General features: G+C 33.5%; 29 protein-coding genes, 2 long non-coding RNA genes and 2 other non-coding genes across 48 annotated transcripts; 21 read left to right on the top strand and 12 right to left on the bottom strand.

Annotated features, from left to right (window-relative positions):
• The first annotated feature begins 7778 nt into the window (after positions 1-7778).
• LOC129802117 (39S ribosomal protein L21, mitochondrial) lies at positions 7779-8637 on the top strand. Its single transcript, XM_055847701.1, has 3 exons — positions 7779-7917; positions 7976-8250; positions 8307-8637. Exons 1-3 carry the CDS (start codon positions 7860-7862, stop codon positions 8565-8567), a joined length of 594 nt encoding a protein of 197 aa, XP_055703676.1. The 5' UTR covers positions 7779-7859; the 3' UTR covers positions 8568-8637.
• A 6499-nt stretch (positions 8638-15136) lies between these two features.
• LOC129805007 (elongation of very long chain fatty acids protein 5-like) lies at positions 15137-19192 on the top strand. The gene is made up of 5 exons (XM_055852809.1): positions 15137-15191; positions 18325-18430; positions 18506-18846; positions 18922-18948; positions 19024-19192. Exons 1-5 carry the CDS (start codon positions 15137-15139, stop codon positions 19140-19142), a joined length of 648 nt encoding a protein of 215 aa, XP_055708784.1. The 3' UTR covers positions 19143-19192.
• A 3652-nt stretch (positions 19193-22844) lies between these two features.
• On the top strand, positions 22845-24297 carry LOC129802097 (BTB/POZ domain-containing protein 2-like). The gene has a single exon (XM_055847667.1). It carries the CDS (start codon positions 22953-22955, stop codon positions 24198-24200), a length of 1248 nt encoding a protein of 415 aa, XP_055703642.1. The 5' UTR covers positions 22845-22952; the 3' UTR covers positions 24201-24297.
• A 7408-nt stretch (positions 24298-31705) lies between these two features.
• On the top strand, positions 31706-33138 carry LOC129805006 (elongation of very long chain fatty acids protein 4-like). Its single transcript, XM_055852808.1, has 5 exons — positions 31706-31824; positions 31887-32224; positions 32272-32322; positions 32797-32897; positions 32953-33138. The coding sequence occupies exons 1-5, from the start codon at positions 31706-31708 to the stop codon at positions 33136-33138; spliced, it is 795 nt and encodes a 264-aa protein (XP_055708783.1).
• Positions 33139-33169: 31 nt separating this feature from the next.
• On the bottom strand, positions 33170-33876 carry LOC129802126 (uncharacterized). Its single transcript, XR_008751760.1, has 2 exons — positions 33666-33876; positions 33170-33603 (listed from the first exon to the last, which is right to left on the bottom strand). It is a non-coding gene; the product is annotated as an uncharacterized LOC129802126 (long non-coding RNA).
• A 5683-nt stretch (positions 33877-39559) lies between these two features.
• Positions 39560-40982, top strand: LOC129805005 (elongation of very long chain fatty acids protein 4-like). The gene is made up of 5 exons (XM_055852806.1): positions 39560-39606; positions 39672-40009; positions 40077-40103; positions 40642-40742; positions 40797-40982. Exons 1-5 carry the CDS (start codon positions 39560-39562, stop codon positions 40980-40982), a joined length of 699 nt encoding a protein of 232 aa, XP_055708781.1.
• Positions 40983-41007: 25 nt separating this feature from the next.
• Positions 41008-48875, bottom strand: LOC129802078 (sterol regulatory element-binding protein cleavage-activating protein). Its single transcript, XM_055847639.1, has 7 exons — positions 47826-48875; positions 46080-46957; positions 43587-44790; positions 43355-43523; positions 42970-43293; positions 41508-41714; positions 41008-41445 (listed from the first exon to the last, which is right to left on the bottom strand). Exons 1-7 carry the CDS (start codon positions 48405-48407, stop codon positions 41267-41269), a joined length of 3543 nt encoding a protein of 1180 aa, XP_055703614.1. The 5' UTR covers positions 48408-48875; the 3' UTR covers positions 41008-41266.
• A 57883-nt stretch (positions 48876-106758) lies between these two features.
• On the bottom strand, positions 106759-322083 carry LOC129802080 (solute carrier family 12 member 4). Of its 6 annotated transcripts, none has more exons than XM_055847641.1 (20): positions 321783-322083; positions 302037-302473; positions 145003-145082; positions 144193-144313; positions 140076-140209; positions 139900-139982; positions 139699-139801; positions 134881-134986; positions 134633-134762; positions 133958-134298; positions 130736-130892; positions 130092-130604; positions 122116-122478; positions 121366-121771; positions 121043-121150; positions 120697-120750; positions 116963-117100; positions 113183-113403; positions 112974-113113; positions 106759-112894 (listed from the first exon to the last, which is right to left on the bottom strand). In XM_055847641.1, the coding sequence occupies exons 2-20, from the start codon at positions 302131-302133 to the stop codon at positions 112803-112805; spliced, it is 3387 nt and encodes a 1128-aa protein (XP_055703616.1). In that variant the 5' UTR covers positions 302134-302473; positions 321783-322083; the 3' UTR covers positions 106759-112802. The 6 variants fall into 6 exon arrangements, with proteins under 6 accessions (XP_055703616.1, XP_055703617.1, XP_055703615.1 ...); XM_055847642.1 differs by lacking the exon at positions 321783-322083 and adding an exon at positions 306363-307015; XM_055847640.1 differs by lacking the exons at positions 302037-302473; positions 321783-322083 and adding exons at positions 213746-214457; positions 220092-220830.
• Positions 167487-169860, top strand: LOC129802127 (uncharacterized). 2 transcript variants are annotated; one of them, XR_008751762.1, is made up of 4 exons: positions 167487-167990; positions 168180-168319; positions 168581-168732; positions 169091-169860. It is a non-coding gene; the product is annotated as an uncharacterized LOC129802127 (long non-coding RNA). The 2 variants fall into 2 exon arrangements; XR_008751761.1 differs by having other exon boundaries at positions 168180-168732.
• Positions 187492-188068, bottom strand: LOC129802124 (uncharacterized). Its single transcript, XM_055847708.1, has 2 exons — positions 187957-188068; positions 187492-187889 (listed from the first exon to the last, which is right to left on the bottom strand). The coding sequence occupies exons 1-2, from the start codon at positions 188008-188010 to the stop codon at positions 187542-187544; spliced, it is 402 nt and encodes a 133-aa protein (XP_055703683.1). The 5' UTR covers positions 188011-188068; the 3' UTR covers positions 187492-187541.
• Positions 322084-322166: 83 nt separating the features above from the next.
• Positions 322167-334062, top strand: LOC129802112 (guanylate kinase). 4 transcript variants are annotated; one of them, XM_055847693.1, is made up of 4 exons: positions 322167-322406; positions 325943-326434; positions 331421-331531; positions 333704-334062. In XM_055847693.1, exons 1-4 carry the CDS (start codon positions 322313-322315, stop codon positions 333745-333747), a joined length of 741 nt encoding a protein of 246 aa, XP_055703668.1. In that variant the 5' UTR covers positions 322167-322312; the 3' UTR covers positions 333748-334062. The 4 variants fall into 4 exon arrangements, with proteins under 4 accessions (XP_055703668.1, XP_055703669.1, XP_055703670.1 ...); XM_055847694.1 differs by having other exon boundaries at positions 333466-334062; XM_055847695.1 differs by having other exon boundaries at positions 333399-334062.
• Positions 334063-336097: 2035 nt separating this feature from the next.
• On the bottom strand, positions 336098-337338 carry LOC129802125 (uncharacterized). The gene is made up of 3 exons (XM_055847709.1): positions 337254-337338; positions 337099-337185; positions 336098-336627 (listed from the first exon to the last, which is right to left on the bottom strand). Exons 1-3 carry the CDS (start codon positions 337306-337308, stop codon positions 336386-336388), a joined length of 384 nt encoding a protein of 127 aa, XP_055703684.1. The 5' UTR covers positions 337309-337338; the 3' UTR covers positions 336098-336385.
• Positions 337339-351930: 14592 nt separating this feature from the next.
• LOC129805003 (jerky protein homolog-like) lies at positions 351931-353546 on the bottom strand. The gene is made up of 2 exons (XM_055852804.1): positions 353300-353546; positions 351931-353240 (listed from the first exon to the last, which is right to left on the bottom strand). Exons 1-2 carry the CDS (start codon positions 353544-353546, stop codon positions 351931-351933), a joined length of 1557 nt encoding a protein of 518 aa, XP_055708779.1.
• An 11089-nt stretch (positions 353547-364635) lies between these two features.
• On the top strand, positions 364636-366066 carry LOC129805002 (trichohyalin-like). Its single transcript, XM_055852802.1, has one exon. The coding sequence runs from the start codon at positions 364636-364638 to the stop codon at positions 366064-366066; it is 1431 nt and encodes a 476-aa protein (XP_055708777.1).
• A 6534-nt stretch (positions 366067-372600) lies between these two features.
• On the top strand, positions 372601-381194 carry LOC129802103 (uncharacterized). The gene is made up of 4 exons (XM_055847680.1): positions 372601-373108; positions 373179-373264; positions 373397-373504; positions 380337-381194. Exons 1-4 carry the CDS (start codon positions 373067-373069, stop codon positions 381097-381099), a joined length of 999 nt encoding a protein of 332 aa, XP_055703655.1. The 5' UTR covers positions 372601-373066; the 3' UTR covers positions 381100-381194.
• Positions 381195-401102: 19908 nt separating this feature from the next.
• On the top strand, positions 401103-429586 carry LOC129802084 (ceramide phosphoethanolamine synthase). 6 transcript variants are annotated; one of them, XM_055847651.1, is made up of 6 exons: positions 401103-401360; positions 401512-401684; positions 410957-411174; positions 424050-424226; positions 427537-428505; positions 428869-429586. In XM_055847651.1, the coding sequence occupies exons 2-6, from the start codon at positions 401642-401644 to the stop codon at positions 429529-429531; spliced, it is 2070 nt and encodes a 689-aa protein (XP_055703626.1). In that variant the 5' UTR covers positions 401103-401360; positions 401512-401641; the 3' UTR covers positions 429532-429586. The 6 variants fall into 6 exon arrangements, 3 of the variants coding, with proteins under 3 accessions (XP_055703626.1, XP_055703628.1, XP_055703627.1); XM_055847652.1 differs by lacking the exons at positions 401103-401360; positions 401512-401684; positions 410957-411174 and adding an exon at positions 419784-419861; XR_008751756.1 differs by lacking the exons at positions 401103-401360; positions 401512-401684; positions 424050-424226; positions 427537-428505; positions 428869-429586 and adding exons at positions 418462-419861; positions 423229-424009 and having other exon boundaries at positions 411109-411174.
• A 2662-nt stretch (positions 429587-432248) lies between these two features.
• LOC129802099 (uncharacterized) lies at positions 432249-433781 on the bottom strand. The gene is made up of 2 exons (XM_055847669.1): positions 433103-433781; positions 432249-433040 (listed from the first exon to the last, which is right to left on the bottom strand). Exons 1-2 carry the CDS (start codon positions 433586-433588, stop codon positions 432342-432344), a joined length of 1185 nt encoding a protein of 394 aa, XP_055703644.1. The 5' UTR covers positions 433589-433781; the 3' UTR covers positions 432249-432341.
• A 1016-nt stretch (positions 433782-434797) lies between these two features.
• On the top strand, positions 434798-437954 carry LOC129802118 (uncharacterized). Its single transcript, XM_055847702.1, has 2 exons — positions 434798-435002; positions 437310-437954. The coding sequence occupies exon 2, from the start codon at positions 437333-437335 to the stop codon at positions 437888-437890; it is 558 nt and encodes a 185-aa protein (XP_055703677.1). The 5' UTR covers positions 434798-435002; positions 437310-437332; the 3' UTR covers positions 437891-437954.
• Positions 437955-438659: 705 nt separating this feature from the next.
• On the top strand, positions 438660-445045 carry LOC129802086 (eEF1A lysine and N-terminal methyltransferase homolog). Its single transcript, XM_055847654.1, has 4 exons — positions 438660-438842; positions 438909-440107; positions 444198-444390; positions 444453-445045. The coding sequence occupies exons 1-4, from the start codon at positions 438751-438753 to the stop codon at positions 445000-445002; spliced, it is 2034 nt and encodes a 677-aa protein (XP_055703629.1). The 5' UTR covers positions 438660-438750; the 3' UTR covers positions 445003-445045.
• A 1436-nt stretch (positions 445046-446481) lies between these two features.
• LOC129802075 (probable helicase with zinc finger domain) lies at positions 446482-469554 on the bottom strand. Its single transcript, XM_055847636.1, has 9 exons — positions 469437-469554; positions 468651-469281; positions 461006-461634; positions 457670-458219; positions 456023-456728; positions 453675-455232; positions 453037-453593; positions 452560-452967; positions 446482-450197 (listed from the first exon to the last, which is right to left on the bottom strand). The coding sequence occupies exons 2-9, from the start codon at positions 468935-468937 to the stop codon at positions 448962-448964; spliced, it is 5931 nt and encodes a 1976-aa protein (XP_055703611.1). The 5' UTR covers positions 468938-469281; positions 469437-469554; the 3' UTR covers positions 446482-448961.
• Positions 469555-471845: 2291 nt separating this feature from the next.
• LOC129802119 (uncharacterized protein C16orf52 homolog A) lies at positions 471846-472830 on the top strand. Its single transcript, XM_055847703.1, has 2 exons — positions 471846-472052; positions 472123-472830. Exons 1-2 carry the CDS (start codon positions 471950-471952, stop codon positions 472521-472523), a joined length of 504 nt encoding a protein of 167 aa, XP_055703678.1. The 5' UTR covers positions 471846-471949; the 3' UTR covers positions 472524-472830.
• On the bottom strand, positions 472791-474190 carry LOC129802102 (uncharacterized). The gene is made up of 2 exons (XM_055847678.1): positions 473774-474190; positions 472791-473718 (listed from the first exon to the last, which is right to left on the bottom strand). Exons 1-2 carry the CDS (start codon positions 473935-473937, stop codon positions 472833-472835), a joined length of 1050 nt encoding a protein of 349 aa, XP_055703653.1. The 5' UTR covers positions 473938-474190; the 3' UTR covers positions 472791-472832.
• An 86-nt stretch (positions 474191-474276) lies between these two features.
• On the top strand, positions 474277-479869 carry LOC129802090 (nucleolar protein 9). Its single transcript, XM_055847660.1, has 3 exons — positions 474277-474536; positions 474604-475592; positions 479126-479869. Exons 1-3 carry the CDS (start codon positions 474350-474352, stop codon positions 479684-479686), a joined length of 1737 nt encoding a protein of 578 aa, XP_055703635.1. The 5' UTR covers positions 474277-474349; the 3' UTR covers positions 479687-479869.
• Positions 479870-481292: 1423 nt separating this feature from the next.
• On the bottom strand, positions 481293-482175 carry LOC129802114 (uncharacterized). Its single transcript, XM_055847698.1, has 2 exons — positions 481933-482175; positions 481293-481870 (listed from the first exon to the last, which is right to left on the bottom strand). Exons 1-2 carry the CDS (start codon positions 482072-482074, stop codon positions 481314-481316), a joined length of 699 nt encoding a protein of 232 aa, XP_055703673.1. The 5' UTR covers positions 482075-482175; the 3' UTR covers positions 481293-481313.
• Positions 482176-485659: 3484 nt separating this feature from the next.
• On the top strand, positions 485660-486778 carry LOC129802115 (uncharacterized). The gene is made up of 3 exons (XM_055847699.1): positions 485660-485795; positions 485855-485984; positions 486049-486778. The coding sequence occupies exons 1-3, from the start codon at positions 485766-485768 to the stop codon at positions 486567-486569; spliced, it is 681 nt and encodes a 226-aa protein (XP_055703674.1). The 5' UTR covers positions 485660-485765; the 3' UTR covers positions 486570-486778.
• A 2775-nt stretch (positions 486779-489553) lies between these two features.
• Positions 489554-490543, top strand: LOC129802109 (uncharacterized). Its single transcript, XM_055847689.1, has 3 exons — positions 489554-489663; positions 489729-489861; positions 489922-490543. Exons 1-3 carry the CDS (start codon positions 489616-489618, stop codon positions 490524-490526), a joined length of 786 nt encoding a protein of 261 aa, XP_055703664.1. The 5' UTR covers positions 489554-489615; the 3' UTR covers positions 490527-490543.
• A 1356-nt stretch (positions 490544-491899) lies between these two features.
• LOC129802111 (uncharacterized) lies at positions 491900-492816 on the bottom strand. The gene is made up of 2 exons (XM_055847691.1): positions 492617-492816; positions 491900-492553 (listed from the first exon to the last, which is right to left on the bottom strand). The coding sequence occupies exons 1-2, from the start codon at positions 492750-492752 to the stop codon at positions 491913-491915; spliced, it is 777 nt and encodes a 258-aa protein (XP_055703666.1). The 5' UTR covers positions 492753-492816; the 3' UTR covers positions 491900-491912.
• Positions 492817-493516: 700 nt separating this feature from the next.
• Positions 493517-494597, top strand: LOC129802110 (uncharacterized). The gene is made up of 3 exons (XM_055847690.1): positions 493517-493633; positions 493707-493843; positions 493903-494597. The coding sequence occupies exons 1-3, from the start codon at positions 493623-493625 to the stop codon at positions 494529-494531; spliced, it is 777 nt and encodes a 258-aa protein (XP_055703665.1). The 5' UTR covers positions 493517-493622; the 3' UTR covers positions 494532-494597.
• Positions 494598-495468: 871 nt separating this feature from the next.
• Positions 495469-496613, top strand: LOC129802105 (uncharacterized). The gene is made up of 3 exons (XM_055847683.1): positions 495469-495595; positions 495670-495802; positions 495872-496613. Exons 1-3 carry the CDS (start codon positions 495554-495556, stop codon positions 496588-496590), a joined length of 894 nt encoding a protein of 297 aa, XP_055703658.1. The 5' UTR covers positions 495469-495553; the 3' UTR covers positions 496591-496613.
• A 2198-nt stretch (positions 496614-498811) lies between these two features.
• On the top strand, positions 498812-499909 carry LOC129802107 (uncharacterized). Its single transcript, XM_055847685.1, has 3 exons — positions 498812-498963; positions 499020-499152; positions 499222-499909. The coding sequence occupies exons 1-3, from the start codon at positions 498934-498936 to the stop codon at positions 499887-499889; spliced, it is 831 nt and encodes a 276-aa protein (XP_055703660.1). The 5' UTR covers positions 498812-498933; the 3' UTR covers positions 499890-499909.
• A 109-nt stretch (positions 499910-500018) lies between these two features.
• On the top strand, positions 500019-502905 carry LOC129802108 (uncharacterized). 2 transcript variants are annotated; one of them, XM_055847688.1, is made up of 3 exons: positions 500019-500119; positions 502053-502180; positions 502247-502905. In XM_055847688.1, the coding sequence occupies exons 2-3, from the start codon at positions 502057-502059 to the stop codon at positions 502879-502881; spliced, it is 759 nt and encodes a 252-aa protein (XP_055703663.1). In that variant the 5' UTR covers positions 500019-500119; positions 502053-502056; the 3' UTR covers positions 502882-502905. The 2 variants fall into 2 exon arrangements, with proteins under 2 accessions (XP_055703663.1, XP_055703661.1); XM_055847686.1 differs by having other exon boundaries at positions 502048-502180.
• An 11401-nt stretch (positions 502906-514306) lies between these two features.
• Positions 514307-514380, top strand: Trnai-aau (transfer RNA isoleucine (anticodon AAU)). The gene has a single exon. It is a non-coding gene; the product is annotated as a tRNA-Ile (tRNA).
• Positions 514381-514536: 156 nt separating this feature from the next.
• On the bottom strand, positions 514537-514610 carry Trnai-aau (transfer RNA isoleucine (anticodon AAU)). Its single transcript has one exon. It is a non-coding gene; the product is annotated as a tRNA-Ile (tRNA).
• Positions 514611-519036: the final 4426 nt, after the last annotated feature.

The raw sequence follows: 519036 nt of genomic DNA, 5'->3' as shown, positions 1-519036 counted from the left end.
AAGCGCAACTCTTAACACCCCATTTTACGCCCTCTTTGCAGCATCCAAACTATTAACTTAGTGCTAACATCATGTTCCGTAACATTTCTTTGCTATTGTCCCTTCTTTTCCCTATGAAATCTCAAAACACACATCAATTTTGAATTTTAATATGGGATAGGGCCGAGGATAAGGCCCTAATTTAAGAAAGCTTTAACTGACTTTAATTATTTTTTCAAATTATTCGATGTTAAGACAATATTACTGGTCGAACTCAAAGACAGAGCAGTGCAGCATTTACAATCTAGCTAGAGCATACACAGTAAGAGATATCAACTTCCGATCTCCGGTGACCCCTCATAAGAAAACATTATCTCCAGAAGTCTTTATCCTTTATCCCCTCCACAGTCTACCTTTTCAACATCAAAACCATGTTTTTTTGGTTTACAGTAGACTCTCACTCAATCGACTCTTTTTCAATCGGGCGACAAATTTTGTTGACAATTTTCACGTTTAATTATGAATCTAATTCGCTCAAATTCGCTGTAGTTCTTCCTATTTTATCGTGATTCTTTATAATTAAGCGCTTTTTGTGGAATTTACAAAGGCTTTGACGCTCAATTATATTCGCTAAACCGGATGACATTTTGCCCCATATTCACGATTGAGAGAGAGTCTACCATATTTAGAAAATGACTATTATCACAATTTCCTTTTCTTAAAATTAGTTTGCTAAGGTTGACGTTTCGTCCATAAGTACAAAAAAAATCGAGATCAAATTTACAAAGGTTAAAGTTTAACCCTTTAAGGACGATTGGAACACGGTATCCTATAAAGAAAATAATTTTTCCTGACTACCTAAAGTTATTTTTTTTTTCTTATATTTGTACACTGAGAAAAAAGAGGGTGCGATTAACTTTCTTTCCTCAGAACTTTAACACTTTTTAGGTGTAAAAATATATCAACATTTTTTAATGTTAATTTTACACCTTTTTAATGGTAAAATTAACATGAAAAGGGTAACTTTAACCCCTATAACCTAAAAAGAATAATATTTACACCGATTTTGTATCAATACTGCAGGGTAAAATTAACATTTCCGGAATGGTATTTTAACTTTTTCGGATTTCTCTCAGTGTACGTAATTGCAAAGTAGAAGGTTGAAGGAATCTAAGATATTTTTGCAAATCTCCAACTATTTATTATGTTTAATTGGTAACATCGATTATGTTTACCAGTTTAATTTTTATTGTTGATTTTCAGTCTGTAAAAAGTGTCTCGTCGTTAAAGGGTTAAGCACTAAAGAGGGCCCATTTTTGAACTAGGGTAGAGTCAGCACTTTTGGCCACCTTTAGGCTTTAATGGCCTCGTAAGGTATGAAATTTTAGTCCGATTAAAATGAATTGTTGTATAAAGATACTTTGAAACAATATCTAACTACATAAGTAGGTGTCAAAAGTTTGTTGCCTCATGTGTAATCGGGAAACCAGGTGCAAAAAATGACAGAAAAAATTACTTTTTCGAATTTTTCTTTTTGCAAATGAATTTCCTGTAATCCGTAGATCTTATTTATGTATTTCGAAAAAAATAATTAATTTTATACCATATAAAAAAATATTCTTTTCCAAAAGTGGATAATTTTTAATTCGTCAAAAATTTGTTGCCTCATTTGAAAAAGTAATTCAAAATGGTCAAAACATGCAACCAACTTAATGTAAACCAGTTACATTTTGAGTTTATGTCATTTGAGAGGCAAATGGTGGGTTTGCACATTTCTAAACTGGTCAATGGAAAATATATGTATAATGTATATGAAAGTATATATAAAAGTATATATAAAAAAAATAATCTGTTTTACGATAATTTATAATTTAGGTTAAAAATTAAAAATTACAAAAAGTTAAAAGAAGGGAAATTATCCAGAGATACTGCCGGAATGAATCTTCGTCGTCAATTGTTTAATTCTATGGAAAATCTCTACAGAATATACTTAAAATCGTCAAAATTTAAGGTGATAAGGCACGACCACATCTAAAAAACGCTACTGGCAGATCTAGGGTTTCGACTCAGAGGGTCGATAACAGCATTACAAGTATCTATGATAGTGATCCTTTGATGTCTGTTCAAAAAATTCACAGTCAGTTAAATATAAATAAATGTGACTTCGCGATATATTTTGAAAACAAGACAGTTTCCTTTATTTTTTAAAATATGGGTGGGATGAGTCACATTATTGAAAAATAAAGGAAAAATTTATTCATTATAAAGCTTGGGACCGTGTAAAGTACGGCAACTTTCCCCTATGCTTGTTCCAGTATTTTTCGCCACTTGTTTTCAAATGAATTTTAAATAACTAAGAGACGGAATAACCCATTACAATAGAATATATTGTGAATGTTAAAGTACAACTTATTCTTAAATTTCTTAAATTAGTTGTTTTATATTTGGTGGCCAAAAAGTGCTTATATGGCGAAAACGGCTGATTCTACCCTACTTTGCTATTTCATCTTTTATCTTGTCTTTTATTTGAAAGGTCTTGAAGATTCCAAACAAAGTAGGTCTTAATAGGAAAATGAATCGGTAAAGTACTCAAAAGTTTGTTACAAGGATAGAGGTTAAACATTAAGAGACATTAACTTCCGGTTTTCTGTGACTCCCCATAAGTCGATATTACATCTCAAGACGTTTTTTTCTCCCTTTTATCCCCAACCCTCCCTCCAAAACCATAAATTTTGGTATTTCAAAAACGAATCCAGCAATTTATTTTGGTTTCGGATATGTTTTGTCCTGGAGATTGGCTTCGACTCTAAGATACGGATAGCTACACGATTTCTTCTTAGAAAAAAATAAGAATATGTTTTGCATAAATAATAAATTATTTTATAGCCCTAGGGTCGAAGGAACACTACTTCAACAGGGAATCCCTATTGACACTTTTGTCAAAATGTTGAAATTTATTTAAGGTTTCTAAAAAAGATGTAATTAGTATGGCGTTTTTTCATTAATCTACGTTTTTCGATAATAAAGGATCAATGTTCAAATTTCGTATTCCAAACGGTACAGAGTAAGGGTGTCAATAGGTCGTCCTAACACAACTTCTTAAAGTGCCAATATGTGTTCCTTTCACTGAACGGATCTATTTGTTTTTTAATTCTTAATTCTAGTAGTTTAAAAGAAATATTTTTAAGAATTAAAATTTTGTAAAAATTCTACCTGAATGATTATAACATCAACGAAGTTCAAAGGGATAATTTTTTTGCATGAATATTATCTATATTTATTAATTTTTAAAAATAATATGAGTATCATAACCTTATAAATTGTAATGGATGATTCATGTTTGGGATTCACTTTTTATTTCAATTGTGTTGACGACCTTAGTCTCAAAAGCCAGAAGAGTATCCCATTTAAAGTCTCATCTTGTTTAAATGGTAAACCCCTTGAATGTTATTCAAAATGTTTAGTCAAAAAATACAATAAAAAAAAGTCTTAAGGTAATAGTGGAAGAAATTGTCCATATATAGAGTTTCTATAATTGTAGAGTCTAGTTCAATGTATAATATCTATATCACTTATAATACTTTTATAGGTTTAAGTCTGAAGGCGGATTTCAATACAAGTCAGAGAATTTCGCGCGGGCGGAAATTGCTCATAACAAGTTTTATTTATTCTGTGCAAAGGCAAATTTTACAAGATAAAAACGTCACTTTTTCAGGCATTTGCCCTATATGGTAGTTTCTACAATATTTAAATTTTAATGATTGCGGTCTTGTATTGAACAGTATAGAGAAAAAAAGTATTGTATAAAATGGTAAAAGATCGCCCATATTTAAAAAAAGAAGAAAAAAAGAGTGATCGTGGCGTGTGGGATGATGAATCTCCCATATTTCGTGTGATTGCCACTCTATAAATGGAATAATCGGTGGACTTGGGAGGAAAGTATTTGTGGTTCAATTTCACGACTTTTTGCTCCCATCAATATGATTTATTTTATATGGTTTGCGATCCTCCTGCATCCTCCTTTGTGATCGGTTGCAGATCAAAAAGTGCATTGGAAAAAACCTTGAAAATAATACCAATCCCAAAGCCCTCGGAATAGTCTCATTGTGAACGATCGCAGAGAAGAAGGCAATAACTAGAGAAATTACAAACGTTACTGACCGCCCACATGATCTTCAATCTGCGACCACGGCGTGTGGCAGCAGCTGCTGGAACGACGTGATGGAGGAATGCGTCGTTCTCCAGGCTGCGATCTTGTCTCTCACGCGGTGTGTGATTGGATTTATATTGGTGGAGCATGCAGTGAATTTCCGCACTTAGCCGCCTTTAGTGATCGCGTATCAGTAACGCAATCACATTACAGAGGCCAGTATTTCATGCCGAGAGTCATGATCTTTATCAATTGGTTTATCAAGAAAATTAGCAACAGCAACATAAGATGTTAATGTGAAATGTTTTAATCACCATTTATTGCCAAATAAACATTATTATTGCTAAAAATTTCGATTCAAAATAAAAAATACGATTTTTAGACGAATATTTTCCAATTGGACTTAAAAAATAATGAATAATTTGAAAATATCGCGATGATTGTGCGAATATTATGAAATTATTTCGAAAAAAATTATAAAATCCGGGTTAAGTTTTTTCAAATAATTTAATAATTCGCGAACAATTCTTGATGTAAAATTTCATTAATACAAATAATATCGTACCGTGGTTGCGGGTGACTTTGCACTCTGCTGTCCGTAAGACTTTCATAAATTCTAGCACTTATTGATGGTCTTCGCCGATCCGGTCTACCATGTCAAAGTATATAGGGATATGTTATGTACCAAGTAAGGTACAATGATATCCAAAAGGATTCTTGTAGTTTCAGTAATAGTCAATGAAATGCTAATATAGGTATTTTGTCAAAAAACGACTCCGTGAAAAAGTTATCTGAAGGTGCAATTCCAAAATCGATTTCAGAGTAGTAATTTGCCCAAATCCAATATTTATCTAGCTAGAATAATCCACTTCGATTTTGTTTATTATTTTTGTTAAAATACCTTTTTTACTATTATATTCCTAAGAACGCATGATTTATGTTATTAAATTCCATATTATGGTCTTTCTAAAGCTTTATTATAGAAGTATTTGGCTAAAAATTATCCAATTTTGTGGAAACTTAAGATAAAATGACCGAGATCTACAAGATGGTATGGTCAGCATCTTGATTTGACGTTCCTGTCCGCCATTTTGAATAACTGTCAAAACAAAAATCTTATCCGACTGAGCTGAAATTTTAGCATGTTCTAGCTGATGTCAAGGCCTTTTCAGAACATATATAAAATTCGACCTAGGTCAAGTGATTGTCTGGATATAGGAGCTCCAAGTTCAAAATTTTGCCATTTTCATGAATATAGAACTATGGGGAGCTTCTCTTATCAAAACCATCACAAAAAAGACAGCGCTATCGTTAGGCGATGAGATCTAACAAACAAACAAAAAGAAAAGTAATGTTTTTGTTTATAACAGCGCATTATTTGAGAATCTTAAAAACTGTTTTCACAAAGATAAAAAATAAAAAATTAATTAAATGCACTTTTCTTTTATTTTTCTTTAATTATGTTAGAGTAAATAAATATATAAAATAAAAGTCTCAACGATTTTTAATGGTTACTGGGGCATTTCGTTTAGGTTTCAAATATTGAAGATTAAAAAATAAAGACCGCCAAAATGTATTACAAAATTTTCAACTTTGAGCCTCTGTATCTAGATAAATACTTGACGTAACTGGAAGATAGATACGTTTTGAAAAGGCCTTGAAATCAGCTACATACTAAAATTTCAACCCAATCCGACCAGTTTTAGGGTTTGACAGTTATTCAAAATGGCGGACAGAAATGTCAAATCAAGATGGCGACCACGTCATCTTGTAGTTCTCGTGCATCTTACCCTTAGAACTGAAGATCTTCATTGTCGTTTATTATCAGAAATTATTGATTTTTTAGTATTTATTAAAAAGTGCAAAGTCACCCGCACCTTATCCCCAGTTCAAGCCTTTTTTCTTGATTTTTTTAAACATAGTAAAATTTTATAAAATTAATGTTAGTGGCACAAAATCCATTCATTAACAATTGAATACAAATAATTTTACCCATTCACCCCCTCCCTTCACTATAACTGTCCACTTTTAGAGGGTAAAGTTGAAAAACAACGAAAAAACGTGCAAAGTCACCCGCAACGACGCGACGGTACACTGGTAAAAATAAAAGGGTCAAATTGACCCTTTTCAAAAGGATGGATCGTATTTGACCCTTTGAAAGGTTCACTTTTGTATCACTTGAAATTTAGTATGCACATTTATCACGAATAATCATGTTTTATTGTAAACTTATTACTGATATCATATTTCTCTCATCTGAGCGAACACCAAAGATCACTTTTTCATTGTTTTTTTATTCGTTTATTCCGGAATTAAATAGATGTCAAAACCGTGACCCTTTCGAAGGGTTCCTGGTGACCCTTTCAAAGAGTCAAATATGATCCATCCTTTGGAAAAGGGTCAATTTGACCCTTTTATTTTTACCAGTGTAAGTTTTAAGATTTCAATTAGGAGTAATCTTTTTGACCATTTCTTGTACACCAAAAACCAGTCATTTTCGAGTCAGAGTAATTTTTTGCGGATTATCATATGGAATCATTAGAAAAAGAATTATTGCAAATATTTTACCTTTGTAGGGGGAAGTGAGGCACTTTTGAATTGGGGAACCTTTGAGATTGGGCTTTTATCCTATTTTTAAATGGGATTCAGCCTTACCATTACGTAATTTAGATTAACAGGGTAGGAGAAAAAAGTTCTATTTAAAAGCTGCCCCGATTCAAAGGGCCCCACTTTCCCCTACATAAATCACTCAAGTTTTGAAATCGCTGAAAATAAGGAACCATGGAAAAGCTCTAAAAGCTGGAAATCTCGGTTCCTTTTCGTCATAGAGTAATTAAGTAATTACTGTAAAGTGAATTGTAAAATTCAAACTAGAAAAGTTGTAAAAAGGATATTAGGGGAGACTGGGGCAGGTTAACCAGAAAATGGAGGGAGAGAGTTAATTACCTCTTGTTAATAATTATAATATATTATTAATTATTGTACATGGGACTCAGGAACTTCTCGAACTTCTTTAATAAAAACGTTTAAGCGGATCTAAAGGAAATATAAAGAAAATCACCTGATGTATGGGACATATCCACTGATTACCATAGCTGAAAAAAGGCCCAAAAAGTTATCAGTGAGCCTGAAGGGACAAGGATGAAAGGAGGCCCCAGAAAACGATGGAAAGAAGTAGTGGACAGTGTCCTTAAACAGTTGGGCGTGCTAAGGTGTGCGAAAGACCTAGCGGAGAGTCCTCAGAACTGGAAGAGTTTAGTGCGAGATTCCCGATCCTGTGAAGGAAGGGACCTTGCAGTCCCCTAAGTTAGCAAAAAATAGCAAAAGATAACAGCCTGTGTTTCCCTCCTTGAATAATTCTGATTACCATAGAGCAATCTTCATAGGGTTGTATTGTAGCTCAGTTCTTGATGGTTAAAATCCTAATAACAAGTAATTTTATTAGTTTTTCACGTTTTTCAGAATTTACTTATGGATCATGTACCATTAATATCCAATCCCATTAATATTAAACCATGTGGCTAAGCCCTAAGTCTGAACCTGAAGTCCATGATAAACAAGGCCCGAAATAACCGTCACAATTTCAAAATTCCCGCGTAGCAAATTGAGCAATTCTTTGCTCCATCTGGCAACCTTAAAATTTGTGACGTCATTTTTCTGTCACAATTTTTTCCGGAAAACCATCGTGTGTTTGTTTTCGTATGAAGAAAAGTTAATAATTTGTATCAAAATGCTACTTAATAGACTATGTAGCTCACAATTTAGAAGCAGCATAATAGGATTAACAAGTGAGTTATCTATTTTAGTCAATAAAATGATAAATTACTGATTAAATTGTATTTTCAGACTCCCTCAAATCCTTGAGCTTCCCGCAAACTGCCCAATTTTCCTCAAAGATCGCTTCTGATTCCGTTGCTGCGGCAAAGGATTTGAGCACGGATGTCTCCTCGAACCAGAAGACCATCGAGAGAGTCAATCAGCAGCTGGCTGCTAAGGAAGAAGGTCGCCTCTTTGCGGTGGTGCATTTGTGCGGGAAGCAGTTCAAAGTAACGTCCGGAGATATTATTGTCGTTGAAGGAGGTTGGCCACCAGATGCTGGAGACAAGATTCGGCTGGATAAGGTGAGAAGTCTCTAAAAGTCCTGTAATATTGTCATCTTCAAGATTTCTTTTTGCAGGTTTTGGCGGCTGGAGGGAAGGATTTCTCCTTGATCGGGAGGCCAATTGTCCAGAAGGGATTGGTTAATGTCCAGGCGACGGTCATTGAGAAGACACTGAGTCACACTCGCACAAATTTCCGCATGAGAAAGCGGAAGCAGTACCGCAGGGTAAACTTCCACAGAAACTCTAACACCATGATCCGGATCAATTCCATCAGCATCATGGGAAGGGTCAACGAAGACCTGCAGCCAGAGCCAGAGATACCAAGGATTTTCTAAAAGCTCATCCAACCTGCTTTAGTGTTTATAAAAAATATAAATAAAATTAATAAAACAATTTTAAAAAAAATCTAAAATATGTTTTTTTGCTTGAGTTTTTTTTTTTCAAGAGACCAGACTACTTTTTCTCACAGGACGGTATAATTCTGTCTTACAAGTTCCGTGATTTTAATTTGTAATTTAAATGTTGAGTAAAATATTGTTTTTTAGTTAAAAGAATATTTATCACAATTTAAAATTTGTGCAACTCTCTTAAAACATAAAAAAGGGATGGCAAAGCGTCCGAGGCTTTGCCAGCTGCTCGAAATCTAGAGAAAGAGCTCTTGCCTTACCTTTTCGCAATTTTTTCTGATGCATATGAAATTATTGTCTATAAATCACCACAAAACCGTCTTAAAGTTGAAAATTGTTCACGAAGAGGGTTTCAAAAAAAATCATTAACCTTTTAATTAATTCACTGGCCAAATCTGATGAAAAATAAGCTTTTGACCTTCAATAATTCAAGATGGCGATTTTTCCGGTGATAGATGTCTAAGGACGAAATGTTCAGCTGGATTAGCTCCAAAACATTTCCAAAAATGAAAGAAATCGCCAGGGCCGATTTTTTTCAAACTTAGAAAAACATAATTTTTGACTTATTTTTAGGGGAATAGGGAACGCATGAAAGGGGAGCGGGAAAAACTAAAGATATTAGCTTCGAGATAATGTAATTTGAGGAGGGGTTATCGAAGACCGGAAGTTGATATCTCTTACCGTTCAAATTTTATATGGGTCAAAAGACTGAAAAACTGCGAAAAACAGTATTTTTAAAATAGAGCTATTACCATTACTTTCCCGATCCATTATCGAATATGACCGATGCAGTCAGGTTCACAATAAAAAAAATATATTTCAAAAATATCCAAATTTAACCAAATCCGTTGAAAATTAGGTTCTCCAGGGTAGTTGACCTTTGACCTTGAATAATTCAAGATGGCGATTTTTCCGGTGATAGATGTCTAAGGACGAAATGTTCAGCTGGATCAGCTCCAAAACATTTCCAAAAATGAACGAAATCCCCAGGAACAATTTTTTGCAAAGTTAAAATTACATGATAAAGCATCCCAGGCTTTGCGAATTGCTCGAACTCGTGACTTAGATGCTATCAATCAAAAGTACTTTCGCATCATTTACCATTTATCGTCTCTCAACCGATTTAAACTGATTTGTAAATAACTCGGAAGATCCCACAAAATAATTTCCATGAAATCATTGCTCTACCTGCCGATTTTACTCGGAGGTTTTTTGAATTGTAACGGTATATTCTAGTACATTCAGAGGAAATCTGTATATTGAAGGCAGAATTTCTGCCTAGAAAATCTGTAGATTTTCGGCAGAATTTCTGCATAGAAAATCTGCATAGTCTCCATTGTCTCAACAAAAATATTGTTGATTTATCAAGAAACTGTAGAAGTTACAAAGAAAATGGTATGCTCTGCTTAACAAGCATTTCCGATTAAACATTTTAGATGAGTAAAAAGATTCAAGAAAAATTACTAATTTCTTAAAAATCGCCAATCGAATGATACCAAAACACGAAATTTAGGTCGACACTGTGTTTAAAGATGTCACTTCACTATTCTTTACTTAGAACACGACGTCGCAGAATTCTTTATTTTATATAAACACTGTGAAATCACCAAGAATCACTCTATTGAATTTTGCAAACATCAGTGAAAAATATTCCATCTTTTCAGACATAGCTGTGTGAAAAGTCTAGAATGTAGTAAAATTTACAGAAAATCGGCAAAATATCTACAGAAATTCGTCAGAGTATGCACCAGGATTCCAGGAGCCCAAATAAAATTCCTAGGAATATCTACAGATTTCTCGGCAGATTTTCGGCAGAGGTGTAGATATTTTCTGCAGAAATCTCAAAGATATCTGACGAAATTATTTGACAGGGCTTTTCAATTTAAATACTCAGAAATTCTGCGGAATTTTTACTGAATTTCCACAGAATTTCTCTGGAATATCTGCATAATTTCTGTATAATGTCTGTAGAATTTCTGTGGAATTTCTGCAAAATTTCTCCGATATATCTGCAGAATTTCTGTAGAATTTCTGCGGAATATCTGAGGAATTTCTATTAACGGAAATTTAAAAATTAACTTCCACCGAGCACCATGAGCGCGCCCAGCGGAAAATGACAGAGTGACAGGAGAAAGAGAGAAGAGAACACGCGAAATTAATTTGTGAAGAAAAAGTGAAATAAAATTTGTTAAAAGGTAATAGAGTTTGTTTAATTTCGAAACAATTTCTGTGTCTGCTGAATTTCTGCAGAATTACCGCAGAATTTCTGCGGAATTTCTGAGAAATTCAAATTTTCATATGTTATATAATGTTTCATATGTTAGCACAAAAACTGTACGATTAATTTCTCTTACAGTTTTTTTTGCTCACCGTTTATCGAATTTTCCTTTTATTTGTTCAATTTTCTTATATTATTTTCACCTAGTGCCACCGAGTATATGAAATAAGGTAATACGGTAATGGAAAATTTGCGTAAGAATTGCAATGAAAATGCATAAATTAACGAAATACGGTGAGGCTACGGCGAGCATTTTATTGTCTATGTGATTCTGCCCTAAATAGGATTATCCAGAATCTCAAAAAGGTCATTAAGAGGATCTCATCTACCACATGGCATTATCTGGACTGATCACTAATTTTTCCCTCTGCTTGTGGATCAGTGATAAGAGAAAATTTGCATAGTACTCAAATGACAATTTTCATTGGCTATTGTCTTGACTATTGTTTTCTTTTTATTATCTCTATATCCATAATGAAATTTTACTCTATCTGTACGCGTGTTCGCTACAAGTTCTTTATTATAATATTAACAATAATGTTGGAATGAATATCTGGTAAAATTTTGTTTGTTATCAGTTATCAACATTTCCTTAGTTATTCGAGTTATTAGACACACACGTGTAAATATCATTGATGGTAAGACATTGCCAAAATTTTGCATTAACACAAATTTTCTTAATTTATTTTCCATGTGCAGCAGACGATAAAATTCGCCATAATTTTCCAATTGTGAAGACTGAAAATTTTGGTATATAAGGCAACAGTTTTGGAACAAGTGGCATCAGTTACCAAAAGTATTACACTTGCTGTGTCTCTAAAGCTGAAGTAATAAGAAGAAACCGAAGAACCATGAAGTTTGCTGTGGGAATCATTGCAATTGGCTTAATCGTGACCTTGGTAGCTGGAGCTGGTGATCCTGCCTGTCCGTCCGCGGGATCCTATATTTGTGATTTCACAGGAGGAAGAATAACTGGATGCTGCCATAGTGGAGTTGCTTACTGTTGCAACAATGAAACTCCTGACTTCTACTGTCTATATGCATTTATAGCAGAGTGCTTGGAATAACTATAAATTCAGCAGTAATATTCTTTGTATACACAAACAAGAATAAACACATCAGCATCCTTTAAATTTCAATGTCCGTTGAATGTATACTTTTCCCATGCGTCATAACGGTCTTAGCACAATAGCTTCTGTTTTATAAACATGTTTTCAAAATTTCTCATGAGAAAGAGCGAGATGACTAGATCTAGATCTCACTCACTCTCATTGAAATGTCAAAAACATGTTTACAAAACAAAAGTTATTGTGCGTTGGACATTAGGCATTATGACCAGAGCACAATAACTTTTGTTTTGTAAACATGTTTTTGATTTTTCTGTGAGAGTGAATGAAACCGAGATCTAGTCATCTCGCTCACTCTCACAGAAAAATTTGAAAACATGTTTACCAACAAAAGTCATTGTGCGTTGGGCATTACTCAACAAACAATAACTTTTGTTTTGTAAACATGTTTTTGACTGTTCAGTGAGAGTGAATGAAATATGGATCTGGTCATCTCGCTCACTCTCATAGGCACTTTTGAAAACATATTTACTAAACACAAAGGAATCCGTGGTTCAATTGGTAAAAGCGTTCGGCTCTTGGGTTGTAAGGATTGTAAGACCCACAATTCGGCGGTCAGTGGTTTCGAGTCCCGTCCGGTGCAAATAATTGTAGCGTCCGAATGGACTCAAAAATTCCATTGTGCATCGGGCTGAAATTTTAGTATGTTGTAGCCGCAGATTATACCTATCAAACAAAAAAATACTTAAGTCGATCGATAACCCCTGACCCGAGCTATAAGGGTCAAAGTTCGAAAATTGACCGGCCACTATCTTCGGTTCTAATTAACATTTTGACCTAGATTTTGGTGTTTTGGTTTCGTCTCGATGAGCACTTTTAGATGAAAGTTCAAAAGATCACCACAGGTGGCGCTACGATAGCGTCAAAATTTAAACTCCTTTTTCTCAAAAACTGAATTGTGCGAGTTAATAAAATTTTAGGGTGTTGTAGTCTAGTCTATTACGTTTCCAAAAAGTGGCGTGGGTTCACTGTGGTTAAAATACAACTGGAGATATCAGGGGTCAAAGTTCACGAAATTCAAAAAATCATATCTCCGATTCTATTTGACCGATTTTGGCGAGTGAGGGTTCAAACGAAAGATATCGAAAGATGCTACAACTTTCTGGAACATTTGAAGTTTGTGGGACTAACACCAGGGGCGCCACAGTCGAAAAACCAATTTCAAGATCACATAACCTCAATTATATCAACATGTGCTTTACTGATCTTGATGATTACTTCGGCATAATTGTAGAGATGTTTCAGAAGAATTTCGGTTCGACAGAATGTAGCAGGCAATAGACGGAGACACTGAACCTTTCTTGATTCTCACAATTTTATTCTCTACGACGTTTCGAGGATGGATGTCCTCTCTTCATCAGATTCTGTGTCAGCCAGTCGAATGGTGAACATCACGGATCAAGTTGTGATCAAAGTTCAAGTGCAGTGTAAAAATTCCCACCTGTACGTGATTTTCCCTGCCATATTCGATACCTGATTAAGAGGACATCCATCGTCGAAACGTCGTGGAGAATAAAATTGTGAAAATCAAGAAAGGTTCAGTGTCTCCGTCTATTTCCTGATAATTGTAGAGGTTATTATTGTCTATATTTCGTCCATACATCATTTTTCAATCCGACAATGCAATCTGTCCGATTTTGTCGTTTTAGTGTGAAAAGACCGATTTTCCCATAATAACGCTTCGAAACTACTCACCGTGGTGTCACATATAAGATTAATATTAATATTAAGAAAAGCCGGAGATAGAGGAATATAGTATGCAAAATCTCAAATGGAATATCACGTGTGTAAGAAAGAGTACACTCTAGTGGAGTAATATGACGAGTAAGATATTACTTTACGTATTAATTGTTTTCTGAATCGTATTACAGGCAAAACTCATCAACTTATCGCACCTAGTTTACTATATTACGTCCGTTTGTGTTTTACAACGTATTATGACCAGCGCACAGTAACTTTTGTTTGTAAACATGTTTTCAACATTTCGTATGAGAATGAGCGAAATGACTAGATCTAGATCTCACTCACTCTCATTGAAATGTCAAAAACATGTTTACAAAACAAAAGTTATTGTGCGTTGGACATTACAGGCAATTCGAGTAATTTTCCATGCGTTCCAACTGTGATTCCGTCAGTTTTCGAGCGAAACGCGTGAGAGAGGTAAGATAAAACACTTGCTATCTTTTGCTGGCATTCTCGCAGTTCACCAAGTATTAATCTTAATATTGATCTTATATGTAACATGGTCATCAGGTGCCAATTTGACTGCTTCTACTCGACAAAGACACTTAAAATAGGGTTTGAAATGGAAAGTCTCACAAAATACAATAATTCTTTGATATAGTTGAAGTTCATCAAATGAACACATGGGGCGCTCTGGTCGAAAAAACGAGTTCAGAAACAAACAACCTCGATTATCTCGGCTTCTGATTAATCGATTAGGTCAAGTTCTACGGCAAAATTATAGAGAAAACTCTGGTCTACATTTCATCAATATATCACTTTTCTGTCAGTCCATCCAAATCCTTGATATTTTGGTTTAAATGTAAAATTTTTATAATTTTACGAATTTGATTCAAGATAACTGAATGGCGTCCCCCAACTTCAGCTCTGAATCGAATTTGCATGCATTCCGAGTTAGCTCACGTTAAGAATCTTACCTACAATAAGCTGATCTAGGCATATCACTATCTTTCCTCCACAGATGCCAGTTAAATATTACAGCCTTGGGATATATCCTGGTGACCAGGGAGCATAGGGCTTCATGAAACCTATTTTCTCAACCGCTTTAAAATTTCTTTAGAACTTTTTATTGCACATGCGCGAATTTAAATCACTGTTTGCCAAGTCAAATTTAAATGCATTAGTTCACTATTGTGCTTATTTAAATATTGTTTTTATAAATATATTTCATCAAAAAAACATTCGGAAATGAGGTATATTTCACCTACTAACTTATGCCATACGACACATGGTTTTGTGCATAATTATGAAATTTTAATATAGAGGAACGATTAAAAACCCCTTTTTAAATATTTTAGTCTCATTTGTGTTTTGTGTGTCGAAGTTAGAGTACAAGAAAACGTGCTAAAATGGAATATTTTGGAAGATATATGGATTTTATTAACTACATCGAAAGCTTTACAGGTAAGATAATCCAAGTCTTTTTTTTTTAATTATTTCATTGATGAGTTTTATTATATTTTTTGCATTAAAATTAAAGTGCAAGTGACAAAAAACTTCGATATTTAATTAGTAAAAGAAATTACTTTATATAAACCATTTAAAATTTTAAGACAGTGCAGTAGAGGACAAGAAAGTTTCATCGAAAAACTTTAATATATTCCAATTTGATTTTAGCAAATAATTTCTGGATGACTTTGTGTTATTAAGTCTGCAAAAATTTTATATACGTTAATTACAAAAATTAGACCGATTTTTGTAAAGAATATACTAGTGAGGGACAAAAATGTATTTATTACTACTTCTGTTTTACTTCCTAACATTTTTTTTTGCTTACAAGAGATACCAAATTTGATGAACTTGTCTATAAAAATATATGCATTAGTGAGTGCTTCGAGAAAACTTTGGATGCCTTGAACATGAATCTATTGTCTGATCCAGGATTTTTCTTAGACTTTTGCTTCAGAAATATCTTTTATCAAAAGGAAACTCAATTAAGTACGGTCTGGTGGAGTACAATATCTGGTGAAACGGATTACTAAAAAACGGTCTTTGAAAAATGAGTTATAAAGCACATTTCTCGTTAAAACAAGAGAAAAACAGTCTTAGACAAAATAATAGGGTAATAAATTTCCTATAAAATATAGGTATCAAATGTTTGCCTTTTTATTTATATGGACCCGTAATGTGCGACATAAATTATAATGAACTGGTGAACATAATAAGAAAGAACACTCAAGAATAATTCTTTTTTTTCCAAAATTTTGGGGTTGGACACCAAACCTTTCCCACAAAATTCTGATAAAGAAATCTCAAGAAGATATAGATATAGTGGTCCGGTTAAGATCCCGAAAACTAAAATCTCGAATACCTAATTCCGGAATATGTCGAAATCTTGAAAAATCAAAGACCCGAAAGCCAAAATCTCGAATTCTTAAAGTTACTCCCAAGATTGCACCAGTTCTTCTTGAAGACAAAGAGAAATTTTCTGTGTTTTGGAGAATTATTCTACACACTATCCTCAGTATAATTTCGTCCTTTTCAGAATTTTGACCATTCCGAATTTCGGCTTTTGGAATTTTGGCTTTTCGGAATTTTGACCTATTCGGGATTTTGGCTTTTCGAGATATTGGTTGTTCGGACTTTCGACTTAATCCTCTCTTTCGGTAATAACCTTCCCGATTTTAGAGCTCTCTCCGGTTGAGGTTTTTCCTTTACCGATTCGAAAGTAAATCTGAGAGAACTTACCTAAAAACTCGTTGGAAGTTCGAACGTTTGAACTGACGATTTACACAAAAGAGAGCAAGTTCATGAAACAGACATTTATCTTAATAAAATTGCAACTACATAAAAGTTCACTTTTTTGCAGCAAAATTTGCACACAGTTATTGACATTCTTGACGATGTGGTCAAGAATATCGAAATTCGAAATGGCAGAACAAACAGCGCTAAAGCGGCGGGTATATTAACTTACACTTTAGGCTTCCGGTAGATTTTCGAATAGGCTTGGCTTAGCTTTGGAGTGTCTTTGTCTCTTCGAAAGGTTATTACTGAACGGAGCCATTATGTCTAAAATAAGTTTCAACCAAAAGCTTTAAGAAAAGTCCGTTGTTTTTCTAAGCTGTCTTATCCCCAACCTTCCCAACACTCAAATAAATATGTCAGCATAAATATTTCTCAGCATAAATATTTCTTCTTTTTTTTCTCAACATAATACTAAATTTATTTAACAATTTAACTATATTTTCTGAAATATTCATTTTAATATTTTAAAATTTCAAGTGATTTTACCTAAATTTCGGAGACCTTTTTGAACAAACTTGCTTTACTCAGATTAGGTCCATCTGAAGTCAAAAAACTAAGTATTTCCTTTTAGTTAATGGGTTAAATACATGAATAAAAGGATTAAAAAAAATAAATGAAAATTTTCATTTTCAAGGTACATTTTACATGTTTTGCCTTATAAAATATCTTTCGATCAAAGAAACAAAACATTCTTCGTCCTCGTTCAAATACAATTTTAACTCTTCGGCTAGAATATACTTAGTTTTTTTGGCTTCTAATGAATCTCTGAGTAACCGTGACTACCACAAAGTAAGTTTTTTCGAAAACGGTCTGTGAAACCTAGGCCCCTACGGCTAATTTTTTTTTTATTTTTAAATAAAAATTTTAGGAAATATAGTTTAATTGTTGTACTTTTGTATACTCAAGACTTAAAAACTAGAATTAAATATATTTTTTTTAATATATTTAAAAGAAAAGGAAATATGTAAGTTGTTTTTCAGTCTTCGTGACCCACGTAACGATTTTAAGTTAAGATTTTACATGTTGAGTAGGGGGAAGTAGGGCACCTTTGAATTTGGGGTAGCTTTGAAATTGATATTTTTCTCCTATTTTTAAATAGACTTGAGCCATATCATAATGTAAAATAGCTTCTCAATCTATGGGGCTAAATTACATCATGATAGGGTCAAATTTTATTTAAAAATAATATAAAATTCCCAATTTCAGAAATGCCCCAATATCAAAGGTGCCTTACTGCCCCCTATAGGATTTTTAAGATTTTAAACCCCTATAACTTTGGGAATAATTAAGTTTCCGGTGTAATATTCACGTTGAAGGTAGAGAGTGTCAAGCAGTATCCGAAAAGCGAGAAAAACGAATTTTGCAAAAGAGCACAAAATTCTGACAAGTCGATTTTCTCCATGATATTTGAGAAAATCCACAAAATAAATATTTATAAAAAAAAATACATTCAATCAATCACTTTAGATTTAATCAAAGTTTTAGAGCATATTTCTTATGAAACTCTGCTAATTAGATACCACTCGCAAGTCTACTAAGATAATATGAAAAAGTGAAATATCTGTTTTGTCATTTTTTGCTACAGAGTTTGAAAAAAAGTAATTAAAAAGAGCGTAAAAAATCCTAGAATAGGATATCTAAAAAACAAACATTATTAAATGAAGGGTTGAAAAAAATCTTTCCAAAACAGAATGAGTATAATCGGATTGATAGGAAAATTTATTATGTTAAATTCTAATTGATTTATGCTGGATTTCCTGTTTTTCCTAATTAATGTTTTTATGTGGTGTAGATGTTAGAACACGTGGATGGTTCATGGTAAACAACAGCAACGTCATCATATTGACAACAGTTGCTTATTTGTTGCTAGTTAGACTGGGGAAGAGAATTATGAAAAAGTATGCTATTCTAATTTCCGAATAATTTAAAAAATATTTTTTAATGCTTTATTGGTTTTTAATGTTAATTACCAGGCGACAACCTTTTCAACTGAAAAAGATCATTTTGATCTACAACATTTGTGTCGCCATTGCTAGTGCCTACATCATGTACGAGTTGTACATGAGTACGACTCTTCTTAAGTTCTCATGGTTCTGCAGTTTCAAAAAACCCATGGATGATTCAGATCCAAATGAAATGCGTTTAGCTACCGCAATTTGGCTCTACTACCTTACAAAATACGTCGAAACTTTGGATTCATTCTTTTTTGTTTTGCGTAAAAAGAATAATCAACTGTCGGGTCTGCACCTGTATCATCACTCAATGATGATTCTATATGCTGGATTGACTGTTAAATGGTATCCAGTTGAAATGAGTAAGAATTGATTTGGAAAGCAAACTTTTATTTCTAGAATTAAATAATAATATTGTTTTTATTGTTACTTTTTAGCATATTCACCTTGCATGATTAATTCTGGTAAGCGAAATTTTAATTAAAAACGAAACAAAGTAAAATTAAATATAATGAATAATCATATTATTTATTCTTAAGGTGTCCATGTTATCATGTACATCTATTATGGATTATCAACTCTTGGACCAAGTGTTGCCAGGTACCTTTGGTGGAAGAAGTACTTGACGTTGATTCAAATGGTAGGACCAACACACTAAGAAAAAAAACCTAAAAAGTTGAATTAACTTCACGAATATCGATATAATTATTACTCTTTTTCGATGTAAAAGTTCATCTCGACTGAAGTATATGCTTAAGTGTTTTTGTTTTAAGAATATACTTCAGTCAAGAAGATTTTCGTGTGACAAAGTTCATAAGTAACATCAACTAGAAAAATATGGCTAACAGTGTTTCATGAAGACATGTGCTAGCATCATACGTGATATTTCGCTCGGAACATAGGGAACTTCCGGTCAAGAAAATATTAATATTAATAATAATAATAATAATAATATATTTATTCACAAAAATAGGGTCATCCCTTTTACAATTGTGAAGAAAAAAATTAAAGTTAAAGAAGGAACAAAATGAGAAAAAGATTAAAAAAAAGAGGAAGTTAACAAAATCAAGAGTTTTAAGCAAAGAAAAACAAAAGAAAAATAAAGAAAAATTCCTAAGCTTCTCAGGCTTCATCTTTGAAGAAATTTCGAATGGCAGCTGCAGAAGAGCGCCTGTCATTACACTATTAAAAACAGTGACTGATTAGAGGAGACTGGGGTAAAAAGTCACAAATTGAAAATTTAAAAATTCAATATCTTCCAAGATAAAAGAGATACCGGCTTAAAATTTTTTCCATAGATGCCGTCCATATGCCTTCTTCAAAGTCGTAAGTTTCTTAGAATTCGAACAAGGAATTCAGAAAATAAAAAAAAATATTGAAATTTTTACCCCTATTTTTGAAATGTTTTCCTTACAACAGATATCAATTTTGACCTACTTATTTTCCAAAATTGATGTACTGGTAGGTATTTTCTAAATGATTTAGATTCTTTGAATACGAAACCACTATCTATTTTAGAATTTCACAAAAGTTCTTTTCTCCAGAAATCCTTTTATTAAAAATACCCACATGGGGTAAAAAGTAACATAAGGTATGGAGAAAAAAGTAACAAAGACCGAAGCAATTTCTGATGTCTCACGGCGAGAAGAAACGTCATTTTCTCGTTTCGCCGCTTTTTGTTTACATTGGTCAAACGATTACCAGTCTCTTGTGTGTGTGTGTTTTTTTTTCTAAAGTAGCTTTAAAAGCGCTTTTCTCGTTCAGATAAAGACAAATGTGTTTTAAAAAGGTGTAGAGGAATTAATTTCCTAAGAAAATATGTCAACTAGCTATTTTTTTTTCAATTTATGAAAGCTCGTAATAAAGCAAATCAAAATATGATAATATCCCATACCTGGTACTATTTGCCTCAGCATTTTTGAGAATGGTCACAAAATTACCTTTTAGAAAACAGCTCGATAAATGTATATCCTTACAAAATAGAGGAAAATGACTTTCACAAAGTTGTAGAGCAGTAAATTTCCTATAAAACTGCACCAATTAGATATTTCTTGGGCGCTAGGGTTAGCTTGCAAAAAAATAAAATATCCGTTTTGTTACTTTTTGCCCCAGTCTCCCCTACCAAAAAATGATATAATAAAAAAAACAAAAAATTGCAAAACTATTCATTTTGGGATTTGAGAGAGTTATTTTAAATATAAAAACGATTTTTTAACTCTTGTAACGAGTTATTTTAACTCTTAAAACGAGTTATTTTCAGTCTTAAAAAGAGTTATTTACACTCTTTTGTCATGTAAATTTTAGGAAAAAAAGTTAAAGCAACTCTTCCGAATATTACACCTAAATAGAAGTAAAATCACTTCTGAAATATAGTTAATCGAAAATCACAACGAAAAAGAGTTAATTCAACATCGATTCGAGTAATTTTACTCGATTATTATTCTGAGTACATGCATTCCGACAAAAAACGCCCAATTTATAATTTTTTTTTTACTTTTCAGATTCAATTTGTATTTGGAATGACAATTGGAACTGTTTCGATGTATCTTGATTGCAGTATCATCCCTAGTTGGATGGCTATCACAAATTTATTCTATATACTGATATTTTTAGTACTTTTTGCCAAATTTTACGTTGCATCGTACAAGAAGCCAGAACAAATTACTGAAAATGTAAAACAGCAATAGAATAAACAGATTATTTAAAATGTTAATCTTTGGTTAATTTTTTTTTTGAAATGCCATTTGTTGTGGAATTTGAAAGTGATTCCCTGGAAAATTTATCCAAGCCATTGTGGAAGAACCTCGATCTCGGGGCAGATCTAGGACAACGTGGCTAAATCAAATTCAGGATCTTGTCCTAGCATAACCATGCAACCGAAAATTAAATTATAAAATCGTCGGGTAAAATTTATTTAAAAGTGAAAGAATATGTACGGTAGATGCGGGTGATTTTGTCTTCCATAGGTGATCTTTACCCCCTACTGTTCGTATAAGCTTTTCTTTAATTCTAATGTTCAAGAACGGTCCTCATCGATCAGACATGGTAGATTGCATCGGTAAAGACCCTCCTTAAGTGCTAGAATTAAAGTAAAGCTTACGAACAGGAAGGGCTCAAATTCATTAACGGAAGACAAAGTCACCCACATTTATGGTATTTTTCAGCGCTCTAGTTCAATTTAAAAGAGATGGCAAAGCGTCCCAGCTTTGCGGAATGCTCGAATTCACGAGATAGAGCTCACTGTGAATTAGTTTTTTGCATCATCTTTTGGTATTACTGATCTACTGGAAATCAAATTGATTCATAAATTAATCACAAAAGCATTTGAAAATAAAAAAAAATCGGTACTTAACCGACTCATTATACCGATGAAGACCGATGCAGCCGGATTCGAAATTTCAATACTTTTCAAAAAATCCAAATTTAACCAAATCGGTTGAAAATGAGCCTTCCAAACTGGTTGATCTTTGACCTTTACTAATTTAAAATGGCAAATTTTCCGGTCATAGATATGTTAGGGCGAAATGGTTGCCTGGACTACTTCTAAAAAATATCCGAAAATCATTGAAAAAACTCGGGCCAATTTTGAGAAAAACTAAAAAAAAACTTGGTTTCGGAGGGGATACAGGGGGGTGGGGAGGGGGGAAAAACGTCGAGAGATATTGTTTTTTTATTGGGGGTCATCGAAGACTGGGAGTCAATATCTCTTACAGTTTAAGCTCCAGAACAGTGACAAGTTGGTAAAAAAGACGATTATATAACTGCTCTCTCTTTGAGTTCGAGCAGTAAAATAGGAGAAAAAAGCCCTATTGCAAAAGTACTTCATTCAAAGATACCCTACTTCTCCCTAAACACAACACTTCCTAAATCCCGTTTAAGCTAAAGTTGAAATTTATATTTCTAATTTTATCAAAATAAGGTCGTAGTGCCCTAAACCCAAAATCCAAGAACATTTCCATCTCTAGAACTTATCAGCCTCATAATTTTCTATCGCTTATCCTATTGGGATCGTGGACTTATGACATCAAGTATAGCAGACCACAGCTGTCGATCTCCTGCCACTTCAGGAAATGTTCGGGTTCAATCTCAAGGCGTTCCAAGGCAAGATTCTGAATTTGATTCAGACACCTTGTCCTAGGTCTACCTCACAGTCGACGCCTCCTCACAATGGCTTGCATAGCTTTTCTAGGGAATTTTTTCACCTATAAAACTGTTTTACATAATTGATATCAGTGTAAATTCTTTCATTTCGAAGACACAATCATTTTCTGTCCTGCTGTAAATGGTATCTGGTTCGTTTTCTATCAATAACATTATCAACTTATCTATCTATCTACTTGCTGATTAGAAAGGGATTTAGAGGCCTTCCAACTGGAGTCGTCCAAATGAGAAATTGACACTGAACTTCAGTTGTCTGGGAGAGTTTCACTGGGAAAAGAAGTGGATCAAAGTTTTTTTGCGCGCCAAAATGACCAATTGGAGGGATGAATTTGCAACTCCGGCTGAACGCCTGGCATCCCTCAAAGGGAAGACCACTCTATCCGACATGACCTTCATTGTGGGCAGTAGTGAGACAAAAATTCCTGGACATCGTTTTGTGCTGAGTCTTGTGAGTGAGTCTTTTGAGTCATGTGACCGTGAAATCCGCATCGCTGACTTTGAGGTGGAGATCTTTATGGAATTCCTCGGGTATGTCTACTCTGGTGAGGTGACACTGTCGGACACCACAGCCCTTGAGATGCTGAAACTGGCGAATAGGTACTCAGTTGACTTCCTGAAGAAGGATTGCGTGGACTTCCTAAGGCGCAATATCAACGTGACCAATGTGCTGCAGTGTCTGGACTTAGGAATTGAGCTGGATGTGAAAGATCTCAAGTTTGAGAGTCTGGATGTCATTTCGGACTTTACCCAGGCAGTGGTACAGCAAGACGCCTTCTTGGAAATCAGCTTAGATACCCTGCGTCATATTCTTGAACTAGATATTATCATCTGTACGGAATACGAGATCTTCCAGGCAGCAATGCGCTGGGCAGATGCAGAGTGTCATCGTCAGGGATTGGAGGGTAACTGCGAAAATTACAACAAGATCCTGGGCGATACGATGGATCTCATCCGATTCTCAGCCATTGAACCTGAATTCGCAGAAGAATTTCGCAATATGACTGATCAGACAAAGGAAAAGGCCAAGTATCGCTCATTGAGCTCATCACTGCCGACGTTCTTCGACTATGGTCATGTGAAGTTGACCATTCGATCACCATTGGATCGTATTCATCTATCCCCGGAAGCTGTGAGGGAGTGTTCACTTGAACTGACATCCAACCAACTGATCAGTGTCTTTGGTTTCGGAGTGATTGTAGAGACAGGAGCGGAGCTAACAGGATGGGCAGAGATGTCCTACAAGTACGATGGAGATTGGGTGGAGCTGAAGAAGAATGTTAATGTGTCTGTGGGATGCCGATGGAAGTTTGGCGCCAAGCACGAGATTGTCTTTCTACTCCTCAAAGAGAAACTAACCCTTGCCCTCAATAACTACCTCTATCGTATTGTCCTGCACAATCAAGCTGCAACGCTGACCCAAATCCTTGGGGATGTCTTCAATGAAACCGTCACCGTTGAATCCAGCGCCGATGGAGATGAGACCATTGTTAATTTTAGTCGTCAAGAAGAGAACTACATACCAATGATTCTAGTTCAACATGAAAAATTCACTTAATTATTCCCGTAGACTCATCTTAATTTTAGCATTAATTAATTCCTTTCATAGTACGCTTAACTTTTATTATATTCTTTATAAAAAGTTATGAAGCTAATTAGCTGTTTTTTATTGGTTTTGATTCTTTGCGATCGTATCTTGTGAGTTATAACATGTACCAGAGCTGGATCTTGTTCGGAAAACTTTATATTTCAGATCAAGATGAATCAATTAATAAATCCTAAAGAAATCCTAAAGAATCCTACCGCATCTGAAGAAAGAACGGTAAGAGACGTCCACTTAAGGTCAAATATTAACCGGATGACACATGATAATTATTGTTGAACATGGGGATGTTCATCATCGAACATCCCCTACCCTTATGCCCTAGACACACTTACGACTTAAGCAGGGAGACGACTTAATGGAAAATGTCGGAATTGTAGTTTGAGCCTTATTTCTAAAGTGCGTACCATTACCATAAGGTCACTTTACAGAACTCAAAATTTTTTTCTATATTTGTTTTATTTAATTTTTTTTCTGCAAAATACTTTGAATTGAATAATTTGACAATAGATTATTGTAATTTTTTGACACTGCAACGATTCTCCCATATTTCCATTGAAGAAATGGTTTTCCAGTGTATCAAAACCATAAGGTCACTTATCAATAATCACATTTTCTTATATATATTTTTTTTATTTAATTTTTTTTCCACAAAATAATTTGATTGGATCCTATTTATGATAATTTTTTGACAGTGAAACATCTTTCTTAAATTTGAATTGAGAAAATATCAATTTTATACGTTTTTGATCGTAAAACAACGATAATGTCAATAAATTCTTTTGTAATGTTATTATTCGAGATAGTTTTTATGCAAATCTTTAAAATTAGTGATTCTAACGTTTTTCTGAAGTATTTTAAGAATGTGATTAGGCATACGATCAATTATATTTTCGATGAAATTATCTTAAGGCTTGTTCCAGGTATCCAAAATTGCAGATTTTAACTCCAAAACGTAAGTGTATTGGCAAATATCGGCGAAAATATGGCAAACAAGAATCCTCCAAATTTTCTCAATTGGATTGAAGTCAGGAGTTCAAGAGGTCAGGTGGTCACGCCGAGATTTTAATATTCTGAGCTCGGATCCAAAATAAAGGTTTTGCGCTCAGATGAATTCGAATTCAAATTGAAATTGAATTGAATTCAAATTCTCACCATCCTGGCTGCTAAACGGTAAGAGGTATTGTCTTCCGGTTTTCGGTGACCCCCCTCCACAAGTCAACATTCTCTCGCGAACTAATTTACGCAATTCACTCCACCCTTTTCATCCCTTGCAAAAACATGATTTTTTTACTTATCTCAAAATTGGCCCTAGCAATTTCAATTATTTTCGGATATATTTTGTAGTGAGTCCAGATGAACATTTCGTCCTTAGATTCCTTTCACCGGTTAATTCGCCATCTTGGATTATTCAAGGTCAAAGTTCAAATACCTTGGAGGGCTTATTTATCAACGGATATCGTCAATTTTGGATTTTTTTCTTGTAAGATCTTTTAATTCTGAACCCGACTGCATCGAACACAATTGCTGATGGACCGGTCAAGTAACGGTAATAGCCCTATTTTAAAAAATACTGTTTTTCACATTTTTTTTTTTAGAATGTAATAGAAATAGATCAATTGCCTTTAACATCTAAAATGTAAACAAAAACTTCTCAAAAATCTTGCCTGTCAAGGAATTGGAGGAGCTAAGCGATATGGCTAAGTCTTAGATCTGAAGACCGTGTTAGGGACCAAGAGGACTCAAATTGATTAAACAGATGATTAAGCAAAGAAAATTTATGCAAAGGACTTCTAATCGATTATCTTAAGCCCACAGTGTGTGATAGTTTGGGATAAATCTTCACTGCCCAATTGGGCCCCTAGGCTTCCTTAGGATCGTTTAGGATTGGATATTGGGAGTACCTTAAAATTCCCCAAGTCTTGAAAAGGCATTCTTTTTTGGTTTCATTAAAGCTTGGAAACTTTGTGATATTTAAAATATTATCATCATTATTTTCAACCGGTAAGCCCTATCGGGGTCGCGAGCTAGAACACACAGGTTAGTAATCCACACTTGTCGATCCTTCGCCACTTCAGGAAGATGTTCCCGGTCGATCTCAAGGCGCTCCAAAACAAGACTCCGAATTTGCTCTATCCACCTTGTCCTAGGTCTACTTCGAGGTCGACGCCTCATCACAATGGCTTGCATAGCTTTTGTTAAAATCAAGCGCGATATTTTCCTGAAGTTGCGAAGGATCTACATCGACCAGCTGCCAACCTGCATCCTTGACCTAATATTTTCTAAATTCTAATATCGATTTTCATGAAATATTAGCATATCTTTTGTTACCTTAATACCCTTCCAATGAAAATTCAAAGTCTTTCGTCGGACTCTTTGGATTTGAATTAATCACGAATAAGGATAAATGTTCCTGCATTAAAAGAAATAGAGGAAAGTGGCTTGCCTTTGAATGTGGTAGCCTTTGAATATATCAGTTTGTTATTTAAATCGGGCTTTGACACAATTGAAGCTAGACTAAAAATTTCAAGACCGTCTAAATAAATTCTATCTTGACCATATTGGTTGCTAAATACGCCCTTTAAAATAATGTTCAATTTCGAATTTAGAAACATAAAATATTCTGATCATAAGTTTCCTTGAAGTGCCTCCAAAATATATCCGACATAAAGAAGACCAAACCGGATCTAAATCAGTAGTGGCAAATTGAGAAACCTCTAGATCCAAATTAACAATGCTTTCTGTTTGAAATCGGGCAATAAAAATTCTATAAAAATCATAGTGGTTCTAGGGTAAAGTGATATAATTTGGAATTTGTGTTACAAGTTGGACAGTTCGCCGGCACAAGTTGGACATGGCTTTTTTCTTGACAAATACAGTACAAAATTTGTTTTTAAGCACAAGGAACCAAATTATAAAACCAAAGCATTAACAATATACAAATAAAAATGAAGTACTAAAGGACAATGGGCAAAAGTGGTCTATGGTGCCACCACCAATGAGACTTATATCATTTAATATGCCATAGTATAGGTAACAACTTTTGTTCCGGGACCAAAGTTCTAAACCATGGGGGAAAAGTTCTAGAGCAAAAAAACTATTTTCGTAGAAGAAAAATAATCTCTTATATGAAATGTTCGCATTTATACTGTCTTTTTTTTTCAATGGAAAGAATAAATTGTAACACAAAATATATTAAATGATTAAATATTCTCAAAATGAACATAAAAGCATATAGCTTTACAATGCATAACGTGCGTATGAGGACATTGAAATATAAGGACTTAAACTCAAAACTTGACACCTTATATCTCAGAGATTTATCAACCGAATTTAATCAATGAATACTCAATCAAAAGGTCTCGAAAAATCCTACAAAATGACGGTATAGATAAGATCACAAGTTGACCGCAAGAGGCACACCAGGTTATCAAAGTTTACAATTAACAAGAAATGTGTTAAGTTTTGAATCTATTCAACCGATTTTAGTGATCTTATAATATGTATGTCTGATACTTTTAATGTGCTATAGAGAGAGATATGGCCTATGCATTGATTTCAGTAGGATCAGTATATATTTTGACTTATTTTTCTAACTGTGATTTATTTATTTATATTCTTTAATTGAACCCAGATTTTATATGACTGAATAGCCTTTCATAAACCTTGTTCCCATGCCGAGTTTCGGCTTTCTATCTTTTCTCAGAGAAAAATCTTTGAAATTGGGATTTTTCGCCTATGTTTAAGTGGAACTGAGCCGTATCATAATAATGATACGGCTAATAATAATAATGTAATTTAGATTCTCAATCTATAATATTTGTGCAGCAAAATTATATCACGATAAGGCTCAATTTTATTTAAAAATAGGTGAAAAATTCCAATTTCAAGGGTTCCCCAACTCCCCCTAGATGTCCAACAATTTCTTTTATAGTAAAAGTGATTCCTCAATACTCAAATCGTTGACAAAAATATATTACATAATTTTGCCAAAATTTATTAGACTGTGATATTTGTTTTCTGTCGTGCTACAAACCTTTTATAACCTTTTTCCACCTATTTTCTTATTCATTAAATGCATACTTAATATTTAGTTAGAAAAAAACTGTGGCATCCCATTATAAATATTAATTAAATTTTTTTTATTTTAGAATATGATAAAAACACAAATTAAAGAGACTTCTAATCCATTTCTCTGTTGTGTGTCGAAGTGAAAAGGTGTTTAAAATGGATTATGTGCACATATATACGGACTTAATTGACTATGTAGACAGTCTATCAGGCAAGATAACTTTAATAGATCTATCAATTTTGGAGGTTTTTTAACTTATTTTTTTAATGTAAATTTAATAAAAAGGGAAATAACGATTAAAAATATTAATTCAATTGTCTGAATATAGTTGTGATGTTTGTGAACCTAAAATAATTCTGTGTAGTAAAAGCCTTTTTTGTAAACGTCAGTTTTTCAAAAGACAAAATCCAATGAAAATCAAACCAAACCTATTAGGAATTAGTAGATTCATCACGAACACTGCTCAAAGTTTTATTATTAATGACAAAATAATGCCTTACCCAGCGAGCACAGTTAACTGAATCCATCAGCAAAAATGTGCTGACCGGTCAGCAGTGGCTAAACAAAAAGTGCTAACCGAATAAATGGAAATGGTACTGCCTCGTGAATTTTTAATTCAATTCTTTCAATTTTCGTTTAAATTTAGCAGAATTCAGCTGAAAATACAAATATTCCCAGCTGAATTTAAATCGATTAGCATTTGGTACTCACTGGGTAGACACACTTACGACTTAAACCGAGAGACGACTTAAAGCTGTCTACACACTAGGCCAATTATTGCAATAATAACATTTCAAAGTGACATTGAAATAAAACTTCAATATTGAAGACAATATTGAAAGCAATATTTCAATATTCGCCAACACAGTAAACAAATTGACTTCAATATTATAACTTATTAAAATACTATTCTAGTCAGAGATTCAGTTCCTTCAAACATCGAAAAACTCTTGGAATTAGCATGTTTATGAACAGGAAGACATCTCAGAATATCATCGTAGACAGGACCAGAGATTCTGTTGTATATCCTACTCAATTCTTCCCAGCAACCCATATTTGTCAGGACTTCTGCCCTACATTCTCCAGAAAATCACAGATCTTCTGAAATTTTCTTCTGTATTTTGTCAAGAACACCCAAAATACCCAAGTTGGATAAAAGATTTCTCCTACTTTCTCCAGGAAATCAGAGATCTTCTGAAATTGTCTTCTGTATTCTGTCAAGAACATCCAAATTAACCAAGTTAGTCAGAAGATTTCTTCTTGTTCCTCCAGAAAATCATACATCTTCTGAAACCTACGGAGCTAAGAGGAATCTTCTGACCAAAATGAGTATTCTGGACGTAATTGACAAAAGATATAGGAAAATCCCAGAAGTTTTATGATTTTCTGGAGAAACCAGGAGAAATTTTCTGACCAACTTGGGTATTTTGGGTGTTCTTGACGAAATACAGAGGAAAATACCAGAATATCTATGATTTCCTGGAGGAACCAGGAGAAATGTTCTGACCAACTTGGGTATTTTGGGTGTTGTTGATAAAATACAGAGAGCAATTCCAGAAGTTCTGTGATTTCTGGAGGAATCATGAGAAATTTTCTGATAAACTTGGCTATTTTGGGTGTTCTTGACGAAATACAGAGAAAAATCCTAGAAGTATTGTGATTTCCTGGAGGAACCAGGAGAAATCTTCTGACCAACTTGGGTATTTTGGGTGTTGTTGATAAAATACAGAGAGCAATTCCAGAATTTCTGTGATTTCCTGGAGGAATCATGAGAAATCTTCTGACCAACTTGGGTATTTTGGGTGTTCTTGACGAAATACAGAGGAAAATACCAGAATATCTATGATTTCCTGGAGGAACCAGGAGAAATGTTCTGACCAACTTGGGTATTTTGGGTGTTGTTGATAAAATACAGAGAGCAATTCCAGAAGTTCTGTGATTTCTGGAGGAATCATGAGAAATTTTCTGATAAACTTGGCTATTTTGGGTGTTCTTGACGAAATACAGAGAAAAATCCTAGAAGTATTGTGATTTCCTGGAGGAACCAGGAGAAATCTTCTGACCAACTTGGGTATTTTGGGTGTTGTTGATAAAATACAGAGAGCAATTCCAGAATTTCTGTGATTTCCTGGAGGAATCATGAGAAATCTTCTGACCAACTTGGGTATTTTGGGTGTTCTTGACGAAATACAGAGGAAAATACCAGAATATCTATGATTTCCTGGAGGGACCAGGAGAAATCTTCTGACCAACTTGGGTATTTTGGGTGTTCTTGACAAAATACAGAGAAAAAACCCAGAAGATCTGTGATTTCCTGAAAGAAGCTGGAGAAATCGTCTGACCGACTTGAGTATTCTGGGCGTATTTGATAAAATACACAGCAAAATCCCAGAAGATCTATGATTTCCTGGAGGAATCAACAGAAATCTTCTGACCAACTTGAGTATTCTGGGCGTATTCGACCAAATGCACAACAAAATTCCAGAGGAACTATGATTTCCTGGAGGAAGCAGGTGAGAAGTGTTAACCAAGCTGGGTTCTTGGGAAGATTTGACAATATGTACAGCAAAATTCCAAGAATCTGGGATTTTCTGGAGGAAGCAGGAAGAGATGTGTCCTGACTTGGATTTCGATCTTGGATGTGTTTTCATTCATGAACAAGGAAACCCCAGCTATTCTAAATATCAAATCAATTTGATATTTAGAATTTCTTTGAAATTTTATTTCAATATGACTTTGAAAATTTTTATTGACATTATTTGACCTAATGTGTAGCCATTCAAAATAATGAAATAAAATAATTTAAAAAAAATGCTCCATATTAAAACAAATATTGCAATAACTGCCTACACCTTTTACCCCTTTTACCGTTTAATCTCCAAAGCGATAACAATATGTAGTAAAAACGGTTTATGTCCAGTGTACAATAATTTTTGTCTGTAAACATGTTTTTAAAATTTTCTATAAGAGTGAGCGAGATGACTAGATTGAGATCTCACTCACTCTCATTGAAATGTCAAAAACATGTATACAAAACAAAAGTTATTGTACTTTGGGCATTATAATACTGTTCTCTCTTTCATTTCGAGCAGTAAACTGGCAAACTTTACAACTATAGGTGCCCATTTTTCCTACAAAACGAATTCAAAAGTATAATTTAAAAAAAAAGCATTATATGGCGTTGTAATGGAAAAGCAAATAATATTACCTTATGGAGGAGGTCACAGAAGACCGGTAGACGGCATTTTTTGCCATAACATACTGGAAAATTTTTCGATTGTTTCAATCTCTCTCTCTCTCTTTCTCTTTTTGTATTACAAAAATAGAAACATCAAAACATTTAAAATGTCATAAATTAAAATATTTTAACTTTGATTTCAATCGTTTCATGCATTATGCAGATTTTAGAACACGAGGATGGTTTTTGGTGGATAATGTTTACGTCGTACTGGCCCTCGTGGGAACATATTTGGCAATTGTGGCGTTGGGGCCAATACTCATGAAGAAGTAAATTTTTTTTTTAATTTTAAAATCTTACATAGTTATTCATACAAATAATCTTACACCAGTCGACAGCCATTTGAGTTTAAAAGGCTTATCTTAGTCTACAACATCACCGTTGCTGTGTTGAATGCGTACATCTGCTACGAGTTATTCTTGAGATCAAAACTACTGAATTATACCTGGACCTGCTCGCCCATTGAGTCTGATGGAACGGATCCTAATGAAGTGCGCCTGTCAACGGCAATCTGGTTGTACTACATCACTAAATACATTGAATTTCTTGATTCTTTGTTCTTCGTGCTGCGCAAGAAGGAAAATCAACTTTCTTTTTTGCATATTTATCACCACACAGTAATTGTTTTATACAGTTGGCTCATTGTGAAGTTTTTCTCATACGGACTACGTAAGAAAATTCTACCTGTAAAATTTTTTGTGGATAGTGATTATGTTAAAAATCTCTGTTTGATCTTTTAGCCTACTCTCCCGTGATGTTTAATTCTGGTAAGTTCATATTACGCGTCTTACGGTTAAATTAATTGAGAATTAAAGCGTGTCCACGACAATATTGTTCCAAATGATTTAATATTTTATGACAGATGTCAATAGATCCGCATTTTCGTTGTATATAAACATTGTAACACGTGTTTTTACCTTACTTTTGGTGAAATTCACATCAAATTCTGTCCATTTTTCACTGAGATAGGAAATAATAATCAAAGAACGCAAATTTTCTCTTTATTTGCAAAGAGCTAGTTCGTCATTTCTTAGCCATATGATAGATAATTATTAAACTCATGAAACGAGATGAGAAATGGTAAGTCAGCTCTTTGCAAAAAAAAAAGAGAAAATTCGCATTGTTTGAAGGTTCACTCTGTGCGAACCATGCCTATATTCCCCTACAGTCATATTTCTATAGAAAGTCCGATTCAGATTTATCATAACTAAAGAAAAAATTTTTCCCTAAAATTTCCTTAGGTGTCCATGTTATCATGTACATCTATTATGGATTGTCGACTCTTGGTCCAACCGTTGCCAAGTATCTTTGGTGGAAAAAGTACTTAACATTGGTTCAAATGGTGAGAAAACTCCAAAATTTTCTTTAAAAAAAATACTTATTTTATTATTTTTCAGATTCAATTTCTCATTGGAATGATAATTGCAATTACTGCCTATTTTACTAAATGTGCATTCTTCTCATCAAAAATATATTTGATGAATTTCTTCTTCATCGGTGGCTTTTTCCTGCTTTTCCTCAAATTCTACATTGATTCGTACAAGAAACCAGCGATAGCCACCAAAAGCGCAAAAGTTCAGTAGAAAGCCAAAGAATAGATTGAAAGACATTAGATTTAAACTAGATTATCCTTTTATTTTTATTCTAAAAAAGAGACATTATACACAAATTAATTTGGTGCCTAAAATTTAAATAGCTTTGTGTTGTTCATGACTTTGATTATAAATCAAACAAAAATTGTTCTCACTTTTTTCTTCTTTTCCCTAAATTCACAAAGAGAAACTCTTACAATTTCTATTTTACAATAAAGTCTTTTCCTTACCTAAACATTATTTGTAACAATTTTTATTTATTTTTATTATTCCCACATCAATCAATCTTTTCCGCTGCCAAAGGGAAACGAACGATCCTCAATTCATTCCCATAATCACATATTACGCAGTCTGATGACGCCAATATCAGCCTTGGGCACAATTGGCTGTTTGAACTGTCCAACTTCACTTCCCGTGTCGGTTCGCCCGTCCTCACATCCCAGACAATCAGCGAACCTGCCAAGGAGGGACTTAAAGTTGAAGAAACTGAAAAGGAAAGGAACAGCAGAAGCACAAACCTGGTTTGGTTGTTATGAGAAGCGACGGAGTCAGCATCAGGAGAATTGAATAGGCATAGAGTACATTAATGGAATTCAGCAGATGCCCCTGGAATCTCTCCCAAATGCACAACCTCTCATCTGAGCCCAGAGATATTACGTAACTCGGCGAACAGACTAGTGATACAATGGCGCCATCATGAGCCTGAATCCCATAAACGCAGGCTCCTGCAAGACGAAAAACAGAAGGGTCCGGAAATAGTAAAGGTCGTAAAGGATTAGGATTTAGGACTAGGTCTTCAACTTGAAATTCGCCGTTTTTTTTATCAAAGAAACATGGAAAATTTTAGAAGGAAATCCAAAAAAAGGCTATTCAAAAAATCGGTCCATGTTAGCTACACATTTTTGTCATCCTTTTGGCAATACATGGATGCCCCGAACATAGAAGGGGACATTCTTGAACCAAAACCATTCATACACTCAGTTTTCCACCTCTTTGAAATTGGCAGAGTGCTACTTAGGCAAACCATATGCAATTTTATTAGGGGAATGTTGGCATGGTTCGCACAGAGTGAACCTTCAAACAACGCAAATTTTCTCCTTATTTGCAAAGAGCGAGTTCGTCATTTCTTAGTCATAAGATAGATCATTATTAAGCTCATAAAACGAGATGAGAAACGGTAAACCAGCTTTTTGCAAACATAGAAAAAATTCATATCGTTTGAAGGTTCACTCTGTGCGAATCATGCCTACATTCCCCTAGATCTCTTAAAATCTCAGGAATTTATAAATTATCTGGAGGGTCTCGTTAAGGGTTTAACCACTCAAAATTTTCTCATCTTGGACGATTTTAATATTAATTCATTATGTGTCACACCTGATAGCCAAAAGCTCACCCAAGCAGCAATTTTTTCTTAAAATGGTCTTGTAGAATTTCCTAAGTAAGGCACTATAATACCAAAAGCCTATTTATTTACTTATAACGCTCTTGCTTCCATCGCTGAGATTACTATAAGTAAAGTGGCGCACTTTTAAGGATTTTAAGAGCTGCTATAGGAATTTCCACAGAAAATTTTCACTTTAAGTCTTTTAAAAATGCACTTAAAAACTTGTCTAATACTTGGTTATATAAGGCAGCTATTTTGCTTCTTGGGCAGTCAGTTTCTTTTCTGGATTTTGACATGTTGTTTAGTAAACCTACCCGTATTTTCAATGGTTCTTCCTCTTCCAATGACCATGTTTACTTTAGACATCAATCAAATGTTAATCTTTCAGTTGATTTTTGCATTTGAACACCTTCATATAACTGACCATTCTCTGATCTCTGTGACTATTGAGGGTTTGAATGATGGTCTTGTTTCTGATTCCGGTTCATCGTATGTTAAAATAGATTACAGTAAACTGAGGCATTCTCTGACTAATGATCTACTAGATAGCTGCCAGCAGGGCCAGCAGAATTATAGGATAGAGATATAAAAGTCTTATAAGAAGCGTAATATAATTCAATGAAACCTTTTATATAAGATAATATTTTTCAGAAAAATATATTCTATATTTCATTTACATCATGCTCAAAGTATGTGTTAATAAGAACAAAAACCTTAAGAACTATTTTCTTATAACTCTACTTTCTGGACGTGCTACAAGTCAAGTACTCTAACACTTCTTTCAACATGAAAAATATTATGATTTCCTCAAACAAAATCAAATTAATTCACTTCTATAAGTTTGCACGACTATTTATTATTTTTTTCACCTTTAGTAGCACTTCTACCTTTTTAGTTCATAAAAAATACCATGAGAGAGTCCAAGAAGTACTGACAAAGAATGTGAGGCAGTCCTTGAGAAGATGCTGTAAAACTTAGTAATTCCTACTTTTCTTGATCCTACACTCGTTATCACTATAGCACAACACACTTTTACCTTAAAACATTAGCTCAATACAGCAAATCTACCTTTATTGAGTGAATTTGTCTGAAAAAGAATTTCTCTTTCCCTGATTTCCTCTCATTTTCCCTTAAATTTGACTTTAATTTATTAAGGACTTGTATCATGCTCATAATAGTTTTAAAAATTTACAAATAAGCATAAAATTCAGTCTCGATGAAGTTTGAAGGCATTTCTTCATATACCGATTGGATATTAATAAAGAAAAAGAAGATTTTTTTATATTAAAAAATATAATTACACAAAATGAATTACATAAATATGTATAAAAGCGAAAAAAAATTGTGATTCTTTTAATTATTCTTATTATGGTCTTATAGCAGGTTCATATCCGTTTATAATATTAAATTCAGAGTATTATACAGTATAACCCCGCTATAGGCCATCGCTCTGTAGTTCACAATTTATCGACCGCTGATTTCAAAACACTGATTTTAAGTTGGGTTATGTTTTTTTAGTACGCGACATGCAGTTGTCATAATTATTTTAATATTTTTGGCAAATTTTATTGAGTAGCTGTGATAATTGTGATCCATAATGAAGAGAGCGAGGACAAGTACCACAATCGCAAAGAAAGTGGAAGCCGTCGAGCAATTTCAATACTAAAAGTCGTTGATAATTTTAAAAAATGACATGGACTATAGTGTGCGACCCAAGTGCCAAATCTAATGGAATCAAATATGGCCTATAACGAGGCTCTACTGTATAAGCATTTTCTCAGAAAATATATAGATGTTTTATAAGATAGTCTCTTAGAACTCTTCAGTTTCCTTTCACAGTGATGCTTATAGAGTCACTAGACCTCTTAATGGTGCATCCCTTTTATATATAAAGGCCTTAATGACTATTTTAGGTATTTTATAAGTGTTAATAAAGCAAATCGTTTTTTGAGACTTTTTTATAAGGCGTGATTCGGGAATTCTATAAGACTATATTGAGAAATAATTAAATGGATTTTTTCGGTCTGTCAATGAATGTTGCAGTGAGGAAGGAGACAACCCATCTCCGAAACGTTGTAAGAGGAGGAAATAGAGGAGATTTCTTGAGAAATAATTGTTTCTTGGGTATCTATCTATCTCGAGTTGTACGCATTTCGAGGTTGCCTATAATGAATATCAGCTACCATAAGCTCAATCAGGCTTATCACTGGCTTTTTTTACTTTTACGACTTTAATTTTTTTCTAGATTTTATTATGTAAAGAATATACAAAACTGTAAAATGATTTACTGTAAAAATCGCCCAACCCTGATTGTGACTAGATCGCTTATAATAGATTTATCGCCAAATTATTAAAAATTTTACAAATTTAAACACGCATTAGATTGCATTTAGAGGTTAGGGTAAGTGTGCCAAATTCCGGCCAGCTTGCAATTTTAGCCACCTTTTTTGTTCCTCGAATTTCCATGAATTTTTAGTTTTTACATACTCTAGAGATTATACAATGCAAAAGAATATCAAAAAATGTTGCTTCGACAGATGAGATGACGTGAAAAAGGCATTGAAAGAATTCCTGAAGGGCAAGGAACTATGAGAATGAAGGTGGCCGAAATATGGTACCAAAGCTATGTCTACATTTTTATTCATTTTAAAATGTATTAAGAATGATTTTGGAGTAAATAAAGACCCCGTCAAATCATTGCTCTACCTGCCGATTTTACTCGGAGGTTTTTTTGAATTTTAACGGTATATTCTAGTACATTCAGAGAAAATCTGCAGATTCTCGGCAGAATTTCTGCCTAGAAAATCTGCATAACCTCCATTACTTCACAAAAATATTGTTGATTTATGAAGAAACTGTAGAAGTTATAAAGAAAATTGTATGCTCTGCTTAACAAGCATTACCGAGTACACATTTCAGATAAGTAAAAAAACTGCGAGCAAAAATACTAATTTCTTAAAAATCGCCAATCGAATGATACAAAAACACGAAATTTTGGTCGACACTCTGTTTAAAGTTTTCACTTCACTTTTCTCTACTTGTAACACGGCGTCGCAGAATTCTTTATTTTATATAAACACCGTGATATCACAAAAAATAACTCTATTGAATTTTGCAAACTTCAGTGAAAAATTTTTCCATCTCTTCTGACACATCTTGTCTGGAAAGTCTGGAATGTAGAAAAAATCTACAGAAAATCGGCAGAATATCTACAGAAATTCGTCAGAGATTCGTCAGAAAATCTGACGAAATATTCTGACGAATTTTGTCCCAAGCCCAAATAAAATTCGTAAGAATATCTACAGATATTATCTGCAGATATTCTGTAGAGGTGTAGATTTTCTCTACAGAAATCTTAAAGATATCTGCAGATATTATTTGACGGGACGATAAACTGTCTACAAGGTTCTAAGCAACACTCCTTAAAAAGAAGGAATAAAAAATTCAATTTGTATTAAAAATGTTACATTTCAAAATTGAGACTTTGGCGCTTGCATGCAACTATGCCGAAATTTGGCACACTTACCCTATGTGTTTATGAGATGTCATATTTGTGCAATTTCTTTCTATCCAATTGTTTACATGCATTTTCTATTCCTGTTTCCACTTTCTGCCACCAGGTGTCACTCCTGTCGTCTAAAAAATCCTTATTTAAATACTTAAGTACATTTTTTATGCACTTGGAAAAGCTCTTACTTAGAACATGGACAATGTCTTTAATTTTATAACATTGTACTTAAGTAACAGCTTACCTTGTATTGATCGAAATTAGCGTTTTTGTGTTGTTCTATAAACCTTACAAAACATTCTTACACTTGTTCTCTTCCTCATTAAATGCATGCTTTACATCTAACTAAAAAAAACTGTGACATTACAAATATTAATTAAAGACACTATATAAAGAGACTACTGATCCATTCATCTGTTGTGTGTCAAAGTTAAAAGGTGTTTAAAATGAATTTTATGTATAAATATATTGATTATATTGACTACTTAGACAGTATATCAGGCAAGATGACTTTCATAATTCTATCAATTTCGTTCTGTTCTGTTCGAAGAATTCATTTGAATTTATTACAAAGGAATCAATTGTGATTAAAAGTATTTAATAAAGCAAATGACTACGGTTGTGAGATTTTTGTGAATGTGAAATAATTCTATACAGTAAAAATCTTCATGTGAACATCAATTTTTGAAAAGATAAAGTTGATTAAAAATAAAATCACGTCAAATTTAATATAAATTAGTTGATTCACTGATATTTCGAATACTGTTCAAAGTTCAAAGTTTTGCTATTACTGACAAAATAACAGAGAACGTAGGAACGTAAGAACGTAAATGAAAGGTCTCCTCAATTCTTCCGGTTTTGGTCAGAAAAATATTCCGCTTTCAAATTAAAAGAATCAGGTTTTTCACCAAAGCTCTCGACCGTTGGTATGGGTCGTCTTCAGTGGGCCAGACCCACACCGAGGGTTCCCAAGAAGCAAAATAGCTGCCTTATAGAACCGAGTATTAAACAAGTCTTTAAGTGCACTTTTAAAAGACTTAAAGTGAAAATTTTCTTTTGAAATCCCTATAGAAGCTCTTAAGTTCCTTAAGAGTGCGCCACTTTACTTATAGTAATCTCAGTGATGGAATCAAGAGCGTTATAAGCAAATAAAAGGATTTTTGGTTCTATAGTGCCTTACCTAAGGAATTCTATAGGACTATATTAAGAAAAAATTGCTTCTTGGGTTGAGAGCTTTGGAGAAAAACCTGATTCTTTTAATTTGGAAGAGGAATATTTTTCTGACGAACACCAGAAGAATTGAGGAGACCATAAAGTTTTCCGTCAGACGCCAAAAGAAGAAGTAAATGAAAGGTCTCGTAAAGCACTTCAACCCTCTAGAGCATTTGAACTTTCTAGGACCAACGCTAGAGGTGTCACACTCTTTTAACTTTGTTTTCAATCGTTTCATGCATTATGCAGATATTAGAACACGAGGATGGTTTTTGGTGGACAATGCTTACGTCGTACAGGTTCTCATAATGACCTATTTAACAGTTGTGATATTAGGACCGAAACTCATGAAGAAGTAAATATATTTTTTTTTAATTTTAAAATCTTGCATAGTTAATCATACAAATAATCTTACACCAGTCGACAGCCATTTGAGTTTAAAAGACTTATCTTAGTCTACAACATCACCGTTGCTGTGTTGAATGCGTACATCTGCTACGAGATATTCTTGAGAACAACTCTACTGAAGTACACCTGGACCTGCTTGTCCAATAAGCCTGATCCAACGGATCCCAATGAAGTACGCCTATCAACGGCAATGTGGATGTATTACATCACTAAATACATGGAATTTCTTGATTCTTTCTTCTTCGTGCTGCGCAAGAAGGAAAATCAACTTTCTTTTTTGCATATTTATCACCATGCAACAATGACTCTATACTCTTGGATTCTTGTTAAATTTATCCCCTACGGATTATGTAAGAAAATTCTATCTGTAAAAATTTTTGTGGATAGTGATTATGATAAAAATCTGTGTTTTTGTAGCCTACAGTCCCATGATGTTTAATTCTGGTAAGTTCATATTGTTCATATTACACGTGCTAGCAAATTTCAATTTAAATTTTTTACTGATCCAACTCTACAGAGAGAGCGTAGTTTATATTATGATCCCTAGATTTTGTTTCCCCAAAATTCCCTCCTTCAACACCCCGGGGACCACTACCCAATAGGGGAAGGCTTTCAGGCTCCGCACACACTCTGGCTTCGAATACTTCATATTTCGTCTTATCAAAATATAAGTCGAATAAGTCAATTTTTTGGAAAATTCGTTTATTTCGCTTTTCGGGTACATTTTGACAACAGAAGTTTTGGTTGTTGCATGGTTTTGGTTGCTCACCGTTTACCGAATTTTCGTTTTACTTCTTCAATTTTATTATATTATTTTCACCCTGTTGCCACTGATAATGAGATAAGGTAATACGGTAATGGACTATTTGCGTAAGAATTGCAATGAAAATGCGTAAATTAACGAAATACGTAAATTAATTATCCTATTTTACTCTACTAAATTACAAGGTGATACGTAATTAATAATTCTGTCTACCGTTAGGTGTCCATGTTATCACGTACATCTATTATGGATTGTCGACTCTTGGTCCAACCGTTGCCAAGTATCTTTGGTGGAAAAAGTACATAACATTGATTCAAATAGTGAGAAAACTCCAAAATTTTCAAAAGAAAACAGCTTATTTTGTTCTTTTTCAGATTCAATTTATCATCGGAATGACAGTCGCACTAACTGCCTATTTTACTGAATGCGCATTCATCACACCACAAATGTACTTGATACATTTCCTCTTCATCGGTGGCTTTTTATTCCTTTTCCTCAAATTCTACATTGCCTCGTACAAGAAACCAATGAAAGCCACCAAAAGCTCAAAAGTTCAGTAGAAACCAAAAGAGCAGACAAAAAAAATTAGATTTAAACTAGATTATCCTTTTATTATTCTAAAAAAGAGACATTATACACAAATTAATTTGGTGCCTAAAATTTAAATAGCTTTGTGTTGTTCATGACTTTGATTATAAATCAAACAAAAATTGTTCTCACTTTTTTCTTCTTTTCCCTAAATTCACAAAGAGAAACTCTTACAATTTCTATTTTACAATAAAGTCTTTTCCTTACCTAAACATTATTTGTAACAATTTTTATTTATTTTTTTATTATTCCCACATCAATCAATCTTTTCCGCTGCCAAAGGGAAACGAACGATCCTCAATTCATTCCCATAATCACATATTACGCAGTCTGATGACGCCAATATCAGCCTTGGGCACAATTGGCTGTTTGAACTGTCCAACTTCACTTCCCGTGTCGGTTCGCCCGTCCTCACATCCCAGACAATCAGCGAACCTGCCAAGGAGGGACTTAAAGTTGAAGAAACTGAAAAGGAAAGGAACAGCAGAAGCACAAACCTGGTTTGGTTGTTATGAGAAGCGACGGAGTTAGCATCAGGAGAATTGAATAGGCATAGAGCACATTAATGGAATTCAGCAGATGCCCCTGGAATCTCTCCCAAATGCACAACCTCTCATCTGAGCCCAGAGATATTACGTAACTCGGCGAACAGACTAGTGATACAATGGCGCCATCATGAGCCTGAATCCCATAAACGCAGGCCCCTGCAAGACGAAAATCAGAAGGGTCCGATAAAAGTAAAGGCTTAAGATTTCGTATAAAAAAGGCACGCAAATAGAAGTAGGAAATTATGAAGTTATAGAATATTCCCCAGAAAAGCTATGCAAGCCATTGTGAAGAGACGTCAACCTCGGTGCAGACCTAGAGCAAGCCTGAGAAGAAAGCTGTATCCCAATCTACTCTACCTCAGCCTAGTTCAGTCTCATTTCTTCATACTTAATACAACTCATAAGATACTCTTGCTATGTTTAAATTGCCGGCCAAAAGACAAGGCCGATATAGAATGTTACAAGGGGTAAAGGTAAGGCCTCTCTCGACCTCAATCGATAATACAACGATCGTGGCGTAAGTAGTTTCAAGCTTTCGTGTGTTCGGATGATACCAACCACGATGGACACTATCGCCGAGGAGGCTACGTCCGTACGCCTCATCGACGGTGGATAGCAGGGCCGTATATTTTGTGACCGTATATCTTCTGCCTTAGCAAGATAATTTCCGATCTAATGGAGTTCTTTACAACAAAGTCGGATTTGAGATGGGTGTCGTTGGAGAGAGTGAAGGCTTGCTCTTTGGGAAGCGTTAGCCCTAGAACCATCTCATTGTGGTGTCGTATTGTTCTACTTTTTGTCTCGAGGCAGACCTCAAGAATGTGATCCAGTTTCCAAGACCTTCCCGCATGACCGGAAAGTCACATAGGGCTTTCCCGTGAGTCTGGTATCTGGGAATCTTATCTAAGTTTATCACAGCTTTGCTGTTCTCTTTGATTTTTACCGGCGTTTCGGTCCTTTGGCTGTAACCTCCTTCAGGACATCAAAAATTGGGGTACAATTCGTCGTCGGTCGGCTGGATCAGCATCTGTGTTACGAATTGCTAATCAATCCGTTTTATCCGTTAGATCAGAAATTGTGCAAACTGCATATTCTTTGTGTCTGCATTCGTTGCAAACGCCACGCAGCAATGCGTCATTTACAACGAATGCAGACACAGAGTAAATGCATTTAGCACAATGCCTGATCCAACTGACGATAAGAAAGCTCTCAGAGTGATTTTGTTCATCCAAAAGAAAAGTTTGAAATTTGTGACTTATCTTTCTTTTAGGACCAAAAGATGGTATATCAAGTTTCACTTTTGCAATGTACCCTTTAACTGCTTCATATCGTTACCTAGAGAATCGGGTAATCATCATGTTCCTCTGTAAATAAATGATTAGCAAAAATAAAATAAATTTGGTAAAAATACCTGATGTAAGATCCCAGACACAGAGTAATCCTTCTTGTGATCCAGATCCTCCAGTTCCGGGATGATTTTGATCGATGAAAAGGCATGTGATCGGCCCATAGTGACCATGAAGGGTGTACAGGAGACTTCTGTTGTCCAACCTGAACACCTTCAGTGTATTATCTTGGCTTCCCGTGAAGACTGTCCCGTGCATCACTTCGAGACACGTTATGGACTGCTGATGGGCCTTATGCTGAATCTCCACAATGCATCTGAGTTCCTCCCCAGTGGCCGTACTGTGATGTATCAAGGCCAGACTTCCAGTCGAACCCGTTCGCACATGAGCTGCAAAAAATAATTATGCTTTGTTTGGGACAAATGAATGAATCCACATGAATGGTCTCACTTCTTCTGTACGCCGATGTGAATCCCCAGTCAATTTGTTTGCCTTGACTGTAGGTTTCCAAACGCAGAAAATCCACACGCCCACAGAGTCTGGCCACAATAACCCGATCTCCAGTCAATTTAATATGAGTCACACCATTTCGGAGATTTTTATCGTCGTCCAAAACACACTGCAGCAAAATTGAAAATTTGTACTTCGCAAAGAAGAGATTCCTGTAAGGGGTTGGCCTTACCTTTAGATTTCCCGTGCTGCCCTCCCAGAACTCAATTCGTCCATCCGAGCAACCGACGGCAATGAGATTGTCCACAAAATCGAGACACCAAATAGGGGAGCAATTCCTCTGATTCTGCGTCTCCTTGAAGAATGTCAATCTATTAATCTCAGCTATCAATTCGCCCCCATTCACATCCCAGATCCTAATGTTACCCTCCAGGCACGAACTGGCCACCATGATCCCATCCATGGCCAGGCACTCAACCCTATGCCGATGGCCAGTGACTGAGATGGGCGTTGAGGATTGAATGAAGTGCTCAACGCGTGGTCTGGACGTTGGATCGACATCCGTCCAGCTGGCACGCCATTCGGCATAGTTCCGGGTGCAGATGCACCGATACAGCACGACGAGGGTGTACGTGAGGACAAAAATACTGATGGCACAGAGAATGCTGGCCAGAAAGATCTCCATAGGACTCTTTGGATAGAAGGGCATGCTGGCTGTACTTGGTGACGGAGACTCCTGATGTTCAGCATCGGAAAAGTCAATAGGATCGAGAGCAACAGCCAGTGCTTTCCACTGAAACTGCTGCGGACTCTTCTCATCCGGATTGCGCAATGTCATGGCCACTTCCGGAGCAATGGCATGTGACAGTCTTATTGTAGGCAAAATCGTGACATACTTACCACTCATGGAAATATTGTACTGCCTCAGGATAGCTGACCAATGAAAATTGGACAGGTAGTGATTGGTATCGTAATCTGGATGCCTCAATTTATTCAACTGTTCACTGATATTGCTAAAACTCTCATCATTCTCCATCACATGTGATTCATAAATGGGAGATTTTGTACTGGCCATATTGAAAACAATCTCATCATTTTCCACCTTCTTCATACCCCCCTCCTGCATCTCCGGTTCCGTCGGCAAACTATTGATCTCCGTCCCACTATCAATCACAAATAAACTCTCCAAAATATTGCTATTGTAAATTATGGAAAATATCCACACAATCATCCATATCATAAATGCACGCTGAAAGAAACGCGTTCGTGCCCAGAAATTCACAATTTTCACCCGTTTTGGGATTTTTCTGTCTGTCACCGAAGGCGTTGGGATTACATCTGTGGAGATATGATTCACAGAATCCAACATCAAACCACTCAACTTTGGGTGACTCTGAGACCGTGACATTGTTGTGGCATGAGCTGATGAAGAATATCTGAAAATTAGGTAAATTAGGTTTTTGCTTGTGGACTCTTTCTTTTTTGTTTTGTTCTTAAAAGAGAAAAGCCCCAAGATAAGAAATGAATAAATAAAATTTCCGACATTTATTTTTGTGATGTAAAAAATAAATAAATTATCTGCCTTTCTCAAGACCTTGATTATTTTAAGAGAATGAAATTAAATTCTAATTAGTCGAGATTCACAATAAGACACACACCAGTTGAGACTCAAACCCTTCAATTTCGAATGATCATGAACTGATAAAAAAAACAAATGGTGTGAATACAAGTAGATTTTGATTCTCCAATAGTGTCTTGGATAAAAGGCAAATGGAACTCTATTTGCACTAAAAGTCGTTGATGATCGAAGAATTCAAATTCAATGTCGAATTTTCATAGTAAATTTTCGAACAAGGTGAGGAAAGTTTATCAAATATCACACTAAAAAGCTGGCAAAGGAGTTACTCAGTAATTAAATACTGGGGAAAGAACAGTAAGCGTCGTTGTTCTGTTTTTTGCTCACAACAATGTGAAGACCGTCACATTTTGACACTTGAGCACTTCGAAATTCGAACAGGATGTAACTTCAGCCACTTTGTGAAAGTATTAAGAAGAAAGTCTCTTTTTTGGTTTTTCAATTAGATTTTCGAATGGCTTTTCTCTTTGCCAAACCCTACTTCTGTACATTACTTTTTCTTTGGATGTTATCATCGAAAACAACTCTTCAAAATATCATAACTTCATGAGACTGTCACAGGAGGCGCTATAATAAAAAATGATTTTCGGACTTTCGAAATTCAACAATTTTCGGAATTCAAATTTCCATTTTTAATTTGAAGTTTTGGTATTGCAGAATCATTAAGGTTATAAAACTTAAAGGGATATACTGGCATTAATTTTCAGACCAAGGAGATGGAAATTTCAAGATGGATTAAAAATTACAAAACTAAAATATTTCTGTTCAAAATCGTTCGAAGAGACAAAGGCATTTCAAAACCAAGCCAAACTAATTCGAAAATCAAACAAGTCTAAAGTACAAGTTCATGTACTCGCCACTTTAGCGCTGGCTGTTTTTCTATTTCGAGTTTTCGGAATTCTTGACATTTCAATTGTAAAAAACATCAACGACAGTACGTAAACGATAAATGCATCCACTTTATGCCAAGACAAACGCACGTGAAAAGGCAATTCTAAGAGTAGCGAACAGGGCGAAGACATTAAAGGTGACCACTGGCTTTGGGGCTCTCTCAAGATTGTAAACAGAAGAGGATCAGTGGAAACTTACCTGAGCCTCGTCTGCGGTGATCCAGATACCGCGTTGGTGTCCTTTTTGGCCTGCTTCAGCTGGACACTGTGCTCGAACGGTCGAATATTGAGGGCCAGAACAGTTGAGAAGAGCATCATCTGGAGGAAATAGTCCGAGATGAGGCCAACAATGGCAAAGATGCAGAACTCCTGGATGACCGGAACGAAAGTGGCCAGTCCCACGGTGAGAATTGTGATCTCTGTGAGCAGAGTCTTGGAGATGGACCATCCCTCATTGGCCAGACCCTTGGCCACGCGTATCTTCACGTCCAGCTTCTCGTCTGTCGATGTGATGCACTTCGTGATGACGAGGACATTCTCCAGGCCCACCAATACCACCAAATAGGGAAAGATGCCCTTGGACTGAATGCTGATGGTGAGACCGAAGAAGAAGCAGAGCCCCAGGGACATAATTAGACTGCCCAAGACTGTAAAGACCGCCGTGAAGGCGAGCAGGAGACGGGAACGGATGAGATCTATCTTCCGCAGCGAGAAGTAGACGTAGTAAAAGAGTAGAATGAAGGTGATGGAAAGTGGCATGACTTCCAGTACCCGGAACTCTCCCGGATAGTAGATATAGGTGAGGGATTCGCGTTGCCCAGAGTTCGTGGTGTGATGAAGAGTATAGATGCGGGTAAGTTTGTCCTTAAGGGTGCTGAGGAACTGTTGATTTTTCTCGCGCAGTATCAGCGTTACGGCAAACTGAATGATGCGAGGTCGAGCCCGGATGGGGTACCTCTTGACCCCAGTGTCCCGGATTGAGATTCCGAAGAGCATCTCGGCTATCGAGACTTTAGTCTTCTGTAGATTGTGGAACTGGAAGATTGTGTTCAGGAGTGCGGTGTCCTTGTTGAACATCTGCATGTTCAAGAAACAGAAAAGCTATCTTGAAGAACTCCTCTTAATCCATCAACACCAAGTATATTGGAATGCTCTTTAGAATCCGATTCCGAAAAAACTTTTCTTCATTATCAGGAATTATTAACTTAAACTTTTAACTTTGTGCTTATTACAATTATTACCTCTAATTCTTGAAACAAGCAATATAAAATCAATAATCGGTGTAAACACAAGTAGATTTTGATTCTCCAATAGTGTCTTGGATAAAAGGCAAATGGAACTCTATTTGCACAAAAAAGTCGTTGAGTAATTCATGAAATGGTTTATATCGGTTTTGAGTCGGTAAACCAGAGGCGTTCAAGAACCGTTTGAAACCGAACAAACATCAAATGAAACTTGTACGATAATGGTTAAAACGCTACCTGAACAAACTTATTTTCACGTTTATTCGGTTTCAAACGGTTCTTGCACACCTCTGCGGTAAACGGTAAATGTTTCGAAAGTACTTTTGAAGTATAGCATCTAAGTATCCAATTTGAGCATTTCGGAAAGCAAAGTTGGCTAAAATGGCATTTTGAAACGGAAAAATTTACAAAATGTCACTCAAATCGTGGGAATGCGATATTATTAAATATTGGGAATCCTTTAATTTATTAAATTATATAAAATCTAACACAAAACTAAAATATCACCCTATCTAATCAGACCCTGAGTCCTCTTAATAACGCGAACATGTGATTGAAATGATGAAAAACAAATAATTTTCTCATAAGGCATTGAATGATGCAATCGTCGCTAAAGGGTTAAAAGTTAAAATCATGATTGTATACAATTTCTTAGAGATTACTACCGAAGAGAAAAGCAATGAGGTAGAAATAAACGTTACCTGGGTGTTCTGCTGCCAGAAATTAGCCGGAGACAGGATCAGGCAGTTGTATTCCGGAAACACAGTATCTTTGGCCTTGAACGTCTTGACATTCTCCACGTGGAGACAGAGATTGCCCAGAGTGATGTGAGACTCCTCCACTTCGTGATTCCGGATGATCTCGAGGAGCTTGAAGGCTTCAGCCAGGGGTGCCCTGTAGGCGTCCGTGAGGATGAGATTGCCATTCCAGGGTGTCACACTGGCACGCAGGACAATTTGCTGGACGTAGATGAAGGGCTCCACGTGTGCCCAGGGGAACGGTGGTTCGAAGTTGCTGGTGATATTGCTGAGGGGGAAGATGTTTGTGGCATTGTCGGTGGCCTCGTCGGGACTGTAGGGCAGGACAACTTTGGTGGGAATGGTGCCCGGCAGGGGGATGTAGATCAAAGGGTAGCAACAGAAGAGGAGAACGACAATGGCACAGCTGGTGGCACAAGTTGGATAGCTGGAGAGGAAGAGCCCGTGCTTGTAGTACCAGTTTTCCACGCGCAGTGGTAAACCCACTCTCCGGCGATTGTCACTGGCACTGCCCGTTCGGGACATTATCTTCACTTCTGACACCCCAAATTCATAATCACTCTCCTCCTCCAATTATTTCTCTTTCACCACAAAAACTATCACCCAAATGTCCGATTTACACAGTCCAAAATCATCATTCACGGCACAAATCAGCCACTGTCCAATGGTATCCACGGTATCCACCAATTCCCAAAGAATTTCTCCCTAACCTCACAAAGCACTGCACAAGAGATGAGCAAAATTTTGGGAGGAAAACACAGAAAACAGGGGAAATTTACTGCGCAGATTTTCGGTATCAAGTGGCACTGAAAACACTGTCCAGCACTTTTGCACGATGTCCACACACGCAGGGAAAGCGCAACCACTGAAATGCACTTCTTGGCTTTCGTAAACTTTGCCTTTTCATTTATTTTTCTCGGTAATTTGCACAACTCGCAGCAGAGAGTGGAAAATTGTTCGTGGTGCAATTGTATTGGATGTCACACACGCAATAAATCATTCCGGAATCTTCCGAATTGCTCACTTTTTTCAAACATTTTCGGAGAAATTTTTGGACGAGCAACGGCTTTCTGATAAAATCGCCGAAAAGTATGCAAATTGAAGATAAACTTATTTAGAAGTTGGTAAAAAAATTTTAAAAATTTTAAAAATGGATAAAAAATTATTATACAATTCCTTGTTATCTTATAAAAATATTTACTAAAATAATTTTAAAATCGGAAAAAATACGGCATGAATAAAATTAAAATCTTAAATTATAATTCCGCTCAATTGGTCACTTTTGGCTTAACGCTTTCGATCCCTATGTCAATTTAAATTAAATAAAATTTTAATCAAAAATATGTTTAAAAATGAATAAAATTGGTACAAAAATGTAAAGCAGATTAATACACATAAAAAAGGAATTGCAATTCGTCCCAGCTTTGCGAAATGCTCGGACTAACGAGAAACAACGGACGGAATATTAAACTATTCAAGAACATGAAATTGAATGTAACACCTGTAAAACTCAAATACTTTGAAGAAGACTTAATTACTTACTTGACTTTCATTTAATGCTCACAAACATTGCAAACCGTTTAGTGAAAGATTTTCTCTCAAATTTTTATAAAAATTTCTCTTGTTTTCTACTCTATTCTAAATTTTCTTTTTCATATTTCTGTGTGCACAGAAATAAAGTGGTATTAGGGAATTATAAAATTTAAGCATTTAACAATTTCTTTCCGGGTATGAGAACTTTATTGATTTAATATTGCACCATCAAAATAAATTTGGAATCAAAGAAACTCATAAATTGGGTAGAATTCAAATTAAACTTGTCAGAAATTATAAAGAAAACTTATGATTTATGTATGTTAATAAGTATGCTAATATGCATTATTGTTAACTCAGCAAAAATGTGAAAATATCGATATGATATCAATAGCTTTGAGATTACGTTAGGAATTTATATACAAAATTAACCCTGTAATGACTTGTGTGAATCATTACAAAATCTGAAATTAACGATATTTTAACTTTTTCGGATTTCTCTCAGTGATGGTAGAGGAGACAGGGGTAGAATTAGCCAGCAAATGAAGCTTTTTTTTCGCGCATGATTTGTGAAAAAATGATAAAGTTTGTCTAATGTTTTTATGTTTCATAAGTAGCATTAAGATATTGGCTGTATAAAACCGTATAGTTCAGAGCTCTCAAATCCTTGGCTTTTTCTAGAGAGGATAATGAAAAAAGTATGACACATTGGCTACACCTGCCCCGGCCTGGGTAGATTTAGCCACTTTCGGGGTGCTATTTGCCACCAGTTTTCCAGACGAAATTTTAAAACTGGAAATACCAAGTGTTATTTCACTTGATCCACTGAAGCCCACTGATACTAAATATGTAACTTAAACCTAATGAAAAAGACTTTAGCCGACTTTTTTATGACATTTTTGTAATTGCGGCAAAATTGATGAAAATATCCTGAATTTCACAAATTTTTCATCCGAATGGCAATATTGCTTGGAATATCAATAGTACTCTTTCATCTAACAATTATCCATGTATTAGTGAAAAATCATTGATAGTTTTATCCGGCCACGGAAGAGTGGCTACAACTGTCCCGAGGGCTGTTTTAGTGTTTTTCATCTTATATAAAAAATTGGATAATTATTATCCAAGTGAAAAATATTTTTTAATTAGGTTTATGAAACCAGAAACGAGGTAAAACTATGAAATCTTGACTACAAACTCAGAAAACCAAATGCTGGTCCAAAAACTGAAACATCAAAACTGCAGTTTTATACCCATTTTATAAAAATGCTTCTAAATTGTAGGATAACAGGATCAGACTTATAAATATTTCTGGGAATATGGGGATGTGTTCCTACTTTCATTAAAAAATACTTTGCTCAAGGTACATTTTAAGGGAACCGAGAAAAATCCACTGTCTACTTCTGCCCCTGGTTAATTGTACCCCGGTCTCCCCTACAGCAATTGTGAACTACATCCAGTCCTTTGAATATTTTTTTACAACTTGTATTATCATATAATATCGGGGTGTCGTGGAAGGGTTAATGAGATATATTTCGAAGGAAAATAAATAAACATAAATCACAGTTTTTGCCAGTTCCAATGGCATTTTAGTTTTCTTTAAACAAATTTTGTCACTTAAGTCCAAGTGTTGAGTTTCATTGTTATCTTTTCTTTATTTCTATTCACTTCTGTGAATAAAGTAAACAAATCCATAATATTGGCATTTGTTTATAAATATTCTAAGCATCAGCATTTTGAGTCAGTAGGACGAATTCTTGATTTGTATCGTTCATTCCAGTGCCAGATCTCTAGCTGATAAGTTCTCGCCAACCCATCTTCCTGAAAGATGGGATTTCAAGTAGTGTTGCTCAAGTGAAGTGATCATTAAATTTCTTCCATTCAAAAAGTGTTTTAATTGTGCCTAATATCCGGAAAAAATTGTTTTTACAATTTTTCTTTCAATTTGTCTTCCAGAATCGAGTTGTTCGTGAAATTTTGGAAGACCATTTCATCCTGAATACGTATTAGAAAAACAAAGAGTATCTGCTTCAACAGTGAGTAAAAAATGTTCTAATATTTTGTGATATGTTCAGAAATTGTGCTGGATTTTATAAAGTGAAAGAATTTATCTTTGAAATCAGAAATAATGGGAGTTTTCTGATTGATTTTCCAATGGCTTAGAGCTAACGAATCCCGCTCTTTCAGAGATCAATCTTTCTTGTGAACCTCCCATTTCTAATATTGTATGGAATATTTCACCGTTCATTAAGAATTTCCAGAATTTCTTTCACAAAAATCTCTTTGCTTTCAAAGAAGAATAATTTTGGGAAAATTAAATTTTACACCTTTTTGTGAAAAATTTTCGATTATTAAAAACCATTCCAATTTAGGGCAAAATCACATTGACAGTAAAATGCTCACCGTATTAGGTGAGATTGTTAACAATCTCACCTACTATTTTGTTAATTTATTGAAATTCATACGCAAATTCTCAATAAGCGTATTACCTTATTTCATACTCGGTGGCACTAGGAGAAAATAATATAAGAAAATTGAGGAAATAAAACGAAAATGCGATAAACGGTGAGCAAAAAAAACTGTGCGAGAAATTAATCGTACAGTTTTTTGCTCACCCGTTATCGAATTTTCGTATTATTTCTTTAATTTTCTTATATAATATTATTTTCACCTAAGGCCACCAAGTCTGAGATAAGGTTATACGGTAATGGAAAATTTGCGTAAGAATTGCAATGAAAATTCGCAAATTAACGAAATACGGTAATTTACGAGTATTTTACTCTCAATGTGATTCTGCCCTTATTTTTAAATATTTTTGTTTAATCCCTCATATTTTGCATTGGAAATCTTAATTTCAAATGTGCTTTTGCTCACGAAAATATTTTCAAAAATACGCTTTATTCAGGGGTTAAATAATATTTTTTTGTCAGTAAAATATTCAAAAATAGGCACTTAAAATCATTTTCAATCAGTAATAGACTGAAAAGTGATGAGAACTTACTTTAGTATGTTGATAAGAAACCTTTAAAAATATAAAATATTGTGGTAATTCTAACTTGAATTGACTCTTGAATCTTTACATCAGCTTTCGGATTCTATTAAGGAAATGGGTCTCGCAAACTAAAAAAAAATAGCATATTTTCTTTACTTCTTTTTTCGACAAAATAAAAAAAAGGTTGTTTAATTCAAGCTCTTAAGCATATAAAAGCAAAACAATTTAATAATGTTTTTTGAAATTTTCATTTAAAATTTTAAAAATTCAGCCGTTGGGACCTAATTTTTGGAGACGGTTTTTTTTGAGAAAAAAAACATACTTTTCGGTGGACAAGATTACTCAGAGTATACGGTATGGTTATGAATTTATAAGTAATTTTTGTCTAAAAGTTAGTTTTATTACTCTTAACATTTACCACTAAACCTACCAAAACCTAGTCAAATTGACCGGTTTAAAATTAACACATATTTAAACGGTACATTGTCACTAACAACTTTATGAATTTCTTAAAATATATAATATATTTTTCAGTGTTTAAATTTTATTTTTTTTGCGCTTTTCCAAGACAAATTTGTTGAGTATCCTACCAGGTATAAAAACGGTCGGTAGATTTACTGTTAAAATTATTTTGTGGGATCTTTCGAGTGATTTACAAATCGATTTAATTCGGTTGAGAATCGGTAAACGTAAATGATGCGAAAGTACCTTTGAGGGATAGCATCTAAGTCACGGGTTCGAGCACTTCGTGAAGCCTGCGATGCTTTCTACCCCTTTTTTTTAAAAATAAGTCTCTGAAAATCAGATCCCAATGGCTGAATTTTTAAGATTTTTAAATGAAAATTTCAGAAAAAAATAGTTTAAATGTTTTACTTTTATATTCCAGTGAATTTAAATAAAAAAAATTATTGTGTTGGAATAAAATTAGAAAAAATACAATGTTTCCCAGTCTTTTTGACCGATATGACCTCTTAGAAAAGATTTAGGGATAGGTATATTATTATGAATTAATTAGTTTATATTAGATATAAACCCATTGATGAAGTAATTTCATCAATAGCAGAATGAGAACTGGAACAAAGAGAAGTAATTACTGAAATTACATTGGATCGTATGCTCTAACGCCCTTCTAAGGGTGTATTTCGACGACTCAGAATAAAAGTCGAACATCTCGATTTTTTACAAAAATCATTTTATTCGCTTTTTGGATACTTCTTTATACTCTTCCTTCCCTGTCAATATTATACTTGAAAGTTATAAAATTTTCAAAGTTATAAAGATTTCATATCTAAAAAATCCTATAATCTGCATGTAAAATCTCAGCTTCAAATCGCTCTCCTGTAAAATTTGTCTATTACGAGTTATTCGTTTCTTATTCTGAGCGATCAATTTTGTTTTACTTTTTTTATTTCCCACATTCAATTTTCCTTTAATTATAATAATAATTATAATTTAATTCCTTTCAGCACATGGCAATAAAATATTATATTTTTAAATATGTAGATATTTTTATTATATTAAATATTTTCAAATATTATTTTTATTTGGTTTTCTTTGGACCTATATTTATTCCATATTGGGATAAACTCATAAGAGATTTAAATAAAATCCGTGACCGTGAATATATGTTTGTTGTTCTAAATATTCCTTTCCACATAAAGATAGAATAGGAAGAGGAAGAGTAAGAGTAGTTTAATTACTATTGATCTTTTAACTTTTATGGAGTTATTATGTTTTAGCTATGTCTCTAGTTTATCCTGATTCATATTGGTAAAATTTTCATTTTATATTTATAACATATTGGTTTTTCAGGGTGGAAGAACGTATATAGTGCACTTACTAACTGAATTTCAGTTATTAAATGAAGTTTAAACAATTTACATTGATAGTAATTTATTTAAAGCACTATGTACACATTTTTCCACGATTATCTATATGCTTTTGGAAGTATACACTTCACTGGTTTACTTTACTTTTCACTGGTAATTTTTTTTCGAATTTAAGGAGATTCGCTCTAGCTTAAGACGAAGCTCCAAGTGCAAGCTTCTAACTTGTACGATATGAATATTGCTTGAAAACTTAAACTGGTTTTAGCAGATTCTTATCTTTAGTATGTTTAAAAAATTTGATTTGACTCTTGAATCTTTACTGCAGCTTTGGGATCCTGTAAGGAAAGATTTAGGGATGGACATATTATTTTTATTTGATTAGTTTACATTATCATGAGTTATTTAAACTTTTGGTGTAATTTTAATTCTAAGCACATTGCTGGGGAATTGCATCATATGGACGTAGTCATTAATCGTAACTGAAATTGGGTTTTATGAATGACAGAATGTTGTGCACCTATGTCTACAAAAAACTTGATTTTAACTGCTCGAACTCCAAGAGAGAGCAGTTTTCACAATCGACTTTTTTGAATAGTAATTTCTAGGGTGAAAATGTTTTAAACAATATTTCGATGATAAGTTTAAGTGCACCTATGTCTACAAAAAACTTGATTTTAACTGCTCGAACTCCAAGAGAGAGCAGTTTTCACAATCGACTTTTTTGAATAGTAATTTCTAGGGTGAAAATGTTTTAAACAATATTTCGATCCACTTGATATGCCCTCCTAGAAGTTTTCCTCATTGTTGTCTTTTTTCACAATATTTACACTTTCTGTATTAGTTCTACGACCATTGCCAGAATTTCCAGAATTATTCTTCGAGTTTATTTGAGTATTTCCGCGATTTTGATTGGAGTTTTGAGATTTATTATTTGAGGCTTTGAAACAGCCCAATTGTGACGGTTCCGTTCAGCTGAAGAGTCGAAACAAGAGGAAGAGAATAGTCCGTACTCAGTCCAACTATCCCCTTGGCCCAGATAAACATATCCCTGGGAATTCCGGGAACTAGTATTTTTTCCTTATCAAGGTCCTTATATTAAAAAATGCATGTTCATCTTGAACATTAATATTCGTTAAAAAATATTATATACAAAATAAAATTAACGATATTGTGCATTTTGCGATTTGGGACGTTGCGAATTTGAATTTTCGGAAATTTGGGGACGTGAACGACAGTCTGCAATAAGATAGTCCAGTTTCTTGCAGTAAATATAATTTTTTTGATATGTTGCTATTTTTGTCCCGATATTTAATTGGTCGAACTGTGACAAATCCGTAGGACCTACTACAATAACTTCAGAAACAATTTAGTGTACAATCAACCGGAACAAATACTCAAGTCATCCAAGAAAAAACACGATAAATTAAACCCGGTTTGACACAAGGCTTATCAGGATATCTTATACGGTATTTTATCAGGATTGTTAATTAAATTTTTTGAAACATTTCAGTTCAACTGATTGTTTAATGAGTTTTGATTATTCCCAAATCAATATGGCTGCCATGTGAGTTATAAAAGTTTTCCAAGTTTTTTTACAAATCTATTTATGAATTGGATTTAAAAGTTGCTGATGAAAGACATGATTTGTAGTTTTAGAACAGAGGTGTGCAAGAACCGTTGAAACCGAATAAACGTCAAAATAAGTTTGCTCTGGTAGCGTTTTGACCATTGACGTACACGTTTTATTTGACGTTTATTCGGTTTCAACTGTTCTTGCATGCCTCTGTTTTAGAACTATGGCTCGAAGGACCAATTTCGGCTCTATCGGGATCTCCATTTTCAACCCCCTAGGTTTTTATATAATTTCGTCTTTGTTTAAATGCATTAAGGCAAGTTCTCATTTTCCGTCAATTGTTTAACAGGTCAATTAGACCTTAAACTTAAACTTCCATAAACTTCTAAAAAAATATCAATATAAATTAAAATATACAGTGACGGCCAAAATAATAGAATCAATTTGCAAAGTTTATATTTTTTTTTTTTAACTTTTGTAACTTTTCCCAATTTGTTGATATAATTCTGAAGTAGAAATCTTCAACTTCAAATGGTTAGAATCGCAGAATAAGGGTTGTTTTGGCCGCTAGAGGTCTCTATTTTACACAGAATATGTCAAAAGTGAAATTTAGTGCGGCCAAAAAAATTGTCAAACTGTCATTTATGGTTTTTAAATATGGCTTTATTTAAACTTATTCGATTTGTAGAAAACATTTTTTAATTTAAATAAAAGTGCTCCTATAGTGTTATTCAAACCAAATTTCACAATTGATCTATTCTGTGAAAACAGAGACCTCTAGCGGCCAAAACAATACTTATCTGACGTAAGGTAATTATTTAAACATTTCTATATCAAAATTATTTCAACGACTTGGAATAAACAAAAATGCTAAAGGTAAAATAGTGGTCTTTGTGGAGTTAATTCTATTATTTTGGCCGCCACTGTATAGCCTTTAATTTCCATGTTTAATGTATGCTCAAACATGAAGTATGTAGCAATAACTGCAATTTTTATATGTATTTAGAGTTTTCGTCCTCTAGCAGGTCTGTATCAGTATGTTCGTCTAGACTGAAATTAGTTGGTTTAGAATGCTTACCTACTTTTTATAGTTAAAAATTTCTTATTTATGGACGAAAACCGATTATGAAATTTTCAAGAGGAAACCCTTAATTAATTTCTATTACTGCTTTCTTTCCCTGTTTCTTTATAACTAAAATTTTTAAAAGGATTCTATGAGAGAATTATTAAAAATGTTAAGGAGCTTGATCCATTTATTATTATTATCAATAACGGATTTTTGTTGAAATACTAAGGATATTCGAGCATCTATACAATAAGTGTCTTAATGCTTTTATAACCAGTTTTTCCCAAGAAGCGATTTCAAGGTATACGGGCTTAATTGAATTGACGTGACTTTGATTGGTTGAATGGTTGTATCAGTAATTATTTGGCTACTATTACATAGTTTATTATTTTGTGAATTACACAAAACTATTAAATTTACTTATGATCTGGGACCGCGTGTCTAGGGCTTAAGACAGTAGCCTAGCCCTTAATCGCAGTGGCGTACTATGAAGGGTTTTCTTCCTCTAAGAGGTCTTTTCCCTGATTGTTAAAATTGTAAAGCACGTCCCTGCGATATAGACAGCGTCCTTTGAAAATCCCTCATTTGTATTTAAACCTATTCGATTTTCGATAACTATTCCAAATTTAAGAAACGAAAACATTAGACATAGACACTTATTTTCTTAAATCTTATTTATGAACATTTTCGTTAAGTCCCATAATCCTTCTATCTTTCAGTCTTAAATATTTTGAAAGAAGCTTCGAAGGAAACCTGGGAAAGTTCATTAGGTTATTCAAGCTATAGGGTAAAGTGATACAAATTGGACAATGGTACAATTTAGACAGGGCTTTTTGGCTTGATAAATTTAGTACTTCATTTTTATTTGTATATTTTTAATGCTTTGGTTTTATAATTTGGTTCCTTGTGCTTAAAAACAAGTTTTGTACTGTATTTATCAAGAAAAAAGCCATGTCCAATTTGTACCGGCGAATTGTCCAACTTATAACACTAATTCCAAATTATTTCACTTTACCCTACTGCGCGTAGATAGCTTGATATTCACTATGGACTATATGTCCTTACTTGGGAGATTCAATTAAAATTCAAACTCGAAATGAGAACCTAATAGCTGGACCAGAATCCAGCAAGAGTTCTTTTATTTCAGCAGTATTGAATAGGCTCGTTTATGGCGTACATTTTTAGGACGCTTATCGTTGATGGCTTTTGAACTGTTTGAATTTTTTTTCTGAATCGTGTGACGATTGCAGCCTGATGACCCGGAAACCGGGGTATACCAAACAAAGCTTAGCTTAAGATTAAAATGTTTAAAATTATTTGAAACTTAGCCAGGTTACCAATAACCTGGATCTAGACAAACACTCTACAAACTTTATTTGCATGTTCTAAGTTTACTTTTTCCATAGGGCATGTAATAATTAAATTTTCAGTTAATTTTCTTAAAGTTTGTTCGTTTGGTAGTTTTGGAGATAGAACTTAAGTAGATTTATCTAAATAAAATCTACATTTTATCAATCTTTTGACATTATTATTTTATTTTGTCTTTATGGAACAACGTATTTTCGAGGTCCGTAACTAATAAGGCGCTTAGTACAGCTCCACTCAATTAGGGTACAGCTTTTGTATTATGTTTTTATTAATTTTGAATTGTGTTTTCTTAAACTTTTGAAACTTTTTGAGACTTCTTTAAAGTGTGAATTTCTGTGCTTAGTTTCAGTAAGACTAATGTATCGATAAACCAATTTGGAAACTTGTCCAGAAATCTTGGACAATTTTGATAATTTGAATTCTATGTCAGGATCGCCATGTAGTGTGTGGTCTGACTGAGAGATATGACTTTCTTCTATAGATTCAATTAATTTTGTTTTACATTTTATATGAGTTATCTCAGGTATTGTGTATAAAATATGTATGGAAGAAAGTGGTTCATTCTAAGAACCGATTCTTAATGTTTTTATAGGCCCTTGTTGTCGAATAGTATGTAGGTTATTTCAAAATTTAAAACTTCATTTTTGGACAAATAAAGCTTTGAATATCGATTATTTCTTCAATTGTTATTACTTGAACGCTCATTTCAAGATTTTTTTTCTTTTTGAAATTTTTAAAATACCTTAAAATTTAGATACATTCTTATTTCATTTTCTGCAAATAATACAGCAGAATGCATGTAACAATAATGTTATCTCAGGCGGATAGCTCTTTTATAAATTTTAATTGCAATTTTTGTACTTGAAACTGTCACAGATTGCCGTAAATGATCCTTTTTAGAGGTTATACGAATTATCCATTATTAAATGTATCGCTTTTTTGAACTCTATTACCGAAGTCTTTTAACCAATTGGTATCCTATCCTGTATATTTTGACGCGAATAGCTCCTAGAAAAGAATCTAGCAGAGACAAAAGTAGGTTCATATTGATATCCGATTTTTAATGTCTTTTTGGATCCTTGTTTACGGACCTTACGTCTGTAATTTCTAAACTTACACTTAGGATGTTGGCAGCCAAATGTTGGTTTTTTATTTTAATGGGAGTAATCAAAACTTATTAATATCGTACTTATTCTATTATTTTTTAAAAGATATAAGTATAAGGCTTAATGTTGTTGATAACGCATTGTGCATTACCATTAGCATTCAGCGGAACGGTTTTAGTGAAATTTGGTTCTGAGAAATTTTAAATTTTATTGTGGGAAATACTTAGTTACAATCGCTTAATACTTATCACTCGACTAACCGAATCAGTACGCTACTGATTTATAACTTTACATTTGGAAAAAGTAAATAAGGCAAGCAGAAAGAGTGAAAATTATGGGAAAAACGGGAAGAGAAGGTGTTGCTTTCTTGTCACTCCCTTATCTTTATGTTGATTTTAAATAAATTTTTAAGCATGTATTTTCTCCTAAAAAAATTTCTTGATTTAGGTCTGAAGATAATCATTGTGATCATCATAAATCCGCTAGGTGATAGGCATTCATTCTATTTTGTTGCGTCTTGTGTAGCCATTATTTCTGTACACTTAGGTATTCTTAAGGGTGTTAATTAAATACCCATTGTTTCATTTATACTAAATACCTGGGAAAGTTCATTAGGTTTTTCAAGCTATACTGAGCGTAGATAGCTTGATATTCACTATGGACTATATGTCCTTACTTGGGAGATTCAATTAAAATTCAAACTCGAAATGAGAACCTAATAACTGAAACGGAATCCAGAAAGATTGTTTTTCTTATTTCAGCAGCATTGAACAGGCTCGTTTGTGGTATACATATACAAAACGCTTATCGTTGATGGTTTTTCAATAGTTTGAACTCTTTTGTTTAAATACGACTTTCTAAATCGTATTTAAAATCTAAATCTATATATAAAAAAATGGTTTGTGGAATCTGCTCTCTCTTGGTGTTGTCACGATCGCTATGTATCATACGGTCTATAAGGCATTCTTCAAGATCTAATATTGTCTTTTCATTAAAATTATTTTCTAATGATTTGAATACTTAGGTCTCCATTGCATCTTGTTCTAGGACCTTAGAGTCAACAATTTCTTTTAAATATGCCTTGAAGAAAATGAGAACATTATGGAACCGATTTTTATTGTGCCCTTGTTTTCGGTCCTTACACCCGTTTTGTTTTTCATAACTTACACTTAAGATTTTGGAAGCCAAAACTCGTATTTTACTTATTTTAATGGGAGTATTATATGACTGCATACTACATTTCTTCCTTTGATGTTATTACTTGATAGCGTTCAGTAACATTATCATTATGAGTTTCGTAGTAAAATTTGGAACTAACTTGACTCCCTAAGGCAACCATTTAGCTCATTGCTAGAGAAGTTCTGAATGTGCGTCTTTACGTCTTCGCGTGTGATAATTCACGTATAAAGTTACATATTTTATTGGGTGATTCCAAAAACTATTGCAAGCAGTTCTTTCTCGATGGTTGGTTTGTTTAATTCATTGTGAGTAACTTTTCAATAGACTTTGGTTTTCATATCAACGTCGTTTTGCGGACTATACTTATGGTATTGATATTACCTCTCTTGATATTGCATAATATTCTTTTTAACTTATTAATCTTCTTTAGCTTTTTAAGTCTTTTAAGGCTACTTAGAGGAAGAACATTTCTCAATTGATTTAAAGGTATATTTTAATTATTTTTTACTTGGGTTTATCAAGTTCTATTATTCCTTTTCGGAAATTGTTATGTAGATTACCATCTGCTAATAATAAGTTTATTTAGATACAAAAAATTAACTTTGAGAGCTATTAAGGTAATATATATACAGAACAATATTCTTTGTATAGAAATAAGATTTTCTTCCTGGCAGATCGGACATTCCTCCGTCTTTAAGGCACAAGCTTCACATGTTACTGCATGCCCGCATTTGTTGTATACCACATTAATTGTATTATTATTGAGGCATATTATACGCTTTTTGTTGTGAAACCTCTGAGAGATGGAGGACATTTCTTGGTGAAACAAATTTTACGAGGTTCCGAATATACCTCACTTCTAATCCCTTTCGAGAGATGTAAAGTAACACTTTTCTTTTGTCTTGTCTTGAGAGTTCACGACCACATATCACTATGTCTTTAAGTCTAATTAAGATCACACTTTGAAGGGGGCATATGTCACATCCCCTTAGGAGTTCAATCACTTTCCTTGTGGAGTTGATATACAAATAAAAAAAAATATCCCATTTGGTAATGTCCTTCATCTATCGTGAAGACTGTGGTTTAATCTTTTTATTTAATACTTTTAAAATGAATTTTCTAGTTTTGCAATAATTACTCAGCAATAATTAATAATTTTTAGATGTTAAGAAGATTTTGCACGGAAATTCATTTATCCTTTTTTCTTTTTTACAACATGCAAGCATTAATTATTAATTTTACTCTACAACAATCTGTAAAGTGTTGTCTTTCTCTTCTAAATAATTTAAAAATAAATTTCCTGCTTTTATTAAGGCAAATCTCTAAATATTTTTCGAATTTGGAGAAAATATCCTTTTTAAAATTTCTCACGAATATCCTGTGTAATTTTATTTACCAATTTTTCAAACGAGTAAAACTAAGATACTTGTCTTACCTTAAGGGAAATAGATTTTTTTTTGTAGTGTATACTTGTTGCCTTTCAAATGAGCCTTGGTTTGGTTCTCTCAGCGCATTCCGCATAGTTCTTATCTGAACTTATTAGTTCGGTTTCAACTCCATTTTGTGAGTACTTATTGTTCTGTAGGTCGGATCGTTTGTTCCGTCAATTAAACTCCTAGTCTGGGGTATATTATGATTATTTATATCCTTATACAAGGATTTATTATTCTTTTTACTATTCAGTTATCAGAGAGTTTGTCTCCTAACTCTGGTTCTTTAATTAGGCCACATTATTTGCAAAATATCTTTTTATTCTATTATAGGAAGGATTGAGTTATGAATAGGCTCCTCTTACGCTTAATGGTAACTTACCATTTTTTATAATTAAAGCATTTATTTTCCCCATTTCTAAGTTCTAGATAAGAAAGAAAGAAAGAAGAATTTATACGGAATCACTGCTGGCTCGCTGTATAGTTGTATGGCTTGTACACCCTGTATGCCGAATCATTTAAAAAAAAAATGAAATTTAGCAGTAATACAGTGAGTGTCAATAGTTTGTTGCCTAATGGATGTTTGAGAAATCAAGTGAAAAAAATGATAGAAAAAAATACTTTTCCAAATTTTTCTTTTTGCAGATGAGTTCCTTGTAATCCGTAGATATTATTTATAGTTTTCAAAAAAAAATAATTAATTTTATTTCATATCAAAAATAATTGTTTTCCAAAAGTTGGTCATTTTTGAAAAATCAAAAGTTTGTTGCCTCATTAAAAAAACTAATTCAAAATGGTGAAAACGTGCAACCAACTTTATGTAAACCGGTTACATTTTGAGCTTATGTCATTTGATATGCAAATGGTGGATTTGTACATTTTTAAGGCTGTCAATGGTAAATATATAGGTGTAAGAGTGATGATAAATAACAAGAAATAATCAGTTTTTTGATAATTCATAATTTAGGTTATAATGGCAAATTACAAAAAGTTGAAAGGTGGGATATTGTCCAGAGATACTGCTGGAAGGAATCGGCGTCGCTTAATTGCCAAATTTTATGGAAATTCATGAAAAGTTATACATAAAATGGTCAAATATTATAGTTATGAGGCACGAGTACATCTGAAAAACGCTACTGGTAGACCCAGGGTTTCGACTCAGAAAGTCGATAACCGCATTCTAGGTATCTCTGATAGTAACCCCATGATGTTTGCTTCAAAAATTCAGAGTCGGCTGGTTACAGAAGGCATACAGGCTTCAAATGCTTCGAAAATCAAACTCAAAATGAAAGAAAATATGAGAATAGGTACTTGGCTCGCAAGATTCCATTGGTAAGCAAAACCAAACTGCGTAAGAGGTTGTATTTTTACGTTTTTAGCATGCTCCAAGTGAATTTACAACCTTTTAACCAGATTGGTTTCGTTTACCAATGGAAACCTGCAAACCAAGTAATTATTCTTACCACTTTCATTAAATTGCGGTTGGTTTTGAAGTCTGTATGCCTTCTGTAACCAGCCGACTCTGAATTTTTGAAGCAAACATCATGGGGTTACTATCAGAGATACCTAGAATGCGGTTATCGACTTTCTGAGTCGAAACCCTGGGTCTACCAGTAGCGTTTTTCAGATGTACTCGTGCCTCATAACTATAATATTTGACCATTTTATGTATAACTTTTCATGAATTTCCATAAAATTTGGCAATTAAGTGACGCCGATTCCTTCCAGCAGTATCTCTGGACAATATCCCACCTTTCAACTTTTTGTAATTTGCCATTATAACCTAAATTATGAATTATCAAAAAACTGATTATTTCTTGTTATTTATCATCACTCTTACACCTATATATTTAACATTGACAGCCTTAAAAATGTACAAATCCACCATTTGCCTATCAAATGACATAAGCTCAAAATGTAACCGGTTTACATAAAGTTGGTTGCACGTTTTCACCATTTTGAATTAGTTTTTTTAATGAGGCAACAAACTTTTGATTTTTCAAAAATGACCAACTTTTGGAAAACAATTATTTTTGATATGAAATAAAATTAATTATTTTTTTTGAAAACTATAAATAATATCTACGGATTACAAGGAACTCATCTGCAAAAAGAAAAATTTGGAAAAGTATTTTTTTCTATCATTTTTTTCACTTGATTTCTCAAACATCCATTAGGCAACAAACTATTGACACTCACTGTATCTTGTGTATTGTTTTCTTCTTTGCACATGCCACAAGAATATCCTTCTAGTTAAATAATTAGTGATGATGATATCACTTTTTAACATTTTATCAATTTTGATAAATTGTTGTTCAGTATTAATATTACATTTTTCGCAATTTTAACAAATTCTTTTTATGTCAGTCTTCTTGCTAGTACTAAGTACTAATTAAGTGATTAAGTACTATTTAATTAGCATTTCTATTATTCTTATTGGAGTCCTTTCTGAAGGACAAATAATTTAAATTTGTTGGAAAGCCTTGTACTTATCATTATGAGTTATATGGATAAATGGATAACGTGTCTTTTGTATGAGTTTTTTTAGGTTATCACTTACAGTTCATATTCGGATAATATATAAAAATAAATAAAGAAGAATTTTGTTTCTTATTCGATTTTCACTTTATTTATTACCTTTCTGTCCTTATATTCTTTTTTTAGCTATTGATTTCCTTTAGATGTTCCTCTGGTATATTTTATTTTATATTCTATTCTAAGAATTAATTTTAAAAATAAACAACTTCATGTTGTTCTGAACTATCAAATAAGTCGAAACTGAAACGGCACTATAAGTTTGAGCTTAGTTATTTTTAGGTAAATCTTGCATTATTTTATCATATCCGAATTCTTAAGACGCTTATGACCAATCAATACTGCCAATAGAAAACTTTCTAATACAAAGTTTGGAACGACGATTGGTTAATACTGTTTTATCCGACGAGCTTATCAGGTACAAGAGCACGTAAATAAATTATTATCATTCTTTATTTATTTTTTCGGATTGCTCTTGTGCAAGAGTAATTGTTTCCTTTTTTCCATTCACTGTCAATTCACTGTTTTTTAAAAGTACTTTTAAGCTTAGAAATGATAATTCTAGTTAAATCTCATTTGTGAAATTTACTTTTACATTAAATTATTATTTCTTACTTATAATTTTTTTAAAGACATTAACGTTTACTTTCAGTATTTGATCTCCTGGCAAGATCGCCATGTGAACGTTCTAATTCGTTTAACCCGTTTATCAAAGACCGGATTCACACTAACCTGAAAAGAATATCCAATAACACTAAACTATCATTAATTTTACAGAATAACTTATTTCACTTCTATCGATGTAAATCCATTGGCTTTGCACTTCATCTACTGCCTGGCAATCTCATTCTTTATCCCTGTTATCCGGGTTTCTTTAAAAACCTAAAACTAAATTTAAAGGCAACATTTGCACTTACAAGGGTCAGACGGGGCTTTGGACTTTGGATTTTCGGTTTTGTTAAATGTTTTTGACTTACCAATTGATAGAAATCGATGAAAATTCGAGAACGTTTTGGGAGATGGATGCGGCAAAACAAATGCATACGTAGAGGAGAGTGAGGATCACTTTCATAAATGCTCTTGCAATTGCGTACGGTTGCCCTCAAATTTTTCTCATGCGTCTGTTAATTGCGCGATTCTTTTTGTGCAATAATCCACCGATTTGCGATTATTAAAATTTTTCTTATTAAACAGCGGTTGAAAAATGAAAAATATAAGTCATAAAGATGGTCGAATATGTCGCGATCAGCCGTAATCTAATAGTCTTCATATTCGATCAGCTTATGCACTATCACATATCAAAATGATTAATACGAATAAACGAATAATGAATATACAATGAATTTAAATAATCAAATCATAAATTTTTGGAAGTTAAAAACAACAAGATTTTAAATGAAATTATGGTGTTAGTCACCGATTAATGCCTCGATATGAGCGTGTTGTAGCCTGCATTTTAGTTCGTTTGCGTTGTTCTCGAAATTATAGATAGATTCTAAAATCTGTATTTATGAATTGAATTGAATAATTTTTTACATTAATTTAAACGTATATCGAGTATCGATCTTGTTACGAGTTTCCGGTATTTTAGTCTCAATTAAACTTTTCCTTACTAACAAATGAGCTGAAATGCTAAATACTTAGTTAATATGGTAGGATATCCTACAACTATATACTCTGTTATGTCGACTGACTACACGAAAGCATAATCGTGTCCAAAGTCGTTATTTTCCATGTCAACCTTAAGGAACGATGACTCTGGATTGATAAAAAATATTTTAGCAATTATATTGTAAATTAAAAGAATGTGTTTTTCGTTTCAGCACTCGATGAAGAGTGATTTATTTTTCTTATTCAAATCAGCGCTTGGGCAGAAGACTTCATTTTCAAGGGTTCCTGCTGATCAAGCGTCTGCAGAATACACGCTTTATCAGAAGAAACCCTATGTCCGTGCGATGCAAGACCAATGCAGGGATATGGGTGGGCGCAAGATTGCGCGCGTTGCTAACTTATATTATATATTTTTATGGCACTTGCGGACTTTATCATTCACTATGATGATAAGGGTTCGTGTTGATATTTTCGGATCGAATAAGAACGCACCTGCATTTATTTTCCATCCCATTGGTAGTCTTGTCATTTGGTGATGTCCTTGTATTTCCGTCCTCAAATGAATAATTTTCCACCAATGATTGAGGTGATTTAATTGATGAATTTTCTTTAAATTTTCTTGATTTTTTGCGTTGTTGCTTCATAAGCGTCTGCCAAGAGTGTGCATATACAGGTTGTGGAATTTACCGAATTAGTTAAATTATTAATTTTACTCTACAACAATCTATAAAGTATTGTCTTTCTCTTTTAAATAATTTTAAAATAAAATATTCGGGTTTTATTGAGACAACTCCCTACATATTTTTCGAATTTGCAGAAGATATCCGTTTTTAAACTTCTCACGAAGATTCTGTGTAATTTTATTTACCAATTTTTTATACCAAACGAGTAAAACTAAGATACTTGTCTTACCTTAAGGGAAATAGATTTTTTTTTGTAGTGGATACTTGTTGCCTTTAAATGAGCCTTGGTTTGGTTCCTCATTTGGTTTCTCACAGTTCTTATCTGAACTTATTAGTTCGGTTTCAACTCCATTTTGTGAGTATTTATTGTTCTGTAGGTCGGATCGTTTGTTCCGTCAATTAAACTCCTAGTCTGGGGTATATTATTATTATCTATATCCTTATACAAGGATTTATTATTCTTTTTACTATTCAGTTATCAGACAGTTTGTCTCCTAACTCTGGTTCTTTAATTAAGTCACATTATTTGCAAATAAAAGCTCTTTCTTCTACAAAATAAAGGATTGAGTTATCAATTGGTTTTTCAAGCATTCAATGATAACTTACCATTTTTTTAATTGAATCATTTTTTCCTCCTGTTGTCTCAGTTCTAGCTAGAGGAAGAATTTATTCCGAATCACTGGCTCGCTGTATAACTTTTTAATTTATTGTGTTGATTTCTTTAAATCACAAATTGTTCTCAGTTCCTGGCGATGAACTACCACTTTTTTACCATTTATAAAAAACGATTTATCTTAATTGCAATCTTGCAATTTTTTTTATTAAATATCTTATTGTGAAATAATTTTTAAGAAAAACACCTACTTGTTCTTGATTCGTCTCATATACCACTAACCAATCATATAATTTCATTTTCTTAATGCTTAAGACGATAATGATTATTCTATCGTGATGGGATGAACGTGTCGTCACCATCACTGTCTCTTATTCATAAGGTTATTACAATATTAATGTTCGTAGTCCGGTTTTATTTTAGCTCAAAATAAAAAGGCAAATTATTCGTTGCTCTTTGAGTACCTTCTGCATCTTCTTTAAGTGTGCTAAATCCTGGCAGAGTTGTCCATCTGGCGTTTTTCAACAGGTTCTTTTATGCTGAATCAATATGTAATTCATAGATACTGACCATCAATTAGAATTCTTCTCATTTAGGACCTCTCGTAAACATTTTTCTCCTAAATCGATAAAAGTAGTAAGTATGGTACCGTAGTGCCTCGACTTTCAAAAAATTGACAATTAATCGATAGGTGATCAATTAAATTTTCAACAAACTAATAAAGAAATAATTAAGTGACTTAACGTTGAATTTTGAAATATTGCCCAATTTGATAGTTTTGCGAGTGATAACTTCTGAAATTGAATGGCTAGAACTATAGCTGATTATTTTTAATATATAAAATTTTCCTTTTTTGCTGAGAATGTTTTCTTTGTCTCCAAACACTATTGATTTAAGGTCTTTGAAATTATTTTTATCAAAGATTAAATTGTAATTCAAATAATTATTAGTGTCATCAATTGGTACATTTTTTATCTAAAATATTTCTTTTCCTTTTGCATATTACGTCTAACATTATTTTTTGTCTTAATAAAATTTTTTATTTCGTCGGGACGATCATCAGAATTATTATGAATAGTAAAGCTAAAGAACAGGCTCATCTTCGGATTATGAAATAATGTTACACAAATTGTTAATCTTTTCATCAATAATATCTATAGAATTGATATCATCTGTTGAGAATTCATTCAGAAGTTAAAGGAATATTTATCGTATAATGTCCGTTAGGTATTTCATTATGTGTTTAAAGTTATTATTTTCCATGTCAACCTTAAGAAACGATGACTTTAGATTGATAAAAAATATTTTAGAAATTATATTAGATATTTTTTTATAGCACTTGTGGACTTTCTTTGACCAAAGACACAGTGCGGCGGGTATTAATTAACGTATTAAGTTAATTGAAATAATTTATTGTGATCATAAAGGTTTATGCTGATATTTACGGACCAAATGAGAATGCACTTGGGCTTATTTTAAGGCCCATTGGTAGTCTTGTCAGTTGATAATGAGCTTCATCTGCAGTGAAGAAATTTTTAAATAGTTTTAAAATAAAATATTCGGGTTTTATTGAGACAACTCTCTACATATTTTTCGGATTTGGAGAAGATATCCGCTTTTAAATTTCTCACGAAGATTCTGTGTAATTTTGTTTACCAATTTTTTATACCAGACGAGTAAAACTAAGATACTTGTCTTACCTTAAGGGAAATAGATCATTTTGTAGTGGATACTTGTTGCCTTTGAAATGAGCCTTGGTTTGGTTCTCTCAGCGCATTCCGCACAGTTCTTATCTGAACTTATTAGTTCGGTTTAACCTCTATTTTGTGAGTACTTATTGTTTTGTAGGTCGGATCGTTTGTTCCGTCAATTAAACTCCTAGTCTGGGGTATATTATGATTATCTATATCCTTATACAAGGATTTATTATTCTTTTTACTATTCAGTTATCAGACAGTTTGTCTCCTAACACTGGTTCTTTAATTAAGTTCCATTATTTGCAAATAAAACCACTTTCTTCTTAAAAAAAAAGAATGCATATTTAATAGGGCCTCTCTTGTTGACTTATTATTTTTTATCTACTTTAAATCTAAGTTTCCATACTTAGCTTTACCTAGAGGAAGAGTTTATTCCGAATCATTTTCTCGTTGTGTAGATTTTTATCAATAGTTGTTGATAATTTTAACATTATCGATTTAATTTTTCGATTTTGTGTAGTGAGTGTCTTAGGGAAAGTTTAACCTGCTTTCTTAATTAAAACTTCAATTGATGCTATTAAATTTTACTATTTCCACTCATTTTCAGCAGATTTTTCGCGTTTTGAATGCTCGACTTCCTTCGATTGGTATTTTAAGAGTGAGGAGATATAATTTTTCCTCCTACTTATAATAATTTTTTTATGGTTCTACTAGGGCATGAAGTCAATTAATTGCCCCAGAGAAACTTGTAATATTGTTTTTGTGGAATTGGAAGTAAATAACATAAAGGAAGTTGAGGATTATATTTTAAAATTCTAATTTTTCTTAAATTTGTATGATTTTCTTCTCGAATTACGTCTTTGACTTTTCCTTATGGACTTACACCTTTTGGTTTTTGGCCTTTTTTTTAGCGAGCGGATTTCTCCGTTCTTCTAGACACTTTAATAAGTTGAAGATCTTATTTTTTGCTATTGATCTGAACCCTTCGGTTCCAACTCCTCTGATATAATTCTTCTTAGATTGAAGTGAACTCCTCGACGGCCCTTGTTAAAGTCTACTGTATTGCACTCTTTTTACAATTTTTTATAATCGATCATTGTATTCAAATAAACTGATTCAAAAAACACAATACATTCAAATAAGTTTAATGAGCTTCATAATCAAATTTCTTCCAAAATAAAAGTCTTTTATTTTAAAGTTCACTACAAGATTTCGTACTTGATACCATCTTGCTGGCATTTGTCATTGAGCTTCTGAGTCTGGATCCTGGTTTCAAACAACGCTATGTTAGAGATCTGCTGATTCCTTGAGCTTCGGTGTCTCTATTTCTGCCTTTCTCTAATTGAAATCCGAATATGTATCCGGCTTCAATAACTACGGTTGCCAATGTTGATGCTGGTGTCACAATGACAGATGATGTATCTGTCCACTTGACATGCGGTTCACAGTCATGATTTCGGCTTCGCGTTACTTGTGTTTCGCCTCCTGATATAGTTAACGTCTTGAAACACACTTTGTCCATCCACTATGTAGCACTCCTCATACTGTAGCACTCCTAGAATGACTTCTGATATTGAAAGTAAGTACTTCAATTGGAATCTACTCCTCCCATTGCTAAATTCGATAAACATTTGTGGTATGATTCCGTAGCTTTGCAGCTTTGTTCTTATTGCAACGCGCCTTATGCGAATGTTTTCTACTCTTCTAATAAAGTTCTCTGTGAACATTCTATCTGGTGGTCTCTCAACTGGTATATCAATTGTAGGTTGTTCTTCTACCGATGCTACTGCCATTAGAACGTAACCTGCAATTCCTAGACTCAGAATTTTTTTCAAATAATTGAAAATTCCCTTCGTCAATTCTTGTATGATAACCTCCTCGTCTATTTATGATCGTGACTGGTAATGGTGGCACATCTAGATAGGTTTCTTTTCCCATCTTATCCGCATACGATCCGATCTGATTGAGATATTCGTAGATTGGTTGTGGTATGTTGAATGTGATTTCGGTCACAGTTCGGAGTTCTTTCTCAGCGTGGCTGACTGATGACCATGTCACATATAAGATTAATATTAAGATTAATAATTTATTAACTGCTAGAATGCCAAAAAAAGATAGCAAGTGTTTTATCATGCCTCTCTTTCGCATTTCGCTCGAAAACTGACCGAATCACAGTTGGCACGCATGGAAAATTGCTCGAGTTGCCTGTAATACGATTCAGAAAGCAATTACAGTGCTGTCTCGCTATATGCACAGTTTGGGTACTTTTTTTGACAGTTCTCTCTCTGAATATGCACAACTTTTTTTGAAATTCCCAACGGTTTTTTTATTTCTTTTAATAAATTATCATTTTTTATTGTTCTAGAATTTCCCGTGTTATTTTAAATATAATATGAGACAGAAAAAATAAAATTAAGAAAAGTAAAAACAAGAAAAATTAGTTACCAAGAAAATAATTGTCTTTATTACTTTGTCAAAATGTAAACAAATTGATTTTGAATGCAACCGACACAAAAGCTGTGCATATAGAGAGACAGCACTGTACTCCATTAGAGTGCACTCTTTCTAACACACGTGTTTTTCCATTTGAAATTTTGCATACTATATACCTCTCTCTCCGGCTTTTCTTAATATTAATATTAATCTTATGTGACATCGCGGTGAGAGACGTGAACTTCTGCTTATCTTTGACAGATAACAGTTTTAGCCACAGCTGCACTGTTGCGTAATACGCAAGTTTCTCTTTGACAAGGATTCGATCCAATTGTCCCTCGTTAATAACATACTGGATGTACACTTCAAGACTGATTGGAATCAATTTTGCGTAAGTCGGTTTAACCGTCTCGTCTGCGTGAATTTCCATAAAAATGAATAGAGACTACAATTAAAATCCGGCTGGTTCCTAAGCTTTAAGTACAATTAATTTACATAAAAGACGTCTGTCTTTTGAAGACTCTTTGAAGATTGGTGTTATTTTCTCAAAAATTATCAGCGTTGGGCAGAAGTTTACATTATTTGATACCCCACACTCACTGCTTGGTGTTGCATTCACATACGCAAGGGTTTCACCATCAGAGAAAACCCCATATCCGTGCGATGTCACATCAATTCAGGGATGTAGGTGTGCGTAGAAATTACGCACAAGTTAACTTATATATTTTACTTTTAAATTGTGAAGAATTCACAGGACCCATAACATTCCCTATACTCCTTAACAAATAACAGGATTAAAAGTCCAAGTTGAAAACCAAAGGTTTTGGGGATGACACTGTGTTTTCCATTTACGGAATTTAATATTTTTCCACTATAAAATGATATACTAGAATTACTCATTTCAAATTTTGCAATGAAAATACCTGTGCTTTGACGTAAAACTTAACGAAGACTTTTGCTTCGATATAAACTTTTATGTCCTAAATGTGCCAATCGTTGGAACAGTAAACATTCTTCTATGGTCGGATAACTATTATTGCAGATCAATATATTTTTTTTTTATTTTGTCCACTAACATAAGTCATATTGAAGATTAACGAAAAGAACACGCAGTCCTTCGTTAGTTTTTCCGATGTCGACAAAATAATCTTTTTATTCTCTGCGGTCACAGGATCGTTAGTTTCATCATATTTGAGTAATACATTACTATTATCATCGTCGTCAGGCATTTGATTTAGTGATAATTTGATAAGAGTAGGTACCTTTAGATGAGGTGGTTTTTTTTTACCATTTGAGAAAGTTTCATCATTTGAATTTGTATTTGTAGATGATGAAGAGCATGCTTTGGAAGTGTCAGATGTACTTTTTTTTTATAATTTTTGAGCTCGTGTGGTTACTTTATTAATAGTAACATTTAAGAAGTCCCCTTGATTAAAACAATTGATCTGTCGCTGAAGGTCATTTGAACTTGTAAAATTCTGCTTTGGGGCTTGAACTGACATGCAGTTTTGTTTTGAGTATGACATTCTCTACAATCCATCTGCGTTTTATAGTCATATTCATCGAGTTTCAGTTTCCATCTTAAAGTCTTGAGGAAATGTCTTTAGTTCTGAAAATTCATATTAAAGGTTTATGGTCTGTTTGAACGATGAATTGCCCAGACAACTGCGAGAAGTTCACGTTCAGTAGCTGAGTAATTTCTTTAGGCTGCGTTAAGAGCACGTGACTAGTTTTGCCCCAGTCTCCCCTACTGTTCGCCTGTTACGCTGGCTTCAGGCGTAAGCTTAAGGCCTCTAATTTTTTTTCAGGCAAGATTTTTCGGAAAACCTTTGACTTAGCATTTGATATAAAGGGCAAATGATCTACTAAATTTCAAAATACTACTAAAATTTCTTGTTATGTAGAATTTTGCGACCTTTAAGAACTGGGCCAAACCTCCAGTCTGAAACTCGTGTTATAATCCGAACCTCGAATTCTGTCAATACAGTCGCCCGAGAAGGACCAGCAAAAGAAGAATAATTTATTGGTTTTGGAATTATTTACAGGATTGATTTTGAGTTACTCTGCACTAGAGGCGTTACTCTGTGTACGAAAGTCAAGCTACTGGATTAATTAAAGGCTATGTTTGATTCCGGAAGCTGACATGTAGGGGAAGGCTTTCAGACTTCGCACACAATCTCGCTTCGAATACTTCATATTTTTCCCATATTCGTCTCATGAATGTGATCTAAGAGCGATATATTTTAATAGTTAGTCTTAAGTTATAGAATTCCTGAGAAAATAGGTCAGAATCATTAAAGGAATATGGGGAAATTATTAAGTATAGATCCTAGAGTACGTGCGAATCCTGAAAGCCTTCCTCTACTTCTTAAGGAAAACTTGGTATATTCCTTGATTTGCTATGTCATTTGTAGTGATGTAGGGGCTCAAATAATTTACACACAAATTGCCCTTCTAATTAAAACATTTTATTTAAAATTGTACTGATTATAGTACAAGAGCTAAGCTGTAACTGACTCAGTGGCATTTCTCCGCACAAATTGCAACTGGACTTTGATATGAATGAGTTCGCGACAGTGGTAATATCTGCTATTTTTTTTTGTTTATCGGAATCGGTGCCGGCGGTGTCATAGATTAGGTACAGTCGGTGTCGTTAATATCTTTGTGATTTGGTATTATGCAAAATAAATTTGGCATTTGTTTTTATATATCATAATTTACGTTTTTCTCTTAATTTTTTATTATTTAGCTTTAAATTTTCCTGAGATTTTTAGTTCTTATTACCATTTTGTTAATAACACAACTTTAGCGATATGATTTCTGATTAAGCTGATGTTGATACTTTCGTCGTATGCAAAATTCCGAAACATAAAATGGAATAGGGACTACGGGGAATACAATTAAAATTCGGCTAGTGGGCCGTGAATTTAAAATATTTTTCATAATTTCTTTTATTCATTATTTATAATTTATAATTTTTTTATCAAAGAAGAGTTTTGTCTATTGAATACATTCAATGAATGAGTATTTTAATTTTGAAGCTTTTATGTTTTATGACAACTCTTTCTAATTACGTAAGGGATTTACGATTTTTGTATTCCAGAAATTTTAAGTTTTTTCGTTCCATTGTAAAATGAGACCCTAACTATATGTTTTTTAAAATTTTGGAATAAAGCGTCTGTGGTAAGACGCAACACTTAACCAAGAATTTTGATTTGAAATTATCTTTTATTTTTCTTTTATAATATATTTAGGATATATTGAATTTTATATGTAGATATCATTAATCTATATAAAATGCGGCATTATTGTAGTGAATACGTCAATCGTTAAGATATTAAAAATCCCTCATATTCCTCTATGGTCAAAAAAAATTATTCCAGATCTTTATTTGTTTTTTCATTTTATTTCTTGTGGTGATGTCTCCATCATTATAGGGGCCTAAATTAAGGATTTTCTTACATAGAAAAAAAAACTAAATTTCTTTTCCTTTTCAATACGTTTAAAATCTGGATATTGCAGAATAGGTGGTTGAATGACAACTTATGTTAATTTATACTATTATCAAATATGTTCTATTTTTGTATTTATATTTGTTTGAAAATAGTAGGATTTATATACGATCACCCTTATTTGATTATTTCGATTGTCTCTTGCTTTCGTATTAATTAAATAACTTTGTTATCGATTTAATGACATTGAGTCGATGGCATACATCCGAATTAGTTTTCATTGGTCCATAGTATCTGAATTTATATAGGTATTCTTCTTTCAATGATTTATTGTTGAAGATGACTTTCAAGTTTGTTAAACAAGATTTAATGTTCAGAGGTGTCCTCAATAGGGCGATTACGAAAAGTCCACTGGTAACATCAATTACCAATTAACTTTATTCTTCTTTTATTAATTACAGTATTGTGAGCTATAACTTATAAAGGATATATTTATCTTGTTTTTTATGCACATTCTTGGCCCCACGTGTGATTTTGAGCTTCCTTGGTGTCTGGATGTAGCCATCAAAAATACACTTTTTTCTTTTATTATCTATTTATTCTCATTTCTTAACTTTTGGATGATCAAAGACATACTGAATTTACGTCTAGCGCAGCACACGTTTAGTGTTACATATTATACTGGATGATATTTAAATTGATGTTATTCAAGTCATCACAAAGATTTTTTTTAAAGATTTTTTTAAAGATTTTTAAAAGAAATCGAAATTTAAAGCAAATCGAAGGTATCGGTCAGTTATAATTCTAATCGGTATCGTGAATGACTTTTTCTTTAACTTTGAAAGATCAGTTAATTATGGTAGGATATCCTACAACTTCTCAACTGAAAGTAATCTGAACTGCTAAAAGATTCCCAATAAATCCATGAATTTTTATTTTTTCATCCACTTAACGCATTTTAATTATTTACCACTAAACACACACTTCTTTGAGCTATTACTCTTACTCTATTTATACTATAGTAACGACGACTCTAGCTAGTTGAAATTTACTCACTTTGATTGATATCTACTGCTTATTACTACTATGGTACTTTTAGAGTTGTCTTATTCTTAATTAGACCTTTGGAAATTACCCTGATTTTGGTTAAATTCAACTTCGAATTTAGTGATACTTATCAAATCTACGTTATCGGTTCATGTTAGGAATTTTTGCGAAATCTTAGTTTTTGAAAAATTTGTTTGTGAAATATTTACGCACATCGAGATCGATGTGACAAGATCGAAAAACTTGGGCTGATTTTGATGTTTAATCCGGTGGACGGTTTACAATTACCTCGGAGATATCCAAAGGTACTAGAGTTCTCGAAGGACCAAAGCATTGCATTCGAATTTACCACATTTATAAGATCGCATTCTTTTCAATTCCCAAAAGCCTATATGTCTTTTTAGGTCGAGGGGGACGGTATAAGCACCTGGAGACTATCATACCATATTGCTGATCCCGTTAACCCGACGCATTTTCACGTCTCGAGTTCAAAGCAACTTGTATCCGACGAAACGCGTACAAGTCGTTTTCGTTTTTGGACTAAATTAAATTATACTTTGAGCCAAAGTATAATAAACTAACCCTTATGATGAATTACGATTTTGAACAAGCATCCAGATCTTGATTCCGGTAGTTAAAAAAGTGCAACTACCTGATCACTTCATACTAATTTGTTAATTTTATTATTAATCTATTTTATTATATTTTTTATGGATTTTATATTTTATAAAATTCTTTTGATGGAACTATTTCTTGTGTATTGTTTACGGGTGGAGTCTTTGATTTACAAGGGAACCTCCCATTAATTATTTTAGGTCACGCTCATTTTCAGAGGTGTTGACAAGTTTTTACTCACATCGAATTCCGATGCAGTATAAACAAAAACTCTGATAGACTAAACACTGAACAGGATAAGGCAATACGAATATTTTAGAGCAAAGAGGCGAACAGAGGTGAAAGCAAAAACAGAGAACAAGAGAATGAAGAATAGTTGATTTTTCCTTTACCTCAAAAGGAATTTACCAAACATCATGAATACAAAAATTTTAGTAAAAACACCAAAAATTATTTTAAAAAGTTGAGTTTATTTTCAATTTATATATTTTTTTGGCAACACATTGCGTCAAAAGATGGAATTTTTATTCCATTTACAGCTTTTTTGGCTGCGTTGCGTTGCAATCAGGTGCTACTGTAGAACTCCTTTTGTTCTTCTTCGGGGGCTGATCGGGGTTCAGTTGAAGAAAATGTGCTCTTCAAGGCATTCTGCTGATAGACGAAGAGAGGCTCCATGATTTGTACGTCAGAGTCTTGAACCGATGTAGAAGCTATTGCTTTTGAATAATTATCTATCTCTCGGATAAGAGAAGAGGTACTTCTTTATCTACAACAGGATAGTTGTTGGTTGCTTGAGTGGGCACTGACTGTAATTCAAAAAGATAATTAGCTGTATTTTTTATAGGTTATTCTTTTTAGACATATTTACCGCATTTCCTGGTAGATAACAAAGGTCCATATTGACAATTATTATACCTGGAGCTAATATTCTTTTACGAAAATATTATTTAAGGAAAAACACCACAGAAATATTTTTTTGTATATCTATTTTCCTTAATTTTTTTCTATAGGATCCCTCTGTAATATGCTCTTTTTATTGAACATAATATAACTATATCAGATTGTGTTCCTTTACGTATTTGTTTTTAATTATGTACGGGAATTGAAATATGCGAAATCGTCAATTGATGCAATTTTCATTTCCATATTTATTTCATTTCAAATGAAATATATTTTGAATTTAAATGAACTGTAGTATTTTAGCAAATTACGCAAAACCTAAGTTTAGAACATTTTATGAAGTGTTTAAACTTTTAAAGATGTCACAATTGTATATTTAGGGTGTTAAATTAGCACCACAACTGTTATAATTTGAAAGCCTAATTTTTAAGATAAGCATTTTCACATAATTTGTATTAATGGAGTAGGACGTGTCAAAAAGTAGGTTCTTCTTGTATTAACACTTGATTTCTGATTTTCTTTTGTTTCTTTTGTTTGCTGATGGTAAGCTGTTGAGTTAATTTTCCATACTTGAAATAATCGGATAATAACCGGATAGGGTAAAGTGGTACAAGTTGGACAGTTAGGAAATGAATTTCCTAAATAATTAAATGGGGGGTTTTATCTTATCCGACGATGAGAGTGAACCGTTGGGCTGGTGAAGAATGGCACAGTCATGCGAGGTGCTATGTTCGTTAGTACCCTACGACCGCACTTTGCTCTTTACCCGTCTTAATCCCATAAGGGCCGACGCCTATCTTACAAGCGTCTGTTATACAGCAGAAAAAGCCTCACCTTTTGGCTGGAGCTAACTGCAATGCCTTATTTACAAATTACATAGTAGTAAACACATAGCAAAGCTGGAGCAGTAACATGACCTAAATAAAATTCTTCATTTTCACCAAAATACTATAGTAAAGCCATATAACTCCGATGATTGCAATTTTCAATGATTTCAATTTTTGCTCACATAATTTTATTTTATTTAATAAATCTGTTTAGCTTCCGTATACTGAACTATTTTTTTGCTCTACCCTTGTGCACCATTACTAATCTATTTCCAATTTTAAATAGACAATTCGGTTCTATGATATCGGTGACTATATAGGGTTCTATATAAATGAGATCCAATTTTTTATCAATTTCATTCCTCAAAAATTAGTCATTTCAACACAACTCAACATTTCTTATCATATTCGAATTTCCGTTTTCTTTTGATTTAGATAAAATTATTTTTAGCATCATTGTGTGCATTGTGTGCTGTTTGTAGTCTTACCTTCAAATCATTACCATGATTTTCGAAATTATATACTTGATTTAAGTGCTGCAATTTGTTTTTAATTTACTATGCAACTTATATTTTCTGCCATACATTAGTTCAAAAGGGTAGTACCCTATCTTGTTCTTTAATATACTCTGTTATTGCAAAAAAAACATAAATATGAGCCAATTATCCCTATCCGGACCATTTTGTGAGATGTGTAGGATCTCAGATAAATGCCTAATTTATTGTGCGAATTTTCTAGAGATCCTATTTGTCTCAGTTCCTTCAAGATTGACCAGCCTAAAGGCTTAAATAGACTCAGGCTGATCCTCGAGAATATTTGTTCAGTAGATGAACATAAATGATTAAAATAAACAAATATGTAAACATAAATAAATATTGTTATTAGATTAGAATAGAAATATTGTAATGTTATTGAAGCAAATAAAGCACTTATTGATATATGGTATTAAGAATAACCGTTGGGTTAGTTTAAACACGTTAGCATAAATCCCGGCAATATTACCAATTTTCCCAATAATTCCAATTTCCCCTCAATATCAAAAATGTTAAGCTAAGCATAAAATTTTGCATAAAAGACGAATAATTTTGGCAATAAAACAGTTCATCATTGAATAAGAAACCTTGTGTTTTACAATATTTAACCTTTAAAATTTGACAGTAAAGATATTGTGCATTACCTTTGCTCCGCTATTAGGTACACCATATTTAAATTTTGGTTTTTAATGTCAAATTCGATTTTTGAACTAAAAGCCGAGCTTAAAGTACATTACTGCCTGAGATTCAGATCCAATGCCGGAACTGTCAGTAGTTCATCTGGAGTGTTAATTTCGTGAATTTTACTTATTTCCACTTGTACCGGAATTTACAGGTTGTGCTCTCTGTTACGCCAAGCTCTCTGTTACGTCAAGCTTTTGTTACGTAGTGCCTTATGCCGACTTCAGACTGAAGGTTTAGCCCAGTTCCTGAAGGTCTCAAAAATCTAAATAACCAGCAATTTTATTGATTTTTCAAAATCTAATGGATTATTTGCGCTTAATATCCAATTCTAAACAACAATTTCCTAAAAAATCATACCTGATAAGGAATTAGAGGAGTTAAGCCAGATGGCTAAGCCTTAGGTCTGAAGCCCGTATTACGGCAGTATCACAGTCCGAAATCAGCTTTTAGAGCTGAGGACCTGTAGGTGGAGGAGGGCAAAAAAAGTTGTACTGTAAGGTGATACCTCTTCAACACTATTAATAATTCTTAATTAGCGTTCATTCTGGACCTTACAAAATATAAAATTCATACATTGTCAACATTGATACAGATTTTTAGCTGCTTCTGATCTTCTCAAAATAATCTAAGGTAAAGTGGTACAAGTTGGATAATGGTACTATTTGGACAGGGCTTTTTGTCTTGATAAATTTAATACTTCATTTTTATTTGTATATTTTTAAAACTTTAGTTTTATAATTTGGTTCCTTGTGCTTAAAAACAAATTTTATACTGTATTTATCAAGAAAAAATCATGTCCAACTTGTACCAGCGAATTGTCCAACTTGTAACACTATGTCCAACTTGTATTACTTTACCCTACACCTTTTCCATTTTCGCTGAGCTTTTTTCTTCTATTTTCCGTCCCTTTTATATCCCTGCAGCATCTTACCAATACAAGTCTTACATCGTCTTGGTTGAAAGTTTCAAGATAAATTCTCAATTTTGGTTGCCTCCGAGATTTTTCTCGTGAACGTTAATTAGAAAATTAATACCCATATCTTTTTGTGAACAATAATTTAGGCGTTTCTTGCACTTTAGAATTTTATTTTTGATTTGTTTTTGCAAAATCGCAGAATTGTTGTACTCTTACTCTCAGTATAGTGAGTTTATTTCGATAAAGGACTAAGAACAAAATTATGTTACGCTGCATTTATTATTTAATTATTCCAAATATTGCTGTTTATAGCACGGATGATAATCTATTTTAATAATAATATATTTATTTATGTACTGAGCCACTAAGGCCATTTTGTACATTTTTATGTTTACAATAGAATTAATCTAATCAAATTTAAACTAAACAAAATGGGTATTTCGCGAAATTTAACTTAGATTTCATTATACAGATTAATTTTTTTAAGAATAACCTATTTTCTTTTATTAGAAATTGAAAGTATTTTGCAATTTATTTGCAGATTGATTTTGCTGAATATTCTCCGTTTTCAATTTTGATTGTTCCTACCAAGGTTCCTACTGTTCCTCCTTTCTCAAGTCTTAATAGCTTCACTTTAATCCTTGTGCCGACATAGTTTATTGAACATTTTGAGAGAAGACACTAATCCAACGATAAAAGCATCCAAAATACAAAGCTCTTTAAGTGTATACTTCTGTAATTGCTTTTATAGTTTGGGACCGAAAGTGGTATTGAGTATGAAAAAATTTGGGTCAAATCCTACAAATTAGTAATTCTATTCCTTAACATTTACAAAAAATTTAATTTTGTATTATTTTCCTTGATTTGTGACAATAATTTTCTAAGAAAAGTATTGTCAGTTTGTATGACATTTTGACTATAGGGTGGAGTCATTATTTATGGTCGTTATCACTTATGGACATTGTAGAGGAAGAATATGAAAGCTCGAGTTTGTGTGTAAAACTGACTTTATATTGCACCAAATTACTTTTATAAACCCCAATATTGATGACGATACAATATAATGTTTATGGGTGACAATATGAGTCACCACAACATGGACAGCTTGCAAAAATATTAAGTTTTTACCTAAAATAGACTTAGAACAATCACAAAATTGTTAATGATTCCATAAACTGATAGTTTTATGATTTTTTGAAATTTGTTTTTGGTAAAAACTTAAGATGACTCCTACAGCGTGATTAAAATGTATTTTTTGTTATTCTTTTACCTAATTAGAGGAAAGCTTTCAGGCTTCGAACATTTAATATTTTTTCATGTTCCTTTAATGAATTTGACATTTTTTTCAGGAAATATGTATAAGTCAGGTTTATAAGAGGAATATAGGAAAAACATAACGTGTTCGAAGCCAGAGTCTATGTTTGTGCGAATCTTGGAAGCCTGCCCTTACAAACGCTTTATTAAGCAAAAATTAATTAAACATTTATTTTTGTATAAACCTACTTAAAATTACTCTGCTTCAACCTGAGATCGGATATGGTCTACAACATAGACTGTTCAATTAGTCATTCTAGATGTTTTGGAATGATTTTAAAGTACTATTCCTTTCACTAATTTTGTCATGAACGCCATGAATTAGTTGAAGGGGGTTTGAATCCTTATTCAGGAAAAAAACCGTTAAATTGAATCTTTTAACAAATTTGATCTAAACTAACATAATATATTTTTAATCAATATTTTTAACTGCTCGAACTCCAAGAGAGCATGTTTTATAAGATTGAGAATAATTAGCCAAGGCGATCGAATTAGAGTGGAATCTACCACGATGGGTATTAAACACGCTAAATTTTCAACTTTTAATGGCATTTTATATCATTATATGATAACTATCAATTAATTTCTTTATTACCTACTGTATTCTTCTAAATTAAGATTTTTTAATTTATGTTTACATTGTTGTTCAGCTTCAAACTCCTGTTACTGAAAAGTTAGTTAGGTGAAGGTGGGGCTACATAGTCATTATCGGATTTTAATATATTTTCTTTATTTGAAAAATATAGTACTTTTTTTCATTTCCCTTTAACCTTTGTTTTATAACTTGGATGATCTCTGATCTTAAAATGATGATTTAAAATTTTCTCTTTTAGGCTTCTTAAAATTTAGGTCCGTAAAGCATTTTGCGATACGTGTCATATGCACAATTTAGCACGTGCAAATTTTGGAATTATTCACTTAAGGATTAAATATCTAGAAAACTAGAATTCGGATTAATTCTAAACTTAATCCTATTCCTTTATTCTCAGGTTGTCAAAAGACTAAATTTATGATCAGAGAGTATTGGAATGAGCACTTCTAACCTTTGTTCCATTTTGTTCTTGATTATTTAGAGTTTTCATAAGGAAAATTCTACAAAAATCATCAATTCAAGTCCTCATAAGAAAAATTCTTCTACTATATCCCTTGTTGGATAAATGTTGAAATGTATTCTTTGTTTCACATATCTTCTGAATATGCACACTCTCTGCAACGCGCGTATTTTTTAACTTCATCAACCAACGTCTGTCGACGATTGTGGCATTTTATAATTGCCTCACAACACCCTATATTTTGGATAAATTTTGCAAAATCTAAATTATGGTTGTCTGTTTCGTAAAAAAAACAGAGCAGGTATTTATTTCTGATATTCTCGTACAAGACTGAATTCTGTCTTTTCTTATTACCGCAAGGTACTATATAATTACCTACAAATTTTCAATTTATTATTAATTAAGGTCGATTCAAGTTTGACACGACCAACAGCAAGATTGAAATTGCAAGTGTTTTTATTCAATTTCAAAATTTTCATATTTATGGTTGTGAAAGATTCACAACATAAAAAAAATTATACTTCTTGAATATTACCTAACTATTTTATACATATAAAGTGGTTATCTTTATCTGAATATTGTTAAAAATTTTAAGGTTTTACTGACCAATAACTCCATATTCGTAAAATCTGTTTTATCAGGGATGGAAATAAAGAAGACTGTAGCTTCTTTTTCCGATGTCCACTTTATTGTTTTTTTTTTAATTTGTGCTTCAATATGATTGGAGGCTTTCACCTGAACAAAAATTGGTCTTGTCCAGGATATTCGGTTTGGAGGACAAAACGTGGTGAGCCCCTGAAGTTTGTGCTGTTTGATGAGTTGTAATCTCCGAAGTACCTTGTCCGTTTCACTCCTTAATTATTGAATTATCAGACAAAATGCCCAATGTAGTGGAATGGTCTGACCGGGGATGATCTTCGAAAGCACCTTATAGATTTTACTGAATATTATCACACAAAATATCCAATAGGACGGAATGAAATTGAAATTTTCTCTTCACTCGACTTATTTAACTTCAGGATTATTCTAGATAGGGGACTCTCCGGTGGTGGTAAGTGGATTTCAAGCCATCTCACAAAGAAAAACACTTCTTCAATTTTGCCCAGGGCCTTCGGTTAAGACTGCTGAAGGGTTTTCCTTTGTGAAGTGATTTGAAATCCACTGATGATCACTAGTGAGTCTCCTATACGTCAGTTCTTGATCATGTTTCTGTCATTTGGACTTGAGGGTTTTGGGAAGATTATGCTGTGTCTGTTTCAGTGGATGACACAGATATCTGAAGTATCGCCGAAATGTCTATTCACATTTTTTTTTTTATCAAGGACAGTAAAACACAAGGGGTAACTCATATTGAGAAACCCTTGTCAATTGTCCGAGAAATGCTTCGCGAAACCCGAGAAACCCACTTTTTGCATCGCGAAACCCGAGAAACCCAAAAATTGCATCGCGAAACCAGAGAAACCCAAAACTTGCATCGCGAAACCCGAGAAACCCAATTTCTGTATCGCGAAACCCGAGAAATCAGAAACCCTTGTCAGAAAAAATGGGAAACACGATAATTCCGTAATGACCTTTGGCCATTACCGTGTTGAACCAAAGGTCATTACCACCGTGTTTTACTCTCCCTGATACTCAATCTACTGGCCTAAAATTATCTCACATTTTTCGCGGATTTCATCTTCGGTAAGCAAGTCCTTGTTCTCTATCATGCTGTTTACTTTTATGTTATTTGTATGAACGAATTGTTTGTATTCTTTCTTTATCTGGTTCTTAGAAGCACCATCTGGTAGGCAATTTTTCTCCATTTGAAAGATTCGAGTTTGGTCTGACTAAAAATTTATTTGCAATGTCTACAAAACGGGTTAATTTTACATTGAAATTAGCTGACAGGGTAGCTAAATGGACCTTGACCACTGGTATTGTTTCCTGCTGAATCGGTAAAATCTTGTACTTCGCCGTTTAATGTCCCGGACCCCTAAGTTGCTCTTACACCGTTGGCGGCTTTTCTTTGCAAACAATTACTAAGAGTAGAGTGATGATCGTATTGCTTAATACAGATACAGAATGAGATGCGACGATTTTGTCCGCGTCTGAATTGTTTAGGTATATGATAGACTGCTATTGGATCCTTTAGGATGGTGTAAGGGTCCACTCCATTAGCGAAGATCTGCACAAACGAAGTCGAATAAGAATTCTAGAAGGAGTTCTCTTTGTCTGCATACTAAAGAGAGTGTTTTGTCCCTCTGTATAGGCGAAATAAATGATGGCAGCAGTGACCAAGTTTTTCATCCCGGCTACTGATGTTGTCTGATCGGTGGGATCGATCAATTTGCAATAGGGCACCATGTCTTGTCCATACTTCCGGGCGAGTGTCTGGTGAGCTCGGATCCACAATATGGCCTCCTTCATAATCTTTGGATTGACATGAGCAAGAGTTTTTCTTGGGGCAGTGATGAACATTCCTGAAACATTGAAGGCAGTGATTTGAGTGTTATTCAGTATTTGGCGGATATGAGTGTGATAGGTGGTGGTTCCGTTGATGAACACTCTATAAATGGCAAGCTTCATTCGAGGATAGAATTGCATGAATTCGCTCAATTTCTCGCAAAATTGGCGATTCAATGTCTGCAGGACTCGACGGTACGAGAGACGCATGGTGCTATCTTCAAGGGCAGCTGCTAGAGCAGAAATGCGTCGCTCGACAACAGTTGAATGTTGCGCATCGGTTACGGCTGTCTTGGCCATGCTGCAGAAATCCAGAACTTTATCCTCCAGTGACTGAAGAGCATCACAGGTGCTCTCCTTACTGGATTCTCTAGGGAAACGCTCCAAAATTTCTAGAATGTTACTAGTTATCACTCTATTCTCTTTATTTCTTTAGCCTAGTTGAGTCTTTCGTGTTTTGAATAGCCTCTTCATAGGATTATATCTAAGGGATATCTTCAAGGGTATTTTTTCTGCTAGACTGATTTTATTCCTAAGATTTAGTATATGCAAAATCTAGAAATGTTATCTAGAATTTGGTTATTTGATCCCAAATATTTATGTACAATTTCGGTTGTAACCTCTATAACTTCCTTTGCGAAAAATGATGAATTGCTTTGGTTTATCTTTTTGATTTTTTAAATAAATTTAAAGACAGTATTCTGTTTGACTGCTTTATTACCAGCTTCCATGTGCTCTAAAGGTACATTTACATTTACTTTTATGCATAATTTCTGTTTATTCAGCGTTAAGTGTAACCCTAAGAGGAATAAAATGATAATTCCTTAACTTTGTTGTTCCAATACGAAGTGAAAAACAAAGATTTGATAATTATTATTTAATTAAAAGCTTCTTTAAGCTAGTGTATTTCTATGGAATTATAATGTTGATTTATTTTTTTTTAAATATTTTGTATCGCGTTCTGTTAGAATTCTAACCATCATGATAGTCTTGATGATTGTTCTTTTCATTGACTCTTCATGTGTTGATCTTTTATTGCACTCATTGAGGGCAATATCGCATCTTCTTAGTGATTTCCTAAAGATCGATACAGTTTTACCGAAAGTTGTTCCACTTAAATCACTATTGACAGTATTCAAATAGCTTTACTTTGTCACTTTTGTACTTTTAGCATATGATTTATGATTTATTGATGAATTGTCTTAAGTTTATCACTATTCGAAATATTTAGGATTTCATCAACATTGCATCATTTTTTATATCAATTCAAGAAGATACTATTCAATTGTCATAGCCTCTAACATACACTTCTTTTATGCACTAAATGCTACGTATAAGCAGTATTTAGATAAACTTCTGAGCTCATTGTAGATAAATGGATATTCAATAATAGTTGCAAAACGCAATAAATCTGTTTTTTTGCCCAATTCTGTTGAGCTTCTTTAAATAGTTTCTCTTGTATTCTTATTTCTTTATGTATGGCAGTGACGATATTCTTAAAGACTCCTTTCTTATGTCTATTACATGGTTGTTCAAGAAATTCCATTACAGCGATTTATTTAGTCAAACCCTAATGATTAGAAGAGTTTGAATTGTTAAAATTTCTACTGAAAATTTGCATTTTCGGGTACAATAAAATTATTTTCGAATTAATTTTGCAAAATTCTTTTATTGTACGTTATTTGTCTATGGTTATGCATGTAACCTTAATTTTAAAATTTGAGGTGCTTTTGTGCTCCTAAGATTATTTTCTTCCCCCCAATTTGAGTCGAGCGGTAGTCCGCACCTCACATTGGGTCCTGCTTACGGGTGCACCCTTCCCAATACAACCCCTAGCTCTGCCACTGAACAGTTATCCTTCATCTTATTTATTATTTATTTGTTTTAAAACATTTACTTTACACGTTCGATTGGGATGAACCTCCTGTAATAATTGCAAAAGGCTACGAATCGATTTATATTGCATTTTTTTATTCTTTTGGTACTTTTGTACTCAAATTGTCATATTTTATTTTACATAATTTGTTTTTCAGATTTAATTATATTTGAGGACAATTTCTTCAGGGGATTCCCCATCTTGACTTTAAGTCGTTTTATTCTTCTATTCGAAGGGAAGCAGAAATATGCTTCGTTATACGAAATCTTTTATTTTCTTGTATTTCATTTCAATTATTATTTTCGAATATAATTCCTAAATGCAATATCTTGTCGGCTGCGCCAAACGACGTGGTCTTAATTTTAGAAACCCTTATTGACTTGATTTTTTATTAACTCAGATACAACTGAAGGGAACAAAATCAATAGGAAGTGATTGGTTATTGAATTTGGTAAATATTTTTTTTATTTAAATATTTTGGGTATTATAATTGGTATAATAAACCCTAATTTATAATGTTTTCATTGTGAAATATTTTACGAATTATTTAAAAAAAACAATTGAATAATTTGTGATGAAACTTTTTTATAATAATTATGTATGTTCAGTGAAATGAACATATAATAGACCAATTTTAATAAACGGCTGGTCTTCTCTTCGAGAATTCAGGCGAAATAATAAATTTACTTTCGGTCATTCGAGGCAATGAACAATGTTAGTTAGCCCCTGGTTCATGGCTTAACCATTTAACTTTGTAACAAAAGTAGCTTAAAGGTAGATCTTTGGGGCCCTGGTCTAAGATTGGTTCAACCTAAACAATGATATTAAGTTACCAACGACTTCTTTGGAAGATTCTACTGAGAGTCTCGTCTCCCTCTTGTTGTCCGGAAGCGTTTAGGCCTATGGTGCCACCTACGAGTGGTAGACCGTCCACAGAGGACGGTCCTATGTTTCACTATATGTCCTATGTTTTCCTATGTATTAACTGTATTGAGTAATTATTCAGAATTTATTATTTCACTTGCCTTGCTGGCTTGTATCCTTTCCTCAATTTTATTATTATTTTTATATTTTTAATGGTTATAAGATGTCTTGAGAAAGGAATCTCTACTAATGATCGTTCATAGAACAAAACTTTATATTACTATTTCATATTTTTTTATGGTTTCTTAGGAAACATCAACATTAAGCTTTGTCTTGTCTCTGATTTCGGTTATCTAAATCCTTAAATTTGGATAGTCCATGTCAATACTAACTAATTTAATTGAGTTAGACTATCTGGGTTACATTTTTTTCATCGGCATTTATGTGTTTTTAAATTAACCTTGGCATAAGGGATAACTATTTCCATAATTTTAAATAGTTCGAAAAAATAGAGCAAACAATTAAGGTATTTTTTACAATATGAAGCATTATGTAAAATGTAAAAAGTTAAAAATTCTCTAAACCCTGAATATGATTCTAAATTTGAAATTGAATGATTCTTGTAATAGAAAATATAAAGAAATGGTATATTTTATTATGAATTCTAATTTTAATTATAGGATATCTGAAATTCTTTTTTAGATTATTCTTTATTCTGCCTTGGTAGAAATATTCCACTTGGCAGGGAAGCTGTAGGTAACCTATCTATGCGTAGGTACCAAAATTTCGTTTATTTCTTCAGCCTAGTTGAATTTATTGCATTTGTAATAGACTCTTCTTTGGAATTTAAATTGCACTTTGCTATAATTTCTCGATTAAAATTATTTTACAAAAAAGTTTTAGACGTGTAGTCGTCAGGACTAAAGGAGGTTAGTGCGACAGGCTCGGTCCCTTACACTGATAAAAATAAAAGGGTCAAAATGATCCAGCTGGTAAAAATGAAAGGATCACCGAGGATCCTTTGAAAGTGTTCTTGTTTTGACACTTATTTACCTCCCGTATAAGCGAACAAAAACAATGATAAAGTCATCTTTGATGTTCGCTCAGATAAGAGAAATATGGTATCAGTAATATGTTCGTGATAAAACATAATCTAACGTGATAAATTTGCATACAACATTTCAAGAGACCTTTCAAAGATTCCTTTCAAAGGTTCAAGTATGATCCATCCTTTTGAAAAGGATGGAGTATAATCTAATTTGATCCTTTCATTTTTACCAGTGTAAAGGGACGTTGCAGTCACTTAGTAAGTAAGTAAGACCGTATTCAGACTAGAGGTTTAGCCCAGTTCCCAAGGGTCTCAAAACCTTAAACAGCAACCGATTTTATTGAATTTTCAAAATGTAATAGGTTATTTGCCCTTAATAATCCAACCCTAAGTCAACATTTTACAAAAGATCTTGTCTAATAAGATATTAGAGAAGTTAAGCCATATGGCTAAGCCTTAGGTCTGAAGCCCGTATAAGTCTCTCGACTTAAGCCTTAAGTGTTTCTAGGGCCTAAGGGCCTTGACAGACTTGAGGATTAGTCGAGAGACGACTTAGTGTAATTATATTCGAAATAATGATTAAACCATATTTCTGTCATTTTCCACTAAGCCATCTCTCGGCTTAAGTCGTAAGTGTGTCTAGGGCCTAGGGGTGTAAATAGACTCAGGCTGATCCTTGAGAATATTTTAGCCTGAAAAATTTGGCACTAAAGGATTAGGTTAGGCAAATTTATGCAAAGGATCTTTAATTGATGGTCCTAAGCCATCTGTCCATGAAAGTTTGGGATAAATAATTACTGCCAAATTTGACAGACTTTACAGAAATCGAGGATCAGCCTGAGTCTTTTTAGAGCATAGCGCTACATGCGATTCGTGGAAACTTCGTATTTTGCATTTCGTATTTTACATGTTCGTATTGCACATTTCGTATTGCGGAAACTTCGTATTCTAGTACATTTCGTATTTTACCATTTCGTCTTTCACACATTTTGTACAAAAATTGAACATTTTGTCTACCATATATTTCACACAAGTATATCAACCAATAAAATAATAGAATTGTAGTTTTATGGGGTCAAGGGCGCTATGCGTTTCGGGTCTGAGTTTAAAGTCGTACTTCAAGCTGTAATTATCAGTATTGCCTGAAGTTATCAGTAGCGCTTATTGAGGCTAAGGGAAATTTTCTGTGATTTGGAAAGTTATCTGTATCGCCTGTTGAGGCTAAGTATTGGCTTCAAAGGCTAAAGGAGCCAGAGAATTTCTTAGATCTCGCCAAGAAATTCCTTTGACCAGATTAATCTGATGCCTCCAGAGCGTAAAGACAGAGACTTATACGGGCTTCAGACCTAAAGCTTAGCCATCTGGCTTTACTCCTCTAATTCCTTATCAGGCACGATGTTTTAGGAAATTGTTGTTTAGAATTGGGTATTAAGAGCAAATGATACATTAGATTTTGAAAAGTCAATAAAATTGCTTGTTATTTAGATTTTTGAGACCTTTGGGAACTGGGTTAAACCTCCAGTCTGAAGCCGGCATTAGTCTCTGCACCGGGCACGAATGCCTCAGGGGAAAGATTTCTTCAAATCCTCAAAGTCAAAGCTGCCACTCAAGTAAGACTATTTAAAGCCGTAGTGGTAGGCAGCGGAAGCCTCTTCTGGCTGCTGAATATTGGCAATTTAATGCCGCTGAATCTAGCCAGAGTTCTTGGCCGCAGAAGTGGAAAGGCACTAGATGTGTCTTTGAAACTAAGGCCAAGGAAATTCGCAAAAATATAGAATAAAGGCAACTTACTTATTGCTGCTGGAATGAGAAGTCCTCGGTTCTCTGTGCAAATCTGATTTATTGAAAAATTTCTTAGACTATTTATACAAAATTATTTTTACCCCATTTAATTGCTAGTATGGACTTTGTGGGACCTCAATGCGTCATTCTTTATTTTGCTGACCGAAACTGCTGATTAAGATGTGAACGAACTGAGCATAATGACCTAAATTAATTGTGAAGTTAACAATCTTTAATCGTTTATAACTAGAAAACTATTAGTTGGAACTTTCCCAAAATGATATAATATATATTTGAGAGTATGGAGAATAGGATAGTAAAAGTACAGACTCATTTAATATCCTAGTTTCTTTGATAGTCATTGTCAAAGTGAGGCTAATTTTGCATGTTTTGTGAAATGACTCGTTATAGGGTTGTAGGGGCTCAAATAAGTTACACACAAATTTGCCCTTCTAATAAATACATTTTTATTTAAAATTGTACTGATTAGTAGGGGAAAGTGCCCATGCTTGATACCATTGGAAGCTTCGTAATGACTAAATTTTCTATGTTTTACAATATATATATGGCTCATCGCAACCATATTTTAAAAACTATGGGAAAGTCGCCAGTTTTTAAAGTATATTTCGGAGTTACGTTTATCGAGAAACATAGGAAAAATTTAGTCATTACGAAGCTTCCAATGGTATCAAGCATGGGCACTTTCCCCTACAAGAACCAAGCTGGAACTGACTCAGTGGCGGAGGAAATGCTTAGCTTCATGGCATTCCTCCGCACCAACTGCAAGTGCCATTTAAAGGAATTTGCTTATTAATCAAATATTCGCGAACTGGACTTTGATATGAAAAAGTTCGCGACAATGTTTTAAAAACTCTTAATTGGCATATTTGAATGTAAAATATCGTAATTCAAAATTACTTAAAATTAAAATGTTCCTCATCCGGAACACTAAGGGAAATTTTCTGGGTATTTGGAAGATATTAGTAGCGCCTGTTGGGGCAAAGGGAAATTTTCCGTTCTTTGGAAAGTTATCAGTAGCGCCTGTTCAATTTTTGTACAAAATTTATGAAAGACGAAATGTGAAATACGAAATGGTAAAATACAAAATGTACTAGAATACGAAGTTTCCGCAATACGAAATGTGCAATACGAACATGTAAAATACTAAGTTTTCATATCCCCTACATGCAGAGAATGTTAATTTATCTCCGGCGAGTTTGGGTCTTATTGGCATGCGAATGAACTTCTGTTGACAAGCTGCGTGATATCAAGCTTATCACCATAAATCCTATGGTCTCTGAATTATTTAACAATCAAAGGGAACTTTAAAATTTAATTTAGCCATTATTTTTGGATGACCTTCCTAATATTACTCTTTGCGGGGTAGCAAATTATCCTTAATATTCAAAATGACAACTTCTTCAATTGTTATAACTATCTGTAGTCCTCTGAACTACTTCGAAGTAATCTGGTCCATATTTTCCTGGAAGCTTTGATAGATTTTTCTAACTAATATTCAATTTATCTTCGGTTGATGTTAATCAACTTAGTACCATGTTCTACTCGTTGATTGGTCTTACAATTTGAATGTGATCCGACGCGAAGGACCATGAAGATCTGAGAGTTGGTAGTAGACTAAACACTAAACATTTTATATTTTATTATTTATTTTGATACGGATTAATTTTCAGTGTCTTAGATCGCATGATTTGGAAGGAATTATTCCTGTTTCGCAACCTGTTTTCCGTAGATCATGTTCGTTTATCACCATTTATTTGTTTAATTTCCTTTTAATATTTATGGTTACTATCCGTAACTTTTTATTTTAATCCTTTTGGACCATTGAGAATTTGGTATGTTTCTTCGAATATTTTAATACCCTATCGGTTGCGTCAATGATACGCATCTGATTTTAGGTCACCTTATTGATCCTTTATTTGAGTATCTCATTAAAAGAATTAATAAAGAGTGAAATATTATGAAATTTATTAATATTATTTACTATTCTTTATTTTCTTAAATTATTTGTAGTAAAAAGATAGTACTACAGTACTACAAAAATATTATTTGGTGAAAAATGCTTGTATTCAATTTCAAAAATTCTAGAATGAATCTTGGAATTAGATTTATATCACAATATTTTTAGGACATTTAATTCCAAGAATTTGGAAGTTCTGTATTGCAATTTATAATTTCTCTGATATTAAAAGGGAAAATTCAATTCCTTCTTTAATTAGCAAATAATTCTTTGTTCTATTTAAAAATATGTTTGCTATATTAAAATTGTAGAATACTTAATAGTTTATGAACTATTGAAGTTGATTATTTTTTATAATTTAAATTTTCTTACCTTATGAGAAGTAAATCCTCATAATTGATAAATCATCTACAGATCTTAAAGGATAAGGACATTGTCCCTCCTTGTATGCGCATTCTTCGCATGATATTATGTGACTGCAAGGTATGAATACCATGTTGATTTAATTCTGGTAGCATATTTTGCAGATTCTCTCTTGGTACACTGGTTCTGGTGGATCTTAAAAGACAGTTGATACACCACGATCTATTAAAATCTCACAGAAATTATTGAATGGTTCAGCAGTTTTGTCTTTTAGAATTAAGTCTACTATTTCATCTTCACTTTTGCCTTGAGCAAATAATTTTGCGAGCCGATTTACGTTCAATTGATAAAAAGGCATTCAGAATGATACCGTATGAAAAATTACACTGAAAGGTCTTGTATCATTAAAACCTCTTGGACTGTGCAGTTCGATGATGTGTTCATATTAAAGAGTTTATGTTAAATATTTCAATAATGGCATTAGGCACCTCTCAAATACTCCAAGTACATATCCACAATTTTATATTGCATTATGTAAAAAGTGTTAGATGTCCATTTCTTATGGTACGAACAGGTAGAACTGTGTAATGTTTAATTTTGAGGTGAGTCCTCAAAAGTGTTTTAATGGTTTCACAGGATAAAGCATTGTTTGTTATCACAGTAACGAGCAATTTGGTTTCTTTAAAGAAACATAATTCCCTGATGATGGGTTTTATTTTCTAAAAGTCCTCACAAGGATCATTATCCTTATTGTGAAATTTTTTATTTATGTTTTTCTCTTATTAAAACTAAAAGTTTTTTCCACTGTATAGTGGATTACATTCGATAAAACTTGCTATGTCGATCTTCACTATCACGATGTCCCCGTCGAGTGAAGACATTACTTAGAAGCATTATATTCTATTCTTTTTACAAATATAATATTTCTTTATACGTAATTTGTTCATCTACTGAATACCTTTTATTGTACAGGAACTTTACAACAAGTTCTTTAATTAAGGTATCTTGGAATTCCTTTCTTGCGATCACTTTTATAATATTTTCTGACCTAAAACTAGGGGAGATATAGTGTCCTCTGCAGGACTTACACTGTTAAACGATTCTTTTTATTGGACTTAACAGTATGTTCTGTTAAGCTCCAATAGTTCTCGGCTTCTAATAGCCCAGTTATCTTCTGGCTTGAGTTCTATATTTATCAATCTTCGATAAATAGGTGCAAAATGAATTTGTTTCATTTCTCAATTGTTTTGAAGAAGAAATCATTATTATTTCCGTATACTCGTACATAAAATACTACACGTTTTTATATACTCTGATGATTAGCAGAGTTTGAGTTGCTGAAAATTTTCATTTTCGGGTACAATAAAATTATTTTCAAATTGATTTTGCAAAATTCTTTTATTGTACGTTACTTTTCTATGGTTATGCATGTAACCTTAATTTTAAAATTTTGAGGTGCTCTTTTGCTCATAAGATTATATTCTTCCCCCAATTTTAATCGAGCGGTAGTCCGCACCTTAAATTGGGTCCTGCTCACGGGTGCACCCTTCCACCCTACAACCCCTAGCTCTGCCACTGAACAGTTATCCTTCATCTTATTTATTATTTATTTGTTTTAAAACATTTACTTTACACGTTCGGTTGGGATAAACCTCCTATAGTAATTGCAAAAGGCTACGAATCGATTTATATTGCATTTTTTTATTCTTTGGGTACTTTTGTACTCAAATTGTCATATTTTATTTTCTATAATTTGGTTTTTTATATTTAATTATATTTGAGGACAATTTCTTCAGGGGATTCCCCATCTTGACTTTAAGTCGTTTTATTCTTCTATTCGAAGGGAAGCAGAAATATGCTTCGTACTACGAAATCTTTTATTTTCTTGTATTTCATTCCAATTATTATTTTCAAATATAATTCCTAAATGCAATATCTTGTCGGCTGCGCCAATCGACGTGGTCTTAATCTTAGGAACCCTTATTGACTTAATTTTTTATTAACTAAGATACAACTGAACGGAACAAAATCAATAGGATGTGATGGTTAATTTAATTTGGTAAATATTTTTTTTATTCAAATATTTTGGGTAAATTCGTAGAATATACCCCTAAAATACATTTTGAAGACAATTTCTTCAGGGAAATTATCATAATTATCTTTACTTTTTTATAGTCTTTTACTTTTACTTAACAAGAGGAAAGAAGAAGGATCCTCGGTATCACAGGGAGAAGCTTCCTAGTAGATATTTGGACCAGCTTCAAGGAAATACACGAGGAGCTGATCGTTATGGCAATTGTTGCTAAAAAAAAATTATTATATTTAGACTTAAGTAGAATATCTGAAGATATTGTCTTAGTCATTATTTTTACTACGTTGTTTTATAAATCTTGATTTGCTTTCGATGTTGCTCCCTTAGTTGTTGTTAACCACTCGACTAAAAGTGAATTAGTTTTTATTAACAAAATACATTGTCTTGATTAGTCCTGCAAGGGAAAAATGTTACAGTTATCAAAACTTGAATACTTCTTATCTGCTATCTTTAATTTTATTTTGGAAAATTTAGGGTAATTTGATCCTCGTTTTGTCGCTGTACAGGAACCTTTCTATAACCGGATCCGTATAGTATTTAACCAAAGTAAAAGACAAAATTATTCAAAAAATTATTTAAAAATATTCAAAAGGATTGCAATAACTGCTTTATGTCCAATTTTTAACAATCAGCGCGTTTAGTAATTTGGACTTTTAGGTCCATATCTTAAGGGTTAAGCCATCTTCTTTGGCAAACCTGTTTACCTCTTAATGATAATTTAGAAAAAATAATTTTTTCTGTCTTGTTATCTATCACAAGATGAGGGAACAGGGGCTGTAGTACCCATCTTGAGGGATGCTCAACCAACATCGTATTCGCATTTCCAATATCGAGAGATTTTCAAGATTTATTTGTGAAAGGTTTACGCACTATCAAGATCGGTTTGACAAGATCGAAAAACTTGGGCTGATTTTGATGTTTAATCCGGTGGACGGTTTACTATAAACTTGGTGATACCCAAATGTACTAGAGTTCTCGAAGGACCAACTCTAGCTTCGTATTCCCATTTACCACGTTGCTAAAATCGTATTCTTTTTCAATTCCGAAAAGTCTGTCTCATTTTGGGTCATGGGGAGCCGTATCGACACCTAAAGACCCGAATACCATATTGCTAACTCCTCTAGTCTGGGGCATTTTTACGTCTCGAATTCATAGCAATTTTTATCCGTCGAAACGGATTCATTAAAGTTCCGGAGATTCTTAAATACTTCTTCAAACTTTTCTCTATCTTGCCTTGAGGACTAGTCCATATGGCAGGGGAACTATAGGAACCATAGGTACCAAAGTTCCGTTTATTTATTTAGCTTAAGTTGAGTCTATCGTATTTGGGTTCTTCTTAGGAATATATTTCAGGAATATTTTAAATGGCCCTTTATGAGCTAGATTGATTTATTCCGTAGACTTTATTAGTATGCAAAATTTGAATAGATTCTCTAGAATTTGCTTATTTGAAATCTTATGTAGTTTTCTTTTATTAAATTTCAGTTTAGAAATTTGGTAAGCAAAAGATTATTGAAATAGTTTCTTCTGATAACCTTTCAATTACAATTTAATTTTGTCCAGTTTTTTTTGGAAGTTCAGAGGATGATAACATAATCCTTGTGAAAACTTCTTTAAGTTTAACTGGGATATCTCTAATTAAGATACCTCAGCGATTGTCGTCGTTGAGGGTTTTAGGTGGCTTTTAAATATCTTAATGTTAGTCTTTGTCTTATTAACTCGATGAGTTCCTATCTTTTGGGGCAACTTTGGGAATCAGCTAAGTGACTGCCTCTGCAGCTTCTACAGCATTTGATAACTTTATTTCAGTAGAGTCATCTTTCCTGATCGATTTTATTTACGATTAATTGATAATAATAAAATTATCTTTTAATCTTCTTTTTATAGTGTTGTATATATGGATTATGATTTTCGTAGATGATATTAATCAATCTGCATCAATATGATCTTATTTTAATTTAATTTTAGGTGAGATTTTTATATCTCACCTATTGTAATCTCTGCGACAAATGTTTAAGGTTGGCATTCTTAGGACGACCGCTTCTGAAGAAAGAACGGTAGAAGATATCCGACTTATGGTTTTTGCCAAAGTTTGTAAATTCATTTAAATTTTATTATAATGGAATGACAAATCCATCAACTGATAAATTATATCTCCTTCTTGGATCGTTAAACCAAAAGGTGAATTTTATTACACACTTTACATACATACTCTAGAAAGCATCATCATTATGATGTATAAACACCAAAAATCATTTTGAAACTTGAAAGTAAATGCAAGTTTTATTTCTGACAACATGCTGTCTCAAATACTGGAATTTTGATCCCATTTGCAGCTTTTTTTGGGCTGTCTTACGTTGCAATTAACAAATGAAGCTCTTCTTTTGTGTTTTTTTTTTGTGGGCTGATCGAGTTCTGTAGAAGAAATGCTCTCCAAGGCTTCCAGATGATTCTGGTGCCCAAAAAGAGGGTCCATGAGCTGCATGTCTGTGTCCTGACCAGTTGTAGTCCTCAGTTACTTCAGCTGACGCCTCCCCGTCATCTATATTAAAGTCCTTTAGTCGAATTTGTCAATCTTCGTTTGTCCCAAATTGGGGGATCATCTAATTTAGAGTACGCTGGTATTAGCCATACATCGTAATGATTGTCTGGGAGATTCACCCAGTATCTCATTTCCTCTCCTTGAGCGCTTTGAGGATGCTTCCTCTTTTCAATCGCTTTGTCTTTAACGGATATCTATTTTATAATTTCATGATCTTATGCTGATGGGAATTTTACATCAATGTAATTCGCAAGATACATATTCTTGAAAAAAATAATATAAACATTATGATTTTTTGTCAATTAGGCAAAAAGTGATCTATACCAGCCGACACTTTAAACGCTTTAAACCATAAGATGCTGGCTTGTTGATCGTTCTCTTCTCTGGAACTTTTAATGCAGTTTGTATTTTTTGGCAAAGGTTTTCCGTTTAATGTTTATGCATGTTAGCAACTAGAACTATTTGTTCAAATTTGGCACCAATAGTGGAATGTTGGCATGGTTCGCACAGAGTGAATCTTCAAACAACGCAATTTTTTTCTTTGTTTGCAAAGAGCTAGTTCGTCATTTCTTAGCCATAAGATAGATAATTATTAAGCTCATGAAACGAGATGAGAAATGGTAAGTCAGCTTTTTGCAAACAAAGAGAAAATTCGCATCGTGTGAAGGTTCATTCTGTGCGAACCATGCCTACATTCCCTTATGCCGTGAAAAACCAATTATACAGTGTAGCTGGTACGGTCGCTTATTATTAATAGTACCGGGATATATGTGTTTTACAATGTAATTATCTTATCTTGCTGTTCTATCCCATGTTGGATGAGTCTGCTAAGTCCTTGTGAAGCTCGAGCATTACTAATTGAACCTGGTTGACTTTCAAATGAAGACTGAATGAAATTTTCTTGTTGTCTTAAGGTGTTCAACGAACAACCATGTTGTGGATCAATATTCCTAATAAGCGATTGCGATTCCCTTGTACTTTGTGAAGCTTGAGTTTTACTAATTGATCCTTGTTGATTTTCAAATGAAGAACGGCTAGAGCTATCTCGCTGTCCCAAATTTCCCAGAAGTGCACTGTATGAACATGAACTACAAGGTTGTGGATCAGTGTTCCTGGAAAGCCATTGCGATCCCTATATGTTTTGTAAAGCTCGAGCACCACTAATTGTATCTGGTTGACTTTCAAACGAAGACCGAGTGATATTCTCTTGTTGTCGTTAGTTGTTCGAAGTTACGTTGCATGAACAACCAGGCTGTAGATCAATGTTCCTAAGAACCGATTGTGATTCATGTGTACTTTGTGAAGTTCGATTATTAATAATAACATCCTTGTTGATTTTGAAATGAAGACCGAGTAAAATTATCTCGCTGTCCCATGTTACTCGGAAGTACGTTGTTAGAACAATCAGGTTGTGGATAACTGTGTTCTTTAGATGTGACTGCGACTCCTGTGTGTTTTGAGAAGCTGAAATATTGTCTTTTAAGGTAGCAAAACCAATTTCACCAACAACGGGAAGTCCCCGGAGAGCAGGCCCAAGTATTCTTTCAAAGCACTCATCGTCTTCTGTTGGAAATACGTCTGTATCAAGTTCCTTCTCCCCCGCACCAGTAGTGTTTCTTTGTTTATTGAGTTCCCTTACTTAATATTATATGTAATACTCCATGATTGTAGGTTGATTAACCACAGCTTGGTTCAACCGTTCTCTTCGTCGTCGGTATGCTCTTGAAATTGAGTTTGTGAGAATTTCTGGAGGGTTTGCAGAACACTGTTTTAAGATGGGATCGCGAGATAATTATACTCGGTCTTCATTTGAAAATCAACAAGGATCAATTTGTAATGCTCAAGCTTCACAAAGTACACAGGAATCACAATCGCTTCTTAGGAATATTGATCCACAGCCTGGTTGTTCATACAATGAATCTTCGAACAATTTACGACAACAAGAGAATTTCACTCGGTCTTCATTTGAAAGTCAACCAGATTCAATTAATGGTGCTCGAGCTCACAAAGCATAGGGATCGCACCTCAGAAACACTGATCCACAGCCTGGTTGTTCATACAGAGTACCTCCGGGCTCAACAGTCCTACTACAATCGTAAATCATATTTCCTAAAATAAGTACCTTTTTGAGAGTTTCGATGAAATCCAAAATGTCTTTCCTCAACAGAAATAAGCTCTCCAAAGCTTTTGTGTTGCTGAGCCAACGCACATCGCATTCCAGCAACAAGTCGGTATATGGGCAACCAAGTTTGAATAGAAAATCTCTCAGCAACCTATGCATTGTGTGATTATGACCACCACGTAGGGTAGTCGCATTACTTGTGGCCTGTCTTTACTTATGGCCATGTCGCGATTTTTGTCAGAAAATGATTCCGAAAACCAAACAAAATGTAATGTGTTATCATCAACTATTATTAATTTTGAGGTTCTTCGAAATTATTTTCTGACATTGTAAAGTCTTTGCGAAGAGGCCATAAGTAAAGACAGAGGCCAGAAGTAATGACGCCACCCTAGTCTAGTCTGTTTCTTTGTTTAGTCGCGGTCAGCACAGTGGTCTTCATTTTAAAATTTTGTGCGCATATATTTTCTTGGTGAAAAAAGCAGTCGAAAAATTTTAATTTAGCACCTCCAACTAGCCGAACTATACGCTGGTAAAAATTGAAGAATTAAATTGATCCAAATTTGATACTTTTGCAAAGGATGGATCAATTTGATCCATCCTGGGCAAAAGGATCAAATTTAGATCAATTTGATCCTCTTATTTTTACCAGTGCACTGTAAGACTATCATTTTGTGATCCTTAAACTTAAAATGCAATTTCCGGAAAGCTACTCACTGAGATCCCCAGTATGTAATAATAATGAAGGAACATTGAATTATCTCTTGATTTATCTTAATTTTGGAAAACTGTATCATACAACTAGCTTCACTAAGAGCAAAAATGTCAAAAAACTTTTGGAAGAGTATTGTCACCTTCCAAAGACCCTTTAGTATGGCCCGATGCGATTTATATATCGTGAGATATTCCCCAATAAAAAAATCTCGCGAAAAGGGCTCGGGGATCAGAACTTTTTGCTCGACCTAATTTTAGAAAACACCAATAGGAAAATACAAATAAAAAACACACGTATCTTTTATTTAATTACTTGTCTTTATTTTAACATTTACTATAATTTCTTCAATAAATTTTCTCATATGATAATAGTACATTTCATTCTTTTTTTTTCTTTTAGATATAATGTAATGTTACGATTTTAACATGTGTTATAGGTTTTTCTTCATTTTGTTTTTTTTTAGTAAATTATCGTAATAATTTGTATTGAATGCGTTTTTTAATGAGTTCATTTATGAAATTTGTATTTTTTTTTTCAATATTACTTTCTTGGAAATTGAAAGGTACTATTAGAAAACAGATGAGTGGTTGTTTATTAATTGTTTTCTTTGTCAAATGTTAATTATTTCTTACTACTTAAAATTGTCTGAATTACATTGTTTATTACTGAATTTTCATTTAGTGGCATTGTCAGTGAGAATCTGCTTTCATCTTTTAATTTTTTTCTTTATTAAACTATTTTGACAAAATAGCGAATAGATTGTTTTTTTTCATTTTTTTTAATTATGTGGAAATCTTATGGTCAATATTTCATTTTTGAATTTGAATAAATTAGTATTTGTTGTAATTTTAATTATATCTATTTCTTCCATTTCAGGGATAAAATTGTTCTCTTTTTCCTTTTATCATTTGCGGTGGACACAACAATAAGAAAATAAATTATATCTCTTGTTGATACATTTCTACAAAAATAATATTAATTTCTATATTTTTTATCATCTCATGTTAATTCTGCTTTGGGTTTTTGGGAGTTTTGAGAACTTACCAATTGCTGTGGTGTCTGCAGCAAAATAAACTTAAATATCGCACTTTTTTCTCAATTGTTACACGTTAATTTCTTTTTGTATTTTTAAAATACTGATTTTACGTCTCTTTTGATTCTTTGATTTAATTTATAATTTTCATTAAAATTATTTTCTATACTCCTTTTTTTTCAATAAGAAAAGATTAGTCTTTTTTGGCAACTTTTCATTTTATGATTGTTTTGGTTTTTTAACAGCAAAATAATATAATACTTTAGGAAATTTAATGTTATCCTTTTAAAAATTGTTGGTGGTGTTTTTCATCTTTCTTAGATTTATCCACAGTCCTTTTATTTAAAAAAAAATAGGCCACGCCTCTAATAATATTTTTATTTGAAAAACAAAAATTGAAAAACTTGTCCTGTGTCTTTCTTAACATTACAGAACAATTGAATAAATTAAGAATATTGATGGAAGACACGCCTATTTTTATACAGAAAGTGGGCGTGGTCTCGATATGGACGTTTAGTTACTTATCCCTAACCTAAGATTTCAAAAACTGAATTTTCTTACTGGAAAATAATTCAGACTGCAGATTTAATCTCGCTTTAGTTGTGTTCTTTTCGTTTGGTTTCATTCCAATTTAAAGAGGGCGTGGCCTATTTTTTAAAGGATGGAAATTGAAAAAATTCTGAATATTGATAACTCAAAAAATCCGACTTCAATCACCTTTAACCCTTTTAGCAATTAATGGAGTTAACATAAGTAAATAAATGTAAGTTCTAAAAAATAAATAATGGTATGCAAGTAGAGGCCGCAACCAATCATACTGAACACAAAATACATTGAATTCATTTTTTCTAAACTAAATTACGTCCTTTTTTTAACCTGTATTTATATTTTGGACAATTATGTGGATAAATCCGAAGTAGATGAAGGCATTGGGAGTAGCTCTTTGGAACGAAACTTTATCGTTTTAGATAATCTAAATGTAATATTTAACCAGAAGATTTTGTAACTGAGTCAACTGTAAACTCTAAAAAAAGAAATAATGAACCAGTAGTGAAACTCGTATAATTATGGTTTACGTATAACGAACTTTGTTTTGTAAACATATTTTTGAAAAGGCTCATGAGAGTGAGTTATGACGTAGAACTAAATTCCTGTCACTTTTGACATACTGTCAAAAACGTCAAAAATATGTTTACAAAACAAAAGCACTTGTAGGCTATGTATTATGAGTAACCAGGGGATGGATTAGTGGCTCTTTTAGTAAATTTTTAAATTAGAAAACGAGACCAATTTTGTATTAAAAACCACACGGCTGAACGATTTTTGCAAGATCTGTACGATCCTTCCTTAGACTTAAAGATCGGTACGATCTTTTCAGGATTTGGGGAATCGATAAATCGGTATGATTTTTGTAGAGATCAACAGGATGGCATAATGCTTGCAAAACATCAACAGATACATGCGATACATGTGATCCTTTCAAAAGATCGATAAATTCGTATGATATTTCCAAGGATTTTCTGATAAGTATGATCCTTGCAAAGACCGAAAATCTGTACCATCCTTGCAAACAATAACTAAATAAGAAATCTCTTTTCAAAAGATCGATAGATTGATACGATCCTTGCAAAAGATCTACAGATTACTAGGATTTTTGCAAATATTGAATGAGCAGTGTGATCTTTACAAAAATCTACAGATCTCTACGATCCTTGCAAAAAATCGACGGATCTATACAATTCTTCTAAAATATCCATAGATTAGCAGAAACTTTGGAAAAGATCTACAGATACATTCGATCTTTTCAGAAGATCAATTAATTCGTACGATATTTGCAAGGATTTTCTGATAAGTATGATCCTTCCAAAGACCGAAATCAATACGATCCTTGCAAAAATAATTAAATCAGAAATTTCTTTTCGAAAGATCGCTAAATTCATACGATCCTTGCAAAATATCAACAGATTACTAGGATCTTTGCAAAGATTGACTGACCAGTATGATCTTTACAAAAATCGATAGATTTGTATGATCCTTGCAAAAGATCGACGGATCTATACATTCTTCTAAAATATCGATAGATTAGCAGGATCTTTGCTAAATATCGACAGATCCACTAGATATTTGCAAAGATTAACCGATCAGTATGATCCTTACAAAGACCCATAGATCTGTACCATCCTCGCAAAATATCACCAAATCAGGAAATTTCTTTCAAGAGATCGATAGATTCATATGATCCTTGCAAAAGATTGACAGATTACCAGGATCGTTGCAGAGAACTGTACGATCCCTGTCAAAGATCGACAGATATCTAGGATCTTAGCAAAGATTGACTGATTAGTATGATCCTTGCAAAAATCCACATATTTGTACGATTCTTGCAAATAAATGAAGATCTATACGATTCTTATAGAATATCGATAGATTAGCAGGATCTTTGCGACAGATCGACATATCCGCAAGTCTGCAAGATATTTGAAATCATATACTGTTCAGTATGATTCTTGCAAAACCGACAGATGTATATCATTCTTGCAAAAGATCATGAAATCAGAAAGTTCTTTTCGAAAGATCGATCGATTCATAGGATCTTTGCATAAGATCGACAGATTTCTATGGATTTTTGAAAAGATTGATTGACCAGTATAATCTTTATAAAATTCAACAGATCTGTACGATCCTTGCAAAAGACCGTCGGAGAATCTTTTCAAAAGATCGACAAAATCATATGATCTTTGTAAAGATTAACTGATCACCATGATCCTTGTAGAAAATCGACAGATTTCCACGACACTTACAAAAGAGCGACAGATTACCAAGATTTTTGCAAAGATTGATTGATCAGTATGAGCCTTCCAAAGATCAACAGATTTGTACGATTCTTGCAAATGATCCACTGATTTGCAGAATCTATGCAAAAGATCGACAGATTACTGGATTTTTGCAAAAATTGACTGATCACTATGATCCTTGCAAAAGATCGACAGATTTGTAGGATCTTTGTAATGAGTGACTGATCGGCACGATCCCTGCGAAAACACACAGATTTACATTATAATTGCAAACGTTTAACAGATTCATGTGATCTTTGTAGAAGATCAATAGATTCGTATGATATTTGCAAGGATTCACTGATAAGTATGATCCTTGGTAAGACTGACAAATCTGTAGGATCCATGTAAAAGATCACCAAATCATAACTGTCCTTACAAAAAATCGACAGATTCGTAGGATCTTTGCAGAAGATTGATGGATTCGTAAGAGATTTACAAGGATTTACTGATTGTATGATTCTTGCAAAAATCGACAGATCTCTTCGACACTTGCAAAATAGCGACAGATTATCAGGATCTTTGCAAGAGATCGACAGATTTGTAGGATCTTTGTAAAGATTCACAGATCAGTATGATCCTTGCGAAAATAGATTGATTTGTATGATACTTTCAAAAGTTCAACAGATTCATGAGCTTTTTGTATAAGATCGATAGATTCGTATGATATTTGCAAGGATTTACTGATCAGTATGATTCTTTCAAAGACTGACAGATCTGTACTATCCCTGCAAAAGAGCATATGAAATCAAAAAGTTCCTTCCAAAAGATCGACAGATTTCTAGGATATTTGCAATGATTCGCTAATCAGTATGATCCTTGCGAAAATCGCCACACCTGTACGATTCTTGCAAATGAATGAAAATCTGCACGATTGTTGTAAAATATCAATAGATTAACAAGATATTTGCAAGATAAACAAATGTCTAGGATCGTTGCAAAGATTGACTGTTCAGTATGATCCTTACAAAAATCGACAGATCTCTACGATGCTTGCAAAAGACCGACAGATTAGTGTAATATCTTTGTAAGAGATCGACGGATTTACGGGGTCCTTACAAAAGATCAACAGATCTGCAAGATCTTCGCAAAAGATCGACAAATTCGTACGATCTCAAGAAAGATTGGCTGATATGTACGACACTTGCATAGATCAACGGCGCGGTTTGATTCCTACGAGAGAATAACCGATCATCACGATATTTGCGTAGATCTTCAGATCAACTTTCTTCTTATGGAGGAAGGGACGATCAATCAGTACGATACTTGCAGAAATCTATCGATCTTTATAAGACTGTAACGACTGTTTACCGATCTCTGTAAGATCGGTAGATCGTTACGATTTTTGAGAAGGTACGGCGATCGATGCAGTCCAAAAGCAAATTAAATTAGTTTTGTTCTTAATCACTTTTCCAAAGCTATTAATCCACCCTTTCTGAATTATGTAATTGTGTAAACATGTAAAAAATATAAAAGTAATTCATAACTCAATTAAAAAATCCAGGATAAATATTAGACTTAGATACCGCACTTTTGTTTAAGTTTCTTTGCATTTGGAATATAATAACAAACTTAAATGAATGGGAAATACTTTCCAAGTGCCACCTGTTGCAAAAAATACTTATTTTTTCAATTTTCCTTAAATTCAAATTGTAAATTTTTCACGTACTTTGTAAAATGAAGGTGATTCTTTGTTCAGATGAATTATAGAATCCATTTTTTTGTAGAAAATGAAGTTGATTCGAAAACATGTTCTAATTGCGGTGGTGAATTAAACTTAAGTACAATAATTTGTTAACTTTACATTACACTTAAGTAAATTTTGCTTCTCTGTTAATCGTACAGATGGAAAGAATTTTTTTTTCTTATTTTTTTTTGTAAAATTCTTTTTGAAGTATGTGTCTCATTTGTTTTTGTCTATAATTCTTCTGCAATCGACTTTGTTTACGTCTTTTAAACCTAACGAAAGACCGTCAAGTGACAGTCTTTTGTGTTATTTTCTTTGCTCTTCTTCACCAAAAAAATTGTATTTTATTTGATCCTAAAATATTATCTAGTTTTCTTTTTCTTGTATATTATAGTAGTAATTTGCTTTCTAATTCATGTTTTTTTTTCTTGTATTATATTATCGAACGACATAAGTCATTTTGTTTTTTTTTTCTCTACACACATTTAATTTAATTTCATCTGTTCACTAGTCAAGTTTCATAATTATGCTTGTTTTTCTTTTATTATATTTTTTTTTTCAAAACAATTTCATTCCTTATTTGTTTCACTCTATATAGGCATTTTCTAGATTTTTTTGTTCAAAATTGTGACTGGGGCGCTTCGTCAAAAAAACTAAGTCTTTCGGAAAAAACAACTTAACGAAGACGACTCGATGGTAAGAAAAGTTGTTTTATTGTTATTTTGGATATTATTTTTTACTCCATTTACTTTTCTAGCACTTCTGTCCCGCTTCGTCCAGTTTGATCCGACAGTGACAGGGAAACTTAACGAAATGTCAGTGAAATCAGCAGAATTTAACGGGAAAACATAATAGCCATCGAACAATGGATGTTTTTAAATTTACAAGAGTTACAAGTTTCGAAAATATAGTTATTTTTTTCTCTTAAATTCTCTAAATAGTATTGCTTGAGAATTTTTCGGTTTTATATCCGAATTTGCCTTTCATTTCATTTCTAAATTTCATGAAAAAAAAATTCTCATGAAAATTTCGAATTTCGTGTATTTCATGCAGAAGAATAATCTTCACATTTCATTTGAAGTGAAAGAGTTTTTTTTTTTAATAATTTTCTTCTAATTCTTTCGCAAAGACACAGCAAAAGTTGGTTGTTTCGTCATAAGTTTGAGACACACCCGGCGGGTAAGTTGAAAAGTATTTTTTTTTTCTTTTAATATTTCTAACCTTCACTCGCATATTATACATTATTTTTATGACTATTTTAAATCAATAAGACTTTCTTTTTCATCTACCTAATAGAGAATGACAAGAAATATTCTCGTTAATTTCAGATTTCATGCTTTTTTTCTTCTATTTCTTTTTTTCGATTTTTTTTTTGTCGGACATTCTATAAAGAATAATCCATTTTTAAATAGTCCATTAAATGTCTGACATTCCCTATAATTACTTTTTCTTCGACATTTCTGCAATTATTTCGAAAATAAAAGTAATTCTTTCATTTGTCTATCTCTTCCCATTGTTCCTCACTGGTTTCCTTCCTTATTAAAAATTTGATTAACAATGTGGGGAACTTTTAAAATTCTTACTCAATCTCTTTTTTGCTTCTTATACTTAAGGTCTACCGTGAAATTTAATTTCTTCCCTGGAGAAATTTAGAATTTCCAAAATAAATCATTTAAACTTTCGTCAATTTACATTTAAAACGTTTTGTCCTAATAACGTCACTCTTGTTTTTCTCAACTTTAAATTACAATTTATATTTGATTCACAGTAAATGAGCTGATTCCATTTTTTTTTACTAATTTTCTTTTTATTAATTTACAACATCGCGCAATTTTCAGGTTTACATTTTTCTTTCACTTGGGGGAAAACTAAAAAAAAAAAAACAAAAGGCAATTTAAAAATACCAATTGATAATGAAAGTAAATAGAAAGATTCGTTATTCTAAACATTTTTGAGCAAGAGTTGCAGAATTTCTTTGCTAAAATATCTTGCACATTTAGCACTTTGTCTTTTCAAAAAAAAAAATTATTGATAAATAATAATACAATAAAGACAAGGAAATTTATGGTAACATTCAAATGTAGAACACTATAAGAGTACATAATGAAAAAGGTAAGCAAAACTAAAAAGATAGTTGTATCGCGAAACTCTAATTCTAGCAGTTTTGACAGATATTTAAATTCAGGGTAAACTTGTTCGGCTATTGGACCCGAGCGATTACGACAGCCTAAACGTCAAATAGAAGAAGAAGAAGAATTAAACTTGTTATTTCTCTCCTAACAGTGGCATTGTCACATCAATAATATAATCACAAAAAAACACAAGATTTTTCTTGTGTTTTTTTGAATAAATGATTAGAACATGATTAGATGAACATCATTAGATAAACATAAAAGATGAAACAAGAAATTTCTAATTAGTTATACTTGGCAATTCTAATTCTAGCAGTTTTGACAGTTGTATTCTTTTCGACAAGAAACAAATTTAGAGCAAATCAAAATTGATATTCTTTCGTTGACTGTTGAACGTGTTGAGAAAATTAGCTATAACTAAATTCTTACAGGATACTTTCGGTCCGATGTAATGTAAAACAAGTTGGACGAAAAATGGACAACCTTTTCATCAAATATTGAATATGACAGGTAAAATCACGTACAGGCGGGAATTATTACATTTCACTTAGACTTGGATCACAACTTCAGCACAGAAATGGATTCTTGTGTCAATCAGTCGAATGGTGAACATTATGGCAGAAGTGGTGATTCAAGTCCAAGTACAGTGTAACAGTTTCCGCCAGTACGTGATTTTTCCTGTCATATTCGATACTTGATGAAGAGGATATCCATACTTGAAACGTCGAAAAGAATAAAATTGTGAAAATCAAAAGAGGTTCGTGACCATGTCACATATAAGATTAATATTAAGATTAATACTTTCTGAACTGCGAGAATGGCAAAAAAGATAGAAAGTGTTTTATCATGCCTCTCTTTCGCGCTTCGCTCGAAAACTGACCGAATCACAGTTGGCACGCTTGGAAAATTGCTCGAATTGCCTGTACTATGATTCAGAAAGCTATAACTACGATTCAGAAAACAATTAATACGAACAGTAATATCTTACTCATCGTATTACTGCACTAGAGTGCACTCTTTCTTACACACGTGTTTTTCCAAAAAAAAAAAAATTTTTTTTTGAATACTATATACCTCTCTCTGCGGCTTTTCTAAATATTAATCTTTATATGTGACACCACGGTCAAGAAGCAAACGTAATGTAAATTAATAATTTCGACAAAGCGATCGATTATCGGTCGATAATATATCGATCCTTCGCTGATCGAAGCTGTAATTCTCTTCGATTTAAAGCTCTCAAAAGCTTTCGAATTTCGATTAATTTTAAGGACAATTGACAGACTCCTCTCGTTCTATAATAACATTTCCGATTTCGAGCTCTCTCTGGTTGTGGTTTTTTCTGTCCCAAAAGGTATATTAGAGAGCACTTAACTAAAACCCGTTGGAAGTTGAAAAGTTAAAACGATGATTTACATAAAGGTGAGCAAGTTCATGAAAAGGACATTTATTTTAATGAAATTGTTATTCAAACGATCTTCCATCCATAAATTCCGCAAACCTACACAAAAATCAACTTTTTCCAACAAACGTTTACACACTTCACTTTAGACTTCCGATAGATTTTCGAATAGGTTTGGCTTGGCTTTGAAGTGAATTTGTCTCTTTGAAAGCTTATTACTGAACGGGACTAATAAGATTCATATTAATATAATTGCTTTCTGAACTGCTAGAATGTCAAAAAAAGTAGCAAGTATTCGATCTTACCTTCCACTCACAATTTCCAACTGCACGCACTAGCGTACAAACTTGGCAGACATGGAAATTACTCGAAAACTGCTCGAAACACATTTGACAAGCATGGATAATGTCTCGGTTATGTATTGTTGCACCGATTGCATAAAAAATACGTGTTTTGGAAAAGGATCAATCTAGTGGAGTAATACGACCAGTAAAACATTATTGCTCGTATTAATTGTTTTCTGAATTTTCTGAATCGTCTGATAATCAATTGGAGCAATTTACTATGCGTGCCAACTGTATTTCGGGCAGTTTTCAAGTAGTTTCCACGCTTTCAATTTTGTTCATTAGATTACTTGCTATCTTTTCATATCTTTTCTTGAAATTCTCACAGTTTAGATTGCTTAGATATTAATATTTTTCTTATGTGTGATACCACGGTAAGAAAACTTGTTAATATTTGAACGATCTGAACAGCAAGAATGCTAAAAAGAGAAATAGCATTTGATCTCGGCTCCTTTTTACACTCAGCAACTGTCAATACTAACATAAGAAGTTGGAAAGCGAGGAAAGTTCCCATAAGTACCCGAAACAGGATTGACAGGCATGGGAACGGTGAATGATCTGAACTGCTAGAATGTTAAAAAGCAAGCTATTCACGAACCTATTCCTTTATGTCTTATGGGAATTTTACATTTAGTGGCGTAAGAAGTTTGGAAACTATGTTCAGGGTTCATCACGTAAGTATTTGAGTGGTAAAATTGGTGTGGGGAATAAACCTCTGAATTACGAGTTTTTCAACCAGTTTCATATTGTTTTCAATAGAATACTAAAATATAATTATTACAATAAAATTTATAACCTTATTAAACATGGTAAAAATGTTAAGAACAGGTCGGGAAAATGCAGCGCCACGGAATTGATAGAGGCCGCTGTCGTCACGCTTCTAGAATCTTAAACTCCTTCGTTGCTGGGCATTTGATTTGATCTCGCCACATACTCACACTTACCAACATTGATATAAGAAGTTGGCAAGCGTGAAAAGTTCCCGAAAACTGCCCGAAACATGGTTGGTGGCCATAGAAAATTGCTCGAATTGATTTTCCGATCATGTGGTTCAGAAAACAATTAAGACGCACAGTAATATCTGACTGATCGGCTCATTTCTTCATTTTAATAATTATTCTTCTGTGTGATTCCACTGTTCTTCGAATGCAGATTCGTATGCCAAAATCAGTGTTTCTCGTCCATTGTCAAAAATAATTGACGACGCTTTAGTGCAAAATCAAACTACTAGAATTAGGGTTGCCCGAAGCAGTTTAGTACACTATCGAAATTTTCAATGTTTCTATAAATTAGTATAACATCGAAAATAAACCAATCTCGAAAAATAATCTCAACGAAACTATCTAAAATTGAAAAATATCGCATTAAGGCACATAAAAGTTTGTGTATTGCCGAATGAGTACTGTTTCACTTAGCCGCAAGATACTTTAGCAAAATAACTCTTGCAACTGATTTAAAAAAAATCGTCCAGTGATAAAATTCTAATGTTGAAATTTCCGGAAAAGACAGTCTTGTGAAAACATTATGTTCTCTCTGGAGTTTTTTATCTTCCAACGAGACGAAAAGTTCTCAATAATTGTTTTTTTAACTTCAATTTCTAGGCCAAAAATTCTTAAGAGTTATATAATTGTTTTCCACTTTTTGTTATACTTTTTTTTGTTTTTTTCTTCCTTTCAAAAAATGCCTAATTTATTTTATAAGTCGCTCATAATTTTTTTTCATGTTATATACCTCATAAAATCTATATATTGTTTTTTTTTATGTACAAATTTAATGGCAGTTTAGTTGTTCTAACGAGAGCAAACATACAAATATAGAAATTAAGTCGTTAAGAAAAATGTTTCTCTTTTTTTTTGCTTTTCACTTTGTCTCTCAATAAATTAAAGTTGGTGTTGTTATTTTTTAATGAATATATGCTATCTTTTTTTTAATGGTTTTACCATCTTTTCCTGTTTTTCATTTCAAATAAGCGATTTTTTTCTTGGAATTCTCGCACTTCACAAAAATATCTTTCATCTCTTTTCAGCATAATTCTTTGTCTATTTCTTTTATTAGTTTTTTTTCTTCTAGTAGATCTCATCGAAAATATATATTTAAATTTTAAAATAACTTTGTTTTTTCAATTTACTTACCCTTTCTTGTCTGCAACAGGAATATGCTAACGTGCTCTAATGACTTTTTACTTGATGAAACAAATTGTATAACAGATTGAAAAAATATAACACTTTTAGTACATAGCCTAGTAATTTCTAAAAATTCTCTTATTTATCCATAACTAATCGATAAAATCTCTTTTTTTTTGTTGTCTTTCCAACAAAACAGTTTTAGAAAATCTTTTTTTTTTCAACTCAAATACAAAAAACATTTTGATTAAAGTTGTTTCCTCACTCGATTCCATTTGTTTTTTTTTATATCTTTGTTACTAAAAATACTTCACTATAAATTGTTATCATCTTTTTCTCTTATACTTCTTTTTTCTGTCTTTGGTAAAGATTATACGAACTTGTGTAGCTAATCACTTTTCCACGTGAATGTGAATTTTTTCTTTCACTAAATTTAATTTAGAGTCTAGAATTGAATTTAATTCCTTAATGATAACACGACATTCAAAGTTACCTTTTTCACTTTCTAATTATACTGTTCATTTTTTTTCTTCTTTGTAATCTTCACTAATTAAGCTTAAGAGTAAATTGTGATGACTTCTCGGCCACCACCACGAACCATTAGAACTCTCTCGAGGCCTTCTGTTAGCACTTCCAAGAACTCCATATCTTTAAAAGTTTCCAACAATTTAATTAAATCTGACGCATGGGGGCTAAAATTAGGATAAATCTCCTCATTATTACTTACAATTGCTCTCTCGTTCTAGGCGAGTAACCTTTGGAGGACCAGGTAAATTCAAAATAACCAATTGAGCATCATGCGACTTATTGACGATGACTTCGTTCAATTTCACAGCCGTGTGCATCCTTCGCACATTCCCTTCGTCTCTGCAAAATAATCAATAACCCCATTTCCAAATCATTTCACAAAAACAAAGAAAACACCAAAAGCCTTACGGTTTAATACTGGGCTTTGATTTTTCAGGTGACTTTTGATCATGTGAAGCTTTCTCATCTGCCCCTGAAGCGTCATCGTCATCATCTTTCTTTATGCTATTTGCTGGAGATGTGACCGATTTTGCAGCGGACGTACCGCTTGATTTATTCTTCTCACTATCACCGCCACTCTTCTCATTCTCCTCCGTAGCTTCCTTCGTGTCTTTTTCCTTTTCCGAATCCTACATGCAAAAGGCACATTTTATTCTTCTATTTTGCAAACTCAATATATATCCAAAGTTGCAAGACTTTTAGGGAACTTTTGCTCTAAACTGGGTCAAATAAGTAGCCCCTTGCAGAACAACTCCAGTATACCATTCAATACACGGCCATACACGCCTCATAAACGATAGCTATTTTCTTGAAATTCTCGTAACCCTTGATTTATGGCCACCTCAGACTTGAGGTTTAAGAGCCACATGATTTGACTCCTTCAATTTCATTATAAATCGTTACAAAAGTAATGGCAAAACGTTCCAGCTTTGCGGAATACTCATGTCTTAGATACTTTACCCTAAAAGAAAGTATGGCGTTTAATTCTCTCACAGAGAGAACTTCCTCAAGAAAAAAGAAATTCGAAGAAAACGATGTAGGGAAGTAGTGGACAGTGTCTTTAACACTAAACCTACCGACCGTTTTTGGTCGTTTTTCGGTCAAATGACAAACCGTGGTAGGGTAGGATACTCAACAAGTTTGTCTTGAAAAAGAGCAAAATATTAAAATTTAAACACTGAAAAATATATTACAGTGCCCGCTTTGTAATCCGGATAATTGGGATACAATATGACAGATGTCCCCTTCGTAATCCGGATGGATTTTTTGAATTTGTTCAACGTCTCGAAAATATAATACAAGGTTTTTTTTTCTAGAATTAGAATAAAAGTTTTAAAGAAGTTTAAAAAGAATAATTAGAGAATTCTATTCTATTATACTTTATTTATTAAACAAAAACATCACAGGACAATTCATTTTCATTGCTGATTCGTGCATGCATAACCACAAAATCATTTTAAATGTAACCGTCGATAACTCGTCCGGATTACGGCGATCCGGATTAGAGAGCGGGCACTGTACACATGCATATTTTAATAAATTTATAAAGTTATAAAGTTAAACAGCTGAGGATGCTGAGGTGCTGGTGGGAGCTAGCAAAGAATCGCCAGAACTGGAGGAGATTAATACGAGAGGCCCGGGTTCCTTAACTCTTTCGTCTCTTTTGGGACACTGGGTTGGGTACCCATGGAAAAACGAATTTTTTTGGACTATTTAGAATCGATAAAAATCCGATTCTTCTGGATAATTACAAACTACAAGGATGTCAAAATCTAGGATATTTTTTGCAGGATCCCAATTAACTCTTGAGCTAAGATATTCTTGGTCAAAAATCGTGAATTTTCGATTTTCTGCTTCCTTGCAGATATTGTGACTTTTTTGATACTTCTAGACCAGAATAAAGAAAAACCTCTCGGGGCCAATAAGTATGATAACTAACAATTACAGATTGCATAAATTCGAAAAATATTTTTTTCTTAAATTTTCAAAAAACTTGTTCAAACTTTATGGGTACTCTCGTCCCCAAAAATCTAGAGCTGAAATGTAAGGTTATCCCGCCAATGTCCGCCATTTGCTTTTTGACACCAACCTTTGTAAGAAAATTCCAAGCGGGAGCGACATTTTTGCCAATATGGCCGATAATTTTGACATTTCGTCAGTTAAATCAGCATTTTTCGTAACTTCCTTTTGACAACTTTTCAGGAGAAGAAAATTTTCAGTTCAATATTATTTTTCTTAAAAATGAGCCCCGAATGCGATACTTTTGAGTAAAAATAATAAAAATGGCATTAATAAACTGTAAGTTGACTCGAGAAAATCTTCATAAAATTATTTAAAAGCTGCAATATTGAGAAATATGTTAGAAGAAATACAATAATATTTTATCGTAACTTCCATCATTTATAAAGCCGTAACTTCCAATGTATGGAGATTCTGGAAGTTACGACAATTTTCTAAAATGCATTATATCAATTTGAATTATTCTAGTGATAATAAGCGCCTTTATTTGACTAAATTAGTCAATATTACTGTTATCCCTGTCCCTAAAAGTTTTTATTTCGTAAGTTTTATTAAATAAATTGTAATAAATTTTGTGCGCCACGTCGCTTGTTTTGTTTTGAATTAATGACAGATGGATAGGGATTTTTTCTCGCAAATATTGAATTAAAATGATTTCATGTTACACTATTCGCACTGTCTTTCGATATTTGGAAGAGTTTATAAACGTTGTAATGAGAAATACTACATTTTTGCTGCAAATTACAAGCCACGCAAGTGAGCAAAAGAAGTTACGGCAAATGCTGATAAATTTTTCTTAACTAAGGGCACTTACGATAATTTTTGTTTAAAATAATTTTTATTGGGCTTATAAAAGTTTCTTTTTCACAAGTGCGTTTAATAAACAAAATTACGCTGATTTCAAATATGTATATACCTCAAAATCGCAAAAATGAAGTTACGATAAATGCTGATTTAACTGACGATTTGGCAGTGCGGGAGATTGTTTTCAGGGAAGTTTTTCCTATTCTTCCTGATTTTGGTGAATTCTGATTGTCCAGGAAGTGTCTTTTATGCTTTTGAGAAAGCTGAATGTGTCTACAATAACATCGTGTTGAGAGAAATGTGTTTCAAAGTGTTTTTGTGTGAAATATTTTGAGGAATCTGTTGGCAAGCAGGAATTTGGTGTCTTCTTGATCACTTCCTGGACATCCCAGAAGATATTGGTCAATAATTCTTCTTGTTTTAGTGATAAACATTGTAAAGGAGTCATTTAACACGCAAAAATAATTCACAAAATTGATATTATTGACTTTTGTAAAATTGAAGTATGTCTCCTTTTCGTCCTTTTGGGGACGAGAGTACCCATGAGTTTTCCAATTTCCCAGAAGCGGAAAAAATTCTTTCGAATTTCTTCTGAATGCGAATTTCAACTTATTTTTACTGTGAAGTCGAATCTAGCACAATTTTCTAGATAAACAATTAGGGTTATGGCCTCTACACATTGGGAGCCATTTTTGTCAAAAATTGCTTTTTTGAAGGAAATTCCCTGCAGCGTTGTAGGGGGAAACGTCAAATTTTTGTCAAAAACGCAATTTTTGACGAAAATTGCTCCCAATGTGTAGACGCCTTTAGCCATACTAGGTTTTTGAATTCTCGAAAAGTTTGAACGGTTTGAACCGTTTCGAAGTGTTTTAAACCGGTAAATAAGACTTTAATCCCATTTTTTCAATCGAAACAATTAAAATAGAAAAAATGTTGAACCACAATGTATTAAAGAGTTATGAGTTCGAGTATTCTGCAAAGCAAGGACGTTCTGCTACTCTTTTTATCTTTGATAGAAAAACATAATCTAGAGTGAAAACTAAATGGGGAAACCAAAATTTCAAAGTAATTATCTAAAAATGGAAGTGCTAATAAAGTTCATTCTTATGAGACTGTGAAGATAAAACTTTATGTTGCACCAATTAAGCTCATTACATTGTAGATGCTCTTCATAAATTAATTTTGCTACTTTATCATTTTAATACTTCCGGGGAAAGTGTTGTTGTCTCTAACGTTAAACGTTTAGTTTATTTTCACTACTTATTTGACTTGTTTAGTTAAAATTGAGGAAAAGTTTAAGGTTTTTTGAGGCTTTAAAATAAAATTTTTCTGGTGAATAATACAGAGAGAAAAACCATTACTTACATCATCGGGATGATCTTCATTTTGGTCACTGTCATTGAAGATGTCATCGCTCTTGTGTTCTGCTGAATCTGCAAATCTTACTTTAGTGGCTGACTTCACCTGATCATGCGGATGATGATGATCAACAATTGCTTGTACCTGAAAGACGAGAGTTTTTCCATCAAACTCCAATTACCTCCTTCAAAAAGGCAATTTGAGTGTAGCAATTAAATAGATAAATAAAAAAGCTAAAAGCTCTCTGTTTTTTTTTCACAAAAATTAAATTTATGAATGTTCAATTACATAAGAATTTTATCAATTTAAAATTTGTAGACTTTTCTTTCTTTAAATGTTTATCGCTCTAACTCTTAAAAGGTTAAATTGACATTTTAAGAGAAAAAAATATACTAAAGGTAGATAGGACAAACAGTGAATTAGGAAAGCTCCTATAAATGACACATTAATGGCATACGCACAGTTTCTTTCATTTTGTAAACATACTTTTTCCAAAATGGCGCATATAAACGTGCCAAATTTCGTTAAGTTTCGTTAAGCTGTCAAAATCATCTGTCAAAGTAATGTTTATCGAAATGAAAGAAACTGCAAGTAGCCTATGAGAAACAAGTATGTTCATAAACTATGATGAAACTTTTTGGCACATCATGCTGTCAACTGCATTAGACAAATATTGCACTTGTTGGGATTATTGGAATCAAACAAACTGAGAAAAATACAGAAAATTGAAAATGGCCATATGGTAAACATGCATATTCATCCACAGTACACATTTATATGTATGATTTTGTGAATAAACAAAATCAACACAATGAGTGACAACGATAAATGATGATGGAGAGATGATAAAATTGTCTGAGTGGCAAAATTTTATTTCGCTCAAATTCATTTGTAATTCAACGACCCTTTTGTCCTAACCCAACAATCCACACCAATACAATCAGATTTTTATGTCTATTTCACCAATAATGGATAAAGAAATTATATCCCATGTATTTTATGAAATTCAATTCCATTTTTTTTTTCATTATAAAAGTTTATTTTTGTCAAGGATAATCCATGTTCCAAATTCAACAAAAAAATTGATGTTTGCTATATTGATTTTCGATAAAATTTTAATACTACACTTAAAAAAAAAACACTTTTAAAACTACTAGAGATTTGTTTTGTTGTTTTAAAAATAATTTGTGATTAGTTTCTTTAATGTTGAACATTTTTAAATGATATTTTGGAATAAAAAAATATTTTTGTATGTTATTTAGACTAATCATTTATAGGCTAAACTCGTAAAGATAACTTCTATTTTCTTTGTTAATTATACAACTTTTTAAAATAAGAAATAAAAATATTATTCAAATATTAAAAAAATATAATTTATTTAATATATTTAACAATGCAAACGCATTGAACTTTGGATTGTCGACCTAGAACACCTAGAACATATTGGATCTTGAGATGAACATTAGGGACTCTTTCCGGATTCCGGAGCAATTTAGCTAAATAATTGACTAAAAAAAATTCAACTCGATGCAGAAAAGGGAGATTAAAAATATTTCTTGGCTCTCGAGATTTCTTTGTTTAATCCTGGATCACATTTTTTTTAATTAAAACTTTAATGCAATTCACATTAGTTCTCGCTAATGAGCATTCAAATGCGTGATCTATCTCTTTGAATTCCTTTTAATGTTCACATAGAAAAATGAACGTGTTTCTCTTTTAGCACTTTACTGTTCTCAAGTCCTTCTGCATTATCGACTCTTCTTTGTTTTGGTTTCTGTCACGACTGCTCGATGGATTTAGAAGACGACGACGACTAGAGATATCAGTCGAGAGAGTAACCAACACAAAGAATAATCGATAATGCAGAAGCACTTGAGAACAGTAAAGTACTAAAATACGTGTTCATTTCAACGAGAAAAATTTAATATAAAAGTAATAATTTATGAACGCGGTAGAAATTTTAGTCTTAGCAATTTATAAAAATTATTAACTTCAATTAATATTTCATACCCGAAAAATTTATTAAATCTACTTCAAATTTTGTTTTTTAAGTCAGTTTTTTGGATTTTTGTATATTTTTAATACGTTCAGTTTCTAACTTTTCTAGTTTTAAATTATGGGGAAGTGGTGTACCTTTGAATCGAAGCATCTTTAAAATAGGGCTTTTTTTATCTTGTTTATGAATGGAATTGGACCTTATCGTAAAATAAATTAGTTCCACAAAACGAAAGTAAGTCTGAATTGTAAAATGATAAGGATAAGTTTTATTTAGATATGGGAGAAAAAAGTTCGATTTTAAAGCAACCCCAATTCAAAGACGCCCACCCGATTTCTCCCTACAGAAAAAAAATATTTTGTAAAATTGTTCGTAAATGTTTGTGAAATCCTATGGAGGACTTACGAAATGCTCGTGTCGTGAATCATATAACCCACAAACAAGTTCGTAAAATTTTGTACTTTTTTCACAAACATTGTTCGTAAAATGATCATTTGACGAACATTTTTTGTGCTTTTACAAACACTTGTTCGTAAAAACACAAAAAAATGTTCATAAAATTTTGTCATTTGTTCGTATTTGTTCGTAAATTTTTGTTTGCCTGGCAGATGGGTACTGAGGGTACCCTCTCAATGAGCAGCACAATCAGGCTATCTTCATTGAGCATGATTAGTCGTTCCTCTTCTAATAATCGTTCTTTGTCTCATAGTCACTCGCCGGTATACCGGTTCCTCGCATGAATTTTACCTTAAAGTTTAAAAAGCTTATTTGGCCACCTTTTCTAAGCCTTTCCGCAAGGGAGTTTTAGGTAGCGTCTTTAGAGATGTTCCGCGATAATTTCTCGTCACAAAAATATTTTGACAGCTCCGCAATTTTCGGGAATATTTCCAAAATTTCAATATAGTATCTTTCACTGAAGTTTTTATGCATTCAATTTGTTGTTATTTTAAGTATATCTTAACCTAAATTTCAATATTTCGGAAGCTTTCACTGAGAGAAATCTGGAAAAGTTAAAATAACATTCCGGAAATTTTAATTTAACCCTGCATTATTGATCCGTAATCGGTGTAAATATTACACTTTTTAGGTATATTAGGGGTTTAATTAACCCTTTTCATGTTAATTTTACCCTTAACAAGGTGTAAAATTAACATTAAAAAATGTTGATATATTTTTACACCTAAAAAGTGTTAAAGTTACGAGGAAAAAAGTTAATCGCACTCCCTTTTTTACTCAATGTTCTTAAAATAGTTGATTTTTCCTTTTTCAAATCCATCACCTTAAAATAATTTAAAAATAGATAGAAATTCTGAAATATAAAAATCACCCTGGTCTATCCTATTTATCCCCTATTTAAGACCAACAGCGAAAAAGCTCTAAAAGCTTCGATTAATTCAATAAAGAAGTGAAATGTAAAAAATGAAATTTTCCATGAATTTTATGAAACGTCGAATGAAAAAATTCACGCCAATTAAAATTGAAAAAAAAAACATAGTTTAGAAATTACATATCTAGACTTTGGCACTAAATAGAAAAGGAGGGCGAAGAAATATTTATAAAAATGTGAATAAAAAACATGATATGGGTGTTTGAGAAAAATAAATTTCAAAGAAAATGATTTCTTGCACAAATATTAATTTAAATTAAAAAAATACATGTTGAAAAAGAAAGAGAAATAATTAAAAAAAAAACGGGTTAGGAATCTAGCCGGTTGTTTTTTTGTTTTGTTTTTCGTGTGCTTTACCAGAGGCAATTTATCCTCGCCGGTGCTTTCGCTGAAATCCACCAAAGATTGTACCTTCACCGTTCAAAGTGGGAAATTAAGAAAATTTCAGTGTTTGGTCTTTCTTCTTCATCTTCCACAGAATTACACAAAACAATAAATTATTTTACAATGAAATATTTTTTTTTTAAATATATGTATAATAAATTCTACAACAAATGTAGAATATTGCTTTCGTCATGAATGAAGTTGTGAATTTTATTTATTTTTTTCTTTTTTGGTAATTGTTCCGCGTGGTAGATTTTAGAATCACAACATCAGACAGCAATTTTTGCAATTTAAGAAAATAAAACGGAAAATTACTCACCACACCGAGGGATTCTTTTTTGTTCAGCCGCAATTCTCTCAGCATTTGATTGCGTTGTTCCATCATGAGAGTTCTCTCGTAAGTATAGGCTGAAATATCGCTATCCATCTGTAAATAAAGAAATCAAAGAAGGCGTTGATGGTGATTAAATTTCGAAATTCGAAAGAAAAAATATTTGACAGCGTGGCGCTGCGATCAATTCCGGCGGCGAAAATGGAACAGTTTCGGCGAAAATGAGAACAGTGTTGATTTTAGAAATGTCAACGTAAAATAAAAGAAGAAGAAGATCTCTTTCTTAGAAATTTCCTGTAGAAAAGACTTACCATCTCAACAACTTCAACCTCAGCTTCAATTCGTAAGTGGTAGAGGAACATTTTAAGGTCCTTCTTGAGCTGAATTGAGTTGTCCTCCATTTGAGCCACTGTGAAGATTCTCAGTTTGCAATTCCTCCACGTGCGATGCTGTTTGAGCAAGAAAGGCAGCAACATTAGCAGACCGCCATCATGGACAATCCACCAAATGTCAATGTTGCCGTAGATTTTTTCCGTCGATTCTGGGAAGAAGTTTATGCCCTTCGGCACGAGAAGGGCCATCTTGGCATTAGATGCCACTCGCACAGTCTGTAAGAACGCCTGCCACGTTCGGGCATCTTCACACTGGCGCCAACTGTAGGGCCATCCCAGTATGACAGTGTTGGGCTTCATGCCTCCAAGGCCGATTGTTTGAACACTGATGATCAAGAACAGAAACAAGCATAACTTTACTCAACTTATACTGTACTAAGAGAGTTGAAATCCAGCACAACTTAAGCATAAAATAATTTCACTTGTATACAATACATTCATAGCTTCAACACAAAAGAGTTAAAAATGCAAATAAACAGCGCACAGCTTCAACACAAAATGGTTAAAATTGAATATAAAATCCTCACAGCTTTCGAACGAAACGTTTAGCAATTTAGATCGTTTTTATTTACTATTATTATTAGAACCCCTAGGACCCCTAGACTAAATTGCTTAAAGTCCAAAAACTGCAATAAAAAATTAGGTTATGTAACGTAAGCAACATCTTACATGTGGCATAGTCCATCGGTTATGTCTCTTGCTATTAAGACATCACAGAATCCCTTGACCTTCTCCTCCTCCATGATTTTCTTGAGACTCTGCTTGGCTGCCGTTGCCTCGCCACTGTTCTTGGTGAAATCCCCATGCATAACTGAGACGCAGATGGCCAGACCCTTTCCAGCCTTCAGTTGGGAGGCAAATGACAACAATTTGCGGTATTTCGGTGTGAGGTCATTCGTCAATTTGGCCAGGATGAGAATCTGTGGACGCCAATTCTTTGTATGTGGCTCACCATCTTCCAGCCGAAGCATTGCATAGCGAGCATTTGTGAGAGACATTCCGCGAATTCCATCGCCCCATTCTTTCTCAGCTCTGCAAAATTGAAGAAAAATATTTTCATTCAATCACTCCATGGTGTGGTGCTCCAAGTCGAACGAGAACTTAATTCACTAGGAAAATGCAGTCTTCGCAAAGTTGAACTTATATTACTCATTTCTATAGAAATTGTCATCAGAAAATTAAAATTCCAACAGAAATTCTACATCAGCTTTTTCTTTGTTCATTTCCACTAACAATTACTTCAGAGGAAGACAAATAACTCCCCAGAAAATATTCTTCGAGATATTTTCAATATCTGAATAATTGAACTTGAAAAATGGCAAGTTCTCGAACTCAAGAGAAAGAGTTATACGTGTATTATCTTTTTGTATGGTATTTTTGAATGGTAAAAAACTATTCAAAAATAAAAAAAGTGCTTAACAAAAACAGGTTTTATTCAGAATATTATATATAATAGAGTACACTACCAATTCATTACCGATTAAGTCGTCCGATGCATCCGGGTTATAAATTTTGTAGATCTTTCAAAAATATCCAAATTTATGAAAATCGGATGAAAAATAGACCCTCCAAAGTGGTTAAACTTTGATCTTCGCAAATTCGATATCGATATCGTTTTTCGGACATAGCAAGGGCGAATTATTCATCTTGCGTATCTCCAAAATATTTTCGAAAATGAAAAATTCCAAGAGCCGCTTTCGAAATAAATCAGAAAACATGGTTTTGGATGGGAAGGAGGACGGCGAATGTAAGGAAAAAGGCGATTCTAGATAATATTGACATATGGGGGAGTTGTCGAAGATCAGAACTCGATATCTCTTACCATTTGGCCTCTATAGACATGTCACAGGTTAAAAACATTGGTTATATAACTGCTCTCTCTCTTTGAGTTCGAGCAGTAAAATGGAGAAGATATGTGAGATAGCCTCTATAAAAATACTTAATACAAAAAATGGTTTAACTACCGAAAAACCCGAAAACACTTGATAAAAAACGGTTTTCGGAAGATTGGAATTGATTTTCTGTAATTCGGAATAAATTCTAAATCGGAATTTTGAGAGTCCCTCACTTACTGTTTTGAATGCTAGAATTAAAGAAAATCTTACGAACAGCAAGGTAGCAAAGTCACCCCCGAAGAGCAAATCGCCTGAGTGTACGGTACTTTAACAGCGAAAGTCTTTAATTGAATCGCGTAGAAAAACGTCTTTACTGCAAGAAATGTCTGCAGAACCCGTAAATTTCTTCCTACGGTTTTCACCACATCCTGTACCAAGTCGTAAAGAGGGCTAAAGATGAGAGTTTGTATCCCTAATGCCCTAGACACACTTGCAACTTAAGCCGAGAGACGACTTAGTGGAAAATGATGGAAATGTAGTTTGAACATTATTGTCATATTTGTATATTATTGTCAAGGACCTAAACTTCTTTGCGATATTCCTTCCGAAGGTTCAATTCAGAACTTAAGAATGCTCTTAGGAGAAATCAGCGCCGTTGTTCCGAGTGACATCTATAATAACAATTCAAATACCAACGGAAGCTCTAAATGTCAGGGAAAACTAGTAAAATACAGTAGACTCTCTCAAATTCGGGCATATAGGACCGAAATGTCAGCTGAATTAGGCAGAAATTCGGGCGACATGTGCATATAGATGTGGGAAATAATTTATGTTCGTGAAAATGTAGTAGCCCATTTGGTGACAAATTTAGTCCTGTGCAATTAATCAAAGAATGAAGACGCATTTTATTCAATTGTGAATTACATATCCCTGAAATATAGTTATTTGTGAAATTTAAAGAAGTATTACCTCAATATTCAACGTTGTTTCGAATCCTACATAGATATTGAGTTTACACACTCATATATAACGTAAATTGCATGAAAATCCCTCAATAATGCAAAATCACATCAAAACTAAGACAAACCATGCTAAATTTGAGCATATTTGATTCATTTGATAATCATAATCAAACTTGAAAAATGACAACAAACTTTTTTCAAATGTAACCGCTGCCCGAATTATAAAGTAGCCCGATCTTAAAAGAGCCGAATTTGCGAGAGTCTACTGTATAGTTTTGTAATAGGGGCTTCAAACTAGAGGTTTAGCCCAGCTCCGAAGGTCTCAAAACCCTAAATAGCGAGCAATTTTATTGGTTTTTGAGAGTCTAATAGGTCAATTATCTTTAATAATTCAATCCTAAGTTAAACTTTTCCAAAAAATTGTGATTGATGAAAAATTAGAGCAATTAAGCCATATAGCTAAGCTTTAGGTCTGAAACCGGTACAAAAGTAGGGAAGAGGTAGATATTGTGACGAATTTGCCTCTTAAATGGCTAGGGGTAGTGAATTAATCACGGCAGACCCCCACTTTCTCCAGAACTATAGCCTCAACTACCCGTTTTGGGGCGAAAATTGCAGAATAGTAGGTTCAGTGACATTTTTACACTTAAGCCATATACTTCGGGAAGGCTATACATAAACTTTTATAAGGAAATATCCCTGGATGAGACAGAGAAACCCAAGATATCCCTATGCCCAAGAAGTGTAATGTCGCCATGTTGGCTCATGACACGGCAGTGTACGTCAGTGACTTTACTTCTCGGGTACCCAGAGCGATTAAAGCCCTGGATTAGGAACTTGAGAAAATTCATGACTTTTTTTCCAAATGCAAAATCAAGACAAATATGCCGCTAAAACGGAAGCCATCGTTATCTACCGCAAGGCAAAATCCAGGAAAAATATAATGAAAATGTCAGGTTAAACTGTCATGCGATAAATTAGAAAAAGTTACATATTTAGGGGTCAACATTGACCACAAATTAATGTTCTCTGCCCATATTAAGGCCATTAAGGTCATAAGGAAGAAAAGAATTCAGTATGGACCCTGAAGCACTTAATTAGAAATTAGTACTTAATTAAAAATAAATTACTTCTATATAAAGCCATTGTCAGGCCACAAATGACCTACGGGTTAATAGTTTGGAGACATAGGGTACCTATTCACTTCAAGAAACTTCCATATTTTACAAAACAAGTGCATTAGAATGGCCCTTGGCCTTCCCAGGGATACTCGGATAGAGGAGCTACATCGGGATGGTGACATTTTTTTTTAGTAAGTTCACCAGGAAATTAACCAAAATTCTTTTAAAGTGCAGTCTGCACAGAAACCCCATTTGGCCAGACGTGTCGCTTTGGGGCTTATTGGAAGCAGAGAAGCAGAACTTCTTCTGTAAAGCGATGAAACCTGAGGATCTCCCCTTAGATTCTGAGGACTTTGAATATGTCCCATTGATTGTCATTAGCGAGAGAGAATACTCTATTGGCAGTGGAAGCGTCGAAATTTTGGCGATCTATTCTTGCAATGATCTTTGGAACTTTCCATCGACTAACCTGACCCTATATCATCCATAACTACGTCTAGAGGAGTTCAAACACTGAATTCTAGGGTAAACTGCCCGAATTAGAACTCAATTAAGCAATAAAATATCAGTAAGGGAAACCACGATGTTTTTATTCGATGGAGGCCATATACTAGTTTTTTCACTCTCTATCTAGGGGATAGTCGGTCCCGCCAAGGTGCATTTGTTACAAGGGTGGGGGCTCCTCTACCCATATTCGTAACAATGTATGTTAATGTTATGTTAGTACCGTAGATACGGTTCATTTCCCTTCGGGGGTGCCTTTGTATACCTGTTTGTTTAATTCTATCAATTAAGGACGCTCTTTACCGATCAGACATGCTAGATCCTATCAGTAATAGATTTTTAAAAGCTTACGACGAACAGCAGGAGGGTGGTAGTCATCCGCATTTACGGTACGATTTAAGCGCTCCTAGCGGTGACAATGTAAATTAAGAATGTAATGAAAACTAGCAATATATTGTTCAATTTCCTAAAATCCAAATAAAACTGATTAGCAATTTTTCAAAATACAATACAATGAATAAAAAATGAAAAAATCTAATTTCCTTTGAGATTTGAGAGACAATTTTGAAAAAAATTCTGTATGGAAATCCCATTAATTTGTAGCTTTGTCTGAAAATTCAGTATAAAACGTAGATTGAAGAATATCATTGTATAATAAATGGAAAGTTTATGCCTTCTTGTAAAATGTATTTTGTGTGTGAAACAAAATACAAAATCAATCTTCTATTTATCATATTCAAATTGCAGTAAAATGATTGATGAGGTAGAAAGGATTCTTTTATAGGGAATTGTTTCTACATCAATCGTAAACTTCTCTCCGTATTAAGGGCAATTCAAATAAGATTCTTGGTGCTTTATATTTAAGATAAGATTAACATGGCAAAATGTCCAACAGAATAGCTGTTCTTAAGTAGCGAAGCACAAGAAAAAAACCTAAATTAAACTAATCCCTGAAGCTAGAATAGGGATTATTTGAAGGATAATCTATTTATCACCCATCCACGTAGCTTTACTCAAAATGGACCAGAGATGTAAATCTGTCCCGGAAAAAAGGCGTATAAGATAAGTATATAGCACTTGAAAGGGGATACCAATGATTGTCTGGAATACTCATTAATCAACGGCACTGAAGCTTGTTTAAAAGTTAAAGTGCCTTATTATTCTGCAGAACATTTTCATTCTCAGTGTTCTCCGACGCACAGCACAACCAACAAAAAAAAACACGCAAAACTCCGAAAATTTCAAAGTTTTTGCGCTTTTATTAAAGTAAATTATTAATGGGTAGATTGTGTGGATTTTAAAGCAACCACAAATGAAACTTTAGGGTGTATATACACAAACATTTTATGCATGAAACATCTCCTCATAAAAAATTGAGAAACGTGTAGACTATATGATTTTTCATTGGGGATGAAAATTTGCAAAAAAAAAAATTGGTAATCAAAAGAGCTTTTCCAGTACAAACTCACTTGGTGTGACAATATTTATAGAGAAACAGAAATAAAGGGAAAACAAACCGCTATATTTTATTCATGTTCCTTTTTTTTACATACACGCGCCTCACCAAAAAATATAAATGTTTAATGAACTCCGACATCAGCTGGAACAATGAACGAATCAAGCGTTCAACCCGTAGATTTTAGATATGAATAGAATTTTGCAATTAACCAAAAAAAATGTTAAATAAAATTTTAAACAGGATCAAAAACGACAGAAACTCTAATTTAGAACAACTATTTAGCAAATGCAATTACTTAAAATTTTGTCCTCAGGATTTCAAATTCAGTATTGGTGAAATAGCTTCGTGATTTCACGTTTCGTTGAACTAAAATTCTTCTCCGGAGAATTAAAAAATTTTAAATTGTTCTGCTGAATTATAAATTAAGTATGGAAAGTTTGGTGAAACTAAAACACTGTGAAAAAGATGTTTATAGCACTGTTTTCTCTTAGAAAATTTACAAAGTTCTTTCGAATATCCCAAAATCTCCTGTTTTGATTTTGAAAAAGAGAAATAATCTACTAAACCACTATCACACAAATATATTTCACAATATTTAAGGCTACAAGAAAAAATCAATCATTTTCATAGCCTTAAAGTAAAAGATTTACGATAAGGAAAAAATTATAACACTTAATAAATGCTGAACATCAAGGGACTCATATGCCAAAAGAGCCCGTGGTTTTTCTGAAAATCCCATAAAAATTTTCCACTATCTGTGAAAATCAAGAAAACTAAAAAAATATTTACTAATCCCAAGAAAACTTCTGATGTATTCGAGAAAACGAAGAAAACTTTTAAAACATTTGCGAATTCCAAGGAAACTACTAAGATATTTGTGAATCCCAAGGAAACTTGTAATGTATTCACGAATCCTAAGAAAAGTTCCAAAGTACACACGAATTCCAAGAAAACTTTCAAGGTATTTATGAATCCCAAAGAAATTTGCACTGTATTTACGAATCCCAAGGAAACTTGTAAGGTTTTCACGAATCCCAAGATAGGTTCTACTAAAGATTAAATGAATAATAAAAAAAAAACTTTGGAAGTATTCACGTATCCCAAAGAAAATTCTAAACTACTCACGAATCCCAATAAAAACTGTAGGGTATTCATGAATTTCAAGGAAATTTGCAATGAATTTACGAATCCTAAAGAAGCTTTTAAACTTTTCACGAATCCCAAGAGCAGTTCTAAGGTATTCACGAATCCCAAGAAAACCTGCAATGTATTCACGAATCCCAAGAAAAGTTCCATAGTACTCACGAATCCCAAGAAAACTTATAAGGTATTCATGAATCCCAAAGAAATTTGCAATGTATTTACGAATCTCAAGGAAACTTGTAAACTTTTCACGAATCCCAAGAGGAGTACTAAAGATTTAACGAATAATAAAAAAAAACTTTAGAAGAATTCACGTATCCCAAAGAAAATTCTAAAGTATTTATGAATCCCAAGAAAACCTGCAATGTATTCACGAATCCCAAGGAAACGTTAAAGTTTGCACGAATGCCAAGATAAGTTCTAAAGCACTCACGAATCCCAAGACAGCTTCTAAAGTATTCACGAATCCCAAGAAAACCTGTAATGTATTCACGAATCCCAAGACAGCTTCTAAAGTATTCACGAATCCCAAGGAAACTTTAAAGTTTGCACGAATGCCAAGATAGTTCTAAAGTATTCACGAATCCCAAGAAAACCTGCAATGCATTCACGAATCCCAAGACAGCTTCTAAAGTATTCACGAACCCCAAGGAAACTTTAAAGTTTGCACGAATGCCAAGATAATTTGTAAAGTATTCACGAATCCCAAGAAAACCTGCAATGTATTCACGAATCCCAAGGCAGCTTCTAAAGTTTTCACAAATCTTGAGAAAACTTTAGAAGTATTCGTGAATCCCAAAGAAACTTCTGAACCAATTGCGAATACCAAGACAACATCTGAAGTATTCACAAACCCCAAGCAAATTGTTAAAGTATTAACAATCCCAAGAAAACTTGCATTGTAATTACGAATTCCAAAGCAACTTCTAAACTTGTACGAATCCCAGGAAATTTTCTAAAATATACACGAATCCCAATAAAACTTACAATGTATTTATGAATCCCATGGTAGATTCTAAAGATTTCATGAATATCAAGGCAGTTTCTAAAGTATTCACGAATCCCAAAGAAACTTTAAAATTTGCACGAATGCCGAGATAAGTTGTAGAACATCCACGAATCCCAAGACAGCTTCTATACTAAAGTATCCACGAATCCCAAGAAAACCTGCAATGTATTCAGGAATCCCAAGGCTGCTTCTAAAGTTTTCACAAATCTTAAGAAAACTTTAGAAGTATTCACGGATCCCAAAGCAACTTCTAAACTTGTACGAATCCAGGAAATGTTTTTAAGTATTCACGAATCCCAAGACAGCTTTCTAAGGTTTTCACGAATACCAGGAAATATTTTATGAGTATATTCACGAATCCCTGAAGAGTTTCTAAAGTTTTTGCAGAATTGGCACCTAAAAAATTTGTAAAGTGTTCACGAATCCCAAGAAAATTTCATAATATTTCACAAAACCGGAGAAACCATTAACTTCTGCGTTCCTGCTTGTGCAAAATTTTAAGTTGGAAGTTTTTTTTCTTACTGAACAAACATATTATACCCGAATAAATTGAACTTGAAATAAAAAATTGCAATATTGAAAAGATTGATGTGAGAAAAAATGCTGACTTACCCTCTGTATTCGATGTACTTGTAGATGAGAACAGCCATGCCCATGGCGATGAGTGCAAAGTACCATGAAGTCATAAACATGACTGAGATACAGAGAGCGAGTCCGATGAGAGACAGGGACCAGTGGTAGTACTTGAAGCGTGGTCGCCAATTTGGTGTACGCAGAATTGTCTGCAGGAAACAGGCCAAATTGACAAATCCGTAGCACATGAGGAAGAACATGGAGAGGAGCGGTGCCAAGTGGTCTACATTCCCCAATAGAATACCACACTGGCAGATGCAGACGGTGAGAATGAGCGCACGAGTTGGTTCACCGCGACTCGAGGACACAGAAAATGGGGAGAGGAAGGGAATAATGCTGTCTCTAGCAATGGCCTGCAGCAGTCTCGGTGCTCCCGTGAGACTCTGCAGTCCGGCCCCGAGGGTGGACAGGAAGGATCCGATGAGAATCACCCATTGATTGGGCCAAGCCATATTGGCCACCACCAGTTTCCCTCCAATCGACTGACCAAATCTGCATGGGACAATCAGAATTAGTAAAATGAGGGTTCAACCGCTGAGATAAAATACCGCCGGAGCACATTCATCACGGGGGCTTTTGTTGTTTTTTCGGTAAACCACCCACAAAGTAAATGAGATACTCACTTGTCGCGCAGCAGGAGATTATCCACAGTTCCGGCAAACAAAAGAACACACGACAGATAAACTATACTAGTCGTCAGGATGGCGCAAATTGTCCCAATGGGAATACTCTTTTGGGCATCAGCCAAATCACCAGATCGATTGGATCCAGCCATTATACCTATGACAAAGGAAAAAACGGGTGTGAAATGCAATTATGAGTCCTAAATGGCAACTCCTGCAGCTCTAAATGTTCATTGTCACTGGAACACATAAGAATGGATCACAACAAAAAACTATATTTCAGCATTATATCTTACTATGTTTTCCCACTTCTGAAATTGTAGTACATTTTGACGGCGTCTTCAAATCTATCATTTCTCAAATTTTTTTCTTTAACCTTCTTTAATTAAACAGAAAACATTTGTCTTTTCATTTGTCTTTTCATTTGTGGCATTGTCTCGCGTGAGTTCGAAACCTGACAATGCCATTCGGGCTTTTTTTTGTCATATCATTTGTGTTCGAAAATGCAATTCATTGATTTTTTAATGAAATCCTTTTACTTGATAATTTTATGAAAATACAGTACGTTTTGGTTGATTTGTTTGACAAAATTCATTGTCATTTGAATTGCCAGAAATCTCAAATATGTGACTTCTGACAATGCCACGTGAGCTGAAGTGGCAATGTCACGGCTACAGAATCGCATTTTCGAAAAAGCTCTCCTAAAATTCGAACCCAATTTATCATATGGCATTGCCAGAGGGTTGCAGAATTCCCCTGCAGATTAGTGTTTGCATTTTATTTAATAAAGATAATTTCATTTTTCTTTTTTCAAGGGGGGAAAGTGTCTCGGATTAAGGGCAAATGGTATGTTGTACGAGATAGTTTGCCCATGGCTAAATTTTAATAACTGTTCTAAAAGGTAGATTTCCAAAGTCAATTTTAGATTTTTAAATCAGAAAAATGTGATAAATGATCTCGAAAAACGGTTCAACTGGAGTTGAAAAATTTCAGGTTATGTGTTTGACTTAACTGGTTTTGCCACTTTAATGCTTTCTTAAGGTTGATCCTAGGAAATTCAAATTGGTTTGAACCCTTACATCTCTGATTCCATTGAAACCAAAGAGAACCTACTTAGAAGCCAAAGTTAAGAGACTCAGGCAAAGACGGCAGGAAATAAGAAATTTTGAAACACTTTTGAAACACAAAACTTTTTAAAATATTTTCCACACGAGAGATATCAATTTTTATCTGATTATTTTCCAAAATTTAAACTTTAATAAGTGTTTCCAGAATAATTAAAATCATCTGAACACGAATCTATTGTCTATTTTTGAATTTCCCAAAGAGTTGTCTCGTCATAAATTTATTGTATCAAAAACTTAAAAGAAAGAAGGAGAAAAAATTGCTTCAAAGGTGTCTTTAACACGGTGTGATTTAAAAAGGACTCCACTACTGTGCCATGCATCGGCAAGTCTCGGAAAATGCCCCCTAGTTGTTCGTTTCTATGATAAATTATCTACACTGTCTGTTATAAATACCTTAAATGTGTCCTGACTAAAATACAAAGTCTAGCAGACCTTCTATTTGGTTTGAAATTTCACAACACATGTTTTCTATCTAACATACAATGGGATCGATGCGAGCCAAAGTCCCGAACTCCGGAATCCCGAAAAGCCACAATCCCGGAGAGCCACAATCCATAATAATCCGAAATTCCGAATAGGACAAAATCCCGAAAGTCAAAATTCTGAAAGGGACGAAATTATAAGGAAGATAATGTGTGGAATAATATTCCAAATTACGCAAAATTTCCCTTTCACTCCAGTAAGCACGGGTTCAATAGTAGGAGTAGCCTTGACGTTTCTAATAAAAATTCGGAATTTTTCCTTTCGGAATCTTAGTTCATTCGGGGTTTTGCCTATTTTTGATGTTCGGGATATTGGCTTTCAGGATTTTGATCTGGACTCAACCTGATATTGGTCTCAATTCTAAGACCAAGATTAAGATCAAGAAAATTTCACTATTTTGGCATTCTGAAATCAAAAAAGCAAGATCAAGATGTCAAATCTGTCAAATGCCTTGGAATCTTGAAATCTAAGTAAGACATAAACCGTGTGAATATTAAGATGACTAATTCTGGAACCAAGATTTCAAGACGTCAAATTTCTTGTTTTCTTGAAATAATTCCAAGGACCTCACGAAGGTTATTTGGAATTTTCAAGATACCAAACAATTTGAAGAGTTTCATGCGGAAATCGTTCTTGTTGAGGAATAGTTCTATAAGAGTCCTAAGTGTCATTAAGGGTTTTCCTATACGGGGGAATTTCGAAATGCTGTCCTCTATAATCTACTCCAAGTGTGTCGGCTAAAATAGTCTTGAAGATTTTCTGTTTTATTTTGAAAAATTTTTGTGATCTAAAACAGATTCAGTGTTCAAAAGAGTTTTTTTTGCATCGAAAGATAGGCAAAACTGTAAAGACTTAAAGCTCAATTTGGGACCTTTATTTCGAAATGGAGTTTTCGAATGAAAACTTCTCTGTTTAGGTGTTCTCTTTCACGGCCAGTTCGCCGTTTCTACCCCTCCTAAACCAAGGGAAGAGAATTTTCTTGTCAAAAAAAGCCTTTTTTAATATGAAAGCTTTTGAAAATGAGAGATCGAAAAGAACCTTTCCCTTCGAGATAGAGGAAAATGGTTTTCGGCAAAGTTGTAGAGTGGTAAATGTCCTAAAAAAATGTGCTGATTAGGTATTATCCCAAGAAGCATTTTCTTCTCTATATTATCTTATAGAATTCTATAAGGTATTATAAAACCAAAAGTCTTATAATCTTCTTATAGCGGTCATGATTCCGAATCTGTGGAATTTGAAGACAAAATGTTTATTACAACCCTTTAAGAATGAAAGGAACACCGGTGTCCAACTCGTCCTTAAAGGGTTAAAGGTGAATTAAAAGACTTTTCAATAACTTTTTTCTATGAGACAGCTATTTTGCATCTTGGGAATAGGTTTTTACTTCTGTTTCCATTTATTTTCCATTAATAAATTTTTTTGTTAGAGCAAGATATTGAAGGCATTCTTTCCGCAAAATGCAATAACTTGCATTGTTAGGGATCACATTATATTCCCAAGTCTCTCAGTTTAATATGAAACAGTAAAGTGTTGAGTTTATGCGGTTTATGGTGTATTTACTAAGGCACTGGGGTATTTATCTTGCTGACAGGGATGGAAGAAAAGGACTAACCTGTGACGGACGGAAAGAAGATACCGATGAGAATTGTGAATGATGTTGTGATGTCTGCATAAACTTGATTGAAAGTTGGTCTCCCAAGTTGCTCAATGTCACCTGGACTGTGCCCGTAGGTAATATATTGTCCGTCCTCGAGGAATGACGGGAATATATTCTCGAAGAAAACTCCACTGGATAGCCCACGAATACCACGCACAATGCTTAAATTGTGACTCAAGAAATATGGATCACATGGTTGTTCAGAACAAAATATATTCCACAGTTGTCCACCTTCCTCCTGGGTACAGTTCTCAATGGCTATATCCTTCAGCAGACGATTGCCCAGGACACACATGCTGCAACATACAGGAGAAATCTCATGACAGTTGTGAAAGATTACACCACATTTATCAGTCACCCTTTCCCGCTGGCCAAGATATTGTGACAATTTTTTCTTTTTTATTTGCCACCTCTTCCGTTTCTTATTGCCACTCAACATCCTTGGCCAGCGCAGAATTGGTTAGGGTTCCTGGGGGATGGGACCTAAGTGGAGGAATGTTCTTTGGGGGTGGGATCATGACAAGGTGTTATGAATAAATTGAAGACAATAAACAAAAGGATGTGATATCATGGAGGTGCAGGCATGAAAGTGTGTATAAAATTAAATTCCTATTGCCTATGTTGCCCTACTGTAGCTTGTCGTTGCCATGGATGTTATCGAAGATTCCAGCGTAGACGGCAATTATCGAGAAGATGACACAAGCCAGAGCCACTGATGCGAATTTATTTACAAATTTCACTCCAATGAACACAATTGTACCTTTTTTTTTGGAGAAGAAGAAAAAAATTTTTTTTATTGATACCCATCTAACCCTTCACAAAAAAAAGCCCGACCTCCCGCCCTCATCAAAAGCAATCACTACACCAAAATTACTCACCCATGATAAGAAGCAGGAATGTACCGTACACCCGGAAGTTATTATACATTGCTGAGGCATCCTTTGTAAAATCACCAAAGATTGATAGCCACGGAGCCATGTAAGTCTATCAAGGGATGAAAGAAGGGATAAGACATTTTTCAGTAATTCTCCATTGATCGTTTCTTCCTATCATATATCCATCCTGCCACTCTAAACACCATCAATACGACGGTCAAACGCAATTGGCCCCCGGCACCCTATGCCCTCCTCCCTGCCCCTCCCCAATCCCTAAGGATATTTTGTTAAGTTCATGGCATGTGAATCTCTAAGGAATGCCATAACCGTAAAAGATAATAACACCAAGGCAATATAGCAACAATTCATGACGTTTCTGGGAATTCTCTCTTCGAAATCATGATCCATGAAGGCTTGTTGGGTAAAATGACAAGGAGCTTCACAATTCACATCTTATTTATAAGGGCTATATGGCAAGGTTCAGGTTTCCAAGGTCTTATCTTAATTTCGTAAATCAAACCTAGTTCTGAAGCGCGATTAGTGCTGCTTTAACTCAGAAAAACATGGCAAAAAAGCTAGCAAAACCTTCAAGCTTTACTCAATTCTCGAATTTGTAAATTAGATACCATGAGGCATAAGTAAGGGAAAGTGCCCATATGCTTTACATGGTTCCAGGCTTCATAATGACTAAATTTTTCCTATGTTTCTCAATAAATGTGACTCCTCAATATATTTCAAAAACAGGACACTTTCCCTTAGTTTTTAACCCTTTAAGGACGATTGGGTCACCGGTGACCCAAAAAAGAAATTTTTCCTACGGCCTTCCAAAATTGTCTTTTGCTCTAAAAAGTCTGAAAAAAGGTTCTTTTCTGACCCCCAATTTTTGACCTTCTCGTCCTTAAAGGGTTAAACTATGGGTGCGTTGGAAAACATAGAAAAAAATTTAGTCATTATGAAGCATGGTACTGTGCAAAGCATGGGCACTTTCCCCTAGTTCTGAATTATAAATCTACGTATAGAGAAATAAAATGCTTTACAAGGTTCTCTAAAAATTGCACTTTAGAAAGATATTACGGAAGGGCTATGTAGAACGTTTTTTTCCAGGGTACGAAACGGTTTAAAAAAAAAAGTCTTGTACGATTCCCTAAGTAAGGCATTATAGAACCAAAATTCTTATAATTTGTTTACATCGCTCTTGCTTCCATTTTTTGACTACTGGAAGTTAAATAGCGCACTCTTAAAGGACTTAAAGGCTACTATACATTTGGAACAATTTTCGTTAAAAATTGCTTATTTGAAGATAATCGTCTGCACTGTTGTAGGCAGAAACGTCAAAATTCTGTCAGAAAATGCGATTTTTGAGGTTAATTGCTTCTAATACGTGGAGGACTTAAGAGTTTCTACAGTAATTTATACTGAAAATCGTTCAAAGACTTGTCAATGTCTTTGTTTTATAAGGCAATTTCGGTTTCTGAGTCTTTTTTTTTTAGTTTTGCGAACACTTGACGAAAAATTTATCGTTCTATTTACAAGGGTTCCTCTATATGAGTGACGTGTTTATTTTCTTAATTTTTACTAAGTTTTCCCTGTTGTAAAACGCAATATTATATGAGATAAAAATTTATTTAACCGTTTATTCATTCAAGGGTTTAAGTCTAAAATATGAAAAAAGTATCGTTATTATGAGTTCAAGTATTTAATAAAAATCGTTTTTATATATTAAACGGTTTCAAATGGTTTCAAACGATTTATAAAATATATTAGAATCTCGCTTATTCGTAGACTATTCGTCCGGGTGACATAAAAGAGTCCGTGAGACAGTTGAATTTTCAAAATTTTATTGAAATAATGGTTCACGTTTTCGTTTCAACGTCGCATCGGTCAAGGCAGGATTCACTCCACAAATTTACTAAGTAAACAAATCAAATATTTTCAAATCGTTTTATTTGAAAAGATTTAATGTTTATTCTCTTAATCCCTGTCACATTTAGTCCTGCATTTAGGTCCTGCTCTTACGGATAAACGAAAGTGCCTTATACGGGTTTCAGACCTAAGGCTTTAGCCATATATGGCTTAACTGCTAACTTGCTAGATAAAAATTATAAATTTTTATCAGTCAAGATTTTTTTGAAAAATTTTACATAGGATTGAATTATTAAAGGCAAATATTCTATATTAAATTCTGAAAAAACAATAAAATTGGTTGTTATTTAGGATTTTGAGACCTTCGGGAACTGGGCTAAACCTCTAGTCTGAAGACCGATTAAGATTGCCCGTTCGTAACCGGTTTATAACAGATTAAATCGATTCAGACTTGTCAAGGATTCCAAGGCATTTCCATTTTGACCTAAACTTGACACAGTATGCTGACAAATATTTTTTCTAGAAACTTTTTAATCTTTGATCTTGAAAAACCATTTGAAGAATTGTTAGAGTATTGATTGCCAAATACGGTAGAAATTTTTGCTGGAAAAAATAAAATTGAGCACTTCGTCTCCCGTACGAAAAAGGGGAAATGTTTCAAAGTTCGGACATCTGGTAATATCGGATACTACATTTAAATTGATAAAAATTATGGAATTGTCCTTGAATTATAATGAATAGTGTTTGTTTTCTAAATATTTATGCATTTTGGAATATTAATATTTCTTTCATTAAGCAATCCTAAAAGGGAAGTAATAAAAAAATCCAATTTATAATAAAAACATGACACTTAAAATTCGAAACATTAGTGTTTTTCTATGCAAGTTGTTCGAAATTTGGCACAGGTGTCCTATATTTACCCGAAGACGGAATTTGAGAAGATAAAATTGTTAAAGATTAAAAAAATCTTTTGTTATTAATTTTTCTTCAATTAAACTTCAGATAGAATTAATTATTTGGTTCGATCAATCTCTAGAATCTCCGAAATCCCGAGGAATTAATATTTAAGAGATTATAGGAGAAGTTAACGCAGTTCTATAAAAAAATTTAAAGCCCGCTACCTTCGGACGACTCAAGCTTCGAACAATTCATTTTTTTTTTCAAAGTGTTTTAAATGAATTATTATTATTATTATATTTTAATAGCTATAGTCTACCATACCTCAAATTTCGAGAAAAGAGCCATGAGTCAAATTCATTAAGAACATAGAAAAAAATGAGTTGTTCTTAGCTTGAGCCATACAAAGGCAGTGTACTTTCCCCTATATTATTAATATCCTCTATATTAAAGAAAAAATACACAACAGAAACTAGCTGGACGTAATGAAGTTCAACAAAGTTCATAAACACTTGGCAAGCGAGTTTTATAAAAAACTATTTGCCTGAAAGTCAAGCAATAAATCAACAAAACTGAATACACTTCGTAAACACGTAGAACGTCTATTAAAGCATTTATAACAAATTCCACTTTCTTTTTTTAAACTTTCAATAAAGAAATATTATACAAATTTTTATTATTCTTATGGGATCAGTTGATTCAGAAAACAGTTGCTCTATCTTACCCTAATATTTTTGTTTACAAAAAAATTTTATGATTGAATTATTCTCCTTCACCCGAGAAAAACAATAATGCTTGTCTTTGCTTGACTTATGGAAGCTTTTGTGTTTTTTCTTCTGTTTTCTTTGCTTCCTTAAGCAAGATTTGTATTAGCCTAGCGACAGCTCAAAAAGTCCTCCTTTGAGTTCTACTTTAAACGGAGGTGGAGAAGTTACTTCCACTTTTTGAATTTAAACAAGAAAGAGTACGAAGATGAGATTCTATTTCATAGTACAGTAGAATCCCGCTATAGGCCATCGCTCTATAGTCCACAATTTATCGACCGTTGATTTCAAATTATTAAATTATAATAGAGGGTCAAAAAAAAAACGTTCTAGACAAACATTTCTAATGGATCTGAATAGCTTCTACGAAGAAATAGCGTTTTTCTTAAGACTAATATCACAAAAAATGTTCTTAGATTAAAAAGGCTCTAGACTTTTAGACTTAATTTGAAAAACCAGCATAAATCTTCTTTTTCCGATTTTGATTATTTACAGCGAATCGGACAGGTGTTAAAATTTCCCAAGATCTTCAAAAAGAGGATATAAGCTTTTTTGGTGAAAGAAAAAGGACTGAAAGTCCCTTGGATCCATTGAAACATTCTTGCATAGGAAAATTACAAGACTTTGATAATTTAAATTAATCCTTTTAATTGATGATCTTTGAAGATTTCGTAAGTTCAAAACATGCCAAATATATATCTTACCCTTTATGGCCTCTACACACTCGTAGAAATTTCTTTAAAAAATGCCTTTTTGAAGAAAATTTCCCCTATCCTTGTAGGCAGAAAAGGCAATTTTTGACGAAAATTGCTTCTACTGTGTAGACACACTTAAGGACGAGAGGCTCAAAAATTGAGGGTGAAAAAAATCATTTTTCTGCTTTCTGAGAGCAAAATTCGACTTTATATGTCCGTAGGAAAAATTTCATTTTTGGGTCACCGGTGACCCAAACGTCCTTAAAGGACTAAAAGGCTTTTTCTTGAAGACAATCCCGGGAAGTTGATCAAAAATCGTATGATATGTTCTTTAGAAAATCAACCATTCTGTAAAGTTTCTTATAAAAATTTTGTCTATCGAAAGTTTCCCCAAAGTCCCTCCAAAAACCCATTTTGAAGTTTTTAATATTTAGATTTATGCAACATTTTGAATTCAAATTTGACAAATAGAATTGTCAAAAATACTAAAATTCCGAATTTTGAATTGCAACAAAATCCCCCTTCCAATAGAATTTCATTGATTTCAAATATAAAATATCAATTGTGGTGCGGTATTTAGTGCAAATAAATCCATAACTCACCAGAACAATTTCAACAGCTCCCACAATGTACATGGCAGCTGCTAGTGTAGTTCCCGTATAGAAGAGCATCCCAACAGCCCCACCAAATTCCGGACCGAGTGACCTGTAAGGGGTGAGAATCCAATTAATAGCATTTAATGTTCATCACCGTGCCAGGCGCAATATTGCGAAGGTGTATTAGCTGGAAAAATAAATAAGTACCGTGAGATCATGAAGTAACTTCCACCAGCCGGTACAACGCCATTTGTTGCGATTGCCGACATTGAAATGGCTGTCAACATTGTCTGAAATTGTTATTGGAAAATCTCCCGGTGAGAAAGCAATTTTGAAAGTCAATTGAAAGATGAAATGGGAAAAAATTAGTGGATGATACAAACCACGCAGCAGCATGTCAAAACGATGAGAAATCCAAAAATAGCACCTGCCGTCCCCACAACCCATGTTAGACGAATAAAAAGAATAACACCAAAAATATTCTGGATACAAGGGAGATATACGCCAATCAATGTGCCTGTAAAAGAATAATGCGCACACATTTGACATGGTTCATAAAGGATTCCTGAAAAGGAAACATATTTGATAAACGGAAGTTACAACTCAGCCACCGCCATGAACGATAAATCATCACGAAAATGAGAAAGAGTTCCCAAAGGGAATGTTCCAAATAAATAGCATAAAAGAAAAATTGAACAGAAAACAGCGAAAAGGGTACTTTTTGCTTCTACCACTTATACAGAAAAAAGAAACAGAAAAATAAGAAACTATTTAGAAAACTAAAAATAAAATATAAGATTATTTTCAATAAAATTACTAAATTAAAAGGATATTACACTTTTTGTTTTATAAGAATAATTGAAAAATTTACAAATCATTTATTAATTCAGTTATTCTTAATCTGGATGTTTTTCTTAACCTCTTTAAGAACGATTGGGTAACGGTTTCCCACCCATCCTTAAAATGTTAAGCTTTTGCTAACTTCAATCTAAAAAGTTTTATCGCAAAATTCCGGAACTGATCTATAATTTCATTTGTTTATTACAAAACTGCCCGCAAAATTTTTAATTTAATAATCCACAAACCAATGGCACAGTAAAAAAAAACGGGAATGGTTTATTCCAAAACGTGATCAAATATTTTTACGTAGAAATCAGAACATATCTGCACATGCAATTTACTCTTCGCCATATAACAATTATGCCCTTAATAGAATATTTCCCTCAAAATAATAATAGACTATAGACCAATAAAATTGAAATAATGCTATACGAAATAACTATTGAAAATTTAATTGTCGGGAAAATGCGCAAATGATAGGACAGTACATATATTCGTTGCATAAAATAAACATGAGTGCAAGAGCAATTATCAAAATTATTTTAGGGCGATTTGTAATGCCTGTCTATAAATGAATTTACTCCATGTAGTTTAATTTTCCAATTTAATTCATAGCCTCATTGTGTTTTTTAGTTTTAAAGGCCTATCATTCACTGAAGATATTCAAGACTAAATAGTACAATATTAAAAAGAATTGCTTAATGAATGACTTTAGTTTTTAATACAAATTGGCGCTATTTAGGAATTAATACGGGTTTTAATTTTTCGTATACCAGAACATAGATCAATACATTTGAGTAGGTCTCTTTTTCATATGGCAAACTCGTATTCCTCAAACTTAAGCTTTTGATACATAACTCTGTAAAATTGATGCATGGTTACAAACTAGCAAAAAATTATCCATCTTCTAGTCACAGATAGTCTACAACTTTGTCCCGGTCAAAATTCCAAAAGCTAAAATCTCGAATGGGCCGAAATCCCGAATGAGTCAAAATTCCGAAAAATCAAAATTCCAAAAAACCAAAATCGTGAACGCCAAAATCCCGAACACCAAAATTCTAAAAACCAGAATCCAGAATGGGTCAAAATCATGAAAAGCCGAAATCCCGAAATTCACAATCCAAAATAGGTAAAAATCCAGAATGAGTCAAAATTCCGAAAAATACAATATCCCGAACGAGAAAAATTCTGAAAACAAAGATTTGAATGTATGAAATCCTGAATAGCCAAAATCCTGAACGCCAAATCCGGAATACCACAATCTCGAATAGATTAAAATCCCGAATAGGTCGAAAACCCGAATAAGTCAGAATTCCAAAAAGTCAAAATATCCAAAAAGCCAATATTCCGAACGCCAATATTTTGAACGCCAAAATTCTGAACGCTAAAATCCCGAGTTCCACAATCCCAAATAGGTCGGTCAAAATTCCGAAAATATAATATCCCGAACACCAAAAAATCTGAAAACAAAAATTTGAATGGGTAAAATCCTGAATAGACAAAATCCTGAACTTCAAATCCCGAATCCGCAATCTCGAATAGATCAAAATCCCGAATAGGTTGAAATCCCGAATAAGTCAAAATTTCGAAAAGCCAAAATCTGAAAAATACAATATCCTGAATGCCAAAAATTCTGAAAACAAAAATTTTAATGTATAAAATCCTGAATAGCCAAAATCCTGAACGCCAAATCCCGAATATCAAAATCCCGAATAGATCAAAATCCCGAATAAATCGAAATCCTGAATAAGTCAAAATTCCGAAAAGCCAAAACGCCAAAGATTCTGAAAGCCAAAATCTCGAAAGCAAAAATCCCGAATTCCACAATCTCAAATAGGTTGAAATCAGGAATAAGTCAAAATTTCGAAAAGCTAAAATGCGAAAAATACAATATCCCGAACGCCAAAAATTCTGAAAACAAAAATTTGAATGGGAAATTTTAAATCCGTAATAGCCAAAATTCTGAACGCCAAAATACTGAATACCACAATCCAGAATAGATCAAAATCCCGAATAGGTCGAAATCCCGAATAAGTCAAAATTCCGAAAAGCCAAAATCCCAAAAAGCCAATATTCCGAACACCAAAATTCTCAACGACAAAATTCTGAAAGCCAAAATCCCAAATGGATTAAAATCCTGAATACTCAAAATCCCGAACGCCAAAACCCCGATCGCCAAAATCCCGAATATCACAATCCTGAATGGACCAAAATCCTGAACTGGTCGAAATCCTGAATGAGTCAATATTCCGAAAACCCAAAATCCCGAAAAGACAAAATCCTGAACGCCAAAATTCTAAATAGCCAGAATTCCGAATGGGCCGAAATCCTGAAAAGACAAAATCCCGAATGACAAAATCTTAAGGGTTCAAATTCCGAACGCTAAAACTATGAGTGTCAAGATTCCGAATTCTTAAAAGTTATACTCCCATTATTGCACTCGCGCTGCCTGGAGAGGCAAAGGGAAGTTCTGTGTTTTTTCTGGTACTATGGCTCTCAGGATTTGGGACGACACCACCTACGACCAATTAATCATCAACGGTCAAATGTTCCCATTCGGATAAATACGATAACGTTTAAAATTCGGAAAATGCGAACATTAAAAAAAGCAGAATCATAAGTGGAATAATTGGGAATTGCCGAATACCGCATTGAATCATTAAAAGAATCTACCAATTGAGAATACATTGTAACCACATGGAATTGCAGAAAATCGTCACTGATATTCGAATTTGGGCAGCCCATTGTATTCCATGAAGTACAAGACCGATTTTGTCTGACTTATTTGTATTTTTGAGCAGAATTTGACAAGTATTTGTGAATTGTAAAATAAATTGAAAAATAAAAAATGCTCTTTTTCTACATAGTCACTGAGGAAGGTTTGGAATCTGAGCCGAAAGCCTAGGTTAAAATCCGAATTTTCTAATTTTACAATTCTTTCCCCGGAGCTCTCCGGTTTCCATTACTTTATACGAGTTTATGTTGATTTATTTTATTCCATTGTTTTACTGAATAGATTTCCAAAATCGGTTGTTCGGATCCGATCCAAAAACGGAAAATGCAAGGTTTAACCTTATCGTTATCACCTTACCCTATTTTACGCTAAATCAAGAGAAAATTGGAGTACATCCAGGAATTCTGTTTGAAAAATTATTCTGTTGAAATATAAAATTCCAATATCTTTTTATTTGAAAGAATAACCACATCAACAAATGATTTATAAATCGAAAAAATATTCTATATACTTTTAGCTTAAATGTAATTCAGTGTAATAATTTTTACAGGGGCCCATCAAGCCTAATAAAAAGTGAAGCTATTTTTCACTTTTCCTTGTAAAAATTTTGCAGATTAATCTAATTTGCTTGTAGTTCTTGTATTATTTTGGCGAACATTATGAAATATGTATTTTTAGATATCTTTTAATACACAATTTCGAAATGTATCAGACTGATAAGTCAATTCTCTTTAGGAAAAAACTTGCCAATAGTCTTCAGTGCCTCTATGCAAAAACGTATGGAAAAATGAAATGTCGAGAGGCCCTTGAATTTTTATCAAACTGTCGAATTCATTAAAAAGATTAAAATGTATTCTGATGAATGTTTTAATTCAATTTCCGTCTATCAGTGTGAATTCTATTAAAAAAAAAGGAATAATACTCACCCATTCGGGCTGAAGGGGGTGGTGGCTTCGAATCCGCTTCCGAGGCAGCTGGAATTGTGTTGGAATAATTTGCCAGGGAAGATATAAGTGTTGATATTCGTGGCCTTGTATCAATTTCTTCCTGAAAAATCACATCGAACGAGAGAAGAATAGTAAGAAAAAAAAAAGAAACAAGAATAGTGGATCGAAGTGCTAAAGGGAATTAGGATGAGAGGTGTTTCGGTCCCCAAAGTAACTATAAAGAAGTTTCCGGGAAAGGATTTAGGAAGAGTTTTCAATTTTCCCTCCTTTTTTCTTGGGTCTATCCAAACCATATAATCCCCTCAACACACCGAGAACTTTAATACTCTTGTCGATGAACTCATTAATGGGATCACCCAATTACAAGGAGGTCTCATTAGCACGAAAGGGGTTTAAATTGCTGGCTGGAAATGGGAGAAGATGAATGTGCTGAGTTGAAAAAAGAGCTAGATAGAACACAATTCTGGAGCATCATTCAAAAGAAAAATCTTCTTCTGCACTAGAAGTTTCCTTTCCCATTTGGAATTGAGAGGTAGCCAAAAACCTCAAACACCCAACTAAATAGAACTAGAAATATAGGAAAAAAAAAACTTGATTCAATGAATTTCAAATAGTAAATTTTCTCAATTTTCTCCTATAATATCGAATTTCTCGCTTGAGATTGAGTTCTACCCAGAATCAATAAGCAATTTCATTCACCTCTCACGAGCAGAGCTTTATTCTGTCGGTGCAATTGGAGTAAAAGCTCAAAGGATTTTGAAAAAAATAAAATCAGTCACATATACTCACTGAATATAAATAAAGATTCGTGTCATAGTGTGTTGATTTTTCGTTGTTGGCAACAAAGGGTTGTTCATCCGTGGCATCTCCTGTAACAATAGAAATTTATGTCATCATTTTGTACTAAAAAAAAATCGTAATGGAAAATCAGATAAAAGGATTATTATTCATCTGGGTATTCTTTTTTTTTTCTCTTTTACAAAATACATTTGAGTAATCGGCTGCCCAAAATCAGCAAAATCACGAGTACGATATATACAAATTGAAATGGATACTGCTGTTGGGAAAAGTTTGGTGAAAAGTTTCTGGGTGTACTTTAAAACTTGTCAGGAAGATCAAATAACACTCTGTCAAGTTGTTTACTCCGTAAAAACACGCAATCATTCTTTGAAGGCTTTCCAAATGACACATAACTTTAACCCTCAATTACCCGAAAACCTTAAGAGATACACACTAAAAGATAGAGTGGCAAATGGCAAAGTATCCCCAGCTTTGCGGAATGTACGAACACGTGACTTTAAAACTTATGCTCTAAAATTTGGTTGAGCGTTAATTTTTCGATGAAGAAAGTTGTTGAGATTGTACAGACCTGAGGATTAGCCGAGAGACAGCCTAGCATAAAATCGGTATAGCTTATTATCGATTTTATGCTAGGCTGTCTCTCGGCTAATCCTCAGGTCTGTACAATCTCAACAACTTTCTTCATCGAAAAATTAACGCTCAACCAAATTTTAAGGCATAAGTTTGATCAATTTTTCATCATAAAAACGATAATAAGCTATATGTCATCAATTTTTACTAAGCCGGCTTTCGAACTTAGCCATTTTTTAGATTTACTCCGCTACAACACTGAATCTTACTGATTCATATCTACTTGAAACCGATTCAGACTTAACAATTATGTAAAAACCTTTCAAATGAAACCAAACTTGCTCGAATCGAATAAGAAATACTCTCTCCAGAAGCTTTTACACTTTCAATCTTGAAAAAAAAACGTTATAATGATTCAGTGAACAATTTACTTATCTGTAAAATTATAAAAGAAAGTTTAGGGGAAAGTAGGGCACCTTTAAAAAATTGTGATTTATATTCTCAGTTGGTGGAGTATCATAATAATGCCCTAGACACGCTTTCAACTTAAACCGAGAGACGGCTTAATGTAAATATTATCAAAATAATGATCAGATTACATTTCCATCAATTTCTGACTAATCCTTCCCTAGGATTAAGCAAAAAGACTGCTTAATTAATGAGAAACTGATAGGAATTCAGCCAAATCTTTATTATGTTTATAATTACATTAATCCATCTCTCGGTTTAAGTAAGTCATAAGTGTGTCCAGCTCTAGGGCGTAAGATCTAGTCCCATTAAAAATCACGTGAAAACGCCGTTTTTCAGAAGTACTCTAATTTAAAGGTGTCTCACTGCCCCCTATCCAAGACTTTATCGTACGTTCGAAGGTAGTACAGAACTTTCAATTTATTTGTATTATTATCTAAGGGAAAGCGCGCTACTTTCAGATAACTCAAGATTCGGACAACTAATTTTTTTTCTACGTTCTTAATGGATTTCACCAATAGCTCGTTTCTGATGAGGAATTAGACAAACTATTAAAATATCATATTAAAATGAGCCAAATTCATTAAAAGACGTTCGAAGCTTAAGTCGTACGAAGGTAACGCGCTTTCCCCTACTTGGCCACTCTTTTATTACAATTACAGTAGACTCTCGCTAATTTGTCTCTTTTAAGATCGGGCTAATTTTTTAATCCGGGTAGCAGTTAAATTTGAAAAAAGTTTGTTGAAATTTTTCAAGTTCCGATTATGATTATCGAATGAAGTAAATATTCTCAAATTTTCCATGCTTTGTCTCAGTTGTGATATGATTTTTCATTATTAACAGGCTTTCAGAAATTTACAATTAATATGAGCATGTAAATTTAATATGAGTATGCAGGTAAACAAAAAATCATTGTATTCCAAACAATTTGATGCCCGAATTTCTCTCTAATTTTCCCGAATTTCGAATTTGATGCCCGAATTTGATGCCCGAATTTGATGCCCGAATTTCGGTCCCTAATGTCCGAATTTGAGAGAGTCTACTATACTTGAAAACCGAAAGGGAGGAATTCAATAAATAATTTCAAAATTTTAAAACAAATGAATTTAAAATAAGAGAATTGAATATAGAATAAAAACGATCTTACTGCTTCATCATCAGTGCAAAACAGATTGAAATGAATTCAATTTTTTTAAGTATCAAAACCTTTTCAAAAAACTTGAAAAAGTTCCTAATCGGTTAACAAATAAGTACAGATATTTCAGATATTTATTTTAATTTCAAGCCCAAATTCAATTACATGGAACTCAAAATGTTTCTGAATGATTCCCAAGACATATTCCAAAGGTAATAAAAATCGTCAAAAGGGTTTTACATTCAGGAAAATAAAAAAAAATAAGGTTAAATAAACGAACCTATAAAAATCAAAGTCAAAAACGTAATCAAAGAAAACTGTATAGAGTATCTGCATTACTTATGGTTCCTTTTTTGTGACAAAAAGTGAAGTATTTTGCAAGCAGGTCATAAGTAAAGACAGGCTACAAGTAATGCCGTCACCCTACCGGTTCCTCTCTTCTTAATAATACAGTTATCTAAGCATTACCAGAAATTAAACAAAGAACAATTCCTATTATCTCATATAACACACTATTTCCCCTTTATCCGGAGACACATTCCCACCTGATAAACACAAATCCGAAATTTGGTTTTAGTACAGGAACAGAAACTAAATAGAATATTGTCTCATTATGATCGATTTTAACCGCAGAGGTTCGACTATAATCAGGGGTCTCAAGTAGGAGAATTCTGTAATAATCTGGCAGTTCAATACGATAAATTTTGTTCGAACATCAGAAGAGCTTTTTCGAAAATGCAATTCTTTATCACATATTTGAGATTTTGGGTAATTCAAATGACAAGGAATTTTATTAAATAAATCAACTAACACGGATAGTATTTCATTGAAGAGTATTCATTCTCAATTTCGGAGGATTTCATTAAGAAATCAACTAATTGCATTTTCGAACTCATGTGATATGAGAAAAAAAAACTTTATTGGATAAATGTGTGACAATGTCACAAAAATTACAGAATTCCTCAATAGGTTTCCTCTAGATTCTCTTTATTTATCCTCTAAGTAAGTTAGATGTGAGCAAGAACCATTTGAAACCGAACAAACGTCAAAAGAAAATTGTACTTGAATGGTCAAAACGTTACCACGAAGGGAATTCTGTAACGCTCTGGCAATGCCATATGACAAATTGAGTTCGAATCTTAGGAGAGCTTTTTCGAAAATACGATTCTGTATCTGTGAAATTGCCACTTCAGCTCACGTGGCATTGTCACAAGTCACATATTTGAGATTTCTGGCAATTCAAATGACAATGAATTTTGCCAAACAAATCAACTAAGACGTACTGTGTTTTAATAAAATCATCAAGTAAAGAGATTTCATTAAAAAAATCAATGAATTGCATTTTCGAACTCATATGATATGACAAAGAAAACTCGATTGGCATTGCCAGATTTCGAACTCACGCGTGACAATGCCACGAAAATTACAGAATTCCCCTACAGGACAAACTTATTTCGATGTTTATTTCGTTTCAAACGGTTCATTCTCACCCCTGCTCTAAGTCTTGTAATAGTCCGACAATAAATCGAATTGTCAGTTCGATTAGCAATTCTTCTAGTTACAAAGCAAATCAATTTAGCACAATCAGTGACTGATTCAGCTGACGAAATAGCATTTGGAGTTCCAAATTTCGGCTAAAATCTTTTACGACTTAATGACTTAAGACTTAACTTAACTTTAAAACTTAACGACTTAATCTTTACGACAATGTTTTGTGTAAAGCTTTCGCCTTAGCGGAATTATTATACTATAAAACAGAGGTGTGCAAGAACCGTTTGAAACCGAATAAACGTCAAAATAAGTTCATTCAGGTAGCGTTTTGACCATCGACGTACAAGTTTTATTTGACGTTTTTTCGGTTTCAAACGGATCTTGCACGCCTCTGCTATAAAAGCAATAAAATGTCAAATTTTTATGAAAAGTTGCTCAATAAAACTTCTAGAACAACTCACAAATTTGCTCGTTTAGGCAGTGTCATTTCCATATGCTAGCATTTTTTAATGGAGCTATTTCAATAAAAAATGAACATATTCTTTTTAGTACTTCACTGTACTTAAGTGCTTCAGTGTAATTGACTTTTCAGGGTTTTGGTTCCTATCACGACTGTTGGGTGGTTTTGGAACGTAAGTACTCGATAAATCAGATAAAACAGTCGAGACAGAAACCATCTCAATGAAAAGTAGATAATGCAGGAGCTCTTGAGAACAGTAAAGTACTAAAAACACGTTCATTTTTCATTGCCACAGCACCATGAGCCCGTCTTATGCAGTATTAATATTTTTAATGTTCATCATGTCAAATTTTTTATGCATCCCATAAGGAATAATTGCTTTATAGCATAATGATGCAATTTTTCATGCAGAGTATGGCATTTTTTTCTCGTCAAAGGAAAGTGATCAATTATTTTTGAGTGGTTCCTGATAGAAAAAAAACCCTACGGAACATCAATAAATCCGAGTCAGATGCTGCAAAATGTTGATGAGGCAGATTTTCAATTCCCACTAATTCGTACTGGAATAAAAATGCTTACTTGTCAGCGATGTTGCAAGAGTGAGAATTTTTAATAACGTCAGCAATTTATCAAATGATGAATGGTTGGGTTTTGGATGGAAATGAAAGAGTAAAATGGTTGGGATATCCTGGTTTAAAGGGAACATTCCATGATTTGATGAAAAAACCCTCTTTTGTAATTTACTTTGTTATATGTACTGTGAGAAAAATTTAGCTCTCTAGTGTTTATCTATTTGGTTTATTTTTCCCTCTTGGCTTTTATGCTCTCTTCATCTTATTTAAAGGAATTTTGTGCTTTTTGTGCTATGCAGGAGTATGAGAAGAATAATATGGGAAGACCATTTAAAAAGTTACAACACTGAGGAGAGTATGAAAGATGTTCCCCAGCGTAAATATTTATTATGTACAGAAATTATATATCCCATCTATAAAACTTTCCTCCCCCTCCTATCCCTCCCTTAATTACTTTAACACCCCGTTTATGTCGATAAATCAAACAACTTCCGCTTTTCTCTATACCATCTTCATAACCAATCCTCCCATGGTTTCAGGGATACCAAGAATATGGGTGGATGAGCTAAGAAAGCAACTGAAGCTGAAAAAGCAATAAGCAAAGTAGTCGAAGGGCTAAGGAACATAGGATGATGATGGTGGAGAAAGTTTGAAAATGCCTTCTGCAACACTCGTGTCAATGTTGAGAGAAAAAATTTACTACACAAGAGGGAAAAATGATTTTTTTTTCTGACAAAGTTATAATAAAAGATGTCTTGAAATTATTGGGAAGTTTTTCTCCGAAGCTGAGTGTTTATCCGTTGGAAGAGATTTAGAAGTTATGGTAAAGAACTTCTTGGATGTAAAACCGAACAATTTCGTATGAAAAGCAATTTTAATTTTTTTAATTAGATAATTTTAAAAACTTGATGGAATTGATAAATATAGGGAAAACTTTTCAGGCTTCTCACACACTGGCTTCGAACATTTCACATTTTTCCCATATTATTTCATGAATCTGACATATTTTTTTACGGAAAAGTGTTACTTAAAAATATTTTTAGATTATAGGGTAACGTGTGGTATTTATGGACAATGTGCTTTTCGGGACATAATATGGGTATTTTTGGACACATAAAAAATCATATAAATATTTGTTTTCTTAATATTTTTTAAGTTCTATCTAGAATTTCCCCTCTCCCACAGTTTAGAACATTCATTCCAGAACAAATTAGTATAAGTCTCATTCTTGGTGATTCCGGTACCGCATTTAACTATTCTCTTTTCCCCAAATAATTTTGCTCAAGATCTTGATCTTTTAGTTTTCTAACGAGAGCGCTTTTGATGAAGAACTAAGAGTTTTATAAAGATTCTTCAAATAGTCATTCGATGCTCACTAGGCTTTAATGTTATTTTGTTCCGGAATTTACCAAGAAAATTTGTCATATAACATTGTCATCTCGTTACAGAATTCTCCTACATGAGCGTGTTGAAAAAAGAATTAGGGTAAAGTGGTACAAGTTGGACCATGATATAAGTTGGACAATGGTACAAGTTGGACAGGGCTTTTTTCTTAATAAATTTAGTACTTCATTTTTTTGTATATTTTTAATGCTTTAGTTTTATAATTTGGTTCGTCGTGCTTAAAAATAAATTTTGTACTGTATTTATCAAGAAAAAATCCCTGTCCAACTTGTACCGGCGAATTGTCCAACTTGTATCATTTTACTCTATCAAATGCATAGGGCACTGATTTATTAAAAGGGAGGTTTAATAAAAGTTTCACGCATAATGAAAAAGCTGAAAAAGCTTGACTTAGGTAATAAAATATTATTTATTTTAGCTTAATTTGATATTTTATTACCTAAGTCAAACTTTTTCGTTTTTCTGTTAGGAGTAGGATTTCCCCATTTTGAAATGATTTTTTGATAGTATAGCAGAATATCTCACTTATAGTTAAGTGGATTTTCTAGGACAGAAAAATACAGAAAAAAGAGAGAATATCCTATGGCTTTCTACTAGGGACACCAGGGACATTAAATCCTAAATTTCAGTCAATACCTTTAATACCTTCAATACTTTATTTCAAGTGAAATAATCATTGAAGCTCTTTCTGCGAGTAAATAAAGTTAAAATCACTCAGTCATGAACCAAAATCAAGCATATATTTATATATATTTATTTTAGAGAAATTACTGTGCTTCTCGAAAATTAAAAGCGGAAAGCTCTCGAATAGATAGAAACTCCCCCCTTATGTCAAATCGTATGTCCATTTGACCTTTTACTTTATTACTAAATCCCGAGAATTCATCTACGCATCTCTCGGCTATTTTCCTCGAATACAACAAGCATTTAAATTTAATTTGATCATTTGAGGGTTCGATACTTAACTATGGTCTATCGAATCACTGTAGTACATGTTGTTAGGCCCATAAATCAGTACCAATAAATATTTTATGTCAATTCTCCCGACAATAAAAACAACTCCACCATTAAAATCCTTCTGAGAATTGTTTGCTAAGTCTGCGAAAAGACCCAAAAAAAATACCAACCTCATGTCGTATATTTCAATTATATAATACTTAAGAATACTTCATAAAGAAAAAGCTGCATTTTGCAGAGTGAAATTTCGTGTAATAAGCCTTCAAGGATTATTAAAATTCTCTCTCCATGGAAGCTTTTTGCTATTACTCCCATATCTATCATAGTACCTCCACGGCATTATAACTATGATGTAATACCCAATTATTTTGGTTTTTTCCCCACGGCTTTATAATAAAAAGGAAGAACAGAATTTTCCATATAGTAGTTTGTTTCACCGGGGAAATATTGTGAAAGAATACTTAATTTTTGCATAATTCTGCATTAGCAAAGTGTAATTTTTTATTCCGCCGGAAAATCCTCTTAATCCTTTTAAAAAATATAAATATCTTTTTATTTAAAAAAAAATGACCTAGTTTAAAATAAAGAATGGAAGCGAACCCTGGCTAACAAATAATTGCGATTTTTTCTAATAAATAAGTAATTAATATTAAGAAGTTCCAAAGTTTTCTATATAGTGTAAGTATAAAACCGATAAAGTTATTATTAGGGTAGTGGCATGAGTTATGGCCTGCTTTATCCGATTTTTGATAGTTCTAAAGTTGCAACCAGAAGAAATAAATTAAAATACTGAAAAGATGAATTGACCAAAATTTTATGGTAGTAAAAATTAGTGAATAAATAAAGAAAAACAGATTTTTTGTCAAAAAAAATACACTTTGACTAACAAAAAATGAATAATAAAAATCAGTATACTAGAATTAAAAGGTATTCATAAATCTTTTTAATTCAAAACCAACAATGTCAAGGTGGTCTATAATTTTCTAATTTTCTCTTTTTCAAAAAAAAAAATCTGTTACAGCACTTACCCAAAAAATGAACATTATAAGAAATTTATAATTACATTTTATTAAAAATATATTTGACGCCGCAAAAGCTTATTTAGAAAAAAATCGTATTCAAAAAAAAAAAAACAAAAGCCCGTTTGGCCAAAATTGATGAATTAGACATGATCAGAAGAACTCATTCCTTAGATGGCTTAGGAAATTATACAGAAAAATACATCCGAATTTTCCGAAAGGTACTTTCCTATTATATTACATTATATAAATATAAGTCTAAAGTAATATTTTAATAGGAAAAGTGAAATAGAACTATTAAAGCACTAGGCAACAAAGAAAAGACATGGGAAAATCTGTATACCATTTATCTACCACAATACATCCTTCTTGGTACACAACAATATACTTAATGTGTCTATAAGCTATGGCTTGACCCGATACTGCACTAAATGTGAATATCAAATGGAATTAACGGAAGAAAAACTTGCATGTAATTTTCAACTTTGAACAAACTGCTTTCAATTTAGGCACTTTTAGATGTATTGTCAGCAAACATGATGACTGCAGTTTCTGCATTGTAGGACATGTTGCAGCATGTTGTATGATGATCAAACGGATGTCCAAAATGTCCAAAATACAGCTCATAAATTAACAATTGACTGAAATAAAAAATTCTTATTCCACAAATAACTTTCGTACCAAGCCCATTAAACGCACAACAGGACACACCTTTGTAGTGGCTAAAACAATGTCCTGTGGCAGTGTCAGGCTTCATTTTCCATTCTTTGACGACTTTTCTCACACTTTATGCTTCGTTGAAAAAAATAATTGGATCAATTTTGGGGGTTGTTTGAAAGTGCCAGAAATAGCAACAGAGTGTATCAAAATTGATGACGATTGGCGCCTCAGAGGTGGCCAATGGTGTATCACTTTGCATTTTATTTGAATTTTGTTGACTGAGTGTCAAGAACATTATTTATTGAGCAACAAAACCAACAAGTAGCACATTCAAGTGAAACTGACAAGGACCCACAATATATGATGCTTTTAGACATTGCTACACATAAGGGACTAAATAGTAAATTAATTTTACTGATCATCAACTTTTCTTGAGAGAAATAAATTAATCAGAAACAGAAGACTTATACCGGATTGAAATGGTATAGACATAGTCATTACCCGTCGTATAATCTGTGTGCAAAGTAATCAATCAAATATTTAATAGACATTCTCGTCCTTTCTGCAGGAAATTGAATAGACTGAGGAAAGGGATGTAATAGCATGGATTTGATCCAGACAACACCTCCCTAAAAGTTGAGCCATGTATTTTCAAGGTGTATTTGACCATGTCGTAAATTTCACTTAATTCCCCAATAGACAGGGATGTTTTATGGCTCAAGGAAGTTCTATTATGGTAGCTGAAAGTGGCGAAAAAGAAAGCTGTTTGCATATTCACGAAATTAACCTACTTTTATTTCTTCCAATCTGATTATTTTCCGCTGTGTTCACATCTATAAAGTGGAAAAAAAGTCCATATTTCCTTGAAAATTATTTTAGTTAACACTAGATTTATAGATTGACTTTCTCAAGAATATGCAATCAACTTCCTGAAATTCGAACTCTTCTAATACGACCATCAGTTGAATTTAAAATGCTTTTTAGAGGTTATGTGAAGAAGTCAAGTTTCTCAAAATCGGTGCATGAATAAAGAGGGCAGAAAAAGTTTAAAAAATACTTAAGAAACATGCAAATGATCAAATATGTAGGGAAAAGCGCGCTGCCTTCGGACGACTCAAGCTTCGAACTCATATTTTTTAAAATTATTTTTAATAAATTTCATCCATTATAACATTGTATTTTAATAACTAGTGCAACGCCTTAGCTTTCTAGAAAAGGACCATGGGTCCAATCCATTGAGAACATAGAAAAATAATTAGTTTTTAGAAGCTTGAGTTGCCCGAAGGTAGCGTGATTCACCTTACTATATTACCAGCCTGGCGAACACAAGAGAAGCTGTGATAAAGACATTACCGATGCTCTTAAATGAGAAATTTTCCCAAATGAATAAAATAAGCCCTTAACAAGTACTTATTAAGTCCTTAATAATGCAATTTTCGAACTGTAGTAGTGACATCTGCTGACATAAAGTAGAAACTGAAATTGAGAATGCGATAGGTACATATAAACCCGTATTAGAAAGAGATGTATCAATGTGGTAGGGGGGGGGGGGGGGGTTTGGGACAGGGGTAGTGGAAGACAATGCGATTTTTTCATTAATTTCCCAAATAAATGGGATTTAACCATTACACAATCGTAGGCAATATTAAGATGTATTTTGACTAAAAGAATGGATATCCTCAGTTTTATTGTTTTAGTTCTATGAACACTTTTTTAAAAATTGATAAAAAATAGTATATTTTTGATTTCTCAGTTTTGCTCTTTGTATTTTATATCAGCGATATATAATCAGAACTTTTTTATCTCATTAGTTAGCAGAGGTATTGACTAAAATTTGAAAAGCATTTAATGTTGGTGCCCTGGTAGAAAGGCATAGGATATTCTCTCTTTTTCTGTATTTTTCTGTCGTAGAAAATCCACTTAACTATATAAGAAAGATATTCTGCTATACTATCAAAAAATCATTTGAAAATGGGGCAATCGTACTCCTAACTGGATTTATTTAAGCTTAATTTGATATTTTATTACCTAAGTCAAGCTTTTTCATTATGCGTGAAACTTTTATTAAATCTCCCTGTTAATAAATCAGTGCCCTATGCATTTGATAGAGTAAAGTGATACAAGTTGGACATAGTGTTACAAGTTGGGCAGAGATTTTTTCTTGATAAATAGAGTACTAAATTTTTTTTAAGCACAAGGAACCAAATTATAAAACTAAAGCATTAAAAATATACAAAAAACTGAAGTACTAAATTTATCAATAAAAAAAGCCCTGTCCAACTTGTACCATTGCAGTGTGCATCTAATACTCAAGAAAAATGATAATTATAAGGGTATAGGGACCTGCTTATGTGTCAGAACCATGAAAATCTTCATTTCATCTTCCTCTGTTGGAAAGTATCTATAATATTTTTACATTCCCAAATTACAACCATTGGGAATAGTCATAAACCTCTCGGAAATTAAGCATAAGGGCACTTTTACTGCAGTCATTGTGTTCTGTCTTTGTCGCAGTATTTGATTGCACTTTGAAATTGCGGCATTAAATGTTTCAAAACTTTTATAATGACAGTTAAATTTTTAATGTCAATCAGAGCTAAAATGTGAGGCCTAAAAGGAGGATTAAAATCTTCAATGCCTAGATTGAGATTTATAAGATTAAACAATACAAATCACAGTGATATGGAGGTTCATCACAAATGTAATATTAGCTCGAAAAGCACCAATAAAAAGGTCATTTTGTCTGGTCACAGCATATCAATTTTGCGTGTGATTGTTCATGTCAACACATCTGACCCTTTTGTATCAAACATTAATAGAATTAAATGAACTTGGTTACACGGAAACGCAAAATGCTTTGGATCACAATTACAATACACACAGTGAAAATTTTTGTTGAAATTCTAATAATCTTCAATTTTAATAGCGAGCAATAATATATTATATTTATTTTCTAGCATGTACTGTACAGAAATACATAACATCTTGCCCACAATTTACATTTTGAATTCAACCGATCGTCGTGGTGGTTCGTATTTCAGAAATTCAAATTTAAGACTGTATACTAAATGCTCTAAGTGGAATTCTATTTCCACAAAAAATTGTTGATATTCGAAGAATTCAAACTCAGTTTTTCAAATTTTCACATTAAATTTTCGCACAAAAAAAGTTTGCAAAAGAGTTACTCAGTGATTATGGAGTGATTAAATAATGGTACAGGAGGGGAATTCTGTAACGCTCTGGCAATGCCATAATGACAAATTGGGTTCGGGTCTTAGGAGAGCTTTTTCGAAAATGCGATTCTGTAGGCGTGACATTGCCATTTCAGCTGACGAGACATTGTCAGAAGTCACATATTTGAGATTTCTGGCAATTCAAATGACAATGAATTTTGTCAAACAATCAACTAAGACGTACTGGGCTCAAACAGAAATAGATTTTGACTATCCAATAGTGTCTTGGATAAAAGGTAAATGGAACTCTATTTGCACAAAAAGTCTTTGTAGTTCGAAGAATTCAAATTCAATTTCGAATTTTCATACTAAATTTTCGAACAAGGTGGGGAAAATTTATCAAATACCACACTAAAAAGCTGGCAAAAAAGTTACTCAGTGATTATGAAGTGATTAAATACTGGGGCAAGAACAGTAGGCGTCTTTGTTCTGTTTTTTTCCTCACGATAATGTGAAGACCAACACATTTTGACACTTGAGCACTTCGAAATTCTAACAGAATGTAACTTCCGCCATCTTGCGAAAGTATTAAGAAGTAAGAAAGTCTTTTTTTTTTTGGATCTTCAAATAGATTTTCGAATTTTTCAAGATCTACTTCTGTACGGAGAGACTGTATTTTCATAAAATCATCAAGTAAAAGGATTTCATTAAAAAATCAATGAATTGCATTTTCGAACTCATATGATATGATAAAAAAAAGCTCGAATGGCATTGTCAGGTTTTGAACTCACGCGCGACAATACCACGAAAATTACAGAATTCCCCTTCAGGAATAGTAAGTGTTATTGATTTGTATTTTTCCTCACAACGAAGTGAAAACTAACATATTTTCACACTTAGGGATTTCGAAATTCGAACAGGTTGTGCTTCAGTCACCTAGCGGAATTATCAAGAATTAAGAATGTCTCTTTTGTGGCTTTTCAAATAGATCTTCGAATTTTCAAACTTTATTTGTTTACGGTAAGATTAAATGCGTTCTTTTTCACTGAAGTAACTCATGACAGCTTTTTAGTGTGATAATTTACAAATTTTTGGAAAAGACATTTTACTTGTGATGTTGTCCGCGTGGTGTTCCAAGTCCAAAGAACTTCCTGTTCGAATTTCAAAGTGTCTTGAGTGTCAATATGTATCTATTTTTGTTTAGTTGTGGGGATTATGAAAGCAACAGAGCACATTTTATTATAATTTCTTTCATTATATAATTACTAAATTACTTTTCAAGCTTGACAATGTGACATTTCATAAGTTTTGCTCACGTTGTGGGAAAAAAATTGAAAATTCGAAATTGATTTTGAATTTTTCGAAGATCAACGGCATTTTGTGCAAACAGAGTGACATTTATCTTTTAGCAGAGACACTTTTGGAGAAACAATTTCACATTTTTGTCACGAAAATTCGAAAATTTTCTGCATTGAATGAGAGAGCATAAACTTTACAAAATCATTTTGAACTTTAAACTCTTTATTCCGTGGCATGGATATAAATTGTACTTGAGAAATATCTTGAGTAAAATGTTACGCATGAACTGATTTATTTTGTCGTGAAAATGTAATGGGGGTACCATAAAAGCCCTGGTGAAGAAACAATAAATTTGCCACAGAAATCCTTCAGGGTCTTGGTGTTATCAAGAATACCCATCTATAGCATCTAAATCTGCACAAAATGATTTTCAGCAGAAGGATTTCGTCATCGAGAAATCACAAAACTACAGAAGAAAGTCCAATTTAAAAAATTGTCGTAAAAACAGAAGGAAAGGTATCCCAGATGGCAGAGGTGAAAAGTTTATCCACTCTGCAAATGACAGCAATTTCCGTTGTCCATGAATATTTATAGTTATACGTGGTTAGCCTTTATTCCGTCGAAGGACCCAAGAAAACTCAACGAACCCCAACACTTCCTGCAAATTCATGTGTGGTAACTTCCCAGCCACAATAATTGTGGGATTGTGGATGGAAAAGTTCTGGGTTTGGGGAATAAAAAAAGGAGAGGAGTTTGTGGTGTGGTTTTTATGACTCTTCACCACGATTTTCCTCCTCCCTCGGCGATATCCTTTCTCAACAGCTGAATAGAAGTGGCATAAAATATTTATCCAAAATGATTTTTCCTATATCCTTCACGCATACACGTATCCCTTTCGGAAAATCTCCGTGTGAGATTTTTATGTAGAAGAAATATTTTGTGAAAGGAAAAATCACACCAATTTTCAGCGTCTTAAGGAGAAAATGGATATGGAAATGGCCCAATACTTTTTCACAATTTAGAAAGAAGGAAAATTTGCATTGTTTTCTTGAGAGAAAAAAAAAACTATTTGTCCTTGTACTAATAAGTATCACGAAGTAGCTTTATTTATTATTTTGGATTGAAATAATTTCACCCTTAAAGGACAATTTTATTTATAGGACTTGTAATATTTGATTCAGAACAGTCCGGGGGCTTTGTTTAGATCTGTGTTCTCTATATAAAATTCTTTGTATTTAAGACAGAGTTATTTTTGAAATAATTCTTGTATTTAATACCGAAATGCAGCACATATCGTAACAAATTTTAGCCTTAATTAGTCTTGAAGTGGCTCATCTCTGTTGTGGAACTAAAATTGTGTTTTTGATTGCTATTCTAAAGATTTTAGAAAAATGAAAATGTAGCGGCATTCTTTACGAAGGTGTCCTGGTTAACTCAGCTTCGTACCACTTTTCCCACCTCTTCTCCGGAAACATTACACTGGACACGAAAATTTGGGCATCACTACTACTAAAAACAACCCCCTTCAAGCAAAAGATTTTCACGGTAAATATTAACCCTAATAAACCCTCTATAACTTGGAATAGTTGCTTTTTCGAAAAGACACTTGCAGTGTGCAAAAATGCATAAAATATTACACATCAGAATTACGATTTTAGGCCCATTTTTTATTTTTGCCTTTTGGACCCAGGAAAAAAGGCCCAGGCTTCCTAGTTTGTCAGGAAATGTGAGACGTACGACTAGCTTTTAGATTATATGTCCATGAACGAAATTCATTGATTTTCATGGACGAAAATCAACTTTTACGAAGCTGCAACATTACGATGGTGCAAAACCTTCCGCTAAATAGGAAACAAAAAAAAAATCTTTTACTACTGTTCAATTGTGAATACCTGTAAAGTGACAATTTGAAGCCAGAACTGTGAGACTGGACAAGTTAAACAACAATCTTCTTGAGAAAAAGAGGGTGGAACAAAGGTTCAGGAGCAAGTACTCTATACGTTGGACCAGAAAAATGAACTTCAAGCTTTACCACTCTTTTCTGGAAAATTTGAAAATGAATCTTAATTTTTACTACGGCAAAAAAAATCACTAGTTTATTTTGTTCCCATGCTTACACTATCTCAAATACACATTTTGCTACAAATGAAATTCTTCTTTCTATTTGCCTTTTATTCAGTTCATCGAATGTTGTTTTACATTTTCAAATACTGCTCATAAAGTCATTGTGACTGGTCTAACCCACACGGCATTTCTAATTTGCGGCATAACAATAATAACCTGGAACACTGGGAATGACGTCAGATCGGTTGAAATAAATGGAAATCTCTCTTCAGAGAATTGTACCACGTGCGGTATAATTTGTAAAGTTCCTACTGGCTATTCCATGACACAGAAAAGCTTTTGTATTAAGTTTTCCCAATTGCAAGGGAATATAAAGCAAATTTTCCAATGTTCCAAAAATGGGTAATAATACCAACAATTAATGATCGATAATCCCCTATTAATAGGATTGTGCGCAGTTTTTTTTTTAAATTAAATTACAAAGCGTTTGCAAATTGTAAGGGAGAGCTTTCAGGCTTCGCATACACTCTGACTTCCAACACTTAATTTTTCCATAGTTCTTTAATAAATCTAACCTAATTCTTTCAGGAAATGTGTACCAAGCTCAGATAAATCAGATTTATTAAAGGAATATAAAAAGAACATGAAGTTGTTCGAAGGCAAAGTATGTGCGAAGCGTGAAAGCCTTCCCCTTTTGATATGCTTTATACGCTTTATCAATTTAAAAAAATATATTTTCTTATACCGATAATGCATTTTGGAAAAGAATATTAATATTCTGTACTTAGTAAACGTTACAATTCTATTTTTATGCTTCAATGAAAACTTTTTAAGTAACGTGAAAGCATAATTCATAAGTTTGGATGGAAAGTCTTGTGTCTCCATGGGCTTTTAGTAGATAGATTTTTTTTTTGTATTGAAATTTCACAAGCCAAAGTTTGGCTATTTAAAGTTCATTTAGGCTAAACCATGTGTGCTAAATAAATAATCAGTTAGTTGTTCAAGCATAAAAATCCAATTTCTCCCCGAAATGCATATTTTGGGAAAGTTTCTGGGAAATTCCCTGTGAAATTTCGCATATAGAGAAAGCTTTCGTTGCCTTGGAGCTTTCTGGGGGGAAAACTGCGATGTGAAGTGATTTAGGTAATACACCATTTCCCTTATGGTGAAGTTGAGGGAACATGTGAAATATGGAAATGTATTCTTTCTTATTACATTGTAACAGGATTCCCACAATTTCTCTTTTGCACCATTTACTTTAGCAAGAACGGGGGATAAAATATGAAAATACAAAAAAAAAGCTTTTTGGTAGCGAAAATTGAGAAAAAAAGTTACTTCCATCTGAAATGATTTTCTTCTGGTGAGATATTTGGTGCTAGATGATTGGTATTGATGCTTGTAATGTAAACCACAAAAAATTAGTAGCAGGTGTTAGTAGGTGGTATCCTTGAATTTCAGTCATGTGAAAAATTACATATCCCTTCACAGGGCTTTACAGTTCAATCCATCTTGCTATATAGAGTGTGGTAACGAAGAAAAGCCTCTTAATGTATTTCGGGGGAAAACTCAGGCCTAAATTTTGTAATATTTTCCAATTAATTTTTAGGCATAACACTAGCATATCTTTTAACTAAACCCTTTTAAGCTGATTAAAAGGACTTACTGGTCGTTCTCTATTCTAAGAGAATATATAATACATTGTATCATTGTGGCATTTACGAAATGCACAATAATCCTACACTGCAAAAAAAAACTTACGATACAAGCAAAATAGAGTTCTGCACACAAATATTTATTATATAAACAAAAATTGTGTAAATTCTAGCAAATTGCTAGAATTTTCTATGGAATTGTTAAGATTTTCATGAAAATCCCCACTTAAATACTACGAACTTATTAATTAGAGAATTCGCGTCGGAAATGTAATATGAAAAGGAAAAACTGAAACTGTATCAGTTAAAAATATATCAATTTCCAATAAGAAAACTACTATAATTTCTGCAATAAACCTTTGCATGGAAACTTAGAATTTACTAATACTTTGAAAATTTAAAGAAAAGTAGAACTTAAAAATTTTCCTTTTTAAATAAAAAATCTGGTAGAATTTTTGAAAAAAAGAACTAGGGGAAAGTGCTCTCCTTTCGAACGTTCATGCCTTCGAATAATGTGAATTTCTTGTGTTTTTCGTAAGAGATCTACACTAAATTATCACGGAATTATCAACAATTAATGATAAGCCAACTAATATTTAACAGAAATGTGTAAATCTCTTAGGAAAACTGAAAGAAAATTCACATTATTCGAAGGCATGAACGTTCGAAAGGAGAGTACTTTCCCCTACTAGAATTTCTATTCGAATTTGGAAGACCCTACTGGATTTGGAGAATCAAACTCTACTTGTATGTGCACTCAATAATGCAACATGGAAACTAAGAGCCTTGTTGGCCTGTTATTTTCTTGATAACAAAGTGAAAAATATCACATACTGACACTTAAGATAATTCGAAATTCAAACTGAAAGAGAATTCTTAAATTTTTATAACATTGTCACACGTGAGTTCGAAACCAACTTTTAGGGGAATTCTGTAATTTTCGTGGCATTGTCACACGTGAGTTCGAAATCTGGCAATGCCAATCGAGTTTTCTTTGTCATATCATATGAGTTCGAAAATGCAATTCATTGATTTTTTAATGAAATCCTTTTACTTGATGATTTTATGAAAATACAGTACGTCTTGGTTGATTTGTTTGACAAAATTCCTTGTCATTTGAATTGCCAGAAATCTCAAATATGTGACTTCTGACAATGCCACGTGAGCTGAAATGGCAATGTCACGGCTACAGAATCGCAATTTCGAAAAAGCTCTCCTAAGATTCGAACCCAATTTGTCATATGGCATTGCCAGAGCGTTACAGAATTCCCCTCTTGGAAAAGTCAGTAGACCTTCTTTTGCCATAACACACGAATTCGAACATGCGATTTGAAGATTTGTAATAAAAGTCTTTCAAGTGATATCTTACAGTTTGTCTATGTTTTGTAAGATTCATTGTCATTTGAATCAGCAATCTCGAATCTTTTCGACATTGCTGACATTCGACATTTCTCTTGACATTCGAACGAAGTTTGTCATGTGCCATTGCAAAGTATTACAGAATTCCCCTAAAAGACACAAAGAAGTTTTAACCAAAGAAATGGCTTACCGGTTAGCAACTTGACGAACTACAATCTGAAAATAAGAACTATTTTGGAGAGCTTCCGAAATTCTACTCATTAAATGGAAAAAAGAAGTTGGATAATCGTTAAAAATCCTATATCGAATTTTGTCGGCGCTGTCTTGATAAATAATATCGAATTTGGCCAAAAAAGTTTTTTCCTTATACATATCCTACAAACTTATTAACTGACGTGTCATCTGTGATATTCGAAACATTCTAGATAATTTAGAATTTATGTACAAAAAATTTGCGAACAGTTACAAAAATTTATGAAATACCACAGTAAAAAGTTGTGAAAATACTGTAGAAAAATTGCCGTGTAGATAATAGATGTATTTTCGGAGAGGGAAACTCCGTCCGGATGCGGCAACACTGTTTGTGGAGTTTTCAACCCAGGATCAAAAACTACCTCTTCTTCAGAGCTTTCGACACGCTCCGTGTCTTCCTCAGTGATCGAGTGTTGTCAGAGATCTGTGGGTTTCGTTGGGTAGGGGACGTTTTGCATTGGTGGGAAGGTTCTAGGATGTTCACAAAAGATCTCAACGGATGCACCTGACACTCTTTGGTCAAAGTTGTCCCCGAATGACCAAAGAGTGTCAGGTGCATCCGTTGAGATCTTTTGTGAACATCCTAGAACCTTCCCACCAATGCAAAACGTCCCCTACCCAACGAAACCCACAGATCTCTGACAACACTCGATCACTGAGGACGACACGGAGCGTGTCGAAAGCTCTGAAGAAGAGGTAGTTTTTGATCCTGGGTTGAAAACTCCACAAACAGTGTTGCCGCATCCGGACGGAGTTTCCCTCTCCGAAAATACATCTGTGTGAAAATAGTTACTCAGTGAGGCGTCTTCTATACGAGGGGATTTCGAAATGTGGTTCATTCCTGAGATAAATTTTCTCCACCCTCTGTTATAAATTCTCCAAGTGTGATCTAACTAAAAAAGATAGTCTGGAAGACTTTCTATTTTATTTTGAAACATTTCGAACGTCAATCACACACTGTTTTACAATCAAAGAATTTGTTAGAGTGGTAAAGTTAATATTTATGCTTGGTGACGAACACTTTGTAAGAAACAGGATATGGGGCACACATCGCGTCCTACCGCAGCATTTTATGGAAAAATTGTTGCTAATTTAAGAAAATATCTTAAGTTTTTATTTTTAAATTTATTAAACTATTATAAATTTATTGAATTTATTTATTTTTATTAAACGATACATTCAGAAGAGTGATCGATACCGTGTCCCTATTTCATCAGCTTTTCGACTCTTGATAACTTTGAAAATAGTTCACGAGAGAAACATCTCTTGAAAAACCGCTTGAAATGTCAAAGTATTCGAACATAAACAAATGGAGCTTTCGAAGAAGGAAATTTTAAGCGGCGACGTTAGGCAAAAATGCACCGGTCTAAAGGCGTCTACACATTGGGTACAATTTTCGTAAAAAATTGCTTTTTTGAAGGAATTACCTGCAGTTCTATAGGTGGAAACCTCAAAATTCTGTCAAAAATGCATTTTTTGACTACACATTGGAAGCACAATGTGTAGAGGTCATAAGGCTCAGTGGGGGACATTTGTGTCAAAATGGCGGTTTCGAAATAAAATCCCTCCGTTTATATGCCTCCTGAATGGCGAATTTTAATACTTGGACAGGAACTTCTCCTTCTTCTTCTATTTTATGTTTAGGCTGTCGGAATCACTTGGGTCCTTAGCTAAAATTGGTCAGGAACATTCTGAATCATTTTACTTTGACTTTTCCCATAATATAAATAAGAAGATTGACAAGTGTTGTCACTCGACTCTTCGAAATTCGAACAAGATATACCTCAACCACCACGTAAGCGAAATAAAAATTAAAAATGTCTTCTCTGATTTTCGAAGCCGATCTTCGAATGTTTTTTGTCTTGGAGAAACTCTGGCAGTGAACACTTGAAATTATTCCATCTATTGTGTTTTTTCGAAGATAGAGCAATTTCAGATTCAAGCAACTAGGGTAAGTGTGCCAAATTTCGGCATAGTTGCATGCAAGCGCTAAAGTCTAAGTTTGAAATGTAATATTTTTAACAGAAATTGAGTTTTTTTGTTACTTCTTTTTAAGGCATGTTGCTGGGAACCTTTTAGACAGTTTGTCGTCTTTATTTTCTCTAAAAATCATTCTTAATACATTTTAAAATGAATAAAAGTGTAGACATATTTGGTGCCCTATTTCGGCCACCTTGATTCTCATAGTTCCTTGTCCTTCAGGAATTCTTCCAATATCTTTTTCACGTCATCTCGTTTGTCGAAGCTACATTTTTTGTTATTCTTTAGCTTTGTATAATCTCTAGAGTACGTAAAAACTAAAAATTCATGGAAATTCGAGGAACAAAAAAGGTGGCCGAAATTGCAAGCTGGCCGAAATTTGGCACACTTACCCTAAATGTCAGTGAAAAGTTACAAATTTTCAAAGACAGAGTTAAACTCCCAGAAAGTCTTACTTTTCCATACAAAATTTAAATATGGTAATTTGGGCTTTGTATGAAGAAATGAGCTGACAAAGCACAAAATTATTTGTCCTAATTTAAGAAAATTACACAAAATTTTAGTTGAAATACAGAAAATGTGGAAAAGCAAAGAAATTCAGCCATACAGAAATATTTGGTGCGGAAAAGCATCCCTTATTATGAGGTTCTCCCCGTAGGGAGAAAACAATATTTCAGCAACATATATGTAAATGTGGCGGAAAATGTGGAAGGAGTCATAAAGAGTGCGGTAGAGTCATTAGAGTTAAAGTAGAATTCTCTTGCCATGCTTCTTCTTTGCCCCTTGAGACTACAGTACAATCCCTTCATATGAGGCTAAAACATTGGATACACCGAGAAAAATGGAATTTATTTAAATTGAATATTTTGTATTTAATGTTAAAAATTCTGGGTAAATATTCGAATCAATTGACTTTTCTTTCAATACAAACGAAATAATTTTGATTTTGAAAGTAATCACAATAATTTCAAATATTTGTGCATTCATACGGAGAATAAATAATTTTTCTTTTAGCGTGAATGTTTAAATATTTGAAATAAATACCTCAGCTTTTGAATCAAAGATAATATATGTTAAAAATAACAATTATACATTGAAAATGAAAAACTACACATTTATATTAAATGTGCAACGTTGTGTTGTCAAAAATAAAATTTTACTTTTGATTTAAAAGTACTGTTTTATGAAATCAAATGCAACAAGCATTTATTTAATGGGTAAAATTTAATATTGACATTTTTGTTTACGTCTTAATATTATCTGTATTTATTTCAAATGAAAAAGACTTTTTAAACAATTGTTTCAAAATTTTATTTCAAATGATTTTTTTTTCTATCTAAACATTAAATGACCAGGTATTAAATTGAATTGTGAGAAACTTTTCTGTATAAAATATGCATTTCATTTAAATGTAAAAATGAAATAACTTTGAGTAAATATTTGATACGAATGGTTTTTGTCGTTAAATATAAATAACAGTGGTTTTTACATTTACTGCAGTCGTCATAATTTGAAAAATTATTCATTTAAATTAGGGTGAAAATTAAATTCCTTTCATCATAAATATCAATACGTTTTAAGTGAATAACTACTTATTCTAATCGAATACAATATGTAAAAATAATTACATTTTATTATTTAAACTTAAACTTTAGCCAAATGAAACAACATGTCATTTGCAACTAATTTCACATTTTCGTAAAAACCCTCTTTTTCTCATAAGTTCGTAAAACTACAGCTAGGGGTGCTATAATTAAAAAGAAAACTTTCCAATTTTCTAAGTTAATTAGCTCCGGCTCTATAGCACGGATCGGGCTGAAATTTTGGTAGAGGGAGCGGATTGAGCTAAAAATTCTTCATGAATCTCTCTTAAACATGCCTAAGAAACTTACTTATGTTATAAAGAATAAGGTAAATACCAATTATTAAAGCATTCTTATTGATTAGGTTCTTTAAATTTTCATTTTAAAAAAATTGAATGAATTTCGCTCTAAATCATCCAAAAATTTAATATTTGGCTGGCGTACACGCACGAACGCAAATGCACGAGGGTCAGTGTATTGTGTTCTTCAAATGACGTGATTTGCATAAAATAAATAATATTACTTTCTATATGCATTGATTATAACAATTAATAATTTGAATGAAATTTATATTTATTTAGAATGAAAAACCAATCAAATCTAATACTATTTTTTGAATCAATAGCATAAGTATTTGAAAAAAAGGAAACTACATTCAGATCTATGACTGATTCCATCAGTACGGAAAACATTAAAACGAGTCAGTCTTGAAGAAGCCGCTGAGTTGAAAAGTTGTCACACAAATTATTTCCAATCTATTTGAAAATGAAAAAAAAACTAAAAAATGGTTACAGTGGATAAGTAAACTTATAAAGTTGCAAAAATCATCAAGTGATCGACAAAGAAATTTGATAAAGTGTTGGAAATCGTTAGATTGGGTAAGTAAAAAAATGTTTGCCAGAAAAGTATTAACCATATTCGGTAAATTAAATTAAATTTATTTCTTCTTTTAAGCTAAAATGGAATGTCAAATTTTTTATTATTTTATTTAAATTTAAAATTCGTCGTAAGAATTTTTTATTATTTAATATTTTACTAACGATTTGTAATTTTCGATATTGTTCAAGTTCAATCGATCATCCTGATTGCAAGTCATTGTTGATTGGAAACGTCCGTGAGCAGAAGCTGGAAAATTATCACCATATCTGTTTTATCGAACTACTTTTCTTCAAAAATTCCATCTAGGAGAGACCTAAATAGTATCAAGGTAAGAAAATTGATTTTTTTTGTAATGCAATAAGAATTACATAATTTGTGAAAGTTAGCATTGATCTTTACAAAGAAATATTGGACCTCGCATAATTTTTTTATTATAAAAATGTTAATTATATCAACTTATTTATGTTGAATATGTATTTTCAATTATCGCTTTGGAAAATATCATACTGGAAAAGTTTTTAATTTCATTTTTATTTTTATTCTTTCTTTTATCAATCGTGGTAACCGTTGAACCGTTCACTGGGAAAAGGACAATCATTGTCTTTTCCATGGAATTGGAAAAGTGATTCGCAGATAGCAGCAGAACTCAGAGCAAACAGTAAAGGACGTAAATCTGCAAAACACAACTTAGAAAAGTGAGCGCTGTAATAAAAGTAGACGAGGAGCACTACCACTGATCAAGTAAGTTACATTGAATTATTAAAAATTATTAACCGCCATTGGTGAAAAATAAATACTGTAGCCCTACAATTATTACCTGGAATTATAATTATCACCAGAATAAAAAACGAAATTCTACTAAAGTTTTGAGAAAACAAGATTCTATAATCAAAATTAATTTTTTATGATTAACATAAAAGGACATCATATTATACGTATAAGTTTTTTCGAGACTTATTGTTGGGTTCTTTTAAAGATTATGGGATAGGACAATAATTATTTCCACCACTCTATTTTCAATAGTTATTTCCGCTATTTCAATAGATACCATATAGATTCAGATTTTTAATTCCATTTAATTTTATTTTCTGTCTTTCAGATTTCATTATGTCATCGTTTATCTTTACGGGGCAAAAGACAATCAGTCTTTTGAAGTATCTTATTTCTTCTGAAACTGGTAAACACTATTGGGAGAAAGCAGAAGAGCATACATCCAAAAGCTGAGAAGAAGACTTCACGAAACTACTAGAAAGTCGTGCAACACCCCATAGAAATTAATGTAATACAATTTTATTGTGAATACACATTATTTATGTCAAATAAATTTATTTTTGAAATCATAGCAAGAGTTTTTTAAATATACCCTGGTACTGTTATATCTACCCGAGGATATTATTTGAATTAATGTGGACGAATATCAAAGCAAACATATTTGCCATTGAATCTATGGTAAAGAACATTTAAATATACCAAGGAAATTTTTAATTTTACCCATTGTGTATTTAAATTAATGGTAACTCGTAGTTAAAACAAATATTTCTACTATTGAAACTATGGTAGTGTTACCCAGAAATTTTTGATTCTACCCATGAAAGTGTTTAAAATCCACTTTAGAAATAAAGTGCAAATGTATTTGATTTAAAAGACATGTTTTCTTTTCAAATACAGTGCCATTCAAAATAAATACAAATATATTTGTTGTGGCTATGATTACTGCCTTTCAGATCAAATGTAAAAATATTTGAAGTAAAAGTCGTCTGTATTCAAATCAAATAAAACATTAGAAACAAATGTATTCTACCATTGGGGCCAAAATACCCATAATTTCATTTGATTTTACCCAGAAAAACATTAATACTACCCATAAAATTTTTCTCGGTGTACTTGTGGTCTATTTGGTTGACATTAATGAATTATTTGCAGATATAATTAAGGCGAAAATACATATGTGTGCTTATTAATTTGTGGGCATCTTGAAAATGTATTCACCTTGGAAGTTAATTTATAGAGCCATCTTCTTCCATGTGCGATAAATTCCCTCTCACCAGAGGCTCATTAATTAGGGATAAGACAGCCAGAAGCTCCTTAATATTCATCACAAAAGAACTCATTTATTGAGAAGCAACAAATATATAGGAGAGATTGAAGATATCTAACCGTGTGATTGCCACTTTATTGATTATTTCCGAATCTTCTTCCCCTTTCCAATGTAATATATTGCCCTTTGAGGAAATATATGGAGGAAACTCCCTTCTTCTTATGGGATTCAATTCTTTCTGACCAAAACCAAAAAGTGACACATGATTTGTACCACTCAATAGATCTGATTCTTTCTTCTCTTTTATTGCTCAATCTTCAGAAAAAAGAAACGAAAAATTCAACTTGGACTACACAAAAGCATAAAAGAGCCAAACTTTAAAGCTGTAAGAAAATTAATCAAGAAATCCACACCTTTAAATTCAGTACATGAAATTACAATTTAATTGGGATCTTGCATGTGTGATAACCAGCAAATTATTTTGAGAACATTAGACCCTTATGCCTTTCCCCCACCACGCTATTCATAGCTTAATAATTTTATCAGTGGTCACAAGTGAAAGCCTCTGTTACACACAAAACGTGACATCCTAACCCTTATTTCAGTTACATAATACAAAATATAAATATATTATCATTTTACATAACCAAAAGGAATAGGGGAAGGCCTTAAGGCTTCTCACATCCTCTGGCTTCGAACATTTTATATTTTTCCCATGTTCCTTTAATGAATATGACCTAATATTTTTAGGAAATGTGTAACTTAATACTGGTTAATAAAATATATTTCTATTAGGTCAGATTGAAAACTGCAATTGGGAACAGTTACCAGAGCCACTCACGGGAGAAATCAGTGCCCTCTAGCGTTGCAAAAAATTATTAATTCCAATGAAATCATGACATTTCATCTTGAAGTGCGTAATGCAATTGGTTAAGGACAGAGCCGCAACACTAGGGGGCATTGAGGGGAAATGCCTTACCTTAAAATTTCCAATGCCCTACTTAAAAAAAAAACTAGAAACCAAGATAATATTCTAAGTAAACTTTTTATAGAGATCAAACGGTAAGAGATAGCGACATCAGATTTTTGGGTACGCCCCATAAGTCGACCCAAAGATCGCTAATATGCCCCTCTTTTCCCCCCACACCTTCCCCTCTCCCAAACGAAGTTTTTTTGGGATTGGAGGTCTTGGAATTTATGAAAAACTGGTCCGGTTCCAATCAGTACCGAATCGGTAATGAACCGGTTCATTACCTCCAATAAAATTTTTTTTCTTAAATTCAATTATATTACTCCTAAGGTATTTTGGGCAATGTTTTGATTGATTTATAAATCAGTTCTAATCGGTTTTGAGCCAGTAATAAACCAGTTATAAACCGATAAGTAATTTTTGTCTGTAAATCAATTTTACTACTCTTTAATCCGTTAAGGACGAAAGGGTCAAAAATTGAGGTTCAGGAAAAAACATTTTTCTGACTTTTTAGAGCAAAATATGACTTTAAAAGGACGTAGGAAAAAAATCATTTTTGGGTCACCGGTGAACCAATCGTCCTTAAAGGGTTAAACTGTTTTGTGGATGTGGAATCCCTTGAGTGATTTATGAATTGGTTTAAATCGGTTGAGAACAGGCAAACGGTAGATGATGCTAAACTAGGTATACAAAGGTATTTTGGAAAAAGTTTTGAGTGATTTATAAATCGGTTCCAAACCGGTAATGAATCAGTTATGAACTGATAAGTAATTTTTGTCCGAAAATCAATTTTATTACCTTTTAAACTATTTTGTGTAGTCTTTTGAGTGATTTATGAATCAGTTTAAATCAGTTGAGAACAAGTAAACGATAGATGATGCTAAAGTAGTTAGTAAGGTACTTATGAAGTATAGTACCTAAGTCACGAATTCGAGCACTTCGCAAAACCTGGGTCGCTTTGCCACCCCTTTTTATCTCTATTAACGCATTTTTTGCCAACGTTTAGTATGTTATATTCAAATTAGACAATTTTGGATAATTCATTTGTACACAAGTGATATTCGAATTGATTCGGGGAGTAATTTACAAACTTAATCCTCCTATGATGTGGAGAAAAGACTCAAACAGTACTACAAAAATGTTATGTTGCACCTTTTTAAGCTTTTCAGATTCTTTGAACGAAAGTTTGATATCGCGTCGATTTTTATGATATTTTTCTTTAGTTTCCTTCTTCATTTGAATACTCAACGACAAATTATTTTCTTAGATAGTAACACAATATAAAAATATGCTGTTTTTGAAAGTTAATTGAAAAATTTAAGATCAATAACCTTTAAGAAGCGCCTTTACTTTTATCCTAGGTTATACAAAATTTGTCTACGTTACACACGTAAAATTTTTATCGCTTCGCTTTTGATTATATTTTCTTTTATTCTCTCTTCTCATTTGAATTCTGATAGCCAAATTATTGTCTTAATTTGCTGCACAATATAAATAAATCGGTTTTGTAAAAGTTTTTTGAAGAAATTCCACAATTGAGAGATTTTATCTTTAGTAAACTTGAACTTTAGGGTGGAATCACCACTTCTCACCAGTGCTCCACTTTTCGCCACTTATAATTGCAATTTTTCCATTATTAGAGAAATAAATTAGCTGTAAAATTATTTGTTTCTCTACTACTGTTACTTACAGAGTCGAAAAACAATTTTTTTTGAATTAAATTGTTTGAGCATTTTTTAGAGGAATATTTTAAGCAAGTGCATCGAATCTAATATTTCTTACCAAATATAGTAAGTCTTATGACACTTTTATCGAACAATATTTACGATTTTTAATAAATAATTTGTCTGTTGAACATTTAATTACATTCGGCGAATACATAAAATTTATATTTAGTTAGTTAATATTTCATTTTATATTATTTTTATGTATATATGAACCATGGCGGAAAGTGGTAATATTCTAAAATTGAGTCACCACCTGTCGCCATAGTTTTTTCAATAGGCGAAGCTAACTTCATAGATTCTCAGTTGTCAAATCTGCTTTGTTTACTTTCTACAATAGTCTAATAATTTGATTGCTCAAATAAAAGTGAAGAAAAATCATTTAATGTGAGTAATAATAAGGTGATCATGAGAAAAAGAAATGCTGAATGTATTCCTTGCATAATATTGCTCTAAATAATCGAGTTTGAACCTTTCCAAGTGGGTGGCGAGAAGTGGTTACAGAACTGGCGAAAAGTGGTAAAAAGTGGCGACGAAGTGGTTATTTTTGCATTGTTAATAAAAATTTATTTTTTAGGTACTCCTGCGTCAAATTGTAGGACTGTTGTGTTGACGAATCTAGAGCCAGTATATCTAAGTAACTTTGTGTCAAATTTGAGTTATCTGATAATAAGGGGTCAAAAGTTATAATACAGTTAAATTCGCTTTTTCATAAAAGTGACAATAAGTGATTACTGTACCCTAGTTCGGATGGTTTAAAAATATTTCCCTCTCAAAGATACCTATCAATTAACTCCAACAAGTTTTCAATTAAAATTTTTTATTGAAAGAGAAATACTGTTATATTTTCAATTTTATCCGAGACACAATTGAAGAGATTATAACAGATGTCAAGGGTGTTTATCCTAGATATGAACCAGTAAAGAAATTTCACGTATAGTTCAGTAATACATTTTGAAATACTTCCGTTTAAATGGACCCTAAAGGATTTATTTTAGAATACTGATCTAAACCGATAGGACATCAACAATTAAGCGTTAACTATTTTAATGTAAAAAAAAACTAGAATAAGATAAAGTGCCTTCGCTCGACCGGTTCCTCGACTCGACCGGTAGAATTATTTATTCAATTTATTTATATTGGTTTTGTTATAATATTTAGCGTACGATCTAACATTAATAGGTCAATTATTCCATAAATAATACGAATTAGTGACAATTTCATAGAAATTCACCATCAAACATTAAAAAATTGACCCACCGGTCGAGTGAGGGCACTTTACCTTACAAGTGCACATCAAATATTTCGCATGTTCGTTTTCTTAATGAAATTACATTTACATTCGAGAAGCAAAACACATTAAAAATTGACTTTCAAAAAAGAAGTAAAATAATTGGGTCTCTCGAGCTTTGCACGTACATTTTATTAGTTAAGTAAACATACAAAGTCATGTGAATTTCTTATAATGTCGCAGGCAATAAAAAGCGCTTGATATAAGATATCCTGAATACTGATTCCTGAGTATTCCGTTTCTGTCTGCCTTGTGAGTATTTAGTGTGGGTTGGGAGGTGGAATTCATAAGAAATCATCTATTTTTTTTTCTACAGAAAAAAGCGTCAAAGGCACGGATCACTCGGAATGGAAATTGTAACATGCGGATAGGATATTGCGAAACCACCGCACGTGTCATGAAAAAAGGATGACATTTTTTTTTTCTAAATTCTCCAACGATCAAAGGAAAGAATTTGACTGGTTACAAACGTGTTACAGCTTAAGAAATGGAATTCAAACTCGCACAGAGGTGATTTTTCATATGCAAATAAAAGCTCTACAAATAGCAAAATCTCAGAAAAAACTTCCAATAAGAATTTCACCCGTACCTTTCTAGCTTTCTCATTCTTAATTTACACCCAACATTATGTTAATTTCATTTGGGACAATATCAACAGCAATTGTTGTGAGATTTCGAATTTCTCATGAATAGAACAACCCATGTTTATACCATGTTCCCCCTCAAATAGAACCGAAGCTTAAAAGCTCTACAAAACCAAAATGTCTTGAGAAACACAGCAAGACGTAACTAAATACCCGTATCAACCCTTTTCTCTATACCACACAAAATATGCTCGTACAAAGTGTTACCCCTAATTAAAATGCCAAATGAGTTGAAAATACTTGACAACAGAACCCTCAAATCATTCGGAAAATCCATTCATTCATTTCTCTTATCACTCCCAACCCATAAAATTTCTAACAGCCCTGATTTGACAAAATTCCTATTTATTGCTGGGTGAAAAGGAAATTGAAAATAAATTTGAGGAGAAATAATACTACCCAATCATCAAGGTAATTGACATCTTTATTGTCTGATTTTCTTCCCTCAAAAAGCTATAACTTATTTAAAGAAATTCATCTTGAGTTAATTGACACATAAAACTCATCACAATAGAGCTTATATACAAATATTTGAGTTTTGATAACGAACATTGTTACATTAACGAACCATAAATCCTGCCTTAATTCGTCTTCATAATTCATCCGTCAAGGCACTTACCTAGAAAGAAAGAAAAAGGACAAAAATTAATGAGTATGCTCAGGAGTATGCCATTAAAAAAATTAAAGTATATTTCTGATTAAAAGTCAAATAGAGTTTTATAAGGCTTAACAAAAAATATAAACATGTTGAGAGATTAAAACTAGATAAGAGCAAAGTGGAATTAATTTGGTAAAAAACTTAACGATAAAATTTTAACTGTGAGCTGAGACGCACACCATACAGCTTTTTAAGTACATTATTGATAATCGTAACGTTCAGAATGTAAAACCAAATATTGCGGAAGAATGAAGCACTGAAAAGTCAATGGCCTCAATTCTGAGACCAAAATCACAACCTGAGAAGGAGTTTTCCACCGTTTTCACTCTGGAGTAGGTTGGTAACCAACGCTTAGACGGCGGTGGCCGCAGAAAAATATTTGTAATTTTAATTATTTATGTATCGCAGAGCATTGATGACAATAAATCTATCTATCTATCTAATCAAGATCAAAATTTCAAGCTGTCAAATATTTCCAAAATCAAGATTTCGTATTCTGACGCGAAGTATTTATGGCACTTAAAATGTCTTAGCTAAGAACCAAGATGTTAAGATTTTCCACACTTAACGAAACGTCACTTCTGACAAATAACTTCATTTCTCTGTTGAATTTGTTGAAATTTCGTCATAAAAATTAGAAAAATAAATTATAGGACGTATTAAAGAATAAATGAGAGGCCATAAACGGGAGTACAGGAAGTGCAAACCAAAAACTTGTGACCTGTAATAAACCAAGAAATGCTTATGCAAGATGTGGTTATTTTGCAGGTATCCTCATGGTGGCGTACTTCGATATGTACATTAAAAGGTCAAACACAGTATTTTTCAAAATAATTCTCTTTTTGAACCATCTCTTATTAAAATATTCGTCATTAATAGTCATTTCCATATTAAATTCTTCAAATTGTTACTATCTTGAAAATTCCAAGCACCGCCGAGAGGTTCTTGAAATTATTTCAAGAAAATAAGAAATTTGACGTCTTAAAATCTTGAAATATTAGTTTCAGAATTTGTTGTTGGTCAAGATCAAAGCCTAACTTTCAGTCAAAGCCTAACTAAAAATCAATTTGTGGTACTTGAAGTGTATTAGCTAAGAATTAGGATTTAGAGATGATTCACACTTAACGAAACGTCATTTCTATATTTTCTTTCTGTCAAAAATATGAATAGAGAGGCAATCATAAAAAAAATAAATGTTAAAAATAAGTCAAGAAGTGATAATTACTAAGTAATATAAGGTCAAAATCATAAAAAAAACAGAAAGTGAAAAAAAATTTGATCGGTAATAAATCTTGAAATGGTTAGACTAGGCCTGATTCTTTGACAGGTCCCAGCTAACACAAGGTAAACTACTAGCACAATGCCATAATTAATGGCATTGCCCATGCTCTTAAAAACGGGTTTTGTCCAAGTGTATAAAATAAGTCCTTGATAATTACTCATTCAGTCCTTAATTCAAGCATTTTATGGGCGACACTAGCGACAAATGGTGACAAAAAGCGGACACTGGATTAAAGAATGCGATGGACACATAATTAACCAGTGATCCATTAAATTTTGAAAAAACTAATAAAATTGCATGCTATTTTAAACTTCAAATACCATCGGGACGGGAACTGGACTAAAGCTTAGGTCTCAAGACGGCCTAAACCGTCAACAAGGTACTTAATTAAGTACTTAGTGTTAAGGTTTAGTCATGACATATTAATATCGCTATTCGCTAAGTACTGATGTTTGTCTTATTTTCATAAATATTTTTTAAATAGTTGAATGTTGAATAACTCCTTAAAATTAGTATTTTAAAGTAAATTAGTATTTAAAAAGTAGTGCTTGGTATTCAACGCATAGTACGTTTCACTCCTAAATGCAAAAGAATAAGTAGAGAAATTGTCTTACAAAGAATACCCGCAGAATCATCAAAATTTCGTTTTTTTTAAGACTTCTACTGCTTTAATCAAACTTCTATAATAACAACATCAACTTTTGCAGAAACAATCTTTGTTGGTATTTTTTAAAAGACAAAAGTAATCTCCCAGAGCAACGAAGAATGACTTTCTTTTTTGCTCGTAAAAGAAGAAATAGCATTAGAAAAGATGCTGCAACTTTTCCATAATTGGATGGAAATTCTCTGAAGAATTTCGTGTGACTCCCACAGAGAAACATTCAATGAATAATTTATTGTCTACGTAATATGAAATTTAATATTCGAAGGGAAGAAAAAATAATGGAAATTTGCTCTTTACAGGACATTCCGTATTCCTCAAGTTTAACACGGTAGAATTGCGGGAGAGACATTTGCATTTGGATACCAAGAGACAGAGGTGTTTCACTTAATATTGTCAGCGAACAATAGAAAATGTGAACAAAGGAACATGCACTGCATATTTCAATTTGATTTTATGTTTCCAAGTATTTTCCTTTTATTCGAGTGTAGGCATATAGAACTTTTGTTGCAATGTTGGAAGTCTTGTTGATATAAAGGATTTGTTTATGTTTGACTTTCCTTTTGCCACTCAGTGATTCAAATAGGTTTTTTGTTTTAGTTCAGCAAAGAATTTAAACTGAAACATAATAGTAGGAGTTGCAGTAGAAAATCAATTTCCGGTTTTTAATCGATTCACTACCGGTACTAACCCAAACCCATTTTCTGGAATTTGGAAACGCTTTTGAGTAAATTAAATCAGTTTGTTCTGTTGTCTGCTATTCAATTATTATGACACAGATAAGATAATTAGGTCCAAATATAGAAAGCTAAGATTCCGGGAACTAAAATATGGAACGCAAAAATCCTAAAAACTCCAAAATCTTGAATGGGTTAAAATCCCGAATAGCTAAAATCTTGACGAGCCAAAATACCGGAAAACTAAAATTACCAACGCCAAAATCTGGAAAGCCAAAATCCCGGAAGCTAAAAAAACGAACTCACAAATTCTGCAAAGGTTAAAATCCCGAATGGTTCGAAATGCCGAATAGCAAAGATCTCTAAAAGTCAAAGTTCCGAAAACCAAAATCTTGAAAACCAAAATCTCGAAGTGCAAAACTCCGGAAGCCAAAATTCCAAACGCCAAGTTTCCGAAATAGCCAAAATTCCTAATTTAAGAAAGTTTAAGAATCAATTACAACAATTCTACAGATTAACATCTGTATAATTGTGTCTCTTTCAGGGTTATGACCATTCGGAATTTTAGTTTTTGAGATTTTGTCTTTTCGAAATTTTGACTTATTCGAAATTTCGACCCATTCTGGATTTTGTTTCTTCGATATCTTCGCTTTCGAAATTTGAGATTTTGGGATTTTGGCCAGAACCGTGACTGTCAGGGTTGGGCGAATTTTTTATATTTTACATTTTACATCATTTTTTACATAGTAGAAAAACCTCTAACCTTTAAAACTTCCTGCTCTCTTCAAAACGATAATTTTTTTGGGATTTTGCTATATACCTTGTCCAAAACATCACAATCCAGAAAACACTGTTCATGAAGAAAATCAGTGTTTCCTTGCTAACACTGATTCTGTGGTAATGAATGTTTCTGTGATAATATTCTAAAAACATATGGATATATATGGATTTTTAATAAAATCTGCACAGAACCCGAGTAAAAACGATCTAAATTGCTAAACGATTCATTCGAAAGCTGTGAGGATTTTATATTCAATTTTAACCGTTTTGTGTTGAAGCTGTGCGCTCTTTATTTCCAATTTTAACCCTTTCGTGTTGAAGCTATGAGTGTGTTACATGCAAGTGAAATCATTTTAAGCCTAATCTTTACGGGATTTGAACATAATATTAACCGTTTTATGCTGAAGCAGTGCCAGTTCTATGCCTTTAAAAATATATATTGCGGCTTTATTTTTTGCGTTGTGTGTTTTAACCCCATGTATTACGAACACAAAGTCCTTAATTTTTCCTGCCCTCCTGGAGTTTTGATTGACTTTTTCAATACACAAAAACAGCTAAATAATTCTTGATCAACCCTTCTATTTGAAGCACTTGAATTTCTGAATAAATGATAATCAGTAATGTAGACAATATATCACTGTATTATATTTACATTGCAATTATTGCAAATGTTACAAATATAATAAATCGCAAATTCTTTTACGTGTCATTATATCAAAGTCTGTTAAAATTAACCTATGTATATTATACTATAAGAAATTATTAAACAGTATTTTTTTGGAATTGGATAAACGAGCAGTAAAAAGTCAAAATTGGTCAGCAAAAAATTCGAAATGATCAGTAAAAAATAAAAAATGGTCAGTTAAAAATAAAAAAGGGCAGCAAAAAATTTAAAAAGATCAATAAAAAATTAAAAAAAAAGAGCAGTACTTTATTAAAAACGGTCGGTAAAAAATGAAAAGTGGTCAACAAAAAATTAAACATGATCAGTAAAAAGTAAAAAGTGATCAGTGAAAAATAAAACATGATCAGTAAAAAGTAAAAGATGATCAGTAAAAAACAAAAAGTGGTCAGTAAAAAATAAAAAATGGTCAGTAAAAAGTTTAAAATGAGCAGCAAAAGTATTGAATTTGGTTAGTAGTCTCATCGCTTTACATGTTTACTAACAATATTAATTTTGGTTCTATTATACGTTAAAGGTAAAAAAATCAACATGTTGAGGATTTAATACAGGCAACATTCTCAAATACCTATCAGTGGAAGAAGAACGATTAATTAGAAAATAGTAATGTTATTTTACCACAGAGAGTATGTTTTATGTGTACAAAATCGCTGACTTACTTCACATCTATAGGCTTCCATAACAAAATATTGTTCATGGCTTTCCCAAGAATGTTTTCTTGATATTCCTCGTAAGCAATATCAATATTGATATTGCTTACAGGAAATGTTTAAAAGATTCAAAAATGCTTAATTCTCCTTTTTTACACTTTACATATTTTTTACATGTAAAATGTAAAAAAATATTTTTTTACTAGGTAAAAGCACAACCCTGGTGACTGTTAATAATCCAGCTAATGCTTATAGGTCCAAGGCCTTATACACAATATAACTATTATGGAATAATTTAGTTGATAAAGGATCTAATAATACAGTTAAAACTACATAGATTATCACTTATTTATTTTGCACTTATAAACCTATTAGGGGAACAAAAGCAGTGGCCGAAGTTGCAAGCTGGCCGAAATTTGGTACAGGTCCCCTATTTCTTTTTTCATCAAGTTTTAAGAGAGATCTCTAAACTCCAAATTTGTTTGTCCGAATTCTGCATTCTTCGGAATTTCAAATTTTACCTTATAATGGAGAAAGAGCAACAAAAGAACTGGACTTTTCAGTAGGACCGTAGATCGCCTAAGCAAACAATTGTTAAATAGATCGTACACTCGACAATCTAAAAATCTGTCCAATATCCCATTAGCATTCAGTGTAATTTTATATTTCGTAAAATTAAAAGAATAAAATCCACAATAATTATTATTCCGTATACATAGGATCCGTAATCGCATTCGAAAATTGATTAATACGGTTGAGTGATACAGAATTTCCTCCATAATCTCTCGACAAAATAATGCTAATTGAGAGATGATTGAAAGTAATACAGAGCAAAATTATGCGTTATTTTTATACACAGTATCATCATGGGATTTAGTAGACTAACGAGATTTTCCCATATTGCTCTACTGGTGACAAAAGAGTAGTGTCGGCAGTAGAGCACACGCATGGAATAATGTTTGCAATTCAGCGTCACATTTTACTGGTTAAGCCATTCACTAGAGGCACGTAAAATCCACCTCAATCCCACCTCAAGATTCTCCTTCGTACGCCCTTTCAATTTTACATGAGAGGTGGATTTGTCACCCACCTCCGGAGGCTCCCATTAATCCGCATCCCAATGATGATGACGATGGGTGATGATGACGTTGATTGTGTCTAAGGGAGAAAACCCGACCCCAGGAGAAAGCAGCGCGATAAAATGTAGGTCACCCAGCATTGTCTCTATCCCCTCACACAATACAACCTGGCATAGAATCGAAATATACCTCAAACTTGTGGGATTTTCACTTCTTACACCATTCAAGGCTTCAGCGAAAATTATGCAAAGACTTCCCAGCGCCCAAAGGGTTGCACTATAACCCAAGGTGAGACAGCACAATAGGGCCACTTAACAGCCCAGTCACAAAATCGAATTCCACCGTATGGTAATTTTGCTTAGACAAACAGATTGGTATGCATAATAGATGTGCTATTAGATGGAATTTACCAAGAAGAAAAAGAGGGTAGAACATTACCGAAAATTCAAATAGAAGTGATTTGGCCAAAGGTACATTTTTTTTATTTGGAGAAAGAGCCGGAAGACCCATCAAAGACAATAAGACTTTCTATCGTGACAATATTTTGATTGACAGTTTTTCTGACCTTTTTTTAAATTTTATTTATAGGGGGAAGTGGGGCTATATTGAGCTGTGGGGCTAAATTGATATACAATTTTTTCGCATATTTCTAAAGGCAGCTGATCTTTATAATTGTTTTATTTGGATTCACAATTGTTTTGTCTATCTAAATTATATTACGTTAAGGCAAAGTTTCCTTTAGAATTATGAGAAAAAATCGAATATCAATGTAACCCCACAGCTCAATATAGCCCCACTTCCCCCTACTGGATAGTTATTATGTTCTACAAAATTGAGAGCATTAGGAATCTTCCAAGTCAAAGGTGATAAGGGTTGCCATTATTTCGCGACACTCATACATTAATCCCTTATTACATTTTCTGTTCCTTTTCTATAATCGAATAATATAGTTATAACTGTGAAGCATTGTGTTCTACTCAATCACTCAGTTTGGAAATATGCACAAAGTCTTGAAAAACATTTAAAAAAAAAACTCTTTTAATAAGGGTAAGCATTAACAAAGATTGGGGCACACTGTCCACTGTACAGTACAGAGAATGGTCCTACACATAAAGCTAGGACAAGGTGACGTAGGTCACATGATTCAAGATAAACCCTAAACCCCCTGTTTCCCTCCCTGGGCAAAGCATTAGTAAAGTTTCGAAAATTATGATTCTCTGATTCAGGCACATGGGGACACGAAGACACGAAGACCTGGAAGATTATCGAGCAACCACAAAAAGAAGTCTGGCGAAGAAATCCACTGCACGGGCATCCATTACCGAGTAATGGATACCGAGTCCGTAAATGCGTAGATATGATCATATTTGCGAAGTCCAATAAGTGTAATAATAATTAAGTTCCAATATCAGACAATATTGGACCACTCAATGTGTACTGAACGTTCTAAAGAACAGCTCACATCCATGGGTTACATTTGGAACAATTAGCACTCTAATGTAACAAAAAACAATACTAGAAAATATAACACTATAGACATTTCCAAACCAGTTACAACAAAATATGGATTAAACTCAGTAACATTTTCTACAGTATCACTTTACAATAAATTTCAAGCAAGACTTCACTTAAACGATCATTTAAATATCAATAATCTCAAAATGTTAATTAATAATAATCTAAAACACTTGTAACTTTTTTTTCTTGATTTCTCATCCGCTAATATTATATTTTTCCGAATTAGATACAAACTCAATTTATATTAAGACAACATTTATAATATAGTCCTATGCAAGTACTCTGTATTTTTGGGCATGAATAAAATTCAAATTCAAATTCAATTCAATCGTCGTGAATCGGTCAAGCTTCTGCAGTAATGAAGGAGCTTGGCAGAAGCGTATTGAGGAAGACCAAGCTTAGTCGTTCGGCTACATTATCGGTTTTCAAAGCTGTATTCATTCCTATATTCTCACCTATGTTCATGACATTTGGGCAATGACCGCATGTATAAGATCAAAAATACAAGCTGCCGAGATGAGATATCTCCGCGTAGCGGTAGAGGCCGCAAAGCTAGAGAAATTCGGCGGAAATTCGGCGGAAATTCCGCAGAAATTCCGAAGTTATTCTGTGAAAATTCCGCAGAAATTCCCCAGAAATTTTAAGGAAATTATGTGGAATTTCCACAGAAATTCTGCAGATATTCTGCTGAAATTCCACAGAAATTCCGCAGTTAGGGATCTAACTTACACACTGGTAAAAATGAAAGGGTCACCGAGGATCCCTTGAAAGGATCACTGTTTTGACACCTATTTAACTCTGGAATAAACGAATAAAAACAATGAAAAAGACATCTTTAGTTCTTGCTCAGATGACAGAAATATGAACTGAATAATAAGTTCACGATAAAACATAATCTAACGTGATAAATGTGCATATAAAATTTCAAAAGATACAAGTGAACCTTTCAAATGATCAAATATGATCCATTTTTTCGTAAAAGGATTAATTTGACCCTTTTGTTTTTACTAGTGCAATTTTAGGGATGCTTTTGTAATTGTTGTGGAGTTTCTGCGGAATATCTGCGGAATATGCGAAATATCTGCGAAATATCTGCGGAATTTCTGCAGAATTTCTGCATTCCATTGAAACACATTCCGTCAAATAATTTCGACAGATAGCTTTCAGATTTCTGCAGAAAATATCTACACCTCTGCCAAAAATCTGCTGATAAATCTGTAGATATTCCTACGAATTTTATTTGGGCTTGGGCCAAGATTCGTCAAGATTTGCAGATTCTCTGACGAATCCTGGTTCATACTCTGACGAATTTCTGTAGATATTTTGCCGATTTTCTGTAGATTTTTTCTACATTCCAGACTTTCCAGACAGCTGTGTCTGAAAAGATGGAATATTTTTCACTGAAGTTTGGAAAATTTAATAGAGTGATTCTTAGTGATATCACAACGTTTATATAAAATAAAGAATTCTGCGATGCCGTGTTATAAGTAGAAAATATAGTAAAATGATATCTTTCTAAATTTTCGTGTTTTTTGTATCATTCCATTCGCGATTTTTAAGAAATTAGTATTTTTGCTCGCATCTTTTTAGTTATCTAAAATGTTTAATGGGTAATGCTTGTTAAGCAGAGCATACCATTTTCTTCGTAAATTCTGCAGTTTATTGATAAATCAACAATATTTTTGTTGAGACAATGGAGACTATGCAGATTTCCTATGCAGAAATTCTGCCGAGAATCTGTAGATTTATGCTTATAAGCTGCTTATAAGCTTATAAGCATTATTAGATGCTTATAAGCAGACTGGTCAAAATTATGAGCCCTTACCCTACTGGTCTTTAATTGAGTTAGTAACTATTTAGTCTATTGAATTTTAGGCGCTAAAGTCCTTTATTTGATTTTACTCAACTACAGACTTTGACTTTCAGTAGCAAAGTGCACTTTCTAGATCTGAACAATATTTGACCTCAAAAAAGCGTTATTCGGAATAATTCAAGGGCATTTTTAAAAAATGGTTTAGCAGAAGTCTGCAAATTAATATCGGAATATGAAATATTTCAATGTTATTACACCGTTTTCTGGTTGAAATACTGAAGATATGTTGTAAAGCAAAATATACACCCCTTAACAACCCCTAACAAAACATGTTGCCACAAATAAAAGCAGATTTACACTTTATTCCACATCCGTCTCCGCCTTTCCAGTGGGTGGAAATTGTTTCTGAATTTATTAATATTGCCCTTGAGCCGAAGATGAGCCAAACGTGTCTTTGAGGGGGTGGAAAAAGAAAAGCTTTCCATCTGACGCTTTTATTAATAATCTCCTCATGTTTTCTCTCACTTACGCATCATTCCCCTTGCACCTCAACTTCCTTTGCGTCCTAGGCCGTAAAATATGTTCACGAATGTTTACAACTTTCATTTTCTACTCTTCAATAATTCACTGAATGAATTGTGAAGGACGAGAATTGTCTTTCATATGAAGCTTTAGCGAATAACCCAAAGAAATACACCCAAATAAATTTAGAATGAGGTAGAGTAAATGGAAGTAGAAAAATAACAATAATCTCAAAATACCCTAATATTGAGTTCATTCATATTTAATAATAAGTAGTACAGAAGAATTACCATAAAAGCACAGAATGATAGCTAAAATCCACCATTCAAACACTTCACTCAGTGAACTTAAAAGCACATTAGAGGAATTAAGTTTGATGGAAATTTAACGAATTTTGCACAGCACTGCAGGATACTTCCGGAAAATTCTGCAAACACTTTTACGAGACTGGAAAAGTCGAGAGAAAAACTTCTGGGGCATGTATCGAAATAATATAGCTAAAGAGAAAAGTTGATTGTTTGATATAATCAGTGAAGAACTTTAGAGAGTTATGTTATTGAAATTAAGTATTGCATAATTCTTTTTCCTACTCAAAGAATTCCTGATTCACTTATTCGCATAACTCCCAACTCGAGAGAGATACCTGGTTTAATTTTAAATTCAAAATGAAGATATAGACATATAAAAAATTACAATTAAAATACCGGTGAATTTTTATACCGCGCGAGGGCACTGTTTTCTGCCGTAAGTGGCACTGCCGACTGTTCTCAATTTTTTTCGTCTCGACCACAAATCAAGAAGCACGAATTGACTAAAAACTTATCAAAAAAAATTATTTACATAAAAAATATTTTCAGTTTCCGAGAGTTCAGTAGCACTGGCAACTCTTTCCCCCGCGAGAGGGCACTATTTTCTGCCGCAAGTGGCACTGCCGACTGTTCTCAATTTTTTTTAGTCTCGACTCTAAATCAAGAAGCACGAATTGACTAAAAAGTTATAAAAAAAAATTGTTTACATAAAAAATATTTTCAATTTCAGAGACTTCAGTAGCACTGACAAGTCTTTCCCCCGCGTGAAGGCACTGTTCCTTTCCATGAGTGGCGGTGGCATCTATTCTCAATTTTTAGTTCTCAAGCTTTAAGTCAAAAATCTCAACTACATTATATTAATTTTCCTACATGAAGTTGACAATTTAGACATAAATTTTAAAACAAATATTGTTCATCTAAATAGACCCTAGAGTAAATATTTTGTTGCATGCAGTCATTTGCATTCTGTGGAAATTTCGTGCATAAACATCACCATTCCCGAGAGCATGAGAGTAATACAAGTTTCTCAAGTCTCACAAGGTTATAACGAGATTATTGAAAAATCCCCTTAGTAACAGATGCATCGTATTTTAAATAATTCAAAGAAATTTCGCATTGATTTTTAGCACGTCTACTAACGCAAAAGCTCGTTCACAGCTTTTCTAGGAATTCCTATTGAATATATTTCAATAATTCCATTATTGTTCAACGCCTTATCATCTTGCAGGAATCCCAATTTGACGGAGAGAAAATCTGAATAGCAGCTAATTTGTTTGTCAATCACTGAGAGAAATCCGAAAAAGTTAAAATAACATTCCGGAAATGTTAATTTTACCATGCGTTATTGATCCGAAACCGGTGTAAATATTATGCTTTTTAGGTGTATTATGGGTTAAAGTTACACTTTGTCATGTTACTTTTACACTTCAAAAGGTGTAAAATTAACATTAAAAATGTTGGTATATATTTATACCTAAAAAGTGTTAAAGTTACGAGGAAAAAAAGTTAATCGCACTCCTTTTTTTCTCAGTGATCGAACTATTTTTAATTAGTATTTTTTATTAGTATTTGTGAGGCATGCGACACTTATCTCAGTGTTACCTTACCAGTATGCGAAATTTGTTTCGATGAATATCATAAAAATTAAAAATAAAGTAAACAATAATACATTTTTTTCATAAAAATTATTGTTTTTGTTTACCAGTCTTCAAGATTCTTTAAGACAAAAAATTGAATGAGATTTTTTAAAATTAATTTTTGATCGTTTTAATTTTTACTAGTACTCTAAATATTTTTTTTATTATTACAAATATATTTAAGTTATTTAACCTTAAAAAATAACAGAGCAAACGAGTAAACTAGTCGTCTGGAAAATTTTGTGCTTTTCTACCTTTAAGGACGATTGGGTCATATATGACCCATAGTTTTCGAGGACTCCTAGGGATGGGAAAATTTCTTTTTAACCGTAAATCTCTTATTTAGGCTAAAATATCGAGGGAAACTTGATTTCGTTGAATTTCGCTCAGCGGAGAGCTTCTCGTCCTTAAAGGGTTAAGTCACGAGTTCGACCACTTTGCAAAACTGGAACTCTTTGCTACACTTTTGAGTTTAAGTAAATAATGTAGTACAAAGAACCTCTAAATAAATTCCATAATTTCTTTTTATTTCTGATTAAACTTTCATGAAAAAAAAACATCAACATTCCCCAGAGTATAAGAGTATAACACAAGCATCTCATTATTTATGAACGAATTATTGGAAAATCTTCTTAGCAACGGATGCATCGCACTTTATCCAGTTTAGGGTAATTTCGCACTGATTTTTCCCAATTTTTCCAGCACACTTTTTCACAAACTCATCCACTGCCTCCCTGGGAATTTCGGTTGAAAGCATTTCAATAACACCATTAGTGTTCAATGTACGATCATCTTGCAGGAATCCCAATTTGATGGACAGACAATCAGAATAGCAGCCAATTTGTCTTTCAACTGAATAGTCTCCTTCAGTAAAATTTCTCAGCAAATCAGACGATATATTAGTCTCCCTCATGCATTCATCCTTAAACATTACCACATCCTCTGTCAAAGTTCCAGGACGTCCCTGTGATCGTAAAACCCCAAATAGTACATATGCCAAATGGAAAATTCACAATTACAAAATTACAAACCAAAACTGAAGCAAAAACTGCACAGATAACCAAAAAATTAGCCACAGATTTCATGATGATTGGTCAATTTTATTTTTGATCCACGGAAAAATAATGTGGATAGCTTTGAAGATTTAGATTAAACTGATTCAGAAAAAGAATTTCCTAGTATTTATAATAAAGTAGAATTACATACCGACCTTCCTTTAGTTGAACAACAAATTTTTAATTATTTCACGTGCTATTGTTTTGGCAAATGTCTTGAGAAAATCTAAACGATAGCCGTTTAATGTCTTCTTGTTGGTCGTTAACCAGATACATTGACAACCATCCAGTTTGCATTAATATTCTATTGTCACGTGATAAAATACCTAATTAACTTATTTTGCAAAACATCATGACTCATAAGATTTCCAGAAATGCGTAAACGTTTCACTCTTGCTAAGAAGAGGAGCTAAATAAATTAGTGACTTTATCAAATAGTTGGTTTATTGGAATAACCAAATTAAAGATTTAAAAGCATAAAAACATTTTGAAGTACCACATAAAAAATTCTCTTTTCACTTTAATAGCCTTAGCAATTTTTGTTTATGAGAACCCCAGTAAAAGAAGGGTCATTAGAAGTCTTTTGCATGATTTACAATCTTTATAATGACAATTTTGGGAAATATTCTTATCAGTTTCAACCATTTCCTTATAATTGCCACGGAAACATTATGTATTTTTGCAGAGGGGTGTCTCAAAAAAATCATTAGATACAATTGCTTCATTCACCGTTGAAGTTTGAAGAATTCAAATATTAGTTTCGAAAGCCTACGAGAAGACATTTCTACTTCTCGTTTTGTCCGCATGGTGGCCGAAGTACTTCATGTTCGAATTTCGAAATGTCTAGAGTGAGCCCAAACAGAAGTAGATTTTGACTCTCCAATAGTGTCTTGGATAAAAGGTAAATGGAACTCTATTTGCACAAAAAATCGTTAAAGTTCGAAAAATTCAAATTCAATTTCGTTTTTTCATACTAAATTTTCGAACAAGGTGGGGAAAATTTATCAAATATCACACTAAAAAGCTGGCAAAAGTTACTCAGTGATTATGGAGTGAATAATGTGAAAACCGTCACAGTTTGACAATCGAGACATTTCAAGAAGTAAAAACATCTCAATTTTGGCTTCCGATACTTATCCTCGAAAATATATTTCCTTGGAGAAACTCTGGATGTCAGCACTAGGACTCTATTCTGTCTCAATAACGCTGATGATCGAATATCAAAAACGGACTTTGAATAATCAAAATAAATTTTCGTACAAAGCTCAGGCAATATGTAAAATATCTTGGAAGACATTTATGCTTTTCATAGGACCGTTTACTTATTATTGTTCATGTTCGAAAATTTGAATTTAATTTTCGCACGAAATTTTTCGAATTAGAGAAACGCCATTAACTATTTAACGTAAAGTATTTAGTACCTAACTAAGTAAAAAATACCTCTGGCAAACTATAGGTGATAGTTTTCAGGCTTCGCACACACTCTGACTTCAAACTTTTCGTATTTTTCCCATATTATTTCTTTAATGAATTTTTCAGGAAGGACTACCATAGTTAGGTCAGATTTATTAAAGGAATATGGAAAAAATATGAAGTGTTCGAAGCCACGGTATGTTCGAAGCCTGAAAGCTTTCCCCTAAAAGCCTATTTTTTCGATTTTGAGACCTATACCGGTGATTTTATTAACTTGTATATTTCTAAAGAGTTAAGGCCTTACCTAAAGAATTTTATTACCTTTACTCCTTGTTCTTTTAAAACAAATATTTACCACTTTTATTTTGGGTTAGAATGGAAGTGTTTGAAAAACACTGTATAAAAAATGATAATTGCCTAGATTAAGATAATAATTTCTCAAAGCTTTCTTTTTTATAAATATTGAAAGATTTCCAAGAAACCAGGAAATTTTTCTGGAAATCTTAATCCGTGAGATCCATAATTTATTCCAAGTACCTTAAAAAAAACACTAATTAACCTTTATAAAATTCCTCAGAATTGTAGAAATATAAATTTTGGTATGTGAATCGTGAATCGCCGGAATTGCCCCTTGATTTTCAACTTCAATACCAATATAACCACAAATAATAATCTATTTTAGGCATTTCTAAAATAGAATTATGCTGCTGTAACCAGCAGAGTTGTCGAAATTATCTCTTAAATTTAATTAGACCAACTGATTCACCTGATTGACCACGAGCATATTCACAAATTTCCACTTAATATGCTCAACTTACCGTGTAGAATGCGTAAATGGAAAGGAAAAGCACAGTTTATGAAATTGAAAGCTTTTCAATTACCTCCAATTGAGAGTCCAAGCCTATATTTCTCATATCTAAAATACCAATACCAATCACTACAATTTAAAGCTTCCAACTTAAAATTCTTCTGTCTCTCTGATATTCGGAAGTTTTTCCGTATCAGAAAATTCTCTGCAGAGCAAAATTTTCCAATATTTGCTTTATTTTTCTGCAATAAGAATAGGGCAAGATGAAAGAAAAGAAAAATTTGCAGGATCCTCCCTTGTAATTGACCTCATTATTCCCAGAACCATTTCCCAACCATACCCCGCACGTTTCCCAATTACCCCAGGAAATAAAAGAAATGACTCTTCATAAAATATAGAATCACTGTGGCAAAAGCAATAGAAATAATCACCTCCAGCATATTGGCCTTCAATCGACAAATAAAATATTTTCATACTCTATTGTCATATCACAGGAAAAATGTTTGAAAAATATTTTTCATTGAGAAATCGGGGAGATTATTGAGTGTCGATTTTTTTAACTTCAAGTTTTACTAACACATTCACAAATAAAGTGGAATGTTTTGTCCTATCGATGCGAAAAAAAAATTTAAAATCTTACAGGACTCATTTTTCGGATATTCGAAACTTGTTCGAAAATCGATGAAGCTGTCAGAACTGTCACCTGCTTATCAATAGATATATAAAATAGAATGTTTCGTCTTACTTATTCGAAGCTAAATTAGAAAAAAAAATCTTACGTGATGGATTTTTAAGCTGTTCGAAACTTGTTCGAAAATTTAAATCCTTTTAAACTGTCAAAAGTGTCACTTGGTTGCACATAGACATATAAAATGGAAAATTTTGTCCTACCGATGCGAAGATACATTTAAAAAAAAATACCTGGAATCATTCTTAAGATGTTCGAAACTTGTTCGAAATTCGAATAGTTGAAGCTGTCAAAACTGTCACTTGCTTGTCCATAGACGTATAAAATGGAATGTTTTGATTTACCGATGCAGAGATAAATTAGACAAAATTTCACAGGAATCATTTTTCGTCTGTTCGAAACATGATTCGAATATTTGAAGCGTTCAAATTGTGAAAACTGTCATTTGCTTGTCAACTGACGTATAAAATAGAATGTTTTGTCCTACTGATGCGAAGATAAAGTAGAAAAAAAATCTCACGAAAAGACAAAAATTATTTTTAGGTTGTTCAAAAGTTGCTTCGAAAACTAGAATAGTTGAAGCTGTCAAAACTGTCACTTGCTTGTCAATAGACGTATAAAATGGAATGCTTTGATTTACCGATGCAGAAATAAATTAGACAAATTCTCACGGGAATCATTTTTAGGACGTTCGAAACTTGCTTAGAAAATTTCAATCATTGAAGATGTCAAAACTGTCATTTTATTGTCAGTAGACGTATAAAATGGAATATTTTGTCTTACCTATGCGAAGATAAAGTAGAAAAAAATCTCATGTAAATAATTTTAAGATTGCTCGAAACTTATTCGAAAATTCGAATCTCGAATCTCGAAAAAATCTCACGAGAATCATATTTAGAATGTTCGAAAGTTGCTTCGAAAACTACAATCGCTGAACCTGTCAAAGTTGTCACTTGACAACAGTCGTGAAATGACAATCGTTATTATAACAGAAAATATTCTTACTCAAAATTATAACTGAATATTCTAATCTTCGAATATAATATGAATCAATTTTCCCTACTATTGCCCTATTCGAAAACATAAACTAATGTTCGAAAATTCGTTGCGTCATCAAAGACAATTTCGAATGACATTGTAATTTCAAACGATTACGCCTGAACACAACGAATAATTCACATAAATTTCACATAAGCACGAGATAGCTTTTTTTATTTGGTTTTTTCCCTCTTCGCAAATTATATTTCATGCCTAACTTCTATTAAGATGGGACGAGAGGTGCAAAAATGTGATCAGGTATCCGCGATGACGTCAATGGAATTTCCGTATTCAATCTACCAAAAGATTATTTTCCCAGGATGAAGCTGAATATCATCCCATCGTCCTATCTCTCTCTCAGCGTTAAAAAGAGAAATTGAAGTGAGGCACTGAAGTGTCTATTTACACCATCCTCCAGAGAGAGGGGTTCAATCAAAATAATACTTTAAATAAACTGGGTCACCCTCAAAAATCACGATAAGAACATTTTACAACCATGAATCGTCTAGGACCGGAAAAATGCCTTCTGTAAATGTCAGTATTCTCAGTGATTTTTCAGATATGGGTAGAAAAGAGTTAATATTTCAGAGATTCCGACTTTGAGTTAAGTCAACACCCAGAGGGAATTTCAAAGAGATTCAGCATTATATTCGATACATTACAGAAGTTGTCATGTTGCAGGAAAAAAAAAGAGGCACGATATGTGATTTCATTTCTCTGGTGATTTGAATTTATTGAAGGCAATTTGCTTGTGAAATTGAGACTTAGTTATCTCGATATTTAGCTCCAGAACCTCCTTCATGTCACTCCCACACCATAAAATTGCCCTTCATTTTGATATATATACTCAGAATATACATCCCCTATATTGGGCTATAAATCGTACACTCTCCCTCTCCCTAAACTTATTTCATTGATATTTTTTGAATGTCTGCTGATAGATTTATCGCTTTTCAAAAGGGAACATTTGCCGAAAATATTACATAATATATTGAAGCAAGGAGGATATAAGGAGCTTCAAGAGCTTCCAAGTATAAAGTACTGTGTCAACAGAAAATCACGAAGCTGATGCAAAGTGCATTATAATGTTTCCCGGAAAAATGTGAGAACACTAGAGATTCGAATAAATTACTGTAATTTAGCAAATTTGACAGATAAGAGAATTTACTAGTTTTGTTCTGTCTTCACTGAATAAATTGTATAACGAAATGTATCAGTCGTATCAGTCCTATTTGATAACAAACTCCATGGTGGACTAAAACTTTTATCCATTTTATCCTCTTGCCGCCACCTACAAAAACATCTAAATTCAAATGTCAATGCTGTCAATAAATCGTTTCGATTGATACAATTTGGTCATTTTATTCTTATTCTAAACCAAAATCTAAACTAATGTCACTGCAACATCATTTGGATTAAAAAAATTTCATGAAATCAAAATTCAAAAACTTGTAATTTTTAATCATATTGATTGGCTCCGTTCAGTAATAACCTTTCGTAGAGACAAAGCCACTCCAAAGCCAAGCCAAACCCATTCGAAAATCTACCGGAAGCCTAAAGTTCAAGTTCACGTACTCGCCGTTTTAGCGCTGATTGTTCTGCCATTTCGAATTTCGATTTTCTTGACACTCACTCCAATCGTCAACAATGTCACCAACAGTGTGCAAAGTTTGCTGCAAAAAGTGAATTTTTGTATAGTTTTGTGGAAATTCAGGATGGCAGAACGTCTTAATTGCACTTTCACTCAAAGATATGTCCTTTTTACGAACTTGCTCATTTTTTATAACCCGTCGATTTAAACGTTCGAACTTCCAACGGGTTTTTAGGTAAGTTCTCTCTGATATACCTTCGAATCGGTAAAGGAAAAACCTCTACCGGAGAGAGCTCTCAAATCGGGAAGGTTATTACTGAACTAGAGGATTATGTCTATCCCACTTTTGCGCACTCTTCTTCTTCTTCTTTTAATTCTCATAGTTCCTTGCCCTTCCGGAATTCTTCCAATGTCTTTTTCATATCATTTAGTTTGCCGAAGCGACATTTTTTGATATTTTTTGCAATGTATAAATCACTAGAATCACATCGAACAGACTAGACTTTTGCTCTGTCCATCGATTTTGAAAGAAGCAATGGAGAAGTGAATATGACATCTTCATTGCTTTCGATTAGCACTTACTCACTTATTATTCGAGCATTGCTTTACTCACTGAGAACAGCGCCATCTAGTCTAAGTAAAATGTCCAAGGCGGGAAATGTTTTCAGTTGTTTAAAACAATGTAATTCACATTATTCACAAGTATTTCATAGTAAACTTTAATTTCACTAAGCCTAGACTCATTTTAAATATATTTCAAAAGTTTTCACAAGAGTTTTATGGGTTTTATGAGTAAAATTTCCTTTGTTTTGATTTTTCCTGACATTATTTCGTTTGCCGAAGCGACATTTTTTTTGTTATTTTTTGCAATGTATAAATCACTAGAGTATGCAAAAACTAAAAATTCATGGAAATTTGAGGAACAAAAAAGTGGCCGAAATTGTAAGCTAGCCGAAATTTCGTACACTTACCCTAATTATCCATTTCTGCCCAATAAAATTGAATTTTAATTTGAGAAAAACAGACATTAGCGGGAGGTGGGGCTCCTTTGAGTAATGGAACTACATTGATATACGAGTTTTACAATTATTTTGTAGAACAAAATTACCTTACGTTAAAGTCTAGTTTCTTTAAAAATACGTGAAGAAATCAGATATCACTATAGCCTCATTACTCAAAATAGGCCCACCTCCACCTATAACTGATTACTCTTTGAAGCAGTCATAGACAAATATTCGAGTTATTGAATTTTACTAAATTGAAGAAGTAAAGCACCATAATGATTAAAAATATTTTGCTGAAGACAAAGCAAATTTCAAAACTACTCAACCCCAATAATAAGATTTTTCCGGCGAAATTCCTAGCGATAACTTATTTAAAAAAAAACACTATTCATCCTTGATGAATGCACCGCAGCAACACTTTCAATTATGTTTATCAATTTAGATGAAATATCTGAATGGGTTTTGTGCATTTCTGAAAGAGTTTCGCCTCAAAATTGGCTTGCAATATTCCATCGTATTCCAGTAGGAAATGAATTTGCAATGTCGCAACGACAATTTGAGGAAGAATTTATGAGCAAACTTCCACAACTTTGTGGAGAATACTTCTCTCAAGAAAAATTTCTTTTAGTTGACTTTGAATAGAAATATGTTGCAAGTTTCACATTGCAGCACAAAGTTAAGGCATATCTTACGATAATTGCAAAAATGTAAAATGATTCATTTGGTTTCGTTTCTAACAGATTTATTGCGTTATATACCATGAAGACTTTAATTTTAGAGATTATCAGAGACGCACATACACTAATTTTTTACATTAATGTAAAGGAAGGGATTTTATGAAAAAAGCACTAGAAAGAGTAAAAAGAGCTTTTAGAACTGCGGGATGGACCGATGACGTGGACCAGGACGCTAGCTCATTAAGGGTGGGGAATTGGAGAACAGTAGCACGTAACAGACGTGAGTAGCGACAGGTCCTGAATGAGACCAAAACTAGTAGGGGAAACTGGGGCACCACCAAACACGGGGTACCATTAAACACTAATTTTTATTTCTAAACTACTTGGACTATCTCGACCATTCCTTCAGTGTACAAACATCCCTATAGTGCCTATAAATTCCGATAGGTCTTATCCTCTAAAGTAGAATATTCGATTAAAAAATCGCAGTGTTTGGTGGTACCCCGTGTTTACTACTGCCCCAGTTTCCCCTAAGGATCACCTCGAGACATTTTCATTCGTTTCGACCGTTATGAACTGTTTGTTCGACGCGATTCTTTACTCTGGCATCGCATATAACCCAAGAAACAATTTTTTCTTAATATAGTGTTGTAGAATACCTTAAGTAAGGCACTATAGACCCAAAAATCTTTTTATTTCCTTATAACGCTCTTGGTTCCATAATTGAGATTACTATAAGTAAAGTGGCGCACTCTTAAAGATCTTAAGAGCTCCTATAGGAATTTCTACAGAAAATTCTCACTTTAAGTCTTTTATAAGTGTACTAAAAGATTTGTTTAATACTTGGTTCTATAAGGCAGCTATTTTGCTTCTTGGGAAAGAATCTCAGCTACCATAAGATTATCTAGACTAGACTTATCACTGTTATTTTTAATAATTTCTTTTAAAAATCTTGATTTCAATATGCTCTACATCTTCTACGTAATTGTGTGTTGCGTTACATTATTAAGACACAATATCTCTTCAAGATATAGGCCTTTCAATTCAAACTTTAAGTCAGCCGTTAAAAGTTTTATCCTCTTTTGCGGTTATCATAAATCATACTCGATTGCTTTTGTGAATGAATTGTGGTAATGGAAAATGTGAAGATTGGAGAATTGCCCAAACTATTCTGGTCAATTGGTTCTTAGGAAAGTTCAGAGATCAAAATTGGGGTTATGAGTAAATTTTCCTGATACGTATCAATTTATATCCAATATCGATCAATTTTGCTGGATATTTTGACTTTCTCAGAAAAATACTTAAGTCCTCGATATAGAGATAGATAATTATCTTGAGAGTTTTCTTTTATTCAAAAGACCATGAAATATTGAAAATGTCTGCACGAGTGAAGTGTAAAAGAATGAAATTCATTGACCCCTTGCAGTGTTCTCATTGGCGTACTGTTGTGGAAAATTAAAGCAGATTTTCTCGACGGGACCGAATCTTGTGCCATTGAAATGCCTCTACTGAGACGAAAAGCAGTCTTGGAGACAAACTCCAATTACAATTAGATTCTGGTACACACCCTGCTGTTAAAGCAAAATAAAAGTCTCTTGCTGGCTGAAGTGGAATCAAAATTACAGACTCATTCAATCTACTGGGCTTTCGTCCTTATCATTTTATTTATTATTATTTTTTTTTGGAGACGACGTAAAAAAAAGCTCTTTCGTGTTTGTCTGTATTTTGTTGTTGTTTCGTATTTTTATGGAAGAAAATAAGAAAAAGCAATTGACGTCGTCCTGAAAGGCAAAAATTTATTCTTTTTCATTCATTTCCACACGGGAAAAGACTTTTTCTCGTAATTCAATTAAACTTGAGTGAAATGAAATTGTCACAGACATTACCAGCAATTTATGTCAATTGCCCTCAATATATTTTGTCAAATTCTTTCCTAATTTTTCCTCCTTCATCCCCCCCATCTCTCCAACCCGAATGCCAATCATGAAAGTAGTTTTCCACCTGAAGTAATTCCCCACTAAGACAATTTCCTTAACATTTATGCAAATGGTATTAGCTATTTTTGTAAATATAAGATTATTTGAGAACAGAACATTATACCGTTGATGATACAGCCTTGTAGTCTATTAATGTGTTAAAATATGCAAAAAGATTTTCTTCTGGTCGTTGACAGTGGCATGAGAAGCAAGTGCCAGAGGACAAAAGGTGAATTGTTTACCTCTGTCATGAGCCTATGAAGAAGAATCTTCCTTTAGTCGGAAGTCCTTTCTTCTCCCAATTTTTTTCACATTTCATCCCCAATGGAATACAATATACCAATATTTTTGTATACATTTTCTCAAGTTGCGATGATACTGTAACATCTTATTCATAATATAATACATCTCCTGTATTTAATATTCCTCTCAAAATATTTACGCAAAATATACAGAAAATTTTATAAGACGTTGTCATCATCTTGCAATATAAGAATATTTTAATACGTATCACGCATATATTTTGAATATATTTATTGCGTCATTTTGAACTCGCATTTTATCTTATTAGACAGCTTAAATTAGAAATATGAATTTGGCAAATGGATTTACTGCGCAGAAATGAAGAGAACCAAAAAAAACTCCTATAAATATACAACAAAATTGGGTTACTTTTGAGTCCCACAAATTTGGCAATTAACGAAATGATGATGGATATCTTCATTTCTTTATGAGTCGCAAAGGCTATTAACTCAACAATGCAATTGGATACAAAAGTCAATAGAAAAATAAATTTGAAATAGATTGTTCGATTGTATTATTGGTATTTCAAATTGATTGAATATTAAGATGTACAAATGATGGTTTGAAAAATCGTTTAAGGTATAAACACACCATATGTCAAATGCTTCTCATCAAACGTTCTTGGAAATAGTTTTAAAAAGATCCCTGAAAAGAGTTCAGCCTATTTCGTTTCATAGGAGAACTTTGTAAAATTTCGGACAGCTTACAATATCGGACACTCAAATAACTTAGAATCTTGATATCCAAGACAAAAACCATGTGAATTTCGAGATTCACAATTCAGGAATCAATACCCGGCTGAACCGGGGATCTCAGTGGCGCAATAGGCAAGACCATTCTCTGATAAAAATCGCTCGTTAAAGTTTTGTAAAATCTTGTTACCCCATATAGAAAAGTAAACGAGATGTTTGGGTACCCCAGTCGCCATAGGGATTTTTGTAAAATCTTTTCATTTTCAACAAGATATCTTATTGGTACCGGACACTCCACATTTTTTTTACTAATAGTATAGAAAATCTTGTAAAAGTTTTGTCAGTATTCTTTTTTTCTTATTTACCAAAAAATTACGATTTTGTAGTCAGAATCTCTAAAGTCCTATTTAACCATTTCCTGCAGACAGCATACCGGCGTATAATTCCTATATACAACATAAAGCATGGAAATCGGGATTATTATTTCTACCAAATTGATAAACAATTTGATAGAAAATATTCCAAGACCATTTTGAGAGAAAGAGATAAAAATAGAAAACGATATATTTTGCAACGTCATCTATTGAAATTGAGTGTCGAAAAAAAAATTTAACGTATTTAGTGCTAAAATCTTCCAAAAAGAACAAATAATTTAGATAGAATTCATTATTCATCAAATATTGGAATAAAAGTCCATAATTTTAATCAATTTATTTTTAATGTCCAATTTTACCAAAATTATGAGCCCTTACCTTATTCGGTTTTAACAAAATATTTTGCTGAAAATGAAAAGATTTTACAAGAATCCCTATGGCGACAGGGGTATCCAAACATCTTATTACTTTTCCATATAAATCGACTTATTTTACAATTTTTTACGAGATATTTTTTTCAGAGTTGGCTCTTGGGCGGATGAGATCTCTGATTCGACTCTCACAGTTATAAGTTCGAGTCCCGTCCGGTACATAAAACATTATAAAATGCACCGCTTCTGCCCAAAATACTTCAGGAATACGGAAGAAGCATTTACGATGGGAAGGCATTCTTGGGCGATCTACATTCAGCAGATGCTTTCAATACGAGACACATTGTAATGATTGCATTGTAATATCAAATAAAGTGTATCGAAACGATTAATAACAATAATCCAGCTGACCAAATTAAACAATCAACAGCAGGCTCCTGGTACCAGAATATTAACAGCGTTCGTACAAACTTTAGACCAGTAGGGTAAGATGGGATAATTTGGAATCAAGTTTATTTTGGAATTTTGAAATTTCCCCACAGTTTTAAATAGAAAAAAGTCAGAACAACGATGAAGTAGTCTCGAAGGTAAAGTCTTGTACTCCTTCATGGCTTTCTTTATCTCTTTGACCATCTGAAACAGTGAAAAAACCTCAATATTCCAAAATTTTGGTTCTCTCGAGTGCCGATTTGTCGATCTCGTGCCGGTCTGCCGAAAGTAAATTTACGAGATTGGTGTTTCCAGTACAGTGCATCAAAATTTATCACTAGAATTGTCTGTAGGAAATTACACGAGCTTGAACGAACGCTACTTCATAAGAGCGAACCGACGCTAAAATCGTGCCAATCTTCCGATTTTTGTGAATAAGAATGGCATGTTCAACACGCCTAAATGTCGATTTTTGGCCAAATTGTGCCGATTTCTTATCAAAATAGTGCGAATCTGCTGATTTTTATCTCCAGATTGGCACAATTTTGCCGATCGCCTCTCACTGTTCACTCTAAGGGTCAGTTATTCACCCTTTAGTCTCTAGACATTGAACAAGGGCCGTAGTTCAATTTGCTCGTAGTTCTTGTATTATTTCGACGAGCATTATGAAATATGTATTTTTAGATAGCTTTTAGTGCACGATTTCGAAATATATCAGACTGATAAATTAATTCTCTTTAAGAAAAAACTTGCCAATAGTCTTCAATACCTCTATGCAAAAGCGTATGGAAAGATGAAATGTCGAGAGCTCCCTGCATTGAAGGAATTTTTTGCCAAAAATTGTTTTTTTTTTTAAGGAAATTGCATGAAGTGCTCTAGGTGCAAACGTCAAAATTCTAGCAAAAATGCAATTTTGACGACAATTGCTCCCAATGTGTAGAGGGCTTAAGGGAAACTGGACTTAACCGTAATGCAATTTTGCTCTTTAAAACAATTGTGGAACTAAATAACATAATTGTGAGGTCCAGATTTTCAAAGTCCCATTACTCAAAGTATCCTCACTTCCCCTTATTTGTTACGGCACGATACGCCTCTAGTGCTAAAACCGTGATACATATGCCATCGGGCAACACCAATCCACCAACTTTCTTGCAGGTTATAGAAGAAGATACCACAACATATTGCGCCATCTTAAGGAAAAACTTAATTTTGAAATGAATTATACTTTTTTTTTAATGATTTCACCGAGTGATATATTATTTGTATTAAATTTTTTGTTGATACGTCAATCTTTGAGCAAGGAAGGGAGGAGGAATCCGGTCACTTCATTCTGGATAATCAGAGATTCCTTACTTTCCACAGGTATTTTATATCACAGAATTTTGGGGCTTCGAAGTATACAAGGGGATTCTCATACACTTTGGTATCTTTACCACAGGTTAGATTCATATTCATCTAGTATTTTTCAATTTCCTTGAAATTTCGTCAGTTCACGACTTATAAGATTTCTCGCTTTTGCTACATTCTGTTGGCCAGAGATCAGTCAGAATCTCTTGAAAATCTCATAGCACTCAAAGGTACACCTCCTTCTTGATTTTTCACATCCTACCAGAGGCTTCGGTCAGGAATTATCCAGAATTCTTTAAATATCTCATTCAGGGCCATCACTAATACACGCATTGTCCCAGAATTTCCCCTTCCGGCCAAATATTTCTGTCCAAAAATAGAAAATTTCCCAGAAATTGTGCGAGAGATACGAATTCCGTGATTTGAACATATTTTTCACGTTCTTCTGGCCTGGGGTCGGCCATAATCACTTGGATATCTTATCCGTAGTTTCAACAACTTCCCGTAAATTCTGCGAGTGGTCAAGTTACACAATTTTACACGTTCTGATGGCCAGAGATCGAACTCTATATTTTAGACATCTCATCCGCACCTCTCATCGATATACCTTTTGTACGATTTTTCTCTTCCGGCCAGAGATTTTGATCAAGGACAGGACATTTCCCTGCAACTGCACAAGTTCTTGTCTTCAGGGATTTTCTCAAAGAAATTTATGCTCAGAGAGAGATTTCCCAGGCGGACATTTCATCCTTATGAGAAAATCCCGCAAAATCATCAATAACGATTTTTCAAGGTTAAAAGTTAAAAAGGCTCTGGAGATCGAATTTCTCAACCAAATGGGGTCATGTTTGGGCTCGTTGGAAAGGTCTTGGAATTCCTGACAAACCTGAGCCAATTTCAATCGGTTATGAACCGATAATGAACCGGTTAAAACACACAACAGCACCAAAACGCTAAAGGGCTGATCTGCGTCACCGCTTGAAGTTATTCTCCATAACTTTCTACAATTGAGCAATTTTCGAAACATTTTCAATATTATCTCCTAAGTAAGTACAAAATCAAAATTAATTTGAATATAGATTATAGCGAAGAAATTTTCAGCATAAGCCAAGACATCAACCATAATGCGGCTTTTGCCACACCAATCATCGCTCAAAAATAAATCAAACGGAATGAATTTATATGAATATTTTGTTGCGTACTATTTTTCATTTCTCCGCAATATGTTAGGAATTCAATAATACTATGGAACGCTCAACTGTAACCAAGAGGAATGAGGATGAATATTGAATTTGTAGATGGAGAATGAATTCCTTTCAGAAGACAATTGCATTCAGGAGCTCATACAGACTGTCATCACATAATATGCAATTTAAACAATGGCAAAGTTGACAGATGAGAATTATTCCTGTGAAATTTGCAACATTCCCATATATTCAAAATGCTTATGTCCCATATTGAAAATGATATGAGAAAAATATTCTATACACTTTGCATTGTAAACATGCACTTATTCAATATCCCTCGGAATATTTAATAGGGGCTGTATCAATTGAATTTTCAAGGATAAATACCATCGATTTCACTTTAGTTGAACATTCAACGGTGAAGGTTTCGAGAAAAAAAGTAACTACAACAACTTTATAATTACTCCTTAACTTTCCTTGACTTTTCTTTCTCAACTCCTTCCAGGAAATCCATCATAATCAAGTCTGTGTCATGTACAATGACTAAACGTCGGCGAAAAAATCCTCGTACTAGGTCAAGTGATACTCCAATGGGAAAGCTCACATATGTGATTCATTCTCATGAAGCATACTACATGTTGTACTACCATAAGCACCATATCCCTCCGAGCTCAGAATGTTCATTGTGGTGGAAACCCAATACTCTTCGGTAAAGGTATAGCTAATTGTAGGTTATGCCCATCTCTTTTAGTCTCTTTAATTCGCTGTTTCGATAACATAAGTATCTCAATTACTGTGTATTATTTCAGCTTAATGTTATTTAAGATACCTTATTATTTGGGAATCATAAATAACATGTTTAATAAAATTTATACGTAGAAATTTTAGCCCTAGCTTACAGCTTGCGTAAATGAGAGAGAGAATATCTTGAGAATATCTTCTAATGAAAAAAAAACTACTGAACACTCACATCAGTATTAAGGTTTACCTTAATTATGAGGTATTTTGAGGTAATTTTCTTGTAATAGGGGAGACTTGAGATGTAAGTGACATTTTTTCATGTTCTGATTTTGAGCCATTACCCACAAGAACCAAAAAACGGTGTTAGAATTTTTATATGGCCCGTAGGGGAAACTAGGGCAGTAGTAAACTTGGGGTAGTTGCAAACACACATTTTTACGTCTACACAACATCGTCGAACAGTTCTTCAGTGGACGAGGTTCCTTACAATATCTATGAATTCATATATATCTTATCCTCTGGAGACTAAGGACCTTGACAGACCTACAGCACAAGCCGAGAGACGGGTTAACGTAATTATATTCAAAATAATGATTATACTACATTCCAATCAGTTTCTGACTAAGCCATCTGTTGGCTTAACCCAAGACACGGTTCGGTTAGTGAGAAACTGATGGAAATTAGGTCTAATAATTAAGAATGCGGTTCACTGGCGAACCAGGTTGAAACAGCTCAACAATATAAGAGGCTGACAATAAATACAAAAAAAAACATCTAGACTCAAACTACCTCTGTTCAAAATATTTCCAGTCTCCCCTATCTAAATATGCCAAATTTACATTTTTGGTAAATAAAATATTCCATTTTTGTGAGTAATATATGAAAATTGTTAATATTTTCTTAATTTTCCTTTTGCGATTGATATTTTACTACTTTCCAATTTTTAATTTTACTGATCATAATCTTTATCATAATATTTAATAATTATTTATTCATTAGAATATTAAATAAAGAACATTTTGTGATGCATTTTGTTTGTTTTGTAGTATTTCTAGACACGAGTAAACATACCCATGCAGCAAAACCTAAACCAAGTAAATTTTATTAGGCCCGACTAAACCTGAATCAGTCGAATCCGAGTCTTCTTGGAAGTCATAAATAAAAACGGTGTGACATTAAAAAGACATACGACAAGTTTTCGTTAGGGGAGACTGGGGCAAAATTTGTCAAAACGAAAATTTCAATATTCAATATTTTCTAAAATGAAAGAGACTGAGGCTTGAAATTTTTATTATAGATAGCCCTCATGAACCTTCTTAAACTTGCAAAGTTTCAAGGGACTCGAAGGATTATGTAAAATAAAAAATAATGAAATTTTGAAAAAATATCAACACTGATAAGATAGAGAAAAATTATCTTCGACAAAGTTGTACAGGAAGAAATTTCCTATAAAAATTTGTCTGTTTGATATTTTTAATGTTTGCGAGAGTAAAACGTCACAAATTATCCGAAGACTGACAAAATTTGCCCCAGCAATTTTGAGAATCTCCACAAAATAGACTTTTGGAAAATGATTCGAAAATCACATTTCTTTTACGATATAGGAAAATAATCTTCGACAATGTTGTAGAGCAGTAAATTTCCTATAAGAATATGCTCATTATAAAACGTTTAAGTTTTCTCAGAGCTCGTGAAAGAATTAAATATGCGTTTTGACAAGTTTTGCCCCAGTCTCCCCTAGTCGTAAGGCATCTTTGTTGATTACCTAATTTTAAGCAGTCACGTAGAATGCAAAAATTCGTTTCTATCGAATTAAGATAAATATTTTACTTCCCGTAAAATACATTCTTGATCCTGTTAATAATTAAAAAGAAAACGAGAAAATATTTCTTCGTGTAGGGTAAATGCAAGGGGTGAATAAGTGTCTCTCTCAGAGTGAACCGTGAGCGGCGATCGGTGAAATTAGCCAATCTGGAGCAAAAAATTGACAGATCGGCATAATTTGGCCAGAAATCGACAGGTCAGCATGTTACTTAGCAAAAATCGGCGGATTATCACAATTTTAGAAAAGACTCTGCATATTTAAATGCTCTTATGAAGTATAGCGTTCTTTAAACTGTGTGGATCGTATAAACTCGTGTGGCGGAATTTCTACAGAATTTCTGTAGAAATTCTGCCGAATCCACATATTGGCACGAGATCGACCAATCCGTGCGAAATCAGCAAATCGCCAAATTTTTTACAAAAATCGATACTGGAGTGAACCGTGATCGGCACAGTTATCTACCCCATGGGTAAATGGGACATGGCACTTTGATATGGGGCATATTTGAAGTAGACTTTTTTCCTATTTTTTTTATATTTAGGGGTTCATCAATAAGATGATTGCCCCATATTTTCCTATTTTAAATCTCGTATTTCTCGTCATATCGTGCCACTTGGGTATTAGAAAGATACCAAACATTTAAGACATTTTTTTTTAATTTCTATCTTTCTCACATTCAATGAGGACTCGCTATTAAATTGGTTCTGTTTAAACTTATTGTGGGTAAATTCATCGAGGTTTTAAATCTGAAATATCCAATTTAGCTCCATGGAAACTCCTTAGAATTATTGCTGCAGTATTTATCCCAAGTTCAATATTTTTCTGTTCAATTGCTCTCTGGGAAAGTTTCTTCATCTGAAGCATTTAATTAAGTTTTATGCTAGTTATATAAACAAAACAACACTGAAGCAATACATAAAAGAAAATATAGTGCATCCAATTAACGAAGCTGAACCAAAGTGGAGGAACTTTTCTGCATGGTTTGATGTATGGAAAAACAAGATGAGGATACGATCTTTAGTACATCACTTCATTCGTAAATATACACGTATATATATATGCAACCACTACACATAACTGATGAATGATGTAATGCTAACGAGATGAGAGATAAAACGAGAATACCATCTATTCAAAGTTTTGAACGTGGAAATAATTCAAAGTTTCCTAATGCATTTTCCCTTTAATGGCAATTGCAATTTTCAGAGAATTTTATAATAAAACTTTTTACTATGGCTATGGCATATTAATTTATAGAAAGTTCTCATAACAATATGACATTTTTCGCATAAAATAAATAGCTCAAACCAATATAAGTTATGAACTTAATAAACAAAAATTAATTGAAAATCGTGATCGAATGATGGAAATTATGGAGATGAATTTTATCATAATTTTCCTTTTTATGTAAACAATATTGTTTTATTACAAACTATATTTAATACATCCAACGTAATATGGTTCAAAGTAAGCAAAATGTGTTCAAAATTTGTAATTTAAGCAATATCCTGCTTCAATTAAGTCAACACACGCAGGATGTTTCCAATGCAATTCAGCTGCTATCTCAAATTAAACATTATAATTTTCTCATCTAATATTGATGTTTTGAAAATTTACAGAATAGATCAATACATTCCATTTACTATGGACAAACCTCCAGGGTATTGCAATATTAACATACTTTGCATACATGTCTTCTGGCTCATTTATATCTCCAAAGAAATAACAAGATCCGTCTTGTTATTATACATTTCGTAGTTATCCAGATGTATTTAATTGTTTTCTTCCCCTTTTGCTGGTGTAACATTCCCTGGAAATGGTACAAACTCTTGAAATTCTAAAGTCTTAGCATAATTTCCCAACGCCTTAGAGTTCAGTGGTGAGAGGAAACCCTTGATATGATTCTGACGGCTCCTGCGGCAATGTATTAGTTCATTTATGATGATTCAAGCAAGATTTGTGTTAGATAAATAATTGCATATATCTATCTGCTTTTGGTGCCTAAATAGGAATTAGGTCACTTTCTTAGTGATTTAGGCTACAGTAAGATAAAACACCGTAAGATATATTAACCGCAAATATTGGTAGGGGAAAGCTTTGATCGTTCGCACATACGCTACCTTCAAACACTTCGTATTTCTTCCGTATTCATTTATAAATCTTACCTATGGCTATATATTTCAATAGCTAGTCTTAAATCCCACCTTTCCTGAAACCATTGTGAGTCTAATCCTTTTTTCCTAGTTTCAGGAAGTAAAAATTAAAAACAGGTCCAAAATTGTAATTTTTATGTGTAATATACTTCATACGATTTTGCACAATTAATATCACTTTTCTGAAAAACGACTATCACAAGAGGTAGAGCGGTTATTAGGGTTTATATTTATGTAAAAACCTTTTGGACTGAAGAAGACCGTTTTTGTGGGTGGAAGAAATTTCACAAATTTGACTCACATTGATCGATCGCACATAGAAGACATTGCTTCTTCGCACATTTTCCAGGAAACTTCATTTTAGATGCAATCCCTCATATTCACATCTATTGTAATCTACCGATTTGATCCACCACTAAAAAGTAAAACTTAAAAATCTTAAAGTTGATAAACAAGAAGTAATTTGACTCAAATAGGCCGCAGTTGAGTAATTTTTAAGCAATTTTGCATTTCTTGGATGTAAAAATATTTTTCAAGCTTGTACAATTTGAATTTGCAATTAAAGAATCGCATCTACAATTAGCTCACAGAGCTTACAACTGGTTTTCTGAGTATCTTTCACATAACCTCACTTTTGTAGTTAGAAGGAATAAAAAAATATTAAACATTTTTGGACAGTAAAAAATAAAATAAAGTTATCACAAAACCCTTTAAGTCAAACTGAAAATGCCAAAATGGTCCTTAATAGTGCTATACCAATGGAAAATGAGAAGGAAAATTCTTTCTCCTGAATATTTGTTTAGTACATGACTGTTCTCAAGTGCTTCTGCAATACCGACTTTTTTTGCATTGGTTTCTGTCACGATTGTTTGGTAGAACACGACAATCGTGACAGGAACCAACACAAATAAAAGTCGATTGAGCAGAAGCACTTGAGAACAGTCAAGTTCTGTGACAAATGTTCATTTTTCATTGGAATATCACCAGTAGCACCATACCTTTTTCATATCTCATTCACATAATTCATTTTTTTATAATTGTTTTAATTAATACACAGTTCACCGTGCTGCAATTTATTGAGAATTAGATTTGCGGAATAAAATGATGTTAGGAGAGACCTTTTCACGATCCTTCGTTTTACTGTAATATAACTTTTATAGTTTTCCATCTATCATAAGAGCAATGTAATAAATTTAAACGTCGCTTGAATAACTTTATTCTTCAATAAAAAAGCTATAAGACTTATATTTCTTGAAAAATACACCAAATAGGAAAGACCGCGGCAGAATTATTCAGCAAATGAAATTTTTCTTTCCTTACAATTTATGTAAAACAGGTTTGAATCAGACCGATAAATATTTCATTGATTCATTAGGGAGTTATAGCGCTATCCCAATGAAAAATTAAACAGAGATATGTTCCTCTTGGACATAATTTTGAAGAAGTCAGTTCGCAGGAAATAGACGGAAACACTGAACCTTTCTTGATTTTCACAATTTTATTCTCTACGACAATTTGATGATGGATGTTCTCGTCATCAGGTATACAATTCAATCACAACTACAGGTATACAATTCAATTCCTATTCGAGTACCAAGCCGTTTTGCAGAAAAAACACAGAAAAATTGTTAGTGATAATTTTGTGATTTTTTAATTAATAGCTCCAAACTGTTGTTTCCAATCTGATGAGTGTCAATTTAGACACAAAAAAGTGACAATATCCAAAATAATAGACTAACCAAGAACCACTGAAGAAGACACGATGTAGTGTCGAAAGCTCTGGAACCTTGAGTGCTTTAATTTTGGATTGAACCACCTCACCGACGCTCACCGGAAGGACAATTTTGTCCTGAAATAGCAGAATAGAAGTCTCACCGTCGATTTCACCTACCAGAAATTACAATTCAATTAAACAATTTTTTTCTAGACAAAATTTCTATCAAAACTATGCCAGAGAAATTCAACACCGGTTTCAGTTTGTTTCAGCTGAAGTTCTGGATAAGTGCGAGCAAAACAGAAGGCTTGAGTATTTAGAGATGCTCCACATTCAGATGCACAAGCCACACACAGTCAACAGAAAAGCTGATACAGTTGGGATCAACACCATCTACATCTCGCTCTTACAGAGAGTAAAATTGAGACAGCAGAAAACTAATACAGTCCCCGCTTTGTAATCCGGATCATTGGGAGACAATATGACAGATGTCTGCTTCGTAATCCGGATGGATTTTTTGAATTTGTTCAACGTCTTGAAAATATAATAGAAGATTTGTTTTGGAGAATTAGTAATAAAAGTTTTAAAGAAGATTAAAAAGACATAATTAGTGAATTCTATGATATTATACTTCATTTATTAAACAAAAACTTCACAAGAAAATTCATTTTCATTGGTGAACCAGACATGCACACATAACCTCAAAATTATTTTATATGTAACCGTCGAGAACTCGTCCGGATTACGCCGATCCGGATTAGAGAGCGGGCACTGTACAACAAGGGAAGATGGATTTCATAGCTGAGATGAAAATTTATGTCCAACTAACTGAAATAGATCTTACGGATCAAGTTGTGATTCAAGTTCAAGTGCAGTGTAACAACTCTCACCTGTACGTGATTTTCCCTGCCATATTCGATGTAAGAAAAAAGAAAAATTCACAAAAATATTTTTGATAGAAATGTTGCCTTAAAAAAAATGTATAATTGAATTGTAGACCTGATGAAGAGGACATCCATCCTCGACACGTCGTAGAGAATAAAATTGTGAAAATTAAGAAAGGTTCAGTGTTTCCGTCTATTACCTGCTACATTCTGTCGAACCGAAATTCTAGTGAAGTCAATTCGTCTATAATAATTACAGCGGTCATAACTTGAAATTCGTGAGTCGTTCCCCTCATTAGAATGGGACCGAAAAGAAAACGTTAATGTAGAGAAGGGGACAAACAGTCTTGGAAAAGCCGTAAAAGAGAGAGCGTCGAGGTCCGTGTCCTGGGTCTTGAAGACTAGAAAAATGATTGCCCTGAGATCGAGGACAACAATTTTAGTACATAACTGTTTTCGTGTACTTCACAGTAATCGATTTTTCTTTTTGTTGGTTCCTGTCACGACTATTTTCTCTAGTTATCATTGTATTTGAAACCACCAAACGGCTAGGGCTGAAACCTACAGAGAAAAAGTCGATACCGCAGAAGCACATGAGAACAGTTATGTACTAAAAAAAAAATTCAGGAGAAAGATTTATCTTTCCAAAAGTTTTTACACATCCACGGATCCACGTAAAAAATCGTGGATTTTACTATGAATCAGAGTTTGTTTAGTTGGTAATTCACTCAATTCATCTTTTATTTTTGAAGTGGCGGAAAGTGGTTCAAAAGTGGCCATAAGTGGTTAATCATGCTAATACGAAACTTTCACCAATAGGAGAAGAAAATAATCATCAAAACGAACAAACTTATTATTTCGGCAGATTATCCTAGAAAATTCTCATAATAACAAATTGAGAAATTAATTCAACGAAAGGATCAACTTAAAAATAAATTGAGTATGGTTTATAAAATAGGTTAAGAAGGACTTATATAATTTTTTCCCTTTCTTTGACAACGTAGAAGAACTTAAAGAAGCCCAACAATAGGATGAGAGATACATATTTCTTCCGCTCTTATAAATCACTCTTTGTTTTTAATTCTACCATAACAAGGAGTCTTCCAAAAGAAAGCAAAACACAAAATATGTGGTTTTTTTCACAAACTCTTCGCTCTGCATTCCACATTCACACAAATCACTCACATAAAAGTTCTTGACACGAATAAAAGTGGTTTTCTCCTGGAATTATGCGCTATGTATAGTAAAAAAAAAAGTCGGAAAAGTTACGAACTTTGAAAGTTTTCATCCACCAGTAAAATTGGCTCAATTCCAAATTCTGCAAGACAACAAATATTACGATTTCATCAAAAATTTATTTTTTTTCGGATATATTTTGCAGATAAGACATTAATAGTTATGCGTAGTGGAAAACAAATAGAAGAATTCAATTTTACGATAGTTCTGCATAAGTAAAAAACAATATTAACATCTTAAAAAGAACTTTAACTGACTTTTAAGAAACAAACTCTCCAAGATTAACGAGAGAATTTTATATTTTCCACTCCCTTTCCTTCAATTTGCTACTTAAAGTCAAACTAAAACAAAATAAATATGAGAATTAATTACATTTTATATAGCTCCAAAACTATTCTCATTCTACCAAGTTTGAGGATTCCTTTGTATTATACTAGCCAAAAGCAATTTCTATTCAACGTGAAAATTGCAGTACCGTGAAAATCCCACCTAGATACCAAGATGTAGTGGGGTATATTTCAAAAGTTTCTTCTTTTAAACTCGAAAACTTAATATTCTCAGTATCCGTGGAAATTCATAAAATCGTGTACCACTAAAAGTTTCTTTAGAGAGCTTTTAGTTCCGGGAGATAATAAAGAGAGAATAAAATCAATCTACAATGAAAAGCAGGAGTTTTGAGATGTTTTTGCTAGCAAAGGAGAAGAATACCCACTAACGAACCCCGTAGTCAAATGCTGCGGAAATTCAATAGACCTTCCACAGATATTTTCCGCCATATCCGCGGAATGTAAGATAAATTTCTGCATAGAATTTGGAAATGTTACAGGAGTGAAATAAGGGACTGAATATCATTTGAACTTTTGCTGTCTTAACCTTTTCAGATACACAATCATCAAGATAAATAAAAGCAAACTTAGTTCTTGCGACTAGAACGCCTCTAATGTTGATCTAATGAAATTGAAATATTTCAGTGAGTTGTTCCATATTTTTTAAGTTGAACAATTTTTTTTTAAGTAAAAAAACATTTCATTAAATTGTTCATAGGTTTTTGTGAATTCCTACTCGGAATTTACAAATTGGTCGTAAAACGTATAACCAAGTTCGTAAAAGTTTGTATACTCTTTCACAAATCTTGCTCGTAACGGTGCTATCGCACTAGGATTTTTCACGTTTTAATTTTAAATTCAATTGAGCCAATTGAGCATTAAGATTTCTAGAATTTACTTGAAAATTCTCACAGTCAGGACACATTTTGCAAGAAATTGCTCAATTTTAAATAGTGCCGCGAGACTTTTGATTGTGAATGATTCCGGAAAATGTCTAATGGTACTTAAAATGTCATATAAGTCACTTATCTGTTATTCAGAAGGATCCCCAAAGCCAGAAAAAAATATTTGCAGGCAAAAGGCTCATGCAGCAATTCTCTTACAGTCTTATTGAAAATCTGTATGAAGTCGTTCCAACTCACAACTGAAATTTCTTAACATACAGTAGAACCTCGTTATAGGCCATCGCTCTATAGTCCACAATTTATCGACCGTTGATTTCAATACGCTGATTTTAAGTTAGGTTATGTTTTTTAGTAAACGATATGCAAGGTTGTCATAATTATTTTAATATTTTTGGCAAACTTTATTGAGTAGTTGTGATAATTGTGATCCATAATGAAGAGACCACAATCGCAAAGAAAATGGAAGCCGTCGAGCAATATCAATACTAAAAGTCGTTGATAATTTTAAAAAATGACATGGACTACAGTGCGACCCAAGTGTCAAATCTGGAACCAAACGCCTAATATGGCCTATTACGAGGCCTACTGTAACAATTTCCTTCGAATGGCTTTGGAGGAACTTAATGAATTGCTCCCGATTCCTAAGCTTCACTTTATGCAAATTTATCACTAAAACACTGTACTTTTCTTAAATTTTCGCCACAAGTAATATTAATTCCAAGTACTTATATAAATTTAATAAGAACAATTTTCTTCAAAACACAACTTATGTAACTGTAATAAAATTAAAATTATTGAGCAATTTTAACATTTTAATTTGCTGAATTCATATTTATTTGAGCAACCACATTTATGTTATTTTAACATATTTAAACAGGTTTTCTCGACCAAGTATTAGTTTTTATTAATAAATAAGTGAAGATCTATCAATTCAATTGGTTTTTAGTGTGAAAAATAACGCATAGGAACAATTCATCTGAAAATTAAATTGAATTTACAAATTGAAAAAATCCTAGTGTGATAGTACGATAACATTGCCATTTGACGAAAAGTTTTTGTTCTTTTACAACATTTTACCGTACAGTTTTGTTTATCTATCATAAAATTACGAACTAATGACAAAAGTTGACGAACATCTGTATATGTTTACGAACATTTAAGAACCAATGTTTGTAAAAGAACAAAAAATGCTCGTCAAATAATCATGTTACGAACAATGCTCATAACAACATGGTCACTTAACGAGCATTTTTTGTTCCTAAAGGTGTCTACACATTATGAGAAATTTCTGTCAAAAATGAGCTTCAAAAAATGTGCATCAAAAAATTTGCCTACACATTGGTATGAATTTTTGACAAAAAAGATGGGTTTTTGAAGAAAATTTCAATGCAATTTCTTTCAAAAATCATATTCAAGGAATTTTCTTGCTTTTTTCAAATCTGTCACAATCTGTCAAAAAAATTTGATGGAAAATAAACCCAATGTGGAGGCATATTTCTTCAAAAATTCCTTCAAAAATAGGAATTTTTCTTTCAAGAATTTTTGAAATAATTCTTGATGAAATCAGCTCCAATGTGTAGACACCTTTAAATGTTTTTAAGCACCAGTTCTGTTGAAAGTTTAAAAGCTTTTGATAAAGTTTAAGTTGAATGAGCATGCATGAAATTTTGTGAATAATACAATAGATGAAACAATTAAGAATATCACCTAACTTCGAATGAATACTACGGAATTTTCCACTAAAGTGCAACTTTGCAGAGTATTTAGCTATAGGGACCACACAATTGACGGTTTCAATCGGAAAACTTTCACACCTACCAATATTGAACTCATTTTCTCTCCGGGCTTTCGCTTGAGATTAATTGCATCATACCCGAAATGCTATTTGGAATGTATTTCTGCACCTGACTACAATTTAATTAAGAACAATTCATAGATAATAGAATGGATAGAAAAAGAGCTTCATTGACACTTTTTTCTCTTCACTCTCTTTGTCAGCTAACCTACATTTCCAGAACCAGGAAAATGAGCGAAAGGTGACCCACATAAAAAAAAATAGGAAAAATTGCAGTAATTCTCTCACCAGCTTCGGCAGATTTCGCTGGTGATGATTCCGTTGGCTGCTGCACAGAGTTTCCCGTACTACTTTCTCCACCCTCCACCTTCTCCACATCCACCGTAACACTCTTTTCACAATTTCCCGACATTTTCCCACCGCCTTTGATGTACCTCCTGCGCCAATTTTAAAATCTACCGCTTTACAGGATATTTAGATTTAATTGTCACAATTCTTTGCCTTGCTAAGTCTCACTGCTAATTATATTTTCTTTTTTTTTGGCTTTTTTAAGTTAAAAGCCTTGCAAATTTAACAGTAAAACTCCCGTAGTCTTTGATTTTTAAGCTTAAGCTCACTCAACAGTTAACACACGTAAATTTTCTTACTTTATCTATTTTAGATTTTCAAAATAAATAAAACTTTACTATTTTTCTTTTAATATAGAGCTCTAACACTATATTTTAACTAACACTTTTTTTTAGAAGATGAATGTTAATTATTTGCTATTTAATATATTTTTTATTTAATTTTTTGTTTTTTGACTATTATATTTCACTTTGAGCTATTTCTATTCACAGAATCAATAGAGACGTGTGTTAGACACAGTCTGATGATTTTTTCAAATCAAAAAGGCAAAACTTTAATGCCCCAGCATACGTTGAATTATTTCATCAATTTCCTATTTCATATCTTTTTTCATTTGTTGGTTATCACATAAAGCGACTCGGAAAATGCATATCTGCGAATCAAATTGCATAAACTAGTTAAATTTATGGAGAATACAGTATGGCACGAAAAGTTTTAAGACTTAAGGTATTTAAAAGAAACTGTTTCGTAAATATCTTTCGAACCCTAAACGAGTTATAAAAGATATAGTGAAGATGTTAAGTTTTCGTAGAAGGCCCCATTTCCGAAGTTACACGGTTTTAAGGTGTTATGTGCTGAACGGATCTACGGCTTAAGCCCGAAAAGGGCCTAACATAATTATTAGACCACATGCCCATCACTTTCCTACTCAGCCGTAAGGGCCTTGACAGACCTGATTATACTTAAAATAATGGTTAAATGATTCCCCAGAAAAGCTATGCATGTCATTGTGAGAAGGCGTCGACCTCGAGGCAGACCTAGAACAAGGTGGCTGAATCAAATTCAGAATCTTGCCTTGGAACGCTTTTGGATCGAACCCGAACCCGATCGAATCCTGAAGTGGCGGAAGATCGACAAGCATGGGCTACTAATTTGGATGTCATGGGCCCGCGACCCCAATAGGGATAAGCGGTTGAAAATGAATGAATAATGGTTAAACTTCATTTCCATAATTTTCCACTAAGTCCAAGGGAAAAACAACTCGCGAGTCTAGAACATCTACCAATGTGAATATTGCGAATATCGGCATTTTTTCGTGAATATTGCGAATATTTCATAAACATCGTGAATATCGCGAATAATTCCTGAATATTGCGAATATCACGAATAATTCCTGAATATTGCGAATATCGCGAATAGTCCTGAATATTGCGAATATCGCGAATATTTAGTGAAATATTCGAATATTTTCTTCTTCTCATATAAAACTGTGAATATTTTGTGAATATTGATTCTACGACATGAAGTTTTGGTCAGTTGTTTGCCCCTTGACTAAGTCGGCTCTCGGTTTAAGTCGTAAGTGTGTCTGGGGTACAAGTCTGTCTAGAGCATAATACTGGATTCAAACCTAGCTCACATGTAGCTTACATGTTCCAATTTCTTACCATTCAAAATTCATTGAACAATTTAACTCAGGAATGTTTTTTTTATGGTTTTTTTTTATCATAAATTTGATGAATAATTTACCATGGCATATACAACCTACGAAAGAGCTTTTCCACCGTTTTGCTCTGGAGGTTGGGCACCAACGCTAAGACGGCGGTGGACGCAAAGTCACAAACATCTCACAAAAATCCTATTGTAACGCGCTATTAAGACATTGTTGATGAAATAAATTATCTATCTATCTATGTACTATTATGGGCGAATGATCTGCTAAATTCTGAAAATCAAATGAAATTGATGGCTATTTAGAATTTTAAAACCTTCGAAGAACTGGGTTAAACCGCTAGTCTAAAGACCCTTTAAAGCTTACGACCTAAACCAAGACACCGCTTTACGTAATTAAAATTAAAATGATGATTTTACTAAATTCACATTAGTTTCCCCCTAACTAAAGTCATTTCAAGGCCGAGAGACATATTAGTCAGAATTTTATGGAAATGTAATCCGATCATTATATTGATTCTACTGACGTTAAATAGTCATAAGTCGTCTTAAGCTTAAGTCGTAAAGCCGGCTTCAGACTGGAGGTTTAGCCCAGTTCCTGAAGGTCTCAAAAATCTTAGTAACTAGGAATTTTATTGATTTTTCAAAATCGAATGAATCATTTGCCCTTAATATTCAATCCTAAACAACAGTTTCCTAAAAAAAATCATGCTTGATGAGGGATTAGAGGAGTTAAGCCAGATAGCTAATCCTTAGGTCTGAAGCCCGTATAAGTGTGTCTAGGCTATTAGCCATATGGATTAACTTTATAATTTATTATAAGGCAATATTCTTTGAGAAAATTTTGACTTAAAATTGTTCATTGATGATAAAGAATCCATTATATTCTGAAAAATTGCTTTTCATTTAAAATTTCAGAACCTTTGGCACCTAGGCTAAAATTCCAGTCTGACCCGTGTGTAATGGAGTTTACACATTAGTAGAAATTTCTTTAATGCATTTTTAAAGAAATTTTCTCCTATCCTTGTAAGCAGTAACGCCAGATTTTTTTTTTTTTAAATTCTATTATGAGGAAAATTGCTTCTAGTGTGTAGACACCATAAGATTCTACATTCACAAAAGGACTAAGGGCTGTCTGATTCAAGTTTGCGTTCAAAACGTCAATTTTGTAACTTTAACCGAAGATATAAAATAATTAAATAATTTATAAAAAAAATATTGATACTAAAGTATAAATATTATTTCAAAAATTCCGTAAAATATTTCTTCTCATCCATATTCAGTTCAGTAAAAATTGAAATTTAAAAAAGAAAAAAAACAAGAATTTTCCACAGTTCTAAGTTAAACTAGGGTGAAAGGAACATCTTTTGACACTTTGGAATACGAAATTCGAATACTTATCCTTATCGAAAAACGCATATTTATGAATAAACGATATATTACTTAGATTTTATTGAGTGCATAAAATAAATTTCAAAATTTTGACAAAAGTGTCAATGGGTTCCCTGTCGAAAAGGTGTTCCATAGACTCTACTAAATTTTTTTCTAATTTATGATTTTTAAATTGTTCATAACGGTTTTGATAAACATATCTCTAATATTCATTTAAAAAACAAACTCAAATGACTATTTTTAAAGATTTTTTAAAAAGCTTAAAAGTCATACTAAGATATCCAAAAATGTTGAACATATCTTCGAATAAATTTACAATCAAACATGTTAGCATATTAGATTTAAAAAATATAAAATATGGTTGGAAATAAAACCTTTTATTTTACAATTAAAAATGTGTAGTTTTAAAACATTTGAAAAACTAATAAAACACATTATGTTGCTCAATTTCTATAAAAATCTTTTTTTCCTTAAAACAAACAAAGGTGGAGAAAGAAAAGTTATTTTTTTTTTAATTGTCAAATAATATTTATTATGGAATGTTAAAAAAAAACAATCCTAATCAACAATTTTCCCAACAATAAAAATCATCGCAATAATTTTTGATAATTTATGACAAAATATCTAACATATAATTAAATATAATCTTTATCTTATTTAATACAGCAGTTAATCCCACAAAATGTTTAATTGTAGCAATTTTTGTCAAATTTTGACAAAAATTGCTTCTAGTGTGTAGATGCCATTAAGGTTTATATATATTAACATTCATTTGCGTCAAAACTTGCTATGTCAAAATTAAAAAAAAAACGTATTTTAAAAGAATTTTGACGTGTCTGCCTGATAGGGAAATTTTCTTGCAAAAAAAAAAGCATTTTCAAGGGGTAAATAAGTAACTCTCAGAGTAAACCGTGACCGACGATCGGCAAAATAGTGCCAATTTGAACCTAAAAATAGGCATATCGGCATTACTTTGCGAAGAAATCGAAAGATCGCCAAAATTTGGCACCATTTTTGGAAGAAATCGACAGATCGCACTCGAGCATTTTCTTTTTAAGCTGCTCCTAGTGTGTAGACGACATAAAGGCCTCTACACATTGGGAGCAATTTTTGTCAAAAATTGCTTTTTTAAAACGTCAAAATTCTGTGAAAAATTCAATTTTTGTTATAAATGGCTCTTAATCTGTAGAGACCTTAAAGGCGTCTACACATTGGGAGCAATTTCGTCAAAAATTGCGTTTTTGACAGAAATTTGACGTTTTCCCCTACAACGCTGCAGGGAATTTCCTTCAAAAAATGCAATTTTTGACAAAAATTGCTCCCAATGTGTAGAGGCCATAAGAGTAAACGTCAAAAAGGTCTGTATGGTGCCCATTAGTAGTCATACTGATATTAACCATTTTCTACTTCCTGTCACTTTTCTTCAGGTATGACAATGGGGCAGTTTCACACAAAAATAATCTTTTTAAACCACAACTGATCCAAGTAATAGTTTAATTAAATCTCTTAGGGGCCTCTACGCATTGGCAACAATTTTTGTCAAAAATTGCTTTTTTTGAAGGAAATTCCCTGCAGCGTTGTAGGGGGAAACGTCAAATTTCTGTCAAAAACGCAATTTTTGACGAAAATAGCTCCCAATGTGTAGACGCCATTAGGGGCCTCTACGCATTGGGAGCAATTTACGTAAAAAATCGCATTTTTGACAGAATTTTAACGTTTCCAGTCTTTCCAGCAGTGCGAACTATTTCCCTCAAAACGACAATTTTTGACAAAAACTGCTCACAATGTGTAGCACTGAGAAAAAAGGAGGGTGCGATTAACTTTTTTTCCTCATAACTTTAACACTTTTTAGGTGTAAAAATATATTAACATTTTTTATTGTTAATTTTACACCTTTTCAAGGGTAAAATTAACATTAAAAAGGTTAACTTTAACCCCCAATACACCTAAAAAGGGTAATATTTACACCGATTTCGAATCAATACTGCAGGGTAAAATTAACATTTCCGGAATGTTATTTTAATTTTTTTCGGATTTCTCTTAAGGTGTCTACACATTGGGAGCAATTTTCGTCAAAAATTGCGTTTTTGACAGAAATTTGACGTTTCCGCCTACAACGCTGCAGGGAATTTCCTTCAAAAAAGCAATTTTTGACAAAAATTGCTTCCAATGTGTAGAGGCCATTAGTGGACGCCCTTAAATATCTAAAACACAAAACACAATTCACAGACCTCAATAATTAGGCCAAAAAACGTATTTTCTAAAGGCCTTTACACACTAGGAGAAATTTGTTTTAAAAAAGGCAATTTTTAAAGAAAATTGCTTCTAGTGTGTAGACACCATAACACTATTCATGGACGAAACTACCCCACGCAGTCATTTATTTATTCTCAAACCTTAAAAATCCTATTTCAACTATAAATTTCAGACTTTTAGTGTCTCAATTCACTATTTCGTGCCATACTGTAAAATTCTTAGCGGCCATTTTCTAGTTCACCGAAATGCGCCATTTTCTCTTGCCTCAAAGGAGCGTTCGGGGAAAATTTAGCCGCAATTGCAAATAGGAAAAACTCGTTATGGGAAAATTATGAGAAAATTGGAAAGCAGATAAAAATTTCTAACAGTGTATTTGATGGTGAATATGTGAAAGCTCTCTGACACTTTGTGTGACATAAATCCAGCTCACACGGTAGAATAGATGAAGCCATAGAAGAAAATGTTTTGAGAGATAATGCGGGAAAGTTTCAAATGTGCATACAGAGGGTTAGTTTCTTTGTAAATTGGAACAATGACATACAATCACAAATATTACTGAAAGGGTGGAAATTTGGTGATTTTCTCCGTCAAAGACGCAAGAAAGGGTGTGGATTGCGGCATCAACAAATTTCACAGATAAAAAAGTCAAAATTGAGAATATTCTACTTAAGGTAGGATACAAGAAGTAATTTCTGGGACTCAAGGAATAATTGAAATGACAATTTGATAAGAAAGGTTGTAAATGCCCTTTTCAGCTGATTTCTTTCTTGTAATCCCATCTGTCACTTTTTTTCCGAAAGGGGTTTTGTGGTGAAAAACACCAAAGCTCAGGAGTGTCATGTATTTTTTTTCCGCCGTGGAAATTCTCTTTTTGCACTTCTCTGGGCCTAACACTCAATTGTCCAGTGGTATAAATCACTTTTTCACACTGTTAAACACTGAAAAAGCTCCATTTTCACACAAATCTCACCCTCAGACTAGGAGAATTTTGCAAATTTTCTTCCCTTTTCTTCTCTATGTTGCTTTCAACCCCAAATTGAAAGCCCTATAACAATTCACCATCCAACGGAGCAGAGAATTTTCTATCTGAATCACTCGTAGTGTGACTTCAGCACTCTACTGAGATGGTTTAGGGGTAAAAATCTATCATGGACCACAAAAAGTTGTACAGCGCCCCAAAATCTATTGATATCCTTTTCTATTTATACCATCTCCCAAGTAAAAAGCTCAAAAGCTCCCATGAGTGCAAGTGGGACAGATGTGGTGATTCTGATGGAGAAGATGGGATATTGCGGAGAAAAATCTGTATGAATCGCATGCCTGGGAATCTCCTTATTGTGGAGCAGCATCCCCATTTGATGTACCAACACAATTTCCCCTCAAAAATGAGGCCACATGGAGTCACATCATACCATCTCCCTCGGTAGTCTGAGCTTTAGATTGAAAGCACAAATGAACCAAACATACCCCAGAATTTGGTGTCCCCATCGCAAAAATAGGGGCATGACTTTGCGCAAACACTAGACTATTAAAGAGACATAATAAGGCTGAACCCGGGAGTTCGGTTTCTTCTGGTTCTTTTACTTTTTTTTTTCTTCTTCCACATGTATCTCTCCTTTAAAAGTCTTCCCTATCTTTTATTCTTTTTTAATCTCCCCCCAAACACAGCCTCTCTCTTTCCACAAAATTCATACCATCCCCCTTAGGCTCCCATATAAAACCCCCTCCCTAGCCATTCCGATCATGTCTAGCCTCAAGCGTGAGAAAATATTCTTTTACACTTTTATTCTGGTTCACCTGTAAAAATGCTACTTGTCCTACATTTACCACTCCATTTCCCCGTCCCCCCCCCCCATCCTCACATACATAAAATACATTTCCAAAGGACAATGGCAATGATACAAAAGGATATCCAGGAAGTGAACAAAACACGTCGATAGAGAGAAAAACACACAGATCAACTTCTTTGGCGGGCCAATGGAATACAACAAAAAAAAATAGAGAAAAACTAGCAAAAAAGGCAAAGGCAAAAAGCTCACCAGGCGTCTCCACGACTAAAGCTGTTTCAGCCCTTTTATGTGTACTTATCCCACCCATCAGTCAGAAACAAAATGAATGTTTTAACCTCCATTCCCGACAATGACCATGTCTTTTCTACCAGAAAAAGAAACTAATATTTTCTATATCCATTTTTTTTTTGTCCATGGAAAAGGTATAGGAAATGAGAAAATTAACTCAACCCTGATGCTTGAGTGGTTTTCATAGTGACGTCAAAAGTGGAAATACATGAATGCTATCATTGAATTTTAAATTATTTTCAGCTACAACTCAATTATTATCAGGGAAAATACCTAGAATACAAGTTAATTCAATCAGGAACTTACCCTCGCTAATAGGACATCAATATAATACTGCTTTGAATAGCTTTTTACTCAAGTACACATCCTATTTAACTATCTTTTTATAGACATAACCAATGAAACGTACCTGAAAAGAAAAAAAAAGAAGAAAAATTACATAAATTTGTATTCAAGGTTTTAATAGTATTTATTTTAACATCAGGACGGCACATTTTCATTAAATATTTAATTCAATTTAAGGTTAAATTCACAAAAAGAATATTGGTTGAATAGCTTATACTATCTGTTCGATTTTGTAATTATCTGGCAACAAGGATGATTTTTTCCATATCAACTAAAATCATTAATATCGTATAGCTCATGCAGTTTAAATTTGGCAATTAATTTTATTAAAGTTGATTATTAAAGTTAACATTGGTCTCAATTTTGAGACCAAACTCAAGATCAAAATTTCAAGCTGCAAAATATTTCCAAAATCAAGATTTCGTATTCTGACGTGAAGTACAGTGGGACCTCGATAGAGTCAATTAATTATTTCCACGCCTGTTGACTCCATTGGATTCGTTGACTCTATCGAAGTCCGAAAAAATTATTTAAAATGTGAAATTTTGATGTAAGGGGGTATTATTTTATGTTTGTACTAGATTATTGATAAATTCAACACAACAGTAGAATATTTTATTAAATTAATCCATAAATTCTATAACCTCTGGCCCAAAAAAAGTCGTGTGTTTAGGCAAAAGTTGGAGTATTGGAAAGGTTTCGGTCAGTTATACTTAATGGAAATTTAATAACACGGATTATGACCTGGATCTGAATTTATTCCTTTTATAGCTTCATCCCCGAAACGTAGTGTGAAGCTATAAAAGGAATAAATTCAGATCCAGGTCATAATCCGTGTTATTAAATTTCCAAAAGTTGGAGATTAAAAAATGATTTTTAAGAATATTTTTATTACACTCAGTCCTGGGATTATACACATTTTCAGGACCGAAAAAAACGCACGAAATGATATTATGCATGGAGAATATTTCAATACCCCACAGGCGATTTCTTTTCAATGAATTTGCTTAAAAAAAAAATAATTTTCTGTTGTTTATGGCTCCGGCACACCTTTTAGATCAAAAAAAATTCGTGAAGTCGAAATTCGCATCTCTTTCTTTCTCACTTGTTTTGCATATGCCTATCTCATTTTCTTGCACTCTTCTTCTTCTCTTAAATATCACTCCAAATTCAAATTTTCTCAACCGAATTTGGTATGAGAAAGAATGAGATAGTCACATGCAAAACATGTGAGAAAGAAAGGGATGCGAATTTCGACTCCATGAAATTTTCCTGCTCTAAAAGGTGTGCCGGAGCCATTATTTTTGTTTTTGATCCAAATTTTCTTCTAAGATACTGATTTTTAAATTAAGAATGTAAGTTAAAATAAATTTACACGTTTCCTTTAGAAGCGTAATTTTTATGATCGTTTATCATGCACATATTAAAAATTCTAATAAATTTAGAAAAGTTTTTTCACTATGTTATACTCAAAAAATCTAGAATCCTGTACGTTCTTATTTGTATTTCGGGTTCATATTTTATGTTTTTGCCATAATATTATTCATTCATAAAATTCCTTACATTGTGATTATAGACCTAATCAAAAAATCTTAAGACAAGAGAGAAAAGACAAAAGAGCTTTCAATCGGTCAAAAAGCTTAAAATCACGTAAATAAAATTATTTTGTTGGAAAATGGTTACATGGTTAATATACCTACGAATTTTATCACAAAATTACCATGTCCTTATACATAAATATTTTTTATTGTGTTCAAATTGTTACGTTAATACACAATAAGACTGGTTTTTATTTCGAAAAGATCATAATAAAATCATATAATATTAATAGTTCAATAAATACAAGAAAAGTTGACTCTATCGGAGTCAATTTGGATCCAAGTTGACACTATCGGAGTTCCTAGAGTAAAAAAAATAGCTGTTGACTCTAATGGAGATTGACTCTATCGGGGGTTGACTCTATCGAGGTCCCACTGTATTTGTGGAACTTAAAATGTCTTAGCTGAGAACCAAGATGTTAAGATTTTCCACACTTAACGAAACGTCACTTCTGACGAATATTTTAATTACCCTGTTGAATTTGATGAAATTTCGTCATATAAATTAGCAAAATTAATTATAGGACGTATTAAAGAATAAATGAGAGGCCATAAACGGGAGTACAGGAAATACAAACGAAACTTGTGACCTGCGATAAACCAAGAAATACTTATGCAAAATGTGATTATTTTGCAGGTATCCTCAGGGTGGTGAACTTCGATATGTACATTAAAAGGTCAAACACAGTATTTTTCAAAATAATTCTCTGTTTGTCTCTTATTTAAAAATTCCTCATCAATAGTCATTTCCGTATGAAACTCTTCAAATTGTTTGGTATCTTGAAAATTCCAAGCACCTCCGAAAGGTTCTTGGAATTATTTCAAGAAAACAAGAAATTTGACATCTTGAAATCTTGCAAATCTTGATATCCACACGGTTTGAGTCTTGGATTTCAAGATTCCAAGACATTTGACAGACATTTTGATCTTGATTTTTTGATTTCAGAATACGAAAATCTTGAAATTTTCTTGATCTTGATCTTAGAATTGAGGCCATTACTTTTTTTTTTTTGTTATAAGTTATAATGCATACAGAAAAATGGAAAATTCTTAAACAGAAACACCCAGGAATTTAATTTCAAATCCCATCCAATGAATGCCAATGCTCTAATCCTAAATCCTTGATCATTTAGACTTAATTGTAATTTGCAAATCTCAATACATTTTTTATTTTTCAGCCAAAATTTCAACTCAATCGATTGACTTTTAGTTTTTGACATTTATTCAAAATGGCGGACAGAGACGTCAAATCAAGATGGTGACCACACCATTTTGTAGATCTTGTATTTGAAATACCTTTCTAATAGAGCTTTAAAAAGACTATCTATGCCATTTATGACATAAATCATGCTTTCCTAGGAACAAAATAGTTTAAAAAAAAATTTATGAAAATATTTAGCAAAATCGTAATGGATTATTCTAGTCAGATCAATTTAGGATAGATTTAGGGAATTGGTAATTTACTACTCCAATGAGAAAAAAAGAGGGTGCAATTACCTTTTTTACTCATAACTTTAACACTTTTTAGGTGTAAAAATATATCAACAATTTTAATGTTAATTTTACACCTTTTTAAGGGTAAAATTAACATGAAAAAGGGTAACCTTAACCCCCAATACACCTAAAAAGCATAATATTTACACCGATTTTGGATCAATACTGCAGGGTATAATTAACATTTCAGTAATGTTATTTTAACTTTTTTAGATTCCTCTCAGCGTCTGAATCCTCTTATGGAGTTAGACTTTCAGATAACTTTTTGACGGAGTCTATTTTCAGCATATCAATGTTTACATTTTATTGACTAGTACTGGAATTGCAAGTATCCGTTTGCAGATTATTGTATCCATTGTATCCTATTTGATACATAACATATCCCTATATATTTTAGCATGGTAGAACAGATCGGCGAATACCAACGTCCTAGGATTAAAGAAAAGCCTACGGACAACAGGGGGTCAAAGTCACCCACACTTACGGTAATTTTAAAGAAATAGGGTAAGTGTACCTAATTCCGGCCAGCTTGCAATCTCGGCCACTATTTTTGTTCCTCAAATTTCCATGAATTTTTAGTTTTTGCATACCCTAGAGATTATACAATACAAAAAAATAACAAAATATATCGCTTTGATGAACGATATGATGTGAAAAAGACTTTGAAAGAATTCCGGAAGGGCAAGGAACTATGAGAATAAAAGTGGCCGAAAGGGCACCAAAGATATGTCTACATTTCTATTCATTTTAAAATGTATTAAGAATGACTTTAGAGAACATAAAGATGATAAACTGTCTACAAGGTTCGAAGCAACACTTCTTAAAAAAGAAATAACGAAAAAAACAATTTGTAAATAAAAATATTGCATTTTAAACTTAGGACCTTGGCGCTTGCATGCAACTATGCCGAAATTTGGCACACTTACCCTATAACGATTTGGTAATCTTAAATAACTCCCGTACATCTATTATAAGCTACTGTTAAATCAATTACTCTGAGAATTACAGAATTATCGATAAAAAAATTGGGTACTTCCCTCAAAAATAACAATTCTTTTTAGAATTTCATTTTAAATTTGCCAACAAACTCGTGTTCCATCACTCAAGCAATATGAAAGTCGAAATATTGAAAGCTTTACTTTGATTGTTTATCGGTTAACCAGTAAGGGTTTTGTTGTACAATGTCAGGAAAACATATATTTTAATTGTTTATGAAACAACAGGTATTATTTCGAAAGTTTGACACTTGTGTAAATATATCAAGTTTTAAAATCAGTCAACCCCTATTGACGACGCTGAACGTTGTTATTCGACAGATTTCATTTGTCTGTACTTCTCGTACACCGCAAACTCTCACCAAGTCAACGATGCTGTGTAATGATAAATTAAGCTTGCAGAAGCAAAATTCACAATGAGAAGAGTGCAATCAGTTTGATGCATGACACTAATTATTCCATGACATTACAAAAACCAACAAAAGCTCTGCTATAAATAGATCAAATATATGTTCCATTGTGACTGAAATCCCTAAAAAGTTACCATTCTCCGCCGTCCTTTATCTTTCTGTCTCGCAAACGTCTAAAATATTAAATTTTACTCATACTTAATGAACTTTATTTAAATTGAAATCAACATCCATGAAACAGGAAAATCCTCTTTGTGTGAAAAATAAATCCTTGAATATGAATGTAAATATATACGGTATGAATTTTTAAACTCTCGTTGCATCTCTCTGAAGTACTACTATCCTAATATGGATGAAGGTGTCTCTGGGTCAGATAATTTGCACATTAATCGCCCTTCCATGAATTAAATCACATATGACTTTCATATTCTACATCAGAGAAAATGTGTTCTTTGCTACCATGCACTACCCTTACACTAAAGCTGGCTAAAACTTAATTAAGCGATGGGAATTTGTTAAAACGTGAACTTTGAAGGAGATACCCTACGGATCATATTTATACATTACTTGAAACAACTTCTATGTTAACTTCTGTACATAACCAGAAACAAATAAAAAAGTTTACCCCCCAGAGATATCTCATGATAAGCAAGTTTAACTAATTAAATTCATACAAAATTCATGATACCTGTCAGTATACCTTGGGAATGTGAATAATGTTTCTGGCACTTTGAGAGACATCAGAACATTATTGAAAAAAAATTAAAACCATGTGACATATACCAAGTTTACCTCTAGCTGATGAGAATCTTACAGTTAAACCCAACCCCCCACTGAGAGAAATCCGAAAAAGTTAAAAAAAAAACATTCCGGAAATGTTAATTTTACCCTGCAGTATTGATCCGAAATCGGTGTAAATATTATGCTTTTTAGGTGTATTATGGGTTAAAGTTACCCTTTTTCATGTTAATTTTACACTTAAAAGGGTGTAAAATTAATATTAAAAAATGGTGATATATTTTTATACCTAAAATGTGTTAAAAGTAGGAGGAAACAAAGTTAATCGTAGCGTTTGCTCAGTGGAGATATCGACTTCCAAACTTCGTCGACCCCCCCCCCCCCTCCCCATAAATCAATATTATCCAGGAAATTGTTTTTTTTTTCTAAATATACTGAATTTTCGTTTAAATACATTTCTTCATCGGGACACTGTGAGCTGAGTCCGAGATCAATTTAGGAAATTGGCTTCAAATAGCTCCATATAAAAGAGTCAACTTGCCAGGGGAAGGGGTGGTTCATTCTTATTTTTTCTGTTTCTGGTTTATAGGATTTTTCAAACCTATTTCTTAATTTCAAAGGTTTTGTGAAACAATTTTTGGATTATTAGGTTTTTCGAAGCTACTTTTGCGTTTCTAATTTTTAACGAAGCGATTTTAGGATTTCTCAGGGTTTTGAGATACTTTTAGGTTTTTCAGCTTTCGCAAAGCAATCATCGCCGGTTATCTTAAGTATCGCAAAGCGGTTTTAGCGTTTTATGGGTTGAATTGCATTGCTCAAGTTTCACGAAGCAATTCTTAAGTTTTTCCAAATTTGCGAAGCAATTTTTTGATTTCTCGTATTTCGCAATGAAATTTTGCAATGTGTAGAGTTGCAAAACACAGTCATTACATGCTCTGATCTTTTGTGAAATTTTGTTTTCTGCGGAATATCTGTATCAGATTTTTTTATTCTGAAAATCTGCAGAAATCCCGCAGAAATACTGTGGAAATTCCGCAGAAATCCTGTGGAAATTCCGCAGAAATTCTGTGGAAATTCCGCAGAAATTCTGTGAAAATTCCGCAGAAATTCAAAATTTAATATCGCAAGTAAAAAAAAATGTCTCCAACGTTTGGAAGTGTACAAAAGTGTAAATTTCAGTCAATTTACACTTTTAAATGTAAAAACGTGTAATTTTTGTGTCACAAATTACACTTTTAAATGCATACTAGCAGAAATTAGTGTAAGTCATTTTAAAATGTTACTGTATAATGCTGATAACACCCTGATGATTGGTAATACAATTATGGCAATAATTTAGTTGAGCGCAGCTGATACACAAATTTTACGGTACATCTTGAAAGTATTCTTTCAGACACACGGTAAGTAAACTTTTACTATTGACCACCTAAAATAGGAACAAGTTAATCTACGGTTAGATAATATTGTTCCTCCTTATTAAATGCAATAAAAAATGTGATTAGAAAGTTCACATTTTGCATATTAAACAACAAGCTCGCATTAAATATTTATTTTACTCAGTAAATTTTGCACAATGTCATTCTAATAGGACACGATTGAATTTATATAAGGACGATCTCAAATACACAATATATTAGGTTGTTCTATCAGATAATGTATTGACGCAAATCACCTGAATATTGCTATGTAGTACATACATTTATGGGTCAAATTGTTCGGAATTGCAAAATCACCCATATGTGTGTCTATTTGTCAGTCCCTGGTATTAAATATCTTATGCCTCATTTTACATTCCGAAGCTTATTAAATATTGCAAATTTTGCAAGTCCTGAGAGAAAGGGCACAACATTTTTTCCTTAAAGTTTCCCGATTATTTAAAGATTCAGTATTATGACGGAAAAGTTTGAAACACAGCTAAAATTGTGTAATTTAAAAACAGCAGAACTAAATATAATATATTATTAACATTTTTTATAAAAATATTGCCCATTGTCCCGCGGCGTTTATATGGACAGAGATCTTATATAAAGAAAAATTAACTAAATATTCAATATCTCTTAATTATGCAAAGAAGTTTATAGTCAAGTATGCTAATCCGGGCGCTTCGCTATCTGGATCGTTTATGACTAATCCACTGAAAATAATGTTTTTATTTTTATTTCCGTAATATAGTCACTACAGTAACATAATATAACTATTCAACTTTGAGAAAAAGCAAAAATAATATTTTTATCCGTAAGGTCGATCCATTTTTATCCATAAGGTAGTAAATTCTAAATTCTATGGTTAAATTTTGGTCATTCAAAATTCGATATCGAAATGATTTTCGAACATAGGTGTCCAAGAACGAAAATTTCACCTTGACTACCCAGCGAGCACAGTTAGCTACAGAGGGGTGAAATTAGTTCTGAAAAATGCTTCCAGTTTTAGTGTAAATTTTTTCCTATTTTCGTACATATCTCACGAGATATCTCCAAAACTACGTAGGTTGCCAATTTTGGGTTTTCGGTTGCGTATTCGTTATTAAATGGGCTTTTATTTTGTATTTTTATTATTTGATTATTCATTCTGTAATGACAGAAAACACTTAATAAACTCAAAAGTTTTCTCGGCACGCTAGAAACATATGGGAAACATAGGAAACGTCATGCTCTTGGTTAGCTATAAAAAAGGAAGCGTTTTCAGCATATTTTTGCTGAAAACGCTGTCTTTTCTAGCTTCCTGTGCTCGCTGAGTACCTCTAAAACATATTCGAAAATGAAAGAAATCGTAATAGTCGTTTTCGAATTAAACCGAGGAAACATGGTTTTGGAGGGGTAGGACATATTGACTTATGGGGGGTCCACGAAGTCCGGAAGTCGATGTCTGCTAACGTTTGGCCTCTAGCCGTGTCACAAGTCGAAACAAAGTGTATTATATAACTGTTTTCTCTTTGATTTCGAGCAGTAAAAATTCAAAACAGTAGATCCTGAAGAAAAATGCCTATAGAGGCCTAAATACCATCCAAATTTTTCTCAATGACACCATTTTGAAATTAATTATGCAGTTTCTGTTTAAAAATCCTCTATAGTCTCTCTGCTTCCATTAGGCCTCTCGTAAATATATCCCATAAAATTATCGAATTATTTTTTTCATAATAAATAATCAATAAACACAATAAATTTACATAAAATGGAAAAATTGCAAATTAATCACAATTTTATTTCAATCAATTCATTTATTTATTCTGCAGCAATAACCGTGGAGCTATAAAATAATACAGTCAATCTGCAGGGTTTTTGCAAATCCCATTTCCGTTCTAAGGAAACGAAAGAAGAGAAAGAAAAATGGAAAAGAGAAAAAAAAATTGTCCATGAACATTATTTTGGAGGTCAACCCGAGAAAATTGTTGTGCCTCGAGCACTTTCTCTCATCATTCTCCTCCAACTCCTGACAATTTTAATTCTCTTTGATCTTCACCTTTTTTTCTGTGGTAAGGTACATTACCCATTGTAATTTATACGTGTAATTAATAGTCCCTTCCATTACACAGACTTCCTTAATTCCCAATACATGAAATGTGAAAATGAAGGAAATCCTCGGAAAAAAAGGATGAGGAAATAATGGGAAAAGTGGAGAATATGAAGAAACCTAAATGCTTAATTAATTGCCAGAATCTCATAGTACTCTGAAGCTTTGAAAATGGAAGCTTTCTTTCACTTTTGCACTTCGAAACAAAACCCATCTTCAATGTGGTGACCTTTGAGCCATGTTTATAAAGTACTCAACCACCTCTGGCATGAGTGACCACGAGAAAAAGAAACTATGTATATAAATAGGTTTCGCAGAATTTTGGCCGAGAAAGTATTTCAAATACATTATCTTCAAGCCCTATCACCATCCATAAATAACAGCAATTATATAACCACGAAGAAGAGGATGTTATAACTAAATGAATTGGTATTTCCTCCATTTGGGCTTCTACAATATTAAGAACACTTCATCTTCGCAGATTACGAGAGTTACCCCCCCTGAAGCGTTTTGATTCAAGAGGAAGTAGGCAATTGAATGAGTTAGCGCCTTTCCTAAGATAGAGATGTTAGGGGATGGTATAGACTCATTGATTTTAGATTACATATCAATCAGAAAGAGAGATTACAGTGAAGAAAATGATAAAGCCTAAGGAATTACATGGGAATTATTGTGCAGTAATTATTCAATTTAACACATCAACCTACAATAAAACGTTCCTTGTGATATATCAAAATTAAGTTTACGTATTAATATAATTATAGGCAGGGATTTATGAACAAAGCCAGATTTAAGTGATACACTGATGCACTAAAAGTTCATTAAACTTTGCTCAATTGAATTACTAAAAATTAATCTATATTGCAAGCTTTATGAAAAGGACCACTAAAATAAATATTAGGGTAAGGGCTCATAATTTCGGACAGTCTGCATATAAGCATCGATGTTCCAAGTTTGAAGTAAGATATTTTCAATACTAATTTACTTTTTTTGTTACTCTCTTTTCAGAAGGGTTGTTTAGACACTTGGAAAGCTATTTATCGTCTTATTTTGACTAAAATTAGTTTTAATACGTTAAAAAATGAATTGATATGTAGAGGTGAATTTGACTCTTATTTTGGACAACTTGGTTATTAATTTGGACAACTTGGCTGTAAATTTGGACAGCTAATCCCCCTCAACAGAGGATGCCCATTGTTCTTCATTTCATGAACCTATCTTACCAAGTCCTCTTCCTGTTCATGTAAGGGAAACGTAGAATGTCACAAGAAGCCCGGAAACTTTCCATATCATTCATTAAAGTGAGTTGACTTCGGTGCTCCAAGTACGTGCGAATTCGCACGTTCCCTAGCCTGGGAGCCTTTCAAGGCTTTTCTCGCTACATCTCTTTCGTAGAGATGATGCTCCTTTGTTTCTCCAGGCATTTGTCCAACCTAGTCATACCAAAAGCTAAAACTTCACGAAATTTCGTGAAAAAAACACCTGTCCAAAATAAGGATTATCGCCTCACTGGTAAATGTCTTAAAAAATTTCCCATTTTTCACACGAAAAATATAATTCACAAGGCAAATCTCACTTCAGGTCAAATGTACAAATCACCATTAACTTAAATCAACACAATATTCAATGAATATTCAATAATATCACTCAAAAAAAAGCGAAGAAACATTGTTAGTACTTCACCACAGCTAAATAAGACTGAAATAAACACGAAGTTCTGTCATATTTCTCGTAAGCAATTGCTCACACTGAATTTTCAACAAAGCAATTTTAACTCAAATCATATTCAAAATTTAACGTATTTAGTGTTAAAATCTTCCAAAAAGAACAAATATTTAGATAGAATTCATTATTCGTCAAATATTTGAATAAAAATCCATTATTTTAATCAATTTATTTTTAGTGTCCAATTTTATCCTCAAAGTGTTCAAAATAAGAAACTCGTCAAAATTATGAGCCTTTCCCCTATTAGCTACAAAAAGTGCAGCTATCGTTTAAATTTTTCAGATACAAAAGTCGACACTATCGAAAAGAAGTTATCATGTCACCCTAAATTGTGTGAAAAGCTCGCTTAAAAGTATGTTTAAATAAACTCTAGAATTTTAAATAAAAATTGAATATTTAGTAGCACTCTTAATACAAATCTCTGCCAAGTTTCATTTAGATCTAATAAATCTTTCTTGTCTTGCAAGTCAATTGAAATTACGAGTGAGTGCATTGTTAAATAGAAACTTTATCCAGCGCCATCTGCGTCCCATTTGAACCATTCTAAATATATTAAAACCGATTTTATGTACCCTGTTATAAATGTAGATAAATCTTGGATCTAAATTGATAAAATAAATTTGGTAGTGGTCTGGAGCTGGATAATGGATTCCAAAGCAAACAAATCTGGAAATATCAGTAAAAACAGTTTCAGTCTTAATTTCCAGGATGCTCGTTATTTTATTATCTTGAACTAAGTAAAACAATAATTTTTTTAATAAAGTAGGGTGGAATCTACACTTATGGATGTTATATACACTTATGGACAACGCAAAAATCTTAAGTTATTACACTAAACAGATTTCGAAAAATCAAAAAAAGTGTTAATTACATCATAAACTAATAATTTTATAGCTTTTCGAAATCTGTTTTACGTAAAAACTCAAGATTTTTTCACGCTGTCCATAAGAGTATAGCATCCATAAATGTAGACTCCACCCTATAGTGAATAATTTAGCTTACAAATTTATGAGAAAAACATGAATTTTAACTTAAAAAATCATTTTCATCAAGTCGAAACACCTGCACACAAATGCATTTCGGCAAGTCGAATGGGATAAATTGGAATCATGACTATTTTGAAATTTTGAGATTTTCTAACTGTTTCCGATGGTCAAAGATGGTTACATTCGAGAGTACTTCTTCGTTGTTTTTTCTTTACCCTTTGCAATCTGAAACTGTTAGGAAATCTCACCGTTCCGAATTAGACACTACCCCAAATTAGTATATTTCACCCTATATATCACAAAAAATTAATAAAATTCAACTGAAAAGAAATATTTCTCAAAATAAAGCAAAGAATTTTCCAGTAATTTACTGACACTGACAAAATTTTCCTCCGCTTGAGGGCAGTATTACCTCCCGCGAATGGCGCTGACGACTGTTCTCAATCTTTCAGTTCTCAAGTTGAAATCTTTTATTCGTTTGAGAATTCGAGTTAAAAAAATACTGTTTTTTAGTTCCCTTTGAATAATCAAGACTTTCCTTCACTGAGAAAAAAAAGAGGGTGGTATTAACTTTTTTTCCTCATAACTTTAACACTTTTAAGGTGTAAAAATATATCAACATTTTTTAATGTTAATTTTACAGCTTTTTAAGGGTAAAATTACCATGAAAAGGGGTAACTTTAACCCCTAATACACCTAAAATGGGTAATATTTACACCGATTTTGGATCAATACTGCAGGGTTAAATTAACATTTCCGGAATGTTATTTTAACTTTTTCGGATTTCTCTCACTCTCAGTGTTGTTCACTGCAATGTAAATAAAGCTGAAAACTGAATTTTAAAAGAATATCAAAATGAATTTCATTATGTCATTATCATAATAAGCCTCTCTCAGACTATTACAATCCTTCCTTAAAGTTTCAATCTTGAATTCTAATTAAGGGTGAGATTGGTACAACTTTAATCTCATAGAGGAAACACAAAAAACTCCCGAACTAGGCCATAAGTCTAAGAGATGCAAATTTGTTCTCATTTGCTGAATTACTTGCTAATATATTCCGGAACTGGTATTTTCGACCAACAAAGCAAAATAATTTTACAAATACAAATTTCTTAAGGCAAAACAAAGTGGATTGTTTTCCTAAAAGCCGCAGCTTAATTAGAAATAATTCTAATTCAGCATGAAATCGTTCATGGTGGAGCTTTTCTTCTTTGTGCCTAGGCATCCAAAACCAATGAAATTGCAAAAAGTCAATTATCTCTATGAAAAACTGTACTCTTGCACTCAATGTGCAATTTTCTCTTAACCTTTTAACTCATCCGGAGAATCGATCGATGGCATGAAACACTGAAAGGGCGTAATGCAGCTAACCACTTTTCATACATTTGAAAACATACCAAAAGAGTTTATTGACGACGCCTGAATGACGCGTCGTTCTTCACTGTTTTCCTTTTTTTTTTCGTCTTCTCGCCATGCCTCAAAGTATAGCTTTTATGTCTCTAACTATCTCAACACTGAGCTTTTTTCCCCCTCAGAAAACACCCTCCAACTCATCTTGTCCCCATTTCCCATTAAATAACACAAGTTTCAATTGAATCGGGCTAACGAGTTCAGTGTTCCTGTACATGAATGGCGAAGCCTCACAATGCTAAATTTTCACACTTTTCATCATCAAACCAACTTTCTTTTCCCCCCATTGAAAATATCCAAGGAACTGCCACAGAGTCAAGTAGATGACTTCCATATGCTATTGACAAATTTCTTGTAAATTTAATTAAAAGGGACAGATAATCCTAACCGGCTTATGTAGGTGAGATTCTTAACGTGAGCTAGCTCGGAGTGCATGCAAATTCGATTTAGAGCTGAAGTTGGGAGACGCCATTCAGTTATCTTGAATCAAATTCGTGAAATTATACAAATTTTGTATTTAAACCAAAATATCAAGGATTTGGATGAACTGGCAGAAAAGTGATATATGGGTGAAATGTAGACCAGAATGTTCTCTATAATTTTCCCATAGAACATTGATCTCATCGATTACTCAGAAGCCAAGATAAGCGAGGTTTTTTGTTTCTTAACTCGTTTTTTCATCCAGAGTGCCCCAAGTAGTCATTTGTTGAGCTTCAACTATTTCAAAGAATTGTTGTATTTTGTGGGACTTTCCATTTAAAACCCTATTTTAAGTGTCTTGGTGGAGTAGAGGCAGTCAAATTGGCATCTGAGTGATTTCAAAGCGTTTTTATGGGAAAAATCATTTTTTTCACACTTAAACGGCAAAATCGGAGTGATAGCGTAGTCTGAGCGGAAAATGATGTATGGACGAAATGTAGAGACAAATGTCCTCTACAATTATGTTGAAGTAATCATCAAAATCGGTTCAGCGACAGTCGAGATAATTGAGGTTATGTGATATTGAAATTGGTTTTTCGACTGTGGCGCCCCTGGTGTTGGTCCCACGAAGTTCAAATATTCTAGAAAGTTGTAGCATTTGGTGAGATCTTTCGTTTAAGCCCTCATTCATCAAAATCGGTCACATAGAACCGGAGATATGATTTTTTGAATTTCGTGAACTTTGACCCCTCATATCTCCGGTTCTATTGAAACCACAGCGCACATACGCACCATTTTGGAAACGTCCTAGACTGGGCTACAACATACTAAAATTTCATTAACTTGCACAATGCCGTTTTTGAGAAAAGTGACTTTGAATTTCGATGAATTTTGACGCTATCACAGCGCCACCTGTGGTGACTTTTTGAACTTCCATCTGAAAGTGCTCATCGAGACGAAACCAAAAAGGTAAAATTTAGGTCGCTATGTTAATTAGAACCGGAGATAGAGGCCGGTCAATGTTCGAACTTTGACCCCTTATAGCTCGGGTCAGGGGTTTTAGATTGACTTAAGGTTTTTTTTGTTTGATAGGTATAATCAACGGCTACAACATACTGAAATTTCAGCCCGATGCACAATGGAATTTTTGAGTTATTTAACTTTTAAGATTTAAAAATTTTCTTTTTAAAAAAAGCGCCCCTAGCGGTGGTTTTATGAACTTGCGATGTTAGAAGGGGAAGTGGCATTTCACGAGAGCTATCCAAAAAGCCCTCACTTTTTAAATTCTGACAATTAGAACCGGAGTTATGGCCATTTTAAGAATTTTTTTTTGGACCCTTATAGCTCAGGTCAGGAAGGTCGGGGGACCTTAAGTTTGGTATTGATGGAAAGCTCTAAGGCCCAGCTATAACATACTAAAATTTGAGTCCGCTGAATGCCATAGGGGCGGAGCTATTGAGAAAACAAAAAAAGGGGGGTCTTCAAAATGGCGGAAGGAGGGGTGGGAGGTGGGGGGTCTATGCACCAAGTTGCAATTTTCACCCGATATATAACCTTTGCCGAAAACCGCAAGTCGATATCTTTTTTAGTTTAGGAGCTATTAAGCTCCAAAGAGCGGCCGGCCGGCCGGCCGGCCGGCCGGCCGGCCGGGAACGTAACTTAGCCACATATATATTCGGAATCAGGAAGTGGCGAAACACATTTTGGCCAAATTTGAGGTCGATCGGACGACATGAAATTTTGTTAGGATTATAGTAGGTGAGATTTTGTTAAGAATCTCACCTAATAAGGACTGATTAATAGCTCCTTTGTAATTATCCATGCGGAAAAGGTACACAAAATAAACTTCAAATAGCTTTAATTAGTTGTAGAGGGTGTAAAAGTACAAAAGAAATGCAAAACTATAACTTACACAAATGCAAAGTCAATTAAATAACTTTAAAGAAGGCAAACTGTGAAGATTAACATCGAAAATTCTTCAATACGCCTTGCGATTGTGCCAACTAGGAAACTTGAGCAAAATGAATTACACAAAACTCCAAAAAACAGATAAGAAACTTTTTAAGGAGCTTAAATTGGAGCACTTCATCACGTATTTTATTGAATTTTACCCCTAGTTTAGAATCCTCAGCACAATTCAATTTCTGTTTGTATTAACACTAATTGTCTCCGAAAACGACAAACTTAAAAAACAGCATTAAGAGATGTGGCATAGTATGTCAGCTTTGCGGAATGCTCGTACTAAATACTTTTTTTTTAATGCTAATCTTTCAAAATTCATTACAGAATAATTCTTTAGAATTTAGGCGATGGAAAGTTCTACACTGAGAGAAATCCGAAAAAGTTAAAATAACATTCCGGAAATGTTAATTTTACCCTGGCAGTATTGATCCGAAAACGGTGTTTACCCTTTTTAGGTGTATTAGGGGTTAAAGGTACCATTTTTCATGTTAATTTTACCCTTAATAAGGTGTAAAATTAACATTAAAAAATGTTGATATATTTTTACACCCAAAAAGTGTTACAGTTATGACGAAAAAAAGTTAATCGCAGCCTCTTTTTTTCTCAGTGTATAGAGGAACTAGGCCTTTATGCAAAGGATGGTAAAAATTCCTGGTAACCCAAAGTGGATTCGAAACTGGAACACTTAGGGTAAAGTGATATAATTTGAAATTAGTGTTAGAAAATGGACAATTCGCCGGTACAAGTTGGACATGGCTTTTTTCTTGATAAATACAGTACAAAATTTGTGTTTAAGCACAAGGAACCAAATTATAAAACTAAAGCATTAAAAATATACAAATAAAAATGAAGTACTAAATTTATCAAGACAAACAGCCCTGTCCAAATTGTACCATTATCCAACTTGTACCACTTTACCCTACATCATAAAATGGGTACCCAAGAAGCAAAATAGCTGCCTTATAGAACCAAGTATTTGACAAGTCTTCTAGTGCACTTTTAAAAGACTTAAAGTGAAAATTTTTTGTTGAAATTCCCATAGCAGCTCTTAAGATCCTTAAGAGTGCGCCACTTTACTCATAGTAATCTCAGTGATGGAAGCAAGAGCGTTATAAGTAAATAAATAGATTTTTGGTTCTATAGTACCTTTCTTAGGGAATTCTACAAGACTATTTTAAGAAAAAATTGCTTCTTGGGTACTCTCCCACTTGACCCATTGAATGTCCGTCCATTTTAGCAAAGTTCTTCTCCCCTATCGTTTTTCTACGTATTTACAAAGTCAAAACCGATTTTAAACGATTCATGAAAATTTAAACGAATGACCGGGTTAAAACGGTTACCGAACAAATATTCCAAGGCCTTTCAAATGCATAGAAACTTTCTCCAACGCGTTAAGAAATACGCTTCCTAAAGATTTTTGACCTCTGACCTTAATCACACATAGTGTATACTATTATTTGTTTGAGCATAAAGCACCACAGACAAGCATATTTTCCGGGGAGATATTGTGTAACGGATAATTGGTCATGTGAATGATGCGTAGTTCGATTTATATGGGAGGGTCCCCGAAGACTCCAATTCGCTATATCAATCCCGAATCAGTTAGCGATACCAGAGCGTTGAGTAACGCTCTGGTAACGCTCAGACAGCCTGACATTGAACGGCTGCATCTCGCATCAAGGAATAGACCTTGAGAAGCTTACTACTTATTGCTGGAAAGATTACAAGTTTGTAGTGAGGAAAACCGACTTGGAACTACAAACAACAATAGAGGATTCCTAAGGGGGAACTCATATTGAAAAATCATTATAGTCAGACCATGTAACAGCGACGATTGTAAAACTCGGATGCCGCGACCGATTCAACTCCGATAAATCCACTTAAAATATAATTTATATTTTTATTTCCATAATTAATCACTGCAGTAACATAATATAACTATTCTACTTTAAGAAAAACCAAAAATTATATTTTTATCGGTATAATAAGTGGGTGAAACAAATATTTTTCAAACTCGCCTCAGTTGGATTGTGTACTAATAATTGCATTTCCGAGAAAATTTTGCTGTTGACAGCTCCTCGCTGGAAAACGTTTAGTGGTTTTTCTTTATTATGAAATATTATTTGCAATCAAAATTATTAATAAAAGTAAAGCTTAGTTATTGATCTACAAGGTGAGTAGGAGTATATTAATGATATATTAATAATTTATACAGAAATAAGTGAATTTGTGAATGTTTACATTAGAGAAACATTTACAAGACTGCATACGTTTGTCATATGAAGTGTTCGAACCAGAATATGTGCGAAGCCTGAAAACCTTCTCCTAAGTGGCGAGAAGTGGTTATTCTACCATACTTTATAGCTCGCTCAGTCAGAGTAGACTTATTGTAAGCGATTTTTTACATTAATTTTCATAATCCAGTTTCAAATCCTAAAATAAATATTTTTCATTAATGTTTTTTCAATCCTGTTACGTATATCTATCCCACTCTTACACACTCTTCTTCTTCTTTAAAACATCATAACATTTTCATTTTGAATTTTGGCGCGAACAATATGATATACTTTTATTATTTACTTAAGAAAGAATGAGATAGAAATTTTGATTTTATAGACTTAATCCTATCTAAAAGCACAATGTTTTTTTTTCAAAAACGTTTAGGCTAAAATGAGGTAATTTGGAACTATTTACAATTTGGGACATTTGAGATTTTCTCATAATTTTAGAGATTCTAAAGGAAAAAATACTGCTCCTGTTCTTCTTTATCGTCTTTTTCTTCTATTTTGCGGTCTTTGTTTTCTCTTTGCTCATCTGAAACAATGAGAAAATCTCAAATGTCCCAAATTGTAAAAGGTTCTAAATTACCTCACTTTACCCTAGGCAGTTAAAAATCCGTTTTAGACGTCTATTTTAATTTCCTAGGACGTGGATATGAATGCAGATAAATTGGTTGACATCATTGATATTTTGTCTCTCACTATCTTCTCTTAAAATTTCGCTGTTTTGTTTTTAATCGCTTTAGTTAATCAAAACCGAATTTATTAGAAAGGTTTTTAAATCAAAAACACATGCATCACTATTGGTCCCAATTCATAGTGAATTAATAAAATAAAATATATCAATTTGTCTTTCGTAAGTGATACTTTTTATTTGTTTGTAATCGGCCGTTAGATCAAACAGTAAGAGATATCAACTTCTGATTTTCGATGACCCCCCCCCCCCCTTGATTCGTTCGAAGTTAATTTCTTGCAATTTTGCAATGAAAGAATCACAAAATCCTAGTATAACTTGTGAAAGTTTAAACTTGCACAGTCCAATTGAATAATTCACAATACAACTGCAGTTGTCTTCCATGTAGTATAGTGAATTCTATACCATCTGTCTTGTGGATTTTAGCTTTCTGCAATGAACACAATCGACAAAGTTCAAATTTAAACTCAATTGTAAATGTGACTAGTAAAACTTTATAGCGCAAACAATCCTGGAAATTCACCATACTTCATGGTTTTACCATATACAGTACAGTCTCTCAAATATGAATCTCTCAAATTCGAACAACGGGTTGGATTCAAAGTATCAAATGTGAGGTTATGTTTGAAAAATCGTTATTTTATTTTACGTAAATTCCGTTAATTTTGAAAATATCGTTCGAATTTAATCAATCTACAACGAGCACAGTTAGCTAAAAAAAAACCGTTTTCAGCATATTTTTGCTGAGTAGATCAGCAAAAATATGTTGATCGGTCAGCAGTTCTCGAACAAAAAGTGCTAACCAAGGTACTGCCCCAAGAATATCGTTTTAATATTAGCAGAATTCAGCTAAAAATGCATATGTTTTCAGCTGAAATAAGTAGGTTAGCAGTTGGTACTCGCTGGACCCCCAAGCGTTCAAATTTAGAAGTCTCTAGGGGGACGTAGGGTACTTTTGAATTGGGGCACCTTTAAAATTGGACTTTTTCTTCTATTTTTAAAAAGAATTGAGCCTTATCCTGATGTCATTTAGCTTCTCAATTGGATTGTTGAGAAAAAAAAATCCAATTTCAAAGCACTTCCAATTCAAAGGTGCCCCACTTTCCCCTACTGTAGCACAATATTGTGCGACAAAATTAAAGGTAGGAAAAACAAACAAATCAAACAGCGTGAGAGAGATTAATTTGCAAATGACCCAAATCACATTCCTGATTATAATATCATTCAAACTACATTAAAAATTCATTCAACATTATTTTGATAGTATAATATTATTTCCCATTAATGACTCAGCAAGGGACATATGGGAAAAAACATGCCATTCACCCCATTTGCATCATAAAATACCATGTGCGTCATCCATGAATTCCAGAGTACATATATTGCAGAATTTCCCATACTTATACCGTTAATGGTAATAATTTTATTCCTCAACCCCATAAATTGCATGTTATAACGTGTAACATGAGAGAAAAATTGTCATTATCTACCACAACTGCACTAAAGTTATCCCGAAATAAAATCAACGAAAAAAACTTTAACCATAAACCTTTAAATGCCAAAATCAACAACAAAGTTATGAAAAATGATTCATGTTTATCCGATTGATCACCGTGAAATTATTTAATCAAAATCACACACCAAAAGTAGCGAACAAATTGGAATTTTATTTACCAAAGATTCACCAACGATAAACGTTTTTTTCGCACTATTCACAGTCAGGAAGAAAGTTCAGAAAAACAGATAAACCGATGCCTAGATAATAATATAAACAGCGAAAGGACATGGAACAGAATAAGAAATAAGCACGTTTGCTAAATAAATTCCATTCAGTATATTCTCAATGGAATATTCAATAAATGAGACAGTAAAAGCGCCTCATGAGTAATTTAAATTATGTAGGAAACCCTAATTAAATGAAAAAATTATTTTTCTTTTTCACAATGGCAGTTATTTTTCAGCTTTTTAATCCTCAATGTGATATATTCTAAATTAGCAAACTGGGAAAGAAAATCGGATTAAAATTCAAGCATTTCAAGAATGTATTATTAGGTAGGATTCTTCACATTCTCATGCACCTACTATAATCTTTACAAAATCTTACGTCCTCTGATTACGCTCAAACTTTGCCAAGAGGTGTTTCGATACTCTTTGATTATGAATCCTTCCAATTAAGATTATGAGTCCTTCCGGTTTTCAAGCTTAATAAAACTTCCCAAACTACTACAGAGTAAAATGGGTTAATTTGGAACCCTTTTACAATTTGTTTTTTTTTTGGTTTCCATTTCCGCATTACTGTTTTAGATGGTTAGAAGAAAAAATCACGAAGAAGTAGGGTAAATGTCCTAATTCAAAACCATTTCCAGGCGCTTTAACTATGACAAAAGATGCGACACATTAAATTCATATTTTTTCTGAAGAGAATTACATAAATTTGCTCCTTGACTCTTCTAGGATATTACTGTTTTGTAAAAATTCTTTAGATATAATTTGAAAACTTCTTAAATACAAGAAAAATACGCGAGCGTAAAATGCTTCTATTGAAAACATATTAATACAAATGGAGACAAATGAAAGTTTCTAATTGGAGACAAACAGTGTAAGTGAAACCACTGTCTGTCCACTTACCGTGTAAACAGACGGAATTCCCACGGGAATTCCCATGAGATTTTCCATTCCGGATGGGAATTCCGGATGGAAATTCCCATATTGAACTGTCAAATTTTTACCATCTGTTCTATGCGCCTCTGGTGGGCTTCAAGCGCAACACAAAAATGCTCCGAAGATTTGAATTTCAAATTGTGTTTTTTCCGAATATAAATAACGGAATATATATCTGGAAGATATTTTAGGTACTTTATTTTATTAAAATGGCTCTATTATATTACGTGTTGTCTTTTATACTCAATTATTAATATGACAAAGTCTTTAGAATAATTGAAACAGCTTTTGGGATACTCTCAAATAGATTTAGGATAATTCGGGGGGAAATCGAAGTACAACCAGAGTTTTCTGCTACTATTGTACAGGCTGTAATTCCTCTCCACAACTTTATAAGAAAGACCAGCCATAGTAAAGACCTAATTTTTGAAAATGTTCTTAACGTTGATGTTTTAGAAGGAAATAATAGACATATCCCCGGCAGACCAAGCAGCGAAGCAAAGTTAAGCAGAGATAAATATAAAGATTATTTGTATAATAATTGAATGGACATTGTTCGAAAGAAGATGTCTGTAAAAAATTTTAAAACTCTATTTTCAATAAATTGAACGATAAAAAGAATATTCTTCTTTTATTTCAAAGTAATATTTTATAGCCGAAAATTTAATTTCTAAGCTTTCCGGCTATAACTGCTATTAATGAACTTCGACAGCTCTTACTATTCTTTAAGTTCCTTCTCTAAATTATTATATTCTTTACATTTTTTAATAATGGAATATAGTGAAAAAGATATGTTTTGAATCTGCCTTTCCACTTATTAAAACCACTTCTGAAATATTATTGATGAATATTTAATTCACTCCAGAAACACTAATATTTTCAAAATTATTATATTATTATTAATCGGTTTTAAATTTGCTTTCAAAAAAATTTTTTGATCACTATAGTAGATTTTACAAGTTTTTTTCATATATTACTTGCTCAAAAACACCCCAAATAAAATTTTCGGAATTTTCCGGAAGCAAAAAGCTATCTCGAGAGAGATAGCTTTTTGCCATTTTAGAAAATTGAATATTTCACCCTCCAACGGAAAATTTCCATTTGAAATTCAAAATATTTCAAGACATTCGGGCAGTTTCGTGCACTTTTGCAGAGGGCGCTTGTATAGCAAATTTACCATTTGCTCGTGGGAATTCCCGTGGGAATTCCGTCTGTTTGCACGGTTAGTAATTTTCAAATTAGTTGTCGATAACAGTAAATGGATTTACTTGGGAGGAGAGCCTCTGTTGATCAGTTGGTAGAGTAGTGTCTCTATGACTGTGAAATCTAGAGTTCGAAACTAGACAGCTGAAGATTTTTCAGCAGCCGTATAGAATTAATCCAGTGAATGAATGAATGACTATCAACCGCCTAAACAAGAAAGACTTTTACCGAAACGAGTTCGACATAAAGAGATCTGTCGATACAAATACACACTCACTGCAACTGATCCAACCAAGGCTGGTCTAGGTGGCCTAAGCTCGGATTCGAGCTTAGGCAGGAATGAATGCAAAGTAATGCATTGACAATGAACCTCCAAAAAAGAGAGGTTGGTACAAAACCAAGTTTTAACATGCAGAGTTCAGTAGAATATAAATACAAATTCACTGGCCAGATCCAAAATTCGAAGCTGCTCTACCGTGATATAAAGCAGTACTGTGAATATCAGAAAGCACATACAACACTGTGATATAGAGTAGAATTACCCCTTGGGGGTTTAGATAGAACAGGAAAATGAAAAATACATAATGGACCTAAATAAGTGGCGTGGGTGCAGCGATTCTGAAAGGCATAGAACCGAAAAGAGTTACTCGAAGTGTCTCACTTTCATGCATTTGGTAAGTTGCCCTAGAACTACTTAAAGACTTCTACAAAAATAATCTTTTTAAAGAAGATCATCTGCACTACTGCAAACGTCAAAACTGTATCAAAAACGCAATTTTTTTTTTACAAAAATTGCCCCAATGTGTAGAGGTCTTAAAGTTAAGACATTGCATTAAATTAAGTAGTTCTTAAGTGCTTAATTAAGTACTCAATGTCTTAACCGGGTAAGGCCGCTCTGTTCGAAAAGCAAGTTGAGAAACAAATAAGATCAATTATTTCTTCTCTTGAACAATCGATAACATCAAAATTTTTGTTATAATTATACAGGACTCTCTCTCTAAGAATCTCACCTACAATAAACCGTTTTAATCTTATCAGTAATTTTCTTTAAATTCTCTCGACATTATTCCACAAAACCAAGAGAGAATAATTAGTCACGAGGTTGGATTTATAAAGCATGAAATATTTAATGCTGCACAATGCAATTTTAGAAACAAGTATTTGTCTTTGCGCAGTAGATTGGTAATTTATTTAAATAATTTTATTTTAAATAAAATTAAAAGCGTGCTTACCAATAAACATTTATAATTCGGATTGAATATTTAATAGCAAATATGAAAATGGAAATCATAATTGATGTTACACTAATTATTTTTTTAATCATTACAAATTAAATTTAACCAAAAATAATTTATTAAAAAGCTGCATTATCATTTACTTATAATTTACAAAATCAATCAGCTTATTTAATTTTCTCTATTTTTCGTGGTAGAACAGAATTGAAAAAAAAATATTAGAAATTGAGATTGAGATGTTGCTGAACTCGTTTTTCGAACAGAGCGGCCTTACTCGGTTAAGACATTGAGTACTTAATTAAGCACTTAAGAACTACTTAATTTAATGCAATTATTATAAGGAATTCCAGACAAAAAAATAAAGAAATTTATCCTTATTATTTTATTTGAAATATTAATAAAGATAGAAGATAAATAAAATTCCTCAGCATAGCAAGATGCACAAACTGTTACAAGAACGCTAAAGCTTAATCTTGTTCAACAAAATTTTCCCCAAATTTTTAGGTAATCGTCGACGCTGAGAGAAGACCCAAATTTTCCAATCAATATTCATTTCGAGGAAATGTTGTGCATTTCCGAAGGTCTTGAAATAAATTGAGTATGAAATTTTCCAACTACAAAAAAAAATATCTAAATATAACATCACTTTCCCACTGCGGAAGGTTATGAAATTCAATCTCGCAAAATGATCCAGTTTTTGTCGATGGATCATAAAACTTTGTCGTATAGACACTCTACATTTTCCGCCCAAACGCAAACTGCAATGGAATTTTCCAGGTATAATGGAAAATCTATAGGGTTTCCCAGACAAAAAAACTCATGGAAGTTCTGTAAACTCATGGAAAATATATTCTGTTGCTCTTAAGGTTATTCCTATCAAATTTTCTATAATTATAATAATTTCTTAACGTTGATGAAAATATTTTAGGAATGATTTAAAAACTATTTGTTTACAAAAAATAAATAAATAGTGGACTTTGGAATTATTCAACAAAATTAATTTACTCTAAATCCCTAAGTTTTGATGGAAAGTTTACCATTCTCTCGGGTTCTTTGTGGAAAGTTTGGATTAAACTTGCTATTACACCCCTATCTTTCCATAAGCCATGAGATAAAGATGAAAATACGTTTATCATGGGATGAGTTTACAATTTCTTCAGGTGAGAGCACTATAAGGTACAACTTCAAAGAAAGCCACTTTAAGATTAAAAAACTTCTCAAAAGCGTTTTGTGTTCCGAAAATCCGTTCAAAGGACAATGAAGAAAAGTTAAATTCAGATAATAAATACGTGGGATGTACTTTACCTTTCTTTAATTTATGAAGAATTCCGAGAAACTTTTGTTCATCGGTATAAAATTACAGAAGATTGTTGTTTTTAAGTCGGGATGATCATTTCAAAGCATTTAGGATTTGCATTTAATAAAACATGAGATAACATAAAAAAAGTTGATATATTGGATATTTTTCCGTATTATGTTTTTTTGATAAAGTTCTCAGTAATACAAATAGTACACGTACTCAGTTCCTGTGCAGATTATCGTATATCATGGATAAGAGAAGACTAACTTGAAATTCTAAATGTACATAAATAAAAGATACGGGAATCACCATCATAATTTATGATATTGATTCCCGTAATGATGCTTCCAACTCATCTTAATTTTTAATTTTGAAGCTTTCAGTGGAAATTTTCAGGCAAATTGAATAAAATATGACAACATAAACTTTTATTTTATTGCTCAAACTCCACAGAAAAGCCAGTATAAAATCTGTCGATTTAAAGTCACATCCCAAGTAGCAAAACCTTACTATAGCTTAAAATGGTAAGGTAACCCTAAGCACTATTTTACCTTAATGTTACGTTATTTCTACTTGAACTAATTACTTTAAAACTGATCAGAAACGAAGTGAACAGAAAAGAGTAAGAATTATGAAAGTTTTACTTAAGAGGACTTATGTAATTTTTCCGAGGTTAAGTCAATACAACGTAGGGGAAATGCTCATGCTTCAGAGGATCCCAAGTTTCGTAATGACTGAATTTTCCCTATATTTCTGAATAAATTCGACTCCGCAATATATTTTAAAAACTGGGCACTCCCCCTAGTTTTTAAAATATAGGTGCAATAAGTTACATTCATTGAAAAAATATAGGAAAAAATTAGTAATTACGAAGCATGGGATCGTACGAAGCATGGGCACTTTCACCTAATGGCCTAAACCGCCTAAACAGACTTACGACTTAAGCCGAAACTGATGGGAATGTAGTCCAATCCAATTATTATTTTGGTTATATTTACATTAAAGCGTTTCTCGGTTTGAGCCGTAAGTATAACTGGAACATATTTTTTTGCAACTATTATTACAATTCAATTTTCTTTTACTTCCGTTACTATATTTTCTTGCACGCGAATTTCTCAGTAACCCTTTAAAATCGGGATACCTTCTATTGACCGAAAACTTCCAATAAAAATGAAACATATCGTCAAAAGTAATGAAACATCTCACATATAAGCTTGGAAATCCATTACAGCCGCCTTCAGTGTGTATATGGATGATAAAAATGTAATAATTTGAGAGAATTAATGTACTTTTACCTCTAAGAATTTATTTAAAATTAATTTAAAACGACCCTTCTTTATAAAAAAAGTACAAAAAAAAGTCTAAGGAGAAATAGCATTAGCATACTCTTAATGCACTTAATAATGTGCCATGATAAGGAAATCCTGCGATAAAGAGTAAAAAATCAATAATCGAAGTGAAGGCTTTCGTGAGACAAAATTACAGCTATGACATGGTATTTCTAATATTCAAAATAGTTGGTCAAAAGAAAGAAAAAAAAGTAAAATGAAGTGAAACTTTCCAATTGGTCATTTTGATTACCATACGGTAAGTCCTAAGGTAATAATTACCTCATTACGATAATGAGATTATTCTCCGTTTCGGAAATATGGCTTTAAGGTGCCTTAGTAAACACTGCGACTATACGATAAATAAATAAAATCATAGTGACTTCATTTTGCTACTTGGGATGGTCCAATTCCTCACACATCAAGGCACTATATTTTTTCGAAACTTTAGAATCCTTATATTTCGATCTTTTTGACGTCACACTACCTCTGTCGTATCTGCATTTCTTTTGTGTCAGCATTTCACGCAAGAGGGGACGTCTGTATTGTAGCTTGCACCAAATGCAGATACAAAACAAATGCAGATACGACAGAGGTAACCGCAACCGACGAAATTCAGATAAAAGAAACGATTCTGAAGAATGTCCAAAATCGTTATTTTGAGCATTCTATTTTTAAACAACATAATTTTCCTCAAGTTTATTGAAAATAATGGGAAAGTGAATTGGAAAACCCACCGAATTGAGTGATGAATGTCAAAAAATTTCTCTCGAGGTGAAACGCATAAATAACAAGAGGCCTTCAATGGAAAATGGTCGCAAATGTTGACGTGGAATAATGGCAGAAAAATTTTCCAATCATTGATATTGTGAATGGTACGCATTTATGATTTCTTTTTTATCAATAGAAGAAAAAAATATTGTATCGGGAGATTTGATGCCGGAAATGGTTGGGCCTAGAAAGAAGTTTGCAAGTATAAAAAAAGCACTCTACCTTCAGTATCGTACAAGTCCATCTCGAGTTCCACAAGTGGTCCATTCATGATGCTTGGGCTTTATATTCTTCTCCTGATTCTCTGTAACCTCTTGGCTCACGATAATTTTTCACTGATTGAATATCTCACCATTCAATTGTGATGTTGATAAAAGGACATCATTTAAAATATAAATACATGCGTGTCACCCTCAACTGAAAATTACAGAATCAAGATCGAGAAGCCGCAACAATGGAATTATTCCTGATATGCCATTGCGTCCATGAGAAGCTTTGTATGACTATCACTTGGCATTTGTTGAATAGCATAAAGTTACATTGACAGAAATCAATTTACCAACTGTGAAATGGTATGTATAGTCTCCATATTGTTAGATTTCACACGGAATTCCTTCAAAATCCTCCCAGCTCTATCACTAACCACATGCACCTTCCTCTTCCTATCTCACACAATTTTCCCCACAACTCTCCGTTTGTCTCTATAGGTTTGTACTATAGGTATTTATTTTACCAAACTCATCCTTCATACTCTTCATACCACGAAGAGAATGAGTTATTTGCCAACAGAAGAGATTCCCTATCAACCCCCTTGCACCCCCCTCAAAGCAATTTCCAATCGTCTCACCAACAATATCAAGCAATATTTTCTATTTATATTCACACATCAAATTGGAATTATTTGTGGTTTACTCAGGGAATATTGCGTTACGTATACATGAGAAATCCTCCGAGTGGGTGTTAACTCCATCTACAACCCTCTGAAGAGTTTCTGTGTAAGCTCCTCACAATATTATTCACCGAATCCGATGGGAAATTTTCAATATGCATTCATTTAAATTTTCACTTGAAAATTCAGCAACAGTTTTCTTCAAACAATACGTCACAACAATAAAGGTTATTTACGAAATTACAAGTTTTTTAATTCCTACCAGGCGTCTCCATTGGCCATAAGGGAAACTGGGGCAGTTATAAACATAGATAGTTTTGGGAAGGATTGAGATAATTGTTAAGCACTGCGATTCTTTAATTAACATATTAAACTTCAGAGGAAGAGACCTATTTGAATATATAGGTACTACAGGGATCCTCTATTAGGGCACTCAATAGGCCAAGTGGTAGACTACTCGCTCTATGATGCAAGTGTCACATCTGTATCCAGAGCTTTCGGTGCTATCATTATGCCGATCATCAAGCCTTCATCAGTGGACAAGTCTCGCAAATTTTCCTCTGAGACTAATTGAGGCTTTTTGATTTGCAAGACTCGACCACTGAAAAAGGCTTGGAGACCGAGCCGAAAGCTCTGGAGATAGATGATGCATTTCCCTGAGTGATTGTTAGTTTTCATACCACTTTCTTTAAAACTGGTTTTACATCCGCTCCTGGTAGGGTAAATGTCCTAATTCAAAACCATTTCCATATGCTTCAACTTTGACAAAAGATTCAACACATTAAGTTCATATTTTTTTCTGAAGAGAATTACATAAATTTGCTCCTTGACTCTTCTAGAATGTTATTGTTTAGTGAAAATTCTTTAAATATAATTCGAAAACTTCTTAAATACAAGAAAAATACGCGAGTGTAAAATGCTTCCATTGGAAACAAATTAATCCAAATGGAGACAAGGGAAATGTTCTAATTGGAGACAAACAGTGTAAGTGAAACCGCGACGAAAGGCTTCCAAAACCCTGTTGAGTTGCTCTTGAGTGTAGGATTTATTCTTATTCCTGGTCTTTTCTCCTTTCCCATCTAAAATAATAATTCTTGTACAAAATTTATGAAAGACGAAATGTGAAATATGAAATGGTAAAATACAAAATGTACTAGAATACGAAGTTTCTGTAATACGAAATGTGCAATACGAACATGTAAAATACGAAGTTTCCATACCCCAAATTGTGGAATCCGTTTTATTAGCCAAGATACATTCTAAAACCGATTACGATTATGTAGTGGTTTAATCAATCGCACTTTATTTGATAATCAATGAAAAAATCGCTTTATCCCAAGCTACGTCTGTTACATACATCCCCAGTCTCCCCTATATACTACTTATTTAAGGGCATTAGGGGTTGCATTTACCCTTACGAAAATGTAGATATATCTTGGCCAGTGCCGGCCAAAATCTCGAACAGCAATCCAGATCCAGAATAGGTCGAAATCTAGAATAGGTCAAAATCCCGAAAACTAAAATCCCAAAGAGGCAAAATCTAAAATTGGAGGACATCACGAATAATGGGTCAAAATCCCGAAGAGCTAAGATCCAGAATGCGTTGAAACCTCGAATGGGTTAACATTCCGAAAACCTAAATTCCAAAGAGACAAAATCCAGAATGGGTCGTAATCTCGAATGGGACAAAGTCTCGAAAAACAAAATCCCGAAGACAAAATCCAGAACAGGTAAAAATCCCGAATGGGTTAAAACTCCGAAAATCAGAAACCCAAAACCCAAAATTTAGAATGTTCAAAATCTTGAAAGAGACGAAATTATATAGAGGATAATGTGTAGAATAATTTCCCAAAACTCAAAAAAAAATCACTGCCTCCAACAAGCGCGGATGCAATCGTGGGAATAGCTATGACACTTTTAACAATTCGGGATTTTGGCGTCCCGGATTTCGTCTTTTCGGGATTTTGACCCATTCGGGACTTTGGCTTTTCAGGAAATTGATTTTTCTGGATTTTGACCCATTTCGGATCTTGGTTTTTCGGGATTTTGGCTTTCGGGATTTTGGCTTTTGGGATTTTAGCATTCAAGATTTTGACTTTCGGAATTTTGGCTTTTCGGGATTATGCCTTTTCGGGAGTTTGACCCATTCGAGATTTTGGCTTTTCAGGATTTTGGCTTTCTGGATATTGATTTTTCCGGATTTTGACCGATTTAGGATCTTGGCTTTTCGGGATTTTGGCTTTCGGGATTTTGGCTTTTGGGATTTTAGCTTTCAAGATTTTGACTTTCGGAATTTTGGCTTTTCGAGATTTTGCCTTTTTTCGGATTTTGGCTTTCGGCATTTTGATCCATTAAGGATTTCGAAACATTCATTCGAAATCTCGTCCGGAACCCATCTTGATACCTCGTTGAATAAACTTTGTATTTAAGAAAAAGAATCAGTTCTCCCCTAATTTTTTCAATATCTCATTAAAATATGATAAACTATTCTCCTTTTGTAAAACCCTGCATTATAAATAAGTTCGTTTTAACGTCCTAAATTGAGTTCCATTTTTTTTACTCAAAACTGCTTTAATTTTTTAAGTTTAAGGATAAAGCCCTATAGGCAAATGTAAGAAACTTATAAATTGACAAAAACGTCTGAAGCTCCTCTTTAAATCTAATTATACTTTACATTTTGGCAGATCAATTGTTTATGTATGCAGAAAGGGAGACTATGGAAAAGGTTAAGGAATTCTAAAGCACGTTTTATGCTCAGCCAAAGCACATGGTCTATCCCCTCTGTTCCTTTTCTCATCAGCACCTTTTGGGAAAGCTCCGACAGACCAAAGGTTGTAATAAAAAATGGAGCTTATCAGAGGATGAGATGGAGTAAAAAAAAAGGCCAAACGTGTGCAGAATTGAGGTGTGTTCTTGTTTTTCAATTAACCTCCACTTTTGCCTTATTCTTTCGTCTGTTTCCCCGATCGAAAGCTCTTTGATATCCATTGAATTGATTTATTGTCGTTTAAAAATTGAGAAAAAAAAAGTTTCTTGGATCACTTGTCCCTGACCAAAATCTCAATGGATCACGGTATTTTCGGTATGAAGGGATGCAAGGGGATAACCCTATGATATGATACAATATGATTTATGATTATCACGCCCATCACGCACTTCACTACAAACGCTGACAGAGTGCCAAGGAGCACAGGTGAATGTATGAAAAGCGAAAAATCATCCCAGGGGGACAGTATCAAATTGAATTTATTCGAAGAGGTGACAATTTTCATCTATTCACGTGGAAAAATCGTAAGCAACTAACATTGGTGGTAGTCTTATCGCCTTGTCGCACAATTCCATGCTTTTCCTCCCTTCTCTAATTTATTTCCTACTTATACGTCATACAGTCAGACATACACCCTTGATTCCACAACCTTTTTTATTTCATCTCACTTCCACCCTTAACATTTCACCTTCAAAGCCCTTTTTCCATCCCCTTCTCGCACAGATATACACTGTTTTTTTTTTTTTAATAAAATAAGCTACAAACACATTTTCACACGCACGCATACACTTTCCAAACATGACGAATGATACTGAAAAGCTTCACTTTCAAAACGAACTCTTCTCCCAAACCCCATGCCCCGTTTGGGGAAGACTATAAAAGTCAGAGACATTGCCTCTCCTCACCCTCAAACCCCAAAGCTCCACCGAGAAGTCCTATATAGGTAAATTTACCCCTGACTTTTGGGGCCGCTGAATTCTTTAACTTTCTCCCCCGCACAACCGCACACCCTGAATAATCATTGAAGGTGAAAGCATGAGTGTCGGAATTTGCGTATGCTTAAATCAGGGAGAGCTTTAGCATATTTCACTGGTGGCGGAAAAAATAAATTGAAAACCTGTCGAGCAGTTAAAATTTCAAAGATAAACCATTTGAATTCCAGCAACGGGAAATATAAAATATTTGCAGTGGAAACTTTTTAAAAGCACATTCACTGAAAAGTTTAAGGACCATTACGAGTTGAAATTTGCACTAAATCACCGAAAAAATGGGAAAAATTCTATTATGTGAAAAAAAAACCTTAAAATTAAAAGTTCAAACATGCAACTATCAACTCTAAAAATAAAATATCAAAAAATATTTAGGGGAATACGGATATTTTGCGCCAAGTCTTTTTGTTGTTTAAATTACCTTTAAAAAAGGTAGCAAAGTGTTCCAAGTTTGCAGAATATTTGAACTTAAGACTTAGATGCTCTCAAAGGTACTTTCGGATCATTAAGAATTTCTGAACCGATTTAAACCGATTCATAAATCACTCAAAATATCACCCAAAATTACTTAGAAGTAATGCAATTGATTTCCGGATGAAAATTAATTATTGGTTCACAATCGATTCATTAATGGTTCATAGCAAATTGGAATCGGTTCAGACTTGTCAGAAATTCCAAGACTTCCAAAACCTTTCCGGAACACCTAAACTTTTCCCAATCGGTTGAAAAAAAGCTTTTCTAAAGGCGTCTACACATTGGGATCAATTTTCGTCAAAAATTGCGTTTTTGACAGAAATTTGACGTTTCCCCCTACAACGCTGCAGGGAATTTCCTTCAAAAAAGCTATTTTTGACAAAAATTTCTCCCAATGTGTTGAGGCCATAAAGTCATTTTAACGTTTGATATTGAAAACCATATTTAGATAGGGTAAAGTGATACAATTTGGACATAGTGGTACACAATTCGCCGGTACAAGTTGGACAGGGATTTTTTTCTTGATAAATACAGTACTAAATTATTTTAAGCACAAGGAACCAAATTATAAAAATAAAGCATTAAAAATATACAAATAAAAATGAAGTACTAAATTTATCAAGAAAAAGATCCCTGTCCAAATTGTAGCACTTTACCCTACGTATGGATCATATCACACAGTGCGTTTTTGAGATGTTCTAAAATTAGATTGAAAGATAATATTGATGCATAAATCCATTTTTTTGGGTGATCTATAGAATTCTATAGAATGAATGAACAGACGTGAAAAGTACCCAGTAAACATTTTCTGCTTGTGATCTTGTGATCGACCGCTATAAGTAACACTCTGATAAGAAACTAAAGAGCTACTACGAGCATTTAAACACAAAACTCTTGTTATAAACCTGAAAGTTTTACTTTTGTAGAGCATCCATTTCACTTCCTCAAAAAGACCACAGCGTTAGGTTACATTCGAAAACGCTTAGATTCGCGAAAAAATGTCAAAGAATTTTGGTTACTCCGCTCCACCCAAATATCGTCAGTTAAATCAGCATTTGTCGTAATTTCTTTTTGCGATTTTGGGATATATACATATTTAGAATCACCGTAATTTTGTTTATTAAACACACTTGAGAAAAAGAAACTTTTATAAGCCAATTAAAAATTATTTTACACAAAAATTATCGTAAGTGCCCTTAATTAATAAAAAATGATCAGAATTTGTCGTAACTTCCATTTTTGGGACAAATTTTCATACAAATATATGAGCATATTCTTATAGGAAATTTACTGCTCTACAACATTGCATAAGACTATTTTCCTTTGTCTCGAAAGAAATGTAATTTTCGAATCATTTTCCAAAAGTCGATTTTGTGGAAATTCTCAAAATTACTGGGGCAAATTTTGTCAGTCTTCGGATAATTTGTGACGTTTTACTCTCGCAAACGTTAAAAATATCAAATTGACATATTTATATAGGAAATTTATTCCTCTACAACTTTGTTGAAGATATTTTTTCGCTATCTCAACGAGAAATGTACTTAAACTGAGCTAATCAGTATTGAATATTGATATTTTCTGTAAGCCAAATGTTCCAAAAATTGGGCTAAAAATTTCATTATTTTTTATTTTACATAATCCTTCCTCGAATCCCTTTAAACTTTATAAGTTTAAGAAGGTTCATGAAGGCTATCTAAAATAAAAATTTCAAGCCTCAGTCTCTTTTATTTTAGAAAATAGTGAATATTGAAATTTTCATTTTGACAAATTTTGCCCCAGTCTCCCCTAATATTCCTTAGATCGACTTATTGGACGGAGGGTTTCACCTCAAGATGGGTAACAAAATTACGGACAAAAAAAGAATATTTAAAGAAGATTGGTCATTTACGGGTACTCAACCCATTCATTACCGATTGCGAATGATGCAATCAGGTTGGAAATTTCAAGACCTTTCCAAAAAATCCAAATTTAACTAAATCGGTTGAAAATAGACCCTCTAAAGTAGTAAAAACTTTTCCCTTCAAAAATTCAAAATGGCGAATTTTCCGATCATTGGTATGTTTGGACTACCTCTAAAACTTATCCTAAAATTTAAAATTTAAAATTTAAAATTGAAATAGCCGTTTTCGAAAAAAAACATGGTTTTGGGAGAGGATGGAGGGGTGGGGGAAAAGGAAAAAAACATCTAGAGATATTTTTTAATTGGGGTCACCGAAGACCGGAAGTTGATATCTCTTACCGTTTAAGCTGTAGGATGGTGACAAGTTGAAGAAAATGCTCTCTCTTTGAGTTCAAGCAGTAAAATGATTTTTTTATATGAAAGCTAAATTTTAAGAACTTCATCTTAATTTTTTGGAGGGGAAAGAGGAAAGAACATCTTTGCCACGCCTCCTTTAAAAGACATGACCCCATAGTACACATTACACAGCGTACACACAGCCAATGCTTTGGTTTTTTAACCGCGTTTTCTAAACTGTTGGCAGTGGAGATTAAAGGAAACCAAGATTGTGTTGTTACGCCCCATCGAAAGCCACGCCCAGTTCTATATATTCACATTTAGATACTGTAAAATGAAAAGGAAGGCGTGGCCTAAACATTCAAGGGACTTTTATATTCCGCATTAAATCGAAACAGTTTTGGTTTTGAAAGTTTGCTTTGGCTGTATTTTAATATATCATTACTTAACATTTTAATTTAAAAAAATCCCCTTTTCATTAATCATGAAAAGGGGATGTGACCTAATTCAAAATAAGGGCGAAACTTACTCAAAGTATCAAATACTAACTCAAAGCAAAAAATATGAGAATTTTTATGCCTCGAACTCCACAAAGAGACCAGTGTTCTCAACGTATACTTCTGTTTCAGACGATTTCTTAAAAATCACATCACGCTGTTTGTCCGTCTGTTTATTCGGTCGTAGCCATCTCTAGAAGCCAAAACTTTTAGGGGTAAGTGAACTTTGAATGTGTGACAGCTTCGAAATTTGAATTTTTCAGCCATTTTTAAAAAGAATTTAGCCTTACCATTATATAATTTAGCTGTGTTCAAACAGATTTAGAAGCTAAATTACATTATCATATGGCTTAGTTCCATTTAAACATAGGAGAAAATCCCAATTTAAAAACCACCCCACATTTAAAGGTGCCCCACTTCTCCTTACTCCTTAAAAACCCCTTTTGGAAAAGTATTTGCATTGCTTAAGCATCTGATTTACAGTTTATTTACATATACTTTCTGCTGTTAATCATCATTGAAAGTTTTCTTGGTTTTAGTGCTTTTCATCTGGAAAAAAGTTAAAGTGAAACTTTATGCTGCGAGCCATATAGTTTTGCATTCCAGATGAAAGCAGCAAGTTCTACTGCAAGAAGGGTGAAATCTAGAAAACTTCAAGCATTCAGCGCATTTCGTCCAAACTCACAATAGTGCAGAAAAAAAATTAATCCGAAAACAAATTTTCCAGATGTAGGTCAGAGAAGAGGACACCATTCACCAATAAACTTTTCCCGAAAAGGAGACTAAAAGCATCAAATGCAAATTATTCGATGTTAGATGATATTGGAAATTTTCAGCACAAAAATATCGAGAGATACTAACCATAAAATTCTCACTTTTAGTTTTTTATAGCTACATTATGTCACATCAACATCATTCTTTATGCACTATAAAAAAGGCAAAATTGGAAGCAATTTATTTGCAAAATAAAAATGTCTAAAATATCAAGTCCACGGTCCAAACATGCGCAATATTGTAAAAAAAAATATATAAAAAGGCGGAAATAATTAAAAACATAAATAGTTTCCTAATTGCTGTCATTCATCATGAAAATTATATCCATTCGTCAATTTAAATAAATGTCAAGCAGAGCTTGAAATACAGTCATTGTCCGATGATAAATGACTTATTTTACTATTTTCTCAAACTAAATGTTTTCACCAACACAATGAAGTTGGAATTTGTCACAAAAAGCCTTTATATGCCAAAATTCTGTACCTTTGAGGAAATTCAGTCACTGTCACTACCACAGATTTCCTAAGGATAACAGTGACAAAGTTGTTAAAACTTTGCAGTATCCTCGAAGTCTTAATTTCATTACAAAGTTTGTGTACTTTAATATCAACACACAACTCAGTCTTATCCATTTCGTCAATACATTCAAATTCTTCCTATATTAGCCTTATTTCAACAGACAGACCTTTTGTTATTTAAGCCCCGCCCTCCTAAGGTACAGACTACACTTTAATCAAAACTTCAGTACTTACGAAAACTTATTTTTCCCGTGCCCAACATTTCTGATAATCGTACCTCTCTCATTTTCAATTCCGATTGTAATTACAAATAATAAAAGGCGTGGCCAATATTTCAATGGGCGTGGCTTTCTTAATAAAATGTGAACACATCCGAAAACTTAACTCTTCCAGCATCAGGCAGCTACTATAAGCGCACCTACATCATTTTCAAATTTTTTAAGCCACAAATTACACATAGAGTGTGGTCAATATTTATAGTGGACGCGGAAAATTGTTATCTCCACCATCGTGTATTCCTGATAATCGTACCTGTATAACAGAAATGAATAAAAACCATTTGAAACCGAATAAACGTCAAAATAAGTTTGTCCAGGTAGCATTTTGCCCTTTGACATACCATTTTCACTTGACGTTTGTTCGATTTCAAACGGTTCTTGCTCAACTCTGCTGTGCAATTTAGGCCCCTCCTCGAAATTGCTTATATTTGCTCAGAATATTTAAGAGTACCTCCCTCGATTAATAAAAAATAATCTTATAGTTATACTGACCTTATACTTTATAGTTAATCAATCAACTGGTTAAGGGTAGTTGCAAAACTCACCTGAAAAGAAAAGAAAATAAAAATTAAGAATAATAACACTTTAAAATAAGACTCTAATGGGCAATATTTGCTTAAACTGCACACGATATAAATTCTCTCAAGTGGCAAAATGATTTGTGAATTGCTGTTCAAGATGTTGTTTTTGAACATCAACTTGACAAGAAAAGTAAATAAAAATAAAATAAATAAATAAATAAATAAAAGAAAAAAAAATCTTAGTAGCAGAAAGAACTCAATGTTTGTATTGAAAAATATATTTGAATTGAATCATTGAATAAATATAAATCTTATTCCCTCTATTAAATGATTTCAAAATATTCAAAATGCTTTTTTTCTGCATTTAAAATATTGCTAAATAAAAGTGTATGAAGGAGTTGGAAAAATTTAAAAACAAAATTCAAAACGAAAAAATCAATTACGAATTTATTTCAGGTAATTTCTCGAAGAGACTTGTGTAAAATTGACCAAAAATAGTGAAATTTAATCTTGGTTAAGGGCTTTCTAACCTTATACGAGATTCAGACTTAATGCTTAGCCATATACACTAACGGCCAAAACATTAAATACACCCTTCGTAAGCTTAAATACACGTGATTTGGACCGGGAAAACGCTGTAATATCCAGTTCTATTGACTGAAATAGTTTCATATATATAAATCTAAGAACAGTTTTAAACAAGATTTGAGAAAATACATGAGCTACAAAATTTATAATTTGAGGATCAGTCAAAAATTAGCTTTTTGGAAAAAAATGCAAAAGTAGCCCAACATTCTAAAACTGATCTAATCTTTTAATAATCATTTAATATAAGCTTAATACTATTAGTAAATATTATTAAGAGTCAGAAAAACTGAAAATAATACCGAGGGAATATTCTTGGTATACGGATTGTTTTCGGTTTCCGGTGTGATGTGTTCTGAAAGGGGTTTCTTCTTTGAATATTGAAATTTTCAGTCCAAATTCTACTTTTTCATATACTTTTTATTATTTTTCAAATTACTATTAATTATTGTTGCAATTTCCTTTCTTTTACTTCATTATTTTATTTAAATAAACATGAATAAAATCATCAAATTTAATTTTCCTCAAAAAATCCTCCTTTAACTTTGATAAGCGCCTCACATATTCTAGGCATCCTGTTGATCAATTTCTCCAAAATGTTAGAAGGAACTCTGCCCACATATCCTAAAGTGTTTCCACCAAGACTGGAACTGATGTCGGCGCCTTCTCTCGAACCATCTGGTCTAGAAAATTCCAAAAAATTTCGATGTGGTTACAATTGGGTGATTGGGGTGGCTAATGCATGTATTTTAGGACCCTGCGTTTCTCTTTCTCAAGAAGGAAACCTCTACAAAGCTTTGAGGAATGCTTGGGATCGTTATCCTCTTGAAAAAAAAACCCACGCCCAATAAACCGAATGCATTAGCCACGCCAGTTACCCGATTGTAGCCTCATTGAAATTCTCTTGGATGTTCTCGACCACAAGGTTCGAGATTAGGCGCGACATCAGTTCCAATCTTGTTGGAAACACTTCAGGATATGTGGGCAAAGTTCCTTCTAACATTTTGGAGAAATTGATCAACAGGATGCCCCGAATTTGTGAGGCGCCTATCAAAGCTAAAGGAAAATTCTTCGAGGAAAACTGAATTTGATGATTTTATTCGTGTTTTTTAAATAAAATAATAAAGTAAAAGAAATGAAATTGCAACAATAATTAATAGTAATTTGAAAAATAATAAAAAATATATGAAAAAGTAGAATTTGGACTGAAAATTTCAATATTCAAAGAAGAAACCCCTTTCAGAACACATCACACCGGAAACCGAAAACAATCCGTATACCAAGAATATTCCCTCGGTATTATTTTCAGTTTTTCTGACTCTTAATAATATTTACTAATAGTATTAAGCTTATATTAAATGATTATTAAAAGATTAGATCAGTTTTAGAATGTTGGGCTACTTTTGCATTTTTTTCCAAAAAGCTAATTTTTGACTGATCCTCAAATTATAAATTTTGTAGCTCATGTATTTTCTCAAATCTTGTTTAAAACTGTTCTTAGGTTTATATATGAAACTATTTCAGTCAATAGAACTGGATATTACAGCGTTTTCCCGGTCCAAATCACGTGTATTTAAGCTTACGAAGGGTGTATTTAATGTTTTGGCCGTTAGTGTAGCTTAACTTCTCTTATTTAGATACACAGTAAAAAAAATTAACACTATTATAGTGTGTAATCTTTCACACCACTATTATAGTGTTAAATTTGGAAAAAGTGTTTAATTTAAAATTGTTTAATTTAAAGTTGTTGAATTTTTATATGTTGAATTTGGAATTGTTGAATTTAAAAATTGTTGAATTTTTATGTGTAAATTCAAAAATTGTTGAATTCTGTTTATTGATGAATTTTCTTTTCATTTCGAAGACTTTGATTTTTTTGCCTTTTTAGACATTTTTATAGGTTTTTCCTGTACTCGGGATCCCCCCTAATGCGAAATGATTACATCTGATGCTCGGATCTTCACGATATACTTATTATGCATATAAATATTTGATGTTCTATATCACTTTTGCCCAATGAGAAGCATCTCGACTGAAGCATAAGTCTTAATTGGAAATTCAACAATTTTTACACAACTTTTGTTTAAAAATTCAACAAATTTGGTTGAAATACACAAGGCTTCACATGTGACAAAAAATACCATAAAGTTGTGTATTTTTCACACTATAATAATGTGAAAAACTGTAATCATACTATAATAGTGGAAATTTTTAGAATTTGTTAAACAGTTTTAAATCACGAAACATTGTTGAAAAAATTTTATAATTATAACAGTGAGAAATTTTACACAGATCGCAATTAAATAATTAATTTATCCGATCTCATACATTTATAGTGTTAAAATTTTACACATTCTCAAATTAAGCAACATTGTTGAAAATTTTTCAACTATAATAGTGGTAATTTTCAATCACGTGACAATAAATTACCAAAATGTTGTGCATTTTTTAAACATTTTTAAATTAAACAAATAAAATGGTCGATTTTGCACTATTTTTTTTTGTTTCCCCCCTTACCTGTCCCCCCTTACCAAGGTCTTAGGCCTTTAGACCTATTTTGACCAGTATCCTGTGTAGAAAATCCTTTAAAAACCAAAAACGTCCACAAAAATATATACCAAAATCATCAATCTATAAAATTAAAATATCTCCAAAATACTGAGGAAAAACAATAAATATTTAAGACGGGAACCTTACACAATTTTGCACTATTATAGTAGTAAAATCTTACACATTTTTTAACTATGACAGTTAAGATTTATTGAAAAAAAATCATTAAGGATAAATAATTCATTAGATTTTAAAAATCTAAAAAAAATTGGCTGCCATTTAAGATTATGATACTTTCAGGGATTCGGCTAAATTTTTGGTCTTAAGATCGCTTTAGACCGAATAAAAAAAATTAGAAATACTGTTTGCAATTCAGTGACAAGAAAAAATAATAACAAATTTAGAAATTAAGGGATCAGGATAAAAATAAAAATACTTTAAAAATGTCGACTTATAAAGGGGTTGCTGAAAACTCGAACTCAATATCTGTAACCGTTTGCAAACGAAAAAGAACCTAAAGCATATTTTTTCCAAATTTCATATTCACAATTTTTTAAATGTTAAGAAAGTTGAGACTTTTAGGGTGCGAGAAAAAGACCATGAATGGAATGATAATTTTTCGATACTATCGAATCGATAAATCTGAACGTGTTAGGTTAAGTGAATTTCTTTTTTGTTATCTTTGTTATTTTGTTTATATTTTTCTTTTTTCTTAATTTAACCTGTCACAAATTTGTAAGAGGGATCTACCCTATTTTTTGTGTGCTATCAATAAATAGGAAGCTCGCATGAATTATTGTCTTAGATGTAAAAGCGCCATTTGGCTGCCTTTTCCTTACATTTTCGACCAGTTTCCTTGCAGATCGCTTTTGAGGTTGCTTTGCGAATATTTCACGTCACAATAATAAGGAGGATCACTCGAAACTCAAATTTTATATCTCAAACCGTTTGCCCTATAGGCCGTTAAAAAGCAGACGCACGAACACAAAATAGCAAGTACCAAGCCCGTACTGATCCCATAACTTTGAATTTACTTAATTCTATCGGAATATCAACCCTTAGAGATATAGAAATCAATACAGAAGAATGTGGGGCAGTTTCACACATTTTTAATAAAAGAAAATAAAAACGATTTAGGGATCATCATTCAATATCACCCTTACGTTCAACTCAATACCGATTGATTTATATTTCAGAGGGCTCTTTCTGGGTTCGAGCCATGAATTCTAGAGACAAAATTAAATTGTTTTATTGAACATGACGAATACTCTTTGAATTCGCTTTAAGTAGATATACCAGCTGAACCCTCAATCACAATATTATTCGTTATACCGCCTCACAAAAAAAAATGGTAAGGCCATGGATAAGGATAAGAATAGGCGAATGTGTTGGTGCGTGTGAAGGATTCTTATAAAATGGAAATCATATGGGAATATTTATCGCAAAATACAATTTTTTTGCTTGTACATTTCTCATACAGAATTTCCATCTTTATAACATATACATGTGAAATAACACACCATTTTGGAGTGTATTGAAGTGGCAAACCTATTTCCGGGCCTATTCCATACTGTTTGTTCGTTGATTTGTGAAAATCAAAAGAAAATTACCATATATTTGCGTGTGCACGCAAAGTACAATTTTCATATCTTTTCCTCAATGGCAAAGTGCCAGTCTCAAAAAAAAATTATATAGGCGTTTGTATTTCCACTATATCCATCTTCATAATGTCACATTATAGAAAAATGTTAGTCTTGTTCCATTAAGAAGGATAGTCAACAATATATTTTCATCCAATTTTCCACACAATTATGAGAATATTGATCTATCTTTTTGAAATATGTGCTTGAGTTCTTCAAATCCTCTTCACAAAGAAAAATACAATATTTTTTTTTATCTACTTGTAAAAGAAAGATAGGACAATAAATTGAATTCCTCAAAGACAGTTCAAGAAAAACTCTAAGTGTCTAGATGGAAGTAAAATGCAATATGATTTTATCCTTTCTAGGTAAAACTTTGTTAGTTTGTCAAAGATAAAGAAAAAAATATATTTACGAGCAAAAAGAAGCAAAAAAAAATCGCATTAGTAGCCGTTTTAAGAATAATAACCTGTTAATGAGTAATTTATAAGAATACGGTTCTAGGATAATAAAACCATAATATTTTAGATAGCTCAATATATTATGACCTAGAAACTTTACTGTCACATAAATAACATTTTTAAAAGCTCTTCAAAAATTTATAAAGTTATATGCTTTAGGAGACAGAAATTAATTTATCGTGACAGCACGGGTTATGACCAATGACCATCTTTAAAAAAGATCTCAAAATAAGAAGCACTTTCTGTATTAATCCCAAAGGAATAGTAAAAACTGTGTTTCTCCCCCTTTCACTTTAAATAATTAATCATTTTGAAGAAAATGTTCCACTAAAGCAAAGCGTTCCTGACTTTGCAAAGTGCTCGAACTCGTAATTTAGATGCTATACCTCAAAAATACATTCGCATCATTTACCGTTTACCTCTTCTCAACCGATTAAAACCGATTCAAAAATCACTCTAAAGATCATCCAAAACACCTTAGGAGTAATGCAATTGATTTTCGAATAAAAATTAATTATTGGTTCATAATCGGTTCATTACCGATTCATAACCGATTGGAATCAGTTCAGACTTGTCAGAAATTTCAAAACCTTTCCAAAACTCCCAAAATTTTCTCAATCGGTTTAGCAAAACTCTTTCTATACTCGTTTTATTGTTTGATACTGAAAACCGTGTTTAGATACGGTTCTTAACGGATTTAAAATGACTAATAAATCACGCAAAAGATCCCTCAAAACAATTTTAAGAGTAATAAAATAGATTTTCAGATAAAAATTACTTATCGGTTTATAACTGGTTAATTATCGGTTCACAATCGATCCGAATTTACTAGGTCCTCAACTAATTTATGAATTATTTTTATTCAGTTAAAGATAGAAAATTTCTAGAGAAATACAAAAAATGATTTCGTCTGTCTATCTTGCCCTATTCCAACCATTTTTTGACCAATTCGTGATTAAAATTAGTTAGGCTGGTGGCATTACTTGTGGCTTGTCCTTACTTGTAGCCTTGTCGCAATTTTAATCAGAAAATGATTCCGAGCACTAAAAAAAATTGATGCGCTATTAAATAGGGTAAATTAAGCTAATTCAAAACCTGCTCCAAATGGAAATTTTTCGCTACTCCAAATGGAAACGTCATTCTTTTCATGATTAATACAGTACTAAATTATTATATTTATATATTTTTTATACCTCAGTTTCATTATTTAGTTAATTTTGCTCCAAATAAAGCGAAAATCTATTCATAATCACTAATTTTAATTCGTTAATTTCTCAGAAAAATTAAAAGTGTACGCCTTTTCACCATCGAATTTTTCATAGATCGACCATGTTTTCCAGTGAAAAACACAATGAGGTAATCGTTGTTTATTTGTTTTGTTTAATATTTATGTCATATTTCTGGCTAATTTTACTTAAATTAAGTGCTAATCTTGATTGTTAACGGTACGTGAAGTTTTCAAATGAAATAATTACCTATTTCGTGAACAAAAAGGGTTTTTCTGAAGTGTCTGCAATTGTTTCAATAGGAAATCCCGGAAATATGATTTTTTTGGAGAGATTTTCTTATTGTTTTAGATGGGAAAGGAGAAAGACCAAGAATAAGAACAAATCTTGCACTCAAGAGCAACTCAACAAGGTTTTGGAAGCCTTTCGCCGCGGTTACACTTACACTGTTTGTCTCCAATTAGAAACTTTCCCTTGTCTCCATTTAGATTAATTTGTTTCCAATTGAAGCCTTTTACACTCGATAATTTTTCTTGTATTTAAGAAGTTTTCAAATTATATCAAAAGAATTTTCACTAAACAGTAACATTCTAGAAGAGTCAAGGAGCAAATTTATGTAATTCTCTTCAGAAAAAATATGAACTTAATGTGTTGAATCTTTTGTGAAAGTTGAAGCGTCTGGAAATGGTTTTGAATTAGGACATTTCCCCTAACATTTGAAAAATATTTTTTGAAACGTTCAAGTCTTCTGAAACTTTAACGCGTTTTTTTGAAAATGCCGTTTCACAATGCGGTAGTCAAGATTACTCAGAGTCTACTGAACCGATCTTCCTGAAATTTTGTATACTTATTTTGAGAAGTATTATCTACTGTTTGAACGAATAATTTACACTTCCTTTAATCAGAACCATTTTTACATTACAAAATGTGTCAAAAAATAGGGTAAAATCGATACTTTTTTACAAAAACTTTTGCCAAAAATCCAAATTTTGTTTTTTTTTCAAAAATTCTTCGTTCATCTGGAGGTCCAACTAATCGCCTAACAGAGTATATTTGGTTTTTTTGATTTCAGATGAACCTACTGGGAGAAATCCTGCCTAACGCAAGGTCTGTTTTTTAACGAATGGTTCCGAAAATCAGCTACCAACGGTCGAATTTTCAAAATTTTTCAATTTTTTTTTTTAAATTTTGTTCTAAAGTTACTCTTTCATATCCCAAAAGTTGGAATTTCTAAAATATTTTCGACACAATAAATTATTATCAGAAAAAGGCCTATTTTTTGACCTGAAAGACACATGTAACCCCTTAATTCGCACAATTCTTGTGTAACAATAGGTAAATATGACCATAAGTAATGTCTCTACCCTACATTATTTTTCCTGAAGTAGTCAAAACATTATCGCAATGCTTTACTAACTCCAAAGCAGACCTTCAGAGATGAATACTAAAAACTACTTTGAAGAATTTACATACAATTGCTCATACGATTGAAGTAAAATCTCATGAGCAATTAATGCCAATTCTTATTTTATGAAACCGATGTATTATTCATAGGGACATTTAGCCCTTATAATGTGAGTTATCAAAGTTCATAGCACAAACATGAATGCTATTTAAAGCTTCATTAATAAGCTTACGTAAATCAGATTTTCAGACACGAAAGTTTATATATAAAATTTTTATCAGAGACTTTTTGTGAATTTTCAAGAATAAAGTAGAAAATTCACCTTCAACCCCTAAAAAGCGAGGGTAAAAGTTCGTGGCCAGAGGCAAAACGTTCACCATAGACATTATTGATTTCTTGTGTTAGTATCTTGAAGGATCTTAAGTACAATGATGGGTTCCATTGAATACGAATGAGATGCTGATCTATATCACAAAATCGCATGATTTCCACCAATATGATTTTCACAAAAATATTGGTTTGGAAACTTCAAAAAGACTTACATACCCATACATTTTGCTTGAATGTTCGTATATATGGAAAAGTAATCAATAGCGGTTGTTAGTTTTTTTCCTCTAAATTGTATCAACAGCAAAACTGATGAATATTTTGAATATTGACGGAAGCGCGAAGATACTAGCAATCACATATATTATATTTCAAAAAAAAATCTCCAATGAAAAAAACTTTGTCAAATAGGGTAAAATGGGGTAATTTGGAATCATGTCTAATTTGGAACTGTAGGATTTCCTAACAGTTTTATATGGCAAAAGGGAAAACAACCAAGAAGTAGGTACTCTTCAATATGAAGTCTTAACATCTTCTTCGTGGTCTTGTTTTTCACTTTGACCATCTGAAACAATGAAAGAACTCAAAATTCCAAAAAGACACGATTCCGAATTACCCCGTATTACACAAAAAAATTATTTTTATTTATTCATTTTACAGGTTCGATATAGGTTTGAAGCAAGCCTATATCAAAAATAGTATTAAACTCTCGACCTTAAACAGCTTGTCCAATTTTATTTATATTATCCCTGCACAGTGGAACCAATACGGCCAAAACCTATTTTTTCAACCATTTTTAATCGAACGAAAATTATTTTTATTCCATATGGCGTTAATTGAAGAATATTTTCCCAAATTTTCATTAAGATCGGTCCAAAATTGTGACTTATAGAGACTCTTAAATTCACCTTTCACATAAATTTTGACGTCATTCTTGGCTTTTTTAGCGACGTGGTCATGCATTCTAATGGTATAGCCAAGTGTACTTTTCTAAAGAAATTATGACCATTTAAAATTATCCTTATAAGGATTCACTAGGACTTTGATTCATATAAGGAGTATTACTTGACATAAATTTCAAATTAAGATTCATCAAAGGTTCTACTTATGAAGCCGCTACTTGCGGCTACTCTGAAAAGCTTTTTTTTCCTGCAAATTTAATCTACCTTCAGGTAATACTAAGCTTATTTTTCCCAAAGTTGTTCGGAGCACCTTCTGAAGCGATTTTCTAAATCTATGCACACCCAGAATGAGGTTTTAAGTGCCTAAAAGCCAAGGGATTAAAGATAGAGACTTGATACCTTCGGGGTACCCCCATAAGTCGACCCAAGGATTGTTATTATGTACCTCATTTGCCCCCACCCCCACACAACCCCTACCCCACTAAAACTATGTATGTTTTTTGAGATTTCTCGAAAATTTATCGTGTGATTTCTTTTTTATTTTTGGGTATATTTTAGATATTATCTAGGATTAGTAATTTTAGAGATTATTTTAGGATTATATACTTACATATGAATTACTCCTAATAACGGGTTTTCAAAATCGAAATTTAATAAGGCCCTAGAGAGCGTATTTCACTACCGCATGGTATCATTTTTGGATACGTCAGAAAGGTCTTGGGATTTCTGACAAGTCTGAAGCGGTTCCAATCGGTTATGCCCTAGACACATTTACGGCTAAAGTCCAGATATAGTTGAAAATAAGTAATATTGGAAAAAAGAATTTTAAAAATGTTTTACAGCATGTTACAATTTTGCGTGTTTTTTAAGCGCATCCTTAACCGTTATATGATTGAGCAGTGCGTGTTTTAGGCGCAATCTAGTCCGTTTTATGATTAAGCTGTGCATGTTAACCCCCCAAAAGCGATGTTTTGTGGATACTGTTGAACGCTAACCCTCGTTTGTAATGTGTCAGAAATTGACTTCGCTATGAACGAGCTTAGGGGAAAGTGCCCATGCTTGATACCATTGGAAGCTTCGTAATGACTAAATTTTTCCTACTTATATTATAGAAACTGTCAACTTTCTCATAGTTTTTAAAATATGGTTGCGATGAATGACATATATGTTGTGATACATAGAAAAATTAGTCATTACGAAGCTTCCAATGGTATCATGCATGAGCACTTTCCCCTAAGCTCGTTCATAGCGAAGTCAATTTCTGACACATTACAAACGAGGATTAGCATTCAACAGTATCCACAAAACATCGCTTTTGCGGGGTTAACATGCACAGCTTAATCATAAAACGGACCAGATTGCGCCTAAAACACACACTGCTCAATCATATAACGGCTAAGAATGCGCTTAAAAAATACGCAAAATTGTAACATGCTATAAAACATATTTAAAATTCTTTTTTCCAATATTACTTATGTTCAACTATAAAAGAATTTTATTCTTTAATTCGTTTCATTCGACCAGTACGTTTTTTTACTAGTTTTCCCCACCAATTCGACAGGATCGTAAAAGTGGAGGAAACATGCTTCAAAGTTTTAGATGATCGCCTGATCCCTTGCAAATATGGTTGGCGCTTTTTTGTCTTCGTCAAGGGTAGATAACTCTTTACTCGAGTGCCGATGTGCCGATCCTTTGTAAAAATTGTGCCGATTTCTTGATCTCGCACAGATTGGTCGATCTCGTGACGGTATGCCAATTCGACAGAATTTCCGTAATTTAAACGAACCAGACATTTTAAATTTAACGAACCACAGGATTTTAATTGAAGAATATCCTTCATAACAGCGAAATAAGATTTAAATCTGCCGATTCTTTGCTATAATCGTGCCGATCTGCTGATTTTTGTTCAGTAACATGCCAATCTGCCAATTTATGGCCAAAATTGCGCCGATCTGTGATTTTTTTGTCCCTTTAATTCGAAAAGTACTTTTCTCTTGTTTTTCCACATAAGCTAAAAATACCGTAAAGACGGCAATGGTCACACAATATAGGCATTCCATGTGAAAATAGCGATGCATCAATTTAAAGAAATAGAATATTTATGAAGAGTGCTGTAGAAAAACTGATTAGGAATATTTATGGTGTAATAGTTCGGTAACTTCCTTTCGGGTGCGTCAGGGATACTGATCATTTCAGAAAAATGTTTTTTTTTTCACCAGAGCTTTATGCGAAGAATAACCATATTCATATAAGCATTCCTAACGCATCCAGAAAGAGTTTATCTAGCTTGGACTGTATATTAACAATAAATAATGATATTTTCTTTCTTTTTAAACTTTCAATCTACAAACTTAAGTTATAATAAATATTACTATCTATCGGATAAAAGCAATATAAAATTTTCAATATAGTTTTTTGACAACTTCCCATTGAGATTTCACCTAAAATCAATACAACTTTCCGTGATTTTGCATGACCTCTGGGGACAAAATTCGCTGCACTCTATGAATGTTACGATTTTGTAAATTTTTGACCGGAGGCACACACAGCGTGTGCATGTTAAACTTTTCCCATCTGTCATGAGATGAAAATTTGCATTTGTCCTCTGCAGCTTTCGCCACCACAAATTCACCCTGCACCATAAGATAAACCAACTCGCAATGTCACAATAAAAATGATTTCATTTTTCATGCTTGCCCTTTTTGCGTATCCGGATCATCCCACTGTAATCCTACCAAGTCAATCCCTTGGGAAATTATTAAAAAACATAAAAGTAAGTGTCCGTACAAGTTGGATTAATTTTTGAAATTAATTTCCTACATTTTATCTTTAGACATTCCCTGTTACTGTCATTGTCACAAAATGCTTGGTGCAATCACACATTTCCTTAATTAACTTCAAATCATGGAAGATCAAATAGCTCTTTGAAGATGCTTTGCAACTTGACATAATTAATTGTGAATCATATATCCCGTACATTCCATGTATGCGTAACATAAATTGCAATTGCACTGGAAGTATTCACCTTGAAAATTCTCATAAATGCCTCGTTATATCACATCTTTCGTCAGCCAGTATCATATAAGCATTTTAGCAATTTTCTAACCTATTACTGATATAAGTATTGTCTTATTTATTATGTATATTATTCTTTTTCAGTATTTCCGTGGCTGCAGCTCGATCAAAGATCAATCCGAGGACCCCTGAGGTACCTGACATTGTTTTTTGGTTCTTCATCTATTTTCCTTATCTAGCAACACTGTGATTACTTTCCACCCAATTCAAATGAATATTAAATGAGTAAATTTGCATATAAGTTAGAAATTCAAACCAGAAAATCGAAATTTGTCAATCAGAAAGACAATCAACAAAATCCTAGATAGATTTATTGTTATGAAATGCTCGAATTCGTGACATAGATGCTATACCTCAAATGTACATTCGCATCATTTACTGTTTACCGGTTCATAACCAATATAAACCGATTTAAAAATGTCTCAAAAGATCGCACAAAATAGCTTAGGAGTAATTTCGGATGAATTTATGATAAAAAACAGTTATCGGTTCATAATCGATTTATTACCGGTTCAGAACCGATTGGAACCGGTTCAGTCTTATAAGGAGTTCCAAGACCTTTCCAGCATGCTGCTATTAAGAATAATTCAGCTGTATTAGGTGAGATTCTTAACAATCTCACCTACTACAATCCTACCAAAATTTCATGTCCTCCGATTAAGCCCAAACTTTGCCAAAACGTGTTTTGACACTTCCTGATCACGAATATATGGGTGGCTCAGTTATGTACCCGACCGGCCACTCTTTGGAGCATTATAACTCCTGAACTAAAAGAGAGATATCGACTTGCGGTTTTCGGCAAAGGTTGTATATCGGGTGCATGGTGCATCGCCCCCACAGCCCCCATCCCTCCTGCCAACATTTTGAATACGCATTTTTTTTGTTTTCTTAATAGCTTCGCCCCCATGGCATCGATCGGGCTCAAATCGACCCAGTATCTTATAGCTGGGCCAGGGCAGTCGATCCTTTCGATCATTACCAAACTTAAGACTTTCCGATCCCCTTGAGCCGAGCTATAAGGGGTCGAATTTTTTCTTGAAATAGCTCTAGCTCCGGTTCTGATTATCCGAATTTGAAAAGTGACGGCGTTTTAGAAAACTCGCGAAACGCCACATCTCTTTCTACATCGGAAGTTCGTAAAACACCGGTAGGGACGTTATTATTAAGAAGAATTTTTTTTTCAATTTTCTAAGTTAAATAACTCAAAAACTACATTGTGCACAGGGCTCAAATTTTAGTATATTTAAGTCGAATATTATACCTATCAAAGAAGACAAACTTAAGTCGCTCGGACATCCTTGGCCTGAGCTATAAAGGGTCAAATTTGAAAAATTGACCAACCTATATCTCCGGTTCTAATTAATTTTGGTATGTGTGTTCATCTCGATGAGCACTTTCAGATGGAAGTTCAGAAAATCACCACAAATGGCGCTGCGATAGTGCCAAAATTCAAACTCATTTTTCTCAAAAATTACATTGTGCATTTTGATCAAAGTTAAGAGTGTTGTAGCCTAGGCTATGAACTTTACAAAAAGTGGCGTGGGTCCGCTCTGGTTGAAATGGAACCGGATATATTTCGCAAAGACCTTTCTAAAGCATCAGGAAGATGTTAGGGGGAACTGGGGCAGTAGTAAACAGGGGAGTTGTAAACACTGTGATTTTTTCATTAATTTTGAGACAACAGAGGATAAAACCCATAAGCATTCATAGATACCATGAGGATGTATGTCACAGATGAATTGGTCAATAAAATCCTAATACTTTAAAAATAAAAGTCATTTTTCCCGAAAATGTTGATATTTCGATTATTTTGGTCATTTAGATTTCCACTTGGAAATTAAAAATTGTGTAAAATAATCGAAATGTAGCAATACCAGTTCTTTCCTACAACTTTAGGATTATATTAATGCATTTACTCCATTTACTAGAGAAATTCAGATTCTCATTATTTTAAAAGAATTAATAATTGGTCAGAAAACAGCATTTGGGGTAGATGTAAACAGGCAATTTCCCCGTAATTGTAGATGTCGCGAGTGTAGAATGAATCGCAAAATATTTTGTCTTTTTCTTCTTCATTTAAATTCGTTTGACAGCTGCATCTCATGGTGGGAAATTTTTCGTTGTCCCACGCAAAACGTTTAAAAAAAAAAACGCAGAAAATACTCTTAATTTCTTTCCTCTTTCTAGATAAAATGAGAAACTATAAGAAGTAGAATATTTACGTTAGTAGAAAAAATACGCTAACATTTTCTTTTCAATTTCACAAAATGAGTAGGTAAAAGAGCGAAAAATTGACCTTCATGCGAAATGTCTAATTCATTGACTACGAAAAAAATTGGTGGCGCTGTGTTTAATAAGAAATCACATGATGTCAAAATATGGGGAAAATCCATTGAAAAATGTCTTTGATTTGCATGCTTTTAGTTTTTTTTTTTGCTATTTTAATTATTCCTTGTAAAAAGTGTAGTGATTTTTTGAAAAATATACAGTCTCTATATATCTCTTAAGTAATTAAAATAATTGAAAGTGGTGCAAAGTTAATTTCAAGGGTGGAAAAAAAGGTGTTTACATCCTCCCCAGAAAGTGTTTACTTCTACCCCAGGTATTTTGTGAAAAGAAAGAAATGCACTGTGACACAAATTTCATTTTTATAGAAAACTCAATTGCTTTTTAGCATCCGCATTACCTTCGATGAATTTCCTATACCCAAGGGTAAAACATGAGCTAAGAAAGATTTTCCAAAAAATCACTGTGTGCTTGGAAATTCTCCTCAAATTCGCATCTATCGAAAATGTTTACATATGCCCTAGTCTCCCCTAATGGTCCCAAGGTCGACTTATGAAGGGGTCCCCAAAAATCCTCATACTCTATCACTAAATGTTTAGCCTCTGGGAGGCGTAACGGCCGAACTACCGGACGCGTAACGGACGGACAAACAGCATAACGCCACGCTTTTGTCCTCTTTCGAACATCACAACAAATGCAATGAACAAATTAAGCAAATCTTGAAAAATTTTAATCTCACATTCCGCGTGATATTGAAACCTGATGATTCATTTTAAGTAAAAGCTCTCTCGTCACAGTCTCAATTTCCCAAGGACCAAAACACGAAGAACAGAGATGCAGCTCTATCTCAATTTCCACATTAATGAGAAAAGTGCTATGTACTGCAAGTGATTGGCATTAGATGTCAAAACGGTAATTTAATGAGTGTTCATAACGATTCAGAAAGGATGGTAATAATCTGCTGAAACCTCATAATCCCTGGTATGCTGAAAGACGAGAAATACATGAAAATTCATGCAAATTTACGTGAAATGCATAAATTTCCCATTTCCATAGTTGTCATTTTGATAATCAAGAGGGATATTTTTGCAAATCTAATTATTTCAAAATTCACATGATTTTCGCAAATAGATGCAAAAACAAATTAACATAAATATTTTCATCCATCATACTAATCAATATTCACCAGTTGGTGGAGGATGGGGTATTTCAACGCAGTTAAATATTTTTTTAAGACTGATTTGATAAACGAAAACAAATGATATTCAAATTATGTCGCGCTAGTTTCTCTTGGGTATTGGCTATCTAAAAATATACAGCACAATTCATGGATAATTATTTATTGTCCCAAAAACATCTATTTTCGAAAGTCATGCATGTGTGAAACTACCCCACTTTCCCCTACTAAAATTTGTGCGATTCAATTTTAGTATATATATATCGGTGGAAGCCAAAATCCCGAAAGCCAAAATCCCGAAAGCCAAAATCCCGAAAGCCAAAATCCCGAATTTTCAAAATCCTGAAGGAGATGAAATTATATGGAGGAAAATGTTTAGAGTAATTTTCTAAGACACAGAAGATTTCCCTTTGCCTCCAGCAAGCGCGGGTACAATCGTGGGATTAGCTGTGACACTTTTAAGAATTCGGGATTTTGGCTTTCGGGATTTTGGCCCATTCGGGATTTTGGCTTTCGGGATTTTGGCGATCGGGATTTTGGCTTTCGGGATTTTGGCGTTCGGGATTTTGACCGGGACCCATATATATACATCTTTTATGTGGATGTTCAAAAATTTTAATATAAACTGCAAATATATCTTCAGATGTATGTGAATAAAACCAATTACTAATATTCCACACTATACTAAATTGGAATTGTTAGAGGAGAATATTCATGGAACTAGGGGAAGGTGAGGCTACTTTGAACTGTGGGGCTACATTGCCATACTTTTTCACATATTTCTAATGGAAACTGGGTTTTAACATGATGTAATTTAGATAGACAAAATAATTGTGGATCTAAATAAAATAATTGTAAAAAGCAGCTTAGAAAGAGGCGTAAAATCTAGCGCCACAGCTCAAAGTAGCCGCACCTCCCCCTATACACAAAAGTTTTCTATGCTTGAGTAAAATTTTTTGAAAACTTATTGGACATAAACTTTTAAATTAAGTTTATTATTTAAATTATTTATCCCAATCCATTCAGACAAGATAGGAGGCGCGGGGATATTGCACGGAATACTCGTCATAAACGTCACTGAATTTAAATTCTTTACATTAATTCATTACAAATACCATTTATTTAAATAGTGTAACTATCCAAATAAAATATTTGATAATCTTAATTCAAGCCAGAAAAGAAAATGAAGGAAAATATTATCAAAATTGATGCCATGTGAAACTCCTCACTTGTAAGCTCCTGCAGAAAATTTGCATAACTTTCCGCAAAACGAGTAAAGAGACACAAAATGTAATTCTACCTCTGTCGAGCTATTTTCCTTCGCATTATTTAAAGACTAAAGTAAATAAAAATTTCTTCTCGGCAGCAAGACGTATATCAATTGCGCAGAAATAAATTATTCAAAATTGTTTACAGAAAATGAGATACAGTTGTGATTTTTGTACTTTCTTTTTCTTTATTCTCTAAGACGAAATCACAAAATTTTAAATTTCATAGAATTTAGAATAGGATATGGTTTCCACATATACGAAAATGAAAAAGATCTAGTGCTATTTTCGAAATTAAAAAACCAAAAAGCATGGTTTTGGAAAGTATGGAGAGTGGTTAGGGGGGAAGAAAAAACGATCATCCAAGATAATGTCCACTTATGGTGGAGGGGGGGGTCGTCGAAGACCGAAAGTCGATATATCTTACCGTTTGACCTCTAGCTCGCGAACGAACTTAAGGTCAAGTAAAAATAATTCACGAAAAAAAAATTCAAAAATCTGTACTTTACCGATTCATGACCGATAAAAACCGCTGCAATGAAGTTCGAAATTTTTGTACTTTATAAAGTATCTAAATTTAAATTAAAGCGCACAGTAAAAAATTTTTGGCTGCTTTACCATGATTTTCATTGTAAATTTTACATTAAACATGTAATCGTGTGTATTAATACGCATTTGTGTAATTTGTACACATTTTGTCTGAAAACTGTGTAATTTGTACGTACACCTTTTATTTGAAAACTGTGTAATTTTACACGAAATATGTAAGAAAATATACAAAACTGTGTATTCATTCCCAATTGATTACACGGTTTATAATTACATAAAATTTAAATTACACATTTTCAGATTACACGTTTTGTTGAATTACATAATTTGTGTAACTATACAAAAAAAATCGTGGTAAAAAAGCAAACCAACGATTGTCCTTGTAAATTTTTTTTACTGTGCGGTTACAAAATGAGCCACTCAAAGTCATTGATTTTTGACTTTCAATAATTCAAAATGGAGATTTTTCAGGTCACAGGTATGTTCGGACGAAATGTTCGCCTAGGCTACCTCTAAAATATATCCGATAATGAAAAAGATCAATCATTGAGAAAAAATAGGTGTGCGATTAACTTTCTTTCCTCATAATTTTAACACTTTAGGTGTAAAAATATATCAACATTTTTTAATGTTAATTTTACACCTTATTAAGGGTAAAATAAACATGGAAAAGGGTAACTTTAACCCCTAATACACCTAAAAAGAATAATATTTACACCGATTTCGGATCAATACTGCGGGGTAAAAGAAACAATTCCGGAGTATTATTTTAACTTTTTCGGATTTCTCTCAGTGATAGTGTCACTTTCGAAATAAACTAAAAAAAAAACATAGTTTTGGAGGAGATGTATAGGGAGTGATGGGAAAAAGGAAAAAAGGTCTTGGTCACTGAAGACCGGAAATTGATATTTTTTACCGTTTAAGCTCCAGGACGGCAAAAATTTGAGAAAAACGTATTAGATAACTGATCTCACTTTGAGTTCGAGCAGTAAAATAGCTTTTCGATTCGGAATCCTTTGAAATCGGGCTTTCTCTTTTATTTTTAAATGGAGCTAGATCTTAGTATGATAACAGCCCTACAATTCGATTGTGAAGATAAATTACATCATAATAAGGCTGAGTTCTATTTGAAAATAGAAGAAAAAGTTCTTTTTCAAAAGTACCCCACTTTCCCGTATTCATATCGATAGCTCAGAATATAAAACGAATAAGTCGCGAATGGCTATCTTTACAGGAGAGCGATTTTAAACTGAGATTTTACATGCTAAGTACCTTAGTGCAGGAGTACCAGAAAAGCGAAAAAAACGAATTTTGCAAGAAATCGACTAATGCGACTTACATTCTGACAAGTCTATATAATAAATTGTTCGGTTAAAATCAGAAATTTTCCTGCTGACATGATAACACATATCTCGTACAATACACCATTTTCATTTCATCTGAGACACTTTCCCTTCTTATCAGGAGTAACAATCATTTCATATAAATAGAAAGCAATCAGAACTTTGCCTGCGTAAGTGAATTGCAGTTCAGAATTATATTTATTCGATTTCAACTGCAATAAATTTCCATTCTAAATCAAATTAAAACATTGGTAGCGTGCTTTGTACCTCTCGAGGTAACTTAATATTCAATGATTTTTTTTGTCGAATGTTCATCAAATTCATCCTCTGATAAAAAGCAAAGCCCGCGGTCAAATACGTAACCAAATGAAAAATCGTTGTACAACGCTGTAGCTCAAATTCGATAAATAACAAAAAATTGAACACAGTACTATGTAAAATTATATAATAAATTTTAAAGCAGAAAACTGCTTTAAAATTTATATTTCTTTTAAATAGTAGGGGAGACCGGGGTAGAAATAGCCACCAAATGAAATTTTTCATTGCGTATAATTTGTATAAAAAATGTTTGTATGAGGTTGATTTCGATGAATAGGAAGGGAAGTATATATTTAGAATAAAAAGTGGTTTCCTCAGTATTCATTCGAGGGCAAACTATAAGATACCACTATCTAATACTATACGTGACTAATTCTACCCCGGTCTCCCCTAATCAAGAAATATTTTGTTCGCTATATTGTTTTGTACAATCCTCTAAGTAAGTAAGGCATTATAGAACCATTCTTACAATTCGCTTCTGTGATTGCTGAAAGTAACGTAGCACATTCATAAAGGGCTTAAGAGTTTCTATAGAAATTTTAACACAAAATTCACATTATAAGATTTTTAAAAGTCCATTAAAAGGCTCGTCAAAGTCCTCATTCTGTCAATATAGCAATTGTTATGCTTCTTGGGTATCTTAAGTAGAAGCTTTCCTACTGTTTTTCACTCATTCAATTAATTTAACAAATGTGGCGCAGTGGAGCATATTGGCCACAAGGTGTGCTTTCTTTCTATCAAATTTAGAACAACTCCACTTAACTGAAATGTTTCTAACATAATGTTCTCCAACTCTGCTCAAAATTCTGAATTCTTACGTTTTCTCAGAAGAGCCAATAAAAGAACAAAGAAGCTTTTAATTATTGTGTCTTGAAGAACAAATTTTCAGTCTTGAAAGTCAAAAACGTTTCAATATTTGTTTTCTCTGCATTATTTCAATTCTATTCACTCGTTTATTTCAGAGTAAAGAGTTGCTTTTCTGAATCTTGCGAATACATTTCATTTATTTAAATAAGACATTTAAATATCTTCTCTTATCACTTGAAGAAGAATTTACATAACTGAGGTGTTTGCACGAAAAACGAATATATAAAAAGTTCGAAACTTCTTTTATTAATTAGTTCAAAATTTCAGCTTACTCATATACTTCAGTCGAGGCGGTCGAGACAATAATTAAAAACACTACTGAATAAAACCAATTATATCTCAGCTAGGGAGAATTAGAAGCAACATAGGCAGCAGTATTGAAGAGCAAGGAATCCAGAAAAGAAGTCGAAATTGATTTAACTAATTGGGACAAAATGGGATTCCTGAGAAGGCTCTTTGAATCCACACAAGAAAACGGTTTCAAATGCTTTACTGAATAAAGTTTTTTTTACAGAGGTTTTGAATAGGTAAATCTCTGCTCTAAGAAAAAGATTTGTGCCCAATTTGACAAACTTTTATTCGTATTTTACAGCTCGAACTCAAAGAGAGAGCAGTTATATAATCGACTTTTTTTCACTTTGTCACCGTCCTAGAGCTTAAACAGCAATAGATATCAACTTCCGGTCTTTGGTGACCCCCAATAAAAAACGATATCTGTAGACGTTTCCCCCCTCCCTTCCTCTCCATTCAAAAACCATGTTTTTTGTTTTTTTTTCTCGAAAACGGCTCCTATGATTTCTTTTACTTTTGGAAATGTTTTAGAAGCGCTCCAGGCGGAAATTTCGTCCAAACATACCTATGACCTGAAAAATCGCCATCTTGAATTTTTGAAGGAAAAAGTTTTTACTACCTACTTTGAGGGGATCTATTTTTCAACCGATTTGGTTAAATTTGGCTGCGACTATTTGGTCAGTAAAAAATGAAATTTGGTCAGTGAAAAATCCAAATTGATCAGTACAAAATGAAATTTGATTGGTAAAATAAACAAAAATGGTCAGTAAAAAATAAAGAACTTGGTCAGTAAAAAATCAAATTTTCTGTGCATCGGGAAGTTATCTGTATCGCCTGTTGAGGCAAAGGGAAATTTTCTGTGTTTTAGGAAGATATCAGAAGCACTTGTTTAATTTTTGTACAAAATTTAGGAAAGACGAAATCGTAAAATACGAAATGTACTAAAATACGAAGTTTCCGCAATACGAAATGTGCAATACTTCTTATCCGGATATGCAAAGTTTTAACTTTTATTGATTTCCTTTTAGTTTTTTATTGACTAAATTATTATTCACTGATCATATTTAATTTTCCACCGATTAAATTTAACATTTTACTGACTTAAAAAAATTACTTACCAAATTTGACTTTTTACCGACAAAATTTGACTTTTCTCCGATCGAATTTGATTTTTTAATGACCAAATTTTTATTTTATACTGACCAAATTTTATTTATTACTGACCAAATTTGATTTTTTACTGACCAAATTTTATTTATTACTGATCAAATTTGATTTTTACTGATCAAATTTGACTTTTCACCGACCAAATTTTATTTTTTACTAACGAATTTTTTTCCGATTCTTTTAAAAGTTTTTTACTAACCATATTTAATTTTTTACTGACCAAATTTGATTTTTTACTGACCAAATTTGATTTATTACCGACCAAATTTAATTTTTCACTGATTTTTTAAAGTTTTTTACTGACCATATTTAATTTTTTACTGACCATGTTTTATTTTTTGCTCACAGAATTTGATTTTTTACTGACCAATATTTTATTTTTTATTGACCATATTTATTTTTTTACTGACCAATTTGAATTTCTTACTGACCAAAAAGATTTTGCCGTTAAATTTGGATTTCTTGGAAAAGGCTTGGAATTTTTAACTTCACTGCATCGGTCGTAATCGATTAAGTACCAGTAAAATGCCAATCATTTTTAAATATTTTTTTCTTCTCTCCGTAAACTTGTTATCCATCTTGAGGCGAAACGGTAAGAGATAAGAACTTCATTTACATTTTTAAATTTTTCGTTTGTTCGTATGCTTGTATGTCATTCCAGAACATTCTACAATTATCATTTTTTACTAAGTTTTGATTTTGAAATGTTTCCAAAAGATCATGAGAAAACCCATTCATGGAGACCTCTATCTCGTGAGTTCGAGCATTCAGTAGAGCTGGGACGCTTTGCCATCTCTTTTATATAGAATATCGTTTTATCAAATATTTTCTTTCACTTCAAAAATCAAGAACTCGGAAAATCCTATTGTATAACTCAAAATCTCTAATTGAAACTTCATTTTCAGAGATCCGAGAAAATGCCAAAATTATTCTGCATTTTATGGTAAATCCTTTGTTTGTCAATTTATCACGAATTTTGTTATTCAAACAAATAACATGGAGTTGACGAAACTATAATTCTACATAAACACTTAAGTACATAATGAATTTTCAGGGCAATTAAACCTCATATACTATTTAATAGAGTAGAAATTAATTGCCATACAAGTCTCAATTCTCTGAACTGGAGCATATTAAAATTTCATTATAATATTTCATGCCACTAGTTCACTATCTCCTGGGATAGCTCTTACACCAACTTTAACTTTGTCGTTTTTTTTTTTTTTGCCTTAAGAGACAAATCAGAAAAAGTTTTCCCTGAAACATTCCTATCTTCAATCCAACTTTTTCCTCTCCTCAATTCAATCTACACAAGTGCAATGTACATAAAAATTCTGGAAAGTTTGCCAAAGTTCACCATCATGGAATCAATTTCAAATAACATTTAACCCAAAATTTTTTATATTGCTTTGACATTTCCTTTAATTTTATTTTGGATCTATTTTATTTCATTTTAGTTTATTTCTGCTAAAAATTTATATAGAGAATTACTAATTCTTTTACTATTTTTCTACATCTTAAAGTTCCCGTTTACAATTAATTAGAATAAGGGATTAAGAACGTCGAAACGGTTTCAAACGGGTAATGAATTGGTAATAAACCAGTAAATTGCTTTGTTACCAAAAAGGAATTTAAGGTCGCATATTAGATGAACATTATGAATTGATCGAAAACTATCGGATTCCAGTAAACGTAAAAAAAAGATTTAGAAGAAATTGCGGCAATAGTAAACATGTGATAGTCGTAAACACCACGATTTTTGAAAATAGATAGGGTAAGTGTGCCTAATTTCGGCATAGTTGCATGCAAGCGTCGAAGTCTCAAGTTTGAAATGTAATATTTTAAATACAAACTGATTTTTTTAATTCTTTGTTCTGAAAGAGTGTTGCTTGGAACGTTGTAAAGAGTTTACCGTCTTTATTTACTCTATAATCATTCTTAATACATTTTAAAATGAATAAAAATATTGACACAGCTTTCGTGCCCTATTTCGGCCACCTTCATTCTCATAGTTCCTTGCCCTTCGGGAATTCATCCAATATCTTTTTCACGTCATCTCGTTTGTCGAAGCTACATTTTTTGTTATTCTTTTGCATTGTATAATCACTAGAGTACGTAAAATCTAAAAGTTCATGGAAATTCGAGGAACAAAACAGGTGGCCGAAATTGCAAGCTGGCCGGAATTTGGCACACTTACCCTATAAGACTTCAGAAGACGAAACCCATATGAATTCGTAGATACTACAAGGATCCTTATCCACTGAAGAAATTCTCGACACATCACGGCTAACACAAAGCAAGCTGTTACTAAAGCAATGCACTGGTAATAATGCACTGGTAATAGTGCACTGGATAACCCAATACAATGGTAATCTACTTGGCCAAAGACTCACATCGGCCACTAAATCGCTCTTTTCATGTAGACGTTTACTCGGCACATCTTGGGGTCTGTCGCCGAGAGATCGGGACGGAGACATCAGTGAACCCGATACGGTAGCGCTCTTTATCGACAGGTGACGAGTAGAGCGCCCTCGGGAGCTGGGTATCACTATCCGGAGCTCAGACTTAGCAAGTCTATACCACTCGGCCGGTATACTACTGTATTCCAAGCTAAATTCACAGCAAGCCTAATTGGGGTTCAGAGCCTGATTGAGTCTGGTGCTTTTACTTTCCATATCAGAAAACAACTCCCGCTCTTTGCTGGTTCTCGAGTGCCGGAGAATATTAGAAACGGTCTCACTTACCTGTGAGATAGATCGGTCTACATTGGGTGCCTGGGCACTGTGGTATTGAGGTTGATGAACAGATTGATCGCCTCGCGGTAGGAGCTAAGACCGAATTCATTGGTTCCGAACCTGCCGTAGGAGTGTCCAAAGTAATTTATCTGAAGGACTGCCTGGCTCAATACACAAAACCCGTAAGTAAACGATAACCGAAATTATCGATTATTCCTTACCGAACGTATCAGGATCCAGGAATGCATACCTTTCGATATATTTACTGAAATACTTTTCCTGATCTTAATACAAAGTAATTAATTAAGGACATTAACAAAGAGCTCAATTAAGTACTTTAAGGCTGAGTCATACCATAACAGTTTCGCTATCTCTTAATATTGAGTCATTGAGTTAAGAACTTACTAAATACTTAATTTAATAAGCACCATCGTAGCGGGTGACTTTGCAGTCTTTGGCTAAAAATTATCCACATTTTTGGAAACTTAAGATAAAATGACCGAGATCTACAAGATGGTATGGTCGCCATCTTGATTTGACGTTTCTGTCCGCCATTTTGAATAACTGTCAAAACAAAAATCTCATCTGATTGAGCTGAAATTTTAGTATGTTCTAGATAATGTCAAGGCCTTTTCAGAACATATATAAAATCCGACCTAGGTCAAGCGATTGTCTGGATACAGGGTCTCCAAGTTCAAAATTTTGACACTTTCATGAATACAGAACTACGGGGAGCTTCTCTTATCGAAACCATCACAAAAAAAGACAGTGCTATCGTTAGGCGATGAAATCAAACATACAAACAAAAAGAAAAGTAATATTTTTGTTTATAACAGCATATTATTTGAGTATCTAAAAAACTGTTCATGCAAAGATGAAAAAATAAAAATAAATAAATAGATGCAATTTCCGTTTATTGTTTTAAATTATATAAGAGTAAATAATTGTATAAAATAAAAGTCTCAACAATTTTTAATAGTTGCTGAAGCATTTCGCTTAGGGTTTAAAATTCAAGATTAAAAAAATAAAGATCGCACAAATATGAATAATTCAAAATTTAAGACTTTGAAGCCTCTGTATCTAGGTAAATACTTGACGTAGACTGGAACATAGATACGTTCTGAAAAGGTCTTGACATCAGCTACAACATACTAAAACTTCAAGCCAATCGGATAAGTTTTAGGTTTTGACAGTTATTCAAAATGGCGCACAAAAACGTCAAATCAAGATGGCGACTACGTCATCTTGTAGATCTCGTGCATCTTACCCGTAGACGTTAATATTTTCAATGTCGTTTATTATCAAAGCCTTTTTCCTTGTTTTTCTTTAACATAGTAAAATTTTTAAAATTAATGCTACAACTGAATACAAATAACTATCCACTTTTAGAGGGTAAAGTTGAAAAACAGCGAAAAAAACTGAAAATTCATCCGCAACGCCGGTACTTAATGTTTTTGCCGGGATGTGCAAGTAGTGTAGACATAAAATTAAGTGTTTACAACTACCCCATGTTTACTACTGCCCCAGTTTCTCCTAGGGAATGAAGTCGTGTTTTTGAGTATAGAACCTTGAAGTATCTTCATTGAAACCAATTCTTATGACGAATTTTATCACGAATTCGAACATCTCACAAAGCTATAACATTTTGTCACAACACCTTTAATTTATTGAATTATTTTTTCACTTGCAGCGAGACATTTGCCAAATATTATTAATTATTGTCCTATTTATCACTGTACGATGCCATCAAGTTCATATTATTCTTTTTAAATGTGGAATCCATTAAGGAATTAATTGCTTCGTGCTTGGAGAAAAAAAAATGCGTCGCGTGTAGTTCATTAGTAAAATTGACACTTTAGAATGGCCCCCAATGTATCATTGAGGGGATAAAAAAAAATAAAGTCCACATAAGAATAGAAAAAGAAGCGCTGAATAAAATCGATTTTGTTTTTTCAACAATGGAATAAAGTAGATATAACTAGTTTAGTCCCAGCTGAATCTGGTCTAGAGAGAGATTAATTAGCGGCTGCCTTTGTTAATTATCCATTCAATTGATAATAATTAATATGAAGCCACATACAATTTTACAATTGTCAATATTCACAAACTCAACCCAACTAATGATTCCCGAAGGGTCATTGAAACTGGGAATTTATATAACAATTAATCATAAAAGGAGTCAGATAAATTGGTAAAGATGTCACAATATTGTGCGAGATTTATTGCACTTTCAATATAATTTTCTACACACAGGCCCTTGTTTATGTGCAATAAATTTCATGTATAATCTTTGACATTCAAAACTCCACCCATTCTCGTGGTATTTCCCAAAATATCCCCTATCTACTCTCGCGATATGCAAAGTGTTGAATCCCATTAAAATATATCTGCATTGTATATATGTATTTATATAAATTTTTCAGGTGAATGGAGTTTACAACGCCTGAAGTCTTTCTAGCAAAATTTGATGAAATTTTAATTTAAGAAAATACGAGCGCATCCTTACAAGTTTATCATCCTGTTTATTGCACAAAATCAAAATAAGAGCAATAGGAGCAATAGATATATAATCCCATAATGTAACTTATATTTGCACAAGATCCTCAAGGTATTACTGCTCAAAATCTACAGAGAAAGCAATACAGTATAGTAAGGTGGGGTAACTGGATCGTTTTCCGAAGAGTGCTACTCAAACGCTTGTTTTTGAACTGATGAAATTCTTTTTTACTTCTTCTAAATCCATAGAATTATTCACTGTTTCATTCAGAAACATAATGTAAAAAAAAAATTATCAAAAATATGAAAGAAAATTTATAAAATAATGATAATACTGAAATAAGTCAGCATGCACTAACTGGATCGCCTTTTCGCTAATTCACTTTTTAGTTAAACCTTTGGATTTAAAATACTTTTCTCACAAGAAAAAAACAATAAATAGGGGAAACGCTCATAACTTTGTCCAGTTTCTTATTTTGGACACCTTGAGGATAAAGTTGGACACTAAAAATAAATTTATTAAAATGATGGATTTTTATTTTAATATTTGATGAATAATGAATTTTATCTAAATATTTGTTCTTTTTGGAAGATTTTAACACTAAATACGATCATTTTTGTATAAGATTTGAGTTGAAATTGCTTTGTTGAAAATTCAGTGTGAGCAATTGCTTACGAGAAATATGACAGAACTTCGTGTTCAATTCAGTTTTTTTTTTTGAGTGATATTATTAAATATTCATTGAAAATTGTGTTGATTCACGTTAGTGGTGTTTCGGCTCGGGTCTCAAGCCTACTAAACGGTAAGAAATATCGACTTCAAGTCTTCAAAGATGTCATTACAATGATTTAATTGCATTATTTAGACACTATAGTTCCATCCAGTTCTCAGTTTGTTAATCCATCTATTTATATTAATTACAAAATTACAGAATACTCAAAAACAAAGTCAAAGAGAATGCTCTCAGTGCACTCAAACTCTAATTCATGCTTGTTTTTGGTTTCAGAATGGCTTCAAACGATATAGGTATCTTAGCTCTGTTTTTGGAATTAAATGGTTTTCTGTGGCAATAGTACATCTATAGCACTCTCAATAAATTTAACGTTCTAATTTTCCAGCGATGCAAACAGGATGAGATGTTGTTGGCCAAGCAAACATTTCAGCATACAACAGACGTCGGAATGAGACCAAGATAATACCTTATAAACCAGGAAAAACTTTTATTTGAAAATTTGCCAACATTTCACTGTACAATCTGCAATTTCTCACTCTTCTCAATTATTGATTTTTTTTCCCACCGACCCAGAAGAATCATCACACAATATTCCATATACCCTGCACTTGATTTCAGCAGGGAGAATCACTTGAACTGCTTGTAACCTCTTTTCAACTTGTGCAAAAATTAGTTACATATATGAAAGTATTTTTTTTAAGAAAATTAAGTCATTGAGTTCTTTTGAAATGGAATAATCAAAAATGATTAAGATTAAGTTGGGAAATTCGGTCACTTTGGATTGTAAACGATGAAAAATACACGGATTGACCTTACTGCTTTTCTCTCCTTTATTATCCTTACAACGTTTCGGAGGCTTGTGTCCTCCTTCCTCAGGTCTATACAAGATATTTAACAATTACGGATCTTTAAGTATATACAATAATTTTCAGTTACCAGTAGTGTAAAAATCAATTGTATGCAAAGATTTCACCAGGAACGACATCTCCATAAAACACTTTTCCTACATATTTTTGGAAAATTTTCCGCATAAATTCACTAAATACTATCCTAACACTGAGAAAAAAATTGGGGTGCGATTAAATTTTTTTTCCTCATAACTTTAACACTTTTAGGTGTAAAAATATATCAACATTTTTTAATGTTAATTTTACACCTTTTTAAGTGTAAAATTAACATGAAAAAGGGTAACTTCAACCCCTAATATGCCTAAAGAGCATAATATTTGCACCGTTTTCGGATCAATACTGTAAGGTAAAATAAACATTTCCGGAATGTTATTTTAACTTTTTCGGATTTCTCTCAGTGAAGGAACTTCACCAAATGCTTTTCTCACTTATCCTAAGAGAAAACAACAAATTTTCGTGAAAAACAACCTTGAATTGTGATGGTTTCCTTCAAGAATTCTGTAAAAAATGATTTTTAAGAATTTTGTTGCAATGTGTAGTGAATAATTTCTTTCAATAATTTTTAAATTAATTTTCAATAATTTAAAAGAAATTGCCTACACATTAGACAAATTTTCTTCAAAAACCCATTTTTTGTCAAAAATTCATACCAATGTGTACGTACACTGAGAGAAATCCGAAAAAGTTAAAATAACATTCCGGAAATGTTTATTTTACCCTGCAGTATTGATCCGAAATCTGTGTAAATATTATGCTTTTTAGGTGTATTAGGGGTTAAAGTTACACTTTTTAATGTTAATTTTACTCTTAAAAAAGTGTAAAATTAACATTAAAAATGTTAATATCGCTCCTTGGAAATTACAAGGGGCCAACTCAATCTGAGCCATTTTTCAGGAGACAGCATGAAAGATTCAACATTGTATAAATACTAATCTCAATTAAGTATGTTAATAAAAACAATTTAATTCTTTTCTATTTGTATGAGCATTATTATAAACATCGAAACATACATATTTTTACCTTTCAAAATATGTTTTTTTTATGAGTTAGCTCTTTGTCATTCTAAATTATGCGCAAATTTTGCTGAAATTAAAATGACACGGGATTTACTTGCTTGAGTTAGTCCCTTGTTTCACAAAAATTTGAACGATTAATCTATTTTGTGCCCCTTGACTTTAAACAAAACCGCGCAAGCAATCATAAAGAATAAAATTTTGAAAAACTTTTCTAATAACGAAATTTATTGACTCATATCATCTGAAATTTTATTAAATTCTCTGTATGAGTGCATTAAAACCTCAAAATAGCCAAAAAGTGAGTCAGCCCCTTGTAATTTCCAAGGAGCGATATATTTTTACACCTAAAAAGTGTTAAAGTTATGAGGAAAAAAATTAATCGCACCCCCGTTTTTTTCTCAGTGTAGGTAAATTTTCAGATGCAAGATTCTTGAAGCTCATTTTTGACAGAAATTTCTCATAATGTGTAGACTATACACCTTTATGCTCATTAGGAGACAATAGTCTTTCTTAAAAATGCGGCAAGAACTTTAACCGCAGAATCGATTAATCTTACAAATATTACAAAAAGGAGCGGTAAAAGTTTTCTCCGTAACTAAATAATTTTGATTTTTATTCTTCAATCGTCAATCTGCTATCTACAGTGCCCGCTCTCTAATCCGGATCGCCGTTCAGCAATGAAAATGAATTATCCTGTGATGTTTCTGCTTAATAAATGAAGTAAAATAGTATAGAATTCTCTAACTTATGTCTTTTTAAGCTTCTTTAAAACTTTTATTTTAATTCTAGAAAAAAAACTTGTATTATATTTTCGAGACGTTGAAAAAATTCAAAAAATTCGGATTACGAAGCGGACATCTGTCATATTGTCTCCCAATCATCCGGATAACGAAGCGGACACTGTATGCTCTTAATGTCATTGCAGTAGTGGGCCTTACAGGGGGTTCATAAAAGACCTCAAATCGCTATCTCGATCCATTTAGTCTCAATAAGTTAACCAATGCGTCATTGAAACTAGAGACCTCTGCGCGCTAGATTCCACTGATCCACTGAGGTCGCCACTTTGGGGCTGAAAGACATTTAAATGTGCAAATGCGGCAAAAACTATTTTGAACGGAACGACCTAGGTTAACGATGGCCAATAACTAATGGTCAAGGTGTTTCACCCTGGTTAAAAAAAAGCCTTTCTTTTAAATATCAAGTGTTTGATGCAATTTAGTAAAATTTAAAAGGCAAAATATCTGTGGATTTCCCCCCAAAAAAAAAGACACTAAGCACATGAACGAGTCATAAGTTCATTCAGCTATAACGTCACGCGTTATTCTAGTCAATAAAGTTTCTAGCTCTCGTTTTAACATGAGCTTTTATTGTTGTTTATTATCCGAAAGAATTTATTGTGCTTTTATTTGCATTCGGTAAATTATGTGAGCTTGCAGTTTTCTCTGTACATAATGTTTCACATTATTAGACGTAACTTTTGTCTATTTTTTTTTTAGAATAATAAATTGCATGAGTCAGAATTTTTTTTTTTTTTTGATAATTTTATTTTATTTTTTGTGTGTTTAAGTTGCTAAGTATGATATCTTTTGCGTGTTACATGTACATGATATCAATTAAATTAATGTGCCGTTGAGGTAAAGTGGAGAAATTTTCTTAAAAAAAATGCCATAAAGATTTGCAAAAGTGATTTGAAAAACTTTTCACTGCGCCAAATTAGTCAGAGCCACACGAAATAAGTTGAAAAATGTGTTAATACTAGTTTTTGGCGTTGACAGAAGGAATAAAAGTGAGGCAAAAAGTGGAATTTTCCTGTTTATATTAATTTGCTTAAATTGAGTTATAAATCAAATTATTAACTTGACACACGAATTCACACTCATGTCATTTGATATGGGGAGCTTTTTTTTGCGGTTGACTCTCGGGAAGCACGCAAAGAAACGTGATTCTCACCTTCTTCCTCCCACTTTTGATAAGTGGTATGAATTCCCAAACAAGGGCAATTAATCCTAAGTGAACTGGTCTCAACTAGATTTACCGCATGTGTGTACATGACATAACTATATTTGGGAAAGAATGACTTTATCAGTATTTTCTCAGCAATTTCTTTCCTCTGTTGGAGACAGTTTTTTTTCTGTACACCCTCTTGGACGATAACAAGAGCCAAACAAAATTAAATTATAGGACTTTCTTGATAAGTTGATGAAACAATTCATTGATACCAAATAAGCCATAAAAATGCTTTAGCCTACAAATTAACTTTTCATTCCTTTGCCTCAAGACAATTTTTTGGTTTCTATGTTAGATCGCTATCCTCATACACAATCTGATAAGGAAATGTGATTGGAAATTGCTCAATTGCTTGTTAAATGATGGTATTTACAATCAAACAATGGGACATTCAACAATTTCTCTGATTAGTTAGATTTCCAGCTATTGTAGTCTTTGTACGACAAACTTCTCGTGAATGTCTTAAAGCTTAGGCTATGTATCTAAATATAAATTGATCGCGGAGTACTTGAACTCACAATTTCAAGAGCTTTCCTAATATTCATCGTATTGACCCCTTTCTCATTGGTTTTCTTAAGTTTATCGAGGTTTTAGCGATTTAAACCAAAGCATCGCAGAAGTATCTCAAAATTGCAAAGCAATAGGGGAAGGTTTTCAGGCTTCGCACACATTGGCTCCTGGCTCCATTCAGTAATAACCTTTCGAAGAGACAAAGCCACTCCAAAGCCAAGCCAAACCTATTCGAAAATCTACCGGAAGCCTAAAGTGCAAGTTCATATGCCCGCCGCTATGGCGCTGATTGTTCTGCCATTTCGAATTTCGACATTCTTGACACATCAGTGTGAAGAATTTAAGAATGACAGAACGTTCGAATTATGCAATTTCATTGAAATGAATGTCTTTCATGGACATGCTCACTTTTGTGTAACTAATCGGTTTAAACGTTCACACTTCCAACGGGTTTTTGGTATGTTCTCTCTGATATACCTTTAAATCGGTAAAGAAAAAACCTCAATCGGAGAGAGCTCTCAAATCGGAGAGGTTATTACTGAACGAGAGGATTGAATCACTCCAAAGTTTGCCCAAAATAGCTTAGGAGTAATACAATTGATTACAATGGTACACATTTCCCGAAAGAATTTGGTCAGATCCCTTAACACTTTAAGGACGATTGGAACACCGGTGTCCCAAAAAGTAAATAATTTTTCCTGACTACCTAAAGTTATTTTTTTCTTATGTCTGTATATAATTGTAAAGTAGAACGTTGAAGGAATCTAGAATATTTTTTGCAAGTATCTGGCTATTTGCTGTGTAGTAAATACCCTATAAAAATTCTGACCTTACATGTAAGTACTATGTAGAGCATTCATTACAAGTGATGTGTTTTAAAGAAACATGTAGAGGTAAAATGTAAACATTACTTACATCATACATGTAAGTAATTACTTTTAAGTAATATGTAAGGTATTTGTAAGGAATACATGTAGTGACTTCATTGAAGTCATTACATGTAAGCAACATGTATTCCATACAAGTAATCATTTTGTAGCCAAAAAGTAGAAATGACTTCAATTTACGATTACATAGACCATACATGGACATTAAGTAGGGCATTCATACGAAGTGACTTCAAGAAGTCTAAACAAAATGAATAAGCGAAGGGTATACCTACATCTTGTAGACTATATTGTACTATTACATTTCTTGTAATGTGCAATTATGCTGTACTTGTATTGCTTTTGAATGCAATAAATAAAAAATACATTTGCTATAAACAATGTTTACATACCAGTTAATGTTCAATATAATATTCGTATGAACTAAAAACTGGAAAAAGGCCTAAGTAACAAATTCACATAAAATATGTATATCAAATTTAAAGACTATTACATTGTAAATCCATTTCGATGGCTGAGAACTGACCAATTTTGCAAAAGTTAAATTTTAAATGAAGACTCTCTCTCAATTGGGCATTTCGGGCAAAATGTTATACAAATTATCGAGAATTCAATAATTTTTTGTTCACCTCTAGAGCAAATTTACATACTCAAAAGGCTCATAATTATTAAAAATCTTACAAAAAAACACTCAATATAGAATCGATAAAACGGATAAAGTATCTTTGGATAGACTAAACACTAGATATCTTTTTGTAAGAAATATATTATGTAGTATGCATGGAATAAGAAATGCGTAAATGAAGGCAATTTGTATCGACTTCCTGAAACAACTTCATTTGTATATCATAGTTTTGTTTTACCTGTATTGACTATATAAGGTATAATGGGAAGTCGCTTTGTATTTTCTATACTAATACAATACTGGTAAGGGGTTATGACATATCTTTTTGGAAGGTGTACTATGTAGAGAATAAGTATTGCATACAGGAAGGTAATATGTAAGGACTATCTGAAACAACTTCATCTGTATGCCATAGTATAGTGTTTCTTGTATTGACTACGTAAGGTATAAACCTAAGCCATTTTACATGTTCTATACACAGACGTCACCATATTGTAGAACAATAGTATGATACTTGAAATGTATTTTCATTGTATGAATGTATTTTTAATCAATTTTTGAACTGTTAAAGTAAAAACAATACTATAGCTTTTCTTAGGAAAAAAGTTGTTACTTAGATTTCTTTTAAAGACTCTGTCGAACCTGCAGAACGTGCAACCATAACTATATTCATGCAAGTTTACTGCTTTAACGATTGATCCCTTGGCAGATCTGTTAAAGTAGTGTAAAATGGTTTTCATAAGCTTATTGCTTTGTATGACATATGTAAAGAAATAGAAAGGGTATCAAGAAATGGAATTTGGAAATCGTAAAATCATTAAAAACTGCTTACGTATGCCATACATTTCACTCATGAGACGCACCTTATGAGGAAACTTTGCGAAGTAGATCTCATATGGGAATTGGCTCAGTGGTTAAGGCAGTGGACTCGTATACGGAATATAGCAGGTTCGAATCTCATCAGCGGCAAGGTAAGGAAGAGTTTTTCTCCAACTAAAAATGTGTTAGATTGGTAGAGTTCTGTGCAATAATAGTAGAGAGGTGGGAGGTGGTTGGTGGGGTGGGTATTACCACTAAAAAAAGGACGAAAGTTGTCTTTTTATTTTTGTAATATTGACTTACACATTACAAGTATAGAATACATAAAACTTACAAGAATACCTTACGTAAGACTATCATGAGCTACACGTGAGCCTTACTTTATAACAAAGTAATGGTTAATTATGACCTATGTAAGGCATACTCATATGCCTTAATTAACTGAGATATAACTATACATTACATGTGTTCTATACATATGCCCTAGTGGTAAGGCATAAGTAAGGGGGACCATACTTATGCCATACCGGTATCCAATAGGTATATCTTACGTGAAGTCCTGACGGCTAGGAGTAAAATTAAGGGGTTTTGTTCGAAAAATTCCCTTTAATTATGGACTTCGTATTGTATACTAGTAATGCCTACAACCTCCTTACCAGTAGTGCTTACGACAGCTCAGAATTTTTATAGCGTATTTAAGCTCAAAAATGGCGAATTTTTAAATTCTCAAATTCATAATTGATTTTATTTATTTTTTATACATACTTACACTTTTTTATAAGCAAAACCCTTTTGGCAATAAAAACTACAATACTTATACGTAATATTTTTCATTACAGCGAAAAATATTATTCATTGGTATTCTCAGAAAAATCACTTAAATTTTTGGGCTATTTTTGTCCCTATCATTCATAGAAGCACAAAATACACCGAATCAGACTCTGTTGGACTTTCCAAGGCTAGATGTGAAACTTATCATTGAGTATGTTTCTCAGTTTAATTTTTATTGTTGATTTTCAGTTCGTAAAAAGTGTCTCGTCGTTAAAGGGTTAAATTACTATGGAAAAATTAAGTGTTCAAAGGCAGAGTGTGTGCGAAGCCTTTGAGTAATGAGTAATGCTTTTCATTGTGTAAATGTTTATCAAGAATTGACGGAAACACTAGACCTTTCTTGACTTTCGCAATTTTATTCTTTACGACGTTTCGAGGATGAATGTCCTCTTCATCAGGTATCGAATTTTGTTGGGAAAATCACGTACAGGCGGGAAATGGTTACACTTTTTTGGACTTGGATCACAGATTGCACTTTAAAGTTCACCATTCGACTGATCGACACAGAAATGTTTATGGCAATTCGGTGTGTGTCTCAGCTCATACGTTTCCATCTCCAGCACGTTAATGTATTTTAGTTCTAAATTGTGTAAAATTTTCACCTTGTCTGCATTAAAGGACTAACAGTTTGCGCCCATTTTGCTCCCAAAAACCTCATCATATCATGTATATTATGTAAATGAATAGAAATGAGAATAATTTAGCTTTTGATAACAATATAACTTCCATATGTTCCTTTCATCAAAAGGAGTACACATAATTGAGTTATACACGAAAGAGCCATCATCTTCGTTTTATGCTAAAAGGGGAGACTCCATTTCGTTAATCTCATTTTCTGTGTAGCATAGAATAAACTACACAAAGGATACTCCACCCTACCCCAACTTGACTCAAAAGGGCACAACTTTGTCCTTTTGCTTATAATATGTGAATGTAATATATTCTGTCAAGTTTTTGGTCATTTTCCAAACAAATTAGTTCATATTCTTCACTTAAAGCATTCATTATTCTAAAAGGGACTTTAATTTAAATTTTCTCCTTTTGTCAAAATACACAATAACCGTTTAATGACGCAATGTCGTTACTTTTACAATTTGTTTTCCAACCGAAATTATCTACAAATTCGTAAAAAGGCTAACAAATATAGCAAATAAATAGGCAATAAAATGAGGTGAACACATTGAGCAGTTGTCAAAAACGTAAATCTTATCACAAGGCACAAAAGTGAAAATAACAGACAGAGATATAATAATGATCTACAAAGGGCAATGATGTCATAAACTTATTCCATCTTAATGGCAGCACAGAGACATTTCTTCGCAAACAAATTCATTTTAGGGCAAATATAATTGTGTCATCATACCCCGAAGCTGCGATGAGAAACAAAACAAGTTATAACCAACATATCATCATTTAAACATTATACTAAAATTTAGCTATTTAGAAATATTATTTTCTTAATTGAATATCACGTGCTCCGCTAATATATCACGTAATTCTCATAATACTGGGATAGCCAAAGGTGTTGAAAACCATCAATAGTGATAAAAGAAACTCTGATAAATGTTGACACAAGATATGTCAAAAGTTAGAGTTTAATCAAATTATCTTCCACTTTAAACTCATTGATTGATTAGTCACCTCTCATTCAAAAAAAAACCTTGCCTAATGTGATGTTTACATAAAAATTTCCCAGAATAGTTTAGAACTCTAATTCTAAAATAAAAAAAATAAAGGTGTAAACTGGTTTAAACCAAATATTTCATGTCAAAATTAAAGAGTTCAATTATGTTATAGACTAATAAGTTCATATCATAGTTGAACTGGTCTCTACCTATTCTCCGATAAAAATCTTCAATTTTAAAGTGTCATATTTATTTAAGCCTTTAAATTGAAAGATGACAATTTTCAAAATATTGAAGCTGAAATAGAGATACCTAGCATACTTAAGTTTTCTTTGATTCTAAAACTGTCCTGGGTGAACTTTTGAACCTCTCAATTGGATAAGACGGATAAGAGAATAGAATAGATGGGTCCCGATCACAATCCCAAAAACGAAAATTTCAAAATGGCCAAAATTCCAAAAAAGGCCAAAATCCAGAATTCTTGAATATGTCACAGTTACTCCCAAGCTTGCACCTGTGATTGTTGGAGCCAAAGTGAAATTTTCTCTTTGGCCCATTCGGAATTTTGGATTTTCGGGATTTTGGTTTTCGGGGATGTGGCCCTTATACTGGCTTCACACCTAAGGCTTAGCCATATGGCTTAACTTCCTTAATTCCTTATCAGTCAAGAATTTTTTGGAAAATTTTGACTTAAGATTGGATTATTAAGTTTAAATGATCTATCACATTCTGAATACCAATAAAATTGGTTTCTATTTAGGATTTTGAGACCTTCCAGAACTGGGCTAAACCTCTAGTCTGAAGATCGCTTTACGGAATTTTGGCTTTTCGTAATCTTAGACCGTTGTAAAATTTGGCTTTTGGGATTTTGGCTTTTCGGGGTTTTGGCTTTCTGAATTTGGGTCTCTTGTAATTTTGGCTTTTCAGGATTTTGACCAATTTCAAAATTTTGGATTTTTGGTATTTTAGCCCATTTTAGATTTTGACTATACAGGATTTTTACGCATTCGGGATTATGCATTTTCGGGATTTTTGCCCGTTTGGGATTTTACCTACACAGGATATTAACCCATTATTTGGAGATTTTGCATTTTCGAAATTATACCTTTTTGGGGTCTTAATTTTTAGAGATGTGGCCTTTTGGGGATTTTGGCCTTTTGGGATTTTGACATATCGAGATTTTAGCCCATTCCGGATTTTGGCTTTTCGGTATTTTGACCCATTCCGAATTTAACCTCTTTAGAATTTTGTCTTAGGAGGTTTGATCTTTCAGGAATTTGGGCCCATTTCAGATTAAGGCTTTGCAACATTTTGACTCTTTCGGAATTTAGCTATTAAGGATTTAACAAATTAAGGACTTTGACTTTTCGAGATTTTGGCCCACTCCGGATTTTGGATTTTCGGGGTTTGAACCCATTCGAGATTTTGGGTTTTTAATATTTTTTTTGGCCCACTTGGGATTTTGACTGTACGGGATTTTTGATTTTACCCATTCGGGATTTTGATTCATTCGGAATAATCTTATTTTGGGTTTTGGCTTTACGGGTTTAGCCTTGTCGGGATTTTCGTTTCTTGAGGTTTTTGCTTCGGTGATTTTGATTTTGTGACTGCCTTTTCGGGATTTTGGAATAATTAAGATTTTGGCTTTTCAAGATCTTGAACCATTCGGGATTTTAGATATTAGGAATTTTGGCTTTTCGGAATCTTGCCCCATTGCATTCGGAAATTTGGTTTTTTGGGATTTTGAACAATTCGAGATTGCAACCCATTCGGGATCTAGATCCATTCGAAATTTCAACTCATTCGGGATTTCGACCCATTCGAGATTTTGTCTCTTCTGGATGCTTTTCGGGATTTTGGCGTTCGGAATTTGGAATTTGGAAGCATCGTTGGCTCTTAAAGCTCATAATAAAAAGTCTTTGATTTTATTTTGACATTAAATATTTTGAGATAAATCTTTAAGTTCTCCTGATCTTAGAATTGAGGGGTATATTACAAACCTTTCCTTAAATTTTCAGAATTGAAAATAGCCTTTTAATCAGCCTTCAAATTAAAATAGTAGGTGAGATTGTTAAGAATCTCACCTAATATGTTGCAGAAGCCTGGTAATCCTATTTTAGAATGGGTATTATCAAAATTCGATACGTTTTAAGTTAAAAACTCTATAAAATTTGATAATTTGACACATGATACGAATAACGTTTTAAAAAAAATCATTTTAGAAAGTAAAACTTTCAAAATTCATCTCAGAATTGAAAGATATTATTATTTAACAGTGAAATAACTGTTATATTGCCGTATACTTAAAGTTAATTTTGTATGTAATACCTTTATTAAGTGGTTACACAGATTTCGAAAACCTAAAAAAAATCATTAACTTTATTTTTAATAGGCAAAAACTTGTGTAGCCGATAAAATTCTCTATTTTGGACAGTAAAAAACTCAAAATTTATCAAAAATTACTTCAAACAATATCAGAATTGTTCAAAATTCCTTAACTTCGGGTTGCCACCAGTATATCACTATTTTCATGAACTACAAATTTATTAATTTAATATTAAAACACTAATATTTACTGCCTAATCTGCTAAAGCATATAAATCAACATTCTAATGCATTATTTCCTAAAATTTTAATTTAACTAACTTTAGAAATTATAGATTCATCTAATAGGACTTGATATTCAAAAAATACAATTTTTGAAAGTGCAAAAAGCAATTAATCCCTCACTGAGAGAAATCCGAAAAAGTTAAAATAACATTATGAAAATGATTATTTTACCCTGCAGTATTGATCCGAAATCGGTGTAAATATTATGCTTTTTAGGTGTATTAAGGGGTTAAAGTTACCCTTTTTCATGTTAATTTTACCCTTAAAAATGTGTAAAATTAACATTAAAAAATGTTGATATATTTTTACACCTAAAAAGTGTGAAAGTTATGAGGGAAAAAAGTTAATCGCATCCCCGTTTTTTTCTCAGTGCTGTAATGTGAGATATTGGCTGTCCTATGATTATTCAATATAAATCAATTATTTACAAATATTAAAACTATCTCTTTCAGCCTAATTAGCAATTTCACACCTTTGTGTAGGCATTTAAATATTTATTTACATAAATTCAAAGAAGCATAATGAATAAACAGTCTTATTTCATTTAATTTAAACAGAAAAATAAATTGAACTGATTTTATATAATTCCGTAAAAAATATATGTTCAATATAATTTATTTAAATTGCTTGATTAAAAATTTATTTGGACAAATTCAGGAACAACCTATTTTTAATAAATAATTAAAAACATTTCTGAATTCACTTCAAAAAATTAAACAAATAATTAGTTTCGTTAATTAATTCAATATTTTCTGAACTTTTATTAAAAAGTAATAAATTATGTTGTAAATTGATGTTTTTGCTTATTTCAGAAAACAGATTTTTAAATAAATGTTCAATAAAAAAACAGAATGTTTAATTTTTGCAATATTTCAGCTCTCACTGTTTTTTTTCTCTTTTTTTATTAATTTAACAATCTGGTTTTTTTGTGTATAATATCGATGACGGAGCAAATATTTTATATTTAACTTTCAAACAATATAAAATAAAACATTTTAATAGAAATTTAGAGCTCAAAGTCATCTCAAAATAATCATTACTTTACTAATTACTACAAAATTAGGAGTTCAGAACCTTAAAAACCTAACGCAGAACTAATGACAAAACCTAAAAAAAAACCTATCAAACCTTAACCGGTTGTTATCAGTTGCGTATCGATTATTTCATTTTCAAATACGAATTTAATCTTTTATCTCTGTATAAATTCTGGGGTTATTATCGCAACATGTAATCTGGTTCAGGTTGGTTTTGAACCGAAAGCAAAGAATGATAGCTGAAAAGGGTAAACGTTTGAAAAATTTTTGAAGCTGTGACACAGGTTCATAAAATTGGTCTTAAAAATTTTAAATTTATTCGATTCAAAGCTTCTCAAGCTTGAACGAAAACAAAACCCTTCACTTTTTGAAGACAAAGAAACTTTAGATACTCGTAGCTACATTACTAAAACTCAGGGAAATACAGGAAACTCAGAATTATGGAGACAATCCTTCCTAAACCGCCTCATGAAAGGTGTTAAATCTCAATTGAAAATATAAAAGAAATTGGCCATTTGCCAAAAGTTTCACGTTTCTTGCGCAGATTTTCTTCAATGCTTAGAGAACACATATCTTGAAGCATCGTTGTTGTTTAAGGTGCTTTTAGAATTTACCAGGAAAATTAAATGACAAATTGGTATTCTTGATCTTGTTCCAATGGCCTATTTTATGTCAAATTTTGACACAATTTATCATATTTTCAATATTTTCGAACCAATGACCTTATCAAAAATTCGTCCGCTCTGCAATCAACCGGAAAAACTCATCGCTTGAGTATTTATAAAGATTTTATTTGTGCATAAACTTGATATAATTGAAGGCCAAGTTAATAATTTTGTATCAATGGAACTTATTCATCGTTTGCCAAGAACTTGCACAACCAATACACGGCAAATACCAGCTAATTATATTGCTTTATAACAACAGTTCCTGGTACCCTTATTACGCACATTACCATATTCATATTTACTTCAATTCTTTTTTTATATTCGAATATGTCACAGACCTATTGAGCCCAAACAGAAGTAGATTTTGATTGTCCAATAGTGTCTTGGGTAAAAGGTAAATGGAACTCTATTTGCACAAAAAGTCGTTGGTGTTCGAAGAATTTAAATTCAATTTCGAATTTTCATACTAAATTTTCGAACAAGGTGGGGAAAATTTATCAAATATCACACTAAAAAGCTAGCAAAAGAGTTACTCAGTGATTATGAAGCGATTAAATACTGGGGTAAGAACAGTAAACGTCGTTGTTCTGTTTTTTCCCCACAACAATGTGAAGACCGTCACATTTTGACACTAAAGTACTTCGAAATTCGAATAGGATGTAACTACCGCCACCTTGCGAAAGTATTAAGATGTAAGAAAGTCTCTTTTTTGGATCTTCAAATAGATTTTCGAATTTTTCAAGATCTACTTCTGAACGGAAAGATTAGAGACCTTTCCAACATATTGCTAAGTTTAAAAATGTATGAAAACGTCTTCGAAAAAAAAGTTTTTAGAGTTTTTTTGGAAAAAATGTCTGACTTTTCAAAGAGTTACAGAAGGATAATTGTCAAAACGTTTCAATTTGACATGCTTAAAAAGCACTTCGTGGCCCTGAGAATTAAGGAGTTACGTGGGGTCATGAGAAGCAAAATCTCAGAAGTATTACACAATTTATAGTGGTTCAAAAAAGAACTTGTTGCACAAGTTTTAAGTGCCACTTCAAAAGTAATCTCTTAAAAATTCAATCCTTTTGAGAATATTATCTATAAGACTGTTTAGCAACAAATTGAAAGTCCACTTGTTTCAATCAGTAATTGCCATATAGAATATTTCGTCACTTAGATCAGCAATTGTCGTAACTTCCTTATCACCTCATTAGTACTTCTTCTAACAATACGGAAATACACATTATACAAGAACTTCTGATGAGATGATTTATAAGTTACGACAATTGTTGATCTACTGACGATTTGTGAAAGTGGAAACATCAAATCTTTCTGCTACACAATTCTATAAGGACCTAGACTGGATTAGATATATGAAAGACAAGATTTCCAAAGACAAAGTTTCCAAAAAATAAAAATCACCGAAGACAAAGATTCCAAAGAAAAACTGGGAAAAACAAAAGTGTAAAAAACAAAACGGAAAAAACGAAGATTCCGCAAACCTTTGTCACTTCAAAAGGCTATTACAGAACGGAGCCATTAGACCCTATAACGGTCTTCAGACTGGAGGTTTAGTCCAGTTCCTGAAGGTCTCAAAATCCTAAATAGCAATCAATTTCATTTGAATTTCAGAATATAATTCATCATTTGCCCTTAATAATTCAATCTTACGTCCTAATTTTCCAAAACTTTAATACCGTTAAGAAATTAAATTAATTAAATACGTATAAGCCTTAGGTCTGAAGCTTGCATAATGCCCTAGATAGACTTACGGCTTAACATAATTATAATAAAAACAATGATTAAACTATATTCCCATCAGCTTCCCACCATATAAACCGTTTCTCGGCATAAGCCGTAAATGTGTCTAAGGCATACGTCCATATCTCAAACCGTTTGGCCTCTAGGTCTTGTAATGGTTAGACAGCCAGAGTATTTTTTCAAAAATCGGTTTATTGCATATACTGACTTCTTTCCGAAGTCAAAGCTATAAAACATAATTCACCTGAACTTAATACATAATCATTATCTGTGATTTTTTCTAAAAATAGAATAGATTGTGCAATGCAATGGGCCAAGATTAGCTTCTATCTACTTTGTTTGTTATCGATAACTTCCTAATCCTTTTTATATGATAAGGAAAAATCATGGAAAAACCTGTGATACTCTCAATTTGTTCAAAAGTAATTAAATTGCAAAAGATATCGATGACTTAGCGCCATGAGTGTTATTGCAAAAGACCAATTTGCACTTCTTGAGTGCGTTTGTCCAAGCAGGAACTGTGATAAATCTTATATAATAGATTTTCTGTAGAAATTTCTCAATTTTTCCGCATCAATGACTCATTTATGCTGCGTTAATGGGTACAAATTGTACAAAATTTAAATTGGTATTAAATTTAATCTTGCACAAAAAAAAATAAAGAAATATTCCCTCCGTGTATTCTTCATTATACGGGACACGTTCCATTGAGACCGTGTAAACAACTTTTTGAATTATTACAAACTTTTCACAGTTTAATTTAGGTTGTTCCCAGCATACAGAAAATATAACTATGTGGAAAAAACCACGGATATTTTATTAATAGACCTAATGTTGATGAAAAATTGTTCTCTTGTCCATTTTCTCATTTTATTAATTAGTGAGAGAGGTTCGTAAGCGATTGAAGGATAAAGAATGGGTGAAAAAAGGTTAAGGGAAAGTGTCCATGCTTCGCACGATCCCAAGCTTCGTAATGACTAAATTTTACCTATGTTTCTGAATAAATGTGAAAAGTATCCAGGTTTTAAGATGTATTGCAGAGTCACATTTATTGATAAATATGAGAAAAATTAGTCATTATGAAGCTTGGGATCGTACGAAGCATGGGCACTATCCCCTATATATAAATTTTGGACTCACCTGGAGGTCTTTCACGCAGAAGACGTCCCGTTGCCGCCTCCTCATCCACCCTCTGCTGAGGGGGTTCAGCCTTTGTCACCTTAAACCTTTCCGGCATTTTGCACAGGCACTTCCTTTCCCGTTTCCCTCGTAGCACAACACAACACAATATCTACTTTATTTCACTTTCTTTTTTTGGCAAATGTATTAGACTTTTCCAAATTGAACTTTCACAGATTAAAAATTTATCACTTTTGTCTCTGACACAGAAAATTGCTGGTCGCTACAAAATCTCCTTAACTTCTTTCTGTTTTATATCTTCCACTGATGGAGTAGACAACACAAAAAACACTTTAAAAATTTAAACCACATCAACCATAAAACTGCTTTTTTGTCCTCGTAAACAATGAAAGTTCTAATGTTTCACTTAGAGAGAATTGTCTTCTTTGCTCGTGCAACTTTAAAGGAAAAAAATTAATTAAATTAGTGGAGTAATATTATGAATAGTCAACAAAATACAATGTTATTCTTGTGTCCACAAAAAAACTATAAATAAAACAGTCTCTTCTACAATAATTGGGATTATGAGAGAAAATGATGGTATAAAATATATATGGGATATAAAGTAAATACCACGGTATTATTGTTTGTACAAAAGTGACGCTGTGACTCTTGGGAGAGCCTCCATCTAATTGATTGAATTGTATTTAAGTAGTATGTAAGCATACATAATAATAAAGCTTCTCTCTCTCACACTGGGCATTTAATTGATCTGCACGCAAACGCGTCACAGACTTACTTAATTGAATCAGCCGGATCGTTGGTATTTCTCCGTCACTTTTGTACATAAAACATATTTTCCGTAGTACTACAGTGGCAGACGGAAAAACGGAAACTTTGTAAATCTCTGCTTTATTAGAGTCTTTTTCACTTACTTGGCCGAAATTTAGCCCAAAAACAATTCTAAAAATTGAGAACTTAAAATTGAGAACAGTTTTCAGCGCCACCAAGTGAATAAACATTGCTCTCACAGTGATGAAAAGATTAGCTCTGCTTTATACGTTTGCGGTTAACAATCTGTGTTTATGAGCAGATTAAATTCCAACATTTGAATTTCTTAATGGGTCATTTCCATTGAGAAATTTCTCAACAAATTTGTTAGAAAATTTTCAACTCCATCTGAAAAAAAAGGGTTCTTTTATGAGAAAAAGTTCAATCTGGTTGAACTTTTTCGCATAAAAGCTTACAAATAAAAATTGGGAACAGTTTTCCAGACTGTTCCTATGGATAACAGCGCTATCCATTAAGTTTTCTTCTGATACTTGCATGCCAATTAGTTGTCAACTGAGCGAATTTCTATAAAAAACCTTGTTTTCATTTTTCAATAAAGGGGTTTTTAGAATAAATTCAAGTAAATTTGGGTTCTTTGAAGGTGAAAATAGTTCATGCAGTGAGAAAATATCCCTGTATTGGAGATACGGTATGCTCAGAACTCTGATTTACGGTAAAGGCGGACAAAGTGTTAGAAGTGCGTCAAAAAACAGAAACGTTGCTGTTTTAAAGTGGTACAGTAGATTCTCGCTCAATCGGCTCTTTTTCAATCGGGCGAAAAATTTTGTTGAAAATTTTCACGTTTAATTAAGGGCCTAATTTGCTCAAATTCGCTGTAGTTCTTCCTATTTTATCGTGATTCTTTATAATTGAGCGCTTTTTGTGGAACTTACAAAGGCTTCAACGCCCAAATCTATCGATAAACTATCGTCTACTGTAATGGTTTCAATTACGTACCAATGGAACAATGGTTTGCGTACCAATGGAATAAAGATATCCTTTAGCAGTGATTTCATGAAGGTTTCGGTTGTTTTTATGCATTTTTACCCAGAACCCAAATCAAAACAAATAAATGTCAACGAGATGTTCGTATTCAAAACTGGGCTTTTTTGCGAGCTTTCATGCAAATTTAGAATTACAAAAATCTGAAAATTTTCCCAATGGAAATAGCCCATTATGGGACATTTTCTCACTGCACGCACTATTTTCACCTTCAAAGAACCCAAATTTACTTGGATTTCATCTAAACACCTTCACTGTGAAATTAAAACAAGATTTTTTTATGGAAAATCGCTCAGCTGACAACTTGTTGGCATGCAAGTATCAGAAGAAAACTCAATGGATGGCACTGTTCCCCATGGGAACAGTCTGGAAAACTGTTTCCAATTTTTATTTTTAAGCTTTTATGCGAAAAAGTTTAACCAAATTGAAATTTTTCTTATAAAAGCACCCTTTTTTCATATTGAGTTGAAAATTTTCTGAGAACTCTGTTGAAAAATTTCTCAATGGAAATAAAAAATAACTTAGCTTAATTGCAAGCTAACTTTTGTGTTACACTGAGCTTTCTGATATTCGCGTGATTGAGACGGAAAATGACAGATAAAAGCCCATATACCCCAGATGGGCATTCTTTGACTTTCTCTTGTATTTGACAGCTGTCATCCAAATATCAGAGAGCTCTATGCAAATTCAAATATTTTTTGACTATATGGGCCCGAGTGAGTCCGACAGCTTAAACGTAAAATAGAAAAAGAAGAAGTAAGTTCAAATAGAATGGAGTCATCACTTATGAACGTTATAGACTTATGGACATCGTGCAAAAAACTTAAGTTCTCACCTAAAACATATTAAGAAAAATCATATTCCCCAAATGACGCTGGTAACTGATCGCAATGTTTAGTTCTCAATCCTTGAGTATTAAAACATGCTCATTTGGAAGGAGTTAACGATTTTTACACAAACTTTCAAACAAATATTTGTCAATCTGAATAGACCGTTGTGTTTTTCTTTTCGAAATACAAAAATTTGGTTAACCGTGAAAATATCATAATATCAAAATAATCTAAGAACTTTGTTATTTTCCTAAAAAAACACTTAAATTTAGAATTAATAAGGGAAGACTTTCAGGCTTCGCACACACTCTTTCTTGGAGCACTTCATATTTTTCCCATATTAGCAGAAAAGCTTAAAAATAAATTTTGGGAACAGTTTTGATAACGCCTATTTACAGCTATTTGCTATATAGTAAATTTTTAAGTTCAAAAATGGCGAATTTTTAAATTGTAATATTGAAAATTAATTTTAATTATTTTTTATATTTCCAATTTTTTTAAGCAAAACCGTTTTAGAACAACAAACTACAATACTCAAACATAATATTTTTCTTTAGAATGAAAATGATCTACCATTGGTATTGTCAGAAAAATTACTTAAATTTTTGAGCCATTTTTGTCCCTATCGTTCATAGAGGCAAAAAATACACCAAATCAGAGTTTGTTGGCTTTTCGAAGGTTAGATGTAAAACGTTTTACAAGTTTTGTTTATTGGTTTCATTTTTATTGCTGATTTTCGGTCAGCGAAAACTGTCTCGTCGCTAAAGGGTTAAATCAAGTTCAAGAGTACCTAATATATCCGAGTATCTACTGCTCCATTGAATAAACAATAATACATTTGTCTTGTAAATAAGTTTCAATAAAAAACTCCTTTGAATTTATGTCATATATTTAAATGTAGCCATTAAGAGCAAAGTTTGTTGATTCAGTCAAAAATATTGCATTAAATTAAAAATAAACAGACTTTTCATATGGGAGTACGCAAGAAAATTAGGAGGGGAGACCGGGGCAGAATTAGTCAGAGGTAGAATTAGACTGTAGGGTGCTTTTTTTTGTTTTCCTTGAAGGGAACATTGAGCAAATTGCTACTTAAGTCTGATTCATACATTTTTTTTTACAAATCATAGACAAAAAAACCTTCATTTGCTAGCCAATTCTGCCCGGATCTCCCCTACCGAATTTCACGGACTTTCACTAAAATGTCAAACACTTATTGAAAAAGCTGAGTTCATTGTACGTTTTGCATTGGACAAATTATCTTTCATTTACAAAACAGAGATTGAGTTATGCCCAAATCACAATAGCTTTTGTTTTGTAAACATGTTTTTGACTTTCCTATAAGAGTTAGTTATCTATCTCACTCACTCTCATAAGAAACTTTGAAAAGATGTTTACAAACAAAAGTTATTGTGCGCTGGGCATTAAAACGTTTAAAAACGTATTTTAGAGTAAAAGCGCCCCTAACATCAGTCTTATAAAACTTGCATTTTAAATAGTGATCCACTGAAATATTAAGCTTAATTCTTTGTAAAGAATAATAAATTAGATAATTAACAATAAAACTTATTATTATTCGTAAATTCACGTTACAAAGCTTAAAATATGAATCCTTCTATGGTATGCAAAAATTTTATATTCATTTTGATAGCCACTGTATAGAATTATTTCCAAGTGCATTCCTTACATTTCATTAAAAAAATATTCCTTGTCCACAGGATGTTGTAAAAAGTCTAAAGAATATATATACTTTATGTCACACTCCACCTAACAATAGAAAAATCTGCAGCACCTCACAGAATTTGTATACAATCTTCACTTGAAAACATACAAAATTGTCTGGTAAAATTCCTCTCACTCTAGAATAGCATGTAACATAGAATTTTCCTTTTGCACTTTTGCAATGTGGTATGTCTTTAAATATAGAATCCCACCCACTTTGGGGCACTCGCAAAAGGGGGGAGACCTTGAATGTTATTAAAGTGGGAGACACATTAAATAAGTTTGCAATCGATATTTAGGTATGATGGTAAAAAGTTCTCTATATATATTTTTTTCCTTGTGGTAAAACTTTGAGATTGCCGGAAAATGCCAAAGGAAGTGTCACAAATAGTCACTGATTTGCTCTACCGACTTTCCCAAGGGATGGTTCCACCCAGAGAGAAAAAAAACACACACACAGAACTTTAGCTTTTTGTGTTGATTTGCACGTTTTTCCCCTTAAACCCAGCACAAGAAGTGAAAGAAGCACTTAGAGACGCAATATTTAGCCGCAATCGCGCGTTCTTAACAAGAGGATAAAAGCGTCCGACTGCCCGAGAAACTTCCAATGAAGTGTGCGTCGGTGGTGGCCAGTTTGAGAAATTCGTTTTTGCCAGAGACGACGTTATGTACATCCAGAGAGTCAACATATACAGCTCGGACAACGATAAGATATTAACAGTGTGTCGTATTAGTCTACGAGATAGAGTAGGAAAAATACTCTTTAACTGTCATATCACAAATTGATTTTCACACTCATGATTGGATAGCACACCCAAATCGCAGTTGGATAGATTAACTTATCGTTCTGCACTGACATTATTGACATGGTGCGGGAGTTTCAATACAAAAAAAAAATTATAGACAGAGGTTAGGAATATAGCAAAGTGCTCTTTCTGCCTTATCTCATTTCTGGCAATATCTTTATAACATCACACACCATTGAAATATTTTAAAAATGCAGGTTTTTGAATGGGTAAATTGACAAAAAGCTCGCTCTATGAAGCAAGTGTTCCTGACTCCAATCCCCTTTGGATCACTTACAAAAATGGGGCAAAATGTGACAAAGGGATATTTTATCATTTTAAATTTTCCGCTACAAAATTTTAGTTAAAGTTCATGTGCTTTCCGATACATTTTCCTGGTACTATGAAAATTTTCAAAAATTCTAAAAAAAAACGTAAAGAAACATGGGGTAATTTGTAACATTTTTATTATTTTTATTGGGCTCTGTTATATGGAATAAATATTCACTTAACGGGTTTCAGTCAAAATCGGAAAACCAAGATCTTGAACGCCAAAATCCCTACTGTCAAAATCCCAAAAACCAAAATGCCGAACGACAAAATTTCGAAAGCGGCAATCCCGAAAATCAAAATTCCAAAAATCCAAAATACTGAAAATCACTAATTCCGAACGTCAAAATACCGACTGTCAAAATCTCGAAAGCCAAATTCTCGCATGGATCAAAATCCCGAAAGCCGAAATCCCGAAAGTCGATATCCCAAAAGCCGAAATTCCGAAAATATAAAATTACGAACACTGATCCGAAAAAGTTAAAATAACATTCCGGAAATGTTAATTTTACTCTGCATTATTGCTCCGAAATTGGTACAAATATTATGCTTTTTAGGTGTATTATGGGTTAAAGTTACCCTTTTTCATGTCAATTTTACACTGAAAAAGGTGTAAAATTAACATTAAAAAATATTGATATATTTTCACACCTAAAAAGTGTTAAAGTTACGAGGAAAAAAAGTTAATCGCACCCTTTTTTTTTAGTGAATGGGCGAAAATTTCCTTTTGCTTCCAACGATCACAGGTGCAATCATGGAAGTAACTCTGACGCTTTTAAGAATTCGGGATTTCAGCTTTAAGGATTTTGGTGTTTTTGGGATCTTAACGTTTTGGATTTTGGCCATTTCGAGATTTTGGCGTTCGAGATTTTGACTTTCATCATTTTGACCTGGACCCATCTATTCTAATCTGGCATCACATCAAGCCGTCATCACCGTCAAAATTCTGTTACTCCAAAATCCCGTTTTTTTTTTAAGTGTTATAGGTACTTCCACGATTGCACCAGCGCTTAATAAAGGCAAAGGGAAATTTTCCGTGTATTCGTATAAACTCGTTTTTTTTTAGAGGATTTTGACGATTCGGAAATTTGGTTTTCGGCTTTTTGGCTTTTCAGGATTTTGGTTTTCGGAATTTACGACCCATTCTGGATATTGTCTCTTCGTGATTTTGGCTTTTCGTGATTTTGACATTCAGAATTTTGACAGGAAAATTCAATGCACTTGTATGGAATAGAAAAAGCAAAAAAAGCGAACTGGAAATATTTGAACTAAGTAAATGTCACTTCTGTTATATTTTACCATTCGGAAGTTTTTTCATAAAAGATATAATATTTTGAAGGTACAATTTCAACAACAACAAAATTTGAAATGGGCAAAACATTCTAAAACGTTCTAATGGTTCTAATTGTTTACAAAGAGTAAATGTTCAAAATATGTATTACAAACTTAATTTTCGGTCAGGAACCTATGATGTTAGGTAAAGAAAAATCGAAATTTTATCAGTGAAACTTAATCAGCAAAGAATAAAATTTCACAAAAATATAATAAAAAATTAAATCCTAAAATTAGAAAAACACTTTTTTTCAACAATTTTAAAGATTTGGTTTCCTAAATGATTAATTTTAATACTGTTATTGATAAAATTGTATATTTTCCTATTAGGTGAGATTCTTAACAATCTCACCTACTATAATCCTAACAAAATTTCATGTCGTCCGATCGACCTCAAACTTGGCCAAAATGTGTTTCAGCACTTCCTGATCACGAATATATATGTGGCTATTTTACGTTCCCGGCCGGCCGGCCGGCCGGCCGCTCTTTGGAGCTTAATAGCTCCTAAACTAAAAAAGATATTGACTTGCGGTTTTCGGCAAAGGTTATATATCGGGTGAAAATTGCAACTTGGTGTATTGACCCCCCACCCCCCACCCCTCCTTCCGCCATTTTGAAGACCCCCCTTTTTTTGTTTTCTCAATAGCTTCGCCCCTATGGTATCGACCGGGCTCAAATTTTAGTATGTTATAGCTGGGCCTTAGAGCTTTCCATCAATACCAAACTTAAGGTCCCCTGACCCCCCTGACCCGAGCTATAAGGGTCCAAAAAAATTTTCTTAAAATGGCCATAACTCCGGTTCTAATTGTTAGAATTTAAAAAATGGGGGCTTTTTGGAAAGCTCTCGTGAAATGCCACTTCCTCTTCTAACATCGCAAGTTCATAAAACCACCGCTAGGGGCGCTATTATTAAAAAGAAAATTTTTAAATCTTAAAAGTTAAATAACTCAAAAATTCCTTATGCAATCGGGCTGAAATTTTAGTATGTTGTAGCCGTTGATTATACCTATCAAACAAAAAAAAACCTTAAGTCGATCCATAACCCCTGACCCGAGCTATAAGGGGTCAAAGTTCGAACATTGACCGGCCTCTATCTCCGGTTCTAATTATCATAGCGACATAAATTTTACCTTTTTGGTTTCGTCTCGATGAGCACTTTCAGATGGAAGTTCAAAAAGTCACCACAGGTGGCGCTGCGATAGCGTCAAAATTCATCGAAATTCAAAGACATTTTTCTCAAAAACGGCATTGTGCAAGTTAATGAAATTTTAGTATGTTGTAGTCCAGTCTAGGACGTTTCCAAAATGGTGCGTATGCGCGCTGTGGTTTCAATAGAACCGGAGATATGAGGGGTCAAAGTTCACAAAATTCAAAAAATCATATCTCCGGTTCTATGTGACCGATTTTGATGAATGAGGGCTTAAACGAAAGATCTCACCAAATGCTACAACTTTCTAGAACATTTGAACTTTGTGGGACCAACACCAGGGGCGCCACAGTCGAAAAACCAATTTCAATATCACATAACCTCAATTATCTCGACTGTCGCTGAACCGATTTTGATGATTACTTCGACATAATTGTAGAGGATATTTGTCTCTACATTTCGTTCATACATCATTTTCCGCTCAGACTACGCTATCACTCCGATTTTGCCGTTAAAGTGTGAAAAAATTGATTTTTCCCATAATAACGCTTTGAAATCACTCAGATGCCAATTTGACTGCCTCTACTCCACAAAGACACTTAAAATAGGGTTTAAATGGAAAGTCCCACAAAATACAACAATTCCTTGATATAGTTGAAGTTCAACAAATGACTACTTGGGGAACTCTGGATGAAAAAACGAGTTAAGAAACAAAAAACCTCGCTTATCTTGGCTTCTGAGTAATCGATGAGATCATGTTCTATGGAAAAATTATAGAGAACATTCTGGTCTACATTTCACCCATATATCACTTTTCTATCAGTTCATCCAAATCCTTGATATTTTGGTTTAAATACAAAATTTGTATAATTTCACGAATTTGATTCAAGATAACTGAATGGCGTCTCCCAACTTCAGCTCTAAATCGAATTTGCATGCACTCCGAGTTAGCTCACGTTAAGAATCTCACCTACATAAGCCGGTTAGGATTATCTGTCCCTTTCCTTAGACACTAAGTAAGTATTTAAGCCACGACCCTTCAAAAACAGTCAAAAATATTGTTTTTTTGCGAAATGGAAAAATGTACCACTCAAGAAAATAAACACAAAAGTTGCAAAAATTCAAACTCTAAATTTCAAATTATTACTGAAAGGGGCGTGTTCTAAAATTATGAATAGGCATGTCTATCTCAGTAGAATAAATTCTACATTTTTTAAACTCGATTTTTCTTCTTAAAAATATTGATTTTTCAATTTAATAAATATTTAATAAGATAATTATTATATATATATATATATATATATATATATATATACATATACATATATATAATATCAATAAAATATAATATTGTAATATCGTAATTAATAACATTATTTCACCGAAACGCGGATTATAGTCTGAAGTTAACTGGAGTTCAGTCATAAATTTAAATTATAGGGGAAGGTTTTCCGGCTTCGTACATTTCATATTTCTCTCATATTTACTTAATGAATTTGACCAATCAATGGCAATATATTTTCCAAAAAAATTATGAGAGCTTCATTAAGTAAATATGAGAAAAAACATGAAGTGTTCTGAGCCTGACTGTGTGTGCGAAGCCTGAAAACCTTCTCCTATTATAACTTATTATATAAACCTAGCAACACTCCGTTAAAATTGAATAAAATATGCCCCACCTTTGGGGCACTCAATGGGTCAAGTGGTATAGAGCACTCGCTCTATGATGCAAGTGTCCCGGGTTCGAATCCCCTTTAGGTCACTAGGAATTTTCTGGCGTTAAAGGTGTTCGGATTGTATCCAGTAAGCTTAACTGCACTTGATTTCACGTGAAATAGGACTGATAATCTCATCCCTTATAAGAAAAAATAATATTGCGTGTCTAGAAATCCCACTGACTGCGGGAAGGCCGCAGGGCCGAACACTATCCTTCATGGAATGTTGTGCCAGCATTATTATTATTATTATTAATATTATTATGCCCAACCTTTAAAAACGGTATGCCATAAAATTTTAAAATTTATAAATTTTACGTTTTGCATAGGCACTTTCATTATATATTCTTATTTTTGTTTATACGTGACTTTCCACAAGTAAGTAAATAAATTTTCCTTTAAGATTATAATTCTTGCGAGCAACGCATATCCAATATTGCATCCATAAAACAGTGCAGTACTTCACTTGTGAGTTTTGAAAAAAGTTTAGGTAAGTAGGAGTTCGTCCGAGGGTGTTCTTTGTAAAGGAAAATCCCTCTATACCCCGGTGTCTAAAGTGACCAATCCGATCCTAGGGAAATCAAGTACTAAACTAAAGTAGTAAAAATCTACAAGAGGGATTCTGCAGTTTTTTGACGAGCCTAAGGATCTAATTTCGCCTTCTCTTCGGTCAAGAGTGAACTGAAGGTTATTCCGAGGGGTTGGAAGGTGTTACCCTACCCCCAGAATCGTAACAATAACTATATATCCTAAATAAGCTTTTTAAAACAACAATGTAACTATACTCAAAGACAAGTAGCGATCTTTAAACCTGTTTGAACCGTGAAAAAATGGCAAAGAACAAGCAAATTGATGTTTTCAACGTCACTTCAGATTAAGAACTAAGCGAAAGTCTGAAAAATTGCAGAAAAAAAACACTTGAGAGTAATAAGTATACAATTCAGTAGAATACTTTTGCAATTAATCAGAAATATTTCCAGAGGTTGGGACAAAAAACGCCCACGTATGAAAAATTATCTTATCGAAACTATTGTACACCTTCCACCATTGATAAGATAGCACAGCACTTTGATGAATGTTATGCCCTATTTTTGACAGAGTCTATAGATATACTCAAAGAAAAAACGCATGAATGCTCCTAATGCTTCTTCTGTAAATGCCAAATATTTTATGAATATAACCAAACCAAAATATTCAAACAAGTTAAATTTCCTGGAAAATCAATATTCAATATTTATTTAACAATTATCCCAGGGAATTAGCAAGAGTCTGCTGACGACAAAAACACTCAGTATTTTATTAAATCATTATTTAACACTAGCGTATTTGTCAATTCAATTTCTTTCTGACAAATCACTCATCTAAAAATTACTCAGCAACTTTTTTTTTCATCTCATTTTCTTTCTCATAAATTCAGAAGAACAAACAAATCCCAGGGAATTCTTGAAATAACTTCGAGTTTAGGTCTACCACAGAGAGATAACAATTTTCTTTCAACCCTCTAAAAAATTCTATAGCCTGAGAGAAAGTACATACCTATTCAGAATTTTACCTTCATTTTTTTCTGACATTTGACAATCTATAAAACAAACCACAGAAACAGCCTTTACTGACACATTCATGTAAATGAAAATAATTCGCAAATGAAAGCAAAATATTATTGACAAGTCCAATGGAAACAGAGCTTTATGGTTGGATTAAATAAATTTTTCAGTTATCAATGAAAATATATTAAGGTTTATGTTCAATCAATGACACTGTAGATTAAATGTTTACACCCTTTTCATTTAAATATTATTTTTAACAAGGAATAAAGCAACAGAATATATTGTATTATTGCTATTTTAATTAAATTTTAAATGAGTCACAAAAAATATGTCGATGACCAAAGAACTACGGAAATCCCATTAATTCATCGGTTGTTCTATTTATTGATTCGGATCTGCGGCTTTCCCGAATTTTAAAAAGTTGATAATACAATAGAATTAATTTTTTAAATTTTGGAATTGCTAGTTTTGTATTTAATCTCACTTTGCGATAGGCATTAAAATCAATTCCCCTAAATCAAGAGCTTAGAAATTTATTTTAAATTTGGAAACTCAATTTAGAGAGCTTGAAAATAATAATTAAATTTTTGAGTCTTTAGTTTTCAGTTATGGTGCTATTCCAATGAATAATGAACAGTTTTTAGCACTTTCTGTTCTCAAGTGCTTCTGTATTATCGACTTTTCTTTGCGTTGGTTCCTACCTCAACCGTCTTCCCCCGTGTTCCAAACCACCAAACAGTCGTGACACGAACCAACGTAAAGAAAAATCGATCAAATTCTAAGTCATTTTAGCTTTTTTTAGACATAAAATTTCTCAGAATAATTCAGAAAACCTGAAATGCAATTAAATTTCCCTATTTTTGTACCGCAATTTCATATTTCAAATCCATCGAGTTTAATTTAAACCCGGAAATTAGGAATATTCAGCAATAAAGAAATTATATCAAAATGTTATTATCTAGTTGTTTAACTATTTATAGATATGTAGATAAAACGCAATCAGTGAATTCTATATTTGAACCTCTCTTTTTAGTATTCGACTCATTCGAAGTTCAATTCCACTGATTCTGAATTTAATTAAATGAATTTCTATGAAATTCCAATCTCCAATTTGCTATATAGAGACAATTTTGAAATTCATATTAGCATAAAATTAATGGGATTTGAAAATTTGCGATAGATTTTAGTATTCTAAAAACACAAATACCAATTCAGAGTTTATACGGCTACGTATTGCAAGCACAGCTTAGTTTCAATTGAATTGGTCACAAATTTGTGTTTAAACTTTTTTAACATCGACATTTTGTACGAATAGAAAGCGGTTTACTTTTTAGCCGAGACACATCAAAGTCTGGTAGTAAGCCCAAATAGAAGTAGATTTTGATTCTCCATTAGTGTCTTGGATAAAAGGTTAATGGAACTCTATTTGCACAAAAAGCCGTTGAAGTTCGAAGATTCAAATTCAATTTCGAATTTTCATACTAAATTTTCGAACAGTGGGGAAAATGTATCAAATATCACACTAAAAAGCTGGAGAAAGAGTTACTCAGTGATTATGGAGTGATTAAATAATGGGACAAGAACAGTAAGCGTCGTTGTTCTGTTTATTTCCTCACAATAATGTGAAGACCGTCACATTTCGACAATTGAGCATTTCGAAATTCAAACAGGATGTAACTTCCGCCACCTTGCAAAAGTATTAAGACGTAAGAAAGTCTCTTTTTTGGAACTCCAAATAGATTTTCGAATTTTTCAAGATCTACTTCTGTACGGAAAGAGTGAGCACACCGAATCCGTCGGGTGTATTTCGTCGATATTTCGTATGATTTTCGAATAGGTCAGATGATTTTTGGTTTATCTCATCAAAAATCTACTAAACATTAAATCAAATTCCACTTGCTGAATTGGATTGCATCTGTCCCACTTGTCCCAAAATTTTCGTTTCATTTGTTTTTGAAAATGCAATCATCTCTAATGCAACTTTTTTTTCATCTTTTCAACAATTTCAAACAATTAAATTGATCTGTGCGATATTGCTGTATCAATATGAATTGTGAATAGTACAAATTCAACTTTTAGAAATGCATATTAAAGCATAATATTTTGATTGTTGAATCTCTAAATAATGCTCTTGGCGGTTTTCTCGCTTAACATCATCGTATAGAGTGACAGTAGAAATTGACACAATTTAATCTCGTTTCTCACACCCGTGCTCGTCCTTTCGAATTGATTAGTGGCAGGAACAAAAGCACATTTGCTTGAATAGAACACGCTACATTCTCAATAATTCAGTGTGAATTGGTACAGAGGACGCGAGAGTCAGCGAACCTTCGTCAATAATTCACAAAATGGATTTGTAATTAAAATGAAATTAACACACACTGAAACTCAAGCATCACGATGCACGTTTGTAAAGGTGAATTTATCAAATAAACTGAAGTATATATTACCCTTTTCCATATTAAACCAATGATTTTGTCATTTTGTAAGGGTTAAATCATTCAGACAAATTTGCTAATGAACTATAAAAAACTGAGATTGTAAAGCAGATCTGTGCTCGTTAAAAGTCGTGTAGTATCGGAAATTTTGTGTTGATAGTTTTAATGGAAATTGCAGATTAACGTGCTGGTAACACTAATCCCGCTTATTCACGGTGCCATGATGAATATTTTTGCGCCAATATCTTTGTCGGAAGACGGATAGCTGTTCACTAAACACCCTTTTACTTGAATCTTGCGGAAATATCAAGAAATTTAAGGAAAATATCATTTCAAATGACAAGTTTCCTAAATCGCGTGCAATTCAACTCAAGAGAGAGATAGAGACACAAATAACTCACTTAACAAACGTCTGGCGGCGCTGCGATTGCAAAAAAATCTCTGAAATGCGACAAAATATTTTCTTCTCGATTTTATCCTTATTAGCAGGTCGTGTCCCTTCTTGTAATACGTACTTTTGCATTCCTTATTAACCAAAATAGTGTTGTACGAAAGGATTTTTCTCAAACCCATCCTGAATTTTGAGACAGCTCAAAAGAATATGAGTCTTCCAGTTTAAAATTTCATCCCAATGTTTTTGTTGTAATATCGACAATTATTCACAATTAACCCAAATAAATGTATTTAAATAAATTATTAAAAGGATTTTCTTGTAAAAGTGACTTAACTCTAAGGAATTAAACAATTTTCACATTAAAAACCTCTCATTTTCTCTACGTGAATTTTCGCGGCATTTCGAAGAATCCCAACTGGCACCACCAAATTCACTTCGGCTTTTATTTTATCTCAGGCCTGTTGTAAAGAATCTTAGCTAAAATACCCTTAAAATTATATACTCTTTTTAAAGTACAACTTTTAAGGGGTACTTACTCTAGATATTTTTTTCTAAATACATAGATAATAATTCATTAGCATTATTTCAATGAATAATGGACATGTTTTCTAGCATCGAGTTTTCATTGTGGTTCCTGTCTCGACTGTTTTTCACAGTCCTTGGCCATGTTCTAAAACCACCAAACAGTCGTGACATGAACCAACACAAAGAAAAGACAGTTATGTGGAAACACTTAAGAGCAGTAAAGTGCCTAAAAACATGAAAAGGGGAAATCTTTCTCCTCGACATTTTTTAGCACATTACTGATCTCAATCGCTTCTGCATTATCTACTTCTCTTTGTGTTGGTTCATGCCTCGGCTGTTTTCCCCAGTCCTCGTCATGTTCTCAAAACACCAAACAGTCGTGACTGGAACCAACACAAAGAAAAGTCGATAATGCAGAAGCACTTGAGAACAGTGAAGTGTTAAAACAATGTACATATTTCAGTGGAATAGCACCATTATTCGCGTTTATAGATAATGAGGCTAATTATATTTTTTTTTTAAATAAGGATGCCCATTCGTTAAAATTATGTGGAAATAATAAATCGATTAATTTCGAACATATTTAATATATAGAATTTAATTGATGTACCGTCTTTAATAAACCTCTGTTTATTTCAATAATGAATAAAACAATATTTCCTGGAATAATATTCGCTATAGTTTCTAAAATTTTAACATTAATTAAAATACTCTTCATTATAATTTACCTCCACGATACACAAAAAAATTTATTGATAAGTTTTTTTTCAAATTTCACGGAAAATAATAACTTTATTTTTCAACATTTTAAACGTTCTTGCTCTCAAAAAATTACCAGCTTAATTTTGCTAATTCGAGTATATCCGAAAAATGACATAGTTATTCATTAATCCAGAATTTAGTAGAGCTACAAATCAAATGATTTAAGAAAGCGACTTGCTGGAAAGATTTTTAGTTCAGTTTAATTCTTCCATGACAGAGGAAAAATATTCCGATGAAAATAAAAATACATTTTCTTCCTCTTTTCTCGATTTTTCTGGAATGTTTGACATTGCATCAATTTTGATAATATTTTCCTTCGTTTCCTTTCCAAATTTGAATTTTAATGTACAAAATATTTTCTTAAATGGTTACACTATATAAAACACTATATAATTTGAATTATTATGCTGTAAAGAATTTAAATTCATTAGCACGTCAAGTGATAGTGATTTATAAGGTTCCATTAAGCATCACTTTTCAGCGACAAGGAAACTAATACAGAAGGAGGGAGAAGGTTTTCAGGCTTCGCACACACTCTGGCTTTGAGCACTTCATATTTTTCCCATATTTCTTTAATGAATCAGATGACAGCGGTTGATTTATTGAATCTTTTACTAAAGGTTTTGTCAAATGACTTTTAATTAAACTTCGTTTTACAACAAAAATCTTAAAGAGAAACCCTCGAATAGTTTAAGTAATAAATTATTTTAACTAAAGATTCCATCACTAAATCAACAGAGACCCCATAAAATGCAATATAACTGAGAGTGAAATTTCCCGTGAGAATTCATTTACATGGGAGACTTGAGGAAATGTTTCACAGTGTTGTCAAATGCATTCCATCATCAATTTAACTCTGACAGTCTGAGCAAAATATTTATGTGGAAATCTGCCATCATATTTCAACGCGTCCTTTTAGCTGCCTGATTCTAAATGAAAAACTACTCACTCATCATGGGTTTTGAGGTGAGATCAATCAATTATTTTGATTAAGTTTTCATTAGGATAAAATTCTTCTTCATACTTTTATTAAATAATGGACTCTTGATATAAGATTATTATTTTTAGAATCTATACGGAAATTAGCAACTGTACGTACAGCGTACAAAGCGTACAAAAGTACTCAGTTTAACTTAACTTTTTCCACAAAAGGCTTAAGTATTAAAAATTGAGAACAGTTGGCAGCGCCACTTGCGGGAGGTAACAGTGCCTCTTACGGAGGAAAGAAAGACTGATCGTTAAAGATCGTTAAACTTGATAATTTAAAATTTGAGAACAGTTGCGAACGCCCCTCATGCCACAAAATTGTGCCCTCAAATTAGGCTGTGCGTGTTTTTAGGCACATTCTTAACAGTTTTACTACTGAACTGTGCATTTTTCTAAGCAGAATCTTAACCGTTTTAAGATTGAGCTGTGCGTGTGTTTAAGCGTAATCTGAACTGTTTTATGATTGCCCTGCTCATGTTTTTACGCGCAATTTGAACCATTTTATGATTGGGTTGTGCGTTTGTTTAAGCGCACTCTAAACTGTTTTGTGTTTGAGCTAAGCATGTCTTTAAGCCCATTCTTATCCGTTTTACGATTGAGCTGTGCGAAAGTTTCTTGATTTGATTCTGTAAAATTTTTATAAACAATCGTATAATTTCTAAAATCAATCCCAAATGTACTTATAGATAGGCTGCACTTATAGATAGCTTTAAATAATGCTTTCTTATATCAGGGAAAGATTTAAATCATAAAAATATTATAAGAAGAAGAATATCAATTGTCACATTTTACAAAGGAAGTGAAACATTAAAAAAGCATGTTTTTAAATTTCAAATAACTGAAATAAGATTGGTTGTTATTAAATGTTGAATTCAACTATTTCAAAATTAACATTGTTTAATTTCTTTTTAAATCGTATTCGATCTTGCTTTAACTTTATCTACTATTGGTTGAAAATAAAAGGATACTAAATTTATTTTAAATGAATCCAAAATCTTAAACTAGAAAGCAAGTTGTCAGATAATCGCGCTTGAAGTTTCCTTGAAGCTATTTCGCCATACTGCGTGTTCGATTTATCACAGCTGTAAACTTGTATATTTTTCAGAAATATTACTTTAGGCAATAAAATAGTGCATTTTTAAAGAATAGGGGAAAGTCATCTGCCTTCAAACGAAAAATGGAGTTCCAAATTTAAGATTTTTTTCTGAAGAATCCACAAAATGGATTTTATTTTCTACTACACCAAAAAATTCTCTTGTTCATTCGGCGTATATGATTACCTCATTTAGCACTCGCAAGTCCTCAGTTTTTCCTTCTGAGGAAATTAAAAAAGTGATGTCGATTTGTATGAAGGCAGCTGGCATAGTCTGCCTTCAAACACGAGGCAGCTGCCTTTAAATGTTTTTTTTTCACTGAGAATATTGAATCAATAAAACTAAATGGGCTATAAATGATTAGATTGAAGCCTAACGCACTTACTAAAATCATCACTGCAGTCAAAAGACATTAAACAATAACTTTTCTTCACATTTTTCTGAAGCACTGTTTTGCACTTGAAAATTTAGAAGGAAAAGCCATTGAAGTTGAAAATTGTCAACTTGAAACATCCCGGCCGGAGCAAGATAGCGGGTTATAAGTATTTGTATGACGTTCGTCAGAGAAAAGTAGGAGTTCGATTTCATATGTTTTGATGTATGGAAAGATAGGATTTAAAGGCACACGACATTAGCATTTAAAGGCTGCTGCAGGGTGATATTTGCAAATTTTTGCCACCCACAAAAATTGTGTCATCTGAACCAAAATGTATTAACAGAAATATTAAGCCTGATTAACCTTCTATGTGTCACAATGGAAGATTTATTTGTAAAATGATTTTTACTATGAAAAATCACATGATTTGTGGAACATCAAAATTACAGTTTAGAGCTTAGGAAAAGCTTTAGGAAATAGGAACTAGGCTCTCCATTTTTTGATGATTTGTGAGGATGATGGATAGCTACCTAATAGTTAATAGAATATAATTTATGCTTTTGAGAACAACGAAAAAATCGCAACATTTGAAGGCTGCTGCATTTAAAGGCAGACGACTTTCCCCTACTACTATTAAGCAGCTTACAAATTCTTTTTGAGAAATACAATACTTGAAAATAACACACGCAGCTCAATTACGAAATTGTTTAGATTGCATTTAAAAACACGCACAGCTCGATCTTAAGACGATTAAGATTGCGCTTAAAAACACGCATGATTACTGGAGACAGATCCTAATGAAAAGTAAATTTTTAATAGTTAAAGGTTTTTATGTCAAAATGCTACAAAACACTCTTTTTTTGGGTGAAAAATAAATTAAATAAATGCATATTTTTCTTGCATATTTTATGATTTTTCGTGCATTTTTATGTCGCATATTTCGAAGATTTTTTTGCATATTTTGACCAGCTCTACATGAGTGATCCTGCCCTTTGGAATCTGAGATATCGCACGACTATCTGTACTGTTCTTAGAATTTTTGAGTATTTCCACAAAATCAATTTTTAAGAACAGTTTGAAAACCCAGTTCCACACGGTAATTATGTTAATAAAATAGTTTTTTTTTGTAGAGGAAAGTAGGGCACCTTTGAATTGGGGCAGCTTTGAAATTTTAAGCTCTTTTATACTAATTTTAAGTGAATCTGGACATTATCATGACATAATTTAGCTTTAGAAACTAGTTGCGAAGCTAAATTTATGAAAGGGCACAATTTCATTTTCAAAATACAAGAAGGACGAAAAGAAAGACTAATTTCAAAGCTGCTCCACTTCCCTTAAAGTTCTACAATAATAAAGTTCTTATAAATTTTTGAGTTCCTTTGGAAGCTCGTACTTTTCTCACATTTTGCTGGACCCCCTACTCTCTGCAATATGAATGTTTCTGCAAAACGCCGATAGGGGCGCTGTGATCGCTGTGAAGAAAAGTGAATTCAAAGGGGAAATGCCAACATTTCTTGTCAGAATCAATTGGAATTTTTGAGAGCAAGAAACTGTTCAAACACCGATATAAATTTATATTTAGATTGAGCGAAAGAGTTGATAATGGAAAAATGGGAAGGTGGTAAAAATCTCTTTCTACATCCATTTGCACAGTTGTTCGAATTGAGATTTGGTCTGTGGAAAAAATAGTTATTCTCATGGTGTGTCGACACCTTTAAGGTGTCAATCAGCTGTTTCTCAATCAATATCGATTTTGTGAGAAAAAATGAATGAGCTTTTTGAGGAAAAAAAAACGCCGGTGATCAACAAATGTTTGCTTGTGTTTGTTTTCTATCAAGAATCTCTCCTTCCAGGAAGAACATTGAGTGAGAAAATCAATAAGACCGCGGCAATTGAGTAAAAGATATCTCACAAAGTCACATTCAATCAATATTTCAAGTCCTTTGCTCTTACCTTGGTGCGATAAAAGGAAGATTTAGAGAACCTTCGATTGGGCCCCATTAAAGAGTCTCACCTTCACTACACGAAGGATGTCTCAACAAACAAATTAATAATTAAAACACTTTCCTTCACTTGGCGCACTGTGCTCTCGATCCAGTTCAAGTCCATGGGATATGAGGTACACATTGCACATGTTCCCCTGCTCAGTATCACTTTATTTCCATTGGAAAATCCCCAATTAATTCACAACATTTTATCACAAAACCCAAATGTTTTTGTTGTCACTCTTCGACATCTAAACAAAACGGTGTTTGTCATGCTCAATCACAGGTGGCGTACTGTCAAATTGGGGAGCTGCTCAGTGGCGCCTCCAATGGTCTCAACGCCAAAACAAGCCATTTTGACAGGCCGTTTTGGCAAATCGCATGAAAATTTCAATGTGTTCACATGTGGAAAACGTGCACTTTCCTCATTTGCCCCAATCACGATAAAGAAAACCGATAGAATTGTGTGATAAGGTACAATCAGTGAAGCATTTGTGAATGTTTATATTGCAATCAACTGTGAGAATCTGTCGTTATCGGCTATCAGAAAAATTCCATCAGTTTCTTTCCGTCTCGCCGTTGTCGTCAGCAGGTAAATGGAAAATTCAGTGGAAATGGTCATATTTTGAGGCTTTTCTTCTCATCTTTCCCCCCTCTCATTTGGGATCCTAATTGCAATAACTAACAATTAACAAAGACATCACGCGAAAAAGCACTTTCACTGCTCTCAATCATGCTAACACTAATGGCAATCGTCTCATGGGGTGAGTCCCAATATGCCTCCCATCCTCCAAGAATTCTTTAAAAAAAATGTGCGCAATTAGATGTTTTATCGCTTCCTAGTTCGCTTTTCTTGCTATATTTCCACATGGCCACATCCTCTTGGCCACTCAAGTCACTCTGTAACAGAAGCTTTTCCGCTTCGGGGATAATCCTGAAGCTCCTGAGGGTTCTTGGGAGAAATTGGGTCAGTGCTCCACTTTTATCTGAGGTCCTTGATCTCTGAACTTTCTGCTTGATTTTGCATCTTTTGGCTGTAAGTAGAATCTTTTACTGAAAATGCTTCTATTTCCGGCTGTTGCGGCTCTTTTTCATAATTTAATTACTTACCGCGTAGTTTTTATTGTGCACTTTTACTCTTGTTTACATGCAAATTCAATAATTGTGCAAGGAATTAGAGGTGGGCTCTTACCATATAATTTTATAACTTTTTGAGACTCATTTAAACCTGGGATATTTCGAATTTCACGCACTGTGCTATGCACCGATGAGTCTTGGAAAATCTCCATCTACACCTAGTGTGTCTCGGCTAAAAGAGAAAGTCACACTTATAATTTTATTTTGACCGTGGTGTAACATATAAAAAGATTAATACTTTCTAAAGTGCAGAAATCGCGAAAAAGTTAGCAAGTTTTTATCTTGCCTTTCCCTCTCGCATTTTTCCAATGATCCAATGATGGTCCAATGATTCAAAAATAATTCGGAGAACAAAAAGGGTCAATTTTTTCGTGTCACTGGTGACCAACTCACGAAAATTGGAGAATTTACCCCCATGTCACATATTAATATTAACCCATTCCTTACCATGGTATTATACAGGGGCATGACGTTTCCTATGTTTCCCCATATGTTTCTAGCGTGCCGAAAAAACGTGTGACTTTATTAGATGTTTTCTGTCATTGTAGAATGAATTAGCAAATAATACAAATACAAAATAAAAGCCAATTTAGTATAGAATAGGCAACCGAAAACCCCAAATTGGAAACCTGCAGAGTTTCGGAAATATCTCGTGAAATCTGTACGAAAACGGGAAAAAATTTACTCTTAAACTGGTCGCATTTTTTAGAGCTAATGTCACTCCTCTACATAGTTATTCCAAGAGCGGTTAACCGGTTTCGAAAAACCGGTTAACCGCCTTATTTTGGAAACGGTTTTAAAACCGGTTTCTAAATATGAAACCGGTTTAAAACCGTCTCCTTCCAAAAATTTCTCTTAAGGCCTCTACACATTGGGAGCAATTTTTGTCAAAAATTGCATTTTTGAAGGAAATTGTCTGCACTGCTGTAGGCAGAACTGTTAAAATTCTGTCAAAAATGCAATTTTTGACGAAAATTGCTTTTTTGACAGAATTTTGATATTTCCATCTACAGCATTGTATGCAATTTCCTTCAAAAAAGCAATTTTTTGATAAAAATTGTTCCCAATGTGTAGAGGCCTTTAAGCTTTAGTTTATTTCTTGAACATCAAGATAAATTTCAAAATATATCCTTGACTTTAGGAGGGAACCTGAACTGAAATATGATTCTAAGTGTAATCTGTAGTATGGCAGTATGTTAATAATATATGAAGGATGGTAGTAATGGGTTTCCTATGTTTCTACATAATATAACTATTCAAGTTTGAGAAAAAGCAAAAATAATATTTTTATCCATTAAATAAGTGAGTGTAATCGACTCATTTCAATCTTGTGCCAGTTGGGTTCTTCACTAAAAATTTTCTAGCAGTGATATTTTCGCTAATGACAGCGGGTTGATTGAAAACATTTATTGTTTTTTCCTTGTGAAAAAAAGTATTTTAAATCCAAAGGTTTATTTAAAAGTGAATTAGCGAAAAGGCGACCCAGTTAGCGCATGCTGACTTATTTCAGTATTATCATTATTTTATAGATTTTCTTTATTAAGTTTTGATATTTTTTTTATATTATGTTTCTGAATAAAACAGTGAATAATTCTATGGATTTAGAAAAAGTAAAAAAGAATTTCATCAGTCCAAAAACAAGCGTTTAAGTACCACTCTTCGGAAAACGCTCCAGTTACCCCACCTTACTATAATGAAACTGTGGTATAGAAAATATATAAATATAATAATTTAAACTGTATTTATCGTGAAAATAATAACGTTTCCATTTGGAGTAGCGAAAAATTTCCATTTGGAGCAGGTTTTGAATTAGCTTAATATACCCTATATCCGAAAATCCAAATCAATACTTTGCAAAATTATTGGGAATCTTTGCCTAAATTGATTTTGAGTCATACAGAATAATTTTTCTAGCAGTCGTGAAGGGAAGTTCGTGAACTGTTAGAATCGTTAGAATAGAATTCCCCCCCTTCCAGGATAACGAGCTTTTCCACCGTGTGAGGGCACTGTTTTCTCCCGTGCGTGGCGCTGGCAACTGTTCTCAATTTTGAGTTTCCAAGCTTTAAGTCGCAAAGCTCGTCATGTGAATAGATTAAAAAAACAACAAAAAAGGAAATCTTTTCTGAAAATTTGTGAACCCTTGCCGTCATTAAAGCTAAATTGGTAAAAATATCTATACGTGATATTACAGAAAAAGCGGGGGAAGTATATTAGGAACATATTAAATGCGACGCCAGTCATTTAATGTTTGTCAATGTAAACATAACGCAACTGAGTAAAGGTCAACCAAAAATTCATTAAACCACAAAATCCTTCAAGTTGCTTGAAATTCATTTTCGGCACTTTTCAAAGACATTTTCCCATAAGATGGTTTTTCCACGCTTGTTTACACGCTTTTCTTTTCGGTCTATTTCGATGAGGGATTCTTTTTTTCTTCTTTTTGTTTTGTGGGTGTTAATGAAAGAGGAAAATGTACAAAATAGCGTCTAATACTTTTTTTTCTTATAAATATCTTGAGTCATCTTAATGCTTCATTTTAAGCACTCTGCATGCAAAATTTTGTCTATTTTTACTACTTTGTCAGTGTCTCTGTATTCTGTATTTTGGTATTTGTGTACTTATAGCGTTAAATTTAGAGTTGGTATTTTTCATCAAAATAATTTTCTATTGAAACACTTCAGTTTGAGAGATTGAGTGCAGTATAGAGGATTATTTTGTGCATTTTGTCCTCAGTTATTTCACACGACAGCGCATTAGTTATAATTTATTGGGACAAAAGAAAAGCATAAGCTTTGTTTTTTTTTTCTTGTGAAGTATTTGATGTGAGTTTGGGGATATAGGTTGATCAAGAGGAGGCATGACAAAAAAAATATGCCTGAATGAGCACGTGTAACATTTTGGGACGCATGTAGTGAATTTTTGTGTGATTTTTTTTTTGGCAAAATATTCTGAGTTGTGCATCCTAATTATTTTTTCGGGGAACTTTTCTAGTTCATTCGAAGATGGTGAAACAAGGTCCACGACCACTTGTGATTTGTGGCCCATCGGGCAGTGGCAAAAGTACTCTGCTCAAGAAGCTCTTTAAGGAATTTCCAGAGACTTTTGGCTTTAGTGTCTCACATACGACACGAAAGCCACGTCCTGGAGAAGAAAATGGCATTCACTATCATTTTGTCTCGGTGGAGGAGATGCAGAGTGCCATTGAGAGGAATGAATTCCTAGAGACAGCTACATTCAGTGGGAATATGTATGGGACAAGCAAAAGGGCTGTTCAGAGTGTTCAATCAATGGGGAAAGTCTGTGTGTTGGATATTGAGATTGAGGGTGTTAAGCAAATCAGAAATTCTGATCTCAATCCACTGTTGGTCTTCATAAAGCCACCGTCCATTGAGGAGTTGGAACGTCGTCTCCGGGGAAGGAATACAGAAACAGAGGAGAGTCTGCAGAAGCGTCTCAATACGGCCAAATGCGAAATTGAATACGGTAGGTTTCTTATTAAATATTTATACGAAATAAATCTGGGCATGCAATTGAATTATTTATTCTACTAACCCAATAACACCAACGGAATTTAATCAACAAATTCAAAGTGATAGTCATATACTATTTATTGACATAATAGAATCAATATTGAGATTTCAATAGAGATTGAGATTTCAGAAAAGGAATTTTGCACATGATTTACTTAATAAGTAAGTTGAAACATGTGAAAGAAACATGGATATCTCGGCTGAGTCACGGTGGCCGTTATGAGATTCCTGTGATAAGGGTTGAACGCCCTCTAGTGGAGATGTTTCATGTATGTCTAGAGCTCAAGAGGAATATCTTATGTTGATATAACTGCTTGTAGCTAGGCTGGAAGGCAGAGTTCGCACGCAGTGAGCCTTCAGTAAGAGAAATCCTGGGCAATCATCTTCCAGATGGACCCCTAATTAAAAAAAAAGTAAAAGAAATCCGAAAAAGTTAAAATAACATTCTGGAAATGTTTATTTTACCCTGCAGTATTGATCCGAAATCGGTGTAAATATTACCCTTTTTAGGTGTATTATGGGTTAAAGTTACCCTTTTTCATGTTAATTTTACCCTTCAAAAGATATAAAATTAACATTGAAAAATGTTGATATATTTTCACACCTAAAAAGTGTTAAAATTATGAGGAAAAAAAGTTAATCGCAGCCCCGTTTTTTTTTCTCAGTGTCATACCTCAAAAATACTTTCGCATCATTTACCGTTTACCGGTTCACAACCGATTTATTGAACATTTTGATTCACTCAAAAAATCACCCAAAAGAGCTTAGGAGTAATACAATTGAATTTTGGATAGAATTTAGTTAACGGTTATGAAACGGTTTAAAACCGATTGGAACCGTTACAGTTTTATCGGAAATTCCAAGACCTTTCCAACGAATCGAAATATGATACCATTCAGTTGAGAAATACGCTGTCTAGACCCTTTTTAAGCATTGACCTTGAAAACCCGTTACGAGAATTTTCAAAATTCTACCAAAATACGGTCTGTTGGGAGACAAGGAGCCGAAAAATATATATAACTCCAAACCTAAAAGCGAGCAATGTCAAGTGAGCGTTCTACGACTAAATCCACATGTCGTATTACCTTCAGCCTAAAAACTTTCAAAAGAAGAAAAAAGTGCTTATTGCAAGAGGTAACTCATTGTAAAAACACAAGTCATCTGGTCTACAAACGTTTCTAGGACGCAAAAGCGTGTTTCGAAACAGAGAAACGAGAGAAACCCATCCACGAAACACGTAACCGTATCAAAAATTGCGAAAACATATTCAATAAACATAGGAATGTTTCTAGAGCATTTATGAAACAAAAAATAGGGTTTCTGATAACTAGGAACCGTGGTACTAAAAGCGCGAACACGTTTCGGGTAACACAAGAAGTATTTAGAAACATGTAAAGCTTTTTGGAATCTTGAAAACGAATTTATGACAAATTATAAACTTTTCCACGATCTAGAAAATGCATCCAACAAATACAAAAGCGGTTTTAGAAGCGCGGAAACACATCACAGAAACATAAAAGTGTTTTAGAGGACCGTAGAAACATAGCAAGCATAAAATGGAAACATTTCTAATATCGTGGACACAATTTTAAGAAATATGTAAGCGTTTCTGCTGTCACGAAGACGCATTCAAAAAACACGGAAACATTTTTAGAAGCACGAAAACATTTATGGAATGTTAGATATGAATTTAAGAGCATAGATGCACTCTTCAATCTCTCATCAAGCTTTAGATGCATCCACGAAGCACGAAATTTTGTTTAGGATTGCAGGAACGTATCCAAGAAATACAAAAGCATTTTATTGAATAGCAGGAGAGCATGAAACACAGAAACGTTTTTGGAATCACAGAAACGACAGAAACGCTTTTAGAAACCCAAAAGCATTTCTGGTATGTTAAAAACGAATTCGAAGCACAGATAAACATTTTTAGGAGTGCGAGAATTCATCAAAGGAACACAAAAGCATTTTTAGAAACGCGAAAACTCATTCAAGGAGCACGAAACGTGTTTGAAATTGCGAGAGCGTGTCCAAGAAACACTAAAGCGGTTTCAAGAAAAGAAGAGGAACATGAAACACGGAAACGCTTTTGAAAGTACAGAAACGCTTTTAGAAACCCAAAGGCATTTCTGGTATGTTAGAAACGAATTCAAGACACAGATAAACCTTTTAGGAGTGTGAGAATGCATCAAAGGAACACAGAAGCGTTTCTAGAAACACGAAGATGTGTCCAAGAAACACGAAATTTGGTATCAGATTGTGAGAACGTGTCCAAGAAATACGAAAGCGTTTTCAAGAATAGCAGAAGAACATGAAACACGGAAACGTTTTTGAAAGCACGAATACTTTTTGTTTCTGATATGTTTACACGAATTCAAACGTTGATAAACTCTTTAAGGACTGCGAGAATGCATCCAAGAAACACAAGGGTTTAGTTAGAAACACTGATATGCATCCAAGAAGCACGAAATCGTGTTCGAGATTGCGGGAACGGTATAAGAAACACGAAAGCGTTATCAAGAATAGCAGAAGAGCATGAAACACCGAAACGTTTTTGAGAACACGAAAACATTTTTTCTGATATGTTAAAAACGAATTTACGACGTTGACAAACTATTTTAGGAGTGCGAGAATGCATCTAAGAAATGCGGAAAAGTATCCAAGAAGCACGAAATCGTGTTACGAAATTGAGGGAACGTGTACGAACCAAGAAAACGTTTTTAAAGAATAGCAGAAGAACATAAAACACGGAAAAGTTTTTTTGAAATTTGAAAAGTTTTTGGGAAAACAAAAACGTTATTAGAAACACGAAAATGTTTCTGGTATGTTAGCAACGAATTCGAGTTGATAAATTTTTCTAGCAGTGAAAGAATGCATCAAAGAAACGCAGAAGCGTTCACAAACACGGAGATGCATCCAAGAAGCGTGAAATCACGTTTGAGATTGCGAGAACGTGTCCAAGAACCAAAATAACGTTTTTAAGAATAGCAGAAGAATATGAAACACGGAAACGTTTCTGGAAATATGAAACGTTTTTGGAAGCACGAGGATTTTTCTGAAATCGTGGTAACGACTCCAAGAAACACGAAAGCGTTTTTAATATCGAAGAAAGGATTTGAAGAAATGAAAGAGTTTTGAAAAAGCACGGAAGCATTTTTATGATCGCGAAAAAATACAAAAGAAATAGTGAAACGTTTCTGAAAATCGGATTCGCTTCTACGATTATGTTATATAAACTTTTCTATGATAACGATAACGCATTTCTAGAAACACGGAGACGTTTCTAGAAATCCGTAAACGTTCCTAAAATCACAGAAATAGATGCAAGAAATTGGTAAATGTTTCTAAATTGCGAAAACGTAACTAAAAGAACTACAGAAACATTATAGAATCGTAGAATCCTAAGAACAGATGAAATGAAGTTCCTAGAAACGGCAATTAAAGGCCATTTTTCCCAAATGAGTTGCCCTTCTGTTTGTACCGTAAATAAAGCAAGAGTAGGGAACACCAGCTACTTTTGCACTTTATTCCCAAAACCAAGACCTAAGTCTATAATTTCTCGGTATTGGTGTTGATAGCACATTCGCAAGAATGTCTCGGAAAATTGTGGAAAATTTCTGAGGAGAAATATCACTGCGGTTGCGCATTGGACTCGACAGAAGCGCAAGTCCAGAAATAGCTAAAAGTGGTCCAATAAACCTCTTGACCTACTTTTGGTAGCAAAATTCCTGAGCAAATAGTCATTTTTACTTTTCAAATATTAAAAAGGAATATTTATCATTTTCAATTTGATCTCCAAGTTGGAAGATGTGTTGTGATCTACTGCGCAAGATGCAATGGGAACAAATGATGCAGTAAAGTGACGAAAGCAGATAGTTGCCGGCACTTGTGCATTGAATAATAGAAGTATGTGGGCCTATAAATAGCTCAACATGCCGGCAAAATTGGGAGAATGACAAATTTCCCAACATGATGAAAGTGCAAGAAATGAAGATGAGAAAGTCAGTTCAAAATTTATTTTGAAGTTCATTTTAAATTTTTGATTATAAAAAGGGCATTGTAAAGAATCTGAAATAAAAATAATTATGGTTTTGTAAGGTTATGGACCTCATTCACTTCTTTGGTCAAGAATTTTCTAGGTTGTGTCATTTGTATCAATAATATTGACTTTTTTTAAAGTTTCCGAACTGTGTTTTTTTTCTGGATTGTTCCTAACCTCAACAGTCCAGAAAAAACACAGTTTTCTGGACTGTTGAGGTTAGGCCTTACATAACCTAAGAATTTTTGACTTAACCTATTGTACAAATTAAAATATTAAATTTAGGTTATGTTTTGTTAAGTCTTCTTATTATTCTAAAAAACATCAAATTCAGAAAATGAGGTTATGTTTCGATCAAATGTCACTTTTCTAACATAACCTATAAATTTTTTAATTAAGTTTCCTTCGCAAATTTTAAAATCCATATTTATCTCCATTACCAGTGTTTTATTTGCGCCCCCAGAGCCATAAATAAAATTATCTCGCCTTTATTAAATTTAATTTTGGAAACACGGATAAAAGAGAAATCACACGGAACATAATTTTTCACACTTTAGTGACAATTTTATCAAAATTTTGTCTTCAAATGCGTGGAAAATATTGAAGAGATTTCTTCTGAATTCCAAATTCACAGCTTTTCTGACGTCAGGGAATTCCTCAAATACTCTTTTTTATTTCTAAAAATATCATTAGTATCATTATCATTTCGATGGTAAAATACTTTGTGTTATTATTCATGGTATAATTAATGTCAATAAGAATTTTAATAATGAAGAAGACACAATTACAATTTACGTGCTAAGGACAAAAAGATAAACTCGAAGTGTTTGGTACAATAAAATATTCAAAAGAATTCGTGACAATTAACAGGTGTTTTGTGCTTCATATGAATTTTTCCAGGAAGCGTTCCGGGAAACTTTCATATTGTCATACACAATCGACAGCTGAAGCAAGCTTACCAGGAACTGAGGGATTTTGTGGTGAAGGAGTTGGAGACGCAGCGTGAGGAAGGTACTCATGTGATTTTAACTCGATGTGAAAATGCTGTTGATTCATCTTGAATTACTCACAATTATCCCACCTCCCTTTAATTACTTGAATGGTTTTTTTGTGACTTTCATCACATTTTTACACGTTTGTTGAATTTCTTTGAACTAAAAATTCACTAATTGTTGGAAGTTTTTGCTGTAAGGAGAAATAAATAGGTTAAGACTTCAGGCTTCGCACATGCTGTAGCTAGCTTCGGACGCTTCGTGTTTTCTCATATTCCTTTATGAATCTGATATAACTTTTTCAGGAAATGTCTGACTTAAAGCTAGCTATTGATGTTCGAAGCCACAGTTTGTCCGAAGCCTGAAAACCTACCCCTAACAATCAAAACCAGAACTCTTTGAAAAGTTCAACAAAATGGACAAATTTTGTGTGTTGAAAAAGGTTTTGATCAGGGGTAAACAAGGACCATTTGGAACCGAATAAACGTCAAAATAATTTCGTCCAGGTAACCTTTTGATCATTGACGTACAATTTTCATTTGACATTTCTTCGGTTTCAAACGGTTCTTGCTCACCTCTGGATTTGATTAACAATATTCAATATACCGGAAATGCAATAAATAAATACAGAAAGAAAAACATTCCATGACATCTCTGTAGATTGTGAAATATTTCTTTGTAGAATTAGAGAAAGAAGTAGAAAAATTTTTAGAAAAAGATTTAGAAAAAAGACATTACTAGGTTAATTTTTGAAGAAAGCCTGCGTTCACAAGTAGCCTTTAATATTCGAAAATTCCCTAATTCGAAATTATTCTTGAAAACACTAAAAAAAAGGCTAAACTTAAATTTAAAGCTCCAGAAAAATTGACAACCCGTTTATGCACTAACTGTACGTCAAACTCAAAATCTAAAACTACCAATTTGAATTCCAGAGTTGTAATTTGGATTTAAAACTTCTCAATTCGATTTCTAATGGTTCCGGCACATCTTTTAGGTCAGGAAAATTCCGTGAAATTTAAATTCACATAATTTTCTCTTTCAAACGTTTTGCATATCTCTATCTCACTTTTCCTCTCTCAAAATTTAATTGAACTAAATCAAATTTTGCGTAATGTTCAAAAGAATAAGAAGAGTGCGAAATAGTAGGACGGCCTTTAACAAACAATTTGAGAAGGAAAAGAATGTGAATTTCGATTTTATGAAATTTTCTTGATCTTAAAGGTTTGCCAGTGCCATAAACTTTCAAATCAAGGATAAAATCGGTCGAACTTTTACTTCGAAAACCTCGAAAACAAGGGCAACATTATAATTTTTCTTCGATAGTATCGACTGTCGATTTTGAAAAACTGAAGTATTAGCCATACTTTTTGTAGTTATGAATATTCATGACAGTCACATTCTTTTAAAAATGGATCAATTAATGGTCCAATAATGCATAAAAAGCTGTCATTCAGTAAATCCAACAGATCTAGATTTATTGATACTGTCGAATCGATATTGTCGAATTAGTGCAAATTCTAAACTCCTTAAAATAAATTTATAGGAACTTCATATTCGAAATGTACGTAACATTTTCAACAATGCGTAAAAAGTCGACATTCTCTTAATATCAATACTATCTATTCGATAGTATCGAAAAGTTATCATTCCACCCATGAAAATATCTCTTATTTTTACGAACAAAGTACCCTAATATTTTTCTTTGTAATGTCATTTTTGATCTTCGAAAATCCGCTTTGACAATTGTCAAAATATGTATTTTCGAACAAAGTGTGCTAGAAGCGCTCCAGCGGGAAGCACACTAATTCTAGTAATTTCGAAGAAACCTCCGAATTTCGAATTGGTGACAAGGTAGCTTGTGAACGCAAGGAGAAACGATCTTGTAGGTGATATTTATATAGCAACATGATAATTCCCCAAATAACAACTAAAAAAAATCCAATGGAAATTTAGCATTCTCAATAGAACAACGTGACACAGAAGACTAATAAGAATGAAAAAAAAGAAGTTATTAAATGTTATGCCAAAAAGCAAGTGAGTGTTGTGAAAATAATATTAAAAAAAAACCATAATGCAACGCAATGCAGTGATTCTTTTCTGTTTTTTTAAAGCATGCTAATGAGGTTTTGCTAAAAGTTGATGATCTTTTGGTGAAACATTTTGATGAAATAAATTATTTTGTTATTATTAGCACCACTCATCATAAAAGATTACAAGAATTTGGACCAAGAGTGATCATCTGCAGAAAAGAAAACAACAAAAGAAATTGTATAATTTCCATTTGAACATGAAAAATTAAAATAAACTGCAAACATTATGTGAAAATCGTTTAACACGAATTGGTGATGACTTTAAAAGAAATGCCATATATCCAGTTTTTGTATTAAAAATCAAAAATATAATAAAAATCATAATTTTTATACCTAAAGAATTTGAATTGTATTAATAATGATTTTGTACAATGAGGTTAAAAGTCAATACTGTATTTAAATGTGTGTAAATTATAAAAGAAATAAAAAATTAAATAAAAGTTCAATTTTCAACTTTAAATATTTTATTTTCATTTTTATTTAGTAGAATAGAATAGCCTGATTTAGAACCTGCATCAAATGGGAAGTCATTAATAAACAATAAACACCCTTGTAGGGTTTTCTGCTCTCGAAAAAAGTTATGGTGCTATTCCAACGAAAAACCAACATTTTTTAGCACTTCACTGTTCTCAAGTGCTTCTGCATTATCGATTTTTCTTTGTGTTGATTCTTGTCACGGCTATGGTTGGTGGTTTTAGAACACAGCGAGGACTGGAGAAAATAGTCGCGATGGGAACCAACACAAAGAAAAATCGATAATGCAGAAACACTTCAGAACAGTAATGTGCTAAATAAAATGTTCAGGAGAAAGCTTTATCCAAAAAGTAATTCTGGTGACTGACCGTGGTGTCACATATAAGATTAATACTAAGAGTAAGAAAAGACGGAAAGAAAAGTATATATTATGCAAAATTTCAAATGGAATATCACGTGTGTAAGAAAGAGTACACTCTAGTAGTGTAAACGACAAGTAAGATATTACTGTTCGTATTTGTTGTTTTCTGAATCGGTATTACAGGCAATTCGAGCAATTTTCCATGCGTGCCAACTGTGATTCGGTCACTTTTCGAACGAAACGCGAGAGAGAGGCAAGATAAAACACTTGCTATATTTTTTGGCATTCTCGCAGTTCAGAATTTATTATCGTTATTAATAAGGAAAATTGGATGAGAAATGCATAAAAGTGTCTGAAAATCTTTAAAGTCGATTATCTCGGAAACTATGGGAGATAGAGGCCTCAAGTTTAGATTCGTTTAGAGGCCTCTGTCAGCGACCTGTGAGAATCCACGAAGATATTCATTGCCCACGAAAAATACGCGTCCCGCAAAAATCCGTGAAAAAATTCGTGTCCCGCGAAAAAATACGCGCTCCTCGAAAAAATACGAGCCACGTGAAAATCCGCGAAAAAATACGCACCACGTGAAAATCCGCGAAAAAATACGCACCACGTGAAAATCCGCGAAAAAATACGCGCCCCGCGAAAATCCACGAAAAAAATCGTGCCCCTGCGAAAATCCGTAAAAAATTCGCATTCCGCAAAAAATACACGCCCCGCGAAAATCCACGAAAAAAATCGTATCCCGCGAAAATCTGCGAGATAAGTCGCGAATCGCGAAAAAATTCGTGTCCCGCGGAAAAATACACATCCCGTGAAAAAATACATGCCTTGCGAAAATCCACGAAAAAATTCGCGCCCCGTGAAAATCCGCAAAAAATTCGCATTCGGCGAATAATACACGCCCCGCGAACCGCGAAAAAATACGCGGCCCGTGAAAATACGCGAAACAATACGCGCTCCGCGAAAATCCGTGGAAAAAAATTCGTGCCCTTGGAAAATTCGCGAAAAATTCGCGCCCCACGAAAATCCGCGAAAAAATACACGCTCCGCGAAAATCCGCGAAAAAAATAAATAAAAATAAATAAATAAATCTAAATTTATTTTCTGTTCGAATTTTTCGAAAATTAATGACTTTGGATGAATAGAAAGGTTTATCTTGTTCAGGGTTATACTATAATGGTCCACTACGTGAATTAGAATAATTCATATAAATAAATTCAAATTCCATTGAAACATCAAGTGAAAGATTTAAAACGAATTACTTATGCCTTCAGCACATCTTTTCGATCAGGAAAATTTCATAAAGTCAAAATTCACGTCCCTTTCTTTCTTAAAAGCTTTGCATACGTTTACTTTTCCGTAATCTTCTTCTTCTATTGAACATCACACCAAATTAAATTTAGTTCAGTCCAATTTTGAGATCGAAAAAGTTGGACAGACTTATGCAAATCGTTTGAGAGAAAAAGGGACGCGAATTTTAATTTCTTTAAATTATACCGAGCTAAGAGATGTACCGGAGCCATTATAATTATATTTGAATTTTGGAGGAAATGGGATTTTTCCAAAGTATTGGTTCACCTATGCTGCCATTCATTTACTGCTTAGCCTGTAATTTTTAATAATCTGCAATAATATTTATTATTAAACAATTAAATAATTTTTTTCAGAATATTCTTTAAAGAATTTTTTTATTGAACCTTTGCTGCAAAGTATAATAAAGGTGACGCTGTTTCTTTTTTTTCCTTTTATTGCTTTAGTTTAAAGGTGTCTACACATTGGGAGCAATTTTCGTCAAAAATTGCGTTTTTGACAGAAATTTGACGTTTCCCCCTACAACGCTAAAGGGAATTTCCTTCAAAAAAGCAATTTTTGACAAAAATTTCTCCCAATGTGTAGAGGCCATAACGATCAAAAACTGATTCAGGTGACTGAAGCTGATTCCATACTATTCATCTTTTTTAATTACTTCTTTAATTCCTGCAATAAACTGATTATAGAGGGTTCCAAAATCCTTCTTGTATGGTTCTAAGTACTCCAGAACTTCCTTTGCAACTTCTGCTTTGATGTCTTTAAAGTGTTTTATTAATTCTTTCAAAATCTCTTTGATCAATTCTTCTTTAATCAGTATAGTTTCTTTAAGTTCTTCATATTTTTTCTTAATCCAATTGAGTAATTTCTTGACAAAATCTGTAAATGTTGAAAATTACAAAAGGTTAACACATATCCTTAAAAACTATTTCACTTTATGAAAACATAAAATTGATATTATTTCAAAGTTTATTGTAAAAGAGATTATCATCCTCCATGACAGTTCTAAATCAACTTTTCCTGGTTTTTGCGCTATATTTTGCCATATTTCTTCAGAATTTTACTTTGAGAAGAAAGAATCTAAAAAAGTGTCAAAAGTTCAGAAAAATTCCATCACTTTTAGTACAAATTTTTCTATAAGTCAGACTTTTTTTTTGAAACTATATGTAGGTTGTATTTTTTTTTTCAATAGATTTTAATTCAAACTATATTTGGTAACTAGATCTTAACCTTATAAATTGTACTAAATCACCCTTTAGATATATTTTAACGAATAAACCGTACGACATTTGCCAAATAGAGCACTTGTCACTATCCCTGAAAGAATCTCCGTACTTCAATAATACTTACTTTTTATAATATTTTGAAGTCTGTCCAACAACCTGGAGCTCTCTTCAACTTGTGTTCCATCCGTTAGATTATTCTGCTGAGAAAGTACTAAAAACAAATAAAAAATTTCAGCGGATATACTTTCGAAGATCCTTAGTTAAAAAACTTGAACCTACCAAAAACTGGCATAAATGCCAAAGTAACAAAAACTGAAACGAATATCGCTCTCATTTTTCAAACTCAGTATTACCACTAAAATTCTTAATTGATTCTCCTCCGTCTTTTATACCTTCATCAAAGATATTTACTTTTATTGTGTTCTTTTTATAAATTCAATTATATATGTGATGAAATTTTCCATTAATTTCGTATTAATATGAGATCATTGTGCCCATCTATATAAACAACTGTCGATAGATTGTATTAATTGGTATTTACATTTATGTAGGGGAGACCGGAGATGTTTGGGAAATTTTTTTTGTATTTTCACTTTAAAGAATTAAATATTCCAAAGAGCCAATAAATTGTTTTAGAATTTTATACGATACTTAGTACATCCATAGGTGACTTTAATGAAAAGATTTGATGGAGATCAGAAAATGGATAGATTTTCTTGGAATCCGTTCAGTAATACGGGCTTAAGACTTAAGACTTAGCCATATGGCTTAACTCCTCTAAATTCCTATCAATCAAGATATTTTGGAAAAAATAACTTAGAATTGGTTTATTAAGGACTACTCCCAAGGAGCATTTGTCGCTATAAATGAATAGATATGTCTAACATCTATACGAAAACGATGACAAAGAATTTACAAATTTCTTTTATATAAAAGTATAAAAGAGTTCCACAATCGGGTGAATGGGCAATTTTACAAACGAAATATAACAATTTTTCATATTAGACATAATCACGTCATCCGGTACGGTAAAATGTATCGATTATCACTAAATAAAATAGAATCACTCTGTAATACCAATCTTATAACTATCGACTGAAGAACTACCATTTCTTTTGTATTTTTCTTTAAGACTTGCTCAAATATTTTACTCGAATAAATATTCATTTATCTTTGACAATTCAGTCACATTTTCTGTGCCTCGTGCACTTTTATTGCATATGAAAGTTTAATGCAATAACTGTTCTCCGACAGAGGATACAATATTAGTGAACAAAATTTCATTCCCGACTTGAAATTCTCAAGGGACAGCTAAGAAATTTAAAAAAAAAACAAAATTGAATGAATTTATTGCTTTTTCCATTACATCATTCAAAAAACTTATAGTTTTCAGATTTTTACAGCATGTTTTGATAGAATACAGCCCATTTAATCCTATTCTGGACAAATATCGTTGCACTGTAACGTTTTGTGAATAATTTCTCCATTAATTTGGGTTTGGCAGCGCTAACTTTCTATATTTTTCCACGCCATAATATTCTCTTTGTTCCGAAAAAATAAAATCAAGATATTATAACCCGAATAAGTAAGAAAAGTAGACAATAACATATTTTTATATATTTTAGTGATTATATTTATAAAATGTCGCTCATTGTATTAACATTAAACATTAACATTAACAAAAAATGTCATAACACTGAAATTCTATGCGGTTCGTGAACTTTTTCTGCATTCTGGATACTCCTTCTGCAATTGGTTTCACAACAGAAGACCAGGAAGTTGTCCTAACGCTTGTAGTTTCGCTACAATGCAATTAAAGAAGAAAAATGTTAGCTTTCACAAACAAAGTATTAATTCACTATTTTTTCCATCATTTACACTTACTTTGCAAAATTCAATGCCTTCTATCTATGTACTCGACTCTAATGTAGACCCCGGCGCTCTTCGGGACTCTAACTTATATTAGACATCACTTTTTTCACAAATTTTCACTGGAAGATTCTGCTTAGTAAACAAAGTAGAATTTGACAATCTGGAAGCGTCATACAAAAAGGACACAAGTTGCATACAACTTGTCGTTTTTACGGAACAAATGTAACTAAAAAATATCAAAACATGATGTTCATACAATTTCACGACATTATTTGAACATAACAGCAATAATATATAAGATAAATATACTTTCGATATTTTTGACATAGATTTATACATTTTCACTCGAAAATAGATTATACTATGACTTGTTTACGGATATAAAAACATTTAGTCGCAATTTTAAAGAGAAATACCCATATATTAACAGGAATTTATCAAATAAAATGTCATATACTTATTATTAGAAAATAACTGATATTTTCTACGTATTTTTAAGTTAAGTTATTTTTCTAGCATACAAAGCACATAATTTTTAGATAATATACTTCCATCATATTCATACATTATATTTTTTAGAAATAGCTCGTTCACGTTGAAAATATGTTGGTTACATTTAAGACATACATTATTTGGATATCAAATGCCTCTTGGGTGGCCTATTAGATTCTGATAAAACTATAAAACTGGTTGATATTTAAGATTTTCAGACCTTCAGGAACTGGGCTAAACCTCTAGTCTGAAGACCGCTTAATAACCTTTCGAAGAGACAAATTCACTCTAAAGCCAAGCCAAACCCTATACGAAAATCTATTGGAACCTAAAGTGTAAGTTCACGTACTCGCCGCTTTAGCGCTGATTGTTCTGCCATTTCGAATTTCAGTGTTCCCCACATTTCAATCGTCAACAGCAGTGTGTAAACGTTTTCTGCAAAAAGTGACTTTTTGTGCAGTTTCGTGGAATTTCAGGATATCAGAACGTTTGCATTGCAATTTCATTATAATAAATGTCCTTTTCATGAACTTGTTCAGTAACTCGTCGGTTTAAACGTTCGAACTTTCAACGGATTTTTAGGTAAATTTTCTCTATTACACCTTCGAATCGGTACAGGCAGGGTTTTGCTTTTACATGGTATTTTTTTTTACATTTTACATATAAAAAATATGTAAAAATGTAAAAAAAAAATATGTAAAATGTTTAATAGGAAAATAAAGCATTTTTGAATCTTTTAAACATTTCCTGTAAGCAATATCAATATTGATATTGCTTACGATAAATATCAAAAAAACATTATTGGAAAAGCCTTGAACAAAATTTTGTTATGAAAATCTATTGATGTGAAGTAAGTCAATGATTTTGTACACATAAAACATACCCTCTGTGGTAAAAGAACGTTACTATTTTCCAATTAATCGTTCTGCTTCCACAGATAGATATTTCAGAATGTTGTCTGTATTAAATCCTCAACATGTTGATTTTTTTACCTTTACCGTATAAATAGAACCAAAATGAATATTATTAGTAAACATGTAACACCATTGTTTTGCATGTTTACTAATAATATTAATAGACATAAAAATACAATTTTTGCTCTATTCGCTAATAGGCATAAATGGTGGAATTTGAACAATGAATTTTTAAAATCTTAAGACAAAACTTTTTAATAATTTTTCATAGTAATTATAGAGGTTATTTTTAACAGACTTTGATATAATGACACGTAAAAGAACTTGCAATTTGGTGTAAAATGGTTTCACTTGTTTGTAATACACTGATAGCTTCAATACGAAAAGGTTAAAATTGCAGATAAAGAGCGCACAGTTTCCGCACAAAACGGTTAAAATTGAATATAAAATCTTCACAGCTTTCGAACGACACGTTTAGCAATTTAGATCGTTTTTACTCGGATTCTGTGGAGATTTTATTAAAAATCGGTACAATATCATAATTTTTGTGTGAATTTTTGTTTAATACGTGTTACTCTCATTTTAATGCACCATAGGTTTTAGAATATTACCACAGAGACATTCATTACCACAGAATCAGTGTTAGCAAGGAAACACTTATTCTCTTCATGAACATTATTTTCTGGAATGTGATGTCTTAGACCACCAAGACATCACATTAAAATTTATCATTCAACTGATCGACACAGAAAATGTGAAAAACCATTTTGAAATTACTAAACTCCATCCTTTTGACAAAATTTTAACAAGAATTAACAAAAAAGATCCATCCGTTTAACAAAACTTTTTTCAAAGTAGTCTTGACACTTAGATTAGATTTTAAAACGTTTATTGTCTAACGAAAAACAACAAAATTTCTTCGTGGTGTGTCTTCGTTTCATTTTGTATCAGAATTGTGTACCAAAAACTGTGATAATATAATCACTGTTTTTGCTACATGACTGACAGCTGTCAGTCGGATATCGAAATGTCAGATATTGGACAGAGCTTGTTCCAAATTCGTTCCAAACTACCTCTGTATCAAATATCCTCGCTTTTCCCTATAAAAAATTACTGTAATTTCATATTGGCTTTTTACTATTGTTATTCTTTTTGAATAAATATATTTGCGTTGTTTGTCATGAACAGTCTTTTCAAAAGATGTTAAACTTTTGAGAAAGAACATTTTTCCGAAATAAGAATGTAAAATTAATTAATAATAAAATTAATAAGTTGGCTTCTCTTATCATTCGGCGAAATGTAAGCTTAAACAGTTGACATTAAATTGCAAATAATTATATGAAAAGAACAAAGAAATTACCGAAGAGTAGAAAATTCATTATTTCACATGTAGAAAATGTAGAAAATTCTATCAATAGCTTAAGCTTCGAACAATTGGTTTTTCAAATAAGTTTGTCATGGCCCTTTGTACTTGTATTCGTTTACTTGAAAGTGTATTTGAAGTTATCTAGGTTAAGCTCGTTAAGCTAGCCCTTGATCTATTTAATTTTTTAAAAAAAAAAACAACATATTGCCAATGTAAAACATCTTTGTAAAGGTAGAGGAACTACGAACAATACAATGTTACATCATTTTTTTGGAACCTCGTTGATCAGTTAGTACAAGCGTCAGATTTTTGACAGATAAAACCCTGATTCTATTTTAATCTCATACTCTCTGTGAAATCAAAACCACATCTACTTAACTTACAAATTGAATTTCTGTATAGAGTCAGCTTCATGTGCAAAATTTTAAAAATTAGGCTAAAGTAATACAAGTTGGACATGGCTTTTTTTCTTGATAAATACAGTACAAAATTTGTTTTATGTACAAGAAACCAAATTATAAACCTAAAGCATTAAAAATATACAAATAAAAATGAAGTACTAAATTTATCAAGAAAAAAGCCCTGTCCAAATGCGGTTAGTTTAAAAAAAAAAAAAAACTCAGGGACCCTACTTTACACACCTACTTTTCAACAGATATATTATGTCCGATCATCAAATGCGCTCAAATTAAATAATCTTTTGATTATAAAAGCAGGAAGGTAAAGTCTTTTCCGGAAGAAAAAATCATACGCATCTATGGTAGGGTAAATGTCCTAATTCAAAACCATTTCCAGACGCTTTAACTTTGACAAAAGATTTAGCACATTAAGTTCATATTTTTTCTGAAGAGAATTACATAAATTTGCTCCTTGACTCTTCTAGGATATTACTGTTTTGTAAAAATTCTTTAGATACAATTTGAAAACTTCTTAAATACAAGAAAAATACGCGAGTGTAAAATGCTTCTATTGGAAACAAATTAATCCAAATGGAGACAAATGAAAGTTTCTAATTGGAGACAAACACTCTAAGTGAAATTGCGACGAAAGGCTTCCTAAACCTTGTTGAGTTGTTCTTGAGTGCAGGATTTGTTCTTATTCCTTGTCTTTTTTCCTTTATCATCTAAAACAATAAGAAAATCTCTCCAAAAAATCATATTTCCGGAGTTTCCTATTGAAGCATTTGCAGACACTTCAGAAAAACCCTTTTTGTTCACGAAATAGGTAATTATTTCATTTGAAAACTTCACGTACCGTTAACAATAAAGATTAGCACTTAATTGAACTAAAATTAGCCAGAAATATCACATAAATGTTAAACAAAACGAATAAACAACAGTCACCTCATTGTGTTTTTCATTGGAAAACATGGTCGATCGATGAAAAATTCAATGGTGAAAAGGTACACCTTTAATTTTCTGAGAAATTAACAAATTAAAATTTGTTAATATGAATGGATTTTTCACTTTATTTGGAGCAAAATTAACTAAATAATGAAACTGTGGTATAGAAAATATATAAATATAATAATTTAGTACTGTATTTATCGTGAAAACAATGACGTTTCCATTTGGAGTAGCGAAGAATTCCCATTTGGAGCAGGTTTTGAATTAGCTTAATTTACCCTATATCTCATCTTTAGTTCCAAATTGATTTTGCATGTAATGCGAGTTTGCTCCCGTTAAGAATCTCACCTGCAATTAGCTGATCTAGGCTTATCACTAGCTTTTAATTTTACTATGAAGAATATTAACAATAATGGATTATTCCTATCTCGCATAATTTAGAACAGTAAGGTAAAGTACCCTGTAGTCGGCCGGTTTCTCAATTCGGCCAGTGCGACTATTTATTCAATTTACTTAGATTTGTTATAATATGGTCTTAACGATTTAACATTATAAGGTGTATTATATTATATATAACGTAAATCAGTGAAAATTTCGTGTAAAACGTTAAAAAATTGGTTAAATAATTCAACTGGCCGGTACTTTACCTTACAGTGCTGTCTCGCTATATGCACAGTTTGGGTACTTTTTTGACAGTTCTCTCTCTCTGAATATGCACAACTTTTTTTGAAATTCCCAACGGTTTTTTTTCTTTCTTTTAATAAATTATCATTTTTTTATTGTTCTAGAATTTCCCGTGTTATTTTAAATATAATATGAGACAGAAAAAAATAAAATTAAGAAAATTAAAAACAAGAAAAATTTGTTACCAAGAAAATAATTTTCTTTATTACTTTGTCAAAATGTAAACAAATTGATTTTGAATGCAACCGACACAAAAGCTGTGCATATAGAGAGTGTGCATATAGAGAGACAGCACTGTATTACCTTCGAATCGGTACGGAAAGCCAGTGATAAGCCTAAATCAGCTTATAGAGGTGCGATTCCTTCATTGCAAATTTGGATTGTGACAAACTCGAACGATCTTTATACATAAATAATACAAATTTCGTTTAGTAATATTTTAACTTTATGGAATTTATTATCGTTATTAATAAGGAAAATTGGATGAGAAATGCATAAAAGTATCTGAAAATCTTTAAAGTCGATTATCTCGGAAACTATGGGAGATAGAGGCCTCAAGTTTAGATCCGTTTAGAGGCCTCTGTCAGCGACCCGTGAGAATCCACGAAGATATTCATTGCCCACGAAAAATACGCGTCCCGCAAAAATCCGTGAAAAAATTCGTGTCCCGCGAAAAAATACGCGCTCCGCGTAAAAATACGAGCCACGTGAAAATACGCGCCCCGCGAAAATCCGCGAAAAAAATCGTGCCCCTGCGAAAGTCCGCAAAAAATTCGCATTCCGCAAAAAATACACGCCCCGCGAAAATCCACGAAAAAAATCGCATCCCGAGAAAATCTGCGAGATAAGTCGCGACTCGCGAAAAAATTCGTGTTCCGCGGAAAAATACACACCCCGTGAAAAAATACGTGCCTTGCGAAAATCCGCGAAAAAATTCGCGCCCCGTGAAAATCCGCAAAAAATTCGCATTCGGCGAAAAATACACGCCCCGCGAACCGCGAAAAAATTCGCGCCCCACGAAAATCCGCGAAAAATTCGCGCTCCACGAAAATCCGCGAAAAAATACACGCCCCGCGAAAATCCGTGGAAAAAAATCGCGCCCCTGAAAATCTCGATAAATAAATAAAAAAAAAAAATAAATCTAAATTTATTTAGAAAATTATAAATTCTGTTCGAATTTTTCGAAGATTAATGACTTTTTGAATGAATAGAAAGCTTTATCTTGTTCAGGGTTATACAGTACTGTCTCGCTATATGCACAGTTTGGGTACTTTTTTTGACAGTTCTCTCTCTGAATATGCACAACTTTTTTTGAAATTCCCAACGGTTTTTTCTTTAATCAATTATAATTATTTTTATTTTTTACAATCTCCCGTGTTATTTTAACTATAATATGAGACAGAAAAATAAAGTGTGAGATTAAAATAACCGAGATCTTGGAAAGCGGGCAGAGAAGCACAACTGGTGGTGGTGGCCCGACAAGATTACTCTTGTTAAGGGTGTGTTGATGAACTCGTAGCTCAGGATCGACTGACGTTCTGTTGAGAGCGCACCATCTAAGGCACATAAGCTTAAAGATGCACACCCTTCACCTCCCACTCAGAGGGCTAACCCTAAGGGACAAGGCACATTACGTACCCAATGAGTCTTTGGGAATTCAAAATAACGGCAGGGTCTTTAGCCGCGGAACCGATTAGTCTTACATTCGGCCATCCTGACTGGATCAATGACCTCATTGATTTTTGGTAGTTAATATAGAAATTTGAACAGAGGCCATGATCTTGGAGAAATAATAAACGGAAATGGAATGCCTATCGGTTCCTTATAGTGAATAAGCGACGTTGTAATTTCATTCTCTTTTGTGTTTGGTCTTTGACCATTTTTACCTCAAACATTGCATTTCATTCCATTGTGAGGATTTCATATCAGATTTTGGAATTTCATTCGAGTCGATTAATTCATTTCGATCAATGTATATCATTCAAAATCGACCAAGTCATTACCATTGCAAGGCTTAGACAATTTAATTTCACAATCCAATACCATTTAAGGTGCAGAAATTTAAGTTGCTCATATCAATACCAGCTAAGGTATAACAGTTATAGTTGCTCAATTTAATACCAGATTAAGGTATAACAGTTAAAGTTGCTCAATTCAATACCAGCTGAGGTATAAAAGTTCAGGTTACTCAGTGCGATGTCATCATAAGACATATGATAAAGTTGCGCAGTTTGATACCATCAAAGGTATATGTTAAAGTTGACAGGTGCAATACCATCTAAGGTATATGTTAAAGTTGGCAGGTTCGATACCATCAAAGGTATATGTTAAAGTTGACAGGTGCAATACCATCAAAGGTATATTTTAAAGTTTACAGGTTCGATACCAGCAAAGGTATATGTTAAAGTTGACAGATGCAATACCATCTAAGGTATATGTTAAAGTTGGCAGATTTGATACCATCAAAGGTATATGTTAAAGTTGACAGGTGCAATACCATCTAAGGTATATGTTAAAGTTGGCAGGTTCGATACCATCAAAGGTATATCTTAAAGTTTACAGGTTCGGTGTAATTAGCTTTTATACAATTCAATTCAATGTAACTCAACTTCAATTAGGTCAATTCAATTCAATTCAAATCAATTCAACTCAGTTCGATTCAAACACACTTCAACAGAAAGACTCAATTCGCTTTATCTCTTGTCAGTAGTGAACTGAGTCGCAAACCTTTCCTGTCATAAATAATCTTCCCCAACAGTCAGTTTCGTCAAGTCGTAGTTGCGTCAATTACTCAATGATATCTTTACTTTATACTAAATCTCACCGCATCTGATAGCTAAATTATTGGAGACTCAAATCATTTAACAGGTTTCTTACTAGACTAATATACGGACTCAATCAGTAGACTTGTATTCAAATAATTGGATTCACATATAACATTTTTTTTATCATCTTATCATTTTTTTTTTTAGCATACGGCTAGACAACATCAACATTTTTCTTTAACTTTTCATTGAGTACTAAGTACGTGATTCACGAATTTTACTCAACCATGTTTAGAATATTTCCATATATATCATTAGCAGATATCCTTCAATATACATATCACTAATCCAAACATTCATTTATATTTTTTTTTTCATTTCAAAGTATAAACTTGTGCAGATTTCATCTCTTCCCATATTACTTGCATTCACACATCAACCGCATAATAGACCATATAAAATCTCATCCTAGATCATCGATATTCGTTTCGCCTACGTCTGAATTTGATCGCTAATCTTAGAAAATATTTCTGTTCTCTTAATAATTTTTCTTTTATTATCATTTAATTTCATTTATTGTATAGGTGATCCCTTACGTAGTTTCTCCCATTAATTTTAAGTAGAATCAGTTCTTTTTTTTTTTTAATTTTACTTGGGCATGTAACTACCTTTAATTCCTATTGTCGTGTTTTTTCTCTTCACTTTCCGTAATTTCATAGACATCTTCAATTAACTTCTAGATCATCTACTATTTTTCGGAATCACGGTTTTCCTTTTTTTTCCATTGGGCGTTGTTGAGAAAGAAGTAATTCGAGCACTTTTATACAGATATTCCTAGATTCAAATTAGATTTTCTTTTGTGCGATTTTAATTGCGATTTTTATTCCAGCCGGTTCAACAGCCACTTTGGTGAAAAGACGTTGATATTCTCGAAAGTCCTTAGTTATCAAAAACTATTTTTTTTTTTTAATTTAGTCTGATCATTCGTTATTGGTATCTACTTTCATGATTTTTTTTTTTAATTAATTGGAATTATTATGTATTGCAAGCAATTTCTTAAATAACGAATCTAAATCAACAGATCTTTTCTCTTTTCCGCTATCTCCTTTTATAATTCTGTTGCTATTCAATCTCAAAATTTATGTTCTGATGGCTAACGTGATATTCAAGTGTTATCAACAATTATAATTTAAATCATTATACAACTGAGTTACATTTCCTTGGCTGTTAACGTAGAATTTTATAACAATATTTTTTTTTTTGTATCTTACAGTCATTTTTTTTTTGACATTAGCAGACTATGCCTCTGGAAACCCCTTTTTTTTTGCTAAATTACCGTTTAATAGTTACGAATGAATCTGTGAAGTATGATTTGAATTCATTTTTGTGTCTTCAGTACCATTTTAAGATTTTTTTTTTTTTTTGACCATCTGAATTGTCGGTCTGTTTAACAAATGCGCAATATACCTACTGTATTATTATCCATCGAAATTCGTGTATTATCGTATATCAAGATCAACTAAAGTATTATCCTTGTTAGATTCTATTTTTTTTTCATTACTTCAAGATGATGTTTATTTATAGCACAATTGGTTAACCCTTTGTCTTCATGCAATTTTTTTTTTTTTTATTGAAAATATATCTCTTTTATTTCATTTTATATTAATTGAGACCAAGATATTTTCGTGGAACATTTTATGAAGTGAAGACATGAAGCTTATGATTTCAATTTGATTAGAAATCGTTAAATTTGTTCTTTCTTTCAATTCTACTAGACTTTTTTTTTAAATAATAATAATTCATTCGGTAAAACAGCATGAAGGTTTTGATCTTCTTCGTTTTGTTCAATATTGTCCGTTTTCTATTCATTTAAATTCGAAATTTAGTTTTAGTATGGATATTTCAATTTCATGTTTCATGGTTATTCAAAATGCTTTCGCGCCCGATTAATCCACTTCCAGGCATTGATTTGCAACGTTTTCTGATTTTTTTTTTAAGTTACCAATGCGTCATGTATTATGCCTTGAATGCTGGAAGTTATTCTTCAACATCATAATACATTCTGAGTGAATCTCAGTTTAACTCCTTCAGATTTCGTCGTTTTTAATTTTCCATTTCCTGACGATACCGCTTCGCGTTTCCCTTCAGCATGTGAAGCCCCTTTTCTTAGTTCTTTTCACAAATATAAGCCGGACCGTAATAAACAGTTTTCTCCTTTAGGTAATTTTCTTTCCATATCGTTTCCTCAATGTGGCAAACATTCTTTTCGAACGAAATTCATTACTAATTTCTTTACCTCCCTTTTCTGTTATTTCCATGTAGTTGACAATCATTCAAATTTATCAATTTAATATTTTTCCCTGACATCTAAGGCCGTTGCCTTTTTCCAAAAACCGTCTTATTACTTTTCGGTACTGGACTTTTTTGATTTAATTCCCTATACCACTGCAATTTTGATAGTTTTCAATTCAATTATTTCATTTGTTTTGGTTAGATTTTAGTTTTATATAGAGCTGAACCGAATTTCCTTGATCATCATTTCTAACATTATCCTTTTATAATCTAATCATTGTACTCGTAATTATTTCATGGATAATTGCAATTCTGAACTTCTAACAATTCAGTGATCTACTTCAACTTTAATTTCCAAATTGATCATTTTCTTCGTACTCGAATAGTTTGAACAATTCTGACTTGTCGATGATCTTTCTTTATTTCTTTGAAATCACAGATCATTTAAGAATTTTCATCTTTATCTCCCAAACACTACATACTTGCTTTATTTAACAATCTTTCTATATACATGTACTTCAGAATTGATGTTGGGAATGCTCATATGAGAAGATCTGCTTTGCAAGTATTCAGCACCATTGACCAAATAATTTTCATGTATATTAATCCTGTCTTCTTGTTAATGTTCAGACTTCTATCACCGTGGAACATGTAAAATTTGTTATGCAGAATTATCCTATCTTTTTTTTCGCGCAGTAATTATGTTTTTATTTTAGCAATTTGCTGACAAGATTTTCAAGTTGAAATCAATAAATCGTTACTTATTAAATCGTTTGTTATTGAAATTGTTTAAAGTTTCTTGAATCAATTTGTTGAAGCTACTCTTAAGTTCTTCAAAAATCTACTCTCAAAATCTGCAGATTTACTGAAATTCTTTTATTACCAATTTCCTTTCAACTATTTTCTGAACGCGACCTTCTTTTTTTTTGAGTTCATTTATTACCTTATGTTTTGCCGCCTCAAATGGGAATTTTCTTTTATAGACCTTTCTTCTATCTTTTAAATCCAAACCATCTGGAGTCTCAAAACAATTGTTAAGGATTGTAAAACCTCTTTCCTGTGTAAATATGTTGCTACTCTTCAAAGCTGTAAAATATTTTTTTTTTTACATTTGTTGGAAATCCCCATTTTTCAACCCCTAATGAGCTCCGACCTCTTAATTTTTATCATGTTACTAATACAATTCTTCGTGAATATGAATATCCTGCATTTTTAGTTTTAGCTTACGCCGTGGAATATTGTAGATCTTCTTTCTCATAGACAAAATTCATCATTCAAGAATTACTTCATTCATTTCTTCTTTATGCTTCCTCTTCCCAAAATTCTTTTAGCGAGGAAAACTGAAAAATATCTATGCATTCTCATTTTTCAAGCAACTTTCCATTCACCTTCAAGCAGTGGCGCCACTTACATTCATTCAATCACACATTATTTTCGCACATTTTTCCAGTTTTAACCACACATGGCTCTTAATTATTCGTTTCCTAATCGTTTTTTTTTCAAGCTGTAAAATAAGATTCTTTTGGAATACCAAAATTTTGGTCGGTTTATTTGCCCATGCATTAGGAATGTTCCCTTTTTTTTTATTGCACTGGTAAAGAAAATGTGCATTTTTCATTTCACTCTACTTTCGGCCCTATCATAAACTGCAAAAATGAGGGTCTTTGCTCATTAGATCATTTGCATACATTTTTGGCATTTTTGAACATATTGGGTATATTTTACCACCTCACGAAAATACATTTTTTCCTTTGGGAATTTTCCTACTCTTTCAACTTTCTGTACATAAATTTATAATGATCATGGAGTGATGCTAATAAATAGTGTTTTCGCGATCCTATCCTGAAGATTCCACAATCAAGTATTTGACACATTCCTGGGCATGTCGATTTTTTTAACTTCTTTTTTTTTCTTATTACAATTCTATTCCATTTCCGCGAAGTTTATTTTTTCTGAATTATATTCGCTTAAATTGAAAGCACTTGGATTTATCCTCAATTTAGCTACTTGTTGAAGAATCTTTTATTATTCTCGTAAAACTCTTGTAAAGATCACCGAAGGATTCCCAGGGTAATTAATTCATGTTCTACACCAGTTTAGAATCTTCCCGAAGTTTAAATTTCTTTAAGATCATTCATGCTTTCTATTTTCTGCATTTGAACACTTTTAACTGAAATTATTTAAATTCAATGTCTTATTTTATTTCCCAAATGAAATACTTGTAAAGATCATCCAAAACATAACACTCTAAAACTGATCGATCTTTGCTTCTGAAATTGTTCATTTAGCGACTGTTTCTTTTTTTCAATCAAGGAGGGACTATTAAATAATTCTATTCTCCTATTAATGATTGGGAAATTCCTTGGAATGAATTCTGTACATATCTGCCAATAAATAGAGGGTTTCACTTATCTTGTTGCAATCTGCTCAACTCCGATGGACATTTTCGACACGATCGTGTTAGCGGCATTCCTCCTTTCTGCATCCCCCTCAGAACGTTTCTTTTGGAGCTTTTCTTGGTCCATGATCCTCCAAAGTCCAAACGATCACGTCTACATTGTGTTCTTTATAATTTTTTTTCAAGTGTTCGGCTATATCACAACACCTTCATGACTAATACTCAAAATCACAACTCAACACTTTTTTCAAATTAATGTTACTTAATCGTATTTATCAATTTTATTCGCGCTACTGAGGGCGTAAAATTCTGATTCCACTTCTGAATATGTGAGATTAAAATAACCGAGATCTTGGAAAGCGGGCAGAGAAGCACAACTGGTGGTGGTGGCCCGACAAGATTACTCTTGTTAAGGGTGTGTTGATGAACTCGTAGCTCAGGATCGACTGACGTTCTGTTGAGAGCGCACCATCTAAGGCACATAAGCTTAAAGATGCACACCCTTCACCTCCCACTCAGAGGGCTAACCCTAAGGGACAAGGCACATTACGTACCCAATGAGTCTTTGGGAATTCAAAATAACGGCAGGGTCTTTAGCCGCGGAACCGATTAGTCTTACAAAAGTTAATAAAATTAAAAACGAAAAAGAAAATAGGTAAAGAAAATAATTTCTTAGGAAATAAATTTTTCAATTATATTTCAGTCTTAATTTTATTAATTCTCTCATTAAATTCATTATTATAAATTCAATATTGCCTTCAATGACTAGATATTATTCAAAACAAAAAAAATTAATTTAACAATAAAATCTTTGACTGCATGACTATTTACTGGACATTCATCATTTTAAGAACTGTTTCATTTTTCATTTCCTGAAGCATGGAAATTCGGGGATCACACTGCCTTTCCTGCTTTGCAAACATTAGAGCTTTCTCGAGGATTTTCACTCCTTTCTCCAAAGATATGTTCTGCTCATTTTCATTTGTGACCTGTTCAGTTCTCTGAACTTCGAATGGACTTTCTGGAGGATCTCCGAATGTCTCTCTAACGATCTCGATGATTTCTTTATTAGTCAAAACCATATGATCAATAAACCATTCCTGAATGTCTTTTTGTGACAGCTGTTTAGAGACAGGAAAAGATTCCATCAATTGGCAGAAGTCAATGAATTCATCGGAGAGTCTGGCTTTATTTCCTTGAAGTGTACTTTCCTGATCAACTTGTGCGAACGTTTCCGCCAGCAAATTCTTCCAGCTTCTCACAATCGTTTTTCTTTCGACTTCATCCCATGCATCTCTGAGCCAATGGATCGCTCGAAGAAGATTAACTTTCTTGATTGCTGACATGAGATCATCTCCGTCCTCCAGCTCTCGAAGAAGAAATCTGATGAAGGAACGTCTGTATTTTCTTTTTAAAGCCTCCAACACGTTTTGGTCCATGGGTTGAACCGTCGCAGTGCAGTTGGGTGGCAGATACAGTACTTTGATTCCTCCAGAAACGAGCTCTTCTGCTGCTGGGTGAACTGGGGCATTATCTAAAAGCAAAATTGCCTTTCGTGGAAGTCCGCATTTATCAAGATGTTCTTCTATTTGGGGAACAGCATCGTTGAAAAACCAGTCCCAGAAAGAAACTTTCGTCATCCAGCAGGCATTCTGTCCCCCGTACTTCACACCAAGTTCTTCTTCCACATTTTGCAGGTTTCTGAAACAGCGGGGTCTTGCTGATTTGCCGATCACGTACAATGGAAGCTTGTGACTTCCTGATGCGTTAGCACAAGCCAGTACTGTCACCCTTTCCTTACTGACTTTAAACCCTGGTGCGGACTTTCTGTCTTTCTCTACAAGTGTTTTGTTCGGCAGCTTCCGCCAGTAAAGCCCGGTCTCATCAGCATTGTACAGCTGCTCATACGACAATCCTTCTTCCTGGACTATATTTTGGAATCGTTCCATGAATTCCGGAAGCTGATCTTCTCTTGAGGAGAGAGATTCTCCACACACAGCAAGCTGGCGAATTCCAAGTCTCTTTTTCCACCGATCCAGCCATCCGGCACTTGCACAGAAATTCTCTCGGCCATCCTTGAAGATTTGATGATACTGTCTAGCTTTTTCCTGAAGAAGATATCCCTGCATAGGAACTCCTGAGAGGAAAGGCATGTCAGAAAACAAGCCCGGCAGCAAATGATTGCTTCCAACTTACCCTTGTCTCTCATGTAAAAATACCACAGGGATAAAGCTTCAGAGGTATTGGGATGATCTTCAGGTCTTCGGCTCTTCTTTCCGGAAAAATTTTGAAGACTGGCTTTCAAGTCAGCGTAATTTTGTGTCCACCTCACAACTGTTGTTCTGTTCACACGATAGTTTGCTGCTACCGAAGCAATAGATTCTCCACTGCGGACGAGCTCAACTGCCTTCACTTTATCTTTTATATCGGTGGTGGTTCTCATTCTTTTCTTTGAATCACTCATTTTTAAATATTTTCTTGATTAAATAATATGAAATCACAACCAAAATCATTAAAAACGTCCCCTCCAACGACATTAACACTTCACTTTGTCAAAATGTAAACAAATTGATTTTGAATGCAACCGTCACAAAAGCTGTGCATATAGAGAGTGTGCATATAGAGAGACAGAACTGTACTATAATGGTCCGCTACGTGAATTAGAATAATTCATATAAATAAATTCAAATTCCATTGAAACATCAAGTGAAAGATTTAAAACGAATTACTTATGCCTTCAGCACATCTTTTCGATCAGGAAAATTTCATAAAGTCAAAATTCACTTAAAAATTTTGCATACGTTTACTTTTTCGTAATCTTCTTCTTCTATTGAACATCACACCAAATTAAATTTAGTTCAGTCCAATTTTGAGATCGAAAAAGTTGGACAGACTTATGCAAATCGTTTGAGAGAGAAAGGGACGTGAATTTTAATTTCTTTAAATTATACCGAGCTAAGAGATGTACCGGAGCCATTATAATTATATTTGAATTTTGGGGGAAATGGGATTTTTCCAAAGTGTTGGTTCACCTATGCTGCCATTCATTTACTACTTAGCCTGTAATTTTTATTAATCTGCAATAATATTTATTATTAAACAAGTAAATAATTTTTTTCAGAATATTCTTTAAAGAATTTTTTTATTGAACCTTTGCTGCAAAGTATAATAAAGGTGACGCTGTTTCTTTTTTTTTCCTTTTATTGCTTTAGTTTAACGATCAAAAACTGATTCAGGTGACTGAAGCTGATTCCATACTATTCATCTTTTTTAAGTACTTCTTTAAGTCCTGCAATTAACTGATTATAAAGGTCTCCAAGATCATTCTTATATGGTTTTAAGAACTCCAGAACTTCCCTTGCAATTTCTGCTTTGATGTCTTTAAGGTGATCTATTAACTCTTTCAAAATCTCTTTGCTCAATTCTTCTTTATACAGTATAGTTTTTTTAAGTTCTTTATATTTTTCCTTAATCCAATTGAGTAATTTCCCGACAAAATCTGTAAATGTTGAAAATTACAAAAGGTTAACACGTATCCTTAAAAACTATTTCACTTTATGAAAACATAAAATTGATATTATTTCAAAGTTTATTGTAAAAGAGATTATCATCCTCCATGACAGTTCTAAATCAACTTTTCCTGAGGGGCAATTCACGAAATTAACCAGTCAAAATTTTGACTGGTTACTGCATGTTTTCTGTGAAGCTAATTTCGCCAACCCGGTAAAAGGTACGTCTCCTCGCTAAAAATGGAGGGTGTACAAGGTTTCGGGTCTTGTACCTGCTGGAATTTCTGGGTGTACCCAGACAATTTCACGCGCCAGCTCGAGACCGGAGGGTGCGTTTTTTTTACCAAAATCTTACGAAAAAGTTATTTATTTGCATAATTTCATTTAAGTAAAGATACCCAGATACAACAATAATAATAAAATATTGTATTTTAAAATTTTATAAACGTTAAATACTTCATGCGTTCTGAAAAATAGATTTTGGGAAAGTTCAGTGATTAAAGGAATTACTATTTTGGGATTTTATAGGTCTCAGATTGTTTAATGTTAAATTTTACATTTAATTTTAATATTGTTAAATTTTACAATTTTACATCTAACATTATTTTTCACCAAGCTAAGACTTCTACAATGATATTAAAAAAAATGTGATATCAAATTAACCTTCTCAAGACCATCACGTGTCAATAAATACACGCATCAAATGTATTATATTTGCAACGTTTGAAGTACCATTTACCACGTTTAAGTACAAATAATGAATAAAATTTTTATTATCAGAATAAATACAATTTTTCCGATGCTACTCTTGACTCTCGAGAGGTAATTGGTCTTTACAAACTTACAACATTTATCATAATTCTTAAAAAATATATGTGACGACATCTTTAATACTCAAACAATTTTTTAACATTCTAATATTTAAAGTTTAAATTGTATTTAGAATTTAAAACGAACTCAACGTTATTTTGGAAAAATGGATTAAAATATAAACATTTATATTTACACTAAACCAATATTGCGATATTTATTTTATTTGATATGAAGGATATGAAGCAATATAAGTAACACCATTCAATCTTCAACAAACTACACCAAAATATAAATTATATTGGTTTTTTGAATTAGAATTAGAATTAGAATGCTTCTTCAAGTTCTTAAAATATTATAACGACTCCCAATTTTAAATACGCGCCATAAATTACCTGCCAATTGCGTTTTGCCTACTTTTCGGCGAATAAAGACAGACTGAAAAATTCATTAATTAGGGTTATTTCACTTTTCGCCACACCAAATGTGTCTCCGCCATATTCGCCGACCAGTCAATTTTGACTGGTTATTTCGTGAATTGCCCCTCTGGTTTTTGGGCTATATTTTGCCATATTTCTTCAGAATTTTACTTTGCGAAGAAAGAATCTAAAAAAGTGTCAAAAGTTCAGAAAAATTCCATCACTTCTAGTACAAATTTTTCTATAAGTCAGACTTTTTTTCGAAACTATGTAGGTTGTATTTTTTTTTCAATAGATTTTAATTCAAACTATAACCTTATAAATTGTACTAAATCACCCTTTAGATATATTTTAACGAATAAACCGTACGATATTTGCCAAATAGAGCACTTGTCACTATCCCTGAAAGAATCTCCATACTTCAATAATACTTACCTTTTATAATATATCGAACTTTGTCCAATAACCTGGGGCTCTCTTCAACTTGTGTTCCATCCGTAAGATCATCCTGCTGAGAAAGTACTAAAAACAAATAAAAAATTTCAGCGGATATACTTTCGAAGATCCTTAGTTAAAAAACTTGAGCCTACCAAAAACTGGCATAAATGCCAAAGTAACAAAAACTGAAACGAATATCGCTCTCATTTTTCAAACTCAGTATTACCACTAAAATTCTTAATTGATTCTCCTCCGTCTTTTATACCTTCATCAAAGATATTTACTTTTATTGTGTTCTTTTTATAAATTCAATTATATATGTGATGAAATTTTCCATTAATTTCGTATTAATATGAGATCATTGAGCCCATCTATATAAACAACTGTCGATAGATTGCATTAATTGGTACAGTTCTGTCTCTCTATATGCACACTGTCTATATGCACAGCTTTTGTGTCGGTTGCATTCAAAATCAATTTGTTTACATTTTGACAAAGTAATAAAGAAAATTATTTTCTTGGTAACTAATTTTTCTCGTTTTTAATTATCTTAATTTTATTTTTTCTGTCTCATATTATAGTTAAAATAACACGGGAAATTCTATAACAATAAAAAAATAATAATTTATTAAAAGAAGGAGAAAAACCGTTGGGAATTTCAAAAAAAGTTGTGCATATTCAGAGAGAGAACTGTCAGAAAAAGTACCCAAACTGTGCATATAGCGAGACAGCACTGTATTTACATTTATGTAGGGGAGACCGGAGATGTTTGGGAAATTTTTTTTGTATTTTCACTTTAAAGAATTAAATATTCCAAAGAGCCAATAAATTGTTTTAGAATTTTATACGATACTTAGTACACCCATAGGTGACTTTAATGAAAGGATTCGATGGAGATCATAAAATGGATAGATTTTCTTGGAATCCGTTCAGTAATACGGGCTTAAGACTTAAGACTTAGCCATATGGCTTAACTCCTCTAAATTCCTATCAATCAAGATATTTTGGAAAAAATAACTTAGAATTGGTTTATTAAGGACTACTCCCAAGGAGCATTTGTCGCTATAAATGAATAGATATGTCTAACATCTATACGAAAACGATTAAAAAGAATTTACAAATTTCTTCTATATAAAAGAGTTCCACAATCGGGTGAATGGGCAATTTTACAAACGAAATATAACAATTTTTCATATTAGACATAATCACGTCATCCGGTACGGTAAAATGTATCGATTATCACTAAATAAAATAGAATCACTCTGTAATACCAATCTTATAACTATCGACTGAAGAACTATCATTTCTTTTGTATTTTTCTTTAAGACTTGCTCAAATATTTTACTCGAATAAATATTCATTTATCTTTGACAATTCAGTCACATTTTCTGTGCCTCGTGCACTTTTATTGCATATGAAAGTTTAATGCAATGACTGTTCTCCGACAGAGGATACAATATTAGTGAACAAAATTTCATTCCCGACTTAAAATTCTCAAGGGACAGCTAAGAAATTGAAGAAAGCAAAATTGAATGAAATTATTGCTTTTTCCATTACATCATTCAAAAAAAAACTTATAGTTTTCAGATTTTTACAGCATGTTTTGATAGAATACAGCCCATTTAATCCTATTCTGGACAAATATCGTTGCACTGTAACGTTTTGTGAATAATTTCTCCATTAATTTGGGTTTGGCAGCGCTAATTTTCTATATTTTTCCACGCCATAATATTATCTTTGTTCCGAAAAAATAAAATCAAGATATTATAACCCGAATAGGTAAGAAAAGTAGGCAACAACATATTTTTATATATTTTAGTGATTATATTTATAAAATGTTGCTCATTGTATTAACATTAAACATTAACATTAACAAAAAATGTCATAGCACTGAAATTTTATGCGTTTCGTGAACTTTTTCTGCATTCTGGATACTCCTTCTGCAATTGGTTTCACAACAGAAGACCAGGAAGTTGTCCTAACGCTTGTAGTTTCGCTACAATGCAATTAAAGAAGAAAAATGTTAGCTTTCACAAACAAAGTATTAATTCACTATTTTTTCCATCATTTACACTTACTTTGCAAAATTCAATGCCTTCTATCTATGTACTCGACTCTAATGTAGACCCCGGCGCTCTTCGGGACTCTAACTTATATTAGACATCACTTTTTTCACAAATTTTCACTGGAAGATGAACATCTGCTTAGTAAACAAAGTAGAATTTGACAATCTGCCAGCGTCATACAAAAAGGACACAAGTTGCATACAACTTGTCTTTTTTACGGAACAAATGTAACTAAAAAATATCAAAACACGATGTTTGTACAATTCCACGACATTATTTGAACATAACTGCAATAAAATATAAGATAAATATACTCTCGATATTTTTGACATAGATTTAAACATTTTCACTCAAAAATAGATTATATTATGACTTGTTTACGGATATAAAAACATTCAGTCGCAATTTTAAAGGGAAATACCCATATATTAACAGGAATTTATCAAATAAAATGTCATATACTTATTAATAGAAAATAACTGATATTTTCTACGTATTTTTAAGTTAAGTTATTTTTCTGACATACAAAGCACATAATTTTTGGATAATATACTTCCATCATGTTCATACATTATATTTTTTAGAAATAGCTCGTTCACGTTGAAAATATGTTGGTTACATTTAAGACATACATTATTTGGATATCAAATGCCTCTTGGGTGACCTATTAGATTCTGATAAAACTATAAAATTGGTTGATATTTAGGATTTTCAGACCTTCAGGAACTGGGCTAAACCTGTAGTCTGAAGACCGCTTAATAACCTTTTGAAGAGACAAATTCACTCTAAAGCCAAGCCAAACCTATTCCAAAATCTATTGGAACCTGAAGTGCAAGTTCACGTACTCGCCGCTTTAGCGCTGATTTTCTGCCATTTCGAATTTCAGTGTTCCCCACATTTCAATCGTCAACAGCAGTGTGTAAACGTTTTCTGCAAAAAGTGACTTTTTGTGCAGTTTCGTGGAATTTCAGGATGGCAGAACGTTTGCATTGCAATTTAATTAAAATAATTGTCCTTTTCATGAACTTTGTTCAGTTTTGTGTAAATCGTCGGTTTAAACGTTCGAACTTTCAACGGATTTTTAGGTAAATTTTCTCTATTACACCTTCGAATCGGTACAGGCAGGGTTTTGCTTTTACATGGTAATTTTTTTTACATTTTACTTTACATATAAAAAATATGTAAAAATGTAAAAAAAATATGTAAAATATTTAATAGGGAAATAAAGCATTTTTGAATCTTTTAAACATTTCCTGTACGCAATATCAATATTGATATTGCTTACGATAAATATCAAAAAAACATTATTGGAAAAGCCATGAACAAAATTTTGTTATGAAAATCTATTGATGTGAAGTAAGTCAACGATTTTGTACACATAAAACATACCCTCTGTGGTAAAAGAACGTTACTATTTTCCAATTAATCGTTCTGCTTCCGCAGATAGATATTTCAGAATGTTGTCTGTATTAAATCCTCAACATGTTGATTTTTTTACCTTTACCGTATAAATAGAACCAAAATGAATATTATTAGTAAACATGTAACACCATTGTTTTGCATGTTTACTAATAATATTAATAGCCTTAAAAATACAATTTTTGCACTATTCGCAAATAGGCAAATGGTGTAATTTGAACAATGAATTTTTAAAATCTTAAGACAAAACATTTTAATAATTTTTCATAGTAATTATAGAGGTTATTTTTAACAGACTTTGATATAATGACACGTAAAAGAACTTGCAATTTGGTGTAAAATGGTTTCACTTGTTTTTAATACACTGATAGCTTCAACACGAAAAGGTTAAAATTGCAGATAAAGAGCGCACAGTTTCCGCACAAAACGGTTAAAATTGAATATAAAATCTTCACAGCTTTCGAACGACACGTTTAGCAATTTAGATCGTTTTTACTCGGATTCTGTGCAGATTTTATTAAAAATCGTTACAATATCATAATTTTTGTGTGAATTTTTGTTTAATACGTGTTACTCTCATTTTAATGCACGATAGGTTTTAGAATATTACCACAGAGACATTCATTACCACAGAATCAGTGTTAGCAAGGAAACACTTATTCTCTTCATGAACATTATTTTCTGGAATGTGATGTCTTAGACCACCAAGACATCACATTAAAATTTACCATTCAACTGATCGATACAGAAAATGTGAAAAACCATTTTGAAATTACTAAACTCCATCCTTTTGACAAAATTTTAACAAGAATTAACAAACAAGATCCATCCGTTTAACAAAACTTTTTTCAAAGTAGTCTTGACACTTAGATTAGATTTTAAAACGTTTATTGTCTAACGAAAAACAACAAAATTTCTTCGTGGTGTGTCTTCGTTTCATTTTGTATCAGAATTGTGTACCAAAAACTGTGATAATATAATCACTGTTTTTGGTACATGACTGACAGCTGTCAGTCGGATATCGAAGTGTCAGATATTGGACAGAGCTTGTACCAAATTCGTCCCAAACTACCTCTGTATCAAATATCCCCGCTTTTCCCTATAAAAAATTACTGTAATTTCATATTGGCTTTTTACTATTGTTATTCTTTTTGAATAAATATATTTGCGTTGTTTGTCATGAACAGTCTTTTCAAAAGATGTTAAACTTTTGAGAAAGAACATTTTTCCGAAATAAGAATGTAAAATTAATTAATAATAAAATTAATAAGTTGGCTTCTCTTATCATTCGGCGAAATGTAAGCTTAAACAGTTGACATTAAATTGCAAATAATTATATGAAAAGAACAAAGAAATTACCGAAGAGTAGAAAATTCATTATTTCGCATGTAGAAAATGTAGAAAATTCTATCAATAGCTTAAGCTTCGAACAATTGGTTTTTCAAATAAGTTTGTCATGACCCTTTGTACTTGTATTCGTTTACTTGAAAGTGTATTTGAAGTTATCTAGGTTAAGCTCTGTGCGTGGAAAAGTGGGATTTTTTATTTTTTTATTTTCAGTGGCAGAGTCTTTGATTTTTTGTTACTTTTCGATAGCTTTGGGTTTTTAATTTATTAGAGAACTCCAGGGGGTTTGAGGGCAATTGGGGTATGATTTTCAGGTGTAGTTTTATTATAAATCAATTAGTTTATAATGAGTATTGAAAGAGTTTTTCCTGATGGAACAAATATAACATTTTCTAATATAAAACAAATTAAAAAATAACTATGGCTACAGGCACTTACAGTCTCCTTTAAGACCTTGAACTTTTCTTACACCTAATTCCTTCCCTTTCCTCTCTTTCTTCTGGATTCCTATAAAAATTTAATCTCTTACATTTCATTTAATTTCTCTCTATAAAATAACTTACTTCTTTTGAATTTTTTTATCCCTTTTTCACTAATTTACTTCTTCACTCTTCTCACGCATCTAATTCTGAGCTTAATGAGCTTCTTTTGAGCTTTTTCCCCTTTTCTATGTCCATTATTGCAGCTGCAACAATGAACATAGAATCTATGAATATTAATTCTATCTTACTTGACAAGTGCCTTTGTTTACTAATTCAAATTTGATTCAAAAAAGCCCTGTCCAAATGCGGTTAGTTTAAAAAAAAAACAAACAAGATTGATAATGAATTATGACTAAATTTTTAATACATACCTATTACTATTTAGACATACTGTAGTCTTTTCAGATGTCTCACTTTCACTTTTTTAGTTTCTTGAGAAATTTAATCATAAATTTATTAGAAAATTCGGAGCTTGTTTACACTTCTTTCGGAACTTGACGTCTACATTCATAACCTCAAAATGGACTATCTAACTATCCAAGGAAAGGATTAGCTACCCAGAATTTAAATTGGGAAACAAAATAAAGGCAAAAATTATCATAAAGGACGCGATGTCAAAATGGTACATGCAAACCTTTCTGCAAATCTAAAATGAAGCATTAAAATGTATTTCGTATTTCTGCTTCTGTCGGGCTATTTTTTCTACGTTATTGAAGGACTCATGTAACTAAAATTCCTTCCCCGGGAGCAATTCGAATTTGAATTGCGCAGAAATAAATCATGCAAAATCGCCTAATTTACATATGATGTGTAATCCTATGGTAAAGAATGAGTTAAGCGAATATCCTCGAATTTTCGCCGTAAAACAAATGTTCTTGATTTGAAACTGCTGCATAATAGGGTAAATGTCCAAATTCAAAACCATTTCCAGACACTTTAACTTTGACAGAAGATTCAACACATGAAGATCATTTTTTTCTGAAGAGAATTACATACAGTAGACTCTCTCTCAATCGGAAATATGGGGCAAAATGTCATCCGGTTTAGCGATAGAATTGAGCGTCAAAGCCTTTGTAAATTCCACAAAAAGTGCTCAATTATAAAGAATCACGATAAAATAGGAAGAACCACAACGAATTTGAGCGAATTAGCTTCATAATTAAACGTGAAAATTGTCAACAAAATTTGTCGCCCGATTGAAAAAGAGCCGATTGAGTGAGAGTCTACTGTAAATTTGCTCCTTGACTCTTCTGGAATGTTACTGTTTAGTGAAAATTTTTTAGATATAATTTGAAAACTTCTTAAATACACGAAAAATACGCAAGCATAAAATGCTTCTATTGGAAACAAATTAATCCAAATGGAGACAAGGGAAAGTTTCTAATTGGAGACAAACAGTGTAAGTGAAACCGCGATGAAAGGCTTCCAAAACCTTGTTGAGTTGCTCCTGAGTGCAGGATTTGTTCTTATTCCTTGTCTTTTTTCCTTTATCATCTAAAACAATAAGAAAATCTCTCCAAAAAATCATATTTCCGGAGTTTCCTATTGAAGCATTTGCAGACACTTCAGAAAAAACCCTTTTTGTTCACGAAATAGGTAATTATTTCATTTGAAAACTTCACGTACCGTTAACAATAAAGATTAGCACTTAATTGAACTAAAATTAGCCAGAAATATGACATAAATGTTAAACAAAACGAATAAACAACAGTCACCTCATTGTGTTTTTCATTGGAAAACATGGTCGATCGATGAAAAATTCAATGGTGAAAAGGTACACCTTTAATTTTCTGAAAAATTAACAAATTAAAATTTGTTAATATGAATGGATTTTTCACTTTATTTGGAGCAAAATTAACTAAATAATGAAACTGTGGTATAGAAAATATATAAATATAATAATTTAGTACTGTATTTATCGTGAAAACAATGACGTTTCCATTTGGAGTAGCGAAGAATTCCCATTTGGAGCAGGTTTTGAATTAGCTTAATTTACCCTATATCTCATCTTTAGTTCCAAATTGATTTTGCATGTAATGCGAGTTTGCTCCCGTTAAGAATCTCACCTGCAATTAGCTGATCTAGGCTTATCACTAGCTTTTAATTTTACTATGAAGAATATTAACAATAATGGATTATTCCTATCTCGCATAATTTAGAACAGTAAGGTAAAGTACCCTGTAGTCGGCCGGTTTCTCAACTCGGCCAGTGCGACTATTTATTCAATTTACTTAGATTTGTTATAATATGGTCTTAACGATTTAACATTATAAGGTGTATTATATTATATATAACGTAAATCAGTGAAAATTTCATAGAAATTCACTATAAAACGTTAAAAAATTGGTTAAATAATTCAACTGGCCGAGTTGAGGAACCGGCCGACTAGAGGGTACTTTACCTTACAGTGCTGTCTCGCTATATGCACAGTTTGGGTACTTTTTTTGACAGTTCTCTCTCTGAATATGCACAACTTTTTTTGAAATTCCCAACGGTTTTTTTTTCTTTCTTTTAATAAATTATCATTTTTTTATTGTTCTAGAATTTCCCGTGTTATTTTAAATATAATATGAGACAGAAAAAATAAAATTAAGAAAATTAAAGGCAAGAAAAATTAGTTACCAAGAAAATAATTGTCTTTATTACTTTGTCAAAATGTAAACAAATTGATTTTGAATGCAACCGACACAAAAGCTGTGCATATAGAGAGTGTGCATATAGAGAGACAGCACTGTACTTTAATTATTTCCTTTATTTATTTTACTTTATTTATTTCCTTTTCTTGTCTTAATTTTTTACCTCTACGAACGCTAAAGGGTTAACATTTTCAAATTTTAACGACTTTTTGTCATTCACCAAAGAGACGCTTTGGAAATATTGGCGCTGTTTTGTTTATCCGTTGCTAAGCGCGTTTCCCAGCTGTTCCGTTCCGGACAAAGCAAACTTCTCCCGGAAACCTCTGAAGTTCCCGCTGATTCTGCCCAAAATCCCCAGTGTAGGAGATTTTTAGTGTGCGGATCATCTCTCAAGTTCCCATGAACCATGTCAACGCAATTGTTGCTGAAGAAATGGGCGAGACAGCGCGAAATGCAGGAGCAGAAGATTGAGAAATCCCTGGCAGCAAAGCAATTCTTCGACAAGAACCGCAATTTGACGTCTCATTTTGAGTCCTGGACCACTCCTCAGTTCTACCAGCAGAGCAGTGAACAGATTGAGCGCAGTAAGGCGTCTAGAAGGAAGGAGGAGGAGCTGGAGGGACGCCGGCAGAAGCTCCGGGAGATGCGTCAGAGGGAAGAACAGGAGTGGCAGAGGGAAATTCAGGAAGCCCGGAAACCAAGGAATCGGGTGTCGACTAAATGTTTGAGTGACATCAACGATCGTTTGGGAGATGAGAAGCGAAAGAGTGAATTGGAAAGTCAGCTGTACAGTCGCTGGAGATTTGATTCCACCCGTGACAAGATCATTCATGACAGCCGGAGTGCACATGAGGCTCTGGCCAAACTGAGCTGGTTGGACAGGCAAGTGGAGCAGAATATGGAAAGGGAGAAGCGCGAGAAGGAAGTTGCTGAAAGGGAGCGGAGAATGCAGGAGGAGACAGAACGGCAGGAGAGGCTTCTGCAAGAGAATCGCCAGGTTTTAGACTCCCAGATGCGGGAACTGCGGACAATGCAAGAATCTCACATTGACGTGATGCGGAGACGTGAATCTGAGAGTCATGTCCTGAAGCTGGAAGAGGAACAGCTGCGTCAGCAGGGACAGAAAATTGAAAATCTCTTCGAGAAGTGGCGAGATCGTGTGGAGAATCGCACAAAAGCCTCACCACGTCCCATGCACAATCTCCGACGCATCAAGATGATCATAGAGACACGAATCTCCAGCGTCCGGGAAGGAATTCAATACGATCTGGACTTTATAGAGAATCTCCTGGCCATTGTGCCAAAAGAGGACAGCCTAAAGCCACTTCTAGCTAAATTCCGGAAGCATCTCGAGGAGACTGCCAGTGAGAGTGAACGTGTGAGGAATCTCTATGATTCAGAAGCAAAATCCTTCCTGCTCAACCGGGAACTGATCTGGAGCACAATGGCAGAGACCAGGGAGCGTCTAATTCGACATACCGTCACTGAACTTTGCAATCGCCTGAGCCTGGAGATGGAGAAAACAAAATCGCGCCAGCAGGAACTCAGTGACATCAAAGCTACTCACTTGAGAGCCTTGGAGCACACAAATGATCTGCTCAAGGAGCTGACCAGGGAGCAAAGTGCAAAAAATCCCCCAAGAATTGATCTCCAGAGTGAAACATCATCCATCTCTGCAACAGAAGACATTCCGGAAAGTCAACGGAAGAAGCATTCTGATGAATGTGATTCCATTGTCAATCAACTGAGCAGCCAAAGAATCACTCCCAGCCCAAGGGATGACCTGCAGACTGGAGGAGTTCCACGTTACGGCAGGAAGAAGATCGCATGGACATAGATATTTTCGGGAATTTTCAATAATTTCAATTCACAAAAAAAAATTGAACCGTCCGGAAATGTCATGATTTTAATAAAATGATTTTATAAAAAAAATGGTATAATCGTTTGAATGATGGTGCTATTCCAATGAAAAATGAAAATTTTTTAGAACTTTACTGTTCTCAAGTGCCTCTGCATTATCGACTTTTTTTTGTGTTGGTTCCTGTCACGACTGGACACGACAATGACTCGAGAAAACAGTCAAGGCAGGAACCAACACTAAGAAAAGTCGATAATGCAGGAGCACTTGAGAACAGTCGTACTAAATTAAAATGTTCAGGAGAAAGTTTTCCCCCAGGGGCATGACATTTCCTATGTTTCCATCAGTGTAAGAATGATTATTATTTATTCAGTAACCCAGCCCTCCCCAAAATACATATTAGGCACTTTTTTTCATATCGTGCCGTAGTGTAAGAATGAATTACCAAAAAATATAAATATAAAATAAAAGCCAACTTAATAATGAATAGGCAACCGAAAACTACAAATTGGCAACCTACAGTTTTGGAGATATCTTGTGAAATGTGTACGAAAACAGGGAAAAATTTACACTAAAACCAGTCGCATTTTTCAGAGCTAATGTCACACCCCTGTTTTCCCCTTTTTATAAATCAGGAAAGATAATAATAATAATAATAATGCTGGCACAACGGCACAACATTCCATGAAGGAGCAAAGCCTTCCCGCAAGGGGATTTCTAGGCATGCATTATTATTTTTTCTTGTAAAGGATAAATCAGGAAAGATACTTTTTATTAATTTCTAATAAATATAGGTTATGAATGAAAAATTGAGAACAGTTTCCAGCGCCACTCACGACAGAAAGCAGATCCCTCGCGTGGAGAAAAAGGTCAGTGTCAGAGAATTTCTAGAAATTTGATTTTCATGGAAATAAAGACAAAAGCTAAGATGGAAAACATAAGTTTTTTTTTTCAATACCCGAAGTGAAGAAAAATTCTCGGTGTGCTCGATGCAGAGGATTTCTGCCACTTGCTATTCACTTTGGGTACCGATAAGTGCGATCATGGAAACTTATCATCGCAATCTGCCACTCATGGTTCACCCGTTGGCCATTACCCGGTCCCGATGCTTTGCGTTTTCTTCTTTTTTTTTATAAAGCCTGTTATCAATATCAAAGGGAATCTGCGGGGTCTACGGCTCTGAGACAACTAATTTGATCTTTAGTAGTAGATCCAAAGAATTAATTTCGTTTTGCAATTTAATCTGTATTGATAAAGTTGTTTTATCGGCCTTTGCCGTATGATAGATATATACCACAAATATGAGGAAACAGAGTTTTATTTCCATTTGATTTTTTTTTAATAATTCACCAATTTACAACCGATTTGAATCGATTAATAAATTGAGCAAAAGTTCTTCCAAAATTACCTAAAAATATATATTACCGTTCAAACATTAAAACCAGTGATAAGCTTAGATCAGCTTATAGGGGTGCGATTCCTTCATTGCAAATTTGGATTGTGGCAAACCCGAACGATATTTATACATAAATAATGCAAATTTCGTTTAATAATTCTTAAAATATATGTAGCGTGTTATAGTTATTGTTATTAATAAGGAAAACTGGATGAGAAATTCATAAGTGTCTGAAAATCTTTAAAGTCGATTATCTCGGAAACTATGAGAGATAGAGGCCTCAAACTTTACATCCATTTAGAGCCTCCTTTAGGCTTGATATGTGCAAAATTTCACATGAAAATGAAAAAAATTGGATGAGCAATGTATTAAAGTGTTTGAAAAGCTTTAAAGTCGATTATCTCGGAAACTATGGGAGATAGAGGCCTCAAGTTTAGATCCGTTTAGAGGAATCACACCTAATACACGCTTCGTAAGTTTAAATACACCTGGTTTGGACCGGGAAAACGCTGTAATATCCAGTTCTATTGATTGCAATACTTTCATATATAAACCTTAGAACAGTTTTAAACAAAATTTGAAAAAATACATGGTCTAAAAAAATTATAATTTGAGGATCTGTCAAAAATGAGCTTTTTGGAAAAAAAATTATTTAATTTCAAAAGTAGACCTACATAATAAAACTGATCTAATCTTTTAATAATAAGCTAATCACTATGAGTAAATATTATAATATTATTATGAGTCAGAAAAACTGAAAATTATGCCGAGGGAATATTTTTGGTATAAATAAATTGTTGTCGATATCCCATGTTATCTGTTTAGAAAGGGATTTGTTCTTTAAATATTAAAATTTCCAGCCCAAATCATACTTTTTCAAATATTTTTTTTTGATTATTTTTCAAGTTACTTATTATTTGTCCAGGTAGGGTTTTGATCATTGACGTAAAATTTTCATTTGACGTTTGTTCGGTTTCAAACGGTTCTTGCTCACCCCTAATTTAGGTGAAACCGGGAACTCAAGCCTCTCTGATTGCTTATGAGTTGCCCCCTGGGATCAATTTAAAACACTTACGAAGTATTTTAGAAATACTACTTTATATAAAATGCATTATGCGTTCATTTGGTAGCATTTGAGATCATATGGGAACACTTGGAATCAATTTGGAACTTATGAAACTCTTTTAAGCATTTTGAAAATATTTAGAAATCTCTGGGAACACTTCGAAGCATTTGAGAACACGAAATTTCTTTGGAATATGAAAGGCATGAGAATGCTTGAGAATATTTGAGAACACTTAGGAATACTTTCAAACTCATGGGAATAATTGGGAACATTTAGGAACACATAGAAATACTTGGAAACAGTGGAAGAACGCTTCGTAGCAAGATCATTTTAGGAACTCTTAAAACGCGGGGAGCTTTTGGAAACAAACGAGAACTATGCTTGTATTTCTACCTCTCCATTGTAAATAAGTCTTGCACTAACATTGCCTCCTCTTAATTTTTGGGAATTCCAATTGTATTAATGCAATTTAGTCATAAGTTGCGTTAAAGAATTTTAATGAGGCATTTTTTGAGATGAACTTGCAATAATTTTTAGAGTAATTTAATATCTCACGCATGCGTTCACATTTTAGCCAAGTGGACCAATTTCTTGTAAGATATCACCTAAATTTTTTCTTAAAAAAATTCAGAGAGTTAATCTTCAGTATATATTTCCATCAACTCAAGGAGCATTCAATCAAATTTACTTTCTTCATGAATTTTTTTTAAATTTTTCTTGCCATTTCGGTTAATTTCTTCTTTTCATCATAACCGAAACTTTTGCTTTCAAATATCGTTTTCCTCAAATTAAAATACCATTCTATCTTCCACTTCAATGTTGAAGGGAAAAAAATAGTTTTTTTTTTCTTGTACTTCCATTTGTACAATTCTTTTGAAATGAATAAATTCGCTGTTGTGACGCGAGTGTGGGAATTATGTCAAATAATCTGTCCATTTATTGCGACGAAAAATTAATAGTCGCTTTTTTTCTTCGCTAAATATCGCGCGAATTATTAGAAAATTTTAGATTGATAAAATTGTTTTATTTTATTTTATGGACCATTGTGACTTCTTGTTATATTGAAAAGGCAAATACGTATTGGCGAGGGTTTCCAAAGAATTTGTTGAAATATAAGGGGCTTATAACTGCTTAGGAAGGTGAACTTTCAGATGGGTTTACAATTTTAAAATTTGTCCAATGCTAAAATCGATTTTTTAATTACTAATTTAAAACCATGTATATTTATTATTAAAAAAAATCATGAAATTTCGGAAGAAAACACTTTTTTAGAACACAATATAAATTTAGTACAAAAGTGTACTAAATGCACCAATTTGCTGTCAAATAGAAAAAAGTGACAAAAAGTTTTTAGAACGTATCAGAACAAGAATCGGTCGGAATCTGAATTTAATACTAAATGAAGTACTAAATGAGTTCTAATGAAGGATAATCATAAAAATTAATGTTGATATTAGAAACGAAACGAAATTGAAAAACTTGCTCAAGTTAAACTAAAACTATTGTGAACAATAATAATTTTTCGAAAATTTTAATATTTAGTACAAATTTGAACTATAGATCCATATCTATATAGAAAATTTAATATTCACTCAAAAGCCTTTTTTCTTCTAATTTTTATTTAATTTCATAAACTATAAAATCAAATACTTATTTTGGACTGAAGACTGAATAGATCTAAAATAAAATATAAATAACATTAATTTAACTTTCTTTTTAGCTACACTTTACTGTTATTTAGTTTAAAAAAAAATAACATACCTTTGTCGATCTTCTGATTATGTATCTCAAGTTCTAATCTCATTCAGAAAATAGTTATTGTTTTATCGAGTATAAAGTATGTTCTGGCTTACGAAGAGACTAATTATAGAAATTTAGAAATGTGCAATTATTTTCATAATAATTCTAAAATTATTTTCAAAATTATTTTTTTCTTAAAATAAATTTAGATAAAAAAAATAATGTAGCATTTAGTCTAATATGTCTTCTAAAAAATTTAATTTGGTTTAACAAACTGAAACTTTTTCGTATCACGACAACGCTAGGCTCCGAAATCTGAAACATATATTACTCTCTTCAAATGTTAGTTTCATAAGATTTTTTCTCAATGTTATTGATTAATCCAAAATCCAAAAGGCCGAAAACCTAAATTTCGAAAAAGCCAAAATCCTGAAGCTAAAATCTCGGAGAGATAATACCCGAATGGGTCGAAAACCAAAAGTCAAAGTCCCTCATGGATCAAAATCCCGAAAACCAAAATCCCGAATAGCCAATATTCCAAAAAGTCAAAATCCCGAAAAGTCAAAAATCCGAAAAGCCAAAGTCCCGAATAGCCAAAATTCCGAAAAGTCAAAATCCCGAAATGCCAAAATTCCTAAATGCCAAAATTCCGAAAGGGTCAAATTCAAATGGTCAAAAATGGGTCGAAATATCGAAAGTCAAAGTCGCGCATGGATCAAAATCCCGAAAGCCAAAATCCCAAATAGACAAAATTCCGTAAAACCCAAATTCAGAATGGGTCGAAATCTCGTAGAGCCAAAATTCCGAATAGGTCAAAATCCCAAAAGCTAAAATCCCGAATGAGTCAAAATTTCAAAAAAGGTAAAATCCTGAATAGCCAAAACCCCAAATTGAACGAAATCTCTGAAAATAAAAGTACGAAAACTACAATTCCGAAAATCCAAAATCGCGAAACCAAAAACCTTAATTCTTAAAAGTGTCATAGCCAGTCCCATGATTGCATCCTCGCTTGCTGGAGGTAAAGGGAAAATTTCTGTGTTTTTAGAAATTATTCTATAATTATTCTATTTTAATATTTGGACCATTCGGAATTTTGGCTTTAGGAAATTCGGCTTTTCAGGATTTTGGTATTCGGGATTTTACTTTCGGAATTTTGTCACGCTTGCTGGATGCAAAGATAATCTTCTGTGTCTTGTGTAATTGTTCTAAACATTTTCCTCCGCATAATTTTATCCCTTTCAGGATTTTGAACACTCGGACTTTCAGGATTTTGGCCTTTTCGGGATTTTGGTTTTCGGGATCTTGGCTTTCAGGATTTGAGCTTTCGGGATTTTGGCTGCCACCGATCCAGAGATACTCATTATATTCCTCACATCCTGGGAAAATTGTTCCGTATTAGTGAAGGACTCAATAAACATTTTTCTCTATTCTTTGTATATCGTCTTCAAACACGACAATGACTTTGAATGAGCCCCTTTAACGCTTTCTCAAGCTTAAGGATTTCTCAAGTTAAAATGTTCTAGAAAGCGTTTTTTTCAGTGGATTTAGGAAAATTTGGTTTCAATGGAAAGGTCTTGGAATCCGTAGTTTGAATGAGATTGAAACGTTTTAGGGTAAGTGTGCCAAATTTCGGCATAGTTGCATGCAAGCGTCAAAGTTTCAAGTTTGAAATGTAATATTTTAAATTCAAATTGATTTTTTTTTATTCTTTCTTCTTCAAGAGTGTTGCTTGGAACCTTGTAAAGAGTTTACCGTCTTTATTTACTCTATAATCATTCTTAATACATTTTAAAATAAATAAAAATATAGACATAGCTTTGGTGCCCTATTTCGGCCACCTTCATTCCCATAGTTCCTTGCCCTTCAGGAATTCTTCCAATATCTTTTTCACGTCATCTCGTTTGTCGAAGCTACATTTTTTGTTATTCTTTTGCATTGTATAATCTCTAGAGTATGTAAAAACTAAAAATTGAAGGAAATTCGAGGAACAAAAAAGGTGGACGAAATTGCAAGCTGGCCGAAATTTGACACACTTACCCTAAATCGGTTCAAAATCGCAAAGCATACTGATAATAAGCTTATTCATTTAAATTTAAACTATTAATCCAAAAGTGATTTTCAGTGTACATATTTGAGTTCGAGCATACAGTAAAGTATCGTCGTTTACTTAACCCTTATTGCCTGTTCTAATTTGATGACTTTATTTCTCCCTAATCTTAAAGTGACCAAAGTGACCTTCTTGCGGTGTCCACAATGAATATCAAATTGTCTCTAATGCAAAAACTTAAAAGCCCCTAGACTTCATTGTTGCTGCTGAAGAAGAAAAATAGAAAATTATGCATATGGGTATAGGAACTTAAATATTTATTTCCCACACTTTGCCTTTTCATTTTCCTCAACAATGCCCTGCACAGAGCCGCAATGGAAAATGAATTATTTTCTGGAATATTTTTATGATTTTCTTTACAAAATCATCTCTGTTTTTTCTGTCTTTTTCACACCGTATCCACCTTTTTCACTTCTCATTCGCGATCTCTGGCTGATTTTTTTCCACCATCCATTTGAGATCAGTTTCCAGTGGAATCTCTTGCAAAAAGGTTGTTTTTTTTTTCAATTTAAAGTTGAGATTAAAGTGATTTTTTTTCGAGTGTTTTTGTGCCAGGAAATTGCAATTGAGGATGGCAAGAGTGATTAGGAGGGAATAATGTGCTTTGTGAAGAGCTTTTAGCTCAAAAGTTTAATGGAATAAGGGATTAAAAATCATTTAGTAGACAGTCATGAAGCCATTTAAGAGAATTCTCATAAAATTAGTGGAATTGGTGAGATGAAAGTGGTTCCTATTTTTAAGAAAAATATTTTTAAAAAGGACCTTTTGCCAAATTTTTACAGGGTTCTTGCATAGCGTGTGTGATAACGAAAGCTCTCACCGATCAAGAGGCCAAGCGTGTCTTTTTGCTAAATCAGAAATTATCGAGGTTAATATTTTTTATATTTTTGAATGTTTTTCTTTTAATATTGTAATGTTAATTTGTCACTGGAGCGCGCAAAAGTGTGATTTTAATTCGCTGAAAAATGTTAATTCACTGTCGCAATTTAACACCTTCCAGAGAATGGAGTTTACTGCACAATATCACATGGTCATCGGCAGGAAATGCATTTGCCAACGTTACATTTGGCGGATACACCCTCGTAACAGCCCTTATGGTACTCTCCAGGTAAATAATCTTTCAAAGTTATTAGTTCCATTTAAGGGATTTCCTCTTGTAAAATAATTCAATCGCAAAATTAGCCTTGATGATGTCTTCCGATTATCATTCAGAAGAATTGCAATTTGTCGTTTTCTGTTCGCACAAGCAGTAAAAATTCTAATGCGAACAAATAAACATTTTTAGGCGCGTACTTCTGTGGCTTTTTTCACGGTTCACTGACGTGGTTTTGTGACACAATTTCATGAATGATTGAATGACAATGATCATCACAAAGAGTCCATCTGTTGATGCCATTGACTATATTGGATGCTTCCCTTTGTTCCGCACCTCAATTGACTCTCAAATTGATTAATTAGCAGCTCTTGATACTGATCATACGATCTACCTTTGCTAAACAAATTGTTGGTTGGATCAGCAATCATTATATCTGCATTTGATTTGTATCTGCATTTACTGCAAACGACTGTGTAACGATGCATCATTTGGTAGAATTAGAGGAATTGAAATACTCACATTTTACCAGGATTGCAGATTTAGTTAACGAGTTACGAAAACTGCTAATCCAAGCGACGAGACGTAAAGTCGTTACGTAGTTCAATCAGCCGATAAAATATGAAACATACAAAAAATTATTTTTATAAAATATCCACGAGGTTAAGAAAGAATTAAACCGATCATTAACCCTTTAAGGACGATTGGAACACCAGTGTCCCATAAAGAAAATAATTTTTCCTGACTACCTAAAGTTATTTTTTCTTATGTCTATACATAATTGTAAAGTAGAAGATTGTAGAAATCTAGAATATTTTTTGCAAGTCTCTAGCTATTTGCTATGTAGTAAATATTTAAGCTCAAAAATGGCGAATTTTTAAATTCTTAAATTCATAATTGATTTTATTTATTTTTTATACTTCCATTTTTTTTTAAGAAAAACCCTTTTGACAATAAAAACTACAATACTATACGTAATATTGTTCATTAAAGCGAAAAATATTATTCATTCGTATTGTCAGAAAAATTACTTAAATTTTTGGGCTATTTTTGTCCCTATCGTTCATAAAAGCACAAATTTCACCGAATCAGACTCTGTTGGAGTTTCCAAGGTTAGATGTAAGACTTATCATTGATTATGTTTCTCAGTTTAATTTTTATTGTTGATATTCAGTCCGTAAAAAGTGTCTCGTCGTTAAAGGATTAAAGGATGTTTCAATTAAAATATTTTACTGAATCCAGTTTTTGAAAGTTTGATCCCTTGCTCTAATTTGTTTCTCAAATATTCTGCATATATCTGTTCTATTTTTTCACATTCTTCTTCTTCTCTTTAACATCACAACAAATTCAATTTAGTTTAATTCATTTTTGAGTGCTAATAGCACCGGCGCACCTTTTAGATTAGGAACACGTCATAAAGTAAAAAATCTCATCTCTCTCTTTCTTAAAAGCTTTGCATATGTCTGTCCTACTCTTTCTCACTCTTCTTCTTCTTTTGAACATCAAACCAAATTGAATTTAGTTCAATCCAATTTGAAACCGAAAGAGTCGGTTAGATCTATATACAAATAGTTTCAGAAAGTAAGGGATGCAAATTTTGATTTAATGAAACGTTCCTGATCCAAAAGATGTATCTAAAAAGCATATGAAGAGAAAACAAATGAAAAACCTGTGGAAAGCTCATGACAACACCATATTTAGTGCAATTCCATGCTGATTCAAATTACTTTGAGGCCATATCGTATTGAATTGTATTGGATTCTTAAACTGTCCCACTTGTACAAAAAAATTTCAGAGCGCTCAAAGGGAAATTCGGTATAGAATTTCACTTTTATCTAACCTCATTTTTAATGTTTTTCGGTGATAAAGCAATACCAAATAAAATATTTTTTTGACTTTTTCAGTTTCCTTCAAAGAATGAAGAACCGAGAAGATTGAAAAGAAAAGAATAAGGATAAGACCTTAACTTTTCTCCAAATATTACAAAAAAAAAACAAGATAATTCTGAAGATAAACTATTTAGGTGATGAAATAGTCGAAAAGAGTTGTTTTTTTTATTATTGGCATTATAATTTAGTTCATTTATTATACTGAATTACTTGAAAATTAAATAACAAATCCATTTAGAACTATAATGTTTAAAATAATATTTCTAGCGTCCCAAACCTCACAAGGATTGTAAATAATGTAATTGGATCTTAGCATTTGTAAAGACATGAGATTAGATTTGGATTTTGGTACAATTTAATTTCAATCTAAAGCGGTCTTAAGACTAGAGACTTAGCCCAGTTCCCAAAGATCTCATAATGGCAAGCAATTTCATTGTTTTTTGGGAGCCTAATGGGTGATTTATTTTTAAGAATCCAATCCTAAGTTAAATTTTCTAAAAAATCGTGATTGATAAGAAATTAGAGCAGTTATGCCATTTGGCTAAGCTTTAAGTTTTCCATCGTTTCCATCGCATTGTCCTATAGATTAGTCTCGACGCACAGCGATGGCCGCATAGAGAAGTGGGTTATAAAAGAGATGAAACAAATGTATTCTATTTTATTCTATTATTCATCAAATTGATCAAATTTCTATAGTGAATATTTTAAAACAAATTTATAGAACTTTAAGCAGCAGAAGTATTTCAGCTCCTTTGATGATGTATCTCTCAAGAGAACAAACAAAAGTGTCCATCAACCAATAAAAGTGCAATTTTGCGAGAAAATACCTGAAATTCTGTTGATTGCTTTGTCTCCTCCCTGTCTTAAGAGTTTATGCTTCTCAAGAGAATTAATGCAAAAAAGTGTGTTGCATAATTTTTTACAACAATAAGAAAAAGATAGATAAACAATAAGTTGTTCCCGCGCTTTTGACTCACCGAAAGAAGAAAAAAATAGCGGGAGAGGGAAAAGAAAGAGTTAATGGCCTTGTGCGTTATGACAAAATGACGTGGAAATTGCAATTTTTCCCACATGAATTTCATTGTAGACTTAATAGAAAATTTAGCCTTAAATTCGTTTAAAATAGTCGAATGTCTGATATGAAATTCCATAGCAGATCAATAGTTCTCAAACAGGTGGGAAAGGTATAAAAGAAAAAGGAAAATTGTCTTTTATAGTGTTTATAGTGCTTTATAGCTTTGATAGAAACATATAGAAAATTTAATTTTGGCGTCACTAATTATGGGTAAATAAATTTCGAATAGTTAGTTGTATGCCAGTAAGGACGAATTAGGAATTCCGGATTTCGAACATCTCGAAATTTCGGACAAATCAATTCGGACAACTCTCTTAAAATTCAATGAACAATCAGTTAAATGTACTCTACAATTGCATAATTACCAAATAATTATTAGAGTCTCAAAGCTCGAGATTCTAAATTCAATGGTGAGAAGGGCCAATTCCCGAGAAGATATAGTAGGGTGGTGTCACCACTTCTCGCCACCTATAGTTAAATCGAAGAAAAATCATATAATATGAGTAATAAAAGGATATCAGGAAGAAAAACCAACGCTGAATACATTTTTTAATAATATTGTCCAAAATAAGTGAGTTTGGGCATTTTCAAGTAGGTAGGTGGCGAGAAGTGGTTATTTTTAAATTTTTAATAAAAATATATTTTTTTTAAGTAATCCACCGTTAATCTGAGGGACTATTATAGTAAGGCCATGTAACTCCGACGATTGCAAAACTCGGATGCCGCGACCGATTTAACTCCGATACATCCACTTAAAATATAATTTATATTTTTATTTCTGTAATTAATTACTGAAGTATCATATTATAACTATTCTACTTTAAGAAAAACCAAAAATTATATTTTTATCGGTTTAATAAGTGGGTAAAAGAAATATTTTTTAAGCTCGGGTCAGCTGGGTTGTGTACTAAAAATTTAATTTCTGAGAAAATTTTGCTGTTGACAGCTCGTCGCTGGAAAAAGTTTAGTGTTTTTTCTATATAATAAAGCATTATTTGCAATCAAAATTATTAATAAAAGTTAGTGTAGTTATTGATCTACAAGGTGAGTAAGAGTTTATTGATAATATATTAATAATTCATACAGAAATAAGTGATTTTTGTGAATGTTTACATTTCGATGCATGTCGGATGCGGTGAAAGTCAATGTTTTGGTTCAGAATTTGCATTGTTCAGGACTCTTTTTCTGTTTCAGATGCCAAAGGGAACAAAAGAAAAGACCTATAAGGACAAGCCCGACTCTAAGGAAGGTATTAGGAATGCCTTGCAGTGTGTACGAGATGGTTCTACCATAGCATATGCATCCAAAACATTTAATGTCCCAAGAACAACACTGCACAACAAATTGACCGGCAAATACCCAGAGGAGTGCCCCAATGGCAGGCCAACAATTCTTTCAAAAGAACAGGAAAAAGAACTTGTCAAATGGATCCTGGGATGTGCGGATGGCTGGCATCCCATCGGGAAGGAACAAGTTCTGGACAGCGTTAAACTCATCTGTGAGGTCTACAAAATTCCAAACCATTTTACAGCTGGAAGACCCGGAGACGTTTAGTTCAGGAATTTTCTTAAGCGTCATCCAGAGCTCAGCATGCGCAAGCCAAAATCCTTCTCATTGGAAAGAGCTACTGTTACTGCTGAAGACCTCACGGAATGGTTTCAGAATTGTCTTAAATATTTCACAGAACACAACCTTCTGAGCATTTCACCAGACCGTGTTTTTAATTGCGACGAAAGTGCCTTCTTTTTGACACCGGAAGATGGAAATGTCCTGTCCAGGAGAGGTTCACGTGTAGTTCCATCTCTTAAAAATTCAGGACCGAAGCAATGTATCACAGTACTCCTCAGGGTGTCAGCTACTGGCGAACTTGCTCCTCCAATGGCTGTTCATAAAACTGACATTACTCCAAAAATTGCCATTCACAACGCAGAAGGATGGAAAATGGGAACGTCACCACAGAGTGGCTGGATGGATGGGCCACTTTTCTATGCTGGTCTTTATTTCCCGAAAATTGTTTTCCAACATTCAGAGGAGTCCATTATCAATAACCAGCACGATCAGGCCACCGACAATAATCCTTCAAATGATCCAGTCATCCCTGGAAACCAACTCTCTGCAACTTCTGAGACTCAACCGATCTTCGACACACTAAAACAATGCTATTTCTGGCCAGGAGAAATTCCAAAACGTCGTCAGAAGAAGAGGGTCAAAGCCAGCAATGTCAAACACCAGTATATTGTATCTTCCGAGGAAATTATCGCGGAACAGGAGGAAAAATTGAGGCAGGATTTACAAAAAAAGAAAGAAATTGCTGAACGGAAGTTGACCAGAGAGAGGAACAAAAATATAAGGGCAGAAGAAAAGGAGATAAAACTAAAGGAGAAACACATGGTAAAGGAAAAGGCTCAAATGCCAATTGAAGCTGAAAAGAAAAAACGTGGAAGGAAGTCAGCCAAGAAAACCGAGGAAAAATCAAAGAATTGAGTGCAATCTTAAAATAAATAAAAATATATATAATTAAATAATAAATTAATGAAATGAATTGATGGAATAAAACTCTAAAAAATGTTTTTGAAATAATATCTTCTCATTTTTATGCATTAAACTTTTCCTTAAAATGAGCATCCGAGTTTGATCGAATTCAACGGAGTTACATAAAAGCGTCGCAGTAACATTCTTGCGCATATATTAATATTATCGTAATTTTATTAATTTTCATCAATATTATTGCTAAAATTCTATTTCTATTATGATTCTAAATTAAACAAAGAATAATTCTATTGATTTGGAATGGCGAAAAAAATATTTCATCAGTCCAAAAACAAGCATTAAAGTCGCACTCAATGAAAAGTATCCGGATTACCTCTCTTTACTATAGTTTGATATATCTATAGACAAAATATCTAAAGTAACTTTGTGTCAAATTTAAGTTACTTTATAATAAGGGTTTAAAAATTATAATTAAATTAATATCAGTTTTTCCTAAAAGTGGCGATAAGTGGTTACTCCACCCTAGAGCTAATAAGTTTACTTTAAATAATTACTAAATAATTCGTCTTTGTCTTTACCATACCTAATAAGACTTCAATCTTGTTCTGGTTATCACTTAATATCTATTAATTCCGTCTGTCTCTATTTAATAAACATATTGCAAAGAAAAGAAATATGTTCTTAGATTCAATAGATAACATAATTTTACACCATTTTTACAGCTTACTCGAGAAAATAACCAAAATTGTATAGTCGTCATCGTCACGCGTGTTTCGCCATTAAAGTCACAAAACGAAAAGACAAAATGCCGGAAGGGCCTAAATTACAATGCCAGAAAATATTAATATTCATCAAATTTTCCATTAGATGGCGTTCTGTCCACAACAGTAAGATAGGGTAATTTGGAATCATGTCCAATTTGGAACTTATTGAGTTTTCCTAACTGTTTTAGATTACAAAAGGAAAAAAAAACAACGAAAAAGTACTCTCGAACCGAAAGTCTTGTACTTTTTCGTGGCTTTCTTTTTCTCTTTGATCATGTGAAACAGTGAGAAAACTTAAAATTTCAAAATATACATGATTTCGAATTACCTCACCTCACCCTAGACACATTTACGATTTAAGCCAAGAGACGACTTAGTGGAAAATGATGGAAATGTGGTTTACCCATTATTTCTAAATAATTACGCTAAGCGTCTCTCGGCTAATTCTTAAGTCTGTCAAGCCCATTATTGAGTTACCCGGGTTTCGCGAAACTTTGAGTTTCAAACAAATTGCAACCGTTAGTCAGCCATATTGAATAACCCGAAAACAATGCATTTTTACTTGCTAAAATACAAGAAAAAGTGATTTTTAGGTTAATTATGAAGATTATTCATATTTTCATTCACAGAATCATCGATCCGCGCAGCAATCCCACAATTATCGAGAAGATTTTCCTGACAATGGGCATGTTTATGTTCTTCGTGATGGGCGGACTTGTATTTGCTGCCATTGACCAAGTGCCTTCAGCACTCCACGACAATGCCATCATCTTGGGCTGCCTGTCCTTCCTCGTGGCCTTCCTTTTCATCATCGATCTCTCAGATCCACTGGCACGTCATCGTTCAGGAGCCACCCAAACGGACGCTGCTGCCTTCAATACGGTCGAAAGTGGCCAGAGTCAGAGTGTAGCCATTCAGGCGGACGACATTAAGCGCCCCCATGTAGACACAGTTGAGACTAAAACACTGCCAAGTGCCCAAGAAGCGGTCTTTGCGCGTGTCCTATCGCCGGAAAAGAGTCGCGCCACAAAGATCAAAACTTCCACAAAATCCCCCTATATGGTGGATCAGATGGCATCATCGGACATTGGAAACGATGATACACTCACGTACAAACGCTACGGCGACTTCAATCACGCCTTCACGGACGAACGCTTCACCAGTAATTCATACATGCGGGGTTCCGTGATCGACAGGGGTAACTTTATCCTTCGGGTACCACCATCAACAGTGTCCACATTCTGCCCGCCACACATGCGCGAGAAAAATCGTGGCACGGAGGAGATGCAAGCTCCTATAACTCCTGGATATGTTGTCCATGCTGCCAAAATGTGGGACAAACGCGCCAAGACAACAAGACAGCCTCCCATTGGACCCAATACTGCTGTCTAAGCCCCCTCTGTACCTCTCCTCTCCCTGCCCATTTTGTATCTCACTGTATCTAATAAATTTAATCTTTTCTGACTAATTATAATTGCAGGATTTGTTTTATTTATGGGCAAAATGAAAATTTAAGAACAAATAATTTGTTTTATGGGCCATTTCCATTGAGAAATTTTTCAAGAAATTTGTTAGAAATTTTTCAACTCCATATGAAAAAAAGAGTGCTTTTATGAGAAAAAGTTCAATCTGGTTGAACTTTTTCTCATAAAAGCTTAAAAATAAAAATTCCCAGCAACGAAAGAGTTTGCGGTTCGAAAAGACGTGACGGTGGCGGCCTCCCAATTTATTCAGAGTCTGGTGGTCACCATAAAAACTATTATTAGTTCTGAGAGGTGGCCACCAAATTGCTGTGACGCTACTGAACTCACCACAAAAGTTCGCGGTTTGTACAGTGTACGGCGTTAGCTAACACGTTAGCTAATGCCTTATGGGAATTTTACATTGGGTGACCCTCAGAGTTAGCTAACTATGTTCGCGGTTTGTCACGTATTTGAACAGTCATGGCGGATTATTTATGACGCACGAGTGTTGTGCGCATAAAAAGTGCATTTACAGCGATTTTATTAGCATCTGCAGCTAGATTTTACAAGGAATTTATTAAGGTAAGTCTAAATAATATATTAAAGTAGTGAAAAATTGGTATCTTACAAAGTATTTTCAAGAAATAAAGTGAAATAAAATTGTCAAAAAAAACAGACGCTGGGGTGGCGTCGCCCCTGATTTTGGGGCTCCCAAAAAATATTTCTGTCCGGAACTATATTGAGAGGCTTCGAATTAATGTAATGATTGTAGTTTGAGTAAAAAATATAATAATTCATAAGAGTGAGAAGTGAAAAATGTTTGCAAATATTGTACCGCTTCCGGAAGAATCTTTTTGGGGCCCCAGAGTACAGTTTAGGGTAAATAAATGCCCCCTATATTTATATAAGTATATGTAGAGTTGAAAAAGCAATTACAAATGATTTTTCTTTGAATTAGAGGTTTTATTTTGTATCGTTTTACAGAAATAATCCAGCTGAGCAGGCCGGAACGGACTGGACAGCTTATGTGGTGCTCTCCAGCTGGGGAAAGATGTAGAAATTGTATTTCTTTTGTAAAAGAACTGTAAATAAATATAAATTAAACCAATTTTTGTAGTTTCAATAAAGACGTTGATTAGATTTCAAATTCAAAATGGCAGTTGAATTCAAAATTCCCCACCCTAAATTCACCACCTAAAATATTCACCTCGTGACAAACCGCGAACATAGTTAGCTAACTCTGAGGGTCACCCAATGTAAAATTCCCATAAGGCGTTAGCTAACATGTTAGCTAACGCCGTACACTGTACAAATCGCAAACTTTCGTTGCTGGGTTGTGAGAAGTTTCCCAGACTGTTCCTATGGAGAACAGCGCCATCCATTGAGTTTTCTTTTTGTACTTGCATGCCAATGAGTTGTCAGCTGAGCGAATTTCCGTAAAAAAACTTGTTTTCATTTCACAGAGAAGGTGTTTTTAGATAAAATTAAGGTAAATTTGGGTTCTTTGAAGGTGAAAGTGGTGCGTGCAGTGAGAAAATGTCCCTGTATTGGGGATACGGTATGCCCACAACCCGTATTTACGGTAAAGGCGGGCAAAGTGTTCGAAGTGCTTCAAAAATAGTGATATTGCTGTTTTGATTTGGTAATCGATTCAATTACCCCTCACTATCTCTTTCCCTGCTTCAATTTGCGTACCAAAGGATTAAAGATATCCTTTAGCAGTGATTTCATGAAGGTTTCGGTTGTTTTTATGCATTTTTACCCAGAAACTGAATCAAAACAAACAAATGTCAACGAGATGTTCGTATTCAAAACTGGGCTTTTTTGCGAGCTTTCACGTGAATTGGGAACTACAAAAATCTGAAAATTTTCTCAATGGAAATGGCCCATTACGCTTAAAATTCTAAAGATCAGTAGCGTACCTAAGGGGGTGAACCTCCAGGGGCGACGATGTTCCTTTTTTTTAGACAACTGAACCCTGACCCTTTTGTCTTGCCATGTTGAAGTAAAAAAGATTTTAATTAAATAGACTCCGAGTCTTTCTCTAGCGTGCCCCTCTAGTTCTTACAATGCCTTTTGTCCTTATAATCTACCAAAATTTGTGTTAATACTTTTAATTTCCTCAGACTTTCTAGGGCGCATCTCTATTTCTTAAAATGCGTTTTGTTTGTATAATTTTTAAAAATTTCGCGTTGAAATGTTGAAGTAAAAAGGGACATTGTAAATTCCTTCAAGTGCTTTTTTAGGGTGCCTAATCTCTTGCAGAGTTTTCTTGGCGCTCCTCTTGCTCCCAAAACGCATTTTGTCCTTATATTTTTTCAAGATTTTGAGTTAAAATAAAAAAACTTTAAAATATTAAATTAAAATTGTTCTGAAAATACGCACAGCTCTAGTATAAGATGGTTCATTTTGTGCAGAAAATGCGCACAGCTGTTGAACATAAAACGATTAAGATTAAGGAAACTGTTAAAAATGTAGATTCAATTTTATTTGAGCTATGCAGGGCTTATGCTCTATTTTAACCATTTTATTCTTGAGCTTTGCTCAGCTGTACCAGTTTTGACGAGCACCATCTGTTTTAAGAAGTCTAACCGCTGTGCATGTTTTCAGCACAATGTTAACCATTTCACGCTTAAGCTGTGCATGTTCATGTTCTAAAAACAATATTAATCAAAATACCATTCTTCAAAATTTTGATTTTTTTACTGTTGATCAACATTGAGAGCTTCCACTTTTGCGTTTAACTTTTATTAAAAATAATTAAAATTTCACTGCATTTTCAAAATTAAATGGAACCTATTAAACTCAAAATTAAAAGTTAAAGTACTCAATGATACTGATAAACAGTAAAAAAATTAAAATTTCTAAGAATGGGGTTTTGCAAAAAAAACTATTTTCACATTTTCTCAAAAAAGGGTTAAAAGACTATTATACGAAAAAAAACTTGAACATATAATCTAAAATCGAGTAAATATTTTTAAACAGAACAAAATTACCTTTCAAATCAAAAAAGAGCAGAAAAAAATCTTAATCTGTTCCCGAAATAGACCACTTTAAGATTTTCTCATTAAAACTCAAGTGAGAAATGAAGCACAAGACGCTATCTTTGATACCCTTTATCTGGGGCTAGGAATTTGCTTTTGGCAAAATGAAAAAAAAAATCATATGTACTGAATGGATACAAAGATGAATAACTTTAGACAATACGTAAAGGTTTTAAGTTGTTTTTGATAACGCTTCCACCCCCCCCGCCCCCGCTCGAACAATTTTTACTGTGGTAAGGGCGCCTTCGCGTACAACCGCACCCCCCGCATAAGTGTCTAGATACGCCACTGCTAAAGGTATAAGGTAAGACTGGGTAATTCAGAATCATGTCTATTTTGGAATTTTTATATTTTCTCACTGTTTCAGATGGCCAAAGAAAAACAGAAAACCACGAAGAAGTACAAGACTTTACATTCGAAAGTACTTCTTCGTTGTTATTTTTCCTTTTGCCCATCTAAAAAGTCATCAGGAATTCACAAAAATCCAATCCAGGATCGGTTCCAAATTACCGAATTATAAGGTTAAGATAAAATGAGAAAAATTATCATACTAGTTCCTAATCGTATCTTAAAATTTCAGTATTTGTCTACAATCTAAAAGATGTGAAAATTTTGACAGAAAAAAAGACAGTTTTCATCCTGGAGGTACGCCTCGATGGTAAGACGGCGATGGGTGCTCAGAAAATGGGTAAAAGAAAGAGATCATAATTGAATTATGTTCTAAGTTTTAAAGTTATGCAGAGGTCAAATTCAGGGATTCGGATGATTCTTTTTTTGGCTGAATAAGGACGTTATCACACTTGCACATTAAAATTTTAATGTGATTCACATTAATTGTCGCTTGTAAGCATCCAAATATGTTATTTGTGTCTTTGATTCACTTAATATTTGGGGTTTTTCTATTTATTGATAAAGAAGTGGACTCGGCCTGCAAAAATAAGTTTAAATTTACCTAAAGCATAAATATTTTTCCCATTAAAAAATTAAATAGAAAATCGCATTAATTTTTCGCATTAATGCTATAAATCAATTTATATCAAATTTAGCGGGTCAAGTCTACCTTTTTATCAACAAACAGATCAAATTTTTAATATAAAATGATTCAAACACACAAATTACACATTTGGACTCTCACCAGCGACAATTAATGTGAATCATATTAAAATTTTAATGTGCAAGTGTGATAACATAGTCAAATTCACAAATTAATTGGAAAATCGCAGTGGAGAAATGGAAATTTCAATAAGAACTTGACCCTGTCTGAGCCTTTTGAGAATGAAGGATTATGTCGAATCCTTGATTGAATCATTTTGAGCTTAGAAATAGGTTAGCATTATCAATTAATACACTCAGAGAAATCCGAAAAAGTTAAAATAACAGTCCGGATATTTTAATTTGACCCTGCATTATTTATCCGAAATAGGTGTAAATATTATGCTTTTTAGGTGTATTATGGGTTAAAGTTACCCTTTTTTATGTTAATTTTACATTTAAAAAGGCGTAAGATTAACATTAAAAAATGTTGATATATTTTTACACCTAAAGAGTGTTAAAGTTACGAGGAAAAATAGTTAATCGCACCCTCTTTTTTCAGTGTATTAATATTTTACAGAAAGAGTGAGCAAAAACCGTTTGAAACCGTTTGAATAAACATCAAAATAAGTTTTTTTCCGAGTCTCTTAAATTGATGAATTCGGAATGTCAAATGTGAGGAAATATTTCGTTCGCATTACATTAGTGACCTTCAGGCATTCCTTTTAACGGTTTTTTCAATATCAAATGTCAAAGCCCTTAAAATTAATAATTTTAAGGCCGTGTAGATGGATTTACGTCCAGCCTAAAATTCTAAAAAGATGAAGGAGAAAAAAAAGATATTTTCCTAGTAAGTCAGCTTAGGAGTATAATCAAAATGGTCATTTATTTTCAAATTTCTACAAAGAATAATTCCATTTTTTTTTATTGACAAAAAGTCATTTTATTGTTTTTTATTGGAGCTATTGGCACTTATTATACTCCTTGTCATAACACCTGTTAAAAACTCCTGGATCTTGCCATTTGTTTTCTGTGCAGCACGTTTTCACTGCAATTCCACAGCATGAATCTCTATCTACCCATCCACTTCCACATTGTTCCCCAGTTTTAATCCAATTGCAATGGTATTGAACATCAGTAATTTCGCACTGCTTCTTATGCTCTCTCTCAAAACACTTGTTAAAATTCTCCGAATCCTGGAAGTTGTTTTCTCTGCAACACGTTATAACTACATTACTACAGCATAATATGCCTTGTTCTTCTTCCCACATCGCACAATTTTGGAAGATATTAGTCGTGATGCACCAAAGCTCACCAGGCTGGGTATCACCCTGAGGATCACTAGCCACAAAAGAAAATATCAAATCGATTGCAATTACTCCCACAACAAACTTCATAGTCCTTATAGTTTCTCCTTATTTCAACTTTACGGGTATACTCCACATCCACAGTATAAAACTTTTAATAACGAACTGATAGCACTTTCTCCAAAATTTCTGCCTTTTATACCAAAAATTCTTAATTGTCAGCACACGAAAATTATTTTTAAAAAAATCGCCGTTTGATACGCACGTAAAATTGGTCTTTAATGCAAATTTTCGGCGATGGCAACCAACGAACTATTTTCACGTGTCTGTCAAAACGAAGCTAAGGAAAATCGTCATATCAGTAATTGTCGTAGTTTTTGCCAAATTTTGAAAAAGAGAATTTTACTGTATTCGGTTTTATTATTTTACAAAATTCACAGAAAAAGAAAAACAAAATAATTTAAATGCATTAAAAACACATTATTTCAAAGGGATTTACAACTTTAACTTTGTTAACCCTCATATGTAGTCATTCAGTTATTTTTTGCAATCTTGCGCAGAAATGTAATTTGAAAATTCGATATTGAACATATGATCTTTTCGGACATCAACGACATTTTGAACAAATTGAAGATATTAGCCAAGACACTTCCGAAAATTGAATAGCCGGATTTGAACACAAAAAATTGCTAATTTTTTAGCTTTTAAGCTAAATCTTAATTACACAAAACAAGTACTCAAATTACTTACCTTTAAAAAAAAATGTCAGTAAATGTCAGTATATTATTCATTGGTATTTTCAGAAAAATTACTTAAATTTTTGGGCTATTTTTGTCCCTATCATTCATAGAAGCACAAAGTACACCGAATCAGATTCTGTTGGACTTTCCAAGATTAGATGTAAGACTTATCATTGATTATGTTTCTCAGTTTAATTTTTATTGCTGATTTTCAGTCCGTAAAAAGTGTCTGGTCGTTAAAGGGTTAAAGTAATTCTCTTTAATGTACAATCTTATGTCAAGTTTTTCGCAAATAATAAAAATTATAAAAATTAAAGAGGTTAGGTTTTATAATAAAATAATGGTGCTTTTGAAAAAATCTCGAAATTCTGAAAACAACTTAGGGGAAAGCTTTCAAGCTTCATATACACTCTACATATCTCTCTTCATATACACTCTCTCTCTGCCTTCGTACACTTCATATTTTTTTCCCATATCGTCAGTTAAATCAGTATTTGACGTAGCTTCCTTTTAACAACTTTTCTGGTGCCGATATTTTCAGTTCAGCTTTAGGGTAAATGTTCTAATTCAAAATCATTTCCAGACGCTTTAACTTTGACAGAAGATTCAACACCATTAAGTTCAAATTTTTTCTGAAGAGAATTACATAAATGTGCTCCTTGACTCTTTTAGAATGTTATGTCCTGGACACACTTACGACTAAAGTCCAGAGACGACTAAGCTCGTTCATAACCAAGTCAGTTCCTGACACACTATAAATGAGGCTTAACATTTTCTGGCACTCATAAAACATAACTTTCGTGGGTTTTATGCAGATATTTCTACTGAAATGCAATAGTACTCCTTTGAAAATGAAACTACTTGTAAATTTACTCGACAATTCACTATAACAACAAGAGTTATTCGCTAGAATCGCCTAAATTGGCTTAAGTCGCAAGTTAGCTTCCACCTCACAAATAATTGTAATTAACAATAATTATTGCACGTGTACTGAGACATGAATTTACAAATAGTTTTATTTTCAGAGGAGTGTTAGTGCATTTCAGTAGAAATATCTGCATAAAAAACCCAGGAAAGTTATGTTTTGTGGTGCTAAGCCTCATTTATAGTGTGTCAGGAACTGACTTAGCTATGAACTAGCTTAGTCGTCTCTGGACTTTAGTCGTAAGTGTGTCCAGGGCATTACTGTTTAGTGAAAATTCCAGGGGCCTCTCGACATTTCATTTTTGCATATGTTTTTGCATAGAGGCACTGAAGACTATTGGCAAGTTTTTTCCTAAAGAGAATTGACTTATCAGTCTGATATATTTCAAAGTGAAAAATATCTTCACTTTTTATTAGGCTTGATAGGCCCCTGGAAAATTCTTTAGATATAATTTGAAAACTTCTTAAATGCTTCTATTGGAAACAAATTAATCCAAATGGAGACAAGGAAAAGTTTCTAATTGGAGACAAACAGTGTAACTGAAACCGCGACAAAAGGCGTCAAAAACCTTGTTGAGTTGCTCTTGAGTGCAGGATTTCTTCTAATTCCTAGTCTTTTCTCCTTTCCCATCTAAAACAATAAGAAAATCTCTCCAAAAAAATCATATTTCCGGGGTTTCTTATTGAAGCATTTGCAGACACTTCACAAAAACCCTTTTGTTCACGAAATAAGTAATTATTTCATTGGAATACTTCATGTACCGTTAACAATAAAGATTAGCATTTAATTTAACTAAAATTAGTCAGAAATATGACATAAATGTTAAACAAAACTAATAAACAACAGTCACCTCATTGTGTTTTAAAGTGTTAAAGTGTGTAAAAAAGGTACACTTTTAATTTATCTGAGAAATTAACAAATTAAAATTTGTGAATATAAACGGATTTTGGCTTTATTTGGAGCAAAATGAACTTAATAATGGAACTGTGGTATAAAAAATATATTAATATAGTAATTTAGTACTGTATTTACCATGAAAACAGTGATGTTTCCTTTTGGAGTAGCAAAAAATTTCCATTTGGAGCAGGTTTTGAATTAACTTAATTTACCCTATTTTTCTTAAAAATGAGCCCCGAATGCAATACTTTTGGGTCAAAATAATAAAAGTGGCACTAATAAACTGTAAGTTAACTCGAGAAAATCTTTATAAAATGATTTAAATTTAAAAGCTCAGATATTGAGATATATGTTAAAAGAAACAAAATAAGATTTTATCGTAATTTTCATCGTTTATAAAGTTGTAACTTCCAATGTATGGAGATTTTGGAAGTTACGACAATTTTCAAAAATATTTTATATCAATTACAATTACTCTAGTGATAATAAGCGCTTTTATTTGAATATATTAATCAATTAAACTATTATCCCTGTCCCTAAAAGCTTTTATTTCATAAATTTTATTGTATAGATTTTATGCGCCGCATCGTTTGTTTTGTTTTGAATTAATGACAGACGGGCAAGGTTTTTTTCTCACTTTTTTTCTCACAAATATTGAATTATAATGATTTACTGTTGCATTATTCGCACTGTCTTTGGATATTTGGAAGAGTTTGTGAACATTTTAATGAGAAATATACATTTTTGCTGCAAATTGCAAGCCATGCAAACGTGCAAAAGAAGTTACGGCAAATGCTTATTATAAAAAAAATTGTACGGAAATTAGTCGTAACTTCCCCCAAAATGGAAGTTACGACAAATTCTGATATTTTTTTTGTTAATTACGGGCACTTACGATAATTTTTGTTTAAAATAATTTTTAATGGGCCTATAAATGTTTTTTTTTTCTCAAGTGAGTTTAATAAACAAAATTTCGCCGATTCTAAATATGTATATATCACAAAATCGCAAAAATGAACTTACGACAAATGCTGATTTAATTGACGATATCCTTTAATCAATCTGACTGATAGCAAGATAAATTAATAGCTTTAAGTCGCACATTTCCTGAGGTTCCTTAGGTCAGATTCATTAAAGAAATACGGAAAAATATTAAATGTTTGAATGCGAAGTGTGCGCGAAGCTTAAAATCTTTCCCCTATTAAGATGTTGCATCTTATTCTAATCATTCTAATGACCTCTAAAAATAAATTTGTTATATAGACATGAAAAATTGATTGCTTAAAAAATTTATTCGTCCATCATAAGCAATGCTGGCTGGAGCTTCCCCAGAGGATTCTTCGGCATTACTGCCTCTTCATTTTCTTTCTGATTTACCAAGGGTTTACATGGCGGAATGCTAGAATGGTTCAGATTCATCCTATCTATTTCCTGGCAATCGACCTCCGTCACTTCGAAGCAGCGATCATTGGGGGAAAGTTTAACCGTCTTCCATTGTCCTGCGCCATGTCCTGAACACCTTGAACGCCCTGAATGCTTATTATGGCAGTGATGAGACTTCCGACAGTCATCCTGAAGCCCATTCCTCTTGCCACATTCGCAATTGGCATACAGGACACTGGCCCTAAGTTCAACGCCACATTTTCCCCCCGAACGCCTTGATTTTGCGTGTTTTGACCCGAATGTCCTGCAGCAGCTCTTGCTAGAACCTGAGCAAGAAGAATTTGAGCCACTTGGATCAAAGTCCATGACATAGGGATCTAAAGGAGCATTGGGATGCCTGGGCTTTCTATTCCAGGTCATGGGGAAGGGCTCAATTGTTGGTAATCCTGCCATTTCCAATTTTTTATCACAAGAATTTGGACTCTAGGAAAGAAAAAAAGAGGAAAAAAAACCAATAAAGAAAATGGGAATAAATAGAAACTGTCTTTGTTATCACATTTATTGATTTTCAATTATTTCCTGGTTATTGGACAGCTAAAAATATTTATACTTTCTTTTTCGGGACAATTTTGCACGCGACTTTTTCCTATTTGCACAAAATTTCTTTTCCATTTCTTTTTCCATTTTAATGCAAAATTGTCACGCAAAATACAACAAAATTTCCACATGGAAAATACATAAAGTTTATATTAAGATTAATATTGTTTCTACATATTCTTTTAAAATTTCTCAAACTACTTAACACGGGTGACAAACTCTATTTTTCTCGAGAAAAATTCTTTGCAACGTGTGATAAAATTTTATTTTTTTTTCCATTTAATAGTGAATATAGAACTCTTCTTAGTACATTATGTGGTGTGGAATTAATTTTACTATAGAGCTTATAGAGATACTTTAACTAGGGCAGTGCAAAAACTTCTTCGAGGGAGACAAAGTTCTTTTTAAAATTAAAAAATCAGAGTTGATAAGAATTCTAGATAAGATTTATGGAGATAATTTTCATGTTTCAAATGCAATTTTGAAATATTCTAAAGATCAGTTGAATTAATTTTATTATTAATTTTTTTTCGAATTTGGTCCCTTTTTTAAATAAATTTACTCAATATTTAATTCCAATTTTTAAAAGGTCTACTTTGACATAAAAGCACAAAAGTCCGTAGTTTTTTCTTAATAGTTCATCGTAGAAAATGTAACTAAACTTTCACATTTTTGCTTCTGTTTTAATTAATTAAATAATTTTTAAAAAATTGAATTTAACAATTTTTTACCAATTAAGGTAAAGTGCCCTAAAGTCGACCGGTTCCTCAATTCGACCGGTGGAGTTATTTATTCAATTTATTTATATTTGCATTAATATTTGGCGGATGATCTAACATTAATAGGTCAATTATTCCATAAATAAATACGAATCAGTGACAATTTTATAGAAATTCACCATCAAACATTCAAATATTGACCACCGGTCGAGCCGAGGAACCGGTCGACTCGAGGACACTATATTTACTTTCAAGATCGGTATCGTCAGGTTTTTTTTTCTAATTTTTCATAAGAGTTCATAGTATCAGTGACTTAAAATTTCAACGTATTTATTCTAAGAATACCTTCCTAAACGGTGACAGCTATCGAATGAAATTCGATAGATAGTTAAAGGGTTAACTCTTCATCAACGGAGGCTGAATACAAAAACGATAATATACAGTAGGCAAATAGAGTCTTCCAAATTGAACGCATAGGAGTTATTAATGATATTTCTCACTTCCCGGCGACCACCAAGTGCTAACCGATTTTGATTCAGAGGAAAACATATTTTCAACCGAATATAGCTAACCTTGAAACGACACTCGCGAATCAGTGCCATTTCCATATACTTCGTTAGCACTTTTTGTTCGGAAATTGCTGACCGGTCAGCATATTTTTGCTGATCGGCTCAACAAAAATATGCTGAAAACGTTGCCTTTGTTCAGCTAACTGTGTTCTCTGAGATTGAACTTCCTCAACTAACAAATTCGAACGATATTTTCGGAACTAAAGGAATTTACGTCAGATTAAATTGTACTTTGAATCAAATGACCGTACTTTCTCACAAGTCTTCGTGGTGACATGCTTCCTTTTCATTTCATACGATCATATTGTATGTAAATACTCAGGATGCAACACAGAAATATGATTTTCCATTATCCAGAAAACGATTTTTCAAACATAACCCCAAATTTGAGAGATTCAGATTTGAGAGACTCTACTGTAATTCCCAATAATTATCAATAAATGACGAGTGTATTGAGCTACGAAGTACAATTGAGTTAATCTGAGTAAAGTATTCTACCAAAACTTCACTACAAATCTTGCAAACGAGATCTCACTGATCGCTCGATCTGTCTTCAAGATCGCGTTGATCGCGCGACAGTTCTCCAAGATCGCGCTGATCGCACTCAAAGTGTACCGCAAGTGGCAGACTTATTCACCCCCTGGATTTTATAGTATCGAAAAGTTATCATTTCACCCTGATTTTCGATGTACTTCGGGATTTATTGAGACCGTGTTTCCTATCAACCTAAACTACTGCTGCTACTGATAGCATCCCTTTGTGAAGGCTTCTAGATCGATTTTATCAACTGCAATAAGCTTTTAATGTCGTTCAATAAAAGGTTCTATACTAGATCTTTAATACTTCTGAAACTTTTAGGAATTAAGAAGAAAAATCTAACAATTAAAAAATATCTCATAGGTCCCTTTTTTAAGATAAATAACTAGGGACATTAGCATTTCTTTACTAATTGATTACAATTTACAGTTTAATTCTTAAAAACATCTTGTGCTGTATCATACGATCGGTTCTCAGTGAAACTACTAACAAGTACGAAAAACTTCTGTTCTCATAGCGTTTTTCTGCGTACACAACTTTAATAATGCTAAAACAAATAAAGTATGGAAGTAATTCAATTTCGCGAACGACTTTTTGTAAAGACGATCATTTAATATAACAAAAGTAATAGAAGTAACTTTTATAGGTGGTCAAATCTGAGTTTGACAGCATACCCTTATAACAAGAAAATTACTTAACATTTTATAACATTGCAGCTACATGGCAATGGCTACAATTAGTTTAACCTTTGATCTATCTTTAACACTAGCACCACATTAATTGTAGCCTAAAATAATTACTATTTTACCCACTTTTAAAATATAATTTTTGTAATAGATTCTTAACTAAAACTACTTAATTTTGTCTAAATCCATCAATATCTTAATAAATAGACTATTTCGATATGATGTACCCTAAAATACGTCTTTTTGCATTAGGTATTTTTCCAAATATCTTTAATAATTTTAATAAAGTCATCTACTGCAAAGCCTTAGTGGCAAAATAAAAAAAAAATAACCTTAAAGACTCTTAAATTTTAGAAATTCAAAGTTCAAATACAATAATATTTTATTTTATTTATCATAAACGTGCCCTTCAGTATCAAATCAACTTAACATAAATTTATTTTTAAACATATAACTTTAATATTGAGCGCCCTAATATTAAAGTTATTAGTTTCTTTAACGAGCATCAAAGGGACATAGGGTAAAATGAAGTAATTTGGAATAATGTTTAATTTGGAACTTTGAAATTTCCTAACAGTTTTAGATAGCAAAAGGAGAAAAAAACAACGAAGCAATACTCTCAAATGAAAAGTTTAAAGCTTCTTTGTGGTCTTCTCTATCTTTTTGATCATCTGAAACAGTGAGAAAATATCAAAATTCCAAAATAGGCATGGTTCCGAATTATTCCATCTTACCCTAAATTCTTCCTAATAATTAGGAACTGAAATTTAGAATTGATTGGTTTTTGTTATCAGAATCATGATCAAGAATATTTAGAATTTTAAAACTGTACAAATTATAAAAATATATACACAGAAAAAAGTATATTTTTTTCAAATTGTTCGTAAATGCTTGTGAATTCCAACTGAGGACTTAAAAAATGCTCGTAAATCATATAACCCATTAGAGAGCTCGTAGAAGTTTGTACTTTTCTCATAAACATTGTTCGTAACATGATTACTTGTTGAGCATTTTTGTTCTTTTACAAACATTTGTTTGTAAATGTTCATCTTTTGTTCGTTTAGTCTTGCCATACAAATAAAAAACGTTTGTGAAAAACGTACAAACTTTTTTATTTATTAGACCACGATTTGCGAGTATTTTATAAGCCCCAAGTAGGAACTCACAATCATTTACGAACAATTTTACAAAATATTTCTTTTTTTTGTGTAGAAATATTTTGTTTAGGATGCGCAACTCTTAAAATCTAAGTTTTTTTTCTAGAAGTCGTAATTCTTGAAATGATTTTGATCATTTTGATATTCACTTTCCCATCAAAACTGTGTTCAACAGGGCCATCGGTATAGATTTAAAAAAAAGTAATAAAATTCGTAACCAAAATATCTTAATAGAATCAAACTTAGTTTAATTAAATTGTCATTTACAATTTTAAGCTAATTTATACCCTTCACATTCCTTGACTAAACGCTGGAATGTTCGACAATAACGATAGCATCGTCATTTCCGAATTTAGATAAATAAATAAATTTGGAAATATCATTTATACTTAAGTCTCTAGTTTTTTCTCAAATCTACGCTTTTTACCACAAATTATCTAACTAGTTCTCAATTATTAAAATTGTCCGTAAAATATTTTGAGATGTTAGATAAAACTGATTATAAAAACAATAAAAAAAAATATATGAAAATTTTAAACTGTATTCGTTATAGTGAGACATGATGCTCGCTCGTGTTTTTTTTTCCCTTTGAATAAATTTAATTATTTAAAATTTATTTATGTTTTGCAATTTAAATTAGTAAATTTGAGAGAAACAGTGAGAACTTTGATGATTAAGACAATACTTTCCCGACTATAGGATTCAACTTCCAATATCAATTTTTAGGATTATTTAAGATTAAAGTTTTCAAACTTATCCCAAAAACATTATTAATTCATTTTTGTGAAGTAGTTTTTGTCAAATAACGATCTCCAATTGGGTATGAGGAAGTGGAGTACTTTTGATCTGGGGCAGCTTTAAAAATGGGCTTTTCCCTCCTATTTTTAAATGAAACTGGACCTTATTATGATAAAATATAGCTCAAGAATCCAATTAAGAAATTAAATTACATCATGATAAGGCTCAATTCGATTTAAAAATCGGGAGAAAAGCCCAAATTCAAAGTTTCCTCAATTCAAAGGTACCCCACTTCCCCTAAAGGGAAGCTTTGCTCCTGAACAAGCTTTTAAAAGTCTTTCAAGCTCTATATTTTAATAATATTTCTTAGAATTTGAAAGTCCGGGACTAAATACATAAAATTTAGTGAGATTATTACATCAAAGGTATTACTATGTCACATGTAATCCATCATGACTTATGTGCCTTTCATCAATTTTCAAAAAGAGAAATCATAAACAAATAATACTGTTCCTTGGCAATATCCAAATAGTTAAATCGATAGCACATTCCAATAGGCAATGGAATTTTTTGTCTACAATAAAAGTTTCAATCTCCAATTTAATCTTATCTAGAAAGACTACCTCAAGGGATTTCAATCAACTCTGATATGAAAATTAAAGTGAATATTGTGACCCTTCACTTGGATCTTATCTTTTTTTTGGGGTGGAAGAAGTCATGCTTCTTCTGGGGATTATTTTTTTTGGGGTGGTGGGTGGAGCTCCATGCATCGCGAGGGGGTCACATTGCAATCTCATGGGTGACCCTTTTGAACGGGAAAAGGGTCATACAGAGTTTGATCGGGGTCTGGCGCTGCATGGGGGTACCCGTCTTATTCATGGGAAGCAGTGATAACAGTAGCAATAGCGGGAGTGTCTGAAGGTGTGATAATGATGGCATACTTCGTAGCAAGAGCAGGAGCAGCACTTCTTGCACGAGTAGCACGATTTCCAGGGCTTGCAGATGGAGCAGTGTTTGCAGGAGCAGAGGCACGTTGAGGTGCAGTAACTCTTGCAGCAGCACACCATCCTGACTCCAAATCTCTACCCTTTCACCTGGAAAATTCTGCATAATTTTCCCACGAGGAGTTACATAATTTTGGCGCACTCAACATGAAAGGGGGGCACATCCAAAGTAAAAAAGAACACCATTGAAAAATTCAAACTCACCGAAAGTAACGGAAGATTTTTCGGATAGAATTCAACGAATTCTATATGCTAAAACTCTTTTCCAGGATATTTCACAATTTTTAACAGACAATTTAGGATGGAATTTCCTCCTTGGGGGCCTAAAAGTACCACTCAAACACACGGAAAATTTCTCACGACTGCATCAAGAGCAACTGAAAAAGTGAATGCGAAAATTTTCGCCAGGAACTTTTTCCAATGGTGAAAATTGTTTTCCACAAGTTGCTATGGATTCATTGACATAATTCCCTAATTTGAACTTGAGCCAAATTTAAACATTTGGTCGGCAATAAAATACATATTGTGCATAGAATGGCTTTGGAGGAGGCAGGGGGCCGAAGTTCTGATCCAACAACGGAAGACACAGCATAACAAATGCGATATTGTCTTGAGCCATTAACCTCACGCATACACATTTGCATGGGAAATTTATTCAGTCGCACTTAAGAGTTAGAGCTAGAGCTGATGACCTATTTCCAAGAAGTGCGCCAAGTTGGTAAACTGTAGCAAAACGAACTAAATTTCTCCCCCAATGGACCCTATTTTATTGTCTATAATTTATTAGCATTGTTTTGGAATGCTTAAAGTTTATCTAAGTTGGAATAAATTACCATAAAAGATTTATTACACCTCTGTGATATGCTAGCATTGCCTGTTGGGCCCGTTGGGCCTAACAACCGTTGATAGCATAACCTCACTCAATAACCTTAAAATGTGTATCTTTCGATGCAATAGATATGTTTTTTGTCTATTATTCAACAGTTTTATTTGAAATGTTCTATTTTAATTTCAGAGTGATAACACAGAAATGTTATGCAATATTTCTGTGCAAAATTTCCTGAATTGATCCTAACCTCAACTTTTGATTCGATTGCATAACCTCATTCCATAACCACTTATAAAGGGGTCCCGTCCCAGGAATATGCACACACAATTATGCATTTTTATCTATCATTGGGAGCCAATTTGAAATTTGAAAATATTTTAAAGTCATCTATCCGAAAAAAATAATTTCTTTCATTAAAGTAATATTTTTTGAATATTTTAACAATTTACTGAAGAACTTAGGACAAAAAGTATTTTTTATAATGCATTTCTTTCGAACATTTCAATCTTTTTGTTCTGATTACTGTAACTCCGGATGGAATTCGTTCTACGGTCGAGTTATTCGAAAACAAAATCTCCTGGGTGTATACAAATTTACTGAATGCATAATGTCAGTTTACGCGGTTTTTCGGTCCCGAAAATGTGTAAAATCGCGGGACTCAAAAATAAAATTCTTCCTACGATCATCTAAATTTCTAAATTTAAGTTTTGCTCTAAAATGTAGGAAATTTTTTTCTAACCCCTATTTTTGATACTCTTGTCCTTAAATTGTTAAGCAATACTGTAATAAATTTTTACATAAGAAAAATTAAAGCAAACCAATTGACAAACTTGTATATATTATACGAGTAATCCTGGTTTTGTTATTTGCGAATGAAGTTATATTTATAATCAGGGTTATACGTGACTTAACCTAGAAGAACAACCGGAGTTTTAGGTTAAATATATGTTTCGAGACGAAAACCAGAGGATAAATTTGTTATTAGCGTTTATAAAGTTACTGTTGTTAAAAAAAAATGTTGATTTCAAAGTTTAACAATATCCTAAATCTTTCTTTTCGTATGAAGTGAGCAGATTTCTGTTCTTGTTATTTAAGGTTGTGCTTATAACAGTTAAAATAACCTTTTCTCTGAGTATGGGACCCAATATTTAATTTCATTACCGATAACATGGTCTATAAAATATTAAGGTTATAATTTATTTAAAATATTTTGCTCCATTTCAGACAGAGTTGAAAATTATTTAGTAAAAACATAATTTTATTGTCCATCTAATTATACTGTGGCAATCAATTTAACCTTAAAACCAAAACCTTAACTTTATAACAAAATTGTTCTAATTTATGCATCTTTCCAGCGATCAGCATAAATTAAAATTAAAAAAAAGGTTTTTATTTATGAAGAAATTTTAAATATTTTTTATTCATTTCAAATCACTCCTTTCTATAATCAAGACAAATTCAATTGAAGTGCTTCAGAGATAACAGAAAATTTGACTTTAATCAGTCGAAAGAGTGAAGTTATTTCTTTGTCAATCCGTTATAAACCTTCGTGAAAAGATGACAAAATTCCAGAGAAACTTAGCCAAAAAATGAAACTTCCAAGAAAACGATCATGGAGTTAAGCATACTTTGCGTCTTGTTTTAAAATATTTTTGATCAAATTTAGAAGAGAAATCTTTGTCTAACTTTCTTTTTCTTTATACCAGAGATTTCCTTAATAAAAATGTCATTATTGAGGCGCATTTTCTGTCCTAGTGATTATTTTGAAATGTTAGGTTATGTACTATGTGTTAGGTTATGATTTACCTAACCTCACGGAAGTCAATTACACTATGCAACAAATTCACAACTTTTTTTGATAACAGAGATCTCACGGCCATTACATAATACATAACCTCAATCCGCTCTAAATCGTATTTGCATTCAATTCGAGTTTTCTTTCCTTAAGAATCTTACCTACAATAAGCTTATCTAGGCTTATCACTAGCTTTTCTATCCTTTTCATTATCCCATTCCTTACCATGGTATTATACATCATACGTAAATTGAGTGATTTTAGATGATTTATTCCAGAGCAATTGATATTAGAGTTTCTGTCGGGAATGGATTTTTAGTTACTTTAGTCTTTCAATTACTTGGAAAAAATAGCCTGACAGAGATGGAAATACATTTTGTTGTTCTTTTCTCGCTTTGCAGAAAGTCATGCAAAAATTTTGCTCAAAATGGCGGACAGAAAATTCGACATACCGTCGAATTTGTTAAAATTGGCTTTCATACTCTTTTCTGATTTGAATTCTGGTTGCCAATGTGTTTTCTTGGATAGTTACTCTATCTAAATCAATAGAGTTTGTAATGAATTAATGAACAGAATTTAAATTCAGTGATCGTTACGACATGTGTTTGACAGGGGCTTCCAGCGCCCCCATAATAGGTAAAATTTTTTTCTTTTCAAAAAATTCATTTATTAATCTATAGCAGACCTGTGCTTATTAAAAGTCGTGTAGTATCGGAAATTTTGTGTTGATAGTTCTAATGGAAATTGCAGATTGACGTGCTGGTAACACTAATCCCGCTCATTCACGGTACCATGATAAATATTTTTGCGCCAAAAAGACATAACAGAAATAAAAACTCTCATAAAAAATAAATTGTCTTCTTGATATCTTTGTCGGAGGACGGATAGCTGTTCACTAAACATCCTTTTACTTGAATCTAGCAGAAATATGAAGAAATTAAATGCAAATATCACTTCAAATGGAAAGTTCTTAAATCGAGCGCAATTCAACTATGAAAGAGAGTTAGAGATACAAATAACTCACTTGACAAACGTCTGGCGGCGCTGCTGTTGCAAAAATTCTCTGAAATGCCACAAAATATTTTCTGCTCTATTTTATCCTTGTTAGCAAGTCGTGTCCCTTCTTGTAATACGTACTTTTGCATTCCTTATTAATCAAAATAGTGTTGTACAAAAGGATTTTTCTCAAACCTTTCCTGACTTTTGGGACAGCTCAAAAGAATATGAGTCTTCCAGCTCAAAAGTTCATACCAATGTTTTTGTTGTAATATCGAAGAGTATTTATTATTAACCCAAACAACTGTATTCAAATAAATTATTAAAAGGATTTTCTTGTGAAAATGACTTAACTCTAAGGAACTAAACAATTTTCACATTAAAAACTTGAAGAATCCCAACTGGCACCACCAAATTCACTTCGGCTTTTATTTTAGCTCAGGCCTGATCTATAGGAAACTAATCCCAAAATATGAACTATCTATCTCAAGTATTATTTCTGGCACATTGGCATTGACTGAATAGGTTATAATGAACTGACCCATGATAGAGCCTTATGTTGATATGTTTTCAATTTCCACGAACCAACGACTGAGCTTCCCTTTCTTCTCAGCAACAGGAAGTTGTATTGATTGATGGTTCTTTGAGATTCATATCGAGCTCTCATGCTCTTTATTGTTACCTTTATCGAGCACACGCCAAAATAAATAAGGTGCAATTTGGGGTTAATGGCTCTCAAGCCAAAAAATATATTTGCCACAAGAGGAAATCCTCTTTGGCTTTTCCGCAATATTGATTTATTTGCCTTGAACGCCTTGAAGAATGAAGAAGTTAATCGCGTAGAAGGAAAAACCATAGAAAATTTTCCGTTACTAGATATTTTTTGAAATTGCGCGGGATCCGGATCGTAGTTCTCTGGCCCTCTGGTTGTTCAACAAGGAAAATGTGGAACATTCTATGGCGCTGCAATCGTCTCCATGTGCCAAACAACCAGAAGAAGAAGAAGAAGTACAAAATCTCTGTGTTTGGTTTTCGTGGAGCAATATTTCGGTGAATTTTGCGGTGTTGTGCATTAAAAGTCGGCATAGAGTTTGTGAAAAAGTGAAGATAAGCTTCAGTGCTACGACAATCAAGTGTTAGATTGGTGGGAATTTGAGATTTTGGCTCATTTTCCGGCTGCCCAAGAATCCTGTGAACTCTGTCCACAACAGTGGCGTGATGCCCCCCAATTGAAGGTAAAAAAAAAGCGGAGAGAAAAAAATGCTAATCGCTGAGTAAATAGTCGAGTTATTTCTACATGGGAATAATTAATTGGTGTGGATTGAGGTGAAGATTATCTCTGTGCGATATCGTGTTTGCCCAAATGTGCTTTTCTCGCACTTTCAGGGCTTTTTTTTATTGTGACACTATCCGGACACCTGCCTCTCACCCACTCACTGAAGCCCCATGATCCCCCGCATCAGCTGGACAGAACGCGTGGCCAGGGTGTGAGCATAGTGAGATATTCCAGGAGATTATGAGCTTAGGAGAGTCCAGTCGGCCGAAATTCTTGAAACCTGGTAAGTTCCCCTTCAATCCCTCCAAAGTAAATCCCCTTCTTTTAGAGAATCTCTGAGGAATTGTTAACCCCATGACCCTGAGATTGACTGCTTCAGCAATTGAGATGATTGAAGCGGGGAATTAGCATAAAATAAAGCACTCACAGATGGAAATGAGTGCACGAGAGGGAGATAAAAAGTCATGAGATAATCGATAGATTGTGCCACAAAATGATTCACAGACTCCCAGATCCACTCACTAAATCTCCTCCTGGCACAGCTTACACAATGCCCCCGTCTCAAACTATTTCCCAATAATTTAGCTTTCCTCTCGATTCACAATTCCACTTGGGAATAGTCATCATTTGGAGGAAACATCTGTGAGTTCTAGAAATTGAATGATTCAAGTCAAGATCATTTTCTGCTTAACATCTGCATGAAAACTTTAAGATTATCGTGCAAAAAAGAGTACAGCTGAGAAAGCATTTCGTGTCACTGGCAATTTTGTCCTAGGAAATTAGTTTTCCGCAAAAAAAATATTCCTGAAATTCTTGTAAATACTCAAATAACCTTCCAAAAAAAGCCCAAAAAAACTCTTGTTTGACTTGTTTTCATGCGATTTTTTTTGTTATTAAGTTAATTCACAACTATTCATTAAAAAGAATTTCCTGTTGATTGTTTCAAAATCACCTTTTTTAGCCAGAAAATTTGATAAAACTGTAATTTCATACGAAAATATCGTAAGAATTTAAATTTACTTTTTTCATACGATTCAGAAACCGATTTAGCTCATTTGGAAGGTAATTTGGAAGAATTTTGATGTATTACAAGTATTCAGAACATTAAAGATTCATTAAACCTCCGCCAGTGGCGCTGAAGTCGTTAAGAAGAAAAATAAAAAAGAGCATTCCAAAAAACAAATTAAATTAATTGTTTTCCAGATTTAACCGTTTAAAAACGATGAGAAATCAAATAAAGCAATTGCTGAGGAAAAGCGATCTTTCTTGAATGTTTTGATCCATTTTAGTTTCTGATAATAACACTGTGCAACAATTTTAAATTTTTTTTGGCCCTTTTTAGTTTGCCAAAAATATTAAAACAATTATGTCAACACCCGGCCGGAACAAATGTTATACAATATTAGATAAATATTATATACTAATAGGTAGAGTAGGCCTACTATAGTCGGGATAGTAGGCCGATTGTAGGCCTACCCTCCATATAAAAGACTGTGTCGTTTTACTAGTGGAAGAGACTTTTTGCCAGCATTAGTATTGGTGTGACTGCCGTGTACGTGTGAATCACAATTATTATCTGTTGAGGCCATTTTCTTACAGGAAACGTAATTCTTAAGCTTCATTGGCTACTTTTATGCCTCTTTTCGTATAAATCTTTGCAAAATAGTAAAAATATTGCACATTTATTTTCGATGTTATTGTGGCAGTGGAACATATCAAAGACACTGTAGAATGAGTGGAACATATCTCGGACAATTACAGAGTACGAATATCATATATTTTTAAATGAAAAATATAATACAAATCGGACTCAGATTTTTGTCAGACTAGTATCATGGAAATATGTTATAACTCCGATTTTGTTCCGGCCGGGCATTGCATGTCGCGTACTAAAAAACATAACCTAACTTAAAATTAGTGTTTTGAAATCAACGGTCGATAAATTGTGGACTATAGAGCGATGGCCTATAGCGGAGTTCTACTGTATCATTTTGATTTCATTTTGTTTTTGCGCCTGGAATCTAGGGAAAACCGTTTTTGCCGTTTTTTGATACTTTGGTGCCTATATCTCCGACTCTGTTGAACCGATTTATTTCTTAATATGGAAACATTTGTTCTCCTTTACATGCCCGATAATCCTTTTGACAGATGGAGTTCGTGAAACTGACACCAGGGGCGCTGTAGTCTCATATATGTCGGAAAACATAGAAAAATCGAACTTTTTAGCAACTTTAATGAAATATATCTCGAAAACTAGGATTGTCATTAAAAATCTGTTTTGTGGGTTTGACAGAGAATTTTATTAGCTACATTTTCATCCATGTAGGGTGGAATCACCATTTCTCGCCAGTGCCCCACTTCTCGCCACTTACATTGAAATCGCTATTTTTCGCAATTTATGAAATAAATGAGTCGCAATTTTTTTTGTATTGTTTTTGCTTCTACGCATAGACCCGAAAAATAATTATTATTCGTTTTGGATTCACGATTTTAATCACTTTTTAGAGCAATATTTTAAGCAAGTGCATCGAATCCAACATCTCTTACCAAATGTACTAAGTGTCGTCAAATTTTCATCAGGCTAAAAATACCTATTTGGGTAAATAATTTGTCTATTGAATATTTAATTGCACTTGTGGAATACATAAAATTTGTATTTAGTCAATTAATATTTCATTTTATATTATTTTTGTATAAAAATGAGGCATGGCGAGAAGTGGTAATATTCTGGAATTGATTTTACCACCTGTCGCCATATCTTTTCAATAGGCGACGCTAACTTCACTTCGTACATTCTCAGTTGTCAAATCTGCATTGTTTACTTTCTGCAAAAAGCCCATAATTTGATTTCTCAAATAAAAGTGAAGAAAAATCATTTAAAGAGAGTAATAATAAAGTGATCACAAGGAAAGAGAAATGGTGAATTTTTCTTTTCATAGCATTGCCTAAATTACCGAGTGTGGTTCTTTTCAAGTGGGTGGCGAGAAGTGGTTACAAATTTTACAAAACTGGCGAAAAGTGGTAAAAAGTGGCGACGAAATGGTTATTTTTGCATTATTAATAAAAATCAGTTTTTTTAAGTAGTCCAGCGTTATGTTCTAGGATTATTGTTTTCACGTATCTAGAGCCAATACATCTAAGTAACTTTGTGTCAAATTTGACTTATCTTGTAACAAGGATTCAAAAGTTATGATTAAATGAATTTAATTTTTTCCTAAACATGGCGATAGCCGGTTATTCCACCCTAAATCGCTAAATAACACTCAGTTAAACTTTTTATTACAAACCCATTTTATGTTTCCTGTATTTGATATTTAGAATTGTTTTTAAATTACTCACGAATCCCTTCAAATGAGTAGTAAAAGCAAAAGACAAGGTCTACACAAAATCAATGGAGATGTTTTTCCTGTAAAAGTGTTTTTTTTTTCCTTTTCTTTTCCTTTTGCGCAAATTGAAGATTAATATTCTGGTTAAAGATTTTAAATTTAAATTTATATCTCTATGCTGATGGTATTCGCAGAATTCAGATTACTTAGTAATTCCAAGACAATGAATAATAATGAAACGGAACTCAAATTTTATGTGATATCTTCACTCTCGACTTTGTAACAATACATTTTCTGTTTTACGAAGAAGCAAGATCAGAAGATTTCTTATCTAAATCTTTTTATTACAATTATTGAGATTAAGAAAAATGTGTCTCGTGTTAACAATTACCTCATTTATATCGGTTTTGTAATTGTAGCTGATATTCTAAAGGTTGATAATTTAATTGACATATCGACTGAAATACATAGGTACTAAAAAATTACGGAAAATGTAATACACAAAGAAAACCATTAATTTTTATTCACTGTTCCACTGTTCGCAATAAACCTTCTGAAATTTATTCACTTGGGAATTAAAACAAGCAGGTAACTCACCCTCATGGACGAGTCTATTCCCGGGAATAGCATTACCTATTTTGCACAAATTTTATTTTTGTAACTTTATTGAAGAGTATTGTACCTTTTGGTATACAATGTATCCCAAATTTGGGAGGAAAAGAACTTGAAATATCGTTTTTAAATGGATTTTTTGAGAAACTAATTACATTGGATAAATAAATAATTTCTATAAAAAAACTGAAATTTTCATCAAATTAATATCCGATGAGAATTAGAACATTGTTCACGAATAACTAAAAATACATTCTAATTAGTTTTTATTCGTGCATTATTAGGTGACTCCATAAAACTATAAATAAACCCTCCCAATGACTAAAAAAGTAAACTTTTGGGGAGTCATCATCAATAATGAATCACCCTCCCATCGTGTTCAGTTACTGAGAATGGAAGTGTTTCTTTTTTTCTGGGGGTGGGGTAGGATAGAGGGAGAATGGAAAAAACAGGCATATATTTAACACTCCACAAAAACCAACCCCATGGCCACAACATCAATAAAATACTGTGCACATTCTGTCGCGTGTCCTAAATGCCTCCTCTGCAAACCTCCAACTCCCTCGCACACGGAAAAGCTCGACAATTCGCCCCTCAAATGGGTCAAACACATTATTATTGTCCACACTAATTCCATGTGACACTCTCGATGGCACGAAAAGAATAAAAAAAAAATTGATGAGGTAACGCCTCCAAATCGACCCTCAACAAACTAATTTCTTGCAACACGAGCTTTCAATCCACCTGTTAAAAGCAGTGGCAAATGATGATTCGCGGAATGCTCTAAAGGCTGTGCGTTACCTAGTCAAGATTGATGCTTTTATATGTAACGGTTAATTGCCGATTCAAAACCGATTGAAACCGGTCCGGACTTTGGACAATTTCAATACCTTTCCGATAAATCCGATCTTGACATTTCATGGCTGACAAATATTGTATTGTATTTATTTTGCCAACTTATATTCTTACAATAGCTTCTCTATACCACGCGTCCGCCGCCGACTTAGCGTTGGTGACTTGCCTCCAAAGCCAAACGGTGGAAATGCTTCTTCTCAGGCTGTATAGGCTTTTGTCGTGTTAAACGATAGTTTTTTCTACAGTAACTGTGAATCTCACTAGGCAATATGGGTGGGAGGGAAACTATCAGATAAGATACATGAGAGATACGACAACATGGCTAGGTACTAGCACGTGTTATTGCCTTAGTGTTGAAGGAAATTTAAAATAAAAATTTATAACAAGAACAGAGATCAAGACACCCCATAGCCAAGGGACGATGCGAAACCGCGATGTAGCCGGATACAAGAATTTACACTCAAGCAACCGGATACTCCGTGCTAGCTCGTCCTGTTTACAATAATGGGGAGAGAAAAGGCAGAAAGCCCAAGAGAGACCCCAGAAATAGGCGGAGCAGGAAAGGCACTCCAGCAAAATTCAACACAAAAGTCTCCAAAAAAAAAGGAAAAAAAAATATTGCAAATAGAACACTCCCAAAAGACAAGTTATCCACATACCTAGTTTAGAGTTTTTCAATCAGTGACCTTGAAAAATTGTCTAAAAATGGACTAGTGTCATTTTGACGTATAGGATTGATGTATGTTTAATACCTCTTCAGACTTGTAGATAAATTCAAGACCTTTCGTATGAACACAATCCTGGCATTCATTGCCTAAAAAAAGTTTGTTTTAGAGGGGTTTAACTCTCGACCTTGAAAAACTGTTAAAAATTAAATAAAATTGTATTTTTTTTTGACATGCAATATTGACGTATGTTGTTTAATTTCTGTTCATACTCTTGTAGATTAGTTTAAAACCTTTCGAATGAATCTAATTTTGATATTCATCAGTTCAGAAAAACTAATTAAGGAGATCTTTGGTTTTTGACTTTGAAAAATTTGTATTTTTTGAATAATTTTTGAAAGGAATGAAATAGTGTCATTTTGACGTATAAGACTGACATATGTTTAATTCCGGTTCATACTTGTAGATAATTTCAAGACCTTTCCTTTGAATACAATCCTCATATTCATTGGTTAGCAAAAGCTTGTTTTAGAGAATTTTGACTTTCGTCCTTGAAAAATTTTTAGAGACCAAACGTAAACTTACGTACTTTTGGACTCCAACGATTTCTTTTGGTTTTCGGATATGTTTTGGACGTTTTGGAAGTAGTCTAGATCAACATATCGTCCGTAAGCACCTGTGACCAAAGAGATTTTCGACATTGAATTTTTAAAGGTCAAAGTTCAACCACTCTGGATGCGTATTTCTCAACCGATTTGGTTAAATTTTGTTAGCTCTAGCTTCTCCCAAACGGTTAAACCCCCGTTGGTATTTGAATTGACGTCATAGATGTCTCTCGGAGTGGCGCCGATTCCTCCTAAGAGCGCTCCTAGTGTCAGCCTATGAGTTACTCCTTCGGAAGGAGTGTCGTAGATAGGATTATAATTGAGAGCTCATATTCGATCATCGTGGGAAATAGATCGTTAGGAGGAACGCTGAAGATTCTAGAGAAACCTCTGGCGGCCAAGGCATTCATCCACGCGATTGTTTTAAAGGCTCCATCCCTACAGATTCCCCGACGGATCTAACAATTTGGATTTTTTGGAAGTGTCTTGAAATTTCTTACCTGGTTGTATCGGTTTCAATCGGCAATGAATCGGTAAAATTCTCGTAATTGATTTACAGGGAGTTCCGGCTTAAGTGAAAACGGATTGAAAGAATTTGATATGAATTGCCTACTATTGGGAGCTCATTTATAAAATAATTTTTGAAATTCCCCTAAATCCCCTAAATTGAAAATGTTTTGCATGCATCACGGCGTTTCCGTAACTTATTCCAAAGACTTCTCCTGTGGATCTGCAATTTTTCTGTGTCATTGGAGTGAATTCGCGGAACTTTTTCGGTCCCGAGAATTTCTTTAAAAGCGGAACTCCGTGTATCTCTCTTGTTTATTTGTCCAAAAGTTTATTATCGAGCGGGTGGTCAAACGGGAAGAGATGTCGACTTCCGCTTTTCAGTAGGGACTCCAAAAACTGTGATTTACTTCTATTCCTTTTTAACAGCCGATTCATTCAGCCTGTAGTCATCTCAAAATAGTCTACTATCTCTTGAATTCCAAAAAAAATCGGAGAATTACAATATGTATGATTCTCTCAGCTCGAGCAACAAGTAAAATGGGGACCTTCGTTGATGGACAAAAATGAATATGAATTAAATAATTTTCTATTGCGTGTTTCTGGTAAACCGGTGTTTTCAACAAATTATTTTTAGGGTTAAAGTGGATTGTAAAACAATAAATAAGATACTAATGTTTTTCTCACACCCTCAATGTGTCACTCATAGTCAATCAATTACCTGCCAATTCAATAATTCAGCTGAAGCTCAACAGCTTAAAGACACTCCTTCTATACTGTACTATTACTTCAATTTATAATCATTTAAAAGTTTGGAGTAGCTTTTGATTATTGGCCACTTAAACTGCTTGATAAATACATTTTTTGCTTTTTATGACTATTAATTTATTATCTTGATTAGGAAGAAAATCACTTGAAATTCCGGATAATAAATTTTTTAAACAATTGAGTTCTTATGTAGCAGTTTAAGCAGTTTTTTTTTATTTAATCTTCTTGGTTTATAACGAAGATTAGAGATTGGATTTTATAAGATATATTATATAAGTGGAAATGTTGTTTAAACTCTAACTTATAATTTTGAAAAATTAGTACAAAAACAATCGACAATGGTCTTTGTATTCGGGCTTTCTCTCAGTTTTCTAGCGACTTCGGTTCACAAAATAAAATAGTATTTTATTTAAGTAAATAGTTGTAAATAGTGTTTTATCAATGTTTTATATATTTTCCAAACACATGACAGATTTTAGTACATGTACTAAAAACGACTATTTAACAATATCTTCAATTTTCACGATTACGATATAGAATTCTGATAAATAAATGTTAAGAAGAATTAAGACTTCTTAGAAAAAAAATAACACTGTTGAATTAAGAACCTAGTTTAACATTTGTTCTAAAACCTATACGAATTTCGATTTTTTCTTCTATGCAAATATATTAACAGAGATTTGTTTCTCCTTTAAAAAGCAATTCCAGAACTTTCTATTACTTTAACCAATTAGCTTTATCATCTTGTTCTAAAAACTCAGTCTTGAGTTTTTTATTTTGTGATTTTTACTGTTTTTTTTCGTGTTTTTTTTTTAGTATGAAAGTTTTCATGCTAAAGATAGAATTCAGACCATATTTGTCATCTGTTTTGGGGCTCTTGAAGGCCTTTATTTAGTCATCCTGGCATTCGAACTTCTCTGGAAGAGGACCTAAAAGTTCTAGGTAGACTTCAAGACAACCTGTGTGCTGTTTGGAAGCCCTCCGGACACTAAAGGCCTCTACACATTGGGAGCAATTTTCTTCAAAAACCCATTTTTGAAGGAAAATTGCTTGCAGCCTTGTAAGTGGAACCGTCAAAATTCTGTCAAAAATGCAATTTTTGACAAAAATTGCTCGCAATGTGTAGAGGCCTTAAAATTCATTCCATTAGATCACCATAAGTGTCATTTACTCGAAAAACTCCGTTTTATCCTTCTAAAAATTGATAAAACTCACATTTTTTATACTGTAAGGATTCTAGAATGGTTTCTTTTTCTTTGTAAAGAAAGAAAAGAATAAAAAACTTAGAAGAAACAGAAAAAAATTTCCAATTTTCTATCAGTGTTCGTTAACGAAGTATCTTTTGGTCTCAAAAAAAAAACATGCAAGTTTTACAAATTTATCACAATTATCGCTTTTTTTTATATATTAGACTTCTTGCAACAAAATTAGGCAAGAAGAATTCCTCAAGAATAACAAAAAAATCCTAAAAACATTAAAAAATAAATGCAACATCAGCCACTTTTTTTTAGTGTTGCCAGATTCGAATCCAAAAATGACTTTTTCCTTTACTTGGTTCCTCTGTTCTTTCTTAACGCATTTCGATTAATTTAAGAACAGAGCGCATTCTATAATGCAAGAGTCCTGGGTTCGAACCACTTCTAGGTCTTATCAATTATATTTTATTCAGTTGTTCTTAAAGGGTTAAATGCTGATTTTCACATGTTTTCATGGCAAGTTCGCTAGAAATTTTCAATTGGAGAGACTCAAAGAAGCCTTAAAATTTCTATAAATACAAAAGTATGGTTTCCATTAGACAAGAACAGCCCACATTGCCACGAATGGACTTTATCAGTGTTAAGTGTCATCTTGAAGAAGCTCACAGTGGTTTCCTTTCATAAATATTCCTATTTTTAGATTTTATATCTATTCATAGAAACATTTTATAAAATAAATATATTGTGCAGAAGAATATTTTGAAAATTTTTAATTACAATTGATTATATTTATTTCACAAAAACTTTAAAGAAAAAAAAATGTCTCAAGATATTAAGAAGGAGGGAAGAAAAGACGATAAAATTGAGATCAAATAAGCTGACTTTAAATATTTACAAGTAACTGAAGAGGAATGTTTATTTGATCTCAATAGACTCTTTCTTATAATATTTGTGCTTTTGGAATGTTTTCTATATGGGGAATAGTCTGCATTTCTTGGATATTTTTCTTGTTGTCGTTCAGATGACGAGTCCTTTGCGTCAGAACGAGACGCCCTTCCATCCGATGATCAGGTGACCACATTCGTCTTCAACGCACATCACAATTTGAACTTAGCCGAGCAGAGGGAGCGTCTTCCGATTTACAGATATCGCAATCACATCCTTCACTGTCTGGAGAACTATCAGACACTCGTGTTGGTGGGTGAAACTGGAAGTGGAAAAAGTACTCAAGTGCCACAGGTGAGTGAGAATTCTTTACATTTTTTTTTTGCATATAGGGAAATCTCTATCACGCTCCTTTATCCTCTCTCTCTCGTTAAACCTGTTGCTTCTCTTCCACCCAAAAACATCTTCAATATTTTTTTGTAATCAAGTTTCAAGAGGAAGTTATCTTGTGAATCTTCATTTTCGTAAAAAAAAAAAACAAAAGTTGCTTCAAAGATATTCCTATTAGCAACATCATAGAGCAAAGTTTGTGATTGTATAATTTTTAGTGGCGTGATACACCTGTGGAAATTCCACTAAAAGAAAAAAAAAGACGTTGAAAAGAAATGGCTCGTACGATGGAAAGGTCATTAACATACATACGTCTGCTCGTTGGACAAAAAAAAAATGTGAACGAGATTGCTATTATTAGATAACAGATAAGAGCAATATAGAACAAATGAGTATCAATTAATCAGAGATAGACATGGCTGGTTGGTTTCCCATTGAACTTTTCCCTCTCACTCAATAAACAGCAATATTTTTGTCTGATAAGGCATTTTTCAATTGGTTCATAAGCATAGCTATTTTATTTGCATTAAAATTGGATGTTGGATCAGGTGTTAAACGTCAGTCGCTGATAACAAATTGTATTATGTATTTTTGGGAGTCTTATAAGTGTGTAGAAATATCATACGACTTTACTTCATAGATACAAGCATCACATTAAATTAGAATACATTGGGCGAAAAACATTTTAACTGCTCGAACTCCAAGAGAGAGCAGTTTTCACAATTTAATTGGTCTTTTAGAATTCTTCAAGTAAAGCATTAGAGAACCATATTTTTTTTTGTAACCTTCTTGTAGCTAATATCCAGAATAATACAAATTAAACGTGCTACTAAATTTGTCGAACTTTCATAATAAATTTAGTTAATAGTTAGTTTTTTCGGTTTTGTCTATGATTACTTCAAATTAAGGAACTGTATTAGGTTAAGTACTTATTAAGCACTTATTAAGTACTTAATAAGTAGTGGTCTTGGTGTTCTAAGGCTTAAGGTACTTGTACTGGCAACAGACTTCAATTTCGGTCTTAAATTCTTCACATCTAGAGACCTTGTTCTGTTTTAGGGCAGAATCACATTGTCAGTCAAATGCTCACCGTATTTCATTAATTTACGCATTTTTATTGCAATTCTTACGCAAATTCTCAATTACCGTATTACCTTATCTCATACTTGGTGGCCCTAGGTGAAAATAATGTAAGAAAATTCAAGTAATAAAAGGAAAATGCGATAAACGGTGAGTAAAAAAAAAACTGTACGATTAATTTCTCGTACAGTTTTTCTTTTGCTCACCGTTTATCGTATTTTCGTTTTATTTCCCAATAAAAGGCCCAAAAGGAGGCCTGGGTGCAGCGGTTCCGCGAGGTACCGCCCCCACTGTAATCTAATCCCAACCGAAAAATTGGACCGAAAGTATAAGATCGGTGCCTCACTCGTACGTAGCTGTATACGTGAGGAACTGGGTCGAGAGGTTGCTGCTTCGTCGATGTTACTTCGTTCGATGGTATGGTCATGTTCAGTGTATAAGTGAAAAAAGTTTCCCCAGAAAAGCTTTGCAAACCATTGTGAGCAAACGTTGACCTCGGGGCAGACCTAGGACAAGGTGGCTGAATCAAAATCAGGATCTTGCCTAGAGTGGTCTTAGAATCAACTCCAAACACTTCTAAAGTGGCGGATGATCGACAGGCATAGGCTGCTAACTTGTGTGTCCTAGGCCCGCGACCCCGATTGGAATTTTTTTTTTTGAAAAGCTTTTGAAATTTAATGAATGGAATGGACCAGTCCATTGTCGGTTCAAAACTGATTTGAATCAGTTCACACTTGTCAGGGATTCAAAGACATTTCCAACAAACCTAGACTTGTCCCATTCGGTTAAGAAATGCGCTTCTTATAGTCCTGTACTTCACATTTCCTGAAAAAAAACCATGAGTCAAATTCCGGCTGTTTCTTGTTACTTGAATTCAATAATTTTCAATTTGCGCCCGTAATCTAGGCAAAACCGTATTACCATTTATTCTTCGTTAACTGAAAATTGAAAGTATGTAAGTACCTGACAATTATCTAGAACCATTGAAGTTTGCATAACCAAATACAAATAAAATTTTTACACCTGACTTACTTAAGACTGTTGAGTAATTAATTGAGTGATACACAGAGGAAAAATAAACATGATTAGGTAGATGTATTTGTTTTAGATTTCTTATCAATCTACAGTTATTTGTTAAAATTCTCAATATACCATCTTGATAAACACCAACAATTCTCTGTCATTAATTAGTCATTAAGTGAAATGAATAATGATGATGACGATGAGAAAATAGGTAATGACTTTTCCTGAAATGTTTCTACCCTCAACTAACACAAAAATAATAAATTTGTAGTGAAATGAGAAAGAAAAAAAAAGCTCATGATAATAAAACCAATAGCAATTAACACAAATATGCTTACAGGGGCTGTGAATGTAGATTTCAAATATGATTTGTATATGCTATGTTATCTTTCAATGTTAAATTTCATCGGGCAACCCTAATTCTAGCAGTTTTCTAGCAATTTAACAAGTCTTACTGGAACTGCTTTACTTGAATGTCGATGATTCTTTTAATTGGAGTAATTAGAAAGAAAACTATTCAGAAAAAATCTCAATGTGTTTTCAATAGGTTTCATAACCTAATAATTCTAACAGTTGGTTCAATTCTAACACTTTTCTAGTAGTCATTTCAAATTGAAATTATTTAGAAATCAACATTCAAGACATGAAATTAGAAACACTTTTTGAATTATACAAAAACTTGATGATTCCTGGCTGGATTTCTGAGGGTGTTCTCGAAAACGCGAAGTCGCTATCTCTACGAACAAAAAATAATAACGTACTTTTTTCGAAAAAACGTCAGATTCAGTTTTTATGTCAAAATATAGAAAAAAGGATGATTAGAAATATGGAATACATAAAACAATGTATAGCTATTAAATCATAAACGAGTTCTTTCCGAAAGTAAAAATTTTCTAGTTAACAAATTGGTGCAATTTTAATTATTTGCAAATTATGCGCAAAAACATAGTCCGTTGATGCTTTTGAATATTTGAATATGCATTGATTTACAAAAGTATGAAAGCCATTGATTTTCCTATTTGGAAGTTTTCCAAGAAAAACATAAACGAAATTATACGAGATTGAAAAGTCTTTCACTCTAAAATATTCTCCTAATATTTATCTTTCAACATCTCTTAAGTGATTAATAACATATTGTTACAGTGCGCTAATTAATGCGGCATTTCAATTAATACAAATCCATCAAAGTGTTAAAGGAATTGGAATCTATGTGAGGAATCTGTGATGCTTTAATTCCTTCTAATTGATCCAATTATGAAGATTCCAGAAATATTTTCTCACATTAGGATGATGAATTGGTGGGTGAATAATTTATTTGTGTTGTATAGCTGAAGGAATCGAAAGTGTTAGAATGCTACTATGAAAATATCCATCCAACATTGTATGATGGAATCAATTGGTAAAAGAGATACGTGCTTGAAATTGAAGGTCGAATAGTTTAATTGAATTACATCTAGTGAATTAGATAAATGAACAGGAATCCAGTTAGTTAGTGAATGTAGGTGAGTCAACATGTTATCAGTTGTGAAAGATATTGAAAATCAGTAATATTTTCTAATTAGAATAATGGGTGAAATTTTGTAACTTCGTTAATCGCGTGCAAGTTACAAGGGGACTTGTAAAATACTCTTAAGTTTGTCTATCATGTTATTACAATAAAAGAAATCATCAAAAAACTATGATTTGTCGAATTTGTTTAAAATTTTTCCAAGTATAGCAAGAAATATTTAAGAATTATGACTGAAATCGGTTTCACGCAACTTTATGGAGTGACATAACCTCAATTAAAAAAGCTTGCTGTGTACAATTTCGAATAATTTCAAGGAAACCTTAAAAACAACCACAAGCAAAACAAAAAAAATAGACAAAATAATTTCCATCTTTAAGAAAACTTTATTGTGTTTGCTTTATTACCGTAAAATTAGGCTTATCAATTTTTGTAAATTTTAGATAGGAAAATGTGCCCATGCTATGTACGATCCCAAGCTTCGTAATTTCACGTAGTTTTAAAATACGGATACGATGAGTCACATTTATTGAGAAACATAGGAAAAATTTAGTCAGGATAGGAATTCTCTAACTCTGTGAATGCTTCACTAGTGAACGATTCACTAGTGAAAGGTTCACGAGCTTTCCTTCACGACTGCTAGAAAAGTTATTCTAAAAGAGAGGGGAAGTGTGTTGAAATTTTCATTTAATTTAAGATTTTTATCAATATTTGAACAAAATTACTATGGAGAACACTAGAATTGAGTATTAAAAATGATGTAGTGTTGTTCTTCAAGCTGAATATGGAAAATATTTTCACTGGCTTCACCGAGTGATAACATCATCTTTACCGAAAAATTGACAAGTGAAACACATAACCTCAAAGTGATCCTTTCACATGAAGCTATCGCAAGTTACAGAATCTCTTTTGCTATCACTTCTGTGAAGCGTTCCTCAATTTTGACAGGTGATCACTTCACAGAGTTACAGAATTCCCCTCCAGTACGAAGCTTGGGATTGTACGAAGCATGGGCACTTTCCCTAGATACATTTGTTAGTGATTCAAGTTCCTGGTTCCTTAAAAAAAATCTATGAATTTCCTTAGTGTCCCCGTAAATTGTTCGAGTTCCCCATCGGATCCTCGAGTTCCCCGGGACTACTTATCGGTTTCTTGACAATTGCTCAATCTTCCCGTAGATTTCTCGGAATCAGCGTGAATTCTTCATAAGTCCTGAGTTCCTTATCGAGTGTTCGTATTTCCAGTCGGTTATTCGAATTCCTCATTGCGTCGAATCTTAAAGTTATCTCTATCTGTGCTTCGCGTACCCTTATGTTTCCTTTTGGTTTTTTGGGTTTTCTGTGTTCCTCGATGTTGTTTGTGTTCTCTATCTGTCCTTCGTATAGATTATAAATAGATAGATTTATTGCCATCAATGCTTTTGGTTATTGCGTTACATTCATTGCATTACAAATATTTTTCTGCGGCAATTGTCGTCTTAGCGTTGCTTACCAATCTATTTCAGAGTGAAAACGGTGGAAAACTCAGGTTATATATATATATATATATATATATATATATATATATATATATATATATATATATATATATATATATATATATATAGGCCGCCGGGTTCTCTATCGGTTACTAAGATGTTCTTCCAATTCGCCGTGCTCCTTATATTTCGCGTTGGTTCTTGGTGTTCTCTATCAGACCTGCGTATTTCACGTGTTTCTCGGGCTTCTCGTGTTTTTCGTAGGTTTTCCGGGTTTCTCACGTTCCTCGAGATTCTTGTCGCTTCTTCGTGTTCTTTGTAGGTTTCACGGATTCCCTGTCGGTTCCCGAAGTTTTCTATCGGTCCCTCGTATTCCCCATCGGTTACTAAGGTTCTTTGACATCTCTCACATTGCTCTTATTTTCTAAAGATCTCTATCAGTCCTTTGTATTTCAAGTGTTTTCGGCATTTGTGATTTTTGTCAATTCTTTGGGTTCTCAACAAATATCTCAGGAGTGACATGATAAGTTATTTTCGATAGTATCGACTGTCGATTCCGAAAAATTAAAACGCATTTTTTACTTTTTCTAGCTGAAATAGATATTTATCAACAGTAACATTCTTTCAGGAATGTCACATTAAATGGTTCGACAATGCGTAAAAAGTCGATAATCACCTAATATAACAGATATAGGTTTATCGATACTGTCCATTCGATAGTATCGCAAAGTTATCATTCCACCCCAGGTTTCTTGTCAGTTTTTCGAGTTCTCTGTCAGTTCCCAATCAGTACGTCTGATTCTCTATAGGTTACTGAGGTTCTTTGTCAATCTCTCACGTTGCTATTGTTTCCTGAAGTTGTCTATCACTCCTGCGTACTTCACGTGTTTTCGGCGTTCGTGATTTTTGTCACTTCTTTGGGTTCTCAGTAAATATCTCAGGTTTCCTGTCGGTTTTTCGAGTTTTCTGTCAGTCCCTCTTATTCCCAATTGGTACATCGCGTTCTCTATCAGTTACTAAGGTTCTTTTTTTCACATCTTGCGTTACTAGTGTTCCTCAAAGTTCTCTGTCAATCCTTCGTACTTCACGGGTTTTCAATTCGTTCGTAATTTTCGTCGCTTTTTCGAGTTTTTTGAAAATATCTCACATTTTCCGTCGGTTGCAGGAGTTCTCTGTCCAGTCCCTCTTATTCCCCATCGATACATCGGGTTCCCTATCATTTGTTTGTGTTCCTCGTGCTTCCTGTTAGTTCTTGAATTCGTCGGTTGCGGCTACCTCTGTCGTATCTGCATTTCTTTTGTGTCAGCATTTCACGCAAGACGGGACGTCTGTATTGTAGTTGCTCCGAATGCAGATACAAAACAAATGCAGATACAACAGAGGTAGCTGCAACCGACGAATTATCCATCGGTTTTTTGGGTTGATCTCGTTCTCCATCCGTATTTAAGCTTCTTCATGGATCTCCGTCATCATGGAATGTCGAGAAAAAGACATTTTTCACTGTGATAAAACGTAATAAAATGCACTGCCTCTGCCCACAAACATTCAGGAGCAACGGAAGAAGCATTCACTACGGGGAAGGCGTTCCTGGGTGATCTACGATCAGCAGATTCTTCCAACACGAGGCACCTTGTAATGATTACAAGGATTTACCTTCGTCGAATGCTAAGCTTCTTCTCGGATCCCCGTATTCGTCGTTAACTCTGAACGTTTTCGGGTTCTCCGTCGGTTTCTCTATTGCCCAGTTTCCAAGTATTCCCCAGTCAGACTTATTTGACTTCCCCGCAATGAATTACAACACATATTGCATAGCAATAGTATTACACCTTTAAGAGAACCTTTTCACAGATTCTTACACTTGCCCTAATTCTGAATAATTTCACATAAATTATAATAACTTGCACATAACTAAAGTATCTATCTTGAGAGGAAGGGAAGCGTGAAAGAATCTTAATATCATCGGTTGTCTCAGCAACTGTGCTAACTGCATCTGCTTTGTGTTTGCATTCATTGCAAACGCCGCGCAGCGATGCGTTGCTTACAACGAATGCTGACACAAAGCAAATGCAGTTAACACAGTTGCTGAGGCAACCGACGATATGCTAATTGATGCTTCCCAATTAACATTATAACAGATATTCTGTTGTCCATTTTTTAATTGCAGATCCTTGTGGTCGATTAGCACCATTTAGCGTGCAAGAGAAATCTTTAGTGAGTAGCTGGAAAAAAACGTTTATATCACAACAAAGTAGTGTTTTTTTTAGTGGGGGAAAAGACAACAAAGTACAAAAAAACAAGGGAGGATAATCATTAAAAGAAACATAGCTCTCAATATCGAATGAAAAAAAAGTGATAGAGAGATGGTTGGTCCAAGTTCACAAATTAGTAAAATTCTTCTCACACTTCTCTTCCTCCTCCTCATCTTCTACCTATGGATGGATGTTAATCTGTATTTGAGGATTCAACACTATCCAATTGATCGAAGTTATCACTACAATGTGTCCACAAGTGCCAATCCACAGCCTATGAGTACGATGACGGTACCCATGGTATCGTCATCTGTGGCGACACCAGTGAAGAATTATGAGGATGTTGCATGGATTTCATGCGATATCAATCCACTGTGTCATGTTACGGTTAAGGCTCTCATGCTGGATCACACGAATCACTACATTTTTGCACCTATGGCCACGATATTTGACAATATTGTGGGATTTTCACGGTCAACCTTCATTACGGCCAATGCCATCAGTTTCTTCCATGTTTTCGTGGCCATTGCGGCCGGTCGACTGGTAGCGTCAGACAGTTTAGGCTATCGAAGGCTGGGAGTTGTACTATTTCAGCTGCGTACCTTCCTAGATGATCTCGATGGACATGTTGCACGTGCCAAAAAGCACGTTAGGGGTGAGAGATCGGAAATAGGAACAGCTGGCTACTACATTGATGGCATTTGTGATGGCCTGGGTTGTATAGCACTGATGATTGGGGTGTTTGTCTATCTGAAAAACAATCCACCAAGACGTGGTTATACCCAACTTCAGGCTATTTTGCCGGTGACTGAGGCAAAAAATTCCGATTCTGGAGTGATATACAAGGTGAAAGTGACAACCAAAAAAGTAGCTAAGAAAGTTCTGTGCTTCTCCGGACAACTTCTCTTCTCATCCACCGCCTGGAATCGCTACATAGCCCTGTATCAGGATATGCTGGAGCGTCCAGATGTTACGCCAGTTCAGAGTCAGAGGCAAGAGTGGACCTTCAAATCCCAATGGTTCTTTTCAGTGGCCTGGCTCTGGCGTGTGTTCAATGTTCATGCCCTCCTCCATTGTCTCTTGCTGGGTATTTTCTGTGACAAAATGTGGGAGTTTCTGCGTATGATTCAGTACGCTGGCTTTGTGATTCTTCTTGTGGTGATCTGTGTTACGGAGATGCATGTGCTAGAGGTGCAAAATTTTATCTTTAAATCACTCACTGGAAATACAACGGCATTGTGATTCAGCGCGAGAACTTTGCAGTTTCATCCAAAAATTTCATCTGTGTTGGTGTCCAATCTGCAGGAGTTAAACTGTAAGCTCATACTTTTCTAAGAACCAAAATTTTGAGGTTAGTTGCATGCAACTAATAAAATCTGAATTATTACAAAATCTCTCTCCTGCAGCAAATCAAAACCACGAAATACAAACAAAAGTGAAATGAAATGAAATTCCAAGAAATACTATAATTATTTTGTAAAGTTTTTTTTTATTCTCAAATTAAATTGTTATTTCTCATTTTAAGGTTAAGTTCTACTTTGTAAGATTGTTTGGTAAGGGTGCTTTGTTACATTTTTAAGTCAGCAATTTGCAAAATAAAAAAAAAACTAAGTGAAATTTAATACATTGCGCTCGTTTGAAGCTCATTCAATATTGCAGGGGCACAGAGTTTCTCTTCCTATTTCTTACGTCAAAGAAAAAGGAAGAAGGAAATAAGGACCAAGAAGAAAATAGCAAGAAAATCACACTGTTCTACTCAAATTTATGACTACCCTGAAAAAAGTTTTGGCACATCAACAAGAAAAGTTTGTCAAAAAGATGCTTTCCCAGAGGATATAAGAAAATATTTTGTCAATTTGGTAGACAACATCCTTTTGACAAAATTTTAACAAACTTTTTACAGGGTAGAATTGTGTCCTTGTAATTTCGAATGAGCGATATATAACTTATAGCGGTTATTGTTAATCCAAAGTTTAAAGCGTGAAAACTTATGGGACACCTTTGCCGGACATTATCCTCATTCAATTTGTAATGTGGAGGTAGCCATAACTATGCCACGCCTTTTTTCGAAAAATATGATCAATTGAAATTAATAGGACAAAAGATTTCCCGAAAGTTCTTCAATACTGTGACAATAAAATGGTTTGAATCTACGAGTGAAGCACCCAAAATTATTTATCAGTAGGTGGAGAATAAAATCCAAGGTCAGCAAAATAGGCCACGCCCTCTAGAAAATACGTTTAAAAGAAAAGGAGAAAAGAATTTCTCTTAACAATTTAATATATTGTAATACTTTGTTATCTACGGCCCATACAGTTAATAATACTACTGTAATACTACTGTAATAATAATAATGCTAACACAACATTCCATGATGGAACAAGGCCGTTCCGCAAGGGGATTTCCAGACATACATTATTATTTTTTCTTGTACAGAATGGCTCCGTTCAGTAATAACCTTTCGAAGAGACAAAGCCACTCCAAAGCCAAGCCAAACCGATTCGAAAATCTACCGGAAGCCTAATGTGCAAGTTCGCGCACTCGCCGCTTTAGCGCTGACTGTTCTGCCATTTCGAATTTCGATATTTTTGGCAATTCAATTGACAACAATGTCAACAGCAGTGTGCAAAATTTTCTGCAAAAAGTGAATTTTTGTGTAGTTTTGTGGATTTTCAGGATGACAGAATGTTTTATTTGCAATTTTATTAAGATAAATGTCCATTTCATGAACTTACTCACTTTTGTGTAACTTGTCAGTTTAAACGTCCGAACTTCCAACGGTTTTTTTTAGGTAAGTTCTATCCGGTTCTATCTGGATATACCTTCGAATCGGTAAAGGAAAAACCTCAACCGGAAAGAGCTCTCAAATCGGGAAGGTTACTAATTACTGAACGAGGGGAAAGCGTCTCTAAATAATGTTTTTCAGGGGGCGTCGCCGAGGACTGGAAGTTGATACCTGTTATAGTTAAAGCTTCAGAATGTTAACTAGTAGAAAGAAGCTGATTATTATGTACGGCTCTCTCTCTTTGTGTTCGAGCAGTAAAAAGAAAATTTGAAATTATTAAAGAAATTTATTAGGCCACGCCTTCTTGAATCCTATACCCATTTATCAAAAAAAAATTATCTTCCGTTCCTTAAAATTGTCAGAATTGTGAGAAACAGTTTTCTTACTCTGAAAAAAATTTTTTTTTTGTTAAACGAACAAATGTTGTAATTTTGTCAAAAGGATGTTATTTACCAATTTGAAAAAATTTTTTCTTGCATTTTATATGAAAAAAACACCCTTTTCACAAACTTTTAACAAGATCCAGTTGACCGCCGATTTGACAAAACTTTTCCATATTCTGTATGGAAGAACATCCTTTTTACAAACTTGTCTTGTTAATTTGACAAAACATTTTTTTTTTCAGAGTAACAAATACTCCCTCCGTTCCCAAAAATGTCGTACGTTTGCCAGTGCATTTTGTATGACAAAATGTACGACTTAGAGGGAGTATTAAAATTACAAATTTTCTTTAATTGTCACTCTAATGGGCGTGGCCTGTTTCTGTGGGTATGCCCTTTAAGGACTCCCTATAAAGTAGGGTGAATTGAAATCTGGTAAATCACGTCAATATTCTTCTGCAGAGCAATTCAAAACAAAATGGTTCAGTTTCAATTGATTACGTGAAAAATTAAATTTGTGGGCGGAGCTTAATCAAACACTACTTACTACCCCACCAAAAAAAAACATTGATTGAGATAATGTCAGGCAAAGTTATGTCAAACTTATTTAGATTAATTTGATTGAGTTTTTCTCTTGGAAAAAGGTTACTGTCTACTTTTATCCACTGATTTTAGTTTCCAAATTAAAGAAACTTGAAAAGTTGAATCTCAATTTTTTTCTTGACGAAGGAGCAGTGATGATAAAAACTAGTCTTCAATTTGAATTTTTCTTCCTTGAAAAGCTTTTTGGGGATTTTTCATCGACGTAAATTCAATCGTAACCTGTCATTTTTTGACGTCGTATCATAAGGTCAGTTGTCAAAATTTAAATTTGAATTCAACGGAAATTTTAAAATTTCCGTTATCGGCGAAATATTAGCAAAAGTTGTGAGAAACAAATCATCTAGTCGCACAATTAGGCATTAATCAATTGGCTTCTTTAGGGTTGGTTCTTTTTTTTTCTAATTCGATATCAAAGAACCAGAAATTAATTGGCGAACTCTTGCTTCCTGAACATTTTTTTTAAATGAGATATTTGTGAAATTGAAAAATTTAATAATTAGGCGCACAAGCTTTATTATTCATTGTATAAAATTAAAATTAAAATCAAAAATTTGTTTTTAAAGACTTTTATCTCAAGCTCAAAATCTATTTAGTGTTTTTTTTTTAGAATATTAATTGGGTGTTTTTTTTTTATTTGTAAAATCAGTGGATAAATTCTTTAATTAATTTATACGTAAATTGACTATTTTTTTTGCAAAAAAACAAAAATGTAAAGCCTTGTCTCACTGTTCTCGTTTAGCAATAATTAATAATAATAATTAAAAGAAAATAGCATTTTGTAAATATGACATTTCAATCAATTTCAAAAAGAGTGAAAATAAATTCTACATAGAAAAAAATATTATCAATATTTAATAAAATAAATAATTCTTTTACATAACAAGGGAATAATTTTGTAAATTGTAACTTCACAGGATTTAAAAGAAAATGCAAGAAAATTGTAGTGAAATAGGAAACTTTTTCTAAAAACTTGTTTACAAAAAATGAAAATATTTTAGAGTGTTTGAAAAAAATGTGTAGAAAAAAATACAGTGAATTATAGTTAAACTGAAAAAACCATAGAGACTAATCTTGTTACTAAAAAGCTGACAGACTTGATATTTACACTCTAAAAAAAATCAACTTTATTAAAAAAAAAACAAGAGAAAACACATAAACTTATTATTGAAAAAAAAAAATAGCTGAGACTATTATAAAGCAAAAAGAGATAAAAAAAATGCTTTTAATGTGAAAGCCGTCCTCATTGTTGACATGGAAATAGAGAGAAAAAAAAATTAATATTGTGTGTTCTAAATTTCGTCTTTACTTTTTGAAGAAAAAAAAATGAGATAAATGATCTCAATAACTTTTTTTTATTAATCATTTTGAAATTAATTATTCTTGCCATTTGTCGAGATGACTTCTGTTTTTTTTTTATTGTTTTTCTTTTTCAAAATGTTTCTAGCCTTTCTTTGTTACAAGAAATTTGATGAAAAATAAAAGAAAAGGAATGTGTATAGAGAAAAACAACAAAAAAAAGTAAATATATATTTCTATGTGTTGTACAATAAATTGGATTGAAGAGAAAACTGGGTTAAAATGATGGGAAAAAAAATAAAGGATGCAAGAAATGGGAATAAAAAATGCACGTGTTTGTTGTGGCTGATGGAAAGACAAACTTGATGAAATAAATTGAAATGGGATTATATTTTTCAATTTAATCTTTTTTACCTCTTCTTCATCCCCCTCGGCACAGTACTTGTTTGAACAGGGATGGCATGCGAAGGGATTGATTGGCGTTACGGAGCCACGGAGGATTTCTGCGCTGACTCTGGCGGAACGGGTGGCTCAGGAGCGTGGAGAACTGACTGGGGAGTCAGTGGGAGTGTCAGTGAGATTTATAGAGAAAGTGTCTCCAATCACGAGGATTAAAGTGAGTTTAACTTTGAATATTCTGATACATGTCGTACATTGCATGCACATGATTTTACAGAAGTCCCTACATTAATGTTTAACAGAGTGTAACAATTGATCTGCAACTTTTGAAAACATTATTTTTTTTCTTATTTTATTTATGATGTAAATGACCAAAAATCCGAAAATATGGAAGGTTGGGGTAGTTTCACACATGCATTACTTTCAAAAATAAAGATTTTTAGAACGAAAAATAATTATTTAGGAATTGTCTTGTGTATTCTTAAAAGCCAATACTCAAGAAGAAAATGGAACATACTTAGTTTGAATATGGTTCATATTCGTTTAGGAAACGAATCATGAAAATTCAGCTGTTTAAAACTGCCCCATCCTAAGCTAGACGCCTAGTACGCTCCTTAAACGCAACCTCCTGAACACACTTTAGCTTTTGGACAGTCTAGTACTCTTTGGTCCTGATCTTTTATTTCTAAGATCTCCATAAAAAATTGAGAGGATTTGCATTCAGCGATCTTGCCAATTTTTTCACAATGCCGAGTCTTGTTGGAACGTCCACACCGTCTAGCGTAAAATTTACTATGCCTGGCTTCAGAGCTCCGTCCGGGACAAATTCCCAGTACAATTTGCCATATATTATAAATCTACATGATCTTAAAACATTAGTTGAAAGTGACATCTGCCATCATTGACTCTTAGAAAAGTTTGGTACTTTTTACTATTTCCAAATGATTGGAAAGAAAATATTTTCTAGACAAAGAGATTCTTAATGTGAACTAACTCTGAATGTATGCAAATTCGATTTAGAGCTGAAGTTGGGGACGCCATTCAGTTATTTTGAATCAAATTCGTGAAATTATACAAATTTTGTATTTAAACCAAAATATCAAAGATTTGGATGGAGTGACAGAAAAGTGATATATGGGTGAAATGTAGACCAGAATGTTCTCTATAATTTTGCCGTAGAACTTGATCTCATGGATTAATCAGAAACCGAGATAATCGACCTAGTTTGTTTCTGAACTCGTTTTTTCGACCAGAGCGCCCCGAGTGTTCATTTGATAAACTTCAACTATATCAAAAGATTGTTGTATTTTGTGCAACTTTTCATTTATAACCCAATTTTAAGTGCTTGATCGAATAGAAGCAGTCAAATTGACATCTGAGTGGTTTCAAAGCCTTATTATGGGAAAAATCAATTTTTTCACACTCAAACGACAAAATCTGAGAGATAGCGTAGACTGAGCAGAAAATGATGTATGGACTTATGGACGAAATAATAAAATTTCAGCCCGATGCACAAAGGAATTTAAGGGGGACCTTAAGTTTGGTATTGATCGAAAGCTCTAAGGCCCAGCTATAACATACTAAAATTTGAGCCTGATCGATGCCATAGGGGCGGAGCTATGAGGTGAGATTATTAAGAATCTCACCTAATACACTCTCTAGGTCTAGAGCCTTCTAAGCCTTTGACCTTGAAAACCCCCTAAACACACTTACGACTAAAGTCCAGAGACGACTAAGCTCGTTCATAGCCAAGTTAGTTCCTGACACACTACGAACGAGGATTAACATTTTCTGGCACTCACAAAACATAACTTTCGTGGGATTTATGCAGATATTTCTACTGAAATGCATTAATACTCCTCTGAAAATGAAACTATTTGTAAATTCATGTATCAGTATACGTGCAATAATAATTGTTAATTACAATTATTTGTGAAGTGGAAGTTTACTTGCGACTTAAGCCAATTTAGGCGATTCTAGTGAATAATTCTTGTTATGTTATACGTGAATTGTGTAGTAAATTTAAAAGTAGTTTCATTTTCAAAGGTTTACTAGTGCAAAGTTATATTTTGTGAGTGCCAGAAAATATTAAGCCTCGTTTGTAGTGTGTAAGGAACTGACCTGGCTATGAACGAGCTTAGTAAACTCTGGACTTTAGTCGTAAGTGTTTCTAGGGCATTAGGAATGATTCAACGGTATTTCCGTATTTGGACGAAATATAAACCTAGCTAGCTAGTTGCCTAGCGGAGCTATTCTAAGCCAACTCATTCATTGATCTCACACATTAATAGCCGATCTTATAATACTGTTGTGACGCCAAATATTCACAAAGTAACCCCAGAGGGAACACACGAAATTCCCAAAGGAAAATCCAAGGAAGTAGTAGTCAAATAGTACATTTACATCTAAAGTAAAATTCATGCTAGCAACTCAAATGCAGGCCCGCTGTCCTGGCTCTCACGTAGCAGATGTGCATAGGATACCGCCCCATGATGTTGATTCTCCCCTACCGGAGAAAATTTACGACTGACCTGGCCTGCTTGTTTGCCAAAGTTCTAAGTCAATAAATCGTTAAGTGTGAAGTTAACGCTACGCCTTGTGAATGTCGCTGGTCTAAGATTTGAACTCTTCCTCCCACTCTAAAGATCGAAAAGTCTCATCCACAACAATACGAAAAAAAACTTCTCACCTTTAAGATATTTCGCGTAACGGCTGCAAATGCAGAGCAAGAAGAAGTAGAGGGGGGGGCAGCCAAAGGTGACCGCTGCACCCAGGCCTCTTTATTCGGCCCATTATGCATCCCCTAAAAATTTACCCAATTAAGGGCAAAGTATGTCAAGCCATCCAGTTCTCAAGATAAACTCCAGCAAACATGCCGGCTATATCCCTGATAATTGACTTTGAGGGAGTACCGCTTTACCAAACAACTTCCGCCTCAGATTATAAGAACTGGGGCAGTAACACACAAGGTGTATAACCGTCTCCTCAGTCTCATTACATCCTCTGAATATCCTTGGGGATTAAGCGGATCCGAAAGGATTAAGCTGACTGATAGACGAATCGTTGGCGTTGGTTGGATCGGCAACTGTGCTAACTGCATTTGCTTTGTGTCTACATTAGTTGCAAACGCTGCGCAGCCATGCGTTGTTTAAGAAATATTAATCTCGCTTCAGGTAAACATGAACATTTTGCTTGTTCAGGAATAGGAAAACTTTGATGATGTAACACCTTCCATCTATCAATCGGTGAGATTTTGTCCTTTTCAAATTTTTTGAGGGCCTTTATCAATGGCATAGACTTCGTTCAATTCGCCGATAGGGACCATTCACACCTTGACTATTCAGGAACATTCAGGTGTTGAAGGACTCTAGTGATAGTCACTTGTGCCTGTCTAGCCAAATATCGTAATTTATATCGTGAAGTTTTTGTATATCCACGGAAATCATGTGATAATGCTTCATTTGACGAAAATTGCTCCCAATGTGTAGAGGCCAGAGTGTTAAAAAATGATGCTTCTCTTTGAACAGTATATGACGGAAGGAATCTTACTTAACGAATTGCTAGCAGATCCTCTGCTAACGCAATACCACGTCATCATGATTGACGAAGCGCACGAGAGGAATACGCTGACGGACTCCCTGATGGGTTTGTTGAAGAAAATCATGACCAAGAGAGAAGATCTGCGAGTGATAATCGCATCAGCAACGATCGATGCTGAACTTTTTAGGGATTTCTTCAACAAAAAGCGCAAGAAGAGTGATCGCGATACTGCAGTTATCCTTAGCGTTGAAGGTCGTCTCCATCCTGTTGATGTATTCTACCTCAGGGAACCATGTGCTGACTATGTGCAAGCTACCGTAGACACTTGCCTGAAGATCCACAGGAAGGAGCCTCGTGGAGACATTCTGGCTTTTCTAACGGGCCAGGAGGAGGTTTTGCGCGCCGTAAATTTGTTGAAGGAGCATCAAGACACTGCCGACATGGATGACATTCAGGTGCTCCCGATGTACGGCACTCTACCCAATTCTGACCAGCTCAAAGTTTTCTTTGCGCCACCGAGAGGAGTCAGGAAGATCGTTATTGCTACCAACATTGCAGAGACGTCCATTACAATTCCTGGAATTGTTTACGTGATTGACTGTGGCTTTGTGAAGCTGAGGTGGTTTACACCGGAGAGTCGGATGGATTCATTGGTTGTGGTGCCCGTGAGTCGAGCTGCTGCAGAACAGCGAGCAGGTCGAGCTGGACGCGTGAGGAGTGGTAAAGTTTACCGGCTCTACCGCGATGAAGATTTCAAGGAACTGCCGGAAAATACTCCGCCAGAAATGAGACGAACTAATCTCTGTTCCACGATTCTGCATCTCAAAGCTCTGGGGATTGACAATGTTCTACGGTTTGATTTTCCTTCGCCGCCACCAGCAAAGAACCTACATGCTGCCTTGGAAACTTTGTACGCACTTGGAGCACTGGATGACGATGGGAATCTAACGAGACCGGTAAGTATTTCACTTTTCACCGTTATTGAATATCGTCTAGCTTTTGTGAAAGGAAAATTTGTGTTATTTTCTGGCTCGAAGTTTGATAATTACTCGTTCTGCCGTCAAAAAATCCAACGAAACTTCCATGTTTCGTTATAACTTGCTTTCCTCGTGTGTCAATAGGAAATTAAGAGCATTTACGATTCAAAGGTGATGCTATTATAGTTTTTTGACTTTACATTTTGTTTGTCGGTCCCCTCGTTCAATCGCAGCGCTAGTCCTCCGTTTTTCGTTAAGTTTTCTTCCCTTAACAGCCAATAGGAAATGACCATTTCTAACATGGCGGAGGTAGTATTTTCTGACAATCACTTATTTATCCAGGTTGGATATTCCTTGGCTGAAATGCCTATTGACCCTATGATGGGGAAAATGCTCTATGTGGCCAGTGAAATGGGTTGCACGGAAGAAATCCTCACAATCATAGCTATGCTTCAGGTTCAGTCGGTTTTTTCCAAGCCTGTATCTGGCCAAGGACAGATCAAGGCTCGAGTGGCCAAGAGAGATTTTGAAGTGGCTGAAGGAGATCTCATAACACTCCTCAATGTCTTCAGTGCCTTTGTGGAAGAAGGCAGAACTAAGGATTTCTGTGGCAGGCACTACGTAATTTACCGTAACCTAAAGCGGGCCTATGAGATCCGTTGTCAGCTGGAGTCTCATGTAAGGAACAAGATTGGATTACCGATGATCTCGTGTCAGGGAAATGTTGAGACCCTATGTCGCTGCATTGTTGCTGGATTCTTCCCCAATGCTGCCTATCTGCATCATTCCGGAGAATATCGGAGTGTCAGGGGGAATACCGAGCTCCATCTCCATCCACAATCAACGCTGTACACTCTTCAACCGCCCAAATGGGTGGTTTTCTGTGAACTTATGCACACCACAAAGCTCTTCATGAAGGAAATTACAGTCATAAAAGATGAATGGCTGCTGGAACTGGCTCCACATTACTATCACAAAACCACTGTCAGGGACTCCGATGATTGATTAGAGCCGGATTTTGGTGAACAATAAAGATGATTTTTTGATTGTGAATTTGGAACTTTGAGTTTCTTACATTTTTTTTTAAGTTTTTTGGGAAAATCTATGTATTTCCTGCTTTTACTCCTCTACGTACCTCAAATCTTCCTCTCAAATCCCAGTTATTCCTTTACTTGAGGATTATACAAAACGTGATGAAATACTGATCTTATTCCTGGCTGGGCTCCTTGACTTTTACCTGAAAGACGCAAAAGATCTAATCATTCGGCTCCGAAGGCCAATTTTCGATCTTTTTCCTAGCGTCCTTTTCCATTGCAGCAAAACTCACGATCTCAACTCAAACAAAATATATTAAACTTCAAAATAATACGGATACAAATGAAATAACAATGTGAGCTTTAAAGGATTTTGAGAGATTTTTTGGACGAGCAAACGTGACTTGATATTTCTTCAACTTGACAGACAGAGCGATTGAGTGAGAGTCTACGTAATTCAATCCGCGACCCTCCTCAAGAATGTTCCTGGACTTGTCCTTCAACAGGTAGGTTTTTCCATTCTGTTTTATCTAAGGTTGGAGTTAAGGCGTGGTTTAGAACTTGTGGAAAGCTCTTTAGAACAGAAATTGTGCTAGCTAGTAGAATTGCTACAGACAGAAAAATTTTGACTCTAAATTTAAGAATATGTAAGATCCTGGGAACTTAAATTGGACGTGAATCTCCGAGGCGTTTAAGTTTAGAATCTCTGAGCAAAAGAAATGGGCTAGAATCCTTAGCTCTTTCAAGTTAAGAGATCGGGAACTTAAGTTCAGCATTAGCTGGGACAATGAAAAATGTCTACAGATTTGCAACTTGCAACTAAAACTAAATGATCAAGGATTTAGAATTAGGGCATTGGCATTCATTGGTTGAGCCAATATTGTAGTGGACTGACTAGCGGTAAATTGAGCTAATTCAAATCCCCTTGCGGGAAGGTCTTGTTCCTTCATGGAATGTTGTTCCAGCATTATTTATTATTATTATTATTATTAACCTGCTCGAAGGAAACAAGTCAAGCAATACAAACATGCTTTCTATATGTTGCGATCTCTAAAATGATGGCAGGACTTTCAGGTTACTTGCGGCACGGTGACCTTTAAGTTGAGTTAAAGGGTGTGTTCTTAGTTGTTTACCTTCAGTGAGGCAAATGGTCTATTTGCCAGTCCCCCTTCGCGATAATTTAAGCCCAGCCAAACTGGATAGTCCCCTAATCTTACATCACTTACAATTGACTTCCCCACTTTTCTTCCACCTATGAGGCCATTTTGATTCAAAATGGCGCCTATCGCCTATTTGAGGACGTGTTTGATTGATTCATAGAATTCTATGAATGTGAATTAGGTTTCTATATTTTGATACTTGAAAATTCTATGAAATGAAATTTTGAATAAATTAATGAATCCTAGTGAAATTTTTGATCTTTTCCACGGCGATCGAATAATTTTAAGCAAAAACTGTACGCGGATTTTTCAATTTTGCTAAATGACGTCAAAAGCTTATTTGTTTAATTTTGAATGATGAAATTTCTACATAAAAATTAAAGATCTCACCATGAAGAAAATTTTACATATTCCCACAATTTTGGAAGAAGCGTGGTGACTGGTGAGGGAAGCCGTAGCATAATCATTCAACTAAATTATCGGTTTTTAAAGCTATGGTTGTTTCTATTCTTACCTATGGTCATGAGATTTGCGTAATGACCGAAAGTGTAAGATCGCGAGTAGAAGCTGCCGAGATTAGGTACCTCCGGGCGGTTAAGGGAATCTCTCTTCGAGATCGAGTCAGGAACGTAGTCGTTCGTGAGGAACTAAGAGTCGAGGAGTTACATTTTCGGGTTGAGAGATCACAAGTTTGATGGCATGGTCTTGTTCAGTGATTAAATCAAATTCAGAATCTTATCTTGGAGCGCCTTGAGGTCCAAACATTTTATTTATTTATTTATTTATTTATTCATTTCCCAAAAATGTGCCTAGGTTGCGTCTGCCGCCGACTTACCACTGCCGGTCTCCCCAGGTAAACGGCAGAAACCCTGGTTCAGTAGACCGTATAAGTCAACTCATATAATCGAGTTAAGCTGAAAATCACAGCTCCTAATATTACAATATTTTAATAGTTTGAAGAGACTCATTTGGCCTGGCAGGGAAGGTGGGGAGGCGCAAAGCACAGGATGTGGGATTAAGTGACAACGGGCTTCATGGAAGCACGTATTGTTGCCACTGAATTCAGCTAGGAGAAAAATTATTCGGACAAGAGGAATAGAATTTAATAAACTAATAGATAGGTAAATAACAGCTTAGATTAAAGATGAGGGAAAGCAAAGATGAGAGGAAGCAATGAGGCGAATGAGGCTCAATAACCAGACAAAAAAAAACAGAATAGGCGAAGAGAGACTTTTTTAAGTTTACGAAATGGAATTATTATTATAAAACATCTTTCTGAAGTAGCGGAGGATTGACAGTCGTGGGTTGCTAAACTGGATACCATGGGCCCGCAACCCCAATTCTATTTCCGGTTTTACGAGCTCCTACTTTTCGGAAGAGCCTGAGTAGCAGCCAATGATCTCTCTCCGTGTAAAACATCACGCTTTGCAGGTAATCCTCGTCCTGACTCTTAATCTCGAAGAAGTTCACCTCATTTCCATTGTCTTCTACCGTGTCCCAAACCCCTTCAAGCGTTAAATTCGAATACTTACATTCTAAAAATTTTATTTTTAATTTTTTCTAAAGATTCATTCACAAACCATTTCAAATACATTTTAATATTTTTTTTATCCAAAATTGCCTATTTATCGTATACTTGGCAGTCACTTTCACCATCAATTGTCCGTCCTTCGGTTATAGCCGTTTGTGCAAGTGCAGTCTGAATGAGGTTGATATCGTTGTTGGCCAAATTCCTTTTCTCGGTTAAACAGTTTGCAGGGCCGTCGACAACGTCCACAAACAGCTCCTTTGTTACTTCAGTATGAACATACTTGCGTTTCTCATCATCGTTGAGACCCAACCAGGCATAAGCTGTTCCTGGACTCTCACTCTCAGGAACATCTTCCTCCTCGGCCATGGTATTGAGATCATGTTCAAATTCATCATCAGGATCGACATTGGCATCTCCAGTGATGTCATACAGTCGAGCCTTCAGTCTCTGTGAGATCTCCTCAAGTTCTGTGAATTTCCTCTTCAGAGCCCTACTAAAGGACACATTCCCAAACTCTGTGTCCGTAGATGCGGGAAAAATGAGACTCGACAGTGCAGGATCCAGATCAGATGTTAGAGAATCCTCAGAATCCATTGACAAATCTGCAGGCTCTTTTGCTGGAAATAATCTAACCCTCAATTTTCCCATTTTTTCACCAGAGGAATCCACAATGTCCCATTTTTCACCCAAACTGCTGAGGATATCAACTGTTGCTGTCCCAATTTGTACATCAGACTGATTTGAGTTTCCATTGGTTCTTCTCCAGATTTTTAGGGATAGATTCTGAACCTGAAAATCCATAAAAAACTGTTTTACTGAAGGAGAAACAGAAAAAAATCTCAATAACTCACATTCAGATGAAGAAAGACACTGAAATGCGAATTCCAGAGCGGATTGCAGTTCTTCTCAACGACTCCCGTTGAGAAGATCTTTGCTGCAGTGGATTCCTCAGCACTGGGAAATGCTTCAAATGTGACAAAAGTACTGGGATCCTGGTTAACACATCGAACGTGGCTTTTGTGTTTCTTCCTCAGTTTCTTACTAACCCTCCCTTGGAATTTGGGCAGATTCTCAGCTCCCTCAATCTCAACATGAATGAGTCTCCTCGGGATTGAGGAGTTCTCTGGGTGAGCTTGGGGTGGATTTTCTGGAAGGGATGGTGGGGTCGAAAGGGCCTGCTGCAGAGCATCAAATAGGTCAGATGTTCGTCGAATTTCCAATCGAGGTGCCCCATTTCCAGAGTTCTCAGGCAGTTTTTCTGCCAATTTCTTTATAAAGTTGTCTAGAGACTCCAATTTTGCCGCTTGCTTCTTTCCATTAATCTCAGGGACCTCCATTGTGTTCAGTTTTCCAATATTCTTGCTGATTATTTTTGTAGAGTTTGGAGCAAAAAGGAAAAGTGGTACATTTATAATTAACTGTGTGTTTCTTGCAGAAATATAAAACTTCTGTTTTCACTGTCGAGAAAACTTATTTGTTTTATGTTAAATGATAAAGGTGACGTCTCCGTTTGGATTTTTATTCACCATTTCATGAAATTTATGAAACTTTCAGTATAGTTTTGTGTTTTTCAATTTGCTAGACCGGTATACCGGACGATTAAAAACTTTTGTTTATGTTTAAAATGTTAATGATTCTTGTTACGAAAAATGCATACTCATTTTTCCATTTTTCTTCATTGTGAAAACGAAAAACGATCATCACTTAACTCTTTCCGGACCATAACATATGTAGCAAGCCAATTTCTGATTTAATCAAAAATATCTTAACTCAGGAATTAATCAGGTTTTTTCAAAAAATATTCTAAATAAGGACATACTTACGTACTTATAGTTTATAATCATCCACAAGAACCGGATTTTTATAAATTCTAAGTATTCCAAAAAAAAAAGTTTTTTTCCAGAGTCTCCATATTTTCCTTTGGGTACACAGTGTTCCAAGGGATGCGAAAAAAGGATAAGTAAAAAAAAAATCAAATAAAAATTAATCAAAAATAATAAAAAGAAAATAAAGCGCTCTCAAGACGGCCAGTTCCTCATTTCGGTTGCAGGATATATCTTACTAATTTTTTGCATAATTAGCATAAAACTACAACTACAATATTAATACAGTAGACTCTCGCTCTATCGGCTCTTTTTCCATCGGGCGAAAAATTTTGTTTACAATTTTCACATTAAATTATGAAGCAAATTTGCTCAAATTCGCTGTAGTTCTTCGTATTTTATCGTGATTCTTTATAATTGAGCGCTTTTTGTGGAATTTACAAAGACTTTGACGCACAAATCACTCGATGAACCGGATGACATTTCGCCCCGAATGCCCATTTGATAGAGAGTCTATTGTAAACAAATCAAAATCTTTAATTCTCATAAATCCAGATTGAGATATTATAAAATAATATCAAAAAATTCTTTGCGAATTACCACAAAGAAAAATTCAATTTTTCATACACCGCATGAAATCTATGAAATGAATTTATATTTCAATGAAAATTTCAAACCCTATTTTCTATGTTTTGAATTTTTCACCACCATACTTGTCAATCTTCAGAAACATAGATTTTTTAATGCCGAAATTGCGGGAACGAGTAAAATACCAAAACATTGTATTATTTATCATTTGCCACGCTTTATTGAACAATTTAATTATAAAGAAAGTGTACTAAGCTTAGGTCAGACAGTGACTAGTAGTTCAATAAAATATTTAAGGCTAAAATTGCTTTGGAAAGAATTGTTTTAATCTACGAAAAAGGTAAGCAAAAGTGTTCATGTTCTCATAATAACATTTATCTTAAACAAAAAAAAATACAAAAATAGGGCATACAAATTGGGTGTTAAATTACGTTTATATTCTATTTAGTTATAATTAAAATGAAAGAGTATTCAGAATTCTTTTATAAATAAAAATTCTAAAAAGAGGTTCTATTTACAAAATTCTATGAAAATATCCCGTCAGGCCATCGATGCATAGAACTATTACAAATCACGTACCATATATTTCAGTAGTACGCGAATGCATATTACTGCAACTTAATTTCTAGCTTTTTTTTATGAAATACTACAGTAGACTCTCGCTTATCCGTGGAACGGGACCGAAATGTCACACGGATTTTGAGAGTGATACACATCAAATTGTTTGAAATCTAACGATTTTTTTGTTTACATTGCAAATTTATGGAGTGAATTCTGATCTGACTGAATCGACATTCTCTCTAAACATGCGTACTGTCCAAAAAAGTTACAATGAGAAAGAATTAACAGTAGATAGAGCACATTTGCTTTAACAAAAAAAACCCAAAACGGGGAAAATATGTCAACAAAATTTTTAAAATTCAACTGTCTCACGGATTTTTTTATGTCACCCGGAAAAAGAGTCCACGGATAAGCGAGAGTCTACTGTAACTGCAAATTTGCACATTTGGATGTTTATTTGGTTATAATTATTTTATTCCTAAATAATTTTTGTTTTTTATGCAAATTATTGTAAAATTTTAAGTTTTCATTGATTTGTTCTTACCTGAATAATCTGTTTTTTTTTCTGGTTATTGGGCCCTTGACTAAGCTTTTTTGTCTATGATTGAGCAAACAGTTTCAAATACTTCTTTTGAATGCACATTTTAGTATTGAAATGAATTCAAACTTCGAAAGAAATGTATCACATTAGCTTGATCTCATTTTTAAGATTACTTAGTTAAATAGGTGTGATTAGAAGGAATCACACCTAAAAAATGCTGTAATATTGAGAGAGTATTGCAATATGGAGCAATAAGAGTAAGCAACTTTGCATTGGGAGCAAGTGAATTCGACCACTTGGCCAGAAAGTTGATATTCCATCTCATGGGGCCCAAAACTTAAACTAGAGCTTGTAGGGCTAAATAACGTATAGGGAAGATCGGAGCACATTTATGCACGAATAGTATTTGGTAGTGTGATGTATAGTTTCCTGTATAGTTTGCCTTAGCAAGCATATACAGGAAATCTTTATTTGTTCGAAGTAAAACTCCTCCCTTATTATTCATTGAAATATTTATCAGCCTGATAGGGTAAGATGGAGCAATTTGGAATAAAGTCTAACCTGGAACTTTGAGATTACCTAACAGTTCTATTGTGAGTGTTTTTGAACAAACTTCTGTTCGCTTAGTATGTAATCCCAAGAATTTTTGTGTTTGTGAACAGATAGCGAGGTGTCAGTCAAAACTAATGGTACACAATTCTAAAACAAAATCTTGTACTAAACAAAAACAAAATCTTGTACTTCTTCTTAGTATACTTTTTTTCTTTTGCCATCTGAGACAGTGGAAAATATTTCAATGCAAATTAAACTACGTCGCAGGACCTCAATATTTATATACGGAAAATAATATTTAGAATACAGTAGACTCTCTCAAATTCTGGCATTTGAGACCAAAATGTCACCCGAATTAGAGAGATATTCGGGACGACGAGCTTTTTGAAATACAACGATTTTTTATTCATTAGGGTATGTTTCAACAAGGAAAAAAGATTTTTGGCAATATTCTCAGGGTGCTGTATTTAATGAGACAAGAAAGTTTTCCTTCGACGACCATATGATTAGACGCCGTTTAGAGATGACTGAACGACCCTCTCTGTAGTGTAAAATCAGAAAAATATTCTACAGGGAGGGTCGTTCAGCCACCTCTAAACAGCGTTTGATCATGTGGTCGTTGAAGAAAAAGTTTCATGTCTCATCAAACACAACACCCTGAGAATAGTGCCAACATTTTTTTCCTTATTGAAACACACCCTAATATACATACTTATATTTAATGTAAATTTCATGAATGTCGCTTAATAATGCAAAATCACATCAAAACTAAGGCAAACTATAGCAAATTTGAGCATTTTTGCTTCAATAATCATAATCCGACTTGAAAAATGACAACATACTTTTTTCAAATGTAACTCCTGTCCGAATTAAAAAGTAGCCCGATCATAAAAGAGCCGAATTAGCGAAAGTCTACTGTGTTGAAAACATTTTGACATTTTTTAGACATAAGCCTAAGCAATCACATAGAATTTTAATCATTTTACATGATAGGGATACCAATCACCCCAATCACCATGAATTCTGACAATGAAGGATCCGAAACAACTGAACTTCTAATGGGAGTTCTCAGAGAATTGAAAGATATTAAGGAAATGATTACAAATAACACAAAACAGCTGTATGATCTACAAACAACAGTTGATGCTCTGACAAATAATTTTTCCAATGATGACCGAACATTTCCCATCACATCCATCGAAGATCTCGAAGAAGTAGAAGAGATGATGAAAGATTCAGATGGTCGAGAATATCTAACCATACAATTGAGGAGAGTACTACAGCCAAGAGATATCAGATGGCTCGAATCTATCATGACTGAAGAATTGCTCGATGACTTCAATTCGACCGGACAGCATGGAAAGAGGAATTTAATGCAACTAGAAATCATTAGGTTCGCTCTGCAATATTTGAGAATGGACAAAGCCAAATTAGCATTGAGTTTGAGGCAAACAAAAGACAGAGTGAAAAAGAGGAAACGCCGTTTGGAGACTACAACGAGAAAGGACGATTCGGATCAACGGGATGAACCAGAGGAAAAGTTTATGACACATCCATCAGATGATACACTGTAATCACTTCATTGTGAATTTTGTTTTTTTGGTTTTTTTCTTCAATAAAATGTAAAAGGACTTAAAAGTGATTTTATTATTATTTAAAATGAGCCGATTGAGCAAGGGTCTACTGTATCTTCTCATTTGAGCTCTTTATTGAGATAAATTATGAAAAAAATAGGTAGAACAAGTGCATCATTCATAATTAAATCAGTTGAAGAACGAATCATCTGGGAGTTAAAAATGATAAATGGGAGTTTAATTAATAGGATGAAGAGTGCATAATAAATTATTTTGTAAATATGCTTTTGGCAGTTCAATGAGAGTGAGTGAGATATATACGGGCTTAAGATCTAAGGCTTAGCCAAACGACTTAACTCTTTCGCGTCCCACTTTCATTCAGCAGATGAATTCATGTAAAATTGAGTTTTTCCTAATGCTTTATGATCAAATATAATAGTTCACAGAGGAAAAAATTTTCCATTGCGTGAAAACTCAGAAAAACCCCGGGTCATATATGACCCTGTTGTCCTCAAGGAAAGTGTACACACACCATTTTCAAAATCTATATCATATAGTTTTTTTTGCTTGAAGTTACTAATTTGGCCAAAACCATGGCAAACTGGATTGTCTTGATGAACACTGCACTCCTGGTGTTCAAGGAATCTTCATTGCCGCTCTGAATATGGATAGGGAAGTGAGCGTGTATGTGTATGTACACGCTCACTTCCCTATCTATATTCAGAGCGGCAATGCCTAAGTATAGTATTCCAGCCAGGTAATTGATTAACTCGTATGGCCCACTGGGTTTGTGTTATTGTTTACCGTCGCACGTTGATAAAGTGATAAGGTTCAAAAATTGCATTTTTTCCTTAGAAATAATGAATTTACTGCCCAAGTCTCACAAGGAATTCAGGGAGACAGAGTACTGGAACAGATTTTTCAAGCAACGAGGAAAGAACAACTTCGAATGGTGAGGAAAATACATTAAAAACCTTCTTAACCTCTTGGGGACTTAATGAGTCGCTCTTCCTTAAAGGTATGGGGAGTACCTGGAGTTGGCAGAGCTCCTGCACAAGTACGTTAAGCCGACGGATGAAGTACTGATGGTGGGCTGCGGAAACAGTTCCCTGAGTGCCAGTTTGTACGACGTGGGCATCAGGAAGGTGACAAACATCGATATCTCCGAGGTAGTCATCAAGCAGATGAAGAATCTCCACAGCAGTCAGCGTCCGGATATGGAATTCCTCCAGATGGACGCCACTCAGATGACCTTTGAGGATGGGAAGTTCTCTGTGATCCTGGATAAAGGAACTCTTGACGCCCTGATGACCGATGGAAGTGCAGAGACTCTGGCTATTGTCCAGAAATACTGGGCAGAAGTGGCAAGGACCCTTAGGCTGGGCGGTAGATACATTTGCATCTCCCTGCTCCAGCAGCATATCCTGGAAGCCATTGTGCCTCATTTTGCTGAGGAAAACTTCATGCTGAGAGTCAATCGATGCCACGAGGCTGAGCAGAAGAGCGCAGAGAACAGCAAAGACGGAACTGCAATGCCTGTCTTTATGGTCATAGCGACTAAGTTCAAGCCAATGCCTAAGAAAATCCTCGAAGTTTCTCTGTCCGTGGACATTGGCCAGATCCAGCGAGTGGAATCTGAGCAGGAATTAACTGAAGCCATCCGGAGTGCCCAGAAAGCCGCAATGGTCGTCTCTGGACTCCATCGCTTGAGCATTGCTGATCACAATGAGGTTTCCTTGGATCTCTATCGACCAGGCGAACAAATTCCTCGGTACACGATCTTCGTGCTGGACCAGAAAGGGCCCTTCGGCACCGGGAAGTACGCCTGCTTCATTGTCCCTCAAGGCCGGGAGGGAGAGTGGCTCTTCTTCACGCCAGAAGGACGACGGAGGCTCCTGGAGAATGTCAAGTACAATCGTCTGGCCATCGTGACGATGCACAGGCAGCAGAAGTATCTCTCCTGGGACGATGTCAAGGATGAACTCTCGGCCAGTGTTCAGAATCTAGCGCCGGCGGATCTCAAATCCAACGAAATGATTCCCTACTTGTCCCTGACCGGAGATCTGGGCACCCGGGAGATCATCTACGAGGGAAAGAGCCCTTGCTCTGGAGACTTCATCATCGAGGATTTCACTGGACAGGACAACCGGACACTCAGGAAGCTCATCTTCCTCTCCAATCAATTTGTCACTCAATCCGAGGCTCAAGTCAAATTTGGTAAGTACACTAAGAGAAATCCGAAAAAGTTAAAATAACATTCCGAAAATGTTAATTTTACCCTGCATTATTGATCCAAAATCGGTGTAAATATTACCCTTTTTAGGTGTATTAGGGGTTAAAGTTACCCCTTTTCATGTTAATTTTACACTTAAAAAGGTGTAAAATTAACATTAAAAAATGTTGATATATTTTTACACCTAAAAAGGGTTAAATTTACCAGGAAACAAAGTTAATCGTACCCTCTTTTTTCTCAGTGTAGACACTTAAAAAAATTATAATGATTTTCTACAGAGGGAAGATCAAGAAATTATAAATCTCTTCTTGGTAAAGTGATTTTAATTTATACTTGTAAATTTTTAAAAAGAACATTATCTATTCATTATTTTCTTTAAGAGAAATCAAAAAAGAATACTAAAAAATCTTAATGGAAGAAAATAAATAGCAAAAGAACTTGGACTTCGCTAAATGCTTGATCTTAAGCTTCAATGGTTTTTCCTAAAAATTAATTATTTGGATAAATATTTTATTTTATAGATCCAATTATGAGTTTCTTCGTAAACCGATCATAACCGATTCGTAATCCGCATCAAAATCTGTCTCAAATTCCGTTGGTATTCAAAAACTAAATGAAAAACTTTTGGAACTTTGGAAACCGGTTTAAATTTGTCCTGAATTCAAAACCCTTTCAGATGAATCTATGCTCATCGAATTCGCTTGATCTCATTGAGTTCCACGGACAAATGGAGATTGTAGTTAAATATGGTGCTATTACAATGTAAAATAAACATTTTTTTTAGTACACTGTTCTCGGGTGATTCTGCATAATCAACTTTTCTTTGTGTTGATTTCTGTTTCGACTGTTTTCCCCAGTCCTCGTCGTGTCCTAAACCGTCTAAAACCACCAAACAGTCGTGATAGAAACCTTCACAAAGAAATGTCGGTAATGCAGAAACATATGAGAACAGTTTTGTACTAAAAAAATATATTCAAGAGAAAGGTTTTTCCTTGTCATTTTTCATTGAAATAGCACCATAAGCTACTTAAAATGAAAAATGAATAGAGAAAATATTTAACCCGAACATTTTTTAGTACTTTACTGTTCTCGAGTGCTGCTACATAATCGACATTTCTGTGTTGCTTCCTGACACGACTATTTTTCCCAGTCTCCGTCCTTTTCTAAAACCATAAATAGTTGTTACATTAAGCAACACAAAAGAAAACTAGATTATGTAGAAACACTCGGGAACGATACAATGCTAAAAAATGTACAAGAGAATGACTTCTCCTTCTCATTTTTTTTATTGTAAGAGCTTATAGGGGAAATGCTCATAATTTTGTCCAGTTTCTTATTTTGGACACTTTGAGGATAACATTGGACACTAAAAATAAATTGATTAAAATGATGGATTTTTATTCCAATATTTGATGAATAATGAATTCTATCTAAATATTTGTTCTTTTTGGAAGATTTTAACACTAAATACGTTAAAATTTGAATATGATTTGAGTTGAAATTGCTTTGTTGAAAATTCAGTGTGAGCAATTGCTTACGAGAAATATGACAGAACTTCGTGGCTTACTTCAGTCTTATTTAGTTTTGGTGAAGTACTAACAAAGTTTGTTCGCTGTTTTTGAGTGATATTATTGAATATTCATTGAATATTGCGTTGATTCACGTTACTGATGATTTGTACATTTGACCTGAAGTGAGATTTGCCTTGTGAATTATATTTTTCGTGTGAAAAATGGGAAATTTTTTAAGACATTCACCAGTGAGGTGATGATTCTTATTTTGGACAGGTGTTTTTCTCACGAAATTTCGTGAAGTCTTAGCTTTTGTGATGACTAGGTTGGACAAATGCCTGGAGAAACAAAGGAGCATCATCTCTACGAAAGAGATGCAGTGAGAAAAGCCTTGAAAGGCTCCCGGAAAGGCCAGGGAATGAGCGAATCCGCACGTACTTGGAGTACCGAAGTCAACTCACTTTAATGAATGATATGGAAAGTTTCCGGGCTTCTTGTGACATTCCACGTTTCCCTTACATGACCAGGAAGAGGACTTGGTAAGATTGGTTCATAAAATGAAGAACAATGGGCATCCTGTTGAGGCGGATTATCTGTCCAAATTTACAGACAAGTTGTAAAAATTAATAACCAAGTTGTCCAAAATAAGAGTCAAATTCACCTCTACATATCAATTCATTTTTAAACGTATTAAAACTAATTTTAGTCAAAATAAGACGATAAATAGCTTGCCAAGTTTCTAAACAATCCTTCTGAAAAGAGAGTAACAAAAAAAGTCAATTAGTATTGAAAATATCGCACTTCAAACTTAGGATATCGATGCTTATATGCAGACTGTCCAAAATTATGAGCACTTCCCCTAGTGCTATTTCAGTGAAAAATGAAAGGAGAAATCTTTCTCCTGAATATATTTTTTTAGTACAAAACTGTTTTCATGTGTTCCTGCATTACCGACATTTCTCTGTGAAGATTCCTTTCAAGACTGTTAGGTGGTTTTAGAACACAGCGATAACTGGGGATAACAGTTGAGACAGGAACCAACACACAGAAAACTCGCTTATGCAGAAGCATTTGAGAACAGTCATGTCCTGAAAAACGTCTTGATTTTTCATTGGTGAAGTAATTTAGACTTTATACGTTTAATCACATATATTTCGAGAAGGAAACCATTACATACTGAAGTTTTTTTTACAACAACCAAGTTCGAATTGAGCCTCCTACCGACAGCAGCGCCAATATGTACTCTACTAAATTATTAATTCTAAAGTACATTGTTTGAATGGATTATAGTTCGATTTCAATGAAAAATGGACCTTTTTTTTCTTATCTTACTGTTCTGAAGTGTTTCTGCATTATCGATTTTTCTTTGTGTTGGTTCTTTTCTCGACTGGCTGTTTTATACAGTTCTCGCAGTATTCTATAACTGTTAAAAACAGTCGTGACAAGAACCAACACAATGAAAAGTCGATAATGCAGAGGCATTTGAGAACAGTAAAGTGCTAAAAAAAAACATGTTCATTTTTGATTGGAATAGCACCCTTAAGAACGTTCATGACATCTACCTAACTATCTGATCACTATCTAATCCTCCTATCTATCTGATTTGATCTATCTGTTTGGATGTTCTGAAGTGTTTCATCCCAAAGTGTTTCGGCTATAGAATTAAATGTCTTTGATGTTCGAAAAAATTTAACAGAATTTCGACTTTTCATACTCAAGGTTCATGCAAAGTTATGAAAACTCATGAAATATCTTAGTTCAAAGGAGATCAGTGACTGTGAAAGGATTTTGATCAGGAGTATTCTGAGCGTCATTTTTTTTGATTTTCTGCTCTAGAAAGTGAGGACCGACGAACATGGTATTTCGAGACTCTTCGAAATTCGAACAGAAAATATTTGAGCCACCAACATGGACAAAACGAAAAATAGAAATGTCTTTTCTTTGGTTCTCGACGTTTTCGAAATCGATCTTCGAATGTTTTTTTTTTTGTCTCTCTGCGAAACTCCGGCTCTGAGTACTCGCACTATCTCTGTTTAATTCGAATTAATTAGAATGAATAGTAGGCAGTTCTTTAATTTAACTGCCAACATAAATGCCCTTGAAATACTCCTAACGGTTTCTCAAGGTCAAGGATTTAATTGACTTTTAGAAAGTATATTTGTCATCCGATTGGAGCAAATATTGATTCATTTGAAAGGTATCTGAATGAAGAACAAATTTGAAGCATTTTAACCTGTTATTAGCCAGTCAGTAATAAAATTGATTGAATATCTGATTTTCCAGAATGCTGAAAATCGTAAGCCTATAAAGGTCTCTACACATTGGGAGCAATTTTCATCAAAAATTGCATTTTTGACAAAATTTTGACGTTTCCACGTACAGCACTGTAAGCAATTTCCTTCAAAAAAGCAATTTTTGACGAAAATTGCTCCCAATGTGTAGACACCTTAATGCTTTATCCGTAAATCGAACAACAAACTCACAAGTTCGAGCATTCTGCGAAGTATTCTTCATTAGTCTCCCTCCCCCATTGAGATGTGAATTTTTTAATGATTTTTTTCAGTAAAAAAGAGAAAGAAGAAGGTAAAAGTAATCGACAAATGCTACTTGGGCTGCCAGCATCATGTTTTCATGACAATGGGCGTCCAAATGGCTGAAAAGTTGGTGCCCAAAGCCCCTAAAAATAAGCCTCTCAACACTCTTTTAATTGGTCTTGGCGGCGGAGGACTCTGTATCTTTATGCAGCAATGTTTGATGTGAGTTCACATCCTTTTGGGAGAAAATTCTCTTAAATCTTTAAGAAAAAACGTCTTTCCAGGAATTGCAAAATAACTGCGGTGGAAATTGATCCGGAAATGCTTCAGATAGCCACAAAGTACTTTGGCTTGGAGGAGAGTGAGAACATCGAGGTTGTGATTGATGATGGGATCAAGTATCTCAAACAATTGCCTTCGCGATCAGAAAAATTCCACGCTATCCTCTTCGATGTGGACGGCAAGGACTCTTCCGTGGGCATGAGTTGTCCTCCAATGGACTTTGTCAGTGACGAAACACTGGGCTTCGTGAAGGAGGGAATTGGGGAAAAAGGATGTTTTATCCTGAATTTGGTTTGTCGCGATGATACCTTGAGGAAAGCAGTTGTGGAGAGACTGAAGAGAATCTTCAAGACAGTTTGCAGTTACAAAGTTGAACTGGATCTCAATGAGATTATTTACTGCTTAAATGAAGAAATTTCAGAGGATTTCTTGAAGAAAATTTCCAGAGAAATTTCCAAGGAAATTGATCAAATTTCACAAAAACAGAAACTAGAATTTGATCATGATTTTTTGAAAGAAAATGCTTTTCCAAATAAAATCAGAATTCTTTGAATGTGTTTAAATATTTTTTAGTAATAAAATTTTTACGCAAAAATGAAATAGACGTTTTTAAACTCCTTTCACCTACATTTTTCATAAGTTAGAAAATTGTTTACGCATTTTAAGGTTTCTACACATTGCAATCAATTTTCGAAAAAATGGCATATTTGACAGAAATTTGACGTTTCTACCTGCAGCACTGTAGGCAGTTTTCTTCAAAAAAGCATTTTTTATGAAATTTGCTCCCAATGTTTAAAGACCTCTACACATTGGGAGCAATTTTCATCAAAAATGCTTTTTTTGAAGGAAATCGTCTGCCCTTCTGTAGGTGGAAACGTTAAAATTCTGTCAAAAATGCAATTTTTGACGAAAACTGTTCCCAATGTGTAGAGACCATAAGTGACTTTTTGTGAAATCAATGAAATATTCACGATGGTTAGAAAATGTTTCGCCAGTCGAACAAAGGATTATGTCTTGGGTAAGGAAAAGCATCTTCACTCTAAGTAGTTTTAACTCAAAAACCACAATCCGTGTACTCACAGAGTTGGAGATTGACTTTCCAAAAGTGTCTTGGCTTAAAATATAAATGATAAATTGCACAAAATATCGTTGCCGTTCGAAAAATTCAAAATTAAGAAATTTCAAAAACTAAATTACACAGAAGGTTGGGAAAAATATACCTCTAACCTTAAAGCCTCCCCAGAAAAAAGAAAGCTCTTCTTGATTTTTACGATACTTCTCTTTATTCAATAATAATAACAATAAACTAAACTTCAATTTTCTTCATTTAATATATATAATATATATATTTTTATATTCTTCTTTTTAATATTAGTTCTTCTTTTTTTTTGTTTTCCATTAAAATTTTATAATATTTTGCATTTAAGTGAATTTACGAGTAAAAATAATGAAAAGAAAAATCATTCAGAAGTAGGATTTAAAAAAAATCTGTTTTTTTTATTTCTTCTCTCTTCTTAAAAAAAAAAAAAAACATTCCAAAAAATTTCCCGAAAATAATTAAAATCCAGAAGAAATTTTGTTCTGTGTATCAATTTTTTCCGCTACGACATTTCGACTAGATATATAATTTTTTTTTTAATTTTTACTTTTTTTTGTCTCTGCTCCTAAATTTTCCTCCAAAAGTATGTTTTTTTTCTCAATTTCTCATTTTTTTTCTCTCACGTCAATGGCTATTTATAAATTCTTTTGCATGCAAAACATCAAACTTTATTCTACCTTTTTTTTCTCTTCATATTTATTAAATTATTTCTGTTGTTTTTTTTCATATGATTACTTTCCGTCTATTTCTTATCAATTTGAAAATTTGCAATTAATAATAAGAATTTTTTTACGTAAAAAAAAGTGCAAATATCTAAGATTATTTCTTCACTTCATGTTTTTTTTTAATTTGTATATTTTTTCTGATTTTTATGTTCATTTTTTTAATTTTTTTTTTAAATTTATATATAGTATTTTTTCATTTTGTAAATATTTTATTAAATTATATTGTAAGTTATTATAGGTTCAGTTAGCAATTTTTTTCATTTTAATGCTTTTTTAATTTTTTTTTAGAGTTTTTTTAGTTTTTTTTTGTCTTCCTATTCTAATGTTTTTTCTCTCTCTTTTTTTTTTAAATATTACCGTGCTGGGATAGCGTGAAACACAATTCGTCGTTTATATCAGCAATTACTCTAATTGAATTGAGATACGAGACGGTTAAAAAAATTAAGAAATTTACTTGTAATATACAAATTTGTTGGTTTAAAAAAACAGTGTTTAACCTTTTGTGTTATGAACTTCACTTATGAACATTTTAAGCCACGCCCCCTTTCTCTACCTTCGTCTAATTGGACTTTAGCATTTTTAAAATAAAACACAAGGATAGAAACCCCAAAATTATTCACTTCATTTCAAACTGACGAAGAGATTGAAAAGTTTTTCTTATGGAAAAATAAGCCACGCCCCTGTAAACTAAATATTTGAATTAGGTTATTTTCTCCGTTTGCCCTGTACTGCCAATGATTTCTCGAGATGACGAAAAATATCAGGATTTTTATGGGTAAAGCATATTCATAAAAAAGACGTAGGCTATCCTAAATTTTTCCTTTCTCTTTCGGTTGATTTTCGAAAAAAAATTTCGAATTACTTAAACTTAAAGTAACAGCGAACAGTTACTTCGAACTCAAAGTAACAGTACAGAAATAGCAGCAAATAATTTTTTAACTCTTGAATATTAAGTTCGAAAATGAGTCTTGAAAATGCCATTACATTAGAAAAATGTTGTGCTGACTTCTGACTATTGTTTTTCTTTAATAAGAATTACTATAAAGAATGGTAAGGCGATCGGATTGTCGAACACAAAGTAATAGCGCTTAAATGGTGGTTTCACGAACTTGATATTACATTTTCGGTTGATTTTCGAACAGAATTTCGAATTACTCGAATTGTAACAGCGAAAAATTTCTTCAAAACCCAAAGTAGCAGCGCTTAAACGGAACATTAACGAACTTGACATTAGATTTTCGGTTGATTTTCGAACAGAATTTCGAATCACTCGAACTTAAAGTAACAGCGGACTGTTACTTCGGACTCAATCAGCGCTTAAACGGAAAATTAATGAATTTAACCTTACATTTTCGGTTGATTTTCGAACAGAATTTCAAATTACTCGAACTGTAACAGCGAAAAATTTCTTCAAAACCCAAAGTAGCAGCGCTTAAACGGAATATTAACGCACTTGACATTAGATTTTCGGTTGAGTTTCGAACCGAATTTCAAATTAATCAAACTTAAAGTAACAGCGAACAGTTCTTTCGGACTTAATCAGCGCTTAAACGGAATTAATAATTAATGAACTTGACCTTACATTTTCGGTTGATTTTCGAACACAATTTCGAATTACTCGAACTGTAACAGCGAAAAATTACTTCAAACCCAAAGTAAGACCGCCTAAACGGAATATTAAGGAACTTAACATTAGATTTTCGGTTGAGTTTTTGCTATTGTTTTTCTTTTAAATAAAATTTACAAATAATGAAAAAAACGATCGGGTTTTCGAACACGAACTAACAGCGCTAAATCGGAATCTTTACCTCTCGGTTTAAATGTTCTCTAAATCAAATTAACTTTTGAGCTTTTTAATATTCGAAAGTTTGAAAACGAGTCTTGAAGAGACCATTAGCATATTTTTTGCTAGTTTTTTTTTAATAAAAATTACAAATAATGAAAAGACGATCGGGTTTTCGAACATGATTTTACAGCGCTTAAGTGGCAGATACGCAACCTTCACATTAAACTTTCCATAGATTTTCCAAAATAATTTCGAATGTATTTAGAAAATCGAAAAGAATTTCGAAATTAGAAAAGAACTTCGAATGTATTTCAAAATTCGAAAAGATCTTCGAATATATTTCGAAGTTCGAAAAAAATACCCAGAAAAAAAAAGAAATCTGTAGAAAAAAAAGCAGTTAGAATATTTGCTGACACCAGCAACGAATAGTCGAAAATATTTTTCTTTAAGAAAACAAGAGTTATTCGATATTTTTTTTGTATTTTTCAAAATTATTGTTTTTTTTTCTAATTGTATTTCTCGGTGTCAAGTTTTGAGTTTCACGATATCTCCATCACCTTATTTTTCAAATAAAACTACATCTAATATTTTTTTTAATTTCTTTTTTTTCTTTTTGAACATTTAGACAATATTTTGGTTGATTTTTTTCTTTATCCAAATAGTAAGTTTTTTTAGTAAGTTTTTTATGTTTTTTTCATTTTTTTTCTTTACTTCAAATTATTCGCAATATTTTTTTTTAAGTTTTCTTTTTCTATATAAGAGATTTATATCATAAATAAATTTTACACACAATTTTTTTTTTCTTTTAAATTCTTTCTTACCTTATACAAGACCTCCCAAAAAAATGAGTAGCAAAATCCTTTTCTGCTCCTTCTTCATTTTCTTTTCCTTTCTTTTTTTTCTACTGAAAGTAGTTGTAGTAGCCATTGCTCCGTTGACCCAGCTCCCGAATGGCAGCAAAGGGATCTTTGTCGTCATCCCCATGGATATTTTGTTTGCTGCCCATGGGATGCTGAGGAGGATGATGCGAATTCGCAGCTCCCTGTGTCAGAACACTGGCATAGGTAGCTCCTGTAGCTGTTGTATTCTGTTGCCGCTGCAGAATGGTCGGATTAGACACATCTGGCGGTTGCTGTGGCTGCTGCGCCGACTGAAAAATGTGCGGCTGAAGGCCAGCAGCTAGTGTCTGAATAGATGGGAGTCCAGTAGCAAAGGGATCGAGATTGCTCATAAAATTCCCATGGTACATCGATGACGTCGAATTGAGGCTGGTTCCGCTGTCAAACAGGCTCGAATGGTGATTCTCCATGAGATCCGGCGTCGATGACGTCACGGATTGGGCATTAGACGAAGCCGAACTGCTGTAGTGCTGACTGGCCTGACGCCGATACAGCGGAACAGATTGCTGACTGGACATTGGAGACGGTGTCAAATCTCCCAGAACATCCGAAGATCTCCCTGACGAACCCGACGAATTGAACGGAACCATCTGCGGTGTCGCCGCGGCTGATGTTTGCAGAGCCGCCGCAGTTCCTCCAAACAGCTCCCGCATGATCGGCTGTGGAATCGACGAGCCACTCATGAGCGAATCAAAAGCCAAATCAACCTGACTATTGAGCCCTGCCAGAGGATTTATCGCCGGCTGTTGGGCCTCCTTCACCACCAGCGACGGCGTCATCTTTCCACCCGCCGAACATGGCGTCGGCACCTGTCGCAGAATCTCCGCGAATTTGTGCGCCATCTCCAGCCCATGAGTCTCCATCAACTTAAAGAACCACTTCAGCTGAAACTCCTTCGGCTCAATCGACATCTCGTAGAAACTCATATTGGGCGGCAGCAGATGCCCAAAATCAGACGTCTGCAGATTGTTGAGTCCGCCGGCGGCAATGTGATGACTGATTTGCGGATGAGTGGTCGGCACTAGGGACTGTGGTGGTGGCGGAGGTTGCATCAGACGCTCAGGGAAGTGGACATTCTGCAGAAACTGAATGTCCTTCTCAGCCGGATGACGTACATCGGCATTGAGTGGTTTTCCCAGCGGCTGCCCGGCCCCCTGATACAGCGAATGCCCCCCAACTCCCGACGGAATCGCCGGCGGTTGTTGTTGATGACTCTGGTACAACGGCATTGGCAGAGGCTACATTGAAATTCAGTAATAAATAAACAGAAACCTAAATATCCTACAGAGGACCTAGGCCTCCGTCCAAAAGAGATTTCATGGAATTCCAATCGGAAGATTTGTGGAATGAAATGCTATCATGCTTCCTGGAAGACCGGAAAATTCCCCCCTTCCCATAAATCCCGGTGAGTACCACGTATCAATCCGCAGAGAAAAGATCGTTTAATACGACAAAAGATTATACAGCATGAGAAGAAACATTTCCGCCGATTGGCTTTGGAGGCTGGTCATCTACGCTAAGACGGCGGCGGACGTTTGGTATGAGAGGGCTAATGTAAAAACACATGTTGGTAAGAAAATGCAATACAATACAATACAAAAAGTTTCTGATAACCTAAAGTAAATTTGAACCCAGGACAATAGAGGTACTAGGCTTTCCCGCTACCAACATTTGTTACACTTGAACGGGACTATCAGGGCAGGGAAGCTCACTGGATACAATTCGAACATCTCTAACGCTGGAAAAAAAATCCTGATGACACAGGGGATTTGAACCCGATATACTTGTTTTATAAAGCTAACGTTCCATCATCAATTATTCCATTTTTTTCCGGAGACTCTGAATGTGAAATGAATCTGGAGACGTTCTGTGTGTGATACCGGTTTAAAACTGATTTAGACCGATCATGCAGACTTTCAAGACCTCCAAAACTAACTTAATTCTGTATGGGAATTCTGTAATTTTCGTGGCATTATCACGCGTGAGTTCGAAACCTGACAATGCCATTCGAGTTTTTTTTGTCATATCATATGAGTTTGAAAATGCAATTCATTGAATTTTTAATGAAATCCCTTTACTTGATGATTTTATGAAAATACAGTACGTCTTGGTAGATTTGTTTAACAAAATTCATTGTCATTTGAATTGCCAGAAATCTCAAATATGTGACTTCTGACTATGTCACGTGAGCTGAAATGGCAATGTCACGGTTATAGAATCGCATTTACGAAAAAGCTCTCCTAAGATTCGAACCCAATTTGTCATATGGCATTGCCAAAGCGTTACAGAATTCGCCTCCTGGCCAAAATTCAGTTGAGAAATAATTTTTTTAGCCTTTTTTTAGGAATTTCACTAGACCTCATGAATTTAGGAGATCAGCCTGATCCTCCAAATTATGGGCTAATCCGTGAGTGTATCGACACCAGTCCTCGTTTTTCGAGTTGATCTCTAAGCCGATTCCTGTGTCTATTTTAAGCTCTAGGAATGTTCCACGGAAAGTGGCAGATAAATCTAAATTGCAGAATAAAATTAAAGGACTTCAAGCTTCTGTTTGGGGGTCTCAGTGGCGCAATAGGCAAGACCGTTGGTTCTTGGACGGATGAGATCTCTGGCTCGACTCTCACAGTTGTGAGTTCGAGTCCCGCCCGGTGCAAAAATCTGAATGTTTAGAAAATGACGTTTTCACTGTGATATAACGTAATAAAAATGCACCGCCTCTGCCCAAAAATCTCCAGGAGCATGGAAGAAGCATCCAAATCACGGGGATGGCACTCCTGAGCGGTCTACACATGGACTTAGCGGTTTCTTCCAACACGGGATACAACAGCAGCAATATAACATTGATTACATTGTAACAAGTATTCCGACACGATTAATAATAATAATAAGCTTCTGTTCAGAGTTTTTTCACCTTAAGCCTATAATTCATGTGAGCAACACATACTCTGGTGGACAGGGTACACAGTAAAAAAGAGATGAAATTGGCTAGTTGAATTCTATTAGTTGAATTGAACTGGTTGAAATTTCGAATAACAACCATTGAAAAAATCAACTTTCAATTGAAAAGGAATCAATTAAATAGCAGAACTAGTAAAATTCAACCCTCTATAATGGCCCAAATGCAATAAATAGTAGTAATAATTGCTATAATAGTAATAAAATGAAGCAACAAAATGGCATAAACTTCATTCAACGTCTGATTGAATATTGCTACGATTATCGCGTGTAATAGAATCAATTCGATTTTCGTAGTAATTTTTCAATCGATTATCGCAGCAAAAAGTTCAACTTTCAACTAATTTCGTTTGAACTCATTCTTCTTCTTTTTATATTTTGTGTAATTTCAGTACAATTGTTGAAGGAAAATTCAACTTACTTTGCTTTTCAACTTCGAAAATTCAACTTGTTTGCTTTTCAACTTTGCTTACTACGATAATCGTTGCAAATTTACTACAATTATCGATGCTCTCCCATTACACACGATAATCGTAGTAATTATTTTTTACTGTGTAGCAATACTTCCATTTCAGAAGTGGGATAATGAGTGAACACCTTTTTTAGAAATTTTCATCAAAATGAAGCATTTTCAAATAAACTAACCTGGACATTCCTGCTGTTGATCGTTGCCATGATGTCGTTGGGCATGTGATCGTGATGTGCAGCAGGCGGCGGCTGTGGTTGAAATGCAGCAGGACTCATAGGTCCGGCAAGACCGCGTTGTTGCTGTTGCATTATAAACGGCGGCGGTGGCTTCCCGGAAATTTGCTGTGACTGCTGCTGCTGCATGTAAGGCATCATGATCTGCGGATGGACACCACCTGGACTCCTAAGAGACGGAGCTGATGGATTGTGTGGCCTCTGCATGTTAATATTCAGCTGCTGCATCGCATTTTGCTGTTGCTGCTGCTGTTGCTGCTTTGCCGACATTTGCCATGCCGCCGTTCCTGCCGCCGCCGGATTGATGTTAGCCGGAATGGTACCCCAGAGATTCGTCGACGGAACCTGAGGCTTCAAATACAAAACATTTTGCTGTTGACGAAATTGATCATGTCGAAGATTTTGATGTAGAAGTATTACCTGAGGTCCTTGGGTCTGCGGCTGTTGCGGCTGTTGTGGCGGCTGCTGTTGTTGTTGCGGCGGTGGCGGTGGTCTCATCATCGGTGTCTGCGTTTGGGGTGTTTGTGGCGGTCCCGGTGGCGGAGGTCCACCCGGTTGCTGTTGCTGGTAGTAGTAGAAGGGATAGGAATAGGGTGGGTGTTGCTGAGGCGGGGGCTGATGCGGAGGACCACCCGAAGGTGGTCCTTGATTGAGATACTGCGGAATTGTGCCGCTTCTCATGTGATTCATGGGCCCATAGCCACCAGAGTGATTTATCTGGTTGGGCGTCTGTGCCTGCTGACCAAATTGAGGCGGTGGCTGTGGCGGGTGATGGTGGTGCAGGGGCGGATGGGAAAAACGGTGTTGCTGGTGCATCCCATATTGACCCTGAGTCGCTACAACTCCCGACTGATCTCGCAAGTATGCTTCGGCTTGCAGAGCTCGTGGGATGAACTCAGGTGCCAAGGGATTCAGCACATACGTCTTCTTCAGCTCCACACCGTCCAACTGCGATCGCAGAAGGGACCATGTGATGCCTAATCAAACCAGGACCACAACGAAGGAGAGAATGTTATCAAAAAAATCTTGTCTATTTGCATTTCAAGTCATATACTCACCAAAGAGACTTTTGTTTTGATTGCAGATGTCTATGAAGCGCTCCCACACCTTTCGACACCGTCCTATCGAGCACAGCGCCACCGGATCTCCAACAACAGCCACCAGACTCTGCGCTCTCGTGATGGCCGTATTGAGCAACTTAGAGTTACTCAAGAAGCCATAGTCCATATCATCAGCTGACATCGAGCTTACGCCTTCATTCGTACACGTACGCCTCGTACGAACCGTCGACAGAAAGATAGCCCTAAACTGTTTGCCCTGTACATTGAGTACTCTCTCAACGGATATCCCGCCCATTCGCCTTTTGCGCAGCTCCGAACGAATACGAAACACCTGATCGGCATATGGCGTCATGATACCTATGCTCTGATCATTCATTTTACCCCAAGATGGCGGCCATCTCTTCCTCAATTCCGCCACACGTTCAACAACCTCGTACACCTCGGAGTTATTATAGAAGGCCGTGGAATTTTTATCCTGAACATCCTCCCCCCGTGTCGTAAAGAATGTCAACGGATAGAATTTCTCATGACGCGGCTGTTTGCCACTCGCAATAAGTTTCTGATCGTAGAACAATTCCGACGTGAACTTTATAATGGCCTCATGGGCTCGATAGTTTTCACACAGTAAAATTTTGCATGGAAAATCCGCCGGATAGTGATCATAGAGCCGTTCAAGCAGAGAAATATGTAGTCGACGTTCTTTTGCAAAATTACTAAAAAGTTCCGGTGACATTTGCATATGATCACCTGCTAGAACAATTCTTGTACTATCACTGGCCAGTGCTAGTGGCATAATAGCTTCACATTCCATCGCTTGAGCCGCTTCATCGAGCAGTATGTGCGTAAAGTAGCCCTTAGGCAGATCCAATGAAGCCAATTCCATCGAAATACTCAATGTTACCACAACAATTCGTGTCTTCATGATATCCTCAACGGTTGGTCGTCGGAAACTTCTTGCATTGCCCACAGTCTCAATCAAGCAATACTTCTGCACAACACTATTAACCGTAGCCACCCAACGTTTGTGATAGTACACCCGAAGAGGTCTTGCCTCCTCCACACCAGCCTCCACCCATGGATGCAGATAATCTTTGATGTACAAATCCGCAGCTGAATTTGAATGAGTACATATCAAAATTTTAGCATCTGGCTGTACCAGCAATTGCCGAATAGCCTGGGCCAAAGTGTACGTTTTGCCCGTTCCAAAGGGTCCAATGAGCAAAATCGGCGGTAGAGGAACATCCACGGGAGTCGTAATAGCCACAACTGCTTCCTTTTGCTTCGTATTCAACTTTGGATCCAGAGATTCGGACCACTGTTTCTTCGGTGTCCACGGTATTGAGGGCTCAAGAATGGTTTCCGGAAAGATTATCTTAAAATCGGCAATCTTGTCAATGGCTTGATGCCATTCACAGTAAGTCAACCGATTGAGCTGAAACTGAATATCCGCCGAGAATTCCGTATCAGCTTTGAGGCCTAATTCACTCACTGTCACAGCTGACAACTTCAGGTAGATCACATTTTTACCCTTGTCCTCAATGGGAGCCTCGTAGACCTACGGACAAAACAAATCATGGGGTATTGCAGAAGGGAAAGGTCATTCTAAGGATTAGTAACGATTTTCCTGTAACTCTTCAGAACTCACGATACTGAAAGTTCTTACGTCTTCGTCTACAACGTGAGACCTTAGCAAACTGAATTCTTAGCCCCGTTTGAGGATTCTACAACGGAGTTTTTAAACCGTGCACGAGGAAGAACTATTCGGAACTGATATAAACACAAGGTGTATGAGCATTATTCACGTTCGAAGGGAGAGTACATTCCCCTACCATTTTTTTATGTCGAATAAAGTGTTTTCTTTTCGAAAACCCTTGTTAAGTGCATTAATTTTTTCTCATATTTCACAAGTTTCTGCTGTTTTCTATAGTATTCCTTTTGTAACGAAAAACTTTTTGACAGTTCATTCCGAAAGATCGTGTTGATTTTCGAAAATTATTTCGAACTTCGAAAAAAAACCTTGGTAAAATTTCTTTAATTTTTTTTTGATTCGTTCATGCGAAAAATCGGAAGTATAAGGATATGTTCAAAGGAATTTATTTGCCTGTCATATAGATGGCGCATCCGGCGCTGTCATTTTTTCGAAAAGTTTGAAATTCGAAAACCGAATTGAGTGGTTTAGAATTTCGAAAATTTTCAAGTCTGTGGAACGTGTCGAGTTCATATTTTGCCTATCAAATTGCTGATCTGAAAGAGCGTACGACCTATTCGACAACACTCAACCCAGGCGATGGTCAACAAGATAATTTTACCAAAAAAAACTGAAATAAGAGACAAAAGTTGCTTACCTTTCTCTTTTTATCTTCTACCGGCTCACCAGTGGGAAGAGATGCCGAGAGATACACCATTGTACAATTGTTGAGAATCAATCGTCCCGCTGATGTATCTTCCGAAACATCCTTTCCCAGCGTCATGAGGGCAAAGAGTTCTCCACTGTGCGAATATTTGGCCGTACTTGTGGCCATTCCACTTGGCGTCAGCAGATAATTTGTGGTGATTGTGAGCTTTGTGGACAAATTGTACCTGGCCACTTGCTCATACCTCGCAATCTCTTCAACATAGAGCAGTTCGTGAATGCGATTCCGGTAGTTATTCCTCGTCAGCTTCTTCTCCACAATTGTCGACTGAGTTAGCGTGAAAGTTGCTGCTCTAGGGCATGGATACCGTTCCAGCAGATCCTTCTCGTACTCAGCATCAGCTGTCGCTTGAGGGGTTGTCATATGGGGCACATTGGGCGTTGTAAAGGGAATTATTTGGGCATTTTCCTCATCCCAGCGCTTTGCCGACGACAAAACAATCTCCTTCTTAATTTCTGTTATTTTGTCAGCATCCGCCACGGGAATTACATCGACACAGAGATGTTTAACTAGTACGGGTTCCGTGCCAAAATCAAAAACCACCGATTGACGAAAAGTTCCGTAGATTTCCGTGACAAAAACCACTTTTACTCGATGCTCAAGGACAATTCCCTGATCTGACGCAGGATCCGTATACCTGAAATTATTGAGTTATGCCTTGATTTTCCTGGAAAATCCATTTTCAGTTGCTTTTCTATTGCTTTGGTCCAGTGATTTGTGAAAATCCTTATAATTTTTATTTGAAATTGCTTTGGCGCCTGTAATTTAGGCAAAACCACTTTTGCCTAGCTTTTCTGTAATTTTTTGTGTCTTCTCGAAGAAAAAACTAGGGAGCATATTTTTCCAAGGTTTCCATGGAAAATCCAAGAAAATATTCGGCAGAAGGGAAGCATTTTGTGGGAAATTCCTGGAAATCTCCCTGTCTTCATGATGATTTCCAAAGAAACCTTTTAGAATTGTCCTTACTTTGGCAAGAATTGTGCTAATGCAAGATCGTCTTACATGATACGTCTGTCTGCTTTACGTTATGAAAATTAGCCATATAAGTATTCAAAGTTAAAAAAAATCATCTCGACTGAAGTATATCTCTAAGTGGAAATATAATTTTCCTTGAGAGAAACAATTGAATTTCTCCCGCCTAAATGGAGAAATGCGGGAAATCTTTCAAAAATATCCTGGGGAAATCATTTGTAAACTTTGGAAAAAAGGAGGATGTTTCTTATGGAAATCTTCTGTCATTTCCTCAGTCCGTGAAAACTCCAAGAAAATTCTTCTAAAAATTCCCTGGAAATTCCCTAGGAAGCTATCGGATTTTCCAAGATTGAAAATTCCCATGAAGGTTTTTCCTAGATTTCCAGGGGAAATTTCCCTGGAAATATACGGTGAAATTTCTCCTGAGAGGATTTCTTAATGAGTAAGTGATCATATCGCCGATTCTATTTAATACATTTAATTTTCACTGTCAAATTAAAGATTTTAATAAAATAACCTGAAAACTTCTAGTTCACAAAACCGACACCAAAGGCGCTGTAGGCTCAAAAACAATAAAAATTTGAAGAAAAAAAAACGATCACTAACCTGGAATCTATCTGAGACACAACCCATTCCTGATCACTCGTCAGATCCGCCTCGATAACTTTGCTACTCCCTCCCTGACCTCTGCTACTTGCCCTTGGCTCCCCTAGAAAAACCTGTTTCAGCGAAAAATGATTCCTATGGGCATCCTGAAGCAGCGCAACAGCCTTCAACAGTCGTTTGGTCTTCAGCACAAATGTCCAATCACGCTTGGAAACTTTAGCTGAAACCGTTGTCACCAGTTCATTTGAGCACGTCTCCTCCACTCCCTCCACCTTCTCCTTCATCACTTTGTCCGGACTCGGTGCCTGCAGCCACTTGTCTAGCAGTTGCTCCGTGTAACTCTTGCCATACAACTCCTTCTCACACGCTCGCTGCAGTCGCATTCGACGATACTCAAAACGTTCCTTCCACTCATTGAGTTCATCATCTCCGTGCGCCTCTACACACTGATTCCCATAGTGGCAGACACTGTTCTCCGCAAAACTCTCACACAACGTGTAGGAGTCAGCACTGTAGCCACGTGGCGGCGGGCGACACTTCCAGTCACGTCCTGGAATTCCAGGAAGACGCATTTTCTTCATTAGAAACTAACCGAATTGACTAACAAGAAAAGATTGAGGAGTCTCCGAAGAAAATGACGAAAAGAAACAGAGTCCCACATTATAGGGAAAAGAAGGGCAATTTCGGTTACATCAATAAAAAATCACGGAAAGAGGAATTTTTAAATAATCCAAATATAAAAGAGTTTTCAAGCTGCCCAGGGTTGTACAGGAAAAAATTTCGCAAAATCTTACATTTAAAAAAAATTGGCATAAATTAATATTCCTGATCAGTGAAAAATTATCAGAAAAATTCAATTTAGATTAGTAAAAAAAAAAAACAGATTATAGATCTCCAAGAAGTGATTTATATAGAATATCTCGAGTTTCCGATTCCCCAAAGAAATATATGGGTTCCTTGAATTCCCTGAAAAAGTATGAGTTTCCCATGAGTTCCCTGAAAAATGTGTAAGTTCCCAGGGTTCCCTGAAAACTAATTGGGTTCTCCAGGTTACCTCAGAGTTCTCTAAAAAAGGTATGAGTTCTCACAGTTCCCTGAAAAACTAAATGGATTCCACGGGCTTCCGAAGAAATGTATGGATTCTCTGAGTTCCCTGAAAAAATACATGGGTTCCCAGGGCTGCCTGAAAAAATATACGGATTCCTATTATGTTCCCTAACAAAATGCATAAGTTCCTAGAGTTCCCCGTGAATTCCCTGGCCAGATTGGTTCGAGTCTCCTGAAATGAGTTACACTTTAAATCGAACCGAAAATACCGAACTGATTTAGAACTTTTGGAGAAAATTGCCGTTCAGCTTCAGTGAAATTTTCGGAAGGAAACCCCGTTCGGATGCGGCAACATAATCTACTGAGTTTTCAACTCAATAGAGATCATAAACTTACTCTTCTCCAGAGCTTTCGACCCGCTCCGTGCCTTCCTCAGTAGTTCAGTGATGTAAAGATCACTGGATTTCGTTAGGTGGGGGTCTTACAAACTTGCAAAGAGGGCTTCAGGGGTCCCACACAAAGATCTCGAAGACACAGCACCAGACACTTTTCAGTTATCATGTGTGAGCACATGGTCAAGGAAAAAATCCCGAAAAAGCCAAAACACCAAAAGCCAGAATTTTGAAGGGGTCGAAACCTCAAAAAACCAAAATTACGAAAAGGTAAAATCCGGATATGTCAAGAAAATATCCTGAATAGGTCAAAATCTCAAAAGGCAAAGTCCCAAAAAGCTAAAATTCGGAACGTCAAAATGCCGAAAGCTAAATCCTGAACGTTAAAATCCAAAACGCCAAAATGCCAAATGGGCCAAAATCCTGAATGTCAAAATTCCCAAAAGCCAAAATCCGGAATGCCAAAATCCCGGAAGCTAAAATCCCGAACGTCAAAATCCCAAATGTCAAATTCGCATGGGCCGAAATCCTGAACGTCAAAATCACAAAAAACCAAAATCCGAAACGCAAAAATCAAAATCCCGAAAAACTAAAAATCCGAAACGCAAAAATCAAAATCCCAAAAAGCCAAAATTCCAAATGTGTCGAAATTTCAAACGTCAAAATTCCCAAAAGCCAAAATCCGGAATGTCGAAATTCAGATCGCCAAAATCCCGAACGTCAAAATCCAAAGAGACAAATTCCCGAATGGGTCGAAATCACGAATAGCCAAAAATCCAAAAATGCCAAATGTCAAGATCTCCAAATGGAATAAAATTGGAATGGGTTTCGGGCATTTTGCCCAGCACCGTTTCATGGATGGCGTGTCTTTTACTTCAGTCGAAATTGGATAAGAAAACAGTTCAACTTTAGAGTTTATTCCTTTCCATGCTGTTTTTTTGAGATAAAATCGAATGAAAAATCAGCCCAGAATTGAAAAGGTGTTCAGAAGTGCGATAATCCACTGCTTCTTCATGAAAACCTTAAAAGCAGTTTCATTTTGAAAAGACGATTTGAAGGCAACGAATTGTAACACACTGATCAAAAATTATCAAGGTGAGAATAATCACGAAATATATATTTCTGATTGATTTCTGAGTAATTCCTGGAGGAATATCATTTCAGATTCTATCAGAATCTTCAGAGTGACTACCCGGATTCTATGTTCCGGTATTCCAAACTTGATTAACCTTGCTAAAACCTAGAAATTTTAGAATTCAAATGTGCTGAGATTGTTTTTGTAAGAATAAAAATTTGCGACATTTTTTATCTTGCAACCTAAAATCTCTAGAATTTCGAGCATTTTGGAAGTTTTATTCTTTGTATTGTCTTTTTTATTATGAAAAAAAATTGTGAAGCTTTAGTCTTCTCATACCAGCGTCAGTGTTAAAAATTTTACTGGGTTGTAGGGAATAAAATGTCGTAAAATCTTTACTTTACAAGAAAATTTATAGGCTAGAATTTTGCATAATCTGGGCTTCTGGTTATCAAATTATCAAATAAATTCAATTTTATCTAAATCATTTAAGAAATATTTAGATAAATATTTTGTAAATATTAAAAAACAAAATAAAGAAAATTTTTGATTTAAAATTCAGTAAAATATGAGTAATATCTATTTAATTTCCAATCTGACTTTTTCTTCCTTCTCCCAAAACAATGAAATTCTTTCCTAAGTTGCAACAGATTACCAACATTTGTTTATTAATTTAAAAATAAATAAACAAAATAACCGTGTTCGTTTAAAGATGCATTAATGTTTTTGTTAATTTAGGGAAAATATTTGATAAGAATAGAAAGAAGTAGGCAAATTGATCATATCAAGGGAATCTGTAAAATGGATAGAGTATAAAATTACCTTCATCTGACATAATCACATTCTGATGACTCTCCGTCTGACAATGAGCCCTCAGCTCTGCCCGATCGTTGAAGGAAATGGAGCAATAGAAGCACACAATGGCTCCCTTCTCCTCCTTCTCTTCCGACGAATTATTATTCTCCTGCAGCTCCAAATCTCCCATTTGCTGCTCCACCGTCGGTTCCTCCATTCCCTTGGAATCCCTCCGGCTGGGCGAACTACAATTCGGACCATCAGACTGAGGTTTCTTCGTCACCGAAGATGTCCCCGTAGAACTTGAGGATGCAGAGGAAGATGACAGGGATGAGGATGAGGAGGAATTGGAGGAGACGGAAATGCTGTCGCTGCTTGAATTCTTCACGGGAGCATTACTGATGATCTTGCCGATGCGATCGAGGGGCATTTGGGTGGATGTCAGAGCTTCCAATTTCTCATCCAAACTCACAATCTCATCATCGAGGCGTTGCTGCTGGGCTCCTCTCTGGCTCCCAGGACTCTTCTGGCCATTCGCCATTTGCAACACTGTGCGATAGCGATCGAGGAGCTTTGTGAATTCTGCATTGCTAGAAACTCCATTTGGGGATGAAGCACTCAGCCATTCCTTGCAGGCTGCCTCTGCCTCATGATACCTTTACCCAAACACAAAAAAAACATCGTTAGAAACTCAAAGGAGGCCCTGCTTTGAATTTCTGGTAAAACCGCGGTAAAACCAGGGACATGACGTTTCCTATGTTTCCCATATGTTTCTAGCGAGCCGAAAGAGCTTTGGAGTTTATACGGTGTTTTCTGTCATTGTGGAATGAATTAGCGAAAAATACAAATAGAAACTAAAAGCCAATTTAATATCGAATGGGCAACCGAAAACCCCAAATTGGCAACCTACGTAGTTTTGGAGATATTTCGTAAAATGTGTACGAAAACAGGGAAAAAATTACACTAAAACCGGTCGCATTTTTCAGAGCTAATGTCATTCCCCTGGGGTAAAACCATTTTCATCTGGAAACGGTCACGCAATGCTGGCTGTTTGTCCGTCCGTCTGTCCGTCTATCCGTAATAAACCATTTCATAACCGATAATTAATTTTTATCCACAATTCAATTCAATTATACAGTGCCCGCTCTCTAATCCGGATCGCCGTAATCCGGACGAGTTATCGACGGTTACCTTTAAAATCATTTTGAGGTTATGTATGCATGTGTGTTCAGCAATGAGAATGAATTATCCTGTGAAGTTTTTGTTCAATAAATGAAGTATAATAGCATAGAATTCTCTAATCTTGTCCTTTTAAACTTCTTTAAAACTTTTATTCTAATTCTCGGAAAAAAACCTTGTATTATATTTTCAAGACGTTGAACAAATTCAAAAAATCCATCCGGATTACGAAGCGGATATCTGTCAAATTGTCTCCCAATCATCCGGATTACGAAGCGGGTACTGTATTACTCATATGAATTATAAATCAGTTCAAATCGGTTGTGAACCGGTAATGAACCGGTTATGAACCGATAAGCAGTAATTTTTGTCCGAAAATCAATTCTATTAATTATTTTGGGGGATCTTTTGAGTGATTTAAGAATCGGTTGAAATCAGTAGAGAACCGGTAACGGATAAAAAATGCAAAAGTACTTTTCTGCTTTTAACTCTTTCCGGACCGCAGCATATGCTGCAAGCCAATTTCACCATTTTTTAATCAAAAATATCTAAGCTCAGGAATTAATTGAGGTCCTACAAAAAAATATCTTACATTTGGACATCCTTATAGTTTGTAATCATCTACAAGAATCGGATTTTTATCAGTTATGAATAATTAAAAAACATTGTTTTTCACAGAACATGCATATGCTGCTTTGGGTACTCAGAGTCCCAAAAGAGACGAAAGAGTTAAGGTATATTTAGCATTCAAGTCACGAGTTCAAGTAACTTCGAAAATCCCGAGACGCTTTGCTATACCTTTTACTTTTCATTTCAAGACAGTTTAGACAAAAAGGATTTTGACAAAAATTGATTTAAAATTACGTAAATTTCAAGGTCATTTATTCTTTAACCTTGGAGAACGTAGACGAATGTGAATTAAGCAAAACGTAATGGCTCCGACAGGTCATTTAGGGTAAGTGTACCAAATTCCGGCCACTTTTTTTTGTTCCTCACAATTCTAGGAATTTTTGTTTTTTGCATACTCTAGAGATTATACAATGCAAAAAAATAACAAAAAAATATAGCTTCGACAAGTAAGATGATCTGAATAAGGCATTAGAAGAATTCCTGAAGGGAAAGGAGCTATGAGAATGAAGGTGGCCTGAATGGTCCACCAATGCTATGTCTACATTTTTATTCATTTTAAAATGTATTAAGAATTATTCTAGAGAAAATAAAGACGATAAACTATCTACAAGGTTCCCAGCAAGCAACACTCCTTATAAAAAAGTGATAAAAATATTCAATTTGATTAAAAATATTACATTTCAAACTTGAGACTTTGGTTCTTGCATGCAACTATACCGAAATTTGGTACATTTACCCTAGATCAGAACATTCTATGAAATCAAAATTCACATCTCTTTCACTCTCTTAAACGTTTTGCACAACTCTATCCCTCTTTTGTACTCTTCTTCTTCTTTTGAATGTTAAAACAACGTCAATTAAGGTCAATCCAATTTTAAGTGCGAAAGAATAGGATAGATACATCAACGGCTCCAAAGATATGCAAAACTGTTTAGAAAGGGAGAGAGAAAGGGATATGAATTTAATTTTATTAAATTTTCTTAATACACAAGTAGTGACTCGCAAGTTATAACAATTTCTAATCCATGCAATGCTCTGTGATATTGAGCATTTTTTTTTTTATATTTTTGATTGTGCGTATTTTTTTTCATATTTATTACCTGGTTATTAAGTCCGTCATGAAAATTAGTACGTTAAATAGTTCACTAATTTTGATTTGTGATTTGATTCGAGACTTAAAATTAGATTTGTGCAAATGTTTTGCTAAAAGCGTTTTGCAAGGATTTAAGAAAGAATTTTCACTGTTGGGAACGTTTGAAAAGATCTCACTAGAATCAGTTTAAAATTGAGACAACAATGAATGTTCCGTAAGAAGCGTGTCGAGTTCAGTGTTCAGTACCGGCTAGTGGCAGAGATATTTCTCAACTGATATAAAGAAATACAGAAGGACGAAGACAAAGAGCAGATTAGAGTGATCATTCATAACGTAAATCGAATTTAATGATAATGGTATTTTAGTTAAGGTAGAAAAGAAATATTAATTGAATTTTAATGATTTTAAAATTTATAAAATAGTAAAGAAGTATTATTTCTCAAATTATTATTTTTTACTTTAATTCTTGAAAATTTAGATACATTTAGGTAATTGTTTTTCCCTTCATTTCTGAAAGCTATTTTTTTATCCAAAAAGTCCGATAGGATAAAATTTGGAATTTCGGCAAGTATGAAAATCACATCAACAAATACAAAATTTATTTAGATCAGTAAAATTTCGTGAAATTTTACTTCTGAGAAATTCACGTCCTTTTCTGTCTGAAACGTTTTGCATTTGTTCTTCTCACTCTTTCGCACATAAAATTAGATTAAACTAAATTGAATTTGCAGTGATGTTGAAAAGAAGAAGAAGAGTACGGAGGAGAGTGTTGACCAGCGCACAATAAGTTTTGTTTGTAAACATTTTTTTCGAAATTTCCCATTAGAATGAGCGAGATGACTAGATATAGATTTCACTCACTCTCATTGAAATGTCAAAAACATGTTTACAAAACAAAACTTATTGTGCGTTAGGCATTATAGACTCATGCAAAACATTTGAGAAAGAAAGGCATATGAATTGAGGACCTCAGAGCAAAAAAACGCTATTTTAATAGGGAAATGCATACGACTTAGAGTTTTTTTGCTCCGAGCGCCTCAATTTAGACTTCTTGAGTTTTTCCTGATCTGAAAGATGTGGCGGAGCCTTAGGGAATATCCGGGGCAAAATGTGACAAAATTGATTATTTGTCTCATCTCTTAAAAAAGACAAATAAGGCGAATTGGAAACGAAGTAATTCAGTTTTATTGAAGGGCAGAAAACACTTAAAATATCCTGCAATATTCCTAAATATTTTAACCATTCCACTATATACAATTCCATTATACAATATTTTAACCATCCATGTTAACCATTTATTTAAGGATACGTTATTATTAATCAATTTTGGAGAATATTTTAAATCAAATTTCAATCAATTTTGTGAGTAAAGTATTTTAAAAAGAGTGTTAAAAATTTCAATATTTTCTATTTTCAAAAATTTCGGCCAAACATTCAAAAAATAAAAATTTCCAAAAATTCCATCCAAAATCCCGAAAGCCAAAATTCCCAATGGTCTAAATCCTGAAAGCGACGAAATTATATGCAGGATAATGAGTAGCATAATTTCCCTAAACTCTGAAAATTTCCCATTGCCTCCAGCAAGCCAGGGTACAATCATGGGAGTAGTTACGACACTTTTAAGAATTAGAATTTTGGGTTTAAAAATTTTGACTTTCGAGATTTTGACCGGGATCCTTAGAATACAATTCCATGAGGTTCCCACTACACTCAATCCCGATATTATGCACATTTTCGAAACCGAAAAAAACGCGCGAAATGGCATTACTCATCAAGAAAATTTGCATACCTGCAGGGGCTTTCTTTTGAATAAATCGGCTGTACAACGAATTTCGCACGGAGTAATAGTAGTTCAAAAAAAAAAGAGAGTTCTTTAATAAATGGTTAGAATATTTAAAAAATTTACATTAAGAAAAGAAATTAAAGTTTTATTCTGAAAAAGTAGCAAAATGTTTTCAAATTTTCAGCGTCGTAAGATAGTATACATTGAGGCGTATTTTAAAAATGATTTCATAAATTGACTTCCAATGGTAGGGGAAAGTGCTCTCCCTTCGAACGTTCATGCCTTCGAACAATGTGAATTTCTTTTGTTTTCTGTAAGAGATTTACCCTAAATTATTACGGAATTATTAACAATTGATTATAAGCCAAATAATATTTAATAAAAATGTGTAAGTCTCATAGAAATAGTAAAAGAAAATTCGCATTATTGGAAGGCATGAACGTTCAAAGGAAGAGTACTTTCCCCGGAAAGTTCTCCCTTCGAACGTTCATGCCTTCGAACAATGTGAATTTCTTTTGTTTTTCATAAGAGATTTACATTAAATTATTACGGAATTATTAACAATTGATGATAAGCCAACTAATATTTGATAGAAATGTGTAAGTCTCTAAGGAAAACTAAAAGGATATTCACATTATTCGAAGGCATGAACGTTCAAAGGGAGAGTACTTTCCCGTATGTGTCGAAGGACGAAATGTTCAGCTGGACTACAGTAGAGTCTCGCTATAAGCCATCGCTCTATAGTCCACAATTTATCGACCGTTGATTTCAAAACACTGATTTTAAGTTAGGTTATGTTTTTTAGTATGCGATGCATAATTATTTTAATATTTTTGGCAAACTTTATTAAGTAATTGTGATAATTGTGATCCACAATGAAGAGAGCAAGGACAAGTACCACAATCGCAAAGAAAGTGGAAGCCGTCAAGCAATTTCAATACTAAAAATCGTTGATAATTTTAAAAAATTACATGGACTATGTGCGACCCAAGTGTCAAATTTGAAACCAAATATGGACTATAGCGAGACTCTACTGTACCTCCAAAACATATCCAAAAATGAACGAAATCGCCAGAGCCAATTTTTTGCAAAGTTATAAAAATCTGTTTTTAGAGGGGATAGAAGGGGTGGGAGTAATTTGGGTAAGTTAATTCGATAGAGAATGTCGACTTTTGTGAGGGTCACCGAACACCGGAAGTCAATATCTCTTACCGTTTGGAAGCCAGGATGGTGAGGCGTTGAAAAATATTTGGATTGTGGAAATTGCTCTCTCGTGGAGTTCGAGCAGTAAAAAAATTGAAGAAATTTTTCAACCGGTCCACGACTTGAAGGCACTGTTGTTTTACGAAAAAAAAAATTTGCTCCTGTAAGATAGCTTTTAAGTCAATAATAGCTTTATTTTTATAAGGAAGGTGGTGATCTTCCGAACACGGAAGTCATTAAATAATTGTCATTTTTTCTTCTATTTTAAATTCTTTTCTTTTTGCTAATTTAACCCTTTAACGACGAAACAGTTTTCGCTGACCGAAAATCAGCAATAAAAAATGAAATCGATAAACAAAACTTGTAAAACGTCTTACATCTAACCTTCGAAGAGCCAACAGAGAGTGTATAGGGACAAAAATAGCCCAAAAATTTAAGTAATTTTTCAGACAATACTAATGACAGATAATTTTCACTCTAAAGAGAAATATGATGTTTGAGTATTGTAGTTTATTTTCCCAAAACGGTTTTTCTTAGTATAAAAAAAATTAAAATCAATTTTCAATATGAGAATTAAAAAAATTCGCCATTTTTGTGCTTAAAAATTTTATTATATAGCAAATAGTTGGAGACTTGCAAAAAATATCCTAGATTCCTTCAACCTTCTACTTTGCAATTGCGTACAAATATAAGAAAGAAATAACTTCAGGTTTTCAGGAAAAAAATATTTTCATTATGGGACACCGGTGTTCCTATCGTCCTTAAAGGGTTAACTCTTTCCGGACCGCAGCATATGCTGCAAGCCAATTTCACCATTTTTTAATCAAAAATATCTAAGCTCAGGAATTAACTGAGGTCCTACAAAAAATATTTCACATTTGGACATCCTTATAGTTTGTAATCATCCACAAGAATCGGATTTTTATAAATTCTGAATAATTAAAAACATTGTTTTTCATAGAGTATTCATATGCTTCATTGGGTACTCAGAGTCCCAAAAGAGACGAAAGAGTTAAGGCAGATAATCTGCTTTAATTTAGAAGGCTATTGCGTTCGGAAACTAACCACCTTCCCCTATCGTAAAATCGGATGGACAAATTTTGTTGCACTTTTTAACATTAATTCGGGGATTAATACGGGGTAGGGGATGGTCATCTGCTTCCGGATGTGTCTGCCCTTGAGTATCGTACTATTTTTCATCAAAGAATTCCGGAATAAATGCACATTGGGAAGCTCCTGACTACCTTTTTGGCCTTGCCCTCTCAATATAGCACCTCCAAGATTCTGTTCAACTATTTAATGATTAAAAATTTTTTTGCATTGTTTACTAAATCAAATAAAACAAACGCTATTTAGAATTCGTTTTCGGGTTTAAAGCCGCTGAAAAATGCAACACTTGGCTGAAAGTTTTGTAAACAAAGGACGTTACTTGCTATATTTTTTTTATTGATGCACTACTAGGAGTAGGAATCGCGACCTCAAAGATTTACAGCAAGTTAATCCTGGACAGTTCTGGTATTCTCCTTCTTGACTTGGAAAATTACTTTCTTCAAGAAAACTTCCGGAAACTGAGAAATTCGCTTTGAAGATAGCCGGAAGTGCTCTTGGATTGAACTGGGATTTGTAGATATCTAAGATCTAGAATCTCATTTCAATCAAGAGTGCTTTGAGTATTTTCTTTTCTCAATTCGCATTTGAGCAAGGAAGAAAGGGATTTCCTGCTCCAGATTCTTGGAGAAGGACAAAAGGGGCCTCATTTGGGGGAGAATTAGTGTTAGAATTACCTTTTCATCTGGCAGAGGGCCGAAATGAGTCGTCGCCGGACATTGGCTGCAGTACTGATGGTGTCCATTTCGGTGAGCATTTTCAGGAGGCGTCTGCAGTCTGCAATCACAATGTCGTATTTGCAGAGTTCAGCTGATGCCTCTGAACGTCCATAGAGGCAGGCCACAATCTTCTCCTTGGGCGTCTTGAAGTTATTGGTGCTGAGGATCTGATCGTACAGCTCAATGGCTTTCACCCACTCCTTGCGCCGCACAAACTCATGGGCCTGACTCTCCTTCTCCGACATTCTCACCCACAATCAACCTCACGCACGTCTCTGTGTTGCACTTCACCCCCGGGCACACGCCCCGGCCACATCAAAGCCCCCTTTATTCGCAACAACACCTCCCGTACAGCCGGACAATAACAACAAGAGAGAGAGAAAAAAAAATGTAAGATGGGGTGCTCACTCACACTCGCGACTTTTCCTCTTTCCCAAAAATAAATCTTCGCACTTTTTGCACGTTTTCTCTTTCAAGCCAAAAGTCCCCACAAAACACTGGCGATTCCTGCCACTTCACACTGTACACTGACTGGACCAAGGATCAGCCTGATGTGCTATTGTCCCCCTAAGCGGGCATTTTTGCATCCCTGGAAAGGAGAGAGTGGTAGAGAGACGAAATGAAGCAGACTTGAAATGTCAAAAAGTCAAAATTTCCACAAAGGCCATTTTTCATGGGAAATACCCCATTTTCCCAATGTCCATCGGCATCCACCGACTCCCCAGCACACATGTAATCACGTACCGTGGCAAAGAAGGTGAATATTCACATAATTTTAACTAAATTTTAGAGACATTTTTGTGTCTTTTGGCCCAAAACACCTACAAGCAAAAAAGTACCCCAACAAAAAGTGCAGTGCCAGTGTTTGTCAAAAAATTGCTTTTGTAAAAAAATTTTTGGGATGAACTTTAGTCAAATTGAGCAAATTTGAGCAACATTCCCACGAAAGCAGCGGACAATTCTGATGAATTTCTGCAGAGGACCTTCCATTTCAATTCCCATCCCGGCTGGGCTGACCAATGATAGCCGCTTTATATTTACAAACAGAAGTCATTTTAAATCTACAAGTCGAGTTCCTCAAATTTGAACTCCTCAAATTTGAACGACGGTTGCATTCAAAATGTAAAATATGAGGTTATGTAAAAGGAATTTTGCATGGAGTCTGAATTTAGAACTATTTTTCTCTAGTGTTTCCTCAATATTGTCGTATTATATTAATTTCCTCAACAAATTTCACCTATTTAACAACAAATTCAAGCGATAAAATTCTCCAAAGTTATTTTTCTTGATTTAGGAAAAGTGAATTTTACATGAATTCCGTTACATTTTTGAAAATATTGTTCAAATTTGAGGAGTGAGAAATGTCATCTACACCCCCAAATGTTCAAATTTGAGGAACTCTACTGTAAATGAAAAAAATCATTTGAAAATAATTTTCTGTAGGGGAAACTGGGGCACTACCAAACACGGGGTAGCACCAAACACTACGATTTTTTAATCAGATATTCTACTTCAGAGGACAAGACTTATAGAAATTTATAGATAGGCATTATAGGAACGCTTGTCCATTGAAGAAATGGTCGAGATAGTCCAAGTCCAAGTAGTTTAGAAATGAAAATTAGTGTTTGGTGCTACCACCCCATGTTTGGTGATGACCCAGTTTCCCCTAGTGTTAAATGAAAGTTATTTATTCTTCTTTTAATGGGAAAACAGAACCAAGTAAATTCCTCTTCACATACATATACACGAAAATGTTATAATATTCAAAGAACTTTTTGTTATAATTACTTTAAAAAAGAAATTGCGTCCACTTTGGACTCTCAAAGGGATTAAAAACAGATTATGCGGATATAAAAAATATTTTCGCTCATTTTATGAGAAAATCTACAATTTCTATGTTAATAAAATAATATTGTTTCCTTACAAATTCTTATTTACGTGAGATTAAAATAACCGAGATCTTGGAAAGCGTACACAAGTGGCACAGTAATACGACTGGTGGTAATTGTCCAACAAGGATTCTCTTGTTAAGGGTGCGTTTGTACTCACAGCTTAGGAACAACTGATTGTCTGCAAGAACGTTATGTCAAAGAAATACATGAGTGATCCATGTATTAAAAGGTGTCTTGGAAAATTTCGAAATAGGGATTTATCCTTCGGAACATCAACTCTATTTTAAACGTCCTCTAACATTTATAGCCATATTGTGAGTATCCTAGTGGAAGAAAATTTGTGGATAGTAATTGAACAGATTATTGGGATATCAGACTACAATAATTCGATCGTATTCCGCTATTTAAAAAAAGCTTTGATACGTGTAAAATTTAAAAGCTCGATACTGCTGATACTACGATACTTTTGATACTGAAGCTCTGATTTAAATGCAGTAGACACACTTACAACTTAAGCTGGGAGACGATTTAGTGGAAAATGATGGAAATGAAGTTTAACCATTATGTCGAGTATAATTAAGCTAAGCAGTCTTAGCTTATGCTAAGCATATCTTTTCACTGGAAGGAATAAAGAGAACCGTATGAATTTAGGGAATGTAGACATTTCTTTATTGATATGCTGCGACGAAGAAACTTTTCTGGATTTCTGCTTTTCTGGGAAATTCTAGAACAATAAAAAAATGATAATTTATTAAAAGAAAAAAAACCGTTGGGAATTTCAAAAAAAAAAAGTTGTGCATATTAAGAGAGAGAATTGTCAAAAAAAAAAGTACCCAAACTCTGCATATAGAGAGACAGCACTGTATTTGATATTTTTAACGTTTGCGAGAGTAAAACGTCACAAATTATCCGAAGACTGGCAAAATTTGCCCCAGCAATTTTGAGAATCTCCACAAAATCGATTTTTAGGAAATGATTTGAAAATCACATTTATTTCGAGATAGAGGAAAATAGTCTTCTGCAATGTTGTAGAGCAGTAAATTTCCTATAAGAATGTGCTCATTATAAAACTTTAAAGTTTTCTCAGAGCTCCTAAAAGAATTAAATATGCGTTTTGATAAGTTTTGCCCCAGTCTTCCCTACTGTTTCCAATGAAGAGATAAAAAATATTGATTATGTACTAAAATTGTATGAAATCATTGTTATGAGTTATGTTCGTGGTCAGCCGGGTTAGATATTTTTGCTATTTTGCCGCCATTTCGGCTCATAAATCAGCTGTCACTTTCGTGTTTTGTAAATAAAAAAAGTGCAAAATAGTGAAAAATAGCTTTTTAGGACTTTAAAAGACGTAAAATCCAGTCAAAAATGGATCGATTAACCACAATAAGTGCTAGTTTATTCATGGCAGCCAATGTATTTGCCATCGTGAGCCTTGCAATGCCGGATTGGATCGTCACGGATGTTGGAGGTCAGTCAGAGCGTCCGGAAAGTTTGTCTTGGGGACTATCTCAAGGGTTTTTTTCTGGGATTCTTTGCAGGAGAGACTCGTTTGGGGCTTATGTGGACTTGCATGACTCTGTACAATCGTCCTCAGGTGTGCTTCACCCCAGAATTGCAACCTGAATGGCTTCTGGCGCTGATTTGTATCTTCGTGGGATGCATCTGCATCACGACAACCATTATTCTCCTGGCCTCTAGCAACTGGGACAGGAATGTCATTCCCTATGCCAGATGGGTGGGATTCACTGCCATGGTGCTATTCTGTCTGGCAGCTGTGATCTTCCCTCTGGGCTTCCATGTGGACGAAATTGGAGGTCAACCCTATCAACTGCCAAATTCCCATCAAGTGGGCATTTCCTACATCATGTTCGTCCTGGCCGTTTGGATCACCGTGATCTCGGAGTTGTTTGCCGGGAAAGTCTGCCTGCCGCATTTCTGAAGAAGGCTTTACTACCCGTGAATCTCATGCACATCTTCCCAAAGAAGTATTGACACATCGCGCATCCCAATCTAAAGTGCAGCAAGTCGGTTCTTTTTTTCTCTTTCTTCTTCCATTTCCAACTTGTTGCACTTTGATCTTGAATGCGCGAATAGGCAATAAGGAAATTATCAAATAAAAATAATTTAGGGATTGTTCCTAGTGTCCTAGCTCCTGTAGAGTATTTCGTTAGGATTAAGGGGATATTTTGTAAAAAGAATCGTTGTATTTTGGTGTTGATAAACTCTAATTAAATTATTGTACAGAATTTTATTTGGATTTTCTGTTGACTATGGAGAGACTTGTTGGGCATTTGAGCAAGGATAGACGCAGGAAACAGACTCCAAGCATCAGGCACCTGCCCATGTACTCTTTTTGAACCCCATCAGCTGCTTGGTATTTGGCCAAAACGTCCGGATCTGTAATTATTTTCCCTTTGGGAGCAATCTCTGATTTCTTATCTGCAGCTTCATTTGAAGTTCCACTGGCCAAGATTTGGCTGACGGTATTGAGACTTGAGGTGCGTTCCTTTCCCACCAAGGTCCCAAATAACCGGGCAGCTAAGTAGGTTTTCAGGAAGAAGACGCAGGGATTGAAATCCTGGCTCCTCAGCGACAAAATAAGTGTCATCATGGCAATAATTTGAGATTGCCGGACATTCACTGCGATCTGCGTGGCATTGACAGCCGGAGAGGCTTGCCTGGTGATTGGAGTTTCCAGGACAAAAGCATCAGTATCCGGAATTAGCTGATTGACATGCATTATCATCTGCGTCAGATCGCTGAGATGGGATTTCTTCGAATTGAGCGAAAAATACTGCCAGTGCGTGACAATAGAAGGATCCTCCTCATCCTGCAGCTCCATCCGACACCATGACACACTGTCAATACCCACCTGTACCGAGCACAAAGACCTTACCTTGTTCCTTTTCTCTTCCGTGAGCTTTGGCGTGAGAATTTGGGAAGTCTTCTGAACAGCTGCAGCCTCTCTACCACCACCTGCTTCGCTGGAATCTTGCACAATGCTCTGACAGAACTTCTCAAGTACCTTCACCCCAAAATCATCCAGCTCTAGGATCTCATTCAGGGAAGAAAACTGACCATGCTGCTGCTTCCAGCCCAAAATCCTCTGCAAACGGAACTTTGCAATGGAGTATCTGCAAGAAAATACTTTGTATTCTTGAAAACTTTCTTCAGGGCTTTAACCATCACCTGGACAGCGCTTCCGGGGTGCTGGAATTGATAACATTGAGGATTTTGCTGACTTCCTCTTCTGTGAATGTGTGCTTGAAGCCAAAATCACAGAAAAATCGACAAAATCTCTTGGTAATTCTACATGACAGTGGTCTTAACTGACCTGTAATGATACTCTGCATTACTAAATACCAGATTCAACAGCAAAATTCTTGATTTATTAATAATTTTATGGAAAATTTGCAAGAATTTATCCTGCAAACCGGGAGTTGTTTTGATGATTTTTAAATTGAGGTTAGGAAAACCCTATAAAAAATCTGACAAGAGCGCGGGAAAGACACTCTGCGTCTGCATTCCTGTGCAGTAAATCAAAATTCCAAGCAATTCTCCACAGAAATAATTAAAGGTGTTTTTATTTACCAAATTTTACTAAAAATATTAATCTTTTTATCGATTTCTTCAAGAAAATTATAAAAAAGAATATTATTGTGAATAAAAATCCACCCAAAATTCCACCCAAAAAATGGCCAGTTGTGCAACTGTCAAAGCACGTGAGAATTTGAAAATCAAAACAAAAATTTTTGTGTGATAAAAATGGATCAAACTGGGAATTCAAGGAGGAAAAAGAAGCCAAAAAGGAAGAATAATATAAATAAATCAGTGAGGAATTATTTTCGGTCAAAAGAACATCTTTCAAATGGTGATGTGAGTGAAGAAGATGCGAAATACTTCATGGGAATTCTCACGGTGCTGAGGGAAGCGTCCAATGATGAGAGCAAAGGTAAGAAAAAGCAATTTTCTAAGTTTTCCAAAGGAGGATTGAGGAAATTCTTCTCATTCTTCTGTAGAGCTACTAGCCACCAATGTAATTGAACAGACAAAAGGCCGGGAGATTGTTCTGTCATCGCATCAGATTGCATCGAAAGTGATTGAGAATCTCCTGGAATTTTGCTCTGATGAGACTCTTGGAGAGTATCAGGAAGCCTTTAAGGCTGACATTCGATCACTCTGTCTCAATGGGTTTTCCTCCCATGTCCTTGAAAAGCTCATTTCCATCTCTGCAATGAGATATCTTACTAAGAATTCGGTTGAGGATGAACCTCCCGAAAAGAAGATAAAAACGGAAGATGGAATCCCTCCAGGGAATCTGTCCCAGAGCAAATCCTTCGTAGAGACTTGTAGTAAATTCCTCCTTAACAATTTGGAGGAATTTGTCTGGGATTCATATGCTAATCATGTCATCCGGACATGCTTAACGACCCTCAGCGGAAGGATTTTGGAGGAAAAGGTGCCCATTCCCGGTGAATGGACAGAGATGTTCAAGGAATATGTTGCCCGTCTGAGAGATTGGCCCTTCTTTGCTGACTTCCCGTACCAGGAATTGACGTCAGGGCTCCTGCAGTTTCTGATTCAAGCCCTGGCTCGAGTTGACAAAAACACCCTGAAATCCATCGGGGGATTCTTCACGGAACCAAACACCTCAGAAACACCCGAAGAGGACCAAGAATCACCATCGAAACTGCACAAACTCTTCAGCACTGAGAGCTCAATAAGATTCCTGGAAGTGTTAATCAGCGTAGCGGGGAATAAACTCTTTACAAAGATCTTCCTGAGGCTCTTCCAGGGGAATTTCAAGGAGTTGAGTCTCCTGAAATCAGCCAATTTCTCTGTGCAAAAATTGCTGGACAATATGAAGAACAAGGACGAATTCAACATTTGCTTCACAGAACTCGAGCCACATTTCGCAGAGATTCTCCAGACTGGACACACGGGAATTATTCTGGCGCTCTGCCTGGCCTGCAAAAGGCTAGAGATCAATCAGAACCAATTCATCAAGGTAGGTTTACCCAAAAATTAAAATTTTGCCCCACAGCTGCTACTTTGCAATTAAAAATGCAAAGTGAAAAGTTGAATTTTGATTGCAAAAATCGAACACTGAGAGAAATCCGAAAAAGTTAAAATAACATTCCGAAAATGTTTATTTTACCCTGCAGTATTGATCCGAAAACGGTGTAAATATTACCCTTTTTAGGTGTATTAAGGGGTTAAAGTTACCCTTCTTTCATGTTGATTTTACCCTTAAAATGTGTAAAATTAACATTAAAAAATGTTGATATATTTTTACACCTAAAAAGTGTTAAAGCTACGAGGAAAAAAAAGTTAATCGCACCCTCTTTTTTTCTCAGTGAACTAAAGCAATTTTCTAAAATAATTTTCTTTAAAAAGTATTTTACTTGGAAACTTTGCACTTTGCAATTTTTATTTGAAAAGTGCAGAGTGGAAAGATGTGCAATTGCAAAAGATTTCGTTTCAATTCTATTTAAATTCGTTTTTATTATTTTCTTTTATTAACATTTCATACAAAGCTTTTCAGTAAGGATTGCAAAGTCTTTACATTGTGAACGAAAATGCAAAGTCAAAGACTTTGCATTGATGCATTGATTTTTAAAGACTAAAAATTAGAAAAAATATAAAAGTATTTTAAACAAAATGAAAATCCTCTCAAGTCAAATTTGAAACGAGTAATTGCAGGAAAAGTGCATTCTAAAAGTTAAGCATTTTGGCACTTTTCCTGTTTTGCAACAAATTGATTTTTTGAAAAATTGCGCTTTGCATTTTTTATTTCAAAAACACCAAATACTATTTCCAAATGGCCTTTTTCTTAATTTCTCTTTGACTTATTTTTTCTACTTTCTTTTTAATAAAAATTTAGGGAAAATATATTGGAAGCTTTTCTGTAAAAATTCCCAAAGTTTCTTTCATTGCAAACAAAAATGCAAAGTGAAGAGTTTTTATTTTTATTGCAAAAACTAAAAAATAAACAATTCAAGCATTGCTAATTTAATTTCTTCCAGTATTCTTAATTTTAAATACTTTTTATTCATACTTTTATGATTTGAAAAGTATAAATGCAAAGTGCAAAGTCCCTGCGAATTATTCAAACCTAATCCCTGCAAACGGTAAGAGATAGCGTCTTGGAACCTTCGGGGGACCCCCGCAAAAGTCGACCTAAGGATCGTTAACATGCCCCTCGTTTTCTTCCTACCTTCCCCCTCCCATCCAAAACCATATTTTTAGGATTGCTGGAAAACTCTTCTTGCGATTTTTTTTTCATTTTTGGATATGTGTTAGAGATTAGGGTAAATTAAGCTAATTCAAAACCTGCTCCAAATGGAAACTTTTCGCTACTCCAAATGGAAACGTCATTGTTTTCACGATAAATACAGTACTAAATTATTATATTTATATATTTTCTAAACCACAGTTTCATTATTTAGTTAATTTTGCTCCAAATAAAGCGAAAATCCATTTATATTCACAAATTTTAATTTGTTAATTTCTCAGAAAAATTAAAAGTGTACCTTTTCACCATCGATTTTTTTCATCGATCGACCGTGTTTTCCAATGAAAAACACAATGACGTGATTGTTATTTACTCGTTTTGTTTAACATTTATACCATATTTCTGGCTAATTTTAGTTAAATTCAGTGTTAACTTTTATTGTTAACGGTACGTGAAGTTTTCAAATGAAATAATTACTGATTTCGTGAACAAAAAGGGTTTTTATGAAGTGTCTGCAAATGCTTCAATAGGAAACCCCGGAAATATGATTTTTGGAGAGATTTTCTTATTGTTTTAGATGGGAAAGGAGAAAAGACCAGGAATAAGAACAAATCCTGCACTCAAGAGCAACTCAACAAGGTTTTGAAAGTCTTTCGTCACGTTTGCAGTTACACTGTTTGTCTCCAATTAGAAACTTTCCCTTGTCTCCATTTGGATTAATATGTCTCCAATAGAAGCATTTTACGCTCGCGTATTTTTCTTGCATTTAAGAAGTTTTCAAATTATATCTAAGGAAAAGGAATTTTCACTAAACATTCTAGAAGAGTCAAGGAGCAAATTTCTGTAATTCTCTTCAGAAAAAATATGAACTTAATGTGTTGAATCTTCTGTCAAAGTTAAAGTGTCTGGTAATGGTTTTGAATTAGGACATTTACCCTACCTAGGAGAATATTTGACCATATGCGAAAATACCGTTGAATCATTCCTAAAAACGGTTTTTCAAGGACAAACGTTAAAAAGGCTCTAGAGAACATATTTATCAAGCGAATGGGATCATATTTGGGTTCGTTGGAAAGGCCTTTGAATTTCATATAAAACTGATCCGGTTCCAATCGGTTCACAACCCATAACTAATTTTTATAGGAAATTCAATTAAATTATTAAATTATTCCTGAGGTATGTTTTGGGAAATATTTTGAGTGATTTATAAATCGGTTCAAATTGGTTGTGAATCGATAATGAACCGGTTATAAACCGATATATAATTTTTGTCTGAAAATCAATTTTATTACTCTTCTAAACCTTTTTATGGGATCTTTTAATTGATTTATGAATCGGTTTTTTAAATTATTTATTTATTTATTGTGCTTACAATGGAGTCCTTTTCAAGTAATTGTATGTTTTGCGTTTATGCGGCCATCGCCGTCTTAGAGTTAATGACCGACTTCCGGAGTAAAATCGGTTTAAATCGGTTTAGTTTAGAACGGGGAAGCGGTAAATGATGCAAAAGTATTCTTTTTAGGTATAGCATCTTAGTTAGGAGTTCGTGCATTTTGGGACGCTTTGCCACCTCTTTTTTGGAAGTTAAAATAGTTGTGAACAAGTTAAAAGTTCATTTATTATAGTCAAACGTACCCACGGGATTCTTCGACAATTCTAGGGATAGGATTTCTCAATTGATACCTTCCTTTTCTCCCAAGTAAATCTCATACCAATTCACAACAGAACATGGCTCCTTTCTCTTGCTACTTATTTTATTGATTTTATTCTTGTTTGCGAAACCTGCCCTACCAGTTTCTTTACAAAGCTTTTATAAAAAAATCATTCTTACTTAGAAAAAAAAAGATTTGTCATGTAATCTTTATAATTTTTTAAAATATATTTAAAAGGTAAAAATCTTATTTTCTTTATTATTTTGACATAATATAAAGAATTTACGAAAATTTTGTTCAAATAAAATTAAATTCAATGAAATATCCTTTTGGTATCTTTGGTATTATTTTACAAAATTTGCATTATTTCGTCAAAAAAAAATACTTCAAGTATTTTAATGATATTTTTCATGTTTTTGTCGACTAAAATTATAAATATAAAATTTTCATTGTTTTTTTGAAAATTGCAAAGTAATCCACTTTGCACTTTGGAGTTTGGCGAAAAAATTTTGCAAAGTCCAAAAAGAAAAATTTTCCTGTAAAATCCAATTAAAATTCAACTTTGCAAATCACAATCTCAAATTGCAAAGTGTTTTATTTTCACAGTAATATAATGAAAATCTGAATAGAAATCACTAAAATTTTTCTTTTCAGAGCCTCCGACGAGCCTTGGAGTGTCCGAAGGAGGGAAACTTTGCAGTTTGCGTGCTCAAATTGAAGCCTCATGAGCATGTTCTGAAGGATTCATCTAACTTTATTCACATTCACGGTTCAGTTATTTTGCAAGAAATGTTGAATTTCCGCAAACCCATCGACATTATCCAGAGTATCCTTAGCATCTCGCCGGATCAGTTGGTGACTTATCTCAATTCAGCTAAAGGATCTTTCATCGCCAACGCCTTCTTCTCGTCCCAATTCGTTGGGGAGAAGTCGCGTGTGTCCTTTGTGAATCATCTGATGAACTTCTTGGTGGATCTGGCCATCAATAAGTTCGGTTCCAGGGTTGTTGAATGCCTGTTTGAGGCATCTTCGGGAGAGTTGAGGGGTAAAATTGTGGCGGAATTGGCGGGAAAGATCAATAGACTACAGAGTACGCCATTTGGGTTTATCGTTTCGAAGAAACTCCATGTGAATGTTTACAAGGAAAATGCCAAGAAATGGAATTCCCTCCACAATAAAGTTAATAAAGACAAAGGAAGACCCAATGCCAGCTAATCAGAAGCCTCCTGGGTAAGTCCATTTGATTTGTTATTTGATTTTTTATGATTTTCAATTTACAAATGGAATTAAAAAATAGAAAAAAGGTTGTTTTTTTATTATAAAAGAGCCGGAGTTGAATTTTCTCCCCATTTATTGCATTAGGCTTTTCATTTTGACGAAATCAGATCGTCGTAACGCAAATAAAACATTTTAGTCTAAAGTGTATGCAAATGCTTCAATAGGAAACTCCGGAAATATGATTTTTTTGGAGAGATTTTCTTATTGTTTTAGATGTGAAAGGAGAAAAGACTAGGAATAAGAACAAATCCTGCACTCAAACGCAACTCAACAAAGTTTTGGAAGCCTTTCGTCGCGGTTTCACTTACACTGTTTGTCTCCAATTAGAAACTTTCCCTTGTCTCCATTTGGATTAATATGTTTCCCAAAGAAGCATTTTACACTCGCGTATTTTTCTTGTATTTAAGAAGTTTTCAAATTATATCTAAAGAATTTTCACTAAACAGTAACATTCTAGAAGAGTCAAGGAGCAAATTTATGTAATTCACTTCAGAAAAAATATGAACTTAATGTGTTGAATCTTTTCTTTCAAAGTTAAAGCGTCTGGAAATGGTTTTGAATTTAGGACATTCACCCTACATGATAATTTGAACCCGAATATATTGTTAGTGAGGAGGGTTAGAGTGAGATAAACTTCTTTTTTTAGGTTAGATAATTCATAACCTCAAAATTTTGAATAAACTCTTTCACTAATAAAAAGAAAATCAGGCTCAATGTGCTCAATGGATCTTGTTTGTTCTATAATTATCACAATTCTATAAGATTTCTTGATATTAGAATTTGATATCTCTCTTGAAACGAAAACGGAAGATATAAGGTTAAAAAAATGAAAATAACCAAAATTTTGTTAAAAAAATCGCTCAATTTCTTTCTGCAATAAAATTAAATGGTAGAAATGTTTATATTTGAAGAATTTTGACGTTGCGTTGTGTCGTACTTTGTCCATTAAAAAACTAACTTGGTAAGGTTATGGTGAATATAACCTTACTTTTCTAACTTGCTTTTTAGGTTAAAAAAGATTTTCCCAGAATTTTTAAAATCCATTAAGCTCCTGCAAGAGCTTTTAGGCCACTTTCTAAAAAAAAAACAAAAAAAAGGAAAACCATAAAGGACATAAAAAGCAGACGTACGATTTCTTTGGTCGATTTTCAATTTTTGAAGATATTCTTGAATAACTTTCCCATTTATGGACCGATTTGTGTAAATTTGGCCATTTCGGAAAGGTCTTTGAATTTTCTACATATTTTTTTTAACTTTGGAAGTTCATAGTGTCACCACAAAAGCACTGGAGTCAGTATTTTTGTTTTTTCTTCTTTCATTTTCAAAGGTTCCAATTCTAATGCCCTAGCACACTTAGGACTTACCTCAAAAAACGACTAAACTATGATCAAAATAATGATTTGACTAATTTCCCATCAATTTCCCACAAAAAAAAAACAACTTGCCGGGGGGTAGATTTCCCACTAAGCGACTAAGCCGTTTCTCGGCTTAAGTCGTAAGTCTAACTGGGGCATACATGGAGGATTAAAAATAAAACTTCCAATTACTTTCCAGGATAACTATTTTATTTCCTGCGTTTCTTGAAGTGCATGTGCATGTACTTAATGATATCGCTGTGAAATAATACTAATTTTTCATTTGTACAATTTGAATTTTCCAATTGAAATTTCATTGTGGAGCAAATAGCTTCAATGAGGAATTTCTTGTCGTCCTTTTCGGATTTTGTTGGTATTGTTACCATTGGTTCCTCGATTCTATGGTTTTCCGGTACAAATGACTGAGTATCAATTGGATCTTCCTCCATTGATAACCCATTCTGATCATCATAATCCTCTTTTCCATTCCCTGACTCATTGTCCGATATGCAGACAAATTCAGTGTCCGGATCAAGAATCATGACATCGTCATCGTCTTTTTTCTGTGGACTATTTGGACTTCTCGATCTCGAGCGAGATGATTTCTTTTCCATATGGACTAAGGGTTTCAGGAATTCACACTGGTCAAACCATTTCCAATTCAGATCCTCGTCATCCTTCCCTTCGTGTTCCCTGTCTTTGCGATCTCGATACTCATTCAAATATCTCCTCTTCACGTAATAAACCAAATCGGCGCACTGCTTATCTGTAAAGGCAATTAATTACTGTCCTGCTGGGAGCTTCTTAGAGTAAAGCAGGAGGACTTACGTGTGATTCCCAGTTTTTTTGCTGTGTCCTTTGCAGCTTGTTGTCTGACAGAAGGCAAGAATTTCGGATCTTTCGTGTTCCACAGAGCCTCATTTTTTCTCATCTCGGCTATTACCCTTGCAACATTCTTATCACCACGCATCTCTACTTCAGGATCTTCTAGGAACCCTCAAAATTCGACTTTTTCTCAAAACTTGGCGTCAAAAATTTAAGGATGGTCCAACGCCCTATAAATAAGACTTCGCCCCCGTATTACACAGTCGGTGTTTTGAATTCCAACGGTAGTTTTCGGTGGAAGTCCATGGATTTTCGAGAGACATTCCACAGAGATAATCTACAGAAAGTCGACAGCAATGTTTGTGTTTAACACTTCGTAGAACCCTAACTAAAAGTGTCACGGAAGGACCAAGTGGCAGCCGCTGCCACTTATCAGATTTTACATAATATTTTAATATTTTTACATATATTTTAACATTCGGAGCCTCAGTCAGTTCTTTTCTGGTGTCTGAATCAGAAATTTTATCTCCTTGGGCACTGTATCTAAAGATTTCTCACCATTCAATGTTTTCATCTTTATCAGAATCATGGAGTAAGGGAAAGTGGTCTGCCTTTGAATGCGGCAACCTTTGAATTTTTAATTTTTCTCTTATTTTTCAAAGCAAAAATTCTACTTTATGAACAATAGTTAATACTATTAACTATTTTCTATTAACTTCACTTAACAAAATGGAATTTTAGCTTTGGGAAATAAGAGAAAAACTGAAACATTCTGATTTTGACGCATTTAAAGGTATGTCACTTTTCCCTATATTTCATCTCAATAATTAGCAAAAACACTTTCAATATGTTCTTTTAAGGCTTTTAAACATTAATAATCAAGAAAATAACATCTGCAGAACGTCAAACCCTCATATAAAATGCATATGGCAGCAACTGCCACTTGGTCCTTCCGAGCGCAGTTTTTTGTTTTTGCAATATATTTACATTAATATTTAATTTTTATTAAAAATTTTATAACGGAAAAATAGCCAGATAAATTCTGCACGCATTCAATCATGTCTCCAGGAGAAATGATATATTCTTCACTATAAAAAATTAAATTGAAAACTAAATTGGCAGCGACTGCCACTAGGGTCCTTCCAAGTGTTAATTCCAAATTCTTTGATAAGTTTTTATCAAAATTTAAAATCAAATAATAAAAAATCTAATTTTTTATAAGTATCTTCTAGTGAAAATTATGTAATTCTATGTAAATGTGCATCTTTAAATTCTTGGCTCAATTATGAGTACAAGATCAAGTTCAAAAGTTTCCTAATTTCACGGTAACAAATATTAGTTTTTATACTGCCATTGGATTGCCAGTCAAATATTTTTAAAATCCAAGATTTTTATTCTGAAGATATTAAATTAAATTCAGTTTAATTCATCAGATTAATATTTCCCTTTTCCCTTGCGGCCATCGCCGGCTTAGCGTTTCTTTAAAAAAAAAGGAACGTAAACGATTGAAAGTCCCTCCTCTGGTTGCATGTTTTGTAATCCTAAAATTGTTTGGAAGTGTAGGCTGATGATTTTGAGTTGCTTTGAGCTATACACTGTCAGTCCCGGCATTATGCACTTCGGGATTATGTACCTGACGGAATTATGCACATACAATTATGCAAGCTTGACTAATGTTCACACAGGGGTTTTTAGTTTAGAAGAAAATAATTAAGAATATTATTAAATAGTTAAGAAAAATATGTTAAATTTTATTGCATAAAGAAAATTATTATCAATATTCAATGGGAGAATTTTAGCATTTAGAATTATCGTGGGGGATTTATTCATTTTGGAATATATTTCTACACTATTAAATCGTTAGATAATAATGAAGATTAGAAAATAATTTGGGCCATAGTTTGGTTTTTATTAACAGTTTACTTTTGTATGTTTTCATAAGAATACAATGAAAATTTCCTATTTCTATAGATCAGTTCATTACAATTTATGTTGACTTATGTTGACCTATGTATCAGTAAATTTTCCTCATAAAAGGTGGGCGTGTATATCGATGACTTCGGGAATTTCTTTCTCTCTCCACTTTGTTAAGGGATTTAGTACTAAGAATTATTACTTCATATACAGAGAAAATTGGAGCATAAACGCCTTTAAAATTTCTCCTCTTGAAAGAGCAACTCCTCGTGCATATTAGCCTCTAGAAGGTGATGCAGCAAGGAAGAAAAAGTGAGTTTAACTCAACTCACGTGTTTTAATGGAAATTCCAGAGTTCCAGTTTCAGTTAGTCCTTCCAAGGGATCTGTCTGCGAGCGCGGTGCGCTTGAGATAAATCTCTTTTCTTCAAATACTTCAACTGCTGATGAAGCGCTAGCGCTGGCCAGTTGAAGTAAAACCCCTTGGCCTCAATTACCCCAAAATTCTGCTAATTTCGTGATTGCTCTGCCACCTCTGCCACCTTCGAGCTATCAAGGCACCCCTCCAATGGCCCTTCACCTAACATTTGGAATAAATTTGTGAAATCTTTTTTTTTTGTTAAAACACGCCTTAATGTATACTATTTTTTTAAATCCTTCACAAATACAGTAGACTCTCACTCAAATCGGCTCTTTTTCAATCGGGCGAAAGATTTTGTTGACAATTTTCTCGTTTAATTATGAAGCTAATTTGCTCAAATTCGCTGTAGTTCTTCCTATTTTATAGTGATTCCTTATAATTGAGCGCTTTTTGTGGAATTTAAAAAGGCTTTGACGCCCAAATCTATCGATAAACCGGATGACATTTTGCCCCAAATGCCCATTTGAGGGAGAGTCTAGTGTATCCATTATCAAGAGCGAATTCTGTATAAAACTCTTCAAATTGTTAATATCTTGATAATTCTAAGCACCTCCGAGCTCCTGGGAATTACTTCCAATTTCTGGATTTCAAGATATCAAAGCATTTGACAGATTTAACGCCTCTTGGGCACTTTTCAGGTTTCTTATAAATCTTTAAATTTTCTTATTCTTGTTTTGAGAATTTACGCCTTAAAGGCCTCTACACACTATGAGCGATTTCTTTAAAAAAAATGCCTAAAATTTTTCCTATCCTTGTAGGCAGAAACATCAGATTTAAAAAAAAGGTAATTTTTGGCGAAAATTGCTTCTAGTGTATAATTACCATTAAAAAAATGTACAGTAGAGTCTCGCTATAGTCCATATTTCGTTTCAAATTTGACACTTGGGTCGCACTATAGTCCATGTAATTTTTAAAATTATCAACGATTTTTAGTATTGAAATTGCTCGACGGCTTCCACTTTCTTTGCGATTGTGGTACTTGTCCTCGCTCTCTTCATTATGGATCACAATTATCACAACTACTCAATAAAATTTGCCAAAAATATTAAAATAATTATGCATGTCGCATACTAAAAAACATAACCTAACTTAAAATCAGTGTTTTGAAATCAACGGTCGATAAATTGTGGACTATAGAGCGATGGCCTATATCGAGTCTCTACTGTATTGAAAAAAATCTGTTTAGGATTCGACGATTTTTTGTAGATTTATCTGCAAATATTCCACAGACGAATGGGGACATTTTCCGCTGAATTCTACTCGAATTCTGCCGGTTTTTTTTAATGGGAAGTGTTCGACATTTCAAAAAGTGCTAGAAAATCTTCGCCATGTTTACGATTTGTCCTATGATTTTCCTAAGCCGCGGACGGGGGTTGCCATGGTTACGTAAAAAATCAGCTGTTTTTGACAGTTTAACAGTTTGTGTCAGTTTTGTTTACATCTGTGGTTTCACGGCTTGCTGTTTTACAGAAAAAAAGCAGAAGAAAAGGATATTTGTAGAAATGTCAAGTGGTCAAGGGGGTGTTATAATTGTGAGTAATTTTAGGAAATTTGAAAAACTTTAGTTATAGATATTATATTTATGATGTAGAATGAAGTTGTGAGAGCCATTAATGAGATGAGAGCGTCTGATATTCTTTGGAATACCAAACATCCTCAATATAATACTCCAGCTAGACAACAGGCTATAGAAATATCTGCAAAAAGAACTGATCTCTCTGGTAATTTTTATTAAAAATATCTAAGTTTGACTATATTTATAATCAATTTGGCTATATCTTATAGTTGAAAGACTGTCGAATCTAATAAGATATGTAAAAAAGAAATATGCAGAGGAAGTTATCCGTTTGCAATCGGATGATCCTGAGGTTAGAGAGAGAACTTGCTGGAAATGGTACTGGAAGTGCCACTTCCTGAAGGAACCACAGGAATATTTGCCATTGTATCCAGATCCTCATTTTATGATGCAAAATTACCAAGTTGTCCCTCAGAAAGCCATTCCTGTAGCCACTCCAATGAGCACTGAAGCTGTCTACATTAAAACTGAGCATGATTCTCTGGAATCCCCACCGGCGCCTAAAGTCTTTATCCTTGACCCAGATTCCGGGATTAATTGCAAAACGGAAGATAATCCTGTTAAATCTGAAAAATCACCGGAAGATGATAGTTCCAAGAGAAAATTCATCATTGAAAGCACAATTGCATCGGTAAAATTTGATTTGTGCAACAGAAATGTTTCTCAGGACGATTTGGCAGATTTTCACAGCGAACTTATTAGATACATGCACCAGTATTTTATGAAATAAATTAAATTTGCATCGAGAAGCAGTTAAAAGGTTTTTTTTAAGACTTTGCACATTGCTCGAACTTGTAGACCTGACTTTTATGGGGGGTTTTCTTAAAAGATAAAACTACTCTGTAACCGATTGATCTGTACTGTACGTTATTATAACATGTTTCTTGAATTTGTATATCGATCTTTTTGAGTTTGAGGAATAAATGAATGTAACTCAGAGGCTTGGTTTTATTTATGATAAAATCCAAAATGAATAAGGCAGTTCCGCTTTGAGAGACATCGAAGTGAATGACCTTCTCTATGAATTACCTAATACAACGAAATGTTGAATGCAACTTTTTATGCGGTGACTTTAAAATGCATTTTTCAGTTGTATTTCAGTAACTTTATTCCAAAAATATGTACTGCGCAGAAATATGCAGTCTTTTTGTATCATTAGGGTGCTCTAGCGGGCTTTTATCGGTCCCGAAAATGTCACTCAAAACGGAACTCCCTGTAAGATGTTTAATTTTTTCGGTTAGGACTAACACAAGCTCAAAATAAACTGAAATATAATAAAAATTATTGGTTTATAAATTGATATAAGTAATGCTTTTTTTTGCTAAGAAATTAATTAACAATTTAAGGTTTGTGAGGTTATGCCGAACATAACCTTAAAAACACTATTTAAAATTTAAACGAAAATTCCGAATATGTTCAATTTCCAGAAAGTCAAATCTGCTTTTTTAATAAATCTTTAATTTGCAATTTTTCAAACTTTAATTGTTCTTAGGTTTTTCTTTTAAATTTAAAATTAATTTTATTTCAACTCATAAAGTTTTACAGAAGCAGAGCATTAGAGAAAGATCTTCTATCTAACTGATCTAACCTAACAGTTTTAAAATTATTTTGTTAGCATATTCAGCGTCATAAAAGTTCATCTAGTGAAAAATCGAATTTCACCAGATCTAAAAGTTGTGGCAGCGGCTTAAACTGTCCTGATTTAATTTTTATTTATTGATTAAGTTTAATATTTGACTAACTGAATTTAACCTCCTTCTGACCGACTTCAATTTTTTGACCAATTTTAGTGCTAACTGATTTTTTTAATTACGTATTTTTTATGGCTTTGGCACACCTTTTAGATTAGGAATTTTTTTTTTTTTCAAGAAATCAAAATTCGCACCCCTTCCTCAAATATTCTGTATATGCCTACCCCATTTTTTAGCATTTAAAATTGAATTAAAATAAATTGATATTGCTGTGACGTTTAGAGAAAGAAGAAGAGTGCGGAAGAGTAGGATAGACATATGAAAAACTTTTGAAAAAGAAGGGAAGCGAATTTCGATTTCATTAAATTTTTCTAACGTAAAAGGTGTGACGGAGCCTTTACTGATCAATTTTAATTTTTATGCATTCAGCAGACCTTTTAGGTCGGCATTATTACATGAAAACAAAATTCGCTTCTCTTACTTTTTCATGAGATTTGCAAATTCATAAAGTCAAAATTCACATCCCTTTCTCTCCCAAAAGACTTGCATATTTGCATTAGTCTATCCCATTCTTTCAGACTCAAAATTGGCTTGAACTAAATTTAATTTGCTGTGATGCTCAAAAGAAGAAGACAAGTGCGTGAAAGAGTAGGATAGACATATGTTAAGTTTTTAGAAAAGAAAGGGATGTAAATTTTAACTTTGTGAATTTTTCCTGATCTCAAAAGTTGTGTCGGAGCCATTACTGGCCAAATTTAATTTTTTACTGACTGAATTTAATTTTTTAACTGATCGATTTTCATATTTTACTGACTGAATTTAGTCTTCTAATCACAAATATTGTGCCAACTAAATTCAGTTTTTTATTCACCTGATTTAATTTTTTAACTGACCCTGGTATCACATTATAAGATTAATATTAATATTAAGAAAAGCCGGAAAGAGAGCTAATATGGTATGCAAAATTTCAAATGAAAAATCATGTGTGTTAGAAAGAGTACACTCTAGTGGAGTAATACGATGAGTAAGATATTACTGTTCGTAATAATTGCTTTCTGAATCGTATTACAGGCAATTCTAGCAATTTTCCATACGTGCCGACTGTGATCCGGCCAGTTTTCGAGTAATGGTATTGCTGCCAACTTTGTACGTAGTGGGAAAATTCGAGAGAGAGAGAGAGAGAGAGAGGCAAGAAAAAACAATTGCTATCTTTTTTTTTCATTCTCGCAGTTCAGACAATTAATCTTAATTACAGTAGACTCTTTAAAAAACGGCCACTTGGGACTGAAATGTCACCCGAATAAGAGAGAAATTCGGGCATCAAATTGTTTGAAATGCAACGATTTTTTGTTTACCTGCATACTCGTATTAAGTATACATGCTCATATTTATGGTCAATTTCATGAAAGCCCCTTAATAATGCAAAATAACATAACAACTGAGATAAAGCATGGCAATTTGAGCATATTTGCTTCATTCATAATCATAATCGAACTTGAAAAATGTCAAGAAACTTTTTTCAAATTTACCTGCTGCCCGAAATAAAAAGTAGCCCGATGTTAAAGGAGCCGAATTAGCGAGAGTCTAGTCTAGTCTACTGTAATCTTATACGTGACATGGTCATAAGGTGAGATGTAAAATCCGATCCTATTTCGTCGGTTTTTCACTTTCACCTTTGTAATGTGTTAGATTTTTAAACTTATAAATCCGTTCTTCTAAATGATAGAGGTTATTTTTAAAAAAAAATTTAGGCATAACCTAAAATATTTTGCAAAAAATTTAGATTGAGACATTTGATTTTGACCCTTTTAGACAATCCTAATTGAAACATTTAAATTTATGATTGATTAACTAAAAATCGTATAAATTTAATGCATTCAATCATTTCAATATTGATTATTATTTTTTTAAAGGTTAAAACTAACCTCACATTTCAAAATTAAGCCGAACAGATTTTCTAGCAGTTGTCCATATGAAATCCATAGGATGTGTCGTCGGACTTACAAAATATTTTGGATCGAAGTGTCAACTTTGATGCTTTCTTATAGCGTTCTGGGGATTTTGGCTTGATCTGAAGTGGTCAGGATGTCTTCTACTTTTCAAAAAGTTATTTATGATAATTATGAACCGACTGTAAGTAATAAAATAAAAAATATAGTATTTTTAAGTTAAATACATTTGACTATCCTTATTAATAGGCGAATAATATTGAAGAAGTAATAGAAGAACTGAGAGAATATCCAATCCTTTGGAATACAAATCTTCTGCAATATCACACTGTAAAAAGGATTAAAGCTCTCAGAGTATCAGCAAGACGGCTTAATATAACTGGCAAGTAAAATTGAAATTCACAAAAAAATATGTAATTACAATGGTTCTTAAATCCGGCAGAGGAAAGGCTGACCAAGTTGATAGCCTACTTAAAAAGGAAATGTTTATACCAAAGGAAGCAACTGGAGACACTCAAGAAGGAGGGCAAGGAAGCAAATGTGATCTGGAAATGGTACGATCACTGCGATTTCCTGAGAAAGTGGCAAAAGAGAGCACCGAAGTATCTCATGCCAGCAACCACAAATGACCCTGATGGCGAGGTAGAAGATCCTAAACCTACAGAACCAACTTCTACCACAAGAAGCCACTCCAATTTGAAAAGAAAGATAACAATTGAGAAACCAGGAGAGGAGGATGAAGCAACATGCTCTAGTACCAGATTCATCGCTGTTCCAAATCCAGGAAATGATAAAATTAAATCGGACAATTCACAAAATCCAGTTGCCTGGTCGGACTCTGATACAGATTCAGAATCTCAATATGCTATTAGTGCTCCCGTGGTAGCGTCAGGGGACAGAGAAAACAAAAATTTTGTCATAAAGTCCATCCGTTCTTCTCTTACTTTCCATCTGACCAATAGTGGAATGACTGAAGATGAATTAGTCAATTTCCATAGCGATTTGATCTTGTATATGCATTCATACAAAGAAAAACGTAAGAAATAAAGAAATTGCTCTCCGTTTTTTTGGATTTTGATTTAGATTTAGAAAAACCAATGATAAGCCTAGATAAGCTTATGATACTTGAGATTCTTTGCCGTATCCTCTAATTACGCACAATTCGATCGCGATTTTGGAACAGGAAAAATTCATAAAGTCAAAATTCACATGTCTTTCTTTCCCAAAAGATTTGCATTAGTCTATCCCACTCTTTCGGACTTAAAAATGGACTAAACTAAATTTAATTTGGTGTGATGTTGAAAAGAAGAAGAAGAGTGCGAAAGAGTAGAATATACATTACGAAAAGCTTTAAAGAAATAAAAGGACGTGAATTTTGACTTTATGAAATTTTCCTGATCTAAAAGGTGTGCCAGAGCCATAAAAAACTAAATTTGGTTAGCCCCATATTGGTTAAAAGCAGAAGAGTCCGAAAGAGTGGTACAGGAAAGGGCATATACTCTTTTTGAGAAGAGGTTCAAATTGCGAATTTCGATTAATTGAAATTTTCCTAATCTAAAAGATGTGCCAGAAACGTAAAAAAATAAAAATTGATCAGTAAATAAAAATTAAATCAGGCCAGTAAAAAACTAAATTTGGTTAGTCCAATATTCGTTAATAAAAAATGTCTTTGATCAGTAATGTATTAAAAAAAAATTGATCAGTTAAAATATTTAATTAGGGCAGCAAAAAACAAAGTTTGGTCAGTAAAGTAAAGTATTAAAATTGACTAGTAAAAAAAAACGATCAACACAGTATGGGCCAGAAAAAAAATGTTCGGTCAGCAAACTATTAAAATTGTTCAGTTCAAAAATTAAATTCGTTAAAAAAAATAATTTTCGTCAGTAAAATATGAAATTTTTATAAAATTGGAGGTTATTTCAAATAACCTTAAATTAATAACGAATTTATAAATCAATTATAGAAATTTAACCTATAATCGGAATTCTCTAACTAACTTCTTAACCAAATAAAGAAGGCCATGTTGACCATAACCTTAAATTAGTTCTGCTTCCTCTTCTTTACTTAAATTTGTACGGCTTGGAAATGAAAATATTTACAACTTCTTTAGGTTAATATTAAAAATTCGAGAGACTTATTTAAATTTAATATTATTTAGGGGAATGTAGGCATGGTTCGCACAGAGTTAACCTTCAAACGATGCGAATTTTCTCTTTGTTTGCAAAGAGCTGACCTATCATTTCTCATCTCGTTTCATGAGCTTAATAATGATCTATCTTATGGCTAAGAAATGACGAACTAACTCTCTACAAACATAGAGAAAATTTGAGTTGTTTGAAGGTTCACTCTGTGCGAACCATCCCAATATTCCCCTAAGGTTATGCGTAACATAACCCTATAAAAATTAAAACTAATTTGTAAATAAGAATTGTTTTATTTGAATTTGTTCTTAAAATATGAATGCATGTACTTGAGTAATTCTCCATGAAATTCTATGACTTCATCCTCAGAAATTTTATCATTGGAAAGATTGTATCGAACGGAGGAGCAAACGCCTTTAATAAGAAATTCCTTGTTGCTTTTGTCTTGCCTTCTGCTGTTTTCGGTAGAGTCCCGTTCCTTATCACTTTCGTCCATTGGCGCATGATCATCTTCCGAGTGTGTTGATCCTGGCGGATCTGAATGATGATGAATTGATTCTCGACTGTCCTCTTCCTGATCTTCAGGTTTCATTTGTGGACGAGTGTCCACAATGTACACTTTCGTTACTGATCCTACATCATCGTCATCATCTTCATCAGGTTCTTCATCTTTGATGGGAATATGTTCAGACTCTTCAGGTTGATGGGTTTGACTTGAGCGGTTTGAAGCATTTCCAGATGAGTCGTTATCATTAGAAATTTCAGCTGGTTTTAAATAATTCGGTGGATTTTTCAATTCTCTCAGGAAATGACAATATTTGTACCATTTCCAATGAACATTGGTCTGATTGCCCTTTCCTGGCGCCTCTAATTGTTTCCTAGTCTTGCTATATTCCTTTTTAATGTACTTCACAAGTAAATTGAGTCTTTGAGCTACATCAGTAAAATAAGTAATTCTAATTCTGTAATCTTCAAAAGGTAAATTAATAAACTTACGAGATACTCCCATTCTCCTGGCTGATACATGTAAAACTGCAGTTCGATATGGCGAGAGATAGCGATAATCTTTTGTATTCCAAAGTATGGAATTATTTTGCATTTCCTGAATAGCTTTTTGCACCTGAGGAGTCATTGTTGCGTGTTTACATTGGAAAAAGTTTGCCGGACCTATCAAAAGTAAACAACATGCTTTTCGACATTTCGATAAATAAATCGAACCCTATATCCAAACAGGGCGGAATGAAATGCAGATTATGAGTATAAAACTCCTCGGAATTCTTCACAATTTCCCGCGCAATTGGGGCCATTGGGGCCGTTGCAATTGAATTAGAATTTTCAAGACCTTTCAAATAAATTCAATTTCAACCAAATTGTTTGAGAATTAGGCCTTCTAGAGTGGATTTTGGTCTTAAAAAATTCGGTCAAGCGTGAAAGTTCAACATGGATAAGTTTCAAGACTTATCCAAAAACGAAAATCCAAAAGACGTGGTTTTTCAAATAAAGGATGGAGTGGTATAGGGAGAAGAAAAAATGACTGAAGATTCGTGATATCTTCTGTAGGGGTTCCCATGTTCGTAAAGTAATATCTCTTAACATTTGGCGTCTAACAAAGCGTCTCTCTCACTTTGTAATTGAATAAAAATGTAAATCACATAATTTTGGAAGCATCTTATCACTTTTGATTTTAAATATTATTAACTATTAAGTTGTAAAGATAATTAACTACCGCACTGGAATATTCAGGAAGACAAATAATAATGGAAATAACTAAGATAGTTCTGCAGAACTTCCCAAGGAATAGTAGTGGTTTTTCCATGGAAGTTCGCGTGGAAAAGTAGTGGATTGACTCCATAGATTTTCCCAGATTTTTCTGCAGCGGTTATAGGGTTTGTTTTACCCCATGTAATGTCAAAAAGTATTTTTTGCAAGTGAAGTGGATCGATATTCGCGTTTTGTGATTTATTTTATGCTTCCCTAAGAATTAAAAAAAAAAATCCCTCCAATGACGAGCAGGTTTGTTTTATTTTTATAATTTTGCATTGTTTCTTTCAATTACTTTTTAATAAAAATTTTATAAATAATCCAGAGCGTCAGATGAAATAGAAAACACCATAAGAGAAATGCAGAGGGATTCAATCCTTTGGGATTCCAAGCATCCCAAATTTTTCTCCCACAAAAGGACACTTGCAATAAGACAATCAGCTAAAAGAATCGGGATAAATAGTAAGTTAAAAAAAAAACATTATAGAATCAACAAAATACAATATTAATAATTTTTTTAGTTCATAGATTTGCCGATATTATAAAATATATTAAGCGAGAATATTACAAAACGCAAAAGAAGTTGGAAAGTGATGGAATGAATAAGAACAAAATGTATTGGAAATGGTACGATTATTGTTCATTTCTTCAAGAGACGGGAAATGATCAAAGTTCAAGGAAAACCTTGAATACAAATCATAGCTTCAATTTATCTTCTGACGATAATTCCAATCAATCTCACTTTGAGAACTTTTCCGCTGCTGTTGAGGGTTTTTCGGGCCCTTCAAAGAGTTCTTTTTACAATAAAGTACCGCAACCGCAATCTCACCAGTTGGATTCAACAACCCTGACAAATCCTGAAATCTCTGAAATGGATATAAAACCCGAAGGAAACTATTTCACTGAAGAACAGTATCAGTTATCAGATAGCGCAGGACATGTCCTTCCGCGTGATATGGATGGCGAAGTGATGGAAAGAGATGCTTCTGACAAGAGAGAAGGTCTGGACAAGAAATTCCTAATCAAAGGTGTATGCTCAGCTGTTGAGTATCATTTGTCCAATGACAGGATAACTGAAGATGATGTTATTGAATTTCATGGATTTATAGTTAAATCAATGCATTCATATTTCAAAAATAAATATAAATAAAATGTGTGCGAAGATATAAAAATAGAACAATGAAAAGAGTGGAAAATAAAGTATTTGAGGCTTTCATAGACTTTTATTCACCCATCCCAGAAATCCTATTTACGGAGGAGAACCTATCCCATTCTGTTTTTCATATTTTTCAATCATAATCTCTACTAAGATTCGTCTAACAATTTTCCTAAATTTTCTATGGAAAATACCGCGGAAATTCCAGTCAAATTCCGCGGAATTGGTGGAATTTTCCGCATATTTCTGAAGGAAATATATGGAGTCAATTCCAGTGAACGGAAAATTAAATTTTAAAAAAATTGTAACAATGCCTTTAGACTGGCAAAATACAAAATTAGACAAAATGCGTTTAATTTCTCGGAAACTTAAAAAAATCCGCGGACTTATCCTTATCGAAATCGAGAAATTCCACGCATATTGGTTATAGGGAAGCAATACATGACCCAATAAAAAATGCGTCAATATCGTAATGTTCGACCTAAGAGTTATAAAAAACAGAAGAAATCAGAATACTGCATGGGATATTCGTAGGACATGTCTCATCATAATTTATTTAAATTTTCATTTATAAAATCTACTTTTATATCAATTTCTTTGCGAAATAAGAATGCATTTATGCTATTAAATTACTGTTTTTGATCCTAAACTTAAAGGATTGACTGTTTTCTCTCGTTATCAATTGTTTTCTTGAATCAATTGTTTTCTGTTGATCTTTTATTTTAGTTTATTTTCAACAGAAATCCAGGATTTTATTAACATCTTCTTTATTTTTTTGTTCAATCACTAAAATTAAAAACCAAAAGTCATAGGTTCTAAAAACGTTCTAAAACAGCACTTTGTATGCTTAGGAATATATTTGCTGCGTTTTGATACTTAGACAAACGATAAATCTGTAGATATTGATAGAATGTCTATCAATATACGTTATAGGGCGTCGGAAAATCATAAACACGCTTTTTTGACAGCTGCACTAGTTTGTTTATGTTTTTTGTGTTAAAAAAGTAAGTGAAATTATGAGTTCTGGCGGAAAAACTCAGTGTATTATATATGGAGTGGTAAGTATGCAATTTATGAAAATTTATAAAAAATACATATATTCAAAGATCGTATCATAAAATTTCAATTAAAGAATAATGTCGTGGAGAAGGCTATAGAACAAATGAAGAATAATGAATTACTTTGGAACACAAGACATCCCAATTTCTTCAAGGTTGAAAGGAAGAAATTATTGGAAAAATGTGCAAAGCAAATTGGCATTCCCGGTAAAATAATAAACTTTAAAGTTTTATTAAAAAAAAAATAGGTTTCTAAGTATCCAATTTCGATTATAGATGCTAGACTTGCAGAAGTTATTTCTTATATAAAAAAGAAATATATTCTGGAGGATAGAAAAAAGAAGGAAGCTGAGAAAAATGGTATTGGTTCCGATGATTACAAAAACTGGAAGTGGTATGATCGGTGCGCTTTCCTTCGAAACTGGAACCATAACAAATCTTCTCGAATAAATCCCAAGTTCACTATATCATGGGATAATTCTACTGCGCGTCCGCCTGATTCTTCAGAAGCTACATCAACAGCATTGAAGTCATATTCAAGGACAAGGAAATCACTTCTTAAAACTGAATACAATTCACCTGAAGTAAAGTTTTCTGATCCTTCTGGTTCATTGGTTTCGACTTCAGAAGTCTTAATTGCGGATCAAAATCCAGAATTTCATTGCAAACTTGAAGATGAGACTGAAGATTTATCTCAGGAGAGAAATAAAGAAGTGGATATTAGTGAAACAGATCCTCAAAAGGACAATACAATAGACACTCCTACAGATACTGCAAGTGAAGGTGAACCTGAGGATCCCATTGCAACCAGATCACCTCCAGATCAAAGTTCCTCGACATTTAGTGAAGAAAAAAGGAAATTTTTAATTGATGCTGTACGTTCTTCCATTGCTTTCCAATTGTCCAATGAGGAACTCTCGGAACATGATTTAGTGGCATTCCACAGCGACATAATAATGTACATGCATTCTTACTTTAACGACAAGACAAAATGAAATACATGACTTATTTCTCAAAACAAGATCAACCATTCATCAACCTTTCGCAATCTGAAAAGAAAGTTCTTGAGATCTCCGAGTGGAAATCGAATTTTTGAGAAGAAATCAAGGTCTAGAACTAATTCTTTAAAGACTTATCTGATGAAGTTTTCAACCATAAATTTCTTATAAAATATCATATGATAAAATGCTAGAATCGTTTTAATATGTTGCTCAAATGTTCGATAATCCTGAATTTTGTTTTTTCTTTGATAGTTCTACGTTTTCCAATATTTTTCTTTTTATCCAAATATGAAAAATTGATTGTAAAGTTACTAAATTATTATTTTCATTTAAATACAAATTTGTAATTTTTGAAATATACGAAATGAATTTCGAATTTTGATTTTATAAGTGAAAGTGATTTTATTTTTTGTTTCAGCGGAACTTTACTATTGACGTACTTTGTTTATAGACCTCTTGCTTTCAGAAATATACTTTTCTGACATAAGCTAATTACACTGTGCAACGATGATGTTGTCCCTGGGTTCTCATGCTATTTTTTCTATTGCTAGGGTCAAATGATTTACGAAAATACTTATCATTTTGATTTCATTTGGATTTTGCGCCTGGTATTTAGGAAAAACCGTTTTTGCCGTTTTTTGATACTTGGGTGCCTATATCTCCGATTCTGCTGAACCGATTTATTTCTCACTAGGGAATAATTTGTTGTCCTTTACATGCCCGATATATCCTCTGAACAGATGAAGTTCGTACAACTGACACCAGGGGCGCTGTAGTCTCAAATTATGTCAGAAAACATGAAAAACCGAACTTTTTAGCAACTTTGATCAAAAATATCTTGAAAACTAGGACTGTCCCTAACAATCTGTATTGTGGGTTTTATAGAGAATTTAATCAGCTACATTTTCGTCCATGTACAACATTTTTGAGGTTCATATTGAGGTTCATTCATTGAGGTTCAGATAGGATATTGAGGTTCAAACGAAAAATGAGCATTCAGCCAACTAAATAAAACCTTCATAATTTCAAGTGTTATTGTGTTTTAGTTCCAAAGACAATTCCATTTGGGATTTTGGCGGGCACCTAGGGTAAATGTCCTAATTCAAAACCATTTCCAGACGCTTTAACTTTGACAGAAGATTCAACATATTAAATTCATATTTTTTTATAAGAGAATTATATAAATTTGCTCCTTGACTCTTCTGGAATGTTACTGTTTAGTGAAAATTCTTTAGATATAATTTGAAAACTTTTTAAATACAAGAAAAATACGCGAGCGTTAAATGCTTCTATTGGAAACAAATTAATCCAAATGGAGACATGGGAAAGTTTCTAATTGGAGACAAACAGTGTAACTGAAACCGCCACGAAAGGCTTCCAAAACCTTGTTGATTTGCTCTTGAGTGCAGGATTTGTTCTTATTCCTTGTCTTTTTTCATTTATCATCTAAAACAATAAGAAAATCTCTCCAAAAAATCATATTTCCGGGGTTTCCTATTGAAGCATTTGCATACACTTTAGAAAAACCCTTTTTGTTCACGAAATCAGTAATTATTTCATTTGAAAATTTCACGTACCATTAACAATAAATATTAGCACTTAATTTAACTAAAATTAGCCAGAAATATGAAATAAATGTTAAACAAAACGAATAAACAACAGTCACCTCATTGTGTTTTTCATTGGTATACATGGATCGATCGATGAAAAATCCGATGGTGGAAAGGTACACTTTTAATTTTTCTGATAAATTAACAATTTAAAATTTGTGAATATGAATGGATTTTCACTTTATTTGGAGCAGAATTAACTGAATAATGAAACTGTGGTATACAAAATATATAAATATAATAATTTAGTACTATATTTATCATGAAAACAATGACGCTTCCATTTGGAGTAGCGAAAAATTTACATTTGGATCAGGTTTTGAATTAGCTTAATTTACCCTAATTACATTTAAACTCGGTAAAATATAATTTCACAAAAATTTGATGGAGTTTTTGTATAAATATTACATTTTTAGACTTTATATTAAGTGATTTGAATTGAATTTTTAAAACTGAAATTGAGACTTTTTATTGTTCTGAATATTAAAATTAAATTTTCAGATTCAGACAGTTACTTTTATGATCAATTCGAATTATATATATCTAGGAATTATCCTATGGACCGTTGGATTCGTCCGTGGAATCTACAACTGCCGAATAACTATTTATAGGGTCACTTTAAATGTCAAACAATTTTTAGCTTTATTTTGCTTTTGTTTTTGTTTGGATTTTGAAGCATATCTAGTTGCCGTGGAAATTTCTAAAGGATCAAGAAGAAATTGGCGGGATGGAAACTCAAAAACCAATCCACGCCGTGGTAGGTAGACAGACAATTTCATTACAACTTTTACTAACACGATAACTTTTTCATAGAGCAACATTGTCGAGTTTGCGATTTTAGAAATGCAAGAAAATGAAATCCTCTGGAATACAAAAAAACCTGATTACTACTACAAAAATAGGAAGCAAATTATTAAAGATATTGCAGCTAGAGGAGGGATTCCGGGTAAGATTTTCCCAGGTTTAATCTTAAAAAGATCATTGAAGAGTGTATAATATTTTATATTTCTTGCAGCTGACAAATTCAAGGAAGTTATCCATTACGTTAAAAGGAGGTTTAACATGGAACATGAAAAGATTACCAAAAGCAAAAGCGAAGGCAAACTGGAAAACTCAACTTGGAAGTGGTACAATAAATGTTCTTTCCTCAAAGACGCAAAACCAGTTGCGAATCTTAAGTATTTTTCAAATAAGGAAAAACCCATCGGATTGCAAATCAAAACTGCTGAGGCTACATCCACTACAACCCTAAGAACGTACCTCAGGGCTGACTCTAAAAAGCCAAGTAGTAAAGTTCAGGGTGGCCAAACTACGCCAGAAACCTCCAATCAATCAGATCCATCAACAAACAATATTTTTATTGTCGATCCTGACGAACAAATTCAATGTAAATTGGAAAGTGAATCTGAAGATTCATTGCAACATCAAACAGACGATGCAATGGACATCCCTCCAGATTCTGGAAGCGATGGAGAACCTGAGGATCCCATTGCAGTAAAATCACCTCCGAAAAAGAGGGCATCAGAACTGAGTAAAGCCAGGAGACAATTTATAATTGATGCTGTATGTTCTTCTGTTTCCTTCCAATTGTCCAATGAGGAACTTACTGAAAAGGATTTAGTGTCCTTTCATAGTGACCTGGTAAAATACATGTATACATACTTCAGTAAAAGGAAGAAATAAACGATTTTCAACAAAAAAAATCATTTTAAAGTTAAAAATTTCGAAATTCTTGCAACTGCTAGAAAAGTACAAGGATTTGTCCTATGATGTTTCCTACGAAAACCCCGTGGAATTTGTTTGTCGAAAAGATCGAACAGTTTTTGTCATTGAGTTTGTTTACATTTTTGGGAGCGAAAATGGATATTATAGTCTTAAAAAAACAGCCAAAAGTGAACACTTCCTTGCCTACAGTAAGTATATCAAATCTACGAGGGTATACAACACATAGTCAGGAATTATATTGGACACACTGTTGGATTAATAAGGAAAGGCTTGGTTGTGTGTAGTTGCCTGAAGAGAGTTCTACTCACAGGAGAACTCACCGTAGTGTCACATATAAGATTAATATTAAGAGTAAGAGCAAACTGTGGCAGCTAGCAGAGCAATCAAGTTCGAGGAAAATATTAAAAGAAATCCGAACAAGGTGTTGAAAGAGTGTGTAAAAGAGATGAGGATCAACCGGAATCAACATGGAAGAAAAGTAGAAGAAAGTTCCTAGAAAGAGTTGGTTACTCCGAAATGATAGTAAATACAAGATTAAACGAAGGAATGTCCATTGGTACGAGTTACAAAAAAGAGATCGAGAATGGGTAGATCAGGAAAGATATAACGCACTGACAGAAGTACCTATTTGAAAAAAAAGACAAAAAATGTGCTTTTTGTAATACAGTAGACTCTCACTCAATCGGCTCTTTTTCAATCGGGCGTCAAATTTTGTTGACAATTTTCACGCTTAATTATGAAGCTAATTCGCTCAAATTCGCTGTAGTTCTTCCTATTTTGTCGTGATTCTTTATAATTGAGCGTTTTTTGTGGAACTTACAAAGGCTTTGACGCCCAAATCTATCGATAAACCGGATGACAATTCGCCCCATATTCCCGATTGAGAGAGAGTCTACTGTACAGGGTTAGACGATTTAAGACATGTTTAGTAGGGTTCTGCAGGGATGTAAAAGTGAGGGAAGATAGAAGAGAAATTCTGAACGAAGATGGAAGAGGTGTAGATTATTTGAGAAGATTGAATGCAGCTAAAAAGATGTATTAATGTTGACTATGTATAAACTTAGCATTTTATGAGGTCCAAAATGGACGCTAATAAAGAATTATTTTTTTATTAAGAGTAAGAAAAGGCGGACAGATTTTGCACACTAGCCGAGTAATATGATCGATAAGATATTACTTTTCGTCCTGAATCATCTCAAAAGCATTGCGAGCAATTGCATTTCGAGCAATTTTTCACGCGTACCAACTGTGTTTCTAGTAGATTTCGAGTAATTTTCATGCTTGCCAACTTTAAGTCAATAGGGTTCGATTAGGGTAGAGTAAGTACTTTTCGCCACCATAAGAGTTGACACCCTTATAATTCTTATACTTTTTGTCAAAATAAAATGAAATTTTGTGTACAGGTGCTTTGAAGCATTGTCTCTCTATTAAACCAGGAGACTTCACGAGAATTTTTGAGCATCTATTTGAAAAAAAAAACATTTCCTGCAACAATGCATGTTTCAGTAGTTTTCTTTTCGCTATCTTGTAAGCACTTTTTCGCCACTTTTTTTTAATTGAATTTTAAGAAACAGCAGCTTTCGAAAACCCCTAAAAGTACACGGCACAGTATGGGGAGAATGGGGCAAAAAGTCACAAAACGGATATTTTATTTTTTTTAAAAGCTACTCGAGCGCTTCAAAAATTTCTAATTAGCGCAGTTTTATAGGAAATTTACCGCTCTATAACTTTGTGAAAGTAATTTTTCTCTATTTTGTAAGGAAATACGTTTATCGAGCCAATTTCTAAAAGATAATTTTGTGACTTCTCAAAAATGCTGGGGCAAATAGTACCAGACATTGAGTATTATCATATTTTGATTCGCTTCATTACGGGCTTCCGTAAATTTGAAAAAATACCTACAGGACAAATTTTCATAGAAAATTTATTCATCTACGCATAATGACGGAGTTGTCCCGGTCCCGGTCCTAAATAAGTTCAATGAGCTTGAGAGCTGGAGGGAAATTTAAAAAAAAAAGAAACTGAACATTGAAAATTAATGCATCAGTAATCTTTCCATACGATCAAACCTATCATTAGAAGTCTAAACTGATCAAATTGATATATTCTATTCTAGAGTAGCGTTATGAAGAAAGCAATAGCTGAAATGAAAGCAAATTCAATTCTTTGGAATACAAATCATCCTGATTATCGATCATCAGCGAGGTATAAGGCTATTGAAGAATCATCCAAGAAAATTGGAATTACGTGTAAGAGATTTTTTAGTCCATTTTCTGAAATATTAGCAACTACAATTCATCTTTTCTAATCCTAAGCTGACAGAATGGCTAATCTGATAAAGTACATAAAAAAGCAATTGTTTCTGGAGAAGAGAAAGATGAAAAAGAAGGCTCAAAACACAAATCCAAATGAAATGGATAATTCAAGGGTTTGGAAATGGTACAAACATTGTTGGTTTATCAATAACTGGAAAGGGTATCAAGCTAAGTACTTGGATCCACCGAAACCTTCAATAGATTCATTTGAGAGCCACCCGGATGATCCGGAACAATCTGAACCAGATTTGGAGGAAAATATCTCAACAGGAGATCAGTCAAGTGAAGTTCCAGATCCAGAGTCTTCCAATCTGTTAGATTCAGCCACTAAAGTCTACGTTGTTGATCCAGATACTGGAAGCTTTTCGGAGTCTGAAAATGAATCTAATGAATCCTTCCAACATCAATCGGATAATGCTGAGGATTCTATAGAAATGCACAGTAATCATGATATTGATATTTTCAGCGAGGAAAAACCACCAGAAGTTGCAGATAGCAAGAATTTTCTGATAAATGGAGTCTGTTCATCCCTGGAACTTCACCTCTCTAATGATAAATATACTGAAGATGATGTTGTAGAATTTCATAGTAAAATAATTTTATTTATGCATTCATACTTCAAGAAAAAAATGTGAAATAAAAATATTCTGTTATCGTTTTATTTGCATTTTTCTCCTGTTACTTTAAGGGGATTCTTCTGATTAGAAGGCCGAAAATTCGCTGTTTTATCGATTTTTTTTTTGGAAGACAAAGGAAAGACCAAGCATCTTAATATTTCTGATTATGTTAAAATATTAAAAATGCTTAAGTAAGCTTTCTCGAAGACATACAAAATGACGAAATAATGAGTAGTTCTTTAAGGACGAGAAGCTTCTTCAAGAAGCTTGACGAGTCCTTCCAAATTTGCTCCGTGTTTTTTTTTCGATAATAATCAAAATCGGTGGAATATTAATTTTTTTGGTAAAAATTTTGGAAAAAAAAACTTCAGAGTATTGAAATGAAACCGCAGAATAATGTCTGTTCAATTTTTGAACAATTGTTCTGGAATTTTCTGTTCAGTAGACGGAACGACCAAACTAAGAAACGAATCAAGTTCTTCTGCGCCATAAAAGTAAAGCAAGAAATCTTGGTGTCGGCTCGTGTCGATCTGTCGATCTCTGCTAAAACTAGTGTCGATCTATCGGTCTATTGCAAAGCATTGTGCCGACATGTTGATTTTTGACACTAAATCATAGTCCAAAATATCTTAGAAATTTCCATTTTGAATAAAAATATAAATCAGAGTGGGTTGGGGAAGTAGTTAAATATGGCAATTGTGAACACCGAAGTCTAAAATTAGATTTTAGACTTCAGTGGTCGACATACATTTAGAACTAGCAAGTCCCGGACATAATCCTATAACTAAAATCCCGAAAGCCAAAATCACGAACGTCAAAATCCCGAAAAAGTCAAAATACCGAATATATCTGCATATTTTAAGAAATTCATAGAGTTTGATAGCGGCATTGTACCGTTTAAATATGTGTTAATTTTAAAAAGTTTATAAACCGGTCAATTTGACCGGTCTTAGTAGGTTTAGTATTAAAAGCATCATAGGTACTCCCACGATTCCAGCCGCTCTTCCTGGAGGCACAGGGAAGTTTCCTTTGTTTTGGGAAATTATTCCACACATTATCCTCCGTTGAATTCCGATTCCGACCCTTTTAGTATTTTCACAATTCGAAATTTTAGCTTTCGGGATCTTGGATTTCCAGGATATTCTCTTTCAGGATTTTGGCTTATGGTATTTTGGAGTTGGAGATTTTGGCTTTTAGAGTTTTGATAATTCAGAATTTAGCTTTTTGAATTTTGACGTTTGGGATTTTGGCTTTCGGGATTTTGATTTTCGGGATTTTGAGTTTCGTGATTTTGTTTCTTCGGAATTTTGGCTTTCTGGATTTTGACTTTCGGGATTTTAGCTTTCGCGATTTTGTCTTTCGAGATTTTGTCTCTTCGGCTTTCGGGATTTTGACTTTCAAAGTTTTGACAATTAAGAATTTAGCTTTCGGGATTTTGACCTTCGGGATTTTAGGTTTTGGGATTTTGGCTTTCGAGATTTTGGCTTTCGGGATTTTGACTTTCGGGATTTTGTCTCTTCGGAATTTTGGCTTTCGGGATTTTGACATTCGGGATTTTAGCTTTCGCAATTTTGTCTCTTCGTCTTTCGGGATTTTAGCTTTCAAAGTTTTGACAATTCAGAATTTATCTTTCGGGATTTTGGCCTTCCATTGGCTTTCGAGATTTTGGATTTCGGGATTTTGACTTTCGAGATTTTGGCTTTAGGAAATATAACTTTCGGGATTTTGGTTTTCAGAATTTTGACAATTAGGAATTTTAGCTTTCGGAATTTTGGTGTTCGGGATTTAGGTTACAGGATTTTTTCGTTCGTGATTTTGGCTTTCAGGATTTTGTCTCTTCATAATTTTAGCTTTCGGAATTGTGGCTTTAAGAATTTTGACAACTCGGAATTTTGGCGTTTGAGCTTTATTTTTTTTCAGGATTTTCTCGTTTGAGATTTTGGCTTTTGGGATTTTGTCTCTTCGGAATTTTTGCCGGCACCGCAATTACCCCATATTTACTACTGCCCCTGTTTCCCCTACCGGTCCACTGCCACTTGATTGCCGCTTTACGCTTGTTTATGGTTTCAATTCCTTTCGAAAGAGTTCTATTTTGACAGAGACGCTAACTTTATGGCCTCTACACACTAGAGTGAATTATGTCCATATTGAAGCAAATTTCCTACGCTTGCATAGAAAAAACTCTACAATATGGACATAAAAATCTCTAGTATGTAGAGGCCATTTAGAGAGGAATTGTGGGCAAAAAAGATTTCCTAAAATGTTGGGCCGTAAAACGAAACTATAGAAAATCAGACCGAAAATAAACTAACAGTGTAACAGAGTTGCAATTTAACAAAGGTCCATCTCGAAGATTGAGATTTTTTCCAGCATCTCTCAGAATTAAAGTACATCTAATCCCTAATATAATAGAAAAAAAGAAAGATAGATAAAAAAAATTAGAGTAGAAATGAAAAAAGAAAAATTAGTTCTTCCTCTCAAAAAATTATTGTAATTTGGAGTTGTGCCCTTTATCAGGAATGCTTATTTAATTTGGTCTTGAGGTAATTACTCAGATAATCTTATAAAAGCTCTTTTTTCGGTGTGCTTGATATGGGTGATGTGCAGCAGTGACTCGCAAATGGCCTAAGAAGATTACACAACTGAGAGCCTTTCTTTTTTTTCTATAAGCTTTATACATGTATTTAACTTTTCCTTGGCAAAATTCCATTTCATAGGCTCCGTTACATTATCTTGTAACAAATTTCCTCTTCATTCAAATTTGTTGTTTGTTATTTATATTTGGGATTATTGGGATTTTCTTCGCTCTTCTGCGTTTTCTCATCCTTCTTCGAAATATATTTTTTTTCCGGATAAAATTTGACTCGAAGAAGCTTCAGTTACAATATGTAAGTATTTTTACGCTATCCCTATCAAATCTATTTTGGAACACAGTGAATTCCGTTGTGATTTTTTTATATTAAAAAAATGGATCTAGGACAAAATATTTGTTACCCTTTTCATACTTTGGATGATCAAAAGGGAGTGAAGCGAAAGGAAAGTTATATCAATCGGGGAAGATAGTCGTAAGTTTCTCTTTTTCTGAGACAAAAATGTGGGAGAGGAAATAAACCAAAAAAAAAAGAAACACATTCTACTGGTCAAGAAAGAGCTTTCCAGGGTGAAATCAATTCTTTCAAATAGACGACTGAGTATTGTGCATACGTTCACAATAAAATTGAATTTTCTTTCGTATAATGCTGCAGATAAAAGCTTTTTGTAATATTTAAAAATGACTTAATAATAATGTGAAAACACCATTCAACGATTAAGATGAAAATCGATAATCTTTCACCAAACATAAGCGGAAAGCACGTTTTACATTTGAATATAAACCATTCCACTCATATTTTTCCATATTATCAAAATGCTGCAGGAAAAGTAAGAGAAATTCACGTTCTATATTCTATTTTATGCGGCTTTCAAAATGCTAAACCACATCCATTCTCTTTCCTAACTTTTCGGACAATACGGCAATATTTCATGTTAAACTGAAAAACGAGTCCATATTCTTTCTGTCCATCACTTTATATACAAAATGATACTCTTGTGTACCATTTTGGGTATATTAATATTTCAGTGCTTTTGCAATACGAACATTAAAAAGTTCCCCTTTCCTTTTAGAAAAGTCATTGAGCATGTTCCCAAATAAACCTGCCATCAGAAAGGGAAACTAATTACAGTGATACTTTTCATAAAACCAAAAGCAATTATAATAAAACAATTTTATTTGCGGTAGCAAATGCTTTGATAAAAGAATAAGCAGGACATGAAAATATATTACGAAAATCACTCAACCATTTTCGACTAATTTGGATACATTTTAAACATTCTTCTGTGGTCCGAAGTGAAACTAAAAATAAAACAGGTTTTGATTTTTAATGCTAGACTCGCTAGACTCCTTCGGCCATTTTGGAAAATATACGAATTTTGTTGCACGTCTTATGTCAAACTTCAACTTTAGTAATAATAACATGACTTTCTTTAGACTTTTAGATAACAAACTGATTTACTGCATTAATAGTTGGAGTTTAAAAAATCGAAGATCACTTCTAAAGCCAAAGAAAAGACATTTTTACTTCTCGTTTCGTCCGCATGGTGGTCGGAGTACTTCATTTTCGAATTTCGAAGTTTCTCGAGTGTCCACAAGTGGATTTTGATTCTCCAATAGTGTGTCGGCTTAATGGCCTCTACACACTAGAGAAATTTATGTCCATATTGATGCAAATTGCCTACGCTTGCGTAGGAATAACCCTTCAATATGGACATAAATTGCTCTAGTGTGTAGAGGCCATAAGTCGTAAGTGTGTCTAGAACATTACTCAAGGGTTCGAACATGCAAAAATGGAACGGGTTTTTACACCCGTTTTAAGTCCATCAAATTCGAAAAAGCATAGTTAATCCTGTGAATTCTTGTACTCCATTAATGTTGTTTTCCGCTTGCAACATTTCCATCTTATAATTGATATTAATCCTGAAAGACATTTGTATAATGAATACTAATAATTTTTTTATACCCTTTAAACGAGCAGTTTGATTTATACAATAAATACATGTCTCGTGAAGTGTGACAAAATTTCCAATATGCTTGGAGGAAAACTTGCGCAAAACTTTCTAATACATAAAAGAAAACTCTCTTATGTGCTTTGAAGAAAGTTTTCTGGTGGTCGTCTCACTCAGTTTAACTAAATAAATTTCGAAAATATAAGTTCTTGAAAATTGAGGAAACTTTATTCATTCTTCATAATTTCAGAGGATGCTAGCAATTTATTCCGTAGCAAATTTTCTTTTAAGCCACTTTGCTACTTTAAAACAACTATTTGTGTACTATTCATAAGCTGATTTAAAGTTTTCCTCACGCAGAATTACTTCACGCTTAAGTGAGAAGTTTCATGTTAAATAAAAAAAAATATGCTGTATCAGGGATGACTGGTGGATTAACCAAGGGTAGCATGGGAATGGGGATGTAATGTAACTTTTGCCACTCAATTATCCGGATAGTTTTCCACATCAGCATCCCAGAATAGAACAATATTTGACCCATCAAGGCAACTTTCCTTGTGAATCTCTGAGGAAAAAAAAAGTGCCATAAATTTGCTTGTATCTTAATCATCGTGGTAATTGGGATGGAAAATAATTCTATGGAGTGTTGGATCACTTTGTGTCTTGTTACAATATTACAGAAATCTTTTTTCTCTTGCTTCACTTCCTGTTTTATGCTTACTTCCCCCGTATCAGTCTCTGGATGGAGATAAATATCTGGAAAAAAGAAAGTCTCACAATTACTTCTAACATGTTGACCCTTCGTTTTTTTCTTTCATCCTTTATACGTCCATTCTATCCTGTTGCTATATCAAGAGGATATAGAATGCGTAGATCTATTGGATTTATACTTTAAAAGGGTAAATGATTAAATCATTCAAGATGTTTTGTACACAAATTGAGTTTAAAGGACTATTGTCTTCGTTATGCAATATGCTTTGTATTTATTACAAGTCACTTTATAATATGTTTATACGCTTATCCGGTTCGATTCAATTTTGGTTTCATGAAATTTACTTGATTTAAAGGGTGTGCTAGTAGCATTAACATCTAAGATGGTTGCAGTTAAAATGAAAAGCTCTTTATTTTCTAATTTTTACGGGAAAGGCTCATAATTTTGACCAGTTTCTTATTTTGGACACTTTGAGGATGAAATTGGATACTAAAAATAAATTGATTAAAATGATGGATTTTTATTCCAATATTTGATGAATAATGAATTCTATCTAAAACTAAATATTTGTTTTTTTTGGAAGATTTTAACACTAAATTTGTTAAATTTTGAATAAGATTTTAGTTAAAATTGCTTTGTTGAAAATTCAGTGTGAGCAATTGCTTACGAGAAATATGACAGAACTTCGTTTTTACTTCAGTCTTATTTAGCTGTGGTGAAGTACTAACAATGTTTCTTCGCTTTTTTTTTGAGTGATATTATTGAATATTCATTGAATATTGTGTTGATTCACGTTAGTGGTGATTTGTACATTTGACCTGAAGTGAGATTTGCCTTGTGAATTACATTTTTCGTGTTAAAAATGAGAAATTTTTTAAGACATTTACCAGTGAGGTGATACTCCTTATTTTGGGCAGGTGTTTTTCTCACGAAATTTCGTGAAGTTTTAGCTTTTGTGATGACTAGGTTCGACAAATGCCTGGAGAAACATCTCTAGAACAACAGGAGCATCATCTCTACGAAAGAGACGTAGCGAGAAAAGCCTTGAAAGGTCCTGGAAAGGCCAGGGAATGAGCGAATCCGCACGTACTTGGAGTACCGAAGTCAACTCACTTTAATGAATGATATGGAAAGTTTCCGGATTTCTTGTGACATTCTACATTTCCCTTACATGAACAGGAAGAGGACTTGGTATGATTGGTTCATGAAATGAAGAACAATGGGCATCCTCTGTTGAGGGGGATTAGCTGTCCAAATTTACAGCCAAGTTGTCCAAATTAATAACCATGTTGTCCAAAATAAGAGTCAAATTCGCCTCTATATATCAATTCATTTTTAAACGTATTAAAACTAATTTTAGTAAAAATAAGACAATAAATAGCTCGCCAAGTTTCTAAACAACCCTTCTGAAAAGTGAGTAACAAAAAAAGTAAATTAGTATTGAAAATATCGCACTTCAAACTTGGGACATCGATGCTTATAAGCAGACTGGACCAAATTATGAGCCCTTACCCTAAATGATTTTTGCTGACCAATTAACAAATTTGGTTAGTATAAAATCAAAATGGTTCAAAATGTGTCTGTTTGGCACACCTTTTAGATCAGGAAAATTTCATGAAGTCAAAATTCACTTCTCTTCTTTCCTCAAAACATTTGCATCAGTCTATCCCACCCTTTCGGTTTTAAAATTGGACTAAACTAAGCTGAATTTGGTGTGATGTTTAATAGAAGAAGAAGAGTGTGAAAGAATGGGACACACTTATGCAAATATTTTGAGTAGAAAAGTATGTGAATTTCGATTTCATGAAATTTGTTTGATCTAAAAGATGTGCCAGAGCTATAATGACTGGCACTCTTTTTATATCAGGAAAATTTTATGAAGTAAAAATTTCTTCGTGAAAAGTTCTGCATTTGTCTATCCTACTCGTTCGCACTCTTCTTCTTCTGTTGAATATCACACCAATTTAAATTTAATTCAATCCAATATCGTGACTAAAAGAATGAGATACATTAATGCAAGTCTTTTGAAAAAGACACACAAATTTTGATTTCATGAAATTATCCCGATCTAAAAGGGTGCCGGAGGCGTAACCGCTTTATTATCCTTATTCAAGTACTACTTCACAACTTTCTAGCTTTCATTTTTATTGAACCGGTTTTTATGGCTTCGGCACACCTTTTAGATCGGTAAAATTTCATGAAATCAAAATTTATTCCTCTTTTTTCTCAAAAGACTTGCATAAGTCTATTACACTCTTTCGGTTTCAAAATTGGACTGAACCAAATTTAATTTGGTGTGATGTTTAAAGGAAGAAGAAGAGTGCAAAAGAGTAGGATAGACATATGCTAAACTTTTAAGAAAGAAAAGGATGTGAATTTAGATTTTATGACATTTGACCGATCTAAAATGTGAGCCAGAGCCATTACTGACTAAATTTAATTTTTAACTGCTCATTTGTAGAGTTTCAGAGAAAATTTTAATGTAAAGGTGTCTACAAATTGGGAGCAATTTTAGTAAAAAATTGCGTTTTTGACAGAAATTTGACGTTTCCCCCTACAACGCTGCAGGGAATTTCCTTCAAAAAAACAATTTTTGACAAAAATTGCTCCCAATGTGTAGAGGCCATAAGTCAAGACATGCAGTATAAAAACTTAATGGGTTGTGTCTTTACTATTTTAATGATTTTACTTTCTTTCTGAATTAAGAAGAATTCTTCTGCCAAAAGATGGAGAAATGTAGAGAAAAAGAGCAAGAGATTACTTTTTAAAAGAAGATCAAAAAGAATTGATTTCTGTGTTACTTAATGAACTTATTTATCGCTCTGGTATAGCTTTTTGGTTTCGGTATGTGTCTTGGCTTACTGTTTCCTGATTTTGCCGGTCAATATGTTTAATCTGTGATATATTATGTAACTCTTTTGATTATTTTCTAAAATTTTATTAACGTAATGGATAAATAAATCTCTTCCTCTTTAAGCTTTTTAGAGCTTTCATTTATTTGCTTCCTCTCCATATGAACTCGTTCCTTTATTTACTTTATTTACATACAATGTGTAATGTGTACAATAGTGAGGGTTTTCCTGTCCTACTCACGTTTCTGGTTTGTTTGGTTTGCCTTTTCAATGGACATGCAGACACACCACTCCTTCGAGAATACATTCCACTTCAATCATAGACTCCGTATCTTTGATAAATATCGAATAGTGGAATGGTTTTAAGCGTCTTAAGGATTGTTGGTTGTTGAATAACGAGAAAGAAACACTTTATACTATTTACCGTAAACTTTGTCACTTTGGTTAAACCTAAACGGTTTGATAAATGATTTATTGACACAAAATTAGGGAAAATTTTCCGTACCAAAGTGAAAGTAAATTGTTCTAAATTATTTCTAATTTCTCGACATCTTCTCTATTCACTACTTGAGAGACACTTTAACTTGGCCAAAAGAGATATAAATTGCTTCAAGACCTTCTCAGTGGAGCCTTGTTATCCATCTTCTTCCTTTCCTTCATGTTTTTTTAACCACAAACCATGATTGAAGGCTAAGATTTTTCACCCCAAGATTTTCCTACAATTTTCAAGAGGGATTTTCTCAATTAGATGTTCAGTGCGGTTTGTCACTTTCAGAGTTTTTTTTGTATTTCTATTTATAGAATAAACATTAAAGTATATTCTAAATTTTATGTCCTTCCAATTTGTGATTCAAGTAAAACGATTGTGATAGTATTCTTAGGAAAATTCTTCAACTGTGATTTAAAGCTATCGTACAGTGCGCCTTTAATGCCCAAAAAGTTGACCAGTTTTTTTTCAACCGCATTTTTTCAATTCTTAACATCTTTGGGCCAAAATATACGATTACTTTCAATCCAGAATACAGAATCCGATGGATAATTAAGAATTCAAAGTTTCGAAAATTCTATTAGAACTCCTAAAGTACAAAATAAAGTTCGAAATCAATTCGAACATAATTTTATTCAATGAAAAACATCATTTTGAAAAATTTGACTTAAAAAATTTCGAAAATGTGATTTCTAAAATATAAAATACAATCTTCGAAATAAACTCGAACACAATTTTACTTAGTAAAAAAAAATGGCTTCAGCTGGATGCTGCGACATTTCGAAAAATTCGAAAATTTCGACGGCTCAGAATATAAAAGGAATAAGTCGTGAATGACCAGCTTTACAGGAGAGTGATTTCAAGCTGAGATTTTACATGGTGAGTATAGGATTTTTAATATTTGGAACTTTTATAACTTTGGGAATAATTTACTTTCCAGTGTAATATTCACAGGGAAAGTAGGTGTCAAGGAGTATACGTAAAGCGAAATACCGAATTTTTGCAAAAAATCGACTTATTCGGCTTATATTCTGACAAGTCCATAAACATAAAAAAGAGTTCGAAATTGATTCGAACATAATTTTACGCAATAAAAAATGACTTTGGTTGGCTATCTGTGACATTTCGAAAAACTTAGTTTTAAATACACGAAAATTTCATAAGAACTTCTGTAATATAAAAAAAATTCGAAATAAATTTACACACAATTTTACTAAATAAAGAAAATGGCTACGGCACCGGCTGGTTGTGACATTTCGAAAATTTGAATTTTAAATAATATTAAAAATTTAAATAATTTGATAATTTCTGAAATACAAAATAAAGTTCGGAATTTATTCTAACACAATATTACACAATAAAAATGATTTCGGCTGGTTGCATTATTTAAAAAAAATCGATTTTAAAGATATCAAAAATGTAATTTCATAAAATATTAAATAATGCTCGAAATAATTTCGAACACAATTTTACTCAATAAAAAAATGGCTCCGACTGATTGCTACATTTTGAAAAATTTATTATGGTAAGAACTTTTAAAATATAAAATAAGGTTCGAAATCGATTCAAACATAGGTAGTTTTATTTATTTAAAAAAATCTAATATGTGATTCCTGAAATATAAAATAATATTCGAAATAAATTCGAACACTATTTTACTTAATAAAAAAGCGGCTCCGGCTTGCAGCAACATTTCGAAAAGTTTAATTTAGTAAGAAGTTCTGAAATATGAAATAAATTTCGAAATTGTTTCGAACATAATATTACACAATAAAAAATTTACTGTGTTTGACTGCGTGAGTTTGAAAAATTTGATTTAAAAAAATCGAAAACTTGATAAGAATGTTTGAAATATAAAATGAAGCTTGAAGTCGATTCGATTATAATAAATATTACACAGAAAATTTACTGTAGTTTACTGCGTGATTTCGAAAAAAATTAGTTTGAAAATTCGAAAAGTTGATAAAGACATTTGAAATTGAAAAAAAGTTTTAAACCGATTCGAACATATTTTTTACAATAAGAAAATGGCTAGGGTAAAGTGATACAAGTTGGACATAGTGTTACAAAAGTTGGACAATTCGCCGGTAAAAGTTGGAGAGGGATTTTTTCTTGACAAATACAGTACTAAATTTTTTTAAGCACAATGAACCAAAATATAAAACTAAAGCATTAAAAATATACAAATAAAAATGAAGTACTAAATTTATCAAGAAAAAAAGACCTGTCCAACCTGTACCACTTTACTCTACTGCATTATTTTGAACAAAAAACAATACTATCTAAATTTCGAAAATTTGATAAAAACAGCTGTGATATAAAAAAATGTTCAATATCGATGCAAATATAATCTCTCGCAATAAGAATTGGTTTTGGCTAGATGCATCATTTGGAAAAATTTTATTTAATAAATTTTGAAAATTTGTTTAGAACTCTTAAAAATACTGTAAAATAACATTTGACATTGATTAAGCCTTTTTCAGTGAGAGATTCTCTCTGCTATGAGTCCCGTAACTATTTACTCTGCGGAACTGTAATTAATAAGGAATGATTATAAGCTATTTTCGCATATAAATTAAAAATATGGTTAGAAAAATATTTGTTAGAGCAGTATAAAGAGAGACCTAAAAAGAGAAGATAAAGGCTTGAGGCTAATGCACTATATCCATCCATCATCATTTTGGCCACCTCTTTGAGTATTCGACACACTGTATCTCGGTATGAATGAAAGTGGTTTTTTATTTGGATTTATCTCTCCCTGATAACTCTACTATAGCAGCGAAGGCACTCATACAAAGGTAAAACTTTAGTGAATATAACAAGAGTCGCGTTTGCCAAATCGTCCACAACGGCCCATTAGCTCAGTTGGTTAGAGCGTCGTGCTAATAACGCGAAGGTCGTGGGTTCGATCCCCCCATGGGCCAGTTCTTTTGCATTTTTTTTCTCTAAATATTTTAAAAATACTGATTAAATGCAAATAAATGACACTTCGTCTAACGCTTTAAATCACAAAAAGCCCAAAATTTGAAATGCATCCACATTTCTTGTTAAATTAAGTGAGAATTGCGATAAAAAGATCGTGGCCCATGGGGGGATCGAACCCACGACCTTCGCGTTATTAGCACGACGCTCTAACCAACTGAGCTAATGGGCCATGTACCCCCCTACCACCAGGAGAGATCCTGGGTGAAAAATTGAGCCAAAATGTAAAATAAACATACACATTAAAATGTTCTCACACCAAATGAATAGAGATACGGTGAATTTATCTCAAATGTCCAGCTTAATTAAGTCTCACATCTGTACAACTTTGTTTATTATTGCAGAAATAGTGGACTCTATAAAGATAGGAGTTAATGAGTGATGAATTGTTCAGAGAAAATAAACTAAACAACATTCTACAGAAGGTCACACCACTGTTTAACATATATAAGTATTCTATAACGTGAAATCCGCAGATGTTTTATGCAAAGCAGGTTCATGTGAAAATAGCTTCTAAGCTTTACAATTTGGTGTTAATATCGGATATGAGAACAATTTGTCATGTATGCAGCTTGCAAAGAATTTTAAACCATTAAACCCATAAATTCTTAAATATGTATAATAATATTACAAAGTATTCTGCTCAGAATTTGTTAAATCCAAACAAAAAAGAAGCTGAAACATTTTGTAAGAATTTTAATTTCATGAAAACAAATTTTACATTCTTTTCTTTTGGAAATGTTTGGCGTTTATGCCCTAGACACACTTGCGACTTAAGCCGAGAGACGGTTTAGTCAGAAACTGATGGGAAAAGAAAGAAGAATCATTATATATTTTAATATAATTCCGATAATTCCATTAAACCGTCTCTTGGCTTAACCCGTGTATTTCGAGGTCCTACGTATCCCTATTTTCATGCTGAAAATTGAACTGAGCTGAATTGAATTTATTATAACGTTTAAAAGAAGAAGAAGAAGAGTGTAAAAGGGTAGAATGGGTAGAATATGTGCAAAACGTTTGAAAAAGGTATGTAAGTTCTTATTTCATGAACTTTTTACTGAGCTCAATATTAGAATAGAATAGAATAAGGGAAGAATAATTTTAAATTAAAATAGTAAATTTGTAAATAAATAAAAAATACCATTTGTTCGTTGCTCAATAACCAAAAATATTTGACAACTTATCAATTCCAGTAGACTCTCTCTAATTCGGACATTTGGGATCGAAATGTCACCCGAATTAGCGAGAAATTCGGGCATCAAATTGTTTGAAATGCAACGATTTTTTTGGTTCTTTCGTATACTAATATTAAGTTTACATACTCATATTCATGGTAAATTTCATGAAACCCTCTTTATAATGTAAAATCATGTTATAACTAATGGCCTCTACACATTGGGAGCAATTTTTGTCAAAAAATGCTTTTTTGAAGGAAATTCCCTGCAGCATTGTAGGGGGAAACGTCAAATTTCTGTCAAAAACGCAATTTTTGACGAAAATTGCTCCCAATGTGTAGACACCTTAAGACAAAACATGGCAAATTTGAGAAAAATATCTTCATTCAAAAAAATGAAAAATGTCGATAAACTTTTTTCAAATTTAAGTGCTGCCCGAATTAAAAAGTAGTCGATCTTAAAAGAGCCGAATTAGCGAGAGTCTACTGTATCATTTTTACTGACTGTTGCCAACTATTGTTGTCAGATCAATTTTGAGTCATTAACTGAGCAAAATATTATATTTTACTGGTGAAAATTGAATTTTTGTTGATGATTTTGAATTATTACACTCACTTATTTAATGGATAAAAATATAATTTTTGCTTTTTCTCAAAGTTGAATATGATATAACATGTTATTGTAGTGACTATATTACGGAAATAGAAATAAAAATATTATTTTAAATGGATTTTATCTAGTTAGCGTAGTCATAACTATTCACATGGCAAAGCGCCCGGATTAGCGCACTTGACAGTAATTATGTTTATCGAAAAACTAAGGGCTAGGGAAAATTTTCTTGAACTGTCATTCAATTGGGCCGAACTTTAAGGATCAAAAACTTGAGAAATAAAAATTGACAACAGTTGCCAGCGCCACGCGTGGGCAAAAACAGTGCCCTCATGCGGAAGAAAACTTTCTGTTTTCACAGTGAAAATATATTCCATGAAAGTGACGCTTTCAATTCCTTTACCATAAAAATAGTCGAAAAATAATGAAAATATTAAAGATAGTACGTTACTTATTGTGTGTAGCAACTGAAAAATACCGAGACTCGATTTGTCCAATTATTCTCACGGAGAATGGGACAAATACCACAGAAACGTCCTTTGAAGTTAAAAAGGAATAAATTCAAACCCAGGTGAAAATGCCTTCCAATAGTTTCCCAATTTAATATACGCGAAATAGAATCAAATCTCAGAAAGAATTTTCAAAAGTAAAAAATACAAATTGTTGGAATTTTGTCTTCCCATGCAAATCATGCTTTAGCATCACTCATGTAATTAAACATTTATTGTAATAAAATATTAAAATCCCACTGCGATTTGTGAATGCTCAAAGCTTTGAATGCTCGTAACCCGTAACTCGATAGGCTACCACAGAATTCAACAGGTCTTAAATATTTAATTGTATTAAATAATTTTCTACACGTGAATAAGGCCTTTTCTTTTTTTGTTTTTTTTGTGTCCAGTCTTCCCTGGCACCCCATAGCAAGGGCTCAGGTCTTGAGACCTATTTTGCTCAATTCTTGATACATAAAATAATCCATTACATTAAATACATTCAGGATAATAGATAACCAAAATCATAACATCACTAAATTGCTCGAACTCTACAGAAAGAGCAGTAGGGGAAAGTACTCTCCCTTCGAACGTTCATGTCTTCGAATAATGTGATTTTTTTTTAGTTTTCCTGAGAGACTTACACATTTCTATTGAATATTAATTGGTTTATCATCAATTGTTGATAATTACGTGATAATTTAGTGTAAATCTCTTACGAAATACAAAAGAAATTTACATTATTCGAAGGCATGAACATTCGAAGGGAGAGAACTTTCCCCTACACGTACGTATTGTATATAATCCCTCGATTTTGAGTTATGACCTAGACGTAGACACACTTACGACTTAAACCGAGAGACGACTTAGTGGAAAATGATGTAAATGTAGTTGGACCATTATTTCTAATATATTGACGCTAAGCTGTCTCTTGGCTAATCCTCATGTCTGTCAAGGCCATTATAGGGGAAACTGGGGCACCACCAAACACTAATTTTTATTTCTAAACTACTTGGACTATCTCGACCATTCCTTGACCATTAACACCGATCTTGGCAGTTACAACCGAATTTGGCAAATTAAAAATGATTTTGGGGCAATTGAATCTCAATCCAATGCGGCGGTGTAAATGGCTCCAATGTTTTGAGTGTTTTGTAAATCCTTCCAAGTTGGTTGTGAATCGATAACGAACCGGTTATGGACCGAGTAATTTTTGTCCGAAAATCAATTTTATAACCTCTTTAAACTATTTTGGGGACTTTGTTGAATGATATTTGAAGCGGTTGAAATCGGTTGAGAATCGGTAAACAGCCAATGATGCAAAATTACTTTTTGAGGTAGATGCAGGTCTTCGTTAAAAATGTCATTTAGGTTTTTTTTTTTAAATTCGTTTAACGTTTTTTCTATTTTGTGCTCCGTGGATTTATTGTCTGTCTGAGAATAATAAAATTTTCTTTGTGATATGTTCACGTTTCATTTCGTATCACAATTCTGTATTAATTTTGTTAAGAAAATTTATAATATGAAAACAATACTTTAATTGAGGCTTTAGTATATACTGCAGTAAAAACAAATTTTGAATTCATTAACTGTCGATTTTTGGCAGCTGTCACCTAGATATCGAAGTGCCGGACAACGAAGAGCTGAGTGTATAGTAACTAAGTCACAAGTTCGAGCACTTCGCAAAGCCTAGGACACTTTGCCACTCCTTTATTACTTATGGCCTCTACACATTGGGAGCAATTTTTGTCAAAAATTGCTTTTTTGAAGGAAATTCCCTGCAGCGTTGTAGGGGGAAACGTCAAATTTCTGTCAAAAACGCAATTTTTGACGAAAATTGCTCCCAATGTGTAGACGCCTTTAAATAAATTTTAGTAATGTAAGTAATGTAAATACCGCATGTTTTAAGAATTTAAATAGTCATTTTATCTAAATTTTAAATAAGACCAGCATAACAGTTTTAACTAAACATAAAATAACTATAAATGTAGGCTAAACTAGGGCAGTAGTAAACATGGTGTATAGTCTAGTCAATGTTTACAACTACCTCATGTGCACTACTGTCCCAGTTTCCCCTACCTACAAGCGTTCAAATACTGAGAAAAAACGAGGCTGTGATTAACTTTTTTTCCTCATAACTTTAACACTTTTTAGGTGTAAAAATATATCAACATTTTTTAATGTTAATTTTACACCTTTTAAGGGTAAAATCAACATGAAAAAGGTTAACTTTAACCCCCCTAAAATACACCTAAAAAGGGTAATATTTACACTGATTTCGGATCAACAGTGCAAGGTAAAATTAACATTTCCGGAATCTTAT

This window comes from Phlebotomus papatasi, chromosome 2 (assembly GCF_024763615.1).
Source record: "Phlebotomus papatasi isolate M1 chromosome 2, Ppap_2.1, whole genome shotgun sequence".
NCBI classification, from domain to species: domain Eukaryota; kingdom Metazoa; phylum Arthropoda; class Insecta; order Diptera; family Psychodidae; genus Phlebotomus; species Phlebotomus papatasi.
This window is presented reverse-complemented; position numbering and strand designations above follow the sequence as displayed.

Coding starts and splice junctions, on each gene's coding strand:
- LOC129802110 (XM_055847690.1), top strand. Junction 493,844..493,902: donor TAAAAGAATCGGGATAAATA/GTAAGTTAAAAA, acceptor TAATTTTTTTAG/TTCATAGATTTGCCGATATT.
- LOC129802078 (XM_055847639.1), bottom strand. CDS start 48,407: ATGTCCCGAACGGGCAGTGCCAGTGACAATCGCCGGAGAGTGGGTTTA. Junction 43,524..43,586: donor GCAGCACGGGAAATCTAAAG/GTAAGGCCAACC, acceptor ATTTTGCTGCAG/TGTGTTTTGGACGACGATAA. Junction 41,446..41,507: donor TCTCATAACAACCAAACCAG/GTTTGTGCTTCT, acceptor CCTCCTTGGCAG/GTTCGCTGATTGTCTGGGAT.
- LOC129802115 (XM_055847699.1), top strand. CDS start 485,766: ATGTCAAGTGGTCAAGGGGGTGTTATAATT. Junction 485,796..485,854: donor GTCAAGGGGGTGTTATAATT/GTGAGTAATTTT, acceptor TTTATGATGTAG/AATGAAGTTGTGAGAGCCAT. Junction 485,985..486,048: donor AAAAAGAACTGATCTCTCTG/GTAATTTTTATT, acceptor TATATCTTATAG/TTGAAAGACTGTCGAATCTA.
- LOC129802102 (XM_055847678.1), bottom strand. CDS start 473,937: ATGCAGAGTATCATTACAGGTCAGTTAAGACCACTGTCATGTAGAATT. Junction 473,719..473,773: donor ACCCCGGAAGCGCTGTCCAG/GTGATGGTTAAA, acceptor ATTTTCTTGCAG/ATACTCCATTGCAAAGTTCC.
- LOC129802117 (XM_055847701.1), top strand. CDS start 7,860: ATGCTACTTAATAGACTATGTAGCTCACAATTTAGAAGCAGCATAATA. Junction 7,918..7,975: donor CAGCATAATAGGATTAACAA/GTGAGTTATCTA, acceptor TTGTATTTTCAG/ACTCCCTCAAATCCTTGAGC. Junction 8,251..8,306: donor ACAAGATTCGGCTGGATAAG/GTGAGAAGTCTC, acceptor TTCTTTTTGCAG/GTTTTGGCGGCTGGAGGGAA.
- LOC129802084 (XM_055847651.1), top strand. CDS start 401,642: ATGAGCTTAGGAGAGTCCAGTCGGCCGAAATTCTTGAAACCTG. Junction 401,685..410,956: donor GCCGAAATTCTTGAAACCTG/GTAAGTTCCCCT, acceptor GTTGTCGTTCAG/ATGACGAGTCCTTTGCGTCA. Junction 428,506..428,868: donor ATGGGAATCTAACGAGACCG/GTAAGTATTTCA, acceptor TTATTTATCCAG/GTTGGATATTCCTTGGCTGA.
- LOC129802090 (XM_055847660.1), top strand. CDS start 474,350: ATGGATCAAACTGGGAATTCAAGGAGGAAAAAGAAGCCAAAAAGGAAG. Junction 474,537..474,603: donor GTCCAATGATGAGAGCAAAG/GTAAGAAAAAGC, acceptor ATTCTTCTGTAG/AGCTACTAGCCACCAATGTA. Junction 475,593..479,125: donor ATCAGAACCAATTCATCAAG/GTAGGTTTACCC, acceptor TTTTCTTTTCAG/AGCCTCCGACGAGCCTTGGA.
- LOC129802105 (XM_055847683.1), top strand. CDS start 495,554: ATGAGTTCTGGCGGAAAAACTCAGTGTATTATATATGGAGTG. Junction 495,596..495,669: donor AGTGTATTATATATGGAGTG/GTAAGTATGCAA, acceptor TTTCAATTAAAG/AATAATGTCGTGGAGAAGGC. Junction 495,803..495,871: donor AAAGCAAATTGGCATTCCCG/GTAAAATAATAA, acceptor TTTCGATTATAG/ATGCTAGACTTGCAGAAGTT.
- LOC129805005 (XM_055852806.1), top strand. CDS start 39,560: ATGACCTATTTAACAGTTGTGATATTAGGACCGAAACTCATGAAGAA. Junction 39,607..39,671: donor GGACCGAAACTCATGAAGAA/GTAAATATATTT, acceptor ATCTTACACCAG/TCGACAGCCATTTGAGTTTA. Junction 40,743..40,796: donor ACATAACATTGATTCAAATA/GTGAGAAAACTC, acceptor GTTCTTTTTCAG/ATTCAATTTATCATCGGAAT.
- LOC129805002 (XM_055852802.1), top strand. CDS start 364,636: ATGTCAACGCAATTGTTGCTGAAGAAATGGGCGAGACAGCGCGAAATG.
- LOC129802119 (XM_055847703.1), top strand. CDS start 471,950: ATGGATCGATTAACCACAATAAGTGCTAGTTTATTCATGGCAGCCAAT. Junction 472,053..472,122: donor GATCGTCACGGATGTTGGAG/GTCAGTCAGAGC, acceptor GATTCTTTGCAG/GAGAGACTCGTTTGGGGCTT.
- LOC129802111 (XM_055847691.1), bottom strand. CDS start 492,752: ATGACTCCTCAGGTGCAAAAAGCTATTCAGGAAATGCAAAATAATTCC. Junction 492,554..492,616: donor CAGGAGAATGGGAGTATCTC/GTAAGTTTATTA, acceptor TTACTGATGTAG/CTCAAAGACTCAATTTACTT.
- LOC129802099 (XM_055847669.1), bottom strand. CDS start 433,588: ATGGAGGTCCCTGAGATTAATGGAAAGAAGCAAGCGGCAAAATTGGAG. Junction 433,041..433,102: donor GTGTCTTTCTTCATCTGAAT/GTGAGTTATTGA, acceptor ATGGATTTTCAG/GTTCAGAATCTATCCCTAAA.
- LOC129802107 (XM_055847685.1), top strand. CDS start 498,934: ATGGAAACTCAAAAACCAATCCACGCCGTG. Junction 498,964..499,019: donor AAAAACCAATCCACGCCGTG/GTAGGTAGACAG, acceptor ACTTTTTCATAG/AGCAACATTGTCGAGTTTGC. Junction 499,153..499,221: donor AGCTAGAGGAGGGATTCCGG/GTAAGATTTTCC, acceptor TATTTCTTGCAG/CTGACAAATTCAAGGAAGTT.
- LOC129802086 (XM_055847654.1), top strand. CDS start 438,751: ATGAATTTACTGCCCAAGTCTCACAAGGAATTCAGGGAGACAGAGTAC. Junction 438,843..438,908: donor GGAAAGAACAACTTCGAATG/GTGAGGAAAATA, acceptor TCTTCCTTAAAG/GTATGGGGAGTACCTGGAGT. Junction 444,391..444,452: donor TTTATGCAGCAATGTTTGAT/GTGAGTTCACAT, acceptor ACGTCTTTCCAG/GAATTGCAAAATAACTGCGG.
- LOC129802075 (XM_055847636.1), bottom strand. CDS start 468,937: ATGTCGGAGAAGGAGAGTCAGGCCCATGAGTTTGTGCGGCGCAAGGAG. Junction 461,635..468,650: donor GCCCTCTGCCAGATGAAAAG/GTAATTCTAACA, acceptor GTTTGGGTAAAG/GTATCATGAGGCAGAGGCAG. Junction 453,594..453,674: donor TCAAAACAAAAGTCTCTTTG/GTGAGTATATGA, acceptor TGGTTTGATTAG/GCATCACATGGTCCCTTCTG.
- LOC129802108 (XM_055847686.1), top strand. CDS start 500,066: ATGGATATTATAGTCTTAAAAAAACAGCCAAAAGTGAACACTTCCTTG. Junction 500,120..502,047: donor TGAACACTTCCTTGCCTACA/GTAAGTATATCA, acceptor ATTCTATTCTAG/AGTAGCGTTATGAAGAAAGC. Junction 502,181..502,246: donor CAAGAAAATTGGAATTACGT/GTAAGAGATTTT, acceptor TCTAATCCTAAG/CTGACAGAATGGCTAATCTG.
- LOC129805003 (XM_055852804.1), bottom strand. CDS start 353,546: ATGAGAACCACCACCGATATAAAAGATAAAGTGAAGGCAGTTGAGCTC. Junction 353,241..353,299: donor TTTTTACATGAGAGACAAGG/GTAAGTTGGAAG, acceptor CTTTCCTCTCAG/GAGTTCCTATGCAGGGATAT.
- LOC129802124 (XM_055847708.1), bottom strand. CDS start 188,010: ATGAAATCTGTGGCTAATTTTTTGGTTATCTGTGCAGTTTTTGCTTCA. Junction 187,890..187,956: donor CAGTTTTTGCTTCAGTTTTG/GTTTGTAATTTT, acceptor TTACGATCACAG/GGACGTCCTGGAACTTTGAC.
- LOC129802103 (XM_055847680.1), top strand. CDS start 373,067: ATGAAGCCATTTAAGAGAATTCTCATAAAATTAGTGGAATTG. Junction 373,109..373,178: donor TCATAAAATTAGTGGAATTG/GTGAGATGAAAG, acceptor AAATTTTTACAG/GGTTCTTGCATAGCGTGTGT. Junction 373,265..373,396: donor CTAAATCAGAAATTATCGAG/GTTAATATTTTT, acceptor AACACCTTCCAG/AGAATGGAGTTTACTGCACA.
- LOC129802080 (XM_055847640.1), bottom strand. CDS start 213,869: ATGTCGGGAAATTGTGAAAAGAGTGTTACGGTGGATGTGGAGAAGGTG. Junction 130,893..133,957: donor CTTCTTTCCGTCCGTCACAG/GTTAGTCCTTTT, acceptor CCTTTGTCATAG/GTATAATGGCTGGATCCAAT. Junction 113,114..113,182: donor TCAAAGCCCAGTATTAAACC/GTAAGGCTTTTG, acceptor ATTATTTTGCAG/AGACGAAGGGAATGTGCGAA.
- LOC129805007 (XM_055852809.1), top strand. CDS start 15,137: ATGGAATATTTTGGAAGATATATGGATTTTATTAACTACATCGAAAGC. Junction 18,431..18,505: donor GGGAAGAGAATTATGAAAAA/GTATGCTATTCT, acceptor GTTAATTACCAG/GCGACAACCTTTTCAACTGA. Junction 18,847..18,921: donor ATGGTATCCAGTTGAAATGA/GTAAGAATTGAT, acceptor GTTACTTTTTAG/CATATTCACCTTGCATGATT.
- LOC129802118 (XM_055847702.1), top strand. CDS start 437,333: ATGAATTCTGACAATGAAGGATCCGAAACAACTGAACTTCTAATGGGA.
- LOC129802097 (XM_055847667.1), top strand. CDS start 22,953: ATGACCAATTGGAGGGATGAATTTGCAACTCCGGCTGAACGCCTGGCA.
- LOC129802112 (XM_055847692.1), top strand. CDS start 322,313: ATGTTTATATTGCAATCAACTGTGAGAATCTGTCGTTATCGGCTATCA. Junction 322,407..325,942: donor CTCGCCGTTGTCGTCAGCAG/GTAAATGGAAAA, acceptor GAACTTTTCTAG/TTCATTCGAAGATGGTGAAA. Junction 326,435..331,420: donor CAAATGCGAAATTGAATACG/GTAGGTTTCTTA, acceptor GAATTTTTCCAG/GAAGCGTTCCGGGAAACTTT.
- LOC129805006 (XM_055852808.1), top strand. CDS start 31,706: ATGCATTATGCAGATTTTAGAACACGAGGATGGTTTTTGGTGGATAAT. Junction 32,225..32,271: donor GTTTTTCTCATACGGACTAC/GTAAGAAAATTC, acceptor AGTGATTATGTT/AAAAATCTCTGTTTGATCTT. Junction 32,898..32,952: donor ACTTAACATTGGTTCAAATG/GTGAGAAAACTC, acceptor ATTATTTTTCAG/ATTCAATTTCTCATTGGAAT.
- LOC129802114 (XM_055847698.1), bottom strand. CDS start 482,074: ATGCGTGGTGATAAGAATGTTGCAAGGGTAATAGCCGAGATGAGAAAA. Junction 481,871..481,932: donor AAAAAAACTGGGAATCACAC/GTAAGTCCTCCT, acceptor TTGCCTTTACAG/ATAAGCAGTGCGCCGATTTG.
- LOC129802125 (XM_055847709.1), bottom strand. CDS start 337,308: ATGAGAGCGATATTCGTTTCAGTTTTTGTTACTTTGGCATTTATGCCA. Junction 337,186..337,253: donor GGCATTTATGCCAGTTTTTG/GTAGGTTCAAGT, acceptor ATTTGTTTTTAG/TACTTTCTCAGCAGAATAAT. Junction 336,628..337,098: donor ACTTCAAAATATTATAAAAA/GTAAGTATTATT, acceptor CAACATTTACAG/ATTTTGTCAAGAAATTACTC.
- LOC129802109 (XM_055847689.1), top strand. CDS start 489,616: ATGTCTTCTACTTTTCAAAAAGTTATTTATGATAATTATGAACCGACT. Junction 489,664..489,728: donor ATGATAATTATGAACCGACT/GTAAGTAATAAA, acceptor CCTTATTAATAG/GCGAATAATATTGAAGAAGT. Junction 489,862..489,921: donor AAGACGGCTTAATATAACTG/GCAAGTAAAATT, acceptor TAAATCCGGCAG/AGGAAAGGCTGACCAAGTTG.